The sequence below is a fragment of the Fistularia commersonii genome, chromosome 18, assembly GCF_037954325.1.
Source record: "Fistularia commersonii isolate RoL2024-O1a breed Wild chromosome 18, RoL_Fcom_v1.0, whole genome shotgun sequence".
Classification (NCBI taxonomy): domain Eukaryota; kingdom Metazoa; phylum Chordata; class Actinopteri; order Syngnathiformes; family Fistulariidae; genus Fistularia; species Fistularia commersonii.
This window is the reverse complement of record NC_141301.1, coordinates 15,633,257-16,152,500: the sequence shown is the minus strand read 5'-3', so window position 1 is coordinate 16,152,500 and position 519,244 is coordinate 15,633,257. Positions and strand designations below refer to the sequence as shown.

Below are 519,244 nucleotides of genomic sequence, written 5' to 3'. Positions count from 1 at the left end.
CTGGCCCAGAACCCGGCAGGATGTGGAGATCAGTGCTTTGAGTGTGTGTTTCTGCAGAGTGTGTGTATGTCTTTGTGTGCGTGTGTGTGTGTATGCACGTGCGTGTGTGTGTGCATGCGTGCGTGCAAGAGCGCGGGCATGTGCTTCTGTTCTTCTTTTTTTTTTTTTTTCTTCCTTTTTTTTTTTTTTTTTTCGTCTTCCATTTTCTGATTTTGTGTCTTGGCTGACTTTTTTACCTCTCAAAGAATTTGGACGGGCTGTGAGATTTTTTCTGATGCATGACTTTCAGCAGAGCGCCCTCAGCCTCTCGGGCCGCTCGCTCACTCCCTCTCGCCCTGCGTCTGCTGTGGCTCCGCGCTAATAGATTTCATATGTTGCTGCAGTTGACATCAGTCTTAAACTATTTTACATGTGATCTGAGATATTTCCTCAGGAAATCTGTCAGATATTTATTAAGGGCTAATAAAATAAACCTCTCTTGTTGTACTTTTACCTTTCAGCCTCTCGTCCTTTATTCCTCTGCCGTCTTCTTCTCCTCCGCTGTCTTATATCCTGTCTTTTCAGAAGCTTACTGGGTTCTATTATTATTACTCATGATTTTTAAATGGGCTTTTAAGGAGACAATTTCCTCCCATTCATAAGAAATGTTCTGGGTCAGACGGCTGGCCGGGGTCTGTGTGGGCTGCCGGGGGGGTCTTCCCCTTCCTCCACACCACTGACCCACGCATGCTTTCGTTCCCCCCGTTCTCTATTTTTAAGAATCGCGGAAAGATGCGCGGCCGTGCGTCCGGGGCTTCCATGAGGTTTAGTGTCACCGCCCCCCTGAAGGCGTTTGGTTTTATCCGCCATCCCGAGGGCAAAAAACCTGCAGCTCTTTGCAAACTCCAGCCCGGAGGTAAAATGACCAGCTCAGAAAATTACAACTATAATAATAATTATGATGGTTTTTATAACCATAATTATAATCATAGTGATAAAGACAATAATGTTAAAAATAATAGGAAATAATGATAATAATAAATCATTTGTTCTTTTCTTTTCCAGCTTATCCTGCCGTTATTATTATTATTATTATTATTATTATTATCATTATTATTGTTGTTGTTGTTGTTTGATGATGTTCATGTTCATGTCATTCTTATTCTTTTATTCTTATTCTTAACATCATGATTGTTGCAGGCAGTGGTGACGTGTCGAGTTTCCTCCTGACAGCACGTCGGTCGCCGGTTGGATTCCGGCAGGAGGTCTTCCTGTGTGGAGTCTCCATGTTCTCCCCGTGTCTGCGTGGGGTTCCCAGGGTTCTCCGCTGAAAGAGAGGTAAATGTAATAAAATATCCGTATATATGTTCATAACTGAGCAATATTTCATTTCGTAACAGCCACATGTACAATACTTTTTCATACTCATGTGCACTACTTATCTTTCACTTGGTACTTAAGACCTTAAGACACTTTATAGTCTTCACTTGTTACCTAAGACACTTTACAGTTTATTTGTATATCTTAATCCCCCCCCCCCTTTTTTTTTTTACTGTTTATACGATTTTCTACTATTATTTATTATTGTTATGTTTTTCTTGTAACTCTGGCACAACAATTTCCTTCGGGATAAATAAAGTTGTTCTTCTTCTTCTGGCCTGTGTCTCCATGTCTCTGCAGGACGTCTCGCCCGGGATAGAATCCGGCCGCCGAGCTTCAGGCCGGGAGCGTTTGTCTCCTTGCTCGGCAGCACTTGGGGAGCTCGGGGGGTTGAACCAGGGACGTCGACCACCTGAGCCCCGCCACCCCCACACACACACACACACACACACACACACACCCCCGGGGAAGGATAACGGCGAAAACATCCAGTCACCAGGACGTGGTGTCAGATGTCACGGAGGTAATTGGCTGAATGGATGATTATGGTACTTATCCAATCAATGGCCGCTCTGTGGTGAACCCTTCTTTACACTAATAATAACAGTCTGGGCCGGAGCTTCACGAGCAACAGTTCATCTCGCCGTAGCAAAAAAGCTCGGCGGTTGTATTTCATCCGGCCTGGGATGGAACGCTGGGGGCATAAGGAGGGCGGAGGGGACGTCCGATCCCGCCGTTCGGCGAAACATCGGAGATTGTTTTCTGCTTCCTGCGGCCGAGCTCTTCCAGACACGGTCGGAATATTTGTAAACTTGAATTTCAGCCACGATCCGAAGCCCCGCGGTGGGGTTTTGAACGGCGTCCTATACCTTCCAGTCCCTCCATCCCTCTCCCCTCCGCCTCCGTCCCCTCCTGAGTACAGCTGCACGCCTCCGCTGTCCAAATCCTTGTCAGGCGATGATGGAGGCAAGCCGCTGTCTCCCCTCGCCGTCCTTGCTCCCCTCCAGATCTTCCTCCGCCCTCCGATCTGTCCCATATGTTACGGTACAGCGGCGGGGCCTGGCGGGGCCTGGCGGCGCGGCGCGCCTGGAGCCGGGCTGCAGCGCGCACTGCCTTATAAAGACAGGTATTCACACTTAGCATAAGGTGCTGCGCAGTGTAAGGGCCGACAGACGCCGCCGTCGCCGCGGGGATACTGTAAAAGTCACGCCTTTGAACGGCAGCCACGCCGTGGATATACGGCGGCGGCGGCGGTTAATGTAACCCGTGTCTCTGGTCTGTCCGCCATCACACCGTCGGCGGGTTGACGTGAAAACGCTGGGCGTCACGCTTTGTTTTTCTTCTTCTTCTTTGCGTTTATTCCTCCTGCCGGCCCCCGCTCCGAATCCAGTCGCCTTCTGAGAAGAAGCGATATGAAGAGATAACTGGGCGCTGATATTTAAGACACTTTTTCTTTTTTTTCCTGCCGCAGAATTATTGCTCGGAGAATAGCTGCGAGTCTGCGTGTAATATATCAGCGTCGCCGTTTGTTTTCTCTCTCTGTCATTGCCCAGAACAGCCGTGATGGAAAACAAACACATCAGCACTTGGCATTCTGAACCCTTAAATTGCCCTCCCTTCATTCCTCCCTTTCTCTTTTTCGCTTTCATCCGTCTCCCAGAAGTACAGTCATTCTGCTCTTTCTTGGGTCCCCTGGCTTCGGTGCCCATAACTCAGCCCGAGACGCAGAGAGCCAGCGCCGCGCTCCCGCTGACCTCCGCCCAGCCGCCAAAACTCAGGAGGAGAGGGCCGGATACTTCCCCGGCCCCCCTCCCTCCCCGGGTCTCCGCTCGGAAAACGGGGGGACGGCGAGGCGGCGGCGGGGAGCCGGGTGAAAGAGTGAAGGGGCGCGAGGGGGGCGCGGGGGGGGGGGGGGGGGGTCTACGCCACGGAAGTGGAAATTACAGTCGTGCGAGAAGAAGAGAAGGCCGTGGACGGAGAGCAGATGCTCATGCAAAGGGCGGCTGTCTCGACGCGCCCGTCCATAAATCTGCCGGATTTATGTGTTTGTTTGCGTCTCGGGCCTTCGGCTCTGTCACTTCTGTAATGCCTTCCAGATCCCGTGCCATTACGAGCCCGCGCTCTCGGCCCACTCCGCAATTTCAAAGTGTCTGCTCGCCTCCGCCCCCTCCATTAGCTCGTCGACACGAGGCCGACTCGACTTGGCGTTCTCGGGGACTTCTACGGCTGGAGCCGAAGGGGTCGAAGGGGCCGAAGGGGCCGAAAGGGCCGAAAGGGCCGAAAGGGCCGAAGGGGCGCGCGGGTCCCCTCGGTCCCTCCGAACTCTTTGTCTGGGGTGGCGTTGTATTGTTGGGCGTCCCCACGGCCGGCCTCCTCAGCCCGTGATATGTTACTTCTCCCGGCTCAAGGAACAACGTCGGTGGACGTCTGAGACTCCGGGCTGGGCGTTTAGCACGTAATGCGCCTTCGGAGTTTCCCGGCAGAGAGCTGCGTTCCTCTAATACAAACCTACTAGCAGTACCTTCTGCTCGCTCTAAGCGATCTCAGGCAAAACTGTTCTCAGTTCTACTACCTCAGTGGTGGGACAAACTTCCAGAAGCAACAAGACTAGCATCATCTCTCTCAACTGTCAGGAAACAGGTAAAAACTTTTCTCTTTCAGGACTTTTTACTGCGCTGATGCCCCAGATCAGGTTAGGCAGCAAGTTAGGCTATGCAATGTGTGTGTGTGTGTGTGTATGTTTGTGTGTCTCTGTCCAAAAAAAAACAAACAAAAAAAAACTCACTAACCCCAGCTTACTGTTCTGTATATTTCCTGTGTATCTTGTATTTGCAAGTGTTATTTGCCGTCCCTATGTCCTCTATTGTAAGTCGCTTTGGATAAAAGCGTCTGCCAAACGTGATGTAATGTAATGTAATACTGTCACGAACGCGATGAACGTCTAAGTGTATCTGAGCCGGTGCGATCGAGACGGACGGGCCGCCTCCACGAGGTCTTATTCGATAGGGGCCGAAGGAACCGATCTCTGCTTTCTGTGGATGTTCACCTCGGCCTTCGGGTTTCCGTCGGTCCGGCTGCGAGGCGTGTCGGGAGGCCGCGCCGAGGCCCGGCGCTCTGTGTTTTCGGGCACGGATTTATCAGAATTACTCATCGGCGCGTAGCGGAGGGAGTGTTCACAGAATGGGTATGTGCTGTATTGTTTTAAATGAGTGTGACTGAGAGGTTAGATACCATATGGCAATGAAGTAATCTGGCCGGGCCCTTCTCTGGAAGCCCCACCCGAGCTCAGGCGAAAGAAAAAAAAGCACGGGGTGCTGTGACCGAGGAGAAAACAATTTTTAATCAATTATGATAACCACCATCTAAATCAAGTCCCCTCCGTCGCTCCTCCTCCTCCTCCTCCTCTGCTCGCTCACCTCTCGCTCTCATTTATTCCACCCCACTCCAGGGCATTCTGCTTTTTGGCAGAGCACGGGAACGAGCCACCTGCAGAATGTTCCCCCTCTTAATCAAACGTATCCACACACACACACACACACACACACACAAACACACACTTCAGCTCTTTCAATCAATCAGACACACAAGTCAACACGCAGACATTGCAACATCGCTGCGTGCATGTATATATGTGTGTGTGTGTGTGTGTGTGTGTGTGTGTGTGTGCAAGTGTATGAGATACATTTCTTTTTTTTTTTTTGGAGGCTCTTAACTCTGTTTAAAGATGTGGAGTCGCACATGTGTATGCAAATACACACACACTCTTCTATGTACATCTGAGATCTCTATCTTGAAGAGCGCAGTCCTGAGAACGGCGAGGATCCTGAGCAGATCCCCGGCGCTCCCGGGCCTCGGGTGGAGGAGCCGAAGCTCCCGGACCAGAGGATTTCTTTCTTCTCTCCGTACATCTATATCCGCGTATATGTGCAACATGCATGGCGGCGGCGCGAGGGCCGGGCTCGACGCTCCTCCCCTGCACAGCTGCTCCATTAAACTGATATCGTTTACGGAAAAGATAACCCGCTGACCTTTCGTCACAGAGCTCCGACACGTTCAGTAGCTTCTCCTGGCAGAGGCACAAGGAGAACATCTGAATCTGCCTTTCAACATATCACAGGAATCAACCTGGGAGGCAAAACGGGATTTTCCGTCGTAAATTATATCTGGTTTCACCATCTCTTCCCCCTCCTCCTCCTCCTCCCCGCTCAGAGCCCGACGCCCCGAGAAAAAACCCGCCTGAAGCGCACGGGTCCCCGGTGAGAACGAAGACACGTCAGGGATCTCCAGGTATCTCCGGAGAGCGTCACCGTGGTCCGCGTTCGGACCGCGAACCCGACCAGACACGATCTGCACATGATCTGCACATCTGGAGGATTTCTCATGATTCCGGGGACTTCTGGTGTAGATCTCTTTACACGGTTGATGTTCCGCGTCTCCGCTTTCCAACGGGCGGGACCCGATTACCTGATATTCGGGCCCCGACTGTTTCCGGCCCGGGGCGGAGGGGCGGGGGGGTCTGCGGGGGGGGGGGGGGGGACTGCAGGTGTCTCCCGCAGTGAGACGGTCGGCGATGTGGATTTGCGAGAATCTGATTCCGCCTCGCTTCTGCCGGCCGGTGTGCGGATCCGTCCCGGCCGAGACCGCGGCTCGGGGTCCCTCAGATGCCGAGGCCGAGCGCGAGGGCCGGCCGGTCACGCTGCCGCTTGACGGATTATAAACCGGCGGTCGCTGCGTTGTATTCCCCCCCCCCGCTCAGTACGGACGCGCTGGGCCGGCGTCCGGGCTCGCTCTGCAGAGTTATGGCCGTTTACAGAAGACAGAGTCGCGGCTCGTTGGTCTGGTCGGACGGCGCCGCCTCGCTCTCGGCCACAGGGCCGGGGGCCGCCCCGGCGTGCAGTAGCGTTACATCTCGGCTTCTTTTACAAGACGCCCTTTTCCCTCGGAGCCGCCGGCGTCTGATTTCTGCAGAACGATTCTGACTTTAACAAGGCTGGAGACGCTGGAGACGCTGGAGACGCTGGAGACGCTGGAGAAGACCCCCCTCCAGATGACTCATCCCGTCCTTTCACATTGCATTTCTTCAAATTCATTTCCCTGACAATCTGACTTTACAATTATCACCCTCCCAACATTTCCTCCCAGGGATATTCCACTTCCTGTTTTACCTCCGGGTTTGCAGTTTTGTTCACGCGTTCACGCGGCTCGGCTTCGAAACAGAAGCCTGTTCGGCGTGTTCGGCGGCGTTGTCACGGAGCCCCGCCTCGCCTCGCCTCGCCTCGCCTCGCCTCGCCTCCTCTCCGCTTGGTGAATGTCGCCGCCGGTTCGACCCCGATCACACGGAGGTCACGCGGCCTCAAGCGTCCCCTGAATGGTCCCGTAAGGGGCGGCCGGGCCGCGGGAGCCCAGGATACCTGACACTTGTGGATTCCCATCTTTCCATCGCCGTGAACCCCAGTCAGGAGAGCCGTCTCACCGCCGCCCGTTAATTGCTTTAACATGGCGGTCTGGGCCGGCCGCAGCGTGGCGCTCAGCTGTGCGTCCCAGCGGGCGAGGCGGGGGCGGCGGGGCGGCGGGGTGGTAATGCATCGAGAGGGCTGCGGCTGCACATTAACTTGGATGAGAGTCTGAGCACAAGACAATACCGCCGCGACTCCAACATTCCTGCCGCAGCATCTGCTAAGGTCGTTGGGCCGCCGCTAACTCAAGGCTTCCGACCGGCTCAAGGTTTCATTCAAGGAAATCTGGAGGAGATTTTCCAAGATCGAAAAAGACCCGGCCCGAAATCATCCGTCTTACCGGCCTGCGATTTTAATCCGGGCCGATCCCGAGGAGGTGAGGATGGGTGTGTCGTCATGGGAACGGTCAGCCACCCGAGGCCTCCTCCCGCCTCCGGCAAACGGCCGCTCTCAGAAACCCTCTCCCGATTGGGATTCTACCGTTTGTGAACGCCGACGAACGTTTTACCCGCAAACAGACGCGACCAACGCTCTTATTATGGGATGGCGCCATGATATGCTATTCGGAGAAATCTAAGAATGGCCCGGTCCTTCCTGAACGGCGTGCTATCAGAGAACACAGAGGGAGCCGTCTGGAGAGTGGAAGTGTAGAAAGCTGCTGCGAGGAGGCGGAAGAGGAGGTGTTGTCTTTGGAATCCCCAAATCTGTGAAACTGGCAGGATCTGGAAAAAACACAACGCTGAGGAAGTCATGTGTTTTCGTACTTGTGGAGAACGACTGTCGGCGTGAGGGAGTTTTAGGTGTTTTTTCGGTTTCTCTCGCAGATCGGTTCGGGTCCGCGAGGCCGAAAAGTCTCCGTGATCCGCCGTGAGAGGAGGGAGCAGGTGGAGGACGATCTGGACGGGTGGAGGTGAGACCCGCAAAGGAGGACGATGAAGGTCAGCCCCGGCAAGACACAATGCGTGGATGTGAATGAGAGGAACCGGAGAGGAACTCAATCAGAAGGTCAACGTTCCATTGCGACGGAGAAGAGCCGGAGGAACATGTGAAAGCAGGTTGTAACAGGTGGACGAAAGAGTGTCAGCCTGAAGGACAGCGAAGGTGGAGAAGACGGGGGTGAAAGCAGCCGTGGTGTTTGACAGGAGGCCCAGATTCCACAGCACACGGTGGATCTTCTGGAGGTAAAGTCACTCTGAGATGGTTGGGATGTGGACAGAGGAGGGATGGAGAAGGCCTGGGTAGAAGGATGCTGAGGTTGGAGGAGGTCTGGAGGAAGACCAGCCAGGAGGTCCAGGGATGCAGGGGAAGAGGACACTTCATTGGTGTCAGAGGAGAAACTGCAGAGGTTTGTTTTTCAGAAAAAAAATTGCTTTTTTCACAATGAAATTAAAAATAAAGTGCACTTTCATTTCTAATGACCATGTTTTATTCATTCATTCACGGTCCCTGCGGTCTGATGACGTCTGAGGCCAATGAACCAGCAGGTCCTACAGCTCCGGTGAAGACCTCGGAATGGACCCGCCCGTCCGAGCGAGCGGAAGGCGAGGAACTGAAAATTGCGGCATTGACATCAGGGATCATGAGGGACGTGTCCACCATGTCTTCTTCTTCTGGGCCGATGGCCGGCCGGGGCTTCTTCTCTCCGTGTTCTCTCCTGGACTAATCGCCAAGCCGACAGCCCGGTCTCCTCAAAGCATTCAGCTTCAAGCCAGGAAGCCCCGAGCCTTCTACCATCTGGTGAGCTTCAAGTCGAGTAGCATCAAGCCGCTTAGCACTCAGCCAGAAGGTCCGGGTCCACCCCCGGCTCCCAGAACCTTGTCGATTTCTTTAACAGAGCAAAACAAAGAGGCGGTTTACCCCACAGCAAGCCAGCCTCCCAGCATTTTCCAAATCCTCAAAGTTTCCAGAACCACAGCCTTCAGAACCTCTGTTTCCTCTCTGGGCTGCTTCTCCTCTGCAGACAGGGTTGACCTCATGGGTCGCCCTGGCTTCCAAACCGGTTCCCAGGTTCTTCATCCGAGGTCTTCGGCCTCGGCCGGGGTTCTCCCGGACCTCCTTGCGCTCCTTTTTCTCGGCTCAGAGGTCGATCCTCCCGGTTGTTCCTCCAGAATGTTCTTCACCCGCCTGTGTCACGAAGCCCTTCCGAGCCTCTCGGACCTGAAGGCTCAGCCTCGGTGATGGAGTTCAGCGCAGCCTCGTCACGATGCGAAGCTCCGGCCAGCGAGGCCGCCGCCGCCGCCGCCGAAGGTGCGTGACGGTCGTGACCCGAGGCCAAGCGTCCTCCCTCATGTTCTCATCTCCTGCTTACGAAGGTGAAGGACCGCGGTTCTTTCAGCTTCTCGGGTCTGAGCGATCGACGGGCGGCTCCCGGCGAGTCCGGCTCGCTTTCCGTCCAGTTCAGTCACGCGGGTTTTCCTTTCGGACTTCTCCCCTGGTGGGTTGAAAGTGTTTTTGGAGACGGGATGAGTTCTGAACTTGTGTCAATCTTGAGGTTTTGAGCAAACCCTTGTATGGGTAGTTTCAAAGTCCACGTGCCTCTTGAGTCATCAACAGCTGTGATTTTTTTCCCCTGGAAATGCACTTGACTGCCGCTGCTCATCTCAGGATGCAGTCATTTTGTTTTCCTCAGAAGAAATTACACATCGCAGGGCGAAAAGTCCCTTTTCCACAATGATGGCAGCGTGACGTGCAGAGCGTACCACCACCGTCCTCCGTTTTCCAGACTGTCCTCCTCGGGTCCTTCGAACCGTCCGGATTAGCTCCCGTGTTAGCTTGTCGTGTGCTAACGCTCTGCCTTGCGTGCCGCGGGTGCAGATGTAGCGCTTCGTCTGAGCATCGACTTGTTTATGATCTGTAACTTCTACCAAGGCTTCGGATGCAATCCTCCGCCTCGGGGAGTTCACCGTGACATCATGACAGTCTCATAATCACCCGGGCCTTCATAATTTAGGAATGTAATGGTTTTGGGGTTTTTTTTCAAAACGCTTTTCAAACCTCTGACCCTTTCTGGGCAAAAAAATGTAAATCTTTGGGAGGAGGGCTCTTGGCCATCCTCCTGCATCCTCTTACACCATGCTATGTTTTTATTATCTGCAGACGGAGGATTTCTTCATTAGACTTGCTCAACAACGTCAAAAGTAAACACGATGTTACTAACCGTCTCGAAGTTTCGTGCAAATGATTGAGTGAACACGCTGGTAGCGCAGCCCGCCGACCCCAACCCTTCCTCCGCCGTCCCGACATCCCTCAGGTATCCCTCCGCACGGCTGATCCCCAACCATCAACCCGTTGACGTCGCCTTTCGTCGCTCCCGTTCCAGATTGTTCATGCGTCCACGTTCCCCTCGCGGGCTGTGGTGGCGACAGTCGTTTGCGTTCAAATCAGAGGAGTCCCCGTGTCTGCGTGGGGTTCCTCAGGGTTGTCCGGGTTCCTCGCAGGAGGTTCAGTGGAGGCCCGTCATGGTGGACGGTCGGGTGTCTCCGTAAGTGCGACGGCTGCAGGATGAACCCGCTTCTCAGCCAGTGACGGCCGGGTCGCCTCCCGCCACGATGGACGAATGAAATGTGTCACACATCTGGATACGTTCCAAGCAGAGCTGATGAAGCTGCTGTCCTGTAAAAGCGGGGAAATGATTGGCGGGGAGAAACCGTCAATCCGACGTGCAAACCTTCATCAAAGTGGCGGGTGGAAATGCAAATCTACTCTTTATTTCTTCTGATTTCCTGAGAATCCTGTTAAACCTTGTTGTATGAGAGTTTTGCTCTCAGCCTTTTACCAATGGGTGTAAGGGCTCCCTCTTGTTTGTTTATTCGGCTGTATTGTGAAACTTTCCACAGTGTCTGCCAGCTCCGCAGCCATGCCAAACTATCTGCAAAGCTCTTGTCAAGATGTGTCAGCGTGATGGTCCACACTCAGTCACACGCAGACTTGTGCATCTAATGTATAATTAGAAATGCCTCCGTTGGGTTTGAGGTGGAAAGCCAGGGATGAGGTTAACCCCGAAGTCCGGACGACAACGGCAGCACCGAGACCCTCCGAGGTCGCGTCCGCGGGTCGGCGGATCGGCGTGAACACGTCCGGCCGGACGACTTCGCCGCCGCATTTACAAACACGAAAAACGTCTTCGTCCGGATTCTGAGACTTGCATGAAGGTCGTTTCTATATATAACTAACCGAAAGAAGAACATCTACGCTGAACTGAATCACAAACATTTCCCAGCAAGAAGAAGGTTCGTTTTTATCTTAAACGGGAAGAAAAGCAAAATGAAAAGTGTGTGTTCGGTGTTTTTTGGGTGGGAGTGTGTGGTATAAATATCAGTGTGTGAGGGCATTGCTGTGAGAGGCCCAGTGAGTGGGAGCGTCAGGCTCTGCTGGGACTCACAGCTGCTTCATGGTCCAGTTCCAGGAAGAGCTGCTGGACTTGTTAGTGTTTACTGGCAGCCAGAATGTGTGTGCGTGCGTGTGTGTGCGCGCGTGTGTGTGTGTCGGCGTGTTGATCTGGGTGTTGGTCCACTCACGTCGGGCCACTCACGCTGTCCTCCTCAATCGCCCTCATACTTTATCTGGTGTTTCTTCAGGAGACGCCACAGAGTTACGAAGCGGCGCTGAGCCGTGACACGCACTCGCCGAGCGTCTGAGCGCCGCAGCGCCGGCGCTGTGTTTACGTTGACGGGTTTTTACTCGTGACACTGCAGACGGAGGTCACGTAACCGCTGGTATCGAGCGGTAGTTTGGCGTTTTATGCGAGCTGACACTCGGCAGCCGCCCGCGACGGTCCTGATGCGTGGAGCGCAGATCTGCGGGGACGGCGCCGACTCCCCTCCGTCTAATCCGATTAGGGACGGGAATCAGGAGCGGGTTTTAGGACGTCCTCGAGTTAATTCCTCTGAGTATCCCGTTGCTTTTTATAGCTGCCGGCCGACTTCCAGGTCGCGGCCCAGCGGAGGCTCGGCGTTCGGCCGCACCTGGACGTCCGAGCGCATCCGCCCGGGAGGTTTCCTGACCTCCGAGCCGTCCCTCGCCGGATGCTAAGCGTCGTGATCGAAACCTAAATGTGAGTTAGGAGCGGCGGGACGAGCCTTCGACACCCACGTGGACGCCGCGGGCCCGAGATCGGCGTTTAAAGATAGCGGGACGGGACGCCGCTCGCTAGCCCGAGGTGTGCATGCGGTGGACTCGTCCGTGAGGAGATGGAGAAGTCGCGGCGGGTGAGATACGGCGACGGAGAGCATCGTCCGCGAGAAGGCGGGACGCGTTTACGAGGATTCGGTGCGGCGGACGGCGGGAACGTGGACGGACGAGGGACGATTTGATGGCTTCACTCCGTCCACACATGGAGTTTAGACATAAAGTGTAGCAAAGTGTGCACATTGCATTTAGTGTCACATTGTAACATCAAGAGTGGAGCCAGCAAGTTAAGCGACAAATGAAAAACTCCCTCGACCTCCCCGGCATCTTCCTCCGTTATTCTTTTTAATACATTATTTGTCACAACGGATGAATCCCGTCTGGTTTCATTTCGAGGGTGAAATTCAGATGGATCTATGATCTCGGTCACCGAACCGACTCGGCTCCCGCGTCAGGGTCTTACTGTACCCGTTCCTCCTGCCTCTGCTTTGTGTGCAGGGCCGGTAATAAGCTTTCGGCACAAGACAAGACTATACAAAGCATGAAATACCGAGGGTATGTCTCGCCGGCAGAGTAAATATTCCATCATATAAGTGTCGGCGGAGGCGACGCGGAGGATCCATCATGGCACTGCGAGTCCCCTCGGTGACTCCGCTGCCCCTCATGGGTCTCGTCACTTTTTGAAGGGCGAGGGGAGCAGACTAAACACGGCGGGGCTGGCCTTTTTCCTCGCCGCGCTTCGAGGTGTCTGGACCAGGTGCGGACGGGAAACCCCTCCGCACGCGGCGGCGCACGTCGCCGGCCTCCAGGTGATGTGGAAGCGGGGGAACGTGATAGTCGTGATGTCAGGCGGGAGCGACGAAGGGCTCGGCGGCGCGTCGCTCCCTCCGGAACCATGAACGTTTCTCTTCACTAACCGTGCCTGAGGTTTCATGTTCGAAGGAATTTCCCCTGAAAACCATCTGTGTTGCTCAAAAACCACAAGATGCGTGTGTCCGACATTGAGTGCATCGGCCGCCAGTGTGTGTGTGTGTGTGTGTGTGTGTGGGGGCGTTTGTGTGGGTGCTGCTGGTTTTCTTTTTTCATTTTTTTTCTACCTCAGAGGACCGTCCTCATCAGGAGAGAAAAATGGGGAAACTCCTCCGCCGGGCGCGGAGGAGTGGACGTCCTCTGGTTCCTCTGCGGCGGCGGACGGACAGGTTGAGAGGATCCGTCCGGAGGGTCCTGTTATCGGCCTTTGAACTTCACGCACTCGGGGACAAATTATAGCCTCCTCCGCCATTTATGCGCCTTCACCGGAATCCCCAAAGTCGACGGGGGAGGAAACTCTGCCTCCTCAGACGAGGTCCCGAACGTCACATCTGCTCCGTGGGTCACTTTTTGAATTCCAGACTGTAAACACAAGGGGAGAGGAAATCAGGAGAAGATGGACAGAAGGTGCTGAGGATGTCAGACAGAAGAATCAAGGCTGTGACAGTTGGAGGGACGAAAGCGTGGCTGTGGAATGAGCTGTGGATGGTTTCAAAAAATGTTCAGAATCGGTGCGAAGTTCTGAGAAGCTTCTCTGTATCAGTGCGTGAGCAGAGGAATTCTGTGAATCATACAGATCACATCTAGCTTGGGGAAGTGGAGCTGACAGAAGTTCTCCAATATGAGGACATCATTAACCCAGAGAGGAACCGACCCCGGAGATCATCACTCAAACCCCAGGTTGCGTAAGAAAGGTGCCAGCGTGCAAACCCGGGCGGACGGAGGCCGAGGGTTTCGGGGTTTCAAACGTCCCGGGCCGGACGCCGCTTCTCCAGGAGAACCCTGCGGAAGGCGGGTCGCTGACAGATCCACAGCTTCCCTCAAAGTTCTCCTGGCCTCCTGGCAGGAACTGAATGGAACGTGTCAGACGGGATGATGTAAAAACAGTGGGTTTATCTGGGTCGACCGGAAGGCTTCCCGCGGATAGTCGTCATGGCGATACGAACCCGAATGAAGCGAGGTTCCTGCTAAGCGAAGGCTCCTGGAGGACGACTCGTCAGCCGCAGACGCCGTCCGCCATCTTCTCGGCTCCTGCAGGGGGGAGGACGCCGCGACACCACGACACCACGACACGGTCCCTGTTTCAGGCCTCCAAAATGTCAAAACCCCAGATTTATAGTCTCTTTTTCAGCGCCTGTTAAAGGTCCGACGCCCGGGTACGACAGAGGCGTCTCCTGCTTCGACAGCCACTTGTGCCACATCTCTGAACCTCCGAACGACGGTCCAGAAATCCGATGGCTTGCCGTCCCTCGCGTGTCCCCGCAGCGCCGCAGACGACCTGCGGCTACCGGACGACACGATGCCACGCAACTTCTACAAAGTCATCACGGCGGAGGGTCGCACTGAACCACGCATGAGAAAATACCCCTGGAGGTAAGAGCGGGGGTAAACCAGGGGAAGGGAGGAGCTCCGGGGTTTACAGACACACTGCTGGGGGGGCGGATGGGTGGATGTTGGTAACCGTGCAATTGTGGACGATAAATCAGAATCAGAAATACTTACTGACCCCGAAGGGAATGGAGTTATCTCAGCGACCAGGCAGTGAGTAGAAACAAATAAAATATGAACAGAAATAAACGCATATAGATAATGAAACAGCTGTGATGAAGGTTGAAGAGAAATAAGTCTAAAGCAAAACACGACCCGAGAACGAGATGAGGATGACATGACGGAGTCTCGTGGGTCGGACGGCAGCCCGTGCACGGGTCAACGTGCACCGCTGGCTTTGTGAGGAGGAGGTTGCATGGCGACAAAAACCAAAACGAAAAGTAACATGTTGGGGAAAACAAATTAAAAAAACGTCCGAGGAGGAAATGGGTGCAGAGGCGTTGCTCGCTGTGTTTATGTTGTGCATGTTGCAAAGCTGCCCTGCCTCCTTGCCTCCTCACCTCCTCGCCTCCTCGCCTCCTTACCTCCCTGCCCTTTTGCCTCCCTGCCTCCTTGCCTCCTTGCCTCCTTGCCTTCTTCTTCCTCCCTGCCTCCTTGCTTCCTCACCTCCTTTCCTTCTTGCCTCCCTGCCTCCTCGTCTTCTTGCCTCCTTGCCCTCTTTTTCCTCCTCGCCTCCTTGCTTCCTCACCTCCCTGCCTCCTTGCCTTTTTGCCTCCCTGCCTCCTTGCCTCCTTCTTCCTCCCTGCCTCCTTGCCTCCTTCTTCCTCCCTGCCTCCTTCTTCCTCCCTGCCTCCCTGCCTCCTTCTTCCTCCCTGCCTCCTTGCCTCCTCCTTCCTCCCTGCCTCCTTGCCTCCTCCTTCCTCCCTGCCTCCTTGCCTCCTCCTTCCTCCCTGCCTCCCTGCTCCCCCGGCCAGCCAGCGCCGCTCCGAGCGTCTCGGGGCAGATTTCTCCCACAGTTGGGAGTGCTGGGTTGTGTGGCGGCCTGTTTATACTGGAGCGTGGACTTCCTAGTGGCAGCCTGCACCTATCTAAACATCCCCCCGGCCGCTGCTCTGTGTTCCCGGCCTCACACGGCCCTCCCTCCTTCCCTCCTTCCCTCCTTCCCTCCTTCCCCTCCTTCCCCTCCTTCCTCCCCCCTTCGTCCCCCCTTCGTCCCCCCTTCCCCCTCGCCTCGTCCCCACAGCCTCCCTCTGCTCCACCACTTCTTCCCTCCCGGTCCTGTTGTCATTGTTCACGCCATATTTCCCTCTGACGCGTTTGTCTTTCTCCCTCCCTCTTTTCTCCGCATCCCTCCGTCTCTCTCCTCGTCCGTCTTCCTCCTAAAACGCCCTCGTCTTCTCCTCGCTTGATGTTTTCCGACGACGGACGGGGCCGGACGCGGTTCGGAGAGCTGGATGGAGCAGATGGTAGCGAAGGTCTGGACGGACAGGATGCGTCCCATCGGCGAACACCCAGCGGAGATACTCGTCTCTGACAGCTTCTATATTTTATATATTTTATTTTGGGGTTATGTTTAGATTGGATGTTTGGTCATAAGTAAACTAAATTTAGCCGAGTGATGAAATTTCCAGCTAATTTTTTGTTGCTAAATACCATCTCATTTTGCAACTCGCCCGAGTTCAGAAGTCCCTGAAACTCCACCCCGAGGAATTCACCCTCTTCAGGTCTGGTCCAGAACCGATGCCGTGAAGGTGTCCCTCAGGTGTCCCTCAGGTGTCCCTCAGGTCTCCTTCAGGTGTTCTTCAGGTGTCTTCTAGGTGGCCTCTGTGGAAGTTTGCAGACGATATCATACACTTGTCCCATTCCATCTTCCACCTGTGACAAAATCGCAGCCCCGATTGAAATTAAAAAGTTAAAATTGCAAGTTAGAAAAGACAAATTAAAAATACCAAAGTAAAAAAGCTGCCATCTTCTGCTCCGCGACAGCGTTGGCGGGCCGACCAGCTGTTTATTTTCCCCGAGAAACGCACACCTTCTGAGCCTCCATTGTTTGCGGGGTTTGTTTGGGGGTCATTTGGATCTAATAGTGATACCATTACACGGCACTAATGTTAGCGTTCATTGTTCCAGCCGCCCACGCAGCGACACTCTCGTCCGACATGTAACACACCTCCTCTTTGTTTGTTTATTTGTATGACTATCAGCTCCGAATCAAAAAAGAGTACCGGCAGGATATCTGGTGTAACACAATACGCGGGGCCGGTTCCCCGGGGGACGTCTCCGTATTGTATGGCCGCCGGAGCATCCAGCTCTGCCGCCTTTTTGGAAGCCCACGCCAACACCGTCCACGCCGCCGCCGCCGCCGCCGCCATGTGTTTACAAACGCAGGCGGCCGTTTCGCCTCCTGGCCCTCCTGGCCCCGGGCGCGGGCCGGCCCTTATCTCAGCTGTACTTTAACGCAGCTGAAGAATGAAGTCTCCCCGGGGACGCCCTCCGAGAGGACGGCGACTCAATGAACGATCTGTTCTGGTGCAGTCAGTCCGAGGTGAAGTACGTCGGATGGCTGCGAATTCTCCGGGGACGTGAGCGTGTGTGTTTGCCCCGAGGAAGGAATGTCTGCGTGTGTGTGTGTGTGTGTGTGTGTGTGTGTGTGTGTGTGTGTGTGTAGCGCGGGCAGTGGTGGGAGTGTGAAGTATGGAGGTCCAGCGAGAGCAGGGCCAGAGAAAGCTCCAGTGAAAGCGTGCCCTGCTGACAGATGAATTGCTCTAATTAGAAATCCATAACATCCTGCCACATGGCTGCCTTATCCCCAGCACACTTCCTGCTCTGGGCCGGCTGACGACAGCCAGCTCCGCTCCCCCGTCACTCCGAGCGGGGGGAACCCATTCGCCAAACGTACGCCGGCGTCTCCTCCGCCGCACGTCCACAGCCAACATCTTATCTGCGAGTCTCCTTCTTTTTGCCATAACAGAGCATAGATCACCAATGTGTGTGTGTGTGTGTGTGCGTGCGTGTGTGTGTGTGTGTGTGTCATCCTGGCCTTTTGTGTCTGGGTTGGGATCTCAGCTGGCTGGCTGGCTGGCTCTCTGTCTCTATGGCTTCCTCTGTTTTTACCCCTCTCCATCACACGCTGCTGTATCTGTCTGCCCCCCCCCAGGTGTCTGGACGGGGGGCAGCGGTTGAGAGAGTCCAGAGTCTTGGCGTCTGCAGGCTCGGCGGGCCGCGGTGAGTCTCTGCCAGCCCGCCGGACACACAGCAGACCCCCTGCACATTAGACTTTACGGCGTTGCGGGAACCATCATTTCCATTAGCGCCGTCCCGTTGGCGACGGCCGCACGCGCCGCTTCGCCGCTCGTCGATTATCGACGCGTGTGTCGAGGGCGAGGTGTCTGGAAGCCGTCTCTGGATGCGGACTGACAAACGCGAGCGTCTTCCTGAGACGGGTGACCCCGTTCTCGGACGGTTACCGCCGTCAAACACACACTCAACAACACAACACAAATCTTCTTTTATTGATGAATTGCCGAAATTGAAATTGCTCCGCGCCTCGACCTCTTCCGCCCCTCGTGGACACGGGCGCTGAGGAAGTCAGAGGAGCCGCAGACCTTCCAAAGGATGGAGGCCAACGCTCATGGAGGAGCCGTGGTGTGTGTGTGTGTGTGTGTGTGTTGGCATTAATTGCGCGCATGATGAAGACCAGACCGATACTTTAGCAGGGACATTTGCAAGACCTGCTTCTAATATACCTTCCATGACATGTCGGTCCAGCTGTGAGCGGGTGGCTCCGGGATCGGCGGGGAAACGTCGCGCACAAACGCTCCGCCGACGCCATTTTTATGGAAAAAAAAAAAAGAAGGCGTCGCATTTCCGTGTTGTGGCTCGTTTGGCGTCGTCTGGTCAGATTCGTGTGCGTGGAGATGCGGAAACCGGATCTGACGGCCGCTCTTTGTCCCGTTTGTCTTCTGACTGACCTCACCTACACATGCACACACTCACAAACACATGCCAGCACACACACACACACACACACACATTGTGCACAAACACGACCTCGATGCAAGCGCCCACACACATACATGTTCTTTTGGCTTCATGTTTAAAATATGCAGGTTTTGTGTGTGTGTGTGTGTGTGTGTGTGCGCGTCTGTCAAGGAAAGTAAGGGGAGGGGGAACCAGGCAAGGAGAAGGGAAAAGTGGGACGAGAGTCAGAGGGAGAGAGAGTTGATCCACAGAACAACGCCGCTGCGAGCAGCTGTGGCACTCCCAGATTTCCCCCTTGATTGCTTTCAGCTGGTACTTGAACCCTGGGCCTTTTGGGTTTTGGAGGCCGGCCCAGATCCCCCAATCCCCCCAGCGCCCCATCCAGCTGCCTGACCCCTCCCTGACCCCGCGCAGAGGATAGGAAAATACGAGCCGTGCCAAGCCAGAGAGACTCTTTTATTTTGCCTGCTGGCATGCTGCCGGTGACCAGGGCTTACATAATGGGAAACATAGCAGGACCCGGGAGAAAGAGCCCCCTCCTCTCCTCACCGATCGATCCTCCCCTCTCCTCCCCGTCTTTTTTTTCTCTCTCCTGTTCTTCATATTTTTTTCCCCGCTCCGTGACTCGCTCCATCCTCTTCCTTCCCTTGTGTACACCCCCACCCTCCCGTTTGTGATATATCTCTCTGGGCCCGCTCGCCTGGGCACATTTATTACACACAGCTTCGCCGCAGTCCTCACAACACACAAACACAGATGCACTCAAACACACAGCCTCACACGTGTGTGTGTGTGTGCGTGTGCGTGTGCATGTGTGTGTTTGCTTTCTCCGAGGAATGCGGGGCTTGTTCGCTTCGGCATGAACGTCACCTCTGCTCGAGGACACGCCGAGCCGCGGGACGCTCTTACTCGGCCAAACTACCAACTGATTCGTGACCCGTTTGCGGCTGTGAGATGCCTCGATGGCTCTGTTTTGTTTTACGAGCGCGCACACACACACACACACACACACACACACACACACACACACCGGGGCAGGTTTCTATCCACCAAGTTGAAATGGCAATAAAGGAGTCTGTTTTCTTTAAGTTGGAACAAAACCGCCGTGCTTTGTTTGGCATCCGTCTATTGTTTCCACTTCGGAATCAAAGTCCGCCGTGGCTTCACTTCGGTAGGTATCGGATTCAGGAGCTCATGGTTGAATAATAATGATGTGTTTGTCTATCTAAATTTCATTTTGCTTTGGTTCCCATTGTCCTGGCTCACAGATCTGCTCCGCGAGTATTTACTGGGCTTCTTTTTTATGGGCTTCATCGGGACCGGAGAGGAGAACCGGGGGAACCGGCGGGGGATCGACCGACGGCCCCAGAGCCCCGCCGGTTCCCCCGGTCGAATCCGCCGAGAGCTCATTTGGTCGCGATCGCGGGACGGTTATTGGCGACGCTGTGGTGGACGGCCCGACGCAGCCGGAGCAGAACCCGCACAAATAGGTGGCCGACGTTTGGCTTCGTAAAGCGTCGGAAACAAGAGCGGGGGGACCGTTAGGGCCATTTAGGGTTGATTGATGCCTGATATGGAAGCGTTACAGAGTCGATGGTCCAAGAAATGCAACAGTTTATGCACGCGGTGGAGGGGGGCCACGGGCCGGGACTCCCCGTCAGTTAGCATAGAGTCCTCTTGCACCGGGTCTGTTTAGAGCTGCCTGGGTTTTCTGCGAAATTTATGTTGGCACGGCGGCGCGGAGATCAAGGGTCTCTGGGCCGGGCTAGCGTCGGGGGCCACGCCCCTGCCGGGCCCCCGCGGTATCCGAGCAGAACAAAAACATTTCTATAAGGACGACTTTGAGGACAGAACGGGGGCGCCGGCAACTCTGCTTTCGGTCTTCAACTTAATAGTACATGTACGTAGCTGTATATCTCCCCCAGGGTGGGTCCAAGCGCTCGCGTTGGCCAAAGTCCCTGCGAAGGGATCCCCGACTCATGTCTGAGCGGCGTTGACGTGGCGCTTTGCGCAGGAAGTGCTTCTGTGACAGGAGAACTCCTTCCTGCAGAGCGTGACGACCGCTTCCCGTCGGCCTGTCTCGGGTTCCGTCCGTGTCGTTCGGTCGGCCGTCTTACCGGAGTCGGTCTGAGCGCCGATCGGAGCCGGGGGATCGTCGGATTTTGTGCCGTGCGTGAATAAAAATCGAATGAGCCATGGAAATGGATTTATCTGGATAGAATCACTCGTTTGAACATCCCGCGGTCGAACGGAGGCTTTACCGTCCGTACGTGTGAATGGGAGTCGAGCGTCTGTATTGGGCAGGTGGGTGGATGTGGACCTCGGCGGACCTCGGTGGACCTCGGTGGACCTCGGTGGACCTCGCTCCTCGGCGGGGTCAGCCGGGGTTGCTGCCGGGAGCCTGAGGAGCCCGCGTGAGCAGGATTAGCGGTGTGGACAACAGAATAATAGAAATGAATGACAACAGCGCTTTGTTAAAATGTGCCTTTTTTAAGGAACTGCAGTGTTTGATTTCCTTCGAGGTCTAAATGAAGCAGCGACTCTTATCAACAGAAGTATTTGTGCACATTTCGATACCTCCCATTATCTGTGGAGGGCGAAGGGCACGAGGCGGGACGAGCACATTATATTTGGCTTCACGACAAATTCGGTGCGTCTTTCAGGGTGATATCCTGGTCGGCGTCTCGGTGGTCTTGCGCTCTGCGTTGGGTTATTTCATCACACCATGCGCGTGACGACGGCCTGTCCAGATCTTTTGTTCCGCTAGCGAGACCTCCGTGAACGCGAAGTGACGTGTGCAGGAGCCATCTTTAATGCTCGCTTAGCACGGCTGCTAACAGCATCTGTGAATCGGCGTTTGAAACCGCCGGTTGTCGTCCCTTCTCCAGCAGACACACCTTCTAGGCACCAATCAGCACGTGCAAATGGAGATTTCACGCTGGTGCGGTGAGGTAACCGGTGCGCACCAGCTGCGTTGGCCTCACGTCCAGCCGCCGCCCTGTCAGCGGGCTTCCCCTCCGCACCGCTCATTAACCGCCGCAGGATCCGGTGAGCGCCGGCGTCCTTCAACACACCGCAATGGGCCTCCAACACATCCCAGGATTATTGATCAGCGACGGAATATTAGACCCCTCGACTCAGTGTGGTGCTAGTCATTGTCCAGGTGGTCCTTCAGGAGCAGGAACTTATCATCCATTCATCATCACCCCATCTGCTGCAGTCACGCTCGCAAGGGGGCGGAGCCTATCCCGGCCGTCACCGGACGAGCAGCGAGGTTCACCCTGGACCGTGGATTCCGCGGCCAAATGTAGAGACATCCGGCCAGTCACCCTCTCACTCACAGGTCTGGATGAACCTCCTGCATGTGTTCGGACTGCGGGAGGAGCCCTGAGGAACCCCATGCAGATACGGGGAGAACATGGAGACTCCAGGCAGGAAGGCCCCCGGTGGGAATCCAACCTTCTGGCTGTGAGGAGCAGGAACCGGCCGCTGCGCCTCCAGGCACTGGTTATGCACCTTGAGATGCTTCAGGACCACCCACGGATGACGGGACTGACCCTTGTTCTGTAAGTATCTCCAACATGTTGTCCGTGAAAGAGACCAGGACTGGTCCATCAGCAGGAGACCCGTTTTAATAATTCACCTCAAACCGTGGCTCTCACAGCTCGTCCGAAGGGATCTCCTGGCGGTCCTGGATCTCCTCGGCCGTGACCTCGAGCTGGGCCCGGACGGATGCGCGGAGAAGGTGTCCGTGCGTCCCGAGTTCTCCCGGCTCAGGTAACCATCTCCGCGGTCGGCTCTCGTCTCCGCGTCCAAAACCTCCGAACATCTTTTTCAAAAAATCTGGAATTATTCAGGACGCTGACGTTAGATTGACTCGTCTCTCATCTGGAGGAAGCGGCGGCCTCCTAACAAGCCCTCTTCCTCTTTTTTTTTTCCCCCTTCTCCCGCTCCTCTCCTCCACCTCCTCACCTTCAGCCACTTCCCTCCTCCTAAAAACAAATCCCGATTCCTGGGAAGGTCTCGGTAGAGTGGAATAAGATTAAGTCATGGACAAGTGTTGAGGGAAAACACTGACCTCCTCCCCTCCCTTCTGCTCTGTCTTTTATTTTTCAGTCTCTCTTCCTTGGCGCCCTCCTCCTCCCCTCGGCACTCCTTTCTTCTCTCTCCTTCTCTTCGGCGAACCCCCAGCCCTGCGGATTGTAATAATAGTAATAAGGATAATAACAGCGATGGGCCCGGTGATGGTGATGTAAAGAAACATAATATTACAATAACAAACACACTCTCCAACCAATGGCCATCGTTTGACCTCCTATGATGTGTGCGTGCGTGTGAGTGTGTGTGTGTGTGTGCGTACACACTCTTCGGCTTCTGAAACCGGGGGGGGGGGGGGGTTGTGTGTGTGTGAGAGCGTGGAGAAAGAAGACACAGCGAGACGGGGAGGGAGTTTGTTGGCACGCCGTGCATACGGTCACTTCCTCTCCAGTTTAAACAGAGCAGGCTGTGCTGGCAACCTCCGCTCCAAATGGTTTGCATCATGTTAAAAAACCCCTCTGCCACCACCCCTCCCTCCTTCCCCCGCACACACACACACACACACACACACACATGCAGACTCTTTGTATTTTCTCCATAAATCATCAAAATCTCAAAGTTTATGTGCTCGGAAAAGACGGGCACAAGAGCGGCTGTAAAACGGCTGGAGGATCTCCTTCCACTTCAAACCGCCTCCTTCGCCGGCGGCCCCGACCCTCCTCCCGCACCTTCTCCCTCCTCGCCTTCCCGACCCGAACCGGCGCTCCAGAAGGACCCGGCGACCCCCCCCGACTCCTCCGGGACGGTCGCCGTGCCAACACCCCCCCCGGTAAAGCGCTCAGCGGCGATAAATTCAACCACCGACGAGAATTTGGTGATAGATGAAGAATCCAACTGGGCACGGAGAGCGAGGCGCGGCGTGAGCGGCCGAGCAGACGCCGCCGGCCGTTCATCACCGCGGCGATGACAGGCGGCAGTAAAAAGCACCTCAGACTGTCCTACCAGGTGTAAATATGTTTGGGTTTCCTCCTTGAGTAAACACCTCCGCCGAGCGCTGCCAGGTGATCCCATCAACACGGAGGTCTTCTCAGAGGGACGGACGGATGACGGCCGGACGGAAACTTCCGGAGACGGTGTGATTTCCAAGCACATCCGACCAGCAACTTCAACCCCGTACGCTGCCTCCTGATTGGTTAGAAGAGAGGGATTGAGATTGGCTGTGGTGCCGAGGTCAGAACTTGGACCGTGCACCCAACCAGAAGGTCCCTGGTTGGGTTCCCGCCGGAGGCCTGTGTGGAGTCTCCACGTTCTCCTCGTGTCTGCGTGGGGTTCCTCAGGGTTCTCCACATGCAGGAGCTTCATGGAGAGCCTGCATGGAGAGCCCACGTCTGCTCCAGGCGTGTGGATGTGAGGCCCCTGCGATGGACTGATCCAGTTCCAACCCGCTGACCGCTGGAAGAACCTGGCTGCAGGACGACGTCTGAGAATCAATCAATCGGTGAATCAATCAATGAATCAATGAATGGTGGTGGTGTTTCGGGGTCGGCAACCTGATGCTCTTTGACCCCTCTGATGCGGCTACCTGTGGATTTTGAAAATAATCAACAAGTATTTAACTAAAATGTATTTTACTTCAGTTTGTTCATTTTAGGATGTCATTTTAGATTTGAAGATGATGGTGTAAAACGTTTGAAAATATTTTTGTGGATCTTAATAAGCGACCGCTCGCAGGGAGAGGACGGCACGTCTGTTTTGCTGCCGGTGGATTGTTTACATCCGGCTTTCATAAATACAAGAAGGGTTCAAATTGGCGTTTAGTATTTTGCTTCAAAGTGACCTTCAACCCAACCGGGTCAAAATGTTTTGCTTCGAGCAGAAACATCATTTTGTTTTCTCTGCAGTTGTTCATTGGTGGGGAAACGTCTCCTGATGGTTCTTTGAGTGGTTAAAGGCTGCCGACCCCTGGCGTCGTCTCTCCACATCTCCTCTGTTTTTGTGAAAGTGACCATTCATTGACCGCCAGTCCTTTCCAATCCGCCCTGGCCGGTCTGGTCCGGTCTGGTCCAGTCTGGTCCGGTCTGGTCCGGTCTGGTCCGGTCTGGTCCGGTCTGGTCTGCGCCGGCCCTGCAGGAAACCCTTAGCCGTCCACGGTCAAGACGGGTTTCCCCTCTGTCGCCGGCGGCGGGCACGACGTGCAGGGGCCTCCATGCCCGTCCACACGGGTGGGAGTGATGATAAAACAGGCTGGAGCTGCTCTGTGATGTACACACACACACACACACACACACACACACACACACACACACACACACACACACACACACACGCATGCCGTGGGCTCTCTTCTCTGTCTCCGCAGATCATATTTCAACATCTCACCTTTGATAAGGCTGTTTATCAAAGGCCCTCCGTGTTTGTACTCGGTCCAGATCTGCACTTAACCTGGATGCCATACAAGCCCCGCCATTCCCGCCGGCTCTGATTCCCCGCAGAAGGCGTCCTCGCTTGCAGGGAGAAAGAAGGAAACCATCTATTCATTTGGACTTGGAGGGGAATTACCACGGTCGGACCAGGAAGGAACGGCGCTCCTTTGCATCTCGGACGGACGATCCGGAACCTCGTCAAAACCAGGCTCTGATTAACACCACGCAGGGCAGAGACCTCAGCTTCTGAAGCCTGGAGAAACCACAGACCAAAGGTTGGGACCAGGTGTGAAGTGGGATCATTAAGTGTGTGTGGTGTGTGTGTGTGTGTGTGTGGTGTGTGTGTGTGAGAGAGAGAGCCTGTCTGACAATGTAAGAAGGTGGAGATGTAGAGGGCAATGAGGATGCCGTTGATGTTCTGAGCTTCCACCTGGAGGTCCTGCTTGCTTCCAGGAGCAGCAGGCTCCTCGGTCACAACCGTCATGGTGCCATTGTGGTTGACGGTGGACTCGGACCTCCACGGGTGGAGAAGGACTCGCTCCTCAGCAACGGTGACCTTCAGACCTGACCTTCTTGTGGTGCAGAACATATTCATTTCATGTCAGTGTGTTGGGAAGCACGGTGGTTATCTGTGTCTACATGGGGTTCTTCCGGGTTCTTCAGGTTCCTCCAACGGTCCGAGCCCTCAGGAGGTTCATGGAGTCCCTGCAATGTCCTCGAGGTTCTAGCGTGTGTTTAAAACCTTACACGTTCACACACACTCATTTTTGCCTTGTATTGGATTTCCTTGCATGGCTCTCCTCCAGGTCTTCCATGGCTCTCCTCCAGGTCCTCCATGAGTTTCGTCCAGGTTCTCCATCTTCCTCCATCAGTCCAGAGACGTGCACTCGGCCTTCAGGAGTGAACGAGACCTTCTCAGAAGACCTTTCCAGCAGCTTCTCTCTGCAGCCTTCAGACATCGTCATCCTTATAGCCTGTGACGTCTGAGGTGAACACACTGTTGTAATCTATTACCCTTGAATTGGTGACACACACACACACACACACACACACACACACACAGACAGACAGACAGAGGAAGATAATTGCCATGTGGGAGTGCTTCCACCACAAAACAGTGATTTAGATGTTTAAATATGAATATAATTTTTGGATGCGGCTCAGGAAAACACACAGAGCATGCTATTCCAGACACACACACACACACACACACACACACACCTCTTCGTGTTCTCTGCACGCTGCACCATCCCCGATGCCGGGGCCCGAGGCAGGGGCCCAGGGGCCTGGGGACTTGGTCCTGGGTCCTGGGTCTTGGGGTCGGGGCAGGGGGGCTGGGTATTGGGACCGAGGGCTTGGGACTCGGGGCCCGGGACCGAGGGCCAGGACCCGGGGCCCGGATCCCGGGTTCTGGGACCCGGGCCCCGGCATCCGGGCCCCGGGGCCCGGGTTCAGGGCCCGCCTGCAGGACCATCTGCGGTTCTCCTCTGATGACAGGCTTCTCCTGACAATTACACCCTTGCTGTAATCCAGTCAATTCACAGCCGTGCTTTAATTAGCCAATTCAGATGGAGGCCTGACTCAGTGCGCCGCGTCTGATCGCAGCCAAGTCAGCGTGTCCGGAAACCGCACGCTCAAACCGAGTGCACGCTCGACTAAAAATAATGGCGTTTTACGACGAGGGAGCCGCGGATCTGGATTCAGCGCCGACAGTCAAACGGTCGTGTTGTCATCTGCGCTCGAACGGGGGCCTTCCGGTCCGACGGGGCTCCGCTCGCGCCGGAGTGTAAACGGCCGTCGGCGTTTGTGTCGGAACGGGACAAACGGCGACGGTTTGCACGTCTCTCCGTCTGCGGCGGCTGAACGGACGGCTAATAGGAAGCAGCTGACCTGAATCCTCACAGAACAGCAGGTTACAGCCTCGTGCACTGACTAATCACTCTGTGTTTTCATAGCAAGCTAAGTGCCTGGATGTTACATGTGGCCTCAATAGAACGCATTTACTCTCTCTCACACACACACACACACACACTCACACACACACACAAGTGGTCAGATGAAAGAAGCTCCCGCCCTCCATTTAACAGCAAATGTTTCAAACTGTGAAGTGTTAAATGTGACCTCGGTGGTTTGCAGTCACTGAGATGACGCAGTGTGTGTGTGTGTGTGTGTGTGTGTGTGTGTGTCGTCGGCTTGTTGAGACGCTGTGCCCTAGAAAGGTGGAGGTACCTTCGTTCTCCCAACAACACACACACACACACACACACACACACACACACAGACAGACAGACACACACACAACATAACAACATACACATTAACATAACAACCCCATTCAACCCAACTGCTGCACAACAACTTGCTCATTAACACAACATATAAAGAGCCCTTTCAACTTGGACCAGTGCCCCCAGTGTGTGTGTGTGTGTGTGTCTGCATATGTGCATGTGTGTGTGTGTGTGTGTGTGTGTGTGTGTAATGATGTTAGCAGAATTAGCAGGCACAGGACAGTGCCTTGTTCTATTTGCGGGTCTCATCACGCTCCAGTGAGATGGCAAGGTGGTGCAAAGCATAGGAACGTGTGTGTGTGTGTGTGTGTGTGTGTGTGTGTGTGTGTGTGTGTGTGTGTGTGTGTGTGGTCACTGCCAGCCTGCAGGCATACACCACCTCGGAATCACCCGGCTTTTATGAAACAGAGATAATCGAGGTTTGTGTGCTGGGTGATTTCAGATGACTGAACCGCTCCAGTCAGCAGTTCCCAGTTCCACTGCTGTACGTGCACATTCTGGGAGGTCACTGTGCACGTGATGACACGGCGTCATTCGCGGCTCCCCTGCACAGGTGGCCGTACGCTGCGGCCCGTAAAGCTGCGCTCTGTTCCGGAGGGACGGCCTTTGCAGATCCCACCTCTGAAACCTGCACGGAAGATTTTCAAATGTTTCACACGCCTTTCCAGCGACTGCTGGATGCGAAGCGTCGCCCCGGCAACCGCTCACGTGAACACAACCAGAAAACTCCAGCACCTTCAAGAAGAATTATATCCGCAATAACTTTTTTTTTTTCTTTTTAACAGGGAATGGGGATCTGCCACGGCAGAAAGGTGACTCCTAAAACATCAGCTCTGTGTGTGTGTGTGTGTGTGTGTGTGTGTGTGTGTGTGTGTGTGTGTGTGTGTGTGTGTGTGTGAGTGTGTGTGTGTGTCCTGTCGGGGTCACCAACATCTCCTGCAGCCCTTATCTGGCCCCTCTGTGGCTACAGGTGCTTCACATTACAGCTCATAAAACCCAGTGAGAGGGAAAAAATTACGGCCACAATTTGTTTGGAGGGGGGGGGCTTGGGGGGATGAGGGGGGGCTGGGGGGTGAGAGGGGTGAGAGGGGTGAGAGGGGTGAGAGGGGTACTTCATCAGAGCTCTGCATGGATTCAGTATTGACATATGAATTTGTGAGTGTGTTGTGTCTGCTGAACGATTTAGCATTCCAGTCCCGTGCCAAGAAAGGCCATACTGTTTTTGAATTTAACTCAAGTGTCATTATCTGAGGAGTGATTTAGTGTGTGTGTGTGTGTGTGTGTGTGTGTGTGTGTGTGTGTCCGTCACATGCCAGCTGGCTCGCTCCTCAGCTGATGGCGTGTATGCCATACGTCCTGGGAGGAAGGTCACGGGGCTCGGAGGCGACGGGGTCGCCGGGAGTGCACGTCGTGGAGAGGAAACAGGGCTAATCTGAGAGGCTGGCAGCTTCCTGCTGGCGGCGGAGGGCACGCAGAGGACACAGAGGACACTGTCTTCACTCTGGATACCCAGAGAGTGACTTTTCAGTGTAATTCAATCAGGATTAGCCTCTTCGCTCTCTCTAATAATAGTCAAAAGCCGGAGAGGCGGCCCGCCGCTCCCCGCCGCTCCTCGCCGCCATGTTCCTGGGAGCCTCCGGACCACTCGCTTCGCCGGGTGACTTGGAAATCTGCGGGTGAAGAAGAGCTGATGGTCAGAGAATAGAAATGAAGGCATACGGGGGAGAACGTGGAGACTCCACCGTGAATCCGACCCTGGAAGGAGTGTATCTACATCAGCAAGACTCTCCAGGAAACGCAGATGACCCGCTTCGGTTCCCAGAGGCAGAAAAATCAGCGTGTTGGTAAATGGCCGGGTGTAGAGGTGAAGTTTGCACGGAAGTTTGCAAGTTCTCACGGTCAAATGGTGCAAAGTCCAGGAGGAGGTCTGAGTGGAGAAGCAGGAGGCTGCAGCTGCAGAGGAGACGTCCAGGAGCAGCGGTGGAGGAGATGCAGATCTTGCAGTGGGCGTCCTTGTTATTGGATGCAATAAATTAAAAAAAACATCTCGGTTCCTCCTGGTCTCGGACCTCCGGAGAAAAGATCAGGCGTCTCCTCCGGCGGCTGGCAGGTGTCGATCGCCTCACGGCGAGAAGGTCATCGCGGCTTTGAGGTGTGGCGGCGCTGCCACGGAGTCGCCGGAGACGCTGATGCCTTCAGCAGATCTTCTCATCTGACATGATGATCTCATCTGAAAAACAGGCGCTACCCGCTCGGCGTGCGGGGATTTGTAGAGGAGGTAAAGTGGGTTTATCTCTTTCTCACGTGAGACCATGTGAGAACATGAAGGAGAAAGTCCAGCCAGCAGCGGCTGGTATCTCCAACGTTCTAAACCTGCAAAGCCTTCAAGAAGAAAACCGCTGGCACGGACTTGAGAAGCTCAGCGGAGCAGTTTTCATTCATTCATCATTCAAAATGACGTCAAGCGGAGATCAGCAGCTCAGATCTCCTGGCTTCACAAACCTCCTGCACGTGAGGGAGGCCTAAGTTTCCTTGAAATGCCTTTCTTCTGACGGAAAGGAACCGTGGAGAAGACGGAGGTGGGAGCAGCTTCGGTGTCTGCTTTGGAGACACCGAGGAGAAGACAGGACGAAGCGGCAGAGATGGAGATGTGGCAGGGAGGAGGATGGAGAGGATCAGGAAGGAGTCGGCACGTGGTAGATGTTCTGGAGATGGTTTGGACGTGGACAGAGGAGGGATGATGGAGATCTGGGTAGAAGATACTGGAGTTGGAGGAGGTCGACAGGAAGACCAGGGAGGAGGTTCACGGACGGAGGGAGAGAAGTTGGTGTGAGAGGAGGTGGTGTGGATGGAGGCAGATGATTGGCTGTGGAGACCAGCCCAGAAGAAAAGAAGAGCTGCATTCAAATCATGGCCAGCTGATTGAGCTTTGAATGCACTTTCTTTTACACGCATGCTTAAATGTTATACATACAGTATGTCTATGTATATGTTAGCGTCTGCTCTTGATCAGGTGTTCCCTGTAGGTGTTCCTGGCGGCTCTGCGAAGCCCGTTGTGGTTATAAGGTGCCGTAAATGCTCTCCGTCCAAAGCTGCGCGCGCTGTTGGAGTGGAGGTTCAGCGAACGTCTAATAACACGTCTCCGCCTGTCCTCCCATTGGCCCGCACAGCTGGCGAGGAGCAGCGTGCAGCCGCGGCGGCCTGCAGCTGATTAGCGGGCCCATGCATAGGAGCTTATTGAATGAGGAAATGAGTGCAGAGTTACAATTACTTGATCTGGGTGGATTACCGTCGCACTCAGCCCGTATAAAACGGGAGTAATATGAGGTGAACGCCTCGTAGATGTTGATTCGGTTCACCTCCGTGCGCGACGACTTCAGAGGCTCTGCCCGATGACGGGTTTGGACAGAAGAAAAAACAAAGTTTTGTTTTCAAAAGAAGCAATGAAGGAAAGATCACGCTTTATCAATGAGCAGAAACGTTCATTCATAGTCGAGGAGGCTCCACAGAAACCCGACACCCGGAGAAGATGGCGGCTCAACATGGACGGCCTTCCTCCTCGACCGGAGAGAGAGCGACCAAGAGTGTGATCGAGACGGACGGCGACATGCTAATGGCTGAAATGACACGATGGTTGTTGTGAGGCTGCTGCAGATCAAGCCCCGCCCCCCGAGGAAACCGGCCAATGAGAAGGCCCGGGGGCCGTTGAAGGCACAGGAGTGCAGAGGAAGAGAGGGAGGGCTGAGAGAGCTGCATCATGGAGCAGCATAACCGGGGGCTAAGCTAACGCTAACTATGAGCATTTCTGGAAGGGAAGGTTCGAAGGGCGCTCCAGACGAGGAGAGGCCGTCCTCCTCCCTGGATGGAGATCCGAAGACGGTGCCTGAGCGCTGAGTCATAAGATGCTGGGTCTTTGTGCCCGAGCACCAGAGTGCCGCCATGTCCGGGATTTTCTCCAGAAGAAGAAATGATCAGATGATTGAAGCCTCTCAGATAGTGACCTTCCGTAACCGTGCGGAGACGCGCGACCGTGTGCTCCGTCTCCGCCGCCGTCCCATCCTCCGCCGCCTTCCAGGGATGAGGCTGGAAGGGGCCGGTGCTCGTTCGGAGCCGCCTCTGGCCCCGGCCTTCAGGGGCCTTCAGGGGCCTTCAGGGGTGGAAAGTATGTGTCGCAGGCCCGCTCCCGCCTCCCGCCTCCCAGCCTGGGAACGGAAGCCGGGAGCCGCCGGGGAAAACAAGCAGACAATCAGGTAGGGCCCGAAAGAGGGGGCGGGAGGGGGCGGGGCCAACGCCGCGTCAGGTCCTGGACGGGCCGCCGCACGGCCAGGAAAAGAATACAAACCCGACGGGTCTGAGATGGAGGCCATGTTTACATGTTTGTGTGAGCATTTCCTCTCCATCAAAGAAAGTGAAAGGATGTGTGGGTGTTTTCAGAAGCACCGGAGAACAGCGCGCGTGCACGCACGCACGTGTATGTGTGTGTGTGTGTGTGTGTGTGTGTGTACATCACGTTACACTAATGAGACATAATCCCTTTGTGTGTGTATATGTGTGTCTGTGCACGCTGTATGCATATGTGCATTGATGAAACCTAATGTGTGTGTGTGTGTGTGTGTGCGTGTGTCTGTGCGCGCTGCATGCATATGTGCGTTGATGAAACCTAGTGTGTGTGTGTGTGTGTGTGTGTTTGTACATCATGCTACACTAATGAGACATAATCCCTTTGTGTGTGTATATGTGTGTCTGTGCGCGCTGCATGCAAATGTGCATAGATGAAACCTAATGTGCGTGTGTGTGTGTGTGTGTGTGTGCGTGTGTGTGTGTACATCACGCTACACGAATGGGACATAATCCCTGTGTGTGTGTGTATATGTATGTCTGTGCGCGCTGCATGCATATGTGCGTTGATTTAACCTAATGTGTGTGTGTGTGCGTGCGTGCGTGCGTGCGTGTGTGTGTGTGTTGGGTTCAGGACAGTGGTCAGCAGGGGACAGGGTGGGTTCAGGGCAGGGAAGGAATGGGAGGAGGAGGAGGAGGTCTGGGTCTGCAAGGGGTGTGTTGGCCTGCACGTATCATTGTCTCTCTCTCTCTCTCTCTCTTTCTCTCTCTCTCTCTCTCTCTCTCTCTCTCCCTCCTCCCTTCTTTATTTGGTCACTTTCTCCTCCCTCCCTCTCTTCCTCCCTCTCTCTCTCTCTCTCTCTGGCTGCTGTGTTTTCACAGTAAATGAGAAGGGAAGCTCGCGTGCATTGATGAGACTCATTTCCAACTTTAAATAAAGTTCTAATATAATTCCTCGGTAGAATTTCAAACAATCGGCAAACACGAGCTTCTGAAGAAAATATTACGTTTGAAGGAAAAATAGACATTTTAAAAAGATGAAGAAGAAGAGCGTTATTGTCAGTCAAGTGGAACACAATGAAGTGAAGTTACGTCTCCAGTGTGTGTTGGTCGCATAGATGCACAGACGTGTGTGTGTGTGTGTGTGTGTGTGTGTGTGTGTGTGTGTGTGTGTGTGTGTGTGTGTGTGTGTGTGTGTGTGTGTGTATGCACATGTGTTGGGGTGGTAGTCCTGCTGCAGGTACATGGGTTGAGTATCTTTGCACAGGAAGTGAAGGTGCAGGAAGTGCCGTCCAGGGGAGGACAGAACAGTGCTGGCAGTGATGTTGCACCTCATAAATAAGTCGTGATCTCATTTCCTGTTCATCTCTGCAGCCTCCAGCTCTCCCTCCTCTTCTTCTTCTTCTTCTTCTCGGCGTCTCCAAAGCGGAAGCCATGGCTGCTCTCACCTCCGTCTCCTGCACCTCTTGGAACAGGTGATCTTCTCAAAAGCGAACCAACGTTCCTGCAGAGGCAGGAGCATAGAAGTACCCTGAGGGAAATGTTTTATACTTCAGCCAGTGTGTGTGTGTGTTTGTATGTATGTATGTGTGTGTGTGTGTGTGTGTGAGATCAGTGATGCAGAGATCAGTGATGAGTTCATTGCGTCACACTGAACAACTTGTGTAGTATAGAAGGTCACCAGGACCAGTGTGATGTTCCTTTTAAAAGCCTCACACACCTCTGGATCGCAACCCTCTGCAGAGGTGAGGGTCCCACACACCCCCACGGTCTCACACACCTCCACGGTCTCACACACCTCCACGGTCTCACACGCCTTGGCCCAGCTTCACGGTGGAGGCGTCCATGAAGATCTGGATCACTTCTCATGGAAATCCCAGCTGAAGCGTTTTGTGGCAGCAACATACTTGCGATGCTTCTCCTGCTTCCGCCTCTGAATTTTCCATCAGTTGGACGCCTGGGCTTAGAATAAGTGAATCCCCGGTGACCCTCTCCCTCCTCCCTCCCCGTCCGTCCCGTCCCACGGGCGCTGGTCCCCGTCTTTCCCGGACCCGGGATCAGACGGATTTGGGCGCCGGCCGTGTTTCGGGGTGTTTTTGTGTGGAGCCATCGTGCCTGCGGCGACGCTCCCGGTACGTGCCGGGTCACAGACATGCAGACTGATCCGAGCGAGGGTCCGGGTTGGGTGGGAGTGGGAGTGGGAGTGGGAGTCGGGGCGGTGAGGACGTGACATCCCCAGCTGTACTGTGACATCACTGCGGCGGGACAGGAAGCGGGGAAACGGGGCGGTTTGGGGGGGCGAGTGACATCGGGGCCGCGTCCGAGTCCAGCTGGGTAAACTGGAGACGGAGGGCCGGCCGTCTACCCCTTTGTTTCCACGGCAACCCTTTCTCGGGACCCCCTCTGGTTTGTGTTCAGACGCTACCTGCCCTCTGACTCAGCGGCCAGTAATGCCATGTGTTTCCTCCCTCGGCCGCCGCTTTTATCTGGCGCTCCCTTAAGAGGGTGTTTATTTTGGTGTCCGTCTGCTCCTCATCCGCCCGACACATCTTTGCGCCGCTCACCCGGCGCCACGCATACCTGGGTTACACACCGACCCATTTATTAGGCGAGCCGAGGGGTCTCTCTTATGACGTTCGGATGAACTGGATTCAGAGATCGTGTCCATTTGTCAGCTATTCCTCTCTTTCAGAAGTCTTGGGTTCCAGGAAGTAGCCTCCTCCTCCGGGGAACCTTCTAGCTTTCCATTCCCACAGGCAGAGGGACCATGTTAGGGATCTGCACCTGCAGCTCCACACTCAAAAACAAATATCAGATGGTTGAGATGTTTTATCTTCTCCCTGCACTGTGAAGAGCCCCGTTAGCTGTTTGCTAACTCTGCACAAATGTAGATATTCCTCTGATTGGTGACCATGGTGATGTTCAAAAACGGCGCTCTGCAAGAAGTGGTTGATGCGTTCCACCGATCTACGTCTACGCTTCCTATGGAACCGTAAAAGGATCCTGCCTCCGTGTGGGAGCTACGATGGTTCTAGGAGGCGAGATCCTCCTCTGAGATCCCGACGCCCACAAAAAACATCTCTTTCACGAAAAGGTTTTAGGAGCCGCAGAAGGTTCCTGCGGTGAGAAAGGAGCTGGTGTCTCCTGAAAACTCAATTATTCCGAAGGAGCGGACCGGGTCATAAAATTCACAGTCTAGTTCATAAAACAGTTGGGTTTGGGTGAAAGGGAGGAGCAGCCAGTCTCAGCGTGAGGAGCAGAAGGAGCGCGAGGCTGAGGGATGGAAAGGACTTCATGGAGTTGGAGTTGCACAAGTGTTGAGCGCTGTGATTACACCATGCGTTTGCCACGGCTGCACAGGAAACACACCCACGTCGGTCTGTTCGGGGGTTTCCTGGCCTGTCGGTGCTCGTAAATGTTGTTTAGACCTGTCTCTTCTTGAGAAGAGCCGCAGGTGAAGGCCATTAGAGGCCGTCCAGTTCTCACTGGTATCGAAGGTCACGTCCCAACTTCATGGTGACCTCTGAGGGCTCACCGCTGAGGTCCAGCCCGCTTCCAAATCCTTCCAAATCCCAACCCAGGTGTCTGATGACCCTCTCCATGTGGAGCGTGCGGAGACAGCGGCGAGGAAGCGCCGCCTCTTCCCGGTGCGGGAATGATGCGGGGCGACCTTCTGCCTGGACCAGAGAGCGTGAAGGTCAGAGATGGTAAACCAGAAATAACAGCGGGAGAGGAGGAGCAGGGAAACAGGACGAGGCGTCTCTGGCCCAACACCTCGTGCATCCTCACAGTCGTGGAGGATGCGCGATCTTACAGAACAGTGAGGCTCGTCCGTGCACGTGTATTGTTGGAAGTGACGGCGCTGCAAAAGGAGCCCCATCTGCAAGCGGACACGTTTACACCGATGAGTACTGACTAAAATAATAGAAGATGAGCCAGAATATCTCCAATGTGGACTTCACGCAAGTGTTCTTGCTTGAGGCGACAGCCGTGCTGCTGCGCCGGCGGCGAGTAGCTTCGCACAGTAGATCCCAACCTCTGGTGTTACCCAATTGAGGGGGAAGACGACTGTCGTCGTGCGCGTTTGTAAACGTTGAGGATCTGGGCGCGGCGCGGGGAAGACGGCCGCCGCTGTGCGTACGGTCCTTACGAAAGGTCCGGTCGGCGAGGATCCGGTTAGCCCACACGAGCCGGGCGTCCCCACGGGGAACAGTAAAGTTGTGTTGTTGTGTTGTAAAACCGATTAGAACAACAGCTCGTTTCTTCTCAGGAATTCCATCTCTGGTTTACATCAACCCGCCGACTCTCGCCGCCATATTGCGTTCCTCGCTCTCGCAGAGCTCTGCCCATGCTGTTCTGATTTCCATCAATTTCACACATTCATGCGTCCTCGTTCCCGCGCCGGCAGAAACCCCCGGATGGTTGGCGGCGGCCCGCGGAGGGCCGAGCGTACGGCCGCCGGTCCGCACGTCTCCGCTCCGTGAATGCGAAACACATGTCGATGTGTGGGTGGAGGTGGAGAGCACAGAGGAGGGTATCCATGTCTGCCCATCTGTGGGAACATTTAATAAGACCTGCTCAACGGCAGCCCACTTTTCTTCCTTTTCCATCCTCTTCCTCTCCGTCCGTCGCCGCGTCCTCCCACTCCCGATCTTGGATCTCGCCGATCCGGTCGTTTCCTGCGCAAATGAGAAGAGGGTGTTCTCGCCGCCGCGGTAAATGTTTGTGCCTGGCTAGCGTTTCAATTAGCGCTGCCTGCGTTGTTTGTTTAGGTGCGTAAATGTTTACCGTGACGCGTCGACCAACTATTTTTCACCGTGTCTGCTGGAAGCGCGTTACGGGACGGACGGGGCCGCTCCGGTGGACGGGCGGCGGCCGGAGCGAGGCGAGCAGATGGCAGGAACAGGCGTGAAACAGGGGAGGCGGGAGGCAGAGGTGTGTGGCTGCATTAATACGCTCTGGAAATCTCGTTAGCGCTAATCAGGGGCTTCCTGTGCGGAGTTTAGCAGAACCTCACCTTCTAAACTGCCCCTGCACACACACACACACACACACACACACACACACACGCACACACACACACCTGCAGCAGCGTGATCCCATTGGCCGAGCCTCATCCATCGCTTCCTCCCTCCCTCCCTCCGTTCTGCCCCCTCGCTCCGACATGTATGCTCCCCTGTTTGTTTGGCCGCTCTCGCAGTGAAACCGGCCATAAAACGAGTTGGAGGAGCTGCGAGTGGAGCTTTTTCCACACTCGGGGTGACTCGCCATATGCCGGGAGTCACGTGAGACCGCCGCGGAGAGTTCGGCTCCTCTCGTCCCGACGTGAACCCCCGAGGGGTCGCGAACTTCAGCTGGAGCGCCGGGGAGGGACTGGCACTCGGCGCGGACCTTGAAAGACGTGCTAGCTGGCATGGCGGCGGCTCAGATAACATCCCGGAATGTGGAAAAACAATGACGCACTCGCCAGCGGTTAATCATTTTCTGACATTGGCATATTGCGGGGCCCGAAAAGCACCTAAGCCTGTCAGGAATCAAGTCATCTGCGTGTGTGTGAAGTGTGTGCGAGACCATCTGCGAGCGTTTAGCGGCCCGGAGCCTGTGTGGCCACGATGGCATGTGGAATCTCCGGGCAACATGTCGACCGCAGAAACAATAGAGATGAGATTCCACAATGGAAATGTCATAAGTGCCCCTCGCCCCTCCCCCGCCGCCGCCACCCCTCCTCCTCCTCCTCCTCATCATCCTCTCCGGTTTGAAAGAGCCCCGGGGTAAGATAAATTAATGTATTTAAGATGTGGAAATCAGATATTGAAATCTTTTGCCCCCCTCCCCTCCCCCAGCCCTGCTGCTCTCTTTAATAGAGTTTAATAGTGCACGGGGAGACAGTGTGATAGATAGGCTGAGAGAAACCGAGGAGATTTGGTTCAGAACCCCTTTTTTTTTTTTTCTCTCTCTCTCTCTCTCTCTCTCTCCTTCGCCGTCCAGATTTTGTGTCAAGTATTTTTTTTTATTTTACTGTGCCCTGGGCTTTGCAATTGATAGCCTCCCCAAAACTCTAACCACCTCTCCTCCTCCTCCTCCTCCTCCTCTTCCCCTCCGCACCCTCCCATCCCACTGAACCCCGGCCAGCCACAGCTGCCTGACCAGATGTGGGAGAACGAGGGAGAGAAAAGGAGTGGAGGGAGAGCTGGAGGACAGGGAGAGGCCACCTCCTGCGGGGAATGGAGATTAAAACAGAAAGCCGGGGGAACGGAGGGATCGAGGCGGAGAAGGGAGTCGGAGAACCGGCGACTTTGCCGCCCCGGTGGCGTCGGCGCTTCCGATGTGAGCGGATCCGGACCCGGTTACCGGGGGCCGCCCGGCCGCGAACGCTCCCGCTTCCCTTTCGCACGTTTAACCCCTTGCGCCGCGGCGGCCGGGGCGAGCAGAAGGCACGCCGGCGGGGGCTGATTTATGGAGCCGCTCGGCACCCGGCGTCCCGGCTCTGCGCTCGCACCGTCCTCCCGGGGGCTCCCTGATTAGAGATAGGGGATGGAAAGCATGCACTCGAACGCCCCGCCATTTGGTTCTCATTACACACATGTAAATGCACACCCAGAACACACACATCACACTCCAGCGCGCCCAGACCTCGCGCGGTCCCGTCCTCCGCCGAGGTCAACGGCTCTCCCGCTGAACCGCCGCGCCGCAGATCTTTAAACGGTTACGAGAAAGTCTTCTCCCGCGGCGTCCGGGCCGCCGGAACCTTCTCTCCGCGAGGCGGCGTCCCGTCACAATATCCCTCCGGACGGCGCCGAAGATACAAAGACGTCCCGCCATGCGGGAACAAATGTGAAAAAATCCAAGAATCGCACTCCCTTGTTTTTTTCTTCTTCTTCCTTCAACCTGGCTTGTTGCTAACCTGCTTCAGGAACCGACCCCGTACTGTTTAACGCGAGTGTTAATATGAGAGGTCTGTAAACAGGCCGGTTTAACGGCGGCCCGCAGCGTGCGGACGCCGTGACCGTAATGAGGGGAGTTGGGGGTGCACGTGCTGGATGTACGAACGGGAAAAAAAGTGCTAATTAATCCCAGGATTTCAGAGCGGAGCAATCTGTGTGGACAAACCCTGTGTGTGCGTGTGTGTGTGAGCGTTTGTGTGTGTCACACACCTGCTCCGTCCGGCTGCCCGAGGCGGCCATGTTACCCCCTCCAACCCGACCTCCACACATCGCTCCAAATGACATCAGACGCCAATTCATCTCTGAGCGGAAACGCGCCGCACACGTGGCGTCGCCGCGCGGTGATGTGTAAACCAGATGCCCGCGCACACACCTAACTCACAACACACACACATTCAAATCATGCATCGCGCTTACACACACACACACACAGGGCCGTGAGCAGCGAAACCACACGCCGTGTGTGGTCATCAATATCAGTTCAATGATTTCTGGGACAACTGGGCCGTTTTCTCAGTTGCTATGGTTACGGAGTAAACTTCATCACACGGCCTGCATCTGAACATCCTGCCCCCCCCCCCAGAAGATATTATTGGACGTCCCTGATCTCACCTCTCTGTCCCGAGGACTCTGCGTGCCAACTGAAGACGCCGCCGAGCTCTCGCAGAGGATCCTGGTGGACTTTCCACTAACACACACACACACGCACACACACACGGCTCCATTGTCCCGGCATGTGGATTTGACATTCCCTGCCGCCATCATGTGACGCCATTGGATAAGGAGGTCAGGGCCGGGTCAGGCGTCTCCGCGAGGTTTGTGACTTTCGTCCACGTCAATCTCTCGATAACGCTATTAAATGGTCTTCTCGTGGTTTCACCGTCGCGCTGTCATTTTTTTAGAGGAGTCCAGGTGTGCAGGAGGAGCGTTTACGGCGGAGACGTAAGAGCAGGACGCGGCAGAAGCTGCACCGCCGGCCTCGTCTGTTTTCACAAGGTGAGGATATAATTAAAACCCGCGTCTCTTCTATCACCATTGTCTCTGCCTCCGTCTGCTGTGAGTTTTTCCAAGTGTGAAAAGAACAATGAGGGGTCCGGCGTGTGTGTGTGTGTGTGTGTGTGTGTGTGGTGGGGGGGCGGTGGAGGCAAACACACTCTCTCTCCAAGGGGGTGTCGCTATCCTCCAGGAAGTGCAGGTCAGCGTTCAACGTGTGCGCGTGCAGGTTGTGTCTGTGTCGCTCGGCCCGCGGCGGCGGCGGCGGCGGCGGCGGGTCAGGGCCGGCCGGCCGGCAGGAAGTGAGCCCAAACATGCTCCGCACACGGAGGCTTAACCCTTGGTGCGCCGCCCGGGCCCTTCCCGAGCCTCGGAGCGGGCGAAGTACGCCGAGGTAGAGGTCGACGTGTTTGTGATTTCCTTCGAGCGCGAGATGCGTTTCTCTTCTAAAACTAACATCGATTTCCTTTCCCTCAGGTTGAGAGTGTGGCTCTACGAATATATAAATATACGTGTATGTACATATATATATATATATTCAAAGAAGATCTTAATCGCAGCGGTCAGATCCGGCCGGCGGTGAGGTAATCCTTGGACGTGAATGAAGTAACAGACTGTATACGTGAGCGATCGACTACACACACGAATATTTGGAATACTTGAGCGGAGGTGCTCTAAATTTAGCCTCCCCTTGACTTTCCCTCAACCCCTCCCAACACTTCTGCCTTCTATTCTGAAACAATGGACCCCCTTTGTCCCTCCCCCATCTTCCTCCACACACACACACACACACACACACACACACACACACTGGCTGTGCAGGCTCTCCCTGGAAAGGTGAACGCGCCTGGAGTCCATCTGGCCTCTGGAGTGCCATAAGGAAGAGCACAATGCTCGGCGGGTCTTGAACGCACCCTGTAAATTTGTGTTTTTTCTGCGCCGACGGGGGTGAGGGGGCGACACCCTGCCTCTCCGGGCAGGAAGCGGCTCTCGGGGGGTAAAGGGGGGGGCGATTCCCAGACGGCCGGCCCCGGCGGGGGCAGAAATATGTCGTTAGGGCCGAGCCCACGCCGTTTTTTTGGACAGGATATCGCTGCCTGTCAGCAGACACGTTTACATCGGTCCCGTCCAACTCTTCCTGACCCGTCAGCTCCTCCGGTTATGCAAGCGGCGCTCAGAGCGACCAATGGCGGCATCGGTCGGCCGCGCCGGCCCGTCCGAGTCTCCATCCTGCTGCCATCTCTCAGGGTACGGACGTCTACGGTAGCGCGCAAACAAAAGCCGCCGGGGTGATCTCAGGTTCATCCTGTTTTGGTTGAGGCTTCAACCTTGAAACATGTCACTTTCCTGGAGCGTCCTGGTAAAAACAGACGCTTATCATCAGAGTCTGTGAGGAAGCTCGGTGGCAGCTCATTAGTCCATCCTCCTCCGCTCTGCCTCCCGTCCTGCAAACCCCGACTCCTAATAATTTCTTACAATCGAGATTGTGCGTTTTTACTCGCCGCCGGAGAGCGAGATCAACCCTGAGTGCGCTCGGATTGGCAGGAAGAGCGGACGCCGCAGATAAAAGCACTTCCTGTTTTTTGTCCAAAGGCACTAAAGTCTGATGAGCAGTGTGATACTCACAGAGAAGCCAAGTATGCATATTTTCATATCAGTTTTTGCGGCGTTTATTTTTATTTATGTTCTTCCGTGACGACGTTCTGCCCGGTTTCATGTCGTCTTTTTACGCCGTGATGTCAAACCGCCTTCGTGGCTCCGGACGATACGCGTGCCTTTATTTTTTTTGTCATATCTAATCGATACTTGCATTATTTTTTTTCTTTCCCAATCCAGCAATTGCATCGAATGACAAATCCTTAATCATTACAAATTAGCAATGATTATCGGTCGCTATAAATCCCTTTTGTTATTCGTCCCTATAATAATAATATAAAAAAATAATGAAAATTTTATAATTACAAGAGCAATAAAAATAACAATCATCATTGTTATTGTTATTATTTTTATCAATAATAATGATGATGATGATAATATCTTTCATTTTTATCATTTATCATTGACGACACATGTAGCAACTTTAGTTTGCAAAAATAAACACCGTCGCCACGGGAACCCTCTGTGCTCCAAACTATTGGCTGTGCTTCTGGTCACGTGACACGGCCCGACCAGTTCTCGGGGCCGGACTGGGACAACTTATTCCCCAAAGGTCTGGAAGCGACACGTGCCTTTTTATTTTGCGTTTATTAGTCGGTATTGACGTGGATTCACTGCCGTGAGTGAGTTTCTGCGTCCGCCGTCGTCCGGCTGCGTCACACCGGGTTTTCTCCTGATCCCACCGAAGTTCGGCGGCGCGGGTTTGAGTGCGTCGCTCGTGGATCGGCGTCCCGAGAAGGTCCCCGCCGATATCACGGCCCTCTCTTTCTCTTTCGCCTTATACTTTTGTTCGTTTTTGCAGCCTCCGCCACGGGACCGGACTTTGTTGTCCCGGTGTGTTCAGATGTGATCCAAGAAAAACATCAGAGCTGTCAGGAACTGATTAGCCAATGGGTGGTTTATTGGACGTCAAGAAATACACTTACGAGAATTCCCGGCCCGATTGAAAGTCACCCCGAGGGGATGGTTCGTCCTCTCTAGACGTCCGCTGAGGCGCGTCCAGTCGGATGTGCAGATGAAGAGGTTTCAGCTCCGCTCTCAGGGAGCGGCAGTGATTTATACCACTATCTCCATGGTCAAGGTCACTTCCTAATAAGGAGTTGTTTTTCACGCTCCTTGAGAGTGGGCAACTAGGTACCAGGCCGTGTCTTGGACTGGACCTCCGGGGCTTCGGGATACGTCATTGCTAGCGCGCTGGGGGTGTTAGCGGAAAAATACAAAGTCGGGTGTACTCTCGCCATCACGAGATGCGTGAATCTCGCGCGAATTTTAACACTTTCCGGTGGCTCCCTTTTTTTTTTTTTTTCCTCCTTGTCCTGCACTCTGTGTACAAATCTGTGTGTGTGTTCATCTCCCCGTGGCGGCGTTCCAGTGAAACGAGCCAGCGAGGGGTCTCTGTCTCACATCCCTCTTCAATCAAACACAAACACACACGTCCGGCCAGCCTGGCCGCACTATCTTTCCCTGCCTCCTCGTGCCAGATGCACACACCCTCCTGCCCCCTCCTCCTCGTCCAACATTCCTCCTGAACCTCCTCACTCTCTCTCCTCGGCTCGCTTTTCCTTCCCGCTCCTCCTCCTCCTCCTCCACCCCCGCTGGTTCAGCAACCCCGTGCATCACATTGTCTCCCGGCTCTTCATCTTTCTCCACTTCCTGTGTCCTGCTCCTCGTGCCCCCGACACCCCCCTCTCCTTCCTACGCCCCCCCGTCTCCCTCTCCTCGCGACGTGACTTGCAGCACAGACGGCGGGGCGGCTGCCAGCGAACCGGCGAGACGGGCCGAGGACCATGTCCCAAGGCGGACACCTCGGAGGAGCTTCTCCCGGACCGGGAGGAACGAGCATTAGCCACATCTCTAGTTGCGGTGACGAGCGAAGCTGGCAAACTGTTAAAAAAAGATTGTTGTCAACATTTGATTGTCGATTCTCGACCGCGTCTGCGTGTCGGGCTGCCGAGCTGCAAAGGGTCCGACCTTCAGACACAAGCGAAGGGTTTAGAACCCCGTCCATGTGCTTCCTAAACTTGAGCTAAGTTTCTGTCAGTGCAAATGGAGGCAACGCGGAGATTTCCCTGCAACCTGCAAACACGCTGTGGGGGTTTTTGAAAAGGTTTTATTGGACGCGCTCCCGCACCACCTCCACATCGACATTTGTTTTGTTTTTCACGACGCCGACGGGATTTCAGGGTTTAATACCGCGCGGACGGACTTTGATGACTTTGAATCTATTTGTTTCCGCACATTTGTCTTCGCTTAAGACCACAGACAATATTTATAGCTGATAGGGGCATTGTACTCATGACTCAGCTGAGAAACGCTTTTTCCCTGAGATCGTGGGAATCACAGAGGAAAACCCATTTGCCAACAGAGCGAGGCGGGAGACGAGCTGCAGCTGGTACAGGAAGTGGAGATGATGCCAGTACACACACACACACACACACACCAGTCCAAAGGAGTTAATGTTGCTGTGCATGTGAGCGTGCACGGGTTATAGTAAGTGTTATCAGAGGGTTGAGAACGGAGACGTCAGAACATCCCTCTCGCTGTGTTTACTCTCCGTCCAAACAGCAGACCAGCCTCCGGAGCTAATGGGGTCCTAATCTACTGCTGGATGACACAAACGTCATGTTCCGGGCGTCTCCAGCAGGCCGGTGCCACATCTCCAGAAACCATCTTCTGCTCCTCTCTGACCTCCTCCCAGGTCTCAGCCTCCTCCGCTTCCCTTGCATGTGTCTGCAGGCGGCCTAGGAGGCCAGGAAGAGCTCTGGGAGAGAAGAGGCTGGAGGAACTTCTTGAAATGATGGATCCAAACCAGCTGCATCACGTGACCAGTGTGGTTTGTGTGTGTGTGTGTGTGTGTGTGTGGCAGAGCTTCCTGTGTGGAGTCTCCATGTACTCCCATGTCTGCATGGGGTTCCTCAGAGTTCTCCGGGTTCCCCCCACAGTCCAAACACATGCAGGAGCTTCATGGGAGACCCTATGTTCTCCAGATGTGTGGATGGTCGTACATGTGTGTGTGTGTCACTTTGATTGGTCCAGGGTGCACCCCTCTTCTCGCCCAATCGCAGCCAGTATAGGCTCCAGACCCCCAGCCACCCCGAGCAGAGGTCTACATGACGATAATTGTTTTCAGTTCGATTGAGAATCAGCCCGTCTGGAGATCCTGCTGATGTTGCCGGTGAGCTGAGATGAGTGGAGGACGGATCTCCAGGCCGGGGACGACTTCAGGGTCGGAGGTCTGAAGGACAGAGCTGGCCAAGCAAAGCGGGAAAACCTGAAGGGGCTTCATGTGTGTTGCCGACATGAACTTCCCGCAGCTCCTCCTCCTCCTCCACCAGCCGTTCCCGCCCTCCTGTGATGAAGATGCATTTCCTCCTCATCTCACCGTCAGCAGAGACACCCTGAACCTGCTCGCCTCCGTGGAGTCCAGTAGGAAAGTGAAAGTCCAGTAGGAAAGTTGGTCTACAGCGATGAAGAAGGGCGTGAACGATGGAGGAGTGATTCTGAAGGTCAAACCCCCACAGAATGACGGTCACAGGTACTTCTGGGTATCTGGGTACATCTTCTGCCCATCCCAGAATTCGGACCCTGACACGGATCGGTGCCTTCGCCGGCCATATGCCCACCTGCCAGATGTTTCCATACGTCTGTTCCACGGTTCTCCAAACCCGTCGTCCTCTGGATCCCCCAGACCTCCGTACCGTTGGTAGAGGGTTCTCCAGCTTCAGGTGCATCATCTGCATACACTGATCCCTGAGAGGCTGACATTCAAGCCTCAGGCTTCCTCTGAAGATAAAGTTCTTCACCCGGACCTCCACGGCCTGAAGGAGCCATCCACCTGGAACGGCCTCGCCGTCATTCGAGCCACGCTGAGAAACCGGACCCATCTGACGAGACCTTCCTCCCTGGATGAGTCACAGGCGGGATCTTCTCCTCACGCCGTCGGCGTGGCGGATAACATGGACCTCTGGAGCGGGCGGAGGAGCCGAGATGTTCAAAAACACAACGGGAGAGCCGAGGATCAATGTTCTGGCCGAGACTCTTCCCATATCTACCAGATCTGGGCTTCCTTCTTCTGAGCTCTTCCACTACAAGATTACGCTTTATTTTCTTTCTGCAGCTCCGAGTCTTTGGAGAGCATTTTCAAGTAAAAACCAACCTTCTACGCGCCAACAAGGAGATCCTGACGCACGTCCTGAACCTGCGCAGACCTCGTCCAGCCCGGAGCAGCAGCAGGTGTGTTTTCCCTCTGCGGGAGCAGCCAATAGCGTGCAGCGGCACGCAGCGGCACGCAGCGGCACGCCGCCGCCCGATACGGCGGTGTCGGGTGAAAAGGCAGACTCTTCTTGCCGCGACCTGTCCCACGCTTTGCTCCACCTGTCCGCCGCGCTCTCGCCCAGGAACCTTCAGATACCGTGCGAGGTGCTAACCAGAAAATGGATCAACCTGGGGTTTCCAGCGTTGCCTTGAAGCGCACGGCCTTCAGACCCGACGGACGCCGAAACGCTGATCCACCACGACCGAACGCCTCGGCGAGGAGGTCCGAGGCGGACCGTCATGTGACCACCGAGGGGCAGAACGGGTTCCACACATTTCCTGCAGATCTTCCTTGAGGAGGTCATACGTGCATTCGTAGGGACTTCTAACACAGATGAGTTGCACACACACACACACACACACAAGGGGTTGGGTGTGATGTCAGTTGTAGGTTTCATAAAAGCAAAGAAAAAACAAAATGCAAAGGTTTTAAAAATGAAACTTCACTCTGGAGGGTGTAACACACACCCTGCACACACACACACACACACACACACACACACACACACACACACACACACACACCTCAGACGTAAGGTTCCAGTTGTCTCACCTTCACGCTCTGTGTCGTACATGGAGCAGAACACGCTGCGAATGCTTTCCCGTGAATTCACTCTTATTAGATTGAAGGTCACACTTCTTCTTGTGACCACACGCACACACACACACACACACACACACACACATACTCAGATGTACACAATTTAATTTCCCTCCAAGCCCCTCTTGTTTACATGCCGACTCAGTAGTTTTCCAAATGTTCCTGCTCAGCGTTGGTCTCCCGAAGGTCTCCTGAAGGTCTCCTGAAGGTCTCCTGAAGGTCTCCTCCATGCATCTGGACCTGGAGATGATTGACGTCCGTCCGGCTCCTCAGGGACGCTTTCGTTTCCACCTCCGATTGTCAAATGGTGCCGCCTGGAAAGGCAAATGAGAGGGTGAGTGTTTGGGTTTGAGGTCACGCTGGGACAGGAGGGTGTTCCTGGGATACACAGTGTGTCTCACACAGGCAATTATTTGTGTGTTTGCTTGTGTGTGTGTGTGTGTGTGTGTGCGTGTTGGTGTGAACACACACACACACATATGACCACACACTGCTTCCTTTTTCCAGAGAAACCTTTTCAGCCGGGCAGCAGCGGTTTGCACCTCCTCCTCCTCGCAGCAGAAGGTCCCTGCTTGGATTCCCGCAGGGTTCCTCCATGTTCTGGTTCATGGAGTCTCCATGTTCTCCCCGTGTCAGCGTTGGGGTTCCTCAAGGTTCTCCGGGTTCCTCCCGCAGTCCAAACACATGCAGGAGGTCCAGCGGAGGCCTTGCATTGTCCAGATTGTTTGTCTCCAAATGACGTGTGAGTAATAATATTCCTGCTGCAGAGGTGTGTGTGATCTGATTTCAATGGGCGTTTCGATTCTTAAAGGACGTCTCTGTATGTGTGTGTGTGTGTGTGTGTGTGTGTGAGAATATCCATTACTTCACGTGAGCTTTCTTTCTTCTTGACATGCCCCACCTCCTGTTTTTGGTAACTGTAACTGACGAATTCACACCTTTCTTTTTTTAGCGTATGCGACCGCGGATATGAATTCTTTGTGTTGCTGCTCTGCCGGGTCTCCACGGCCGGACCGTTTGCTGTCACAGCGCCGCTGTTTTTCGTCACGGGCGTCGCGAGCAGCCGCAGGAAGTGCGCGCGCTTTGTGCGAGCCGAGAGAAACAGGATGGGTGGATTTGTCGAGGCAGGTGCCCACGAGTTAGTCAATATAGGCGAGCAGGAAATTGCGCTGGCACATAAACAGCCTCTTTGCCCACAAGCGGCAGCTGGAGAAACACTTCCCCTTCAAACTCCTCTTGACCTTTCCATTCTCTGACGCCGTCTTCCGTCTTTCCGTCCCGGGTCTGATTTAAAGCGATGCCAGAAGTAAAAGTCAACATTTGGAGGTTTGTTAGCCAGACAGCTGCCTTCCATCACACTCGCGTCCACCAGACGGACAGAAGAACCTCATTCTGTGACATTACGTTCACATCATCCCGTCTTACTCGGTCCTTTAAAATGTGTTTTAGAGCCGTTCATTCATTTGCTTCCTCACGAGTGACGGACGTTTGACGGACGCGTGACGGAAGGCCTGCGCGTGAAGATGAGCGAGCGAGCGAGCGAACCGCCCGACGTCTGCGTGACGTTGAAATGAGAGGATGAACGGTTGCAAGTCTCAGCGTGACTTTTGAATGAGAGGGTCGGTGGTCGTACGTCTCCACATAAGCCCCGCCCCTCGCCCCCTGACGGCGGGATAGGCTCCGCCCCCCCCCGACCTCGGAGCGAAAGAATGATTTCAAGCTCAAAGTTCTTCTGGCGCGCCGTGGGTTTTGGAGTGACAGCGTCTGGCGCTGGTCCTCCTGAGAACGCCTGACCTTGTGACCTCTGTCCGCCGCCGCTGCAGATGAAGTCAGTTTGGTGGCGGCCGTAACCCCGGCACATTATTCATGTATCTGCATATTTGGCCTTACGGCTCAGCTGTATTACATCTCCGTGTTTTCCAGCTTGTCAGGAGCACGACCAGCCATAACATCAGCGTTACACCAGGGAGAAGGTTTGGGAAATAAATCCGCAGAAAGGAGGAGAGCGAGGGCCGACCATATGTGGGCGAGAAACCAGCGCTCACATTGTTTTTCTTTTGTTTCGGCCGCGCGGCCCCACCTTAAATGAGGACGGGGAGCCAGGGAGCGACGCCGGCGAGAAGCGGACGGGAATCCATTGAAGAAGCGGGTAGAAGGCGTCCCCCGCCTCGCCTCGCCCCGCCTCGCCCCGCTTGGCCTCGCCTCCCGAGCCAGCTGTTTTCCATTCATTCAGCAGGCAGAGTTCAGCGGCTGCAGGAGAGAGAGGGTGCGAAACACCAGGGCGCCCGACGTCAAACCCGACTGAAGGTCGCCGGTTCCTTTACCGGCCACGACGATAATGGACGAGACGCTGACCGCCACCTCCGCCATTGGTGTGTGTGTGTGTGTGTGTGTGTGTGTGGAGATTAAGATAAGGTCGTCTTTATTGATCCCTGCAGGGGAAAAACATTTGCAGCATTACAGTTATAGCATAAATAAATATGAATATAAATAGAGAGGCAATCAGAAGACAATTACACAATTTATTTGGATTAATCTTTGTGGTTTATGACCAGCATGACTGGGAATGAGAGTAGATTCATTTAAAAAGCCACTCCCTCAAAACAAGAGGTGAAGTAACTTCATGACAGCTGCAGTCTGAGGCAGCAGAAGGAAACAACTGGAGTGATGGGATTCTAGGTTTTCGTTTGTTCGACCTGGTTGAACCAGAGGTGTGTGTGTGTGTGTGTGTGTGTGTGTGTGTGTGTGTGTGTGTGTGTGTGTGTCTGTACGCTGAAGACGATCAGAAACATTTCAACAAATGAGCACTCAGGGACACAGTTCAATGATGCACTATGGAAATTACTTTGTGTGTGTGTGTGTGTGTGTGTGTGTGTGTGTGTGTGTGTGTGTGTGTGTGTGTGTGTGTGTGTGTCTTCACTTGTGAAGAATCAGGACAGATTAAACACCTCATCCGCACACGTTCTCCCCTGGGTTTACAGAAAACCTGCGGCTCTTCCTTCCCCCATTGCACGCGCACACACACACAAACACACACCCACACACATACACACGTACACACACTTACATACATGCATGCACATACACACACACAAACACACACACACACACATTGCGTCATGACATTGGCCACAAACAAACCGACAGCTCAGGGGAGCAGCACATACTGAGCCTGCCTAAACACACACACACACACACACACACACACACACCTCCCCGTTTGACATTACAAGGCTCCCTGAGGGCACCCACTGCCCGACAGCTGACACCTCAGACCTTTGCCACCCGATACAGGATGTGCGAAGGTGGCAGAGGGGCAGGAGGGGCAGCAGGTGGGCAGGAGGGGCAGCAGGGGGGCAGGAGGGGGGCAGCAGGGGGGCAGGAGGGGCAGGAGGGGGGCAGGAGGGGCAGCGGGAGCAGGGGGCAGGAGGGGCAGGAGGGGGGCAAGAGGGCCGGCTGCCACGCTTCATCCTGGTGACATTTGGATGAAAAGTAATCCCATTCTCCATAATCCCCTATGGAGTCTATTCTCTTCCACATTTTAAATTTAGATTTTTACATTAACATTTGATTTAATCTCCAAACTATTTTTGTATTACTGGATTAGTAAGAATGGGTTCTTTTCTGCAGCAGCTCATAAGAAAACTCAAAGCCCCATCTTCATGAAACCCCTGTTAGAAATCACAGATATGAATACACACACACACACACACACACACACACACACACACACACACAGTTCTAGGACAGGATGTGTAACTTGGTGGTTACATGGTTTTCTGCATGTCTCTTGGTGCACACGAGGTGAACCTTCGCCACGTGTTTGTTTTCCGTGCCGCCAACTGACGGTTCTCCGGTCGGATCCTCCAGACGGAGGAATCCGGCCCTTAACGGTCGAGACCATCTTCTCCTCCGGAGGCCGGCGTTCCATTCGTGGAGCGGATCTCCGAGGTGTAATATTTCAGGACCGGTGAGAATGAGCATCGCTCGTGGAAAGCGGCTTTTGCTCGCCGCGTCCACTCCGGCTCCTCGGCGGCTAAGCCGCGGCCAGGACCCGAGCAGGAGCTTTCCTCGGCGGGGACGCGCTCGCCGAGCGGCCGCTTCACGTCGCGGGCGGAGAGCCGAGCGAGAGTTATGTGGAAAGTCTTCCAGACGCCTTCTGATTTCAACCGCGGCCTCAGGACGGCGTCCTCGAAGCACGACTGCCCGGGATCCGCGAGACGTTCGGCTTTCATTCGTCATTTCGAATATGAACAAACGAACGTGCGTTTTCAACGGGAGCCGGAGCTTCGACTTCCATCTGGCCGACCTTCACCCGCGAGCAGGTGGACCTCACCTGGACCTCGACCTGGAGATCGGTCAGGAGGAGGAGGAGGAGGCGCTGGATCCCGTTTTCCGAGCGCGTCCTAGGAGTCGGGGAAAAGCCCGGGCATCTTCACCGAGATGAACAAAACACGGCGGGAGCCAAGATTTAAAGCATGACAGCCTTTCTCCAGCGCCAGGATGGAGCTCACAGAGCAGGAACTGCTATCAAACATCTGGAGGCCACTCTCTGACTCCCCGCGCTGGAGATAGTAATGGTTCTCACACAGCGGCGGGGGCGCATGTGGCGGCGCTGGCGGCCCGCAACCTCGCTGACAGAGTAATGGATCTGCTCAGTGTTGCATGTGGACTCGGCGTGATGTATGAGATTCATTGGAATTCTCCGTCCTAAATGAGGCACTCGCATGTCTCTGTGTGGCAGAACACACACACACACACACACACACACACACACACACACACACACGTGCCATACTCGACTACGGTCTTCAGATGTGACTTCCTGCATCAAACCCCCAGCACTTCACACCTTCACCTTCTTCTCAGCGCCTTTCTTTGAGGTCAGGGTGAAACAAGGAGGATAAATAAAAGCTCCATCAACATGATTGTTCAAGACATTTTAATTAGATGAAATTATAAAATAAAAAAAACACAATTGAAATTTACACAGAAATGAACTATAAAACATTTTTTGACATGCAATAAATACATTCATTTCACTAAAGCAAAGAAAAAGCTCAATACGGACAATGGAAGGAAGGCAGAAATACAAAAATACTGTCTGGCTTTAGGTATTGCTTGTAATGGCTCTGCCGTTTCCACCAGAGCTTCTCTGAAGTCACGGGAGGAAGCGTTATTGATGTTTCGGGGGGGAAAGAGCCCGACTTCCACTGAAATGTTCATTTCCATTGTGAACTTGTGATGTATGTGCGATGCATTGTCGACCCCCCCGTCCTCCGTCTGCGTGGCTGCCGAACGTTCTCATCCTCCAACCGTGGAGCCTCGACCACCTCCGAGCATCAACCTCATACTCATCCGCTCATAAGTCATCCGGACGATCCATCATTTCTGCACCTAATCCTTTCCAAAACCAGATTTTTTTTGCATCAATGTGCATATGCGTGTGTGTACATGTGTGTGTGTGTGTGTGTGTGTGTGAGGACCCTGAGGCTCCGTTACGTCTCGGCACGATGCAATCGGCTGTTCTTCAATATTCATTTCTCTTAAAAGAGGCAACTCTCCAAACTGAGCAACTCCACCTAAATACCCCTGACCTCATCCAGAGCCGCAGTCTGCCACCTAGCTGTGTGTGTGTGTGTGTGTGTGTGTGTGTGTGTGTGTGTGTGAGACAGAGGGCTACAACCAGATCTTCCCTCAGCTAACTCCAATTCTCCAACAATCCATATTTCCTCTCTCTGTCGCTGCTGTTTTTCTGTGTGACTGCAGGAGAAGCAGTGAGCTGGAGGACCAGAACCTCCCTCTGGAAGGCGTACGAGCACGGCTCCGAGGGCACGGCGACCCCGGAGAAGCCGCAGGAAGGGGACGACCAGAAGCCCGAGGCTCCTCCGTCCCTCAGGTATCTCCGAGGGCCGCGGCCCCTTCCCTTCCCTTCCCTTCCCTTCCCTGCGCTCCGTCTCCTCGCCTCGGAGGAGGACTTGGCCGCCGCGGCCCCGGCCCCGCTCAATTGCGCAATTTCATACATGTTTACTTTACTGGCATCTTCCAGAGCATATTTTCCCCCTCGCATTATTCTGCGTTTCCTCCGCGACGATACGCCGTCTTTAATCCCCCCCCGCTCGCCGGCCGCCGGCCGCAGGATCGACATGCAGTATCCGTGTCAGGCGTCTGCGCGCTTTGGCCCGTCAGCCGCCGTATCTGAACACATGCCACTGAGTTCACTTTGGAAATTGATCAGGGCTTCAAGAAAAAGAAAGTAGCTCCTCACATAAACATTTAGACAACTGTCTTCTGCGGCATGAAAAACAGCTGGAAGTGAGCGAGTCGAGGGGGGAGGGAGGGGCCGCCGAGGGTCAGCCGTGTGCGCCGAGCGCAAGAGGGGGGACGAGGAGGACGAGGGAGGGGTCGGGGGGCTCTGAGGTAACCGGGGCGGCGAGCGGGCGGGCGGGCGGGCGGGCCGAGCTCCACGCCGGAGGGAGGGAGACGGAAAAACAAAAAGAATGTCAGAAAGCGGAGGACGGGCGGCCGTGGGATCGCTACCGGGGGACGACGACGTCCTCCTCACACAGACCAGCGGTTCAGGGTTAGGGTTAGGAGGGGGGGCAGGTGCAAACACACACACACACACACTCTGTCAGCCTCCAAAAAGGTGTTTCAACGTCAAATTAAGCTTTATTTGATAGAACTGTTGGCGCCCGCCTGCACGTGAATGTGCACATGTACTTTATGCACTTTGTGCAGCTTCTGTCAAAGTGCTTGCTTGTTCTGCCTGGTATTTATACACCCGCAAAACCCCTGACATATGGTGAAAAATAGAATTAAATATATACATATATGTATGTGTGTGTGTGTGTGTGAGTGTGTGTATATATATGTACTCCATTTTATTTCAGGGCTCTGGTGGACACTAGCAAAGGGGTTTCTAGGCCGATGACAGGAGTTCAAAATCGACGGTGTCTCGTCGGGGTGACGGCGCCTCGCTCGCCCCGTCAACACACCCGATCCAGGGCCGCGAATTTGCGCGGAGTGTTTGAAGCGCTCCTCTCGAACCGCTCCGACGGCACGCAATCAAAAGCCGCTTCCGGTAATCGGCCTGTTTTTAATTATCCAACACCGAAGCGTCCTCTTGAACTATCGGACGCACGCTCTTCTGGTTTTCTGGGTCATTGTGTCGCCTCGCAAAGGCAGAGCGCGATGAGAAAATGGAAAAATCGGGAGTCGTGATTTGTTACAGACCCGTTTCTGGGATCGGATCACGGCGGCCGCGAGGTGTTTGCGGACCGTGGCGTCCTGTCACCCTGATGCTGAGCAGATTTATTCCCGCGGAGCGAAGAGGGGAAGGAAAAGAGAAGATACGGCTCCTTGTTTTCTTGAATGGAGTATTTTAGAAGTACTTTCATACGGAGACAATGGCCCCCCCGTGGCCCCGCCGCTCGGCGTTCCTCTCCCTCCGTCCTTCTATCTGCCGCTGAGCAGAAACACGGGCACATCCTGCTCGCCGCAACACGCCAGCCAAGAGTTCACATCCTGCTCCTCGCTGCTCCTCCTTCACACCGGCCCTCCTCCCAGGACGTGCATCGGAGGACCTCGCTACGCTCGCGCAGCCCAAACAGACGCTTCCCCTTCTCCAGATACCCGGCCCACGGCGACGCGACCGGCTGATTTCTAACGGTCCCACAGAAACGCCCCGCCGTTATCGCCCCCTCTCTTCCCTGCCGGACTGATTTCAAGTGACGGCGGAAAAACGTTATGTTATTCCAGCGGTGCGAACGGAGGGGGGGGGGGGGGGTCATTAAATCAGGTGATGGCGGAGCCCGGAGGGAGCAAACCGAAATCCACTTCAGACCCGCCGAGGGGCCGTCTCCGACGTTTCTCTCTTGTTTTGATACAAAACTCATTCCCTCACACTTCCATCCAAAACAAGCTTCCTCAAAGTGCGTATATATGTGTGTGTTTGTGTGTGTGTGTGTGTGTGTGTAGAGCCCTCCATCGCACTGACTAACCTCAGGGGGTCAAACAGTGTGAGAGCAGCTCGGCCCGCTCGTCTTTTCGGGGAGGTCTTTTTGGCGCGCGTCGCGGCGTCGGGCAGCGCCCGTGCCGTCGCGATCGCTGCAAAAAAGCCGGTTCGGAAATTCACAAACAGACAGTTAGGACGCCACCAGAATGACTTTGCCTCATGTGCTAACAATGGAGCTGGTCAGACCGACAGACGCCTCTTTGAGGACAACACAATAGGATACGTATACCGCTTAGTAGGAAGAAAAAAAAGGTAATATCAAATGTCATCTCCCCACCGTTACAATAAAACAAGAAATGTATAAACACAAAATAACCACAGGTTTAACACAGGGCAACTGCCCTGTCGACTTGAAACGTGTGTGTGTGTCTGTGTGTGTGTGTGTGTGTGTGTGTCTACATGGGATTATGGTGAAAGCGTGCCGGGTTCAGTCCTGAGGTGAGCGGCCGGTTCACGCGCGGCCGCTTTCGTTTAGGAATCGAGCCGAAGAGAAGAAAAGTGACAGGAAGCAACGTGTGCGGTTGTTCACGTGAGAAAGGCCTCTCCGATGTGAAATCGGGCTTTTTCTTTGTCTTCAGTCTCTGGGAGTCACAGTGTATCTTTGGCTTCGGTCTTCACATTCACCCTCTGAGGTTGCCGTTGGCACCATAGTGGTCAGGGGTTTCTGATTGGAATTTTAAAAAGAGAAAAAAAAAAAAAAACAGAGAAAGGAAAGGAAAGGCCGGCATGTTCTTCGGGATAAACATTTCAAGACAAAAATGTGCCTCCTGCCCGCAACCTTCAAGTCCTCTTTTGTTTTCTAGCGGGAGGAACTGCTGGTCGGCCAACACAGAAATGTGTCATTCTTTATTTCCTCCTCTGATTGGGCGGAGGGGGGGGGGGGGTGGCGGGGGGTGGCGGGGGCTAGCGCGTTAGCAACTGGATCAGACGGGCCACGGTGGCAGGCGTGAAATGGGACATCGCGCCGGCTCGCAGTGTGAATTGTCCCGGAGAAAGTGAGATTTCACAGGGATTACTGCAGCGCGGCAGCTGGGCCCGGAGAAGACACACACTGACAGATTAGCAGCTCGCTACTCGCTACGTGAGCGTGTGTGTGTGTGTGGGTGTGTGAGTTGCATTCACTTTTACATGGAGGGGGGTGAAAGGTCAAACAGCGAGACAGAGGTCTGCGCGATCACACACCACGCCTTCCCCGTAAACATCTGTGTCACACACACACACACACACATTAACTCTGCCTGGCTTTGCGTGGCTGCGGACACAACGACACAACGTCACACACACATGAACACACACAAACGCCCGCGTTCCGTGGACAGCGCCAGATGGTTGAGGAGGAGGAGGAGCCCCCGTGAGCGGCGCTGGGATCGCTGGGATCGCAGGGCCGCGCTCGCCGCTTCTCAACAACAACCGCGGGTTATGGGAATCCGATGAGTTTGCGGAGATAAAGGGGTGACACTGATTGTGAAACTGATCTGGCCGCACATGCACGCGCGCTCAGAACACGCGGCGATAATAAGAAAGGCACTTGTATCGTTCAGTCGTCGAAGGCAGGCACGAGGAGGAGGAAGAGTGAGATACGTAACTTGTCCAGTACCCCAAAATATTGGCTTTAAAAAAAAAAAAATCCTCTTATTACTTGAAATGTCCAGAAGCTCTGGTAGATGTTCTGCTCAGGTCCGGAGACGATCCCTGAATCTTGTCCTGATGTGCTTTTCCTTTATTTTCTGTCTCTTCTTCCTCCACAGAAGCTTCTCGGTGGAACACAGGTTTAGGGTCTGATTGCAACATTCCTTTGCAACAGGTTTGTTTTTTTTTTTTTCTTCTTTTTTTTTTTTTTTTTTTTCAATTTCACAATAATATAAAAATAAATTAAAAAAAAATCATTTTGGTTTTGGATTTGTTGCTTTGGCTCAACGGCTGGAGGTTATTTTTTTTTTTTGGTTTTCCTTTTTTTTTTTTTTAAATGTTTATTTGCATATACATACATGCTTCTTCAAGCGAGTGTCCCTTGGTCACAGGATAGCAAAGTGCTCCTTTACAAAGGAGGGTTTTTTAAAAAAAGGCCAACATTACATGCTGAGAAAAAGGCACTTATAGTGTGCATGTTTTTTTTTTTGGTGTGCATTCGCAGGCCTGTTTCTTCGGGCCTGAGTCTGAGGTGCAGAGAAGATACTTAGTTGAGGTGAATGGCTTTTTTAAAAAAAATACTGCATGTTATGTATGTGTGTGTGTGTGTGTGTGTGTGTGTGTGTGTGTGTGTGTGTGTGAGTGTGTGTGCGCGCACACAGACCTATTAGTGATTGTGACCACCGGCAGCGGCTCTTAGCTGGGAGAGTATCGGTCGATGCGGGCCTCGGCGAGGGCCTGCGTGGGAGGAGGCAGCGGCTGGCCCAGGACATCCATCTTGTCGTGGGTGAGGCCGAGGTGCTCGCCCAGCTTGGAGAGCGGGTAGAGGCTCTCCATGGCCTTGGCGTCGGCCACCAGCTGCTGCTGCGCCTGGATGATGAGCTCGTTGGCCTTCTCCCCGAGGTGCTCGGCCGTGTATTTGCTCAGGGGGTAGATGCCCTCCGAGAAGTCCAGCTTCAGCTTGCCGTCGGCGCTCAGGCCGCCGCCGGAGCCGACGCTGCTGTGCATCTTCATGTGGCTGATGAGGTTGCGCTGCTGGGCGAACTTCCCCCCGCACACCTGACACTCGTAGGGCTTCTCCCCGGAGTGGATGCGCATGTGCTCGGTGAGGCGGTACTGCCGGGTGAAGCGCATCCCGCAGGAGTCGCAGGCGAAAGGCTTGAGGCCCAGGTGGCTGCGCATGTGGCGCGTCATGGTGCCGCGCTGCGTGAACTTCTTGCCGCAGATGCTGCAGGGGTAGGGCCGCGTCAGCCAGTGGGTTTTCTCGTGCTGTCGCAGGGTGGCCGGGTCTTTGTAGGACTTCTCGCAGGTGGAGCAGCGGTAGGGGCGGATCATCTCGCCGATGCCCACGGAGCTCAGGCCCTGGCCGGATTTGGTCTCCAGGTGGGAGAGGCTGTTGAGGCCGCCGCCGCTGTTCAGGCCGCCGTAGCCGTTGGTGTTGCCGCCGCCCCCGCCGCCGCCGCCGCTCTTGCCGTTGCCGCCGCCGCCGTTTCCCATCTCGCCGGCGGCGTTGACGTACAGCTCCTCCTCGGTGTGCGTCTCCACGTGGGCGTTGAGCTGCTCGGAGCTGGGGAAGCCTTTGTCGCAGGGGATGCAGACGTACAGGTTGTCCCCGAAGCTCTCCGGCTCGTACGGCAGGTGGAAGCGTCCCAGGGGCCCCGAGGGGGAGGGCCGGCCCTCGCTGCTGCCCGTCTCCTCCGTCCCCGAGCCGCTCTTGTCGTCGCCTCCCTCGCTCTCCTCGCCGGCCTTGTGGTGGTTGCGGTGCCGCTCTCCGTTCTCCCCGCCCTCCTCCTCGTCCTCGTCCTCGTCCTCGTCCTCGGCGGGGTACGACAGCGGCTCGTGCTTCACCCAGCGGTAGATGTTCCCCATCTCCCTGCCCGCCTCGCCGCTCTCGGTGGGGGTGTCGGGGCTGGGGGGGCACGGGAAGCGGTCGGTGCCCTGCGAGCCCGAGCGGTGCAGGTGGGGCAGGTGCGGCGCCAGGGGCTGGTTGAGGTGGGGGAAAGGCGGCGGGGTGAGGGCGCCGGTCCGGTCCGTGGACTCCACCTTGTCGGAGGGGAACTCCCGGCCGTTGGCCCCCTGCATGGGGCTGGCGCGGCCGCTCAGGGTCCCGTCCCGCTCCTCGTCGTTGTGGACGCCGGCCAGGTGGGACTGGGAGGGCGCGTGCTGGGACTGCGAGCCGGGGCTCTTCTTGGACAGGTCCAGGCCGTAGTTGGGCGAGCAGTTCCTGTCGGCGTGCGCCGAGCGCAGGCCCAGCTGGGCGGGCAGCGCCGCCTGCAGCGACGGGAACACCTGAGAGCCCTGCGTGGAGGTGGGGGCGTACAGCTCCCCGGCGTGGAGGGCCAGCCGATGGGGCACCAGGTCCTCCAGCGGCGGGGGCCGCGGCGGGTGGCTATTCATAATCCCTCCCGGAGGGCAGGACTGGATGACGGGCGTGGAGACCCGGTACCTCCCCATGTTGCCCAAGCCCATGCTGTTCGGCCCCATCTTGGAATAGGGCAGGAAGGCGGGACCCGGGCGCGGGGGGTACTTGCCGTTTCGTTTGAGCTTCTTCTTGCACAGAGCCACCAAGTCGAGCAGCTGCAGGTAGCTGGCGGCGGCCAAGACCGCCCCGAGGTTGGGCTCGGCGGGCGAAGCGGGGTCTCCCTCGCTCAGGCGGCCTGTGTAAATATAGTCCAGAATGACCCTGAAAACCCCGGGACTCACCATCTCGTGGTCCAGGTTAATAAGATTGTCATGGACCACCAACGACTTCAAGTAGAGGCTGCTGGCAGCCAGAATGTTCTTGTGCGCTCTGAAGAGGGCGTTCTGCACCACAATGATAACATCACACAGGAAGCCCTTGGTGCGCTGACTGTTGAGCTGCAGGAGGAGATCCCTAGCATGACTTGGAACTTCCATGGCATCCAGCATCGTCTTCAGTCCGCCACCTGCAACGACACGCATCGGTGAAACTCCGCGCGGCGACTGGGACTCGAAGGCGACACGGACGGTACACAAGCCAGGGGACGGCAACGAATAAAAAATACAACAAGAATCATCATCATAATTATCAAAATAATAATGGTTATTATGGCAATGACATTAATAACGATAGTAATAATAATAATAATATAGATAATAATAATATAGATAATTATGATAGTATTATAATAATTATCATGATAATCATCTAAATACAGTCACAACAATTATATAAAAATGACCATGATAATAATAAATGTGGGATCCAAAAAATATGTATTCATTTTAAAACATTTCATACATGAAATACATCACATCATTCTGTAGGATTTTGTTATTTTTACTTCTAACTTGGGAAAAGATAGGGATTTATATCAAGAAAGTAGAAAAGCGCAGCATAGATTAGAATAGAATAGAATTAGAAAAGAAAAGCTTTCTTGTAATTGCATAAAAGTGCAAAACCAATTTATAAATATAAATGTAAGTGAAATATAATATATATATGTTTATAAATTTATACATATATAATAAACATTAAAACATACATAAATATAAATACATAAGTAAATGCATTTGAGTGTGTATATATATATATATATATATATATATATATATATATATATTTAACATATGTGTGTGTGTGTGTGTGTGTGTGTGTGTGTGTGTGTGTGTGTGTGTGTGTGTGTGTATAAATGCAACGGTTGGGAATCAAATCATCCCCTCAATAATTTTAATACAACAATAGAATATTCTGAAAGTTTTTGTTCTACGTACATTTATTTGTAATTTTTAATTTTGTACAAAATGTGGTTTCTGCAGGACTTGGTTGCAGATCATCTCAGAGCCTCGGAGCAAAACAGACCCTTCGACTGGTTTGTGGAGAAGCTTTCAGGATTTTCTCAGAAATTAATATTTCAGCATCAACGTCGGCCGAAACGCATGGAGGACAATTCAGGAGAGCGAGGCTCCGACACACTGACGCCAAACACCCCTGCCGCTGCGTGTGCACGTTCAGCCAAGGCAAAGCAAGGTGTTTCACCACTGTGATGAACAGGTGGGAACACACACACGCACGCACACACACACACACACACACACACACACTCAAACATCCAAAAAAAGCTAAGTCTGACAGCCTCTGTCTTGCACACTCATATGAGGAACGCTGAATGCACACAGTGTAAATGATCATCTGACGGTTTGAAACCTCACTGCGTCTCAGGCACACACACACACACACACACACACACACACACACACACACATACACACTCAAATAACAACAATAATTGTTCCATCAAGCCTAAAGTAAACGTATTAGCTGCACATAAGGCCGGATGTATTGTCAAATCAGAGGCATCCGAGGATAGTTTACTTGTCAGCTGAAATGTGTGTGTGTGTGTGTGTGTGTGTGTGTGTGTGTGTGTGTGTGTGTGTGTCCACAGGCTGCGGCTCACTGATGGGAAACAAGCAACTAAATGAATCTCACGTCGGCCGTCTGGTGGCGGCCTCGGCTCCGGAGCTGCAGCTGCAGAGGAGCACTTTACGCACAAGGGCTCCGTTTCCACGGTGAGCTCTTTTGCTCGTTTTCACTTCCATCGTAGGAAAAGACGAGGAGAGGCGATCGGGGTCATTTCCCGCTCCCGTTTCCAGACGCTCATAATTTACCGTTAAGGCAGACGGCGGGCCGTAGGAAGCGGGTCGGAGGTGTGTGTGACAAGCCGACGGCGGCGAGGCACTTCCATCGACTAACTCGTTTGTAGCGAGGAGCGGTTAGCGTGGTCGTGGAGGGCACAACGCACACACACACTCTAACACACACACACACACACACACATCTATTTTTCTGTCCCTGCACAGACACGGCGTGACCTTGCAGATCGTTTGCATCAGGGTTTTTTTTAAATTTGATCCACATTCAGACTTACAAGGCTAATGTAAGAAAACAGGAACGCGCCGGTTCTATGACAGATCTGATGGCAGGAGAAGGAGAAGGTGAAGGAGAAGCAGGAGGAGAAGCATCAGGTGTGGAATAACAGACCCGAGCACCTGCAGAAAGCTCTGCCGAGGTGTCATCAGGACGCTCGGGTTGTAACCGAAAACACTTCCGGGCCGCTGGTGACTGTTTGTACGGAAACCCGGCGCTCGGCTCTCCAATCTGAAATCCCAGAAAGGCTCGTCGACGTGGCCCCTCGGCCCCTCGGCCCCTCGGCCCCTCGGCCCCTCGGCCCCTCGGCCCCTCGGCCCCTCGGCCCCTCGGCCGGGGGACGGAGGGGGTTTTCACCTGAGCGGCTCCTCCAGGCTGGTGGAGGTGCATGAAGATCTTCGTGTGCGTCTCGAGTGTTGTCACTTCTGTGGGGTTTTTTTGTAGTTTTTTTTCGGGGGGATAAACTTCCTTCCTCCGCTGCATCTCTGCTACACACACATCTGCTTTCATTTTTATTTTTGCTTTTAATTTCTTTCTTTTTAATCCGCTGCCCTGCTCTACCCCTCCTCCGATTAAAAACTGACATGTATGTTTGTGTGTGTGTGTGTGTGTGTGTTGAGAGTAAATGTGTTTTCATTTCTGTATACCGATTTTTTTAATTTAAAAAATTATACATCGATAAATAATGGAGGCGCTTGCAGGGGTGCGTTCTACGGCGGGAAGAGGCCAAACAAACGAACACACACACACACACTCACACACACACACACACACACACACACACACACACACACACACAAAGTCCGATGATAGACTCTCGTCTCCCAGTTGGTCTGACACCTTGGCACTTTCGCGGTCTCGGTCGACGATAATCGAAAATCAATATTCACCGTGCGCGGGCGTCGGGTGTTTCCGGTGTTCGCGGGAACGTAACTCCAAGGAGTGTTTTTTTTTTGTTTTTTTTTTTTAAATTAAGAAAAAAAAATTATAATTGTAAATTAAATCACGCAAAAATTCGAAGACTCGGCTTCGTGTTGGAATCTTCCAGATTTAATTTCCAAATCGATCTTCTGGACCCCGAGGACGCGCCGCGCGTCCACGGCGACCGCGACACATTTTATCCTTTATATCAAAATAGAGCAAAGAGTTGTTTCCAGCCTCTCTTCCCTTCCTCTCCTTCTCCTCTTCCTCTCCTCTCCTCCTCCGCGGGGCTCCGCCGCGCCGCCCCGCAGCCCCGCAGCCCCGCAGCCCCGCCGGCCGCACGGCGCGGCGCGGCGAGGCGCGGCGGAAGGGGGCCTCCGGCCTCAACTGCCGGGAGGCGACTGAACGCACCGGAGCACGCAAACAAACACACACACACACACACACACACACACACACACACACACACACACACACACACACGACTAATCCACCGTTATATCCTCCTGCGCTTACCGGTGTCAGCGTGTACGGGGGGAGAGTGGGCGTCTGTACGTGTGTATATGTATGTGCGTGTGTGTGTGTGTATGTGTGTGTACGATTATGTACCTGACAACAGCAGACCACACACACACACACATACACACCTACGCACACACCGGGCCTGTTTCTCGTGTCCGCCTCCCTGAAGTATTTTTATTCCGTATTAACTTCTCAGAAAATGGTAAGTATTAATTTCCGGATAAAATATAAATATTTTTAAAGTTTGTCTGACCGTGAAAAATCATTGAGTTCATTTCGTGTTAAAATACCGGCTTTAAAATCTGTCGTATTATGGGATGTGAGTGCGGCTCCCGTTTCTCCTCCCGTGAACCGGCTTTAACGGAAACCAGTGAGAAAAGCGTTTCCGCCGCGCGGATCCGTTTTTCTTAGAAATGTAGATCGCGGTCCCGTGCGTGGACGCGGTCCGGTCCGGGTCCCGGTCCCGGTCCGGGTCCCCCCGCCCCCCCTCCCGGGTCTCCTACCTGCATGCCCGGCGTCTCCTGCCATCCGATCTAGGTGTCCCTTAATGATCATCTCTGCAGCGTCCAGGCCTCATATCTGACCGCGGACTGCCAGCCTCCAGGAAAGCATGCCAGCTTTCCGCGCACGTCTGCCAGCGCCTTCTTCCTCTCCTCTTCCTTCCTTCCTTTCTTTCTTTCTCTCTTTTTTTTCCGCGATTATTAATTGATCTGAATTTCTTGTCGCTCCCTCGGCCCGCCCTCCTTCTGTCCCTCCTCCCCTCCTTCTTCTCCTTCTTCTCCCCTCCTTTTAGAAATACGTGCACGGAGCCTCCTCCCCTCCTCCTCCTCCTCCTCCTCCTCGTCCTCTGCGGTGCGTGTGTGGATGTGGAGGCTCCTCCGTGGGGCCCCCGGTGTTTTCGCGCCCCTCGTGATGTCAGCGTGGAGGAGCGGGCAGAAGGTAACTCGGAGGGCAGGAACCCGCCGTGACCCCGCCGTGAACTCCACAGCGCGTCGTCTTAAAGAGACAGGGAGTGTGTGTGTGTGTGTGTGTGTGTGTGTGTGTGTGTGTTTGGGGGGGGGGGGGTGCTCGTCCCCGCGTCTGCGCGTCCCCGCGTCCGCCCACCCCCCGGCCCCGGGGCCCTCCGTGGCTCCGCCGAGGTCCACAACACGAACATCTAACCGGGGGTCTTGCGTGGAGCTGCCGGGTGGGAGGGGGGGTGGAGGAGGGGGCATTAAACCATTTATTCTCATTTAATTTGAATTATTTTGATTTATTTGCTTTTTTTCTCTACACAGAAAAGCTACGGCGCGTTGTTTTTGGGGTGTAAACAGATCGGATTTAACGCAAGTTTAAATCCTTCCGCTGACAGTCTGAGTGTGTGTGTGTGTGTGTGTGTGTGTGTGTGTGTGTGTGTGTGTGTGTCCACGCTGACCCGGTACATCCTATAATAAATTGCGCTTCCAGCCTGCAGATGCGGGAGGTCTCCTCTCTCCTTGAGATCAATACTGCCCGCTGATCGCTGCAGCTTAGAGTATTGATTATTGATGATCGCTGCTGATCGGTGGTGGGGGCGTCCATCCCGCCGATTTGTGCGTGCGTGTGCGTGTGTCGGGCTCACCTCGGACTCATGTCTGGGGTTCTGGCCGTCGGTCTGCTCTCCTCCGCGTCCGTCACCGCCGCCTCCTGCGCGTCCCGCTCCCTCCGGCGTCTCCCCGCGGACCTCGGCTCTCCTCCACCTCCTTCTCCTTCTCCTTCTCCTTCTCCTTCTCCTTCTCCTTCTCCTTCTCCTTCTCCTTCTTCTCCTTCTCCTTCCCCGTCCTCCTCTTCCTCGCCGCCGTGGCCGTGTGTGTCCCGCGGCGGCTCTCCCACGCCTTGCAGCGGCTGTCTCCCCCGCGCTCTGCGCCGCTCGGACCCAAAGCCGCCGGCGCAGACTTTACGCGCACAGCGACACCCAATGGCGCGACGGGCGCGCCGAGCGGGGAGCGGAGGGGGGGGGAGGAAGAGAAAAAGGAGGAGGTGGAGGATGGGGCGCGTCGTGCGTGGACGTGGAGCCGGAGGAGACGTGGGGGAAGCGCACATTCGTCCCTTCGTCGTCCCCTGACACACGTACACGAATACGCACACACACACATTGCATGCTTTGAGTTCAGTGCGTCTGCTGAGCAGCTCCTGCAGAGAACATGGCCGGAAGTCAGATTTATATTCAGATTAAAACGTTTAAAAGAGTGTTTTCATGTGTGAGTTTTAGTGAAGAGATGGAGTGAGAGGCGATCCTGCAGAGGCCGGGCAGACATCACCAGGAAGGAAGCTGAGGAGGGCTTCAAGGCTGGAGGAACAGGAGGCCCACACACACACACACACACACACACACACACACACACACACACACACACACACGCACACACACACGCACACACACAGGCAGGGAGGCCGAGGTGTTAACATCTGTGAGTTTGGTCTTCAGACCCGTCAGACTCTCAAACCTTCTGACTGATTTAACCTGCTTCACTGGAGACGTCCAGGCCGCACGTCTCCAGTGATCCCCCGTCTTCTGGAGCGGCGACCTCCCGGGGGAGCCGGCCTCGGCTAGCCGGCCCCCGGGAGAGCCGGCCTGGAGGGGGGGGGGGGGGCTGCGATGTTGTTTTGATCACAACAGCAGCTGACAATCCCATAAAGCGCGGCCTCTTCCTCCCGGAGTTTATCTGAGTTCCAGGTGCGTCACCCGGCCGGCGGCGGCCCCCGGGCACCCCGAGGCGGCGCAGAGCTGCCGGAAGGTATTGTGTCTGGCTTCCACGTTCCCCCGATGAACTGGAGATAACCCCCCCAGGCAGAGGTGAGCAGCGGGGCGGGGGGGACGTGTTCTCTGAAGGACGCGAGCTTCTGAGTCATGCTCCAAAACAGTGGTGCGGAACATTAGCGGTGTCATCGGCTCCGACGCTCCGACCCGACCGTCGGAAAACAACCTCACATTTCCTCCCGTCTCCGGACCCCGAACGTTCAGGCTTCTTCTGCGGTTGTAATCCCTGGTGTGGAGATTATTATAAATTGGTGACCCGGGTTTAGTTTGGGTGCGTTACAGTTTATATGCAGGTGTAACTAGCAATTAAATCCGGCATAAAAAAATGAGTTGGAGAAATTAACGACGGGGCCGGTTCTCCTCCAGAGGCTTCGGCTGTTTAGCGAGACTTTATCTCGCTGATCAATCCGCCTCCGGAGGACCGGAGCTGGACATCGAGCTTCAGCTTGTCAAAACAGCCGTGAACACGCGGCTGAACTTTTAATGAACCGACAACACACACACACATATGCGCACACCAAATTGGCGTCCGTAAGCGGGGCGTGGGTTAGCGCCGCGAGCCGAGGAGGCCGAGGAGGCCGAGGAGGGCCCCCGATCGGCGGGCCGAGGTGGACCGGAGCCGGAGGCCGAGCGGCCTTCATGCGGGTTTATGTGTGACGTGCACTTTGCGCACGAGGCCCGGCATCTGCGTGCGTGCGGCCCTCCTTCCAGACATCTGCGAGCGCAAACGCTGCTCAACATCCCCGAAACATCTCCTTTCAATTTGGCTTTTGACTGACGAATCTTTCCAGTCGCCCCCTCGCCGCTCTGCGAGCAGACGCGGCGCAGCGGCGGACGATAGACAGGACAGCCCCAAAGTAAACTTAACACCCTAAAAAAAGAAAACCATCACCATCCGAGCACTCGGCCTCATACTTCTCCCGACTGCAGGCGGGGAGATGTTTTCTGTTTCTGTCCTCTCCGTCTCCTCCGTCCCATCAATCACCCGTCTGCCCTTTCTTTATGTCTTTCCATAGGACGCGGCCGCACAACTCTCCAGATGCGGAGCCACGCACGGCGCGGGGGAGCGTTCACACGCCGACGGCTCTTAATTCCACGTAATGAGCAGCTTTGCAGCAATTTTAGATCACAGACATGTCATTTGATCCGGCCGAGCCATGGTGTGTGCGTGTGTGCGTGTGTGCGCGTGCGTGTGTGTGAGTGAGTGTGTTTTTGGGACGCTATTCTAGTTTGAACATCTGCTGCTTGAACAATTATCATGTCATGAGTACCACAAAAGCACAAATACAGTTTGGAAACGGAGTACTACCCAGTGCAACACAATACAAGATAGTACAATACCAGTAAAGCTCAGTATAGTGTAGTACGGTGAAGTACATTAAACTGCAGTACAGTAGAATCCAGTGCAGTACTGGCCATGGCAGTGCAGTACACTGAAGTATGTGACGAGTACCGTGATTCAGTCTCACCGGATGAAAATAACTCAATAAATCTGTGTGTGCACAAAAAGGCCGCACTTGTCCAGAAGCCGCAGGTGTCCATGTTGTAACATGAGATATTTACACACAAATCCTTTGTTTAAACTATAAATTAACATCCACAAATACGTACTGGAAATGCTTTGTTTTTCCAAACAGTGCCTGCAACACGGCCGATGGAAAAAAAGTAATAATAAAAAACACGAGGAAAAGTCCATTCTTTTGTTATCTCGGTCTTTCTCCTGCGCAGTAAAACCGTTTTTTTCCACGTCGGAACTGAACGGCCTCGGAATTTCATCGGTCCGATGTGACGAGGCTAAATGTGTCGGCGGCGTGACGCTCGTCACCCCCCTCCCAAAAAAAAAAAATCCATAAATTAGTGTTCAAAGCGTGGGAAAAACATAGCGGCTCATAATTTGGAAATGACGGTAGTCGTGTTTGTCTTGGAAGGATTAGTTTGTTTTTGTGCTCGTGCACTCACGCCACGAGGTAGCCTTTAGCTCGCCGCCGCCGTTGACTCACTCACAATGTTGATTTCGGAGCAAAAAAAAAAAAAAAAACATATACTTTAAAATCCCGAAACATCTGTCCTGACGCTAACGCTCGGAAGAATTGTCTTTCGCACAGGAAGGATCTCCGGAGGAGGAATCAAGGCGCGCTCGTCGAACAAGGCCTTTTTAATTCAGCAGGTATCACAGAGAGAGTGTGTGTCGCCGCACGTGTGTGTGTGTTTATTGTGTGCGTCTGCGTTGCACATGGCCGTCCGATGCGTGGTCTCTGCTCCCCGGTCCCTCCTCGTTAGCCTCACGCAGACCGGGAGGGAAGAGCAAACCTTTTGTTTTGTGTGTCCGACCTGCAGGCCGCTCCAGACCTCCTTCTCCCCGCCGCTCCTAAATCTCTTTTCCGGCTCGATACTGCTGAAAACCATATGCGGCGTGACATCAGCGGGGCAGGAAGCAGGGAGCGGGAACGGCGGAGCGGGGAGAGGGATCGGCCTGCCAGGTTTTTGGCCGGGTGATGTCAGCAGAAAAGCACTCTGGGAGGCCCGCGGGGAGGTGATTTCAGCCGAGCAGGTTGGAAATGTATTCTTCTTTTTATTATTTCACTCCCACCTGGATAATCATGGCCGGAGGGGCCCGAGATGAGAGGCGGCGCTCGGCCCCGGGGGGAGGCTCGCCGTCCATCTCGTGCAATAAGCCGCCACTTAACGCGCTTCACGTGCCTGATTTACAGCGCCGATATCGGGGGAGGTTTTTTTTTTTTTCCTTCGCTCCATCAGTTTCGTGTCATTTCGAATAAAAATCGGGGACGTGTCCGCTTCTTCTCGCCGGCCTTCCAGGAGCCCGTCGTCCCACCTGCTCCTGCTCTCTGGGTGAACTTCCCGGCCGTCCGGAGATCCTGGTCTCGGCGCTCCCAACGCAGCCCGTCCAGATCTCCTGCGGGCTACGGGCTACGGGCGAGGAGCGAGGAGCGAGGAGCCGAGTGCTGCAGCTGTGGTTTTGGAGCTGCTCCCCTCCCCGACGCTCCAGCTCCTCTCCGGCTCCTCCGGGGAAACACACCTTGGCCAGGCCCCAGGAACCGGGGAGTCAGGACCGGGTTACGGGGGATAGGAGGGGGGAGCGGGGGAAGGAAGGGTATCGCAAAAAGAGGAAAAACAGCAGTGACCTAATCTAACAGCGCCGCACCGCAGCACATACATCAGCCGTGCACGAGCAACCCCGTACAACTTGATGAACTGCTTGTTACTGCCGCTATTACGTCGTCTAAATTGGAATTCTTCCGCCGAGCGGCGGTGGGAGCTTCTGCCTCGCCGCCAGGAGGTCCCGGGTTGGATTCCCTGTGTGGAGTCTCCACGTTCTCCCCGTGTCTGCGTGGGGTTCCTCCGGGCTCCTCTCACAGTCCGAACACATGCTGGAGGTTCGTGGAGACCCTACATTGTCCAGATGTGTGGATGAGAGGGCGAACGCTTGGACGTCTCTGCGAGCCTCGCCTCTTGTCCAATCGCAGCCCTGCAGGAGCAGGAGAAGCCGCGTAGATGACGAATGATGAATTAATTCGTAGAAAATATGTGCAAAAGTCACCTTCCATTTTGAACCCGGGCATCTAAGCAGGAGCAGATTATCCAGCAGAGTCGGCTGCAGGGCCCGGGGCCTCCACGCTGGATCTGCCGGGGTTTCCAGAAAGGCGGGCGATGATCTGACCTGCCCCCGGCCTGTGCAGCTCCCGGAGCGCCGCCGCCGACCCCGAGAAGGTCACACGGCTCCGACAGCCGGCCTGGCGAACACGCACGACTCCGTGACGTCACACTTCCTGTCTGCGTCACTGCAGACATGAGCGCCTTCCTGAGCTGTTTAGCAGATTGTGAAGGTATAGATTATCGGAAGTGAACATGTGAAGTCATTCATTATGTATATTGAATCTATCTATCTATCTATCTATCTATCTATCTATCTATCTATCTATCTATCTATCTATCTGATAAACTGTTTTTCTTCTCTATATATATATATATATTTGTGTGTAAAATAATGCATTCAGATATACAATATATATACACCCACACAGTATGTGTGTGTGTGTGTGTGTGTGTGTGCATGGTGTGTTTATTGGATAATATATACATAAATATTCCAACTTTAGGAATTATTATCATTATTATTATTATTGATAATTGTTGTTTCAATATATCTTAATACTTTACTTTTTTAAAAAAAAATTTTTTTTTTTTATGAGTAGATCGTAAAAGACCGGCTCTCAAAAAGTACAACAAAACATGTCCTCCAATGCTCTCTGGGAGGACGATGTGCGGCCTGCCTGATGCTGACACACACACACACACATACACACACACACACACACACACACAGGAGACAGCTGACCTGCCTGGTCCTGACAGACACACGTTCAGCACCAGGGTTAATGACAGCTCCTCCACCTTCCACAGGCAGCGGCAGCTTCTTCAGCAGGAGGATTCATTCACTTGGTTTCCCGTAAATACACACTGATGTTTTTCAACTGTGATCCGTCTGTTTACGGCCAATCATCTGCTTCCATCCAACCCTCTGCTGTCACACCAACCAACTCTCCTCCGTCCATAAGACTCCTCCCTGGTCTTCCTCCAGACCTCCAACCTCAGCATCCTTCTCCCCAGATCTTCTCCATCCCTCCTCTGTCCGTGTCCAAACCATCTCAGCCTGACTTTTATCTCCTACATCTACCTGTGCCGTCCCTCTGATGGACTCCTTCCTGATCCTGATCCTTCTAGACCTCCTCGCTCCCATAGAGGAACCTCCACATCTCCATCTCTGTTGCCTCCTGTCTTCTCAGTGTCTCCAAAGCAGACGCCATGGCCTTGTGTGTGTGTGTGTGTGTGTGTGTGTGTGTGTGTGTGTGTGTGTGTGTGTGTGAGAGAGCGAGATCATCCAAGGCTGGTTCCCTTTAGCTTATCCCTTAACGTCTCTGTCCGTCTGCATGTTCTTCATCGATCCTGGTCTACCTTGTAGAAGAAGCTAGCGCTACTGGATCACGTAGCAGAGAGCTGCTAGCATGACGCTAACCGGTCCATCTGGAGCGGCCGTGGGGGTTCGGCGTCACGCCGGGATCGAACCGATGACCTTCCCATCGGAGGGCCGCTCCGGGTGTGAAGGGTTGGTGTTTGCAGGAAAGGCCACCTTCTTCTGATACGTCTTCTACTCTGAACGGCTAAAGTACAGAGGCGCTGAATAGCAAACCTTCGGATCACCAGGATGTCCACCGCCCAGACGCGGCTGACTCGCTGTGAGGTGGAGCGGATCTTCCTCTAACAAGTGAGATGATGGGATTTTTCACGGGGGAGGCGTCCGGCGCCGGAAGCCCGGGAGAAAAGCCTCTCCTTCGCGGCCCGAGCCGACGAGGCGGTTCGGGGCGACTCGCCGAGGGCCCTCGCGGTGGATCTGAGGCTCCGGGCTCCGGTTCCTCTCCCTCGCTCTCTCTCTCCCACTGCTCTCAGGGTTTTATGGGCTGTGTGCTGCGGTGCGCTGACCTCCCTCTCACCCCGGTGCCACCCAGCCGGTGCAGGATTCAGGCGCGCTAGGCCCCTGCCAAAACCACACAGCGCCACATCTGCAATCCATAAACGCCAGCCACTCTCGCTCTCCTACTCCCTCGCCCACACTGACTCTCACACTCCACTCTCGCTCTCTCGCTAACTTTTTTTTATTTTAATTTCCAAATTCCATGCGTCCCCCTTCTTTTTTTTTTTTTTTTTTCGCATTCCTTCGAGCACTTCCTCCCACCAGTTCTGGTTTTGTTCACGCCAGACATGGAGCGTCTCTTCCCTTATCTCCGGCTCCCTCGCTGCCCCCTTTCGCTCCTTCCGTTTCTTCATCCGCATCCAGCGGAAAAAAGAAAATCCTCTCACCCCGCTTCTATCTCCGGCGGGAGCCGACCCCGGCGCGGCGGTGGCAGCGGACCGGGAGCCGCAAAGCATTCCTGATCCGGAGAAACACTCAGTCACCGGCGTTGGTGTCTCCTGACGCCCCGGCGGGGGGCCGGCGGCCCGGGGACCGGCCGCCGAGTGTTTATCCGTTACAAATTGATGGTGTTTGGGAAAAATGGAGTGTGTGCATCTAAACCCAGGACCATTTTTGTACATGAGTTCCTTTAAGAGCATTCTTCACTGCGGGGGTATTAAACCCACCCCCCTCCCCTCGGCCGCTCTTTAACAAGATGTACTAAACACATCACTTAGTGCCCTCGCCTTCATTGGTGTTTAAGAAAAAGCAGAAGATAAATGGAGTGTTATGAAAGCGTCCAGCTCGCCCCCCCATGGCAAAGCAGACGTTCGTCTTCCTACGTTATATTCTTCCCCTTTTTTCCACCGTTCCGGGGGAAAAAATGCACGGGGTGAACTTTCGCTACACTTTAGCTCTTGGATCATGTTCGCCTCTCAATCCCAGAGTCTTCACCTTCTGGTTTCCCAGACATATTGGCAGGCCTCGGCGGTGAAGTCCCAGCACAGCCCGGGGATGAATCATGTTGCAGCAAGCATGCGAGAGCTCGGCTTTATGATAAATATTGCGATTCATAAATCAGAATTTCCTCAAGCGGGAAAACCGTGGGGCAGGGAAGGACGAGGAACCTTCGGCGAAAAAAAAAAAAAACGCGCCGGAAGGTCCGGAAGGTCCTGGTCCTTGTGCGCCCTGAGCATTCGGGTCAGGGCGGGACCACCGGAGAGGAACAGACCAGTTTAATAGAGCCTGTTTTAAGGTTCGACTCCGGCCCGGACGCTTTTCTTGACACGGCGAAGCTGCAGAACGGCAGCTCTGCCGCAGCCCCGTCGCGCCGTTGTCGTCGGTTCTGCCGCTACGCCGCTCCACGCTCGGTTCTGGCCGCTCGTCGCTCGCTCGTGGCCCTTTTGGCCGTCGCTGACGGGCATTTGCAACAAAGGTTTCCCCAAATAAATTAACTCGACGGTGGCCATTTGTCAAAATTATCCGCCACCACATGCCGCCCGCTGAGAGATTACAAACGTGCTTGTTTAAAGCGCAACTTGGGAGTTGTTTTTTTTTTTTCCGTGACTCCAGTTTCTTAAATACCCCTAAACATTACCCGTGTAATGAGTGTCCCAGTAAAAACATTTTAAAATGACAACAGGCATTAAATCACGTCTCCGCGGCTTCAAACGGTTGCCCCGGCGCTGGTCTTAATGCATGAGGTCACCGACATGCCAGCTGTTGTAATACTCATTATTTAAGGGCCTCCACTTCGCTCGCGGAAACTTTGCCCGTGCCGGTTCGTCGCTGCCCTCTAGTGGCCAAAGCTGCACTCGCAGGGGACAACTGGAGTCGCTAATTCCCGAATAAGAATAAGAATAAGAATAAGGACAACTTTATTAATCCCGAAGGAAATTGCTGTGCCAAATACTTTTATTTTGTGCTCATTACAGTTTTGTTCTCGGACGTTTTCGCGCTGCGGCGGCGCCCGTTATTCCATGTCCAGGTCGTCCAGCTCTGGAGCTCCTTCTCTTTTCACCCACGGCGCCGACGGCGGCACGTACGGGTCGAACGTCCAGCGGGGATAGACGCGCTTGTACAAATTCATCAGGACGGTGTCCTGAGAGCGCAGCTGGTTGTCGAACACACACTTCATGTGGCCGTGTGTTCCTGAAAAATATGAACGGCGCATGATGCCATGAGGGTGTGCGTGTGTGTGTGTGGTTGCAGGAACACTGTGTTTTTGGAGTTCCTCTCTCACCCAGTGCCTCCTTGATGTGGCCCCGCCGACCCCACTTGGTTCTCAGCTCCACCGGCTTGAACCACATGATATCATCTGTCGCCACATGAGACGAAAATGGCAAAATGTGAATCGGAGCGTTCGTTTTCTGAAAGGCGTGACGGCAGAAAATGGCGGCCAGCCCCCTTTCTCACCCCTGTTGAAGAACATGTAGCGGACGACGGCCGAGCGGCGGTTGATCTTGAACGGGTGTCCGCTCAGCACGATCCTCTTCAGCACGACGCGCCGGGGGTCGCAGCTGAGCAGGCTGCCCGTGGCCACCAGGTCCTGGATGTCTGGACGGAGGCCAGAACAGGAGAGGCTGAAATTCCGGAGCGGGTCGATCCCAGCAGAACAAGAAGCGGTCGGAAGTTTCCGACCGGGGCGGCCGGACCGCTCGTCGGGTCGACCGGTTTTCAAATATAGACGGCGCTTTTCATCTCACCGTCGTCCCTTTGTTTGAAGAGCAGGACGCCGGCGGGGGGGAAGGTGATGGGGGCGTACACGGACACCACGGTGGGGGCATCTGGCCTGAGGAAGCGCTCCATTTTATGCTTGTCGGCTGCGGACGAACGCGGCCAAGTTAAATAGGCGGTGATTCATTTACGACTCGCAACGCAACCGGCGTCCAAACCGGTTTCAGATGTGATGTCTGCGCGTGAAGGAGGGGATTAGAGAAGCGAGGAGAAACGTCAGCTCGCCCCAGACGCCTGGACGTGCAGCTCATGCCACATTAACACACAGTAATATATTACTTTAGCATGTAAAACTTCTATCGCGCCAGCGTGTGATTCATAACCTATAAAGGACTGGAGACTAAGCAACCACGGAGACGGTGTCAGCCAAAGGCCGCCACGCTGGTGGTGCGGGCTCTTTGGGGCCGATCCGTCCCGCGCCTTCAGAGCGTGGACTTCTGCTCAGAACTTTGGACGACGTTGCGTTCGCATGTGAATTCACCCTGCAGGACCGGAGGAGCTTCTTCAAACCACACTCATGTTCGTAGGAGCGACTTAAAGCGACACGGCTTTGAGAAGATGGCGCGGACGGACGGGAGCCTCACCCGAGGTGTGCTGGGAGAAGATAGGAGAAGCCCGGAACCTCCGAAAGCCACAGTGGAACACCAGCTCCTCTTTGGATTTGATGGGCTCCGTGTTGCTCGGGTGTCTTCTCACCAGAAGGTGCATCACCGACATCTGGGAGACGGAGAGAGACAAGCACCGGTGAGAACCTCCGACCTTCTTCTGAGCTTCAGGCTGTTCGCGGGGACGTACCTTCTGCTCATGAGGCAAGAGAGACACCAACACCAGGGGTCTGCCTGCCTGCACGCCGTCCAGCACAGAAGAAGGAACGTCGCTGACGTGCAGGGTGACGTACCAGCCCACCTGAGGACAGCAGAAGCCATCAATGCAGGAGACAGCAGTCACACACACACACACACACACGCACACACACACACAGGTTACCATGGCTCCCTCCTCCTCGGCCACGGCCTCCCCCAGGATGCGGCGCCGCGTGCGCTCGAAGCTCTGGAACTGGAAGATGCGTGAATAGTTGAGCGGCAGGTTCTCTGCAGGGTCCCAGGGCGACGAGCGGAAACTCTTCAGGCCTCGGTAACGCTGAAACCTGCGGGCACGCCGGGCGGGTCAGAGGGAGAAAACGAGAATGTTCGGGGATCCCGTGCTCGGAGGGGCTCCCGGTCCCACCTGGTCCTGGCCGGAGCCTCCAGAGGCGTGTCCACCTCGTCGGGGAACATCTCGTTGGACCGAGCTTCGCGGTAGCGCTTCAGATCCTCCTCTTCGGCGGCCTCGTCCATGTTGGCGTCGTAGCGCTCGTCCGCTCCGGCTCGTTCGGTGGAGCAAACCTCCTCTTCCTCCTCCTCCTCCTCCGAGGCAAGGTCTGAACCGGCGTCCTGAGGAGAAGGTCACACAGATCTTCAGTGACGTTGTAAAAACAGGATGTCAAAGGGAATCCGAGCTGTCGACCAAATACTTTGGAAAGCCGTCAGAGGCGGGAATCCTGTTCTGTTGAGTGTGTGGAGGTTCTGTGGCCTCCATGTCTGGTTGGTCAGATCTTAAGAAAGCAACTGGAAGTCTCCTGGAAGACGTTCCTCATTCCTTCATCCCAGAGGTTCCTCAGGTCTAGCAGACCGTGGAGTTTCTGTCTAACTGCAGGTTCTGTCGAGCAGCACTCGTGCTTCGAGTAATTTAATGTAATTTGTGTTTTCAGGTTCCGCGCAGTTTTTTTTTTTGCCAAAATGACAACTATTTTATTTTCTAGGGTTTTCCAGGATCGTTCATTCGATGTGTCTTTCTTCGCCGTCAGCTGGTCCGTTTCTCTGAGGGCTTCCCAGGACGAGTGGGAGCCCAGGGTTTGAAGATTTGAAGACCTGGACGTGCCAACACCGCAACGGCTGCACACTTTTTTTCTTCAGAGAGGTATGCAGGATGGACTTTGCTGTCTGCTGTGTGTGTGTGTGTGTGTGTGTGTGTGTGTGAGGAAGGAGGACATCAAAGAGAGGGTTTACTGCTCCCCCCGCTGGCCATTGACAGGAGGGTCCAGACACAAAGGGGAAAGCGCCCGGCGTGGGGCTGATTCACGGCCGATCCCACATCCCAGACGCTAAAATGAAAACAATCATCCCCATTTGAAGAACCACATTCCCATTGTTGCCTTCTTCTCCGTCTGCGTGAACCTTCACTTCAAACAGATGCCGTCGGTAATGAACCTGTTGCATAAGAAGAGCTTCCCCGACTCCTTTTCAAGCGGAGCTGGAAATAAATAAATGTTGGACCCCTCCCCTGGTCCGGACGGGAAGCTCTGCTCGCAGACCAGGAAGACGGGAGGCTTCTCCCGGGACCCCTGCTTCCAAACACTATTGTTGCGGCGAGCAGCCTGGCACTGCAGGCCTCACACAGACACCGAGAACCCAAACAAACAGCGCCTCCCGACCGCAACGTGCACCGGGCGCGGGTCACGTATACCCCCGTCATAAAGAGACCGCTGCCGTGGCGACGAGCGGCGGCCGAACGGACCGGCCGTCCACGCGGCCGCGTCCTCGACGCCGTATTTTGTGTGGCGCTTGAGCCGTTGTTATGACAACAAGTTGAAAAAAAAAAAAAAAAGACTAGACTGACATCACGCCGTTGTTCTTGTTTGTTTTTTCCCCGTTGAGGGAGGCGACAAGAACTCAGCGGGTCATCCATGACCTACTGGCTGGACGGAGGCCGCTTCCTCTCCTTCCTGTATGTTCTCAGTACCTGTGAGTTGTTCTCGTCGTCTCTCTCCATGACCTCGTCCAACATGTCGTCGTCATCGTCGTCCTCCTCCTCCTCCTCGCCGCTCCCGTCCACGCTGCCGTTCCCGTCGCCGTCGACGATCCACGTGGCTTGGTAGTCCGATGTTCCTCTCGGGACCTTCATCACCCGCCTGCTTTTCCTGGCCTCTGATGAATGGATAAGATTTAAATATTTACACTGCATTAGTGCCCCGCCGTGGGACGTTATGACGGTGCACGGCTATTTCAAATCACGACGCTATTTCAACTGGGCTGTCCTGTCGTAAACATTAGCCTTGATTCACCACTGAGTTTGCATGTGTAGGTTCTCAGCCCGCAGTATATTCACCGCGAGTATATACACGCCGAGCGTCGGCGGGAATTAGCTTCAGCCCCCACACAGCCGTCGAGCCGGGGAGTGGAATGAAATAAATCAAATGTTTATCGCTGAGGACCTTTCTGTTTGTTATATATTAGGTCTTAACATTATCGCCGCCTTCCGGGACTATATCCGTCATTGGATCGCTGGCGGTGGGCGGAGGATCCAGCCCCGGCCTGATGCCGCCACCGCGCCAGCCTCGCGTCTTCCTCCGGTGCTGGAGGTCTAAGTGCCCCCGGAGTCATGAGGATAAATCACCCAAAAATGTTTCTTTTACTCACCAACCCCCCCTCTGACCAGAATATCTTCATTAGCTTCGGAGATTTGACTGATTTTATCCAACTCACGGTTCCTCCTCTCCGGCCAGTCACATTTTTACCTCCTGTTCACTTTTTATGAATATCGTCTAATTATTTTGCACCTTCTGCCTCCTGCAGCTCCATATCCGTGGGCCAGGTCTGCTCTCCATCCATGGGGTCCACCTCGGCCTCGGCCTGCAGGCTCTCCCGGCAGGACGGGTCCGCTTTCATCAGCACCCGCACCGCCGGCTCGGCTTCGCCGCCCTCCTGCGCACAAACCCGCAGAAACATCTCCAACCAAGAGCCTGGAATCGCCGAACGTTCTGACCCGACCGCCCCCACGCTCATATCGCTGTGAGTGTTTGGCCGCTCAGCAGGCACTTTTCACATTCATCGCGTTAATACAACAGTTAGTTATCTCTTGACCGGCACTGGACGCCCTTGAGGTGAGAAGTAACCACTCAGATAAATGCAGCACTGTTATGTAAAGGTTTGCAGTCATTAAAACACAGAATCTGTGGTAAATGGATGCACGTCTTCAAACCCCAGCCACAGAATCTAGCATGAAGTGAACTGTCCTTCTGGATCATTAAATGCCATTTTGAGTTGCAGTTAACAGCGAGAACGTGCGGTTACTGCGGCCAAATCTAGGATTTACACTTTTTGAAAAACGTATCTCGGTGCTGAAAACAGGATGGAACTTTGCGCCAACATAAACCGCTTTAAATGGTTTTCTGCGATTCTCCTCTCGTGCTCGGATGTTTAACTTGGAGAGGAACGCAGACACTGTTTGGGCTCTGCTTCTTCATTCATGGACTGCAAATCAGGACAAGGCATTTCGGCGAGTAGCCTAATATTAACTGCCTTGTAAAAGTTACCGTTCTGTCTGTGAGACAGTCACACAAACAATTCCTGCTCAAAAAGGGAGACATGAGTAAAAACCTGTTGAACAATTCCTGAAAATAAATACCTGCATGTCTATGTCTCCTCCCTTGCCGGGCTTTTCGGGCCTGGGTGCGGACAAGTTCAGGGGAAGAGGGTCCGACGGAGCGTCGATCTGTTGGAGCTGGAAGTCCCCGTGCCCGCCGATGTGGACCAGCCGGTCGACCCGCAGAGGACGACCCCGGACATATCCGGAGACGAGGAGGGTCCCGAGGCCGTCGGGTCCGCCCTGCGACCCCTCGGTGGGGCCGTTGGGGGTGAAAGTCACGTGCTGCGCGATCAGATGGGAACGCCTGGAGCGGAAGCCCAGCTTTCTTTGTCGCTGCGTGCCCAAATGTCTGAGAAGCAGAGTGGCATCCTGCTCGGTATCCAGAGGAAAGAGGCGAGCGTCGGGGAAGCGGACCTCTATGATCTTCGACAGAACCCTCTTGGATTCCACTTTCTTCTTCGCGGACAGATCGGACATTCCCCGACAGACCAGAGCTGCGGAAGAAAAAATAACAAATAAGGCCCACGGCACAGCAGGAGAAAGGATCTGCCGAGATCCGGGGTTCAACTCACCATGACTTGGGAGGCCCTGGGCGAAGAGGCAGGAGAGACAGTAGTCTCCGTAGGCGTCCCAACCTTCAGCGGGGTCCAGCACGAATATGAGGCTATCCGCTATCTTTGCCACGTCCAGCAGCGAGTGGATGTCAGCTGGCAAGTGTCAGAGGGTCACAATACCGTCCTTATAGGGAATCATCGATCATTTGTACGGTCAGACCCTGCACTGCTCAAATTCTTTATATCATGAATATATTTCAGTAAGGTTCCGCTTCCTCATTTGTCAGACAGGCTTCAGTTTGATTTTGGGAAACTGAATCTGGGTAGCGACGGTTGACTGCCAGGCCGAGGTCGAAGACCCGCCTATAGATCTATCTCAGTCTACAGATCTATCTCGGTCACTTCTGCAATGCCGGCGCTTTCAAACACCTATTTTCTATTTATTTTCCTTTCCGAGGCACCAACCTTTCCACGCCACTTGATATTTACCTGTGTTTTGACGCAGGAAAGTGAATCTTTGCTTGAATCGAGGCACGACCAGGCCGAAGCTGTCCGCCAGGCCGCTGATGCAGCTCTCCTTGTGCACCACGCCCCCGACCCCGTCCTGGCGGAGCAGCCCGGTAACGGCGCCGGCATCGGCTCCTCCGTGCAGAGACACCACGGCAACCAGGTGAGGAGGGCCGTCCCTGCTGCCCAGACGCCGTTTCTCGGTGAGGACCTGGAACGGGAGGCAGATCTGAGTATCCCGTTGCGTTCACCGACGAGCCCCGATATCCTTTTCCACGCGCCAAAGATTACCATGTCCTTCCTGTTCCTTCGCAGTTGGTTGGCTTTGTTCCGTCTGTCCATCTTCTTCTGCTCTTTCCTCTGTTTTTTGGTTAGCGTCGTGACCGAAACTCTCCCTGTGACACAAAACAACGCATTCCTGGTTAAACAAAATGTCCTCACTGAAATTCCGACATCTTATTTTATACAAACAACGTGTCTGTCTGAGCTGGGGCCATCTTAAAAGAATCTTACTGGAAATACTGGAAATACTTTCTAACATATTGTGTGTGTAAAAAAAACACAAATTCCATGTTCCCATGTCACATCGATTACGTCCCATCATTTTAAGGAGTAAAGCAGAATAGGGCAAAAAAAAAACATTGCACTTAGTCGATCCTCAACAGTAACGTTTAATCTTATCAATGTATAAACTACTACTAGGGGGTTTTAATAGATGATGTAGAGAAATAAATGTAGTGTTTGGATAAGAAATTCTTTCGGTGTTCATTCATGTGCCACGACCTACAAAGACTGGCAGGCAGGACTTACCCGCGATGTTTAAGGAATACGTCACAATGGCCTTGTAATTGGCAATCGTGACCGTTTTGTTCATCTAAATACAAAATCTTCGAGACTCGTGTGAACAAACGTCATGAAAACCGGTGACCTCGGTTTAAACATCACATCACGGTGCTGTCTAAAATGTTTGCAAGAAACATCCCTGCAACAAAGTTTACACCATCGCATTAGGTTGGATTCAACTCTGTTGTCATGATGCGTGTACAAGCTCTGGGCAACAAAACGCAGCTCAGCATGAATAGTGACAGAATGAATAATTACCACCATATACAGGGTATATGAATACTTCAATGTATGTTTTATATATATATGTATATAATGTTAAGATTTTACAAGTGATTTGTAGATGATGCACTATGAACATATTCTACAGTTGGACATGTGTATTAATGTAGTAGACTCGACAGGAACTACGGAGATCGTGTACAGAGGTTGAGTTGTGGTATACACACACGAAAGCCGTTACAGTTCTGCTATAGTTTTGATTGATATCTTACTAAATGTCAGTTACAGTCATAGGCGTGGTTGGAAATAATACGAGCTGGCGGAATAGTTTTGTCTCTTGAACAGGATGAGTGCAATTCCAGATGTTAAAAAACAGCTATGCGCTAAAACACTATGTGTATGAGGGACATCTGCTGACATCGGTCAACTTTGAGACTTCTTTGGATAACTTTGCGTGTTCACTTTAACCTCTGATGTGATCGATCGTGTGTGTATTACATGCTGACTGCAGTAATGACCACTGAGTAACACGTGTTGGCCGGGCACACACGGCGCCGACAAACCCGCCATCGACTCTGTACCGGATTTTCATTGTTAAAAAACGAACCTTACCTTTGTTTTCTCTCTCGATTTCCCCTTTGGTCCGATGCTTGCCATGCTTGTGGCCTTTGTTTTTCTGTTTATAAACGCCGGGACGGTGGCCTTGTTGTTTTTCTGCGTTCGCAGCCATCGCGACCACGTGAGTGGGAGTGGAGCCGCTTCACTTCCGCACACGTGACCGTGTCATCAAAGTGGGCGTGTCCTCGCGATCTTTCAAAATAAAACGAATCCAATCAATCAAATAATAAGGGACTTGTTTTACAATCTGAAACAGATTATTTTCCGTCAAGATCTAACATTTAGAGGATTGGAACAAACGTAGAATGAAAAAAATAGACGACTATCTCAAATTTAGATCATTATAATTGATAAATGACATAGTTAATGTCAATACTTTACTCTAAAACATGACTCGCTCATTCATTTGGTTCAAATTTTAATCAACGACTAATGTTGATCCTTTTGTCTACTTGTCAAAAACTTCTTTGAATGTTGACTGAAAACAAAAGCTATTCATTACATTTTACAAAATAAATAATGAAAGCGTGACCTGAGCCAGCATTGTGCTTGGGGTTCTTGCTGTCACAATCCTGATTTCTTGATGAGACTGAATGGTTTGAGAGCATTTTCCAGCAACCTGGGCATGTTCTCACCTCAAATAGCTTCGTCCACCGTTAAACTCTTTATGTGTTGATTATGGCGACAGACAAAGTCATAGAAAAGTTAATCAATGCAGTTTAGCAGAAACACTGCAACTCTTTTATAATCAGGACTTTGACAGTGAAGGATCAGTCTGATATGCAAACAAATATAGATATGAATTTATACAGAAATGCAGATATATCAGTGATACACAGCTTACTTTCTAGAGGAGAATGTATTCCTGAAGCTTTTCCTCATTAGTTTAAAAATATACATTGCTGTTGTGTTTATGAGTATGTTGCTTGCAGCAATACAATTATTTAACAGTAATAGCAAAAGTTTAAGTACATAGTCTGCTGTCATGAAAACATTGTTTGCTGGAAAAGCGCCCGCACATAGATATTTTCCCCTCTTTGCATGCTGCTGATCTGGATATTTTTAGTTGAGACCATTTTTAACTATCACCTAATTTCTTTATGCAGACGGAAAAAAACAAACAAACACCTAGACATTGAGCTGTCGCTCTGGTCAAGTTGATTTCTGCTGTTTCTCTGCATTAAAATAACACCTACTATTGTCCAGAAGTTAAAAAAAGCTCTGCAATAATTAGAGGGAGAGACTAAATTCTAACTGTAAGAAAGTGTGGTTATATTATAGACAGATCCATATGTTGGAAAAAAGGCTGACTGCCATTTGCCAGACGACCAGAAAAGTTGATGTCTTAAAAGAGAAAGTTTGCATTTTTGGTCTGCTAATGGATGGGACTGGAAACCCCAAGAACCACTGTGACAGTCACAGCCCTGGTAACTGCAGGAGGGACGCTGTCGGAGCTGGAGCGGCGTCCTTTGACCGGAAAAACACAAATGTAACACCACGATAGGTGCTGCGAGACTAAGTAACAGGCAAAATATATCTGGAAATAAATGGACAAAATTGATCAACTGAACTAACAAAATAAACAAAATGAAACACAATCCTATCTTATGCATATATTTTTTTGGCAACAGTTATTTATTTTTGCAAATATTGCATTTTATTTCATTTTCTGAATTCAATCTTTTCCAATATTGTCTGTACAGATAAAGACAGATGAGAATATGTGTTCTATAAATATCGATTGACAAATGTCAGTCAGCGTTACTCATCATGTTAGACTTTTACCTGACCCGTAACTTACGATATAACACAACTAATACACAATATTGGTCTATTTCTAGCTTAAAATAACATAGAAACTTGTGAATTTGTCAAGACCCTCGACAAACACCACAGATACCAGTCTACTGAGAACGAGTCCACTGCGACCGACATCATTATTATTGTTGTGGTTGTTTTTATTATGATGGACCGGCACACTGAGATGGTTCGGACATGGGCAGAGGAGGGGTAGAGATGATCTGGGTAGAAGGGTGCAGAGGTTGGAGCTGCCAGGCAGCAGGTCTGGAGGAGGACCAGAAGGTAGTTGGCATGAGAGGAGAAGGTCAGATGGAGGCAGGGGATTGACTGTGGCCCCTGAAGGGAGCAGCCAAAAGGAGAAGGTTATTATTATCATGATCATCTTCTTTGGGAGTGACCAGGACGGACAGGATCAGGAAGGAGTCCATCAGAGGAACTCCACATGTTGGATGTTTTGGAGAGAAGGTCAGAGAAGCCAGACTGAGACGGGATGGTGAATATATCGGAGGTCTCGAGGAAGACCGAAGAGAAGATTGATGGAGAGGAGATGAAGGTAGAGAGGATCCAGAGAATGACAGAGAATAGGGTAAAATGGAGACGGTTGACCCCTGAAGGGCAAAACCCAAAGGAAAAGAGGAAGATCGACTTGGCATGCATGAGGTCCTGGGTTCAGTCCCCGGCATCTCCACTGTAAGTCACTTTGGTGAAAAGCGCCTGCCAAATGACTGTAATGTAATATAATGTCATAGTTCTACTGTTATTCCTCTTTAGAGTGGAGTGGAGCTGGAGTCTGTAGCGCAGGTGTCAGAGAGGAGGATGCTGAGGAAGCTCCTCAGCATCATGGACAACGTCCATCACCCCCTGCAGGCCACACTGACGTCCTGTCAGAGCTTTCGGTCGTAGATTGAAACCACCGAGGAGCTCCACTGAACGCCACAGGTGGCTATCAGACTTTTTAATTCCTCTTCCTTCAGAATCTTCAAATCTTTGTTCTAAAGACCTTAAAACACTTTATAGCCTTGACTTTGACACTTTATAGTTTTATTTGTATTTCTTATCCCCCCTCCTTTTTTTTAACTGTTTATACAATTTCCTACTATTATTTATTAATACTATGTTTTACTTGAAACTCTGGCACAACAATTTCCTTCGGAATTAATAAAGTTGTTCTTATTCTTTAAATATGATTATTTTGGCAGCTCCACTCCAAGTGCATTTTCATTGAAACCAGGAAAAGGACACGATTCATGCGCGACTTTAATTCCATTTCACTGCGCCTCAGCGCGGACTTCCACGACACCTCTTCATATGGTTCACGCAAGCTGCGAGCGTGACGCGCCGTGTCCCACTCTTGCGTGGGAGTTTGAACTTCCCGCACATTCCCCCCTCCACGCATTTCCACGAAGGGAGGCGGCGGCGGCGGCGGCCATCTTTGGAGCTGCAGGGAGTGGGATCCGACTGCTCTGGCAACCCACTTACTTCTAGGGTGGGGATTTTAGCCTCAAGTTATTGCCTCATCTCTGTGCAGCGGACGACTGACAGCGCCAAAAACCCGTATATTTCGGTCGAGAACTCCACCGCGCTGGGAATGGAACGGGAGGAACACCTTTGTGATCGCAAACTATCGTGAATTACACGACATTCTCCACAGCGCGGAACGCTGGCCTGTCAGAGGAGGGTGAGTTTCGGCTAGCTGGCTAAGCTAACGTAGCAAACATTACCTAGCATAGCGCGCTAATTTGGGTGTCTACGGCACCAAACTCGTAAAGTTGTCGTAATTACACGCCATATCTCTAAATACAGAAGCTTCCCCACGTTTAACACGCCGTGTGTCACGATGGGAGTGTTTTTTCTCATGACACGTAACTTAATCTAGCTCACGTCAACTTTGGTGTGAGGCTAACCAGCCAGCGCTGGGAGCTGGCGAAACCGTGCCTTATTTACGACACGGATAGTAAGATATGAATTGAATTCGTGTTTCTGTGAGGAAATGACAACGGCCGGCTAAAGCCGCCGACGGATCCGCGATTCCTCCCGGGTTGTGAAGTAGTTCCCTTGGCTCAGGTAAGTGAAACTCACCCGCTGTGAACAGGGAACTTGCCATCGGGGGAACCCGGGATTTAGACGTATCCTTGGGACTGAGCTCCTGGTCCAGGCTTAACCTTCTGGTTGTTGTTTTGTTTTGTTATTATCCTCACAGACAAAGCAGTTTGTCCAAGTGACAGTTTTCATTTAGATCCAGAAATCACTGTTCTCATGCACACTTTAACAAACGTAATAATTTTACTCAACTTCCATGGTTTTTAAATAAGTGGACACCTTTTTTGTGAAGTGACAGTAATGTTGATGGATCAGGCTGCCTCATTGCTGTTTCTTAACTTGATATCAGCCAAAAGTCAGCCACTGATAATACTAATAAACATGTCAGACGTGGCGTTGATGTGGTTTGAGAATCCTCGGCATTTAATATAAATGACAAGAGAGATTCAGGATGTGATAAGGCTTTTCTGTTGGCGAAGTAGACTGGCAGGCAAGCTGCTCACAGGCCCCGATCGGATCCTATAGCTGTGCGAACAGGAAATGCTCGGAAATGTAGCACATTGAGTCCATGAATTGGGAATTCCAACCCTCCAGCTTTGTTGTCTTGTCCGCCTGCATTCTTGCGCAAGTGGACGTGGTCGTCAGAATGCTAGGGTGCCCTACGAAGGTATCAGTTATCATCCCTCACTTTTACGCTCGCTCATCCGCAGTTGAAAATTCCAACACGAGATATGACAACAAAGCTCATTCATGAACAACAATGTAGTAAAGAACAATGGCAATAAAGAGGCACAGTCCCAAATGGTAATGAGGCTTTATTTCAGGGCCGTGGCAGCATCTGTGTGGAATAGTGAGTTGTTCAGTGGCGTTGTGAGACAAAAGATGTCTGCTTGAACTGGGGGCTCTTTCTTCAAGGCAGGGAATGAAGTCTTGTGACTCTAGCTTCAGCCCTGCATCTGTTTGCAGCTGATCATCTGAGCTCGGACTTTGTAAACTGTCTTCGGCGAGGGTTTCACTGTCTACATCTGTAGCAGACGAATAATGCCCCAAAATAGAATTTGTTTCTATGCTGCTGTAAGAAGGGACAGAGACAATCCTTCTGTCAACAATTATCAGGACCTAAATACAGCTATTTGGGGAAAAAAAAAACAAAAGCTGGGTCTTTGTGGGTTACAAGTAACAAATTCTGAATATTCTGGCATCCACCATTTGTGGGCACATATTTACACCACACACACACATACACACATTTGTTTTGGAAATGTGTATTTCATAACAGAAATCATCCAAATAAAGATTTTGGCTGGAGCTAAAGTCATCGAGGTAAAGAAAACTCCCAAATAAGTTCTATGCTTCTCCATTATGCAGGGGCAAGAAGCCACCGTGGTACCTGAGCAGGCTGATAGTTTGGATTTAATATGAACCGTTTGGGGTTGAAGGCTCCTCCTTGGTGCCAAAGACATATGGTATTAAAAGCCACGATGCTCCAAGTTCTCCTGTAATGCGTCATCATCTTAGAGACTCACTTCAGCGGAGCCTTTGAGTCTAGGCTGAAATAATTGCTAGTTTTATAGCAATGTATATATACTATATATATATATATATATATATATATATATATGTATATGTGTGTGTGTGTGTGTGTATACTATATACTACTATGTGTATGTTTCTATGTTTTCTGTCGTCAACTTGTAAAGCGTCTTTGTGTACCTTGAAAAGCGCTATACAAATCGTATGTATTATTATTATTATATACACACACACACTCAGTTGTGATGATTTAAAATAACTGCAAACAAAAGGTAGAGCTATAGATGTATCACTTAAAGAAGAAGAGAGAAGACGAGCCAGAACACAGACGTCTTTACAGAAGGGTTCACGTAACGTACTAGAAAAATTCTTACATCATAGTTATGTATGGGCCGTTGTTGACGATCACAGCGATAGATAGCGTAGCAAACAGGTACAGAGGGCTAGAACAAAGGGACACTGTTAAAGCCATCGTTCCTTTTGTGCATTCTGAAGGTTTAAGCGGGACATTTCTAAAATATCTGCACAAAAACATTAAGTTGTGTGACAATATCCTTATATAAGGACGTCTGCCATATTCAGGATCACTGTTAGAGAGCCTGTTAACTCACCGCACTCATGAGTAAACAGTATCATCGATTTGGTTCTCAACTCAATAAAAGACCCTTGGTTCTTAGTGGAGTTGAGCGCGACGGCACATCAGGCTCGCGGTATCGCTGGAGTCGGAGTTGGAGATCGGTGGTTAGAGGCAGGTGTTTCAGGGGTCCGGACAGCGTGGTCAGAGAATGGTAACGTGATCGCTGTGAAGATGGCTCGGATTTCATCTTTTGATCTTAAACTTGTCTTAACCTTTACCTGGAGCAAGTTAGAGCAGAAGTTACAAAGATGGCACGCAACATGAAGTGAGTGTGCAATCTTGATAATCCTGGGATTTGCACAGTTACAGTGCTAACCCATTAATCCTTCTTCATGATATAGAGCTATGGTATACTGGATGTTTGGACCGTGGCCCCTGACTGAAGCAATATTACAGAGTCTTGGAAATGAATCAGAGGTATTATAATTGTTAGTTGCCACTGTTAGCATACCAAATGTGTGCCGGTTTGACGAGTTTTCCTATCATTGGAATGCTTGTCTCGAGTATGCATCTATGTCACTGTTAGCCACTGCTGTTAAATCGGTGCTTTTGTTCGAGATCTTCAGGTGTGACATCTGTCTGCATACCGACCTGTTAGTTTTATGACTTGTTTAGATCTAAAAAAAAAAAAAACAAAAAAAAAAGCATCCTCGCTTGCTTCTGGATTTTACTGTGCTTTTTTTCAAACTAATTTCAACCGACAAGAGGAAGTCTGTTGGAAGTATGAAACCCTTTTGTATTTAGGATTTGAACAGGTTTCCAGCATTGCCTCACTGGAGGTGGGAAAACAGGAAAACCAATAAATATTAGAATTGTCATTCACATCAGACACTTGGCTGTAAAGCAGTCAGGAGTTACTTTTAATTGATCATAGAATTGTGCATCATTGGATTCCTCTCGTCACGTGAAGGCCAAGTGACTTCATGTTGGTCTTCATTCTTGCTGAAACGAATCGTGTTGTTTCATTTCTTAAACATACAGCAAAGGTAAAGCAGGTAATATCCTGACAGCTCTTTATTTTACAGGAGTGGTATGCTGCAACATAATACGAGGAGAAAAAAGTCAGCTTGTGCGTGTACAGTATATGATTGCGTTTAAAAATTGTCATCGAAATTGCCCATTTTATATAAATGTCAGGGGAACAGTTTGGAGAACTTTAATTATTCAAGTTCATTTAAGAAATGCAAATCTTTATGGATTATGTTTCGCTGTTTGGTGAATCGTTGTCTGGCTCCAGCTTTGTCTGACTGTTTGGCATGTTTAACTTTTATGTATATGTAATTTTTGTAGCGTGGGTTTCTTGCCTTTAGGGCACAATAGTCGTGCCTCTTTGGGGCATGTTAGGTGGACAAAGCATCTGGTCTTGAAGCGCCTTTGAGCGTGAGCAGGCACTGAGGCCAGATTTCATTTGGACAACAAACCTTTTGATGGGTAACGCACTTAATAACAGAAACCTGCTGCCCGAGCTCCGTTTACATGCAGTGATTTTTGTTTTGTCACGTTGACAACATCCCGAGCCAAGCCTTGCTCATTCAGCTCTTACATTTTGAAATTTGACTAATTTATGTCTTTCATTGTCTTTTGTTTCAGTTTTGGACACACATGAAACGACTGTCCTGCAAATGAACAATCGGCGGGGGCTTTTAAGGCGCTGTCGCAGATCCAGATAGTCACTGGCGGCGGCGGCGGCATTGCCCCCCTCCTCCCATTATGCCCAACAGCAGTCGGGCGGGGAGCCTGAAGGACCCCGAAATCGCCGAACTCTTTTTCAAGGAGGACCCAGAAAAGCTTTTCAGTGATCTACGTGAAATAGGACATGGCAGCTTTGGTGCTGTATATTTTGTAAGTATTTCACAATATGAAGTGACATTCAAAGTTAAAGCGACAAAGCTCGTTTTGGCTCCATAGCGTAGCAAAGGTAAACACTGAGATTGTCCATCAAAACTGAAAAACTCACTACTACCACTACTACTACTACTAAAAATAATAATAATAATAATAATAATAATAATGCTGTTAAAATTAGAGTAAATAAGAGCAGGACCCAATGACATAGGACATAATCTATTCATTCATTGATTTTCTATTCTGCCTGTAATGTAGTCAGGGCTTCTAGAGATTTCCAATTAACCCACAGCACGTTATTGGACCGTCCAATCAATATGTAAACAAGACCTTCCCAGGCCTGAACGTATGATAATTATGTATGAACACAAAGAGCCGGGAATACTTCAAACACACCGAAAGATGATAAATAAAAGCAGCATCCTCCAAGCCGCACTCTGAGAGGAAAGTGTCCAACTAGCATAAAGGGCGAATTTACATGTGTCTTGGATCGATCCGTGTCCTCATTATCTGGTATCACGGAAAGGGTATGGTTTTGATATCGACGTGATCTGGTGAGAATAAGTGTCTTGTACTGGTAACAAAACACAGATTTGAATTTGTGTTCTATCCATTAAAACCCCTCTAAGGTTACAAATAGTCAGACCCATGCCTCAGGACACGTGAAATAACTGTAGGAACTCTGCGCTCTTATTTTGGAGAGATGGTGTCCTTTTACACCTTAGCTGTTTGTGCTAAAAGACTCTTTTTTTTTTTTTTTTTTTTTTTTTTTTTTTTACATTACATTACATTGCATTTGGCAGACGCTTTTATCCAAAGCGACTTACAATAGAGGACATAGGGACTGCAAATACACTTGCAAATACACGATGCACAGGAAATATACAGAACAGTAAGCCTGGGTTAGTGAGGGTTTTTTTTTTGTTTTTTTTATTTATGGACAGACACAAACGTACACACACACTGCATAGCCTAACTTGCTGCCAACCAACTCTACTGTGAAATATGTTCATTTATTTTTTCTTTCTATGTCGAACTACATTCTGGATTCAGTGCTAATGGACGTTTTTCCTATAAAGCGGTGAAATGCACTTTGATGGCTGAACCATTGTTTGGCAAGCCGGCCTTGTTGCCCCTCAGGTAGAGGCAGTGCTCAGCATGTGGGCCCAAGTGGTGCCTTTCTGAAGCCACAGGGACAAATGTGAGAAGTCCCATCAGTTTTGATCTTCACTAAACCCTCCGGGGTTCAAGGTGGTTCATTTTGATCACCCAGAGCCTCTATGGGGACATCGACTATGCAGTTGGAATTCTCCAACCATAATTTCTTTTGCGTATTTCTGTGGTTTCAGTATAATTTCCATGTATATTGTCGTCTTGAAAATCCATCAACGGGGCCACGTAGACCTCCGCTTTGGTTTGTTTCATTGGAGTGGATGTTTAGCTTGTGTGTGTTTGAACATAAACTGATTAAAAACCACACCAGCGCACAGCCTTATGATTTTAGGAACTATAATACCTACACATTTTTTTGTGTAAACTCAAAAGATACTTTTGATTCTTCCTCTTTAGCTCACTGGATCCCTTGAGGACAGGGATCTCAGGGAGGCATTCGCATGATACAAAACCGCACACGCTGAAAGACAATGCTGGAACGGTACAGGTGTCTTTGTGTTGAACCACAACTGTCTAAATGAGCTGTATTTTCAAAAGTGCTTTTTGATAAAAGGCAGAGTGCCTTATCACCTGTTGCTCTGCAATGTAGCTTCAGGTTCACGAGGTTCAAATCTTGCACAAGCAGAGAGCGCACATTTCAGATATCAGAGGCCCTGTCATCGGTTGTATTTTTAAGCTCCAATGTCAAAAGAACAAAAATCATCTGATGGAGAAATTAGACTTGAACATGTTTTTTTCCTCGTGGTCGTCACCAAGTTATCTAAACCTTTACTTTCCTTTTTTAAGTGATACGACAATGATAGTATATTCCTGCGTTGCACGCGATGTGTAGAGATGTACACGGCATGCAAATACCACATGCTAGTTCCAATAGGCAGAGAAACTGGGCTGTTTCATTTGCCTGAAGGCAGCATTTACAGAACTCTACATGTAAATCTATTGAAAGGACATATCTGAATCCTGTGTGTCTCTTAGGCACAAAATGTGCGGACAAATGAGGTGGTGGCCATCAAGAAGATGTCCTACAGCGGAAAGCAGTCCACCGAGGTATGAAATCAATTTAGCTCAAGCAACTTTGTGTTGTGTCTCTTTTCATCTCACATGTTTGCCCTTCTGTTGTGGTTGTTGTTTTGTCAGAAATGGCAAGACATAATTAAAGAGGTGAAATTCCTGCAGCAAATCCAACACCCGAACAGCATAGAGTACAAAGGGTGTTACCTCCGAGAGCACACCGCCTGGGTAAGAACTGCCATGGGAATGCACTCCTGGTCTGCTGACGGGGCTGACTATTACAGACACCTGTATCTGATAGGATAGGCGGAAACCCAACGTGACGGTCCAAATTGGAATGTCCGAGGCGCTCCCGGGTCTGGTCCGGGGTCTGTTTGCCGGCAAGAAGTGCGGACGTCAGTTGGCAGGCGTTACATCAAGAGTGTAGCCTCCAGTTAGCAGTGCTAATACTGTCTTTTCATAACTGACTTGTGTCATTGCAGCTTGTGATGGAGTATTGTCTGGGCTCCGCCTCCGATTTGTTAGAGGGTGAGTAAAAAAAAAAAACCAAACCATTCATTGCATTTTCTAAGACTTCTTCTCATCATCGGTGTCTTGTTTTATTCACGACATTGCCTGTTCATTTGTCTGTTGTAGTTCACAAGAAACCTTTACAAGAAATCGAAATAGCTGCAATTACCCACGGCGCTCTCAAAGGGCTGGCGTATCTTCACTCTCACAACATGATCCACCGGTGAGTGTCGGAAGCGTCGCTGACCGAGACGCGCCCTCGGTGATTCTGTCTGCCGTTTGAGCCGCTAAAGCTTTTCCTCATGTGTGTGAAAGGGACATCAAGGCAGGAAACATCTTGCTGACGGAGCCGGGGCAGGTCAAACTGGCAGATTTCGGTTCTGCTTCCATCGCCTGCCCCGCCAACTCCTTTGTCGGGACGCCATATTGGTAAGCTTGGAAATAAGTGTCATGAGAATGAGATGAGAGATGAGAACAACTTTATTAATCCCGAAGGAAATTGTTGTGCCAGAGTTTCAAGTAAAAAACATAACAGTAATAGATAATAGTAGAAAGGAGGAAGAATAAGAAATATCATGAAATATGTATTGTCTTAACTGTTAGCAGTAACTACAAAGATTGTCATGTCCCTAAAACAGGTCTTAGGCCGAGTATTTACGCAAGTGTCATCTACATTTTTGTCTTCTGATTTTTCAGGATGGCCCCAGAGGTAATCTTAGCCATGGATGAGGGTCAGTACGACGGAAAGGTGGACATTTGGTCTTTGGGAATAACCTGCATTGAATTAGGTACCGTCGCCAGTTAATTCTGTGATTATTTTGATCTATTTTCACTTTTTCATCGATAATCCGTCATCATTTCTTCTGACATGCACACTCCATTCTGCTTGGTTTTAGCTGAAAGGAAGCCTCCACTGTTCAATATGAATGCGATGAGTGCCTTATACCATATAGCACAGAATGAGAGCCCAATGCTGCAGTCCAGTGAATGGTGAGTTCCACAAGCGCGTTTCGCCGAGCGTTGTTTTCCGGAGACAGACCGGGGTAACGTCGTGTTTGTCTGTCGCTGAATCCCCTGCTTTAGGACGGACTATTTCCGCCAATTTGTAGATTCTTGCCTTCAGAAATTTCCACAAGACAGGCCGAACTCTGAGGAACTTTTAAAGGTAAGGATGACAAACTCTATTCATGCCACATAGTACAGACGTTTTTAGGACGTGCACCATCTCCTCCCTCAGCACGCGTTTGTCCAGCGAGAGCGACCCGAATCGGTTCTGATAGACCTGATAAATCGGACGAAGGACGCGGTGCGAGAGCTGGACAACTTGCAGTATCGAAAAATGAAGAAGATCTTGTTCCATGAGACGCACAACGGCCCCACGGCCGAGGCGCAGGACGAAGAGGAGGTATGACCTTTTCGCCGCGGCTGTGTTGAACCTCATTGAACTCGTAACCATCTGTCTCCTCCTTTGTCGTCTCCGGTGAATGCTGGCTATGTTTTATACTTTGCGGCAGCCTATCACAGAGCATTGCTTCAACCTTCGCGCTGCCCTCTGCTTATTTTTAGGAGCCGGAGCACAGCGCGGGCAGGACGGGTACAGTGAACAGCATAGGGAGCAACCAGTCCATTCCCAGTATGTCCATCAGTGCCAGTTCCCAGAGCAGCTCCGTCAACAGTCTAACAGATGCTGGCGATGACAAGAGTGAGGCGGACATGGAGGGAGACCACACAGTCATGTCCAACAGCTCAGTCATACACCTCAAACCGGTAAGAAGAATGGCCCATTTCTGTTCTGTTTTGATGGAAACCGAGACACGCTTTCGGCGGCGTCCCATTGTTTTGACGATTGTCGTTCAGATTTTTGTTTTTGTGTGTGTAACTTTCAGGAGGAGAAGCCTTATAGTACCGAGTCGGAAGCTCACACGAGGCCAACGGAGCCGCAGTCTCCGCCGGCGCATACCACACGACCAAAACGGAACCGAGAACACTTTGCCACCATACGCACCGCCTCCGTGGTAATTACGATGAAGCGTCCGGCGCCGGGCTGTATCTAGAACTTCAGCTCGTTATTTTACCTTTTGTCTGATCGGCGATATTCTCGCCGATACCACCATTGAGAGAGAACGTGTTTTGTGTCGACCAGCTCACCCGTCAAATTAAGGAGCACGAGCAGGATTCCGAATTAAGGGAGCAGATCCTGGGCTACAAACGCATGAGGCGCCAGCACCAGAAGCAGCTGATGGCCCTGGAGAACAAGCTGAAGGCGGAGATGGACGAGCACAGACTCCGCCTGGACAAGGAGCTGGAGAACCAGAGGAATAGCTTTGCGCAGGAGATGGAGAAACTAATCAAGAAGCACCAGGCGTCTATCGAGAAACACGTACGGTCCGATCGTATCTGTAAAAGATGTTCGAGTCCAATTATGACCCGGCCTCGCTTTAACCAGGGGTTGTGTTGGTACCGTAGGCGAAAACCTTTAGCAACGATGAGAAGAAGTTCCAGCACCATATCCAGAGCCAGCAGAAAAAAGAGCTCAACAGCTTCCTAGAATCCCAGAAACGGGAGTACAAGCTTCGGAAAGAACAGCTCAAAGAGGTGGCGACCCCTTCACCTTCCCCACACATTGTTCTCCAGAGTCACTCACCTCACAGAGGTTAATCACTGTCCTCCATGTCTGCTGCTTCCTCCAGGAGCTGAATGAGAATCAGTCGACGCCGAAGAAAGAGAAGCAGGAGTGGTTGTCCAAGCAGAAGGAGAATTTCCAACACTTCCAGGCGGAAGAGGAGGCCAATTTACAGCGCAGGCAGAGGCAGTACTTGGAGCTGGAGTGCCGCAGGTTCAAGCGGAGGATCTTGATCGCTCGCCACACCATCGAGCAGGACTTGGTGCGCGAGGTCAGCGCCGGAGCCGACCGCCCTCGGCGGCTTTCTGTCGTTCAAATTATCCGTCGATGATTTTGTTCAAAAGCGGAAGACTTTTCTTTCCTGAATTATTTCTTTTGTTTGTCAACCCATGTGCACATAATCAGGAGCTCAACAAGCGCCAGACCCAGAAGGACTTGGAACACGCCATGCTTCTACGACATCATGAGTCCATGCAAGAGCTGGAGTTCCGCCAGCTCAATACCATCCAAAAAACCAGGGCTGAGCTGATCCGCCTGCAGCACCAGACGGAGCTCACTAATCAACAGGAGTACAACAAGAGGAGGCAGGGGGAGCTGAGGCGGAAACACGCCATGGAGGTTCGCCAACAACCCAAGAGCCTCAAGGTGAGATTTTAAGAGCTTGCGTGTACGTGTGTTATTCAAAAATAGCAAGAAGACGAGCTCCTCTCTGGCGGTGGAGCGTCTGAACGACACGTCTGACGGTTCTCGCAGTGCATGGCATCGAGTACAACCTGCGCCCGAGCTGGGCAAAGCTCCCGATACAATAAAGATGAATAGATTTCAGTCGCTGTCAGTGTGGTTCTAGTGACGTCCTGTTTAGAATTCCACTTGAAGATGCCTTGCTTTGAGTGGAAACCGTGTTAACTGTGATGGAACGTTTCCCACGCTTTGTGTCAGTCCAAAGAGCTACAGATCAAGAAGCAGTTCCAGGACACGTGCAAGATCCAGACCCGGCAGTACAAGGCGCTGAGGAATCATCTGCTGGAGACCACACCAAAGTCAGAGCACAAGGCCGTACTGAAGCGTCTCAAGCAGGAGCAGCACCGCAAACTTGCCATCTTGGCAGAGCAGTACGACCACTCCATCAACGAGATGCTCTCCACTCAGGCGGTCAGTCCAGCTATTTTAAAAGCCTCGACCTCTGAAATGAAGTCTTGAAGGTGCAGCGTTATCATATTGAAATCACGGACGGTCCTCGGTACGTTTGTCTCCTGGCTGTAGCTACGTCTGGACGAGACTCAGGAAGCCCAGTGCCAAGGCCTACGGATGCAGCTCCAGCAAGAGCTGGAGCTCCTCAACGCCTACCAGAGCAAAATCAAGATGCAGAGCGACGCTCAGCATGACCGTGAGCGGAAGGACCTGGAGCAGAGGGTCTCCCTCCGCAGGGCCCTGCTGGAACAGAAGGTTCTGTCCACCGTATACGTGATGAACATAAGCAGATATGCTCGGAGATACCCGGTGTCGGGCTGACCGTCGCTATCCAACGTGTTCTGGTCAGATGTTGCCGATGTGTTTGCGGTGGCGGCGGAGGGTCAGAAACCGTCAGAATGGCAAAATGTGTGGCGTCACGCTGAGTTTGTGAAAACAGATTTGCTGCAGAGGCTCAGAGAAAACATGCAGTCGTCGCTGTTTTTAGGACCGTTCCCTGTGGAAATAGCTTTATCCATATCTGGGCCACTGAATAGTGACGCTGCAGCATGTGAAGCAAAAAGTCCAAATTCATGGTCAAGGCCATCCTGCGTTTAAAAATCCCGCTGCATCCTGTGCCTCCTTTCGGATTTGGCTTTTGTATCGGCCTGATTTACATTACATTACATTACATTGCATTTGGCAGACGCTTTTATCCAAAGCGACTTACAATAGAGGACATAGGGACTGCAAATACACTTGTAAATACACGATGCAAAGGAAAATTTACGGGTATCGGTCGAAACCGTTTGTAGTTGCATTAAGTAGGAAGGAGCCGGACACACCTGCAAGGCCAAGTAGAATACCGGCCTGGCCTTGAGCTGGATCTCCAGGCTATCGGGTGAGATCAGGTTTTAAGAATTTCAAAGGCCCGCCGTATGTCTCCAGTCAGTTGGCGTTCACATTGCACAGCCATAATTGGACCAGTTGGACGTGTTGACTAATGCGCAGAGGGGAGTTAGTCTGGTTTCTACGCAGCCTTTCGGACCCGTGTGAATTGGCGCCGACCACTTCTACGTGATTTCTGCTGTGCAGCACGAGAAGAAAAAATAGGCGGTTTGTTTGCATAAGTAGTCAACGCCCAGAACTGCTCCGCTTTCAGTGCGTCAGGATGCAGCCGAACGCTGCAAAGCACATCATTAATGCGGCCCTTTTCCTTCCAGATTGAAGAGGAGATGTTGTCCCTGCAGAATGATCGCCTGGAGCGAATCCGGAGCTTACTGGAACGCCAGGCCCGAGAGGTTGAGGCTTTTGACTCGGAGAGTATGCGCCTGGGTTTCAGCAACATGGTGCTCTCCAATATCTCCCCCGAGGCCCTCAGCAACAGCTTTCCTGGGGCTCCTGGGGGAAGTTGGAGTCACCATCAGCAACCGCACCCGTCCGGGTTTTCACCGGGGCAGCACTGGAGCGGCGGCAGCTTGGGCGCCGGGTCGAGCCACCAAAGCAAACACCGCCACTGCTACTCGAGTCCGGGCGGGTCGCCCATGCAGCAAGGATGGGGGCCGGGCACGCCGGGCAGCGGGGGGCCCCCGCCGTGGAGTCGCTCCTCGCCCGTATCCATCGTCTCCCGCGGCGGCGGCGTACAGAACAGCCCGCAGGCCATGGGGAGGACACCGTCAGGAGGCCGCGGCGAGCAGGCCATGAGCAGGAGCACCAGCGTCACCTCTCAGATATCCAACGGGTCGCATCTCTCCTACACATAAGTCCTCCGCTTCCCCGGAGTCCCGAGTCCAAATCCAGAGATGTGGAGTCCCGACCGACGCGGCGCAGGCAGGCGGCGGTAGGCCAGAGCTCCGCAGCGCCGTCTGTGATACGCCTCCCTTCCGCTGCCCCCTGTACAGATGTGGATGTGTCAATGAATAAATGTTGCTCAGGTTAAAAGGGCTGAAATAGGCACAGCCCCCCCACCCCCACGTCATCAGCACCCAGACAGATCCTTTATGTTACATCAGAGAGTTGAGTGTCAATGTGTAATACTCCCATTTTTTTTTTTTTTTATTTACACCTTTCTCCTTCCGAATGTTTTTAAAAGTACATATGTTGTGCTGTTCATAGCCATTGCTCTCATTTTGCACATGAAACACTGTTGAAAGCCTTGGAACAGATGTCAATCCCAGTCTGCGCCGCGCCCAGGTCCCATTCAGAGATACACTGGCCAATACTGATGGTGGTTAAAGACAGCCGTCTCCAAGGAAGATGCTTTGCTGTTGTGACACCAGCCTGCTGTAATGGTCATTGTGGAAAAATTAGACACCTCTTTTTTCAGTTTTTTTTTTTTTTTTTTTTTAATTTCTCACCAGCCAACATGAGACCATAAAATCAGAACCAAATAAACTAATTTGATGTGTTCCGATTCTGTTACACCACTACTACTGTGCCTTTTAACCTTTTTATTAGAGAATCTAGTCTTAGGTGTTTATACTTTGATATTCTAAATCGTATGAGCAGTTTGAAATCAGTGCTAATGTATATTTAGTTAGGTCTACTTTAATTCTGTTACATACCTGCATTCGTAGTTCCAGGTGTCCTGAATACTTTCCTTTTGGTTTTATTATTTTATTCGACGTGTATGCAGTAATGTTGGCTCGAGTCATATAAATTTGGAGAAGCTGAAAAGGAAAGCATATCGGTGCGTATTGTTTATCTCTTTTCGAGGTGTGTTTTGCCACCGGTGAGGTGCGCGAAGCAGAACATCACCGGAGAGGAAAGACCCGTACTTATATGCCTTCGGAAACAATCATTGTATCGATAGCTTGATTTTTATTAGTGCCTTTTAAAACTGCTGCCTTTGTGAAGCACTTTATACTGCTAAATATTTGTAAAAAAAAAAAAAAATAATAATAAAAAACTTAATATTTGACTTATTTTTGCAAAGCACCTGGCGGACGAGTGTTTTGTTGGTACGTACGTTGCCGGGAAGCGTCGGCGGCGGTGACCCTCTTGGTTACGTTCAGAAGCGTCGGGGAACATTCAGTATGCAGGTTAAACCATTTCCTCGCCCTCTTGTGCTTTGAAACCATAGCTGTTGATTTTGTTCTCTGTGTTTATGCTGACTTTTGAATGATCGGATCCTGTTTTTCGGTAGTTTCCTCCGAACGAGCCGAGCGGAGGAAACTGCAGAGTCCAAAATGTACAGGCAGGTAGCTTGAGGTTATTGTCATGACCATGACAGCAGGCTTGGCACTACTAAGAAAAGTACAACACTGTTTAAATGTTGAATCACAGTTGAGCAACACTAAATGTAAAAGGTGCTAAATGTTGGGCCATCTCATCGAACCCGAGGTCAAGGGTGACTGAATCAAGCACATGTTGATGACATTGTAAAATATAAATGTAAAATTCAACGCACACTCTGTAAGAAAAGGCAAACACAAATTGAATAAATGTGGCAAAAAGCACTTAGATATTTACTTTGATTGCCCTGCCAGTTCCTTTTTTTTTTTTTCCGCGCACTCTGTCTCAGCGAGAGTCACTAATGGTTCTGTTGAAAGGAGACGTTCCCACGCGGAAACCATGAAAACACTCGGTGTAAAAAGGCCTTTAAAACAAGATCCATCGGATCCGACTCGAAATGGCGAATCAATCAGAATGAGAAGGCTGTCGGGCCATCTGGACGCAGCTTTCTGTCAGTTTAAGACGGACTCGTGCTCATGCTGGATCTTTTCTTTACAAGGTGGGCTTTAAGGCGCACCACGTGTACATATCCTATCACAGCGTGTGTGTTATAGCAAGTTACGCACGTTTTTTGCCCTCAAACGTCGTTTAAAGCTAAGTGACTTGTTCCAGCTACTGTAACACCTCAGTTTTTATCAGCGTTCTGTCTCGGATTCATCGGTATTTGTAACGAAAAGGGGAATGTATTTATCACGTTGGATCGGGGGTCCCACCTTAAGTCAGAAGCCAACGGCAAGACTTTGAATGTTCCGCCGATCGAACCTCGCCTACATGCCGACCTTCAAACGTTCCCGTCGGTGTTGTTCGCGAGGGGCGACGGGACGTTGTTTATCATTGTCGTAAGACCACTTCTCCAGCCTGGGTTGTTGTTTTTGTTGTTTTATTTTCATTTTTAACTTTGATGTCAAATTTTGTCCTACTGACTGAAAGGATAGGTGGAATACTGAATGGGGACTGGCAACAGAGAACGTGGGTGGAGATCTTTCCCTTTCTGGTCAAACACTGTGCCGTGACTCCGTTGCAAAGTCCCATAGTCCCAAACGGTATGAAATAGATGCAACAGAAGTGAGATGTGAGGTTTACTAGCGAACCAGGCTTGTTCAAACCTCCAGAGAAGATGTCAGTATTCTTATTTTGGCACATTACCACTACGAATCATAACCTGTATTAAAATGTATAGATGCCGGAATTGTATGAGAGTTTATGAAGATGCTACATGAGATGGTAAAGTATTAAAAGTGGATTTAAATTGTGTAAAAAGATTGATTGAGAGGAATGAGAATAGGGTCAAATGTACTTTGTTGTTTGTATTATATTTACCATTGTGTTGGCAGAGGGATATTGAACAGAAATCAGCTGTAATAAAGTAATTTTAGTATAATTTGTCTCGTGTTTTGCGTCACGTGAACTTTTATGGAAATATTACCGAGCGATCTTCACCACGCCCGCGGAGAGCTTCACCGACGGCTCTCGGCTAAAACCTCTGGCCGTCTTCGCTCGGTTCCGTCTCACGGGGGCGCTTCCTTTATTTTTCCTTCTCGGGGGCCGCAGAAGGTGCCGGTAGACGCCCGGCGGGCGCCGTCCTCCCCCGTCGCCGCTGTTCACGTGGATGCGAGCCGCTTCCCACGCTCCTCCATCTTCCGTCCGCCGTCCCAAGCCGTGGTGCGATGGTTCAGTCGGGCCGGTCGCAGGGTTTCATGCGGACCTGGATCTTTTGTGGAAGAACCATTGCAGTCCTTCAGATGTTCCCCAGATGAACGGAAGGGCGACACCGCCTTCCGATGGAACCTGAGTCGTCTTTCTTTTTGGATTCTTCGGTTCATCAAAAAGCCAGTTTTGGAGCCTCAACTTTTCAAGTATTTTCTGATGTTCGGTACAGTGCTGTGAGAAGCCCGGTTTCCATCGAGAAGGGCGATGTTTGTCGCCCGCCATCTTTGACCCTTGTTGTCTTTGTGGACGATGTTGCGGTGAATGACCTTGTCCAGCAGGTTGATCTTGTTTTCCTCTTTTGGCGGACGTCATCGCCGCGTGTCATGAATTCTCCGGTCCGTTCTGATCCGATCGGGAGAAAAGGTGTCCTCTAGTGGTCTAGTGTTGGACGTGGACTCGGCTAATCCCTCCAAACGCCGGTCCTTCCCTCCGACGATACATCAGAATCTCAGTCACCTCTGTCGACCTCTGCGGGCGCGGAGGAAACCACCACCGGATCAGAACATTATCCTTCATTCATCATCTGCACTACCTGTCCTGCACTCAGGGTCCAGGGAGGTTGGAGCTTCTCCCAGCTGTCACTGGGGAGAGGTGGGTTCCTCCTGGACCGTCAGGCACACACACTCACACAACATACATGTGAAGTGTACTATAGTGCAGTGGAGGGTATTGTAGTGTAGTGTAGTGTTGTGTAGTGCAGTGGAGAGTATTGTATTGTAGTGCAGTGTTGTGTAGTGTAGTGTTGTGTAGTGCAGTGTATTGTATTGTGGTGCAGTGTTGTGTAGTGCAGTGTCGTGTAGTGCTGAGTAGTGTATTGTAGTGCAGTGTTGTGTAGTGGAGTGTATTGTATTGTAGTAAAGTGCTGTGTAGTGCAGTGGAGTGTATTGTAGTGCAGTGTTGTGTAGTGTAGTGTTGTGTAGTGCAGTGTCTTGTATTGTGGTGCAGTGTTGTGTAGTGCAGTGGAGTGTGTTGTATTGTAGTGCAGTGTTGTGTAGTGCAGTGTATTGTATTGTGGTGCAGTGTTGTGTAGTGCTGAGTAGTGTATTGTGGTGCAGTGTTGTGTAGTGTATTGTATTGTAGTGCAGTGTTGTGTAGTGCCGTGTAGTATATTGTGGTGCAGTGTTGTGTAGTGTATTGTATTGTAGTGCAGTGTTGTGTAGTGCCGTGTAGTGTATTGTGGTGCAGTGTTGTGTAGTGTAGTGTATTGTATTGTAGTGCACTGTTCTATAGTGCTGTGTAGTGTAGTGCAGTGTTGTGTAGTGTAGTGTATTGCGGTGCAGTGTTGTGTAGTGTAGTGTATTGTATTGTAGTGCAGTGTTGTGTAGTGCCGTGTAGTGTATTGTAGTGCAGTGTTGTGTAGTGTATTGTATTGTAGTGCAGTGTTGTGTAGTGTAGTGTATTGTATTGTAGTGCAGTGTTCTATAGTGCTGTGTAGTGCAGTGTTGTGTAGTGTATTGTGGTGCAGTGTTGTGTAGTGTATTGTATTGTGGTGCAGTATACTGTCTTGTGGTGCAGCGGGCAGCAACCCTCGGTCCGCTCCCCGGTCCCGGCGCGGCGGCTCTGGGCCCGCGGTCCTCCGGTTGCGGTGTCCCCGCTGTCCGCGGGCCGGAAGCGCGCAGCGTGACGCGCGTAGAATAGTAAACAAACGGAGTTTGGCCGAAGCCCCGGGAGGAATGAGTGCACACCCGGGTAAGTACGCTTCCTCGGCGGACTCCTGGCGGCCGGCCCCGCCCGGGGACCCGCCCGACGGCCTCGTCAAAGCCCATGACGCGCTCGGCGCCGGACGTCGTCCGCGATCCCGGCCCGCTCCCGGTCCCGGTCCGCTCCCGGAGCGGCTCCTCCCGCGGTCGGGGAAACACCGCGTTGCGTTCACGGACCCGCACCCGGAGGGCGTCCCGGTGGCTAGCTAGCCGCTAGCGGGCTAATCCGTCGCGACCAGCGACCTTTACCGGAATCTGTGCTCTTAAATCTCCACCCGTCACGGCAAACCCCCGGTTTATTCACGTTTTTAAGCACGATTTGCGGGTTTCCAGCTGCGCAAAGACCGGCTTCACGGCTTTGTTGCCCGGCCGAGAACCCATGAAGCCCCGGGCTAACGTTGAAGATGTAAACATAGAACCTGCCCCAGTGCAGACACGCACATAGTGCACTAAAAACAATAAATTACAGCACTAAGCTTATGGCAAAGATTGTGGATTTATTTTCTTTCCCCAAATGTTAAAATGAACCGAGATGCCGGAGGGATAATAAAACCTGTCAATGTGATTCACATGATTGCGTCTCCAAACCAGGATGGTTTTAAATGTTAAGCAAAGAGCCGCAACCCGAGTCACCATATGTTCTTTCTTCCAGAGTTCCAGGATGTTGTGTGAGGTCCTTTTCTCATCATTGTGGTTCCTGTTTGTCATCTTCTGGGTGGAGACCATCAGTGTATGGCTGTTCCTGTCCATGTTCTACCAGGACCAGGCGCTCTACCACTGGGGAGATGGGTAAGACATCATTGACCCCACCGCCACTTCGTGTCACACACCCTCGTGTCAACCTCAAAACCAGATTGCTGGAAGAAATGGAGATGTTATTTTTGTGGCTCCAAATCCCAACGCCGGTGCCCCGAGTGCTCGGAGACAGCGGCGGGGAAACGGTTGCCCTTTACCGGTGCAGAAAAACCTTGGATCCCAGCACATAGCGGCCGGCCTTCTGCCCCGACAGCAGAGATGGAGGTAGACAAAGCGAGAGTGTGAGAGACAGAGGGGTCGTACACGGCATCTACTATTACCAGCCGGTAGCTCTGAAAGTTAGACGCTCATAGATGAAATGTTATGATAGTAACTTCAATATTCTTGCCAAAATCTTCTTTTCGTGGCAACCGGACTCGATTTTCTTCCCTTGAAGGCGTCAAACCGAAGAAGCCTTTCGGATGGAAAGGAGAAAAATCAAGTCCGGTTGCCACGAAAAGAAGATTTTGACAAGAATCAACCCTGACCTGGATGACTGGGAACCTCCGCAGACAATATTCATACAAATATAACATTGGTGGGTGTCTGCAGAAGATCAAAATTAGCCCCCTGGGAACAAGAAGAAGAAGAAGAAGAAGAGGAGAACCCCAAAAGGACACCCTGTCAGGCACCGATGCAGGGATGTGAGTGTAGATGGGATCGTAAGAGCGGGAGGAATGAGAACAGACTCCGCAGAGTCAGCCTATGGCTGCATAACTGGGCGCTGGGCTAACGCTAGCTTTAGGCATTCCCTTGTGGTCTCAGAGCGCTTTACACTGGATCACATTCACCCGTGCACGGCGCTAACCAAACCACCGGGAGCACCCGGGGGCGCCGGTGTCTTGCCCGAGGGCGTTTCAGCACACAGACGGGAGGTTGAGGGACGGAAGCACCGCCCTCAGACCGGAGAGACACCCGCTTTCACAACTGTGCCACAAACATACCCATTAAAAGAGGTTGGATCTGTATTTTAGTGCCTGTTGAGTTGAATGGTTCGACAAGAACTATTGACTTCAATCCTCTGTGTGAGTGAAACCTATGGGAGGCTTGACTTTCCCTTTGACTTAACAGTCTTTTTAAGATGCCAAAAAATATTGAATAAACAGTTGTTTTTGGATGGATGCGATCCAATGAGCTGGTCGTACCCGCCGACCTCGAAGGGAAGAGTCACCACCGAAGCGGGCCGCGTCACGGACCCGAACTCTCTTTACAGATCGGCAGGAACAGAACGCGCGTCACCTTTTACGATGTGAAAATACCACCGTGTGATTTTCCACAGAGGCAGTCTTTGTTTACTGATCTCTGACATTTCATGGATTAAGGCAAATCATCTACACAATTTACTATGAACTGAAGTGTAATTTAGAGCACTACTCAAAAACTCCAACAATGTCTTCATGTTGATCTCACCTAGCAACCCTTGTGAGGAACATCACCTCTTGAAAAGCTCTAATGGACAATGCGTTGTCTTGATACAGGGTATTCGCAGATGATTCTGGGCAGATGATCTACATGTTAAGCAGGTAAGAACTTTGGTTTGAGCCTGGCCGATTCGGTGTTGGTCCCCGCGGCCTGACTTTTTACTCTGTCCACAGAGTTGACCACCACATACCGAGAGATATGGAAACCTGAGGCACGGGACGCCGAGGAACTCCACGGAACGGACACTGAAGAGAAGGCTATTGCTGTTATGTGGCGAGCAGTGGAAAGCAGCGCTTCTCCTATGCCCCGACTGCCTGGCACACTGATGCGCACTCTCCGAGTTGATATATATGGATCCGCATTTAACATTAGGGGGTGGGGAGTCGCGACAGGACCGAAAGGTGCATCTCGGCCTCCGGAGGCCCTTTCAGGATGCTTCACACCTGCCATTGTGACATTTATATTTTCACGGGTGTTGTGGAAAACACTCGGGCTGTACAGAATGTTTTTCAATCCGTTTTCTTTCATGTCTTAAAACGCGGCGATGAGACCCGCTCCACTCGAAACGCTCTTTGTTTGCACTTTGACGGTGTTCCTCTCATCGCCCCGCCGTGCAATGCAACTAAACTAAGGTGCATTTATCTTCGCATAGATTGCAGTATATTCAGTCACGTGAATGTAACAAACAATTAGAACGGGAGAAAGACGCAACCTGCAAAAGAAGCCATTTCAAATATTGCACGTGGAAGAGCGTCTTCCTTTGCATTCATGGCAAATTTGAATCCGAAAGCCAGGCGACCACAGGCCAAATCCACGCATCGGTGCACAGAAACATTTGTTTAGCTATGATTTATAAAAGACATCATTTCTTCACGGGGCTGGGAGAATAAAGGTTCAATCAATTCCTGTAAAATGCGTCCACTCCGGCTTTTCTACACCTTGTTCGCTTGGCTATTAAAAGGAATGCGTTGAACAAACTTCTCTGACGTGTTTTTCCCAAACGAGCGGACGGGCCGCCTTGCTTGCGGCACCGCGACCGGAAGTGCAGGGGCGCCGAACGACGCTTCTACTTCCGGGTCACCGCCCCGACCGACCAACGCGTCCGAATGGCAGCCGGAACCAGCGGCGCCCCGAGACGCCTTTCCGTGGCTTTCCGTGGGGAACAGTAGCGCGGGGAAACATGGCTCCGACCATCCAGACACAAGCCCAGAGAGAGGACGGCCACAGGTAACCCGAGTGCCGTTTGACGTCCGATTTTTGTTTTTGATATATTGAATTTAAAGCTGAAAAGGAACCGGTGTAGAAACGACAAAGAGGCGTTCGTGTCCGTGAACGCAGCTCCATGTAAACAAATGAGCGGTACACTGATGCTATCACATGCTAACACGATCGTCAGCTAACCCAAAGCCTCTCTGTTATTACTATTATTATTATTTCAATTTGCGGTGACATTTATGGCATGCCGAATAGTATGTTGTCTCTTAAATTGACTCTAAATCAAAGCAGAGCCACGGTGGAAAGATAGTGTGAGCACTGACCGTAGCCTGAGAGCTAGCTAGCCGCCGGTCCTCCACCGAGTCCGGGGACCGACGTGAGTGTAGTGTTGTCACTCAGCCGGGGGAATAAAGCAGGATTCCACTTAAAAACATATCAGTAACAACTGTAGGAATCATTAAGTCAAAGGAGCAATCCTGCATTAAAAGTGCAGAATTATTGCTCTATTAAGTTGGCGTGATGCATTTAGTTCTATGCAGGACGTGTACGTTATCTTGCCTACTGACAGTAGGACTGAAAATATATTGATATTGACGAAGTGTTTTAAATTATGTTTAAGAAACCTTTTTACGTTATAAGTTTGTGCTACTGGTGTCAAATTAGAGATGTGCAAATCATGCTTTGCACGTCTTGCAAAATCATTCTCGAAGAAAACTATGTACCAAGTTGGGTGGAATCCAATGACAGTGAAAAGCATACTGCTTGCTTACAAAGCAAACACATCATTATTGTTGCAAATTCAAAACCTGGCAAGAGGCATCAAAGTGACTGGTACTGTGTGGAATTACTCACTGAGTGATTGTTTTACTTGTCACTAATGGCCGTTTTCTCCTACAGTCGGCCATCGTCTCACAGAACAGTACCCGAGAGGTGAGTAATTCATCTGGTCCACATTGGTCAGTGGTGTAATGCGCTGGTCGTATGTTGGGGAAATGGCTGCTAAACTCAACCCGTTTCTACTGTCGTGTCCTTGACAGGTCAGGAGTGGTTTGCAGGGTGAAGTATTGCAACAGTCTGCCCGACATCCCCTTTGACCCCAAATTCATCACGTACCCATTTGATCAGCACCGGTAAGTGCCACATTACCCACTTGGGTTTCTCCAAGCAGACCGTGATGAATGCTGACCCGGCCCGACCGGTGGCGTTTCTGCCGGCAGGTTTGTACAGTATAAGGCGACATCCCTGGAGAAACAGCACAAGCACGAGCTCCTGACAGAACCGGACCTCGGAGTCACGATCGATCTCATCAATCCGGACACGTACCGCATTGATCCCAACAGTACGTCGTCCTTGTTACGTGCATTCCTCTTCATGACTGAGATACAACAATTATTGGTGAATGCAAAAAGGCCTCCAGACTCACAAGTCTTTCATATTTCTCAGTACTGTTGGATCCTGCCGATGAAAAGCTGTTGGAGGAAGACATCCAGGCTCCATCCAGTTCCAAGAGGTAGTAAAACTGAAGATGTGGCCTCATGTTACTACCACTGATACGTTTAGCGGTGGTGTATTTTACATTCTCTTTCCTGCCTATCAGGTCCCAGCAGCATGCCAAAGTGGTGCCGTGGATGAGAAAGACGGAATACATCTCCACAGAGTTCAACAGATACGGCGTCTCCAATGAGAAAGTGGAAGTCAAGTAAGTTAACCGTGCCTCCTGAGATGCTGCAGCGGGGAACGAAACCTGTCATCTGAACATGTTCTGTGTCTAGAATTGGCGTGTCTGTCAAGCAGCAGTTTACAGAGGAGGAAATCTACAAGGACAGAGACAGCCAGATTTCTGCCATTGAAAAGACCTTTGAGGATGCACAGAAATCAGTGAGTGACAGCATTTCCAAGTATTTAAAAAAATATCCAGCAACATTAGGATATCATGGAGATGCAAACTTATTCCTCTCCCTTGACGGAATACATGCAAATCACAGAGCTCCAACAGTGCTGCGAGCTACTCGTTTCAAGAAAACGGCCCAAAGCACGATGAAGACGTGTTCCGGCCGAGCTCACCAGACAAATAGTAGTATTCCTCGTGTTGAGACTTTACCAGGTTGACCGATAAACATCTTCCTCAGTTGGATGAACGGGTCGTCGATGAGCCTGCAAATATCTGAACGATATTTTTGTCTTTAGATTTCGCAGCACTACAGCAAACCCAGAGTTACTCCTGTGGAAGTGTTACCTGTGTTCCCAGACTTCAAGGTGAGCACGACCTTTCAACCTTGTCGTTACGCTGCTCCTCTGATGGACTCATTCCTGATCCTCCACATCTTCACCTCTGCCTCCCGTCTTCTCCTCGGTGTCACCAAACCAGACACCGTGGCCGTCATTCTGGGTGATACTCTGTTATCATCCATGACACTTTTGTCCACCTGTTCCAAGCTGCTTGCTCACGTTCCTCCACCTCTTCTCCAGCCTCCCCGTCTCTCACGCTGGTTGTGTCTGGCTCCATCTGTTCACGGACCGCAGATGATTAGCTTCTTCGCTAACTCCGCCACATTGACATGAATATTTATTAGCGCGTGCCATCTCTGCTCACGGAACCCACAAATGAATACTGTGAGTCGTTCAGGTCCCCTTCGGATTTAGATGTTAACTTTCCTTTCCGTGTCTGCAGATGTGGATCAATCCGTGCGCTCAGGTCATTTTCGACTCTGACCCTGCACCCAAAGACATCTCCGGCCCAGCGGGAGTGGAAATGATGTCTCAGGCTATGATCCGGTATCAACAATACAAACCCGTATATCACGAGTATTTCACCGGGATTTTACTGCTCCGAGTACTGATTTACTTCCGTGCATCACAGCGGTATGATGGATGAGGAAGGAAACCAGTTTGTGGCCTACTTCCTGCCAAATGAAGACACACTTCGCAAACGCAAGAGGGACTTCGAGGAGGGCATGGACTACATGCCTGAAGATCTGTAAGTGAAGGGTCGCAGCTCCATGTGTATTTGATCAGCGCCGCGTCGCTCTGCGGGTCGGCAGCGCGGGCTCACGCGTGTCGCCGTGCTGTGTGGTTTCAGGTACGATTACAAGATCGCCCGGGAGTATAACTGGAACGTGAAGAACAAGGCCAGCAAGGGTTACGAGGAGAACTACTTCTTCATCTTCAGAGACAGAGACGGGGTTTACTACAACGAGCTGGAAACACGGTGGGCGGATCGATCGATCGATCGGTGGGGGGAGCCGTCGCTCGCGGCCGTTTTCGGCGTCGTCACATCGACTCTGCTTTTTCTCCTCGCAGGGTGCGTCTGAGCAAGAGAAGAGCCAAGGCCGGAGCCCAGTCCACCACAAACGCCGTGCTGGTTTGTAAGCACAGAGAGATGAATGAGAAGGAGCTTGAAGCTCAGGTGAATGTCACTCTCCTCTTCGATTCATCGAAATGACATCTGTTCGATGTGTATTTCTTATCGTAGACCACGACGTAACGCAGCAACCTAGGATTTCTACACCCGCCTGGATGAAAAGCAAATAATCACTGATCTATAATCAATATTTATGTGACTTGTACCCTTTTTTTTTAGAGAATAACACAGAATTGTGCATTGTTATAGCGCGGATAGCTAGATTCAGATGATCAAATAGTAGTTTTTGCAGATGAAAATCCCGGTACTTGTGCATAAAAAACAAACATAGCTCCTCGCGGAGCTTGCCTCAGTCCTCGGCCAATCACGGCTGTCGGCCGGAAGCTTTAATTCCTCATCGGGCCGATGGTAGAGAGGAACTGATGGCTTCTCCTCGCTTCCGGTTTGCAGGAAGCACGTAAAGCTCAGCTGGAGAACCACGAGCCTGAAGATGAAGAGGAAGACATGGACTTGGACAAAGACCTGCAGGACTCCGGTCAGTCGGCTCGTAATCTGTATCACTGGAGTTCCGGGGACTTTTTCCCCCGTCGGTTTGCTAACTCGTCCGCCGCGACCGGATTTACACGGTGTCATTCATTGTCCTCCGCAGGAGACGAGAAAGACAAGGGCAGCGGCAGCGAGGCTGAGAATTCGGTCAGTGACTCCGACAGAGACGACGACGACCAGGACCAGAGGGGAGAGGACGAAGACGAGGACGAAGACCGGGGCAAGAGGAGGAGGAAGTCGAGCGGCAGCGGGAGCGAGAGCGGCGAAGACAGGGCCAGGGAAATGCGAGACGAGGAAGAGATCTTCGGCAGCGACGACGACAGCGACGACAACGACCGTAAGAATTCGGGCAGGAGCAGCGGAGACGACGGCAGCGGCAGCGAGGACGAAGACCGGGACAAAGGAGGCAGCCGGAGTCGCAGCGCCTCCCCGGCGCGCAGCGACCGCAGCAGCGACCGCTCAGACGCTCGGGCTCAGAGCGGCAGCGGGAGCGACCGGGGCTCAGACTCCAGCGACGCCAGTGACAGTGAATGAGGTCGGGAGCGAACGCGGCGCCGGCATACGCTGTTTCTTTAGCTTCACTTTTAAGAAAGGCAGCATCAAGCTGCCTCCGTTTCTGTCCGACGTCTCAAGATTTGTAAACATTGCAATCGTGCGCGACACGACTCACGAATTTTAATTTCTAGACTTAGCCCAAGCAGCGGTTGCTATTTGTACACCACTCCCGTGTTACCTGACAGCTATCAGTTACAGTTATGTTAAAACTAAGCTCTTTACATGCCGCTGTGTAATGGCTTTGGAAATGGTAATAAATTCAGGTGATATTTTCTAAGAATCCCGCTGAGCAAAGATTCGTTTCTTTTCAACAGCTTAAATAATTTGTTCGGGGAAGGTCCGCTCGCTTCCGTCAAGAAGACCTTCGGTTCCCCTCATTCAATGTAGTTTGAAGCCCGCTGAAATAAAAGCGGTCAGGAGTTGTTGTCACTCAGCAGGAAGCTTCTGGATTGTCCCTTTTTGTGTCGGTGCACACAGATCTCCCAGCGGCAGGCATCTTTGTGGGACACGAACGACAATCTGATAATCCATGCATGATCACTCACACAGCTATGAACAAGAGACTTGCAGTTATGACTTTGCGAGACTAGTCTGTATCAAAGGGTTTAAAAAAATATATTGCCTTTAAATTTGGAGAAAAAGAGAAACACATTAGGATTGATAGCGTATAGTTTTGCTTTTATCTTGGCGTCTCGCTGGGATGGACGTGAACGCCGAGGTGGTTTTGGTTCGTCCCGGGCCGCTGAGTGTCAGCAACACGGCGCCCGAAAGTCCCCTTGCATTTGCTGCTGCATCAGCCTCTCCGTGACCGCAGAGACCAGATCCTGATCGCCACGTTGCCTTCCAAGAAGGCCTTGATGCACCAAATAATATTTACTTGCACAGTTAGCCTCGTTTCTAAACAGGAACTTCTTTATTAGCTGTAACGTACACAGTAAAAATTTGACAAAGGGTCAATGACTGCGGTGTCGCCAGATGTGACTTCAGCGGAAAATGGCAAGCTGACTCTTCAGCCAGTCCTCGGACAGGTCCTCTGCGTTTCTCGTTTCAAAGACCTGCGACGCAGAAGAAGGCGCACGATTATACTGGATTGAGTCTGGAATCGTTGCTCAGAACGCCCTCTTCAGTACCTCCCCAAACTAAAGAGTCATTTGTTAAACAGAAGTTAACAGCGGCATACTCGGTTTAATGAGGATCCCCAAGTGTAGAAAGATACCAGATAATGATGAGAATGTCTGTGTTCGGTCACAGATGGAAGCGTAAGAAGGCGGTGTGGCCTGATGGTGTTGAAGCTGCACCTGCAGATGTTTCCAGGAGGGGGCCGGAGGCCACAGGGGGCGTGACCTTCTTCTTCTTTACTGTCCATGAAAACCAGTTGGGACGGCAGTGTGTAAATAAGCCAGTAGCCCAGCTGGTCGGAGGTCTTCATCAGCACGTGGGATCTCCTGCTTGTCCTCTCAGAGCCAGTCTTTCTGGTTTGAAAATTGCAGTTGGCAAAATACAACCATGCTGGTCCTCCAGTGATCGGCCGTGACCCGGCTCCTTGGTCAGAGACGGGGTCTGCTGTTCAACGCCGCCGTTCATCAACCAAAGTAGCGGACGGGCGGAAATGGAGGCGGTTTCAGAAAAGGGAAGTGCTCGAGTTATCACCATTGATGGGAGAGGAATATGAACACCTGCGGCGAATGGCTAGTCAATTCAAATACGGTTGTGACTGACGGTGCCGTTTCAGCCAAACTTGAGCAATTATAAGAATTGCAAAAGAAAAATGATTTCCAAACCCCCAATCTCATTTTTAGATGCTCCCCGGCAGACGGCGTGGTAAAAAACTGGAGTTTGAAATTTAGATGTTGATTTGGCGGTAATTACCTTGGTGAGGCCTGCGGCCTGGACCAACTGGGTCTTGCTGCCTGCGTACATCATCTGCTGCTCCGGCTTACACCCTTTGGATTGGAAAAAGTGCGTTTTTAGATTGTTCTTTGCAAAATGTTCAAAACAAACAGTCCTCGAGTGGAATGGATATCCTCAGGCGGGGGAATGCATTTGGTAGTTTCAACTATTTGCGTAAATGACCGAGTGGTATAAGTTCGTAGACGCGGAAGACGGTTACTCACCCATTGGACTTAAGAAGATGAAACACAGAGGGTAGGACACCCGTCCGTCTGCGTGGCTGTGCTTGTAGCTGTAGACGATGTATGTGCGCGGACGTCAAGGAGTTTCAGACAAACGTGGTGGCTTTCCATCAAAACGAAACATTTCCCGACCCCGCGGGATCCATTTTGACCTTTGTGTTTTTGGATATCTGGGTTGCCGCTCGGGAAGTTCCTCCCTCAAATCGTCCAATGAGATGTCCTTAAAGACAAAGTGATGATCTCTGAGTGAAATGCTTAGAAGTTCAACAAATAGATAGATCTTTGAAAGCCGTTACATTTCACTTGCCTCGTATTCCTCCTCCAGGATGACGAGCTTGCGCTTCATGTCAATTTTTACTGAGAAATTAGAATCGTGATTCTTAGCATGCGTTTGACCTCAGACACGTAGAGATCGGATATTTACACGCGTGTGATACTTACACAGCAGAGCGGCGTTGTTGGTCTGTTTTCGAAATCTGAACTCTTTAAATTTAGCTCGGAGACTTTCATCCAGATCGCACACAACCAAAGAGCCGGACTGCGGATGGGAAGGAGGAGAAAACATCACCGGAGCACAAAAATAGACCCGAAGCGGTCCGATAGGAGGCCAGCTTCATGTTCACACACAGGCTGCTATCCATCTTGCATGGATGCATTAAACATTCATGATAGGCGTTCGACATATTTAGGGCAGGATGTAAGTGCTCTTCTGCAACATGCGAAAATGCCGCTTCCTGTGCGGAGCTTCGTGGGGGATGGTTGAGGTACGGAGGCGTCAAAAGCCCAAATGAAGAAATGTAAAAACACCTCCGCACAGAAGAATCGGCTCTGCGGATTCAAGTACAATTGAAATGACAAACAACGACGCGCAAACTCCACACAGCAGCGGAGCGGCACCTACCATTTTTGGAGGATGTCTCTGCGGTTGTCGGGGCAGCGCCGGCTCGCAGCAGACTGACGGCTACAGTTGGTCTGTCAAGAACCGCCCTCAGATGAAGAGGGGAAGGATGACAAAAGACAAGATTCTGAGGCTTCCTGTTCTCAGCCATGCCTTTCATGCCGAGGTGCAACCCAAGTGTTTCACATAACATTATAACCGTATGTGAGGAAAGAAAACGATCTGTTTGTGTTACTATGACGGAGGAGGTGCGATAATTATTAATTAATCTTCACGGTTTAATTATGTTGTATGGCCTTTTGAGCATTGGCACGGGTTAATTTCACTTCCTGTTACCATCCCCCTGACTCCAAGTCACACATGTCAGCTGCCAACCCTCGCAGTGTATCAGCTGATGCTGTAATAACATTTTCAGTTTTTATTTGACCTCTCATATTTCACGCAACATTGTGTTTGACAAAAGTTGCAGAAAAAAACAACATGTAAATGTTACTCATAATATGTGCTTGTTTTAACGTTTTGGGCCGTGCGCCTTCTCATCTTCTCACCTTGGTCACGTCCAGACCAAGATCAGCATGTCGTGCACGAGAAAATAGACAAATAAAGCAGGTTGCTGTGGTTCTGCGAGGACTTTCACGTGATATTAATCGGAATATTTAGCGACTGACTGGCGGTTCTTTGGCTGGAAAATGGCAGAGTGTGGATTTTGAGAAGCCCTGGGTGCAAACACACTGAGCTTCCAGTCAGCACAACCCCTCCAACATCAAGGAGTCCAAACTGAGACGTTTGTTTTTTGCAGAGCTGGTACCACACTGCTACCTACTGGCTGAAATGCAAACAGCAGTCCTCTGCTGGCCACACCTCAGTCTGTGACCGGAGGCAGACACAATGTTTCTCTGAGCAATGTTTTAATAGTTTCCTGTTCTATAGATTCAGTCGCTGACTCACCTTTAACAGTGATTATACAGCCTGAACCTCTTCTTCTGGAACACAGGCGTTTCCTAGATTACTCCTGGCACACCTGCAACGAGGAAACCTATCTCTGGTTTTGAAACGACTGGCCGATTGGGTTAACTGACGAATCAATTGGGCAGACAAAAAAAAAATCACATGTGGGCTGGATCAGTGTTTTGGCTAGTAATGGTAGAGTGATGAATTCGGGGCCCCGAACAGCAAACTTTCCCAGATAAAGCCAAAAAAAAGTTACGTTAATGTGAAATAAGGAAACCAGAGACAGACTTGTCATCACTTTCTCAAACATAAGGATTGGAGTTGTTGCCAAAAAAACCCACTTGTACTTCTTTACTGCAGTAAATACTAATCCTGTAGTAATCCCCTGTTTTGTCATAATAGTCCTCGTCCGCGAGAAGGTCACATGATCAGTCCAGTGTCACCACCCTGCCCCATCCCATCCCTTCTCTGTTATCCATTTCCTTAGGTTTCTGACAACCGTATGTTCTCCACCAAACACAGGCTGAGGGACTGGGGGGACTGGGGGGACTGAGAGTCCACCGGGGGACCTGAAGATCTGAACTTGAAATCTCTCTCATAAAATGATTCCCGTCAAATGTTTATATACCCTAGTTTTGTAAAATCCACTGGACTTGGGTTATAAATAGCTGTTTTCGTCAGAGGGAGCCGCCCTCTGAAACTCCAGCCTCAGAACGTATGTATCGTCACATTCTTCAAATAATTGCCTTTTTTTGGTCTAAATCAACACTTATTCAACATATGGTCCACTTTTCTAAAAAACTTTAAAGAACGATGGCCCTTATTTGTAGAATGTGACAAACATACACAAACACACACCTACATCTATCTATCTATCTATCTATCTATCTATCTATCTATCTATCTATCTATCTATCTATCTATCTATCTATCTCCATAAAATTCTCCAACTATGAGGTTTACTTAAAAGGTTTTCTTTGTTTGGTTTTCCCTCCCCTCAGTCCCCATGTGATCGCCCCTAAAGGAAAACAATCAATAAATCTAAGTGAGTTATCGATTGTGATAGATTATCACAGATTATAGGAGATTATGATAGATTGTGAGCTGTGAGGACAAAAGTGTGAGTCGTCTGGTTGTTGTTTCCTCGCTTTTATGATAAAGTTGAACAGTTCCATGTCCACACCCTCCGGAGCTCCGGGTCTCCTGGTCAGCGGGCTCCGGGTCCGGGGCTCTGGGTCCCCGGGTCTCCGGGTCAGTGGGCTCCGGGGCTGCGGGTCTCCGGTGCTCCGGGCGGGGCCGGGGTCTCCCTCCACCCCGCCGCGGGTCTGACACATTACGTCCCGTCCAGACGTGTGACGTAGCGCTCACGTCTTACGCCAACTCAAAATCGAAGTAGATTTCTCCTGGCGTTCACTCTCTATTTTTTCTGTATTGCAATAAGCATTTTTTTGTACACACGAGCAGCGACATGGTGCGTCTGGAGCTCCGGGCGGCCGCGGCGGTGGAGGGACGCCCGTGAGGAGCCCCGTGTTTGGGACCGGGATCGACGCTCCTCTCAGCTAAGCAGCGACACTGCACATATTAGCAAAACTTGCTAGCTAAGAAGCTAGCGCTTAGCGCTCCCTCCGTTACCACCGAGCTAGCTATGCATTAGCACTTTAGCCTAGCTTGCTAAACATTGACAACTGACAAAGGTAAACAACTAATACTTTGATTCCGACCGTTGCAAAAATGTTTACTTAGATTAGTTCACGTAGTTGTGTCGCCGGTGCCTCCTGTCGAGTAAAACGGCCCTGTTTACACCCCGGAGAGTGAATATGAAGCGGGGAAAGGGGGGGGGGGGGGGGGCGATAGCAACAGCGTCAACGAAAAACAATGCAAATCCTGAATCCCCCATCACCGGGTAGGCCGACTAAGCTAACTGGACATGCTGCAATGTTATACTAGTGTCTAGTGTGTATTGTCATGTTTTAAAAACTTCACCAAAAACAAACCAGAGCTCGGGTTTGTTCTTGAATCCAAGAGATAGCTTAACGTTACAGGTGCCACCGTTCGCCGGGGCAGGAGTTTGACATGAACGCCACTTTCGCTGTTTGCTGGTTGGCTTTGCCATTAGTTTTCCTCCGTAACTAATAAGCTAATGTATTCTGTGTGTGTTTTGCCCTCATCCCGGTGGAAACACAAAGCAACAGAGTATTTTGTCTGTTGAATCGCAGCTTTTCGAGGTGTGACTTCTGCCCAGAAGTTAGAGTCCACTCCCTTCAACGTTTGTTCAGATTTTTGTGAATGACTTGCTATGACTACTCATGGCAGTAAGGTTTGTCTTCGGTCGTAGCGCTCAGGTTCACCTGCAGGATGGGTGTCTACATACTTGTTTAGCAACGTAAGCGTGGTTTACATCATGTTGGCGATCTAGGCGGGTAATGACGAACTATGTGTTTAAATGTCACAGTTCGCTTTTAAAGTTCATTGACCTGATGATGCACCTCTCCCTCTTCTCTCTGTCTGCTGGTTCTGACAGGCCACCGATGTGATCCCGAAAATGCAAGAGTGAAAACAAGCGTTTCCTCTTTGCGTTATTACGATCGCCATTTGACGCTCAGTCCCAGGCTCACCGCACCAAGATATCTTCCCGTTTACTCCCACGCCAAGCCTGTCCGCAGTTTGTTCCGCACCTGAACCATGTGAGGGCCTCCCGGTTTTCTCTGTGGGAACCCCCGGACTGTCTCGAATATAACCCCGCTGTGCGGGGCAAGACCGATCTCTGTCAGAGAAGCGTTCTTTCGCGTACCCTCTTCATAATCCCGCATTCCGTTTCTCCCGACCGAGGAGACACGCCATGATGTTCCGAGACCAGGTAGGCATCCTCACAGATTGGTTCAAGGGCTGGAACGAGTGTGAACAGACGGTGGCGCTATTGTCCCTCCTGAAAAGGGTGTCCCGCACCCAGGCCCGCTTCCTTCACATATGCCTTGAGCACTGGTTGGCAGACTGCACGGAGATCCACATCCTAGAAGCCGAAGCCAATAACGCGGGTAGGTGGACATTTACCTGGAGCGTTTGTTTGTTACTTATTCGGCGTGGATAAAGCCGTTGTTTTTTCCTTTATCATGAGACAAGTCCGTCGTTTGTCCATTTTGCTTTTGACTCCAGCTATTGTCAGCCAGTGGCACCAAGAGCCAAAGGAGAAAGTAGTGTCCTTGCTGCTGTCCCATCTGCCTTTGCTGCAACCGCGCAACAGCGAGGCCAAATGTGAGTACATGAAGCTGCTGCAGAAGGTGTTGAGTCACACCATCGAGAGCAGCTTGTTCGTGGAAGAGAGCCGACAGTTGCTGTCCTACGCACTTATCCACCCCGCCACCACTCTGGATGACCGAACATCTTTGGCCATGTGGCTGAATCACCTGGAGGAGCACCTGTCTAGCGGCTACGTCCCCTCGTCCCGAGCCTCTTCCAGCCCCTACCACCCGCGCCAGGGCTCGGACGAATGGCCCAGCTCGGCCGAGGCTCTGGAACCCGGCCACGCCTGGCACGACAAGTCTCCCTCATCTACCACGTGTCCTGCGGGCCAGAATGGACACATGCCTTTTCCAGGCGGATTGTCTTCTCCCATCAACAGCAATAACACAGGTTGTTTTCCAACTCTTCGCATTTCTGAAAAACATGTTACGGCAATATGAGACCCGTGTGGGGAATGTTCTGGCTTTGACTATTATTGTTTCCTTTTCCTGTTTTCCTACCTGATTTTTTTTTTTTTTTCCTTTTTCTTTTTCTCTTCTGTTTCCTCAGGTCTGGATGGACAGATGCAGCCCAGCCCTCTGAAGAAGTCCATGTCTGTTATACCCTCGAGTCCCCAGGCTTTTGGCTCGGAGTGGGTCGGCCAGGACGATGCAGGGAACAGACAAAACTTCATTCCAACGGATCACGCACCCCTCTCCCCTCAAAGCAGTGTGGCTTCCTCGGGTAGCGAGCAGACCGAAGAGCAGGGATCCACACGCAATACTTTCCAGGAGGACGGCAGCGGCATGAAAGGTCAGAGTTCGTACCCTGGCCGAGCCCAGACGATGTTTGGCTTCGCCAGCCGGTGTACACGGACGGCACATTTGTCTCCTAAACCCCTGGTCGTTTATTTGTTCCAGACGTTCCTGCCTGGTTGAAAAGTCTTCGCCTTCATAAATATGCATCGTTGTTCTCCCAGATGACCTACGAGGAGATGATGATTCTCACAGAGCAGCACCTGGAGTCTCAGGTTTTAATCCCTTCTTTTGAGTATACCAATGCGCAGCGTTGATTATTCCACCCTCCTTATCAAACATCGAAGTTGTCATAAGTGATGATACTTCAACTCTCAATGAGGCATGAAATTAAAAGACATACCCCACAGTTTCGTGGAGCCATTCATACATAGATGTTGTGTGATTTTGCCTCTACCCCTGGGCCTAAACCAAACAGATGGTGATTAGGTTTATTATTCAGTAACGGTTTAAATTACTCAGCGTTCTGTTTTACGCGTCCTCTTGTTGTTATCTCTCTCCTATTTAGAACGTCACCAAAGGAGCACGGCACAAGATCGCCTTAAGTATCCAGAAACTGCGGGAGAGACAGAGTGTGCTCAAGTCTCTAGAAAAGGTCATTGGAGTTTCATATGTGGTACTGGAGAACAGAGTTTTGTGTGATTACCTTTTTGATCGTGCTGCTAAAAGTGTTTGTGAGCAGACAAAGTGATCGTGTGTCGTTGATTTTGTTGCACGTGGAAATCCCCTCCCTCCCTGTTTGTGAATTTTCGACTTGTTCTTACTCATCGGCTGTGATAGAAATTGCACATACGGTGTGTTTGTTGCCCAATCACATGCACGCTCATGCACCTTACAGGGTTAATTGCTCATATAAAATCTGACACCAGCCTCTTCAAACTTCTGCAGGACATTTTAGAAGGAGGGAATCTTCGTAATGCCCTCCAGGAGCTGCAGCAGATCATTGTCACACCCATCAAGGCGTACTGCATAGTCAGCGCAGCTCAGACCCCCCAGGACAGGGCCGCCTCCCCGGCCGAAGCCCCAAAATCAGGAGCGGATAAAGAGCCGGCCTCAGAGGGCTTCCACCCCCAAAGCACACCGCCTTGTGACGGAGACTCCTCTGCTACACCCGTCTCAGATGGCGACATTGCTGGGCAGTTCACCCGGGTCATGGGTAAAGGTCAGTTGAAATGATACAGCGTTGTAAATGCTAGATTCGTATTATTCAATATTATCAGGGTTGGTGTTCTCATCGCAAACATATTCAAAACCACCGCTTTTTTTTTTTTTTTCTCCCAGTGTGCACCCAGCTGCTTGTGTCACGGCCGGACGAGGAGAACATCAGCTGTTACCTTCAGCTCATAGAAAAGTGTCTGATACATGAGGTGAGAAAGTTGGAAATCTTAAAACAAAAAAAAGAGCATAAAAGAGTGAAAGTCAGCTAACGGGTGTCTATCATAATCATAAGTACTTAAAGCTCACCTCAGATTTGCATGTGAAAAGCTGTGTTTGCTGAAATAAGAAGAGTTTCTTATTGATTGAGGTTGAAGTTTGGGTATATCGTTTCAAAGCAGTCTCAGAACTCGCCCTCTGTTGGTCAGACCTTGCCATTGCAAAGTGTTGCAGCGTTAGGAAGATTTTTTGGCAGCCAAAAGGCCCCAACGTCAGAAGAGACGCCGGGACTGTGGTCCGGGTCGCATTTTTGTTCACTCTGCTAAAACAGTGTTCGCACCTCTGAGGGAAATACGTGAGTTAGCCGAGACAAAACCATCAATAATAAACAGAGTAGGACCAAATTGGATGTGCACATTTGAGACGGAATTCATGCGTTTAAGAAACGTCCTGCACCGCTCAAAGTGACTCCAACTCCCCCCGTCTCTTTGCACCTTGCCTGCCTTTCAGCCCCTTTCAGTGTCAAACAGCGGGAGGCGTCCGGCTCCGACCGGGGTGCTAGCCACTTCTTAATTGAGCGGCTGTGTCTGGATTTCCAAGTGTTTCGGGACGCCCGCATTGAAAATGTGATGCTCTTTCTGTCAGGCGTTCACAGAAACTCACAAGAAAAGGCTGGTCTCCTGGAAACAGCAAGTTCTGAAGTTACTTCGCCTGTTCCCCCGGAAAGCCATGCTGGACATGCCCGTGTATCGACCAAAAGGGTGAACCCTCTTACTCATTTCATTTTTCAGCCGCGGAGAGCCCCGCCCGACGAGCGCGCCCTTCACCGCGCTCATTTCAACAGCCTTAGTTTGGCTTTCGTTTGTCCCTCCTCTTCTTTTGCTCTCACGCCTCCTCTCCCAAGTCATGTAAGCGCATCAGTTGACATTTCTCTGAAGTCTCAATGTCTTCTGATCATTATTATTATTATTTTTCTCTGTCAACACCCCAGCTGGGCATATGGGTCCAACTCCCTCCCCACAGCTGGCTCTGTGAGCGGAGGTGTTGGTCGGCGAGGTCAGAGGCAGTTCCAGATGACCCCCCGCGGACTCCCGTCTGGACGCATGGGCCTTCTAAGTCCGGGCGGCATCGGGGGCGCGTCTCCCCGCCACACGCTCGCTAGTCCTGGGCTTGCAGGCCAGGGAAGACAAGTCAGTATTCTAATTACAATTAAAAACTAGTTAGGGCAGGATGACACACTGCTAAGTCAGTATTGCCATTATTTCAAGTATCTCTTTTACGATGACATCCTCACTGAAGGTAAAGTGAACAACAAACGGGAGCATAAACCGCTCGATGTGAGGCCTCCTTTTTAGTCCGAGGGATTCCTGGAAACAGGATTATAATGTAACCAAGGAATCATAGGTCACATCCAAGTGCGAGGGCAGCGCCTTTGTCGTAACCGTTAGCGAATTATCGAGTTTCCGCTCGGTGACTTCGCTGAGAGATAGGCGAACTGGCTGGGCCTTCTTGGACGAGTGACATGTGTGTAATGGGAATTTGTGCTTTCCTTACAAAGAACCTGTGGTTTGCCAACCCCGGAGGCAGTAACAGCATGCCAAGTCAAAGTCGCAGCTCGGTGCAGCGGACCCACTCTCTTCCTGTGCACACTTCTCCGCAAACCATGCTCCTGTTTCAGCAGCAAGGTATTGTGTGTCGTCGTCCCCCCCCCCCCCCCCCCCCTCCCCCTTTCTGCTCTTCACTGGCTAGATGTCAGGCTGTCACAGCGCAAAGGCAGACATTGCCTCATTTCCCTCTCCCAAAATTACTAGGTCTGTTAATACAGGGGAACTCTGGCAGTGCTGTTATTGTGGCCAAACTAATTCACCAACAATAACAGCACAATATCCTCCGCATTGTGTATTATGTCACTTTTGGCTGGAGAGTTGGACCCAAAATAAATGTGTAATTACATGGGGATCCTGCCAGCAGCATTAAGGTGTAGGTCAGCTGAAGACTCTTTTCAAACGACCGAGGATCATTTATTACCAATTCATATACGTTTGACTTCTCCTGTCCTAATTTGAATAATGTTGTCATGCCAACAAGCCCCCGCTTTGAAGTTCAAACAGCTGCTCTTCAGCACACTCGGCCGCTCTCCTCTTCAGTTACTGCCACGTCCCTCGTTGCGTTTGGAAATTAATTCTCGCGCACAGGATTGTAAGGAAAAAAAAAAACCAGCGACCCTTACAGTGACAGTTCTCGCATTTCCCCGCGGACCGACGCTCTTTTCTTCCTTTCCGCAGAATGCCAAGTTCCAGGCGCTGACCTGGAGATTAACCCCACGCTGGAGTCACTGTGCCTCAGTATGACAGAGCATGCCTTGGGGGGTAAGTGCCGTCAGCGGCTCAGCAAGGCTAGCGACTGGAAATCCTCTCATAACTACCAACATATTATTACAGGGATTAAATGACACTGCCACAACCACAGATTTCCATCAGCGGGATTCCATTGAGGCTGTGTGAGTCTAGTGCAGATCAGAGGGTGAAATAAAAGATGTGAATGCGTGTAATTCTCCCTCTGATTATATCATGTAGGTGCAGCAGGAGTTTTATTTTCATACAGGGTCACGCCAGTTCCTAGTGTTTGACCGTGAATAGGTCTTAGACACACACACACACACACACATCGATTGACACGGTTTTGCCCCGAACCAAACTGTTGCTGCTGCCGTCATATTTTAGTAAATAGATCAGTTGTGATTTTTTTAATTAGTTTTTTTTTCTACTATGCACATCCGAAATGAAAGGGAATCGTTTCAAAGATGAACGAAATATCTTCTCGGTCACTTCCCTCCTGGGGTGGCGCAGTCTTTGACAAACTTGCCGATTTTATTGATGTATTGCTTTCTAAGTGAAGGAGGCCTGGGCAAGCCGTTGGCAAACACACAGCCGGGAGAATAGTAGCCGGCTGACATTGTGATGCAGTGCTTGTTTGAGCAAAGTAATGGTCGACGTTGTGGACCTTCTTTCTCTGTCACCTCAATTGGGGAGAATTTTGATTTCAGGTTCTGTTGCTTCCTAGAATGTTTGAGAAAAGATCTTGACGCTCCCCCACGATGAATAATCCCTTCGCACTTCAGAAGGTGCCACTTGTCCGGGGTGGGACGTGAAATGACGGAATGCATTGAAAACATTTCTTCTCACCATCTCTCCTCCAGATGGAACAGACCGGACATCGACGATATGAAAAGGAAGACCGGAAGAACACCCCTCTGCGGGGGCCCGTTCAGTCGCTCGGCACCCAGCACAAAGATATACGTATGCTTAAGAAAACCAGGCAAAGCAGTCACTACATATTGACAAAAAACTGTGTATATGTTCTCTAATATTTTTGTACTTTATTATATACAGTTAAGTTTATTAAAAAAATGAAATACAAATAATTATTATATTGCGGGACAGAGAAAAGGCTAACTGTGCAAACTGCTGCTTGTCACCTGCAGGACTGTGACATTGCACGCAGAGCCTCAGTTTGCCGTGAGAGAAAACAGGATTGGTGCTGTCTCAAAGGGGTTCTGCCCGATGAGTTATTCTTTTTTTTTTTTTTTTTCTTTTGTTTTTTTCCTCCTGCCTTGGAGCAAGGCTTCTTTCTAAAACACGGTGAAAGACACAGCCCCTGCACAACTTAATTTGTACATTCTGAAAGGTCCAGCCGCAATTAAGGCACTTTTATTGAATTCTGGTTCATATTAGGCACTAAACGTCAATTGGCCCAAGGATACGCTCGCCGAGAGGTTCCGCTTTGAGACCCGTTGTCATTTAGACACCAATACGCGCTTCCTGGAACCTGCGAGTGATTCTGAGAGCGGTGCTCGCGACGGGTCGAGGTTTGAAAAGCTTCCCCGGTTCTTGTCCTCTTTGGGAAGTCACTTGGCAAAAGGCAGGAAAGCGAAAAACCACACAAACTGAAGATAAGCTTGTTATTCCTCTGCAGGCATAGCATTTGTTTTGGTTATTACACAATGTCAGCGTAGAAGTGACTGTTCTCAACTTCTACAAAGCCAAAGAGAAGGGTTTTGTGATTGTTCTTTTGAGAAGGAGACTTGTTGTGAAACGCAACAAAACTGTATATTTTTTTTAAGCAGAAGAATTTATGCCAGCTGCAAATTGTCTCTTATTTCATGCCCTACTACTTAAATGATGATGAATCTCATTTTGTGCCGAGGAATAATCCCCAGAGGGATGAATAAGGGCTGGCAAGGTTTGTACTGCGCGAGAGCAAATTTGATAATGAATTGATAAAAGTGAGGCGGATGGAGTGTTTTTCAATGCGCACTCGAATGCTCTACGAGAGTCACGTCTCGCCCTCGCTGTGCCCTCCTCCTTTTCCTCCTCCTCTTCCTCCTCTTCCTCACCCTCCTCCTCCTCCTCCTCACACGGCCAATGTGACGATTTGATGAATCATACTTTTCAAGGTGCTTGAAGGTGTCCATATTTTGTTTGTGTCTCAGTGTCCTTCAGTCTCAGAACCCCAACATAATAATGTGGTATCAGTGTTGAATCAGAAAACTCTTCTACAGCCTCTGTCTTTGAATGTGACAGAGCGGAGGTGCATGTACGTGTAATATGGTCTTAACTTTTGGATCACTTTGGGTTGCATCATAAGGCAGGGATAACCATTCAAATTTTATTTCAGCAGAGCCATAAGAGGTCTGTACAGTAAAGATGGTTATTTACAGATATCTTTTCCAATTGTATTTTTTACTCTCCCTTGATATTGATAACTTATGCTTATTTTCTATAATCGCATGTTTTGCCACACTAATACAGCACTGTTGTAGATAGAGGACATGGTGGTTGATGGGGCCCAGCGTCACCGAAAGCTAGACAGGAGAAATCTCGCAACTAATGTTGTATGTTTATATTTGCCTATATGTCACTGTTTACATCTCTCTGGGATAACGCCCGATTCATGTTTGTGATGAATTTCTTGTCTCACTATGTAACACATTAAAGAACTGAAGCCTTCTGGCACATGAGTGGGCTGGGTAGAGCCGGAAAACACGAAAGGCGTTCTACCCCTCGTCTGCGGACTCCAACAGAGTCTCGAAAGTCGAAAGTTTTGTTTTTTTTTTTTTTTTTTTTTTTTGTCCCCCTTCGGCTTTTACCCTTAAGGGGGCATGTCTAAGGCAAGCCTTGTTTTCCTGGTCATGCAGTGATGAGAGAATAGCTTTCCTGGCCTTGTGATTGAACTATTAGCTGTCATGTCCTGATAAGCTGTTGATGTGGTGCTTCATCTGCACATCTCTAGCACCCTTAATATGTTTGAGTTCATGATCTTGGGTAGTATTCTAGTCATGGATTTCTTCAGAGCAGGCTCTCGGATAGATCTGACTTACTGAATGCATCGCATCCCTGCCCACTAAGGACCTCAACGAGTTCACGTTGACACATTTTAAGACACTCATTATCTTTAAAAAACAAAAGACAGAGAAATGAATTATGTCATGTTACGCATGGCTCTGATTATTATTTTCGTATTCCCTGTAAAACTTGGCAGCCTACTTCTTACTGCAAACACACAGGTACCGTATGCAGACGTCTGCAAGTGGCTGTGCACAAATGGAGATGCAGCAGGGAAAGACAAAAACTTGACCTGAGCCACAAATGATGAGTAAACTCAACACGACTAACTGGCCAAGGAAGATGTTTACTCCGTGTTTACATTCCAACGACGCACGAAACGGGGAGAGATATGCACTTCAAAATGTCAGCGTGGTGTATTTTTACAAACCGAGTGTCAACTTTGAGGTACAGAGTCATGGAGACTCACTACTAATGTGTCCTCAGATCATTAATGTCCCTGCCAAGCTTGAATAATTATTGCCGTCAGCTTTAGGCCACATTGCATCTCAGTCTTATACAATTTATATTTAATTCTGAAAAACCTCCCGGACATTTTCTGACATTTTAATAAACCTGTGCATCCCATGCTTACGCTCTACTTTTTTTTTTTTTTGTTTTTTAAACTGTCACTCGTGTGAATGGTCTGAAGTGCAGCATCCGTCGGATCAATGACAGTCCAAATAAAGAGGTTCAGTTCTTTTGCAACGTAATTTCTGTTCGTTCTTCTTGTCTCCTTCCTTTGAGTGCTTGCAGCCGCTCACTGCACACCGAGCCCGGGTCACGGCTGCAGGTGGCGTGTCGTCACTGCTGACCCGGAAGTCCTTCATATCCACTTCCGCATCGAGCGGTACGCGTATCCGGCTAATGTCAGCTCGCCGCCTTTTGTTAACGTCATGAATTGATCAGGGATGAAAAGAAAACCTCTCTCCGTGGATGGATGTCACGCAAAACTGCCGAGGTGGGTTTACATGTCGTTACAGCCGAGAACAGTGGACGAAATACCCCACAAATCGCTTATCTTTATATTTTGAAGTGTCCCTAAAGTAGCAAATAGCTCTTTGCCAGCGAACAACATTAGCCTAGCGATAGCAAACAGCTGCTTGCTAACAATGCTAGCTTCCCAAAACTCGGTTTTATTAATTTGTGGTAAATGTACTCTTGAGCATAACTAGCCCTTTTTAGGGTTTAGTCAACTTACCGTGTGAAAACCTTCCAGTAACATTCTTTAATGTATGATAACATTCATCCAAAAACTTTGGGGGCTCCGTCAGAGGTGTCCGATGCGCCGGTCCCCGGGCAGACATCCCCAGCCTTGTCACTGGGCGGAGACGGTCTCCGAGGACCCGCAGCGCCCTGGCTTCACCGAATCCCAACAAGAAATGTCGGTATATGTTGAAATACAACAGTTTGCGCCCAACATTTGTGATCCTTTCAGATGCAGTCTCTACTTCGACCGATTAAGGAGGGTTGAGTTTATACTAACAGGTTAATGAGATCGCCGACTTTATTGTCCTGTTTGATCAATATTTGCACCGACATAAAGCGTTAATAGAATCTGTCATGTATTATTTTGGACAAATTTGTGAAAACATTTTTCACTTGTAGGCCGCCATTGTTGTTTATGTCGCAATGCTGTCTGGGTAGTGATGTGACATGGTTGTCCTGGGCCTGTTCCCATTCATTTTAACAAGCGGTGCAAAAGCACGTCACCTGTGCAACCCTTCCTGTTCGAACCCAAGAGAGAGGAGAGCGAGGAGGAGAACGCTGCCGGCAGAAGTCAAAATGAGCTTTAAAATGAAGACGAACAAAGACCCCAAGAGGCCAAACAAAAGTTGTCGGCGCGTGTGCAGCAACTGTGTTGCTGGTCTAACATAGAGGACGCATCTGTTGTAAGGAGCTCCGCTTTTTGTCATCGGCTGCTCGCTGTCGACCTCCAGACCGCCGTCTCGACTGACCAGGTGGCTCGTTGTCGGCGTCGTCATCAGATGCTGCTTAAGGAAGAGCTGGTTTTTAACATCCCTGCAGGAGAACATTCAGCATCTCTTGCCCATGGCGCTTCTTTGAGCAGGTTTCAATAGGAGACAAAAGGCCCTTGGGAAAAGAGGATCTTGTATCTTCTTGTGAAAGAAAACTGTAGGCACTGTGTTTGGCTTGAGCCTCCGTGAGCTCTTTCAGCAGCTTAGCTCTGCTAAGTGCATCCGTAGCGAAGCGGCGAGAACATGTCTGCGGGTCCTTTGGAAGTTGTGTACGTCCACAAGCAATTTCCCGCTCCTTTCTCCTCCTCTTGTCCTTTGGAAAGATGTGTAGACGAACACCGTTCCTTTTGTGTAGACGGACATCATTTTCCCTGGACTGGAAATTGCACCCAAAAGCAGCACAATGTGGCATTATCATGGTATTCCGTCGAGCGAAAGTGAACAGAATGCACGCGAATCACATCATCGATTTCACGTGCATTGCGCTAGTAAAACAGTGGATGCACACGCAGATTAATATGTCTGTCAGCCCACATTGATGGTAAACAGATGCCATGAAACGTTTCACTGTGAACTTGCATAATTGCACAAAGAATAAGAAAACTGCATGTGAACATGCAAAAGATGAAATGAATCTTAGACGAAAGTCAAGTACCTGACACAAAATATTGGACGCTATTGTGTGTTTTAGAAGGATAATGCAGCTGTGAAATTTGTCATTTAGTGTCTATCCGCATTAAGATGGCATGAAACCCAGACTCATTTGCGAGAAATTCAGCAGTCGTGTAATTTTCTTCTGCAGGTTGTCTTTGAGGCTCTGCGATGCATTTTAAAGTGAAAGTACGGATTCACAAAGGATGCGGATGGGAGACTTCCAGGTCGGCGCCATCTTCACTCTTCCCAAGGCGACGCCCCGGTGTGCAGTTATAAAGCATCACTTTCCTAAACTCCCCATATAATCCATGATGTCGTTACCGAACGATTCTGGGAACCGAGGCAAAGATCGAGAGAGGGGAGCCCGACCCAAGGTCAGACAGAGCCGATCGGAAGAGAGACGAGATGCCGGTGTCGGAAGGAAAGTTGGAAAGGGGAAGAAAAAGGGCGTCGCCTCCCACGAACCGGCGGCCGAACGACCCGTGAGCGACGGCTTCGAGTACGGCGAGCTCTTGAGTGACCTCGAGTCCCGCGATCAGTCGTTGTCGCCTCTGAAAGAGAGCTGGAGATGGCAGGGCGTGGAAGTGGACGCCTCATTACTTGAGCAACAGTTGGTAACAGCGTGTCCAGAGCTGGGAGCGGTCGGCTCGGCCGCGGACTTCTCCGTGTTCGGCGAAAGCGAGGGAAGAGGCTCGAGCAGCAGTCGCACTCTCCGGCAAAAAATTCAGGACGCAATGGGGCAGTGTTTTCCAATAAAGACCCACAGTGCGGCAACGGCGGCGCCTCCTCCGGGTCTTTCATCCGCAGCTGCCTCACATTTTTCAAGGCGGAAGATCCACCTCAGTGAGTTGATGTTGGATGACTGCCCTTTCCCTGTGGGATCAGAGCTGGCTCAGAAGTGGTATCTCATTAAACAGCACACAGCCCCCATCACCCAGCCCCCCATACTAGATTCTCCAGTAGTGTGCAGTGCGCCGACATCTACAATGGCCTCCGTAGTGGAAGATGTGGATGACAGGTTGCGAGAGCGCAGGCGCATTAGCATCGAACAGGGCGTGGAGCCGCCGCCCAATGCCGAGATCCACACGTTCGAAGTGACGGCGCAGATCAACCCTCTGTACAAACACGGGCCCAAACTGGCTCATGGTATGAATGAGTTAACAGGAGTTGAGAGAGTCTCCGTTCATCAGCAACAGCAGCAGCAACAGCAGCAGCAGCAGCAGCAGCAGCAGCAGCAGCAGCAGCTTCTGCTCCAAAGACAGAAGCAGCACCAGCTTGTCCTGCAGAGCTGTCTGGACACCCTGGATGAGGTGGTGGCCTCTGCGTCGGCGTCATCCGCCCCACACGGCGACGCTACGCCTGACGCTCTGGAGGTCACGGCGACCGGCGCGCCCTCCAGATCCGCGCCGCCTCAGCCCGAGCATCACAAATGTCAAGACGGCTACCGCATCCACACTCAGATTGATTATATTCATTGTTTGGTTCCGGACCTGCTGCAGATCACCAACCTGGCGTGCTACTGGGGGGTGATGGACCGCTACGAGGCGGAGACCCTGCTGGAGGGGAAGCCCGAAGGAACCTTTCTCTTGCGTGACTCCGCTCAGGAAGACTACCTCTTCTCCGTCAGTTTCCGCCGCTACGGTCGCTCGCTACACGCTCGCATCGAACAATGGAACCACAACTTTAGCTTCGACGTGCACGACCCCAGCGTATTCCACGCTCCCACCGTCACAGGGTTGCTAGAACACTACAAGGACCCCAACTCGTGCATGTTCTTCGAGCCCCTGTTGTCCAACCCCATACATCGCACGCAGCCCTTCAGCCTCCAACACATCTGCAGAGCGGTCATCAGCAGCTGCACCACCTACGACGGCATCAACCTGCTCCCCATTCCAAACGCTCTGAAGAAGCACCTGAAGGAATACCACTACAAGCAAAGAGTCCGTATTCGGAGGATGGACACGTGGTGGGAATGACAAACTCCAAAACCAACTACTAAACACATTTTAACAGCTTGTTCTCCACTGTCCGCATTATCCTGTACCGCACTGTATTTATTTATTTTATATCCTGCTGTAAACTTCCTAACTACAGTGAAAACACAATATGTAACCTCACTGTTCTTGCACACTAGAGTTCTTTATGCGACAATAAAGGTATTTATATCAGTGGCATTCAGAAAACTGCTCAGACGCAGCCTTGTCTTGGAGTGCGACAAGATCCGCCTAATTATTTGACGTCGGCTGGAAACGTCCAAGTGCGCACCTGACTATAATGGAGATGTTCATCTGCCATCTGCCTGAGGAGGTGGAGCGCACAGTACGTATATATATATATATAGATATATATATATCTATATATATATATATATATATTAAACTTTTTATCGATGTGCAGCTTGTCTGCAGTAGGAGTTCGAATTCAAGAGGTGAATTCCAGATGTTTATTGAGCCCATTTTCTTCCAACGTGTTTTCTTTCTCATTAAACCTGTGTGAACGTGATCCCTGGTTTGGCCCGTGATCTGCAGCCATCTCTGTGCAGACGCTCCGAAGATCCCCGTTCTTAAAACGCTCTGCTGTGAAGTTTGGTGTTACAGTAAGTGGGACGTCGGAGAGCCGGTTGTTCATTCCAGACGCTCGGCGACACAGTCGACATCATAATGGTGAACCTGGCAGACGTCGGGCCGAAAGGAGTGTGTGGAGCGTGGCCCGCGGCGGGAAGGAAGGGCGGGTGTGAGACTGAAACTCATCGAACACATGGAAGTTCCAGCCGTCCAGGTGGGAAAACAGTTTCGCCGAGCCGAGACTCAAGTCTGAACGCAGTTAAAAAGAATGTAAGGCTATTTATTTCACATTTCCTGCCTTCCCCTGCGTGTCTGACTGGTACATTTTGCATCTCTGCCATTTTTTTGTGCAAAAAAACAATTTAAACTTGACACTGGCCTTTTGAGTCTGGAAACATCTCCGAAATTATCCACGAGCCCAGAATGTTAGATTGCAACTGACATGAGAACATTAGCTGTGTGTGTGTGTGTGTGAGTCCTCCGGACAGGCCCGGGCCAGAACCTCCTCAGCAGATGTTCCACCTGGTCGGAGGTGTGACGGCGGAGGTTCAGGATGGCGTGAAGGATCTTTTGCGCTGCGGCACCGGGACCCGGATCGGCGTCCGCTTCATTCAGCGGCGGTAAATGGTTGCCCTCTAAAGGCTCTCTTTGTCAGGCGAGAACATTTGGCCGGCTACTCCTGACCCGGGTCACGGAACAAAGAAGGACTTCAGCAGGCAGGACAGCGCACACCTGCAGGGCGGAGGGGATGGATGGCAACCATTTCAGGTGAAACTTAAAATAGTGGGAAAATGCTAAAAACAGACTCCTTGCCGGAGGAGAGCCTTGAATAGCAGGTTGAGCGGCGATGGAGAGGCTTTGTAGGATGTGAAGAGCAGCCCTGCGCCGGAGAAACCACAAGCACTGAAACAACTCCATTTGAACGCTGTGCACGTGATCAGGACACTTTGAAATGAAAAACTAGAAAAGGAGGTTTGCTGTGACGGAGGTGGTTCGAGGAGCCTCGAGCAGCCGAGTACCCGCATCTTCTCAACGCTCTTCTGTCCATGTACGTGTCTGACTCTCCAGAGACTAGAAGAAAACAGAATCCGGTGCGCATCTAATCTAGGCTCAGATATTCATCCAGCACTGAGCATGCTCAGAACGCAGCCCATTCCCGGACGCCAAGACTCTTCTTCCTCTACCGGAGCAGAATGCTGTGCTGTGCTGCGTGGAGCTCAGCAGGTGGCTGCAGAGAGCTTCTGCTTCCATGCTCTGCTCTGCTGTGTGGGATGGTTGGTACTGAGGGCGGCAGCTGCAGCCGGCGGCGCCGCGGCTCTCATCAAGCGGGAATTAGACGACCTGAAGAGAAGAAACAGGGCTTTTTTTTTTCTTCACCTGCATCGATTGGCCCTGAAGGACGGGGCGCTCAGGCGAAGCGGGGAGCTGATTGGCCGCAGGGACTCTGAGTGCTTGTACTGGTTTAAACCCAGCCCGTTGCCACCTCCCTCAACATTCAGGGAGGAGATCTTCCCTCCCGGCCTAACGCCCCGCAGCTGAGCGCCGGGGGGGGGCGGCGGCGGCGGCTTGGCAACACCCGGGGGTCGGTCGCATCGCCGCTAATCCGCCGGGCCGTAATCCAACAAACGGGTGTTGACGCGCCGTGAGGGTGGCTTCTCGTGTAGGTGCGGTTTATATCTAGGCCATGAATTCAGGGGAGGGCGGACCAAACTGATTCCATATTCTTGGCGTGATGGATGCGTCTAGACACGCTCCTCTGATCCGCTCCCATCCCCGCGACAGAGGAAACCGAGTTATTTTTGGTCAGCACGTGAATCCGGCTGCGTTCCCACCTTCAACGTGCACCAGATCCTTCCCAGACAATGTTCAGGCTGCGCCTTTGAGTAATTCCAGACTCCTTCAAGTTTCACTCGTTAAAAGTCAAGAGTTCCTCTTCTCGGTCACTGTTGTCATGGTGCCGCGCTGGCGTTTGATGTTTTTTTGTTCGCCCGCAAGCGAAGCCTCCGACAGCCGGCCCGATTTGAAATGCACACGCGTCCCCCGCCCTCCCGGGCGCGGAGGAACTCCCGCTTCGGAAAAGCGTCAGCATTCTAATTTGGATTTGCTTGTGTTTTCCGTCCCGCGGCCTCTCGCTCGCCTCTGCGCGCGCAAACGACGCAGGCGAAACCCCGAACCCCGCCGTTCGGCCCGTCAGGTCATTAGCTTCTTCGGCTCAGAGACGCACCGGCGGACAGATAACGGAGTTTGTTTCCGGCACAAGAAGCCGGCGACGGTGTTGTCCTGCGCGCCGTGGAAACGTAGCTGCAATTCATCATAATATGTTTGTGTAAGCGGGCCGTAATGAGGACACGGACAACATCGATATAATTATAGATAAGCGCTGTTCGAGGACCGTGCTCGTCGGTGATGAGCGGCCGCGCTGATTGCACGGAGGGGTCGTGCATCAGCGATTTTAGAGACGTAGGAAACGCTTAAATATACAAATCGCTTCGGCTCTCTGACCTATGACTCTGCTGCGGTGGGGAAACTGAGGCGGGAGATGATCGCAGTCCAGGTTTGGGGGATTTTGGATTCAACTTGCGGGAAAAATTATGGACGGTTTGCGGTTGAGGTTTCAGAGCTGAGATGGCCTGAAGGAAGACGGAGCTGTCTCTAACCCCTGAAAGCCAGGAGCGTGGAGATGGACGTGGACACCAGTGGGAACCACTGGAGGTCAGATCAGCCCTTCCAAGGACCTTCACTCCATCCGTCCCTGGACGCTGCACGTCCGGCGGTCCAGAGGAGGACGGAGGAAGCTCCACATCCCCGAGCGTTTGTTTTCTGGTGAATGCAATCTGTCCCCCGAGGTGAAAAACAGGCTCTTAAAAAGAAGCCATGCCATGATTGTGATGTAATCATTTAATCAAGTAATCACCTCCAGGAAGGAACCCGACGGCTCGCTTCCTGTTTACACCCGCCGAGGAGCCGTACAAGCAAGGAGCGGATTTAGACCTTCTGCAGAACCTTGTGGGAAACCTCACGGCGTCGGGGTTTCAGGGTTCTTCTAAACCCCGGAATGTTCTCAAAGTCCGGGACGCGGTGGAGTGGAGGGGGGCTGGATCAGAGGGAGCGGCGGCGTGGAAAGGAGCCTCCAATCCCTGCTCAGCCTGAGAGGAGGAGAAGAGGAAGCCCATCCCATGAGAAGAAGGGAGGAGTCTCAGGAGTCGGTGGGCTGTGGAAGGCCAGGTAGCTCAGACGGAGTTAAGTATTGCTCTTCTGCACCGTCTGCTTGTCTTCGCTGACCCCTGACGAAGAAGCTCCATGGCGGCGGCAGATACTCCATCTCTTCAAACTTTACTCAACGCCTGCAGTCAGCGGTGGAGATCACCGGGGCTCCATGCTGCCGTCTCTGCAGAGCGTCCACCGCCACACCATCTGACAGGCGCTTACAATCAGGGGCGACGTCAGGACAGCCGGCCGCCGTCCTCAGTCGGCGTCCACGAGCGGGTTTGAGGTTCTCACCAAAGCTGGAGCCGGAGATGTTGCCGTCACGGCGGTAAGCGCTCCTCTCCACCATCTCTCATGAGCCGCCTTCTATTCCACTGGGTTTATGCTGTACGTTTCTTCTATCAGGCGTTGGCGAGGAGAGGACGCCACTGTGGAACATCTCCCCCTCCTCCTCTTCTTCTCAGGTGGGTTCCTCTCCTCCCGTCCGCGGCCACGTGGTCGAGCAGGATCCCTGACGTCGACACAAAGTGCTTGTTGTGCAAGACGCGCGAACCGCGGCGTCGCTGCCCGGAGGTCTTCTGAATTCTTGAGTGGTTTTATTTTTACTGCGAGAACATGAGGGAGGGGAGGAGAAGGCCCGGCGCTGCAGGAGGTGTGAGGACCTGCTTTTCCTGAGTCGACGCTGTGAGCGCCTCCACGTGTCTCCACGGTGAGGACAAGACGTCCTCCTGGTTTCTTCTCACGCCCCGTCCCTCCATAAATCTCCTCTCTGGTCCTCCTCAGATGATGCGTCCGTCCTACAGGTGAGAAATGACCCGCTGGCCTGATTTACCTGCGGGCTCCGACCCGCTGGTCTTCTGCGGCGGCATCGTGGGGAAGATTGATTTTTCAGGTTTTGTTTTATCCTTGGGTTCTCGTCGCTGTTGTTTCTAAAACTGAAAAAGACAGAAATGATCTTAGAAGGAGCTCCTCCGAGGGTGGAGGTTGTATCTGCTCTGCAGCACCTAGTATATTCATTTTATATTCTCGAAGGAGTCCATCAGAGGGACAGCAGTGGGATCACGTTCTGGAGATAAAGTCACACCGAGACGGTTCGGATGCTGAGCTCGGAGGAGGTCCGGAGGAGGTTTGTGTGAGAGAAGAGAATGGGCCAGAGAACTTGCTGGTCTTGCTGAGTAGACGTTCACACCTGCCGCGGAGTGGATTAGCTTCCCCACCCGCTGCTCCCGTGGCCTCTCCAACGGTCCCGGGCTGAAGGTCAGAAGCTGCGCGTTCCCATGGCGACGCTCGATTTTGAAGAAATCATTGAGGAAAGCGTCGTGTCGGTCTTCTGGCCGGCTCGTGGCTCCTCCCCCGGCGTTGGCGGCTTCCTGCTCCTGCGGGAACACGTACCTGCTGGCCGCGATGCTGTTTCTCCTCCGCGGCCCTTCCTCTGCCAAACTCACTCCCTCGTCCGCGGCGGCGCCATTTTATGAGACCAGCTGCTTTTATTAAATCATTTAGCGGCGAGCGGCGTCTGCCCGCCGGCTCTGGAGCCGTGCCCGGCCCGGCCTCGCCTCGCCTCGCGCCCACCTCGGAGCCTCTGCGACTTTGTCCGGGGGAATGCGGAACAAATTCCGTGCTTGTTTTTGTGAAGTGGCGAGCCGGAGACCTGCGGCCCATTAGGATTCCTCTCCGACGGCGGCCCAGGTGAGAAACTCAAACGCAACAAATGATTTCCAATTCCTGCTGCGCTGCTGCAAACCGTTAGACGTCACTGCAGCTTTCTCTTAAGGACCTCCACCCTGTAAACATCCAGCGTCCACCCGCTTCACGCAGGGAGCCGGACGCTGTTCCTGCCGTCCCGGGATGAACGTTCACCCCCTCGTTTGCACATCCAACTCAGACGTTCAAGCATCCGTTCACTTTGATTTAAAACACACGACCGCCCACTCCCTCATTTACGCGTCGTACATAGAGAGACATTCGACGTTCATGCTGTCATGTAAACGTCACAGAGAAAGAGCTTTTCAGACCCGCGGCATTCACTGCCGTTTCTACATCACACAGGTGCGACAACACACACACACACCAAACGGCTTTCCATTCCTTCATCAGAAAAATATACAGCGGTTCCTTTAGACACCAATTTAATTCCGTCCAGAAGTGGTTTCGTATCTTTTTTTTTTTTCATATTTTAATGGAATTTCAAATAACGGAAAACCATTGAATTCATTAATGCTCTCTTGTGTGTGTGTTATGATCTCGCCAGCGATCCATGTGGTCGTGTGTAGAAGTCGTTTACGGATTCCTTTTGCTTTACGACGGTTCATATCCTGGAGAAATCGTCATTATATTTACGCGCGCACACGTACGCCACCTTCTTGTATTATTTCATGCTTAAATTCCATAGACAGCATCTTCTCTCAGGGTTCTCCGTTTGCTTTCTTCAGGCCCGTGATGAGGAGTAACGAAATGCACAAAGATAATAGGAGCAGCAGTTGTGCGTTGTGTAACCGCTTCCCGGCTGGAGCGTCCCAGGGATGCTGAAAGTCGCCAGGCGTTCTTCAAGGCGAGAGCGCCAATTCAGAGGCGTCATGAAATGGATTCCGGTGACGTGAATTTAAAATATTGATTTTCTCGCTCTCGTATTCTTATCATGACATTTTTTTTTTTTTTTTTTCATATTTCAAGGATAAAATTAGCTTGAATCGCGCTTCACATCTTAAAAAATTCATATATAAGTGACCGGTCTCAGCTGAGACGGTGGGAGCCGCCGTGCAACCATTGGCGAGGTCTCCGTGAAGCTCCTGCACGTGTTTGGACTGCGAGAGGAACCCGGAGAACCCTGAGGAACCCCGACGCCGACACGGGGAGAACATGGAGGCTCCGCCCAGAGAGGAACCCTGTGGGAGCTGCTGCGTCCGAGGCAGGACACGGTATCCGATTTTGCCTGCTCTTCCTGGGGAAAGATTCCCTCCGAGGAGGTTCCTCCATGGCGAGAGAAACATCTCCACAGTCGGTCCATTACGACCGTGAGAACGAGCTCCGCCGATGAACCGCCTGAGATGGTTTCCTTCGGTGTCTCGTCGCCAATTAGTCAGACGGTCGGCCGATTCCGGGCCGAGCTTCCTCCGCCGCAGGATGCCGGACTCTCCGTTGCTCTTCTGGCGGTCACTAAGTGAACATTAGCGTCTCCAACTTAATGCGAGCTCTCCGTTCGGAGGAAGCCGCGGCCGCATTACCGGCCGGCGTCCGAGCAAACGCCAAAAGTGCCCCGAAACTAATCACGCGGTGTGTTTCCGCATCGGTTTCTTTCCGACATTAGACATCGCATTCTTTTGGACGTCGCCGTCCCAGATCCGCGATGTAGCGACAGAGCAGCGAAATGCGCGGTGGCGTTTGAGGACACGGTCCCGGGCTGAGCCTCCCGGGTGAAATCCATCATCTCGTGGTTCTCCAGCATAAAAGATGCGGGAACCTTCTCTTTGCTCCGAGTGGTGAAGACAGATCTGTCGGAAGGTGCGACTCCCGTGATGGACCGTCTCCCAACGCCGAATCCCATCCGGCCTTCGACGGGTCGAATCCAAACGGTTCTCCACGAGTCGCCTGGGTTCGGGCGGATCTGCTCCAGCGCGGTTGTCGTAAGTCGCGGCTCCGTCACATCTGCAAACGCCCAGAGAATCGGTCGCTGCCGAGGAGAAAACCAAGGATTTGAGTGTTTAACCTCCACGCCGAGGACGCTTCTTTAGAAGCCCTCATGAGGAATGTCCGTCTTTAAGGAAGACAGAAGTATCCCGGGATTCCGGCGACGCCCGCTGAGCCTCCCCTGGACGTGCTGTAGGTCACGGATTGCGTGGAGAAGGAGCGTCCGACATGCGACGGGTCAGCGGAGATGTTCCGAGGGCATCGGGCCGTAGGAGCCGTCCGCCCTGGGCTTCTGATGAGAAGGCGGAGCCTCCTTTCCGATCGAACGTTCTTCATTTCGACCGCAAACTTTAAATAAAACCCACCGCGGATCGACAAACAAACAGAGAGAATGAAAAAGTCCGGGAATCGGCGAGAAGCTCCGTGAAAGGGGAGAGGTTTTATCCCGTCTCCTCTGCAGAGCCAAACAAGGCGGGCGATTATAAACCCCGTCTGTAAATTAAATTACAGACGTGGCAGCTTCGCTCGGGATTAAGATCCCAGACTTCAGTAATTATCGCAAATCACATCAGGACCCCAGGTAACACTAATCCTGTGTGAAAAGGTCCTCGTTCAGTCTGTCTGCCGAACAACGCCGTTCACGACGAGCAGAACGGGGAACGGAGAACTTTATCTTCTTTGGATTCACGTCCAAATCTTCTTCTCGTCGCCTCCTTCGGGTTCCTCGGCCTCTCGGATGAGCGCCGGAACGTCTGCGAGGGAAGAGGTTCGACGTGAGAAGATCCGGACGAGGAACGACCGTGACGGAGAAACGACCTGGAGGACGGAGGACCTCCGGAGACACTTTGGACCGCCGAACCTCACTTCGTTTGATGAAAGTTCTGCCTCGCAGCCGGAAGGTCCCTGCTTGGATTCCTTTCTGTGTCTGCAGGGGTTCTCTTGGTTCCTCGGGGTTCCTCGGGGTTCTTCTGGGTTCCTCTGGGTTCCCCTGGGTTCCTCAGTGTTCTTCTTGGTTCCTCGGGGTTCCTTGGGGTTCTTCTGGGTTCCTCGGGGTTCTTCTGGGTTCCTCAGTGTTCTTCTTGGTTCCTCTGGGTTCTTTTTGGTTCTTCTTGGTTCCTCAGGGCTCCTCGGGGTTCTTCTTGGTTCCTCTGGGTTCCTCGGGGTTCTTCTTGGTTCCTCGGGGTTCCTAGGGCTTCTTCTGGGTCCCTCGGGGTTCTTCTGGGTTCCTCTGGGTTCCTTGGGGTTCCTCAGTGTTCTTCTTGGTTCCTCGAGGTTCCTTGGGGTTCTTTTTGTTTCCTCAGGGCTCCTCAGGGTTCTTCTTGGTTCCTCAGGGTTCCTCAGTGTTCTTCTTGGTTCCTCGGGGTTCCTTTGGTTTCTTCTTAGTTCCTCGGGGTTCTTCTGGGTTCCTCTGGGTTCCTCGGGGTTCTTCTTGGTTCCTCAGGGTTCTTCTTGGTTCCTCAGGGCTCCTCAGGGTTCTTCTTGGTTCCTCAGGGCTCCTCAGGGTTCTTCTTGGTTCCTCTGGGTTCCTCAGTGTTCTTCTTGGTTCCTCGGGGTTCCTTTGGTTTCTTCTTGGTTCCTCTGGGTTCCTTTGGTTTCTTCTTGGTTCCTCGGGGTTCTTCTTGGTTCCTCGGGTTCCCCCCGCAGTCCAAACACATGCAGGAGGTTCACAGCGACCCTCCGCTGCCTCCAGGCTGCGAACGGTTCCGCGTCTCTGTGCCGGAAAAACAATTTGTCCGAGTCATTTTTTCGAAAACCGTCCGGTGTCATCTTTGGGTGTGAGGTGTGAGCGGAGGCCGGTCCGGGCCGGACGGGAGCCGAACAGAATCCAGCGTCTCGCGGCGCCGGCCGGCGTGGAGACGAGCGTCTTCATCCCGGTGTAGATGACGGAAAAGGCCCAGCGGTGCCTGCCTTCCTTCTCGGGGTCAAAGCGGCGACAAATGTGGCACAAACAGCGTTTCTGTGTGAATTCATGTATAAATGGAGGAGCCGTCCGGAATATTGATGAAGCGCCGCCGCAGGATCCGGGTAAAATATGCCGGCAGAACTCGCATGAAATAAAACAACCGTATCGAAAGGTAATATTTCAAGCGCAAGCTGTTCGGAGAACCTTTTACCTGCCGAGGCCCGGGACGCATTTGCATCCGCGGTCGAACCGTGACGAGACCCCGTCCCCGAATGAATATCACGCGGTTGCAGCCGGCGTGGCGGGCGGGCGGAACGGCCCCGAGCGGGACGGAGCCAAAGTCAGCGTGTTGCGCGTCTCGCTCGAATCCATCTACATACAACTGCGGGGAAATGAGGTGACCGAAACCGTTATTTTCGTCGGGCGAAAGCGAGCGGGTTGAATTTCAACGCCTCGGTAAAACAGATAACAGCCGGAGTCTCTTCCGGCTCCCGGAGTGACCTCGCAAAGCTTACATTTAAAAGTACAAATGCGGATTTTGCCGATCGTTCATCGGCTTCGTCCGGACGAGACCCGTTTGCAGGAGTTCCTCGGCGGCGGTCGAGGTCGTCGGTGGTGTTTTTCAGCCCGTCATCGTCCGGGCACGTTTGTGGCCGAGAAGATTCGCCTCGGCCGATCATCTGCCTCCATCTGACCCACGTTGAGTTAATCTCTGCGCTCTCTGTCCTCCTGCCCTCCATCTGTAAACCTCCACTCTGGTCTTCATCTAGATCTCCTGCCAGGAGGCTCCAAGCTCATCATCTCCAGAACAGCTACCGTGTGTCCTTCCTGATCCTCTCTATCCTCCTCAATCCCAGAGAGGAACCTCCTCATCTTCATCTCCGCTGCCCGCTGTCTTCTCCTCAGTGTCTCCAAAGCAGATTCCGTGTCGTCTCACCTCCGTCTTCTTCTTCTTCTTTCGGCTTTTCCCTTCAGGTGTCGCCGCAGCGAATCAACTTTCTCCATCTAACCCTATTCTCCGTATCCTCCTCTTTCACACCAACTACCTTCAGCTTGTCCGCGGAGCTTCTCGGACCTTCAGCTCGTGGCGAATCCTTGCCGAAACCTTCTCTTCTTGGCAACCGGACTTGAATTTCTTCACGTAAGAACGTATCGTCCCTCGTCCGGGAGGCTTCTCCACCTCCTTCACCTCCCCTCCGTCCCAGCTGGGTTCTTCTCATCCGCACACGTGTTCCATCTCGCTGCCGTTGACCTTCAAACCTCCGCCGCTCTTCATGTTCCTCCACCTGCTCTCAGCCGCACCGGCAGACTTCCGAGCGCCTGTAGATTCCCGTCGGACGCCGTCTGCCGACTCCTTCGTCACCGCCGCGAAGGTGAAGGAGGTCAGAGTTGCTCCTCCGACGCAGGCTGGTGTATCTCAGAGATCTCCGTATCTCCCGCTTCCCGTCACATCAGCCGGAGAACCCGGCGCCGCTCCTCCGAGCGTCTCGTCTCCAAGCCGCCAGCCCGGGCAGGCGTGGCTTCGTGGCCTTTCGGAAACGAGTCAACCGAGACGCGCTCTCAAGTTCGATATAACCTCAGCTTTATTTGATTTCATTCTGACGCGTCGGCTCGCGACTTCGTCCCGCCAGACTGAACTTTACGCGGCGGCTCGCCGCCGTTCTTCTGAGCCGGACGGCGAGGACGCCACCGAGCGGCGCTCAGCTAGAGGACGGGAGGAAGGACGAGGGGACGGACGGCGAGCGAAGACGGATAGGACGAAAAAAAAGAAACGAGAGGGGAAAAAATGTGTAATGAGGGGAGAAGAGAATGAAAAAGTGAGCGAAGGAGCAAAGGTGAGGAGGAGAAATTACATCCCCAACCCGTGAGGAAGGACAAGTCATGTATTAATGAAAATGAAAAAGAAAGAGACAGAAAGGAGACCAGAGGAGGAAGAAACCCTCCGCATTAAATCTCTCTTCTTTACATTCCCGTCGTCGTCTCAGCGCCTTTCAAAAATATATCCGTCCGTTCGGGGTGGATTCCTTCTCTTCTCACGCAAAACAACAGGCGTAACTTATTGAATTAAGTCTGACGCAATGATAACAATACAAAATCTAGCGGAATAAGAAAATACGACGACGCCGCGGCCGTTATTTCGGTACTAAATTGTGAATTCGTAATTGTGAACGACCCAGCGGACGGGTGAGCAGAACCCGGTCTGAGCCGAATGACATCGAACTTTAATTGTTTCTCCACTGAGGTTCCTGCCGTCCTTCCTCAGGACGTTCCTCTTCTTCACCCGAGACGACAGCGAGGACTCTGCGGTGGACGCCCGGTTGAGCGTGTTCGCCATGGGAACGGGTGAGTTGTCCTGCAACACGCGGTGTTGTCGTGCTCCCGGGTTTGTTCCGTCCGTCACGGGATTGACCTGGAGATACCGTAGATGCCGGGAATACGACCCGATGTTTAGTTCAGAATAAGAGAGATGGCGTCTCGCGCCATCTCCGTCCTCTCTTTGGCGTCATCGCGGACCTTCCCCGGACTCCGGCGTGGTTTGCAGCGGCGAGGCGAACGTGTGTTTTTCAAGATGAATCGATCAAAATTGGGTTCGGGAGAGTCGCGGCGAGCTGCTGCTAATCCCACGCTGCCGGTCGCGGGGAGTTTGGACGGTTTGCAACCCGATCGTCAACTGCCAACATTTGATTGACAACGTGCGTCTCCCTGCCAGAACAGGAGGTCTGGAAACAGAACAACGAAAACCAGCAGCGATGCATTCCTCGGCGAGTCGCTGGAATTCTGTAATTAGTGCAAAAAGTACTTTTGCCGTGTCTCTGCATACTTGAAGTCCCGGCCAAACGGCCGTCTGCTTCCTCTGGAATGTCCTGGAACATCGTGCCAAATATTGCCATTTCCAAAAACCCAATTCTGCAAGTGTCCGGTTTCCCCAGATAACCCGGACTCCCCGCCTGCGGCTTTCTGAAAACTTTCTTCGTAAAAGTTATTCCCCTTCGACGGAGTGAGGCTTTTCTACGGAGAATGAAAACCGCCCCCCGCGGCGTCCAACGGGGAGCGCCGCGGGTCGCCTGCTCCGGCAGGCATCTCCAAGATGGAGGTCGGCGCTCAATCCCATGTCCAAGTGTCGTTGAAAAAGCACCGGACACCTCAGTTTCTCCTGGTGGAGAAAATGGAGGCCGTCATACGCTGACTTTTATAGTGTTACGACGAAGATCCCGGTATCTTGCAGACGTTTAAGTCTAATAGAAAGCGCATTTACTTTTGATTTCATTCCATATTCATAAATGACGTCAATCACGGCGCCTCAACGCTGGATAGTTTTATGGAAATGTGTTTCTGAATTATGGTTAATCTTTCCACTCGAGCCAATTTGTTCTCGCCGGTTAAATTCTAATTTTTGTCAAAATTAATGTGCTCTTGTTTGGTTTTCGGTAGAAGGATGTGTAAAATCGTCCCTTCGGGCGGCGCCGCGGACCAGCAGGTCTGGACTCGGTCGCTCCGAACCTTCTCGTGGTTTCCTGGCACCGACGCGGTCGTTCAGCGGTCGGGATCTTGTAAAGTTCCCGGTTCAATTCCCTCGTGGAGGCGTCGTTGAGGAAGGCACCGGCTGCTCCCGGGGCGGCTCAACGCAGCGTTCGCGTTTCGCCGATGACGCCGTGATGTATGTTGAAGATAATTGGACAAGATAAAGGATGTTTTCTACTTCGTCGCGGTTCCAGACCAGGTTTCGGCGACCGACGGAAGCCCCGGCGTTCCGCGTTACCTCACAGAAATAGCAGCTGAATCATTCATGCTATCAATAGACGTGAATGCCGCGTCTCGTTTTATCAACTCAGACCAAATCAAACTAAAATATTTCATCTGTTTGTAATTAGCCGGATGTATTTTCGGACTTCCACACCCTTTTTTGGGGTTTGAAGTCCCCCCTCGGATCGGGAGGCACCCCACGAAAGCAACCGCAAATCTCAGTGATCCGGAAACCCGATGACGGCCTGCGCGGCATCACATTTCCCAGGCCGAGGCCCGTCTCCCCGCCGCGGTTATTTCAGTCACAGTAATAACGTTACGTATTCGCTCCGCTGTCAATAAGATCCGTCCCATTCCAGCCGGTGCCGTTTGATGTGGCACCTGGCAGTTCTGCACGCCGGCGGACAAGAATAACCATCCGCGGCGGCGGCGGCAGGTTGCACACAACAGGGAAAAACACATTTCCGTCGGTGGATTTTTACAAAAATAAAGCTAATCTTTTCTCCTTGCCGTCGTATTCAACTTATTTTACCGCGTGTGGCGTCGGCACTTGTTTATCCCAGATTGCAAGATGCGTTTTTCTATTTTCCCCGACGCGAACGAAGTTTGCACGCTAACTAGACCTTCGCATCATCAAAGCCTTCGCCTTCTGGAAAGGAACGCCGCGGACGTGGAAGTCGGCCGAGGGATTTGTGTGGTTCCGCCGAACATATTTGACCGACGTGTTCACGGATTGTCGGGCCTCCGGTCCGCGCGGTGACACTCGCCTCGCGTTGTGACGAGCGCCGCGGCTCGGAGTCGAGAACCTCCAGTGCGTCAGGGATCTGTTGCCGCCCGTAACAGATGTCCCTCTGATTCCACAGTTTGTGTTGACAAGGCCTCATTGTGGCGCTCGTCAACATCGGGAGCTCCCGCGCCACCGAGCGCCGCCGGATCTTCGCGCCGGCGCCAACAACCCCGCGCCGACCGTCAACCGTGACCCGGAGCTCCGACGGGCCGACCCTTCCCGAAACCCGCCGTTTGGGTCAACAGGTCAGAAGCGAGCGAGACCGGCCGGACCGAACCCCGATCCGTTTGTATATCCGTGCATATCCTCTCGCCTGGGCGCGCGGCAAACATCATCATTTGAAAGCTGTCAGGTGTCGGCGGCGGCGGCGGCGGCGGCGCCGGGAGGGGGATGGCACTCCGGCGCAGCACGAAGCAATCATCTGAATTTGCCCTGAGACATTACTATGATTTATGAGGACAACAAAGAGTGGCGCTTGTGTGCGCGGGGAGGCGTTTTCATGTGCGGTGACGTGGGGTGAGCTTTGATGGAGACGGTGCACTCGCTTTTTATTTGCATGAATAAGTACATTATGTGAACATGTCGCCAAGATGAAAGGCTCAAGTTGTGTATACAGTACTTCCGCCATATTGGGACATCAGAGGGATATTCCTATTAATATTGCAATGTTGATCTCGGTTGTGTTGCTTGGATTTTTCTTTTTCTTTTTTCCAGCAGTGTGGAAATAACCAGTGGCCAATTTAAGAATGTTGCAGACTAGTGTGTGTGTGTGTGTGTGTGTGTGTGTGTGTGTGTCTGTCTGTCAGGGTGCATTTACATTTCACTTCTTTATAACGAAGCTGAAAGCTTTGTCGGTACGTGAACGTGTGAATCGAGCCTGGCCGGGTTTTATTTTAAGCTCAGGTGTCCCCCCTTCCCCCTGCAAATAAACTTAAAAAACAAACAACGGTCGCATCGCATTAAATTTGATTTGTTCTTCGGTCTTCATCGGACCGACAGGTTGCGTGGACTTTGCTGCACATCTCCAGGATCCCGCCGCGTTTCCTGGAGCACATTTTAATTTAGCGGGACGCTTTGATTTCGGCGCGGCTTCAAAGTGACGGCTGACAACGGCCACCGCCGTCCACACTCGGGTGATAAAATATCTAAAAGAACTGAAAAAAAAATCCCACGCGGCGGTCGGAGCTTCCTCCTCCCGGCGAGAAGGTCCGTCCGGGCCGGGCTCCGGCGCCCGCTAACGCAGGATAAGCGGTGTAGATAATGAGCGAAGCGGCCTGGGAGTCGGGGATGGATGATAAGTTCTCAGACGATGTGGAAATCACAAATCCAGCCATTTGGGTCTATTTCTGAGTCCATAAAAATTGTTTTTCTCGAGGCCTCTTTTTATTCGGAGCGGCGGAGAATTTTGGAGACATTTGTCTCACCTTTGGGTGGCGAGCGCTGAGCGGCGGCGCCAACTCCGTGCACCACGTGATGGCACATAAAAACACAAGATGAGTTGTCGGGAACGCCTCTCGTGGCTCCGTGCGAACGCCTTTTCTGCAGCTCTGCGTCTGATGTCGGCGGCGAGACGTTGCAGTGGCTCATGCGTCTAGATGATCTGATGGAGGTGTGCACGTGGCTTTGGCTTCTTCGTGATCTGCGGCTCGCCGGTTCCTCCGCGGGGCCACAGGTGGAGATGTGACCACTCACCGTCTCAAAATGGAGGGTCTCCATGAACCCCTGCATGTGTTTGGACTGCGGGAGGAACCTGGAGAACCCTGAGGAACCCCACGCAGAACATGGAGACCTGACACAAAGAAAGCCCCCCCCCCTGCAGGGACCTTCTGGCAATGAGGAGGAAGCTCCAAGCGCTGGTCCACCCCGAGAAATCACCGAACACCAACTTTTGCGGCTGCGGTTCTTTTTAATTCGGCGCCGCAATCATTCCCAGCCAAAGCGCCTCATTATTTTCAGTGTTGGTGTCAGACTCCCATGGTGACGCCAGCCTGCAGATGGAGCTTCCAGGGGCTGAGAGGCTACAGCTTCTCCATTCTTCTGCCCGGACGTTGAGACGACTCCCTCAGAAAGGCTGGAACAGGCAAAGAATACAAAAACACTGGAGAACTCGTGTTTTCAGAAGACGTTTCCAATGTGGAAACCAGCGGCGCATCTTAGAGGAAGTGAAGACCCAGAGAGGGGGATTTTCCTGCCTGGCCTTTAAACGCAGATTCAATGTGATCATTATTTTTACAGTTTGAATGTGTCTAAAATGGGAGGAAGTGAGGGAACGGCCCGGTCTGAGGAAACATCTCCGTCCATTAGACCCTCCGAGGTGTTCATACGTGCACTTTTCCCTGCGCTCTCCTGTTTCCGGAGCCGCCTTCCATCCTCTCTTTGCATCTCAGGGTTCGAATTCACCGTTTCGCATCGAAGCCGATGTTCTCGGAGCCCGGCGGGTTTTTTAAATCTCTCTCAAGTGCTTTATTTTATCATTCCAATTTAGGACGACTTTGTCCGGGCGTCCTCTGCGAAGCCTCGGCCACCAAAATAAGTCAATGTCAGACTGGCGACGGCCGCGGCCCCGGGCGTCTCCGGACCTTCTCCCCTCTCTGGGAACTAGCATGTTGTGTTTCCACACTCACGCCCGCTCGGCCGGCCCATCTCCTCCCGACGGTCACGACATCGTCCTATCGGCGCTTCATTCCTCACACGTTCACGCCGACCTGGCGGGAGCCGCTGAGCGGTGTTGTGAGGCATTTTCACATTTTCATTAATTTCTGTCTTTTTTTGCGGTTTCATGTCGTCGCTCGACTCACCGCACCGCTCGACTTTGTTTACAGCCTTTGACACGCGTTTCCTCGGACGCCGCCGCCCTCGGCGAGCCCCGTCGCGGTCGTGACACCTTCCCAAAACCGCAAACAACCAGAACCTTGTTTATAACGGACCTCATTGTCCTCATTACGCTAATTCCTAATTAATAGAGAAGAACGTTCTCGAGTCCACCGAGGGGGAAGACTGTCCCCACGAATAATCCGAGGAGCAGGGCGGTGAAGGTAAAACATCCTGCGCTGCCTGGCGACGTGACCGCTAAGGAGCGGCGGAGAAAAGCCCGCAGGCTGCGAATGTCAGAAAACACCTTCCGTATCTCAGCCCAGCTTCCCTGCAGCGACACGGACAGAAAACACCAAGAATGACGCGAGGAGCCTTCCGGACGCAGAGCAGAGGGAGGGGGAGCCCACGTCCGTCGTGTAAATAATGCGAGGACGAAGGCGAGACTGTCCGTCGCCCCGCTTGACATTCAGGACGGACTCAAAGAGCCCCGACGGCCGAGCGGCGGCTCCCCCGTGGCGCCGTCATCTCACGTCGTCTAATTAAATTAAATCTATATTTCTCACTTTAAGTGGTGTGAGATGACAATTGGAGGAGTTACTGATTACATCTATTGGAAAAACTTGGAAAAACGCGAAACCCGGCGCTCGGTTCGTCTGATAAGATTCAAATTTAATGCACCACTTCAGTTCCAGTGTCTGCGAGCGTTCGATAGGATCTGCCGTTTGAAAAGAAAAAGCAAAAAGAAAAAAAACGTTTGATGGAGATTTCTCATCCTCGCGGGTCGAGGGTGCGGAAGAAAAACCAGGCACGTTTCTCGCTCTGCAAAAATGTCCTTTCCATCCGGACAATTAGAGGCCGCCGGTTTTTGGATTGGACGCCGGCGAGCGTCGGAACCCGTTCTCACCGGTCATTTCCTGGGAGGACGCGGGAGAAGATGATGCAACTCATGCATTTCATTACGCCGCCGCGGTGAGCTGGGAGGGAGCGGCGCCGAAAACACAGCTTTAATTAATTGTCATGCCGTTTCCATGACGAGCGGCGAAGCACATGAATGCAACCTCTGTGCCTTTTTACACACCGCCGGCGTGACAACGCGTGCCGCCGGCTATCCTCGGATCCGGAGATCCAGCCGGGGTTTAATTCGTCAGAAAGACGGGGGCGGGGGAGGTTAAACTTAAAAAGCTGTCACCGAGCCCCTTCCCCGGCGCAGACGTGGTGACAGGGCGCCGGCGGCCGCGGTCACTTTCATTATTTGTGACAGCAGAGAAGATTTGGTTTCTGCGGCGGTCGCCCGGCAGCTGCAGTCCGGAGCGCCGCTCTCACGCTCCCGACCAGTAATTAGAAACGGGGACGAAGGAGAGCGAGAGCCGGAATTTCACCTTCACGCCCCCTGGTTTTAATCGCGGCTATTTCCACATCCTATGGGCGCGTCCCCTTCACGTGGACGAGACCGATAGAATTAGGCGTGTTGGAGTTTCTGCTAAACACCAATTTGCGCTTGTCTAAACTTTGCCAGTGGGCTTTAGGGTGATGAGCTCCGGGTGTTTTCTCACTATCCGCACCAGAACTAATTCAGCATGCCAGACCGGACGCCTGGCTCGCCGCCCGCCGCTGCGTTCACAGAGGGAATCCCAAATTCCTCCCGTTAAAAGAAAAAAAAAAAAAGCACCGCTGAGGAGCATGAATCACCCCGTTATCTCCATCTCCTCGGTGGGGGGGCGAGGACGAGCGCGAGGGGGGCTTTTCTCCAACAACATCCTCCATTCAGGGCCGGTAAACGGCGCACCGGCGGCAGTTCTCCGAAACCAATCGGGAGCTCGACGCTGTGTGATTCGGTTTTTTTCCCGTCCAAAACCAGGAGAAAGGTGAAGGTGGGGGCAGCCATGGCGGCGGAGGGGCGGCGCCGGGGAGAAACGGCTTTAGCCGGACGCTTTACTCAGGCGCGATGAAGCGCAGGCAGTCATTAGCATGCTCCGCGCGCCTCCGCTCAGATTACCTCTTGGCCCCGCCTCCGACGCCCAAAACAACCATCCCTTCAAGTCAGCTGACTGAACCCAACCAATCTCTGCATCGGCGGGTTCTCCCCTTGATTGGCGGCGAAAACCTCAAAAATATCACGTGTCGCATCCGGCTCACATGTCGCCCCTAATTGGCCGCAGGAGATTCTTGCGGATTTAGATCGAACGAATAGGAAAAGTACGAATTTGCACGGGGCGTTCGGGGCGCCGCCTCACGCCGGGATTTAACGCTTTCACTTCGATGGCTTTTATTCTCCCCGACATGCGCGTTCCATCTGCACCTGTCCTACAAATTGCTCCCGTGATGCAGAGAATATGATTTGGCCCGCGACGCCCGACTCGGAATTAGGAAACGTTCACAGAGAAAATGGGTTATTTTCGGAGCGCGGCGCCGAGCTGCGGCATTGTGACGTCTCGTGACCTCTTTTTGAAATAAATATTTATGCAAGGCTTAGATGTCGACCCCGTGGGTTTCCGGGTGGCGCGGAGGGCGGCCGATGTTTGAATGTGAGGAGGAACAATGGGCGTAGGAGACGATCACGTCCGCGTCCGTCTGGACCGAAGGGACCTCCTTCTGCCGTCCGTCTTCCATTAGCCGTGAAAAGTCCTGCGTTCGGCCTGTTGGCGACGCTCCGGAGGGTGAACGCGTGAACGTGACCCCGCGGAAGGTGACGAAAGCTCATTATAAGCGGAGACGGCTCGCGAAAGGCCAAACAACAACAGTGCGGTGTGAGAACATCTGAGTGCACATCGGACGGGTGAATTTCCTTTTTGCACTTTGTCTGGTTATTATCTGTGATTTACTCGGCGCAGAAACCGACACGACTTTCTCGGAAACATTGTAATGTAGAACATCGCCTGCCGCCTGAATGACCGTATTTTCTTTCCCAACAAAAGCTTGTATGGATGAACCTATTTATGGAGGTGTGTATTCATGCTCGTGTGTGTGAACAGAAGAATGCATGCATGAAAGGATGATATGAATGTATGAGCGCATGATACTAACAGTCATACATACATGTGCACACGTATGGTCGCTTTCTTTGGTCTTTTTCCTTCATGGTCTCCACAGTGAATCCACCTTCTCCATCTATTCTCTGGATCCTCCTCTCACACACCAGTTACCTTCATATCCTCCCTCACGACGTCCATCAATCTTCTCTTTGTTCTTCCTCTGGACCTCCAAGTCCAGCATCCATCTTCTCTCCAAAGCATCTACCAGCTGATCATCTGCCTCCATCCAACTCTCCCCTCTCACATCAACTAATCATCCCCAAACCTCCTCTCTGGTCTTCCTCCAGACCTTCTCCAACCTCAGCATCCAGATCATCTCCATCCCTCCTCTGTCCGTGACCCAACCATCTCTGTGAGCTTCTCTCCGGAACATCTAGCATGTGTCGTCCCTCTGATGGACTCACCCCTGCTCCTCTCCATCCTGGTCGCTCCCAAAGAGAACCTCAGCATCTTCATCTCTGATGTAAGTGTGTGTAGATAAACACGTGTCCATGTATGCATGACTGTATTTTTTTCAGTGCGTGCATGTGTGTACATACAGTATACATGCATGTATGTGTGTATATATACATGCGTCCATGTATGTGTGTATATACATACATATGTACATGCATGAGTCTATATATACTGCTCAAAAAAATAAAGGGAACACTTGAACAACACAATGTAACTCCAAGTCAATCCCACTTGTGTGAAATCATAGTGTCCACTCAGGAAGCGACACAGATTCATTTTGACTTGTTTTAAGGACATTACATCAAAGTTGGATCAGCCTGGAGTTTGTTTTTACACTTTAATGTTGAGTGTGATTCCTAATCCAGACCTCCATGGGTTGATACAATTGATTTCCATTGATCATTTTGGTGTGATTTTGTTGTCAGCACATTCAACTGTGTAAAGAGCAAAGTATTTCATAAGAATATTTCATTCATTTAGATCCAGGATGTGTTTTTTAAGTGTTCCCTTTATTTTTTTTGAGCAGTGTATATATATATATATATATGTGTGTGTGTGTGCGTGCATGCATGTGTGTATATATACATGCGTCCATGTATGTGTGTATATATACATGTATATGTACATGCATGAGTGTATATATATATGTGTGTGTGTGTGTGTGTGTGTGTGTGTGTGTGTGTGTGTGCGTACATGCATGTGTGTATGAGCGTATCAATACTAACATACATACATGCATGTGTGCAATAGTGCATATGTATATATATACATGTGTGTATGTGTGTATGCAGATTTGTGCGTCCTATGTGATGTGAGCAGATGCAGTGCTCAGATGTCCTCAGAGACAAAGCATTGAGTGTTGAGTCGAGACGTCCGTCCACCCGAAGCCCTCAGTCAGGTGTGGATTTCCCACCGATGACCGGCATTTTTAAACATGCGTTAGCGTGCAGCTCCGTTCCGAGTCCAGGACGGAGCACCTCGTGGTCCCAAGCTGTCCAAGACATCCTTTTAAGATTGAAGAGAAGATGAAGGTCCTTCGTCTTCGTCTCTGTGTTTCTGTTTTTCCCTCTGAGGGACTCGCAGATCCGAACCTCGGCTGAATCTCGGGCTTTAAACTGTCCATCTACTGCAGACGGGAGGACACGTACAGAGCTGCAGAATATTGGGAGGAGGTCCCAGGAGAAGGGAAACTGCCATTAATTCAGTGTAGTCTTCTCCTGCGGTGCAAGGTCAATCCTTTTCTCCGTTGGCATATCAGGGCATCGGGGCTTGTCAGATTTTCCTTTAAGCACCGTGTCAAGATGATGTACTCGGTCGGGCTCCACGCGCTGAAACTTTGACACAAACTTGCTGGGAGGAAAATGAAAAATGACCAATGTCTGTCGCAAGAGCACCTGTTCTGGAGGAGAACGGAGATTAGCTCCCTCCACTGATCATTTCCCACCTCTTGTCGTGTTGAATTCTGCCAAGTGGGTGTCATTGTCACTCTAATTGCACCTTTTACTCCATTTGGGATTTTGTTGTCACTTTGTCTCAGTGAATAGTTTTCAACTCGGATGTGTTTTTTTTTTTTTTACCAATAAATAAACAACGCGGGCGGTTTGCGCTGCCGTCGCAGCGAGGAGGTCCCTGGAGTCTCCACGCCACCCCCGGTCCGCTCGGGTTCTCCGGGTTCCTCCCATGACGGAGGCTCATTGGAGACCCTGCATCGTCCAGACGTGCGAATGAGACTGAATATCTTTATGTTTTTTGTGTGACGCCTGAAAGGTGATTTATCCGTATTTGATTGTGAATGTGGCGACAACTCCTACTTTCTGAGATGTTCTAGATAAGGAGTGTCCAAAAGGGCCAGATTTGGTGAGGTGAAAATGCGTGAGGGCCGAGCGTTCAGCCTGACATCTTTGGAAGCATTAACATTAAATGCCAAAGAACTATTTTATGACATTTTTTATTGCAAACGGCATACTTTTCATGTATTAACTCAGAGCAAAAATCCAACCCTTTTTACCATTCAGATCTGAATACCATATAAAATGAGGAAAAAACTTTCAAAAAGATTCAGCATATTTAAGTCCATTTGACACGTTACATATTATTAACTACTAAATGCTCACTATCAACTTCTGAATTCCTTGAAATTCCTTGGAAACAGCCTCAGTCTCCTGCTATATTAAGCAGACGCCGTTGTTTTGTTTTTCCGTGAAAATTGACGTCGATGTCAACTTCTTTTTTAGTTGAAGTCACCATTTTTGAAATGGGCCGTAAAGGATGGCAGGATGCCCTTTGACCCTTGCGACAAGGGTCACATACACGCATTTCAACATATTTTTGATTTTGTGACGGCGGCTGCTGACCGGTGTTAACGTGAACACGGACCGCATTTGGCCCGCGGGCCGGACTTTGGGCATGCTAGTTATAGATGAACGTCCTCGTTTAACCCAAAAGCTTCTCGCACACCATTTATTTTCTATCGCTCTCTCAATTCTGCGTCAAAGTATCTCAGCCTTGAGGTCCCTCAGCGATGATCCGGTGTGTGTGTGCACACTGTATGCTAAAGACGGGCCGTGGACAACAACAGCATGCTAATTATTTTGCTGAGCTTGATCTCATCACATGACACACATGCTTCTTAAAAGCCACACACACACACACGAACAGAGTCAGAAAATGCAGCGTCATCGTTTGTTGGTAATCAGGCAATTATTTTGTAAAAATATCTTCACTGGCTTCAGATGCGGCACTCGGTCACTCCGCAGGCGGGGCTTTCAGCCCCCCCCCCCCCAGCCGCCGGGCCACCCAGCAACTGTCGGGGGCTTCTCCGCCGTCCAATTAGAAAGAATGCATTTCCCGGCCAGGAGTAATCGTTTTTGAGGCGACATGATGTCGGCGGGAGAGTCCGATACGGATGACCGAGTTGGAATAATCCGAGGTTCTTTTTAAAAATGGGTTTTTATTCTTCAGAGAGCAGCGTCTGGACCCTGGATGTAGGAGAGCACAGATATCAGTATATTATTTACGGTGAGGAGAACGGGAGCGCTCGCTTTCAGGCACTGGCTGCTTCTCATGGGGTTCCACGACACGAGTCTCCGTGTCCATCTTGGAGATTCGACTGGAATCTCCTCGCCGAGATTAGCGAGTCGTCTCTGATGACCCTAGATGGAGTTTGCCAGATGATACCCTGGAGGGGCGGCGGTGTCTCTTCTGGTTCTTGCTTTTGGTCGCCGGGTAACAAACTCTGCAAACCTCGATGACCTTTTCACCTTGGAAAGCTGGTCCTCACACGGAGGTCCAGCCTGTTCAGGGATCCCGAGTCGCTCATGCATTCATTCATTTGGACAGCAAGTGCAGAACATGCGTCCCACATGGGCAGGAGATGCTTGATGTCACCTTGAGCTGAAGCTAAATTCCATCCATTGGCTCCCGGGTGATGAGCTACCATCCGCTACAAATGCATCGGGCCTTCTAGATGAACATGCAGATGCCCTCAGGGTCGGCCAGAAGACCTACAGAAACATCGGCATCCGTCCCTCAACAGAAACCACCAGGAATAAGGAACAGCTTCTTCACACACACCTTTTTTTTTTAATCCAGCCTCCATCTTGGCTGGCGAGTCCAAAAGTTGAATTCGTCCCCCGACGGGTCCGAGAAACGAGGAGAACGTTCGGGTTCACCTTCACTTGACTCCCACGACGGGAGGAGGAACCCCGGCGGCGTCGGCTGCATCTCCTCCCCGGCTTAATTCAACAGTTTGCAAGTGTTCGTAAATCCTCTCTATGTTTCACGAACCCAAATGGATCTTTATTAATTCCTTTCGGTAGCCGTTCCTCCGGTTGTTTTGCGAGGGGTTTTTTGGAGAACGTTTGCTTTCCACATTAATCAACCTAATTGGCATGTACAGCTCAGGTAATTTATCTTTCTTAAGCATCGGGGGAATATTTGGTGAAGCTATAGCGAGGAAGAGGAGGAGGAAGAGGAGGGGGAAGCCCTCCCGAAATGACTCGGAGTAAACAGCAGAAATAGATCCATCAGCTCGGCAAATGTTTTATGAAATTCCGGTCCGAAGCCTCCCGCTCCGAGGAGACCTCGCCGCTTAAAGTATTTCCACCTCTGCGATTGGTCTTCGGAGCACGCTCTCCTTGCTTCTTCTCTTGAAGATGCACGTCGAGGAGCTCCTCGTACCCCCCCCCCCCCCCCCCCACCGCCCCGGGATCGATCTCTGAACTGTATAGTTTCTGTAAAATTACTGCATAATTCTAGTTAACTTCTCTGGTTTACTTTGCTGATCCCCAGAACCATCAATCAGCCACGCAGCCGTATTAGATCTGGGTCTCCCCTGCAGCCAAATGTGCAAATAATCAAGCAGGTTTATCTCCCGGCTCCAGGAGCCTGCGCCCGCCATAAAATAAAGCATCCCCTACCTTTTGTGCAAGTAATTCATCTAAAGCTGATTTTACAGCCTCTATTTTCTCGGAGGGGCTTCCATACGGCCGGCTCCTAAATTCTGGATCCGATTCAGCCTCGTCTCCGAGTCCGACGCCGCTTTCTGGGAATCTCTTCTCTGACCAGCGCGTTCTGATTAATGGACACGTACAAACTCATGAAGTTACAATAGAGAAAGCAGAGCGGTAAATAATATCGTACGGTATTTACAGTGAGAGGTGGAGGTATGTTCTGGAAAGGAGAGGAATGAAGGTCAGTCGCAGCGAGACAGAATACATGTGAGTGGACGAGAGGAACCCGGCTGAAGCTGTGAAGATACAAGGAGTGGACATCAAGAAGGTGGAGGATTGCAAGTACTTAGGGTCAACAGTCCAGAGGGCAGGAGAGTGTGGAAAAGCAATGGCTTCAAGAAGGTTGGAACGGGAGGAGAGAAGTCAGGAGTACAATGAGATGGAAGAACATCAGCCAGAAGGAAAGGAAAGGTGGAGGAGACGGCGGTGAGATGATCTACAAACACTGACAAAGAGCAAAAGGCAGGAGGCAGAGCTGGAGGTGCAGAGATGAAGATGCTGAGCTTCTCTTTGGGAGCGACCAGGATGGCGAGGAGCAGGAATGAGTCCATCGGAGGGACGACACATGGTAGATGTTTGGGAGAGAAGGTCAGAGATGGTTAGGTCATGGACGGAGGAGGGAGAGTGAAGATATTGGTAGACAGAAGCTGGAGTTGGAGGTCCAGAGCCGGGATGTCAAACTCATTTTCACCGAGGGCCGAATCAGCATTATGGTTGCCCTCAATGGGCCACATGGAACGCTAACACTAAAAATATAACAACATGTAACCAAATGTAATGTAAAATAAATGTAACTACTCCTTAATGTTAAATATAATGTTACATATACATTCACAAAGATATAAAAAAAATGATGTTTACTAGTTGCTCTGCTACAAAGCTAGCTTTCACTGCTGCAGTGTTTTTGGATGCCGCTATCGTGAACACGTTCTGCTGCCATCTTAGCTTGGCTTTTAATTCTTGGACGACGGGTTGTTTTTCTGGAAGGCTTCTTCCGCTTACTGAGCTCCGGGTTTGGTGTCCGAATGCAGACGTCGATAGTTCTCTTTGACAACCGACGCCGCCTTCTCGAAAATCGCATTGCTGTGGCCGCACTGGAATCTAATAGTGGGGTGCCGTCACTTTGCGGGTCACAAGAGTGACATGAATTGTGGGAAATGTAGTTTATGGTCAGTCCACGCTTTTGACTTTTGAGATGTTTCCCAAATGTGCTCTTGAGTTTGACAAACGTGGTCTAGCGCGTAAACAGTAAATCTAGTCCACCACCGTCTTCGTCTCTCAGACCCGGCGAAGTCCAGAGGGCGAATAGTCGCCACGTGGGAATAAATGAGCGAATGATTCGATGTCTGGATGACATCCTGACGAGAGGGTGAAGGGACTCGAGAGTGAATGTTGTTTCCCGATCTTTTTTGAGCCACGGCATATATTTTCGATGAGAAAAATCCCACGGTGCACCTCCAAGTAAATATGGCAAAAAAGTTTTGAATGAAACTGCAGTCTGAACGTTCTGACTGTGAAATCTGGCCCTGTTTGTTGAAAGCAAAGCTGATATTCTTGCAGGAACTGAGGAAACACAATAAAACTTTCATTGTATTGTCTTGAGCTCACCTTTTTTACTTTCTTCTGGCCGCTCCTCAGACCTGGGCCTTCATCTGGGTCAGAATGTACTGACTGATTGAAATAAAACATTTCTTCATAGCGCATCACTGCCGCTGTCTCACCGCCAGCGCATTATTTGCGTTGAATAAATCATGGCCTGGCAGCTCCACCTTCAGCAACCTTCTACCCAGATCCTCTCTATGTTCTGGACATGAACAGAGGAGTGTTCAGCTCATTCGTCACTCTTGTCTCGGTCATACATGTCCTGCACCCCTGTGCCAAATTCTTGTGCTTTGGGATTTTCCATTCAGGGGTCTCCACAACAAATCCACCTCCTTTTAAACCTATTCCCAGGATACGTCTCTTTGTGGCCCTGCGGTGGATCCGGTGGGAACCCGCCCATAGACTCGGTCACTGCGAGGCCCCTGACTAACACAGGCGATCCGTCACGAGGGCGAGCAAAGGGTAGTTCTTGCTGCTCCTCTGCGTTTGGTGAGCGTCCTGCAGGACCTCGTGGGTCTCCATGGGGAAGCCCCAACCCGCACAGGAAACAGCATCCCGAGCCGCACCGTAAATACGGTCAGTATAAATGTACTTTGAAAACAACCAGCAGTCCACACTGCACGCTGCAGGTGCTTGGAGATGGTTGGAAATGTACGCCTGTCTTCAGCCACACAATACCAGTCTTCTCGGAACGGTGGCGTTCCTCTCTTTCTCACGTTCCTCTTCCTCTCAGAGACGGAAGCCACTCATCCGAGTAACAAGCTAGAATGACGGTCTCCTGCCGAGATGGCGTGCGAGTCAGGAGGTCACGGAACGAAGAGCCGTTCCGGTCCACGTCGCTTTCTCCGAGTCGGATCCGGTCGGAAAAATCCGGCCTTTCGGCGTCGCCCTGTCATCGCTGAGAAGCTGGAAGCCTGAGCTTCAGGATTTCTGCATTGCAGGTGTCTTCTGCCTCAGCGGAGGCTTGTCGTTGGCGCCGCAGACGGCTGGCGGCGGCGGTTAAATCGCCATCAAGACTGCGAACGTTTGCCCGGAAAAAGGGAACCTTCATTCCCGTTCTTCTCGACTTCTTCTTCTTCTTCTCGCCTTCTTTGCGGCTTCCAGGTGAGGCAGATGGGGAATCACGCAGAGTGAGATACCAGCCTCCTTTACAGGTCTTAGAATTCATACCTGGATGGAGGGCGTCCATCAGAAGGACAGCACATGGTAGATGTTCTGGAGATGGAATCACACTGAGATGGTTTGCACATGGACAGGGGAGGGATGGAGAAGATCTGGGGAGAAGGATGCTGATGGTGGAGGAGGGCCGGAGGAAGACCAGAGAGGAGGAAGTAGGTGTGAGAGCAGAGTTAGATGAAGGCAGATGTTTGGCTGTGGAGACGCCTGAAGGGAGCGTCCAAACACAAACGAGACACCGGAGGAGCTCCAGAAGATAACTCTGAATGTTCCTTTTAATGATAATTGACGTTATTAAGACACTGCCGACCTCTCTGCCCCCGTAAATCACTTTCCCAATCAAAAAGAAAAAAAAAGTCCTGCATGAAGATGTAAAAACCCCCCGCAGGATTGGATACCTTTTTAATTAAACCTCTGGACTGAAAGTGGAAGCGAAGAAAATAGAGAACCTGAACCTTCTAGGAAATGTTGGGAGTCCATCACATCTGCGGAGTCACCGCCAACCGAGGATTAGAACGGAGCGTCGAACCGCGGCTTTTCTGATAAGTTGGGAAATTCACGCCGGTTTGGGACGTCCTTCGTCGTTCCCGGGTCTCGAGGGGAAACCCTCGGAGATGCCTCCACGCCTCGTATCGATCCGAGTCATTACTGAAAATGTGTGGATCATTTCACAGTTTACGGCATGTAACGATCGGCCGGAAAACGGCGGCGCCGGCGGCCGAACGGCTCTATCGGAGACTCATTAGGGGCAAATATACGACGGCGGGATCTTTCATTGACACTTCCTGTTATGACATCACGCTGTGTTTACGCCGCGAAGGCGGAAAACGGGGATTTTAAACTTCTGATTGCCCTTTTCATGATTGATTATAATAAAGAAGGAACAGCCAAGAGGTAGTTTGTCTCCTGCATTAATGGCTGGTGGTTGATATCATGCGTGTCTTCTGCATGGAGAAGCCTCAGACTGGAGGCGTTGCTTTTTTTATGCTAAACATCCCATAATCATGTCCTTGCTGAAGATATTTAGGACTTTGAATCATCAGTTCCAACATCTCCAGGGGGTCTCCAGCTTTTGAGGGGCTGCGTCTCCTGGGAAGTCGTGTTCCTCTGGACTGGACGTCTAAATGGACCTTAGCTTATGATCCCTTCTTCTTCTCCTTTGGGACGTTCCCTCTGGAGGTCTCCACAGCCAATCATCTGCCTCCATCTAAACATCTCCTCTCACACCAACTCCCTTCCTGTCTTCTCTCCCTCCATCCAGAAACCTCCTCTCTGGTCTTCCTCCAGACGTCCTTCTACCCAGATCTTTTCCATCTCCGTGTCCAAACAGTGTGACTTTACCTCCAGAACATCTAGCATGTGCTGACCCTAATCCTTCTCTTCTTCTTCTTCTTCTTCTTCTTCTTCCTCTCCTTCTTCTTTTCTTCATCTCCTCCTCCTCTTTTACTTCTTCTTCTTCTTCTTCTTCCTCTGCTCCTCCTCCTCCTCCTCTTCCTTCTTCTTCTTCGCCTCTTCTAATCCTCCTTCTTCTCCTCCTCCTCTTCTTCTTCTTCTTCTTCTCCTCCTCCTCCTCCTCCTCCTCCTCCTCCTCCTCCTCCTCCTTCTTCTTCCTCTCCACTCCTTGTGGCCTCACCGTTCCAGCCGGGTTCTTCTCATCCACACACATGGACTCCATGTGTGTCCAGCTCAGACCTCCTTCCCTGGAGATGTTCCTCCAGCTGCTTCCTCTGCTCAGCACAGATCGCAGCGTCATCTGCAAACATCACCGCCCCAAACTTCTGAAATACGAGCTGAAAGCAGGATCGTTTTGCAGCGGCGTGAGGATGTAAATCGTGGGGCTGCAGGTCGGCGTCAGAGAAGGTGGAGAATGATCGCGTACTTGAGTTCTTCTTCTCCAAATCAATATCACATCTATGCTTTTTACGGCAGAGGTGTCTCCAAATTGACAAATAGTATATATATATGTGTGTGTGTGTGTGTGTGTGTGTGTGTGGAGGGAGCAGTAACAGCTACGATGTTTGGCTGCAGAGTTTTTGAGGGCCGAAGATGAAAACATTTGTCTCGTCGCCCGACGACTGTAATTTACACGTTTCAGACACGCATCCAAGAATGTAGGCCACATTATCAGGAAATACCGTGAATATAAACCTTCATCATTCCGCTCCGGTTTCACTCTGGCGCAGCGTGATGAGCCCCCGGTGGACTTTATTTTTATCTATAGCTGATAGAAAAGTTTGATCTTCCTGCTTCCTGTGTGTGTGTGTGTGTGTGTGTGAGTGTGTTGTTCAAAATGAAAATGATGTTGACTCCAGTCATATTTGCGTTTCAGCTCTAAACACGTAAATCTGTCTCTTCTGTGCATCTTCTCAACACGATGTCAAGTCAGATTTTATCCCCATGCCTCCAAAATCCCAACCCAGGTGTCTGGAGACACTTGACACTCCATGTGGAGCAGGTCTGGATCATCTTCTGGATCATCTTCTGGATCAGAAGTGGCCGTCCCACGTGAGGTCAGAACATGAATGACAAAACATTCTTGTCCAAATCTTCTTCTTGTGGCAGCTGGAATAGAACGTCTTCACTTCGCTTCTAATGATCTGTCGGGAGTCTCCAAATATTTTGGGTGCGTCCAGGTTATGGTAGCTTGTTATGTAAATGAAGGAGTTGATGGGCAGAAGCTAGGTCTAAGGGGGTTGGTATGCTAACAGGGATGTTCTTCGTTGGGGACAAAGGGGCAACTTTCGGGGATTACCTTGATTAGGTAATCCCCGAAAGTTGCTCCTTTGCCACCACAAGAGGTTTTCATCAAGAATTCACCTCGACGACCTTCCACAGACAGTGACAAAACATGTATTCCCTTCACGTCGCGTGATACTTTACTTGCTCTTCTGTTATCTTTGGTTCGGCCCTCCAACGGCGTTCAGGATTCTCATATGGCCTCTTGTCCATCACCAACTGCGTCAATCGCCGGTCCCTGTTCTAGATGATCTACAGAAACCCAACATTCCCCGAGGAGTGAGCATTTGGAGACAGCGATGAGGAAATACTGTCTTTTTCTGGAGCAGACACCTTGGATGGATCCCAGCTCAATGTGGCGGCCCTCGGCCTTCACCGGCAGGGCTAGGAGAGAGACGGAGGTGTGAGGTTTGTGAGGGAACAGGCACAAGGATCTCATTCCAGTCATAAAGAGTCATGGTACAGTGCTAACTTCAATATTCATCGGAGATGACCGTAAACCTTCTCTGTGGTCCAGGTTGTGGTACTCCTTGACAAATCTGACTGTGTCTGCTGAAGTTTCCGGAGATGTTTCACTTCTCAATCAAACAGTCTCAACTGTACTATGATGAAATGTGGGCAGTGGCAGGTATGTCAGTATTCTCCAAATCCAAAGGGGCAGCATGGGGCCACCTCAGCCAGGTTTGTATCGGTCTTTGGGGTCGCCAGGTGAGTCTTTAGGGTCACGTGGACCGAAGGGGAAGTACATGTAGACTTCCCCGGACCGTCAGTGCCTGGATGAAAATGGACCGTTGAGTTGTGGGTGCAGGAGTTGTATGTTTTCCTGCGGTCTGTACAGGCCCCGCCTCCTTGGGCGGTGATCATCACCGTTTCGGGTCCCGCCTCAGGGTGAAGCCGGGTCAAAGTGTGCCTGAACTCGGTGTTTCCCTGCCGTCTTCCTCCCCGTCGGCACTGTTTCTTTGTGTCTTTTCCAGTTTCACTCAAGACCCAATTTGGACCTGGACAGATGTTGAGCCCTTTCTGCATGTGCCTTTGTTTCTCCTCGTTCTTCACTCCACACTTGTAGGAACACTGTGTTCCGGACGGCGGCGGGTTCTGACGACCTTCAGCTCGTATTCCAGTGGGCGGCGCGAGCAGAGGAGCAAGTATTGACCAGTGAGTGTGTGGGTTTCCTATAAATATCAATGCGGAGTCCTGCTCGCCACGCCGTCCAATAAGGCCAACTTATTCGCTGTAACAGCTTCACTGCTGAACTCGATGTTCTCGTCCGGCGCTGATACGACTTAGGAGAGCTTCAAGCTCCCAGACCTGCGTCTGTCCGTTCAAAGGGTGGAGGCAGAGCCCCCGTGGACTCGACTGAACCGAGACCTTGGCCGCTTTGAAAGCAGGCGGTAGTGAAGCGTCGGTCTGTCGGCTCGCACGTGTTCCGAAGTGAAGTCGCTGCCGTCGGCCGAGGCGTCGGCCGTGGCAACCTCCGAGCCGGGAGTCCATGTGAGAGGTGATGTAACCTCCCGGAACACTGTGCATCCATTTCTTCTGGATTTATTTGTCTGACTCGGTGAGCTCTCAGTGGAGTGTTGCAATGAGATGCGTCCGGAATCGCAGCGAGGCGCAGGACCACATGTGACTGAATGCGTGCTGATTAGAATGCGTCAGAGCGCCGCTCGTCTTCCGAGGCATCGCGAAAAGTCCATAAACGTGAGGGATGGCCTCTCAGAGGTTCAGGCGGGGGGAGGGAGATCTGTCAATCGCCTCGTCCTTTTCCAGTTCCACGTTGTGCAGCCCTGCCGTCACTGCAGCAACGATAAAATGTACCTTACTTGACTTTTCAACGAAAAGTTCAAGGGAACATTCATTCATTCATTCCCTGTAGCGCTTGTCCTGCGGTCGGGGTCGGCTGGAGGTTCATCCTGGTCCGACAACCGCTCACTCCCTCATATAAAGACATTCGAAGATCCACTCTTTCATTCACGGCGGACAATCTTGGTCTCCCTGAACCTCCTGCATGTGTTTGGAGAGCGAGGGGAACCCGGAGAACCCGGAGGAACCCCACAAAGACACGGGGAGAACATGGAGACCCCCCATCCAACCAGGGAGCTTCTGGCTGTGAAGCAGCTGCTCCAGGGTCCTGCTTTTGCTGAATATCACTATGTTAACAACAGAAAATGATAAAAAGCCCAAATTGCTGTACCGGAGTTGGAATTCACCAAAGGAGTGTTTGATTATGGAGCTCTGCGCCCTCAGAGAGCTGGGAGTTCATGCCCCGCATCCATCGCAGCAACCACTTTCACCCTCATATTTTCATTAATGTCATTACAGGAAAAGACCTTATTATAAAAGCTGTAATCGTTGTTGTAGCAAATCCAACTTTCTGCCCCCAGGAAATTAACAGGTACGAGTTAAATTTCCACGGGATCCAGACACGTCCCCGCCAAATGACAAACAGAGTGAACGGTTAACCGGCAAAGCAGATAATTCAGTAGGAACTGCGACGGGTTGCCGTTTATTACCGCCGGAACGTCTCCGGCTACGTTCCAATGGCCGTCCACCGGCCTGCTGGCCTTCGGCCTCTTAAATCACGCCGTTCATGAGTGAAGAGTGACGTAGGGTTTGGAGAGGGAGCGAAAAGCAGGGTGGAAAGTAGCCGTACAACATCTCCAGCTCGTGGAGGAGCTTCCACGGACAAGATGGAGATCAGCGGTGTGAAGAACCAGGAGCAGCGTGGCGAGCTGAGGTCGCGTTCACCGTCCTGGGATGGAGCGCCGGCTCGGTCGGAAGGGAGGACGGAGCAGGTCCCGCCGAGAGGACCTCTTCTCCTGGCGTCGCCCGGGTCGAGATCCTCCTGCAGCGCAAGGTGACCTCCAGGTCCCGTCAGCGTGTCGACGGTGAGATGAAATAAACTTGTAGCTCAGAGTTGCCTGGTGAGCTTCTGCCTCGCAGCCAGAAGGTCCTGGTTCCCACTGGGGTTCCTCCCACAGTGCAAACACATGCAGGAGGTTCTCGGGGAGCCCGAGCTGTGAATTGTGAACGGCTGAACGTCTCTGAAGGACACCAAGGAGGGATTGGATGTGAAAATCCAACAATTTTCACACTAAACCGCAGAGGAGCCTCTGCTTCTGCTCCACATTCAAATGACATATTTATACACCTCTGTCCTCCTCTCACCTCAGAACCAGGAGATGCATCTGCGTGCACGTTATACTTTAGAGTTCCATGTCTGCACTGTTAGTGTTCGTTTCACGTCACCGTGCGAAACATGCTCTCCAATCCTTTGCACGTCTGGTACATGCAGAGAAACAAGGACGCTTTGACTTTGAATGAGTGAGATGATGATTGTAGATGATTCCACGTCGTGCGAATGAGTGGTTGGTTGTCGTCACGGTCCGATCCGGTCCGGTCCGGTCTTGTCCGGTCCGGTCCGCCTTGCCTGATGACGAGCGAATCCCGAATGCACGGGTCACGTTTCAAACAGCGAATATCACAGCGTGCGCTCGGCGTTGGCTTGACGTGCGCTGGTTTGGAAGCATGAACAGTAAATAAGTGGATGTCGGGGCTCGGCGAGCCCACGGAGGAAAGAAGAGACCCGATGACGAAACGAACGTCTGAAAAGAGGCGGAGCTGCGGAGCGTCCGATGCCTGGCTGCGGCGTCGCTGTGTTTCCACTGGATCTTCTTCTCCCGTGAGCCGGGAGGAATTCATTCATTCTTGTCAGTCGTGTCGAGCGGTGAGGTTTTGGAAATGTGCACGCGGCCCGCGGCGCAGGTAGGATTATTTTCATGCACGGCCTGGAAAGAATGGACGACCCGCGCGCGGCGACTTATGGCGGCCCGGTTCTGCAGAGGTGGCAGAATCCTCTGCCGATACATTATTCACCAGACAGGAAACTTGTTGTGTGTTTGAACTGTTTTCCAAAATAGAGTTTTCATACAAAATAAACAAGTTCTAAGGTGCTGCTGCTGCGGATCTTCTCTACAACTCTGGCTGCAGGTTCACTTTATGTCAGCCGGGGTTTATACACACACACACACACACACACACACACACACACACACACACACACACACATAGGTCTATATATGTATATATTAGAGGGGATTAATCAGATTATTCACAGGGCGACAGTGGATTAATTACGTGTATTATTAATTATCCATTCGTTATTTAATTTTTTGGGGTGAGGGGAGAAGGCGACACACACACACACACACACACACACACACATGCAAATATGTATATATAAATATATTAGGGATGATTAATCAGATTACTCACCGGGCGACACTGGATTAATTACGTATATCACAATTAATATCGATTCATTGTTAATGAATCAACAAACACATCCACACACACACACACACACACACACACACACACACAAATATGTATATATTAATACATTAGGGGTGATTAATCAGATTACTCACCGGGCGACACTTGGATTAATTACGTATATCACAGTTAATATCGATTCATTGTTAATGAATCAACACACACACACACACACACACACACACACACACACACACACACACACACACACACACACACACACACACACAGTCCCAAGCTTCCCCGCCCGTTGTGTCAGTGGTTGAGGTTCCTGCAGACAAATCCTAAACTAACGGTGTGATTTGCGGTGACGCTTTCAGAGCTTTGGTGGAAGGAGAACTACTTCCTGTTGAGTGTGATGACGACTTCCTGTCCCTCCATCGCCCCATCTTTGTATTTGTTGTGGATAGTGCTGGAGGACCAACCAGAACCAGGAAGTGGAACTGTGGGACTTCATCAAATGAACCGATTCACATTTACAGTGAAAGCTTTCTTTGTCCTGTGGTGTTTTAATGGCTTATGAAAGATATTCTTTGAATCTTCTCTGTTGATACTGGTGTGGTGGGCCTCAGCGGCGGCGGCGGCGGCGGCGGCTGCACGTGGAGCGGCGTCAGATGGTCCCTGCGTGGGGTTTGGGAGGAGAAAGGTCTCTGTGAATAGACAGCAGACTCGGATCCGAGCTGAACGCGCCGTCTGTGGACTTTAGGTGAACTTCCTGCGTGTCCGCTTTTAATGAACGGCCATTTAAACGCAGTATTTACCCAGAGAAAACAAAAGCGGCGTCGGACCGGACGGCGGCGGTTAACATTAATTCATGGTAAACAAAGCTTCAGGCTTTGGTGTAAACGAATACGATTAAAATCAAAGTACATTTAATGTTTATCATTTGAATTATGCTCCGCGTCCTTGTGCTTTTGTCTCTGAATATTTAACAATAAAAACACTATTAATTTTTCTTCCCACCAAGAAGCAGGAAGCTCATTTTTGCGAATGTATTTTATTTTTTTTATTTATTTTTTTTTTACTCATGAATCAGTTTCATCATAATTGCTGTTAAATTATTAGCAGAGTGGACAACAAATGAAATTATGAGCATTAACTATTCACGCAGCCTAAACTGCTTTGTGGGGAGCTGATGGGTGATTTAGATAAATGCGTGTACGCATTAGAAATAACGCCTTCAATCGTGCATTTTAACGAGGGACGCACCATTTCAGACACGTGGTGATTAAACGCAGCATGTTAAAATGCTATATGTTATAAGATGTCGTCGAGGATAATATATCTACGAGAAGGTTCATTTTCATAGAATTGGCGATTATTATTATCGCGGCCTGACATAAAAATAACAAAAATCCAGCTCGGCGCCCCCCCGTTGAAGTTAACAAGACGAGCCGCGTGGGACTAGTTTGGTCCGGTTTACTATCTGGTTGTTCTTTACCGCGTGGCCCTCGCGCCCGTCGAGGATGAGGAAGCGCGAGCAGACTGATAGCCTTTGGTCGCAGCATCTGCGCCGCCAGATAAGCCCGGTCAAGGTGGTGTTAGTGAATCAAGACCCTTGACTATCTCGGCCAGCCCGGCTGCTGCGGCCGCTTCCGAGATACAGCTCCCGATAAGCTCCGGCCGCTGAATCATTTACAGCTTTCGGAGACGGATAAGCGAGGGAGCGAAAGAAGGGAATGTGTTATGATACGTTTCGCGGGGGCTGCCAAAGCACATCGGACCTTCTCCTTCGATCTGCCGCTTTGTGTTGCCGCTCTGAAACGTGGCCAAGCGTCTGATTCTCACCGCTCGGCGGCTGCGACGTGACCTCCGGCCGCTGCCGAGACGGGACGGCGCGGGGAAGGATTTCCCGAAAAAACCTCACACACCAGGTTGTTGAGGAGGGGTGATGTGAGGCGGCTCCAGACGGCCGCCGGCTCGCATCAGCTTTTGTGCGGACCCAGATTGAGAGCGTGGAAATTGTGCACGTAAACGTTCGCCGCCGCTCTTCCAAAGCCGGTATCATCTCGGCACCCGAGGGTGCGCGGAGAAGTCGGTATCCTGGTTTGATGCGGCGCGAGGGTTAACCGCGTAGGCGGAGATCTTTACCGCGTCGCGACCGTGAAAGAAAGAGAACTCGTCCTGCCGGAGCTGTCGGAGCAAACTCTGCTTCTTTTACGGCTGCCGATAAAAGCTGGGCTTGTCGAGGTCAGCTAGAAAGAGGAGATGTCAGGATATTTCAGATTTCACCTGTTTCATCCACAGCCTCCTCGCAGGCGACTTTGGAGTCGGACACTACGATGTTTGCGGGGCCAAGAGTTCCTCGGGTGGCGTAAATCTTACCGTCGCACCAAACAGCCTGGACACGGCGGCCGTGTATTTGTGTTCCGCCTCGGCGAGGGCGGGCCGGGTTTGTCCGGACCAAGACTTGATTGCCGTCATTGTTGAAGTTCGGATGTTGTGTTTTCATGGAAATTAAGATAAAAACGCTCCCTGGTTTCTTTGTTCCTCACCCTTCACCCGGCACCACTGAATGCAGTGATGTCCCCCATCGCGTACGCGCCTCCCCTCCGCCGCGGTGATTGGTCGAGGAGCCGCCTTCTCCGTCAAATCGCCGCTTTTCTCGCGGCGCAGAAAAGCAGGCGGCTCGCGTCGGCTGCCTTCTCTTTCCCCGAGCGCCGCTCGTGGAAATGGACGACGGCGTGATGCTCGCCGACCCAACAACAACGACCCCGACGCTAATACCGCCTTGGCCGTCGTCCGCGGCGATCGCCAGAAATCACAGCAAATTCATGATGATTGATGGGTTTCCATGACAACAATGATAAATACCAGCATTGGAACAAACGGCTTTCGGCTGGATTCAAAAATATGAACCCCAGGAACTCTTTCTCAAGATCGGTGAGGCGGAAGCTCCGTTCCCACATGTCTGCGCTGCACTGCGGTTTTTAAAAGGTTCCCAGTCGCTGCAGTCATGTGAAAATGCAAAAGTTAGACTTTGCAGGGAAACGTCAATCAGGGAAATCATTTCTTTACGGACCCGAGGCAGAAAGATGGCGAGGAGAAAAAAAAAAGGGGTTTAAATCAGGAGCTGCGAGTGAATAATGGTCGGGCTTCGGCCCGCGGGGCGGAGCTGGCATTTCACACGTTCAACTATAAATGACAAGTTCAAAAGAAGTGCTGAGAGTGAAATGCAAGGGTTTCTGTGCGGGAAGAAAAAGCAGCCCGCTGACTCTCACACACACACACATCTGCATGCTCACACACACCTGCACGCTCACACAGATCTGGAGACGCTCCGTGTTTGGAGATCACATCCCGCCTCGGCCGTCGGCGGATGTGAGGAATTATTTGTTTCGAGTTGACGGATTCTCGTTCGATGGAGTTTCCTCTTTTTCTTTGCTTTATTTATTTTAAAGCCGAGCCAAAGCCCAGCCTTCGGAGCTGCTCGGTTTAGCGTCGGCTTGAGTAACGGCGTTGATTATCATCCATCAAATGGAACTTAGATTGGCAATTTGGGTGCGGGGCTCAGGAGCCACTGACATTACCATCCCTATCAGTGTGTGTGTGTGTGTGTGTGTGTGTGAGCCCGTGCATCCATGCGCTAATGAGAAAGCTAAGCCGGGACGCCGAGCTCTTACCCTGTTTTGCAAATGAACTCCGGGTTTGAAGCGGCTTTTTTTCGCCATCCAATGAGTCCCTTTGTCTGCGAAATCATCTCATTTGCTTTCTGAGCGCTCGCCCTTTGAACATCAGATAGCAGCTTTGGCTGCCGCCTTCATGTTTCCATCAGAGGTGAGCTTCGGGGGGAGGAACGCTCACGTCTGAAGTGGGAACGGAGGCCGGCTCGCATTGGCGCCGAAACGCTTTTCAAAACAAAGGGTTACGGAATAATCATCTGTTTAGTTAAAAACCTCTATTTTACATTTCGCCGCCGTTTTGTCAACGCGACGCTAAGCTTCTGACGGCGCCGATGATCCCGAGTTTTGTTTCCTGATCGCGAAAAATGTTGGTATTCAAAGCGGGAGAACGCAGTCGATGTTTGAGGGACGGCTTTGTTTACACGCATTTAAAAGGTAATTGTTGTTAGCATGATGTATGACAAGGCAGACACGTGTGTGTGTGTGTGTGTGTGTGAGTGTGTGTGTGAGTATATATATATGTATATATATATTTCATTTCGGATGAGCCAATCACCTGCCTTCATCTAATCCACAGCCAATCAGCTGCCTCCGTCCAACCATCTCACACCAGTTAACTTCCAGTCTTGTCTCCCTCCATCCATGAAGCTCCTCTCAGATCTTCCTCCAGACCTCCAACCTCAGCATCCTTCTACCCAGATCTCCTCCATCCCTCCTCTGTCCATCTCCAAACCATCTCACTTTATCTCCAGACCATCTACCGTGTGCCGTCCCTCTGATGACCTCCTTCCTGATGGTCCCAGAGAGGAACCTCCACATCGTTGTTGATCTCTGGAGATGCAGTTGGAGAAAACACGCAATCGAGACCTTCTCTGCTTCCCCGGTGTCTCTTTGCATCGTTGCAAACATCATAAAGCTGGGGGGGAAGAGGGGGGGTTGCACAAAAACCTATTAAATATTGGAGCTGCTCTGAAACACGGGTTGAATACAAAGACATGCAGCAGCAGCGGCAGAAGCAGCAGCAGCAGCAGCAGCAGCACATCTCAGAGGTGAGATGAATCACCCAGAATGCGTGATCTTCCTCGGCCGCTGCCTTCTTGGACCAGTTCTTCTGATTCTCTCCTCCTCCAGAAGGTGGGATTGTTTAACTCAGGTGCGTCTTGTCTCTGGTTTTCAGTCCCGGTGGATCTGCTGTGGATCTCGGTAAGCTCAGACCCTTGTTTGTGTTTCGGAGTCTCCAAACCAGCAAACCCTGACTGCACGGACCTGATCCCGACCCGCCAGAGCCGCGTCCTCCTCCCGGGTCCTCCGGGTCACCTCAGCTGATCTCCACGGTGGCTCCAGAGGACGCAGCCCGAGGTCAGAGAATCCCATTCCAGTTCTGAAAGGCAAAATTAGACTGATTCATTTATATTTTTAAGCTAAGTTTGATCATTTGACAGGATGGCGCCGCCATTGAGAGTCCGCCTTGAGGCCTCGGGGCCAAAATGAAGGGCGAGAAGGTCCAAAAAAAAAAAAAAACACGAATGAAAACAAAAGTCCATCCGGTGAACGTGAGCAAAGCCGTCTTCCTCGTCCCCCCGCTCGCCGTCCGGCTCCCCGCTGAAATGTTTTAATGACGCGTCGGAAAAACGGAAGAAGACTATCTTTATAAACTTCTAGGCGATGGCGTGGTAATGATGAAACGCAGCAGGTTGAAGACTTCATAAACCGAGGACTTCCCATGAACGTCTGTGGAACAGCAGGTCAATAATAATAACGTGTGGAGAAAACATAAGATAAGATAAGATAAGAACAACTTTATTAATCCCGAAGGAAATTGTCGTGCCAGAGTTACAGAAAATATAACAGTCATAAATATTAAAAAGAAAAGGCAGAATTAGAAATAAAATAAACTATAAACTATAAAGTGTCTCAGTGAAACTATAAAGTGTCTCAGTAAACAAGTGATAAAACTATAAGTGTCTTAGTAACAAGTGAGGTAAGGAGTGCACAATCGTATGATAAAAGGAAAAATTGTAGTGTAGCTGTTATGAAATGAAACATGAAACATTAATATTATCAAACCGGGGCTTTTTCCAAATCTGGAGGCTGCCGCTGCTTTCAGTCCGGTTCTTCACATGGCCGCCGAGGCTTTGGACTGAAACGGACGTCCGGGCGCCCGGGGGAGCCGGGCGGAGATCTCCACCCGGAAACTCTGACATCCCCCCCGCATTTACCGGCCGGACGGGTTGCAGCGTTCACGGGCCGAAGCGTGACGCGGCAACCGCCGTTCAACTCCTGCGAGCGCTTTACACGCCGGTACTTGTAGCTGGAGGTAATGCAGTCAGTCGTGCTTCTCCATGCGATGCGTGTACTTGGTCTCCGGAGGCGGTGGTGGGAAGGGCTGAGATGCTTCTTCATTTTTTATGTAAATACAATCAGGTCTGATCGGCGGATTGATTTTTCTTTCTTTCTCCTCCCCGAACATGTAAATTGAGGCGAACGCCCGGAGCGGCGCCCCGAGGGGCGGCCGGCGTTCGTCCAGGATGCACCTGACCCGCCGGAGCCGCGGGTGGAAGGGGCTCCTCCTCAAAGAGCCGCCGTTGCAGATCCGGTGAAACAAGAGTCGGGGGGAGGAAGGGCGGCGGCGGCGGAGAGCGGGCGCCGCCCTTTGATCGCACCGCACTTGAACGAGCACTTGCACAGCTCGCCGCATCCGCTATCAGCGGTGAAAATCAAATGAGATCTCCGAGCCACGGCTTCTGCAGATGTCTCCCGTCGGCAGGTCCGCTGAGATATAATTAACACCATTGTGGTGGGAGGATGAAGATAAGACCCACGGGTCCTCGGAGGAGTTAGTAATTGTTTTTTTTTTTTCTCAGCCTGTAGGTTTTTACCCTTGTTTCCTTTTAAATACACTTTCCAACCCACGTGAGGTCATTCGGGGGCGACGGAGTCCTGTTTACGTGCCCGCTTGCCCCGGGGCGAGGCACCGAACCCCTCGATGCTCTCCGTGGTCCGGTTCGCGGCTTCAACGGAAGCCCTGATGGAGTCATAACCCGGGAACTAAGACGGAGGTTGAATTCTTCGCAAAACCATTTGACAAGATAATTCAGGCTTCGCCTGGTTTAAATGTGCAAAATCAGCCGTTTCGAGTTGCGAGTCTGACGACAGACAGGTTTCTCGCTAGGCGTCACGCGATGTGACGGGCGCGCGTCCGTGCACGTCATGTCATTGAGGGCGGCGCGGCGCAGGAGCTCCAACAGTCGGCTTTGGAATCGAACATCTCCGGTCGGATTCCCGGCTCCTCCTGGTGTGTCGAGGTGTTGTCCAGCACGCCTGCTGCTCATGGATCATCCACTTCATTGCAGAGAACGGGTTTCCTCACGTGGGATTAATAAAGGATGGATTATTATTATTACTATTCTGCCTCACCCTGATGCGCATGATGTTACTTGTAGTCGCTTTTCTGTCTCGTCTGAGAATCTTTGGTCTCTGAAAAATGGTTGCGTTTCAGAGGACAGGAAGCCGCCGCTGCACTTGCGCTGACCTCCACCACGCCGGGGTCGGAGCTGCCCGTCCGGACCGCTCCCGCTCTCGATCCCGGACGGGTGACTCGGTTTGTCAACAGCCAAAAAGGTTGAGCCAAATTTCGTGTTTTCCTGTGGAAATGGACAAATCATGACTTTTTTTGCGGGAGTAAAGGCAAACCAATACGGCCGGTATTTGGCCGCGCTTTTGTGTCACCGCGGCTCAAACAAGGTGAGCTTCTGAGGACAAAGACGATTGAATTGAATAAAAACAGTGTTTGTCGGCGTGACCGCGACCGACGTTACGAACGCCGCGTTTGTGGCGAGTCAGCGACTCGCTATGAAGCGGGAGGCTGACGTGCAGAGACTGTCAGAGGGAGCGGCGCTAACGCAACAAAGTGAAATGGTTTCAAAGCGTCTGTCTGCAGCAGCGGCAGCAGTCGCAAAGGGATCTACTGATGTGGCGGAGGAGGGCGACGCAAGACGTCTCTGGTGTTACTGTACGACCTTCGGGGATACGAGCCGCTCCACAGAAACAGCTCGGATTGCAGTTTTAGTGCTCGGGATGACAAGGACGCTGAAGGGTTTCTGTCCTGGAAAGCGAAGCGGCATTCTCACCGTGGACATCGGGTGACGACGGTTCCCTTCGCCCGACGGACATGCTGAGCTGCTAACGGGCGGCCTCGGTCTTAAAGCTGCTAGCTTAGCCGTGACCCGAGTTCAGCGCGGCGTCTGCGCTCAGGTTCCCATGGCGACGGCGACCGACGTAAACTTCCAAACCGCCGTCCGTTTCCAGGGGCGACCGAGCGGCCCGGAGTTTTCGATCCGCTCACGCGTAAATCTGAGCATTTTTAAATGCGCTTGCGTCGTTTTACCGTCCGTTGGAAGAAGTTCGCGGAGACGAGGAGGAAACCCGCCGCTCTGATGGCCGCCGGCTGCGCGATCCGGCCTTCGGGGTGCACGAGGCCGAGCCCCTTTCCCAGATTTCAGGAGGTGAAATGGAGCCGAGAGCGTCGTCCGTGCCGTTTAACGTGGAATCAGCCGATGGGCCGCTGACGGGCTCCGAGGCCGGTCTGTCGAGTGATCGATGATTTTCCACGGCTCTCTGAAGTGAAAAGATTTACAATCCTTGCTTTTTTGCCGAGTACGCCGTGTCAAGTACCAGTCATTTTATCAAGTACACACATTCTGTTCTAGTGATGCTCATGTCCTAGAAAACCCGTCCCGGTTTTGTAACATGAGCATCCGGTGTCTCCCGGGCTTCGCCGAGCGGGTTTCGTTTCTCCCGGTCCGGACCTCCGCGATGTTCCATCCCATATATGACCGTGTTCGGCCTTGCTTTTTATTCATGCCGATTGTTCCCGCCGCCTTCCTCCGAGCGATCAGGACATTGTTTTCCTGCTGGAACTCAAGCCTGCGCGGCGCTCTTTAACTACCACAGAAGACACAATGGCAGTGGCCCGGAGCGAGCGAACACACAGCCGCTGATGTATTCACTTCAGAGCGAACGCTGGCGTCCCTGAGAGGGATCCGGAATCCAGGCTGCCGGAAGAAGGTCCTCCTTTGTGAAAGAAAGAATGAACGCGGTTGTCCTCGTCCGTCCCCTTTCATTGACGATCGGATCGCAATCTGTCTCCCTGAAATTCATCCTGGGATTTTCCTCCCACCCATGAATATTCCGATTGTAAATAAGGCACGATAACGGCCCCCGAGTATTGTTGGAGATGCAAACGCCGTTTGTTGTCGGCGCTTTGTGAGCCGCGGCTCCGCTTGGAAAGCGTGGGCGTTGATTCCGAAGCGGCCTCGGGCGAGACACCCGACCCCGGACGCCCCCATCCGGTTAGAACGACGGCTGAACGTGCGAATGCGCTACCGAAGGATTTATTTATGCCGGCGTGACGTGCGGAAACAGGCGCGTCCACGTACACGCCGTGCTTCACGTCGCCACCAGATGGCGGTGCAGAGTCCGGACGATGACGCGAAGATGGCGGCGGCGGAGGAGTTGCTGATAATACGGTGCGGACGATAAATACGTAGCTGCGAGTCGACGGAGAATTCCTCTCCCCGGTGGCGTTTGAGCAAGCACGGATATGCTCCGCCCCCGAATGACTTGCGGCGATACCGTTTCCTTCGGCTACGACCCCTGCTAGCTCCCGAAAACGTCCAGATTCAGGCGGGAAGGATCCGTCCGAGCACACGTGCGAGCGACGCGGGCCGTGTTGCGGCGCTCGATTCGCGGTGAAACTATTTTATTTGCCGCATTTTCGCTATCTGGACCCGCTGATCTTTCCCGATTCAAGAAAATTTCAATTCATCTCAGTCCTGCTCTTTGGTTTATCCATTCCAGCGAGTCCTTGAGGTGGATGTACAATATTTCTGCAGCTGATGATGTCTGTTTTTCTGTGGGCTGTGTGGTCCTGCATTGAAATTCCGGTCCTGTCGAAGACTGAAACGTGGAGTGGAAAGATAACAAGCTCACTCCTAATCTCCCTAAACGTGTTTGAGGCAGGTGTTTGCTGCAAAACGAGGACAACACGCCAAGATCAAAGCATATTGCCTCATAAATTCTGTCGTCTCATTTTGCATTCGCGCTCAAATGACCCAAAAGCTATTTGCCGTTTGGAGCCGTTTCAAAGAAAAATACAGATGTGTGTACGTCTTCAATTTAATTCCAGACAGATTCTGACACCGACAAGGCCGCGGCTCTCATTTGAGGCCCGAACCCGGGGGACGCTCATTGGCACGGTTAACGGGTAATTCGGGGGGATCATCCGGAGACGCCGGAGAGAAAAGAAACCTCCCGCGGCGTCGCAGCTTGTCCTTGCCGTGAGAAAGGTCACCGGATAAATAAATGGGATCTTAAGCGGACCGGCTCCGAACCCGTCCGGGGAGAAGATAACGGGGGAAACAAAAGCGAGCGCGTCGTGTTTTGGCGAGCGCCGCGTTATCTGCCGCAACTACAAATGTGGCGCGGCTCTTATTGCACCGGCCCCCCCGCTTCGCTGCCGAGCACCATAAAGAATATCTGATTCATCCGGACCCGATACCGCGACTAAAAACAACTTCACAGAGGTAATTATAGATCACGGGGGCTTTTTTGCATCGGCTGTTTTATGCCCATTTTAAAGTGCCGCAAAGCCCAGGTGTCACCGCCAGCGTTTGAATAATGCAGTGTTTTAAGTGGGATAAAGGTGCAGCCATCTGTGTGCCAAGGATGTGGTGGTCTTCAAACCGGGGAGTGTGTGTGTGTGTGTGTGTGTGTGTGTGGGGGGGGGGGTGTTAGCAGCTGATTCACTGTTTGTCTGAAAGTGTTTTCTTGGTATTCAACACGGATGTCACGGAGATGCAACGGGATATGTTGATTCATAGCATGCTGGATACACACACACACACACACACACACACACACACAGTTCAATTGTCAGCTCTGACTCAGCCGGGGGGGCGGGGTCTGGCGGTGCCGCCGAGGGCTTCGCTCCTCCAGATGGAGGCTTCACTGCGCCTCGGCTTGCGGACCGAGTGTTCCTGCGGTCAGAAGGTCGGCGGTTCGATTCCCGTCTCGTCCCGACGAGACCTCGGGCAAGACACGGTGTTCCGCTCTGCTCTGCTTCGACATGGCGGGTTGTCGGAGCGCCATCGACGCTTCCGGCGCCCATCGGACTGAACAACGGCAGTCTGGAAGGCACACAACTCTGAGGAGCATCTGTGACGCTTCCACAAACTCCTGTCCTGACGCTGCCGTCCCGCTCATCCTATCTTGTTGACTTATTGTAGTCATTTATTTTTGTCTCTCTGTTTATATTGCTGTTTAGTTCTAGTTGTTCCTTGATGCCTGTTTCGTCCCTGGTGTTGTTGTTGTTGTTGTCAACTATTTATCTCCTGTCTATTTATCAGTGGATTTTTCTTCTCTTGCTGTCTCCTGTCTTCTGCCTTTCTATTTATTTTTGCATTCATATTTATTTCCTTTTTTTTCAGACATTATAACTGTTTCGCTGCTGTGACAAAGGAATCAATAAAGTTTATCTTATCTTCTCCCAGTGGAGGACACTGGCCGTTCATCTCCAGATCCCGTCTGTGGACCGACTGAGGGAGTTTTTTTCGATGCAAGTCGGAAAAATCGCAGGCCAAGTCCGTCACCTGACCGGAAACATCTGAAAATCATGTGTGTGTGAAAAGAAACAGGACTAGGCCGCAGGGAAATTAAAGGGAGAACATAATTACAGTTCAGAGAAATGACACAAAAGAAACTGGAATATAAATAACGAACCAAAAAAACGAGACGATCCCCAATGCGGCAAAGTGTACATCCTGTGCGTGTGATTGCAGCGTCTGTGGCCTTTTTCTCGTTTTGTGCCTTTTTAATAACCTCAAATTTCACTTCTAATGTAACAGCTTTCCTTTTCGTGACGCGCCGCCGCCGGAGGAGCCGCCTTCCGCCCGATCCGTGTCCAAGAGGAGAAGGTCAGGAAGCAGGAGGTTCCCGGCGAGCGTCAATGACGTTTTCCTCCGCCGCCAACTTTGAACTGTATTTCTTTAAAATCATTTCCGGGACAACCGTCTCCCAGAAGTCCAAACGTTGCCGTATCGTGAATTTCTTCACATGCAGACCGGACAGGACGGTTGCAGGAAGCGGGCGGGTTATCAAGCCGACGCCGGCGCCGCCGAGACAAAGGACACGGGACGTCGACGGGCCGAAAAGATGTACGGCAAAGCTCAACTCTCCGAACACAACTCAGAAACTGACAATTGAATTTTGTGCCTTCAGATTTCAGCCGGTGCCGCGGAGACGTCTTCGGTCGGCGCGTCGTCCCGAGCTTTGAGGGCGCCGACGGCGAACCAAACGCCGTGACGCCGACGGCTGAGCGGCGAGCAGAGGACGACCCGGATACAAAGGTCCTGCAACACGGTGAAAAATAGAACGGTTTGTTTGCGCTCCCGCCTTCTCAGACAGGAGATGATTTGTCGGCGGTTTGTTTTCCTGATGCTTTTTTTTGCTCCGCCGATCATCGGAGCCGCCGCCGTACAGACGCCGCTTGTTGGAAAAGGGAAAATAACATCGGTAGACGGGGCAGGTGGAGGAACATCTAGAGAGATGGAGCTACGGCCTGGAAAGGAGGTGAGCTACGGAAAGGCAGAAGACACCTGTGAACGAGAAGAATCCCAGAGGAACCAGAGGGAGTGGAGATGAAGAAGGAGGAGGATTTTATGTATCGAGGGTGGAGGAAGGTGTGAGAGCAGGATGGAACGGGGGGAGAGAAGAATATCTGCCTGAACGGAAGGAAGGTGGAAGAGATGGAGGTGAGAGCTGCCACGGTGTCTGCTTTGGAGACACGGAGGAGAAGACGGGAGGCTGCAAAGATGGAGACATGGAGGAGGAAGGAGGCCTTCAGAGGGATGCAAGATGTTCTGGAGTCGCTCTGAGATGGTTTGGACACAGACAGAGGAGGGATGGTTTAGATCAGGGTAGAAGGACGCTGAAGTTTGAGGACGTCTGGAGGAACACCAGAGGTTTCTGGATGGAGGGGTCCGGAGGAAGGTTTGCGATTGGAACTTCCCCGGGCAGATGATCTGAAATGTTCCTCAAACTTTCTCCTGAACAAATCTGCTGTTTAAACCCTAAAGAACCTGACTGTCCATGCAGCAGATGCAAGCTCCACCTCGCTGTCACGGCGTTATGGTCCAAGAGCCGAGCTGAGATCTAAAGCGGAGGGGAATCAGTCACGGCTGGGTCGGAGGAAGACGAATCCAGGCCCGGTCCTCCTGGAGGTACAAGAAAGGTGAAGGAGCCTCGAGAAGATCCTGCGGTCCAGCTCCGAGTCAAGCTCCACTTCCTGCTCCCGACACCAGGCCTCCTCCGGGAGGAGCCTGGAGGACCCGTGCACGTTCTCCTGACTTTATCAGGCTTCTCGCCGCGTTCCCTGACGTGCACGGATATTGTCATGTCAGTTTTGATCCCGGGAAGCGAATAGAATACAGTGACCCAAGAAAAACAGCCAAGCAGACTTTTTTTTTTTCATTCTAAACGCGCTGCGGCAGAAATCCACGCGGTAATGAGAAATAGATTTGATTTCAGAGGCGAGGACGGGAGGCCGGAGGAGGCGGCTGCACACACTCCAACAAATTAAATCACTTTCCTCTCACACCATTTGAATTCCAAGAGTAAACAGTCATCTTTTTTTTTTTTTTTGGCAGGACGGCGTTGACAGTTATTGTTTTGACCACGCAGGTGACGGCGACCAGGAGATCCCCGAACAGCGGCGGCGGCGGCAGCGGCGGCTTTGTGGCTGCGGTTAATCAGCCCAGCGTTCCCGAGAAACCACATCAACCCGGCTGCTGTAGGAGCCTTGATTGGCGGTTTGAGCGGTTGTATTGTTGTTATTACATTATGGACTGCGCTGGCGGGAGGCGGGGGGCGTGCACGTCAGGGGGCGTGCACGTCGGCGCGGGGAGGCGGGGGAAGGGTCCGCACGACGACAAGATTAAATATCTTCCGAACGAGACGTTCCCGGCGCGCGATAACGTGTAATAAGCCGTCTCCGCCGCCTCGGGTTAATGCTGCGTTCTGACAGGCGGAGGTCAGAGGTCGCCATGGAAACACCCACTCGGTGACAGCACGCACACGTCAAGGGTGGAAATTGAACTTAAGAAATCTTTATCGTTCGTAACCGGCGTGACATTTGGCGTCCACGTCTGACGCGGCTCCTCGTCCGCAAGTGACAGCGGCGGCGCCGAGAAGATGAGGACGTCATGCGGGCGTCGAATATCTAGCGGCGCGCTAAGCGCTAGGCGCTAGGCGCTAGGCGCTAGGCGCTAGGCGCTCACCCTGCCTCCGGAAAATTAATCTTTGATTTGAATGCATTATTTTTCAATGCAATTCCGCATTTGAAGATTATAGATGACATGGATGTTTGACGTCCCGGGAGCAAAAACCACATGGACCAGCAAACACCAACGTTTGAATGGGCTGTTGTTTTGCAAATATATATTCTACATTGTTAAATGAAAAAGCCCCGTTCTGCTCAGGTGGGCGGCCCGATACGACGGCGGCAAAAGGAAGCAAAACGCATTTGTGTTTTGCTGCGGGCGGAAGATTTGGGTTCGGCATTTTATCTCCTGAATAGGAGGAGGACTCGTTGAGTATTTTCTTGGCCCTCAAACCAGAGCATCCTTTTTTTTTCTTAACGTTTTTTCTTAAAGGCAGAAATGCAATGTCATTTTTCTCCACCAATGCAACACATTGAAATTATTTTTCTTTTTTAGAGCATGAAGCTAAAAAGCGGAAGTGTTGTCTTCTCTTTGGACATTCAGGGGTTTTTCTCTCCTGCTGGAAACGAAGGAGGCTCTTTTCGGAGAAGACCAGGGTTTATCGGTTCGGACTTAAAGCCGCCGTAAAACTGACGTCCGGTTTCTGATCCTCTGGTTCTGACCTTTGTGGGGCCGCGGCTTTGGATATTTGTTGTTTTCTCAAATGTTCTTCAGCGCCGTCTCCTTTTCACACTTGGTTTCCGCTCCTCCCGGCGCCGCCGAGGTTTAATCACCCTTCGTTTCAGACCAGGTTTCAGTCCGGGTGCGGAGCCGTGGCGGAGGCCTCCTCCGGCGAGGCCGAGAACATCTCACGCCATTTACCGGCTCTCTGTTTAAGAACAGAAATTCATAATTGTTTCTCTCCAAGGACGGCGAGAAGCAAAGTTTCCAGCCAAAGTTTTCACTGAAATAAAACAGGATAAACTGGGGTGTTGCTGTGACTGCAGACGTCCGTGAGTCACCCAGAGGCCGAGCAGGGCTGCTGCAGACTCCAGAAGAACCCTGCAGAGATGAACGAGCCGATCCCAGCCGTCACCCCGGAACCTTCCACCACGTCGAGAGATCCACCCAAAATAATAATTTGTCACAGGGGTGCAGGACATGTATGACTGAGACAAGTCCAAAACAGAGGGAGGATCTGGGTAGGTCGCTGAAGGTGGAGCTGCCAGGCAGGAGGTCTTGTGGAGGACCAAAGAGAAGATTGATGGATGTCGTAAGAGAGGACATGAAGTTAGTCGGTATGAGAGAGGACGAGACAGAGAATAGGGTTAGATGGAGAAGGTGGATTCACAGCGGAGACCATTGAAGGGAAAAGAGCAAAGGAAAAGAAAAAGAAGGTGAGGTTTCAGGGAGGAGATGAAGAGGGTGGAGGGGTTTAAGTACAGAGAGTCAACAGTTCAGAGGGTGGAGAAAGGGGTGGAAGCAGGTAGGACCTGTGGAGAAAAGAGTAGAAGGAAAGGGAAGGTGGAGAAGATGGAGGTCAGAGCAGTCATTGTTATCATCTGGACCATCCAGGGTCTCCATGAAGCTCACGCTTGTGTTTGGAGTGTGTGAGGAACCCGGAGATCCCCGAGGAACCCCGCGCCGACACGGAATGCGAGGTAGAAGCTCCGACCGCCGCTCCTCCGAGGCTCTGCGGTGACGACAGCTTCTTCTTTAACGTTTCTCCCGCGACGAGGCTGAAGCCTCTCGCTCGGCTCGGTATTAAAGCACCAGTCAGTCAAAGTCCCCGACACGATTTGCATTGCGTTCACAATTCAATTTCCCGGCGATAAACAAATGGGCGCTCGCCGCCGCCGATCCTCGCGCTCCACTTTGCACGGAAACATAACGTTTCCCCATTTGATGCAATAAATGCCACGGCTTGATTTAATAATAAGTCCTGTGCAGCGGAACCGTCCCGACCCCCCCCCCCCGGTCTGCCAGAATCAACCCGGGCGACAACTTAGCCGGTTTATTTAGCGGGCGGATGGGATTGCGGTCGTCTATTTATGCCGGCCGTGACACAGCGGCGCCCCGGAGCGCCGGGGAAAGGCGTGGGAGGGCGACGGCGGCGGAAACACGCACGTTTCATCCAGATTATTCACTCAGAAGAAGACGCTTGTTTAGCATTAAAACCTTTTCACCGCAGCTGTGAGGGCCGCTCTCCCCCTCCCTCGCCATCTCCCTTACATCCCTTTGTTAGGGGAGGAAGTCCTCACACACACACACACACACACACACACACACACACGCAATCCATTTTGACAAATTGAGGCCACTGGGAAATGAGATGGCAGTGGTGGGGTGACTGCGCGGCGGACCGACGGCGAGGCCGTTGACAGTTTTGGTGACCTCTTGCAGAAGTCCACTGCGGCGCCGCCCCGAATTCCACGGCGAGAAGAAGAAGAAGAGGCTTTTTGCACGGCGAGGACGGGCGATGGCCGCCGTCGGAGCGACGCACGACGCCGCTGCAACGACCTTGACGGCTCTCCGCGGACGAGGAACACGAGGAATCCTGAATCACGCGTGCACACGGGGAATAATCAGTTTAGCCAGTGTGTGTGTGTGTGTGTGTGACTCGACCAGCAGACTCGCCAGCCGGTTTACAAGCTGTTTAAGCTCCCTGTCCTTGAGCGAGGAAGCCCGAGCCCCCCGAGGCGTCGCGTAACCAAAACGATTGTCAGACACGGTTGCAGAGTAAGATGTCCGCGGCTCGGCCACGACGCCACAAATCTGATCACGGCGGTTCCACCCGCCGACCGGAGCGTTCAGAGATATACGGTGTATCGAAAGGGACGGCGTTCCCGGGCGGTGATTGCTCGGGAGTCGGGAGGACGGCGAGGCGCCGGGGCTCGGAGCCGGAATCAGGCCGCGGGGGGGGAAAGCGCTAGCCGATCCCCGCGCACGCTTAGGAGCTGGAAATGGAGAAGCACTTCCAAATTGTGTGCTGCGCCGGAATGGAGCTTGTCAGCTTCCATTATGACGGCGCGGCGTTCGTCTGACGGGAAGAACGGCCGAGGAGGAGCAACGACATCAGTATCACAAAGACACACGACGGCGGCGAGTGGAATGACTTTTAAAGAGATGATTGGAGGGGAACGGCGGGCGCCTTCGACAAACATCAAAGAATCCGTCCACGACCACGGCGGCGGCGGCGGTGGGATCAGTCCGATCTGCAGGGATCTGATGGGAAGAGAAGAGCCGGAAACGGGAAAATGCAAAAGGGCAACAAGAAATCAGGAAAAAATTTCCCTTCGGTGTGATCAGATCAAAACTAGTCATTTATATAAATTCTTTTTTTACATTACATTACATTTGGCAGACGCTTTTATCCAAAGCGACTTTATTGGAGGACAAAAGCACTGCAAATAACACTTGCAAATACAAGATGCACAGGAAATATACAGAACAGTAAGCTTGAAATGGGAAAACTTCCACAAATGATAAGATCTAATGTTACCGATGGATTCGTCCCTGCCGGTCGAGGAACGACACCTACGAATTTCCCCGATGGGGATCAATAAAATCTTATCTTTTATAAGACCCCATTGATATATTCATAATTATGACCATTATTATTATTCATTCACTTTTTTCAGTATTTTTATCCTATGATAGAGATTTTTATATTGTACTTCCGATTTTTTTGTATTTATTTGCAATTTATTAAGCGTTAAGTGTCTCCAAAAAGTGTCAAGTGTCTCCAATTGGGAGACGTTGTACCTTATAAATCAAGGACAGCGGTAAAACCGATGGCGTTTGTTTAGAGAGCGAATGCAAATGGCCGACGAAGGAAACGTCACAGAAAATCTCACCTGGGCTGACACTTCATTCCAGGCAGGACTAAACGCTGCTGAGAAAAATGACAATTCCTCTGTTCAGTGTGAATAAATAAACACCCCTGTGTGTCGTCTGTCTTTTGAAACAAATGTGGATATTTCCCGAGCAGCTCGCCATCACAAGCCGCAACCTGCGTCGTGAGGCGGGGTTTTCATCGGCGGCGGCGGCGGCGGCGGCGGCTCACGGGCTGCGGGCCAACATTATTTCACGGTGTGGCGTTCCAGGCCTGCGTTATTGATTTTGTCTGACTCTTAAAGTCACTGGCAGATCGCCATTTTCTCCCGATTCTCCCAGACGCCAAGGTGGCGGCGGCGGGGGGGCAGAAAGGTTGACGTGTTTGGGACCAGTGTTTGTTATTTTATATACCGTGAGATGGTGGTGAGTCCATAAGAGTGTGGAAAAATGCCTGCTAAACCTCTTCAGCAGCGAAGGCATCCAGGGAGGTTTAAATCCGACACATCGTGAAAAAAAACCGCACCTGATTGGCCGGCGCTGAGAGTTTATAAAGCTAACGGTCCGTGTCCGAAAGGGTCCCTGAACGCATCGGAAAATCTGGTCCTTTTTAAAAATTCTCAATTTTGTTTTGACAAAAGAGGCAGAGGAGCAGAACATAAAAAAAAAAAAAACAGAAGTCCTGGACACCAGTGCCCCCCCCCCCCCCCCCCCCCCCGTACCGCCAATGGTACGATCCAGCCTCTTCCAACCAGGTGGCAAACGTAGACCATGTTCAGGGAAAGGGTCCCTGAACGCATCGGAAAATCTGGTCCTTTTTAAAAATTCTCCATTTTGTTTTGACGAAAGAGGCAGCAAAGCGGAACGTTAAAAAAAACAAAAAAAAAAAAAACAGATGTCCTCGACTCCAGTGCACCCCTGCCACCAATGGTACGATCCAGCCTCTTCCAACCAGGTGGCCTGCATTTGCTACCTGTGCTGTCTGGCAGCTGCACTGCGAAAGCAAGCAAAAAAAAAAGCAAAGAAAGACAGAAAGTAAAGAACGATAAGAAGACAAGGATGGAAGCAAAGTGAGCTTTCTCCACGAGGGGGGAAGCAGATCCATGTGGGCTTCCTTGAAGATGTTCTCCGGCTCACCTCTGTCCTCCAAGAAGTTGGAGCATACAACTGAAGCCTACTCATGGTCCGTGGCCTGGAGATTTATCTTCAGGGTCCCGTGCAACATCTCTCCTCCCGGCTGAAGAAGGTGAGCGCCTCTCCGTTGGTCATCCCTTGTCTGCAGGGGGTTCCTCCTCTGCTGCAACTACTCATGAACGTTTCTCTGGACCAGAGGGGACTTTGCTCAGGGCTCTGTAGAAGCATGTTACAAATATACAGACGTCAAACCCGGGTTTTCTTCACAACTGAAAGAGATCTTGCTCCTGTTGTTCTTCAGGCCCGATGCCTGGTGGAAGGTTTGACCGCCTGTCAAAGCCGTGGCAGTTTGTCTTCTTTAATTATTCACTTGTACGGTGTTAGAGAAGACCGTAGGAGGCAGTCTGGGCTTTATCAGTCTTGTATCGAATGTGATATTTTCACTCTTCATTGTTGTGAAAGATGAATGACTGCAGGATGGAGTACATGTGAGGTGAAGAAACAGGTTCAAGAAGGTTGGAATGGGTGGAGAAAAGTGTCAGGGATTCTATGAGATAGAAGAACATCAGCCAGAAGGAAAGGAACACTGACAACGACCAAAAGATAGGTGGAAGAGCTGGAGGTCGCAGAGATGAAGCTGCTGAGGTTCTCAATGACCCAGATGGAGAGGATCAGGAATGAGTCCATCAGAGCGACGGCACATGGTAGATGTTTTAGAGAGAAAGTCAGAGAAGCCTGACTGAGATGGTTGGGTCATGGACAGAAGAGGGAGAGTGAAGAATAAGAGTAACGTAAAGACCCAACAGGATATTGGAGGTTGTAGTGAGAGAGGATATAAAGGAAGTTGGGGTGAGAGAGGAGGATCCAGAAATGGAGAAGATGGATTTGTTGTGGAGATCCCTGAAGGGAAAAGCCCAAAGGGAAATAATAATTTGTCATAGGGGTGCAGGACATGTATGACTGAGACAAGTCCAAAACAGTGAGGATCTGGGTAGAAGGCCGCTGAAGGTGGAGCTGCCAGGCAGGAGGTCTTGCGGAAGACCAAAGAGAAGATTGATGGATGTCGTAAGAGAGGACGAGACAGAGAATAGGGTTAGATGGAGAAGGTGGATTCACAGTGGAGACCATTGAAGGGAAAAGAGCAAAGGAAAAGAAAAAGAAGGTGAGGTTTCAGGGAGGAGATGAAGAGGGTGGAGGGGTTTAAGTACAGAGAGTCAACAGTTCAGAGGGTGGAGAAAGGGGTGGAAGCAGGTAGGACCTGTGGAGAAAAGAGTAGAAGGAAAGGGAAGGTGGAGAAGATGGAGGTCAGAGCAGTCATTGTTACTGCTTTGGAGACACGGAGGAGAAGACAGGCATCAGAGAAGAAGGCGGCAGAGATGAAGATGTGGAGGTTCCTCTTTGGGAGTGAGGAAGATTGATAGGATCAGGAAGGAGTCCATCAGAGGGACGGCACATGGTAGATGTTCTGGAGATAGAGTCACACTGACATGGTTTGGACATGGACAAAGGAGGGATGGAGATGATCTGGGTAGAAGGACACTGAGGTTGGAGAAGATCTGGAGGAAGACCAGAGAGGAGGTTTGGAGATGGTTTGTCGATGGAGGCAGATGATCAGCTGTGGAGACCCTTTGAATGGAGAAACTCCTCGAAGGAGAAGAACATTGAGTAGTAAAATATCGGATGAAATGGAGTTCCTGGAACAACAAACACATTCTGATGTGAGCTGAAGGTTCTGAGATGTTCTGCTCCAGAGATCGGCAACGAAGCGGTGAACGGGTTTGGTGCAGAAATCTGGGTGGTTTTGAAGGCGACGCCATGTTTTTTGACGCGACGGTCTCACGCCGCTGTGGTTTCCACGGAGTTTGAGCTTCTTAAAACGATCACACGTTTGCTGTTTTTTCCATCCTCAAAGAGAAAATCCTGCGCTGCGGGGAGAGCTTTCAGGAGGATCACACCGCACCAGATTACATAAAACATTTAAAGTCCCTCTATTTCACTCGCAGCTCTTATTCTAGATTTCAACGACTGGAGGGCGTTCGTCGGAGTCGAGCACGAGTTGCCATAGCGACGCGCTGCGCCAAAAAAGTGAACCGTCGCATTCAGAAAATCCCTGGATGAACTTAAAATTACCTTGTGAATCCGCTAATCCTGCTCTGCGATGAAAGGGCCGGCGCGCTGGTGGCTTGTAATCGGCGGCCGCGGCGCCTCCACGCCTTCTTGGACAGCCTTCTTTCGAAGGTACGTGGTTCAAGCCTGGAGAACGGAGGGCTGACAGCGGTTTTATACAAGTCAGATCAATCTTCTTCTTCTTCTCCTCTGGGCTTTTCCCTTCAGAGGTCTCCACAGTGAATCTACCTTCTCCATCCATCAACGTCCTCTCTCACAACAACTACCCTCACATCCTCTCTCATCATGATATCCATCCATCTTCTCTCTGGTCCACCTCCAGACCTCCAATTCTAGCATTTGTCCCCCAGTATCTTCACTCTCCCTCCTCTGTCCATGACCCAACCATCTCTGACCTTCTCTCCAAAACGTCTTCCATGTGTCGTCCCTCCGATGGACTCATTCCTGCTCCTCTCCATCCTGGTCGCTCCCAAAGAGAAGCTCAGCATCTTCATCTCTGTCACCTCCAGCTCTGCCTCCTGTCTTTTGCTCTTTGTCAGTGTTTGTGGATCATCTCACCACCGTCTCCTCCAGCTTTTCTTTCCTTCTGGCTGATGATGATCTATCTCATGATACCCCTGACACATTTGTCCACCCGTTCCAACCTGCTTGAACCTGTTTCTTCATCTCTTTTCCACACTCTCCAACGCTCTGGACTGTAGGCCATTGAGGTCCTCCAACTTCTTGATGTCCACTCCCCGCAGCCTGGAGATAAATGATGATATTCGGCCGAGCCGTTTGATAATATTTATGGACCTTGACTGCACAAAAAATAATTTGTGTGTTGTAGGTTGGAATGGGTGGAGAAAAGTGTCAGGGGTACCATGAGATAGGAGACTATCAGCCAGAAGGAAAGGAAAGGTGGAGGAGACGGTGATGAGATGATCTACAAAAACTCACAATGACCAAAAGACAGGAGGCAGAGCTGGAGGTGGCAGAGATGAAGATGCTGAGGTTCTCTTTGGGAGGAACTAGGATGGAGAGGATCAGGAATGAGTCCCTCAGAGGGACGACACATGGTAGATGTTTTGGAGAGAAGGTCAGAGATGGTTGGGTCATGGATGGAGGAGAGATAGTGAAGATACTGGTCGACGGATGCTGGAATTGGAGGTCTAGAGGAAGACCAGAGAGAAGATGGATGGATGTCATGATATGAAGGTAGTTGGTGTGAGAGAGGAAGTTGATGGACGGAGAAGGTGGATTGATACTGGTAGACGGATGCTGGGACTTTATTGCTCAGATGAGCAAACAAAACGCGATGCCGTCCTCGAGCGGATCCTGGACCGACCCCAGCGCCGTCGGTCCAGGCTGGAGCTCAGCTCGGACGGCCCGTCCCATTTCTTCTCTCCGCCCGGTGTTTGAAGGTTCTCTCTGAAGGAACGGGAGCTCCTACAGTTCACATTCTGCCCTCCGACACCTTCGGCGGGTGTGGAAACAGCGCGGCCTTGTTCCGCCGCCGGCTCGCTGGCTCTTCCGCCGCTCTCCTCCGACTGCAGCTCTGACGTGTCTGGTTTGCGACGGAACCTTCTCACATTTATTTTTGTCTTCAGATAAATAGAAGATAGACTGAGAAACTAAAGATGATTCTGTAGCGTGGAGATGTTTGGTCATCATCCTGGAACATCTGCAAGCTGGAGCTATGCCCGTCTCCCGGCAGACCCTGGTGAAAAACAAGTGCTCCTGTTCCGGAATTGCTCAGAGTCCAGCGGTGAGGGGATTCATGTGGTCTTGAAGCTGCTGGACTGCAGAACGTTGACGTTCCCCCGCAAAGACCTTCATGTAGGTTCGAGGCCGGAAGTGAAGGAATCGGTCGAAATCAAACGAGATGAGCAGAAGCGAAGAGCTTGTCTCTGGGGGAGGAAGGCTGGTGTGCAGACCTTCAGGCCTCCACGTGAGGAGGCAGACTTTCCGAGCTCCTCTCTCCCCAGAGGGCCGAGATCCGAGATCTCGACTCCGACCGAGATTACCGCGGAGATCCACCTCCGCTGCGAGCGCGGAGGTGGACGAGTCGCGTTTGAGATCAATATCTCCGGCACGTTCGATAAATGAGTGACACGTCGGAGTCATTTTCGACGGAGCGGCGGAGTCACTGAGATGAGAGTCGATGCTTCATTTTTGGACGAGATGTTTGTCTGCGCCGGGTAGGATCACTTGTAGATGTTATTATTTATACAAACGTGGCGTTGCAGCACATGGAGGGTCCTCCTCGCAGCCAGAAGGTCCCTGCTCAGATTCCCACAGCCTCCATGTTCTCCTCCAGGATGCTTGAATCTATTTTGACATTCAGCATTTGACTTCGGCTCATCGATTGTCAGAAAAACCGCGATGTCCGGCTCGGAGTCCCTTTCTGGACTCGTCACCGTCTTTGACGGCCTTCAAATTACGGCGGCGCTGTTTCTGTGAAATTGTGAACGACGGGACAAAAAATGTTCAATTCCCCTCGATGTGATACTTAAATTGCAGTTAATATCTCGGCGAGCTTGATTTCCAAGGCCGGCTCGGTAATTCGGCTTTATGCCTGACGGCCGTCCTGTCTGACGGCACTGGATGCTGGTTTTGTGTCTCGGTCCTCTCCTGCAGGACAGGAGAGCACGGACCGCCTTCGGGATCCCTGGGCTTTGGCGGTTCTGCTCGGGGAAGCGACGGTCAAATTGGACGGCGGCTCGTATCCTAGGAGTTTTCACAAGCGCGTGTGATGGAACAGGACGGTGATTAAACGCGAATAAAGCGGTTGCTGGATGACCTCCTCGCCGTGAAAGGGCGGGTTTAAATCGGAGAACGGTCTCTTCTCTGTTTTTATGAATGCACCGACTGCTGAAGCCTGAGTTCAAAAACCTTGCTTTTACGGTAGTTTCATATTCGGCCGACAGAATTGACTAGCAGACAACAAAAAGGCATATCTGCGGTGAGAATACAGATCTCAGGGCGCCGAGACGCCGCTAATGGAAACGTCATGCTGCCGCCGGACTCCGAAGGGAAGCCGGATGAATTATTAGCCACGGTTCCTCGCGACAAAAAATAAACGGTGAGCCGATGATTGCAGCAATCAGTGCCGTTTAATTTAATTGTCCACATATTCCCCTTTAATTGGCAATTCATGCATATAAATCCAAGGGGGGGTTAAAGAAAGACACGCAATCTGTTGCGTGAAGGCACATAAATTCACCTTATGGCAGCAAATTGTGTTCAAACAGGGGAAATGAACGGCGTTGAGCCATAACTCCTCTTGCATGGCGTGCATCATAAAGCATACGTGGCGGCGCCGGTGGGGTGCGTGGACAGAACCGGCCACGGAAACCTGGACAAGGTGGTCGGGTTCATCGCGGAGGTTCTCGGTCATCCACGTGACGGAGGCTTGTTCTGTCAATGGAAGAGCTGATCTGCAGAAGCTCGGTCTGGGGGGGTTGCGATGCTAATGGGCTGTTGTCCGTTGGGGACAAAGGAGCAACTTTTGTGCGATTACCTGGACTGGACTATGAAAAGGTAAAGCTAAACAAGGAGTCTAACTGTTAGCGGGTGCTGCTTCTGGTGGTTGGTCTTCCCTGGTTGTTTGGAGGGTGCGGAAGGTTCTGGTCCGTGTGTGCAAATCCTTGGTTTTGCTGGTGGCTTTTGCACTCGGTTTGCCTCCTCGAAGACCTTCCTCCTCTCCGTCCCAGACCGAGGAGAAGAGCCTGGTGTGGGTTTTTGACCGATGGATTTGCTGGTGTCTACTGTTTTGGGATGGATCTCCTCTGTAAAGGTCTCTCCTGCTGGACAAAGAAGGGCTTCTGTGACTCCTCCCTCAAACCATCTGGCCAGGATGAGGACAGAGGAGTGGCCGTTGTCCTTCAGGTGCGGGTGCACTGTGGAGTCTACACCTGTGTTGGGCCATCTCAACACACACACACACACACACACACACACACACGCGTGTGTCAGAAAGCAGCAGATTCATCTGTGTGTCTTGCTTGGATGGAAATCTCATCTTCATGGAAGCAAGATGTTCTCCTCAGCTCTCAGCTCTCTACTCCAAATCCCCAGCCTCCCCCCCCTTATTCTTACTGAAGTCGTTCTGTGGGACACAAGACTTGTATGCCCGGTGTTGTTGCCTTTGCCGCACAAACGATGCAGCAACATTTATTGGGGAACATTTGGGAGGGAGTCGGGGCTCATTTCTCAGACTCACCGGAGTTATGGCTCTGATAACGGCGCAGTGATATTGTGGTGAAACTAGAAAATAATGCATCATTATGGCACCTCGGTGCACAAACTGTTTCTCTAATCTCCCACGTGGTACTGGGAGAAAAAAAAAAATCGAGTTTTGCTCCAAAGTCCTGTGTTTGTCTGCCGCTCCCCCAACGCTAAGATGCTGGATTGATCGATACGACCCTCCGGGTGAATAATCGGGAATCAGAAAAAATTAAAAACCGTCCCCTCTGTGAGAGATTCTTTCCCCGAACTTTCTCGACGAACCTTCCCCCGAACACCAAGACGAACGGTTTTATTTGTCAAGTCTCATAATTACATTTTTAAGCTTCGGTAAATCAGCCGCGCCTCGTTCGCCGCCGCGACTTTGTATCGGAAAGAGATCAGGGTGAAATATTGGTGTTGCTCCTCCGGAGAGATGCTTGTTTCAGCATGTTGTGCATGTCACCCCTTCCTGCTGCAGCGCTAATCAATGCCGCTGTGAAAAATCCCCCCTCGAGTGGGAATCGTATTTTTCAAGCGCTTTGAAGGACATTGGCTAAGTGCCCCCCCCCCCAGCTCACATTTACAACCCATTCACAAATAATCCCGTGTGGATTCACCCACTGACCCAAGGACGGCTGGCATTTGCAGTCCTCACACATCCCATAAACAAACTTCCCACCTGAAGCTGGACTCCATCATGCCGCTGAGGAGTCCTCAGGTACATCTCCATACCGCAGCAGCTCAGCGTAACCATCTGATCACATTTTCAAATCCCCGTCCTGGATATGCAGTTTCTTGGGTACTTCGGCTCATTGATTCAAGGTCGCGGGGGCGGAGCCTATCCCGGCCGTGATTGGCCGAGAGGAGGGGTTCATCCTGGACTAGAAGATCACTGGGACACATGGAGACCCACTACCGTTCACCCTCTTAGACACAAGTCCGGACAGGGGTGGGAAAACTCAGAACAACGTTGACTTTTACAATTTGACCGGGTCAGGTCAGCCAAGATATGGACTAGAAACTGTTCCAATGACCAAAAGACAGCAGGCAGAACTAGAGGTTGCAGAGATGAAGATGTTGAGTTTCTCTTTGGGAGTGACCAGGATGGAGAGGATCAGGAATGAGTCTATCAGAGGGACGGCACATGTTAGATGTTTTGGAGAGAAGGTCGGAGAAGCCAGACTGAGATGGTCGGGTCATGGACAGAGGAGGGATAGAGAATATATTGGTAGACGGATGCTGGAATTGGAGCTGCCAGGCAAGAGGTCTGGAGGAAGACCAAAGAGAAGATTTATGGACGTCGTGAGAGAAGATATGAAGGTAGTTGGTGTGAGAGAGGAGGATCCAGAGAATAGGGTTGGATGGAGAAAGTTGACTCGCTGTGGCGACACCTGAAGGGAAAAGCCGAAAGAAGAAGAAGAAGAAGAGGTCAGCCAAGATATCATAAATATTTAAAAATCGCATTTGTTCACAGTACATATCAAACATAAAGAAAAAAAAGCATCCATGTGAGTCAGAACATCCACAGTAACGGCTCTTTGTCCTTCAGCTCAGGGGAATCGTTAGCGTTCTCAAGTAGCTCCAAAAATGAAATCATCTCTTGTTTGAGCTCCTGCACTCGTCGACATACTTTCCCCAAACTTAACCAGCGGACATTCGAACGGTAAAGCAAGTCCCTGTGATCAGCGTCCAATGAATAAACCGTCGACGGTGAAGTCGCTCGAATAACGTTCACGAGTTTCACACCTGCCTTCGCCACCTGGTCGAGCTGCAACGCCGTGCTTCCTGCAGGAAGAGGGTCGTCCTCTTCTACCCTGTCCTGGATTCTTCTGAGCAGCGCGATGCTTTTTCCCCTCAGATTTGGCGATCCGTCTGTGGGAGTGTTGGAGAGCGTCCTCCAAGGGAGCTCCTGCCTCTTACTGTTTTTCCGTTTCTGGACTCCATTGCCGAAAATTCTTCCGTTATCTTGAAATTTCCATGAATCCCTCTGATGATAAAAGCTGAGCGGTGTCCTTTATTTCATTGCTTCTGTCCAGTGCCAAAGAATATCATGTAAATGACTCCGCTTTTTTGTTTAACTGCAACTTGAGAGTTTGTCAATGACTTCGACCCGGCGTTTCACTGTCCTGCGTGTTGAGCTAATTTTTTCCAAATTTGCTTTTTCTCTCAGGACATAAAATACTTGCCGTCTCTACCATGCACTCTTTGAGAAACTCCCCTTCGGTGAAAGGCTGGCTGGCATTTGCTAATTGGACTGGCAGTAAATAACTTGTCTTTGCGCGGATAAAGGTGTTTTGCCGAGCCTGTAAGCTAGCTACCAGCCTTTGAGCGGTAGCTGTGCGTTGACAGGTTGTCGACGAAATTAACCTGGTGGAAAAGTGACGGCTGATGATGTATTCCTTTAAAACCGTAATGGTGTCTCGGCAAATAAGACATACAGCCTTGGAACAAACTCCTGCCAAAAAGTATTTAGGTGTCCCTTCCTATTAAACTCACTCGCTGTTCACTTTTCTTTGACGTTGCTGCCGATGGGTTCCGAGCAGAAGACGAGCCGCTGCACCGAATGCGTCGCCCGGCGGTGAAAAGCCCGGCACCGTCAAATGTAATCGATCAATCCTTCACATCAAGTATGAACTCTAGCAATCTTTGACGGGCCGTATTAAATGGACCATCAGGCCGAATGTGGCCCGCGGGCCGTAGTTTGCCCACCTCTGGCTTCGGGTCTCCGCTGAACGTGCTTCTAGACCACGGGAGGAACCCCACGTAGAACCAGAACCAGGGAGTTTCTCGCTGTGAGGCGGAGGGTTTAATCCCTGCCTGTCACCGTCGCCATCATTAAGACATTTCCTCTGACTTGCAAGAGGGAAAATCCCCTCCTGATTTACTGGATGCGGCAACAAGAGTCAGGGGTGAAATTACAGAGGCGTCGACATCTTATTAAAAATCCACCTACTTTCCACTCCAGTCAATCCAAATGAATATTTCAGCAGCATTTATCACGCCGTACTACCAGATTAACAGCGTTCTGAAAATAAACCCGTTAATCAGAGGCTCTGCAGGACTAGCTCTGAAATCACCCCTTTGCTGGAGATGTGGGAGATGGGAGAACACTTTGTTTATGTGGGAGTTTAGAGACCGTAAAGTTGGAGCCCCAGGTGTGGACTTTGGTTTGCAAATGAGACGATCACACGAGGTCCGACAGCTGAGCCGAGAGGAGAAACGATTCTGAATCCAGAGCGAACGTCTCGCTTCCTGTCAAAATTCCAGCACAAAAGACGACATTTATTTCTCACTGACGTCTGGTGGACCCGCTGGCTCTCCAGGGCAGGAACCTGGTTCATCACCAACCAGACTTTCAGTTCCCCGGTGGCACCGGCCGGTCGGCCTGAAATCTTCACCTCTTCTCTTCTTCTGCTCAACTCCTGCCACAATCACCTGCTTCCATCTGACCCTCTGGATGCTCTCCAGCTGCACCAACTAACTTCACGTCCCCTCCATCTTGGACCTCCCAATCTGGCCGGAGGAGAACCCTGCTCGTGTCGCATCCCTCGGGGTCTCCGTCCACACTCGGCCTCGAGCGTTTAAATGCAGTTTTGAATGCAGACCACCTTTTTAACCGACTCCGACGCTCCCTTCGGACATCTTTAAACTCAACGCGTTGGTTTATTTTATTTTTTTTTCATCGTTTCTGCAATAAAGGGACTTAATCGCCGAGGCAAATCGATTCGGTCTCCCCGGGATCGTTTGAGCGTTCCATGCGACGCTGACGCCGCCGCTGCCGGATGCACACAGGAAGAGCAGAAACCAATCAGAGTGACACTTGGTCACACCATTTTTTAATTTTTTTTTTTTTGAAATAATAGCACAGAGATTCATTTCTGTTTTAGTCATTACTTTAAAGAAAACCAAAACCAACGGCCTTGGCTGCAGCAGGCTTTGGCCAGCATTCTCCGCTCCCTGGATGAATGCTTGTTATTGCCTTGATTTGTGAAGGAACCAAGGGAACATCGGTGTGAATCAACCTCCAGGTCACTCGTTCACCTGGTCGTCCCTCACAAGAACATGGTGAAGGTGCTCATCGGGATCATTGAAATCCATAAGCAGATGTTTGGATGTTTGCTCTTTTGGAAAGGAGATCTCCTGGTGGTACCGTGGTTAGCGAGTCCTCCGCGGCCAGAAGATCCCTGCTCGGATTCCAACAGGAGGTATTTCTACGTTGACTCTCCATGTTTCTGCGTGGACTCTAAGCTTCTGCGTGGACTCTCCATGTTTCTACGTGGACTCTCAATGTTTCTGTGTGGACTCTCCATGTTTCTACATGGACTCTCCATGTTTCTGTGTGGACTCTCCAGACCCTGGAGACTCTCCAGGTTCCTCCAACAGTCCAAACACATGCAGGAGGTTCATGGAGACACTGAATAGACTCTGTATGATGTATAAACGAGAGTGCGAAAGGGTCCAGCTGGATCAGGCTCTGACTCCACAGTGACCCGTCTGCAGCGTCGACGGCTGCGATGAACGAGTGAATGAATGAATGAATGAATGAATGAATGAATGTTCTCCAGGATCATGCATGAAACACCACATGGCTGCGCTCCATCTACTCGTGGTTGGCTCGCTACGCTGCTACGTGCTCGGTGGAAGCGCAGGACCTTCTCGGTCGCCATTCAATCCACTCGCTGATTCAGAGAAAAGGGATATAAAATAAATGAATGAAAGACCGAATGATCTTGATTTTGGTCGGATGTTGTGCCGGGATAAATCGGGTTTTCTGTTTTTACGGGATTGAAATGGAACCAATTTTCGAAGACGACGAAGTCGGCCTCTAATTATTCCCTTCGACCGAACTATCGACGTAGCAGAGCGAGATCGCGTGCGTTCACTTCGTTAAGAAGATTAGTATCAAAGTTACTGCGCCGTTTTGTTTCTTCTTATTATTTTCAAAAGCAGCCGAGCACAAAACAGTTACGCGGTTCTTCTCCGCCACGGATAAAAGGCTGCGGGGAATCGCTTGGCAAATATCGGGAACGAGAAGAAAAAATAAAAGACGCGATCGGTTTTAATTGTGACTTTTTGAAGTTGCGGTTTCACATATCAGGAAAAACAAAAGTACATAAATAACATCACGTAGCCGCAGACGTGTTATTTCTCAGGATTGACATCCAGGTAATGAGCGTCACCTGATGAAAAGTCAGAGGCGGCGAACGGGAAATAAATCCAAGACGGAGGAAAAGCTGAAGGCAGTTGATGAGAATAAAAGCTCTAAATCTGACACGGAGCTTCCCGTTACCTCATGAAAATAATGATGCACCTGGAACGAGGCCGCCGAGCCCGCGCTCCCCAACTTTCAAGGTGATGCCTGATTATTTTGTATCAGCGGGAAAAATTGTTACCAAGGGAACAGAATTACTTGAGTGTTGATAAAAAATGCCAGGCAATCAGGAGGGAGCCGCGGGCGGCGATAGGGAGGCGGCCCCGTCGCCTCCGAGGGAGGACGTGGCGATCCGCGGATACGGGTCAGATTCATGTTGTCTAATAAACGTCTCTCTGTGAGCGGCGGCGGCGGCGGGAGCGAGGGGAAGGCAGAGGCAGTCATAATGACGGCCATTACCCGACCAAAATAGACCGCGGAAGGTCACCTGCAAAGCGGAGCCAGTTTTTTACACACAGGCTGCTAACAAATGTCAGCGTGCCGTTCTCCCAAGACTTCAGCTGAGTAGTCAGTTAAACCAGAGATCTATGGCTTGACATTTTTACTCTCCTGCAGAGTGTCAGCGCCCAGGCTTCCAGGGAGGGGAGGGCCAGCGCCGCCGCCGCCGCCGACAACAACAGGCCCACCTTCATTGACCAGCGCTGGATGGGCCGAACGTCTGCAGCAGAAGGTGAGCAGCATCGTCAAATGATCCTTCACTCAGTGGAGAGTTTCTCGTGCTGAAGAGAGTCCGTCCGCTCACACACACACACACACACACACACATTCACACACGACGGGTGGACGTGTGAAGACTTCATCACCGGTATCGATCACATGGCGTTGAAAGACATCGACTATATCCTGGACTCCTGGGAACCGGTAGTCCACCTGGTCCTGCACCGGCTTTTGCATGTGAAGTCGGTCGGTGCCAGAGAAGACGATGCGAAGGGCCGGACCGAGGCGGATGATTGGCCGAGGGTTAGATGGAGGCATATGATTGGCCGAGGGTTAGATGGAGGCGGATGATTGGCTGCATCTGATCCGAGTGTAATCGCCGTGTGAACGGGTGAACGTGATCGGGTGTGGAGCGATCCGTAGGATCCCCGCAGGATTTGCCGCCACGGCTCCAGATGTCGTCGGAATCGAGCGAGTTCCCTCTGTTTGTTTCCGGGATCATCCGGGTGTTTCTTTGTTTCCACGTCCCGCGTTGGCGCTCATCCGGCGCAGAGTTAAGATGTTTTAACTTTGGGGGGAAACACAGGCTGCAATTTCTGTTGACGGTAAAATTGAATCGAGCTCGCTGTCAGCTCGCTGCCAGCTTCCATTTGAATGAAGAATTATGATTCTTTGCAAAGTTCTTACAGAAAAGTTCACGCAGACACCCGAGCTCTTTTTGAAACCGTTGATTTTGAGTAAATCTGCCAGACATTTTAAGATGGCTGCCAGGAAAACAGACTTGAGACTCCGCAGTTTGAAATATAACCAGTCGCACTCTGCAAACCACAACCTTCATTATTTTTTTTTTTTTCCAGCCATTAATTGTTTTTGTCAGTGTATAATTTGTTAATGCATAATGATAGAAATTTGAGTGCGGCGGTTCGTCTGATATTAGCAATCAAAGATCCTGCGTCGTCCGCGGTGACATGTGCTCATCTCGCAGATTCAAGGCCGCCTGCAATTATTCTATATAATTATGGCCCTGCTGGCTTCTTCTGCAGCCTGTTTAAACATGTGTATAACTTCCACACACACACACACACACACACACACGCACAAACCCGGTGCCCATTCATCATCATGACAGTTGGAATTGTTCGATCAGAATGGCGCATCACGGTAAACAGTCAAATGTGTCGAGCGTCGAACGGGATTCACCCGACGTGGTTTGGAACGGAAGCCGAAAATGAATCCCTGCTGGAAAACCCGCTCCGTCTGTGTTTCAGCTCGTCCGTCTGCTGTAAAGTCGTCGCTCGCCAGGCGAGGCGGCGCGTCGGTAACGAATCAGGCCGCCGCCGCCGCCGCCGGAGCCGGCAGACTTCAAAAACCCTCCTCAAGGCCGCGACATCCTCGGCGCCGAAAACGCCAGACATTTGTTCAGCAGAACAACGGCGTTCCGCTCCCCTGCTTTCTCCTCCATTGTCACCCGGGCAACCTTTGTTTTCCTGCCATGCGATTGGTCAGAAATATGGAGTGGGCGTGGCCAAAGAGGAAGAGCAGAAGTGTGTTCACCGGGCGATGTGAAGACGCGCAGATGGCTGACGATTCTGGGAGACGACGGCGTCTCAGCAGCACAAGAGCCTGTTGGTTTTTACGAATTTACTGAAGGACTTGTTTCTTTATATGAGTGAACGACTGTATTTTTCTGTGCGGTTATGACCGACCGTCTGTGTTCTTAACTCGGCTTCGATCGAACCCCAGGGGTTCGGCGGAGGTCAAGGAGTCATTGCATCGGTGATGACACGCTAACCGCCACATCTGTGCTGCTGCAGGCATTCCGGTGCGCTCGTTTGTCAACTCGCGACTGTCGTGACGGCACATCATGGGATTTCTTTCTTAATATTTGAATCCCCTCATACTAATTGTGTCGAAAGCGGTCGGACGAATATGTAGATTATGGATTGACGTGCAAATCGGAATGAGATGGGAGTCGCCGTCTTTGCCAAGTTGAGCGGTTCTAGTCCTGAACCGGCAAAACGAAGGAAACTCTTCCTTAAGCTGCGAGGCGATGGGGAATACAAGAACACAACGCTTGGTGAATTCAAGGTGCAGAGACAGATTTGATGAAAAGGCTTCTCAGCCTGTCTTCGGCTTTGTGCCCATCAACAAACTGGTGGGGTTCAGAACCCCGAGGGTACAGGTTTAAGAACCACCGGTCTAAGATGTGCGAATGCGTGGTTGTATGTCTCCACGTGGACCCGGGTCCGGTCCGTTTGGGATCACAACCGAAATAGCGAATCCGAAGTGACCCCCGCGGGAGCGTCCGGGAGGTCGCGTCTTCCACCTTGCTGATCCTTGTTGACCTCTCAGCGCGTCCCTCTCCATCCTACCGTGTTTAATCGTTTGCCACGGCGATTTGCGATTTCCTCTTCGCAATCCCGCCAAGGGCACCGAATCCTCCCAGCGCCAACGTATTCTCACTCCGCAGTCCTAATAGATGAACCCGGGATGCCCTCACTATCAATCTCCTCCCCGGTCAAACCGCTGACTCCTCCTTAAATCCATCCCTCCCGCTGTGCGTTTGGGATGGGAGTGTGAGCTCGCTGCGTTCCCGTCGACGACAAACTCCCTTCATAAAACTGTTTACTCTTAAGGAAAGTAATTAGACCGCACTTAGCGCAGAAACACCTCTCAAGTCTATTTCCGTGTTGCGTGTTTGGAAATAAGCAGCTAGAAAGGTACATTAGCGGGTTAGATTGAGACGCATTCCAGCTGAATTCAACAGAAGCGTTAAGAGTCGACGCCGGAATCCCCGTAAACAGAATCTCGTCCGATTTATTACATCTGTTTTTACGCGGCGCCGGGACGGTCTGATGATTGGGAAGAATCTCCGTGAAGCAGGGACTTTAATTCGGCGTCAACAAACCCAGAATTAATAACCTTGACTAAATTAAGGACGCCCGGATTCTGATTTGCAGACGTTTTTTTTTTTTCTTCCCGCTCCACATCATCCATCAGTGGAAACTCATAACGTTTATAATTGTATGGTTATTAAATCGCTGTAGCTAATAGATGCTCCTTGATAAAATGTGGAAATCTTCCGGTGGATTCTGCACTAATTAAAGTATTCCGCTGTTTTCCCAGGTCTGCAGTGAGTTTCTCAGACGCTGTTAGAAAGCAGTTTTAGTTGAGGTGGCGTGCAGGAGGACACGGATGTTGGAGGCGGAATTCCGACGTGTACGTTTGCATCGGCATCTCCTCTCCGCGACAAACCAAGAAACAAGGTGTTGGAGAGTCATTCTAATTCATGCTGGTCTAAGTTAAAACCTGTAAAGAGGAGACTGAGGTTATAAGAAATAACACAGACGAGCGACTATTCTTTTGTGCTCTGCAGAGGGCGAGACTCAGCGCGCTCTTTGGAGCCGAGATCCAGAGAATCCCCCCGAGTTCCTCCTCGCTCGGCTTTTTATTGTGTGAAAGTGTTTATTTACATAACAACATTCATTGGATAGTATAGTTCATGCATATGTGAAGTTGTCCAGGATGATATACAGGGGTGGGCAGGTTTCTCTCCAGAAGTGTTTATCCTCGTTTAGATTTACGTTTACGGGGGGTAGGTTCTTATCTGAAGATGTTTACGACCATTGGAATCTTGGAGGGCCCAATGCTTGTTAGAGGACAAAGGTCTTTTGTGCTCTAGCATGTCTGGCTAACTTCATGTGAGTAGTCGAAATAACATCGTTATAGAAATAGAGAGAAAACTCTAACACGCGGCGCCGTCCGTCCGTCCGCCCGCCTTCGCTCCGGCGAATATCGGGGAGCTGAAGCTTCCGTTCTTCTGTTCCATTTCTTTCGGGGGAGGGTTTGGAGCTTCATGGGGGCTCAGGTTCTTCCATGACAACCCGGAGCGTTCGTTCGTCTGCTGCGCCTTTCAGAAGTGGACAAACGAACGGTCGGGAAATCAATGTTTGTGGAATTTAAATGTCTTCTCCACGGCGGTACGAGCTTCAGCAGGAGGATCCCCGGTCGGGTTCTTGCGGAGGCCTTTCTGAGCGGAGGGAACGTCAGGCGCTTGCGCGTCTCTATATGGAGCCCCGTGATTGGTCCGGGTCAACCCGCCTCTTAACCAATGACAGCAGGGAATGGCTCTGTGACCCAGACTGCAGGAGAAGCCTCCTGGATCACGAATGAATAATTTAAACGTGTCCGTCGACACCGCGGCTGCGCCCTGAGCCTCGTGCACCATCAGACCCCGTTACTTGGGCGGTTCAGACGTCACTTTTGGGGAAAACGTTGGTTTTCATTTTCTCGGCCGTGATCGTTTTTGTGACAAACACCTGCAAGCTTTGCGCGGGGATGATAAGACCCCGTCATCTTCCGCCGCTGCTTAACGGCTTATCGTTCATTTGACCAGCGCTTGGCTAATAAACCGTCAACCGTTTTAATTCATCATCTCAAACAAGCTTTTCTGTTCAGTCGGCGGATGATTAGATGGACTTTAAAAGATGACAAGTTTTTTTTTTTACACCGTTAGTCAACACAACATCCTGTTAATTTCTGATTTAATATTTCTTGTGATACAACGAGGACTGAATACATTTGACAGAAGGTCGCTGAGTGTTTGTATTTCAAGATGAAGTGGTATCATTCAGCATCAAAACACAAATTTATGGTCTCGCCGTTGAGATTGAAAATGCACAGAAAGTGAAAAAAAATGGAGATTTGTCGGCGTCACTGCGGAGAAGCATCCGCATTAACCTTCGGTCACAGTTCGGCGAGCAGCTTTGAAACCTGCCGCGTTCACGTCAGACCGCAGCAAACACCGGGGGGATGTCGAACCCGTGCCGGGCCGGGCGTCGGCGCCGTGATTGTGTGATGAACTAAAGATGTCGCCGAGCGCTAACATTAACAATGACCAACCGTGGAGGATTTGTACGGACTGACGACCCCGAGCCACCCTGAGCTCCGAGGTGGATGCAGGCTGGGACTCACGGGAGTCCAAGCACCGGCATTCCCGGACTATAAGCCGCTAGTTTTTCCACACGCTTTGAACACGGCCGCTTAAAAAACGATGTGGCTAATTTATGGATTGTTTTGGGGGGCGAGCGAGCTTCGCGCCGCTAAAACATTTCGCCTCGTCACATCGGACCGATGAAATGAGCGTGAAATTCTGAGGCCGTTCAAGTCCGACACGAAAGAAGACGACTTTAACGTGGACGCCTGCGGCTTAAAAACAAGTGCGGCCTAAATGTGTACGCATTGATTTATTTACTTATTTTCAGCCGCTGCGGCTTATATTCAGGTGCGCTCAATAGTCAGAAATGACGTCACCGCTGTATTCCGCGGTACTCGGCAGTACTCAGCGGTGTTCCAGAGTACTCTGGATTCTGCCGTTGTTGTCGATACCCGTCGATTTCAGCTTTCGCGTACAAGCCTGTTTCCGAGGCGTTGCTTCGAATCGCTACAAACGGCAGTTCCGGACTGAGTTTTACATCGAAAATATGGTCCCCGACCGGGATCTTCTCCAGCTGCGTGCTTGAGGCTGACCGCTGGTTCGTTCAGGAACGGTTCATAACTGTTGCACAATCAAAATCCAACTTGTTATATTGAGAACAGAACCAAGCATTTAAAAAACTAATTCAGGCCTAATGAGAGAAATCTGCAAAATAATTAACACGTGAGCGCAAAGGGACTGTTTGGAAGATGATCACATTTATTTAATCCGTAAATTGTGGAAGACCGGAGAGCTTGTTGTAGAAGCCGCCATTTAAGTCGTCCGTGATCATTTGAGTTCACGCTCAATTACACTTTTGATTGATTTTGAGCGATAAACACAGGAGGAGCCCGACGGCGGCCTGAAGACTCCCGGCTTTCCTGGTGGTGACTCAAACCCCATCAGAACTGTAATCCAAAGCAAGAGCGGACCTCCAAGCCTTCTGCTCCACCGTCTTCTCACGGCTTCCGCCCGTCGCTTTCTTTTCCGAATCCGCCGTCTCGGCTCGCGGGATCTTCCACGCCGCCCGGATAGCCGGGCCGTTTGTCCCTGTTTAAGATCTTCTGCTTTTACAAAACACAGAGCTGGACTTCCCCATCTCAGATGACGGTATTCTTTTTAAAGGAATAATGAACATAATTGGAAACATCTGAAAGACACAGCAACCCATTCATCGCCCAAAGGCTTCCTTCCAAGGCCACTCGCATGCTAGTTGTTTCTGCCGCATGATGTTCTCCAGATGTGGAGCCGCATTCCTGAGCTCCTCACGCCACGGATCGTAAAGATGGAGAATGTGGTGTCTGCAGTTGCGCAATGAGGATTGTGACCGTCTCTCTTTTGGAGATACAGAAGAAGCGCTGCGCAAATTGAGGCTCAACTCAGGAGAGCCTCCTCTTCGGGTCAGGACTGCATGGTCCACCTCAGGACCGCATGGTCCACCTGCACCTGAAGGACAAGGGCCACCTTCTGATCACAGCAATGTCCACATTCTGGCCCGATGGTTTGAGAGAGCGGTAAAAAAAAAAGCCGCCTTTGTCAAATTGGAGACCTTCAGTGAACAGAGGCGGGGCCTTCAACATGGTCCTTCGCCTTCATCGGACATCTGTAGATCCACCCGCATCCCAAAACTCACCTGGAAGGGTCGAGAGCCCAAACCGGGCCCTGGAGATTTCCATCTGAGCTTCAGTCCATGTGAGCGATCATAGGCTTACCTTCGGACCCCGACCCAACCCGGCAGATACGCACCTAAACATCTCTCTTGCTGTCAGAGGTGCTCAGCAAGGACCATCTGACGATGCGACAATTGCAGTCTGCTCTTCAAGCCCTTTTTATTTATTTGAAAAAAAAACAAACAAAAAAACGTCTCTTGTTTTTGCCAAATGCTCTGTGTGGGAACCTGCAGCCTCTCACGCAGAAAAGGAACGTAGGAAGGAGCGCAAACGTTGCCAGTATAAATAACAAGCGGCAATTCAGTTTTTCTCCGAGCATGTTAATCAAAACCATTTAGTCACAGATAAATGGGATTTCACGGAGGCACCTCTAGGTGACATTTCCTGGCGTGTCACCCTTCCTTCCCTTTTCAGTCGTCCTTTGAGTCCCCGGCGTGCTCGTGGACGTACAGAGCGGTTACGACGCCGTCACGGCGCGTGAAGGAGATTTCACAGCGTCTCATCCGTCATTTCCAGACTTAATTGCTCAAAAGAATCTCTTTACAGTTCAGCCAAAGTCGGATTAGATACCGGTCGCTTTTTTCGTCTTTGCCGAACGTGTTTCTGGAAGTCGCGACGTGTTTACCGTAAGTCGCCGACCCGTGGGCGGAGCCTGCAGGGTCGGGGTTGTGGTTACGTTCCCGACGCGGTCCGCTGACAGATGGATCCACCGGCGAGAACTTTGCTTCCAGGCGAGCAGAAGATGACGGGCGGTTTTGGTGACGCTCCTGTAAACATGGAGTCGATGTCGTGTTTACAGCGCCGAGACCCGTTTCCCTTAATCTGCTGTCGGCAGGGCATTTAGATATGTATCGATAATAAATAACGGTAGTGCTAAACATCCTGTCGGAGGAGGGAAACGTTAGCATATGCAAAGACGTAAACATTATTCTAAATATGAACAGTGTTGGCGGTGCAAGGATGAGTGCACGTTAAATGAACTATATTTCCACGGGAGCTTTTGTTTATTCAATGAATGAGTTCAATTCTCCTCTGAATAATGACGGTTGCGTTTTGCAGACCAGGTGAGAACATTTGCCGGCGTCTCCGTGTTTCAGGCGCTGATCTCACAGATCAGACCGGGCGGCGCGAGCCAGTACGGCTCTCCGCCGCGAGCCCATTGTGCATCGATTGATCGGCCCCGGGGGAAATTAACGGGATATCGCAGCAAATCCATCGGTTCGGTCGTGTCTTCCGGCGAAATGAGCGCGGCCGCGGGCCAACGTGCTCGACGGACGCGGCGTGCCCTTTCGAAGCCGCGAGCGCCGACGGCCCGGAATCATCCGCTCGGCAATAACCGCCGCGGCTGTTACGACCCGGCGCGTCTCGGTCCGGCCGGGAGACGGACGCGGCGGACGCTCTTTGAATGCGTCGCGTGCACCGCTTCAAGCACGGAGCTGGAGACGCCGCTTTTCAGCCGCAGGTGAAACACGGCCGCACGCGTCGAGAGCGTTCTCGTGAACACGTCCATTATCGTCATCGTGATTATCCCGCGCGCAAATTGAATCCCGCGTCGATTCGGGCCGAAGCCGCATCCTCCCCTGTTTATCGGGTAAAGGCGAGACGTGTTTGCATTTTGCGGAAAAAGGAGAAGTTTATCTCATCCGGGCTCTGACTGGGAAGCGCAGACGGAGAAATGAGAATGGATCCTTCAGGCAAACGGGACGCCGCGGGAGATCTTATCATTAGCCGGCTGGAAACAAGTCAAGTGCTTATCACGTCGCCTCTTGTGCATTAACTCGAATTCTTTTTCAATTCCGTCCAAAAGCATTTTGCAGCTACCAAATGCATGCTGTTGTTGTTGTTGTTATGGCGCCTGGAAACCTGGCTACTTGTCAAGGAGAAAATGCAACCCTTCGCCGCTTTTATGGAGCCGTGAAGAAATAGCTTCATCATAGCGTCGCGCATGTGTGAGACTTTTCTCCGGGAGGAAAGCTGACGAAATCCCTCATGAGAAACCCAAGATACACGAAGATCTGGGCTTGCCAGACGTCTACGCTCTGATCGCCCGACGCCAAGGAGCCTCGGAGTGTCAAACGCAGGGTCAGGACGCTCGGCTGCAGGAGCGCCGCCAACGTCGATACCACGCCGTCTCTTCGGCAAGGTTTTCGCCCGATGAACACGATGAACTTATTGGGGCCTTGTTTCCTAGATCCCTTGTGCTGCAGAGCTTCAGCGAGGCCTGCGGCAAGTCCTCCTCAGCTTGGGTTTGCCCGCCCGCCTCCGCGGGGTCCCGTTGGCCGAGGTGTTTCCTTCGGGCCTCGTCACCCTGCGACTCCAGGTTTTGAAAATCTGCGTTATATAATATATTCAAGCCACTCGCTGTTTTTTTCCTTTTCCCGTGAACCCCGCCGAAATTGATTGCGCCGCATTTAATCATACGGGGAAAACCAACAAACTGATGAAGCAGATTATGTCCTAGCCAAGATTATTTGCGGGGAGTAATGCCCGGGGCATGGAGGAAGCGAGAAGAAGCAATTTGTTAACCCTAAGAGCCCGGAAGACGCTGCGATTTTAGATATCTCTGCAGTGGAAGGATGTTTTCCGCAACCCGTCCACCGCTGTCACTGCGGGTCTTTTATTGACCCATTACGGCTCCGTCTGTGTATGAATTAGCGTAGAGAAAGCTACGTGTTGGCCTACAGCATGTGGAGCGAGCGGCTGCCGGCTCCATCCAGAAGGGCAGCCTGGTTTCTTGTGTTTTGCTGTAAATGTGCTCCTCATGTTGGGGTCACAGAGCTGAAGCGCCGACGCCCAGATCTTCAGATATTCCATAGCGATCCCCCATTTTGCACCGAGGAAGCGGGTCAGAGTGAAGAATTTGGGTGCTTTTGAGTTTTTCACCCGATCGCTGGTCGGCGACGGTCTGAGCTCGAGGAACGTCTGGTGCTGACTGGACCTCTGAGACGTCCAGAGGTCCAGAATTTATTTGCTATAAAAGGAAATAAATGAAGAAGAAGACGAGTTAAAAGCATCTGACGCGTTCGTGGAAGCCTCTTCCACCACGTTCTTCTGAAGGACTCCTTCCTGAACCCACAGCTTCATAAACCCAAAGCTTCGTTGGAGGAGTGGCGATGCTCCAGCCATGGCCGCTCCCTGGCACGTCGGGGAAGCGGATAGAAGACGAGGTCCAGGATGTTCTGAGTGAACCGGTGGAGGCTTCGGGTCGAACACAAGGACTCCACAACGGTGGAGGTGCCGTTACTTCCGCCGCCTCCGCGGACGTCATCGGCCCGATTCAAGTAAATCCCCCTGACCTTTGAATGCAGAGATTAGCGGGAACCCTCCTCCCCGCTCAGACCGCTTACCGGTAATAAACGTTTCCGTGATTTTGTCTGAGCAGCGGGCCGAAGCCGCGCACGTGGCGTGGACCCGCTGCAGGTCAGGGAGGAGGTCCTTTCCGCATGTAAAATCAGAGATAATCCCAATCTTTGATGAAAAGCGCGCTCCGCTCGGCCCCGGCGTCCTCGCCGTGCCAAAGTTCTGCGGCGATGCCTCTGGAGACGGCGTTGGCTCGCCGCCCTTCCCCGAGCGGGGGAGCAGGAATCTTTGGAGAACTTCCAGCTGCGCATGTTGATGGGCTTTATATGTTTCCCAGTGGAGCTTTAACATCTCGGCTCCTCCGGGTTTTGATATTCTGTTCAGAACCGCGTTGGCGGTTTATCTCCCCGCCGGCCGCACCGCGACAAAAAGAAACCTCAAGCTCGGGGAAACTTTGCCCCCTTCCGGCGAGCGCAACCTTTTCGGCGCCGGTAGAGGCGCGAGCCCAGGGTGATCTCGCCAGATTACGCCCCGCTCGTGATCTGCTCAGTTTAATATGGTGTCGCGCCATTGAACACAAGTAATTCATAAGTCAGCATTTGCCCCGGGGGTTGAGCGGTCCTCCGCCCCGGAGAGCTTCCCCTGTGATTCGTGCCGCTTTGACATTCACCTGCCTGCCCTCGCAGGCGAAGAAGCCGACCAGTCGCCGTAACCTTTACTTCACAGTGATTTAGCAAGGCTGTCTGCGCTGATAACACACTCTATCAGAGTCGACCGAAAGGAGGCGGCGAGGGCTGCTGCGGGGGGGCGCCGCCGCCGCCGCCACGCTCGGGTCGGCGCCACCCATCCACGCCGTGTTCGCCGGCGTCCTGCTATTATCTCGGCCTCCGTGCCTCCTTTCCCCGCCGCCCGTCGAACCCCCGGCTGTCGTCTATCCGGCGCGACGCTTCGCAGATCACTCGCGTCGCCTCTCACCATGCCAGCTCTGACGTCCCCTCGTGGGCGCCAGGCGTGTCCACGGAGGATCCACCATCGCTTGTGTGATTACGTCTTGACTCTAAAAACAAATTCAGAAAGCCTTTCGCCGCAATCGCATTAAATCGCCGCGAGACTCGTTAACGGCGGGGGACCCGGAGCCATCGACACCTAAGACGTGTGGCGGCGGCGCAGCTTGTTTGTTTGTTTGTTTAGAAGTTTATTAGGACTGTGTACAAATACATCAAGCACAGAGGCAGAGATGTTTGTACCAGATTATAGCTCATAGCTAATTTCCATCTGTAGTCCTGCGTAGCTAACCGTACGGCTCCGGCACAGGCCGCATTATTTAGCCGTCGGCCGACGTTGACCCATCACTCGAGGATACGGGGACGGCGCAGAGAAGGGATGGCGCAGGGGTCGGACAGTCGCAATATGACGACGCGTCATTAACTGCAAAAAGGAAACGGCATTAAGCCCCGGGTATTTCATGTACACCCACCCGTACGACCTTCGAGGCATCAATAAGCCTTTTCCAGCTCTCTGAAACCAACAAATGTTTCTGCAACGCCAGCAAAGCGAAGCTTGCGGTGTCAGAAGGTGGTGGCGGAGCAACAGCAAGCACAATAAGCACGGCCAGCAGTTGAACCTTTAGCACCAGAAGGGAACACCTGAGCGAGTTCCCCTGTTTTATTTTCTTTTTCCGCTCCCCTGCGAGTGACAGATGCAGCTGAATATGTGCTGTGAGTGATGATGTTTGTCGGCACGCCGTCGCGTTTGCCGAGATCGGGCCGTCCAGGAGAGGCGGCTGCAGCGCCGCCGTGGTCGCCGTTTCCTCCTGAGATCCAGTTTCTGGAGGTGAGGAGAAGAAAAAAAAAAAATTCAAGTCTCCGCCCACGACGTGACCGGCGCTCGTCTCGCTGCCGTCGATCAGAGATGTGTCCGTCTCGCGTCACCATGCCGACGCCTCGGGTGCTAAATTAGCTTGGTTACGGCGGCGGCGGCCTACACGAGGCCCTCCGTCCCCACGCAGAGATGCTACAGGCGCCGCCGAGCAGATAACGGATGTGTGACGGCGCTTTTGTGTGTCCGTGTGCAATCAGACACACAATCCTGCGATGGGAGAAACAAATCGTCTTCCCTGTAATCAGCCTTCCTTTCCCTGTTTGAGTTTTCTGTTGCCATGGCACCTTGAAAAATCTGCTTGGATATTTCTTTTTTATCCCTTTCCTGAGGGAGAGGTTCACATTTTTCTGGCCACTAACCTTACACACACACACACACACATACACACACACACACACACACACACACACACACTCAGGGTGAAACGCTGGAGAATAATTACTACATAAATGAGGATTGTCTGGGTTGAGAGAAAGTTGAGAGAACTTTTCCGGTACTTACTATCTGCTGGATTCTTTTTTATTTTTTCATTTTTTCGTTGTGGGAAATCTCTTTCATGAGCCCGGTAGGATGTACGGGGCTGGAAATTGCTCTCGGCAGGACGACGTCTCCATCAGCGGCTGAACTTATGGTCACCTCATCCAGTTTGTCCACAAAAGGCACTGGTTCTCTTGGGGGCGGCGAGTGTGTGTGTGTGCACATAGAACAAATGTATGTTTTACAACAAAACACTTACCCGCCGGACCCTGGTCTCAAAATAGTTCCTGGAGAAGAGCAGTATGGATCATGAGCCTGCGGTGGAGCTAGCGGCTGCAGCTAGCCTGCACAGAGGGCCTGCAGGAGGAGGCGGTGGCGCAGCTATTTAAACCTCTCAGCTTGGTTAGCGCTTTTGTCACCTTGCGGTTCCAAAGTGCTTTACACCGGACAACATCCACTCACGGTCACACACACACACACACACACACACAGCTGCAGCGCTGCCATGCAGGGCGCTAACCAGGACCTTGCCCAAGGACACGCTGGATATTTCTTTAGCGTATCAAAGTTGTGACATGAGATCCTCCAACTGGACCGTAAGACGCGTATTGATTTAACATGGAGCTACTGTAAGTGTGTGTGTGTGTGTGTGATGGTAGAGCGAGCGTCCCTCCAACCAGGTGATTGGTGTTTTGATCCCGCTCGGTTCACATGAAGGACCGCCTGGTAGCCGGCGTTGTGTTCGGATCACCTGCTTCTTCTTGTCAGCGGTTGGTCCCGGCGGTCCTGCCGGCTCCTCGCCCGGCGTCCGCCTCCTCCACGCTTTGCTCGGCGATCCGGACGAAACGGCTCTTACAACTGATTTGTTGCACAACACACAACAACACTCTTGAAACCCTGAATATTTACCTTTGCCTAATAACGCCGCCGTACCTTAATGAACGCTGTGAATCTGCTCCACTGCACTCCCGTTTTTTTCTTCTTGAATTTTGGGGGATTTAATTTGTTTTCTTACCTTCTTGTATTTTGTCGTACCCGGCCGCTGTGACAATTTGATTTCCCCTCGGGGATTAATGTCCGATCGGAGCCTGTCATTGGGTGACGGACAGGGTAGGGTCTCCGTGAACCCCTGCATGTGTTTGGACTGCGGGAGGAACCTTGAGGAACATGTGGGAATCCAACCGGGGACCTTCTGGCCGCGAGGCGGAAGCTGTAAGCGCCGCAGCGCCTGCACGTTTATTCACAGTTATGCAAATGAAGCATCGACGCATTCGCGCCTCCTGGTCGTAGATCAGAACCGACTGAGTTGTTTTGGGGCGACGTTAAAAACAGGAAGCGTATCAGCGACTTAGTCATCAGCAGTCCATGGAGACGTCCCGGTCCCCGGGGCGTGGATCCCATCAAACATACCAACGCCGGCCTCTTCATCTCCTCCAGAGGAGCAGCGGCCTCCTGATCGGATGCTGCCTCTCGCCTCCGGAGAAGACGTGTTCTTCTAGAACCCTGTGACTGGACCGCCCGTCCGGTTTGCAGACGTTCTCCGAACGCAAGGCTCCGGGAGAAGTAAACGTCTGGTTGATGAAGTGTGATATTTACTTAACTTCGCGGAGACTAGCAGGAGTAATGAGATGGACTGTGGCAGTAATCAGATACGCGGCTCCCGATGAATGCTAATGCCGCTCCGCATCTGTCGGATTTCATAAACACGTCCGGAGTTCTAATACAACGTGCTAATGTGTTGGATTCTGCTTCACCCGCCGCCTAGTTAAGATGGCAAATGACTGCGGTGATAAATAATGAAAGCGGATCGCCGTGTCACTTCGGCCGCGTCGCCGTTCACGTCGAATTACGTCGCCCGGGAACGAAATTTCAGGAAATTCTGAAGCCCAAATTCAGCGGCGGCTGACACGTAGGTTTACGGGTTTAAGGATGAAAGCGGCTTCTTTCCCGGCAGCTCCGCTGAGGATCAGAGAAGAACCGGAGCGAGTTTAAATGGAGACTGGAGAAGCTCCGGCATGATCCGGCCCAAATCAGATAAAGACCCAAAACACTGAAATGGTTTTATTTTTTCTTTTTAATCACTAGCGTGTTTGGAGTCCCTTTGCTAGCGGCGATGGCCGCAGCGCCGCACGTTAGCCTTCGCTGCTTTTAGTCGCATTCTTATTCTAGCCGCTTGAGAGGACGCCGTGCCGCGCAGATGGTGCACGTCACCTCTCAGAGGGGGACGTGGAGCGTTCCTCCAAGCTATTAGCGCTGCAAGTGTGTTCTTTTTCCGTGGCCACGGCGGAGATGTGGCTCGCACGAGCCGTGAAAAGACGCGAATCCAGAAGTGCGACGTTTTTGTGCCTTTGGCGGCGGCGGAGACGCGTGCGGCGACCCGGCGCTCGTGCACAGCCTCCAGCAGCAGCTGCGGGAAGATCTGTTTTTTTTATTTAAATCAAAAAACGCTGTTGTTTTCGAGCAGCTGACACGGAAGAATATGTAAGAAGAGGAGAAAAAAAGCACATTGTAGAATATGGACACACACACACACACACACACACACACAGCATGCTGTCATATATGTTCCATCTGCAGCTCCATACACACTGAAAACTCTGCAACCTCCGAGCACCCGGTGTTTGCACGCGTTCTAAAAGGCAGCCAATTACAGCCTTCTGGTGGCTCCTCCATGTCTGACAGCAAGATGGCGGGTTTGAGGGACGTCGGGAGGAGGTTCTGCCCCCGTGAGCCGCCCTCGGAGATCCGGCGGTGTAAACAAGACGGCTCGGATCCTTAATGATGTCGCTCGTCCTCCGGACGGGATTTTACGCGGCGTCTTACCGGTCTTACCGTAAGCTTCTTCCGGTGGCGTTTCCACCGGAGGGGGTTCTTCTGGATGTCGATGCGGCGCGAGGGAACATCTCGTGCACGGATCGGGTCTGCATCGCGGGCCGGGGACGAAGATGGGGCAGATGGTACCGGCACTTCACTTCCACTAATGTCAATTCATTTGATTCAGCGCGTACACATTTGGGTTTTAATGAGGTCTATTCATCTGACGCTGTGTGTGAGAAGGTATGAGGCCCAGGCACTGGAGGTGCACCTTCATTTTATTGTATCGCACCTATAAAGGTTTTCCATTCATTCATTCATTCATAATCGATCCTTGTCTTCGGGTTGGGGTGGTGGGCCCGTCCCGGCTGTCCTGCAGAGACGCGCAACATTCACGGGTCTCCACGGCGTGGGGTCTCCACGGACCTCCTGCATCCATTTGGACTGCGGGAGGAACCGTTTGCAGATGTGGGCTGAACACGGAGACTCCATGGGAACCCGACCAGGGACCTGTGAGGTGGAGGCTCGGCCCTCGTTCCAGAGTTTTCCGTTCTCCCAGAAGCTCCCGAACCCTCTTCAGATGTGCGGAGCGCCGCGTCGTGAGTCGCCTCGGCTCGGCCGCGGAGCGGGGGCTTCCACCGTGCGACGGGGGCGGTTTGTTACCACGGTGACGGGAGGAAGGGGCCAACTGTGTCATCTGCAAACGTCATTCTCCCGGCTGGACGACACACACACACACACACACACACACAGCTCGTACACTGAGCAAGCAATGTGTAAGATGTTCCAGGTGATTAAACACACTCCCCTGAGGTTGTTTCCGGGCGCCGCGGTCTGAATGGAGCCCCTCCTGACCCCCCTTCAGGTTCTGCACTTTCGGGAGCGGCGAATCTCCTTATTAGCGCGTCCGGATCCGGCAGAGCTAATCCTCTCCCGTCCCTCCAGAGGCCGAGGAGGCGCCGCAGACGGGCCGCCTCCGGGTACGACCCCGATCAATCACTTCTACGGCGCATTACCGTGAGAGCCGGCCGAGAGCCGCCCGATACGGAAGGTTGTTCTGGCTTCCTTCGCCGCTCCTCTTCCACATCCGTCGGCATCGTCCCCTCGACCCTCATCACCCACACGGGAGCCGTTCAGATCGGCCTCGCCGACCACGAGTCCGAACACGAACCCCTGCGACGCAGTTTAATTCTGGAGGCTCTGCCTCCGAGGAGGGACCGTGTCCCCGTTTGACTTCCAGGGCCGAGCGTGAGCTGCAGGGTTTTTCTTTTGGAGAAATCTTCTGGTTTACGGTCGTCGCGGCTGAGCATTTAATGAGAAACACCCTCGAGGAACCTCAGCTATCATGGACCCACCTTTCATTAGGCCTCCTTACATCCATCCATCCATCCATCCATCCATCCATCCATCCATCCATCCATCCATCCATCCATCCATCCATCCATCCATCCATCAGGTGCTTGTGTCTTCTCTAGACCACTGCCTCAGAAGAAGAAGAACCCTGCTGGAAGCCCCTCTGAGGAGCAGCAGGTCAGAAGAGATCTGACCTTTTAAAACATCTGAGCAGTGACCATCATAACTTTTAGAAATGGTGCTCTTTGGTCTCCAAGGAGGTTCTGGCGAAGGGCGCGGCTTATGAGTTCCACCAATCACCCATGAGTTCCTGCCTTGAAGTGGGATCTGACGTGGTTCTAGGAGCCGAAGGTCCGAGACGTTTGGTTCTTCTGCTGTCTGAGCTTCCTGGAAAGGTGTCGGGCACGACGAAGGTTCACGACGAAGTGAGAGATGAGCTGAAGGAACCAGGGAGCTTCTAAATCTGTTGCAGCTTCAGATTTCCCTGTAGTTCTGTGAGTCCGACTGAAAGATGACTCCAAAGGTGGAGCCATTCTGCAGAGAACAGAGGGATGGAGAGGAGGAGGAGGAAGAAGAAGAAGAGGAGGAAGAGGAGGAGGAGGAGGCATCTCCTGCAGCGTGATGAAGGGGTGAATCCCTCGCGGAGAGCGTGTTCTCCTCCCGATCTTATAGGATCATCTTCTGTCTGCGCTGCTTCTTCTTCTTCTTCTTCTTCTTCTGCGTGTGTGTTTCATCTCCACGCTCTGGAGATCCGGTTCCCCCGCGAGGTGGAGGCGTGGGCGGCTGCTTGCGGCGCCTCCTTGTGTCGGACTTCCGACCCGGGACGGGTTTGTGGAGGTGCGGCAGAGACCTCCACCCTGCAGCATCTCCTCCAGGTGCATCTTCAGAGTACTGCAAACACGCCACAGCGCCACCCACCCCCCGAACACACACACACACACACACACACACACACACACACGAACGCACACCCGTGAGTCGTGTGTGTTTTGCGTGCAGCCCAAAATGACATCACACCGCCGCAGTGCCGCACCGTCCCCGGGCTGAGCCGCCGGGGCTCCGTCCGGTGAGTCCGGTGCGTCCCCGCGGCTCCGCGCCGCTCCAGACACCGCGGCGTGACGCCCCCCCCCCCCTCCGCCCTCCTCCTCCACTTCTCCACTCCTTCACTCCTTCACTCCTCCTCCAGCCGGGGAGAGGTTTGCACAGGCGGGCTCCCTTCCTCCCCCTCCTCCCCCCTCATCCCCCTTTCCTCCGCCGGAGACTCTGCGGGAGCAGCCGGAGATCATGCGTGGACTCTGACTGCGTGCATGGACGCGCGTCTGGAGGAGGACGAGGTGATCCAGCAGCAGAAGAAGAAGGAGAAGCAGCAGCAGGAGGAGGCTGCGTGGGGCGGCGGTGGCCGAGGGTGGGGGGGGGACCGGGTCTCCACGCAGGGGTGGCTTCCCGTCATTGCGCCTCGGATAGGTGAAGTTATGACAGCGAACAGATCCGTGGACGGAGCGCCGCCTCCCGCGCACCGGCCGTGAGGACCTCCACCTCCTCCTCCGTCCTCCATCCTTCTCCACCGACTCGCACCGGATCGTGGATTCCACCGGCGACCCTCCGCCGGAGGCTCGGCGGGACAGCGAGCCGCCCGCCCGGGATTCTTTTCGCGGGGATTTCAGCTTCTCTCAACAGGATCACACCGGGATTAAGGTGGGATTTTTTAATCCGCCCCCCCCCCCCCCCCCACACACACACACACACACATACACACACACACATACACACACTGCCCGTCACGTCCGTTGGATTTTTTCCCGTTTTTTTTTCCCGGATGGAGGTGTTTGGAATAAACCCGCTCCGCCGCCGGACGTGATTCGCGTTCACCATCCGCTTTTTTAGTCCCACTTTCGGTAAGTCGCTGGGTGGAGGGGTGTGTGTGTGTGTGTGTGTGTGTGTGTGTGTGTGTGTGGGAGGGGTGGGGGTGGGGTGCTTTGACACATGTGGCCCCTCGTTGCGTGGACAGACGTGCGGCGGCTGACGCATTGTGCAGCCACATGCAGAGGAGCGGCCGCCGTGGGCCCTCACACTCCCAGCATCTGCGTGGAAACCCAGAAACGACTGAGCCCACACTGGCCGAGGCGTGTGTATGTGTATGTGTGTGTGTGTGTGTGTGTTTGTGTGTGCGTGCATAGCATTTTGTGTCTCCCAAACTGTGCGTTAACGATGGTCGACACACACACACACACACACACACACACACACACACACACACACACACACACACACACACACGGGTGGGATCCACAGCGCTGGAGGGGCCGTGGAAAATGGCCCGGGTGTGTCTGCGTCAGAGCAGGAGTTCTGTGTTTGAGAGAACCGGCGGAGCCGTCGATGCCCCGCGGACCGCACGGCTTCCGTCCGAGCCGGGGTCGAGGCCTCGGCGCCGCCGCCTCGGTTCAGACTCTGGGCTCGCGGCCGGCGAAGGAGCCCCACGGGCGTCACGCCTGCGGGGGGGGAACATCTGGCCTCCTAAGAGCTCCAAACACACCGAGGCGAGAAGTTTCCGGCGCGCGAACGTGTCCGGGATGGACGGACGTCCGGAGAGGTGGGGTTGCACGTGCAGGAGGAGGAGGTGGAAACGTCCGGCTGGTTGGAGAACGTTCCTCCCGGAAGCGTCCCGCTGACGTTACGCAGAAATGAAGGGGCGAAAAGCGTCGGTTGTCACCTGGTCCAGGTGCGTCCGCCGGCCGGGAGCTGCGGATCCTAAATGTCACCAGACGTTTTTTTTTTTTTGGGTCTGCGGCGGCGGAGAAAATTGAAATGACGTTCGTTTAAAATCACGGCGGTTTCAACGTGCGGAGATCCGCGGCCGCCCGGAGGTTAATGAGGGCTCCCCTCCAGGACGTTGATACCCTTGAGCTTTATTGGATTTGCAGTTTGAATTAGCGGCGCGTGCAGCCGAGCCGTTATTTATGAAGATGTCTTGTATTTTACAATCCCGGCCCGCAGGAGCGTCACGGCTGCAGCTGCGAGCGCTTCTCCCCCGCCGACCCTGTAATGCAATCAGGCAGGTTTGGCCGCCGTCATCGCCACGCGTTATACGCCGACACCTTCACGTTCGGCGGCGGCGGCGGCGGCGGCGGCGGCGGCGGGCAGGAGATGGCTGCCGAACAAATCTCCATCCCCTCAGGGGATTGGTTAAGAGAGAGTGAGTGAGCGTGGAGCTCTGCTTTCCAGGCCGGCGTGGACGGCGGATGCGGGGGGAGATTGATGGGGCCTCTCCGGCTCGCCGCTCTGTTGCATCGTGTTACAGCGGCCGCCGGCGAGTGTTTGCATTCTGAAAGCGGGTCCAGGAGAAGGTTACCGGACACCGCAGGAATGGGAGGAGAACGCCGAGCACCCGCTATCGATCCGCCTTCGGGTGAACGGAGGAGTTCGGAGAAGGTTCGCGTCTGTTTGTCCGACGGAGGAATATTTTCCAGCGGCGTACGATAAGGCTCGCCTGCAGGCGCACAAGATGGTCCAGATCTGCTGTACTTCTCAGCTGGTTTCCACAGAGATGTTCTCCTCGGAGGGCTCGTGGCGCCGGTCGGAGATCTCTCTGATATCACGGGATTTCCGATACCGGAATGGAGCGGTGAAAGGCGGGGCGGGACATGTGAGATGTTCTGGAGATGGTTGTGAAGCGAAGATCTGGGTAGAAGGAGGTTCATGTTGGAGGAGGTTTAGAGGAAGACCAGAGAGGAGGTTCGTAGATGGTGTGAGAGGAGAGGGTGGACGGAGGCAGATGTTTGGTTGCCACCGGCCGACGGAGATCTATCTTCCTCCCCTGCCAAACAACGATTCCACGAAACGTTGTTTTGGAGAATTCCCAGAGAAGATCTGGGTAGGAGGACGCCGAGGAAGACCGGGAAGCAGGTTCGTGGAGGGAGGGAGGGAGGACAGGAAGTGGGTTGGCGTGAGAGGAGAGGGTTGGACGAGGAGGACGAGGAGGCTGATCATAAAAGAGCCGCAGTCAGTCATTCGTCAAACTCTCTGGAAATAAACAAGGCGGCATTAAAACCGTGACAGACTCTAAAGATGGGTTGCTTTGAATTTTGACCCCGCATGCAGAAATAAACCGGTTAAGGGAGGGAAAATAAGCAGCGACGGTCGCTATCAGTCAGCAGAGCGAGATGGATGTCTCTCCACGGAAGGAGAGCGCAGCCAGTTAGTGCTGGAGATGTATGAAAGATGTCGGCGAAGTGGCATAATTACAATGAGCCGGAGGATCAAAGCGGTCGCCGCGGAAGAAGTGAAGCGATGAAGCGAGAACTTCCACGGGAAGAAGAAAAAAAAAACCAGGAGGAACATCAATGGGGAAATATTCCCGGATCTTCTAATGAAGGCGAGTCCACACATGTTCTGCCGTCACGGCGCCTTCACGTGAAGGACCCGACCTGGAGCTTCTCCGCCCCGCGGACGCCGGCCCGTCGACAAATCTTACACTCCGTTCCCGCCTTCCTCTTCTTCACCCCCGAGGTTCTTCAGCGGGTTCGGTGACCCCAACCCAACCTCAGCCCGCATCGGGTCAACAGTTACCGGCTCGGGTCCTCGGTCTGGTAGGCGTGAAGAAGCAAGAAGGACGGTGGAGGTCCACCGTGGAGGTCCACCGGTCTGTCCGATCTGCTCTCAGCGGAGGTTTGATCGGTTTACGAAGATCCTTTGCATCATGTGAGTCCAATAACGCTGCTGCTGATTGGCTGTCTGATGGCGCCTGCGGAAGGCCTTGCAGGAAATAGTTTAAGTGTCCGATGGAAACGATTCGAAGCACACACACACACACACACACACACACACACACACAGAGGTAGTCGCTCTGTGTTGTTATTGTCATCGAGGAGAAGAATAAAAAGGAAGAATTGAATGAGTCACGGGTCGGCCACGATGTTTTCGTCCGTGACCCGCGGGGATGACGGGCGCGGGTGTGTTGTTTTCGTATCGCGCCGCCGAAACGCTCGCCGGATCCGAGCAGACGGCCGCGCCGCCCGAAATCGTCTGGGTTTGTCGGACAGGAAGGGGTTACGTCAGGTATTGTGGACGCGGTGGGGAAAAGGTTTGGATTAGCAGACACTGAGTCACCACCTCGGCTCTTTATTCGCTCTGTGAAGTATTTGCGGTGATTCAGTGGCTCTTTTACATTCGGCTCCTTTGCGCCCAAATATTCTTGTTGCATTAGCGGCGTCTCCCACGGCACTTCGGTCTCCGCCAGAAAGCACAGAATGGCAAAAGAGCTCGTTGTTTACGAATCCCGCTTGTTTAATTCGTCGGGGCCGAGACGCCCCCCCCCCCCCCCCCCTCCTCCTCCAACTATTCGCGTTAAAATTGGCACCGTAATATTTCAATATAAGAATCCAATAAAAGTTCAGGTCAAGTTCATCTAAGTTATGTATATTTTTATGTCTGGAAGGCGAATCTCAGCCCAACAGACGCCGTGAATCACTTTAACAGCCGGCTGCCACTAATTTTAAATATTGATATTCCTTAGAATCACACTGGAAAGAGGTGTGTGTGTGTGTGTGTGTGTGTGTGTGTGTGTGTGTGTGTGTGTGTGTGTGTGTGTGTGTGTGTGTGTGTGTGTGCGATTGCCCTCAGATGGACACATGACCAATCCAGTTCAATTGTTGCCCCTTTGGCACTTCAGGGACTTTTTGCATCTTCTAGAAACTTTTCAGGAACTGGGCCGTTCCTCGGTGCCATGGACCTCCAACTCCCGGAAGCATCTGAGCTCCTACTCCGAGGCCAGGTCTTCTGAAGGTTCCACGGGAACTCATATGATGGTAGTGGTTGGTGAGCGGAGGTCATAAGCCACACCCATTACCAGATACTTCTGCTAGAGAGACATTTAAAAGAACGTCTTTTCTTCTTCTGCCCCTTAATCGGTGAGAAATGGAGCGATGGAGTCAATTTCTTGGCGCCTTCAGACGGCAGAGGAACCAAAGCCCATGGACCTTCAGCTTCCAGAGCCGTGTAAGCTCCTGCTCCGAGGCAGGGTCTTCCTCGGGCTCCACAGAAACTGATAGATGCCTGGTGATCGGTGGAAGCAGACGCTTCTCGCGGACAGCGGAGCACTATTTGTAAAAGTTACGGTGATCGCCGGTCAGATGTTTGAAGAGGTCCGAGCTTCTCGGGCCTGCTGCTCCTCAGAGGGGTTTCCAGGGCTCGCAGAGGAACATCTACATTCAGGCCAGAGTAAATGCAGAGCTAGCTATCGGCTAACAGGGTTCTTCACATGGCGAAGCAGTGCGGGGAGAAGATACAAACATCTCAACCGTCTGATAGTCCACGCTTGTTGTTCCATGAACGCTGTGGCAGCTTCACCTCCACGGTGTCTGTGTCGCCGCCACCGCCTTCTTCTCGGGCTTGTTTTTGAGCGTTGCGCTTAAGGCGCACGTCAGCGAGGTCCCTCACCGCCTGCGTGAACGCTAAGCTAAAAGGCTCCCCTGCAGGAGGAGGCTACTTCCCGCAGCCGAGCTGAGAACTTCTCAGACCCGTGCTCTTGGAGCTTATCCGTCCTAAAGCGCCCGCCCGGTGCGTCCACGGAAGGACCGAAAGGCAAACAGGACAGGAGAAGTTAAAAGTGGTTGGATAAATGGCAATCTCTTTGGCGCGACGTGTCGGTATTGGGACTGTGGACACATCGCAGGCTATCAAACACAGCGGCAAACACCCCTTTGCAAATGTTTATTCAATAAGCGGACGTGAAAGGAAGCCATCCTGAACTGCGGCAACCAGCGGAAAAAAAAAAGAAGGAAAAAGGATTGGAAAATAAAATGGAAATAAGATTGCAGCATCCGAGGGAAGTACATTTGAAAGCAGTTATTTGTTCTGGCCGAGTGTGCGCACGTGCCTGCGGGATTGGTGTTTATCACGGCCGCGGCTGTTGTTCTGGGCAATGACTGATAAAACAGGTGAGCGCGCCGCACCTCGGCGCTGACCTGCCCGGCGCCGCATGATAAGTGTCACATGTCGAACGTGGCGCCGGGCGTGACCGGAATGCGGAGGAGCCTCCGGAGGGGAAGTCGTTTAGCGGCAGGCGAGCTGCGAGAAGGAAGAGTCGGGCTTTATAAGGCGGTTAGCGGGCTAATTCTGCGATGACAAATACCGGACCCGAGCTGGGCTCGGCGGGGAGGCGCCGCGGAGCGTCCCGGCGCGGAATTTCAATTCGCGACGCGTGTTTTGGCACCATGGGAAGCGCCTGGTGGCGCGTAGAAAAAAAGCGGCCTTTTAATGGCGGTGAGGTCGGGCGCACGGGACCGGCTGGCGGGTTGACGGAAATAAGAAAATGACTCGTGGCATCCGTCTCCCACGGGGCTTCTGCAATTGTCGGTCCTGACACAGTGAGTCAGGGCCATTACTGTAAAAGACACTTTAAGTGGAGTGATATGATATCCGCACAAGACACGACGGTCTCGTCCGCGACCGTCCCAAATGTCAGCTTTTGCCGTTCGCCCGAAGTTGACGTCGATTCGGGTCACGCTTTTCCGTAGCCGCGTCGGCTCGCGCCGATCGATATCTTTTTACCAGAACAGCATTTCCCTTTGGTTCTCTAGAGAAAGCCAATTAAGGGCGCTGCAGAGCTCCCGTGCAGAATTTGAAATGCATGTAAACACTATCTTCCCCACAGTGCCATTAAATAATGCATAACAACAATATATTATAGCGCAGCGCTTTGTACCACAGGTCTTAGTAGTCCTATTAAGTCCTTCTGCTCTCAACTTGGAAACCGTGGACAAAAAGTAGGACGCGAAAACCCGTGCTTTGTGGGCGCAGAGCCGGATCCGACCCCGTGACGACACGCCGCTCCGTCCTTCAACATCGCCGTCCATCAGACGTCCGCGGACCAATGAGAGACTCCCGTCCGTTGTTTGGCATTCCAGTGACGTGAACAATAGCGATTCGGCCTTGACCTTTACCGTGTTGTTGTTGTTTTTTTCCTCCGCCTGCTTTGATAGCGTCCTAGCGTTTGGAATAGCATGCTACTAGCTCGACGTCGTCTTGGCGTTCACATATGTTCCGGGGCAGCGGCGGGAAGCGTGACGCGCTCCAGGCCGGCATCGCGCCCGAGCATTTTCAGACATGTTAATCAGAGATGTTATCGCAACCCCCGCGGTTCTATTTCTCAATCAGTTTAATCAACAAGCAGATTGAATTTGAGGGAATTCACGGCATTTTTAGAGCCTCTTCGTATCTCTGGCAGCCGGCAAACAATAGCTTGATCAGATCTCCTCCAAGATTTAATTTCGATGGAGGGAGAAGTTCAGAGGAGCGCCGCGGCCTAGCTAGCCTTGATCATCGAGCGGGAAAAAAAAACCAAAAAAAAACACACAGGGCTTAAAGGAGATGAAAAATATATTGGCTCAAAGGACCAAATCCATGAGGAGATGCTGCTGAGGTACGTTTATGATTTGATATTTATCTCATGCACAGCAGGAGCGGCTCTCGCTTTCTATGACGATACAAGCGTTCCTTCCTCCTTTTGCGTATTCCATGCAGACATTCGGCCGTTCACCCTCTCATTCACTTCATGTTCTGCTTGGAACCCCTGCTGGTTTTTGCCCGTCAGAGAAATGAGGTGTTCCTGCAGAAATTCCATCGTTTCTTTTGAGAAAAAGGGAGATAGAAAACACTGAGTGCATATTCTTATTAGCGATGTTTGGTTTTTAGGTTGGGGTTTTTTTTTCCCCGTCAAAATGGATGAGACGGTGGAATCATCCAACTCGGTTGAAACGGACGTTTTATGAAAAGAAGCAGAACAAGATCAGCGTAACGTTGAACCGGAGAAGCCCCGGGAGCCAGGTGGACTCTCTCCTGCCTGCACACAGCTTGAAGCCCCGCTTTCAACATCCGCCCCTCAGATCATCTATTGGATGTTGTTTTTCAAAAAAAAAAAAAAAAATCCGTCGAGTTCAGACATCGGTCGCACACGACGCTTCTTCGGCAAGTTAATTCAGCTGCACTTCGTTTCGGCGTCCGGGACGTGTCGGGCCGAGCTCCCGCGGATGTTTAGCGGGCCGTGTAAATCCTGCACGGCATGAAATTTTCACGGGCCGCGTGCAGAGAGCGGCCGTCCGAGCGCAGATTAGCATAATCTAATTCGCATCGTATAGCATTAGCTCCTGCTCGGAGCGGCTCGCCGGCCTTCGCCGACCGCCTCTCCGTGGATCCATCGGTGCGCTATCAATACTTTCTACCCCGAAGTGAAATCTCCGGGGTTAAAAATGGATCGGTGCGAAACCTATCCGGTCGCTCCCTCCACACCCTCGGCGAATCAGAGCTCTTTTTATTGCCGCGTGTTATTGACTGATCTTTTTAGATTTGCTGTATTTATGGCTCGTACGCTGCAGTCGAGCTGTTTTTCATCTCCAAAGCCGAAAGCGCAGATGATTAGAAAGCAGCGTTTTTGCTTTATTACATTAACCGGAGGCGGCGCGGCGGCGCAGAGGTCGGAGCTTCAGCCTCGCGGCAGAAGGTCCTCGCTCGGATTCCCGCAGCGTGTGGATTCTCCGTGTTCTCCCCGTGTCTGCGTGGGGTTCCTCAGGGTTCTCCGAGTTCCTCCCCAAAGACCAAACCCATACGGGAGCTTCGTGGAGACCCCGCGCTGTCCAGACGCGTGAATGAGCGAACGTAAACGGCTAAAAGAGGCCCTGAGATCCGTCGGCGCCTCGCAACGATATCGATTGATTGAATGAATGGATGGATACAATGATGAGATGCTCTTATTTGACTGATCGCTGTTATTTTTTGAGAGCGAGAGCGTCTCCTTAAAATGCTGGAGAATTGGTCAATATACGTGTCAATATAAAAGTGTCAATATACGTGATTGATCGTGGAAACCAAAAGTGAGCTGCTCTCTGCTTTCCTTAATTGTCATATTAGAACATTTGATACGTTCATTTTCTAAGAAATAAGACGTCCTTTTTTAAATATGACGCCGACGGCGGGAGGCGTGAGCGCCGCGTGGGCCATCAGGCCTCTTTTTTCGCGTATTTACGTCTTCTTTGCACGGCCGTGCATCTCTTCTGCCGCGTACGACGGTCGAATATGTAAAAAAAAAACATCTGAAAAAGGGAAGCGAAGAAGAAGAGCTCTTATTCGCCTTCCAAATGTGTAAAACCAGCATCCGTGGCGCTGCAGTTCAGCGCACGTTGTTTGTCCGGCGTCCTGCTCGGTGACCCCGTCTTTAAATCTTCTCCGGAACCCGAGCTGGCCGGCACGCCTTTCCTGACAAACCCCTGCTCCGCCGCCGCGGTGATGTTCCGCGTAAATACGTGCCCGGGGTGTTTTATTTGCGCCTCCCCTTTGCATGCGGTCGCTGCTGTTAGAAGAAATATAGCCGGCGCCTCCCGGAGGCTCACGAGGAGGGAATAGAAAAACTTTATTTTGATTTGCACCCGAGCTTTGTGTTAGTGGGCATCTGGAGCGCTGCTCGCTTTTCGCGCGGCGGCCGGCGAGCCGAACCGCCGCTTCGGCCAAACAGGGGCGGCGAGACGCAGGGGCCTGCTGGTCCAAAGCTCCGGTCTCTGAAGGAAACTCGCCGGGCCGACGCCGGCATCTCACCGCTGCGTTCTGAACCGCCGTCTAATCCGCTCAGGATAACGCCGTTTACTCAAATGCGAGAATTTTTCAAGAACTTCCCCCCCTAAAGCGCGGTGAGGATCCCTCCAACTGAAACTCCCTCTACGGAGTCAAATTGTCCAAAACGCACCGCCGAAAGAGAGCTTGTTCTTCCTTCGCCGGCCTCTTACGCAAGAGAGGCCCGCTGTCACTCTGAATCCGGCGCGCTATGATTTGAGGAATCGCCGGCGTGGAGGCCCCGGAGTGGAGGGCGGCGGGGGTGACGTTGACTAACATGAGATGTGAATGGGCAAAAGCCAAAGCTACATCAACTCAGACGTCACAGTTTGGAATACAAACATCCCCGGCCGCCGCCGCCGCCGCCGCCGCCTCGTACCTGCTCTGTCAGGATGCATCCGTACGCGCGCCGTAGATCACGTCGCCGCCATGACGTGAAACGACTGGACAGCTTTATGGTTTGATCTGCGCATCAATACGCATCAGCGAGCCGCCAAACAAAGCGGGGCGGCGTCACGATAATCTCGTTAAAGGACGATTAGCTCCCGAACAGCGGCCACTGTGTGCCTTTGTCCTTTCGCCGCCGCCGCCGCCGCGCACGCTGGCGTTTATTGATGATGCACCTCGATGGGCTTCGGCGACGGCGGGTTATTAGATAGGCATGACAGAGTGCTTTCTCTGTCTGCGGGCCTGATGGATGACGGCTGGATGCCGCGGTCACCGGGACCTCAATCACGGAGGCCGCGAGCGGCGCCGTAAACGCTCATGAGGCGCCACCCGCGGATGAATATTCGGAGGCGGCACCTCCGGCGTTTATTCACGTATTCACTCTCACGATGCTGCAAACCTTCCAACGGGTTTGTCGTCCCGCAGGAAGGACTTGGATTTTATCCCCCTTTTCTTCCCGGAATTCGAACAAGTTTACATTTTATAATCTGTATACCGACTCGCCTTTGTTTATTCTGTACGAAAAAAGTTGATGGGATCCATTTCCTGTCGGAGAAATAACCCGATCGTAAAACACGGCGCGCCGTCTCCTCTAACGCCGAGCTGTGAGGAGACGAGGTCAAACGGGTTTATTCGGGAAAAATGTGGTAATTAAGCCTCGGGCGAAGGAGAACGTGTTCAGGCTTCGCTTCGCGCCGATTCAGTGGAGCTTCAACCCGATGCGGCTTCAACAGCTTTCTAACGCTTCAGCTGGCACCAGGAATTACCAGTTAGCGGCGCTGCGGCGGTCCAGGGGTTGGAGCCTCCCAGCCAGAAGGTCCCTGGTCGGACGCATGTTCTCCACACGTCTGCATGGTTCCTCCTGCAGTCCAAACACATGCGGGAGGTTCACTGGAGACGCCGCGTTGGCCAGATGTTTGGATGACGGGGCCAACGCTCCTGTGAACGACCGTTCACTCCCGATCTGGAGGCCTATAACGGAGTCCAGGGTGAACGTCGCCCAATGAGCGCAGGGATTGGCTCCAGCCCCCCCGCCAAGCCAGGGAAAGCGACGTCGCTCGCCACCGAACGAAAGAGAAGCTGTAACAATACGATCTGACGTGATGGTCCAAGGGTTTCCCTTCCAAAGGCCGGTTGTCTGGACTTTAACGCCCGACTACGACAACAGTTGAGCCGCCGGAGATCAATTTTATGAAACGTCCTTAACGTACGACCTGGAGAAACGGTAATGGAGTGGAAGCGACGCTCCGTTTGGGGATAAAAACCGAGATAACGTGGGAGAAACCCCTCGGAGTGAGGCGGGAAGAGACGCCGATGGAGTGTCTGCGATGAGATGCCTCCATTGTATCTTCATTTGCCCGTGTTTGGATGACACGGGCGCTCTAATAGCACCTCCTAAAGAGACGGGAAATTGAATTACGACACGCATGTAATTACGCAAAAAGGCTGTTTTAAAGGGAAACGGCGTCGGGATGACGCTTCGAGGTTTGACGCGCTAAGGATCGGGCCCTCGGAAGAACACGTGTTCCTTGGCGTCTCTGCCCGGAGAGGCAAATTAATCATGAAATTGCGTTATTCTCAGTGAACGTCCTTTTACCAAGGCGAAAAAAAAAAGGGTTTTTGACGCGCTGTCACCCCGTCTGCTATCGGGGGAAACCCGATCTCGTTCGCCGCGGTTTCGCCCGACGTCCTCCGGATTCAACCGTCCCACCACCGAAAGGAAAGGCGCGGCTTAGAGCCTTTTTTTTAAAAAGCTTTCCATGCAGATTTATTTGTTGTCAAATGCGATTCTCACCGAGGTGATTTTTCTTTTCCCTGCCGGAGCCCCTTCCATCAGGGATCTTGTTGACGACACAATTCGGATCTTTTTCCGCGGGGCGTCGAAGCCGATCTCCTCCAACACCTAAATCGTGGAACCCTATTTTTGTTTTTGAAGGGGAGGCTTTGTAGCTCCGCCTCCGTTCATCTCTCACATCTTTCCTCGCCGTAAAGACTCACCGGTCGTACGAGGGAGAGCTTTAAATCAACGGCTTTGTATCAGACGTGCGGTGAACATCTGAAGATATAAAAAGAAGTCTTTTTTTTTTTTTTTTTTTTTTTTTCCAAAACAGATGCACCCCTTCCTCTGGCTGGAGGGTTGGTGTTCCTCTCAGCGTGGCTCTGGTCTAATCAGCGGCGCAGCATATGGCTGCTGAGCCGGCAGCGCTGTCATCACCGTCCAAGCACACTTCGCGCAGTTTTGCTGCAGGTGAAATTTTTTTTCTGGGACAGAAAAAGACAAGCGTTGGAGGCTGATGGCGGAGATGACCGGGGACGCTCAAGGACGCCACCGAGATCACGTTGGCTTTCGCACGTCGTCGTTCGTCCGGTGTTACGGGTTATTGTTTCTTTCGCTCCAGACAAAAGGGGCTTTCAGGGTGTAGATCTTTATCTCCATCCATTCAGGATGTCTTATCAGCACAGCGCAGGTCACTGTAGGAGGAGACGGCGAATCCTGAGCGAGTGTTTACGATTGGAGGTCTCCGAGATGGACGGCGTGGAGGTCCAGCGGACACAGCCAGAAGGTCCCTGGTTGGATCCCACAGTCTGTGGAGTCTGCGTGGGGTTCCTCAGGGTTCTCCGGGTTCCTCCCACAGTCCAAACACATGCAAGGGTCCTCCTATTCTTTCCCTTTGGGCTTTTCCCTTCAGGGTCTCCACAGTGGATCCACTTCTCCATCTCACCCGATTCTCTGGATCCTCCTCTCTCACATCAACTAACTTTATATCCTCTCTCACTTACGTCCGTCCATCTTGTCCATGGTCTTCCTCTGTGTCGTCCCTCCGATGGACTCATTCCTGATCCTCTCCATCCTAGTTCCTCCCAAAGAGAACCTCAGCATCTTCATCTCTGCCACCTCCAGCTCTGCCTCCTGTCTTTTGGTCGTCATCGGTGTTTGTCAATCATCTCCTCAGTGTCTCCTCCACCTTTCCTTTCCTTCTGGCTGATGTTCTTGCATCTCGTAGTGACCCTGACACCTTTCTGCACCCGTTCCAACCTGCTCGAACCCGTTTCTTCACCTCTTCTCCACGCTCTCCAACACCCTGGACTATGAGAATGAGAGAATGAGAGGTGGCTGGTCGTAGTACGAGTCCTTCTGCCTCGCTTGAACACTGTTGTCCCGTCTCTCCTCGTGCACGTCCAGTTTTACCTCTACCAAGAACCTGAGGGTGCGGCGCAGAGATAAAGCCCTTTTAATATAAATAAATTAAATAAGATAAAGCTCCGCCGCCGCCGGCAGCGCCGTTAAAGGTCGAGCTCCGGACGTCACAAACGTCATTAGAAGTGAAGTTTGAAGGAATGAAGGATGGTGGTAAACCGCCGGTTTAAACGTTGGACATAATTGGCGTAATTACACTGCCGCGTCATCTGAAATCAGAGAAATCAATGTCTGATCAGAAAACACCCGTCGCATCGGCGGCGGCGGCGTCGCTTATTCTAACGCTGTTTTTATGTCGGACCGAAGCAAAGAGTGATTGAAATGTCTTTTTCTTCTTCCGATTCATTTACTCCATTAGGACGTTATTGTCTGCTTTGCTTTCAGGAGTTGACAGTAGGTGTCCGAATTCCTTATCTGCGGCTGCCTTTTAGTGAATTACATTTACATTTAATTTGCTTGACTGTGCTTTTCCATCTTTTCATGTATGGCGGTTACTGTGCAGCTATATTTGTCCTCCGTTTATGGGATGTGCTTAATGGACCCGCGTTTTTCCTCTCTGCGCTACACAGACGTCCAGTAAAAAGCATAAAAAGTACATTTTCTTATTAGCAGGACCGTACGCGGGTTTTACTCCTCTTTAATGACTCGTTTGGTAAACAAAAGCGAAAAAAATCGAGACGCTACGTTTGTTTGGAGAGGACGGACCGTAGAGCTGTTAGCTTCGAGGCTAATCAGAGGGGTTCCACACACGGATGGTAAAACCAAGCATTCAGCTTGCAACAATATACAATTCATCACCTTGCGGTTTCCGCCGGGTCGCGTTCACCCATTCACGCCACGGGATGACGGCGGTGCGGTGAATTCCGCGAGAACGCTGTCAGCTTCCTTCTGCGTCCCCCCCCCCCTAAAACAACACGGGATTTGATGAAAGACGGCGGAAAACCACGCCGAACCGCCGCTACCGCAGTTTTGGTTTTGTTGCAGAGGCGGAGTGATTTGTGAGGCGCCCTTTGACTTTCCTTGTTTTGTTTTTTTTGAGCTGCGGTCACAAATAATCAGCTTCATGTGGTTAAATGGCTTCTTCCCGGTGCTGATCCACGTTTTGTTGCGCTGCGTCCCTCAGACAAAGTCAACACTGTGACTCTGCTTCCGTATTTATTTTCATCCTGGAAGATGATCCTGTCATCATCTGGCTGGTTAGATCTTCTGCATGTCGCCGTAGTGTAGATCTCTTTGATGCGGGGATGTGATGTGAGATCGGATGCCGCGCTGTTTCCGGGTTTGACTTTACGCTCCGCTTGATCTGCTCTTTTGTTTGCCTCGCTGTAACTCCAACCCCTCCTCCCATCTACTTGAAGGGAAACTCTGATCTTTCCACGCTCGTGTTCCTTGTGAAATGTTTCGTGTACAGGCGGCGGCGGCGGCGGCGGCCTCGGTACCGACGACCCCGGTGAGTCCGTATCAAGGCGACCGGCGATTCCGAGCCCGGGACCATTTTGTTTTGAATCTGTGGGAAATGGTCCGGCCCGGGCTCGGAGCTGGGCGCTAACTTCCAGATTATTAGGGTGCATTAACATATCAAAGAGCCGTGCCAGCGACGCCGGATAATGGATGGCATCGGCGTGATGTAACAGCGGGACAGCGCTGTTGTGAGAGCCAAGCGCTCTCCTCGCATGGCGGTTGAGAAATGTGGTCAAACAGCCCGCGCGCTTTAGCCGCCGAAGGAAATACACGATTGAAGTCCTCACGCTTGACTCAGTCTCCCGCGATGGAGGCCGTCCATGAATAATTAGCTCGGTCGGTGCTTACTCCTTAAGAAGCTTAGAAGTGGTATGAGCCAAAGTATAAGCCAGCTTAGCGAGGTAAGTCATGTACGCCGAACATTGACGACGCGCGCGCCCGTTCCTCGGGACGGGCTATCGGAATTGCAGCGCCCCGGTGCGCGTTGGCGGGCGAAATCCTCAACGTCGCGGCTCCGCGACCGAGCGGGATCTTGAAAACGATCCCGGGATTCTGCGCCGCCGTTAATGGGGAAAATCAAAGAAACAAAACCCCGAGGCTTTCCCGGCCCTTTGCCTCGGAGAGATGAGAGGCGGCGAAGGGTGTAATATCCCGTTTGGACGGCGTGGCGGCGGCGGCGGCGGCGGCGGCGGCGGGGATCTTGGCTTTGTCGGTCAATCAGCGCCGCCGCGAGTCTCGCGACTGCACACGAGGGGGAACCGTTGGCGAGTCCCGTCCTTCAGGTTGGCCTTGATTCTCTGCAGTTTCCCATGGTTACTGGTGCCCGAGGTTGCCGTGGCAGAGCCTCCGAGGTTTCTCTTTCCCCCTCAGTGTGACTGCAGAACTATTTTAACTGTAAGCGCCCATTAAACGGGACAAGTATAGTAAACACGTCTATTTCGGGGAGATTGAGAATTAAGCTGATCACTATTACAGCAAATGGTGCATTTCACCTCGGTGTACTGCATATAGCAACAAGCTAATTACCAACAAATGTGGCCTTTGTAATCCAGACAAACATTTCTCCTTCCTCCATTTCCCCTTGAGTTCTTTGTTTTCCGTGATTTTCCGCAGTAAAGCTCCATCTGTCCGTCCATTTGCTTGGTGGTTTCGGCACAAAATACCCCTCAGATGACTTTTCATAATGTTACCCCGATGAGATTTGAGGGAAATAAGCCGGGGATGTTTTCTTTCCGCGTACAGTCGGCCCGGCGGAGCAGGTGACGGGTTGGTTTCAAAAGCAGCCGATGGATTTACCGCTGATTTATTTTCTCATTGCAGTATTTCAGCTGAGGAGAGCGAGTTAATTACCTGGGCTCTAATTACAGAACCAGGAACCACAAAAAGCCTGAATAATGCTCGGCGTTTTTGCCAGGATCTGTCTGGGAAGCCATGGAGACGCACGCTGAAGGCTGATAACGCAACAATCACTCATGCAAAGCAGCTGAGGCTAAGCTAATATGAGCGGCGGCGGCGGCGAAGATTCAGACGTGCAGACGCGCACACGGATGAGTTTTTTCCCGAGTTGTGGGAAATTTAATGAAAAAAATCAGAAGATAGGGACGGTTTCTAGAGGGCGGATTATCTCCATACCTGCTTTATGAAGAAACCGGCGAGGGTTGGGGGCGCCGCGATATTAACTCGCCGCCGCGCTGCGGATCGGCCGCCTCTCATCTGTTTCAAGCCGAAATAAGCGGTGACGCTCGGAGCGCCATGTGTGTTTCATCCGAGGGAGGGATGACACAGATGATGCAATTAGCCTTCTTTTTCATGGGTCTAAATTTGGACGGGTGCCTTGAGTGGGATTTTTTTTTTTTTGCTGAAGTCATACAATTGTCAAATGACTGCGCAAGGAAGACGAGGAAAAAAAAAAAAAAAAAACACGCCGCAAATAACCGGATCGATATGAATTCTATCAAAACCGGTTTCCACCCGGTCCATAAATCTGCGGAAGGATCAATAGGCGGCAAGGAAATGGATTCAGGAGACCTTTGGCTGGAACGTGAGGCGGCGGTGGCGCAGCGAGAGCCGGCGTCCCTCCAATCTGAAGGTCGGCGGTTCGATCCTCGGCGCTGGAGCTCACGCTGCCGGCGGGGCGACGGGATCCGGCGCAAGGCGTTGTATAAGTGGGGATATGAAGCGTCGCCGGAGAAGGTCATGATGCGCCGTGACCTGCGGCCCGCTGTGGCTGCTGATTCATCCCCAGTTTACTGATGCAAACAGAGCGAGTAGGAGAACGGGTGTTCGCGCCGCCGTGAATCTGCACTGGATGTCGTCGAAGATTTCCGATCTGGCGAGCTGAAGGCCCCCCCCGCCTTGTCATTTGTTTCTTTGCTACACGCTATAAGAGCAGTTTGGGTAGTAAAGCATGCACAAAGAAGGAGATATTCTTGCGTTTCTCGAACGCTTTGAGCGCGGCGTCGGTCGAATCCAGCGAGCGCGGCAGATCTTGGCAGATCCTCTCTGAATGTCAGCGAGGATGAAATGCTCTATAACGTTCCCGTAAAGTCCCGACAATCACACAAGGCCTTTGCACGGCGTGTGCTTTGACTTTTAGCCCGCAGAGTGAACTAGCAAACACTGCCGACGGCTGCGTCTCATTATTGTGGAACCAGAATTGTCCCACTAAATATCAGCCTGCCGTGGTTTCCAAAGTCTGCCGAGATGCTCCATCTCCGTGCTGACCTTGGTTCCTTCAACCTTCGTCGGTTCACCTTGGACCCGCCAGTGTGTGAACCTGGGAATCCAACCATGGACCTCCATGCACCAATCAGTGCGCCACCGGTCCTCCATTGTATGTGGTATCATTGTTCTCCGTTCCCCGCTCAGATAGATAGAATAGACTAGCGCTTTATTCATCCTGAAGGAAATTCTTTTGCCGGAAGGCTCCAACATGACGTACCTTCACTCAAACATGATATTGATTTGATTGCTGTCAGGTTTCCTCCTTGCAGAAAGGAGAGGTGTTCTATAGTTTGAAGACCACCCTTCTGTGATGCTCCTCGCTGGTCTCGGTCCACGGCTGAAGATCCTCCGGTAGGACTTCAGTCCGGCCCGCAAGGGTCGAGAGGCCTCGTCCCCGATACCGAGCGGCTTCTTCAGCCTCCTCCTCTCGGACGCCTCCGCTATCGAGTCCGGTTGAACTCCCAGGACGGAGCCGGCCTTCCGGATCAGGTTATTTCGAGCGTTAGCCGCCTTCAGCCCACCGTGCCGGCGCTCCTCAGTTAGAAGATGACGCCGGACGCCAACGTCTGCAGCACAGCTCTGCAGATGTTGAGAGACCAGAGTCTGCCGAGCAAGAACGGGCGCCTCCGACCTTTCTTGTGTTATTAGTCCGGTCTAGTTTATTGTCTATAGCCTAGCATCGTAACACCGATTCCATCGACTCGTTCGTTTCTTTGTAGCCACAATATCAACATCCTCTGCCTCGTATTGATTTTTTTTTTTTTTTTTTGTTGAAACCAGTACCATCGAGATGAGTGCTCACACACACACTCTCATACAGCATTTGCCGAATGTGATTTGTGACACGGTAAAAATAAGATTTGTGCTCCCGCGTCGCCCTCCTGAAATCAGCAGAAACGTGGAAAATGCTGAATTCAATTCCACCCAAAGGCCCGACAATGAATTGACAGATCTGGAGGCATTTCCAATAGACACATCACTCCAGAAATAGAATAACTGTCGGGATAAAGTGTCACCGCGGCAGATAAACAATTAAAATTCAGCTGTGGCTGAAGCTGCCGATCACGAATAAACACAACGCAGAGCGAGAGGCGGCGTTTTCATACAAATGAAGCGCGTCGAGCGCCGCATGCTGTTATTATGCAGGAAAATAACGCTTGTCTCGGCTGCACGGGCCGCCCTGACAAATCCACCGGAGTGCGATGTGTTTGTTTTTGTTGCTCTGAAGATCTCCGTTTGCAGGGTTTTGCATCGAATAGTAGAATTTCACAAATCCGGGGGGTTGCCGGGGGAAAAAAAAAAGGGAGCCTGGAGTTTAATCAGCGCGTCCCGGCTTAGCTCGCCGGCTCTCCCGCAAATCCAAGATGAGGAGATGCGCCCTTGCGGAGCCAGGTGTAAGTCACTGCGATAAGTTCGCGGCGTCGCTAAGTCGCCCGACGATCACGCTTCGACTTGTCATCCGACGTTACGAGAAATGCAGATATCGGTCTTTGTAATTGAGCTGAGGGAAGAAAATGACAAAATGACTCACTTTCCGACTCTATATGTCATAGACATAATTTGTGAGGAATCTCTTCATCTGTGTGTGTGTGTGTGTGTGTGTGTGTGTGTTGGAGGGTGGGGGGGGGGTCACGTCTCCGTCTCCTTGGCAACGACTCCTCTGAAGGGAGCGTCGCTACCTCCTCGCCCGTTCCTAATCTTCTCCGTAACGTGCCGGTTCATCAGCAAACACGGCGTCGGAGGACTCCTGACGGCCGTAATGATGATGACACCGACGGCCACGATCATCATAACTATCTGCTCGGCGCGTGCAATTACACTTCATCACCGTCGAAGGCCTTCCATTACAGAGGCGTGATGGCAGGCCTTCCTCGCTCCGCCTCCCGCTTCACATCCTGAGTGGGACTTGAAATGGAGCGGCCGCCGAGCAGAGGTTAGAACCTGCACCTCACAACCGGAAGGTCCGCGCTTGGATTCCCTCAAGGGAGGCCTTCGTGTGAGGAGTCTCCATGTTCTCCCCGTGTCTGTGAGGGGTTCCTCGGGGTTCCTCCAATGGTCCAAACACATGCAGGAGCTTCACTGGAGAAGCTACGTTGTCCAGACCTGTGGATGAGAGGGTGAACGGTTGCATGTCCCGGTATGAGGTGTGAATGAGTGAATGAGTTGTAGGACCTCTATATGGAGGGTGAGTGGTTGTGTGTCGTAGGTCCAGGAGGAGCGTCTTCTCCAACCCAATGTAAGCTGAGATAGGCTCCGCCCCCACACCTGTAACCATGAGTGCAAGATGAGCGTTCATAGATAATGAATGAATGAATGTGGACGCAAATAAGACGTTTCGGAGAGAAGGTCAGAGATGGTTGGGTCCTGGACAGAGGAGGGATGGTGAATATATTGGTAGATGGATGCTGGAGTTGGAGGTCTAGAGGAAGACCAAAGAGAAGATAGATGGATGTCGTGAGAGAGGATGTGAAGGTGACAGAGGAGGATCCAGTGAACAGATGGAGAAGGTGGATCTGCAGTGGAGACCTCTTAAGGGAAAAGACCAAAGGAGAAGGTGAATTTTTCCACAGGGGTGCAGGACACGTATGACCGAGACAAGGTGATGACTAAGATAGTTTGGACACGAACAGAGGAGTGTTCATGTCCAAACCGTGGTGAAGATCTAGGAAGATTTATGGAGGATATGAAGGTAGTTGGATACAGAGGAGGATCCAGAGAATAAAGTTAGATAGAGAAGGGGGAGTCACTGTGGAGACCCCTGATGGGGAAAGCCCTAAGGAGAAGAAGCGGAACCTGAATTCTCCCCTCTGAGTTAATGGTCTATTGTCCACAGGCATCGTGTTAGCATGTGTTGTGTTTCAGTAGCATCCGTCCATCCGGCCTGTTTTATCTGAATCTCCAAACTGCACCACCGACGCCCGTTCGCCAAATCGGGGTCTCGGTAAAACGATAACGAGGAGGTTTCATGGGTTTGAAGGGGATCCGGCCGGGGAAGGTCACGCAGCTTCTACTTGAAAGCCGAGCCGCCCTCTGCGGACACTTGTGATGTAGGTGTGCGCTCGTGGGCAGGCGCGATCGGATTTCAGCCGTTTCCTGTATCCCGTTGCCGCGGAGCCACGAGAGGATCTGCTCCGACGCCGACAAAATCGCAAGGCCCGCTCGCATTCTCCACGGGGTTCGGATTCGAGAGGCGACGCCGGGAGGAGGCGCGGCTCCAAGCTCGGCCGCCGCTCGCGTTCACTGTCACAGTTTATCTATTATTAATCACTCGGCTCTCGAGGAGGGCGTCGGTGCAAATTAGTATGCGGAGAATGGGAGAGCCCGACTCCGGAGTTAAACATGGAAATCTAAACACTTGCTGCTCTCCGTCTGTCAATCCGCCGTCTGGAATCACTGCAGGCTTCAGGGACACGTTGCTCCGTTCGCACTGTATCTCCGTCCTGGAGCTCCTTCATTGTTGTCAGATGTCATGGAGGCGACTGGACTTTCTCTCCTGGAAGACGTGCCATCAGACTGTGGAGTGTCTGGTAGATATCTCCAAAGGGTTCACGGTGTTGTTGTTTGGGGAGCCGAGGTTGGGATCGTTCCATGTTCTGGAGGTGAAGTGGAAATGGTTTGGACACAAACAGAGGAGGAATGGTGGAGATCTGGGTAGAAGGAGGTCTGGAGGAAGACCACATTGGAGGTCCATGGATGGAGGGAGAGAGGACATAAGGATGCAGAGAGATGGTTAGATGGTGGCAGATGATTGGCTGTGGTGACCCTGAAAGGAGAAGAAAACTATTTTTCATTCTGCGGGCTTTTCCAATATCAGGATTGTAGATTTGGGGATTTTGGTCAGATGAATGGGAGTCCATACTAAGAATCAAATAACGACAACAAGAATGATACATAGTGATCAATAAGCAGTACTTTATAATACATGAAAACAATAATGAGTCGCTAATAATATGAATCAAGAATGGAAAATCAATCAATAATTATATAAGAATAGATAATCCTGAATACCCAAATCAGTCTGTCAGTGAGTGAGTGAGTGGAGTGCGACGGCAGCCAATCAGAGCAGTGTTTGATAAACCCGATCGATCAGGAGTCCTCAGCATGCTGGAGCAGCTGCTCCGAGGTCCTCCACATCTCCACGCCCGCATAAACAATCAGGTTTTTCCACCCCGAAGTGAAGTAATACATTATCTGGGCTCCGGCTGCCGAACCATCACCTCGCGGTGAACCTGCCGAGGAGCCGCGTGGTTTCAGTCGCTTTTCCCCGCCGTCAAATGGCCGGCGTCCGACCGGCGGCCGGCGAGCCCGTTCTGCCAAAACCTCGCTAGGAGGACCGACACCTCGCTGGGCAAAAAAAAGAAATCTTCTCGCAGAAGCACATGCATGGACAAATTGCCAGATTTCTCAATTTTCGCAGTTCTCACTGTGCAAAACACACACACACACACATACAAACACAGGATCAGGATCAGTGTGTGTGTGAAGTCTGACGCTCATTTTCAACGGAAGCCAAAAAAAAAAAAAAACAGCATTTTACTGGTCTTTGTGGAGTAAATGATGATTTTTAATATGTATGTTAATGGGTGTCGCTGTCGCGGCGGGGAACGGGAACGAACCTTTTACGCCAATCAGCAGTAAAACAAAAAAATAAAGACTCGAAAGGAGAAACATGGGGTTTGGTGAAATGAAACATAAGGAGTTTAAGACGATCGCCCGACGCCAGATGTGCTTATGTGGCACCTCTGTCAGAAACGCACAAAACACGGCGTTACGCAACACGGGAGCGGCTGGTTGAGGCGGTCGGTTGAGGCTCCGCCGTTTCCTATCATTTGTTCGAGTCGGTCGAAGCTAATGGCTCTGAAAGGCATTCGTCGGGCCGGGCCCGGGCTCCGCCCCCTTCACGCCGTCGAAGCTTTCCCGCGCTCGCGTCAGATATAATTAGAGGACAAATTAGACAAACCAGGAAGCGGATCAACAAATCGAGCCCTTATTTATCGACGCTCCCGCGGATCGTTTTGTAATTCTCCGTATGAAATCGCTTTTCCCCTCATTTGCCGACGCGGGCGGTATTTTCGGCGGCTAACGGCGGGGTGTCGGGCCCTCGTTGCCGTTCCTGCTTCAAAATGAGGGGTGAAAAATCACTCTGCGTAGGGCGGAAGGTTCACAGATGAAGTTTCAGCGCGAATCCCTTATCTAAAAACAGAAAGCTAATAAGGTAAGTTATTAAATTATCCTGTGTTTGAGTCAAGTCTGTCCAAAGGTCCTCTTTCATGTAGTGAACTGTAGCTGAAAGCCGGAGCTTGTGAGTGCACACTTTAGTGGCTGACATCCTGCTAATGAATCCTGCCGCTGTAATATATTCATCCTCCCGCTACCCCGAGAAACAGAGGGATTCATCACTCCGCCGCTATCTTTGTAGTCCATCGGCGGCTGAAGAACACGAGGGGACGGGTCGGCGTCTCAGCCCCGTCCCCTCCCGGAGACAGAAGCGTCGGACGAAAGATCTCGGGGGTCTCGGGGTGCGAAAGCAGGGAAAACCAATATTCCCGCGCTGAAAACCCCCTGGGAAAAGCGATCCTAGCATCACCGCGACCTTTGACCTCGCGTGGCCGCACCCCTGGGATGTTCCCTTGGCTAATGCTGGAATTACGCGCTGATTAAAACGACAGCTGCGCCGTAACTGTTTCTTTTTACGCCGGGCGCTGAAGAACCGGGATGGAAAGTCATTATGCAGCGCTTTAAAAGGACCCGATCGGTCGATCGGTCGATCGATATAACGATCCGCGTCGCTAATGCACCCTTCTGTGACCGGAGCGACTCCGACGAAGGTCAGAAGTTGAGCTTGTAGAATCCAGGGCTCACGGTTTCACAGCCAATATGGTGAATATCTAGAAACTCCAGATGAGCGTTGATTCGGTCTTTCAAACCCCCGGAGACGAGCGATAAACGTGCTGACCTTTGACATCTGGTCATTTCTGAAGCGGCGCGCTGCAGGAAGCCAGTTAGCCGATCTCCAGATTTAAATCGCTGTTGTTGAAGTTGCGCGATGATATTTGTGTTCCCCCCGCGCCGTGCCCTCATTCAGCCTTGTCGTGTCTTAATCCCGGCGGCGTCTCGTCCTCCACGTCCTCTTGGCGAGGAACCGCCGTCTTCTCGTCGTTTCCGACAATTACCCGCGCGAGCGTCGCCTGAATCCGAGCGTGCCGGAGAGACGAAACCCTTCGCGGCGGCGGCGACTCCGTCCCCGGAGGCGGACGGCGGCCCTTTCAGCGCCAGACACTTAACCTGGGCGGCTAATGGCCCGCGCTAATGACAGCTGCTGCGCGTCCATATGCTGGACTTTTGGGGCCAGCGAAGAACAGCTTCCACATAAAACACACTCGCACACCACCAGTGTCACTAATACCCTATAAATGTAAGTTAATATATTAAAAGTAAGTTAATTCATTTGCAGTGCATTTGATTAACACGTGCTTGCAGCACAGCGAGGCTCAATTCCGCTCGCCGGTGCTCCAGCGCTACGTACGCATGATTTGTTTATTTTATTTCGCAATCTGGACGCGAGTGGAGAGCAAGAAGTTGGAGGATTTGAAGCGCTTAAGAGTGGACAGTCCTGCATGTAGGAGAGCGTGGAGAAGAAACGGGTCCAAGCCGGTCGGAACGGGTGGAGAAAAGTGTCGGGGGTACGAAGAGATAGATGGACATCGGCCAGAAGGAAAGGAAAGGTGGCGAGACCAGCCTCGCTGGCTAACTCAAATATTCAACACGCCAAAATTCAAAATTGGGATAAAGTTGCGGGCCGACGATTCAATTTTTCAATTTGTTAAAAAAAACGTCGTCCTCCAGCGAGAACAATGAACCTTTTCATTTGGACCCAAACAAGTTTGACTTAAAAACTGAAAAAAGCTCAATACTATACAATATATAACTCCAATTCACACACACGAAAAATTGGAATTCAAATGAATAAACACATCGATGGCCTTCATTTCTTAATTAATTTAAAATTAAAAATAAACAAATAAAATCGGAGTGGCAGCACGGTGCCAGTGTTAGCATCAGGTCGCTAAGCCTATGAGGGTGTTTATGGGTCTTGTTGTGAGTTTCCCGTCAGCCGAGCATTCTGGGATTTGTAGTCTTAACGCTACACGTGCTGTAGGCTGGAGTAGCAACGCTACGGCTCTAATCGTCACTTGCTATGGCTTCACCGGCCAAATGTAATCACACCGCGGACCAAACTGGCCAGTCTGACACCTGTGGACCCAAAAACAGTGAAAATGACCAAAAGACGGCAGAGATGAAGATGCCGAGGTTCTCTTTGGGAGCGACCAGGATGGAGAGGAGCAGGAGTGGTAGATGTTTTGGAGAGAAGGTCAGAGGACAGAGGAGGGAGAGTGAATGTATCGGTATATAAAGATAGGGTTGGATGGAGAAGGTGGATTCGCTGAGGAGATCCCTGGAGGGAAAAACCCAAGGGGGAAAAGAAGTACATAGTGTTTGCTTATTTGCATACTTGTGCTTTATTTGCATATTCTTTCATTTATTCTTATTTCTGAAACTCTGTAACGCTGCTCTGACAGTTGAATTTCCCAATCGTTGGATCAATAAAGTCGGCGTCATCTTATCGAATGGATGGATAGAAATGAAAAAACTGATAGAATCAGAAGATTTTGCAATCAGGACACGGTAGATGTTCTTGAGGTTTAGTGCGTCTGCACGCCGATCCAGGAGGAACCCCAGATCTGGATGAGCTGGAAAGATGATCAATGTATGAATCTATCTGGTCTGCTCACTCCAGGCTGGACTTCAGCGCCGTCCTCACATGGGACGATCGGCGCTCTTTAAATCCCCGATGTTAATAATAATAATAATAATAATACATACGATTTGTATAGCGCTTTTCACGGTACACAAAGACGCTTTACAAGTTGACGACAGAAAAACATAGAACATAAACATTGTTAATGGGAAGAGCTGTGGGTGTTGTAGGTGGTTTGGAAGAGGTGGGTCTTGAGGTTGTTTTTGAAGGAAGACAATGAGTTTGACTCTCGGATGGCCGGGGGGAGGGAGTTCCAGAGGGTGGGGGCGGCGATGGCGAAGGCTCTGTCTCCCAGGGTGCCGTACTTGGACTTACAGATTGGAGTTAGGAGGTTTTCATCCGAGGAGCGAAGACGACGGGCTGGAGAGTGGCGACATAGAAGGTCGGTGAGGTATGGGGGGGCGAGGTTGTTGAGGGCTTTGTAGGTGGTGAGGAGGATCTTGAAGTGGATGTTCTCAGGAAGGAGGTCAAACGGCGTCCTGCGTCGACTCTGCTGCGTCGCGTCCTTCCCCGTCCCGATTTCACCCCGGTTTCCTCTCTTTCCCGTCCCGATCATCGGACCGCCGCCTTCTTTTTCTCCGTCCTGGTGCCGATGGTTCTGCAGGGCGGAGAATATTCTAATATTCCTTTCTAATATTCCTTCCCTCTTTCCCACGTGGCTGAGTCCACCTCTCTTTGCGACCCGCGAGACGTGTAATCCCTCGGGGTTCCGACTCCGGCCTTTGTCTGGCGCCGTGTGAGCGACCTCTTCCCGACTCTCCTTTTAGCGCCGTTCAAAAAGGGCTCTCGTCGAGACGGACGTTTTTGTCACTCGCGTCTTAACAAAAAGACGGCGTTTGCGTTCCCGTCCTGGTGGAATATCCTCCCAGGATTCGTCCTCGTCCGCCTCCTCGTTCGATCGGTCGGCGCCCCGCTCGGCCCCGCCCCTCTGGAAGGGTCGCCGTCGCCGACCTCCGTCCCACGCCGCCGCCGTCATCTCAGAGGTCGTCCGGTCCGCGCGGGTTAGCGGTTATCGGCGCCTCCAGATTGGGGATAATAAGATGGCGGCGGGCCCGGCCTCACACACAGGATGCGAGCGCGGCGCCGGCGAAGGGGGGTGAATGTTAAACGACCTCCTCGCTCTCGGAAAGCGCGAGAGGCGGCGCCCGGCGGAGGACGGCCTGCGAAGAGAGACCACCGACGCTGAATATGTATCAGTCACTTACAAGGGCACGTTTGTGTCGGCGTTCTCCGTCCGGCCTCGGCGGGGAGGAGCTTCCTGAGATCTACACCACCTTCTGGAGGACACGCCGGCAGGAAAACACGTCCGAGCCGTTCCTGCGCCAATTAATTCCCATGTTTTTAATTTTCTCGTGCAGAAACCATACGTCGATATTTGAGTTCTTCGATTTAACTGCGAGAGCATTGACAAGCCCTTGTGTGTGTGTGTGTGTGTGTGCGTGTGCGTGATTTGAAAGAAAAGCAATCTGAATAAATCAGCCTGGGTTTTTTTTTTTTTTTTTTTTTTTTAAAAACACTAGTGTTTAAGAGACCCCCACCACCACCACCACACACACACACACACACACAATTAATCATGTCATCAAGGAAATCATTTTCTGGATTCATCTATAATGAATGTTATCAGCAGTTTCAGCCCCAAAGCTAAAGCCGAACAAAACGATTGTGTGAGTTATCATCTGCTGCACCGCCGGAGTCATTACTGCTCCCCATATACTTTTGGCAGCGCCGCCTCTAATTTATTTATAAAGCTCTGATTTCTGCACGGGGCGAGTCGCTCGCACATCACAAAAACCCAAACAAGCATGTAGGACATCTTCTTCTCCTTCTGCTTCTTCTTCTTCTTCTTCTTCTGCTGCTGCGAGACGCTTCCTTCGGAGCTTCTCGCTTCCAAGCTCTTTCTTCCGGGTTCTCCGGGTTCCTCCCGCGGTCCACAAACCCTCAGGGGGTCCGAGGTGAGGTGACCCCCCCCCCCTCGCCCGACGGACGCCGAAATAGGCTCCGCCCCCGTGACCCCGGCTGAAGGTCCAGATAAATAACAAATGTGTGAATTCATGAAACCGATCTGATTGGTTCGAGTCAATATATAAATCAGAATAATAACAAAGGAACTGAATAATCCTGTTGCGGCAATTTGCAGAAATTATTTCCCATTTTGGACCAAAACACACTGGGATTATTAACCAATTGCAGTTTTAGGTGCTTTATTATAAAATACAGCTTTTTGAGTTAAATTTTAATCATTTATTCCTGTGTATTGGAAAATATGGAGAGACTTTAAGTTTTTTCTTTATAAATTATACCTAGATATACTAGAGTTTATTTCTTTTTGTAAGTTGTATTTTTAGCTAGCTTGTCGGTGTCTTATCCTTGCATGTCTTGCGGCTGCTGCGACACATTTTCCCAAGCATGGGATCATGAAAGTGAATCTCATCTCAAAATTCATCCTTTAATTCTGCACTGGATGCTGTAAAGCCTGCACAGAAACCCGTGGGAGAGGTCGGACCGCACGCTTCCCCCATAAGAAATGGTGTTCCGTGTCTAGCAAACATTTAGCTTTTCCCAGAAACGTCCAGAGGGCCATAAGAGAAGAAGGCCTTCATGAACGCCGTGGAGGGAGGTTGCGCCTGCAGCGTTGCTCTCTGCAGACGCCCTCGCCGCCACGCTTCCCCCGAGCGCGGGGGACGTTAACGACTTGTTGCGGGGATCGATGGGTCATTGAATCCGGCCGCTCTTTAACGGGCCTCCCTGTCGGACGGCGCTCCCGGCCGGCGAGCTCGGCTTCGCCGTGAACTTTCTCCTCTGCAAATAAATGCGCGTGTGGCGTCATCGCCTCGGAGACGCTTCCAGGGACGACCGTCTGTTTCTTAAAAGAGGGACTGGATAATGAAGGAGCTTTATCATGTTCAGCTTGGAAGAGGCCCGGCTGTGGCGCCCTGACCTATTTGGACACAATAATGACGTCCCGGCGGAGCCCGGAGTGCTTTACAGGACCGCCGGGCTCCGGAACGCCCGGACATCAGGCAACCTACGCCGTGATATTTCACCAAATTAAGAAGCGAGCCGCGCGATAATTACATCTGCAGGCGGGAGGTGGAAAACGGCCACGCCGGCGGAGACGACGGCGATCTTCCGGTGAATTCCGCACCTGCAGTTCCTCCCCGTACCTGTCGTTTGATGCAATGCAGCAGCTTTTTTTTTTTTCATTATTACATAACTTTAATAACAACGCCGTCTGAAAATCCCGGGCCGACCGCGTCCGTGCATCAGGTGCCGCTCGACGAATCTCAAACGCCGGATTTGGTCGTCGCTGTAAATTCTCCAGAACGCCGTCAACACTGCGCACCCCCCCCCCCCCCACCTCCACCTCCACCCCTCCGTCGTCTTCATCTCCTCGTCCACTCGCGGCGGCTCCATCCATCTCATCACGTCAACCCGGCTCTCCGAACATTTCCACGGGAGGAAGCTAAATATCAACCTCCCGGTGTTTTTTCTGGGTCAAGTGCGAAAATGAAATACAGTAGGACTCGTCGTGGATGCGCCATAGCTGGTTTCTATGGTAACTGCAGGGCTGTATTTAGTGCAGTTGTTTCACCGTGTCTGGCTCTCTGTGTTTTTTTTTTTCTTTTTTTTTCTCGAGCGGGCGAGGAGGGAGGAGTGAGGACCGTTCCCAAAGGGGCCCGGCAGAAAGTGGGGCAGCCTCTCCTATCGCTGTCAAACAAAATCTTTCAGCTTGAGGGGGGATAATGTCATGGATTCTCACCGTGGGGGGAGGCGGGGTGAGGAGGCAGCAGCCACAATGAAAGCCGTTACTGTCCTAGATGCAAGAGACGTGAACTTTTATTGTACGCACAAGCAAAGAAGCCACCAAAGTTCCACCCGTCGTCTCGTGCTGACCGGCTTTTTCTAAATTTAAAGCTCCAGCTGACTTCTTTGGACCGCCGCTGATCGGCCAGATGTACTTGTTCCACACGGGTGCGCGGGGGTTTGAGCCTCCAGGCTAGAAGGTCCGCGGTCGGATTCCCACGGAGTTTCATTCTGGTCTCGGTGAATTCTACTCGATACCTTCTTGTCTTAACGACCAGTTTTGGCCGGAGCTCATTATCTGAGGTGTTTTCTTCACGGAGATATCTCCTCCGCTTTGACACGAATGGGTCGCATCGTGTTATTTTGGGTTGTTCGAAACATACAGACAAGAAGGTTTCAACAAGGCTTCCATGTTCTCCTTGTGTCTGCGTGGGGTTCCTCCAGGATCACGTGCAGCAGGTTCACGGAGACCCCGTGTTGTCCGGACGTGTGATGGGTTGCGTGTCTTTATGCGGCTCCGTGATGGCGCGGCGCTCTCGTCCAATCCCGGCAGCTGGGATAGGCTCCGCCCCCAGATCTGCAACCTCCCAGCCCTTAAAATACCTCATTTCCCTTCATCAACAATACATCGATATCCAGCCGCGGCATCTGTTAAAATCCCGCCGTTTGTTGACCGACCGATCGCGGCCGACATGGAGAACATCCGCCCACGTGACGTGCACGGAGCCTTATTAGAGCGAGAGCTGCCGTGCACATCCTGGAGGAGGCAGAGCGGCGCTGCCTCATCCATTATTTAAATCTCGCGGAGAGCCAGCAGCGGCGGTCAAGGTCAAATGGTAATAAAGGTTGCGTGTCCTTCAACGCACCCAAAGTCCTCGCACTATCCAGGTCCGTGTTTTCTGGAGCCGAACCTCCACCTTCCCCGAGGGAGGGGGCGTGAGCGTGATGTCATCAATGTCCGTCTAGGATGCTACGCTAGCTGACCGCCACCCACAGTACACCAGTGGGACGCCGCACTTTTCTATCATCTTAAGATAACTTTATTGACTCCCTTCGGGGAAATTCCTTTGTCACAGCAGCGTAACAGTTTTAACTTCATAAAATGAAAAAGAAAAATGAGTATCATTATAAATAGAAACAGAAGACAGCGAGACATCGGTGAATAGATAGACAGCAAGGAGAACAAGAACAGCAGCATCTGGGACAAGGATGGACAACATGAAGGTACAGGAAGGGTGAAAAATACACAACCAGAACTAAATGACAATAGAAATAGAGTGACGATAATAATGACGACAATAGAATAAACAAACAAAAATAGGCAGGATGTGTGCGGGCGAGGATAAGACAGACAGCAGAGCGAGGACATGTGGATGGTTGAGGTGGTGGACGGTTGAGATGGTGGACGATTGAGGTGGTGGACGGCTGAGATGGTGGACGGTTAAGATGGTGGACGGTTGAGGTGATGGACGGTTGAGGTGGTGGACGGTTGAGGTGGTGGACGGTTAAGATGGTGGACGGTTGAGATGGTGGACGGTTGAGATGGTGGACGATTGAGATGGTGGACGGCTGAGATGGTGGACAGCTGAGGTGGTGGACGGTTGAGGTGATGGACGGTTGAGATGGTGGACAGTTGAGATGGTGGACGGTTAAGATGGTGGACGGTTGAGATGGTGGACGGTTAAGATGGTGGACGGTTAAGGTGGTGGACGGTTGAGGTGATGGACGGTTGAGGTGGTGGACGGTTAAGATGGTGGACGGTTAAGATGGTGGACGGTTGAGGTGATGGACGGTTGAGGTGGTGGACGGTTGAGGTGGTGGACGGTTGAGATGGTGGACGGCTGAGATGGTGGACAGCTGAGGTGGTGAGGCATCAGAAGCAGCTCAGATGCTCCTCAGGCCGCTCAGACTTGTGTGCTGTTGTACATTCTGTCGTCCGTGGGCACAAAGGAGCATCTGGAGCGTCGGGTTCTGCACCGGGACGAGATGAACCCGGCCACTTATGATCCCGTCAGATTGGCGAATCCACGGCTTTGTATTTTCGGCAGGAAAACGCCTTGTTCTCTCGCTGTGCTGGAGAAAAGCTGAACTCCACAGCAGGGGTGTTCATCGTGTATCGGGAAAACCGAAGGGAGACGTGCAGCAGGGACCTCCAGCTATATATACGCACATGTACGTTATATAAGCTTGTGTTTTATATGGAAGTGGCCCAGCCCCATGTTTAAACATACCTTACTCTTGCGCATTCAGTACAAAACTATGTGAGTTCTCCAGTTTGCATGTTTGATGTTTGGAGGACTTCAAGTACTGAGGGTCAACAGTCCAGAGCGTAGGAGAGCGTGGAAAAGAGGTGAAGAAACAGCTTCAAGTGGGTTGGAACGGGTGGAGAAAAGCTTCAGGGGTACCATAAGATAGAAGACTATCGGCCAGAAGGAGAGGAAAGGTGGTGGTGGGATGATCTACTAACATGGAGGCAGAGCTGGAGGTGCAGAGATGAAGATGCTGAGATTCTCTTTGGGAGTGACCAGGATGGAGAGGAGCAGGAATGAGTCCATCAGAGGGACGACACATGGTAGATGTTTCAGAGAGAAGCTCACAGAGATGGTTGGGTCACGGACAGAGGAGGGAGAGTGAAGATACTGGAGGTCTAGAGAAAGAGAAGATGGATGGATGTCGTGAGAGAGGTTGTGAAGTCCAGTAAACCCTTGTTTTTGTGGGGGTGACGTTCCAAAAAGAGCTCATGATAGGCAAAATCCGTGAAGCTAAATATCAAAAACCTTTATTTTTTTTTTTTACAATTATTATACAATTAAATACTCTATTATACATTGAAAACAAACCATTTTAGAGGCTCAATCATTTGTTTCACAAATAAAAGTACTGTACTTTAAAAATGTTTTTTTCAACAAATAACTTCTGTACTGAACTGTCAAATGATAATTTTAATCATCAACGTGAACAGAAGGCTTCAAATTGCGGAGATTAGCTCCGCCCACCGCGACCCCAGTAATTGGATTAAACGGGAGAAAATTAAAAATGATTATGAAAAAAAAATTGCGGACAGTTGCAACCCTTTTTGCATCCTTACTAAAACTTATCGCTGCTGTCGTCCTTATGTTTTTTTCTTCCTTCTTTATGGAACGAACGGAAGATGCATTCATTTCGTAATGCCGACCTACAGCCGCATAGCTTTTAGCTTCCCTTAGCATGTCCAGAAGTTTACCTTTATCTGCCATCGATAGCATCTTCCGCTGCCTTTTGGGCCCTTTCGTCGCTCCAGAGCGTTTTGTCAACATTATGGGTTTTTAGAGAAACTCGTAATTGCAAGAGAATTTGCACGTACGTCATGTAAGTTTGTCAAGCTGTTTTACGTACGTGTACATATTAAACTGCAACGTTATTGACGCACAGGAAGAGAAGAAGCGGGGTGACTTTTTAGCCAATCAGAATGCAGAACACAATGCACCATGCAAATCCGTGAAGTCGCGAAACCGTGAAAAGTAAACGGCGTTACAGCGAGGGATCACTGTAGTGAATAGGATTCGATGGAGAAGGTGGATTCACTGTGGAGACCTCTGAGGAAAAGAAAGAGAAGAAGATGTGAGATCTCCAGTTTCCTTGAACGCTCCAAAGGGAGGCAGCGGGGTCATTGTCCAGAGGGTGACGCTTCTATTCTTTGTCTGAAAGCCGCCAAAACCCCTGCGGTGCCCACGCTCACCCCTCGGGCCCCTGAGCCCAGGAGAAGGCCTCTGCTCATTGGTGAATAATTAGTTCATTTCCTGAAAAATGGTTCGGCACATATCAAGATGTTATCCTGAGGATCTCTGCCCGCTGCTGTTCAACCGCCTGCACATCCTTTCCACCCACAGACGCAAACTTTCTGGGTTGACAAATAGCTGAGGGAGTCGGTTTAATTATAAAAGCAGACATAAAAGTACGGCAAGCCGTCAAGTAAAACATCTCCTCTTTTGCAAAATTTAATCTGGAGGAATCCATAATGTATGGCTCGTCAGTCTGGCGTCTTCTGCCGAGGAACGGGAATGCGTGATGACCTCCGCTGACTGAGCTCGGGTGCTGAATTGATCCGGTTTTGGAGATTTATGCAAATGTGCGGTTTTGTGTTGAGCCCCGTTACAATCGATGAACTTTTCCGACTGAAAATGTGGTGTTTTTTTTCTCATTTTTTTAAATATATTGCATCATATGTCTCGCATTGAAAAGAAAAAAATAATTGAAAACACTTTCTCTCCCGTCTAAACAATTCATTCCTCATTTAACTGACATAGAAAGGCGGCTGTTGTTTCCCGTCGTCTGGACGCCGTCGCCGTGGAAACTCCTGTGAAACCTGTGAAACAGCGTTTAAGGGAATTAGCTTTCGGGAGTAAGACGTCTTTGCGAAGCAGTAATTAACAGATAATTTGATATTTTCTCCACAATCAAGGAGCCAATCCTTGACCTTGAAGTCCAGCCAACAAACACACACACACACACGCACACACACACACACACACACACACACACAATCAAATAAATAGCACTTAGCTGTTAAGCTAACCTCCACTCAGGGGTTTGTTGCATGAGACCAAAGCCCAGCTGTTTTTCCTCCGCTTTCATCCAAAACCCCGAAGCTTTTCGTGGCGGCGGCGGCCCAGCTGGCAGAGGCGGCGTGCTTCCAGTTGGAAGGTCGGCGGTTTAAATCCCGGCACTTCCTGTCCGCGGGCGGAGCGGCTCAACCGCCGGCGTGCTCCCGTCGGTCCGGCTGGCGCCTGACGTGGCAGCGAATTTGGGTGAATATGGCCCGAAGGAAAGCGCTTTGGAGCCTCAAGGTGATTTCTAAGGCTACGTTATACAAGCTGAGGTCATTTTCTGTATTTTCCTGACTATTGGACGCGCCTGAATATAAGCCGCACCGGCTCAAAACAAGTAAATGAATGTATGTGTCCTTGTCTATAAGCTTTGGTGTCCGTGTTGTTGCACAAACATTTTGTTTAACATTTAATGTAATCCATCCTGGTAACGTCTACAAATACGTACTGGAAAAGTATTTTTCCGGACAGATGCTGTAACTTGGCTGATAAAAGTGATGAATAATATATAAGACGAAAGTCCATCCGTCCATCCAGTTTCCATCCTCGCTTTGTCCTCCCCAGCTGACGGCTACCTCTGGCTGCCTCCTGGGCGATAAAACCGTTAAAGTCGTCTTGTTCCGTGTCGGACTCAGAATTTCACGCCCGTTTCATTGGTCCGTTGTGACGAGGCTAAATGTTTTAGCGGCATGAAGCTCTTTTACCCAGAAAAAAGCCCCAACTAATAAATGAGTTGTTGTTTAAGCCGCCTTGTTCAAAGCATGTGGAAAAAGAAGCGGCTTACAGTTCGGAAATGCCGGTTCTCATAAGCTGATTTCTTTTCTGCACGGGAACTTCCGTTCGGTGACCACGAAGACGAGCCAACCGACACACACACACATAAAAAAATAACACTTAAGTGTTAAGTTAAGTGTTTTTGGCACTCGCTCTTCCTGCTCGCTGAGCCCTGGTCCAGAAGCTTAAACTCCCACTCGGGGACTTGTTGCAGGAACGCCGAGCTGTTTTTCCGCCGGAGCCAAACCCCCGAGCGGCCCTTTCGGCCAACGAGGCCACTTTTTACCCCTAAAAAGGAGAAGGAGGGAACGGGAGGAACGTCTCCGAATGCAGCGCCTCCTTCCTTCGCCATCAAGTGAGTCAGAAGACGGGGGAAAAAATACCACATTAAAAATAGATATGCCGGATGAAAAATAGAAAAACAGCAACTACGTGACTCCGGTATTCTACATTATGTTGGCGGCGTGAGTCCAAGCGAGCGGGAGTTGGCATTTTTTTTCTTTCTCACTGTTATTGTTTTTTATTACTTCCACAAAGCCGACCTGGATTTTTGCATAATTGCTGTAGAGAGCGTGTCTGTCTGTTATTGGAAACGAGCCCGTGCAAACGTGCGTTGTGACTACAAGAGATTTGGAAAAAACAACAAATGGAATGACGCGACAACAGGAGTGTCATTAGCGGGAAACAGACGTGCGGAAGTGCATGTATGTGCGCGCTTAGCAGTTAGATGTCCTCCACGGTAATTGAGTCCTAATTGAATGATGCGGCCCAGATGTTTCATGTGTTTTCCAAACGTGGCAGGAGACGCTGTGTTTCCTGCTTCATTCTGTTCGAAGCCGCTGCCGGGAGACGCAGCGGCTTCGGCGTTTATCGGAAAGGTTGAAGGCGTGACCGCGGAACCGGCGCAGAGGCTCGCGGACCCGTGACGTCGTTTCACACTTTTCCTCGCGCACGTGACTGACGAAACCTCCTGCCTCGTCCTCGGGATTTCATAGCAAGCGCTCGGAAGCGATAGCGAGATAGCGCGATCATAAACGGGTTCATGTGCGGAAGGCGAAGGCCAGGTTTTAACCACCATCACCTGCAGAAGGAAGCCGCCCCGAGAGGCCGTCGCTGTTTTTTACGTCGGGCGACGGTTTGTTGTAGTGGTTTAGTTGTAGTTCCGGGGAAATGTCAAACTCTCAAATGCGGACGGAAACATTTCAAGGTTAAATCTTTTGCAAATGTTTTGACGCTAGCGGCGGCTGTGGAGCAGCGGTTAGCGCTCAGGTGTCCCGGCCAGAAGGTCCCTGGTTGGATTCCCGTGGGTTCCTCTCATGATCCAAACACGTATGTCAGGTTCAGATTCAAGATTTATCGTCATCGTCCAGAAGGCAATGAAATCGGCACTGCGTCGTTCGCTTCCTGAATGAAAGTGCTGCGGTTATTATATAACAAAGTCCCAGCAGCTCCTTGACGTCCACCATCCCCTTAAATAAATGTTCAGACCTTCATAAATAACCCCAGTGTAAACATTTGAGCAGTTTGAAGCAGTTTGAACATTTGTCAGCCGTCCTTATCTTGGGTGTAGCAGTTTTCTGGCCTGAGGGACCTGGACCTTCTACCTGGGGGCAGCAGGTGGAAGAGGTGATCACGCAGGACGTTCTGCGCTCGCCTTAGACAGCGTGTGCTGCACATGGTGCTAATCTCTGGAGAGGAGGTCCACGGATTTTGCACACTGTTGCTGCTCTGTTTTTTTGTGGAGCTTGAAAATAATAATAATTTACCCTTTATTTATCCTTCGTGGAATGACGGTCAGTCGCAGCAAGACAGAATATATGCGCGTGAGATGAAGATATGAAGATGCTGAGGTTCTTTTTGGGAGCGACCAGGGTGGAGAGGAGCAGGAATGAGTCCATCAGAGGGACGCCACATGGTAGATGTTTTGGAGAGAAGCTCAGAGAAGGTGGGGATTGTGGGGGATAGTGAAGATATTGGTAGATGGAATTGGAGGTCCGGAGGAAGACCAAAGAGAAGATGGATGGACGTCATGAGAGAGGACATGAAGGTGGTTGGTGTGAGAGAGGAGGATCCGCAGAATAGATGGAGAAGGTGGATTTGCTGTGGAGACCCTGAAGGGGAAAGACCAAAGCAGAAGAAGAATCCCTTGTGGGTGAATTCGTTCTCTGCTATCAATCATGGATGAACCATGAGCAGCAGGCTATCATCCACCAGCACCATCAGTCTACCTCCTGCACCGCGCAGCCGCCCCCCTTTTTCCAATAGATATATTGATAGATTTAGATTTTAAGATATTTTTTATAGATTTTGAATCATTTTTTCGACAAAAACCACACCAGGAACCCAAGCCTCGGAACACGGCTGAATGCACGGTTGTAAAGCTTGAGCGGCAGAGGTCCGGGGATGTGGTTGCTCCTCGGCTAGAAGAGGCTTCCAGATGCGTTGATGACCTGGATGAGATGATGAATGGTTGATGAAATAAGATAACGACAACATAAGCGGGGTGACAACAGCAATGGCAAGAATAAAATCAGCATTTATTGGATGTTTCCATACGTGCTGGACCCGCTGGTCCAGGTGAAGCCGTCCTCTCGAAGGCCTCAGCACCTCGTGTCTCTGAGAAGGAATCCTTCAGAACGTCCCAGTAACGCAAGGCATCGCTTTATCGCCCCGCTTCCGTTTATTGTTCGGTCAAGAATTATTCCGTTAAGACCAAAATGCTGTTCACGGTGTGTTCATGCCGACACGCTGCCCGTAAGACCTCCTCTCTCATTATTTGCACCTGAAGTGCAGCTGTTTTGCGCAAGTGCGGCGAGAACCCCGTGTCCACGCCGCCGTTCATTTCGTCCCTTATATTTAAGCAGCAAATGAGCTCTGTAGATCGATGCTCGGCTAACGGATGCGTCTGGCGGGCGCTTGAAGACGTACGGCGTCGCGGAGCGTTAAATACTCTGCGAATCCTGCAGAAAATGCCAGAGAGAGGAGAGGAAAGTACTGAGAAACACAACAACAACAACAGGAAGGTGAATTTGCATGCAGGTTTGGTGCAGACGGCAAGCGGAGAGAATCTCGCTGCATCCAAGACACCGTGCAGCATGAGAAATATGTTCTCCCCATTGACATTTATGCTCGGTATTAAGTGCCTCTCTTGCAAACAGGAAGTATTTTCCAGTCAGAATAGATAAGGGAGGGCAATTCCGAAAATCCCCTTTTTAAAAAAAAAAAAAAAAAAAAACGAGAAAACAACACATTTGTTTACGTCGATAGAAATAGCCCGAGTGCCTCCTGCCTTCTGCTTCCTTTTCCAAATCACGTTTGCCGGCGGCGCGATAAGTCGGATGCGGAATCCGGACTTGATTTTGCGGGTTCAGCCCCGCGTGTTCGGTGCCCATTTATCTAATCTGTCACCGCCATATTTATCGTTACTTGCCGGAAGTCGTTCGTCACACAAATGGGATCGTCGATGACATTGATTCCCCGTTCTTCATTCGCCGCCGCGGGCCTGCGTTCATTACGCCGCCTTCTTCCGACGCCAACGGAGCATTTCTGATATTAGCGGCGAGGGTTTTCTGGAAGTCGGGGAGCGCAAAGCACGACGGATCATCCAGGCTGTTCGGACACGGTGTGAAAACACAGGTGGTGCACGGAAACACGAGCACGCAGGTGTGACGGCCTGGCGAGGAGGTCGCCTGTCACCGGCATTGTTAGCCCGTTGGAACGACAACAGCGGCAGCAGCAGTCGTCCTGCGTGAAAGGCCGCGGCCGCAGCGATAAGGAGGGAAAAGCATCCGAAGCACAATTAGCGCAGGTCAATGTCAAGTATTAATCACCTCATTCTGTCCGTTGGTGCGTTTCTATCAATTCATGCATCCGTTCGATAAGATGACGCTGACTTTATTGATCCCACGATGGGGAAATACAACCGTCACAGCAGCTTTACAGCGTTACAGAAAAGCGTGCTAATAGTAATAATTGAAAGAATAGGCAAATAAAGCATAACGATACAAATAAACAAACACTACGTACTTCTTTTTCTCCTTGGGCTTTTCCCTCCAGGGATCTCCACAGTGGATCCACCTTCTCCAGCTATTCTCTGGATCCTCCTCTCTCACACCAACTACCTTCATATTCTCTTCATGACATCCATCCATCTTCTCTTTGGTCTTCCTCCAGACCTCCAATTCCAGCATTTGTCCACCAATATCTTCACTCTTCCTCCTCTGCTAATGACCCAACCATCTCTGAGCTTCTCTCCAAAGCATCTACCATGTGCCGTCCCTCTGATGGACTCATTCCTGATCCTCTCCATCCTGGTCGCTCCCAAAGGGAACCACAGCATCTTCATCTCTGCCACCTCCAGCTCTGCTTCCATGTTAGTAGATCATCTCCTCACTGTCTCCTCCAGCTTTCCTTCCTTCTGGTGGAGAGCTTTCTATCTCATAGTGACCCTGACACTTTTCTCCCCCCATTCCAACCGGCTCGAACTCGTTTCTTCATCTCTTTTCCACGCTCTCCACTGCTCTGGACTGTTGACCCTAAGTACCCTAAGTACTTGAAATCCAACTTCTTGATCTCCACTCCCTCTCATTCATACACATATATTCCTCTCCTTTTCCAGCTCATACCTCCACCCCTCTAAATGTTCCTCCACCTGTTCCCCGCTCTCACCACAGATCACAATGTCCTCTGTAAACATCACGGTCCATGGAGATTCCTGTCTCACCTCATCTGTCAGCCTGTCCATCACCACTGTAAACAAGAAGGGGCTCAGAGCCGATCCCTGATGAAGTCCCACCTCCACCTTGGACTTCTTTGTTACGCCCACAGCACATCTCACCACTGTCTCACAGCAAGCATACATGTCCTGCACCGGTCTAACATACTCCTCTGCAAAGACTGTGTACAATATATATAATAGAATACAAAAATATAGAAGGGAATAAAAGAAATGCCTTGTGCAGGAAATGGTTCTAGAAATAACAGGTGTGCAGGAGGAGATGTGGGTAGTAAAAATGAAATGGTAATGAGAAAGATGTCCTGGAGAATACATAAATAAAATACAAATATAAATATTGCACAGACGAGAGTGGAAAGTCAAGATGGAGGATGTGGGGGAGTGAAAAAAAATGAATGCCGGCGATGCCTGTAGGCAGCGTTGACAGCGTGCGACATGCAAAGAAATGAAAACCCATCCATCCATCCATCCATCCATCCATTCACCTGGTCGACACTTAAAAAGCGCCTTCATCAGCATGTAGTTTGAAAGCTCTGTATGTCGGCCGGCGTTCAAGCCTTCGCTCAGCGGAGCCGTGGAAGGGGGGAGCAGCCGTCTTGCCTCGCAAGGACACTTGGCTTGTGGACAAGAGGAGCCGGAGTTTGAACCACCAACTTCTGCTCTCGATATACCCTATAAACATATCAAATCAGAGACTTCGCCTTTAAACCAAACCCTTGTTAAGGGACTAGAAGTGAGATACCGTCCATTGTTCTGATGGAGGAGGCCAGAAGGGAGAGGACGGATGTACAGATTCTCCGTTAGCTGTCTTGCGGTGGCGAGCGCTCGGTCAGATCCGATCGGACACCTGTATCTTCGCTGACAGCCGCATCGTTTGCCAAACAACTTATCCGTCCTATAACCGCCACTTCCACGCAAACGCCGCCGCTCTCACTTGTCAAGCGATGACGGTGATCGGGCCCGACATCCGGCGCGAGGCCGTCAGACGGACGAGGCCCCGGAGAGCTCGCCGTTCTTCGGCTTCAGACGCACGTGACGACGGTCCGAATGCCAACACTTTGGCGGTTTTGAATATCTATTTACTTTGCTGTGATGAACATGACAGTAATGGCCGCCCGGAGTAAATCACATTCAGGCCGGCCGTCTGAAAATTATTCGGCTTCTCATCAAACAAAATCAGATTTTATTTACTTCTCGGTCCGCTGGCTGTGAGCTCCACCTTGGTATTTATTCAATATCGGCCTGTTTGGGATGAGACCCGCTGCTCCGAGCTTCGCACCCGGACTCGAATTGGACCTAACCTTCTAATTGTAAATAAGAAAAATAGACCGAGGATCGAATCTGGGTTCTCCTCTGAATCCCTGGACGCCGACATCAACGAAACTCCTCCATCCTCCCCTCCTGTCAGGCCAAGAATCCGGGTTTCCTCCTCGATAGCGCATTGTTTTTCCCACCTCCAGTCGTCACCGGTTTCTATCTTCGGTATCGATAGGCTACCCAACGGTTCCAACTCATCCCGGCCACAGCTTCGCCGGACGTCGGCCAAATCCGGGATAGTCCCTCGCGCGGGACGTCATCCTGGACTCGACTCGTCGTTCGGGGATCCGCAGAGGCTCTGGAAGTGGCTCCCCCTCCCCGACATCAGGGATGGCGCCCGCCTCCCTCGGTTGTGGAACGCTCGGTGCCGCTCCTGCTCCGGAGGCGTCGGGGGAATCGCTGCAGGGTCTTGGTGTTGCACGGGCTGGATCGTCACCAAGCATGCGTGTGTGAGGAGGTGGAGGTTAGATCCTGTCGCGCGGCGGCGGCGGCGGCGGCGTGTAGCTCCAAGAGTTAGAGCGCGCCCATTCAACAGTCTTTGTTTGTCAGGCATTCATGCGAGATTAATATTTAGAGCCAACATTTCCAGCCTCCTTTCAGCCAAGATTCTGTCATAACTGAAGCGTTTCTATCCCATTCAATTTATTGTCTTAAGATTTGCATGTCATTTTAGACCGTTTGACAGAGCGGCTCTTTTAAAGGGATTCATTATCCATCCTCTACAATTTGCTGTCTCTTACTATCACTCATGTTCATTGCTTCTTTCCCGCCGCCACCAATCCAACGCACCGCTGTTTTCTTGCGATGCAAGCGTTCCGAAAGCCGGCTCCTCCGTCACCTTTCCTCCAATTAAAACGCGTTTCTGAAAAAGGCTCGGATAAAATCGTCCGAGCGTTTCTCTGTTTATGCGTTTCACTTGTTAGATAATGTCTGCTGTTTGATTTATAATGGGAGAATTTGCAGAGGGGTAATCTAGTTTCGGAGCGTTTAAGGCCAAGGGGGGGCTGTATGCTTGCGAAGAATGCCACCTCCACACTACAGAGCTGTCATTAATCACGCCGCCGGCTGACACCTCCCTGTAGCTTTCCCCTGCACTCCCCCTCAGACTGGGTTTTAGGGTACTGGAGTTGATTGTCCGCCCCCTCCCCACCCCCCCGGCCCTCTCCCATCTCCGTAATTCATGTCATTAATTAAATTTACGTGGCAACGTCTGACCACAAACCGAGGAAAAGCACGCAGGTGATTGGATGACGGGTCAGGACACCAGCGCTGCTTCTGCGCCGGCGGGAAGGGAACTCTTCATCTGTAAACTGGAGACGTTTAGTTCAAACCGGTCGTCACAGATCGGTAAAGAGCGGTCGCCGAGATGGGCGACGTTATCACGAGACAATCTGGGATGTCGGGGTCAGAAGAGTCCACCGGTCCACCACGAGACCAAGGTCACCGGTGTGTTTGCGCTTGTTCTCCAGTGTCCGTCCAGCAGAAGGTAGAAGCGGCTCTTGCACCTCGTGCGTCCGGTTGTGAACGGGTGTTAGAATCGCAATACGTCGTCCGCGAGCGAAAGAAACTGAAGTGCTTTATGAAGAGAGCGATGTCACGTTTGGGCAGAAGGCGCCGGTCGCTTTGCAAGCGTCCTTCACAGGAGAGCTCCATTAGCGCCGCGACCGCGCCGCTCTTTTCCCAGACACACAAGTTGTTTCACGCGTGGCTTCTGGCTTTGTTTGCGTTCGCGGCAGCTCCTCTGGAATCGGCCGCAGAAATACTCGGAGGTGATGACGGTTTCATTCCTCATCGTCCCGGGCGTTTTTAACGCTGCTGTCAGGGTCTGGCAGAGAATCCCGCTTCCACAGCAGACAGATGCCAACTTTCATCTCCTTTGAGTTTCCGTCACAGGGGCACCGGCTGAGATCATACACTCTTAGTGAGCTTCAAAGTGGATCCCGTGGAGAATTTACAAGCAGAAAACCCGAAAGCACACGAGGGGCTTCAGATCATCTTGATTATGAACACAAGAACGGACATTTCCTTGACTCGTAATTTTATGAAAATTGAATAGTCTGTTCTTTTTGTGCCGCGAATTCATATTTAACGGGAAGAAGGATTTCTTATATTTGAAGCCGCCGCCGCCGCCGCCGCAGAAGCTGTTGAGATATTCCTCCTGGCTAAGTAGGTGCTGCACCGTTGTGGGCGGAAGACGTGTGCCCTCAGGCTTAGCGGGATAATCATCAAACAAAACACACAATGCACTCGCGGCTGGCCGTTCTCCAGAAGTTTGGAGGATGCTGTGTGAAAATATGTTTCCGGTCCGCTGGAACCATTCACGTTTCAAGGGAACGGTTAGGATCTATTAAGTATTGAGTCCGTTCCAACGACGTGGCCGCAGCACCTGCAGGATCTTCTCCGGTCGTGGGGCGCTCCCGCGGGCTCTGCGGCCGCCGTGGACATTTTGAGGTCGTATTCATTCGTCGACCCCGCAGGGATACCGCGCCTTCAGGTGCAAGATCACCACTTGGAATTGAATATTACATTACATTACATTTGGCAGACGCTTTTATCCAAAGCGACTTACGATAGAGGACATAAGCACTGCAAATAACACTTGCAAATACAAGATGCACTGGAAATGTACAGATCATAGCTGGGTTTTTTTTTTTTTTGGACAAAGATGTACACACACACACACACACTGCATAGCCTAACTTGCTGCCAACCTGATCTGGGGCATCAGCCCAGTAAAAAGTCCTGAAAGAGAACAGTTTTTACCTGTTTCTTGAAGGTTGAGAGAGATGATGCTAGTCTTGTTGCTTCCAGAAGTTTCTTCCACCACTGAGGTAGTAGAACTGAGCACAGTTTTGCCTGAGATCGCTTAGAGCGAGCAGAAGGTACTGCGAGTAGGTTTGTATTAGAGGAACGCAGCTCTCTGCCAGGAACATAAGGTCTTATCATTTGGTTCAGATATGCTGGACCTGCTCCTGAGGGGGTTTTGAAGGCCAGGGTCAGGACCCTGTGCTTGATCCTGGCAGCTACTGGTAGCCGGTGCAACTGGACGAACAGAGGTGTAACATGAGCCCTTTTGGGTTGAGTGAATACCGACCGTGCTGCAGCATTCTGTACCATCTGCAGTGGTAATACAAGGCGGCGGCGGTGAAGTTCTCAAATGTTCTTCGAGCAGCCGCCGTTAAGTCGTAGCTGGTTTGAAAGGAGAACGGAAGCTGCCGTCAGTCACCGGTACCGACGCCGCACTCGTATGCCTGTTACGTCGGGCCGAAGCTTCTCCAGACTCCGTCACGTCCGCGTCGGACGGCCGCCTTCTCCGAATGCGCGCGAATGTTTATCTGTGATTGTAACTTTAATTGTAGAAGCGTCACGACTACCTGAACTCCTCGGTGTTTTCTCATGAAATGGCTGGAGTTTCATCAAAACGTGTCTAATTGCTGCACATCTTTTCTCACAGCAGGACGCGAGGAGGCAGATTAAATAGGCTGCGAATGCAGCGACACCACCATTTTATAACACTGACATTAGCTCGGCGTAAAGTCGATATTACACATCCTCCATTTGCAGCGCGGAAGGTGGAAATAAACGGTTATTTTTATCCCTGACCCGCAATTTCTTTTCGAAATGTTGAGGCCGCACTTTAATCAGCGATCGGTGCTTTTATCAGCACTTGAACTCGGGCCGCCGATGACACAATCGATCGTGACCTTCATTGCATCTGGACCTTCCACATCCTGGAGCCGTTCTGTGTTTAGCGTGACCACGGTTAATGAAGGTAACGTCTCCAAAGGCATCGATGTTACCGACACCGGTGTCTCAATGCAATTGTTAAATGCCACCTGCGGTCTGAGGGAAATAATACCTCTGAAGAGCGCCGACGAATTTCGCTTGACGAGGAGAATCGACGTATAAACGATTCGAGTTCTCGTATTTGCCAAAGGAAATTAAATCGTCGTTGACCCTCGTCGGCAGCCGCTACAAAAAGCGTGTTCGGTCCGGTTGGAGAGAAGTCGAGTTTGAAGGAAGCCCTCTTGGTGGGACGGGAGACGCCGGCGGGTCCTGGTGCCGTCTTTGGTTTTAATCTCCTCAGATCGACTGTCAGGCGAACACACACACGAACCTGGACTGGCTGCCGGATCCGCGCAATGAAATGTAGATGTTCCGCTCTTGACATCATCATCATCATCATCATTAGGCCTTCAGTGAGAACGTAACGACCTTCTCCTCCACCTGCTGGCTCCATTCCGTCACCCGAGGGGACAGGAATGTCCTGGAGCGCAGCCCAAAAAAATCGCCCGACCCCTCGGATCTCTCCAACGCTTCCGCGACAGTCAAATCATAAAAAACGTCCAGAAAGATCCCGGCAGATCAGTCAGGCATCTTCCACCCGCAGACGCCGCTGCCTCGACCGCAAAACCCAGGGGAGAAGAGCAACCTTTTGTTCCCAGAGACGTCCAACTCTTCCGTTCCGGTTGAACCCTGCGAAGCCCTCGTCGCCTCATCATATATTAATTACATTAACCCTCGCGCCGCTCGCTTCAGTCTCTTACCGATGGTGCAACTCCGTGCACTCATTCATCATACCTACTTTATATATACCGTAAATTTCGGACGATAGAGCGCACGTTTACTCTACTCATTTGCGAAAGAAAAAAAGAATTTGCACACAAATAAGCCGCAGGCGTCCCCGTTGACACACGCGATATTAACGCAACAAGATGTTACAGGAAAGATTTTTTTGAAAACCTTTAATGAAATAAACGACGTTAACATCTACGACTACCGATACGTAAAGCAAATGCCTTTTTTTTCCAGAACAGATGCTGAACTTCCGTGCAGCGGCTCGATTTCCTTCTTCGACAGCCAGACCGATGGCTTTCAACTCGAAAAACGCATTTCTGCGTGTCTTTTTCATGATGAGTGTGTGTGTGCGTGTGTGTGTGTGTGTGTGTGTGTGCGTGCCATCAGCACAAAATGGCTGATCTGAAGAATGATGGTAAATACGAGTGGGTTTGCCCAAACACTTTCATTTGTCCACTGTGATGGAAGGAAGCTACCGTAATGACACGATAAAAATCCAAATATTGGTTGCATCGTTGTGAAAACTGTGGTTCTCAAAGTGTGGAGAAAAAAAGCGGCTTATATGTTGGAATTTTCAGTGTATAGATATGTATTTATATATGTAAATGTATAGTCACCCATATATTTATTGATGCTGCGACCCCATTGGCCACCCAATTGCCCTTTTGGGATCAAATAACGTCTAAATTTGGTATTTCTTCTAAAAGCGCGGGTCTGGAAGCGCCATAAAACCCATTTGTAATATATATACTGCTCAAAAAAATAAAGGGAACACTTGAACAACACAATGTAACTCCAAGTCAATCCCACTTGTGTGAAATCATAGTGTCCACTCAGGAAGCAACACAGATTCATTTTGACTTGTTTTAAGGACATTACATCAAAGTTGGATCAGCCTGGAGTTTGTTTTTACACTTTCATTTTGAGTGTGATTCCTAATCCAGACCTCCATGGGTTGATACAATTGATTTCCATTGATCATTTTGGTGTGATTTTGTTGTCAGCACATTCAACTGTGTAAAGAGCAAAGTATTTCATAAGAATATTTCATTCATTTAGATCCAGGATGTGTTTTTTAAGTGTTCCCTTTATTTTTTGGAGCAGTGTATTTATGAGTCTTTGTGCGGTGGCCCTCGCCGAGCCGCGGATCGGGTTGTGGTGAACTCTTCCTGTCCTGGTCCTCAGTCTTCTCCAGCCCACTGCTCTCTGACGGCTGCTGCCGTCACCGGCGCATGCATCACACACTTGTCAACGCGCCTCCGCTCCACCCACGCCTCTTTCCCATTGAAAGTCAACGCCGCCGTCTCAACACACCCCGACTTGCTTTAAATACATGCGCGCTCACACACACACACACACACACACAGGAGAGCATGCGTGCATCCACAACAGGGTTGTCATTGTGGTGCCGGATCCTTCCTGGGACGGCGCCCGTCCGTGAGTCACGGCAGAATGTACCAGTCAAACTCCGCCATCATCTGTCGCCCGCGAGATAAAATCCGCGGGGTGTCCGAGGTCCCGTCCGGTGGCCATGGCGACGGAGGCCTTCGGATTCAAACCTCTTGTGATCCCGGCGGAGGGGCGAGGTGCGAGGAGGCCGCTCTCCAACAAAGGGGTCATGTTAATCATCGCAGCTTGACTGGGTTTAATCCATTAAACCACGAGCTGAACCCTCGGCGGCCGCTCGGCTGAATCTCTCCGCTGATCCCATTTTCTCCGTATACATATCCCTTCTTTCCCTCTGCCTCCTTTTTGACCCCGTAATGGGATTAACTCCAATGACACCAATCTCAAATCTCGCTCCAAACTCTGCCGGGCGAGTCTTATTTCCCCGGTTATTCCCATAGGGGATAAAACCTGATTCGATTTGTATAATTAGATCCCCCCCCCCCCCCCCCCCCCAACCCAAATGTAAATCGCGACAAATTAATGATAAATAGGTTTATGTTGTGCTTGTATTCGGCGGGCCAGCTCGGAAAACAGTCAACAGAAATACAGCTGATAATCCGAGTTAATGAATATATCTATTAGTGGGAGGGTCCGCGAAGAAATTATTCCTTGGTGAAATTATAGTTTCCTTTTTAGATCTTCCGGATCTTATTTTGAAAAACGACTGGTTTGGCCTTCACTTCGCCGCCACACTTAACTCTGTCTCGCCATTTCACGCATCAGCTACCGCAAGCTAGCCCTTGAAAAATGTCAGCCAGAAACGAAAGTCTCCGGAGAGGAAACGAGCAAACGATGAGACCGCGGAAGCGTCGCGGGCTGCCGGCGAAAAAGAAAGCTGCATTCGAAAGATAATATCAAAATTCCCGCCTAAGTTACGGCGTCATCGCAACAGGTGATACGCAAGCTCCGCGCACGCCATGCATTATTTTCGGTGACCGGCAAAACTATGAAGCTATGAAACCCTTAAATCTTTATTTTTATTTATTTATTATTTATTATTATGTATTATTTATTGTTATTGTGCATTATGTATTATATTATTATGCATTATTTATTATTATTGTGTAGTATTTATTATTTAATATCAGGTATTACTATGTTTTATTTATTATTATTCATCATTTATTCATTATTATAGTGCAAAATGATTGTCATTACCTACTATAAAGTGTAACGATTGTATTCAGATGAAATATAGTGAACTGACAAAAGGTTTTACTATTCAAACCCGCGTCTCCAACCGGTGCGCGGAAACATTTTCATACCTAAAACTGGCCCCTGGTGCCGAAACGACTGCATCAGCGTAAGAACATGACCCTGCAGTAAATACTGGATGCTATTAGAAACTCTTTGCGGTCACCTTCGCGGCCAAAAAGTCCGTTTCACTGACGACACATAGTGCTGCAGGTAACAGGCAAGCATGTTACATGGCGTTTTAATCGTCCATAAAAAGCGGGCCGCCGTCGAGCCCCCGACACGCCGAGCGCGCCGTGAATTAATAACATCGGAGAGACTCTGAAAAATAATGACGGCGCCGTCGAGCGAAGTCTGACGGATCACGCCGCCGCCGAGCGTCGCCGTACACGCCCCGCGCCGCAATTACAGCCGCAGCGTCACTGCAAATTTTCTGTACAGTCGTAGATTCGTACTCGCCGCAGTCGCAACAGCCACTCCTTCCGTAATTCTTTGGATGGAATACTAGACTGTCTGGGATGCGTAGGTCAGACGCGGAGCCTATTTAGACCAATTTACTGGAGAAAACCCTGCATTTGGTCGCCGGCAATTAGCTTGTGGGAGCGCAGCGGACTGTTGCAAAGCATTTTTAACTCCTTTTACATGAAAATGCCTGAGGGTTTTTTTTTTCTGAATCGGGCTCAGAAGCCGGCAGCTTTGAATTTGAAGCCTTGTCTTGTCTAAATGTGTTTATAGATGCCCGACCTCAGTTTTACCTCGCGCTTCCACTGGATGCAGGTACAAAATACTCCTGCGCATTCTGTCTCACGGGAATATCTTTGTATGTATGAATATATAACAAGGTTGTCAAAAGATTACAAAGCTTAATCAGCTCAATATAACATTTTGTGATATGTATATATATATATATATATATATATGTTTCAAATACACACACATAAATATGTATCACAAAATAATAATAAAACACAATTAACATTGAAAGAATGAGCTGATTAAGCTTTATATACACTGCTCAAAAAAATAAAGGGAACACTTAAAAAACACATCCTAGATCTAAATGAATGAAATATTCTTCTGAAATACTTTGGTCTTTACACAGATGAATGTGCCGACAACAAAATCACACAAAAATGATTAATGGAAATCAATTGTATCAACCCATGGAGGTCTGATTAGGAATCACGCTCAAAATTAAAGTGTAAAAACAAACTCCGGGCTGATCCAACTTTGATGTAATGTCCTTAAAACAAGTCAAAATGAATCTGTGTTGCTTCCTTAGTGGACACTATGATTTCACAGACGTGTGATTGACTTGGAGTTACATTGTGTTGTTCAAGTGTTCCCTTTATTTTTTTGAGCAGTATATATATATTTGTGTGTGTGTGTGTGTGTATAAAATGAATGGGTATTAATCTTGATTAATCTAAATTAATCGGCAGCGAATGACTGCCAGTTGAATCAATGCGATTCAAATTTTGAATCAAGTTTGTATAAACAAACATATTCATGTAAATTTATATGAGGTCACAGTGTACGCTGAATAAGTCATTGCTGAGCTTCTGTTAAAGATGCTCCTCCAGAAGAATACTTCAGGGTTATTTTGCAGCACAGAATAGCGGATCAAGAGCGGCTCTTAAGCGCTAAAGATGGAGGACAATAAGGTATTGTGTTGCTGCGCTTACATCTGAAGGGAGGTAGTGACATTCACGTCACGCAGAGCTTGGCGTTGGTGCACAGGTGTAATCTGTTTCATGAATGCTCTAAATATGCAGCCGGTTAATGAGTTTGGAGAGGCCGTCCAAACCCGAGGTGCATAAATAGTTGGGTTTTATCAGCTTTCCCGAGAAACTTAACCCAGTGAACTGCGGCGGCGCTATGGCGTTGACGAAAACATGGGATGTTTGCGGCGGAGACCGACTCTTTCCTCCACGACGTGACATCTGCCGTTTCTATAAGGTGGACCTTTTTAAAGGGCAAACTAATTATACGCCTGGAGATCTCATCAACTTTATTGATCCGAGGATGTTTTAAGACATCGACATCATCAATACCTTGATGGACCGGTGGTTTTAAAAAAAAAAAGAAAACACCGTGTCAAAGCGTTATTATCCGATCATTGATAAATGTTCAATCGCACACGATGTTTTCCACCGGGGTCTCTTAATGCGGTTGCTAATACGAGCGGCGGATCAATAAACGGGATGACACTCGGCACCTACAAGGACAAAGACCTCGTTGGCGGCGCAAAGAGAGACCTGATGACTCGTATCTCTGACTTGCTGTTCCTGCACAATTCCTGGCTTCTCCGGTTTGACAGTTTGACCCCGATTGTCTAGTTAGCGGCTTGCGTAGCCTAGCGCAGCAAGCGTAGCATTAGGCTACCGCTGGAAGCCGTTGCACGCTTTGCACCAGTGAGAAGAGGTAAACAACGTAGCCCCGGTAGAACCAGGGAGACGACTTCTCAACCCACATACCGCCGTGGATTTAATAGCCGTACTCTGTCCACTGCGCTGCCTCTGTCTTATAATGTACATTAGCACGACTCCTCCATCTTTGTTATTATCTGAAAACAGAAGGTAGAACTTGGAGGAGACCTCTGAGCTCTGCGCCGCCCTCCGGTAGATGTGTTGCTCAACAACCGTGACGACGCAAAGCGCGAGTGGGAAGTCCGTGGGCTGAAGCTAATGTACCTGTTTGCATACAGAACGTTAGCATACATGAGCCTAGAAAAGGGACGGCGTTTATACTTTGGAAAGGTAAGAAGATCAGAGAAAATGATTCTAATAGATTTGAATGATCTATTTGGATAATCCCATTACAATAAATAGATAAAGTGGGGGTCCCTCGGCTGTGGACTGTTTGTCCCCGCGGAATAGGACACCGGAGGGCGTCACCTTGGAAATTGCCAAATTTTATGGAACCAAATGTAATCGCTATCTCACATCTGTCTGTACCGCGCAATTCATTCGGCTAAAATAATTATTTTTTGTGTCCTGAAGCAAACACTCAACCTTTTCTTGATGGCTTTGTTTTGCCTGAGCTTTTTGTTGCCTTTTTTTTTTTCTAATTTTTTTTTTGTTTTTAAAAACCCTGTTTCACTGCAGTCAATTCTTATTCACTGCCGACCTCTAAGTGCCCTGCAGCAGGAACCTGTGGACTCTGTGGAAACCATCAGATATGCAGGGAAGTGCCTCACATTTTTAAGTGGACCCAACTTAATAACACATGCATTTGTTCATTCGCTCATTCTTTCATCTTACCTGAAGTGGGCTTGGGCTCATCTTGCCGTTCACCGGGTGAGAGGTGGTTCACCCTGACATGCTACCATCCACAGCTCATGTAGACATAAACAACCGCTCACTGACAATTTACCTGTCTTCTTCTTCTTCTTCTTCTTTTCCCTTCAGGTGTCGCCACAGCGAGTCAACTTTCTCCATCTAACCCTATTCTCTGGATCCTCCTCTCTCACACCAACTACCTTCATATCTTCTCTCACTACGTCCATAAATCTTCTCTTTGGTCTTCCTCCAGACCTCTTGCCTGGCAGCTTCACCTTCAGCAACCTTCTACCCAGTCTTCACCATGGTTTGGACATGAACACTCCTTTGTTCATGTCCAAAACATCTCAATCATCACTTTGTCTCGGTCATACATGTCCTGCACCCCTGTGACAGATTCTTCTTCTCCTTTAGGCTTTTCCCTTCAGGGGTCGCCACAGCGAGTCAACCTTCTCCATCTCACCCTATTCTCTGGATCCTCCTCTCTCACACCAACTACCTTCATATCTTCTCTCACTACGTCCATAAATCTTCTCTTTGGTCTTCCTCCAGACCTCTTGCCTGGCAGCTTCACCTTCAGCAACCTTCTACCCAGTCTTCACCATGGTTTGGACATGAACACTCCTTTGTTCATGTCCAAAACATCTCAATCATCACTTTGTCTCGGTCATACATGTCCTGCACCCCTGTGACAGATTCTTCTTCTCCTTTAGGCTTTTCCCTTCAGGGGTCGCCACAGCGAGTCAACCTTCTCCATCTCACCCTATTCTCTGGATCCTCCTCTCTCACACCAACTACCTTCATATCTTCTCTCACTACGTCCATAAATCTTCTCTTTGGTCTTCCTCCAGACCTCTTGCCTGGCAGCTTCACCTTCAGCAACCTTCTACCCAGTCTTCACCATGGTTTGGACATGAACACTCCTTTGTTCATGTCCAAAACATCTCAATCATCACTTTGTCTCGGTCATACATGTCCTGCACCCCTGTGACAGATTCTTCTTCTCCTTTAGGCTTTTCCCTTCAGGGGTCGCCACAGCGAGTCAACCTTCTCCATCTCACCCTATTCTCTGGATCCTCCTCTCTCACACCAACTACCTTCATATCTTCTCTCACTGCGTCCATAGATCTTCTCTTCGGTCTTCCTCCAGACCTCTTGCCTGGCAGCTCCAATTCCAGCATCCGTCTACCAATATATCCTCTATCCCTCCTCTGTCCATGACCCAACCATCTCAGTCTGGCTTCTCTGACCTTCTCTCCAAAACATCTAACATGTGCTGTTCCTCTGATGGACTCATTCCTGATCCTCTCCATCCTGGTCACTCCCAAAGAGAACCTCAACATCTTCATCTCTGCAACCTCTAGTTCTGCCTGCTGTCTTTTTGGTCATTGGAACAGTTTCTAGTCCAAACATCATCGCTGGTCTCACCACTGTCTTGTACACCTTTCCTTTTATTCTGGCTGAAAGTCTTCTATCACATAGCACCCCTGACACTTTTCTCCGCTTACAATTTACCAGTAACCCGCAAATAAGTATGTGTCCTTATTATGGGATTACGGGTTAAATATACCTGGGGCGGTGCAGGAGACATCTTGGTGCTCGTCTTCTGCTTATTTATTCCACAATGACAGTAAACAGTGGGTTTTTCTAGCGTTCACCATCAGTGCCCTTTCCACTTTATCATAATGGAAATCTCCACCTTTGTACCGAAGAAGAGCGGCGTGCTGAGATGTGCTGAATACAAGTTGTCGCAGAAGAATTTCGTCTCGGGAGTGTTGTGTGCACAGCTTTTGTTGCACGGGCAGGGACGGCGCTGGGGATGCAAGTGACTACACGACTCTTCATTCATTCATTATCCACGGTGAAGGTGGTGGAGCCTCCAGCAGTTGTGATTGGGCCAGAGGAGGGGTTCTCCATGACTGGACACACATTCACCCTCTCATTCACGCCTCACATCGAGACACGCAACCATTCGCTGTCTCGTTCACACGTCCGGACAATGTAGGGCCTCCGGTGAAGCTCCTGCTTGTGTTTGGACCGTGAGAGGAACCTGGAGGAACCTGGAGGAACCCCTCGCAGGCACAGATGTTCTTGCCGTGCTGTCAGACGGTCTCATATTTATTCCTGTGGTTGTTTGGTGTCTGTAGCGGCCTCCTCAAGACATTCTACCAGTCTTTGGTGGCCAGCAAACTCCTCTTGGCTGGAGCGTGCTGGTGGGGAGGTGCCAGGACTGGAGAGGTCAAGAAGCTTAACAAGCTAGTGAGGAGTCGGAGAAGAATTAACCGGTGGGAGAAGCATCTGAGCTACCACAACCTCATCTATCCATTCACTATCTCATACGCCATTCATACGTGTCATGTCCAAACTCTGCTGTCCATTTCATCCCGGTTGGTCTCGGCCCATTCGCGTCCTGCTTATTTTTGTTTATTTTACTTTTGTCATTGCTATTGTCACTCTGTTTATGTTGCTGTTTATTTTCACCTCTACTGTCTTCTTTTCCCATTCTGTTGTCCATTCTTGTTATGATGTTATTGTTGTTGTTGTTTTCTCTGCTGTCTATTTTTTTGTGGATGTCTTTTGCTATTTTCTAACTGTCTCTGTTTGTATTCATATTCATACTTATTGAGGCTATAGCTGTAACGCTGCTGCAACAAAAGAATCTCCCTCTTATCTGTATTTTGTATCTCTATGTGATGTTGTGTCTTTTCTATTACGGACAACTTGAGCTTGAATAAGCAGTTTATTTTTAATTGTCTGAAGCCAGGAGAGTGAGGACTGACCTTGGAGAGGTTTACGTTGCTCGAAAATTCATTCATGGAGGGATTTGGAAATGCCCGTTTGAAGCGTGCACCCGGCGCAGGTGTGATTAGCTGCATCCGTCAATCAGCGGACGGCGGCTTGGACTCGCTTGGCTTTCGCATGAGAACCCGGCGCCGTCGGTCGCTTGCTTGAAAGGCGCCCGGAGGACGCCGGCGTCCGACATCTGCCGAATCAAGCAACCGGACGAATTTCTTTGAATTGTACTCGCGTTCATTCAATCATCTGTGAGTTTGAGGGAAGGGTTGGCTTCAGGACACGGAATGGATTGGGGATTGGGCGCCCGCGGTGGCTAATTCTGATCCCAGGCGATCCAGGAGGCTGTGTTAAGAATGCTAAGCATTAAATAGTTCTTTTTTTCCACGGGATTATCCCGCGAAGGAGGAAGTCGGCGCTCACGCTGAGCTAACTGGCGAGGCGAGATCGGCCCCGTCCAAGTCGAACACTTCTACAGGCGTGCAAAACATGCAGACTTAAGTCACATAATCCCTTTCAATATCAGCAAGGATGTCAATATCCTGACATGAATAGGAGGGTTTGCCAGCGTGCCGGCTTTTTACCAATCGGCGTTTGGAAATGTGGCCGCGTCCTGGATAAACCCCTCGCACGTGACACCGGAGTGACAAAAGAAAGGATCGAGCTTTTATCTGAAACGCCATCTCCGTCCAAGAGGATTCCGGATACTGTTCTTTACATCCGCACAATGGCGAGTTCGGAGATATCGGCGTAAACGGTCGGACACAAAAGATGCTCGACGCCGGAGCGAATCTGGGGGGGGCGGCGAGCGAGGATCCGAGCACAGTCGGCGCCAGGGATCGGCCCGGGCCGCGAGACTGGATCAGTTCTGGTGTTTTGCGGACTGAGAAAGAGGTCGCGAGTCCGGCGAACAAAGACGGCGTGACGACGGTCGCGTTTAAACAAGAGCTTCTCGGAGCGCGCCGCTCATCCCGACATGGCTTTGCTGCGCTATCGTACTGACGGACATTTGAAAGCCGCGCGCGGCGTATTGGAAAGGGTCCTCGGCGGCGGAGGCCAAATGGTCCATGATGTTCTCATCGCGGCCTATCGATATTCGCCGCTACGGCTGCTGCAGTCCGGCATCTTCACGGAATTCATTAAAATTTCATCGCTCCTCATCTCGTGTTACATTACACGCAGACGTTCTGCGTGGATGTTTATGGAGATACCACCGGCCTTTTGAGGCTAATAAATAATTGAAGAGGAGAAATAAACATTTGGAGAACAGGGAGCGAAGGGTATATTTGTTTATTGATCAGACACACCACGTTCTGCTCACACATGGCTGAAGCTCAATTCAAGGAGCGCCGTGCAAACGGCGGGCGGCGCCTATCCTGAACCCCAACGGTCTGAAATGCGCAACTCCTCGACTGCCGTCGCTGAGGCCGAACAGCCGGGAAGAGAAAGGAGACCAGACATGCAAACAGGCAACTTTTATCCCGAAACATTTGTTCCTGGTTTTGTGGGAAACAATGTTATCGACTGGGCTGTTTGTACTCTGCGTGCGAGCGAACCCGACTTGATGCCGTTGTGTACGAACGGCTGAGCGGCGATCTGGTCTTCGTGATTTGGAATCCCTTTGCTCAAGCGTCGGCGGGCAGCTCGGCAAGCCGGAGTCGGCATTTGTTTCCGAGGCTCCAAATTCCAGCCCGGAGCAGGTTTTGGACCGCCGCTCTCTCGGCTGATCTACAGAAACCCAACGTTGAGACGGACGTGGTTCAATCTTGGCGGCATTCCGCCTCGACCGCTGAGCGAGAAAACGTCGGACACGAATCGTCGATTGCTGACGGCTGAAATGATTCAGCGATCACTTTGCAATTCATTCAATTCGATAAATACTCGTAGAACTGCGTCTGAGCTGTCGGGGCTTCGGTTTTACTCGGGAGTTCATTTTTGAGACGGAACTGCGGATTGAATGGATGCATTTCCCCGAGTCAACCTTCAACTGGGAATCGACGGCGATGCTTTTTGTTCCTGGAGTTGGCAAAGACGCCGGCGATCCACTCTAGCAAACGACTGTAATACTGCAGTCCAAGGCCTAAAATAATAGTTATGTACATAAATAATTGAGGACAGCAAGTTATGCCGTCCAACCATTTGGGGCGTGTAGGATTTTCTCGGGCGGCTAATATCTCCTGCACGGCACCGTTGGATGTCATCGATCCCGGTCCGCCATTAGTAAATGGTCTGCCGCTCTCAGAGTGGATGAATGTCGCTGACATCATCAACCATCTGAGGAGGTTTATGGTAAAAGGACGGCGGGGTCGGACCGGTTCGAGCGTCAGGCCGGGCATGTTCAGTGAAGCCCGTCCTCTCCGCGATGATGTTACGACGGGGCTACTTCACCCGCTGCTGGGGAAAAAAACAGAAGGTCTTTTTGGCATTCGGCCCCCGGCTGAGAACGGAGAAGCCGGGCGCTGCTCTCCGAGGCCTTCATCGATGGTCTTCGGCGCGATCGATAGAAGCAAAGACTTTGCAGAAGCCCCTCCCCGCCCCTCCCCCGCCCCCCGCTAACATCCGGCTAGCCGGTAGCACCTCTCTACCGGTTTGGAGATGGATAAAGGTGGATTAGGAGATGTGATGTTTCAACGTGGGCGTCCAAAAATCTTTTGTTTTTTGAAAGCGAATGCATTGCTCTCGCACGCTGTCCCTCATGCAGTTGATGTGCCGCCGCCGCCGCCGCCGCTAAGTGCACGGCGAGAGGCTGAGTGTATAAATAGCAGGGTGGACATCATCGCCGGCTCCGACACCGAAGGGGAGGGGAAGGCGCTTACGAGCGGAACATAAGATCACGAGCAGCTGACAATCATCCCTGATTCATCGGGAGCAGAGCGAAGTTCTAGCCCGTCTCCAGACGCCTGCGGTCTGCGTCTTTCAGGCGACCCCTCCCGCCTTCTGCAGCTGCTGGTTTTCTTTACCTCTCACCGCCTAATTATTCATATGAGGTGACTAAGAGCGTTATTCAGTTCCCGCGCTCCCTCGCTTCACTGGCTCATATTCTGGGCAGGTCGAGGGAACCACAGGCTCGCGACGGAAGCGGTTTTGTTTTAATAGAAAGGGGAAAAAAAAACAAAAAAAAAAAAAACGCTGCATAACCAGAACAATTATTAGAGCGTATAATATTTGATGTAATTCTCTGGGGCAACTTGTATTATTGCTCAGTGTCACCACGGTCACCGTCTGCAGGGCGACAGGCTTCCCCTTCCCGGCGCAGGAGTCCCGATTTTGCAAAAAACATCAACGCCGTTAACGCGTTTCATTTTGCATTCGCGCGACCGCTATTATGTCGGCCGCGGCCCCGCGGAAGCCCCGCCTCCCCCCGACCCCGGGGTCGCCGGCTTTGTCTGGAGCGCTCCAATCCGGCGGGGTCGCGTCGGCCGCCCCGGAGGCACCGGTAATGGTCAACGTGCCGACTGCGTGGGCTCGCTGAGAGGACCGTACGCTGTCAGTTAAATCACTCTCAGCAGAGGCGGCCCCCGGGAGACGGATGAAAAATCACAACATGCTTCACAGGCGCCGCGGAGACGGCGAGGCGGTTAAACCGTCAGTCGGGCGGGCGCCTTATTAGAGCAGGTATTTTTCAGAACCCATCTTATCATGTTCTTTCTTGTCTCGTATTCTAGCCACTGTGAATTCTTCAAAAAAGGGATGAGCAAACAGAATAATAAGCCGCACTTAGACTCTCACCGCTAGTCCCGTTTTATCCGACCGGCCCGAGATCAAATATGTTTAGCTTTATTTGTTTTTCATGGGGGGCTTTACCATATCAATGTGGGTCTCGGCCTAAAAATGTTTATTTTAGCCCGGTGGCGAGCCGGGCCGGGAAGCGGATGCGTCGGCGGTTTCTCGCATGTTTAATGCATCGCGCTTCTGTCAAGCGCTTGGGCAGGTTCTCCCGGTCTCGTCATTTGGGAGTTTCGGTCAAGGGCTCCGAACGTTTCCGCTAAAGTCCCCGCCGTCGCTCGGTGAGAATATAAGGCCCCGCGGGTCCCGAGCCAGGAACCTCTCGGTTGCCAGATGCTAATCAGCGGCTGCAGGAGGACCAGTGAACCCTGATTCACTCGGTCAAGGAATGAGCTTTGGTTGACGGCGCCCGACAGACAACATGTCACAGGAATTAAATAAGTGAAAAATAAAAGCGGGATCAGGGCGGTCGAGGCCGGTTGAGCAAAATGGCAAGTTGTGCAAAGCAGTGCACGGTCGTGCAATAGACGGGTGTCAGTGGGGGACCAGGGCAGGCTGTTATTATTATTATTATTATTATTTATTACCATTTATTATTTATTTAGTATGATTTTTTCTATTATTAGTATTTTCTATTTGTAGTTTTTGTAGTTACTGCTAACAGTTAAGACAATTCATATTTCATGATATTTCTCATTCTTCCTCCTTACTACTATTATCTATTACTGTTATGTTTTTTACTTGAAACTCTGGCACAACAATTTCCTTCGGGATTAATAAAGTTGTTCTCATCTCATCTCATCTATTATTACTTTATTTATGAGGCTTTGGCTTTTTCTGTATTTACTGTGCTACTCTAAATGGAGGTAGCGTCCTTTTAAAGCGTCTAAGCGGCGTGAGCTAAGCTCTGCTCGCCTCTGATTGGTCCGATAACCTTTCATTCCGGGTCACAGGTAACAGATACTTCAAGGCTGCGGCTCAAAAACAAAGAAATCCGTCTTTACGGTGCATTTTTCAGCATATGGTCTCCTTGCAGCTGTTTGCCTCTAGTGATATTTACCGTGTGTGTGTGTGTGTGTGTGTGTGTGTGTGTGTGTGTGTGTGTGAGCCTGCAAAGAGTATTAATCGATTCCTCAGTGTTTGCATGCCTCAGAGCACGTTGACATACGACGGTCGCGCAGCGAAAGCCCAGCATGCGTGAAATTGTGCTTCACACTTCGCTCCGAGTCACTCGGAAGCGTGGGCCATTAGGCGCCGTGACGTTTCCACAATGGGGGCGGAGAACATTCGCGATCGGGATCGGCGACCCCGAGGGGGCGTCATGAACGGCTCCCGGCGATTCTTTGGCCGCCGGGCGCTCAATGTCACGGCTCTCGGCCGGAGCCCGCCTTGTTTACGCGTCCGGGCCGGTAAATCCGCCCGACTCGGACAAACGCCGCGGCCGCCGGGGGCCGTAAAGAGGACCGGCGAGCGGCTAATCAAGATGGCCGCGGTGGCAATTAAATCTGACCAAAAAGAAATACAGTTCCTTCTCCTCGGCCATAATTCCTCAGAGGGGAAGGTTTTGTCTTCAAGTGAGGAAGCTTCCGTCAGAGCCATGTCGTCTCCTCGGAGAGAGACGAGAAATGACCTCCGCCATCGGTCGTTTTACTCGACGTCGCCGCGGTTTGTGCGAAAACCGTGCGGCTCGTTTGTCGTAAGAGCGGCTCGGCTCCTCCGGGAGCCGCCGCCACAAAGGACCTTCAGCCGAAGCTCACAGAATAGATACATTATGCAAACATGACAAGCCTGGAAAGGTCACCGAATTCAAAAAGCAATTTCCAGGCGTGGATTAGTCTCGGACAAATAAATAAAGCAGAAGGCCTTGATGATGCTAAAGGGAGTTTGCTTTGCAGACGCCGCCGCCTCTAATTGCGGCTCCGGCTGCTCCGCCTGTCAACGCTCTGCTCCAACTTTAAATTCTCGTTTTGACTTTTCCGCGAGTAATGCCGTCGGTATCGGAAGATGTACGATCGTGAACGTTCACTGAGAACGCCACCGCCGCGTTCTCTTTTTCTCGCTTTTATTCATTCTCTATCCGGCTCGACCGCCCGACCGCCGGGCCGCATGTCGAGACGTCCGACTTTCACTTGTTATTTTGATTAAAAAAAAACCAAACTCACTCAATCAGTCACGTGTCAAACGGAGACATCCAACCATTCACCCGCAGAAACCCCACGGAGACGCCGCTCGGAGACGGGATCCGACCGGGGACCTTCTGGCTGCGAGCCCGGTGCCGCCTACTTTGCTTTCCTTGCAACATGGAGTCCAATCTCTGCACGGGACGCTTGACAGAACGCTCTCCCGGATGCCGAAGCTCCTCCTGGGCTCCGGCTCTTCTTTCTAAGTTGGCCTGAGCCCCGCTGGCACCGCGTCTCCTCAGCTGCAACAGGCGGTTCCAAAAACTACAATTCTGAATCTGATTATGAATAATCCGTCAACAACCCCGCGATGAAGCTCGACGCTCCCCGTCCGGGGTCCGGGGTCCGCACTCGCCAAGTCCCAAATTGTGGGTAGCTTTTCCTGTTTGCAGTTAAATATTAGACGGCTGTTTGCCAGAACGGCAAATGTTTGTCACAAACTAGTCCAGTAAATGTGGATATAAACAGTGCAGAGGGGCTAACAGTGTGCGGCGTCACTCCATCTGCCCGTTTCCTGTCATGTAGGATGTTTTACCAGGTTAACGTTCCATACGTGGTTTCTGATCAGTCAATAATTCGACACGTTCTCCGAGACCTCGCTCACCTGTAAAATGTTCCTGATTTTGTCCGCCGTCTGCGTCTGCGCAAGAAATAAGCTAACCTTGTTTCTCAGGTCGTGTCCATCAAGCTCACCTGATGGACATCTTGTCTTGTGATGATCTCCGTCGGACGCCGATCAGCCGGGGTTCTCCCGTGTGTCCGGCATTGACGGGTCGTATGGACGGTCACTGAGTCCAAGAAGAGACCCCGTCTTTAGGAACGGCTGCAAAGATGTGGTTCGGTGAAAGCTGAACAGATCTCAGCCTCGACCGCCGCCAGAGACCAGAACCTTCTCGGGTCTCACAGGAGTGTTTGGCACTCCGACTCTTCGGCGACGCTAATTTGGAGGCCGCAGTACGAGACCGGTTGTCTAAACATGGAAACCGCTGTCTAAGAAACAGGTTTTGGTGATATTAGGACAACAATGGGCGACTCCAGAGAACTCCGGAGAACTCTTGGAACTGACCCTCCCTAGGAGTCCAGGAGCCCAAACAAGGAGTCCGTACAAACACTCCAACGTTTACCGTTGTTGAGGCGTACACTCGCTGTGGCTTCCACGGTTGTTAAGGCGCCCAGACAAGAATTTTTTAGCTCATCTCAAAACTCACTGGCCTGGCAGGTGTTCTGCTGCGTCTCCGCTGGATTCCAACAGTTAGACGTGCATTTCGGAAACATTGCCCTCGGCACGAAGGTCGGCCGGTTTAAAAATTAACCGGAGGACGAGGGTCGAACAAAACCGGATTGCGACCGACGGGTTCGGACACAAACCTCCGACAGACTGGCCTTGACTCGCGGCCGTCGGTCGTGTTTTCATCGGACGCTCCGTCGGCGAGCCGTTTGAAAGGATCATGGAATGAACTTTGAACGCTTGAGAGAAAAACACCTTTTTCGGTTTTTCTTTTGAGGAGAGCGTTTGCGGGTCGGGAACGGGTCATCCTGACGGCCAAATGATGGTTCGACTCCCGCACGTAAGAAACCGTCGCGGCTCTCCGTTCCGTGACGTTAAATGTTAAACGGCAAAACTTGGTCCACAAATTTGATATGAAGCAGCAGAAGCGCTGCAGCTGCCACTAATGATCTGGGAAACAAGGTTGACTGTAATTAACGGGCTTGATTTACGACGTCTCGCCGCACCACCTGTGTAATTCTCCGGTCTGCTCGGAGGGACCGGGCGATTCGGCGTCTTTTGTCTGGCTCGCACAATCGCACGAGCATTTTCAATGAATCGGGTTAATTTGAATCCCAGCAAATGAATAATCCGGCCTTGATGACGCAGGGATTTCCACGGTGAAGATTCTCCGAAGGAAGGAGCGATGAAAAGGTTAATTAGAGGCTGGAGATAAATATTAGTTATGCGCCTAAACAAAACGGTCATAGAAGGAAAAGGTGCATCTGCTTGCATTTTATGAATTTGAATTTATAGATCCAGAGCCAGTGGGCAAGAGACTCTGACCTCCCACTCCTGCAGAAATATAAAATCATTTTGCGGCGAGTCCGTGATGGAATCAGAGATTGAACTATAAATTGCAGGCTTTTATGATTGTGTTGCCGGCGCAGCCTCCGCGGCGTGCAGCCTCCGCGGCGTGCAGCCTCCGCGGCGTGCAGCTTCTGCGGCGTGCGTCCTCGCCACCTTGTTTGTTCCCTCACATGAAGGTGTGACTCTCCATTTCCCTCCGCAGGCCGCTGGAACGTGACCCCGCCGCCCGGCTTCCGCACAACAACACGGTCCCTCCGGTGAGTTCCCAAATTAAATTAAAACCCTTTGCAGGTTTACATAATGGGCCACACACACACACACACATACACTTTGAATAAGAGAAAAATACCGTGTCAAAGGCCTTTGGGGAAACCCTGCAGAAATGATTTTCCAACCACTTAGCGTTGCTCCTCAGGGTACGTGAAGCATGTTCTCCTCATATGTGTGTAATGTCTGAAGGTCGGAGCGGAGCGTGACCGCAGAAATACATCCCTGTATTTGACTTGGCGTGTAGGTTTAACGCGAGGGAGATGCTCCGCAGGGCCACGCCGTCGGTCGTACGCCGGCGAAGACCGGGTCGGCGGCGGCGCCGGCGCTCTCGGCCTCGTGCAACGGGAGCGTCTCTATTATCAAAGCTGCCGCAGCAAAGCCGGCATCCTCTCCTGCTGCAGATTTAATTGCTTATCTGAGAAAGGGGAAGCGGTCCTGTCTGATGAGCGGATGCTGAGGGGGGGCACGGAACCAGAATGCACACAATAAGAGGCTTGATGAACCGATTACTCTGACATTTTCCCGGGTGTTGGAGCAATTAGCTCCAAACGTTTAAAAGTCACCATGAGGGGAATCTAAACATTCACTCCCCGTTAATCCGCAGATGAAGCGGTTGCCGTCGGCGAGCCGTCAATCAACCGTCCACCTGTTGTTGTTTGACCACCGGCTCGTCCTTCGCGTCGAGCGTGACTCGGCGTTCACGTCACCGACGTGCACGTCCAGAAGATAGCGTGTCATTTAGCCTCCCGGCTAGAAGGTCCCAGGCTGGATTCCCACAGGGTTCCTCTCCGTGTGGAGTCTCCATGGTCTCCTCGGGGTTCTCGGGGTTCCTCCCGCTGTACAAACCCATGCGGGAGCTTCACTGGAGACCATCTAGGTGTGTGTGGATGACAGTAAACGGTTGTGTGTGTGTGTGTGTGTGTGTCCCAGTGATTGACAGGTCCAGGGTGAACCCTAACTCTCGCCCAATCACAGCAGGGAAAGGCTCAGCCACCCCGACCCTGACTGCCAGATAACAGAACAGATGATAGATGGATGGATGCATGGATATCTACAGTAATACTGTTTGACGTGTGTGTGTGTGTGTGTGTGTGTTATGTATGTAGATATTGCTCAAAGTAGGCCTGCGTTTGCTGGTATTCCAGGAGAAGTCGGTACGTTATTGTTTCCCGTGAAGACAAATGACTCCGGTGAAGGTCGGCTCGGCGTTTCTTTTACGTCAGCAGGTCCGTGTGTTTCCTCACGCCTCATGAAGGCCTGCGCTTCACGTGCACAAACACATTTCATTATAAACATTCTTTCCTACCGGTCGGACCTCTGAGAGTCTGACTCAAACGACTACGCTCTCAAGCACTTTTGCAAATGTTACATTTATCCATAATAAATGCAAACTGCCGCTTCTCAAAATGCAGCTTTAAATGTGCCACGTTAATGCGCGCTGGAATTTTCCGGGGCGTCCCCTCCGTGCAAATCTGTCATTTTAGTTTTGCTTTTGCATTTAACCACAGAAACCAACTGGGGTTTCTGATTCAAGCCTCCCTTTAAATTGGACGAGCTATTTTTTTTTTTTTTTTTTTTTAAACCGGGGCCAGCTATGAGGATTGGGCTGGAGCGACCAATTTTCTTTTTTTTTTGTTAAATGTTTTTGTTTTCTAGAAGCCAAGCCGACACGCCGGCAGACACGTGAGAAGGTCTGCAGCGGAAGGGGAGGTTTGCCTCGCTCTCCTGCCCTGGGGGGTAAAAATTCGACCCTCAATTTTGTCTTTTTGCACTTTTACACCGCGTAACGTCTCCGCCTTCAAAACGGCTGTGTACAGCGGGCAGGCGGCGGCGGAGGCGTGACAGCTTCATTCCGGCCGGCGGTGGCAGCGCACCGCTAAATTGCTTCAGTAGCCGCCGGTAAGCCCTAAATTGTAGGAGCGGCAGAGCTTTACCCATTTCTTTGTCTTGTGATCACGGACACGGCGGCGCGGTTTCTTCTCGACATCACCTGCGAGCGGGGAATGTGTTTTGTTTCGAGAGACAGGCGGAATACTAAAACCACAATACTAACACCGCTGGCTGATCTTCCCCCATTAACGCTGCACAGATCAGTGCGGGCGTCGCGTTTACCGCTTAGCATCGTTATCGTACATCTGGACGCTTTGTATTGATTTTGAAGTGACGGCTGGATGGACGCCGCGGTCCTGCACGCAAGGGGACTTCATGAACGGCACGAAGTCCAGGCCATTTGATCTGAGGCCCGTTGAAAGCATTTCATTTTATTTTATTGCATTTTGTTTCCACAATGAGCCTTTCTGTGGGAAGTCTGTGCAACTGGAAGGGAAAGCCGAAGATAATAAATGAAATAAAAAAATAAAATGAAATAAAAGAAATTAATTTTATTTTACTTTATTTTATTTTATTTCATCTTATTTTATGTCATCTTATTTTTATTTTGTTATATTTTATTTTATTTCATTTTATTTTTATATTTATTCTTATTTTTATTTTTATTTTATTTTATTTTATTTTATTTTACTTCATCTTATTTAATTTTATTTTTATTTCATTTTATTTCATTTTATTTCATTTTATTTCATTTTATTTTATTTCATCTTATTTCATTTTATTTCATTTATTTTATTTCATCTTATTTCATTTTATTTTGATTTTATTTCATTTTATTTTTATTTTATTTTATTTTATTTTATTTTATTTTTATTTTATTTCATCTTATTTCATTTTATTTTGATTTTATTTTATTTTTATTTTATTTTATTTCATCTTATTTCATTTTATTTTGATTTTATTTTGATTTTATTTTATTTTAGTTCATTTAATTTTATTTTACTTCACCTTATTTCATTTTATTTTTAATTCATTTTATTCTATTTCATCTTATTTCGTTTTATTTTATTTTATTTTATTTCATTTATCTTTATTTTATTTATTTATTTTTAATTTTATTTGATTTGATTATTAATTCAATTTTGTTTGATTTTTCAACATCGGGCTTCTTTCTGCAGCTTTTCTAACATTATCGTGCAACTGCAGTCGAGAAGACGGAAGCCGTGACGTCAACGGGAGGCTTTTTATTGCCGAGACCCCGGAGGGAATAAAGTGCGGTGATTCTCAAGAAGGTCCGTATAATAAGTCCTTCTGCGGCAGCTGGTGGAGTCGCCACCCTGCCGGTCGTGGTAATAAAAGGGATACGAGGCTCTTCTGTGACCCGGGAGGTTCCTTTCTGCGGTCCGAGCCGTCGGCAGAGACGTGCGCGGCTCGATATCTGGTCTGACATCGAACAGATTGTTTTCGGGGGGGTTCGGCTTCCATGCGGGGCTCCATGAGAGGACATCGATCGTCCTCCCTCTCAGCCGGCCGTCCTGCAGGATGTTTTTCCGTACAATGGAGGTGTCCATCATCCGCGTGGGCGGGAACGGCCCGTCTCAAATGAGCTATTATCACCGGTTGGAACCGGAAGGTTTTCGTATCTGCTTGTCAGAATCTTAGACCTGCTATTTTGCGTTTCACTCCTTATTTAAACGTTGGATTGTAGCCGTCTGACGGCAGACCGGAATATCACGCGACGGGGAAAGAAAAAAAAAAAAAAGGGTTTCGACGCCGGACGGAGCACTCGCCAAAAATAAACGTTTTTGATTCATTTTGAGAATTAGAGGTCTTTTCATGCAAATAATTGTTTCCGTGGCTTTTGTCGGCGTCCGCGGCTTTTCTCGGGCGGAATAATTAAGCAGCGAGAGGCTGCAGCCTTTCCTTTTTTGAAAAAAAAAAAAATGTATTCTGTGTCAGTTTGAAAAATGGCCGCGGCGAAACACGCCGCCGCGTGGAAGCAAAACAAGCCGAACAGCCGTCACATTTCACACGGGAGAGAACTCATCTTGAGGAACATGTATATTTCTGATTCGGGAATTAATCCTCATCACCCCTGCGGCACAAAGATCTGAAAGACGAACCAAAATAATTTTGTACAATAAGACAGAACATTACATTTCCCGGTCCTACTTTTCAGACGAATACGATAAGGATTCAAGTCGTTCAGAGGATTCAAACGCAAGGATACGCGTCCGAACCCAGATAGAGGAAACCTCCAATAGATACATAATAGTTGAATAAAAGGCGGCGTGTGGAAGATACGGCAGGAATATCAACTCTGCAGAAGCGATACACTTTGTGGACTCTTTTCCCAAAGTCAGCCATTGTTGTGTAGATTAAACGCGTGCTAATGAGAAGGTGCTAAATGCGAAGTGCAGCTGGTGGTTCTGATGTGGCGTCCCAGAAGCTCTTCAGTCCTCAGCCTGCAGGGAGCTTCTGGGTCACCACCGCAGGGTTGTGGTTGGTCCAAGTTGAAGGGGTTCATTATATTAATGAGTGTTTTGTTGAGCAGCAATTGGGCTGAATGGGTTGTTATGTTAATGTGTTTAGCGTGCGTGTGTGTGTGTGTGTGTGTGTGTGTGTGTGTGTGCGTACTGGGATTCCATCTCACCTGAGGGAGAAGGGCCCCGGAGTGGAGTCATCTTTATTTACACCTCACGCTGATGCAGAGGTTTGCTTGGCAAAAACATGGTAAACAGTAGGAAAAACAAAATGTGTAATAATTGGATAATTAAATGGATGATTAAATGACCAAATGAAGTGATCGTGGCGTACGGGTGTTATTATGAACTCATGCAGATTGTGTTCCGTCCAGACCAGGGGTCGGCAACCCGTAACACCCAAAGAGCCATTCGGACCCGGTTTCCTCGGAAAAGAAAACACCGGGAGCCGCAATTGCTTTTTGACGTCTGAAATAAAGGCACCACTGTATATATTGCTTTTTATTACCTTTACACTTTGTATAAACAAGTGTGTAGTGTGTTTCTTCTGAAATTCACAAAGTATTACAGAGAAAATTAAATTTCATTTATGTAATGAACTCATTTTGAGCTTTGGGCTTTCAGAGCGTTTAGCGGAGCCTTGACCTGAATTTTAAAAATAAATCGGGAAAAAAATCACTGTCAGTAAACAATAAAAAATAAATATTAGCAAAATATCTTCATAAATATTTATTTTACCTGGTTTATGGGACTTCTGCTCCTGAACTTCTGCGCACAGCATCTGCAAACCGGGACTTTACCGTCTGGCGGGTAAACCGGCTTATTTTGAGTGACGAAAAATGATAAATATAATTTTATTTAATATTTCAAGATCACAATAATCTTCCAACTTAGAACTAAAAGTTAAAAAAAGGAATTAACACAAATGAAATATACTTCAATTCAATATTTATGATTTATCTTCCCAAGCCACTCGGAGCCGCAGTGTAAAGAAGAAAGAGCCGCTGGTTGCCGACCCCTGGTCTATACTTTCTCCAGACATCGCGTGGAAACTGTTCAAAATCACGTGCAACCGGTCGTGCTGGTTTTCATTTAGTCCTGATGAAAACAAATAATTGCAGAGGTGTTCTCAGAGAGGATGAATCTATCCGAGCGCCGGCGGCATCCGGGGGAGTTTTTACAACGGCGGCGGCCGAGCTCGGCATCCAAAACACTCCTCGTGACTTTTGTCGCCAAAGACGGGGAGTTCAACAACAAGATTAATGAGCCGCTAACCCGGCCATTTTTCTGCCTGTCATTCCACGCCGGTACTTCGGCGCCGGCGCAGGAACAGCAGCAGCAGCAGCAGCAGCAGCTTGGAGCCGTGCGCCGCTGTTCACACACACTCTGCGGAAAGGGATTAATCCGGTCAAATTTTCAGATGAATTCAGATTAATCGCACAGCCATAATTAAGTGGGTTTCATTTTGGAAGGATATGATGTGGCAAAAGAACGGAAATGGTGCCCGAGTGCAATAAAAAAAAAAAAACGAGCGCCCCATCATGTTTACCATCTGGGTTTCCGACTGATCGCCATGGTAACCACAGGCCCTCCTCCACCCAGCCGCCGAGACGGACTCCCATGTGGAGACGATCCGATGCTCCCCGAGGGTTCGTCCGAGACGGATCCCGCGTTCGTGTCGGCGATGCTTCGGCGAAAGGAAAACTCCTTCACCTTTTCCCGTCGCTCCATGAGAACGATGAGATGAGATGAGATGAGATGAGAACAACTTTATTTATCCCGAAGGAAATTGTTGTGCCAGAGTTTCGAGCAAAAACATAACAGTAATAGATAATAGTAGGAAGGAGGGAGAATAAGAAATACAATGAAATATAATCAAATATAAATTGTCAAGGTTAAGGCTATCAAGTGTTTTAAGGTCTTTAAGGTCTCCATCATCACGTCTTGGGTCGGTTTTGGTCTCAAAGTTGTTTAGTTGTTTAGGATCAGCCGTCTCCGTGGAGGCGGTTCTGACACAAGATGGCGTCGGACCGCCGATCGGATCCGTCGACGGAACCGCGGGATTCGGATTCATCGTTCGCCGTCAAGCCGAACAGATCAGATTTGATTCTAAAACACAACCCTTTTGTGTTTTACGGATCGACAAATTGGCCATTTTTACTTTTTCAATGCGGCCCGTCACACTATTTTCTTTGAATGTTTTAATACGTATTTCCAATGATATTGAATTTAGAAACCCGTTTTTTCCTTTATTTTCCTTTAGTATGGATGATCGCAAACAAAATATCATCAGTACGTTCATACAATCACTGATGATTTGAAAGTTGAAATAAAATGGCAAATAATGTAAATATTTAAATAGCAATTATCATTTTGTTCCTAGTTAGCCCGCGCATGAATATCAAAAACAAATGTGTCCCGCCAGCCAAGATAATCGCCCAATCCGTCATCTAGAGGAGCGAAACACCGCGTTTTATCGGCGCAGGAACCGCAGACTGATCCTGGACCAGCGTGGGCGGCCTTCTGCCTCGATCCGGCGAAAACCAGCTAACATTATAACAGGAGCGCAAATAGTTTCACGCTAGTGGCCGAAAAGAAACACCAATCGCTCGGCTATTCAAAAGAGCACGCATGCGTTAATTGCGTTTCCAATTCTAATCACATCAATCATGCAAATGAATCAATCCGGACGGACGTGCTCGTTCTGAGAGCCCGAACGAGCACCCAGAGGGAGGTCTCAGATTATACGCATTGTACCGACATGAATCCGGGTAGATTAATTGTGTTACGAGCACAAACAGCTGCACGGCCGGCGCGGAAAAGAGCATCGCGAGTTGGATGGGAGCGCGTGACAAAGCCTGAGAACGCAAACGCCTTTAGAAACGTGCAAAAACTATCTCACCGCACGACCTTCGCGTGATTGATCGGGTATTCGGTTTTACCTTCAAAGCAAACACAAGGGTTCTCAATATAATTAGTTTGAATATGGATGTTGTGTGAGAACACTAGCAGAAAAAGCACATATGCACGCTTTGAATACCTCCCTGGATCGCTGCCTAGCATGAAAGTGTCTTGACTTCATGACGTTAAGAAACCTTGAGCGTCAATCTGTCGCGTTCGAACGTGCCGAACGGAGCGCTCCTTCACGCCGCCCGCCGCCATTTCGTGTTATATTGTTTTATTTACTCTTCACGTGTCGCCACCTCGTAGCGAACGGCTTCCTCGGGATAACCTTCATCTATCATCGTTAAAGAGCCGCTCTCAGGTGCTTTGTCAGAGTTTGCGGTCCAGTAAAAAGATACAAAGGGGGCAGAAAATAGATGCCTCTGATTAACAACAGATTATGATGGAGTGGAGAGCCAACCTTCGTCTTATTTGCCGCCCACTTCCAATAAAGAAACACTTACTGTGCCGCAGAGCGGCCGGCTGATCCCCGACACCCCGAACCCACGGGTCACGGGCCTTTTTCCATCTTCGCCGGAGAGCGAGACGTAAATCTCTCGGATCTCACTTTGTACGGAACATGAGAACAGCCGTGTTTCTGCCAAAAAGAAAAAAAGATCAAATGAATATGCTAATGAGAGAGTCTTGTGAGTACATGTTTTTTATAACGTTTGGGGTATTTATAGGCCGTCCATACGTACCATAACAACTGCTCCTATAGCGGTTTCTGTCTTTATTATCAGAGGATTAGCCGCCGCTTTTAGCTGACTCCTGTTGTTGTAAAATGAAAAAGTGACATGAAACTCCCCGCCGGGCTCTGCGTTCAGCTGATTCTGCTTTATCTGCACCCCGCTTGAGTTTTAACTGACCCGCCCCTGAGGCGCCCGCGTGTCTGGAGACGGTATTAACATGCCGCACGCGGACGCAGCGGTTTGTTTTAATAACGAAGGCGGCGTGCTGCGTGCTGAAGAATGTAGATTGATGCATCAACAGGCCGGTCGCGGCAGCCGCTGATTTGTTTATTTCAGAGAAAAAAAAGCAAAACAATGGCAGACATGCTTCGAATTTGTTAATCAGTTCATCGGTGCGGCGGCGGCGGCGGCGGGGGGTCAACGGGCGAGAGGCGCCGTTTGCCCCGGATCCTTGTATACGAAATTGCGACCCTTCACCCCCTTGTCCACACGTCTGGGAAATATGTGGTCTGCAATCAACCTCCTGCATGTTCCGACCTGCGGGAGGAACCTGGAGAACCCGTGGAGAACCAGGGACCCTCTCGCGGCGAGGTAGAAGCGCCAACCGCCGCGCTGCCGTTTACTGTCCCGCTCACACTCCGTATCACGCCAAGCGATCTGGTTAAACCCGTCTCCGTCGCAGGCGTTTCTAAAGTGTAGCCGTTATTACATCTTGGGCTAAAAAGGGCGCTTAGAGGTATAATTGACTGGAGGGGGAGCTCGCCCGCACCAGCCTTGTCCTGACAGTGTTTTGGCAAATTATGGGCCTCATAAACATAGAAATTAGCGGTGTTACCGGGTGACTAGAAGGCGATTACTCAAATGTTAAGCTAATTAGGGGATTAATATGTGGATGCTCATTATCTGCAGGGACCTGGCCTGCTAAAGTACTGACATGACAAGTGTACCAGCACTAAGCGGGAAGAAGACTCGGCCGTAAAGGGACAATGCTGAGAAATCGCTTTCTGTTTGTACCCCTGTTCAAAAGGCTGCTATAATGCAGTCCATAAAAGCCGGGGGTTCGGTTGAGCCTGCGTTAAGCGGTGCTCTCTGATCATTTGGAGCTTGGAGCCATCGACCGGAGGACTCGGGTCGGAACCGCAGAGAAACGTGGCGCGCCGAGGATTGTGTGTCGGAAAAAAGAAAGCGCGCTTCCCGCGAAACGGCGAATCCTCACCGGCGGGACGGAAACGCCACCATCCGCCGCGAGGTGAAAGCAGAAAGCTGCTATCAATAATCATGACTTTGATTTAGATTTGATTGACTCCCACGAGCGCAGCCCCTCCAGCTTTCTGCAGTTGAAGCCCATCTGCGGAGTTCTGCCCGGGTCCCGGCCAGATGTGACATCTGACACCGACAGAGCAAAGATTTCTTCTCAGAAAAACCCTTGGAGTCGCTCAGCGACGCCGCGGAGTTGCTTCTCTCACACATAAGACCTAAAAACCAAGCGTCGTTTGCACACCGCGGTTATACGACGAACCTCTTCCCACTTCGTCGCCCGGTTTGGTTTGTTTTCCCGAGCGAGCGTCTCACCTTCTTTGGAAACCACGGAGTCGGACGTTCCCCTTCTCAGCGATGTATTTCCCCAATGCGGCGTCTTCCGATGGCGTCGGTATATATTCTCCGGCGCGCCCTCGAGTCTTATTTTACAGGTGTCACCCATCTTTTGTTGCCTCCATCATTCCTAGAGGAGCTCTTCCGCAAATACATTCATAATACCGTACATACATGTCACGGTCTGTGGTGCATGCAGTATTTCATCTGGGCTGCTTCTGCATGCATACAGTGTGTAGGCCTAAGTCATGTCTCACATTGTTCACATCTACATGTCTCCTTGTTTGGTCCGATGGACACGCTGGTGCAAGTTCTTCTCTGTTCACGTGAAGCGCTGCATTATCCCAAAGCCGGCCTCCTGGCGTCTTCGCTGGACTGGCATTGAATGCAAACGTATTCGAGGTCTGTTATAAAACTCTAACGTGGGAATTAGCCGCCCCCTTTGCTTTGAGATCCAACATCTGTCGAACCAATCAAAAAGTGATTGGGTTCGATTCGGAGGGAAATCTTTATTCATTCAGTCGTCCGCGAACAGGATTTCGGCTCACCGGTGCAAATCCCTGGATTGCGGGCGACGTCTGAATGTCCGACCGTCACCGGCAGCCGCGACGTTGCCTAAAGGGAGCGTCTCGGACGATCCTCGCATCTGCCTAATACTAGCCATTTAACCGGGGAGTCCACGGAGAGTCCCGTCCGTTGTTTGAAGGAGACCCGACGAAGACGGCGCGACCAAAACCAAGACATCTATAGTATCAGAGAAACAACCGCCGCTGCGTTTGTTCAGTCACAGCTGCTCCTGTACTTCTACTTTTCTGGCCTCCATTCCAGGACGAGGAGCACTTGAAAGGTCAAGTGTTGTTCGGTTTACCTTCCAGGACAGGTTTTGGCTCGGCCGGGAGCTTCTACCCGTGGCTTTGTCCGCCCGCCGAAACATACAAGCAGCGCCCATTTCCAGAGTCTCACTTGTAGTCTGAACGAATGATGCTCGAGACGAAACTCCGAAACATCCGCGCGCCGTTGCATTGTGGGAAAAGTCCGCCTCCCGGTGACACGTCTCAGCGAAGTCGTTAATTTGACGGGTCCTGCCGGCGGCTCGTATCTCAGTCTTGGCATATCTGGAGGTAGACAAAGGCTCAGAGGGCGCCGGCTCTTCAAGCGCCGCTCCCGATTTGCATATCGTTATTTGCGGGATCGTGTGAAATAAATCTGAAACAGAGAAAGTGGCAGCGGAGATAAAGAACGCCGTTCCCCGTGTTTGGAATGCACCTCTGCGGCGCGACGCGGCCGGCGATAAATAATTCAACCGCTCCTCGAGGGCGGCCCGTTCGCAGCTGCCGGGTTGCACGTGGCCGCACGAGTTCCTCCTCCGCCGAGCTCCTCGCTGATCCGCCGTCTCAAAATGGCAGCAAAATACATGTGACCTCTAAGTAGGACTTTGGCTGCGGCGCAAAGCCTGATTTATCCCCCTCCCGCCCCCCTGGCCCGCCGGCCTCAAAAAGCCCTTCATCATAAATTTTGCAGAAAATGAAAATGAATGCCATGGGAAGGGAACGCCGGGTTATTTCAATGATTTATAAATAACAAGGTAACGTATGGCTTCTCGCTCGACACGCGTTACAAATAAGAAAAAGGTCCGGACGAGAGGAATCTCACCCGGATAATAACACGATCTCCCGCCTTGAAGCTCCTGAAGGACGTCTTTCTTGAGATGTGTTTTTTCTGCAGCGCCCCCTCCCACCTCCACCGCCGGCGCCGCTGCTGTTTGCGGCTGCAGGAGACGAGGAGCGTGATTGGTGTTCAGTGCAAAGTCTTTTATGGCTGCTTCTCCTCTTCTGAGGTGCTGCTCCCTGCAGGAGGGCTTCGCAGCCTCCGGCCAACCCTCTTCTCTCATACCGACTAACTCGTCCTCTTTGCCGCCCTCCGTGAACCTCCTCTCTGGTCTTCCTCTGGTCAAAACCTTACTTTATCTCCATGTGCCTGCCGTCTGATGGACTCCTGATCCTCTCCCTCCTCCTCCTCGCTCCCGAAGAGGAACTTCCATCGCCGCCTCCTATCTTCTCCTGATCCCGATCCTCCTTCCTCCCGCCGAAGAGCGGCGCTTCCCGACGAGGCCGAATCGAAATTGAGTTTCCTTTCCCCTCGTCCGCGCAGAGACGGTTCGTTTACGTCGCTTCTTTGATTTGAGTCTTCCGATCTTCGGACGGACCTTCTCGTTTCCGGCCTCCGTCCTGAATCCGGAGAGGACGTTGGTGTTTGTGTGTGTGTTCACCCGTGAGTAAGGGACGCTTGTTTTATTTATAGCGGTGCCTCCGCTGAAGATTCTCAGTCATCCGGGTCACGGTTGAGTTGAGAGCGGCGAGTCGACGTCCTCCCGCAAAGAGCTTCTCCGGTTTCGAGCGACGCGCCGGAGATGTCGCCGCTCCGCCGTCGGAACTGTCCGGCTCTGGTTTGAAAGGGCCGGAAAGCGGCTCTGTAAACTTGTTCTGCAGGCGGGGATGAAGGCAGAACTCGCCGGGGATTCGCATTTATTGTAGTCCCATCCTCAGAAACAAACAGGTGACTAATTAGACGCAACCAAACGGGATGCGGGGACGGAGCCGCTGTCATCCAAACCCCAAAAAAGACAAATTCAGGGAAATAAAGTACTCTTTATCATTGAAATTGTAGATCAAGAGCACCAGAGACCTCCATCCATAGCCAGCTCTTTTTGGGATTTAACTGCAATCAAATCATTTCCTGTATTCTTCACATTTCTAAGGAAAAAAAAAAAAAAGATGAAATGAAATTCAACAAATACGTCGCTGTTCTTTCTGATGAAGGATGAATCAGCCTTTTCCTTTTCGCTCGCACCGAACACTCATGGACCGCGGTTTGATCTCTGTGTCAAATGACCTTCTGAGGCCGTCGCTGCAGCTTTGGAGCTGGAAAGGAGCAGATCATTATTATTAATGTACTCGCTGCACTTTGCATGAAAGTGCAGCGCAGACCAGAAGAACGGGGGCTCCTGGAATTCATTCCTTCCATCCATCCTTACGTTCCACCTCTCTTTCTGGAGACATCCAACCATCCGTCCTCTCATGCGCATGTCTGGACAATGCAGGGTCTCCAGTGAAGCTCCTGCAGCTTCTGGACTGTGAGAGGAACCTGGAGAACTCTGAGGAACCCCAAGCAGACGCAGTGAGAACGTGGAGACTCCACACGGGGACCTTCTTGCTGCAAAGCAGAGGCGCTGTAGAACACAACCGTAGAACACAATAAAAGTCAAACACCGCTCAGACTAAACAACCGATCGGGCCTGCCTGATGTCAAGACGGAGATGTTCCACAGAGTTGGTGCTCGAGAAGAAAAGTCCTCTTTCCAGCAGTTTGTTTTCAGACACAAGAGGCTACGACCCTGGGAACGTCGTGCACGTCCAGGTGTCAGGACGTCACCAAACCACAGAGAGAAGAGGAAGGCGAGGAGCATCACCTGGAAGGCTGATGAGACCAGATGTCTCCTCAGATGCCACCGGCTTTGGAAGCTCTCGCAGGCTCTATTTGGCCGGTTTGTGGGAGGAGGGAGGGTTTTAATGGATGTGGAATCAATGCGAGCGACCTTCCGAAGCCCAGATCCACGTCAGGAGAAGAAGATGAGAGTGGATCGGCTCATTTGGACGACACCGGGGAAAAACAGCTTCTCAGCAAAATAAGGATCGCAGGAAAATACTTTAAAAAGTGATTTAAAGAAATCCAATATCATATTGACTGAGAAACAGTCGAGGGATCTCTTCAGTTCTGGAACTCCGGCTTTCCTATCAAGCTCCTTCCTCCATCATGTTTTTATTTTCACGTGAAAAGAGAAGTGTTGCGAGCGGTCGGAGGCCCTCGCGAGGCGGAGAAACGGCGTCCACTTCTTACGCCGGCGTCGAAAAAGGAAGGTCGTCATCGCGTGGGATCGAACCCGAAACCGCCATTTCGGGATTTATCGAGCGGCACAGATTTGACTTATCGGGTTCGGCCGACTGTATCGGGGGTCTCGCCGGAGGAGGCGGCCGGGCGACAGGTGAGCGAACCTCCACAATGAGGCCAAGCCGCCGCACGGCTTTTAAGGGCTCGGAGTCCGTCCTTTGTTCAATGGAACATAAAAGCACTATTCGACTGTTTCACGCCGGGATCTCAGAACTTTATGACCCCGAATCCCTTCACCAAGATGCTTTTTTCATTTCTCCACTTACGGTGCAATTGAGTGAGCCGGCCTCTGTTGGTTTAAATATACTCTCTCAATGTCGCACAAGCAGTTGTGGTGGCGGGAAACAAATCTCCAGAGCACTTTGTGTACCAGTTTGAGTATTTGTGCCACAACGGAGAGATTACCACGCTTTTCTCAGCTATTTACTCGCTGACTTTTGACACGGATGACACTCCTATCTGTGCAGACTCAACTCGCCATATTGCCGCGTGTCCCGCAGAGTTGCCACAAATATTAATGGAGTCATCTCTTGACTTCCTCCAAATGGCAGAATTAACCCAAATAATGCATTTACACGGGTATCAGTTAGAAGAAAAAGCTGTTGCGGAGCATACGAGTCCCCTCCATGGCTGTCTGGAGTCTTGTGTTTATTCTAAAGTAATTAACGCAGCAGATGGGCTCTAATGACACGGCTTCTCCTCGGAGATAGATGCCTCTTGCCCTGACGAAACCTCGCTGATAGAATCTGAGGTTGCACGCCTCGAAAATATTCAAATAACGCAACAAATCCGACGTCGTCGAGTCAAAAGGAAGACATACGGCATCCGAAGGCCTGGCAGACTCCGCCAGAAGCCAGAAGACAATGGCGTCATTCTGCTTCCGCAGCTCTTCTCCAACTTGGGCAGAACTTTTTCCCCTCGGGTTGGTGTCCAGGAACTATCGCGTGATTTGTCCGCGGAAGGTGGCGCAGGTGTGGATACGGTTGTACGGACACGTCTCGTCGAGCGTAGAAAGATGGCTAGAACCTCTTGGAAAGAGGTGCCCGAATGCTGCGCACAGAGGAGAGGGTATGTTGCCAAAAGATGAACGTACCTTTAAGCTGAAGTGGCAAACTCCAGACGGCGTGCGCAGATGACGAGGAGGAAGTCGATCCCAGCACCGTCCACCTCGCCGCCGCCGCCGCTGCAGCTTCGTGTTCGCGTCGAAAAACCAACAAAACTCAGCAGATGTACGGGCGGCGCCGGCCAGGAGGTCCTGGAGTTCGGCGTCTGAGCTTCTCACCAAGAATGAAATGTCATGGCCACAAAGACGTTTGTTCTTGTTCTGGCAGCCCCGGAGACCAATGTTCTCGCTTCTGGTGGAGAACACAGAGGCCTCCACTCCCTGAAAGGTTTCCTCGGAGACATCTGTGGATCTCCGATGTTGAACTTTGTCGGAGAAGTCCAACACAGTGGCGTGACTGAGAAGGAATGGACCATCTATATAATGAGCTCTGTTCATTTTGGAAATGAGTGAATGCCACCATTGAAAATGTGACCTTCAAGTCGTCCTGTTCTTTGACCTTAACGAGGCTTGGAAAGAAGGGGAGTGCTCTGGGAGGCGGCGTTTAACGTGGAATGATTCATTTCATAGAGAAAACTAGAAGCCACACAAGCAAGCAAGTGTAATTTAACGCTCGATAAAAATAAGTTATTAAAATGAAACTTTGGAGAGACGACCGACAAATGATTTGAAATTGCAAATCGATAAGCCGCTTTAATTGTAGAAGGGAAACAATTAATTGGTTCCCAGGGGTGTTGAAGAAATCAGTTTCTGAAATCACCAAAAGCTTGAAATCGGTTTGATTTTGAAAATACGGAGCAGAACTCTTCCAATGGTGGAAACTGCTGGTGAAGTTTTAAATGGTTTACTTAAGGTCCGACAAGTTCAAAGTACATGGAAAAACTGACGTCGTAACGCTAAATTGGAATAAATGCAGTGCTCGATGGCTTCATGAATTCCTGCTCACAGGCGATTCTTTCTACCAGCTGTGGACGTAAATCAGAGGAAGTGGAAGATGTCCGGCCCCCTGGATATCAGTTGAAAATTCTAATTTCAGCCTAAGCATTGCCACTTAGCGAGCTCAGACCGCTAGCTAGCTATTAACTGCCAACTCGGTTCAGGAAATAAACACAAAGTGGAGTGTTCAGAAGTGAAAATGGCATTTAACTGAATTCTGTTACCTGCTCTTTGTGGGTTTGAGTTTGTTTGTCACCAATTTGGCATTTGTAGCGATGAATGAGCGGTTAGCAGGGAGCTTCTGTCTCCCAGCCAGAAGCTCCCTGGTTGGATTCCCTCAGGGGGAGCTTTCTGTTTGGGGTCTCCATGTTCTCCCTGTATCTGCGTGGGGTTCCCCAAAGCTCGTCCCACAGTCCCAAATAGTGTGGACTCCAAGGATCCGGTGAACGCCGCTGGGATCGACCTCCTCCCCTCCTGTTAGGCCTTTTCCAGTTTGTCGTAAAGGTACCAGCACCTCGTGTCCTCTGCAGAAGCTTCAGGCTCCTCTTCCCAAGAATTACGGCGCCTTTATACGCCTCACCAGATGGGCGACATCGATTTTCTCACTCATGTGAGGGAATAACAACGCTTCTGCTTCCGCCGAGATGACCGAACCCACTTCCGCTCTCTGACGAATAGTTCCCGGACACCACGAGTGGAAAGGACACCATTTTGTTCTTGCAGTTGCGCTTGCGAAGAGTTCTCGTCTCCAAAGCCCTTGGGTGACGGGACGACCGCTCCGTCACCTCCTCTTTCGCCGGTCCTTTTCCACGTGCGGGGGGAACCGTCTTGGTTTCGTAAGCGATTACGGAAAGAAAAACTGGAGGAATGCAATCGTTTTACTGCATTAGCGCTGGTTTCGCAACACCCACGACACTCTCGGCTGCCGGAGTCAGGCAGGAATAATTAGTCACGCACTGTTGACTGCATTCAAATATACAGATGTGAAGCAGGCTGCTTACGGAGCAGAACCAGATTCTAGCATCAGGCTCGCGCTGATTAAATCCCAGTGCGTGCTGCCTTCCTAGAGTCCTCCCCTCTCGGAAAATAGCTGACCTTTCGTCGGATACAAATCACATACTTGAGTATTTAAGCTCCGGCAACCAGACACGTTAACTCCAATTAATCAGATGAATACCATTACGAGATGGTTCGCGACGCCGTCCGTGCGCAACACCGAGGCAGCTTTCTAGCTGTCCTCGCTAATTCATAGTCACCGAGCTTCTGCGGATGAGAGAAGTTCATCGGTTTTGATGGGTTAAAGAGAATCGTTCCTTTTAGTTTGGCGAAGAAAAGTTGGCTGTGACCTTCAGCACCGTAAAACACTGTATTTGCTTTTCCCTTGCTTTTGTGAAGGAACCTTGATGAAAGAATTCCGTGTTTCTTCTCGTGAGGCGGCTGCGACTCGCTCGATAGAACGGACGTCCCTCCGATCCCGACGTGGTTCCCACTGTCCGCATGGCGGAGTGTCCTTGGCGAAGACACTGAACTGAACACACAGTTGCTCCCCGCGGTATGCTTAGCGCCTTGCACAGCTCTGCGGCCGCGGTGCCTGAATGCGAATGGCTAAATGTGAGCCAGTGCAAAGGGCGCTATGAGAAGAAACCGGCCCCGCAGCCTTTGTATCCACAGGCAGCACGGTGGCGTTGTGGTTGGCGCTTCGGCCTCACAGCACAAAGGACCCTGGACAAAAAGGGACCTTCCTGTGCGGAGTTTGCATGTTTTCCCCATTTCTGCGCCGGGTTCTCCGGTCCAAGAGTCCGAAACCATGCGGCAGGTTGATGGGGAAAAAATTGGGGAAATGGCACCGAACGATTGAGTGAATAGTTGAGTCCAGATCGTACCCTGCCTCTCGCCCAATGACAGCTGGGAAAGGGTTCAGCATCCTCCGCAACCCAGAGTGCAGGATAAGTAGCAGACGATGGACGGATGGATGGAATTCACTAATCTACATCTGCATCGGGTGGAAAGTTTGTAGAGGGCTGCTCGTTTAGGTGAATCTGCCAAAGATAGTGCATCTTTACTTTGCGTTATCGTCATCCGGTTGTTTAAAAAGTCAACCGACTTATAAACGAGAACGAGTGAGTATTAGTTCAGGATGTAGTTTTCTGTCTCACATTAAGTTACCAAATGAAATGAGCTGATATCATTAGAATTCAAGGATTTTCGGGCATGACTTTTGACCCGGAGTCCTATTTGACCCTCGTGTTTTGGACGCCGTGGAACAACCGCTTCAGGTTTTTATTGTGTGCTGATGGGACCGTTTTAGGAATTAACAGAATCGCGGTCTGAAGCCCTGTCTCAGATTATTTTAAACTTTGATTGATTCGAGGATCATTACGAGCCGCCCGAGCACTTAATGGCTCTGAATTCAGTCCGAAGGAAAAATCAAACCGCGCCATAACAAAGAAGCTAATGGACATCCTCCAGCAACCAGAGGTGATCTCTGGCCGTGTTGTGGCCCGAACCATTTAGAGGGCGATAACCGTGACGTGCACCGTTTTTCCGAGGCTTTCAAGCACGATGACCCGGCCCGCGGTGTCAACCGACTCACCGGGATCAAAATAATACGTCAAAAAAGGGCAATTACAACCTCAAATATCAAGATGGGGAGCTCCGAGAAGACGGCCGCAAACCACCGCTGCTTTTTAGCGAAGAACATTTAGCGCGGCTTCTCCGCGGTGGACGACCGCGGTTCCAAAAGAAGACTCGGTCCCCGTCGCATCTCTCTGATGTTCTGACAGAGAGCAAATGGCGTTTTCCAATGCGGGATTTTATTCATGGAAATGCAGATCCTGTTTGAAGAGGCCCATTTTAACATTTCATAGAGTCCCGGCGTCTCACTGGAGGTGACTTGTTGTACGCTACGGGACCGTATCCATTATAGATGCCCATCTCTGCCACGCCACCGGTATGCATATGCTCACAACTGTCAATTGCTCTGTGAGGAGTCACTGAGAATCCTTAAAAAACAACAACAAACGGATATCCATCTGAGCTGGATGGACCCGCCGATCCTAATGTGAAATAACCCTCGCGGTGCATCAATAATACATTCGGAGATGAATTTGCCCGAGTGTGGAGACACAAACAAGGACCAGTGTAGCTTCTGTATTATTCAGTATGTCAGAGAGGATGATGGAACTCCACGCTTCATTTGTTTTCAAATACAAATATTTAAAGCATTTTGAACAAACAGCTTTAAAATGAAGCTGTTTGTTGTTGTGAGTCTTTTTCTTCCTTTGGACGGCTCCCGTCGGAGGGTCGCCCCCGACAATCCGCCAACTCCAGGCGGTCGGTGTCCACGTGACCCTGTGATTGGCGGGCGACGGGTCCGGGCCGAGCGCCGCAACCCGACCGACGAAAGGATGAAATAAAAACGGAAAACGGGGTAGTATTTCCATGTCGTCAAATATAACAGAATCCAAAGATTCCAGACCCTCGCAAATCTACAAACGTTGTAATTAACTACAAGTGCGGTGTAGCAATTAACTACAAGTGTAGCAATTAATTACAACTGCAGTAATTACCATTCATGTTTTTTCATTGCAGTTTTAATATCCACCCATTTTCCTGGTCGGTGCCCAGCTGCCAGTAAGAGGAGGTCCAATCCAACGCATTTCAAGTCACCGTAGGGGTGACGGCAAAAATTTGGGATTTAATCATTTCTGATTGTTGAAGAATAATTGTGGTTTTATCACAGAAACTGGAGCAAGTTCAAAACGCTCGTTTTCTTTTCCCCGCGCTGTGTGTTCTCGGTCTCCGGAGATCCACGGGATCTACGCAACAGCCGTGCGGATGGAGCGAGGCTGAATCCCGAATAGCAGCGAGAGCCGTCCCCTGGTTAAACCCGGCACAAAGATGGTTTTTGATGGAATTCAGGACCCGACCGCGGCAGCGAGGCCTCCTGGGAGCTTCCTGTTCTAGTTGTTGACTTCCAAAACGACTTAAAGTGGATATTACGATGCCGACGATCATCAGAAGGTCCGCGGTTGGATTCTCGCCGGAGGCCGTCCTCCATCTCCTGGCCGTATCTGCCTGGGGTTCCTCAGGGCTCTCAGGGTTGCAGGAGAACCTTAATCATCCCAATGTGAGAATGAAGGAATGAATGCTTGTCTGTCTTAATGTCTTGCTTTCAATTGCCTCCATTTTTTTCACTTTATACTTTAACAGTTACTCATTTACTTGTATTTTTGGCTAGCTTGTCACTGTCTTGTCCTCGTATGTCTTGCTGCCACGAAGCAATTTCCCAAACATGGGATCCATTAAGTCCATCTCATCATCTCATCCAGAGAATGAATGAATGAATGAATGAATGAATGAATGAGCATCGGTGTCCGTGTGAGGACGCACATTCAACTTTTTTCTTAAGAACTTCCAAGGAATGACAGTGTAGTCCATGAAAAAATAGTTCTTTTTTTTTTCTGCTCTTGAGTTTTAAAAGCAAAGCGAGAATGAACGCAGCAGCGCGGAGGATCAAGAAGCATTTCAGATGAAATGGCTGATTGCAACCATTGTTAGCGTCCCTTCATGGGAATTACCCGCTGCGCCCTGCAGCATCACGCACGCCCAGGTTCGCTCGGAAATCGGCTCAATAACTTCTCAAAGCACAAAGCGGTCAGCGGCGGCAACAACAAGCTTTTTTCTGAAGCGGAATGGGTTGTATTTATCCCCTCGGGAATTACAGCTGTCCTCCGTTACAGCGGTCCAAAGTGTAGGTGGGAAATGTGAAATAACTGTACGTCCTCCCGCCATTGAAGCTCCCCCTCCCCTTCGGAGGAGGAGGTGCCGAGGCCGAGTCTGGAGCTGCACAGTGGATCACATCTCACGGTCACTGGCGAGCGGGGGATGAAGACAACGTGAAGGCGGAGGGTATTATGCGGATGTCGCTCCGAAGCGAGCGCTTCAATTCCATAATCTCCAGAATGGTTCCTCGCAAACATCTCCCTCCGATGAAACCGGCGACCGTTTCTTGGAGATGATTGCGTCCTTTGGTCCGCCGGGTTTGTCCGCCGCGGCTGTGGACGTACATTTCCCATCGATTGATTTAAAGGCCTGTAGATCCTCTGCAGTGACTATATAAATAAGTTATTATCGAAATTCTCGATTCTAAACGTAAACCGGTCAAACCGGCGCTTTTATTCCGTAGGATCGGTTTGATGACGGGCAAGTAAACCCTGGTCTTTACGGCTTTGGCGGGAGCTTCGCGGTGTTGTAGATCAGGGTTGGTCTCATGGGGATGGGTGAGATGTTCTGGATCCCTGCTCTCCTGAGACACCACGGAACCCGCGGGCTTCGGTCGCGTCGTCGGTGTTTCTCCACAAACCATCTCCTTCAGACCTTCAAACCGTCCCGACGCGGGCCGGTTTTTCGGTGGGTTCTCCGAACGTCCCGTTTAAAAATGGCTCCGGAGTTAACCGCATCTCGCCCACGGCGGTCCAGACATTTCACTGGAAACCGCAAATGGATGGGAACGGCTGCGCGAGGCTGCAAGACGATCCCGTTTTGATGCGAACCGCAGATTTCAAGCTCCGATACTTCCCGATGAGCTCGTTCCGTATGCTTGGCCTGAGCCGTCCTGCTGGGGAAGCTGTGACGAGCGGCGGAGGAGCTGAAGCTGACAGCGGCATCCCTCTTGACTGCTGCCTTCTCCTCTGGGCTGCTCCCCTCAGGGGTCACCGCAGCCAATCATCTGCCTCCAGATAATCATCTCACCCTCTCCTCTCACACCAACTAACTTCCTATCCCCTCCATTCAGAAACCTCCTCAGTATCCTTCTACCCAGATCTTCCCCATCCCTCCTCTGTCCATGTCCAGAACATCTACCGTGTGCCGTCCCTCTGACGGACTCCTTCCCGATCCTCTCCGTCCTCCTCGTTCCCAAAGAGGAACCTCCACATCTCCAGCTCTGCCTCCTGTCTTCTCCTCAGTGTCTCCAAACCATGGTTGCTTCCGCCTTTGTCTCCTCCACCTTTCCTGCCCTCCAGGCTGACACTCTTGTCTCCACCCGTTCCGTCCTGCTGGCAAACGTTCCTCCGCCTCTTCTCAGAACTCTCACTCCTCCACCTTCTTCATCTCCGCTCCCTGTAGCCTCCCTGCTCCGCCGGGGTTCCTCCACATCTTCACCCGTGCTTCCTGTCTTCCTGTCTGCTCTCAGCTCCTTCATCCACACCTTCCCTTCCATTGTGTCTGCTCAGTGACTTCCGTTGACTTTAGAAATTGGCACCGGGAGTTCAGACCTGTTGTTCTTCATGCATGCGAAGATGCTATCAGAAGCCCGATCGGACAAACGAAATACATTTTTACGTGATTCCCCCTCCCCGGTTCCTCCTCTGACATATTGGAAATGATCTTATCAATCCTCTGCTCTCCTGCCCGGGCTCTTTATCTTGAGTCCTGCCTCCACAGATCTGGCCGTCGTTCCTGGAGTAATACACCAATGCAGGCGCCGCGCCGTTTAAAAGCCCAGAGACTGTATGGGCATTTTCTGGACGGCGCGGAAAGCTAAGAAGGCTCTATTTATTTTTAATGTATTTTGCCGGCGACTGCCGAGCCGCCACCCCCTCCAACTGTCAGCGTGGCGTCCGCAGCCGAGCTCAGACCCGAGTCTGACATCATTTGCTCGCCGCCGTGATTCATGGTTCGTCCCGGCTCTTGTTTTCAGACAAGTTGTCACATTCATTTAGCAAATTACACTTGTGCTTGGGGCTGTGTGAAATGGTTTTTGCCCGCTCGTTTTATTGTGGAAGAGGGGATAGTAAAAATAATAAAATCTGTTTTCTCTCCCCGTCTGTTGACTCAGAAACCCTCGGTGAGTCATTGATATTGGCTAAAGGATTACATAGTGACGCTATTTACATTTTTATTGTTTCATTTTATTGTTTTGGTAACCATTCAATTAATTGCGCCGAGTCTGAAATAGCCAAAGGCGGCCGCGTTTCTCCCCGGCAGCCCCTCCGAAGGCCCGCTCGCATACGATCCTCGTCAGAGGACGCTTAGATTCGTCACGCTCGGGTTCCCTTGATCGTATCTTCTACCGCACACCTTAAACACAGACCGCGCTGAAATGTACCCGTTAAAACATATAGAGCGGCAAATGTGGCGCGGCGGCGCAGACGGCGTGCGCTAAATAATCCCCGGATAGAGGAAATATTCATATCCTCTGCACCTTCTTCCAGGATCCTTTTTTTTTTTTTTTTTTTTTTTTTTCTTCCCAGACCGCACGCCGCACGCCGGCCTCGCAGCAGGTGAACCGTAAAATCACCGGGTTTCCATAAACCCCATTTGCATGTTCAGGTTGAAGCTCATCGGGGCAAGAGGGGCAGTTGTAAAGCCTCGGTTTGGTGGATCAGACCCGTCCTCTCTCATTACGCCTCCGTTATTGAAACGAAGCTGTATGCTAATAGCATGAGACGTGACGACGGTAATGCCATCACCGCTCTCTTAACGCGCTGGCTGATATGAATTTATGCCGTTCTTCATCGTTAGCTGCCGCGCGCCCTCCCTGTTTGTTTACAGGCACGAATATTGAATTTGAAATAGTTATTAAATCCGTGGATGAGATTTATTGACGGAAAGAGCGAGGCGTCCTTTATCGTACCTTTAGCGTTGGCGTGTAGCGGCGTGGGGGACCCGTCGCTCTGCCGCCCGGCCACGCCGGGCCTCCCATTATTTCCTCCTGTCGCTGTGACAGGAACATTTCATGCTCGCTGAATTTCCACGCTGTGCACAATGCAGTGAGGTACTGGATCTCGTGCACCCACACACACACACACACACATGCATCTCCATAAATTGAGAGGCTCACCTATGGGAGGATTATGCGTGCGCTGTAATCGCTGGAAAACACGCAAAGAAATGCATGTAAATTTAAAGTCTAATTCTGCCGTGGAATTCATTTATTTCGCATCCCTTTAACCTCCGAGCCGCTTAGCGACCTTTCGGTACGCGGGAATGTGAAGACGGAACACTGCCCCCCCCCCGTCGGTGCCGTCAGCCATTTTCCGCGGTTTCCATCAGCAGATGGACTTTGTGTCGTTGCCATGGCGATAGTGTCACTTGGCATTTGTGGTGACGATGGCAGGAGACATCATGATTAAACAGGGATTTAGTATCGCGCTCAAAATATCTCAATCCCGGGTGAGTCATGTCTCCACTTGGACCAACAGCAAAAATAATTCATGCCAAACTGGACCAAGGAGAGCATCTGTACGGGTAGAAACGTAATTTGATGCTCTGCACGTTGAGGCTGAGCACTTTTAAAATGTAGAGCAAGTTTACCCCTGGGCGGTGCAGTTATGCAGCGGTTAGCGCTTCCGCCTCGCAGCGAGACGGCCCCCGGTTGGATTCCCGCAGGGTTCCTTCCTGTGCGGAGTCTCCAGGTTCTCCCCGTGTCTGCGTGGGGTTCCTGCGGGTTCTCCGGGTTCCTCCCACAGTCTGAACACGCGCTGGAGGTTCTCGCAGACCCTGCGTTGTCCAAATGTGGACGGTTGCGTGAATCTACAGATCAGGGGTCGGCAGCCCACGGCTCCCCTGCGGCTTTTAAAAACAACAAACTGTTTATTTAAAATGTATTTAATTAAACTGTATTCTATTCTAGTTTGTTTATTTTTAAAACGTCATCTTAAATTTAAAGATGATGGCAGTATTGTGACATCTGAATAAAACGCGTTCAAATATTTTCGTCGCTCTTAATAAGCGTCTTCTCGCGGCAGGAAAAGGATGACAGCACGCAAAGAGAGGACGATATTTCTGGTTTGCTGTCGGCGGATCATTTCAGTTCATAAATACAAGAAGGACTCAAATAGACGTTGAGTATTTTGCTTCAAAGTGACCTTCAACCCAAGGAGGTCCAAATGTTTTGCTGCGTGCAGAAATGTCGTTTTGTTTTTCTGCAGTTGTTCATTGATTTAAAAAACAATGCAACACCTATTTTGTTTCTACATAGCATCAATGCAAAAAAGAAACCATTATACGCCAAGGTCATTTATTTTAATTCGCGCCGTTTTCTTCCCGGTGGGGAAGCAGTTCCAAATGGCTCTCGGAGTGCTAAAGGTTTCCGACCCCTGCGACAGATGATGCCGTTCAAGTGTCAAAGCAGCCGAGTGCATCAAAAGTAGAGAAATAGATACCAAGATATCATCAGAAAATCTGTGGCAGAAGCACCTGGAAGTGCGGTGGATGGGAGGGTGTGTGTGAATGAAGGTGACCTCGGGTCTGGAAGGGGCAGATGCGGTAAATGAGGTGTGAATGAGCGGGTGAAGGTTGTGTGTCCATGTGATGGAGCGCGCCGAGGTGAACCCCGCCTCTCGCCCGCCGACAGCTGGCGTCGGCTCCGGCGGCCCTGACGGCGGGAGAAGACGTATAGATAATGAATTTTTACCACGTGGAAGCCAGAGCACCAATAACACAAACATTCATTCGTCATCTAAACGTCATTGGCCGGTCGCCTTTCGATGGCAGGGCCACATTAAGCCGCACAGAACCGTTCGCCGTCTCATTCTGGAGCTCCTGCATGTGTTTGGACGTCGGGAGGAACCCGGAGAACCCTGAGGAACCCCAGCAGACTTGGGAAGGACCCGGAGGCTCCACGCAGGAAGGAACCCTGTGGGAATCCAACCGCGGACCTTCTAGCAGCGCTAACGGCTGCGCCGCCGTGCTCCTCACATATTAGACGATACATGATAAGCATAATTATATCAAACAGTCACGACACTGTCCCAAAGAATGTCCACAAATAATGGATGATTTAAATAATACGCTTTTTTTTTTTTTTTACAGTATTCAAATCCAAATATGCTCAGAGGCAACTTTATTATTTATAGTGTCTTGCAGCGATCTTAGATTTAGTCATTCATCCCTCGCCAGCCGCTTTGGATCCGCATCCTATCAGGACGTGTGATGTTTTGTAAGGCCGGATCTGCTCGCTGTCTTCTGGGGTGGTCACGGTTCAGAAGCGTGTCAGACCCTCCGCGCCGCCACCTCCATCAGCGGCGTCTGCAAAGCGTCCGCCGATGTTTCTGTGCCGTCGCTGACACGGATTCCAGAGATGCTTCACGGACCGAGGGAAGGAGGACGGGAAGTTTGTGGGTGTGACAGGAGAAGCCCAGAAGAGGAGGAGGAGGGCAAGGAGAGGAAGAAGGAGAGGATCACTAGAGGGAGGAAGAAGAAGAAGAGGGGGAAGAGAAGGAGGAGGGAGAGGAGGAGGAAGAAGAAGAAGAAGAAGAAGAAGAAGAAGAAGAAGAGAAGGATTAGAAGAGGAGAAGGAGGAGGAGGAAGAAGAAGAAGAAGAAGAAGAAGAGAAGGAACAGAAGAGGGAGGGTGAGGAAGAGGAGGAAGAAGGAAGAAGTAGAAGAAGAAGAAGAAGAAGAGGAAGAAGGAGGAAGGAAGAAGAAGAGAAGAAGAAGAAGAAGATGGAGGGTGAGGAAGAGGAGGAGGAAGGAGGAAGAAGAAGAAGCAGAAGAAGAAGAAGCAGTGCTGCTGTGTTCTGCCGTCTGTTATTGTGACTCTGTTTGTTTACAATGAAAGCCGTCGGATCAATAACAGGGAATCAATCAGTTAATCGCTATTGAATAATTGCTTTTTACAAAAGTCATTAAAAGAGCGTTTCTCTGCTTCCTCCTTCCACCAGGTCAGCGTTCTTCTCACTCAATAATTTATTGCACTTTTTATGTCGCCAGCCAAAAGGACGACACGCTCAGATTTAATACGACTAAATAATATCAAGTCCTCCGTCATCCTGGGCTTGAATTCAACCTGATGTTTCCATCCCGGGTGTCAACCTTGATCGGCCCTCCGGGCGCCGATGCCTCCAGAAGCGAAATCTTGTAATTGAATCTGTGTGTGCGATCGGACGAGTGTGTCGTCCGAAGGCGGGATTCAGCGTCCGAACGGCGGCGCCCGACCGTCCCGACCGCAACGCGACCGGGCTTAATTATCACTGCCATGTCTTTTTATGACCTCGACCTGCTCCTTTCGCTCGGGCCCTGATCCCGATTACCTCGCCCTCAGCAGCACTGCATCCGAGAGTATTGATCGCCTCAGGTACACACACACACACACACACACACACCATTCATCTTTCCTTGACCTCCACTGCCAAAGGTCTGGTGGAAGCTAATGTAAAGCTAATTATTCAATCAAAGTGCTTCAACACGCTGTTTTCCTGTTTCGACTCATTTCATTTAATGAAAAGGAAATGTCTGCGCTCGCTGAACACCTGGAGGGTGGCGGCGGCGGTGGTGGCGGCGGCGGTGGTGGCGGCGCTCGTTAGAGTCCGAAGGTGTTTCAGTTTGGGGTTTTTCGCTGGTTTACACCCCATTTGATTTGTGAAATACTCCAAAGAACCACACGTATAAATGAAGTATTTAAACCCGAGGACTCCCTCTGCTGACATATCTTCAATATCTTCCTTGTTTTGGGGGCGTTACTGTAATTAGGCTTCCTCGGGTCACAGGAAATCCATGAATACATAGAAGCCTTTGATTGATAGCCCGCCACCGAGCTCACGCGCGGAAATCAAGTCATTAATCAAAATTGGCGTGAAGTGCAGTTTCTGAAAGAAAACAAAGTAGAGGAGGAGGAGGGGGACGGGGACGGGGACGGGGACGAGGAATGCCCCGGTCACATTCAGCCCACGGGTTTGCCGAGAATGAGTTTGACCTCGGGGCGCAGCGGTCGGACCGCGCGGCGCCACTTTGAAAAGCCCCGTCCGAGCGAGCGGCGGCGGTCTGCTGAGTCATGGCGACATTGAGAAAGACCTGAGATGAGGGTGGAACAGCTGGAGACGAAACCAATGAACGCCCAAAAAGAGAAAATAGTTAAAGCTCGTGCATCTTCACTCACCTGGAGTCGGAAGGAACTAAGTAGACGTAAGCTGTCAAGATGAAGGTCATCTATGAGTGAGAGGGTGGGCGGCCGAACGCCGCCGCTGCCCCTTCAGGGTTGAGCGCCCTGGAGAACGATGGACGGATGAGTTTCCTCACGTTTTCTTGGACGCCGGTCCAAATCAGCTAACAGGGAAGCGGCGAGGTCCTCGGGCAGCAGACCGGGGGAGGACTGAATCTCGCCTGCAAATACTCGATATGGGCGTCCAAATCAACAATAAACTAGACCGGACTCAAAACACAGACGACGTGGACTAGAAAGGTCGGAGCCTCCTGTTCTTTCTCAGGAGACTCAGGTCTTTCAACGTCTGCAGAGCCGTGCTGAAGATGTTGGATCACACAGTGGCATCATCTGGGCTGAAGGCGGCTAACAGACTGAATAAACTGATCGGGAAGGCCGGCTCCGTCCCGGGACTTCAACTGGACTCATTAGTGGAGGCGTCTGAGAGGCTGAAGAAGCTGCTCGGTATCAGGGACGACCCCTCCTGCTCCTTGCATGCTGGACTGAGGTCCTACTGGAGCACCTCAGATGTGAAGAACCCTCTGGCATGAGGGTTAAGACAAGACAAGACAAGAAGATTTGGAATTCCCCATGACCTGGATGGCTGAGAACCTCCAGGGTTACCGAGAGCCCTGAGGAGCGCCACAGAAGGTCTTTGTCACCTTTGGCCATCAAACTTTATAACTCCTCCTCTTTCTGCAAGAAGCAAACCTGACAGCAATAAAACCAACATTATGTTTCAATGAATGTATAGCATGTTGGAGCCGCTCGGCAAAAGACTTTCTTGTAGGATGACTAAACCTCTACTCCGTTCTGTTCTATAGCAGGGGAAGACTAGCGTTGCTGTAAAGACGTCCGCTGTGACCTCGTAGGAAGAAGCACGGAAAAACCGTGGTAAACCGCGTCCGGTGTGTTTTGGGATGTCGGGGTGAACGAGCACATTGAAGGATGACTCGCACAACAAAACGAAGCCTGGTAAAGCGGCCTTTAAAAGCCCCCGTCGGAGTCCCGGGCGTCTCTGGAGACGAGGGCCGGGGCGTCCGGCGGGGATCCCGGAGTGGGTCGGGCGTTCTGGACGGTCAGACCCGCCACGGTGACTGACTGGATCCAGATTAGGAGCGACAGCGAGGCTCGGTGTCACGGAGGGAAGTATCATTGGGTTCGAGGCGGCTCCGTCCACATGAATAGTTAATGGAAAGGAAAATACCATTTTAGCGCAAAAGAGCCAAAGTCATTCGGCGCCGGGCGTCAAGAGGGACAAGAGGGAGGTTCTCCTCTCTGCTTGCCGGTCGGAATCACCTCGTCGTGGCAACGGGACATGGATATCCTCACTTGAAGACGTTTCAGCCTTCATAGCAGTTCATACTTTGAAGACCTGTGTGGAGTTAAATGCAAGAGTTGATGGTTACCTGGATCGGACGCAACGAACGACACCCCATCAACATAACATTCTCCTTAGAGCAGCGGTTCTTCACCTTGTTGGAGGTACTGAACCCCACCTGTTTTACATGCGCATTCACCGAACCCTTCTTTATTGGATCGAGGATCGTTTCATCGATGGGTACAAAGAACAGGCAGAGGAGCCTTTTCATGGAATCTGGCTCCCTTCACCTTGAATTCAGCAAGCGCTATGTTCTTGTAGCTCCCATCTCCATGCAGCTGAAGGAAGTCTTCCCTTAGTTTTGCCGGTGCCGGACTAGAATTGCTCATCTTGTCTTTGCAAATCATGCAATCAGGACATCGATTCCAATCGCGTTCCGTCATACATGCGAATCCGTGTTGTACGTGATCTTCCGACCGCTTTCTTTTTTTGCCCGACATCATCAGTATGAAGGGATTAAAGTATTAAGAAAGAAATCACATGACGTACCATCACGACAGTCACAAGTTACTACAACTGAGCGCGCCAAAATCCCCGCGGCACGGATAGGCCGAGCTATGTAGCGTGATCACCAATCTGTGTCTTGACCTCCGCCGAACCCCTGAGACTGACTCACCGAACCCCTGGGGTTCGATCGAACCCAGGTTAAGAACCACTGCCTTAGACCTTTTTACCGTCCATCAACTCCTCCTTTTACATAACAAGCCACCACAACGTGGCCACGACCAGAACCCTGGCATTACCGTCATTTCTGGACTATAAGCCGCTGCCTTTTTCACACTGCGGCTTCAACAAGGATGCGGCTAATTTATGGATTTTTGGGGCCTAACGAGCTTCACGCCGCCAAAACATTTAGCCGAAATGAGCGTGAAATTCTGACGCCGTTCAATTCTGACAGCGAAGACGGCGACTTTAACGGTTTTATTGCGCGGGAGGAAGAACGAGATTGGCATCAGCTGGAGAAGGACAGAGCGGGGATAGAAAATGGATGCATGGATGGACTTTTCCTTGTCTTATTTATTATTCATCTGTTCCATCGGCCGTGTTAAAGCCACTGTTTGGAAAAAAAAAAATGCATTCACAGTATTTGTGGATGTTACCGGTACGGATTTCAATAAAAGTTAAAAACAATATTCGTGTAAATATCTCATAACAATCCATCTTCACGGCATTGATTAACAATATCATCTGTCGTGCAATACGACAGCAACCTTGTATTGAACGCTGATATCAATTTATAATATATATATGCACATATAAAGAAAGCTGTCAAAATTAATGGATTAATCCAGATTAATTTGATTGGCGATGACATCTCAGGCTCTCGACGGGAAGTTCGAGTCCAAGCAACTCCGAGACGGGGAGCGACAGGAAGTTGTTGTCGCAGATTTCCTTTTTAAAGTACCATGACAACGCCGAGCAGACATGAGTTTTGGTTCACCAGATCGGGACAATCTGAAGTTTCCAATGAAGGATGCCTGGTTTTGGGCTGCGAGAGGAACCCGGAGAACCCGGCGAGAACATGGAGACCCCAGACAGAAAAAGAAATTCAAATAAATCAATTTTTATGCAGTATGTATATATCAGCGACGTGCGGTGAGGCTCTCGGCCGGTTAGGCTCGGACTTCCTCTTAAACAACATTTACAATTGTAAGAACTCGAAAGAAATCTTGTTCCTGACAGTCTCATCTCATTGTTTTCATAAAGCTGAAAACCATTATGTTACTATGTTGTAAAAGTCCACCTTGTTTTCTTTTATTTATCTTGTTTATTTTATCCTCCAGTGCTTTTAGAGGGTCAGCTGCTAACTCTCTTCCGCCCCCTCCAGGTGAGGCACGGTATCGTCCGCCTCACCTCAAGACTTTTATTTTCCGATAAATGTATCACACACTTAAGCCAAAGACATTAAACAGCTTGCAGAAGATGGTGGTGTTTATAATAACATAATAAATCTTTCTACAAATATTCTGTTGGCGACATACTAAGAAACCGAAACGATGACGCACCCAGTTTGTGAGGGTCTGCAGAGGCTGGCCCACATTTGATCTGGAAATACATGAATTCAGCAATTTGTACATTTAAACATTTAAAAAGATGGGAATCCCACAGAAAATACAATTATGAATCACATCAGTGGAAACATTTTAATATTTATCTTATATTCTTATTGTTTTATTTTTCATTATGACAGGTGAGGCTCTGCCTCGCCAGCCTCCCCTGACCGCACATCACTGGTATGTACGTATATATATTCAGGCAACTTTTTCACACTCCTTTTTTTAGTCTTTTGTTGACATCCGCGAGTCTGGAGATTCCAGCGGCGCACCGAGAGCCATGTATTACAGTAAAACACAGATGCTACCGAAAGGAGCGTTCCTGCCGCGGAGGAAACCCGAGCAGCAGCAAACCGTGTCTTGACCTTCTCCACGCCTCAGCGGGAGCTCCGTTTGTATTTCCTGCTGCAGGCGCGTGCGTCTTTTCTGCGATGCCGTGATAATGCCGGCCGGAATCTATCAAACCATCAAACCGTTGAGGAACTGTAATATGCTGAATATATGGATGAGTGATGTAGAAGATGCCCTGACATCATTTGAATTTGTTCCAATGCTGATGAGCGGAGTACCAGTTTGGAGGTTTGTTCTCCGGGGACCAGTTTTCCAGCAGATCTTTGCAAGCATCTGGAGCGCCGGGACTCCACGCGGTGATGTGTTGTGCAGCCGAGGTGTTATTACCGTGCGTGTTGGGTGGAAACCTGTTGTTAGTCGTGCACCACAAACGGGGGGCCGAAGCACTAAAATGAAAAAATCAATCAATCAATCAGAATGGGACGCGGCCTGTCTGGCACCAACAATCCGTGACAAATTCAAAGTCACTTTAATGGAGTTTCCCCTTTGCTGTCTTGAACTTTGCGAAGATCATCTTCTACGCGTCCAGACGTCTGGTTCCTCACCGTTTCCGCAGATGATTTAGACTCCGCTGTGATGAATCGCCGGCAAGATCCACGGCAACGACCCTCCGCCCTCTTAAAAGCGACATTCCTTTAAACGAAACGGCGGATCGACGGATGAGATCTTCATCGGGCGGCTCCAGATTTCATCTGCGGGTCGTCACGGCGATGGCGGTGGAAGGAGGAGCCGCACCTCCTGCTTCCACCTGTGCTCTTCAGCTGCTTTTACACAGTTGAAAAAATAGAAAACCAACACGGGCCTCTTGGCCGAGTGCTCCTCAGGATGATTGTGGCGCCGAGTGGCGCTCCCCGCCGCTCCCCGCCGCTCCCCGCCGCTCCCCGCCGCTCATGAATAGCGGCGAATGTTGATTTGTGTAATGAAATGCGCCGTCACGTTTTCATTCCGGGAACAGGCGTCGCATTTTCCCCGCACCTGGATAAACAGATTCGGCGCGCAATCGTGTTTTAAGACGTCGCGTCCGTCCTCGACCTCCTCACCTCCTCTTGGTTTCCCCCCGATAGGCAGAGCGTCACGGCGACGGGCGGCGTCCTCCGGCTCCCGAGATCTTGTCGCGCGAGGCGACCGAAAAATAAAACCGGCGTGGAAGGTTGAAGATGGCGGCGGTGAGAGTGGGCCGCTCGCGTAATAGGCTGTGAAACGATCGGGCGTGAGATTTGTAACACTCGCGGCCTCGCTTTGTTTCAGAGCCGCTTCGGTCGTTGACGGGCGGTAAAGGATGGGAGCGACGGATCAAAAAAGCAAAACCTTGCATCATAAATACTTCATCGGGCGGATGAGCCGCTGAAGGCGACAGCCCGCGGCTCCTCGCTGAACGTGGAGCCGGAGCGAAGAAGTCTGTTTTTTAATGCGGGGAGGTTCTCTGCAGACAAACGGGGGCGATATGGTAATCGCTCTGGGGTTGCGTGCAGCCGCGCCGCACGCAGGCTAGCATCGTGGCGCTCGGCCTTTTCGAATTTCCAGGCGAGCGGCGAGGAACTCGAGGTTTGTGACCTTGGCGGTCGCTTCTGTTTGGCTTCGGCGGAAACATCCGGCGTCTTAACCGGACTGTAAAAAGCTCGCCGTCATCGGCGCTCCGAGATAATCACATGCAACAGCCTGATTTGCATCATCACAGAGCCCAAAGCCGTGTCAAATTATGATCAATTTTTCATTCTGTTCCTCTTTACACTTTGTTCTCCGTTAGCGACGGCGATACGGTGAAATATTAATGACGGACCGCGCGTTCGCAGTCGCAGTATCTCCGCCTCTGTTTTTTCCGCCGCTGCCTCAGCCGCTTATGCGTCGTCCTCGTTGTTCCATAATCAGATCAGCATTCGCATCGCGGCCGAAGCTCGCCGGATCCTGACGGGTTCTGAGCGAGCGCCGGGTCCCGATTCTAACCGAGCGCCCGAATGTGTCTCCCGCCCTCTAGGTGGTGTTTTCTCCGATCGGCGCGCCTCGACTCCGACTGACCGCCAGCGCTGGTTTGACGCCCAAGATGGGAACCAGGCCTTGATATCTGGTGAGTCCATCACGTCCTCGGCATGGCTTTAGCTACGCCGAAAACCCGAGCGCGGCGGTGCATCTGCGGGCCGAAGCGGCGCCGGGTGGATCACAGATGGGAATTTATCACAGGCGGGACTGTGAAACTACAGGTGCAGAGCATAAATGGGTCAAATTTTGCAAATGCCTATTTTCTGCAGCATTTGTTTCACCCTGTTTAATCAGCCACACAGGAGGCATTTGTCAAGTCAGAAACAGCTTCATTGGCCAAGAGCGTGGAGGCCAGGGAGGAATTCGACTCCGTTGCCACGAATTCTGCCTCTCGCGGAGCAGAACGACCAGGAGGCAGGAAGCAGAAGGTTGTAGCTTCTGCGTGGAGTTTGCATGGGGTTCCTCCAGGTTCCTCACGGTCCAAAAACAAGCAGAATCCAAAATTTAGGAGAGCCTAAAGAGCCTAGATTTGTGAATGAGAGGGTGATCCCAATCACAGCTTGGATCGGCTGGCGAGATGATATGTGAATGAATGAATGAATGAATGAATGAATGAAAGTCAAACAACCTGCATGGTTGAAGCACAGAAGGCAGGAGGGAAAAATGCTGCTAAAATCCTCAGTCGAGTCCAATTCATCACCACAGAATGGATCGTATGCTCGCTACAGCGGCCCGATCGCTTCATCGACCAATTTTTTAGGATACAAAGCGCGATTCGAGCACATTTTATCCTTGAAATACGGAAAAAAAAATCACGATATGAATACGAGAAAGTCTAAATTTGCGAGTTCCCGCGACCTCAATACGCTTTCATGACGCCGCTCGCCACGCTCACCTTGAAGGACGCCTCGCAGCTTCCAGCATCCCTGGGTGGCTTCATCCAGGTATTAGGACAGTCTGCATGTGGCGTCTGTGCTGTGGTATCCCTGTCTCTCGTTTGGCAATCGTTTTATATCTTTCTGATTATTTTGTGTACGTTTTTACGAATCATCACCGGCCAGAAGAAGCGAGAAGATGCTTTTTGATGGAAATTAAGCACGGAAATTGATAGCGGAGCGGGAAAGTGGTGTACGCGTGAGCGATATCGCACGTGAATATGACGGCAATGCATCCACGATATGAAGCGTCCTAAAGCAGAAGGAATCCGTAAACGCTACGAAGCCTTCCAAGGGCGTCACTGTTACGACATCTATACACGACCACATGGAGAAACTGCTTCTGGCGAGGGTGAAAGAGGAGGAGATCGTTGGAGAGATCACAAAACGCACAATCACAAGACAAGATGAATGAATTCATTGCTTTTCTGTTATTCGAAATGGGGGAAATTCATTTAAGATACGAAAAAAAATCAACATACAAACCCACTTCTGGAAGGAATTAAATTGGTATCTTCAGGGAGCGCGGGAAGTGATGTGCAAGTACAGCCGGAGGTTGAGTGGGAGGATAAAGGTCTGACAGATAGAAGGACACGTGAGGCGGCAGACGGCCACCGCCGCCTCCTGTATTTGTACGCTCGTATCAATGTAATAAATATGAAATGAGGCCGGGGGGAAATGGCTTGTCACGCTTTCCATAATACCTGCAGCACAACAACCGCAACCCAAAAGATTTAATTCCAAATCTATGAATTGTTAATGCGCACACTCCATCTCGTCGGTTTCTTTTGGTGGAAACGTGAAATAGTTTAATCAAATGCGACGCCGTCTGTGACATAGTTGTCTGTGGAGCCTTTAAGCAAGGAAAGCATTTGCTCCGGAGCCGCCTGCTTCTTATTCACGGTCCAAATTCCTATCTTGAATGTCATCGGCGGTTCTTGTTTGGATTCCGGCGGCCGGGTTTTCCATTTCGCTCGAGCCTCGGACACGCCGGTATCGGGCCGAAAGGGAAACGCCCTCCTCTCATTTCGTAACGCCCTTCCAAACGCCGCCGCCGCCGCCTGAAACTGGCCATTTCACGCTCCCACGTCGCACCGCCCAGCGTCCAGCTGTTAATTAAACGCTGCTACCTGAGAGGACGGAGCTAACGATCTCTGCTGGGTCTTCAGAGGGCCGTCAGCCGACGATAACCGTACACATCCGAAGTACGGCCGCTACCCGGATCCTCTCGGCATCTGCGGCGGCGGTTTGGTCGCCTCTCCGCCCTGACGATGTCATTACGCCGCATCTGGCTCCGTTGCGCCGCTCCTTTTCGGCGGTAAATAACATTTCCGCGGCGGCGAGGGGGGGATTATTTTCCTTACCTCTGAACCCTCTGCGGTCGGATACCGCAGGCGGCGGGGAAACGACAGCGAATGCGACGAGTCCCTCCCGTCCACCTCGGCTTCACAGAGGAAGGCGGGCCAAAGCTAATTAGCCGGTTTCTGTGCCCGAGCCGCCGTCGCTGCCAGTGTTTCCCTCCGCCTTATTGTGCACCTAACAAGCAGCAGCCGTCACGTCGTCTGGAGAACTCTGCTGCGCGGCGTCCTGCTGCTGCGGTCTAAAATAAGAGGGAAGAAAAAGACATGTCCCGCCGTTTAATTCCTTTTTAAGAGAATTAAATTCACTCTTTTTCTGTCAGACGCAGGCAATTTGTGTTGTGGCCTGCTCGTGTTCCCGCCGCCGCCGCCGCGCACAGCTGTTCTTTGAAGTGTGGTTTAATCCAGGTTGACGCGCGAGGAGGATCGGACGCGCGGCGGCTCAATCCCCCCTCAGCTCGAGACGGCGTGCGCAGGGTTACCATAGAACAGCAGCTGCGCGTTTTCCAAATCTGGAATGCGAAAGACAACCGTTATTGGCTCCTCGCGCTGAATCTCGCGGCGCTGCAAACGGCCGCGGGGATCATCTTCTACCATGAAGGTGCAGGCCGCACGCCGGCCGTGTCCGCTGGTTTATGATTTCCAACGAGGCCCCGCCCCTCATCCCCCCGCCGACAAAACGGTTTTGTTTTTCCTGGATGCACCGAGGTCTACCTTGCACAACGCTGTGAGTCACTTACAGCTTCCTCTTGACAAACAGCCGAGGTGACTCACTGCCATTGATTTCTCCACATATCGGTCTCTGGTACACACACACACACACACACACACACATATATATATATTTTTTTTTGTCAGGGGGGGGGTTGAAATTGGAAATTGGAAATTCCCTTCAGAATGCAACGGCAGTGTTGGAATAATTGAACAAACACACCGACACACACATTTGTAAAATGACGTTTGATTTTTTTTTTTTTTTTTTTTTTTTGCAGGTTATATTACATTACATTACATTACATTACATTACATTTGGCAGATGTTTTTATCCAAAGCGACTTACAATAGAGGACATAAGCACTGCAAATAACACTTGCAAATACAAGATGCACAGGAAATATACAGAACAGTAAGCTGGGGTTAGTTTTTTTTTTTTTTGAAGACAAAAACGTACACACACACACACACACACACACTGCATAGCCTAACTTGGTGCCTCACCTGATCTGGGGCATCAGCGCAGTAAAAAGTCCTGAAAGAGAAAAGTTTTTACCTGTTTCTCGAAGGTTGAGAGAGATGATGCTAGTCTTGTTGCTTCGTTAGCGCTACGTTCCTTGTGAGGATAATCAGCCGGCGTTTCCGTGACGCCGGGACCCGATCCGAACACGTCGTGTTGCGTAACCTCTCGCGTCGGCTACGGGGGGGAAACAGCAGTGTTTGGGAACGGCGTTTACTTTTATGGTGAATAAGCGTGATCTGTGTTTGTGAGCGTAAACGCACGGCCCTCCCCGAGCAGCAGAGGAGAGCCGCCGCTGTTTTGATGCTCGTTCGGTCACGACGACACAGAGGGACTTGAGGATTTCTTCAGGGCTTGATTTAAAAACAAGAAAACACAACACTTTCCTAAAAATATATCTTCTCCAGTAGAGAGTGTCCCCTCTCACGGTTCATGTGTTCATGGTTGTGTTCACTCCAGCGGATGCACTCTGCACGGGGAGGAGCTGCGGGGCAGAGGCTTCGGTCCGTGTCTCCTGGCTGTCGGCGGCAGTGAAGGAAAGTTCATTAAGAACCTTCACAGACAAAAATAAACAAAACAAGCTCGCTCCTGTTGAAAACACTCCGGGCGGCGCAGCGGTCGGCGCTTCCTCCTCACAGCCAGAAGGTTCCTGGTTGGACTCCCTTCCTATGTGGAGTCTCCGTGTTCTCCCCGTGTCTGCGGGGGGTTCCTCTGGGTTCCTCTGGGTTCTCCGGGTTCCCCTCGCGGTCCAAACACAAGCAGGAGGTTCAGTGGAGACCCAGATGTGTGAATGTTTGGCTGTATCCATATTTCTTAACGTGGGTTTTGTGGCGGGTCCGGGTTACGGTGGCTCGTCGTGCAAATGGATGAGTGGATCTGCGGAGACGAGGTCTGATCCGTCTTCCATCTGTCTTCTGTGGCCAGAGAAGACAAAGTCAAAGAATCCGTCTTTGTCAGAACAGAAATACCATCCCTGAACAGAGGAGGCGCCTCAGACACGACCTTTCACAAAACTACAACGCCGTACTGGGATCGATACCCAGACAGACCAGGACCTTCTGCACCCTCCAAACAACCAGGAACCACCAGAAGCAGCTTCTGGTAACGTCCACATGAGCCTCCGTTCATGGGATCCAACAGGTTTCACTCCTTTGTTTAGCTTTACCTTTTCACATTCCAGTCCAGGTCATCCCACAAAGTTGCTCTGTGGTTCCAACGAACGACATCCCATCGGCATACCGACCCCCTTAAACCCAGCTTCTGCAGGTCAGCTCTCATAGAACCGAAGAAGCCTCTCCAATGAGCGCTGAAACACCTTCAAGTGAAGAAATTCAAGTCCAGTTGCCATGACAAGAAGATTTGGACAAGAATTCCCCCTGATCTGGATGACTGAGAACCTCCACAGAGATGTCTCCATGTGTGACCCGGACTTGATGAATGCACGATGCTCGAAAATAAAGCCCTCATAAGAAGACGACTTCATACATGTTGAAGATGAAAAGCAGTTTTAAAACAGTCTGTTGAGTTTTTAGAGAAAAAGAAGAAATCAAGATGTTCCTCTTGTCATCCCAGGATCCGCCATTCCAGCGTGGAGTAGACGTGTTTGTTCGCTTCAAGCGTAGACGTCTTCGTCCCTCACAAATGAGCCTCGCTGCAGAGCTTCTCCAGCTCTCCTGCCGGTCTTATTTGATCTTAATTGTGCAGCTCTGTCTTCCTCATCTAGTATGTGAGGGACTAATTGGAAAACTGGATTCAGGGAAGCCAATGGGATCAGGATCTGCTCCGGCTTCGGGATCCAGCCGGGAGCTCTGATGTTTGAATCGTGTAACGCCTGCGGAACGAATCGCGAATCGAGTCTAAGATCTTTTTTTTTTTTTTTCTAATTTGAGGCGAGTTGTTGCTGTTTTTCAGAAATAGAGGAGGGGCGTCGCTGCTCGGTGTCGTCTTGCCGTGGAGAGCAAACTCTCAGCTTCTGAGGGCCTTCAGGAAACTCTCCAAGAAACCATTTATTATATGTTATTATTCCCGTCAAAGGGCCTTCGCTAGCCGTCACGTTCATCTCGCAGGGGTGATAACCGGGTCATCGCAATAACAGAAGGGCCTGTGATTGGTCGAGAGGAGGCGTTCACCCTCGACCAATCACAGGGCAGCTTATAGAGAGACGTTCAACAAGACGAGCAGCCATCGGCCCTGCATTTAGGCTCCGCCCAGCAAGGCCCCGCGGACCTCCGAGCCGGAGAAACAACGAATAGGCCTGAATTTAATGGAAGCTCTCTTTCCGTTATTAAATCATTAGGTTTGTGTGTGTTTTTTTTTAAATCCTATCAGAGTCATTTTGGGTAAAAATCACGCTCCGTATTCAAATGAATTTTTCCATCATCCCACGGCTCGTGGGAGGAGGCCGCCCGCGGCACACGAGTATCTGGTTCGGAGCCACGGCTCGTCCTTTGTCTAGCATAGCGGAGTAAGAGCAGGATCTCCTAAAGAGGCCTGGCAGAAGCTTCTCCTCCATCTGCCTGCGCTCCTCGCCGCAGAGTCCATCGCGCACCACTTGAGATTATACTCACGTCCAAGCTGTTACTGTAATTTGCTTTGGCTCATAGGCAGGCAACAGTGAGGAGGAGGAGGAGCCGTGCATGAGGCAGGGATGTTCTAAGTGGTCCTGGCAGCACAATGAGCTTGCTTGGATGAAGCATTATGGACAAGTGGCGTGGCGGAGCGATTTTAAAGTGCGGTAATGGCTGAAAGCAGGTTGCCCCGTTGTCCAAGATTATGGTTCGTGCTAGCGAGCGCGGCAAATTGACACAAAGTGTTTGAAATATTGCTGTCTCAATCTCGCTCGCGGCCGGCGTCGCCGCGCGCGACATTCGCCCTCCCCTCCCGGCTCCGGATCGGGAACACCTGGAGCAAATTTGATATCTGCCGTGGGCTTTTATTTCTCTTAGCAATCAGGCGCTGATATATTCATGCAATTTGGATCGACTGGCGGGCGCCCGGGAAAAACAGCCAAAAGCGGCTAAAGTCCGTCGAGTGGATTCCATCGAATACGAGTCTCCGGATCATATCGGGACGGACGTCCACGACCGCCGGAGTTGCGGCGTCATCGCCCGAACCTGCTCCGCGCAGCTTCTTCCCGGGAAGCCGCGCTGCCGGGAACAACATCCAACCCCGGCAGTTTTCATCCGACCCCGGTAATTGGCTTGCACCGTCCGCCAACAACCAGCGGCGTCGCCTGGGAGGCCGGCGAGAGCGCCGCTCTCCGGCAGCAGCCTCCTCCTCCAGACATCGGCCGCGTTTCTTCCCACGCCAGGGGACGGGCGGCGTTCGCCGGTATGTTGGCAACGCGTGGCTTCTGGCGTCCGCCGCGGGTGTTTGAATAAAAATAGCATTATCGGCCTTTGGCTCAGGACATTCGCATTTTCAAGTGAACTCCTTCTCCGCCACCCGACTTTCCAATATCAGATGGATGGATGGCGGCAGAGATGATGGCTGAGGGGAATCTCACCTTGGTCTCCAGCATATGAATCTAATAAAAGGCAGGACAAGCTTTGCAGAGGCTGCAGCACGCAGGAGGAGCGATGTATCACGTTGTTCCCCGGGAGCCGGCGTGAGCTCCCCCTTCGGCGGGAACCCTGGCAGGAGACCTAGTTTTCTTGCTCTCGTCTTTTTGGCAGACATTAAGAGGGAAGTTGCACCGCAGGCGAGATGACCTGACGAAAAATTCATAACTCAATACGCAACCTGACAACACAGATTTCCCAAACGAGCTAACTTCTGCCCAATCACAGACGGTGGGATTTCACGTGTCTCTGGAAAACGGTCCAGATGTTCCTGCTCGCGGCTCGGATGGCATCCCGCTCATCAATATGCATATTGTTATGTTGCCGCCGCATTTTAAGATGCGAATTGTGTTTCCGCGTACAGTTTTCCAAAGAAACACGGTGGCCCTGCGAGTGTTTCGACAGAAACATTCCCAAGTACCTCTGTGGCTGCTCGCTGCGGGAGCACTGCAGTAAACTGCAGGAAATACTACAGACAGCTGCAGGAATACTGCAGGAATACCGTACGGCAGCTGCAGCTGCAGCGATACTGGAGTACTAAAGGTATACTGTTACTGTGGGAATACTGCAGGTATTCTGCAGGGATGCTGTCGGAATCTTGCGGGAATGCTGCTGCAAAAATATGGCAGGGATATGAGTGGAATACTGTAGGAATACTTGAGGTATGTTGCAGAAATACTGTCATAGTATTTGGCAATACTGCAGGTGTACTGCAGGAGTACTGTCGCAAGACTGTGGAAATGATGCAGTGATGCTGCAGGAATACTGTAGAATCAGAATCAGAACAACTTTATTTGTCCCCGAGGGGCAATCGGAGGGCACATGGGGTAGCAGCATCAAAGTTGTGAACACGTAAACATCAAGAGTAAAATAAAGATAGGAAAAAGAAGAGAGAAAAAAGAGAATAATATATATGAATAAATGACTTTACAAATTAATCAACGTGGTAGCCATACTGTGGAGATGCTGCAGGGAAACTGCAGGAAAACTGTCTCCAAACTGTGAGAATACTGCAGGTGTACTGCAGGTAGTAATACTGTTGTGATGTTGCAGGAATACTGCAAAAGTACTGTAGCAATACTGTGGAAATACTCCAGGTATAATGCAGGAGTACTGCAGGTATGTTGCAGAAATACTGTAGTACAGGGTTCCCCAACCTTTTACTCACCAGGTACCAATTTTGGGCCTGAAAACAGCTGTCAGGTCACAGTATTTCATCTGAATACAACCACTACACTTTATATTAGGCAGTTACAATCACTTTGCGCTATAATATCAATTCATCATAATATAGAGTCAGTGGAAGCCCTGGGCTTGTTTCCCCGCTACGAGACGCTCCCATCTGTGGGCGACGGGAGACACTGACACCCCAGTGGTGTGGCGTTTATTCAGTTTACTCCGTAGTCTTGTTTTGGCGGCAGTTTTGAGGGCGTCGTAGCTTCGTTAGCTCGCTGTTCACCGCAAAGAACGCACGGCGCGTGCAGAGCTTGTGTTTACCTGCTGACATGAACCCAGAACTTAGTTAGGCATCTTGATATTTTCCTTTAAATGCCGCTGGGGGTGTATTATTGCAATACTGCAGGAATACTGTCGCAATACCGTGGAAAGGCTGCGGGGGAACTGTTGGAATACAAGCCTCTTGACAAGTTGGAGACCGTAACTCCGTCTAAGCTCAGATGTTTTCACGTTGTCCCCAGTGACCTTGATGTTATCTAAGCTGTTCTATAGTGTAGACAAGTTATATAAGAAGAATGACATCGGTGTGCATGTCGTGCAGAATGGATGACACGCTCTTGGAGCCCGAAAAATACAAATTAATAAATATCATCGAGCTCTTATCCTCGTCGTTTCCGTGAGATTGAGTGTGTTTGTGCCTGCGCTTGTCCCCGTGTGTGTGTGTGTGTGTGTGGGGGGGGGTTTTTGCATCAACAAACCTGAAAGGTGTGTCTTCCCGCCTTATTGCCTCATTAATACGACGCGCCGCGGACTGTGATAATGTGGTCTGATAATACGGTCGACAATGAGTTGTGCGATATCATGGTTCGTGACGACCGCCATGATGATACGGTCTGTAATGATTGCTGTAATAATGTGGAATGTGATGGGCATCGTGATGGAAGACTCAGACGAGGCGGGGCGGAGTGTGTGTGTGTGTGTGAGTGTGTGTGTGTGTGTTTGTGTGCATGGACGGAAGGGGGGAGAATGATAATGATTGTTTTACTTCTGCTTTCTGAGCCTGACTGAAAAACATTTTCAAAAGACACAAAAGAAATCAGGATTCTGGTTCTCGATGGTTCGCCTCACCTCACGGAGAGCGCGGCCTCTGCTAACTGCACAATCAGAGAAGAGAAACCTTGACTTGACTCTCCGATAGCTTTTGCACCGCCGTGGTTTAGTGGCCAATTCATCAAACCCGCTCATTTGCCGGGGACGGGAGTAAAGACCGGCTGCTGATAATTCCGCTTCCGTCAAACAAGCCGCGATCTAATTATTTATGGCGGCGGCCCTGCAGCCCTGCAGCCCTGCAGCTCTGTGACGGCTCCTGGTTCCAGTCTCTTACTGCCGGTCTTTTAAATCAATATATCTTGACCTTGACCTTGTCTCTGACCGGAACTCCATCGGCGAGCACGGCGATCTGGCGCCGGACGCTCCGCCCTCGGAAAAGATGAACGGGCTTTCCCTCCTCCTCCGGTGAAATTTGCAGGATTTGCACAATTTTGCACGTGAGGATAAAGATTTTTAATCGCTGTTTTCCCATTATTATACAGAACGTGAACGTAAATCCGAATCCCACCCGGTGTATTTTCCAATCTCTCCGTCCTCTTCGTATTTCACGCAAATCCAAACCACGAGCTGTTGAGGACGAGCCGAGGAGCGACTCTTAAGCATAACGTTTGAGAGCAAACATCAGAAACTCGTCGTAAAACAAAACGAAAACAACATAAAAAACCGGCTCTGCTATTGCAAATGCTAACTTTTGTAGCAGCAGCAGCAGCAGCAGCAGCAGCAGCCAGTGCACAGAGTGCGGCTGCTCTCCCCAGAGAGTCGAAGAATAAAGGGACCGGGGTCGTAATGAGTGTCTCTTGGTAGGGTAATAACGTTGGAAGAAGCAGGCGCTCTCCCTTTTAATTCGCCTCGTTCTTTTGGTACAAAGCCAGCAGAAGATAAATCCACGCCTCAGGTGCTTCTCCTGCCCCGCGCCGCCAGGCATGTATGTATTGACATTGCAAGGGGCTTTATTTGATGCAGAAATGGGATTAGTGGAGCTCAGACATCCTGCACGGTGTATACATGTATAATATCTATAATATATGCTCGGGAGAAGTTCTGCCCGAAACCGCCTTGCAGGAGCTCTTCTGTGAAGTGTGTCAAATTTAAGCTATTCATTATTTGTGTGCACCGAGAGGATCCGAGCCGCTGCTTTCTGGCCGGCTCTGAGGTTCTAACACACATTCTGGGCCGCTGTCTTCTCTATCAATTAGAGAGGCGCGTGAATGTTTCATTATCACGCCCAATTTCCACGACGGATGTATTCAAGCGGATCCCGCCAGTAATAGAGCCCAACTGTTAATTGAATGAGTCGCCCCAAAAAAGATTTACCTTAATTTCTTTGGTGGGAAATAAAAAAAAAAAAAAGCACCGGAAAACCTCTGGCGTTTGAGTGTTTACATCGGCGGCGAAGTTTGACGAAGGTCCCGGTCCTGCGGGAAAAGTATCTTCTATCTTTTCAAACCGCAGAGGGTCCGAGTCGATCCGTTTGCCGCTCTTGACTTTGCAGTGTAAATTGTCTCTTTACTAAACTGCCATGGCAATCGGGGCAAACGACACACACACACACACACACACACACACACACACATGGTAGCGTGCACGGCTTCAGACGGAGCGGGATCAATGCGCCGCGGGAGCCTCGGGTGGAGGATTGGAAAACCCAAGTGTTGATTCCGTGGAGTGGAGGCATATGGCACAAATTGAGAGGGCGCATGCAGCTCGCGGGCTCCGAGCGGGGAGGAAGGCGGCGCCGAGGAACGAGACGGGAATGAAATTATCCCCGAAAAACGCGGGAGGCAGGAAACCGGTGTGTAAAAATCGCAAAAAAGGCTGCTGGAATATTCAAGAAGCCTCCTTTTTGCAGCCGCTCTGCCCGGCGCCGTTTCTCGTCCCAACGTTATCATCATCATCATCCCTCGGAAGGTGACGCCGTGACAAAATGATATGTGAAGTATCTATGCTGCTTCTCGCACGGTGCGCTGATCCGACCCAACATTTTGACGTCGGTATCTCTCGCAGGAGCTTTCGCCCCAAAGCCGGCGGCCGGCGTTCATCGGAGGACGGCGCCGCTCGTTGTTTATTCCATCCATCACGACGGGCGGCAGACGCTTTCTGGCCTCGCTGCGAGAGCAATTTGTGCGTGAAGCGGAGTGACTGAAACGCCGCCAGATCTTAATAATCCCGTGGCGCCTGGCGCGTCCGGTCCCGGTGATTTGTGAGCCCGTCGCCGAAGAATCGGACGTTATGGATGCGATCGGCTTGAACGGGGAAGGTGTTCATACGCCATCAGGGTAAATCAAGATGGCTTCCCAAATCGATCACGGGAGCGACCCGACGCGTTTGGCGAGGCGTCGCGTTGACGATATACAGCGGGGCAGCGGCGAGGCAATTCAAACGGACTAATACGTGTCATAAAAAGGCAACCGGACAAAATGCTAATGCCGTAGAAGAGCATAAAGAGGGCGTTTACTGTACGCCGAGCTGTAAAATTAAAACAAACGGGAGCAGGGACGGTGAAAGGAGGCCCCGAAGACCCAGCAGACCCTTCCAGGAAACGAGTCAGTGCACCGTACCGCGGTGGTCTCGATGTGGACTTTGCACCGGATCACGTGCACGTCCACGCCTCGAGCCTCCGGTCATTTAGTGAAGCCGTCCTCCGGCTTTTTTGCACCAGTTTCAGGCGTGAAAAATCATAAAACCTTTGCCCTGATAAAACCCTTTGTCCGGTCACGGTACTTTATCTGAATACAACCACTACACTTAATAGTAGGCAATTACAATCATTTTGCACTATAATATCAATTCAGCATAATGTAGAGTCAGTGGGAGCCCTGGGCTTGTTTCCAGATGCTTCCATCTGTGGCTGATGGGAGACTCTGACACTCCAGTTGCGTGACGTTAATCCAGTCTACGCTGTAGTCTGGTTTTAATGGCAGTTTTGAGGGTGTCGTAGCCTCGTTAGCTCGCTGTTCACCACAAAAACTGTACAGTGGGTGCGGAGCTTGTGTATCATCTGCTGACATGAAGCCATAACTTAGATAGGAATCTTGATCTTTTCTTTCTAAATGCAGCTTTCTCCTTTCCCGTCTCCGCTCTCATCGTTTGCTCACGAAAAAGCTCCCGGCGACTTTTGTTTCTGGCTGACATTTTTCAAGGGCTAGCTCGTGATGGCTGACGCGCGAACTGGTGCGACACAGTTACGTACGGCAGTAAGGCGAAGGCGGAACCAGACGTTTTTCAAAATAAGAAGGTGGAATGAAAACGCTATCATGTGTACAAAGAAAGATTTCCCTAGCGTACCGGTACTGGTCTGTGGACCGGGGATTGGAGACTTACAGTACGTGTCTCCTGCAGTTCTTTCTGAAATAGCAATTTTGACAGACGCTCGAGGCAGCGTCCGATTGGAGCGCCCGTTGCAGATTTCAACCCTGCACCTTCAAGTCATCCGCCGGCCTCTTCGCTGGAGAGACGTGTTGTGCTCGCGGCGTCGGTGGTCCTTTCGGCTTGTTTACGGGCTCACTTCCTGCGGACGAAGAAGCACAAAGCGACGGCAAAAACGGAAAACAGATTGCATTTTGCCTCGCGTTCAAGCACATAATGGTAATTCCATGATCTGAAGTGAAGTCTTCTATTAAGGGCCGGTCGCTGGCGGGCGAAGGGGGCTCAGATTGGTAGCGTAGATATGGCAAATGACACGCTAGCATACCGTAACCCTGATGTTCTCGCCGTGGCCGAGGGAAGCCTTCGCAATTAAAGTTTATGGGGCTCAGTTTGTGCTGCTCAGCTCTTCGTCGGAAGTCTAAACGGGATGTAAATGAGAAGACACGGTTCCGTCCCGGCGTAATTAGAATATGTAAATGTCCCGCCTGTTTATGGCGAAACCGCCCACCTTCCTTAATAAGATGCGACCGGAACTCCCCGGGGCCGCCGGGCCCCCGTTTAGACGCCGGCCGCCGGAGACGCCGCCGACTCCCGTGAACTCGAGCTGTCAATAACGATGCCTTCCTCCCGGCAGGAGTGGCGTGGGGGCACGGAGCGGTTCAGCGACCACGCCGTCTAATTAGTGTTTACGCTTTCCAGACAAAGATGCGTCCAGGAAAACACCCCACGCTCGCATTTTCCTCCGCGGCGTGATGTTTACACCGACAACCTTCTCAATGTCACATTCAGAAAGATTTGCGAGCGACCTTAGGCTTCGCCGGACGATCTGCCGACGCATCGGGACGGCTCTTTCGCCGATCGCATCTCGGGTTACTCGTCCGCCGTCCGGCTTCGCTCGCATATGCAGGAGAAGATCTTCAGCGGCGGAGTTGAGAGTGTGTTCTCTGAAAGCGGAAACGCCCTCGAAGGATCACACACACGAGCGCTGATGGCGACACACATCTCCTTGATTCAGACTCAAACCCGCTGTGAGAAGGAAAGCGCGGCGGGGGGGTTCTGGGCGCCAGATACGTAGAACTCAAATGGATTTTTTATTTTTTGTTCGTTTCCCCTCCTTCCCCGCGCACACACACTGCCGACAAGGAACCCGGCTTTGCAGATCGAGCCGCTACTGGGAACTGGGTTCCATCAACCTCAGATCCCAGAACCATTATAGCTCCCACTCCAGGGTCCTAACATCCCTCAGGAACTCATAGGTGCGTGGTGATTGGTGGGACTCATAAGCCCCGCCCACCACCAGATACTTCCTGTGGACTGCAGGGCGCCATTTTTAAAAGCGGTCAAATGGACAGAGGCAGTGACTAAGAGGTCCAAGCTCCTCTGTCTTTCTACGCCTCGAGGGGTTTCCAGCGCTCGCAGAGGAACATCTACATGGTGGATGAAGAAGTGCGGGTTCGCTAACAGCTAACGGGTTTCTTCACACGGTAAAGCAGTGCAGGGAGAAGATGAAAACACTCCAACCGTCTGACAGTCCACTTGTTATTCTATGAACGCTGTTGCAGCTTCACCTCCATGTGGTCCGTGTCCTCCTCCTCCTCCTCCTCCTCCTCCTCCTCCTCCTCCTCCTCTTCTTCTTCTTCTCTGGTTTGTTGTGGAGTGCGGAGCTTCAAGGTTCCCCCGGTGGAGGAGGCGACTTCCTGGAACCGAATTCCAACGGGACCGTCGTCACAGCCTTTCTGTCTGGAAGCGTCTGTAGTGACACATCGGCCGAACTCGGGGTTCGTGCTGACCGCGATCTGCCGCTGAGCCCCGGGGAGCAAGGACTTTAAATACACCGGGACCAGAGGAAACAGGAAACACACCTGCCTAAACTCCCCTCCTGGAGCCCAGGAGAAGCAGAGGAACACAGATGGAGAGTCACTCCTCGTCATCGGATGAGATTAGATTGGATGCCATTTATTGTCGTGACACAGATACAAGTCCAGGGCAATGAGATGCGGTTTAGCAGGGAACCAGAAGTGCAAAAGAAGCATCAGGTGAAGATAGAATAAATAAACGAACAGTATCCACATGGTGTTTTATGCCAGTAGTGAACACGTGATCAACAGATGGCGTGCGATGAATGTATCCTGCACATGGATGTGTGCGTTAGATGCGGCAGAGCGGGCGAGTCCAAAGTCCGGCCCGTGGGCCCGATGTGGCTCCTGTTCAAATTTGCGGCTTTAAAATTGACCGGCTAACACGCAAACTAAAACAATCCGACCGGGAATGAACGTGGAGAAAAATTGAAGCGACTGGAAGCTGTTTTAACGGCACAGCAGAGTTTTTTTTTTTTTGTTTTGTTTTTTTTTTTTACAAGAGACCGCGAATCAAATGAAAACGCCACAAAGGCAAGCGAGGAGAAAGCAACGCTGGTCGCCAAGCTCTGCAAACCTTTTACTGAGGGGGAATTAATTAAAGACTGAGTGATGAAAATGGTGGAGAACATTTGTCCTGGGAAGAAGCAAGAGTTTGCTCATGTTTCCCTCTGGTGTGAAGACGTCTCATCGGACATTAAGAGACAATTAAAGGCTGAAGGAACAGATCTGTGGAGGTTCTCAGTCAACCGGGTCACGGTGAGTTCTGGTCCAAATCTTCTTTTCTTGGCAGCTGGACTTGAGTTTCTCCTCTTGAAGAAGTTTCATCCCTCATCCCTGAGGCGTCTTCAGTTCTATGGGGAGTTTCCCAGTATAACTGTCAGGGTTTTGGGCAGGTGGAGATGATGGTGGCTCGTTGCGTAAGTGGAGGAGTTCATCTGCAGAAGCTCTTGTAAGGAGGTGGTTATGCTCATGGGGTGTCGTTTATTGGAACAGAAAAGCAAAAGTAAAGCTGAACAAAGAAGTGAAACCATCTGGATCCCATGAAGTCTGGCTCATGTGGACGTGACCAGGGGCTGCTTCTGGTGGTTCCTGTTGGTTCGGAGGTGCAGAAGGTCTCGGTTCGTGTTTGCAAATCCGTCTTGGCATTGATCCCAGTACAACAAACATTTGCGAAAGGTTGTGTCCGAGGCCCCTGACGGTCATATTAGGAAACTCCCCACAGAGGGATGAACTGTCTTCAAGTCCAGAAACGCAAGTCCAGTTGCAGAGACAAGAAGATTTCAACCAGAACTAGAGGAACAGATTGACTTTATTTCGTTTATTTCGGCACGTTTTCACCCCCTTAAATATGTCCCTCTTTGCAGAAGACGCCCCTGCTGTAGACTGAAGACAGGAACTACGTTCACGACAACATTTACAAGGAGGAATGTCATCTCGTACGGTTGAAACGGACAGTAAATAGCACATAAATGAAAACTGGCTAGGGTTACTGAGCTAGTGTGTCGGTGTGTGTCGGTGTGTGTCGGTGTGTGTCGGTGTGTGTCGGTGTGTGTGTGTGCGGGTCGGCCCGCGAGGACAGCGGACAGTTGTTGTGGATGATTGGAATAACCTCCATTAGTTTCTGCACAAAATAACAAGTGCATATTTAACATGCAGGGCAAATTAGAAGAAAGGAGGTCGTGACCCTGCTCTTCCTCTCCCGCCTGGACGGGGAGGTCGGCGCCGTCTCGTCCGATCGCGACATTTGGTCTTCAGGGAAGAACTTGTCTGGTAGAGTCCCGCGCACGAGCGTCCGTATGTCGGATCCTCCACGTCGTGTTCGGAGCGCAAACCTGCCGAGATATAAGTATCCGTAGAGACGTCGGAGGTTTGAGTTCACGCCGAGGCTGAGCTCCCTCGCCATCGCGGTACCGAAAGGACGTGCGAAGGGATACCGAGCGCAGAAAACGCACCCTTTAACAAATTCATAAAAGTATAATACGCGGTGTCTGGCTTCTTTCCTCTTTTTTTTTTTTTTTTTTTTTTTTGTTCGATAAATCTGGTTCCACGAAAACACTGTCCTTTGAGATTCTGTGAAGTAAAAAAGCTCACTTTGATCGCTCCGCCGTCGGCGTGATGACTTCAAATTGCTCGTCTGTCGGTTCTGAAAACCCAGAGATTTCAAAAACTCGACGTACAGAGAGGCGGCGGCGGCGGCGGCGGCGGCGGCGGCGGAGGACCTGGGAGATTAGCGTGTCACCGAAATAGTTTTCTGTCTATGGAGAAGTGTATTTACTCATCAGCGAGGTGTTGCCGCCTCGCCGAGGATCTCTGAGTGTTTGCGGTTTCTCGAAGCAGCAAACCGCAAAATAAGATCACTTAGAACTCGGCGTGGGTCACCCACACCGCCACAGAGAACAGGAACAAGACTAATCCATTATAAATTCTTCCCGCCCGAGCGTTAGGAAATAATCAGAGGCGCCGGATGCAAATTAATAATTGAACACGTGTGAAACAACAATGTGAGTCGGCCTCTGGTGACAAACCAGGAGAAGCGGCGCTGATTTGCACGGAGGTGAATTTGATGTTAATGTCTCGCTATTTGGACTCACGTGATGTTGATATAACATTTTAAAATTTTAACCACAGCAACAGCCAGGCAGTTATAATTATAGTCATAATATTCAGAATAATGTCAATAATCGTAATTGAATCTATTTAATAGAGTCATATCAAGAGCACTAATACTTCCTCTTCTTTTCCTGTCGGGGCCACAGCCAATCATCTGCAACCTTCTTGTCCACAGCCAATCATCTGCAACCTTCTTGTCCACAGCCAATCATCTGCAACCTTCTTGTCCACAGCCAACCATCTGCAACCTTCTTGTCCACAGACAACCATCTGCAACCTTCTTGTCCACAGCCAATCATCTGCAACCTTCTTGTCCACAGCCAACCATCTGCAACCTTCTTGTCCACAGCCAATCATCTGCAACCTTCTTGTCCACAGCCAATCATCTGCAACCTTCTTGTCCACAGCCAACCATCTGCAACCTTCTTGTCCACAGACAACCATCTGCAACCTTCTTGTCCACAGCCAATCATCTGCAACCTTCTTGTCCACAGCCAACCATCCGCAACCTTCTTGTCCACAGCCAATCATCTGCAACCTTCTTGTCCACAGCCAACCATCTGCAACCTTCTTGTCCACAGCCAACCATCTGCAACCTTCTTGTCCTCAGCCAACCATCTGCAACCTTCTTGTCCACAGCCAATCGTCTGCCTCCATCTAACTCTCTCCTCTCATGCCAGCCAACTTCTAGTCTTCTTCTCCTCCATCCATAAAGCTCCTCTCTGGTTTTCCTCCAGACCTCCTCCAACCTCAGCGTCCTTCTACCCAGATCTTCTCCACCCCTCCTCTGTCCACGTCCAAACCATCTCAGTGTGACTTTATCTCCAGAACATCTACTGTGCGCTGTTCCTCTGATGGCCTCCTTCCTGATCCTTCTCACTTCCAACGAGGAACCTCCACATCTCCATCTCTGCCTCCAGTCTTCTTCTCCGTGTCTCCAAAGCAGACACCATGGCTGCTCCCACCTCCGTCTCCTCCACCTTCTCCTCCTCGTCCTTCAGGCTGGTGCACCATCTTGCTCGCACATGTTCCTCCAACTCTTCTCCAACCTCTCCGTCGCTCTAGACTTGAACATCTCCGCCTTCTTCATCTCCGCTCCCTGCAGCCTCACTGTTCCTCACCATGTCAAGTCCTTCTGTGGCTGACCTCCATCCTTCTCCCTTCCGGTGAACACCTCCACCTCCACCTCCACCCTTCCACATCCCCCCTCTTTATTCCACATCCTTGTAAAGATGAGAAGATGCATCAGTGTTCTTTTTTTCCTTTGGTCTTTTCCCTTCAGGGTCTCCACAGTGAATCCACCTTCTCCATCCAACCCTCTTCTCTGGATCCTCCTCTCTCACACCAACTACCTTTATATCTTCTCTCACGACGTCCATCCATCTTCTCTCTGGTTCCTCCTCTTGAGCTCCTCTTCCAGCTTCCACCTACCAACATCTTCACTCTCCCTCCTGTGTCCATGACCCAACCATCTCAGTCTGACTTCTGTGACCTTCTCCCCAAAACATCTACCATTCCTGATCCGTCCCCAGAGGGACCTCCAGCTCTGCCTCCTGGCTTTTGGTCTTTGTCAGTGTTTCTTGAAGATGCATGGTAGAACAGGGAAGTCCAGCGTATCCTCACTTTTTGCGTGAGTTACGTTCCTGCGTGATCATTTTCTTGGTATTTCCAGATATATTAACCCTCAACAAACCTCTCCACCCTTGACCAACCTTCCAGCGCGTTACTGCAACTTTTTTTTCTTCCTAAACATCTAAGTTCTAAGCAGTTGCCGCCTCTGATTTTTCTCCAGGTTGAAACTGTGGATCGAGTTACGAAAGTGGGCCGACCGAACCGTATCGTCGTCGCAATCTTGCGACGCATTTTGCGTCGTAAGTCGCGTCGTCGTGCGTCGTCAGGGTTCGTGTCGGAGAAGCCGTCTCCTCCAAGAATGCGTGCCGGGAAAGGAAATCTAATTTTTTATCTATTTTATAGAATTAATTTAGATTTAATCTAACTTCTATTTACCGTTTTCAAACGCTGCCAAAAAAAAAAAAAAACGCTAAAGAACGATAAACCGCGAGAAATGAATTGCAAAAAAGATCTGCAAAGTGGGCGCGAGGGCGTCCGCCGTACACCAGAGTGGACGTAAAATACCAATTCAGAACTTCCAAAAGGGCGACCTGAGCCTGCAGATCCCTTCATACTTCCATTCAAACGCAAATCCGTCGTCCAGAACCTCCGCGGCGTGAAAGGTGGACCCATTGATTAGGACTTCTTCCCAGCAGGACTTCTGCGCCGCCGCATTAATCATTGATCGTGTGACCTCGGCAGGTTTCACTCAAACACTACGTTTATGGAGATCTCATCAACGCCGAAGCTTTGCACCTCACCTGGAGAAGGTGAGCAAGGACGCACGTGATGGAGGAACACGTGGATGTTCACCATCGTTTCAGCAAAAGTTCTGGATTTTTTTATTTCCCTGGACTCCGTGTTTGAAGGGTGCTTCTTTATTGTGAATATTGTGGAGCATCGGCCAGGAGGACAGGAGAAGATGGAGAGGATGGAGGTGGGAGCAGCCATGGTGTCTGCTTGGAGACACTGAGGAGGAGACATCTGACAGGAAGCACGGGTGAAGATGTGGAGGAACACCGGTGGGGCGTAGAGGAGATAAAGAAGGTGGAGAAGTTAGAGTACTGAGATGAAGTGGAGGAACATATAGGATGGAGAGAAGAGTCAGCATGAAGGACAGGAAAGGTGGAGGTGGGAGGAGCCATGAAGACAGGAAGCAGCTGAGATGGAGATGTGGAGGTTCCACTTTGGGAGCGAGGAGGTTGGAGAGAGTGACGCCACATGGCAGATGTTCTGGAGATAAAGTCACACTGAGATGGTTTGGATGCAGACAGAGGAGGGATGGAGAAGATCTGGGTAGAATCTGTGATGGAGGGAGAGAAGACGGGAAGTTAGCTGTCGTGACGGGATGAGAAGGTCGGAAGGAGGCGGCCGATTGGCCGTAGCTCCTGAAGTGAGCGGCCCAGAGAAGAAGACGAGGAAGACGACTGGAATAGAGAGCAGCTTGTGAACGTGTCCTCCACAGGATTCTTCTAAACAAGGATTCCACTGAATAATATTTTGGAGAATCCAGAGTCCTCATTAAGATTCCCTCGGTGTCTGTCGGTGCACCTCAGCAGAAGAAGAAGAAGAAGCCCAAAAAACTACTCGCCGTGGAGTTCCATCACAGGACCCTTTGACGCCCTCAGAAACAGGACGTGAAGTTTCCGGTAAAATCGTCCCGGTGACATTTTTCGGTTTGCGACGAGCCGTGGATCCATGTTCTCCTTCCCGCACGTGCACGGATTCCTTGCGTCCACCAACTGTTGTGACCCAGACGAGCGGAGAAGGTTCGGCGAGCCGTCCCCGAACGCGTCGTCCGCTCACAATGTTTTCACGGAAACACAGACGTGCACATTTTGTCGTCCATATTTTCCAGCGTGTCCTTGCGTGGGCGGCCGTAGGCGGCACGGCCTCTCCGGGCTTTGCAGAATTAAGGACATGTAAATTTATTGACAGCCACCTGCTACTTTTAATGGAATAGAAAGGTGTTTTTGTGTCTAAATATATGCAATGTAAAATTTGAAAAGCACACAAGAACATCACTAAGACGGGCTTTAGAGCAAACCGAGCCATGAGGGGTTTTATGAGTCTCTGCTGGTGGAGCAGAGGTTACAGCAGCAGAAGGTCTTCCGGTGTGGAGTCTCCAGGTTCTCCACGGGCTCCTCCGGGTTCTCCGGGTTCCTCCCACACATGCAGTGGAGACCCAGCCTTGTCCAGGCGTTTGAAGAAGAAGGTGAACGGATTTGTCTCTCCATATGTGACCCTGTGATGTAAAGGTCCAGGGTGACCCCGCCTCTCGCCAGTCACAGCTGGGATAGGCTCCGCCCCTCTATTGTCTTATTGTATATATATTTTATATTTCTCTTTCTTTTGATAAAATTTCACATTTAATATCTATCCACTACACCGCAGGTTTATATATGTGTTTTTTATATATTTACTATTTCAATTATTTTTTTATGTAAAATAAGCATTTTCTAAGGTGGCGACCGACCAGACTCTGGTGGTCTGTATCCTGGGCTCTGATTGGCTGATGGACTGTATCATCATCACCCCAATGGGCGATGGCTGCTCGTAGTGTAACTCTGCGGTGCTGTGTTTGTGTGAGTTATATAGGAAATATATATTCCTATTGATATATCTCTATATAGGAAGTGTTTATAAGAGTGTGGGAGAGTCATAAAGCTTTAAAATATAAATCATAAAATGAAGATATGGTCGCTTCTTTGCGGATATTTGTTGCTGTTATCGCTGTTGGTTTGGACCTAAACAAAGGAGTGTTCATGTCCAAACCATCTCAGTCGTCGCTTTGTCTCGGTCATACATGTCCTGCACCCCCGTGACAACTATTCTTTTCCTTTGGAAAACTCACAACTCACTTCATACCTTCTTTCGCTACGTCCATCAATCTTCTCTCTGGTCTTCCTCTAGACCTCCAATTCCATCATCAGTCTACCAGTATATTCACTACCCCTCCTCTTTCCATCACTCACCCATCTCTGACCTTCTCTCCAAAACATCTACCATGTGCCATTCCTCTGATGGACTCATTCCCGATTCTCTCCTCAGAACACACTACCCCTGACTCTTTTCTCCACCTGCTCCAACCTGCTTGCACTCATTTCTTCAACTCCTTTCTAGACTTTCCATTGCTCTGAACTTCTTCTCCTTCTTCTTCTTTCGGCTTTTCCCTTAAGGAGTCTCCACGGCGAATCTACTTTCTCCATCTAACCCTATTCTCTGGATCCTCCTCTCTCACACCAACTGTCTTCATATCCTCTCTCACTACGTCCATAAATCTTCTCTTTGGTCTTCCTCCAGACCTCTTGCCTGGCAGCTCCGATTCCAGCATCCGTCTACCAATATATTCACTATCCCTCCTCTGTCCATGACCCAACCATCTCAGCCTGGCTTCTCTGACCTTCTCTCCAAAACATCTACTGTTCCTCTGAATGACTCATTCCTGATCCTCTCCATCCTGGTCGCTCCCAAAGACAACCTGAGCATCTTCATCTCTGCAACCTCCAGCTCTTCCTCCTGTCTTGCTCATTGTCAGTGTTTGTAGATCATCTCACCACCGTCTCCTCCACCTTTCCGTTCCTTCTGGCTGATGTTCCTCCATCTCTTCATACCCCTGACACTTTTCTCCACCCATTGCAACCCATTTCTTCACCTCTTTTCCACGCTCTCCTTCACTCTGGACTGTTGACCCTGAGTTCTTGAAATCCTCCACCTTCTTGATGTCCGCTCCCTCTCGTTCATATATTCCATCTTGCTACCTTCATTCCTCTCCTTTCCAGAGCATACCTCCACCTTCCTAGATGCTCCTCAAACTGTTCCCTGCTCTCACCACAGATCACAATGTCAGCAAACATATATGTCTATATATATATATATATATGTTACGTTTAAGAGAAAACGGACATCTCCCCAGTGTGGGTCGAACAAAGGAATATTCTATTATCCTCTCTTCTATTTTAATAACCCGTGTGAAGAAGAGGAGGGGGTTGTGACTGACCAGGTGGGAAAATATCTATAATTCATGCTGAAGCATCAGAAGATGGAGAATTCAATGGGGACGCTTGTTTTCATCTTTCAGGATGAGGAGACAATGTCTATCCAACCTGTGTAGCTCCCGCTCGCCGCGAAAGGTCAGCTCCCCGTTATGTCACGTCTTCCACTGGCAGGAAATCTACTTTTTCACACGGCTGATCTGATGCTTCAGAGGCTTTTTGTGGCGTGGAGGAAGAAGAGGAGGAGGAGGAGGAGGTATGCTAGCGGAAGGATGGACGGGCTTCGTCCATCTCTGCTCGGAGTCTGCGGACTCTGAGCTGCATGCTAATGCCGGCCAGTGTTTGAGTGACATTTGACCATAATGATAAAAAAAAAAAGAAGAAGTAGAAGAAAGGAGGAGAAACTTCATTTGTTGGCCGTTTTAAAAAAAAGCCGTGGAGATTTCAGACGAGGACAGAAGGACGGTGAAAGGAGAAGTCGGACGTCCACCGGGAATTCACGCCGCCCGTTAACATTTCCGTTACTGTGTCAGATGTTTAGCGGTGACCGAAGAGGACGGAGGAGGTCATTCCTCCGAAACATCTCCGCTCCATTGTGGAGAGAATCAAACCGTGGGAGGTTCCCCTGGATCCGTCGCCCTCTCGTTCACACGCTCTGACGATGCAGGGTTTCCGCTGAGCCTCCTGCAGGTTTGTTCTGACGGAGGAACCCGGAGAACCTTGAGGAACCCCACGTAGACACGGGTAGAACATGAGACTCCACACAGGAAGATCCTCCCGTGGGAATCCGAGCAGGGACCTTCTGGCTGCATCTCCGTGCCGCCCATCATAAAGAATCCATCACACTGACGTAAGAAGACAAGACGTGTCCTCCCTCTGAGGTCTGCTCTTCGGGTTTTCTTCTCAAGGCTTCATTGAAACGATGGGAAGATCAACCGCCGAGCGGCGGAGATCATCGGGCGCTCGACGGCGCCGACGCCGGGAGACGATGCTAAATTTAGAGGACGTCGGCGGCGGGCGGGCGAACGTCAGGCTCGCTCGGGGCTCGGAGGTGCCAACCAGCATGAAGCTCGCCGGCTCTGATGGCAAGGCTGCTTCTGCACCGAACGTCACCTGCTTTGCATCCAGAACATTGTTTACCTAAACCCTCTGTTAGCAAATCATCACTTATTTACCCGTAACTTTCAGGCAGGCTTTTTCCATACCTTACACCTGTGTGTGTGTGTGTGTGTGTGTGTGTGTGTGTGTGTGCATATGAATAAAGTAGCCATCCTTCACGTAAAGTGATACCTCTGCCCTTTTCCTCTCCTTAACTCACAGATTCGTACGTCTGCTCACGTACCTGCATTCCTACTGTCGCGGCGACTCGCCGTCACCTCCGGTCCGGCTCTGAAGACCTGCGTTCCACGGCGGTGTTGCCGTAGCAACAAAGCCTCCCATTCCCTGAAATACTCGCAGATCAATGGAGTATCCCAGAGCGTGCGTTCAGTCTCAGGCGGTCGGCGATGGTTTAAACGCCGCTCCATCAAGTCCAAGCTACCTTCGCATTTTGCAAAATCCCCTTCTGGTGGAGAAGAATTAGTTAATTTGAAGATAAAGATGTTTTCCTTAATAAATGCGCCTTCCCAGGGGACCCGAGATGCGCCCGCCGCGTGGGGCGGCGCAGAGGAAAGCGGCGGATGGCAATTTGAAAACAAATGAGTTGCCGTTTCGCCGACCCGCTCTCATGTTGCACACAGTGAAAGAAATATCGCCGCAGTTTCAAACGGCGTGACGTATTTTCTTACATTTGCATGATGGCGGCGGCGGCGGCGGCGGCGAGGAGGAGGAGGAGGATGCGAGTGTTAACATGAGTGAAGAAGAAACCGGTGTGTCTCCTGAACGATCTCCTGCATCCTGGTGAAATGTATTTAGAGGTAGAAGTAATACAGCTGCTGGCGTTGAGTGAATTTGAAAACTATCTCACTGATGTGCAGGATGTGCTGCTGACGGTGCAGCCGTATGTGTGTGTGTGTGTGTGTGTGTGTTGATTTGGATTGGGTTTATAGGATGCATCGCGTGGAGAGGGGCCCTCACAGGGGTAGAAGTGCAGCGGCGTGTGTGTGTGTGCACCAGGAATAGTGCATTAGAGCGAAACGGAAAGGCAACTGAGAATTTTCCCCGCCGCCTCGCAAATGTAACACAGGTTGATGTGAAACGACAGCGATGCACTCGCGGATTCGCTCCTCTCTCACCGCGTTGAACATACATAGCCAGTTAAGACGAATCGGGCTCGGGCTAATACTCGGATGAGCGGGGAATCTGCGCCCGCCGCCCAAGAATGTGAACGGATTCCAGACCGACGCGTCGAGAAACGGAGCGCCGGCGTGTGGCATTTTGAAAATCCGCTGAATTTCCCCACGGGCGTTTTCAATCACGTGTGATTTGAGGCCATTTCCCTTCGTGTTCGGTGATTTTGCTTTGGGCACAATGGGAGACTACACCAATCTGCGGTCGAGCATGTCACTGCCGCCCCGACACACGGGGCAGGGAAAAGAGGACTTACGGAAATGGGAAGTGACATTTTGGAAAAGCATAAGAAAAAAAGAAAATACAGTGCTTAAAACCCACAGCCGGCACTTGCTGTGTTCATCGTCGTGATGGTATTGGACCTTTAAAAAGAAAGACAGCTTTGCTTTCTAATGACCTATTAGCTTTGACAGGTGTCGTGCTTGTTAGACCGGAACGGACGGGTGTCACTCCGTGTTACAGTTTTCTAAACCTATGCAGGCTTTTAACAGCCGCTTTTATCAGCAGCGGACGACGTCCGGGACGGACGCAGGCGTTGAAGCTCCCGTGTCGGATCGTGGTCTTCCCCGCATCTCTTTTTTCTCGAGGAGTGGGACTTCATTTCAAAAAAAATCAAATGGAGACAACGGATTAATCGAGAGTTAACTGCATTTTAATCGCGTGTCATTTTTAGGCAAAACAAAGAGGATATTTACATTTGTTTGAGCTCGAACGTCTTCACCTCCTCCCACCAGTCTTATAGAAGACCTCCAGATGGGTGCAGTGTCTCTTCATCTTGACCCGTTGTTCTTCCCCTCCACCCCCGTTGGGCTGCCGGGTTTGTTTCGTTTGAAATTGTCTCCCTGCAAGTTCATTTGTAATTCTCATCAGCTGACCTGCGCCACCTCCTGCAGGCCCTGATCTTCCACGGCGGAGAAGATGGTGGTCTACGGTGCACGGAGATCCATCTCCAGCGAAGCGGTCCGGCTGTCCAACGTGGGCGGACTCGGATTTTTGCTTCTGGAGTTGAACCCTAACATGTGGTCGAGCGTCACGCGAAGCAAAATTAGCATTGTTGGCCTGCGTGCTCGCGGAGGGCTAACGTTATCGACACACGTGCTCCAGCGAAGCTAACATTGCCGATCGGTTTGCGTGCTCGTACGAAGCTAACACTAAAGACTAGCGTGCTAGCTAGCATTAGCAAGCTGTGTGTTCATGCAAAGCTGCCATGACCCGCAGGCTCGTGCAAAGCTAAAATTAGCCGCTTCGGGGTCGCGCAAAGGTAACGTTATCAACCTGAGCGCTTGTGCGAGGCTAACATTACCGACCTGCATGCTAGCTCCAACGTCTTTGGCACTGAGGTGGAGACGGAGAGAGGATGTGGTCCTGTGAAAAGCAAACTCCCTAATACGTCGAGCAGCCAGAACATTATTCTTGTTTCTACTTCCACCCGCAGGTTTGAGATGCTCTCAGCGCTGCAAAATTATTAGTACAAATAAAATGGATTTATTTTCTTAGCTCGTTTTTCTGTCTTAGCATTTTTTCTGTCACTAATTATTGACACCCAGGCGTTAAGTCCAAGCGCCGCTTTTTAAAATCCGTATCGGGGCATCTTGAAAACCCGATGGCGGTCCCGCATTATCCTCATGTTCCTATCTTCGGTTTTTGTAGCTTCCATTTGCATGACGGCTTCTCCCTCTAATTCCTTTTTTTCCGGGAACCCGCAAAAGCGGCGAGGAGGCTGAAAAGGTCACGGGCGTCCCGGAGCGCTGTTGACAACTTCCATTTTCGGGCCCTAAATTCTCCTCCCTGATGTGGATTTCAGCGGAAGGAGAATTTAATCTGCGGTTCCGTCGTCCGTGATGGAAACGCATACGGTGTTACCTGATACAGAAAACGTGTCCTGTGATCATTCATGAGATTATACAGCTGAGAGGAGATGCAGCCTGGTGGCACAAAAACATCCTGTTATTTCCATTACATGGCTAAAGAGTCGACGCGCTCCCGGTAATGCCTCTGCAGCCTTTTCATCCTCCGCCGCGCCATTATTTCCGGAAAAAAAAAAAAAACAGGTTTTATTTTCCCGAGCCTTCGTCGGAGTCACGGCGCCGCTCGCCCGTTTCCGAGATCCGAAGTCTTCATCCTCCGGTGTTGTTTTTCCTCTCTGTTTCCGGCGTTGGCAGGACCGGGAGCGCGATCGACGATGGAGCGGCTGGTTCTGTGCGCGCTGCTGTGCGCGGCGGTGGCGGAGGGCTACAGCTGCCCGGGACGCTGCATCTGCCAGCACCTTTCCCCGACCCTGACCCTCCTCTGCGCCAAGACCGGCCTGCTGTTCGTGCCGCCGACCATCGACCGCAAGACGGTGGAGCTGCGTCTGACGGACAACTTCATCACCATCATCCGCAGGAAAGACTTTTTCAACATGACCAGCTTGGTCCACCTCACCTTGTCGCGCAACACCATCAGCCAGATCACGCCCCACGCCTTCCTGGGGCTGCGCGCCCTCCGCGCCCTCCACATGGACGGCAACAGACTCAGCATGATAAAGAGCGACCACTTCAAGGGCCTGCAGAACTTGCGGCACCTCATCCTGGGAAACAACCAGATCCACCAGGTGGCCCCTACCTCCTTCGACGAATTCGTTTCCACCATCGAGGACTTGGACCTCTCCAATAACAACCTGCGCAGCCTGCCGTGGGAGGCCATCGCCAGGATGACCAACATCAACACCCTCACCCTGGACCACAACTTGATCGACCACATCGGCGCCGGGACGTTCACGCTGCTCACCAAGCTGGTCCGCCTGGACATGACCTCCAACAGGCTGCAGAAGCTGCCGCCGGACAGCCTGTTCCAGCACGCCCAGGTGCTGTCCGACGCCAAGGGGTCCAAGTCCTCCACCTTGGCGGTGAGCTTCGGCGGGAACCCGCTGCACTGCAACTGCGAGTTGCTGTGGCTGCGCAGGCTGACCAGAGAGGACGACCTGGAGACGTGCGCCTCGCCGGAGCACCTCATGGACAAGTACTTCTGGTCCATCCAGGAGGAGGAGTTCATCTGCGAGCCGCCGCTGATCACCAAATACCTCGCCACCAAGCCTTACGTCATGGAGGGGCAGGGCGTGACTCTGAAATGCAAAGCCGTGGGCGACCCCGACCCCGAGATCCACTGGCGGTCGCCGGACGGAAAGCTGGTGAACAACAACACCCGCACCGTTCTGTACGACAACGGCACGCTGGATATTCTCATCACCACTCTGAAGGACAGCGGGGCGTTCAGCTGCGTGGCGTCCAACGCCGCCGGCATCGCCACGGCAGCCGTCGAGATCAACATGATCCCCTTACCCTTGTTTGTTAACAACACGGGCCACATGCGCGAAGACCCCGGCCTCTCGGACATCACCACCTCCTCCAGGTCGGCCAACGACACCAAGGGCTACGACAAGCAGGACAGGAAGGTCGTGGTCGCCGAGCTGACCTCGTCCTCCGCCGTGATCCGCTGGCCGTCCGAGCGGCACATCCCGGGCATCAGGATGTACCAGATTCAGTACAACAGCACGGCGGACGATACTTTGGTGTACAGGTGAGCCGCGGAAGGACGGACGGACGGACGCGCGGATGGATGACAGGCGGGCGGGGGTCGTAGAGCGAACGCGGGGGAGTCGGAAACACCTGGACGCCGCATCTGCCGCGTGACACGACGCGACACCGGCGGACTCCGGAGAGGGAAAGCGTCTCGAAATCCATACGTGGATTTTAGCGGGAGATGCCACCGGAAGATCTGAGCTCATTAATGTTCCGGTAAACAGTTGTCAACGCGCGACATCCGAGCCGGTCGTCGAGATCCCGACTCGGGCCCGTCGGCGTCGATTAAACATGATTCAATTAAAAGCAACAATCTCGCCGCGCGTGGCGCTCGGTGTCGTTAGCAAACGTCTGGCTTAATTGCCTGCAAAACGGAAAGATTCATTAAGGGACATTCGTCTAGCGACGGGCCAGAGTCCATGCAGATGCTTTCTAGGTGAAGTGAGCAAAACACTCAGGTTAAAAAGAAAATGACATGTTTACTACTTCTTATTTATTTCCCAATCTTCTAATACCGCAATCTTCAGACTCTTGAGCGCATCTGAACAGAAGCTGCACCGACTTAAAATAACAAAATAGATATTTGTGTGCATATATGGGCCACACCTGTCTGTAAGCCGCAGGTGTAACCTGAGATATTTACACAATTGTTTTTTTCTTTACCTTTTAACTAAAAACATACGGGTAACATCCACAAATATGTACAGGAAATGTAGAATAACAATATAATAAATAACACAAGGAAAAGTCCATCCATCCATCCATTTCTATCTATGGCTTTGTCCTACGCCAGCTGATCGCCATCTGAGATAAGATGAGATAAGATAAGATAAGATAAGATAAGATAAGATGAGATAAGATGAGATGAGATGAGATGAGATGAGATAAGATAAGATAGTACTAAATTTATCCCCATAGCGGAAATTTGTTGTCATAGCAGTGCAACAATAACCATATTAACTAATATAAATATAACGTAGAAAAGACATATAAAGAGAAGAAACATGTGACAATAACAACAGTAAGGATGATGAAAAACATGAATGGAGTGACGAAAAACAAGGATAAAAACAAATAGATAACACAATTAAGATCCGTGAGTGAGACGGTGAGGTAAAACCTAAAACCGGCTAAAAACCGTTAAAGTCGTCTTCTTCCGTGTCGGAATTGAACGCCCTCAGAATTTCACGCTCATTTCATCGGTCCGATGTGACGAGGCGAAATGTTTTGGCGGCGTGAAGCTCGTTAGCCCAAATAAAATCCCTAAATTAGCCACGTCGTTGTTTAAAGCTTATAGTGAAATGACAGGACTTGTCAGAGGTTTTTACATTTATTGTGTCGCGTCGATTGCGATCGTCTCTAAAAGTATGTCGGTGTAGCTTATAAATCCTTATAAATCCAACAGATTTATTTGGGGTTCCTGGCCCCTAAATATTCTTCACCTGAGACATTTAACACCTCAGCATGTTCGATTATTTCTTGTTTTTTGCATCCGCAGTGAGAAAAATAACCAGATTTAACGGGTTTAAAGTGAGGCGCGGGGGAAGGCGCCTCGCTCGGCTTCCTCCGAAAAGTCACATCACGGCAAAATCTGGGTTTAACTGGCCCGACCCCGAATGCAGGCTGCGCCGTATTTCAGGATTCATCCTCTCACGTGAATTCATGCAAATCATCTCGAGGGGATGGGTCGGATGTTTGGGTGTTATGAGACGTAATGAGTCGCCCCGCCGTATAATTTCCCCATCCGGTTCGGGCGCGGAGCCCCGGTGTTGTTTTGTCTTCAGGTTGTGCGATATAACCTACAAACGATAAACATCTGAGCGGAAGCCGGATTCTAATTTTACCCGCGCCGGCTCTGACCCGCGGACGCTGCCTCCTTCTCCGGCGTCGAGCCGTGTAATCCGGCAGCGGCGGGCGAACCGCGGCCGCCGATAATCGCAATTCCGAGCGGCGTCGGCCGTCTTCGGGCCCGCGGGTGCCGCGGCGCGTTGTTTACAAGCCGAGCGCCGCCGTGTCCTACCCGTCACCTTGCGTCCATTGTTATTTCGGGCTTCCCTCCTCGGGTTTAACGCGGCCCGTGTAATTTAGACGACTAATCCTCCCCGTCTTGTGCTTCTTCCCTCTCCCCGCAGAATGATCCCTCCCACCAACAAGAATTTCTTAATCAACGACCTGGCCGCCGGCCGGGAGTACGACCTGTGCGTGCTGGCGGTGTACGACGACGGCGTCACGTCTCTGACCGCCACCCGCGTGGTCGGATGCGTGCAGTTCCACACGGCCAGCGAGGTCAGCCAGTGCCGCTTCATGCACAGCCAGTTCCTGGGAGGCACCATGATCATCATCATCGGAGGCATCATCGTGGCCTCGGTGCTGGTCTTCATCATCATCCTGATGATCCGCTACAAGGCCTACAGCGGCCCGGAGGACGGCAAAGCCAAGGTCGGCGCCGGCCTGCGCTCGCAGGCCAACGGCAGCCAGCAGCGGCTCCACCGCTCCGCCTCCAAGCAGCCCTCCGACGAAGGTCAGCGCGAAACCCCGGTGCCCAAGCAGTGCATGGCGCTGGTGCTGAGGGTGGAGAGCGACAAGAAAGAGGAATCGGCGGGCGCCTCCGCCGCCCTGGAGGTGGAGCTGCCGCCTCTGAACGTGGACAAGATGAAGAGGCGAACCAGCCTGGACGCTCAGCGCTCCGGTCCCCCGTCCGAGGAAACGCAGACGGACAGCAGCCTGACGGGATCCACCATGTCCCTGTGTCTCATCGGCCCGAACGCCGGCGCCGGCGAGGCGCCGAGGCTCAAGGACAAGAAAAGCGCCCTGGCCAACATGGGACTGCTCCCCAACGAGCTGGCACGAACTAGGCACAGGTTCTCTTTTGACGGCGGGGATTACTCCATATTTCAAAGTCACAGCTACCCGCGCAGAGCGAGGACAAGGTGGCACAAGTCCACCAACCAGCTGGACGTGGAGTCCTCGCCCCTCGCCAACAGGAGGGTCACGTTCAGCAGCACCGAGTGGATGCTGGAGAGCACCGTCTGAGGAACCGCCGCGCAAAGAGAAACAGTGCGAACATGTAAAACCACCCCGCATACATAACACACCGACACACACTTTCTCCTGCTAACGGCGAAGGACACGCACACACACACACACACACACACACACACACAAGCAAACTCATTGTGCGTTCGCGGGAGAAGAACGCGTCTCCCTTCATCCCCGCTCCACATCGTTCTCCCGGAGAGGTTTTGTCGGCCATGTCCTTTCTTTGTGCAGCAGTGCCTTATTCCAAAAAAAAAAAAAAAAAAATGTTCGAATGGAGGATGCTGCTTTCCGTAGTCATAAACCTTCCTCTCCGTCATCGTCTCCGACCCTGGAACACACGGGGAGCGTTTCTTTGGATTTCGGTATTTCCATCTCTGTGACATGCCAAGGGAGTGTGGCGTTTGGATGTGACTGTTTATCTTTAATTGTTATCAAAAAAAAAAACAAAAAAAAAAAAAAACACAAAAAACAAACCCATATCTGTAAAGTGAACAGCCAGGTATCCTGTTATGTCAATCATGTTTTTGGGTTCAAAAACTTTTGCACAGAAGACACGAAGATACAAGGACACGTATCGCTTACCAGTCTATACAATAATAATAATTTAAAAAGAGAGCTGAGTTTTACACACGCCGATTTCTAACGTTAGCGCCGAGAGAGGCGGCGTGGGGGGGGTGGGGGGGGGTGAAAACCCCCGAGGACGCCTCTCCGGTTTGCGGTCGGACCGACGGATGTTAAATAGGTATTGTTCCAGATGTGACTGTATATTAATCGGTACTGTATCTGGCTGGCCTAGATAAAAAAATTCAAAAAAGACGGCAAACGACGAGGACGACGACGACAACAACAACAAAAAAAGACGTATATAAGTATATTAAAACATTGGTGTATGTGTACTAACTATGTGAGTAAGTAAGTCATATGTCACATGACTTTTTACGAAGCATTCGGGTGTTGGCTGCAAGTTTTTACATTAAAAACCTGTGTCACCACACATCTCCTAACCTGGTGGGCTGCACTTTGGACTGTTTGTCCCCGGCCTCGGCGTACGCGTGCACGCTAACGTTGCGTCACCGGTGGCATTTCCCTCTTGTGCTTCGGGGTGCGTGTGTGTGTGTGTGTGTGTGTGTCGCAGCAAAGCGTGCAGGATGAGATGGTGAATATTTTATCGTGGAGGGCCGCTTATTTGCAGAACCAGCTGCCGCTCCGACACTCGCCACCAGGGGAAGACAAAGCTCGCCGAAGGTCCCTGTGATTGGCAGCTGCAGCGCCGGTGACGGTTTGAAGGCGTCTGATATCTCAAGGTCGTCTGATGTCCTGTCCGAGGACGACATTCTATCTAATGTATTCAATTAGCAACAGGAGATTTTCCTCCGGCGCTCAGCAGCTCGGTCAAAGATCTGTCACGGGGAGGCCGGCGGGAAGCCAAATCGCAGAGGTGGTGTTTAGTCCTCATCAATCCTCTCTGCGCGCCGTCCGTCGGGTCAGCGTTTGCTTTTCCCGGGTTCTGGCCCCGGGCGGACTTTCCTCCTGTCAGCATCCACGCTTAAAACCTCACAGGTGAAGTTGTTTTTGTTTCCTCGGTGAAAGGGTGCTGAACCTCGAGGTGCAACGTTTCATCGCCTCTCCAAAAACGTGCAAGCGACAAATTGAAGAGGCAACGGGCTCCTTGTTACCGGGCGACATCCGTCTGTGGAGTATTTATATTACATTACATTACATTACATTACATTTGGCAGATGCTTTTATCCACAGCGACTTACAATAGAGGACATAAGGACTGCAAATACACTTGCAAATACAAGATGCACAGGAAATATATAGAACAGTAAGCTGGGGTTAGTTTTTTTTTTTTGTTTTTTTTAAGACAAAGACGTACACATACGCACACACACACACACTGCATAGCCTAACTTGGTGCCTAACCTGATCTGGGGCATCAGCGCAGTAAATAGTCCTGAAAGAGAAAAGTTTTTACCTGTTTCTTGAAGGTTGAGAGAGATGATGCTCGTCTTGTTGCTTCCGGAAGTTTGTTCCACCACTGAGGTAGTAGAACTGAGAACAGTTTTGCCTGAGATCGCTTAGAGCGAGCAGAAGCTACTGCTAGTAGGTTTGTATTAGAGGAACGCAACTCTCAGTATTTTTGTCCGTCCCTCGTCTTTCTATCATTATTCATCCGCATTAATGCAAAAATCTGCTTGGTTAGGAGGCGAAGTTGGAGTGTTGATTGGTGCCGAGTCCCATCAGCAGTTTTGCGCGGCTGCGGAGAACCTTAATGCATTTTAATGTGTCCGAGAAGCGCAATTTGACTCTGCGCTTCTCGGCCGGGCCTCCCCGCGCTTCGCCCGGAGGTTTTCCGAAGCTCTGGCGCTCGTCTGGTGACGAAAAACAGACGTCCTACGCCTTTTAGCAAATATACGGCACCAAGAGGAAGTGTGTTGAAGGTCGGTTATTCCTCCGTGTTCTCGAATGATTATCATCTGCAACCTGACGCGGATCGTGGTTGATTTTCTCTCTCCTCCTCCGTCGACACATTTTCTGTAACGGCTTCTCCAGGCTGTGCGCGTCCTGAGCGGGTTTGTCCGGACGCCTGCCGCGGACCGCTGCTCCGCAGGACCGGCTCAGCCCTGAGCGCTCCCAGGATTAGCGGGGAAATTTGTCAAACCATGAATGTATTCGCTTTGATCAGGAGCAGCGGCGGGTGGAGGTGCAGCTCCCGCATCGGGAAGTCGACACGGGACCGAACCCGGGCCTTTGATCGCTGACGGCCGGGGAAGAGCGGGACCACCTGCTCTCCGCTCGTTTATTCCAACTTAGAAATAAGAAGACGGACGACGTAAATATAAGCAATATCATTTTTAGACGGAGGTATTTCCGCACGGCTGCACTTCGCCCTCTGGGTTTTCATTTCCAGCGCGAGGCGGAACCCGAGTTTACATGGTTTTATTTCCAGGATACGATGAGATCTGATGTTGGCACATTATCTTAGATTTTTGTCTGGCACCTCCTGACCTTCATGCTCCTGCTGGAAACAAACATTTACTATGTGTCTTCTTCTTCTCTGGCTGCTCCCTTCAGAGGTCTCCACAGCCAATCACACATGCTCATCTAGAAACCTCCTCTCAGGTCTTCCTCCAACCTCAGCATCCTCCCACCCAGATCTCCTCCATCCCTCCTCTGTCTGTGTCCAAACCGTCTCAGTGTGACTTTACCTCCAGAACATCTACCATTCGCTGACCCTCTGATGGCCTCCTTCCTGATCCTCTCCATCCCACAGTGGAACCTCCACATCTCCATCTCAGCTGCCTCCTGTCTCCTCCTCTCAGTGTCTCCAAACCAGACACCACAGCTGCTCCCACCTCCATCCTCTCCACCTTTACCTGTCCTTCTAGCTGATACTTTTCTCCACCCTCTCAGGTCTCTCTGGACTGCTGACCCTCAGTACTTGAACTTCTCCACCTTCCTGATCTCCACTCCCTGCAGCCGCACTGTCACACATGGATTCTGTGTTATGGTGGCTAATCTTCATCCCTCCCTATAAACAGTATATATATAGAAAGAGAGAGAGAGAATGAACAAGTTTGGTATCTGATAAAAAAATAAATATCTTTTATTACCCAATTGCGTTTTTCCATTCACATCAAATACAAAATTGAGGCAGCACATTTTTGCCCTGGTATTTCAGAGGTTGCAGACTTGGATTGTCCAGGTCTGCTCTTTATGAGGTCCATGAACGTGTCAGGGCTTTCATATGTCAACATACAAACCCCGTGTTCAACAAGAATTTCCCGACACAAACATCTGAGTGAGGGCTTTATCGGACTCAATCCGCCGCGGCGCGAGAGCTGCAGGTACACGCTGTGCAATGGCTGCTGTGTTTTTGGCTGGAAATTCAACTTTATGATAAACATCTGGACCATATAAACCATCTAAAGGTATAAAATTCATAGAAAATCTTTATCAAAAACATCAAAATACAATATCTTCACTTTCCACCTATCATGTGGTAGATTTGAGATTTAAAAACAAAAGGAAAAGTGAATAGAAAGCAAATGCCCGGTTTGATTAACGCATTCACTCGCATGATTGTGTTGCTTTTAAAAAAGGAATTGTCCCGCAGGAAGTGACGTCAGGACGGACAGACCGCCTGCGGCCGTCGCTCCATCGACCAGAAGCGTCCTCCGGAAGACGGACGCCGGGCGCCTCGTCCTGCCCTCGGCAGAGGGGCCTCGCAGAGCGCCGGCGCGGGCTTGTCGATGTCCGGCCCGGCAGAACGCAAGATGGCCGTCTCAGTCCCCGGAGCTGTCGTCCGAGCTCTCCTCGCCAGCCGCTCGCCAGTCTTTCCGCCTCCTCTTTTTAGGATCTGGGCCGAAGTCCGAGTCTTTGGCGGAGTTGTGTTTCTGTCGTTTGCGGCCGCTCGTGCGTCTTTCCCCGGGTTTGTCCCCGTCCTCCTCGCTCCCGCCGGCGGCGCTGTCCTCATCTCGGTCCCTGCTTTTAGCTGCCTTTTTGTTTTTGTGTCGATTCTTAGTCCTTTTGCGCCGCTGCCTCTCTCGGGAAGCGCCGCTCTCGTCGCCGCTCGAACCTTCTCCTTTCTTACGCTTCCCATCCTCGTCCTTTCTCTTCTTTTTCTTCTTCTTCTTCCGGGAGGATTTTTTGGCGCGTTTGGACAAACCGCTTCCCGTGGAAGACTTGGACTTCTTTGTTCGGCGCTCGCTTGAAACAATAAATCAAACCAGGAGAAAAGTTTGAATAATTAATCATGCTTAGCAAGTTAGTGAGCTCAGCGTGTTTGCGCATCCATTCATGGGAACGCGGTTGCATATTTGATTACCTGTCGCTTTTGAACTCCTCGGGGTGCAGCTCCTCGAAGCCGCTGTGCCCCCACCTGCAACGTGAAACCGGCGATGAGATTTTCTCCCGTGCAACATTAATACAACAATATCAATGTGCAAGACAGTTTAAAGCTCTGCGCTCGTCTTTTTCGTGCTGACGGGGCTGCGTACCTGTCCGGGTCGTTCTTCTCCAGTTCATGAAATTTGCGGGTCCAGTATCGAGCCTCCGACATGCACTCCCTGCTTTGGCTCAGGTCCCTGGATTGGTCCTGGACTCGGTCGCAGTGCATTCGTCCCCTGTGAATCAGTCGCCGGCAACCCGTCAGCGGGCCGGAAAACAATAACGTAATAACACCCGCGCGGAGGAAGCTCAAATTAAACCCACCTCGTTCCCTCCGTCGCCGGCAAACGACCGGGCTGCGACATTTGGACCTCCCAATCGCGCATTTTCCACATTTCCATCTCCTCCTGAATCTGCAGAGGGTCACAGACAGTCGGTGCAATCAAGAGTAACTCGAAACTCCGGACACCTTCCTGCGCGTTCTCTCCATCTTCCTCTCTCTCGCAGGACTCGAACGCCTCGTCCGAAGTCAGCGTTTACGACCGAGATTAAATACACGGGGCTTAAATACTGCTGAGGTTTAGGAACTTTAACACCAACTTCCTCCTGGAAACCACCGCCTCACAGCGACGACAGCGGCTCGGTGTCAACGCGCATTCTGGGTGATCCGATCCCACGTGTGAACACATGTAGACCTTATCAGTCCATTTTATTATTATCGTCCTTGCAGATGTGTGAATCCTCCCCAGGCCCGCGGCACACTGCTCCCCGGGGTCAGGAGATTCATTGCTCATAGACTGGCATTTCAGGTCTCCCTTCTCAATGATCGTATTGTTTACACGGCCGTCTTTCTCTCAAAAAGAAGGGTTTATTTCAAACAATAGGCCGCTGTCCTCGTTTGGAGACAACACAGAGTGGAACGCACCGTTCCGCCACCGGATTACAAATGTGTGGGCATGGATTATGGTTGGGATTGTAAATGTGCAGGGATTTGTGTGACATGGCTTGTTTTCCCAGCAGATAAATACACATTACAAGCGCACCGAAGATCTTCAGGGATTTGTTTCGCCGTATAACGTACATGTCGACTTGTTGACGGCCCGTCTGAGGCGGTCAGAGAGGGGATGACGCTAATTCGCCCAAGCTGAAGCGTTTCCTCTGAGGTTTTTGCTCCTGTGATATTTGATATTGGCTCATTTGAAAAAGCAGTATTCAGTAGAGTACTTAGACGCCATGAAAATAGCTAATTATGGAGTTGGGAACACTCTTTTGAGCAGTGTTACAGAATAATGCTGACAATAACCCTTAAAGTAAATATGACAATTTAAATACGTTTCAAGAACCTATTGGGGAATTTGCCTCAACAACACCAGAAAAACTGAAGCCTTTTACATGTGAGACCAGTGTTGTAAAAACACATTGAACTATTTATATGTTTACTCTTTATAAAGCTTTCGTAACTCCTCAGCAACGAGTAACAACAGTTTAGTGAATTTCTACAATTACGACATTTAGTGTACTTGACTTCAGTGTCTCTCGGTTTTGAATGCAGCCTTTAAATTGAAATCAAGGAAAGAAATTACAAATCTTAGCGATCATATTGATGTCCATCTGTCTGCATGAGACCATGAAGGCGGCGGTCTTCTAAAAGGTCACTGATTAGATGAATAAACTAAGTTAATATTAACAAGTCATCTGGATCACTACAATAGAGGACGTCCTCGATTGCTGCTTTTCAGGTTCACATTAAATGAACGGAAAACGGAGCCTTTAAGGGGACTATTTTTCCGAATCGTAATGAAGGTCTGCCAACCACCTGGATGCCCAAGAAACCTGCGAGCTTCTCAGTCCAGACCTTCTCCATCCAGAGACGCACCTTGTTGTGGGCATATGTGTGCCGGATCACATTCCTCAACAAGGTCTTGCCCAACGGTTGCTTGGCCATGATGACACCTGGTGTGAGACAAATGTGAGTTATGCAGAAACACCCGATCGTTAATAATGGTGATAAAGTAGACTTTTACATTGTTTACATGCATATTAGCTTAAACCCAGGGAGCGTTACTGAAAAGCGCTCAACAACCTAGCATGCTAGCTAAGGTAGAATGGAACATCCAGCGAAAAAAAGGACGTTAATCCGTCAGGATTAACCAGAGTCCATCTATGACGTCCGACACAACGAACCACAAAAAACACTTTATTATATTTTCAAAAATATGGCACACAGTACCTTTGCAAGAGATTATCGGTGATCCTCAAAGGCAAAACATGGCTAGCGGGGTTTGATGCTACTTCCGCTGTTCCGCTACGTAGTACGTCGTCATAGTCAAGAGATCGGAAAACGTAAGCTGTGATTGGTCAGATGGGTTGTCAATCAACAACGAGCCACACGCCGTTTATATCACTATATTTAACGCATCCAGGACGAAACACTGGACAAGTGATTGTGGAATAACAGTTGTAGCACATGTTCAGGATCTGGTAACATGAATATAATCCACAGCAGACCTAAACCAAAGATATTTTTACTATTTCCGTATTTGGCAAGAAGTGGTAATAATGTTATCCCCGTGATCATATGTTGACTACCAACTGTAGTAGGTGGAGTGCTGAAGTGCTGATGCAAAGATGTAAATATGTAGATAAACTATTTCATTTTGGAATAGCCGAAGGAGATGATGCTTGCAGTGTGACAGTATTTATATTTTAATGGACTGAACTTGAGATTGATTCATTTGGTCTTATTTGGTTGTTTTCATTTTGAAATTGCCATTTGCATAGCACAGATGAAAGAGACAGTTCCAAGGTGCTCCGAGTTTCATTTGCCTCAGATGTAATCATAGCATAAGCTGCAGTCCTTAATTATTAATTAGCAGATACGGCAACACCACCGCTTCATTCTCCAGAATCCCAGACAGCGGAAGCAGGCAGCTGCATCTAAGCTCAGCTGATACAGATTGCTGTGCCCCTGAATCTGCAGCACAAATAAAACCATATTCTTCACGGCACTGAACATCTTCACTGACACACTGACAGCACCAGACCTGCAGTGCAAGTGAGCAATGACAGGAGGTTAAGGAAATAGGCTAGTTAGATAACAGCGACACGTCACTGCCAGCTGTTTCTGACAGGAATCACTTATAATTGATCCAAATTAGTTTCTCGCTTTCAACATCGACTGATCGAAATACAGAAAATCCTTTGAATTCGAGATGGTTTTCTTGCAGTGGATCACTGTCTATCATACATGCACGCTCTGAAGCAAGTTTTAAACAGGAAGTAGCTTATTTATCAGATTCATAGCTATTTATTTTTGTCACTCTATTTATATGGTTGTTTAGTTCTCGTTGTGTATTTTTCAACCTCACTGTTCCTTGCTGTTGCCCATTGCCATCCCTGTTGTCGTTGTTGTCTCTTGTCTACTAATCTGCTGTCTATTTATTCGTGGATTTTTTTTTTTTTGTCTTGCCATATCCTGCCCTCTGCCTTTCTATTTATTCTCTTATTTGTATTCATATTTATTTCCTTTTTTTTTGACATTATAGCTGTTACGCTGCTACGACAAAGGAATTTCCCCAATGGGGATCAATAAGGCTGATTAAATCTTATGTCCAAAATATGGCAGGGCTGCAAGTTTAGCTGTCCATGTTCTCCACGTGCGTGCATGGGGTTCCTCAGGGTTCTCCAGGGTTCTTCTCACAGTCCAAACACATGCAGGAGCTTCAGCGGAGACCCTCGATTGTCCGACTGTGTGATTGAGAGGGTATTTTTTGTCTCTCTGTGTGAAACAGCGGTTCATCAGGGGTCAGGCTGCAGATGGAAACCGGCCCTTTGGCTAAACTCTCGTCGTACGTCTGCGGGAACATTTATGACTGCACGATATCCCTGCAAAATAAAAATCCTCTCTCCTCCTTCCCAAATATTTCCGAGTGAACCTCGACAGCTGTAGCCACCGCTGCCTTCGCTTCTCGCAAAGGTTGAGGATGCGGCGTCTCATGAATATCTGCTTTAAAGGTCGCCGGAGCCGAGGGTTCTTCACATATCGTGCGCGATTCTGTTCTATTTTGGTGTGCGACTTCGTTTCAAGTCGAGTTTACGCCGCTCTCCTTTCGTCTCACCTCCCGGCTCCCCGGTGGTGGCGTGACTTTCCCGTCACTTTGAATTGCGAATTCCCCGCACGGATTGAACGCTCGCTCCGGAACGCGCTTCTCCTGTTCCTCGCGGCTGCAGCGGCTCGGTCACGTCTCCGAAATTCAACATCGTTACCGGCCCCGGTCCGACCTTGAAGAAGTTACAAAATCTCCGAGAGCGAGTCTCGGCTCAACCTCTGGCGCCGAGCAAAGAGTATACGTGCATATTTTAATTTGTGCTCATCAAACAACTTATTTTACTCATCTGCGAGGGAAATGAGCCGGGGTGCTTTTCTGAAGGTCTCTGGAATATTTGGGTTTGTTTTTTAGTGACAGGAACAATTTAGCCGACCTTCAGCGGGAAAGGAGACGAGCGGAAAACTTCTTCTTCGGTTCCCTGCATTGTAGGAGTGGACATGTCGGTCCGTGCTAACGTTCGTTCTTTCGCGCTGGCAGACGTGCAGCCATTCACCCTCTCGTTCACACCTGTGGACAATGTAGGGTCACCAGTGAACCTCCTGCTTGTGTTTGGGCTGCAGCAGGAACTCCACGCAGACACGGGGAGAACATGGAGGCTCCACACAGGAAGTCCCCCTGTGGGAATCCAACCAGGGACCTTCTGGCGCTGCCCATGTTTGTTATACAGAACCATTTCCATGCGAGCCAAGATGTAAACAGGACAGAATGCCGGATCCTTCTCGGGCAGGTAGTGGCGGAGATGCTGAGGTACCTCCTAACATTCAGACCCAAACAGCTATTTGGACCTTCAAACCTTCTCAGGTGCCAAATCCTGCACCGGTGCATCTCTCTGTGTTGTTTGTATTTCTGTGTTTTTGCACTCGGTGACTCCATCATGAACCTTCTCATCTCTCCGCATGTTGTTGTGTGTGTGTTTCCTGCTAAACATACACCTGCACAGCTAGTGTGTGTGTGTGTGTGCGCGCACAAAAGGATTCCTCTTCCAGGCTTAGAGACCTCGTTCTCCCTGCATGGGGAAGGAGAGGGGGGAGGGGAGGGCCAGCACACCCAGACACGGCCATGTCTGCCGGCCCAGAGAGGAGGAAGGAGTGATCCGGAGCGGAGGAGATGAAGAAGGGGTGAAGCAGAGGAGGGATTGTGAGCAGAAGGAGGTGCAAAGACACTGGAATCCAAAATGGGAGCCGTTTGAGCTCCGAGACGAGGCGGGCGGGCTGCAGCCGCCGGCCCCCTCCGTTTTTCCCTCCTCCTCCTCCTTCCCTTCCTCCTCCTCCTCCTCCCTCCTTCCCTCCTGTCCTCCCTCCTCCCTCCCTGCCAGCTCGGATCCAGCCCTGGCACCGATCGGCACTCGGTTCCGGGGTTTCGTGTGCGGGATCTGTGCGGGGTTCGCCGGCCATGCGGCGGGAGGCGCCGTGAGCGCTGCGGGCAGAGGGGCTCCGGGGCTCCGGCGGGGCTCCGGCGGGGCTCCGGGGGGCTCCGGCGGGGCTCGGCGATGGTCGTGACCGGGGAGCAGGGCTCCACCCGCGGCCCGGCGGCAGGTTAGACCCGGGGACTCCAGCATGGGGGCCAAACAGATGAAATGGTAAGACGCGTCTCTCCGGCCGCGGCGGCCACACCTTCGGACGGGCGGCGTCTCCGCGGTTATGGGATGTATCGGCCGACTGCCCGTATCCATAACAACGGCGTGGCGGAGGCCGAGGCGGGTTATTGTTCGGTGTTTACGGCGCACGGAGTGGGTGTGTCTCTGAGCGCAGCGGGGTTGCCTAGCAACGGCTGTCTGTCCTCCATCACCAACATGTCTATCTATCTATCTATCTATCTATCTATCTATCTATCTATCAGTATACTGTATCTATTTATGTGTGTGTGTGTGTGTGTGCTTGTCCATGTCAATGTGTGTGTGTTTGTGTGTGTCCTTGTCTATACGTGTGTTTGTGTGTGTCTCTCCCCCGTCTATGTAAGAGTGTGTGTGTGCTTGTGTGTGTGTGTGCGCCTGTCTGGTTATCTATGTGAATGTGTCTGTCTGTGAATTTAAGCGTGTCTGCCTGTCTAAGTGTGTGTTTATGCCTATCTATCTATCTATCTATCTATCTATCTATCTATCTATCTATCTGTCTGTCTGTCTGTCTGTCTGTCTGTCTGTCTGTCTGTCTGTCTGTCTGTCTGTCTGTCTGTCTGTCTGTCTGTCTGCAAGTATTAATGTTGCATGTTGTCATGATACAACATGCCCCTAATATAATGATATAATTACCTGTGCTCTCTGTAGTCTGCATAGATTTTGTTCCTTATTCTCACTGAATGTGTCCCAGACAGTTGTTTGTAGAAGTCTCTCCTCTGGGAGAGCGTCGACAAACTTAACAAAAGATTGGAATTCATTTATTTTCGTGTCATAACAAATGCTATTTCCCGGTGTCGTGTTTTCACGGGGAACTCTTTGTCCCAGAAATCACTCGCTGCATTTTAGCGCGGTGACTTTTCACCGCCGTTGGTGTTAATCCGGCACCGGGCCTCATCTCATGCAAATCCCTGCATGTAATCTACGGTTTTGGGCCCCGGATCTGGCCGAGGGGGTTGTTTGTGGTGCGGTGGATGTCGGCTGGATGATACTGTGCGATTCCGGCGTCAGGAATCAGCGAGCGTAGAGATTCGGAGATACCGGACCAACACGCGAGGCCCGTGTTCTGATCCTCGGTGGAGAATCGCTGAGGGATCATCATGGCAGGATAGGATTAAATCACTCATCATACATACAGCTTATCATGCATAAGGGGGCGGGGCCTGGAGCCTATCCCGGCTGTGATTGGACGAGAGGCGGGGTTCACCCTGGATCCGTCACAGGGCCTCATAGATAGAAACAGAGAGACGTTCACCCGTCTGGACAATTCAGGGTCTCAAAGAACCTCCTGCATGTGTTTGGACTGTGAAAGAATCAGAATCAGGATACTTTATTGATTCCCCAGGGGGAAATTGCTTTTTGTTGACAGCAGCTCCTGCGACAGAGTCAAGCGGGGAAGAATCAAAATAAGGCTCTATATAAAAATAAAGAATCAAATGGCGAATAAAAACTAAAATGAAAAGAACAGTAAAGATCAACTGAAATAAATAAAAATAAAGTGAAATGTATGTAAAAATACATGTAACGTGTATGTAAAAGTACATGTATATTATTACATGTAGTAACTTAGTGTATAAGTAGGGGTTGCTGTGCCGTAAAATATTTATTGCACAGAAGATAAGATAAACTTTATTGATCCCCAGAGGGGAAATTCTTTTATCACAGCAGCGTAACAGTTATAGTATCAATAAATATAAAGAGAGAGACAGTGAGAAGATAGCAAAAGACATCCAACAATAACAACAACAAGGATAAGAATGGACAACAGAATGGGGGCGGGACAATGGAACTATTGCACATACGGAGAATTATTAGAACCCGTAGAACCCTGAGGAACCCCACGCACACACCGTAGCGCTGTTTGTTCATTTATTTCTCACTTGTTGTCCTTCTGTGCCGCCGTGCAGTCCTGTTGACGTGTTACCAGGAAGATGAAGATAATTTGACCCGGGGCTCAGAGTCGTTGCCTCGCTGTCTGACATTCTGCAGCCATCGGGGTGGAATTTCCATCTGTGTTTTTGCGTTAAATTTGTTTTGAACCTGCGAGTCCAACCCGGGGGGGGGGGTGCTGCATATTTACTACATGTCTTTTTGACCCGGCATTTGTCTGCTTTATTACCAGATACCTGCGAATCTAAAACCCCGCCGTCTCCAGGTCCACCTTGTGTTTATTAGCAAGCTATACGTCGTCGCGAGCGCAGCCAAGACGCGCCCTCGGCATTTATGAAATTGCCGCTGTATGTCGATTAGCCCCTATTAGCATACGGCACAGCTGTGCTTGTAAGTGCATCCCTCGCAAACCCATTAGCGGTAATTGCAGCCGCATCTCGATAGCGGTTGCGTCAGGAGTCTGCGGCTTGGAGACGGGCCCGCGCAGGACGAGCGCAGCTGCAAGGGAAACGTCGCAGGTTGAGCGCGATATTAGCTCGTGCAAAGTAATGCAATTAGCTAAGCAGAAAATCTCATCGACCGCCATCTAAATCTCCCTGCATATACGGGGAGGAAAGTTTAACCGTGCAAATTCAATCCCGCGGGACAATGTTGGGCTTCTGAACACGGTTTTATCCCTACACTTTAAGCCCTGTTTTTTTCCCATGTTAGTTTTTCTTGAAGCCCGAGGAGCACGGGAGGCAAATTCCCTTCCTAAATTCAAAGTTAAATTCTGCTTCCTGTTTATTTCCACCTGCAGACACGACAGAAAAAAAGGCTTCTATTGAAGGGCCGTGAAAAACGCTGGCCGGACTTTATCTCCTCAAACTTGGCAGAGGGAAGATGGCGGGCGGCCCAGTCCTCCGAATCACAACATGTATTTACATAAACAGCAGATAAAGGCGGCGACCCCTCCAAGGGAGGTTTTGAAGTTCTAGCCACGGGGGAATTTTACTCTGTCCAGAATTTCCTGGGAGGTCCGATGGTCATCCATCGTGGGAAAATGTTTGTTCCCAACACAGCGAGGAGGAGCTTCAGTCCATTTCTTCTCAAAGCTCGTCCAAAGGCGGAGCACCGCCGTCCCGTTCAGCCCTCGAATATAGAGGGACAGTTTAAGGATGACTTAGATATATTTTCGCCCTCATGTTCTCCCTTAACGGTGACAATGATCAAAAGACAGGAGGTCACAGCTGGAGGTTGCAGAGATAAAGATGTGGAGGTTCTCTTTGGGAGTGACCAGGACGGCTAGGATCAGAAATGAGCCCATCACATGGCACATGGTAGATGTTTCAGAGAAGTCAGGCTGAGATGGTTGGGTCATAGACAGAGGAGAGAGAGGGAATATATCGGTAGACGGATGCTGGAACTGGAGGTCTAGAGGAAGACCAAAGAGAAGATGGATGGACATCATGATAGAGGACATGAAGTAGTTGGTGTGAGAGAGGAGGAACCAGAGAATAGGGTTAGATGGAGAAGGTGGATTCACTGTGCAGAACCCTGAAGGGAAAAGCCCTAAGGAAAAGAAGACTCTGTCACAGGGGTGCGGGACATGTATGACCGAGACAAAGTGGTGACTGAGATGGTTTGGACATGAACGCTCCTCTGTTCATGTCCAAAGCGGAGCTGCCAGGCAGGAGATCTAGAGGAAGACCAAAAACAAGGTTTATGGACGTGGTGAGAGATGACATGAAGTTGGTGTGAGAGAGGAGGATCCAGAGTACAGGGTTAGATGGAGAAGGTTGATTCGCTGTGGAGACCCCTAAAGGGAAAAGCCCTAAGGAAAAGGAGAAGGAGGAGGAGTTCTCCCTGTGTCTGCGTGGGGTTCCTCCGGATTCTCCGGGTTCCTCCCGCAGTCCAAACATATGCAGGAGGTCCAGTGGAGACCCTACTTTGTCAGGATCATGAGAGGCTGAACGGTCGGACGTCTCTTCATGATGTGGTTGAAGGAACGACTAGCTGTTCGAGCCTGTAAGAGGAGGTTTCGCTGAAGTAAATAGTTACAAGGATTCTCAGGTGTTGAACCGTCCCAGGTCAGACAGAAAATGTATGTGGCTAGTTTCCGTAATAATTGTGCTAATTGTACTTATAATTGTGTAACGTATGAGCACATACAGTATGAGCGAGCCAAACTGCCAGCGCTGGCTGTTTTCCAGCAGGTTCCAGGGTTTGTTGCGCGTTCTTCCCGTTAAGAATTAGTCAAACAGTGTGTGATTCTCCATATTCCTGCGGGGATTTAAAACGGAGTCCATCTGAATATTCAGCCCGGCTGGGATTAATTCATATTTGCCCGCTCCTCCGGGAGTTGTTACAGTCTGTATTTCCATTTTTACGGTACGAGGTTTATTTATCGCCGTCCTTTTGGCAGGGGATGCAAACACACTCACTGCTGCCTGTGCGCGCCATCTGTTCCAGCCTCAGCTCGGCCAGCCCGGCCCGCTCGCCCAAAGACGAGTACGTTATCACCCGGCCCGACGAGGAGGCCGTCCCGGACGGCGGGGAGGACCGGGAGGAACGTCGGGACGACAGGTCCGAGCCCGAGGACAGGAAAGAGGTCACAGGTCGGTTGTAGAGCAGGCGGCGTGCTGGGGGCGCCCCGGGAGGGAAGGCCGACCCCCCCCCCCAACCCCCTAAACCTCCTCAACCTCCTCAACCTCCGCCTCGTCTGCCTTTCAGACGAGGTTTCCCTCTGCGGTTTGTGTCCCTCCCTGGCGCTCGGCGTGCAAGACCAGCAGGAGCAGGAGAAGAGCTGGGAGGAGCAGCTGGACGCCCACCAGGAGCAGCTGGAGCGGGAGATGCAGGAGGCCAGGAGGATGGTGTTCCGCTTACAGGTGGACGACGGAACTGCAGCGTCGCCGCGCGCACTTTGAAGCCGAACACTGATTTTTTACTGTTTCTTTTCAAGAAACTAAACAGAGAGGGGGGATTTTATTTATAGTGTTCTCCTGCTAAAAATAACAGAAAAATGTCGGTGAACAGAAGCGATAAAAATACAGTTCACTTCTGATGGAATAAAAGTCGTCTTCTCAGGGGTCGGATCCAAGATCCCGCTCGTCCACTGACGGATCTGGAACCGGGTTTCTGTTCGAATCCCTTCTTTTGGAGATTCCAAAAAGCGTGACTGTGGATTTAAACTGTGTGATTCTGTGAAGGTGAAGCCAGAACAGGTCCGGGTGACGTGGCGGCTTCCGTAATGGGGATTGTGTGTTTGCCCGCAGGCGCTGCTGCTCAACGGTTCCCTCCCCGAGGAGGACCAGGACGGACCCGTGGGCTTTGGAGATAACCGCGCCGGCGCCGAGCAGCAGCTGGTACGCCGACTCCTCTTTTTTTTTTTTTTTTTTTTTTTTAGCTAACTCCAGAAAGAAACGCTCGCTCGCCGCCAAGTGTCGGCCATTCCGCCGCCGCTCCTTGGAGAACGGCTAAAGAACACAAATGAATCTCTCGAATCTGCCGGATTGTGCCGGGCGGACGGCCGCCGCCTCCTCGCACGTCCTGACATTTCTCAATTCTCTAATTACGCCGCCGCCGCTGTCTCCCTTTGAAGGTGTTAATCCGCAGCCGACTGGACCAAAGCGTGGAGGAAGCCCTTGATCTCAAGGTACAATACGCAGGCGTAATTAGACTTTTATGAGGAGACGGCGCGGCTCTAACGTCTCTCCTGGTTTGTGCAGAGGGAGCTGCTGAGACACAAACAGGAGACGCGACGCATGCAGGCCATCAAGGTGAGCGCTGTTTTCCAAAATCTGCGCTCGTAGAAGCTCCGCTTTGCCTCTGCTCTTGTAATATTACGTCGCTTCTATATATGTTTTTGGAGAGGGTGGGGCCTGCACGCAGGCCTCCCTCCCGGATGTTTCTTTGATTCCCCTCCCGTCTCATTAGGATGCTCTGCAGCAGCGCCTGGCTGTGCAGGAGGAGGCCGTGCTGCAGCTCAAGCAGGAGCTGCTGAGGAGCAACATGGCCAGGGATCAGCTGGAGGGGGAGAACGTGAGATGAACGGCGATGGAGCCGCCGAGATGTTTGACCAGCATTCGCAGTGTGTGTGTGTGTGTGTGTGTGAGAGTTCAACTCGTGTCCATCCTTCTACAGGCGGATCTCCAGAGGAAGTTGACTGAACGGAACCAGATTATCAGCGATTACGAGGTACCTTCCCGTGATATTAGTGCCGCAGGGATTATTTCCTGAATACGAGCCGGTTCAATGGACTCCTCTTCTCCAGCAGCAGCACGGGAGGAAGGACCGGGTTCTCCAGCAGCAGCAGCTGAAGCTGGATGAAGCTCAGCGGAAAGCCCACGACCACGGACGGGTACGGAGACGCACGCCTTTCAATGAGCGGCCTTATTTTCTGGTGACCGGGGAGACGGGAAATGGCGTCAAAAAGCTCAGATAGTCACGGCTGTGAGAGAAAAGCAAAGCGGACTTCTGCTTCTCCACATCGTACCTTTTCGAGTGGAGTATTTGCTGCGGCAGCGCTGTGCGTGGATAGAGGGGTGAAGGTTAGTCGCGGCAAGAAAGAATATATGTGTGTGAACGAGAGGAACCTTGGTGGAACGGTGAGGCTACAAGGAGTGGAGATCAAGGAGTTTGAGGATTTCAATTACTTAGGGTCAACGGTCCAGAGCGAAGGAGAGTGGGGAGAAGAAATGGGTTCAAGTAGCTTGGAATGGATGGAGAAAAGTGTCAGGGGTTTTATGAGATAGAAGAACATCAGTCAGAAGGAGAGGAAAGGTGGAGGAGACACTGGTGAGACCAGCCATGCTGTATAGCCAGGAAAAACGGTGGCGATGACGAAAGGACAGGAGGCAGAGCTGGAGGTGGCAGAGATGAAGATGCTGAGCTTCTCTTTGGGAGCGACCAGGATGGAGAGGATCAGGAATGAGTCCATCAGAGGGACGGCACATGGTAGATGTTTTGGAGAGAAGGTCAGAGATGGTTGGGTCATGGACAGAAGAGGGAGAGTGAAGATATTGGTAGAAGGATGCAGGAACTGGAGGTCTAGAGGAAGACCAGAGAGAAGATGGATGGACGTTGTGAGAGGATATGAAAGTAGTTGGTGTGAGAGAGGAGGATCCGGAGAATAGGGTTGGATGGAGAAGGTGGATTTGCTGTGGAGACCCTGAAGGGAAAAGCCCAAAGGAGAAGAAGTAGTGCTGTGGATTGAACGGTACCAGTTAAAGTACGTGGTGTTTGTATTCACTTCAGAAGGGCAGGAGAAACACCCGGAAGAAAAGATCATTTGATTGAAAAAGAAGTAAAAAGTCCAAGGGACATCTTTCCATCACGACTACAAGGCTGTTGAATTATTCCCTTTTCCTCGTTTCGTTCTCCATTCGCTTTAAAATGATTTAACGTCTCCATCTGACGTGGGAAAGAGGGCGAATGCTCGTAAGCGTCCTGGACGGATACGCCGTTTCTCACCGCCGTCCGCCGGCTGTGCCGTGACAGGGCGAGGAGCTGCAGCTGGTCCGAGAGGCCCTGCGAAGTTTGAGGGACGGCTTCTCCGGCCACGATCCTCAGCACCACACCCTGGACACCCTGGAGCAGGGCGTGGCCAGCCTCATGGACCGGCTGCACGCCGCGGAGGCCGAGCGCCGGCAAACCCGCCGGGTAGGAGCCGAGCGGCCGGCCGACCTCTTCGGACGGACGTCACAAACCGTTGACCGCCTCTTGCCCTTCTCTCCGCAGGAGGAATTCAAATCGCCGGGGCGCCGGGCCAACTCCTCGGACCGAGACTCCTGGCCGCCGAGCTCGAGTGCGACAAGTTCCTCGTCCATTTTGCCCGTCAAATGGAGCGATGCCGTTCCGCCGCGCCGTTCGACCCCTCGTTTTGTCAACGCCGTGTTTTGTTTCGCTTCCAGAAATGGCTCACTCTCACAGCAGCCCGGGGTTGGACACCGCCGTCTCCACCAAAGTGCTCTACTTCACCGACCGCTCCCTCACCCCTTTCCTCATCAACATCCCCAAGAGGTGAGGTGAATAACCGAACGTAACGCCGTTAGCTGCAAGCGCCGCCGGCCCGCGGGTCAGGTTTTATCCGAAGATCCCCTTGGAAAAAAAACACAGGATTTCTGCAGACAAACACCCAAATCCCCGAAACACCGCTTTTTTTCTGCGCCTTTCATCCGAAACAAACAGCGGTCTGTGTTAGATTTGCCCCTAAAGGCCGAGTATCAGGTCCTCTAAGCGCCTGCAGATCAAGGAAGCAGGAGGTGCTCCAGCAGGAGGGGCCTTCACCCCGAGCGCAGCCACGCCCGACCGGTCGGCTGTTTATTCTGGAAACTCACATCCGTGTGTTTTCGTGCCACCGCAGGCTGGGCGAGGTGACGCTGCGGGACTTCAAGGCCGCCGTGGACCGGCAGGGGACTTTCAGATACCACTTCAAGGCTCTGGACCCGGAGTTTGGGACGGTGAAAGAGGAGGTAAGCGCGGGAGGAGAAAATCTCTTTTTGCTTGTCGGCAGGGAAACGTAAAGCACGATATGCTAATAATAGGGCCGCTCCGGGCTTCGGGACCGAGCTCCCTGCCAGAGAACTTGATGAGAGGGAGAAGGTACTTTTTTACTTTCCCTCCCGGACCTTTGTGAATTATAGATGTGAGTTTTTTTTTGTGTGTGTGTAAAAATGCTTTGCAGGTTTTCCAGGACGGAGCGGTGGTGCCGGGCTGGGAGGGGAAGATCGTGGCCTGGGTGGAGGAAGACCACGGAGAGAGGAGGTAGAACCTCTCTGCCGTCCAGAGAAGATACTTGTGAGATAAACTTGGAGCTCTTACACATTCTATTTAAAGTCTTTCAAACGGCGTCGGGACACTTTTTTGAAGCTCTTCGAATGAATTCGTGCGACACGGGCAGGAAAATCAAGTCGGAAATGACGTGATCCAATAACAAATACTGTGAAAGTGGAAACTAAAAGACGAGCCCAGTTCGTTTACTGACGTTTTCCACCCGTTCCAGATTGCCAAATAACAATGTTGTCCGGCTGATGTTTTAATAAAATGAATTATTGCATGGATCACTTTTATTGTCAGTGTTTCCTTTTCATGCAGAGCAATGGTTTGGTTTCAGGGTACAATGTTGGCTTTATTTTTGTTGGTGTGTTTGCTCAGAAGGCAGAGATGGAGGTCCCAGAGATGAAGATGTTGAGGTTCTCTTAGGGAGTGACCAGGATGGAGAAGATCAGGAATGAGACCATCAGAGGGACGGCACATGTTAGATATTTTGGAGAGAAGGTCAGAGATGGTTGGGTCATGGACAGCGGAGGGATGGTGAATATATTGGTAGATGGATGCTGGAATTGGAGGTCTAGAGGAAGACCAAAGAGAAGATGGATGGACGTTGTGAGAGAGGATATGAAGGTAGTTGGTGTGAGAGAGGAGGATCCGGAGAATATGGTTAAACGGAGAAGGTGGATTTGCTGTGCAGATCCTTGAAGGGAAAAGCCCAAAGGAAAAGAAGAATTTGTCACGGGGGGGCAGGACTCGTATGACTGAGACTGAAAACTCCTCTGTTCATGTGCAAACCATGGTGAAGATCTGGGTGGAAGGTTACTGAAGGTTTAGCTGAGGTACAGAGGAGAGATAGTGAATATATTGGGAGACGGATGCTGGAATTGGAGCTGCCAGGCAGGAGGTCTCGAGGAAGACCAAAGAGAAGATTTATGGATGTAGTGAAAGAGGATATGAAGGTCGTCGATGTGAGACAGGAGGATACAGACAATAGGGTTAGATGGAGGAGGTTGATTTGCTGTGAAGACCCCTGGAGGGAAAAGACCAAAGGAAAAGAAGAGGTTTGCTCAGGGGTTTATTGTTACTGTCATTTAACTTATTTTCAGCACCGGCGGTCGTCTCCCCTGCCGTCCTGCAGTCACAAAACCTCCACTCTTAAAATGAGCCTGCGAGTCTGTTTATGGAACACGGCGGCAGCCGTTTCTTCATTTACAGGTTCTGGGAATTCCAGCAGCAGGTAGTAGATGTCCTCCGCTTCCACCAACACATCCTCCTGCAGAGAGAATCCACTCAGCTTGCGAAAACACCCAAAGTGGCAAAAAAAGTCTTGACTTTTGCTTGTTCCAACGCCCAAGCGTGTTCTCGCATCTGCTCAGCGCTCACCTTGGATACACTCAGCCGGCAGTCTGACACCGAGCATATCTTCGGAAGCTCCACCGTCAGCTCCACCCTGCGAGGAACCCCTGCTCCGTCCGTCTGCACCTCCAGGTGATGCTCCGGCCTCCGAGGCGCCGCGTACGTGCTCGACACCACCTGGATCAAACCCGCCTTGCTGCGCGGCGCGGCTGCACGGGCAGCGATGTCCTCGTCCTGCTCCTGCCGGCGCAGGGAGGTCAGCTGCTGCAGGAGGGCCGCTGGCGTCTGGCTGACTGCGAGAAGGGAAGACCAAGGGTTCCTCAAAGTGCAGGAGAAGGTGAGCAAATATCAAACTTGCAGAGCAAAAACTCCGATGTTTGCAGGCGCACAAGGTTTACCTGGAGCCCGGACTTGTTCTGGGAGCTTTGCCACATTTGTCAGTTGCTGGAATCCGAGTCGGCGGTGCAAGGCTTCCGGTTCGCTCTCCGGGCCGGGCTTCACCACAGAGTACTGGGGAGAAATCCTCACACCCTGTTGCTGCTGGACAAAACCCAGAGCCAGCGTACAGAGCTCCCTCATCCCGCTGGTGTCCTTGGCGTCCTGCAGCACTGCCGGATTAAAAGCCACATCCAGGACAGCGCACCGTTCTGCAAGACACGCACGTGAAGTTCACATTGTGCCACACAAAGTAATTTCTGCAGCTCATCATGTAGCCCGGCGTTGTCCTCGATGCTGACCTTGGACCTCGACTCGTTCCGGGCTCCCCGCGTACACAGGTAATGGCTGGCCGGGATCCCGAGGCGCTGGCACGCGTTTCCAGCCACATATGTTGATGTATAGCGACTCTCTCTCGGGTTCCTGATCAGGGCGCAGACGTACAATTAAAAGCGACCCCCGGTGAAAGCACGCGGCGCTCCGGAGCTGCAAATGGGCTGCGTGTAGGACACTCAATGTCAACCAGACGGCCGCTGCGCTTGAAAGCAAATTAAAGTCATTCTGACGCAGCGATCCCTGCTGACTTTTTATCACGAAAAAAACATTTAAAGCACTCTGTGTGTGGTTACACATATATATACATATATATATATATGTGTGTGTATATATATATATATATATGTGTATATTTAAATACGAAATTACTTCGAAAAATTTCTGTGTGCATTGTATATTTCACAATTAATGATATTCTGATATGAAGGTAATGACACAATCATACATGTATCGATATATATAGTTATATATTTATGTATGTATATATATATGTATATATATATATATATATCCTAGAATGCATATATACACATGTATGAATTCATGGCTACATGCATACATACATTCTCTCATGCATATGTTCATACACATATGCATGCATACATACAAACATTCATAAATATAGACATTCATACATACATACATACATACACACATTCATACATACATAGATACATACACTCATGCATACACACATACACACTTACTTATATACATACATACATACATACACGAACACATTCATGATTTACATACACATATACATACATACAAAAAACAAACATACATACATACAAACATACATTCATGCATACATGCATTCATACAAATATATATACATACATAAGTACATACAAAAAAACATACAAACATTCATGCTTTCATACATACATACATACATACACATATTCATTAATACATACATATACATAAAGTCATGCATGCATACATACATACATACATACATACATCTACGCATACATACAAATATACATACCTATATACTTTTATACATTCATACATACATTCATGCATACATTCATACATACATACATACACATATATTTACATACATACACTCATGCATAAATCCATACATACATACATACACACATTCATACAGACAAACATACATACATACATTCATGCATACATACATACATACATACACTCATACATACATACATAAATACATTCATTCATACATACATCTACGCATACATACATACAAATATACATACCTATATACTTTTATACATTCATACATACATTCATGCATACATTCATACATACATATATACACATTTATATACATACATAAATGCATTCATACATACATCTACGCATACATACATACAAATATACATACCTATATACTTTTATATATTCATACATACATTCATGCATACATTCATACATACATACATACACATATATTTACATACATACACTCATGCATAAATCCATACATACATACATACACACATTCATACAGACAAACATACATACATACATTCATGCATACATACATACACACATACATACATACATTCATACATACATCTACGCATACATACATACAAATATACATACCTATATACTTTTATACATTCATACATACATTCATGCATACATACATATATACACATATATATACATACATACACTCATGCATACATACCTACATACATACATACCTACATATATACATACATTTATACATTCATACATTCATACATACATACGTACATAAGTACATACATACATACACACATTCATACAGACAAACATACATACATACATTCATGCATACATACATACCTACATACATACCTACATACATTCATACATACATACATACACTCATACATACATACATAAATACATTCATGCATACAAACATACAGACAGACTTTCATACATACATAATCACATATATACATACATACTTTTATACATTCCTACATACATTCATGCATATATATAAACACATACATACATACATACAAAAATATATACATACATACATACATACATTAGTATATACATACATATTTTTATATATATACATACATTCATACATACATTCATGCATACATTCAGACATACATACATACATACATTCATGCATACAAACAATAATACACAAATATATACATAAGAACATACTTTTATACATTCATGCATATATATATACACACATACACACATACAGACATACATTCATACAAACATACATAAATAGATACATACATACATACATACATACACAAATACATATATACATACAATTGTACATTCATACTTACATTCATGCATACATTCATACATACATACATACAAACGTACATACACATATACCTACATACATACATTAATGCATACATACATACATGTATACATACATACCTACATACATACACACACATTCACACATACATACATACATTTATAAATACATGCATACATTCATACATACATACATAGACACATTCATGCATACATTCATTCATACATACATACATTAATGCATACATATATTAATTCATACATATGTACATCTTGTATTTGCAAGTGTTATTTGCAGTCCTTATGTCCTCTATTGTAAGTCGCTTTGGATATAGGCGTCTGCCAAACGTAATGTAATGTAATGTACATACAGGCATACAAACATTCATACATACATACATACATTAATACATTCATACTGCATTCATGCATACATACATACATACATTCATACATATACATACATACATACATAATCACATTTATACATACATACACACATCCAAACTACAACATACTTTTATGCATACATACGTACTTTAGTACAGTCATACATACATTCATACATACATTCATGCATACATTCATACATACATACATACACATATATTTACATACATACACTCATGCATAAATCCATAAATCCATACATACATACATACACACATTCATACAGACAAACATACATACATACATTCATGCATACATACATACACACATACATACATACATACATACATACACTCATACATACATACATAAATACATTCACACATACATCTACGCATACATACATACAAATATACATACCTATATACTTTTATACATTCATACATACATTCATGCATACATTCATACATACATATATACACATTTATATACATACATAAATGCATTCATACATACATCTACGCATACATACATACAATAATACATACCTATATACTTTTATACATTCATACATACATTCATGCATACATACATATATACACATATATATACATACATACACTCATGCATACATACCTACATACATACATACCTACATATATACATACATTTATACATTCATACATTCATACATACATACGTACATAAGTACATACATACATACACACATTCATACAAACATACATACATACATTCATGCATACATACATACCTACATACATACCTACATACATTCATACATACATACATACACTCATACATACATACATAAATACATTCATGCATACAAACATACAGACAGACTTTCATACATACATAATCACATATATACATACATACTTTTATACATTCCTACATACATTCATGCATATATATAAACACATACATACATACATACAAAAATATATACATACATACATACATACATTAGTATATACATACATATTTTTATATATATACATACATTCATACATACATTCATGCATACATTCAGACATACATATATACATACATACATACATTCATGCATACAAACAATAATACACAAATACATACATAAGAACATACTTTTATACATTCATGCATATATATATACACACATTCACACATACAGACATACATTCATACAAACATACATAAATAGATACATACATACATACACAAATACATATATACATACATACAATTGTACATTCATACTTACATTCATGCATACATTCATACATACAAACGTACATATACATACATACATACATTAATGCATACATACATACATGTATACATACATACCTACATACATACACACACATTCACACATACATACATACATTTATAAATACATGCATACATTCATACATACATACATAGACACATTCATGCATACATTCATTCATACATACATACATACATTAATGCATACATATATTAATTCATACATATGTACATCTTGTATTTGCAAGTGTTATTTGCAGTCCTTATGTCCTCTATTGTAAGTCGCTTTGGATATAGGCGTCTGCCAAATGTAATGTAATGTAATGTACATACAGCCATACAAACATTCATACATACATTAATACATTCATACTGCATTCATGCATACATACATACATACATTCATACATATACATACATACATACATAATCACATTTATACATACATACACACATCCAAACTACAACATACTTTTATGCATACATACGTACTTTAGTACAGTCATACATACATTCATGCATACATACATTCATACATACATACATACATACATACACATATATATACATACATACACTCATGCATACATCCATCCATCCATCCATATATACATACATACATTCATACAGAAAAACATACATACATACATTCATGCATACATACATACACACATACATACATACATACACTCATACATAAATACATTCATACATACATCTACGCATACATACATACAAATATACATACCTATATACTTTTATACATTCATATATACATTCATGCATACGTTCATACATACATACATACATACACATATATATACATACATACACTCATGCAATACATACCTACATACATACATATTTACATACATTCATACATACATACACTCATGCAATACATAAGAACATACTTTTATACATTCATGCATATATATATACACACATACAGACATACATTCATACATACATACATACATAAATAGATACATACATACATATATACATACATACATACATACATACACAAATACATATATACATACATACAATTGTACATTCATACTTACATTCATGCATACATTCATACATACATACAAACGTACATACACATATACATATATACATACATTAATGCATACATACATACATACATGTATACATACATACCTACATACATACATACACACATTCACACATACATACATACATTTATACATTCATGCATACATTCATACATACATACATAGACACATTCATGTATACATTCATACATACATACATACATTAATGCATACATACATTAATTCATACATATGTACATCTTGTATTTGCAAGTGTTATTTGCGGTCCTTATGTCCTCTATTGTAAGTCGCTTTGGATATAGGCGTCTGTCAAATGTAATGTAATGTAATGTACATACAGGCATACAAACTTTTATACATCCATACATACATTCATGCATACATTCATACATACATACATACATACATACACTCATGCATACATACTTTTATACATTCATACATTGATACATGCATACACATACATAACATACATACATACAGTCATATATACTTTTATTAATACATACATATTTGAATACATTTATACATACATTAATACATACATACATACAATCATATATACATACATACATATATACATACACCCATACATACATACATACATACATACATCTATGCATATAAACATAAATACATACATACATACAGACAGACGTACACAAATACATACATACAAACGTACTTTTATATGTTCATACATACATTCATGCATATACAAACATAAATACATACATAAGTAAATACATACATACATACATACATACATACATACACAAATACATACATACATACATACATACAAACGTACATACGCATATACATACATACATACATTTATACATTCATACATACATTCATACATACATACAAACACACATTCATACATACATTAATGCATACATAAATATATACATACATGCATAGATACATTCATGCCCAAAAACATACATACATACACAAATGCATACATACATAGATACATACAGACAAATGTACATACATACATACATACATACACAAATAAATACATACATACATTTGTACATTCATACATACATTCATACATACATTCATGCATACATTCATACATACATACATACACAAATTCATTCATATTCTAATGCATACATACACACAAACATACATAAATACATACATAAATACATACATTCATCCCTACAAACATACACACATACACAAATACATACATACATACATGTATATACAAACGTACATACATACATACATACAAAAATATATACATAAATACATACAAAATATACATACACATATTCATGGTTACATACCCATATACATACATAAATACATACATTCATACATACCTACATACATACACATACACAGATATGCATACATACATACATACATACATACAAACATACATACATACATACTTTCATGCATACATACATACTTTAATACATTCATACATACATACATGGATACATACATGTATACATACATACAAACACAAATACATACATAAATACATACAGAGTTCATACATACATACGAACATACATACATACTTTCATGCATACATACATACATACATTCAAAAATACATACATACATACATTCATTCATGCATAGATACATACATACATACACACATACATACATACATACATACATACATACATCTGTACATTCATACTTACATTCATGCATACATTCATGCATACATTCATACATACATACATACGCATATACATGTATGTATAGATTCATACAAACATTAATGCATACATTCACACATACATTCATACATACAAACATACATACATTGATGCATACATACATACATATATACACACATATTCATACATACATACACATATACATACATACATAAATATACACATTCATGCATACATACATATAAACAAACATATATACATCCATACATACAAAAAATACACACACAGATTCATGCTGATATTCATACCTACATACATTCATACATATGTACATACAGAAATACAAACTTTCATAATTTCATACATACAAACATTCATACATACATTCATACATACATATATAAATACACATATACATAAATACATACACTCATGCATACATACATACATACATACACTCATACATACATACATTCATGCATACAAACATACATACATACATACACAAATACATACATACAAACACACTTACGAATTCATACATACATTCATGCATATATATACACACATGCATACATACATACATACACAAATTCATACATACATACATACACAAATACATAGATACATTCGTACATTCATACATACATTAATGCAGATATTTATACATACATACATACAAACATCTATACATGTATACATGTATACATATATACATGTATACATACATTTATGCATACATACATATACAAATACATACATACATACATTTATACATTCATACATATATTAATGCATACATACACACATAAACACATTCATGCCCACATACATACATACTTCTAAGAATATACATACACATATTCATGCTTACATACATACATACATACATACATTCATATGAATGAACCTACTAACATACACATTTTCATACATTTATACATACAAACATACATAGATACATAAATACATACATTCATACACACACATATTCATACATACATACATACATATATACATACATTCATACGTACATATATACATGCATACATACAAAAAGAGGTGCACACATTCATACAACATACATACACATATACATTCATCACCACATACATACATTCATACATACATACATACATACATACATACATGTTATTGGTATGTATGTATATATGCATGTATGTATGTTTGTATGTATATATGTATGTTTGTATGTTTGTAATTTTCTATGAATGTATGAAAGTGTGTATTTCTGTATGTACATATGTATGAATGTATGTATGTATGTAAGTATATATATATGTATGTACGTATGTATGTATGTGTGTATGTATTTATGTATGTTTTCATGTTTGTATGTAGATATGTATGTATTAATCTATGTATGCATATATGTTTGTATGTATGTGTTCATGAATGCATGTATGTATGTTTGTATGTATGAATGTATTAAAGTATGTATATATATGTATGTAAATATGTATGTATTTATGTATCAATGTATATATGTATGTGTGGATGAATGAACGTGTGAAGGCATATATGTATGTCTGTATGTACATATGTATGTATGTATGTATGTTTTTATGTGTGTATGTATGTATGTGCATATGTACATATGTGTGTGTGTCTGTATGAATGTGTGTATGTATGTATTTTTGTATGTTTATATGTATGTTGGTATGATTTTATGTAAATATGTTTGTATGGAAGTATGTTTGTATTTATGTGTGTATGTATAAATGAATGGAAGTATGAATGTATGTATGTATGTATGTACGCATGTCATCATGTTTCTATGAATGTATGTATGTATGCATAAATGTATGTATGTATGTATATCTGAACGTATGCATAAATGTATGCACGTATATATGTACTTGTGTATGTATATATATGTATGTCTGAATGTATGTATGTATGTATATATGTACATATGTATTTATGTATGTATGAGTGTTTTTATGTATGTATGTATGTATGTATGTATGTGTATGTCTGTATGTGTGTAAGTATATAGGTATATATGTATGTTTGTACGTTTGTATGTAAGTATGAATAAATATACGTATGTATTTATGCATGTATGTATGTATGCATGAATATATGTATGTATGTATGTATGTATTTATTTATTTGTATGTATGAATTTATGAAAGTGTTTATGTCTTTATGTACATATGTATGATTATAGGAATATATGTATGTATGTATGTGTGTATATATGATTGTATGAGAGTGTGTATGTCTGTTTGTACATATGTAAGAATATATGTATGTATATAAGCTTGAATGTATGTATGACTTTTTATTTGTATTTTTGCATGTTTGTATGAATGCATGAAAGTATGTATGTATGTATGTATGTATGTATGTATGTATGTGTGAATGAACTTAAGTAAGTATGTATTTATGCATGTATGTATGTTTGTTTGTCTTTTTGTATGTATGCATAAAGAATGTATGTATGTATGTTTGTATGTATCTATGTATATATGTATGTATGTATGTATGTTTGTATGTATGTATCTATGCATGAATGAATATATGTATGTATGTGTGTGTGTATGTATGTTTGTATGTATTCTGGTATGTATGTATTTTGTATGTATGAATGTATTAAAGTATGTATGTATGTATGCATATATCTTTGTCTGTATGTAGCTATGCATGAATGTATGTATTTAAGTAAGTATGTATGTTTGTTTGTATGTATGTCTGTATGTATGTTTGTATGTATGTATATATGTTTTTATGTATGTATGTATAGTTTTGTATGTATGTATGTATGTATGTTTGTCTTTTTGTATGTATGCATAAATATATGTATGTATGTATGTATAAATGTATGTATGTATTTAAGAAAGAATGTATGTTTGTATGTATGTATGTTTGTATGTATTTATGTATAAATGTATGTGTGTATGTTTGGATGTATATATCTATGCATGAATGAATGTATGTATGTCTGATGTATGTATGTGTGTATGTATTTATGTATGAATGTTTTTATGTATGTATGTATGCATGAATGTATGTATGTATTTTTGTACGTATGTATGTATTAAAGTATGTATGTATGTATGTAAGTATGTTTGTACTTATGCATGAAAGTATTTATGCATCTATGTATGTATTTTTTGTGTATGTGGGTATGTATGTTCGTATGTATGCATGAAAGTATGTATGTTTGTTTTGTATGTATATATGTATACATGTATCTAAGTAAGTATGTATGTATGTATGTATGTATGTATGAATGTATGTATACGTAGGTATGCATGTCTGTATTTATGTATCTATGTATGTATGCATGAATGTTTGTATGTTTGTTTCCATGTATGAATGTATTAAAGTATGTATGTATGAATGTATGTATGTATGTATGTTTGTAGGTATGTATGTTTGAACGAATGTAAGTATGAATGTATTGATGTATGTCCGATGAATCTATACGTTTGTATGTATGTATGTATGTAAGTATGTATGAATGTTTGTATGTATGTATGTATGCATAAATGTACGTAGGTATTTATATCTGAATGTATGCATGAATGTATGTATGTATATATATATTTGTGTATGTGTGTATACGTATGTCTGAATGTATGCATGTATTTATGTATGTATGTATGTATGAGTGTATGTATGTATGTAGGGATGAATGCAAGTATGTTTGTATGTATACGCATGTCTGTATATCTGAATATATGCATGTATGTATGTATGTATTATTTGTATGTTTTTTTATATGAATATATGAAAGTGTGTATGTATTTTTGTGCATATGTACGTATGAATGTATGTATGTATGTAAGCATGTTTGTATGTATGTATGTAAGTGTATATATATGATTGTATGAAAGTATGTATGTCCGATGTATGTATGTATGCATGAATGTATGTATGATTGTATGTAGGTATGTTTTTTACGTGTGTATGTATTTAAGTATTGATGTATTTATGTATGTATATGTGTATGTATGTATGAATGTATGCATGTCTTTTTGTATGTAAGCATAAATGTATGTATGTATGTAAGTATATATGTAAGTATGTACGTATTTATGTATCTATGTATGTATATATGTATGTATTCATGTATTTATGCAGATATGTATGTATTAAAGTATGCATGCATATGTATGTTTGTATGTATGTATGCATGCATGAATGTATGTATGAATGTTTGTATGTATGAATGTATTAAAGTATGTATGTATGTATGTATGTATGCCAGAATGTCTGAATGTATTAAAGTATGTATGTATGTATGTGTGTATGTATGAATGTATGTGTGTATGTATGACTGTATGTGTGTATGTATATATGAATGTGTGAATGTATGTATGAATGTATATTTATATATATGTATGAAAGGGTGTACGTATGTATGTAAGTTTGTATATATGATTGTATGAAAGTAAGTATGTATGTATGTGTGTATGTTAATGTATTTTTATGTATATGTATGTGTGAATGTGTATATGTATGTATGTATATTTGCATGTATGAATCTATGCACGTCTTTTTGTATGTAGGTATGAATGTATGTATGTATGTTTGTATGGAATTATGTTTGTATTAATGTATGTATTTATATTTGTATCTATGTATGTATTTTATGTATATATGTATGTCTGTATGTGCATATGTATGTATGTATGAATGAATGTAAGTATGAATGTATTGATGCATGTATCTATGTATGCATGTATGTATGTATGCATGTTTTTATTTATGTATGTATGTATGTATGTATGCATGCATAAATGTATGAATGTATGTAAATGTGTATATATGATTGTATGAAAGTATGTATGTATGTATGTTTGTATGTATGCCTGAACATATGTATGTATGTATGTAGGTATGTTTTGTATGTATGTATGAATGTGAGTATGTATGTATGATTGTATGTATGTATGAATGAATGTAAGTATGAATGTATTGATGTATGTATGTATGAAAGCATGTATGCATGTTTTTATTTATGTATGTATGTATCATAAATGTACATATGTATTTAAGTTAGTATGTATGATTGTATGAAAGTATGTGTGTATTTAAGTATGTATGTATGTATGTTTTTATGTATGCATGAAAGTATGTATGTATGTATGCAGGTATGTTATGTATGACTGTATGTAAATGTATGTATGTATGTGTTAATGTATGTATATATGTATGTATGTATTAATGTGTGCACGTCTTTTTGTATGTATGCATGAATGTATGTTTGTATGTATGTATGTATGTATATATTAATGTTTGTAAATATGAACATATAAAATGTGTATGTCTGTTTCTTTATATGAATGAATCTGTGTGTATGTAAGCTTGGATGTTTGTATGTATGCATGAAAGTATGTATGTATGTATGTATATATGTGTGAATGTACCTAAGTGAGTATGTATGTATTTCTGTATGTATTTCTGTATGTATGTATGAATGTATGTAGTCATACCTGTTTGTATGCATGTATCTATGTAAACATGTATGTATGTATGTATGCATATGTTTGTATTCATGAATGTATATACACATATACACATACGCATGTATGCATTATTACAACCATAAAAACATACATTCATACATATATACATACATACACATGATATATACTTACATGCATATGCAGATATACATACATACGTCCATTAATGCGGAAATGGATACATACATAGAATAGTATACATTATAGCATAGATATATAGATTCACTATTATGACCATTAACATAAATTGATACTTACATGTATACATACATGTACAAAATATATATTATTCGAGTTTTTTGTATACATTTAAAAATCAAATTTTTATATATTGTATACATGAGCCAACATATATATACATTTTTAATAAAATTGTATCTTCTTGTAAACACACATATGTATGTATTTATAATTTTGTATTTATCTATCTATGTATAGACATGTATTTGATCTAAATGTAAATCTAAACACATATTATTGTATATTTATATATATTTTTAAATATATAATTCATTTGCAAATTCTTATACATATGAAAACTTCTATATAAATAATTTGGATCTTCATATATATATATGAAGTAGATAAAATATATGAGATATATAAATATGTATAACACAAATGTATATACATACATATTTTATATATGAATTGTATATATTTGCAGAGTATTATATATACATAAATATGGGTGTATATGAATGTATACATTTAGATAGGAATATATATATGTACATATAGATGTATACATCTATATATATGAATATGAATATGAATATGCATATATATATAATAATTTGGTTTGCCTAAAATGTGATGGGAATAGAGCGTGTCGTGGAGTGGGAATAAGCGGCTGCCTCCTGCAGAGCAGAGCCTCGGCTTCCAAGGACCTTCATGAGGTCGCCATCAAGTGTAACCTTCCTCACCAGGACTTCCGTGCGCAGACACGCGTGGAGCTCCGGCGCGGCGTGGAACTCGGCCCCGGCCCGCAGCTGCTCGCCCACGAAGGCGCGGTAGGCCGCGGGGCTGCGCTCGCTCAGCTCGTCCATCAGGCTCCACAGCCCGGCCGCCTGCAGACGCCACTCCTCCGCCATCCGGAGCAACACCGGAGAAATAAACGGTGAACTATTTGAACCGTTTTCTGGCCGTTCAAGGTGAGGTCAACCGGCAGCCTCGACCGATGTTGTGGGTTGCCATGGAAACTAGACGAGCGGAAGCAGCGCCTGAACCGGAAACGCCGCACAGACGCCATCTGGTGGCGAGAAGACGAACTGCAGCTCCAAAAGCAGATGGGAAATTAAAAAGGAAAGAAATAAAAATGAAAATTTAAAAATGGAATTAAATGACACAAGAATAAAATGAAGAAAAAATGAAATAATATCGAACGAAAATAAAAAGAAACGAAGACATAAAATGAACCCCCAAAATAGAAATAAAACATAAAAAAAATTACAAAAAGAATAATATAAAACAAGTTAATAAAAACAACAAAAGAAAGACAAAAAAACACAAAAAACGACAATCAAAAGTCAAAATGTAATAAAATCAAAACAAAATTAAATTACTAAAAAATACATCAAATAAGACAAAATTAAATCAAACCCAAATTAATAAATAAAAAAAACGAATATATAATACATTAAATTTAAAACCATTTGAAAATAAATCAATAAAGAACATTATACAAATTAAAAAATAAAGTAAAAGAAGATCAAACCGAAATATAATAAAAAATAAAACAAAAAATCTAATAAAATAACAATTAAATTAAAATCAAATGAAATAAAATGAAAGAGAACAAAACCTAAATAGAATAACACAAAAAATACATATTAAAATATAAAGAAATAAAACAGAACCAAAATAAAATAAAAAAAAACTAAACTAAACAAAAATTTAACAAAAAAAAAACAATAACATAAATTACAAAAAAAATAAAATGAAACTTGTCAAATCAAATAGTAATAAAATAAGTCAAATAATATAAACCATTTATAACAACAAAAGAAAAACAAAAAACAAAGCGAATTGGTAAATTTGCTAAATGTTTAAAAAAAAAGAAAGACAAGGATGACTTAGAAGAGGCATCATTTATATTTCTTACATGGAAAAAACAACGTAAAAATGAATATTTATGTCTGGGTCTGCCTTTTGTGTACAATATAAAATGGACATTTAGAGTAAAAATATCGTCTCTCGGATATGAGCAGCATCCTCGGCCCCCATGATTCCACCTCAGTAATTCTGCAAAGAGAAGGAAATATTCTAAGCGTGACATTTCTTTACGTGTCAATCATCTATTGAAGTCAGTGTGTAATGGAGCGCGGCGCCCTGCATCGTGTTTTCAAAACGGGCAAACACGTCAAACTGTAGCGCGCGGAGGCCTGGAAGTGTGTTTCCAGAAGGAGGGTGGCGCAAGGCATCACCCCGACCCTCTGTCGACGTGTTCACCTCAATCATGTCGTAGATCCAGCCCAAGAATTCAGCCACTTTGGTATAAACCCCGGGATGGTTGGGCTCGGCGCAGCCCGTCCCCCAGCTGACAACCCCCATCAACCTCCACACGTTGTCATCTTGGCACACCAGAGGACCCCCGCTGTCCCCCTGAGAGGCACACACAGCGCTCTGACCACGCATTCACAACGCCAATATTTCACATATTCCAAGAGCTGAAGGGTCCAATTCCAAACATGCATCCGACCTGACACGCATCCACCTTCCCCTCTGTGTATCCCGCGCACAGCATCCGTGACGTGATCTCCCCATTGTACATGCACGAGCTGTTGCACTTGTTTGTGCTTATAATGGGAACCGGCGCCTCTTTTAAGGTATCAGATGAATGAACTGGGGGAGAAAGCACACGTCCGCCGCTGCTCTTTGTTACGCTGCGTACGCCGCCATGATGTATGAATGACACTTGGAGTCAATGCTCATGTATTTTGGAGAGGCGGGATCTTTCTTACCGCCGTCGGGCTGAGTGTATCCCCACCCGGAGATCCAGCACTGCGTGCCTCCGGGAACGTCGCGGCTGTATCCGGGCAAACAGACGGGCCTGACCGTGTCTGTCCAGAGGGGAAACACATGGATTCGACCATTCCTCGCCGTTATGGTGACACACAATACTTTGCGGTTCGCTTTAATTGAATTTCTTCCCACGATTATCGAGAACGGGACTGCGGGTACTCGTCCTCTACGCGGTGTTAATTATTTCCGGATAATTTCCGCATCGTTGTGTTAACACACGTTTGCGTTGAACAAATCACGGGCTCATTACAACCTGCGTGTTGACAGTGTAGATCTCCAGTCATTACCAGGCTGCAGCGGCAGACAAATGAGCCCCGTATGCAGATTCGCTATGTACACAGCGGCTGCTCGGTAACTGACTGAGCCACAAACCCGGCATATTAACGCTGCGTAAACCGGCGCGGTGCACAAAGCGACATATGTGACGAGACGGTGAGTCGAAACGTAGATATTTCATCATCTCGCCGAGCCTTTTCCCACGGAATAACACACACATGGACGCCGGATTGAAAAAGAAGGCCGCTTTCATGAGGACAACCTCTAAAATTGCACGATTTGCTGTTTTCCTCTCCCCCTAACGGTACGAAGCGAGACGCGGATCATGCATTTATTCATGAGTTCTACGCTGGTGTAAATGAGACGGAGCGTCTCCAGGACGGCTCGAGACTTCCCGTTGATGTATCGAATTACTTTTGATTAGCTGGCGTGGTGAATTCACCCGGATATAAACCTCCTCCAAGACATCCCTTAAATATAACCGGGGCGATCCACTCGGAGAACTCGCTTGTCTGGATCCAGTCGGTAATTCCGCAAAGTGCAGATTCCGACCGTGAACTAAGAACGCGACGTGACGTCTCGGCGGAGGATTTGCTCCGGAAGCTACCGCCGCTCAGACGAGACAACGGAACGACATTCGGGACTCGGGCGGGTTTCGGGCTGACCGGAGAAGTTCAGCGGGGTGCGCAGCTTCATCAGGGCGATGTCGCTGTCGTGGCTCCGGTGGTTGTAGTCCCTGTTGTAGATGATCTTCTCCACGGCGTGCCCGGGCTGACGGGACGTTTTCGCCGAGCCGCGGGTCACGATGCCGGCGTAGACCACCCAGCTGGACAGCTGGGGGAGCCTGTAGCTGGCATTCGGGGAAACCATAGCGGGGTCAGGGGGGCCTCGGTTCATGACCGCGGCGGCGGGAAGGGGCGGAGCCTTACTTGTGCACGCAGTGGGCCGCGGTGACGATCCACCGGCTGGTGATGATGGAGCCTCCGCAGGTGTGGCGGTCGCTGTGGTAGAGGCTGACCTGCCAGGGCCACCTGCCCAGCGTGGCCTCCACACCCCCGATTATCCTGGGGAGCTTCGCTCGCGTGCCGCACTCTTACAGAGCGCCATTCGTAAAAAAAGGGAAAATTAAAAACAAGCGATTGGACCCGAGGCAGCGGCCCGGCGGGCCGTCATTTATCACGGAGGGCTTCGTTTAGCATTCAAGGGAAGTGAAATTATATTTGCTCACCAAAACACTGCAAAGCAATAACCTTCCCGGTGATACAGCTTTTCCTAAATTGAAACAAATCGGGGTGACTGATGATGCGTGATGAATGCGTCTGTGGTCACGACTCTCTCTCCGCTACGCCGTGAGTATGATGTCCCTCGCTAAATTGCCTTACCTGAACTGCCACATATTTTCAAGATTACTCTTGTGCTCTGAGGTAATTTGCACGAAGCCTTCAGCATAGTTGAGCCCGATATCGGTTAGATTCACTCCCTTTTGCTTGGTCAGTCTGGAAGAAGAACATATGCAAAATAGCCCGGGTAGGTATTAAGATAATTCAGGCCCTTGAGGTGTGAAGCATGATTTTAAATGAGGCATTAACAGGTCATAAATAATCTCAGTCTTGAGCGCCGGCGAGACAGCTGCGGCAGTTAGCGAGTTAGTTGCCGGCTGTTAATAAAAAGCCCGGCGCCACATCGGCGTACAATCGGTAGCTCTGTCGGGGGGCGGGAACCAACCTCAGGTAACCCAGCTGCCTGCAGACCAGCGTCCCCAGCGAAGAGTTCCACCTTTCATAGCACACCGGCAGCCAGGTGGGCAGCTTCCCCAGCTGGATCTCCAGGAGGGAATTCTCAGGACTAATTCTGTAAAACACTGAACCTGATTGATTGAAAATCCCTCCGGTGGCAAGCTCTCAGGAAGAACCTCCTCGGCCAGCGATACGCCGCCAGGCTAACGCGTCGCTCGAACGCAAGGAGATGAACCGTGTTTCCCTTCGTTAGCTCCCACAACAAGGACGTACATCGTGCATTAATAACCCCGAGGGAGGATCTAAAACAGACCTTTCCTGGGGTCGGAGATGGAAATGTCCTCCGTCACGTTGCAGAAAGACGTCTCCTTCGTGTCTCCCAGTCCTACTGGAGTTTGAGAGGAGGAGGGCCTCAGCAGGAGCTTGACTGGTGCAGAGACACACAGCGTTAACCCGCCGTCATCCCAGAATCCAACCCCTTCGGCGGGAATTCATTTTCCCACGTGTCGCTGCGCGGCCATTTTAAATAGTTATTCAAAGATCCGCCGGACGGTTCAGTTATCCGAATATCACCTCGCTGGTTTTTAAAGTAAATATGCAGAATAAAAATGGCTTTATCAGAGTAAAGATGCTGTTCTGCCGCTAGAGCAGGGGTGTCTAACTTATATTTTCAGTGACAGCACAAATGTAACTAAACATCACCAAATGTCAAATAAATGTCACCACTTCTTTATGTGAATTAACTCATTCGCATCCAAATGTAACGCATGCATTCCCATCTTTCTTGAAACAGCCTTCCATTTGTGGCAACATTTGGGGATCATTTGTATTTCTCAATTGATGATGTCATTGATGTGGATCTGCTGCGATCTAACGGCGGGATGGCGTGGATCGGCATGAATCGAGGGAAATGTAGTTTATGGTCATTGCACGCATTCCATTTATTTATTTTAAGACAAACAGACCTTTTAAGATGTTCTCGTGGGCCATCTAAAATGACGTGGCAGGACTTGAGTTTGACGCATGTGCACTAGATGAAGGTTATTTCGGCCCTCGGTCAGAATTGTAGGGACGAGAATAGACGGGGAAAATACCGCAACGGTGGGCCTACGGTGACATATTTGAGCACGGCTTGGCCGGAAACCAAAACGAAACAAACAGGAAAGTTGAAAGAAGGGACTCGCTGTTGCTTTTTGTCTCCATCCGATGCAAATTGTTGCTACTTGTCGTGCTACGGTGCAATGGGCGCTGGTCCTGAATGCAACGTGAACCCGTTCGGTTGGGAACTTCTGCTGCCCGGAGCGAATTTTACCCCGAAAACGTGCGTTTGGAAAGCCGATAACGTCGAGGCGGCGCTGAGACGCGGGTCGAAGCGGCCCTTAATAACGGCGGGGACGCGGTGACTCACCCAGGAACCAGACACCTACAGCCAGGCCTCCCAGGAGTCCCAGCGCACACACAGCTGCCAGCAGCCTCACCAGCCTGTGTGCTGGAGCAACAGTCAACACGGAAATTCATTATGTCTGACTGAGATGGAGATTAAAAAGCTCAATCTACCACATGCATAACAATTAGCAGTTGAAAGGGAAGAAAAATAACTTCCATGCATTTTCATAAAACTACTAGTCTTGTCCCTCTTATTACATGAGCCTGCAAAGTCTTTCCCGTCACAGCATTTAATGGCATTTGAAAATACTCTATCAAATGGATGTAAGAATATTTAAAGCTGCAATATTGCTGGAACCACCTATGAAAATTGCTCTTTTGATTGCATATCCCTAATGATAATAACAGTTTTACGACGTTTCGATTTATCGTACATTCAAAAACCAGCTTAAATGTTTAATTAGCTTTGCCGTCTGCAACGACATAATGCTGGATTTAAAATCATTTCGGCAAAATTGTCTGCTAAGATGGAGCTTTTACACATCGCCTCGGCGGCAGGAGTTGTGTTTCAGCAGCTCCTTCCCTCGGCTAATGAACCGAGATCGGGCGGCGCGGCGGAGGGTCCTCACCGAGAGTCGTGGAGTGAAACCTTTTAATCCAGCTCCGCACGCCCTTGGTTTCGTGGGCTTGCGCTGTTTTCTCGGGGTGAAAAGGCTGACTGACGGCCGCCGGGTTCTCAATCACTGATAGCGCGTCTGCATCAAGACTCTGGAAGAATCCAAGCAGACAACTTTCACTCCTCGGGTCGTCTCCGCTCGTCTCGCCAAAAGTTGCTTATTCGAAACAAAAGCTACGAGCCGAGCATCCGGCGGCAGCGGCGGGTCACATTTCGGGCTCCGTCTCGTTTAATTACCCGCATTGTATCTCTGGATCTCGGCCATCGCCCACTCAGCTCTGCCAGTATACATGCACGTGTGTGTTGCATCGCTTACTACACGTCCTGCACCGAGGCTGAGATGCATCGTCACCTCTCGCTAATCTCCTTATCACTCAAGAGCGAGTGTGTTTTTGTGGAGTAAATTCCGCATGAGGCAGCTGTTTCTATAAGAAGCATATTGAGGATATTACAGTCATAACAGTAAAACTCCAGAGATGTGACATCCCGATTGGAACCGCACCACAAGACCGGTTTGAGTACAAGTCACAACATCTGTTCCCTCGCAGGGTTGGCGCGCGAACGCTGCCTTTCGCTTCTGACACTATATTTAGCACGAGTCGCGTACAGCAAGGACGGTTTAGAGTCGTACAACAGCTGCGCGAGATTACAGTGCACATGAATGATGAAAAAATACGAACCATGCGGAGAGGCGGCGAGAGGGCCGAGTGTGACGGGAGGACGACCGGGAGGGTGGAACGCACGAGCGTTGGGAGTGTAACCGGAGGTGACAGGCAGGAGGTGTGTGTGTGTGTGTGTGTGTGTGGTGGAGCCGAGGGCCGGCGGGGTTCCGCTCTCTTACCATGTTTTCCTCGTGTGCTGTCCTGAGGAAAGCGGATGGTGCGCCGGCTCATCTGTAGGCTCGTGCTGGAGGCAGGGAGCTCTGTTACGCTCGCCTGCGATGCACCATTTAACAGAATGCAACTCTGGATTTTCCCTTCACAAAGAGACAATGAGGTCAGCAGCGGTGCAGAGAATGAGGCTGTTGTTTGTCCAGGGGGGTCATGGGGCCTGTGGGAGCGGCTGAACCTGGTCTTTGTAGGCAGAGCATCTCCAGAGATCCCTCAAGCTTAGGATGAAAAGGACAGGGGGGAGGGGGTTGCTAGGTAACACTTTCCACCTGTGCCAAAAGATTGTGCAATTTCACCCGGAGCTTGTTATTACCTGACACGTCGGTGTTTCTGCGAAAAGGTCATAATTGTGAATTGTTGAAAAGCCTCATGTCATGTCCAGTCCCATCGTTCGGAGTCCAAAGCTATCTTCTCTCAGCACCCGGGAACAAAATGAAGTCTGTCGGATCTGCCCGATGACAGACGAGACTTTTTCTGGTCTCCGCCGCTCGGACTCCCTCACAGACGCCGTTTTTGTGGGAAAACCTTCATAACTTCTGATCGGCAGAAAAGACCGATTCGATTGGTCAGTGATGGAATTCAGGAACAATCAAAAATACTGTGGGGAGGATGAGAACGTTGACGCATTAAAAAATAAATTCCGTTAAAACGGAAGATCTCGTTTGATGCTCACGGCTGAAGAAACAAGTGAGGGGTTTCCCGGAGCCCAGGTGAAGGGGCTTACCGTCAGGAAACCGAATTCCACTTCAGCCGACCGTCCGAAAGGCAGATCTAAGAGGAGGCCCACGATCTGTTTTGGCTCATCTGCCAGGTGTCCTGCGGAATTACTCCTAAATCAAACACAAAAGGGAGGAGACGCTGCAGACGAATTCCATCCCGCTGGGATTTTGAGGTTAACGCCATTTGATAGCTGCAGCCGAGGCAAACACGAGATCATAGGTGCCGTTATTCCCGGGAGGATTTGATGCCTCCATATTCCGGTGACATTTGTTTTCTTAGACAGCTGAATAAACAGAGATTTACCGAGCTGTCGGGGATTAACCCAGTTAGAGGCCGTGTGATAAATAAACCCATATTCATTTCGGGATGCTCACGAATGTGATCTTTTTTTTTTTGATGAAACAGTAACTTCCCCACTCCTCCCTGCTGTGTAGAAATCTTTCTTCTGTGATATCATTTCAGTCACACCTTTATAATTCTACATGCAGCCCCAGAATAGCAAAATCGCTCTTTGTTAGCCGGCGCTAAACCCAACGCACGTAAAAATAAAATAAACAAAATAGAGAGTTGTTTGTTTCAGCGGGAAAAACGTCAGCGTGATTAAGCAATCGGCTCAAACACTCGCTAAAACATCGACAATTGCAGTGTTTACAAACTGAAGATGCATTTTCAACAGTTTGTTGTTTCCATGTTTCCCAAAATCACAATGAGCGACTATTCTGTTTTTATACACATTTAAATAGTACCCATGTTCTGGAGATAATTCACATGATTTAAGTCAATCCAGCAGCACAGGTTCTGGCGGTGAGCATCAAAGATCGACTCGTGATACGACGCGACCACGATGCTGCATCTAAGGAAGCAGCGGCGTCTCGATACGGAAAATTCTGACATCGGAGACAAATTGCAGCGCAGGTAATCCATACGGCACATTATCTGCGTGACTGCAGTTGAAACAGTAACCTTCAAAGTGCATATTCTTGGCGCTCTGCTTCAGCACAAACACACAGACACAACTTGTGAAATTGGCGACGTGGGAATTAATTATAACGCCAGCTGTTATAATAGAAATAAAAGTACTCGGCGCCGTTGTAACCCAGGAGGAAGTATCATGAGACGCTATAATAGTGATATTGTCTCCCACGTCTCTGAAATTCCCACACACTTAAATCAAAATTATTCCGACTGAACCTCAAAGTTGAAACGTTTCCAAAGGTGGTATTCTCGGTGCAACGCCGCGGCTGTTTTCTCGCACTCGACCGTGTCTTCTTCTTCTCCTTTGGGCTTTTCCCTTCAGGGCTCGCCACAGCGAATCCACCTCCTCCATCTAACATTATTCTCTGAATCCTCTCTCACACCAACTACCTTCATATCTTCTCTCACTACGTCCATAAATCTTCTCTTTGGTCTTCCTCCAGACCTCTTGCCTGGCAGCTCCAATTCCAGCATCCATCTACCAATATATGCTCTATCGCTCCTCTGTCCATGACCCAACCATCTGAGTCTGGCTTCTCTGACCTTCTCTCCAAAACATCTAACATGTGCCGTCCCTCTGATGGACGCATTCCTGATCCTCTCCATCCTGGTCACTCCCAAAGAGAACCTCAGCATCTTCATCTCTGCAACTTCCAGCTCTGCTTCGTGTCTTTTCGTCATTGTAACTGTTTCTAAGCCTTACGGCACCGCCGCTCTCACCACCGTCTCCTCCACCTTTCCTTTCCTTTCGGCTGATCGTCTTCTATCTCTTTTCTCCACCCATTCCAACCTGCTTGAACCCATCTCGTCACCTCTTTTCCACACACTCCACACAAGTACCTGAAATCCTCCAACTTCTTCATCTCCGCTCTCTGTAGCCTCACCGTCCCACCCGTGTTCCTCTCATTCACACACACATATATATACTTTGCCTTTCTGCGACTAACCTTCATTCCTCTCCTTTCTGGCGCACCGTGTCGCTACGTATTATTTAGTCATCTGAGAAACAAACACCGCCCCGGTAAGTTCTCACTTACGCGGCGAGCGGCTACGATCCGGCCCTCGGATTATATTCTTTTAATCGGAAACTCGACTCGAGTAAGACTCGACTCGAGGAGATCACAACAACAGCGAGCTGTGGTTGACGCCCCGGCGTGGGCTGCATCTGTTCATCGATGCACATATCGCACTCGGCGGCGCCGCGTCGAGACTGGCTTTGGGACACTTTGGAATCGTACGAAACCCTCTGTCTTGCAGCTTTTATCTCAGCCATTACTATTTGTGCCTCAGTCAGTGTCCAAATTTTGAACATCACTCGCACAGTGCCTGTGTGTAAATCCCACGGGGGGAGGGAGGTTCAAACATAACAGAAGACGAATGGTCTTATAAAGACCGGTGTGAGGTTTTCTTTGACGGCACTCGCCAAACTGCGACCCGCTAAGCCTTTTAACAGTGATTCAGGGCTGTGGAGGACAGCCTGCGATTTGTGTCACTTCTGCTGTTGACTCTGACCTTCTGGCAAAGATGTCCATTAAAGGGTGGACTGTTCACTGAGACGGGGGGGGCAGGTTGTACAAAATCACCACTGACCTCTTTCAAGATTATGACTTCTGTGATTTTCTTTTCTTTTGGTCTGAAGGTCTGTCTGTCAGCAGGATTATTCAAACACCGACCCGCTGGTATCTCTGAGGGACGGAGTCGGGACGGCAAAAGATCCATTAGTTTTCTGGATCAGAAACAAACTCCTTGATTGATCCGGGTTTTTTTTCACCTTCTTAGACATTTTTCATTGAAAAGCAATCTGGGATACTTGAGATTACTTTGTTGCACCTGGTAGAGCCTCTAATAAGGTTTGTCCCAGGATGAGTTCCTTGTCTTTGCAGACGTCTGCTCTATTAAAGAGGCCATCTCGTTCACGGTATCCTTGCAGCGTTATTTGTATCCTCATTAAATCAAGTCGTACTTCATGGCCCCAATTTGATGATCTGATTTGAATTGGATTTTTTTGCCGTAAATGGCCAAAGGGGCCCAGAATAATCAATGCTGCTTGGCATCTTTTGTTTCATTCCTCATTTTAGCGGGAGCCTTTGACCATTTATCTTTCTGCTCTGCAAATCGATCAACAGATCACCCATAGATAAACAAATATGGCTTTATTATTCTTTTCCCGGGCCGAGTGAGCCATTTCTACATTTACGTGAAAACGACCGGGTGCGATGTTAGCTGTAGATAAATGACATGCAAATTACAGTTACCGTTAGAACAAATCATTCATTTCCAAAGGCAGGACATAAACGTGTGTCGTGTTATTATTCTTGCGGGACAGAAGAAGAATATTTAACAGTTGAATTCATCTGATGATTTGAGATGGTAACGGGACTCCATTAAAATGTAATCACTTGCGATGCATGAAGTGAATCTGCCTGTATCCATAACCCTGTCGCACACATGTAGGAGGTGGTGGGCGCGTCACAATATTTAGCAGAAAATAAGAAATGCGCGACGTTAGATTCGGTCTTTTCAAGCATACGTGAGATTTGCAAGGTCTAGAAGGCGGTGGTTTGTCTGCAGCATGCAGGAGTGTTTCCATCAGTATTCAGAGGAGGGGATGGTGGCTGGACGGCGGGCCTGATCCCTGCCTGGGTCCTGCCTCTGTCTGGGATGGATGTCTGCGGTGGTCGCATACTGCCCTCTTGTGGCAAACCAGAGGACCGTTCACCTGGACAGAAAGACCACAGTGAAAAGAGGGTTATTTCTTCACCAGCCTGAAGATTCAAATATAAATGGTTGCATGTTTCATTTGGAGACGATAATTGCTAACCTGTTAGCCTGCTAGCCCGCTAGCTTGGATGTGCGTATACCGTCACGGACAATGCTGGATGCCTTATTTTATTTTTATTATTATTGGTAACAATTTTGGTTATTACTTTAGTTCGCTCTAAAAACAAAACAAAGTGCAATTTACCGGGAAGAGGTTTGAGTTACTTGCCTCTGGAAAACAACCGCACAGGTGAGCGGATGTAACTTTTGCTGAGTCATCCATCTCTACGGTCACATTACACACCCTTATACCAGAATGACTAAATCAAATCTCTATTAAACAAAATCAAAAGTTTTTCTTTTTTTTTTTTTTTTAAACGGTGTTTAAAAATAATATGGAGAACGCTGGCATAGTTTGCACACACCGCCGCGATATCAGAGTTTCCAAGCTAGTTACTGTCACTTCCGGTGTCAGGGGAAAACTAACCGGCACTTCCGCATTGTCATGATTACCGTAAAACCCCAACAATGCGCACTGCGTTTTAGACACCGCATTTAAATAATGTAAATATTGTAGAAATAACGCACCGGGGAAAAGTTATTCGAATAGCCAGAAAGGGCTCATCAGGGCCCCCACAGAGCGCTCAGGTGTGTCTGCAGCGGCATAAATGAATAGGTGTCATGTTGTCATGTAGAGGCTAATGATAGCGGGCCGGGGTAAGACTGGAGTGTCTTTGTCCCCCTCCTCTCCGCCTCCCTCCAGATGGCGGTTAATGTGGTTTGCTTTAGCTGCCCACCGTGCTCACTCTAATTAAACAGAGGAGATTACATTAACACTGGCTCCCACTCAATCCGCTCCTCCACTGAGCGTGTCCTTGGACTGAAGGCCGGGGAGAGATCAGAGGTGGGTGGGCTGCAGAGGTGCAGGTTCCTCCGCACTGGGTAAACACCCCGTATTTGAGCGAGCGGTAATTAAGGGTCCAAGGGTAGAGAGAAAAAGGGCATCGCGCAACCGGATCCAATTAAACCATCTCAGACGTGCTCGGCTACTGATGAATCCCCAAGTGCTCTTGAGCAAGGCACTCGACCCCCCGTGTAGCATAATGAAGGTCTGACACGAGACCTAGCGTTGAAGCGCTAATAAAGGACCGAATAGTCGTTTAGCGATTTCGTCGTCAAGCGAAACCCCCCCGGCGACGGACAACATGAACAACATTTTTGCGGTCCACACAATGGTTATCCAGTACGGTATGTACTGTATTTGCATGCGTATATACTGTACAGTAGTTGCCTGGATTTCAGCCATTCGTCCTCTATTAATTACCTTTTTTTTCTTTCACGGATTTGCATGAATATAAGCCAATTATACTGTATCTTTTCTTTAATGTCCATATTTGCATTTCTACCGTGCTACCGTACAGTATTTACATCCATATAGGCCATTTGTGGTGATCTATTTTACTACTTCTTTTTCTTCAATGTTTACATTTGCATGAATATAGGCCAATTATAAGCACGTCCAGTACGAACTCTGCGTCGTTTAGTGAGGGCCACCTGCATTCATATGCTTCCTATTTTTAAGACTACAATCTCATTGCCCATGTGTCGCACACGTAACTTTTACAATCCACGGCCTTCATCTCTGTTCATTCATCGTTCAGACAGGGTTAAGATAAGGCTGGCAAACACACTGTTCGACGTCGTGAATGATGGTGCGTGTTGCCGGGGTCGAGCTGGGGATTGGCTCCAGCCCCGCCGTGACCCCGCGAGCAGGGTAGGCGGTATGGAGTATGACCGAATGAAAAATTAAAAGGACGAAGGAGAGGGACGACTGAGAGAAGATTATATTTGGCAGTACTAGCGGTAGACTAAAATATTTAGAGAGGCGAAAAGTAACTGAAGCCGTCAGTTTGGTAAATTCTGAGCTCCGGACTTTAGACAAAGAAACAATCTGGAGCTGGAGATGCGCAGCCTTGCAAATAATGCAAGCGTGCGCGTCACAGGTGGAGGAGACCACACTTCTTTTCAAACAAATGGCGTTCTTTCAAACATCACATGCATTTAATCGGACGCGAGATCACGTCTGCTTATGCAAACTGAAATGTGAAAGCGTTAAAATGCAGTGGAGGGAAGCCGCGTCTCTCCGTTAACCTGGTGAATATTTCAACAGCAGGCTTTGGGATCCCGGAAATTGGCTAATTCCACCTGAAAGGAAAGACGTTTCGCTTCTTCCAGACCGTAAGATATTGTCTGTGACGTCCCTGGCCGGCGTTTAGAGCCCCTTACAACGGCGTGAGAATGCGAGAGCTTCATCGAGTCGATGATGCGATGGAGTTGCATCACCGTGAGTGTGAGCGGGTCCTGACCGACATACCAATGAGCCCAGCTCTTTGGAGTTGCGATCCGATCGTGGGTTGTTTTTAACCGTTCGGTCGGCGTCCAAGGCTGGGCGGGGCGGACGTTCCCTCCCCTCGCCACTGGAGGTGTTGATTTGTTTTAATGGTCGTTTTGGAGGCTGCAATTTGTGGCACGGTCCAATTGTACCGTTGAACGCTGGAAGGTGTTATTGTCCGTCCCGCTCGTATGAATCAAGGCTGACCAAACATTTGGAACACCTCCCTGCGCGTCCCAGCAGAGTTCAGCAGCGCCACAAAATTACAGCCTCGAAAAGACCCGTTAAATTAAACCGACTTTGGTCAAAAAAAAAAAAAATTAGAACGTGAACTGTCCAATCCTCGGACAGAGTCGACAAACGTTATACTGCACGATATTTATGCGGGTCCGTCGTTCGGGAGTCAATCAGTGACTGAGTGGAGGATGAATGCAGCGAGGACAAACAGATGTAGGCATCCACTGTGGCAAAAACCAAACAGATTATTCTTATGGGTGAACCACGTGAGCCAGAACAGCACAGAGTGTTTGGGAAAAGGATTTGATTGTGATTATGGTGGGGGGAAAAAAACAAAACAAAACAAAACAAAATAAGCATAAACACCGCCGAACGGAGCGAAGCTAATGGGGTAAAACTCATATAGCCAGAAAATATATTGCACAATAAAACATCCGCAGCTTACTCAGAGGCTACTTGTGTGGAGAGGGGAAAAGGATGACTAAAGAGGAAAGCATAGGAACATATTTCAGGAGCCGAACCGGTGTCTCAGAGCCATTAGGGAAAGTGAGGAACACAAAAGTGAAGATGTATGAAATGCTGCCTCGTCTCCGAGCTGAAACGTCTTACCGTGTTTGAAAAATCCCTCTTTGATTGCGCGTTACGGCCAGCATTTGGAGACCTGACCAATTTTTAGCTTCTTCTACATCTGGATTAAGATGCTGGCCAGCTGTGGCTCTGGCAGGATGCCTGCAGAGCTCACCGCAGAGCCTGGAGAGACTCCAGCTGTTTGCAAGAAGTCCAGATGACACATAAACTCCGTAAACACAACTGTGAAGGTCTGTGGCTGGAGCCAATAAACCATTAAGCTGGATAAGCATCATTGTTTGTGTTCAGATGATGGGTAGGACTTAAGCTGTAATTTAGAAGTGATATGTTGAATTAAATCCACGGTGGCAGAGGAATTTAAAAATAAAGTTGCGTATCCCAACCGGGGGCTTGGAGGTATCCTAAAAGGTGTGTGAAACCTCACCTGGACCGTTTTTAAACACGAGCGACAATTACAGACATTATCAAGTTGTGATGATCGTTTCGGTGTTTGGTAAACCGGAGAGCGAGAGGCGTCTTTCCATGGAACGATGGTCCAGGTTGACCTCCAATCTTCGGGGATTACAAAACCTGCAAAGACATTCTGACAGTCTGTTGTGAAAAGGAAGACGGGAAGGAGAACCAAATGTCTGGCAACAGATTTCGCTTTCAAAAAGCCACTCACCAAACCCCAGGCGCTGGCTGTTCAGCTCCACTCCTCCTCCAGTGCGATGGAGAGCCTGGTGAAGCTTCCTGAAGGCAGCTCGTGGTGCGGCTGGAGCCGATCCCAGCTGCGAGACGGGGTTCGCCCCGGATCCATCACAACCAGTCACCCTCTCATTCACATCCAAACTATTCTCACCGGCAGATTCACTCTAGTTGACCTCCACTATCTGCATAGGTGTAACAGGCCCGTCTGTCGACGCGCACCAACCTCTGGACGCGATTGCAGCGCGGCAACTGCTGGAATATTTTCTTCCGTGAAAGAAAAAAATCAATGCCCCGTTGGAGCCTTTGGGTTTAAGATCTTCTCAAAAGAGTTTTCTCCTCAGAGAGATGCAATTTTCTCCGTCCCCGCTGCTAATTTCTCGGCCTCCAGTTTAATCTTCGCCCGCTCTGGGTGAGCAGAGGTCCCGACTGCAGACGCAAGGGATGTAACGAGGGCATCGATGATCTCGGTCATCTTCTTGGCCGGGGCCGTAAAGGGAACCGCGGCGTGCTCGGCCACCTCCTTCCCAGGGTCTTCAGTTTCGTGATAGCGATGGAGAAGGGCAGCCGTCTGAGAAGCAACAATGGCCTGGGTCTGGGATCCTTTCTGTCGGGAAATGGGAGAGAACTAGGAGACCGTAAGGTACTAGGTTTTTGCTCTTCGTGGCTGCATCAAATCCCATCCCATCGAGTCGTTTGAGCTTCTTCTGCGCGGCAGACGTTCACGATTGGGCTAAAGCACGTCAAATTTACCGTACCTTTGTGTTTGGGGCGACGAGGCCGCGGGGGTAAAAAAGCAACAAGACAAATCTTAGAAGAGACGACTGACGGCCACCTAAAACAGCAGCTCCGTCATCCGATCAGATCGCGGTGTTGACAAGACACTCGACAAGCTAGCTTCTGTTTCAACTCACAATAAAAGCACTCTGGCCTCGGCCTCTTCCGTATGCGAGGAGACGGACGCGAAATACACCGTCCTGTCAATCGAAGCAGCCACGGCACCTGCAAACATCCGACGCACCCGAAGGCGGACGCCTCTGAGCGCAGGCGTACCCGGGAGCTCCGCCACCTCTCATGAACTCATCACATAAAGATATTCAAATCAAATGCAGCAGTGATTTTCTTAAACGCCACAGAGGGAAACGACAAGTACAAATATCTGTGTTTATTTGAAAGGCAGGATCGGTTGTTTCATGTCTCCATGTTTCCCCCCCTGCCGGGTTTCAGCGGCGCTCTCCCCTCAGCCAATGGCGGTCCACACCTTTATTTTCTGTTTACAAACCCGGATCATCAAAAACATGCGAATATAATTGAGCTGTCAGTTCTGCACATGTTTACATTAAACAGATCTGCTGTTGCACAAAAGGAAGGAATCACGTTTGTTAACTTAATGTGAGCAATGCAGGCAAACACATGGCCGTCCAACATGCGCAAAAACTACAAAAACGGAGGTGTTAATCCTGGACTATGACAGCAAAGTCATAAGAAATCCAGAAGAGAAGCAAAAGCTGAAGAGGCCAATGGCCTCCATGAATACGCAGAGCTTTCCGGTGGTGCTCGGCGAGAAGGACGTGTCAGATAGAGATGATCAAAGAGTGGATGAGAGCAAAAAGGCCAAAGCCGGTCTGCTAGAAGAGATTATGAACACTGATTTCTGGAGGAAGTCACACTTGTGTGAAGATATAAGAGAAAGGATGAAGACTGGACACAAGACTGGAGGGAGCTTGAGTCCAATTTTGTAGCAAAACAGGAGGTTTAGCTGTTTGTGCTCAGCGCTCATTTCCTACAAATCTGTGGTAAAAGAGCACTTTTACTTCACGGCTGGTCTGCTAACTAAATGTGGAGATGCGGAATTAAAAGGAACAATTAACAGGCAGATGCTGCTGAGGATGCTTGTAATTAAAGGTCATCCAAATAAGCTCGCTCGACAGGGACGGGCGGCGGCAAAATGCATTTCAGCGCCTGTCGATGTTCTCTCAGAAGAAAGCCGGCTTAGAAGATGGTTTCGGCGGTGCCGAGGAACTGGAAGACCGGAAGGTTTGTCCGCCGGGTCCTTGCGGCTGAAGAACGGCGACGCCGCTCGGAAAAAATCTGCGGTTAAAAAAAACAAAATCTCTGCACCGACTTTGGGGATTCTTGCTTTTCTTTCCTGCCGTCCCCAGTGAAGCCTTGACCTGAATCTCGGATCTGACGTCAGCAGACCAACAAATACACTCAGCGCACGGGAGCTTTTCTTGCGTCCTGCTTGTCGGAAAAGGAAGGCCGAGAGAGCGCGCGTGTTTGTGGGTTTGGTTAACACGAGCCGAGCTAATGAGATCTAGACTCCCGTTAGCGTGGCGCTAGCAGAAGCACATCAGTTATGTCCCATTCTGTCCTCTAATTGGTCAGCGGTGTGGGTCCGAGGGGACGGTAATCATCGCGTTACTCTGCACTGTGTTGTGTTTACAAGACAGGAATGGTGGGAGTTTCTGAAAAGCAAATTTCCCTTTTGTCGTAGAATTCAACTGCGCTGCATGAACTTAGACGAGAACCAGGATGTTGACTTTTACGCCCTCCTCCCTTGTGTACACCTGCATCCCAAAAAGGACCGGGCAAACACACGGCCTGCGGTAACAGGAGCGCGACGTACGGACGGCGGTGAAAGCGGCAGGTCATCTATGATGTCAGAATATATTTGGGATGTAGGTCAGTGGAGACGCTGGTGGCAAATCTGCACCGGTGTCCTGTCTTTCCCAGGAAGCGCCTTCGTTCTTCCGATACTGGAGTGTACAGGACAAACGTCACCCTGGTGTCCGACCGCCAGACGGGGTCACCGCTGCTTCAGCAAACCGGCGTGGTCCCAGGCTCTTTGGATTAAATCTGCCTTCAACCAGTCAAATAATGTCATTCGACAAACTGAAGGGCCTGTCGGAGCGGTGAGCATCCTGGTGGAACATAGCAGACGTGTTCCTCCGCTCAAAAGCCAGAAGAAAAAGCAAAAAAAAAAACAAATACGACACTTCATCGGCCCTCGCGGTAGGAACAGGTCTCCAGTGGCCTCGGACTACGGAAAAGTGAAGAAGCCCAATCTGGCGTTCACAAGATGTTTCCAAGATGAATATGTAGCTGCAGGACAGGGAACCTGAAAAGGGAAAATCTTACTCTTTTCCTTTGGTCTTTTCCCTTCAGGGTTCTCCACAGTGGATCCACCTTCTCCATCTATTCTCTGGATCCTCCTCTCTCACACCAACTACCGTCATATCCTCTTCACGACATCCATCCATCTTCTCTCTGGTCTTCCTCTAGACCTCCAATTCCAGCATCCGTCTACCAGTATATTCACTCTCCCTCCTCTGTCCATGACCCCACCATCCCTGACCTTCTCTCCAAAACATCTGCCATGTGCCGTCCCTCCAATGGACTCACTCCTGCTCCTCTCCATCCTGGTCGCTCCCAAAGAGAAGCTCAGCATCTTCATCTCTCTGCAACCTCGAGCTCTGCCTCCTGTCCTTTGGTTGCTGTCAGTGTTTGTAGATCATCTCACCTCTGTCTCCTCCACCTTTCCTTTCCTTCTTTTCCCTGTTTCTGAACGTCCAGGGACGACTGGACTCAGGTAGGAAACCCAACGTTAAAGACCCCGGGTCTCATTTGCTCTCAATTGTTTTTCCTCAGAAACAAGATGCCTATTACCGCATAACTATTACCGACGACTGTCCCTGAGACGATGAACCTGCAAGAGTCAAAATACAGGGCAGACTTGGAGTTTAAGCAATCAAGATGGCGCACGCGTGTCTGAAATGGCCACTCCGACTCGGGCCGGCAGAAAGTACCGGGAAGGAATAAGCGACCACAGACAGGCCGAGCGGTCACGGCGCGCCACCTGCCCGACCGAATCCACCCCCGGCAGATGTGTGCGCTGGCAGCGGACACTTCTGCACCTTAAAACTGCCTGTAATGGAAAGACAACGTGTCCCGGCCAAGACCGCAGGCTGCTCCCTGGACGGCCGCTCCAGCCGCCGGGACGACACGGAGAAAAAAGAAAAAACAAGGTCCAGGAAAAAAAAAAAGAAAAAAAAAAAAAAAAACACAGCACCCTCTCCAAGTGAGAAGTATGCCACCGCAGCCTTTCTGGGGAATACAAGAAATGCCACAATGCTTCAGCCAGACAGCTTAAGTGGCACAGCTGCCCTGCTAGACTCCAACAGACAGAGGCTGACCTCCACCGCCGCTCCGCCAGGAGCTACATTATCCCACTAAACTCAACACCAAACCCCACCTGCCCTTCTTCCTGTGGGCACTTTACACCTCTCGTGACCTCCTTGCGTTTCATCCATTCGTTCTCCGCGCCGCCTGGTGTGCTCTCGGTGTAGGGTCTCCGCTGAGCCTCCAGCAGATGTTTTGAACGTGGAGCCTCCACGGCCTCCCCGAGGGAATCACACCGGGGACCTTGCTGCTGCGAAGCGGAGGAGCTAAGCGGCTGCGCCACCTCTCCGAGCATTTCAGATGTTTTCTGGGTTCATTCTTGGCCCGGATCATCTGAGAACATAACAAAGGCGGGTGGTCCGGGCGGACGGAGCTCAAGTAAACAGGAGATTTATTAAGGATTCCATGAAATAGCATAAATGGGTTTTAGGCCCAACCTAAACTACGAGCGAAGCCAGGACTACACTTAATAGGAAGAAAGGGGAAAAAGCCAGAGAGAGCAAGCATGCAGCTGCAATGGTATTCTCATTGATCCCATGCAAAGAGATGTTGTGCCAATTTGATGGGAAATAATGAGCTCTTTGATTCTTTTACTGTTTTTCAGCTGGAAGTTTCTTCATTAGGTTCCCATGTAACCGCGCCATTAGTTAAAGCGTCCGAGTAAATTAGAAACGTCGGCTCGACGGGCGGCGTCGGCGAGGGCGTGGCTGCCGGTCCCCGTCAGACTCGGCCGGGGAAGGGATTTTTGAATAATGCAACGGCAAAATCATGAATTGCAAACGAGACGGGATGCATAAAATAGTAAATTGTTTAATTCTTTTTTCTTTTTCTTTTTTTTTTGACCATGCCATCGAACACTGATGCATACAGAGTTGTGCCTGAATCCACACTGAGAAAACACTTTCACACACTGTGTTACAAAGCTGTAATGAACAGGGATTTTACTGCACACATGGCAAGAAGAACAACCCTGATTGGATACCAGGTCGATCTGTGATCTGGCCCTGAGGTAGACACACATTGACATAATTCTAAACAATGCTAATCACATCCTTCTAGGACACATCAAATAAAAGGACATCTGCATTATCACGACATAGAAAGATCAAAGAAAAAACCCCTTTCAAACAAAAGTGCTCTATTTCTTTTGGTCCACCGAGGAAATCCATTAATAGTGCATGTTCATGTAGAGTAGATACAGTGAATGGGTGTTTTCATGGCACTGAGTGTTGTTGGCTACTTAAGGAAGGCATTGGTGATGCCCACAGACGGCGGCGGCGGCGGCGGCGGCGGCGTGCTGCACGGCCCGGCCTCGCCCAAAGACCTCAGTCCATGTTCACTCTGAGGGGGAACGACTCGAGACAAGCGTGTACTTTTACATGAAAATTGCTCGGAACTTGCATCAGAGTATCAGCCACGATCACAGTTATGTTGCTTCCAGTTGCAATATTCAGACGAGTGGATCTACATGGCAGTCTATTTTTAGTTAAGTAACAATAAACAAACACCCAGAAACAACTACCAAATAGCACAGACCCATGTACTCAAGCATATCAATGCTCTACTTATAAAAGAGGCACGAGGGAGGGATCTTAATCAAATCAGAGACTTATAAAACACACACATTAAGATGTTTCTCAAATCATACCAAATGTAAACAGATAGCAAATTACCGTAATACAAAAATACAACATATTTATCATCTATAAGGCCCGTGTTAGGCTCACTCAAGGGAATAACATACAATGACGATTTTTTTTTTGTACATTACAGCTACACAACGACCGACGATAACCTCATTGTGATTCAATGTCAGAGTTTTCTTTTTCGTCTTTTATTAGAAAAAAAAAAACCTCTTTACATGTTTTCTTCCATTTTTTTTTCTCATAGAAAATTCCACTTCTGTGATTCATCAGACATCTAAATACATTTAATGATGGGGAATGAGAAAAAAAAAAAAAAAAAAAAGCCAGGTTGACGCTCTCCGCGTTGCGATCGTCTCAATCACGACGGGGTATTTTTTTGTCGTTTTCGTTCGTTCATTCATCGACCGCCGTCGGCCCGGGTCCGTCACGGGCCACATACAACCATTCACACGTCTGGACAATGCAGGGTCTCCACTCAACCTCCTGCGGGACGAACCCAGACAGAACATGGAGACTCCACACAGGAAGACCTCCCTGTGGGAAACCGACCGGGCGGGAGCGCTAACCAACGCCGCGCCCCTTTTTTTATATTGTTTGTTTGTTTCATGTTCAAAAATGAATGAATTCACACGTTGTTGTTGTTGTTTGTTTCGAAAACCAAGACGGGCCGAGAGCTGTGGAGAGGTAGAGCGGACTCTACGACAAGTGAAGCCGGCAGACTCCGACCCATCACATATTTGGTAACCAATAAACAACATATAAATAACAAACAGACGACACCGCGAGAGAGAGAGAGAGAGAGAGAGAGAGAATGTGAGCCGGAAAAACACAAACAGTGCTGAAAGAAACAAAAGGCAATTAAAGAGATCAAGCTTATGAGGTCAAAATGTGGCAGCCATTCAAGTAAAACATGCAAAAACAAAAAAAGAAAATCAACAAACAAACAAACGAGAGAAAAAAAAAAAAAGAAAAAGAGAAAACTCACGGGAAACTAGAAGACGAAGCTTTCCAATCGAGGCTCTGGAATTATTTACTGCACAATCATAAAACACGACCCGGTTTTCGCCCGGCGGTTAGGCGATCAATCGGAGAGCTCCCGCCGCGCACGCCGGGTCGGCGCCGCCTCCGACCCCCGCCGGATCCGTCACAGATTAGATTATTATCTGCCGGTGTGTGTGTCGGGGGTGCTAGTGCCGAGACGCCGAAAACATCAACATGGCCGCCGGCGATCCCGGTCACGTGCCGGGTTGACGTCCGACAGCCGTAAAATAGATCCGCCGCTACGCTGATTATCCTCAGATCAGGAAAACAATAATAACCATCCATCGCGGAGCGTTTATTTTTGTTTCAGCACTAGCGTGTAGAAAAAAAGCCATGGCGTCGGGTACAAACCGGAAGGACGACAACCCCGCGATGCATCTCTTTAGCGGATTCAAAATAAAATCTAAAAAAGTCCACCCACGTTGCCTTTTTCCACCCGGACAGACGTGTGTGTATGTGTGTTTGTTTGCGTTGGTGTGTATGTGTGCGTGTGTGTGTGCGCGTCAGACTGTGTGCAACGGGTCCAAGACCTGCTCAGACGTAGCAGACATACAGGTAAGTCTTTTCTATCCTCCAGTCCGCCGGCACCTCCTCCGGTTTGTGGCCCTTCATGTGCTTCTGCATGGCTGCCAGGCTCGGGCAGAAGTCCTGGCAGATGGTGCACTGGTACGGGGACGCCCCGTTGTGAGTGCGCAGGTGCTTGATCATGGCCGAGTAGTCTCTGGACCGCTGGTGACACAGCTTACACTCAAATGGCTTCTCACCTGAAAAATGACACGACTCCGGCTCAGGGTCGGCGAAAGACTTGGGCGGCGAATGGAGTCCGTAGCTTCGAGCCGGCGTTGTTTTTAAGCAACAAGAGAAATCGGATTTTTGAGCATCTGAGATTTTTTAACCCTTGTGTTGTCTTGCGGGTCAAAAGGTGACCCACTAGCATGTTTAGCTGGATAAAAATAGGTTAAGGCGTTTTTTCTACGACTTGAAATTTTATAACTTTTCCTAAAGAGACCCCATAATTAGAAAAAGTCTTCTTCTTCTGCTTCTTCTTCTTCTTTCGGCTTTTCCCATCAGGTGTCGCCACAGCGAGTCAACTTTCTCCATCTCACCCTATTCTCTGGATCCTCCTCTCTCACACCAACTACCTTCATATCTTCTCTCACTATGTCCATAAATCTTCTCTTTGGTCTTCCTCCAGACCTCCTGCCTGGCAGCTCAAATTCCAGCATCCGTCTACCAATATATTCTCTATCCCTCCTCTGTCCATGACCCAACCATCTCAGTCTGGCTTCTCTGACCTTCTCTCCAAAACATCTAACATGTGCTGTTCCTCTGATGGACTCATTCCTGATCCTCTCCATCCTGGTCACTCCCAAAGAGAACCTCAACATCTTCATCTCTGCAACCTCTAGTTCTGCCTGCTGTCTTTTGGTCATTGGAACAGTTTCTAGTCCAAACATCATCTCTGGTCTCACCACTGTCTTGTACAACTTTCCTTTTATTCTGGATGAAAGTCTTCTATCTCTTGGTACCCCTGACACTTTTCTCCACCCATTCCAACCTGCTTGGACCGTCTCTTCACCTCTTTTCCACACTCTCCTACGCTCTGGACTGTTGACCCTAAGTACCTAAAATCCTCCAGCTTCTTGATCTCCACTCCCTGTAGCCTCACCGTTCCACCTGAGATCCTCTCATTCACACACATATATTCTGTCTTGCTACGACTAACTTTCATTCCTCTCCTTTCCAGAGCATACCTCCACCTCGCTAGATGTTCCTCTACCTGTTGTCTGCTCTCACTACAGATCACAATGTCATCCGCAAACATCATGGTCCATGGGGATTCCTGTCTAACCTCATCTGTCAGCCTGTCCATCACCATTGCGAACAAGAAGGGGCTCAGAGCTGATCCCTGATGGAGTCCCACCTCCTCCTTGAACTTCTCTGTTACCCCTACAGCACACCGTACCAGTGTCTCACAGCTAGCATACATGTCCTGCACCAGTCTAACAATAATTAGAAATAATAATAATTAGAAAAAGTGATACTTCTATTTTTGTTTATGTGTCCATGAGGGCTGTAAACCACTAAGGTACGAAGATTGTCTTATGGGTCATTTTTGACCCGCAGGACAAGGGAAGTAAACACAATGTTAAGATCGCACGAGGGTTAATAGCACAGACATGTTCAATAGGAATGAAGAGAAAAGAATTGGATTTAAGGTTAATATCCAATAATAGCGGGCGAATGTTTGCGCCGCCTCGGTTTTACTCAGCCGGAATCTAAATTGATTTTAGAGTCACTCGCTGAATTGGCTGTTTCTGATGCTTATTGAAGTCATTCCAGCTGAAATTAATATGAGAGCGATTAACGATTATTAGGATCGTCAGGCCGATGAAATCACAGAGAAATCGAGATAAATTTCCAAAGACGAGGACAAAGCGAAGCAGAAAGTCCCCACGCTTGTTTCTGAATTTCTTTTAATCAACTCGCCAGTTGTCGCAGCTCTGGTTTTTTTAAAAAAAAAACAGAGCGATCTATTTCCGGGGCTGAGATGAAAACCCGTCGGGGGATATTCACGGCCGCTGGACTGTCTCGAGACACGAGATGGAAATTACGAATGGCCTCCGATGCTGCTTTCATTACCCCTCGAACTATTTCCCGAGTCGTCTGCGCCCGTCGGCTGGGAGCCGCGCTCCTTCCTCGCCGACCATCCCGACCGACGGCGCCATCCCGAAAACGGAGATCCACTTACATCCCGCTTGGATTAATGCAAAATAGTTTCATATTGCAGTGCAATGACACCCTGTCCTCTTGAGGAACATGCATATATGTGTTTATATGTATACACATATATATTGTGACTTTCTACCCTCAACAGACGTGCAAAGGGCAAAAGAAACGCCAACCAACATGGCGATACGCTTTCGATTGTCATGTCGGGGATTGTTCTCATTTTTATGATTGTTTTTTTATTAGTTTCATTTTTCCGTTCAATAATACTGTTCTCCCATTCGTTTTCCCGCAGCCTGGTTCTGTTTCTTGACAGATACATACGGTTTCCAGGAAGGGATTTAGACCGGCTGCAGGAACGCATCTCCAAGGCCGTATGGGATGTATGGAGTTTTTAAATTGTTTCTTAAAATGGTAAATGTCATCTTATCTTGTCTCAGATACGTACCACAAATAAATTAGGAAGACAAACTAAATATTTATTATTTTCTATTCTATCAGGTTTTTATTTTATTTATATCATTTTTATCTATATATATATCAGTATATTCTTATATATACATTCATCTATCTACCTAATAAAGACGGATTCTTTGTTCTGCAGGATCATTATACAATTTCATCACGTGTAAAGGTTTAATTTTCAATCAATTTTTAATTTTCTTATATTATTTGTACACACACATATATATAATAATATATATATATATATATATATATAGTCATAAATATATATTTATCTATCTACCTAATAAAGTAGGATTCTTCATTTTGTAGGATTGCTTAAGATGTGTAGAGGTTTTATTATCTTTTTTATTCAATTTCTAATTTTCTATTTTCAGTTTTCTTATATTATTTAGATATATATGTATGTAGTCATAAATATATATTTATCTATCTACCTAATAAAGAGGGATTCTTTACTCTGTAGGATTATTATATATTTTTATCATGTGTAGCGGTTTAATTTTCTATTTGTATTTTTCTTATATTATTTGTATATATATGTATATATATTCATAAAAACATATTTATCCATCTATTAAATAAAGAAGAATTCTTTATTCTGAATAATTATATTTTTTATCATGTGTAGAGGTATTATTTTCCATTTCATTAGGTTTTTAATTTTCTATTTTTTTATAGTATATTATATTATAATATATATATATATATATATATATATATATATACACATATATATGTATATATATGAAGTCATAGATATATATTTATCTATCTACCTGATAAAGTAGGATTCTTCATTCTGTAGGATTGCTGTATTTTTTATGATGTGTAGATGTTTCATTATCTCTTTTACACCATTTTTAATTTTCTATTTTTAGTCTTCTTATATTATTTATATATGTTTGTAGTCATAAATATATATTTATCTATCGACCTAATAAAGTAGGATTCTTCATTCTGTAGGATTGCTGTATTTTTTATGATGTGTAGATGTTTCATTATCTCTTTTATACCATTTTTAATGTTTTATTTCTATGTTTATTATTATATCTTTTTCTGCATATAATAGGATATGACTAGAGCCCTGACTTCGTTCTTTAGGAGAATCTGTTTTCCGGGACGGTCCCGCCAAACGCGGCCGCAGGAGAGCTTATAAAAGCGACGAGCAAAGGCACGTGAAGCTTTGCGCGAAAGAGGAAGCCGTCAAAGATCGATTCGTCATCATATTGATCGCGGCGTAAATCTCTTATAACTGTATTTCCGACGCGACTGAGTGTAAAACCATTCCACGAGGTTCTTGCGTAAAGCCGGGCTTAACTTAGCCGTGCCGACTCACCGGTGTGCACGCGGTAGTGCGTCTCCAGCTGGTGTTTGAGGCTGAAGCGCTTCCCGCAGCCGTTGCACTCGTACGGCTTCTCCCCCGTGTGGATGCGTTTGTGGCCCCTCAGGGTGCCGTCGTCTCGGAAGCAGCTCCCGCAGAACTCGCACTCGAAGGGATGATCGCCTGAAAAGCGACGAGGACGACAAAAAAAAAACCAAAAACGAAAACAAACCAAAACACGTGGTGACCTACGCGTGCATATCGAGCCAGGAAATAAGGTGCTTTTTCGGACGGCGTTAACGTCGTGACACGAGGACACTCCTTCTGGACGTCTGGTAATAGCTAATAAAAGTCCCGCGGGCATGTGGCGCTCTGTTCTCTATACTGTAGTTAATCTGTTTCTCTCCTCGGCCGATGCTTTGACTCATCTCCAATGACCTATGTGCCTCATTATCTCAGTGTCCACAGCAACAGCCAAGTCAGAGGATACATTGCTCTCCTCATTACAGGCCAATTCTCCCCGATCCCCCACCCCACCGCGGAGCAGATGACATTTACAAAATGTTACTTCCAAGCAGAATGGCATACAAACAAGATACGCCGCCATGGCCAAAACTCCCCTCACTTCTGTCTCTTCGCATCAATTATGTATTTCTCCTGTCTAGACATCAAGCCGTCCTGACAGCTGGGAGTGTTATTTAAGGTAAAAGAAGAAAGGGGGACATCTTCTCAGTAAATATCTCTCCATCTCTCGCGGCACTAAAACTCACCCTCGGAAGAACACGCAGACAAGTCATTTCCATTTGCTTTCCCTTCAATATTTATTTGGGTTTCCTCTATCACTCCGGGTGAACCGCACTAGAACTGACAGCCGTGAATTGCAGAAGCCCGACGGCTGTCTAAGAACCCAAAATATAAACAGGATGAAAATCGCCCAAAATATGCACCGGCCGTAGTGGTACAGTGCTGTCATCGTCGGAGAGGTGAGTCATCGGAGGACGGGGTGAGAGGGAGGGGGGAGGAGACGCATGCAAATCAATTAAAATCTAACCTCAGGATCCCCGGCCCGTATGCAATATTCAGCGCGCGCTTTTAACGCTAAATGTTTTATGACAGCAGATAACGGGCGCGGACCGACAGCGATACTGGAAACGATCCGTCTCTTACCCGAGTGCGAGCGCAAGTGTCTTTTGAGCGTGGTGTGACTGGGGAAGGGGCGCTCGCAGTGGCTGCAGATGTAGCTGTGCATGCCGGCATGGACCTCCATGTGCTGCTGCAGGGCCTTCTGGGTCTGGAAGCGCTTTGCGCACAGCAGACAGAACACCGCCATGTCGGTCCCTGGAGAACGCGCAAGACACAGACGCGCAGTTATTTCAGTAGCGTACACAGACAAGGCCTTAAGTGGGGAAACTGGGTCACTCCAACTTTGTCTGAGTCCTCTAAGGGAAAAGCTTCTTTCAAAGAGCAAGTGCCTCTACCTAAACTAACTCCCCTAAAAGCCCAGAGGCACTTTCAGCTGGGAGTCTTTATACATTCTATTTTAAACCATGAAAGTCATTGTTTTCTTTAAGAATTTCCCACACAATGCACGGCATGCCAATCACACAATCAATGGCTCCTTCCTGGTGCGTTAGATGTGTGATTATTCTCTTCATTCCCCATCAGGAGTCAGCCGCAGCCTGTGAAGTCCTCTGTCTGTGTGCTCAAAGAGCGTCTGATCGTAGCTCCACCCTAAATGATGCCTACACTATGCGCTCCGTGCAGAATGTTAAGTAGCGATATCAAGCCATTAAAGGCAGGACTGCAGGAAAAAACACAATCCAGTTTAATCCTGTGTGTGACCTGGCATCTCTTTGGGGCTGCTTTCCTGTTGCACCGTGTGTGGAGAGGAATACAGATGGGGAGTCGCCGCCAGGCTCGTCCCAGTCAAAATGGCTCTGCGAGGAAGATCCACGGGCCGTCGTACAGTCGACGCTGCGTCGCCGGCGCCCTGGCGGGCGCGCGGGTGCCGCCGGCCGGCCGGCCGGGGGAGGCCGACCCGCCGCCGCCGCCGCCGCCGCCGGCGCACGTCGCAAGCGGCCCGGCTTTAATATGAGATTATGAGGTTCTTATTTCTATCAGGTGGAGGATCGTTTACAATGCTAGCAGGTCCCGTCGCTCCCCGCTCAGATGTGATCAGACATCTCCGACGGAGGATCATTAGTAAACAGAGGACTGTGCCAGCACTTCATTGGAATTCAAGTGGGGTTGCTGTGTCGCATTTAAAATGCAGTCTGATGAGGTCCACTAAATCAAATCATTTGTTACTGTTATTGAAGTGCCTTGAGGCAACTGGCAATTAAATTGGAATTAACGCAGGGAAAGGGATACAGCACACTCATACTAAGAGGGAAGAGTGTCAGACACTCGCTTTCGCTTCAGTCAAGTTAGAATCAAGTAGAAAAAGGAACAAATCAAGCAACGTGCGGCCGGGGGATGAATAAACATTTACCGCGCATTGTTTGCCGATCCGCGCGCTCAATTAAGACGTTTCATACGAGAGCGGGATTTGACACAAAGACGCGGGGAGCGCGTGAAAAAAAAAAAAAAAGGCGAAAGAAAAAGAACCTGTTTCTGGACAAACTTTACTTCTATTCAAAGCCCCTCGGGAGGCACTAACAGAAGTGATGATTTGTAATCATTGACAGGAGGGCCGGTGGGGGCGGGGGTGCCGATGAAAGACATTCCCCGGTTTTAAGAGTCCTGCAGGGAGGCGATCCAGCGGAATGAACTGCACCTGTTCAGAAGCTTTAGCTGCCGAACTGGACAAAGGGCACACAATGAGGTTCAGGCCCTCATTGACCGAGCCCATTAGCTGTAGGCTCCGCATGCAACTCCTACAATCCCGGTCTTTATGCTGTCGCCTAATGACCGGGGCTCTTTCTCACCCGAGGATCACAATATTTTACATAGAGAAAGGAGACCCACCATTATCAATGCCTCCCCCCGCCCTTCCTCCTCCCTCCCCCCCCCCCCCCCCCCCCCCCCCCCCGTCCGCTGACCGTGCAGGAAATCCCTTTCAGTGTCAGACTGGCTCCTCATTTCAGCTGAGTCACATCGGCGTCCGTCGCCGCGCAACAGCCGAGCCCTGGATAATTATCAACCCTGAAATGGCTGGAGAGATTTAACAAAAAAAAAAAAAAAAAAAAAAAAAAAAGGAGAGGGAAACGGCGTGCGCGGCCGCCGCCTCGTCCACGTGAACCGGTTCCTCCCCGCGCTACCGGCCGCGTCCAGGAGGGGGAGCGCTTTCTATTCCAATGTGTCCGGACCGGTCGCAGCGAAGCAGAGCGGCGGCCCAAAAAACAAAAAGCCCTGAAATAACCCGACCGCACGTCACAGAGCTCGCGGGCCGCTTTCATTCTGATTTCTCCGCCGCTGTATCTCGGCACAGGCTGCGCCGCGTCTGCTCGCTGAAGTTCAACATTCTGTCGGAGGTAAAGCGTTAAATGACACGCCGGCAGACGCCCCTGATCCCTCCGTCGCCGACGCTACTGAAAGTTGTGTGAAGGAATATGACAAACGCGGCTCTTGATCTGCGGCTGACAGCAGCTCGGCAGTCACTTAAAGTTTATACCGCGCGGCTAACGGGGAAAACAAAAATAACAACAACGAAAAAAAAAAAAAAAGGAAATGTTGGAAGTGTAAACAAAAACTTTTCCGCGTCGGGGAGGTGATTACGCTCCGCTCGGCGGCGCTCCGTCGACTTCCCAAACAAGCGGCGTTTGCAGACTCGGCGGAGGAGTTTCTCACCGAGAGGACGAGCCCTAAAGTTGGCGGCCGTCGCCCCCTGCTTTCTCACCCTCAGCCACACAATGGGCTCGCGATTTGGGCTTTAAGGCGCCGGGTGACCCCCTGACCCTCGGCCCTCAATGGGGTAAATACCATGTAATCAATGGTATTCCTCAAAGGGCGCGGAGCCGGCCGGGCATTGTGTCCGCGGGGAGGGACCCTCCGACGGCGGGAATAATGATTTACTTTCGAGCAAACTCCGATGGAGCGGAAAACACGAAATATTTACAGAGCGCATTATTTTATCTCGCGGCTCGCACACGCGGGTTATTGATTCACGGCGTGCTCGGCGGCGGCGGCGGCGGCGGCGTCGGACTTCCCTCCCCCGTCCGCCGCCCCCGAGAGGACGATGTTTCCTCATGTGATTTAACATGCATCTGCCGCTTATTCAGGCCGGGCGAGGTGGGAGCCGGCCAGGCTCTCACGCTGCCTAAGAAACAAAACCATGTGTCTAGGCAACCAGATAGGATCATGGTCCTTGTTGGGGTGAAGTGTTCAAGCTAATCCCTTCATTCACAAATAAGCGCAGCCTGTTTCTTTTCAAGCGGCGAACAAAAGTTTTCCCACCCTGAGAATCTGGGAGTAAACCCACTGCAAATTGAACAAGGGATTGTTTTCGGCGATGACCGCAGATCTGTATAATTTCTAGCGTGCCCATCGGGTGGGGGGGGGGGCACGCATCTGATCCGTCCGTGATTCCCCTTTATGTTTGCGAAATCGTGCGGAAATAAAACATCGGGTTTAATTGGTGTTGTGCAAATAAGGTTGTTTTTTTTTTTTTCCCGGACGAGCGACCGCGCGGCCGTCGATCGTCCGAGGCCTTCCTCGAGGTTTAATGCGAAATGAAGGCCTGATTCACGCCAAACAAATCCCTCGCCGTCTCAGACCGGGTTTAACCCTCTCGCCGTTGACGATATTACATCGTGTGTGATCACGTCCGCCCCGTTTGCGCAGCGCGGCCGTGCACACGTAGTAATTTCTGCCAGCTGCCTCGCAGCGCTCGCTTAAACTGTGACAGCCGTGCAGAAACGCTATACCTCAGATGACCCGGCCGATTCACGCCGCTACTGTATGTGCTCACGCAGCCAGCATCCTGTACATGCAGCCGCAGCGCACACACGTGCGCGCACACACACACACACACGCTATAGTACCTTAAACAACCCCAGGCACTCATCAGCAGACTGCTAATCTACCCCGCTGAGGAACAACCCACTCAATAATTAATGCAACAAGAGATTCGTTGCTCGTGTTTAACCACCATTCCGCGGAGCAGCTCGGCCGGGTCACGCTCCGCTTCGGCCGCCGACGCTGCCCCGCTTTTTTTTTTGGAGGGGGGGGGGGGGGGGGGCTTTCTATATCTACAGTCGAAACATGTCAATCGCAGGTGAACAAAGGCCGGAGTACAGTCCGGGCCGTGTTAAGGCTCGTATGAATTGCAAATGGGTATTAATAGAAGGGTGCGGGACGATGACGGACACGCAATTAGGCCGGCTAAAAGGTTTGCATTAGGAGGGCTGTTTTATGGAGCCGGGGCCGCATCTGAATGGACGGCGGCGCTGTTTAATTAGGACGCGGGCAGACGGTAATATTATTCAGTTGATGAGGCAGCCTGTAATGTGTGGAAACAGTGCAGCTGCTGTGAGTACACAAAGCCGCCACTCTTACGGCCTTTGCCTTAAAGGCGAGATGGCCGACGGCTCGGAGCGTGTACAGTCTATTTTCCTTTTTTTTTTTCCCCCCCTTTCTCCGCACGCCGCCGATGAGTTACAGTCTTGGGTTTTCTAAAATTGAACGAGCCCCAGAGACTTTCGCCGCTCGGATGAAACAAACCCCTTTGTTGTGAGAGCGATTCGGAGACAGATCCATTCTTTTATTTTGGGCGCTGACAAGTAGGTCAGGAGACTGTGACAGCGCTGTGGCGAGGGGTAAACAGCAGCACATGATGTTGTTTTCCTCTCACTCCTGGCATCCAACACCAGCAGCAATCCTCTTGCCCTCAGGAAGTCCTCACATACCCCCTTCCCGCCGTCCACTCCGCCTCCCGCCTCTTTGATGTCAAACTTCGGCAACCCCGGGCCGTTCACCTCTGACATATCCAAACGCTCGGAGAGACTTTCACTGTAAACCGGCCCCCCAACCCCACCATCCCCCACCTCCAGACAACAACCCGGTCGGCTCCGATGCGGCCGCGACGAGTCCTGATCTATTTGGATTTGGCTCGTCGGCTGGCAAATGACGGCGGCGTGCAGGTGATGTTTACCCCGCATCACCCTGGAAGCTTGTGAAATATAATTTCTCCACGTACGCTATCGGGTTGCCTGCGGCGAGGGGAGGGCCGGAGCCTTACAAAAGACGTCGTCGAAGCGCCGTGCGTCACGGCGGACCAAACGGAGATCATGACAAAATGAGAGAGTAATGCCCTCCTGTACCCTGCTCTTGATTCGCTGCCAAGCTGAAACCGAGCTCTGGATGTTTACAACTGAGGGAGAGAGAGGGAGGGGGGGTAGAAACTTCTGGGCATCGTTAACACCACTCCATGCCTGTGGCCATTAACTATTCATCCTGTGTGTGCCACCTGGAGTTACAGTTACATGCCGCCGTTCCGGAGACGGTTATCACCTTTCTGTTACAGTGGCAGAAAAGGTGTGGATCCCCACATCCTCCCGGCGCTCTAATATCGCAGTTTTGAACAACAACTGCACGACGGAGTCGGACGGAAGCGCGATTAACTTTTAAGGTCCGTCTTAAAATCGAACGCAGGACGGAGAGAGAGGACGTTCCTGAACGGCGACGCCGTCAGAGCTAATCTGAAATGAATGCGACGTCCCAGCCGGACGCATTATTCATATGAAGTCCTATTTTCTCCGCTTTTCCGCAGCCTGACGCTGACTTCTGTATCATAACCTGTAAAAGAGAAGTTTCTATCGATATTTGACATCTCCGGGAGGGACGAGCGCCCGTTTGTGAGAAGATTCGACAGAAAAATCCCGTTTTAAAGCTTCGACATGAAGGGTCCGATCCGAGGAACCATCTCGGAGGTTTGCCCGTCTCGTCTACAGAGCAATAAAAGTTGTCCGGCGCGTATCCGAGGCCGCCGTTAACAAATAAACCGTCTGAGTCGACTCGCTGTTGTGGAAGTTACTGAACGTCATTAAGGCGGTTTTCTGCTCAGAAGTTCTGCGGATTCATCTCGGAAGATGTGAGACGTGGAACAATTCAAAGGCAGGGTCGCTCCGGATTCATCAAAGACCCCCCCGCTCGCTCCTCGCGCCCAAAATATCTTAGCTTTGGCTTGGAAAACTCCCGGAGCCTGGAAGAAAAGGATCCCACGCTCACGACAAAAACACTAAATAAATAACTAAACACAGATATCACGTGTGCGTCGAGGAGAAACGTGCGGCATGACGATTCCCGAAAGTCCGGCGAGCACCTTCTGCCCGGCCCCGTAGCATATCAGTGGATTTCTTTTCAGGAACAAAACTATAATTTGGCCTTTCCTGTCCCGCTCCGTGCACGAGGTAAACTTCCCCGCTCAACACGGCTCCCGGAAATAAAAGTCAGAACGGAGTGAATTTTAGCCACATGTCTTGATCGATTGATCGAAAGGCGTTATGATTTCAGAGGATTCGCGCTCGCACAAAGGAACGCCTGTCCGACGAAAACATTTGTTTGCAGCTGAAATCACGGCTGCGGCCGCGGGCAAAGACAATCGTGTGGTAATGAAACGCGAAAAATACCGCAACCGCGGAGGGATGGGGCCGGAGGTTAGCTCGTGGCCGGGAGGCCGCGCAGAGTGGCGTGAAGATGCTACCGCCGATATCCGCCCGATGAAATTCCCAGAAAAGCAGCGAGGAGCAGTCGGGGGAGGCAGGAGAGGCCGTGCCTCACTTGCCAATCTTGGAAAGAGAAAAATTGTCAAAGGAAAAAAATAAAATGAAATGGTTGTATTTATCAGTGATTTGCACTAGAAAGGTGTTTTTCATTTCACTTCACCAGTTTTTTTATTCGAAATTGCTCGATTTTCACATTTACTCTTCAAATACTGAGACGAGACGTGAGGTGAGGCTGCCGACCGCTGAGCCTCAATGACGGCTGACCGCCGGCAGGCTCTGCACCGACACCGGATTGCTTGTCGCTATTCAAATGTTGAAACACTTTTGCTACATGAGCTACAATTCCAATGGACAGTGTTTGTTTTCACAACAACTGTGTTATTAGCTTCTTGCTGAGCGATCATAAATTTAATTTATCGTATTTTCTAAATCCCTTGCGGGAACTTTGTTCACTGCATTGAGCGGTTGGCACGCCGTCTAGCAGCGCCAGGGAAGAACTGAAGGGTTCAGTTTCTTGCTCCACAACACTTCGATACTCTTTGACCGGGAGAGCCGTAAAAGCCAAACATTTCTAAATATATTTCATCCAGAGCCATATATTTTGTAGTTACTGCTAACAGCTAAGACAATTTATATTTCATATATTTCTTATTCTTCCTCCTTTCCACTATTATCTATTACTGTTATGTTTTTAGTTGAAACTCTGGCACAACAATTTCCTTCGGGATTAATAAAGTTGTTCTCATCTCATCTCATCTCATCTCATCTCATGTAGTATTTTTGACGTATAATAAATAAAATATGTCTTACTTTTGGATTTGTTCAAAGTGTCGCTTTATATTTGACCGTTTCATCGATGCAATTTTATCATTGTATATAAGACATACCGCAAATCCAAATGAAAATTCCTCCGTCCACGCAGCACGGTAATCATCGTCTTTTTTTTTTTTTTCTTTTCGCCGTTAATAGGGTTGACGCTGATAAACTAGTTGGCTATCTAATAAGATTAACTTCTTCTCCGTTACAATGACGTGCTCGGAAGCCGATGGTTACCGACCCGACCGACAGGTGACCCGTGAAATTTATCTTCAAAACTAATTTCTGTTTACCTTAAAATGACACAGTATTGTGAAGAAATATTTTAAAATCAGTTCCAAACTGATTTTTTCTTTTTCAACTCAAAGCTGTCTGGGAGGCATCTGCCGTCACCGGAAGAGCCATACGTGGCTCGCGAGCCAAAGGTTCCCGACCGCTGCTCTCGGAGGAGACAAGAATCCAACCAGGAATGTTCAGTTCCAAGGACAATCGATGCTCGCTCTACCCCACCGCAACTGCCAAGAGCCACTAGGTGAGGCACGCGGTTCTCCTGCCTCACGTTAGGGGGCGCTCATGATTCAAGGGATTCATATTGCGACTCCTCGGCTGCAGAATACTCCGACACGAAGCTAGAGTTAGCGAGTCATGTGCAGCCGTCCATTTAGTTTAGATTACATATCCAGACTGAGACAATTTTCTAAATTGGACTCACATGGATTTCATTTATAAGTAAAGGTAAGACCATAATACCGTTTTTTTAATCAAATGTGCTACACTTTGTATGTGTGACGAATAGCTGAAAAGCTAAAGAACGCTGCTCCGCGTTTATCTGCAGGAACCTTTCTCAGGACATGAACTTGCAGTTGACATGGATAACGTGATCTTTACGCAAAAGCGTCTAAATCCTGGTCTCAACAATAAAAATATACCGAAACGATTGGTGCTTTAGAATGAGGAAGACTGTGAGGACACACTGCGAGGTCCTGAGAAGGTACCAAGAAGGCGCCCGTTGGCTTTCCGCGCCATCCGCCTTCTTACATCATCCCCACGCCAAAAGGTGCCGATGCATTTTTCAACAATGTGTGAGGGAAATAATTCCACAGGCAGAGGTGAGGACAATGCATGTGTGTGTGTGTGTGTGTGTGTGTGTGTGTGTGCTGTGGATGTGGAAGTGGCATGCTGTGGGTCTGAATGCCAAGAGATATTACTGGGTGATATGTGAGAGGGCCTCCCACCTCCGTGTTGATAAATTATGGAGCAACATGACAGGAACAGTTTAACCCAGCCAGCATGACGAGCCGCTTTAGAGCCGCCATCACGAGTCGCACCGTCATGGCTTACTCAACGCCGTGTGTGTGTGTGTGTGTGTGTGTATGTGTGTGTGGAGTACCTGTGTGTGTTTGTCTGTGGGCCTCCAGAGCATCCTCGGAGGAGAACGTCGCTCCACACTGATCACACACCAGCGCTTCTGCAGGAGCTGTAGATGAAAATCACACTCGTGAGTTTGTGACCAGACGGAATTTAAAGAAAGGAAGAGCACGGGGACAAAGGCGCCCCTTCTTTTTATTTGATTTTTTTTTGGAAAGTCACCAAAGTGCCTCGCTCGCCACACACTCGCCGCTTTTCAGGTGTTAACGTATGGAAGCGAATGCACGGCACACAATGTGTGTGTGTGTGTGGGGGGGGGGGGGAGCGCCGTAAAAAAAAAAACAAAAAAAAAAAAACGTGGAGTCGGGACAAACAAAGGCACCAGACAGGGTGCAACGGCCCTCCTTGACAAAAAAAGAGCCAAGCTGAAGAGTTTTATTTACCATCCCCTGTTATCAGTCTCTGAACAGTGAGCAGACTGTATGCCTGAGAGGCCACAGAAGGACTGGGTGTTCTCTCTACAGCAGACGCTCGCTGCCTGCGGCACATCCTTTATCAGAAAAAAAACACTTCAGAGTCAACACCCCAAATCCCATCGCATGGAGCGTCACCGCAGCTCCACGTTCACCTTTGGAATGCCCTCGCCCGTTCGGATGAACACACGAGAGGGGAAAGCGTGCCCGCCGCTCGCAGACAGGCTCGGTCGCGGCCGTGCGCTACACACACACACACCTGCACAGGCAGACACATAGGACACACACACACACTGGCTGTCTCACACAGACACACACACACACAGCTGTTTGGATGTGGGTTGGCTCTCACAGAGATGTAAATCGGTTGCAGATCCATACTGGCCCAGGGCTCATTCACTGATCTATTTTCTGCTCAGCTGGCTTTAAATGAAGTTAAAATGACTCATTAAAACACCCACAAGCTTTGGGAACTCGCAGCGCCGCAGCCTAAATGTGCTCCCGCGATGCCGCCACGCGCAGACAGCACAGCAACCGCACAGATTCAGACGCTTCATTTATAAAATATACGTGTTTGCACAGAACACGCCGTTTGCCGTTTTTCCCAGCGGTCCGTTTTCTCACACGGGGGGCCGAAATTAAACCCGCTCCGGAGCCGCGTCGTATACAGTAACGGCGTTGCGGATCCTGATGTTGTGCGACGCTGTCCGGCGCGGCGCGGCGCGCTGTGCGGAGATTGTGTGATAAGGGAAGACGAGAACATAGTGCATTGTCTTGTGCAGTCAAAGGCACGGAGTGTGCTCTCATCCATAAACCATCAAACTGTCTCCAGACGCGGCTGCAATCGTCCTCCATCAAAACACTTTGTCTGGCATACCAAAATAAGAGCCAGCATCGAGCTGAATACCAAATCAGCCTATTAGAGCGGTGGAGCACTCGCTCCTTAGCAACCAGCGGGATCTAAGGCTGCTATACCGAAATACACAGTGACAAAGGAATGAGATCCACATCTCTGTTATTTGTTGTATTATTGGTCGGGGGATGGAGGGGATGGCGGGACGGCGGGGGGGGAAAGGAGGGTATGCAAAAAATTCAAATGAGGTTGAAGGTGCCGCCGTCGTAGGTGTCACTGTAAATTGAAAATCAAAGCACGAGGCCGTACGTGTGCTCGCCGGCTGGGGATGCGGCGGGAGGGGAACGGGTTGGGGATGTGTGTGTGTGTGTGTGTGTGTGTGTTGGGGGGGGAGTGTGTTTTCAAGTTTACAGACGCAGACGCTCGCCAATTTGTCAGCGGTATGTCGCTCCTGAACGGGGAAGGGGGGGCAGACAAAAGCAGACAGGGACCTCTTCTTGTCTATACACGTTCCCCAACCCAGGATTCTGTTTTAGTTGCATTTTTAGTCGCCGACCCCCCCCCCCCCCCCCCCCCCCCCGCCCGCCCGAACCACCCGCCCACCCGCACCCCCCCCCCCACCCCTGCTCCTCTTTCTCTATTTTGGATAAAGTAGCTGGGAGAGCAGTCAGGTCTGATTAAGTCTGCATTTGGGTACAGTGTGTTCCTGGACACACATCTGCGAGCGAGCCATCACACACGCTTCGGAACACTGGCAGAACACCCAGGCCTGCCGGCGGCTGATGATGTCATCACTCAGAAGGGGCAGAGCTGGCCAGCTGCCAGAGTCTCTCCGAAAAAACACAGAAGCGATTCGACGGAGAGCGAGGGAGAGGGAGGGGGAGGGCGGCGGAGGTGCGCAGACCTAAAGCGAGGGGCGGTGGGTGGTGGGGGGGGGGGTGGAAAACTAAAAAAGGCCGGATCCAAGTATTCGGGGCAGCACTAACCGGCGGGAGGAGGGGGGGGCGGAGCGTAAACAGGTGCATACGAAGGGGCCGAGGGTCGGGAAGCCCCGTGGAAGCGACGAGTACCTGTGTGAGACAGCATGTGCATCCGCAGCCTCATGCTGTCCTGGAAGTGTTTTCCACAGAACTCGCAGCCGTGGCCCTTCTCCTCCTTGTGCAGCCTCCTGTCGGACACACAGACGGGTTAGCGCCGAACACCCCCACCGTAGCGTCTTCCAGCCGCATTGTGCTCTCATAACAAGAGGAGCATGTTTTAATCCCGGCGAGAAAAGGAAAAAAAACCCGGCTGAATGCATCATCATTAGAGTAAGAGGCCCTCGGAGTTTGTGAATCACAACGCATGAATGCTAAGAGAACACAGACAATAGGATATCTAGCTAATTTCAGAGTGCAGACGTACGCGTGCCTCCACCCGCCAGCGTTGAAAACACACACACACACACACACACACACACACACACACACACACACACACACACACACACGTTAACACACATGGCTTGCTTTGGAACTGCGATGAAAAGGAGAAAAGTAGATGATTCGCTGAAGCTCAGCCAGCAGCAAAACCCATCATATCATATCACGCGTGCGAGGCATCCGCACTTTCGTCCTTACGTGACCCCGCAAACAGCCCAGCTCGTGGCCTCGGACGCCCCGGCGCCTCCGCGCGCCGCGTACGGCGGCCACGACCGTCGGGTTTCCTCCCCTGAAAAGCCGGTCCGGTCGCAGGGGGGGGAATATTCCTGCAACCGGAGCTGCCGCGGTGGACGGGTTTTTATGTCAGGGAATCCTGACGGGGCCGGCGGCCCTGAGAAACCGTAAATCCGCGTTGTTGCCGTTGTTTTCCCTCCGGCCGCACGACCCCCCCCCTCCTCCGCCGAACATTAGCAAACCCCAAAAGGACGATATATCTGTACGGAGAAATGCACCGGCATGCTAAGATCCCCTTTATCTGCGGCGTCCGACGCTTCCCTCCTTCATACGTCCCCCCCATCCGTGACGGCTCATTCCTGCAGCAGGCATTCACATCCCGTCCATTTCCAGCGCTTGACTCGCATCTTAGCGGTGCCGGGGGGACTTTGTTTAAACAAGCCTCCAAAAATGTCACTCCACGGAGCAGGTAGATGCTCAGTGACCTGGTTCTGCACCTCCGGAACCTCCGCCACCGCCACCGCCAACCCCCTCCCCCCCGAATCACACACTCACGGCTCCCGCAGGATGCCAGCATTCTGCCGCCATCACACCTGGGGTGGGGGGTGGGGTGGGGGGGGGGCACCGCGGACACGGCGAGATGACTGGATCAGAAAACCTGCTTGACTTGCGCTGGTTTTATTGTTATTGCTAAACACCAACCCTGACTCCCAACGATACAACCTTAACCGCTAACATTAGCCCACACCTCAACCCAACTCTTAACCTTGACCCTGATCCTTAACCCCTTAACCTAACCCCTAATGCTAACCACGAACCACAACACCTAAATGTAACCCCAATGCTAACTGCTAACCCTAAACTAAACCCCAATCCTAACGCTGACCACTAACCTCTAAACCTAGCCCCTAATGCTAACCCTTAACCCTTACCCTTGCCCCTAATGCTAACCCTTAACCCTAAGCCTTGCCCCTAATGCTAAACCTAACCCCTAATGCTAACCCTAACCCCTTAACCTAGCCCCTAATGCTAACCCTTAACCCTAAGCCTTGCCCCTAATGCTAACTCTTAACCCTAAACCTAGCCCCTAGTGCTAACCCTAACCCCTAAACCTAGCCGCCTTATGCTAACCCTAACCCCTAATGCTAACCCTTAACCCCAAACCTGGCCCCTAATGCTAACCCTAACCCCTAAATCTAGACCCTAATTTTAACCCTTAAGCCGAAATCTAGCCCCTAATGCTAACCCTTAACCTTAAACCTAGCCTTTAATGCTAACCCTAACCCCTAAACCTAGCCCCTAATGCTGACCCTAACCCATAAACCTAGCCCCCGATGCTAACCATCAACCCTAACCTAGCCCTTAATGCTAACCCGACCCTAACTCTCAGGTCAGCAGGTCTGCTGCCTCCACCCTCGAAGGTGAAGGTGAGGCACCAGGAGCTCAGGATTAGAAGCTAAACAGTCAAAGAAACCCTGTGCCGGCGTTCCTGCTGCTCTGCTGGGACCCGCTGAATATTCCACTTCTATTCCTGTCCTCCCTCTTGTCCCGTCCGGGTTCGGTCCCGGCTGAGAGGCTCCGGTCCGGCCGAGAAAATAAGAACCGGAGCCCGGTAGCCGAGCGCCAACGACCGCCGGCCCACGATTCGATCTCAGAGCCACCATGGACCCCGGGACCAGAGGGCCGGAGGAGGAACCAGGTTCCAGACCAAAGAGCCGAGGAGCCCTCAGCGCTCCTCCTGAGACCACCGTCGAAACCACCGCTTGGGGTCAACACACACACACACACACACACACACACACAAAGACACACACGCGCCACATGCTGCTGCTTTTCCACCGAGGGCCAATTCCTTGCAGCGTGCTAGCGTGGGCCGGCGAGCTGCCGTTGCAGGCTAGCTAGCGGGTTGGGGTTTTACCTGTGCTGCTCCATGGCCTGCCTGCCGCTCAGCTGCAGGCCGCACTCCTCGCAGCACTGCTGCCCGGGGGCCGGGCCCTCCTGCCGCATCCCCGCCGCAAACTGGCCCAGTCTGCTGAGCAGCTCCCGGTGCAGCAGGCCCTGGTGCAGCAGGCCCCCGTAGGCCCGGGGGTCCAGGGGCACGCCCAGCGAGGGCCCCACCGACACCGACACCGGCGTCATGCCGTCGGCGCCGCGGCCGGAGGGCACGGAGTACAGGGACAGGTGCTTCTCGGCGACGCCGGCGAAGCCTTCCAGAGCGTTCGCCGCCGCCGCTTGCCCGCCGTCCTCGGGGCCGCCGTGCAGCTCCCGGGTGCTGGTGATCACGCTGCTCCTCAGGGGCGTCCCGGGGCCCTCGTCCCTGGGCTGCTCCGAGGCGCGGCCGCCGAGGGGCCGGTCTTCGCGGCCCTCGCCCTCGTCCACCTGCATGTCCTCCGACTTGATGCATCCGGCGGGGCGCGGCGGCGAGAGCTTCCGGGAGCTCTCCGCCGCCGCCCGGGCGTCGGGCGCCCGGCGGCCCCCGGGGACCTCGGCCGGCTCCGCCCTCTCGGCCATCTGGAAGAGGGCCAGGTGGTGCAGCGCGGTGGGGCCGCCGCGGGCCGGGACGTCCGCTAAGGAATGCTTCCTGGACATCAGGTGCCTCCAGTGGCGCGCGCGGCCGTGGTCGCCGTGGTCGGCGGCGCCGTGGTTCCTCACCAGAGCCTCCTCGCTCTCCTCGGCCTGGATGGTCTCCAGCACCTTCAGACACTGCTCCTCCAGGAACTCGATCTCCAGGATCTCGGCGGCGTACAGCAGGTCGTCCAGGTCCTCGGCGGCGGCCTGCAGCGAGGCGGTGTAGGCGTACTCCAGGATCTGCTGGAAGGTCTTGGGGGACAGGAAGTCCAGCGCGTAGCGCAGGCTGCTGCGGTGGAACAGGATCTCGAACATCTTGCTGGTGCACGCCAGGACGGTGCGGTGCGCCGGGAACTCCTGGCCGTCCACCGTGATGATGACGTCGCACAGGGTGCCGCTCAGACGCATCTGATTGGCCCGTTGCAGGAGCGTGCCGGGGTGCGTGGGGTTGTGGAGCTGAAGCACACCCATGGTTGTGGGACCCTTGCGGGGCCTTGCGGGAGGCGGGCCGGCCTGCTGCCGCTCAGCCTCCGACGCTCCTGGGTCTGCTCTGGGTGGAAGAGAGGATCATTAGTGGCGGGGACGCGCACACGCACCGCCACGGCCAAATATAGTCTAATAAAGCCTGGCTGCGCGCCTCCGTGCGTGAGCGGCCATCTGAGCCGCGCTGCAGACAACAGGTCTGAGAGCAACAGTTCCCGCCCGGAGCAGCTTCTCCCGCGGCTCCGGCGGCACGTCGGCGTGATAACGTCTGCATACTGAGAGGAGACGGATCCATTTATCAAAACGGGCGCGCACACGCACACGCACACTCTCTCTCTCTCTCTCTCTCTCTCACTCACACACACACACACACACACACGCACATGCACGACCTCAACAGGTAGCCCGCAATCGGCGGACGCCTCGCAGGGCTGACGGGTTCATTTAGGCGGCGCACGTCCGTGATTACTTGCGTGAAAGACAATTAAGGCTCGGACAAATCCCGCGATAACTTGCGGGGGTTGGGGGGGGGGAGCGGGAGCGGGAGGGGGGGGGGCAAACCGGGACTGTTGGCCGCGGCTGGCGGACGTGACCACGTTCAACGCCGACGTGCGTGATGATGCGGGTTAATGTGGTGATGGTGGAATGAGTGGGATCAGTGAGCCCCGCAAAGTGGAGCGCATCAGGTGCACACGCACAGATCCCGGGACGCACGTTGCGACAAAAAAGCGCAAAGGCGTCTATTTTATTTTGGTTTATTCTATTATTGTTTTTTTTTTTTTATTATTATTATTGGAGACACGCGGAAACAATCCCCGCAAACAAACCCCCCCACGAACACCTGAGGACGCGCGGAGCTCAGGCTAAGTTTACTAAATCCAGAATTAAACTTGAGACGCCGGATCGACACAAAAGAGCTCCAAAGCGGCTTTTCTCTCCAATTACAAATTTATTTTCCGCTTTGTCCAAAAACGTCACATAAAAAGAAGTTCATCTGTGCGGAATCGGCGGCCGGAAAAAGATGTGTGTGAGAGAGAGTGTGTGTGTGTGTGTGTGTGTGTGTGTGTGTGTGTGAGAGAGAGAGAGAGAGAGAGAGAGAGAGAAGTGCGGGGTGTCACCGCGCGTCTTACCGCCGTCTCCTAGCGTCCGCCGCCGCTTATCCAGGGACCATCATGGTTCCACATTTCACAGTGCCCGCTCCGGAGTCAGACCCGCTCCGAGTAAGCAAATCACCGCCCGGGCGAGACGGTCAAGCTGGCGGGGTTGGACCGAAGCGCACTTCCGGCTGGCGCCTTCAAAATAAAAGCCGGCTCGAAAAGACGCGCGCCTTTTCCAGGAGGAAACAAAAACACAAGCTGTTAAATGAAGTTGTTAAACGCCACGCTGTCCGTCTGCTTGTAATTTGCCTCTTTTTAACGTATTTACTCAACAAGTAATAATAATATATCAATTCTGCTGTCGGTATATTTCTAATTGTCTTTCTATTTATATTTATATTCATATTTATTGGACACTTTTAACTGTTACAATGTTGTGACTGAGTTTCCTCTATGGAGATCAATAAAGTTTATCTCATCTTATCTTAAATAGTCAAATTATACGCTTATTCTCTTATTTATTATTTGCTAACTATCTGGCCTCTCCGTGGACAGCAAAATAAGAGCTTTGTTGTACAGAGAAAAGTATTTCCATACTGTACATGTGACAATAATCACTCTGAATTGTTAATCTTATTCTTTTCGAACCTTGACACCACTTATATTATATTATCTCCACCTATTCATTTTCTGTTCATTTTTTTCATTTCTTTTTCTTTCCTGTATGGCGCAACTGAGATCATTCCCGGATCAATAAAGCTTTTCTGATTCTGTTTTAGCCTTAAATGCGAAAGAAGACGGTTCATGAAGGTCATAGGTTGTTATTGATATCCCTCCACTCGTGAATAAGTGCTTACAAAACTTGAAAAGCACTTTAAAATGCAGCATTGCACACGGAACTACCGCCATTTTAACTGTACTGCACTTTGTGAGTTGCGCACCAAGCTGCTCTCGATTGCCTCGCAAACACCTTTCATGTCGATAATAATGTTTACGATACCTATTTATTGCCAGTACAAATCCAAATGCACTGTGGACAGCAAAGTAAGCATTTTGTAGTACAGGGCAGCACGTTTCCACATTGTACATATGACACTTTGAATCTTTGAAAACTACAACACAACTTCCTCTCCACAATATAAATCCTTCCCGCTTCTTCGACTCGACTAAAAATCCCCCTAACGTTTAAAGATGTAAAAAATGTGCGTAACTTTTAGGTCCCACTTTTCTGTGCGGAGAACGGATGAATGACGCGCAACAAGCATTCCACTTGTCGCCATTGGAGGTCTTGGGTTCGGATTTTAAGCGAGGAAACGCGGAGGAAAGATGCATCTTTCTTCTAAAATTGATTGATTGATCGTCTTTTAAATTCCCCCACCGTCCTTGAAGGGATGATACATTTTCCCCCATGGATTCCTTGAAAAGGAGGATGTGCAAAGCTCCCAACACGCCGTCCAGGTTGTTATTCCAGAGGGGACGCGTGGCGACGGCGGGCCATGCGATCCGACACGGGGGGAAACGCACAATCGCAAATGTCATATTTAATCTTCAATGTCACGTTCGGTTGTAATTGGCGTTTGCGTTCGCCGGGGTATTTTCGTACTTTACACACGTTTTGTTTTTCCCCGAATCATGAAAGTCAGAGCAAAACTCATACTGATAAAAATAGCAGCTGCGACTCCTGGATCCACAGATCCGGTGTTTTTCAAACACGTTGCGTCTCGGCAGCTATCAGAGGCCACCGGGAGACGGCGGAGGAGGAGGAGGCGGCATTTTGTTCCCGGGAAAAAGGAACGGCAGGTTCAGCCTGTTCCATTTTTGAAAGGGTATGGATCGGCAACCTTGGTTTCAATATTTACAGCGTCTACCCGGAGACAAAGCGGAGCCGCCACAGAAAAGACGCTCCGATGGCAACTGCAGGTGAACGCATGTCTGCGAGTAACCGAAGGACGTGTAAACGCCGCCTCTGTTACTCAACTATAATGGCCGCCGTCGGCGGAGGCCCCGGGATCTCAGACGTGGCCGGACCGTAGATGGAACCTGCATGAAGGTCGAAGGTTGAGATCAACAGCTGAGGCGGAGAATCAGGAGGAAGTCCGTCCGCGCAGGAAGACGCTTTTAGTTGAGTCGAAATAGACGGAACGATGTTGACGTTTCAAATATTCATCCGGATACGGGTTTGCATTTAAACCCTTTGCCTCCGTGTGAATCCTGGACGTGGAATATTGTTTTCAGCAGTTAATTGCTTTCCAACTCTGCCAACGCGAATCGTCGTCCGCCCGTCCGACAGGAAGCAGATGCTCGGCGCCGCCGTCCGAGGCTTCAAACACACAGTTGAATAAAATGCAAACTAGCGCTGATGTTTTAGATGTTTCTGTTGACGAGACTTCAGCTCCAAAAAACTTCAGATACAAACCACCGTCGTCAATGGCAACCGCAGCTGTGGAGAGAATATCGATGCAACCCCCCCTCCCACTCCCGTGGGGCCCCCTTCCAGGTGTTAGCCGGAGCCCACGTCACCCGTGTAATTCCTGCATTGGTTTTGGCTCCTGCTCTGCAGAGCCGTGCGGCTCTTCTACTTTGAAAAGGCCACCGGTCCGTTTCCGGTGTTCCGGTGCTCGCCGGCTGCTGCACGGACCGGCTGCACATCATCACCGGGGCAACGTCACGGCTCGGCGTGCACGCCCCCCCCCCCCCCCCTTCCTCTTCATCAGGTGCGACCTCACACATCTGCAGGACGAGCGCTCCGCAAGAAGCTCCGGTGCCGAAGAGGTATGGGGGGGGGGGGGGGGGGGGGGCACGGGGATGTGCGTGTGCGTGTGCATGTGCATCGCCTGTAAACGGATGCCATGTCGGGTCAGCGCTTGTTGACACAGCGGGGAGCCGCAAATATCTGCCCCCGTCCGGCCGCAGGTATCGGCTTTCGTCGTGCACAAACACGCCTTACGCAACACTTGTTTATTTGCTCCCGCCCGAGGATCCCCGGACCCGCACGCGGACGCGGATCCTCCGTGACATGGCGGGAACAGACGGGAAGTATCAACCCCACACATACACACACACACACACACACACACACACCGACCAACCACCCTGCTCGGCGGGCGTCTGGCGCCATCTAGTGGACACAAGCTGTCGTCGCAGGCGGAGGGTGAGAGGAGGCTCGGAGAGACGACCAGGACCAGGACCAGGACCAGGACCAGGAGGCTCAGAGAGGACCAGGAGGCTCGGAGAGACGACCAGGACCAGGAGGCTGAGAGAGGACCAGGACCAGGACCAGGACCTCAGAGAGGACCAGGAGGCTCAGAGAATGGACCAGGACGCTTCGGGAATGGACCAGGGCCAGGAGGCTCAGAGAGAGGACCAGGACCAGGACGCTCAGGGAATAGACCAGGACCAGGAGGCTCAGGAAAGGAGCAGGAGGCTCGTGAAAAGGACCGGGACCAGGAGGCTCAGGGAATAGACCAGGAGGCTCAGGAAATGGACCAGGACCAGGAGACTCAGGAAATGGACCAGGACCAGGAGGCTCAGGGAATGGACCAGGACCAGGAGGCTCAGGGAATGGACCAGGACCAGGAGGCTCAGGGAATAGACCAAGACCAGGAGGCTCAGAGAGGACCAGGACCAGGAGGCTCAGAAAGCAGTGTTTGTTTTTATTCTGAAAATGGGTTAGCTCTGAGAATGGACACAACTACGGTCTGGATCGGCCCCGGAGGGTCCGGGGGGTCGGGGGAGCGGGGCCGGCCCGGAACGCCTCTTCGGGCCGAGGCCTCCCGCCTTTACGTCGCCTCCGGACCGGACGTGTGATATGTAGATCTTTTTTGTAAAAAGACTAACTCGGCGGCGGACGACCCCGCTTCCCCGCGGCCGCTCTCGGCGGGTGATTTCCGTACAAAAGACAAGAACTTCGGAAAGAAGAAAAAGAAAACGAAAAACAGAGCACGTTACAGAACACGGGTGCGGGTCGGGGGGCTAGAAAACGATGCGCGGTGATGCCGGAACGGGTCCCCGGGACGCGAGAGCACGAGAGCGGACGAAGCGTCGCGTCCGCCGGCCTTTAGTTACACGCTATGGAGTACTGAGATCATGCCAAGGCTCAAAAACATCTTCCCTCACTACAGCTGGCGATATATAGTGCTATGACCAGAGACGGACGGCTGAATACATCACACCTGTTAGAATGAACGCTTTAGTCCATCGGTTGTACTTTTCTTCTAATGATACATATTATATTTATATATTTATAGATACGTCTGTACACCAAAAGAAGCTAAACTCTCTCACGACAAAGCTATGCAGATTATTATAGAAACCCATGACGAGACGTCTACGGACACACAGGCACAGTGCACGAGCTTGCAGGCAGGAATGGAAATCTTTGTTTTTAAATAGTAGAAAAATGCTTTTTTTTTTTTTTTAGTTACTGTTATTATTATTATTATTATTATTATTTTTTTGTTTGTACATCAAAAAAAAAAAACCTAACTGAAAAGAGGGCGTCCCAACCTCGGACACAAACAAAGCGCGGCTTATATATTTATCCCGAGACGCCGCTGGGATCGGAACCAGCGGCTCCGCTGGCACTTTGTCATTTTTTTATTTTTCCTTTTTAAGATTTTGGTGAGTCGTCGCCCTCGTCAGAGATCCCGGCGGGGCAGCGCGAGGGGGTCGGGGGTCAGATACGATTGGTTCTCCGAACGGCGAACGCCGGCTCGTGTTTAATCGGCGCCAGCGTCCGTTCGAGGGGCGGGACGTCCGAACATTATCCCTTGTAAACATGCAGAACAAGCTACGCGATGAGACGAGCCCACAAATCAAGTCCAGAAAAAAATAAAATCAACATTTAAACATAAAATAAGAAAAATAATCTCTCTCTCAATTTTTTTTTTTTTTTTTTTACATATCTCATAATAATAATAATAATCCAATGCTCGTGTGCAGCCGCAACGGAGGCGGAGTGGAATTTCATATATTAGCCGAGTATTCATGACGTGAGCGAGGTCGCTCCCGATCCACTCGACCCCTTAAAACGATAGGATAAAAAAATAAAGGGGGTCTCTCGTGGCCGACAGAGAGACTCCTCGGGTGCAGTAAACGTGTCATGAATCAAACCACAGTCACGGTGCGTCGCTTTGAATGTGTAGTTAAGGGCACTGGAAAAAAAAAAATAAAAGAAAGATCCTAACTCCTGCGCGGGTTTTCTTTGCTGCACAATGTTTTGAGCGGGTCTCGGCGGCCCATCACGCTTTGCTCTCCGCGGGTTTTGTCTGTGTGACGCTGTTGCGCTCGGCGGCGGCGGCCTCCCTCAGGGCGTTCGATAACTCCGCCTCCTCCAGTTTGGCTTTCTCGTCGGAAAAAATCTTCCTGAAATTCAAGGAAAAAAAAAAAAAAAAAGAGGGAGAGAAAATGTTAGAAATAGCTTCGTGGCCCGGCGAGAAAAACAAATAGGTCTCTTTGGATCTAAACAGATGTAACATTTACTCTCAAGGACGTCTCCACCCAATATGTAAGAAGACACAGTGCTGAGAAATCTTACATATCTCTTCACCACCTTCAACACAGTCAGATAAAATTCAACAAATACAGACAAACCGTGGAATCCATCGTGTCCCGGAGGGTTCGTCCTTATATAAAGCTGCCGGTGTTCTCCAAAACAACCCGCTGAACACAGAGTGAGTTCCGTGCGTGCCTGTGTGTGTGTGTGTGTGTGTGTGTGTGTGTGTGCGATACACATTCGGGCTCTAGATCCTGCCTGCACCTCTGAGCCGCCGCCAGAAGACGAAACACGTCTGAATTCGAATGGCGGCGGACGGGAGGGAGGGAGGGAGGGGGGGCTGCGGTCGCAGGCCGTGAGCGGATCGATTTGTGATCGATTTTCATCGAGAAGGTGATTTTCCCTCCAGGCCTGCGTACTTTAGAACGTCGTCGGCGAGCAAATTAGCATGGCATTAGCGTAGTATTAGCATGGTGTTAGCATGGGGTTCCCGCCCCCGACCCCACCTGTGGCCGGGAAAGGTTTACGACCCCGGCTGCTAGCAAAGGCGCCGCTACTGCGCCGCTATCACTGCTAGTATTGCTGCTGTTTACTGCTAGCTGCAGCTTTAGCACGGTTATATACTGTCATATTGTCAAAGAGGTTTCTATACAGCGTCCCCTTAAGATACCGATCGCTTTATATATGAATTTTTTAAGATGCGTAACGCGAAGCGGGCAAATTTCATCTTTCCTGTACAAAAACAATTTCAGGATACAAATATGAGCTCTTCTGAGTTAGCGCCGCTCGCCGCTCTCACCTTGAAGAACGCCTCGCAGCTTCCAGGGTTTCTGCTAGTCCTGGTCCTGGTCCAGGACGCAGATCTGCCGTGGTGCTCCTATCTCTTGTGTTACATCATTTTATATCTTTTTGCTTATTTTGTGTGTTTTTTTTTTTTTAATGATCATCATGGGTCCTAAGAAAGTAAGTTTACAACAGCCATGACTTTTCTTTTTGATGTCCCTTACATTATTAATGTACTTTATTTTCAGGGTTTTTCGATATGAATATGTTAATATGGCGGGGCGTTGGAATGAATTCATTTGTTTTCTGTTATTTCAAACGGGGAAAATTCATTAAAGATACGAAAAAAATAACTCAACATACGAAGCCACTTCTAGAAGGAATTAAATCGGTATCTTAAGGGACCGCTGTATATCGCTAACAGTGTTTATTGTTTATCTTTAGTTCTTCTATTTTCTTGCACTGTCCACTTTCTGCCGTGAGTTCTTGAAAATGTCCCCACCGTGGAACGATACAAGGAAAATTCTATTCTTCTTTTCTAAAACTACATCTCGTACTTTTCCCCCTCCTTTTGCCGCGAAGGACGTCGGCGTGATTTCCCCTCGCGCTCCCAAACCCACCCGTGAGCCGAGGAGGAGGACGTTCTGTCACGGGACGGCTGATGGCTTTTCACTCGGGTCACCGTGAGCCTGACTAATAACTGGCACGGCGCGGCGGCGGCGGCGGCGGCGGCGGGCCGACGCCTGGTTACATCGTCCCCGTCGTCCGTCGTGAGGGCCGACGATTCACCGGGGACTCAATTAATCTCTTTTGCTCAGGTTAGGTTGCGCTGGGTGTTTATAAATAATAGCGTTGCTGCTCACCCGCCGTACACAGACTTTTTATAATTCCACCCCCTTTTTTTTTTTTATATTTAAATAAGACGGATTCGCCTCGGCCTTGCTGTTCAACCCGCCGCCGCTCGCACCCGCGCTCGACGCCGACAGCTTTTTCTTTGCCGCTCGGTCGCTATGTCGAGGTTTAAGGTGGGACGACATGCACGGGCGTAACATCCGACGGGGTCGGGGGGGGGGGGGGGGGGGGGGGGGGGGGGGCGCGGCGGAACCCCCCCAACGCCCCGTCGTGATGTTCGACGTCCGAGGAAGGACGGCTGAAACACACAACGCAGGAACCGGGCCGGTCCTACCGCTCCGCCGGCGCGGCCCGACACCACGCCGCCCGTCACGATGTCATTCCCACAGTTTACCATTCCAATATCACATATTGTGTGGCCAATGGCAAGATGTGGTGGTGAATGAATGGGCGCACAAGTCACAGACACACTCGTTCACACACAAACACATAGATAAACCTCTAGAGGGAGTCGTACTCATCGTTGACAGGAGGAGCGGTCTTGGCCAGAGTCTCTGATGCCTCCAGAACTGGGCCTGGGGGGGGGAGGTCTGCTCCGTTCCCATTGGGCAGAGAAGGGGCGGAGGGCGGGCTGTCTAAGCTAATGAGGTCGGCGGGGGGCAGGACGGGACTCCCGGCGCCGTTACTCAGCTCGATCTCGAACCCGGCGTTTCTGATCCCCTTGTCGGGGGTGAGCAACTCGTACATGTGCTGCGGCGACGTGAGGAGGTCGTTCGTGGCCGGTGTTTCGGCGGCGGGAGAAACGGCGGCGGGGAGAGGTGACGGCACGTCCGCGACTAGAGGAGCCGATCCCGCGGCGCCCGGGACTTTAAGAGCCGCCTGGATCGCCGCGGGAGGGCCGTCTTTGGATGTGGGTTTGTTGCGATCGGCCGTTTGGTCAAACGCGGCGAGGCTCCGCTCGGAACCGCAACCGCCGTCCACTTCTACGTCTAAGGCTGCGGCGTCCGGCTGCTTGTTGAGCGGCGTGACCGGAAGTATCTGCGCCGGCGTCTTGGCGTCGACGGCGGGAGAAGCGGGAGAGGCGGGAGCCGGCGACGTGGCGAGCGGGGACACGGGGGGGCTACGCTTCGCGTTCAGAGCGGCAAGTTTGGGAGAGTGTCTACGCTTGGGCGGTATCGGCGTCCCGGATTTTTGAGCTCTCGTCCGTTGCTCGGGGGCGCTCGGAGCGGGACTCCTTTCCCGCTCCTCGGCGGGGCCGGCTCCCCTCTGCTCGGCGAACGGGGCCGTTTCGGCTTCGACGGCAGAGGCGGGGACGAGCGGGGAAGGCGGGGCGGCGGCGGGCTCCGGGGTCGGGGCCGGGGCTCGGACGGGGCCGGGCGAGGGGTCATTGGCCGGGGTGGAGAGGCTACAAGTGAGAGTGGTGGTCTCGCTAGAGGGGCTGTCCTGAGCTGGGTCAATTGTCGCAGTGGCCGTGTCAGAGTTGGTGGCTATGGAGGAGAGGGTGTCCAGTGCCAGAGCAGCAGTGAAAGCCGCCAGCCTGAGAGAGCAGGGAGAGAACAGAGACACACAGACTAGACACCGGGGTGACCGTGACAGAGGAAGGGTGGCCCGGACCAGCATGCAGAAGGGGTTAGTCGGCTTCGGAAACCCACGCAAACAGACAAGAGCAACTGAAAAACAGCGACTATTAAGCCTAGCGCAGAAAAAGAAAGAAGAAAAGGGAGTCATGCTGTGAGTGGACATTAAAGGGAACATCCCATACACACATCGACATGGAGTGTACTGACTGGAGAAACGGACGCACTCAAAGAAGCGGCCGTCTTCCCCCGAGGAGACGACGGCACCGCGAGGAATCACCCGTAAGGGTCCAACGGTACCGGCGACAACCTCAGCCGGTCTTTATCCGGACCGCCGGCGTGATGGACGGACGGACGGACGGACGGACGAGGTCGTCGAACGCCCTCCGGTGACTTAAGCGCCCTCCGCGGGACAAAGAGCCTTTCTGTGTCTTTAACTGGTATCGCTTCGACCGTAATGTATGAGACTGACTATCCAAAAGCTGGAGAGTAAGAAACACAAAGTGGCGTACACTCTCTACAAAACGGAATATCAACAGAAAAGAAAAGGCATTTCGGTGGACTCCACTCAAGAACGACCTCGGCATTTTTTTTTTTTTTTCAATTTCAAATGGTGAGAAATCATTTTGTCCTGTTGAAAAGGGCAATTCTCTGGAGTGGAGTGCAAGCTAGAAGGAACTCAAAGGACTGGAGCGACGGAGAGGCTGCGCGGGGCGGCTTCCACTCACTCCGGCTCGGTGAGCGGCGTGGTTTCGTTGGGTTCGGTGGGTCCGGCCGCGTTGTGATTGGCCGTGCACTCGTCCTCCGTCCTGACCTCCACTATCGGCTCCTTGGACTCATCTTTCCTGGAAAATAAAGACAACCGTCTTGATCTTTAAGACCCAAAGACGTGAACCGCTAACAGTTCACCCGAGGTGTTTCTAGCTGAACGCGGCATCAATATTTAGACAGCGGCGTCGGGGAGAAGACAGGAGGCGGAGCCGGAGGTGAAGATGCGGAGGTTCGGAGAGGATCGGGAAGGAGTCCATCAGAGGGACGGCGCAGGTGAGATGTTTTGGAGATGAAGTCACACTGAGATGGTTTGGACATGGACAGAGGACGGACACTGAGTGTATTGGAAGAGGGAGGCTGGAGTTGGAACTTGCCTGGCAGGAGGTCTAGAGGAAAACCAGAGAGAAGGTTTAGGGATGGAGAAAACATGACGTTAGTCGGAGGAAGCGGCGGTCAGACGGAGGAGGTTGATTTGAGGAGATATTCAAGTTGCCCCGCTCATTTCTACCTGCTGCATGTCAGCGAGACATCCGGCACCAACGTGGCTCGCCGTGCACGAGAGGGCAGGGTTTCATCCGCCGTTAAAATGCGGTTTCCCAATTTTCCTCCCGCTCTCTCCCGAAACCGACATTTTTAAACACTTCTTGAAAGTATTTCAGGGGGGAAAACTATTCGCCAAACCACAGCCGACTTGAAATGTTACTTACATGAAAGCGGCCTTTCCCTCCTCTAAGTTATGTCCTTTGGTTCCCGTGCCAGATTTTCCACAGAGGCACATGATGAGGCCACATTTGTTCACAAAGTAACAGGTCACATCCACGGCCAGCAGGAGGAGAACAAACACCACGACGAGGATCCCTGCCCAGAGCATGATGCCCATGGGGAGCACGCTGTCCTCGTCCAAATCTGTCGAAGAGAAGGGGAGAAAACGCTGCTCTGAGGAGAAGCGGAGATAAACTGACACGGTAATCAATATTCCAGAAATAATCAGGCTGATAATCCAAGTAAGACTGACTGCGGAGCTCAGCCTTGGTGACGACTGACATCATTTCGAAAGAAAAACGGAAACGCGTTCATTATATAGCTTTTCCTGCACTTGGGGGCGGAGCCTATCCCTGCGACCGCCTGGCGAGAGGCGGCTCATTCACACATCTGGCCGACGGAGGGTCTCCTGCATGCGATTGGGCCGTGGAGCCTGGAGAACGCCAGCCGGCGCGTGGAGAAACACCAACGCAACACACTGAGAGGCGGGATTTGAACCAGAGACCTTCTTTCTGTGAGGCGGAGCCGCTGTGCAACCCAGCCAGACATTATTTCACATTAAACCACCGGGGCAAACCACTGTGTCTCATTCTGTCGTTCGATAATTAACGTATTAATCTGATACATTTTGGTGTAAAATATATTTGAAATGACTTTCGGCGTTTATCTCAAATTCCTTGAAATCGTCGCTCTGTATACCCGAAATTAAAAGCTTATTACAAATGCATGAAAAATAGAACATTTTCTGATGCGACTGAAAATACCACCCATTCCCCGAGCGCTCCGTATTTACATAAAATGTTACTTTTTACTTCATTTCATCGATTCCGCGATGTACGACAGGGAGAACGACACCGAACAGGGGGACGTGGAAATGTTCATGTGGTCCATCGCACCCATTGTCCAGGACCAGGTGTGAGAGCAGGAACATTTAGAGAGGGGAGGCATAGGAGGGAAGGAGAAACTGAAAATATATCAGGTCTGAAAAACAATTTTTGGGGTATGAAGGAAGGAAGCCTTCACCAAACGCTCGGAAACAAAAAACAAAAAGAGCACGCAGATGGGAGATGCCAACAGCGCCGAGGGACGACTCAGTGGCGGCTGGGAGGAGAATGGTGAAGATTAGAAAATGAATTATGAAATAAAAATGCGAGGACGTAACGGTCTGCCGCCGGGATTCGGCCGAGCCGCTCGGCAAATGAATGAAATGAAATAAAAGGTAATATGAGAAGCCGGGTAGGTTTTCTTTTAAGCCTCAGAAAAACCAACCCTTCAGCGGGTGTTGAGCTCAAAGTCAATAAGCGGTTGTCAGGGAGTCGGTTTTCAGGCAGCATCCTCACAGAGACACGCCACCCCATAATATTTCAATCTTAAGAAGAAACTAAAGCGCGCCGTCCTCTGTGGAAACGGGCCGTCCCAGTTCTGCGGAAGCACGCTCGGGCTAATTCGGCGAGGGGCTGTCAAAACTTTACAGCGGGAAAATCTTTTCCGGCTCGCCGCTTTCCAGGGAATTTATTTTCCTTTTTTCAGTAGATTTGTTCAGTTGTCATTCACCTTTGGACGCTAGCGAGGCGAAAAACAGCTCGGGGTTTCGGCGTCCTGGCGGCGGGACGCGTACCTGGGAGGGCGGCCGGCTTCGTGGACGTCCTGATGGACAGGGTCGCGGGCTGCGACCTGCCCTTCACGTTCTCCGCCATCACAGAAATGTTGTACACCGTGTCCCAGTCCAGGCCGCCGAGGACGGCGTACTCTCGGCCCCGGGGAGCTTGGATTTCTGACCTCCACTCCGGGGCCTGCACCTACGGGCACGGGAAATGAGAATCTTTCTGGTCAAAACTATGGCGGCAGATGAGTTGCTAGCAGACGGTTTATAACCATTGAGATCGGTCAAAAACGTCAGGGAGCTACGAATGAAGTCCTCCGCTGTGTCCTGCGGGCCGGTCGTACTCACGGGCTTGTAGAAGATGAGATAGTGTGAGATGGGTGAGCCGCCGTCGTCCTGCTTGATCCAGCTGACATTGACGGAGTTGCCGATGGGCTGAAGTGCCCCTTCCAGTTTGGGCGGATTGGGATATCCTGCGGGAGCGACACGGAGGTGGATTATTTTCCGGTGCCGAAATCGAAAAACGGAGCCGCTATAGATTAAAAGAAACAAAGCGAAACAACCGGATCTTATTAAAAGATCTTGTCCCTGCCTCCTCCCTCCTTATCAGCTGGCTTTACGACCGCCAAATCAGAGTAATTACCAGATATGTGCGTATCTGCTTCTGACCGTCAGTGCCCGAAAGGCAGTTAGAGAGCAAAAAAACAAAACCTACCCGATTACCTCGGTGTGACGAGGAGGAATTCTTTATGGCTAAACCCCATTTAAAGGAAAACAACGGGTCTCCATCTTTTAATGTAGTGATCCCTCGCTATATCGCGGCTTACTTTTCAATCGTGCATTGTGTTCTGCATTCTGATTGGCTAAAAAGTCACTCCGCTTCTTCTCTACCTGTGCGTCAATAAGATAAGATAAGATAAGAAAAGATAAGAACAACTTTATTTATCCCGAAGGAAATTGCTGTGCCAGAGTTTCAAGCAAAAACATAACAATAAATAGATAATAGTAGGAAGGAGGGAGAATCAGACATACAATAAAATATAAATTGTCAAGGTTAAGGCTATCAAGTGTTTTAAGGTCTTAAGTACAAAGATTTGGAGATTCCCCGCGGCTGAAGGAAGAGGAATTAAAAAGTCTGATAGCCTCAGGTAGGAAAGACCTCCTGTGGCGTTCAGTGGAGCTCCTCGGTGGAATCAATCTACGACTGAAAGAGCTCTGACAGGACGTCAGTGTGGCATGCAGGGGGTGATGGACGTTGTCCATGATGCTGAGGAGCTTCCTCAGCATCCTCCTCTCTGACACCTGCACAACAGACTCCAGCTCCACTCCCAGGACCGACCCACATCTGCCGATGAGCTTGTTGAGTCTGTTGGTGTCAGCTGTCTTGAGCCTGCTACCCAGCACACAACAGCGTAGAAGATGTTAACGTTGAATCTTGAATAACGTTGCAGTTTAATATGTACACATACGTAAAACAGCTTGCCAAATTTATATGACGTACGTGCAAATTCTCTCGCAATTTCCAGTTTCTCTAAAACCCATAATGTTGACAAAACGCTCTGGAGCGACAAAAGGGCCCAAAAGGCAGCGGAAGATGCTATCTATGGTAGATAAAGTTAAACTTCTGGACATGCTAAGGGAAGCTAAAAGCTATGCGGCTGTAGGTCGGCATTACGGAATGAATGAATCTTCCGTTCGTTCCGTAAAGAAGGAAGAAAAAAACATCAGGACGACAGCAGCGATGTATAATAGAGTATTTAATTGTATAATAATTGTAAATAAAAAATAAAGGTTTCTACTTCACGGATTTTGCCTAACACGGGTTCTTTTTGGAACGTAACCCCCGCGATAAACAAGGGTTTTCTGTATACCGTACCTGCCACCAACGTTACATTTTCGAGTCAAAATATAAAGGGTATAAATGCACGGAGAGGCTCTCCTCATAAATACCGAACTCTATTGTGAGGAGAGTTTTCAGATATTCTAAGCAGATATACGGGACTGGTGAGTTACTTTCCTCGGTGAAAACTTCTTAAAAGTACACAATGACGTAAGCGGAGATGTTTCCAGTGATTGGGGTAGTTTGCTCAGCAGAGCATGTTCTCAGCTGTTCACACTCGCTGCTCGTGTCGAGGACAGAGGCAGGACACGCTTCACAGCTGAAGGGACGGAAGCGGCGCGACTTCGCACAAGCTGTGCAACCTGATTCACCAGCTTGCCGTCTGCACATGTACAGATAAAATAATGGGCTAATCTCAGTGAAGTGAACGTTCCCAGACGCATCTGTTGACTGAGGAGGTCTGGATCACCAGAGGAAAGAGCCGGCGCGCGACTTGGTAGCGCGTTCTGCAGCCGAGAAGGTCGAGGAGCGTTGGATTTGAGCTATCGTGTCATGTGGACACGAGACAAAATAGATGACGCCCTTCTCCTGTTGTAAAATAATAGCAGTTATTTATTAAGAAGGGAAAAGAATCAGCGTGAACATCTGCACGCCGCCTGCGCTCAGACAAAAGGCTTATTTCCATTCCGTCTTAAATGTCCACCACGGATGATCCCGGACCGGTCAGGCCTCGTTTGCGATGAGAGCACAAGCTACGGTCACCGGAGCCCTGATTTACGGCGACGGGCTGATTTATAATGACAGACTGGAATCGTAGTGACATATTCCTCAGGTAGCAGACGCTCGCTGCTATTCAACTGATGCTGATTTAACAGGCTCGGCAATTAAACGGCAACAAGGAGACGGGCCCGGGCCTCATTTATCCTCCGGAGCACACATCTGCATGACGGATTGAAAGGTGCGGGCTTGATGTTTTTCCTTTTTTTTTTTTTTTTTTTTCCACGCGGCTGCTTGTAAGCAATTAATTGGGTGTTTAATTGCGGGAACCCACTTAAAGCCTGCGCTCCCCTTTTAAAAGGTCTGTAAAATAAAGGTCAGTGAAGTGGAGGGAATCATCAGCGCCATGATATAACTGTCACAGGAATGATGGAGGGGGTGTCAAGGGGCACGGGAATAAATAAACACAGAGCATTCAGTCAAAATAATGAGAAAAAAAGACTTTGCATAATGCGACTGGATGTCCGAGGCATTTGTATGGGTAGCGGTAATGTTTCCAGACAGCTAGCGGGGAAATGGTGATTTACGACGACACAAATTAGTCGGCGCCGTTGAGAGTAATCCAACCGCAAACACACACTGTACAAAGAGACGGGGGCCGGGGGGGGGGGACGTGACGCTTTTGAAATGCAAAGATTTAGCTTTGAGTCTTAATTCTGATATCTAAAGCTATTTAATTAGTAAGCTGCAAATTAGATTGGGATTAACCTCCTCAGACCCGAGCTCTTGTTTGGTTTGCATTCTTAATTTCTCTTCGCTACGATTGGCCTTTTTACACTCGACCGGCGGGAATTAAAACCCGCCAATCCGTCTTCCGACACGGTGGAGTCGGCCTGAATTTACCAGGGCGAAAAGGTAACGGAGGACAAACTAGGCGAAAGTTTCCTCTGAACAAAATCCAAATTTGAGTACGCAGAGGACTTACTCCAATTGGAGCTAATCAGCGGAGGTGACAGAGTAATCCCGCGGGGATAACAATAGCAGCCAAAAACCTAATCATGTCTCATCCTGGAAACGGAAAGAAAAACCGCGCCTTCGCTGGAAAAAAGAAAGGAAAATAATATCGGCAATAAGGATCGGTTGTCTGGCCGAACGAGTACCTTTCAACAATTCCTCGTGCGGCGCGTCCGAGAAGCAGGGGTTAAAAGCATTTCATTTGATAATAGCCACATCCGCGGCCGGGACGAGGCGGCGCTGGGCTAAAATAAAAGAGAGGCTGTTCTGAGACGCTGCTCTCAAAGAACACGACACAAATCTCTTCCGTATGTTCCTAAATAGACGACGGCGCTTTCAAGGAACCGACTCATTCGGAGGGTATATTAACCGCACATTTAACGGGCAATTATGCTGATTAAGATCGACGCCTCTGTATTGGTTTGTCTACCTGGGACTGGCAGATCTGATGTCAGAAAAGCTATTATTTATCCTCTTCTGATGTCCCACTTCACCAACACAGCTTAAAGCCATCCCGTGCATAACAGGAACGGTCGGAGGATGAATACGAACACCGATGTTGGAAATACAAAAACATACAGAAGAAATTGGACGTTAATTTAAAACGAATATCCCATAACCGGGACTTGTTTTGACTCACAGGCACCGGAGCGATTGGAAATGGAGATGATATTCTTCATCCGACACACTATTCCCGGCCAACAGGAGGTGCTGAAGCACCGCGCGATGGAGCGCCGCTCATTGCAGACCGGCTCTTCGGTGCACGGAGGACAGGAGTCACGCCGTTTTAAATTCGAGATCGGTTTTCGCAAGCGGGCGTGACGAGCCGCGGCCTGTAAAATTCGGTAAATCACCGAATCTCTAGTCAGGGAGCGTCGCGGGATCAAATGAAGAACCTGTCGGCGTTGGAAAACCGGAGTGCGCGTGCACATCTTTCACATATCGACGGCCCCCGATCGCAAAACCAGGGGCTTTACGGTCTACAAGGTACGACCCTGCGGGCGTCTTAAAAGAAGGGTTCCGTCGCCAAAACGATGAGTTCTCACGGTTTGCTGCGGGGGTTTGTTTCGTGACGGACAAAGTCAGAAGGCGCCGACGGAACTTACGGACTGACTCGGTCTTGAAGAACTCGGCGGGACTGCTCTCCCCTTCGCCCTTCCCGTTGATGGCTGACAGCTTCACTTCGTAGTCGGTCTCGGGCCTCAGCTCTGTTACTGTCAGCTCATTGGCGGCGCCTGTGTTATAATTAGAGGCATTGAAGCACCTGCTGGGAGCGCCTCCATCATGCTGATGAGCGGTAAAGCAAACAAGTCTCCAGGTCCAACGGTACAGGCATAAATTATTTCATCAAGTAAACACTGATCATCTCAATTCTCATTTCAACAATGTTGAAAAACCAGATTAGTCTGTTTGCAGATGGTCTGATAGGTCTCCAAACTCGTGCATAACAGAAACGGGCGGTTCTTTCTCGGGACGAATTTTCGGAAACCGGCCCTACGCGAAGGATTACGTCCGGTGCACGGGATTACTCGACCCGTCTTCGCGCGTGTAATCTGTTGCGCAACGCCGCTCGACAAATTACTATTAAACACAACGTACGCATGCATGATCGCCTCCGTCGCCGACTCTTCTAAAAAAAGACTGATGAAAAATGTATTGCTTTTCTCTTCAACACACTGATTCCTATTTCGCCGCCGCCGCCGTACCCTCTTGGACGTCGTAGACCACGTGCGACCAGCCGCCTTGTCCCCGCGGCCTCCACTCCGCTTTGTACTTCAGGACGGGGACGCCCCCGTTGGACTCGGGCTCCTCGAACCGCATCCGGGCGGTGGTGGGAAAAGGTCTCACCTCGCTGATGAACGGAGATGATGGAACCTCTGCCAAAGGGAGGAAAAGTACGTGCGGTTACAACACAGGGTGGTAAGATTGCAGTACAAAGGCGCTGTCAGACTCCATTGTTCTGAACCACCAACAGATGGATCTCGCGGCTCTTGACAGTCAGAGAATGAATTTAAAATGGTGTCATCTTGGTAGGAAGCCTATGGTTCCAGACACTTGGAGCTCCCTTTCACTGCGCTCGCTGTAAGTGACGCCTGCTCTCGGCGATACCTTGGAATCTGGAAAGAAGGCCGGCGAGAACGTATCCGCGCGTGTTTTGCATTTCAAGGATTGCGTGAGTCGGGTGACGAAAGCAGAAATCTTCGAAATAGTCCCAAAAGTAAAACCCGCTAGGACATTTTGATGAGATTCAAGGTGCTCTCCACACAGTGAGCAGTCATCTCAGCACCGAGATGTTTGGATACAATGTCAAGACGCCGGTTTGGAACTTTTCGTGATTTTATGAGAATTTGTGCAGAAAAGGTCTTAACGGCACTCTACGTTCAACGGGTTTGCTGTAGTGTGAGCGCATTTTCATGATGAAATATTCAAATGAGATCCCTCCTTGTCCACGGTCACCTCGAGAGGAACCTACTTTTTAATTCAGTTCCGACTGTTGCAGGAAATTTGCACGGCTCTCCGGTAGCCGTCTGTACGACAGGTGTACGGTCTGAGCCGCTGGCTAAAATGTTGTAATATGTGAAAATGATTGAGTTACCTCTTGTTACAAAAAAAAAAACCAGGAGAATCATCCGTGTCCGCCAAGGCTTTTTGTCCAGCGGCCAGTCTATTGTTTCAATTGATTGCAAAAGGAGCGCATTGTTTTTTTACGCCACGCTGCGAATGCCAGCGGTGTGATGAGACGCCGAGCATCTGTTTAGCGCTGAGTGCCGAGCACTAAGCATCGGCTCTCCATCCGGAAGGTCGAGAGGTGTTCAACTTTATGAAAAAGGTTAGCGGCCTTTTGCTAGCCAGGCATGGAGACACAGCGGACGGGCGCGTCCGCAACGTACCGGCGCAAAAACATGAATGAAGGCGCTCTCCTGGCTGGAACCGTACTGTACACTTGTTTCTTTGCAAACCCACGCGAAACAAGCGCGCGTTTTATCTTCCTTAGTAATTTGGTCTTGTTTTCTGCAGAAGCAGAAGAACGCAGTCGGCCCTTTTGCACCGCCTGTTTTACTTCTGCAGATATTCAGAATGTGATTAGCTTCTCAGCTTAGAAAAAGCTGGCAGTGCCTCTTAAGCACTCTCAGGCACTCTCTGCCCAGCCTTTTTAGAGGAGCACCTTTTTTTAGCTTGGTAAAAAGCAGTTTGGTCGGCACAGGCACTAATAATAAATATAATAATAATATATTTATGGAGCACTTTCTAAGTGCCGTACAAATGAGAGGAGATAAGAGTAGGACACAAATGAAATAAAAGTCACACATTCATTCATTTATTCCTCCCATCCTGTCGTGAGGGAGGCGGTGGAGCTCCAGGCTTCCAATGAACCTCACGCATGCGTTTGGACTATGGGAGGAACCCCGGGGAACCCGGAGGAACCCCGAGGAACCCCGGGGAACCCCGAGGAACCCCGCGTAGACACGGGGAGAACACGGGAGACTCCACGCTCCAGGAAAGGGATCCAACCAGGGACCTCCTTGCAGCCGTGACCAAACACAATAAAAACTCAACTCCTCTCTACGGGACTCCTATGAAGCAGCAGGTCTTCGGATTTTGCTCTGAAGATCATACGGATCGGGCCTGGCTGAGGTCCGGAGGCAGATGTCTCCAAAGTCTCCTTAATAATGCAGTTAAATTTTCGCAGACCAAAAAGTGGGATGCTTTTTAAGCAGCCGCAGCAAATGAAATTTAAATGACATTGAATTTCCCACTTATTCGTCTGTGTAATTTGACTGATATTCACTGATTTAGGCAACGGGTCTTAGATAATGGTAGAAAAGGTCTTCTTTGGGATATGGAGGCATTAAAAAAACACAGTTGCATTAATCACACGCCACGCCGAGGATATGATTATCACGTTGGTAACTGACCGGCCTGAATCAGGAGGAACTCCTCAGACTTGGTCCCCATCTCGTTGGAGGCGGTGCAGTTGTAGCTCCCAAAGTCATTCTCAGAGGCGGGGGTTATCTGGAGGAGCACGCAGACGGAGCAAATACAAGTTGTGCACTGAAAACACAAAACCGCAGCTTTGCCCCGAGGATGACCGAGCCATCCTGGAGGACTTGGACTAATTGGGAAACCACATTCAGAAACATCCGCGGGTGTTTCGATCAGCACCGACGCAACCATCGATTGTAATGCTTTATTACAAACCGACACGGGCTGAATGCCGTTATTTTACAGTTAAAAATAAAAAACCAAACAGCAAATCTGTGACTTTTTTCTTTTTTCCCTTTGCTAACAGCTTCATTCTTGCTGGGTTGTTTTTTTTTTTTGTCGTTTGGATGCCACCTTTTGTTTGTCCAGTATAGAACCCCATTTATATTTGTTGCCAGCGCCTGTGCTACTGAATTATTCAGAAATTTTCTCCTACAGCGGAGCTGAAAGAAAGCCCTTCACTTCAAGCCCATACTCATGAAAACTTGATGACATAAGGGGTGTGTACACGCGTGTGTGCGTGAGAGTCAAAACTAGTAGTATTTTCTGGAGAAATGCGAGTTCCCGGTTGAGGTTTGCACAGAGGTTGGCTGACAGTTGGGGTCGGGCATTAATTGGCGAGGGATTTTTTTTCGGCTCTCCATAATTAATGTCAGCCAATGCCATACTGGAACAAGGCTGGCCAAGTAAACGCGTGTGTGTGTGTGTGCGTGCATCTAGTTACCTGCAGGTAGCTGGCTGATATTGACCTGAAGACCTTGACATTGGGGGTGTTTGAGTTGGGGAGCTGCAGTCCATCTCTCAACCAAACAATAGCCACGTCACTGGGATGCGCCGTGACCTCGCAGGTGACGTTGACGGCGTTTCCCTCCCAGGTGTACACCGCGACCGAGCCGTGGATCTTTGGGGAATCTACGGGAAAGAGATACTCATCGTAGACGTCACCCCCATTAGCATAACAACCCCCACTTTACGCCTCGTTTCCGCAGATCAACTCTTCCCTTCACACAACAAGCCACCGTAACTTAGACGCTCCCAAAACCCTGGCAGTTATATTTGGAAACTCCCCATCGGTGGTTAAAACTGAAGCCGCCTCTCGGATGAGGGCTGAGACGTGTTCGAGTGAAGAAATTCAAGGCCGGTTGCCACGGCGAGGAGTCACGCGGATGGCTGAGAAGCTCCACAGACGCACCGTAGGCTTCAACATTCAACGCATTTACGTGACGAAATGTCAAGAGTTGTCGGACGCGACGCTGAAGTCCTAACTGGCGTCCGGGCTCCGCCGGGGGGGCCGCCTGCCGCCGGCGCTTCATCCATGACGGGTTCAATGCGGAGGGGAGATTCACCGGTGCATATTAATAAATAAAGGGACTTCATTTCTGATCGCAGTAAATGGCTGTTAATCCAAAATGACATCTTATGCAAAGCAGGACAAACTTAATCGTCCTGCTCCACTTGGTCACAAGTGTCGGGGATGCATTTTAGGAGGCCCAAGAGAAAGGTGGGGTGGTGATACCGCTTCTTTGCGTCCAGGAGGCTCTGGAGTAAGTCCAGACAGATTCGGGGACGCCTGCTTCAGTTCGCCGGTGTTGTCTTAGTGCACGTTCTCCAGCAGAGGCCGCACTAACACTCCGCCTCATGTGCTCAGAGTAGAAACCACAACCGGGCCCGGTCCTTTAGCTTCATACGGGTCCGCTTTTTCCCTCTCTTCCAGTTTTGCTCTCGCTCGGAGAAGCTTTAAATCAAACCGTGTCACGGCGAGTGATCGGGGTCGGTTCCCTCCGTGCGTTAAATTGCGCCATGGTTTCCGAGTAAAGCAGCCGTATGGGGGAAAAAAAAAGATAAAACCACTTACATCGGACCTCCAGATACGCCAGCTGATCATCCTCACCGATGGCGCTGCGTGCTGAGCAGAGATACTGGCCAGCATCGGTATACAAGACATCCTTGAGCGTGAGGGAGGACACGCGAGCGTCACTCCTCACCACCACGTTTCCATCCAGGCTCTAAACGGACGTAGAAATAAAAGCGGTTATGGGAAACGCAAAACCCGGCGTCCACGATCGGTTACGACCTGCGGACACGCCGCGCGTTTACATAACCCAGGTGGAAATCTGCAGAAGTCCGCCACCTGAAAGAAAGCTTGGCGCTAATAAGAAGCAAAGACATGGCTGGAAAAGGCACGCTCTGCTCTGTAAAGATGTGCAAATGTAAGGACAGAGTTGACAGCACAGGGGAGCTCATCGAGAATTAATGAGAGAAGGCACTCGAATGCATCCAGAGCCGTTCGCGCACGGCGCTTAGCAACTTGTGAAATATGCTGATGCGTGATGAGAGACGTCCGAGAATTACCAAACATGCCAGACTCGCACTTTCCCGCTGACCCCACGCAGGCTTTTATGTCATTTGTGTGTCATTTTTTTTTTTCCTCTTCGGGGGGGAATCACTCGTCTTTGTTATTTTTAGTCCTTTCGGTTGACGCGCTCTCCCGAGCCACATAACGCGCCTGGCCCAGATTCGGAGATATAGAGCAAACGTCTGGTCACGTGGACGGTGACACTCGCCTAATGAGATATGTGAATGAATTTCATCTCCAGAGATATCCCGTGTTATTAATGTGATACGGCGACAACGATCGTCGCCCCGCGGGTAAGACGACGTCTTTGTAGATGTGACACCGCAGACTGCCACGGTGTCAGCCGTATTATCTATTCTAATTAGGATGTGTAGGACTGCATTGCAGATTCTACCATCTTTTTGGTTATCTATAGCCGAACACATGCCGAACGCCGCTGCTGTGTCGGATGTTGCCACCGGGGACCGATCTTTTTGGGTACGTTATAAATAAGCGGATTGTACGTTTCAAAATAAAATAATGTCAAATAGGTCTCGGGATTTTTTTGAACTCCGAAACAAAAACAAAGAAAAAGAAAAGAAACAACCGATGCACGGGCCTGAGACTCATCTCGTGGTAGTTGGTGCTTTCTGGTTTTACTTCTATGTTGTTTTCACTTTTTAACCCATTTCTGGGAAAGGCCGTTCAGGAGCACCTCGGCTCGCTTACGGCGTCGATTTCAGCGAGAGCGTCAGAAAGATCACACCCTCATCCGGTTGAATTTATCTGAGAACGCGGTACTTAAAACGTACCCGTAAAAATCGCGAACTTTAATTTATGGATCTGGAGCACATGTTTCTATTAAGCACTACTTTATACAATTAGCATTGGCGTTTAGTGAAATATTCCTTTTACAACGTGAATGACTGGATATCTGAGCATCTCTTTCGGTTGCCTGCGTGGCTTTCATCCAAGCTGCGGGCAAAACAATGGCACAGATGCTTTTACACATATTGAATTAGGAGCCCGTCTATGAAGCCATGTAAGAGAAGCCTGTTTAGTATGTATTCAAATTCAATAGACTAAGCATGTCTGGGGCATTCATTATGCATAGTGGGTAGCAAGACTAGGGAGACACTTACATAACACAATACCCTTTCATTCTGACCTCTGTGCAGAGAGCGTTCTCCCTCGGCCCTTGTTTTACCGCCGCCGGCTCGGGCGCCTCGGCAATGTGCCACGGTGTGTTCACCGGGAGGGGAAAACAAGCCAGTGAGTTTCAATAATGATTCTGGCTTCGCATAAGAATCCCGAGCGTTCTGTTCGGGGGCCGAGGCGTCTCGCCCGCTACGTGAGACCAATGAGATTTATCGGCGGGTGTCAGAAAAATTCACCGGCGGAATGCGACGCGGGGATTTGTTTACGGTTCCGAGCAGACATTATATTTATATGCATACACACATTAGGGGGGCATAAAACACTTTGTATGTCTAGAGCACCCCAGATATGCGAGGAGGAAATACAGTCCAGGGACTGTAAGCCCTTCTAATAAATCATCCCGGACTGACAGCGGAGCTCTGTGACACCTTCCTCAATTTCACCAATTGAGGAGACACAGCGGGAATATCCGAGCATAAAATTGAGAATACCTTAAAGACGTGTCTCGACTGGGCCGGCATATGGCTGGTAATACCCTCCTTTGAATTCGCACTCCCATTTCGTGAAACGAGTCCACGACAGCCGGCGCATCCGCGACAGAAATGCCCGGCATGCTTACAGCTGATAGCGCAAATTCTCCCGTGTCTGCTCCGTAATGAAATATCGTGTACAGACACACGGATTAATTCAGAGTACAGGAGGACTTGAACCCTGCACTTCAGAAAGTCAACATTATGCTTGCCTGGCATATTAATGCAAATCAGATGCGATCTGAAATATGTACCTCCGGATGTAGCTGAAACTGAAAATGCACAAAAAATGTTTCCAGCCATTCCTGCTTCACGGTGTTACGGATAGGTGGGTGCGCTTATTTATCACTGAAATGTTTATGTAACTCTGATGCGCTGGCTCGCCTCGTAGCGCCATCAGCTAATAAATCAAAGAAATGGCTTTCAAAGCGAAACTTCAAATGTTTCGTCTTCGGAAAAGCCAAATAGAATATTTCTAACGCAATTCGCTGAAAACGGGAAGGCAGTACAACTGCGAACGCAGTAAATCACTTTTGGAGAAGTGCTCCTATTTTCTTCGCTCGCGTGTGGCGGCCGGGTTCGTCCCGCCCTCGTACCGGGATCCCCGGCTAGCAGACGCGCTAATAGTCAGCGCCGATCCATTTGCTGGAAGCACACTGTCATTATCAAATCTCGATTGCAATAAAAAAAAATCAAAAAAAAAAAAAAAAACAACTGTCTTAATGCGATGCATTTCCTTCAACTTCGGCATAAATTAGGAAGACTATTTAAAGACCGCGCGGTCTAAAAATACAGACAGCAGAATGCAGAAACCCAAACATTTCATCCTGCAGTTGAAACAGTTGTGCACATCAACAAAGAGAAAGTTCTATTAAGCAAAGTGTGTTGGAGAAAAGCTTATGTGGGCAGCGCTTTATTTTGCCAATTTTTATTTTCACGAATAGTCCATGGCTCAGGATCTCTGCACACTGCAGCTGCGAGGAGATTTTAATATTGCTTCTCACATAAATTATCAGTTGACTGAAAGTCTTGAGGAGAAAAAAAGCAAAAAAAACAAAACATAAAATAAAAAAACGAAAAGAAAAAAGATGTCAGATAACAAATTTGCAGTGAGAGAAACATCTGTGAAATTTATGGTGACCCAAAAAAACAAAACAAACCAAAACATATTTAGATAGAAAATCACGGTGTCATTTGCTGGCAGCCCAAGTTATAGATAAAAGGAAATTAATCTTGAGTTATGAAATGTAAACTGCGTGCAAACACACACACACACACACACACACGCACACACACAGACGGAGAGGTCGGCGACGGCCAACGTTTTCCGAGGGCCGATACTCTTTTGGACAGTTCTGATCACGGATTTCCATCTGCATCCATCCAGAATTGAATTACGCTCCCCTGACATAGAAGATGGATTGGCGTAGGTAAAAGTCATGCATTTAGAATACCTTGTGTTGCTCAGGACGAGTCCATGACGCCTGTAGAGGACAGAGAGAGAGAACAACAAACAAAAGGCAGAGCAGTTCTTAGAAAGCAATCCTCATTTAAGCAAAGCCGGTTTGCTTCGCGTCGCGTTCAAGTGTTTATGAGTCGGGCGCATTTGCTTGAAATCGACGACACCTGAGTCGAATGTATCAGCTCGCTTGGGGGGAAAATAAAAAATAAAAAATCCGCGTTTCTGTAGCGCAGCCACTTCTTGTGTCATCGCAAAGGTTTTTTTTATATCAAAAAAAACAAATAGTTTTAGGATGTCCCTCGTGTGTCTTTTTCAGCGCCGCATATTGGAGCGGCGCTTCAGAGGAGAGGCCCGGCTGGCGTGGCGATAGCACAAATGCTTACAGATAAGAAGGTTATTGGTTTATCGGGAAGAGGTGACTCCATTAAACTGCAACAGCAAAGATATGTCTGCCAGCTGGGTAAAGTAGTTAGGCAATTATTGATTTACAATCCTTTTCTGGGCAGGAGGAGTCCATCGGCTAAAATGTTAATGGAACCCTAAATGCCACTTTCTTCCGCAAAAGTCGGTGACTTACTAACGAGGCATCCATTTTGGTTTCCCTTTTTTAGGCAGCGCTGGTTTGGCTCTGCGTGAGGCCGCGAATCGTTTCAGCCCGCAGGTAGGCTGAGCAGGACGGGTCATTCATTCTCCATTTCGTTGTAATAAAGTTGAAAAAGATCCCACACCGTCATCGGATCTTTAATAACGGTTTAAAACCCGTTATCGATTGCGGCCCCGCGTTGTTTTTTTATTTGTTCCGCACATAATTATTTTGTGAAAAGCTATATATGGATTTCTTACAGCGCGGCTACCGTGGGAGGCGGACTGTCAAAAACGGTCCTCTTACCAGATTTGCAAATCGATAAAATCCACCCTTACCAAAACCGAGATTCAGACTTCTTATCCTGCCGCCTTGTAGTTATTGAGTGAAATAAAATTACATGTTGAGAAGGAGAGAAGTGATTTTGCCGCTCCGCCGACAGTCATGTTTGATGAAATCAAACCCGATGATAACAATCCTCTGGATTGGAATAGACGACATCAATGTCAATTAAAATCACAATGATAGCCAAAAGCCCGATTCCTAATGACAAAAAGCCTTTTCGGGGAGCACGCTTGATGGATTTCACAACACCGAACAGAAAATGGCGATCGTGACAATGGTATGTGATGGCGCACGTGATGAACGTTCACGGGCAAAATGGAAAACCAGCCATTTTGCCAGGTGTTACCGAAAAGCAAAGCAAATTAAAGCGACCTGTTGGAATGATTGTGAGTCAAAACGAGAGACGCAAACTATCAGCGAATTCACGGTTTGGAACAAACATGTCAATACAGGGTTCCTGCAGCCTTTAGATAAAACCCGTCGCTGCCACGGGCTTCTGACGGGAAAACGCGCAACCCCATTTCCTCAGCGGTCGACGACAGTCGGGCGTTGTTTTCCGACACGGCCATACGTCGCCGTAAAACCAAGGTACTATTACGCATGCAGTCATATCTGAAAAATTAATAAGCTCCCGCTCACTCTTCACTCCTTTTGGCAGCTTATAAATCACTAAATCATTAATATGCGTAAGATACATGTATTAACAAAAAGCAATATGCAATCTTATTATGCTCTCCCAAGTGCACATTAATCCAGAGAAGACTGTGGAAATGGCTCCCGCTAAACGGAACATTTGCAAAGAATCCACCGGGATCCAGCTGAGGACCGAGGCTCCCGCTACCATCCCAGAAAAACACTTCAACATAGCTCGACCTTAAAACTGTTCTCAAAAGCAGCATTTCTGATCCCCGCTGTTATGGTAACCATTTCGACCACGACTACAAATAACCGCTGGAGGTTTTGCGTCCGCTTTCCGGTCGAGTATTTGCGTCGCACATTTCGCCGCCACGACTTTACGCTGCAAAGTTTGTCGATTATCATCTTTAAAACCCTCCTTTAAAAAAAACCTTCAAGCTCGGCCGGTAATTAAAGTGACCGCCATGACAGCGCACATACCAGCCACCTCTTTTCTTCAGTGTCGTGTGTTTCAAAACCTCTTCACACACACACACTCGCATTATAGAAGTCTGGTGCGGCACATACACAACACACACACACACACACACAGACACCCACGCTGGAATAAAATAAGTCAATATCGCACCTTTCCCTCGGGACCTGTGTTTTTCAGGTGTTGTTAATAGTTGAGCTTCCTTCCTGACATGTTCAGCTCCGGGATAAAAGAGAAGCGGGCCGAGGCGAGGATAGATGATTTTAAACTTTGTTACGTAATGTTCCTTCTAGTGGATCACTGGGAATTCGATAATGTAATGTTTCTTTTTTTTTTTTTTTTTTTTATGTTTACAGTCATTTTAAAGTAAATAATACTCCCTACTTGCTAACATTTCCATGTTTTTAACCGAACCACATTAAAAAAACAAAAGCGGACTTGTATCCATTCCTCTGAGATAACCTATTATCTGTGACACTGACGAGCCTTTCATGACACAAAAATGAGAAAACCGACAATGTGGACGTGTTCATTTGGCGAGTCGTTTGAAAAGGACGCGACGGGGATTTTATTTTAATAGCCGGAAAGTCCCGTAATGTCACGGCAAAACAGGGCGAGGCAGGTAGGTGCATCATTACAAGAGGCACTTGGTCGTGTGTCAGAGTTCTGCAAAAAAGAAGGGACGAAAAAAAAAAGAAAAAAAAGACAAATGGATGGGCCAAATTAAACAGGGAACCTAATAGTCCGGAACATCGCGGCTTCATCCCGAAGCTTGTCTCCGCGGCTTGTGTATCACCGTCATATCTGTGACAGGTGTTTGTTGAAGACAAAAGGACAATGAACGGCAGCAGATGCAAGCGTGTAAAACAGAAGACGCCGTAACGTAATCAATTCTCCGAGCGAAACGCCGCAGAACAATATCGCCACGGTTCTATTGGGACTTATCATTTTTACCCTCCATTGTTTTTCCCCCCTTCCCCCGGGAGGATTTTCCTCCTCCTCTCTCCTGACGTGATCGGAGCGGAGGGCCGCGTCGAGAAAGGAGACGTACGAACGCAACCAACGCATAAATATACAAAACCCTGGCTGTGTTTTCTGTCTCCCGGCGCCGGTCAGGCGTACCGTCATCAACCTGTGTCATTAACTTCCGTGCTCTTGCCGCGCTGGTCGGCGAGGGCTGCTGTTCTAGCGACTATAACGTTTCCGTGATCCGATCCGGCCAGGATGTTGCTGCATCCATGCGTCCAGTTTCTGTGACCCAATACTGTATACGCTGCTCGCCGCTTAACGTTCATTTTCAAAATGTATTCATGTATCCGGTAATAAAATAAAAACAAATGACTTTTTTGAAGGTTTGAATTAATAATTGTCCGCCTGGATGGTGGCCAGACGTAATGAAACAATGGGCTTTGAGTCGGTTCGATGATAAACGCCGTGTCCGGGAAAAGCACGCGTCCACAATGAACAACCCTGCTTTTCATAATCGCTCCCATTTTACTGCAACTTTCCCCCTGTCCTCTACGGAAACAAACAAAATGGAAAAAAATAAATAAATGAAAGAATAAATAAAAATCCAGATTATGCGTCTCGGAACGGTGCGAATCAAGCAGAATGTTAAATACGTATTAAAATGGGCAAAACACCCATTATGCAGATAATGTACAAAGCATGGGTAAATTCTTCATTTACATTCCTGGCAATTAAATCGCACATTTATCTCGACAAGACTCGCAGGAAATGTAATCAAAGACCTGGACCCGTCTGAATTTGAAAAGAAAACTCCAAATGGGCAAAACTCACAACTGTTCTCCGGTAAATCCAGTGTTTATTCTGCCGTATTTATGTTCACTATCACAGCTTTTTCTATTTTACACTACAGTGAACCTTCTTAAAACATTTCCCTGTGTCTGTTGACAGAGACGTGCAAGCAGGAGTCCCAAAATAATTTTGTCTTGTGTTGACCTTTAAAACACGAGGCTATACAATAAGAATAGATTCAAGCAAAGGCAGACATTAATCATCCGATGCAGAGACTGTGAATCACAAAGGATCACTTGGAAGAGAGAGATTCTCATTGAAAACAATATCCCGAAGTATCCACGGCTGTGCGGGTGAGGCCGGCTCTGCCTCCGGACCGCGGCGGCCCGAAGGAAAGCGGGTCACTTCTTCGGGTTTCTGCACAGGAGGATTTTAAACTGGCACATTTCTGGCCAACCCCGAGACCGACCTTTGCTAAATCCGGTAAATCCTCGCAGTGCGAGCGAGGCAGAGCGGCGTCCCCGGGGACGGCGGCGGTCTGCGGGCTTCTTCCTGGCCTTCCGACTCGCTACTCGCGCAACTTACCGAAGCGGACGAGAACTTAAAGAGACGCTCCGCCGATTTCACTCGTGTTAAAAAAAACAAACGCACCTGGCGGAGCGAGTCGACTCCAGCTCACGAGTTTTCCTTAATCAAGAGCAAAAGAAGCCGTGCGTGGTGACGACCAGAGGAGACGGCGGGGAGTCGGAACAGACCGACAGAAGCCCGTTCATCCGGGACGGAATCACCGCACGGCTCTCTTTGACCGAGAGTTGGAGATGTGAGCCATCTGGTCTGCAGCAGCGGTACCAAACCCCGGGTCCAAAGTATCATTTGGCGCCGGTCCGCAAAGGAAATCGTTTTTCATTCCACCTTTCGGGTCTTATTTTGAAAAACGACCGTTTCCGCCTCGGCCTGACCGCCGCACTTTATACTGTAATTACCCGTAATGGTTGTATTCGCGTTAGATACTGTGAACGGAGAAAAAAAAACGGTCCGAGGGAAACATCGCCGTGCGTAAAACCGGTCCCACAAAACCACAGTAAAGGAGTGCACTACCATGTTGTTTTATGGTTCGCCGTGCGGTCGGCGATTCACCGCTTATCCTTCACACAGCACACAACCATTCCCTCTCATTCAGGCCCACGGAGAATCCAGAGGCTTCGGTTGATCTTCTCATTTTGGACTTTGAGAGGAAACCGGATAACCCGCCACCCATGGAGGCACAGCGAGAAGCGAAGCAGGAACTGCATCCATTACATGTTGTAACATTTCAGAACTTCTCCTTATCCTGCCACTGGATCTGACAACATGAGTTAACCTAATCGTGAAGCGCCGGTTGAGGCAGATGTTAACGGCACCTACGACAAACCCATCCGCTATGCTGCTACTGTTCCTCCTTTGGTCTGAAAAAGAAACAAGAATAAAGTCTGGAAAATGTAGCTCGACGTATCGTGAGAGTGGTATTGATGTGAAAACACAAAGGACTCTCCATCAGCTACGGAGAGACGAGAAAAGCTTCGGTGCTGATGAAGAGTGAAGATGTGGACATTTTGTGCTGCTGCAATATGAAGGTATTCTCTGACCTTGGATTATAACATCCATTTGGAAACTCAGTGTTACGTTTACAGTCTCTTCCTGTCAACTGCATTAATCCCCTATTCTGTCCCAGAACACTAATTTCCCATACGTCTGATTTGTACTCGGAAAAACGGGTATATTATCACGGATCCTGAAAAAAGGAAGAAAAAAAAACGGTCACGTCTCGTGTTGCGGAGGACAATCCTCTCCGGGATTACAGACTTCTTCAGGTCTGAAGAGAAAATGTCTTCGCACTGGATTAATTACAGCACTACACGATATTACAATCAAAAACAGGGTAGAGCATCGACACGAGAGGCGAAGGAAAAACAGAAAACAACGACTCTATTCTCGTTCCTCGGCCCACTCATCTCCACCTCGCATTCGAAATGTGACCCTCACGCTGTATTTTCATACGAAAATGCGGCGATGTAGCGAAAGCTTTTAAAGCTAGCGCCCAGCTAAAATAGTTCACCCGTCAGCGGTGAAAACATGAGGGACAAAACATCATCAAAACGGGAGATGAAAAATTAGCAGCCTCTCCCTCCCCCTTTTTTTATCGCAGATCACCCTCAAAAATCTGCTCTGTTGCGCATTTCTTTTTTTTAAAAAGTCAGAAATTATCCTCCACATCTCCTCTCACCAAACCCAGCGGTGACTCGATAAGGTATCATCTGAATGGAGACGAATTTGAAGAGAAGGATGCAGATCACAAACAGCGCCACAAAAGCCCAGCTGTGCACGCCTCCAGAGCTGACAGACAACAGCGACCTGCAGACTGACGCCGCGCGCCGGATACTGTAGTTGCCTCTTTTTCGATAAAAACAAAAAAAAAGCATCCCTGTGATATTTATTTTCGCACCGTTCAGCCGAAGAGTCAATTTTCACACGTACGGCACAGCTTGCCAAGTAATGCTTTATAACATAAAATGGTGCGAGCGAGGCGCCGGATGCCGAGCCTCCTTGTGACGACTCTCCTTCTCCATTAGGACTTCTTCAGAAAACGGGAGCGGATACAAACGGGACGTCAAAGGAGGCCTATTACGGGAAAACGCCGTTTTTAATGTGGCCTTTGCGCGAGGGAATACGGAAGCCGTGTAAAACTTTGACGACCGCATGCTTTCCAGTTTACGGGGGAGTTACGGCGTGTTCTGCGGCGGCGGCGGCGTGCTCCGCGCAAACACCATTCGCCTGTGCGAGCTTGGAGAACGTATTATCAGAACTCTATCCCGCCGATTCACACCTTTTAACGTCCGCATAGCTCTGCCTCTGACACTCGAGAGGGAAGATCCAGGTACGGCGTCACCTTAGGAGACCTTGGTTTGGCCCTCAGTTTACGGTCATTAGAAGAATGAAAAGTCAATATGAACGACGGCCGGGTTTGAGTCGGGCGACGGGATGGTGTGAAATGCGTTGATGAACGGCGTCTCCTCTTATGATCTTATTAACCAAATACCATCTGATGTCATGATATCGTGGCTCGAATCTGCAGATCGGTGGCGTTTACGCGCGACGCTTGGAGAGAATACGGCGGTTCAATGAACGGGCGGGGCCGTGCGATGGGGCCGTTCTCAGGAAACAGCCAGAAACATTTTAATAAAATGGTGATTCTTTGATTTATGTGGGTGCTTTGTCAAATCTGGAGCCACACTTTGTAGAGTAACCCAGTTCTTTTCTGTGCCAAGTGGATTTCATACCTGGTAGATCCTGTTTAGATGTGCCTGTAGGGGGAAAAAAAAAAGCACTGGGTTTAATGCCCTGCCTCAGCAATTGCTCTATCAGCTACATTATATTTCTCAACATTTTCCCCTCCATTACCCCAACACCGTAGCAGGGCGGTAAAGAACCCAGCTATGTGCATAAGCACACAACCCTGGAATTCATAGCTTTTTGATGGTTCCCATATTGACTAGTTGGGGAGGAATTAGGAGGAGGAAAAAGGTACCCGTCACGAATGTAATGAAAAATAAACAAATAATCTTATTATTGCATATCCAACATCAACTTAATAATGGCAGTTAAAAAAAAAAAATCTATAAATGTTCTTCTACGATAAAATGTTATTTCTAAATATTTCTATCAACAGAAGGAGCACTTAAATGGTAATAGGGAATGAGATTCTAAACACTCGTCTTTTGCAAGTGCTCAATCTAAGAGGACAAAAAAAAAAAAAAAAGAAGCCAAAAACAGACGGCGTTCAATTATTACCGCAAGGTGATTTGAGGCTGTTTGTAACTCGATTTTTCGATCTTCATTTTTTTGACATTCGGGTAATCTCGCGTCCAACCTGATCTTCACAACATATTGCTTTTCTAATTGGATGAGATCCACGGAGTCTCCGATTCCGAGGAAATAATTAGTCGTACGCGGACGATGCTCAGGGTTTTCACCTTCTACATGACAAATAGACGACTTGAATTCAGGTCAGAGATAATTCATTTCTTTTTCTAAAGAAATAAGCGCTTCAGATTTCACCCTGTATCCCTCCCCCTTTTTTGGGCGTGTGTTTTTAATTTCCCACCAGGCCAGGGAAGTGATATTTTAGTTTTTGGCGAGTTTGCCGGTAATATCTGGGCAGACGGCTCTTCCTCAACATTTCGGGATCGGTCTCTTTTCGATACAATCTCTTTAATGTCTCGGAAAAATCTTCCATTCGCATTAAAAGGGGGAAACGAAAACATAAAAAAAACAGACTTGGCGGTATTATTCCGAGCCATCGCAATACCGCATCGGCAGGTTGCGCCGACAGTCGACAGGGAAAAGGTATTTCTTTTTAAAGCGGTGGGCAGAGAAATGAACCGGCTGTGTGAACAGCGGCTGAAAATCTGGAAATACAGCGGAGTGCGTCGGTTCCCGTAGTAGATTTGCATAAAGAGAAGACCGAGCTGCCGGCCTTGGCGGTGGGTGGCCTGCCTTCCTCGAGTGCCCTCTTGCTGAGTTTACTATTAGGAAACTTAGTGCTGATTGTTTCGCAGGTTTCCACCAGAGCCGGCGCTGTTATTTTTATTTTCATTTTAGTTTCTACCCAGTAATTTTCTGCAACCAATTTTTTTTTTTTTTTTTTTTATCCTGTGTCAAACCTCTTCTTAGCACAGGTAAAATTAGATTCGGTGGGTAGAATGCAAATGAGGCCGTTACTCCTTATAAACACTTGACTACTTTTCTGTCAGGTAAAAAAAAAAATCCACTACGGCTGCCCTTTATGATCAAAACACAGTTCCATGGATTTGGATTTTAAGCCACTATGATCACAGATGGAGCCACGATCTTACTGAATATATTTTACCTGCTCTCCTTCCGTGAAAACATGGTCTCTGTGGCTCCAGCTGATGGAGGGAGTTGGATCTCCGGAAGCCTCGCACGTCAGAGTTACCTGCTCCTCCATCTCAGAGATGCTTTGGTTTACGATGTAGGTAATTTTGGGCTTGACTGCGAAAAATAAGCACAAAGTAATAACCGCTGTGGCAGCGTGACAGGAAAGCTAGCGGTTCCGGTCGTCCCGACGGCGCGGACGATAAACGAGCTCCTCGGTGAATACGGTAGGAGGTGAGACGGTGAGTCAAACGGCAAAACTGGGATGGAGCTCTTTTGATAAACAAACAAATGAGGAAAAAATAGGATCCAGATTATACTTGTGTTACCAGTCATTTTACCGGGATGAAACAACCCGTCTGCATTCTGTACAAACTAAAGGCTGTACACGAATTCAAATGCAAACACTGGGATTTTTAAAGGGATTAAAAAAAAAAAAAAAAAAAACACTCCAAAAGCAAAATATGCACAGCTCTAATTAAACTCCAATGCAAGCATACATCTTGGGAGACAGACAGTTTAGATGCACAGATGGCGAACTGGTGAAGTGACACCGGATTGTAAAATAACGCCTTTTATACACTTAATGTTACCTTGCATTATATGTTTAATGCGGGTCTACTCCCTCATAAATCTCCCAGCCTCCAGTGACCTATGCACCGTGCTTGCAGTGAAGCAGAACTGCCTTCGGTGTGGGATTAGAAAGTCACTGCTCCCACACCGGCTAATTCCCTGCCGCAAAATAAGTGGTGATTCACCGAATTCCCTTCTTTTGCTGTATGTTGCGAACGACACCAAAAGCATGTAAGATTTACTGTCAAATTAAAAGAAAACCCGCATTCAAACCACAGCGGGGCGTCACAAGTGCGATAACATAGGACACACACACAGACATGCACACACACATACACACACACACACTCCACTCGTTCACTGATGCTGCAGCGGTGTTGTTTTATTGTTTGCTTTGCCGTGCCGTGTCTTGGTTGAAACGGTTGACAAAGAGCAACTGGGGCGCTGTTTGGAAACAATTTTGATCAGAGAAAAATAAAGAGAAATTAGAGGCGAAGACGCCGAGAGTTTCACAGACAACGTAGAACCTATGTGTTCCAGAAAAACAAAACAGGCCTAATTTGTTAGGAAATTTAACCTGACAAAAGGGATTCGACAAGTTAGCTCGGGTTAGTCGATGTTTAAATTGCATCATTTCTAAGCTCGGTGGAATACAAGATGTTTTGGTATGCAATTCTTCAGTATCTGGGAAGTGACAACACTATAGTTGGAGATTATGGAGAAGAAATGTGAAACTATGAGAACGGCTATGAATTCTCTTGATTTCCTATTTCAAGGAGCGTTAGAAGTCCTCATCAAGAGCCGACTGATTCCAACCGTGTGTTTTACAAATGTCAAGTTCATTTTCATGTTGCGATACATATGCTATTTCTATCCAGAGATTTTTTTTTTATGTTCACTAGTAGTCAATTTATACAATTATACGTTATATGCGTTATCATTTTTCTTTGCTCTTGTCATCTCTAAGAATTTATGGACCACTTGGAAACATTTCGATATCATACATAATGTCATGGAGCAGCTTTGCGGTTGTAGGTTTGTGTTTCCAGTCGTGATGAGGTGTGCACTTGCATGGCGACCGGCACCGCCAGCCATTAACCCTGTCGAGCTGCATTTTGTAAAAAACGTCCAAAATGTAATAATTTTTTCATTTCATTTTGTAATAAAGCCGCATTTTGTAATAAACTGCCGCATTTTGTAATAAACTGCCCCGACGCATTTTGTAATAAATTTTGCCGCTTTATGTAATAAGTTATTACATTTTGAGAAGATTATTACAAAATGCACTTGCAACTTTTTTATTCTCTAGGAAATGTAATAACATGGAATTTATAGAATATTCTCTGTTAATGCAACCTTTGAATAGTGTACTGATAGTAATTGCTAAGTACTGCTACTAGGCTAATACAGTGATACTAATAATAGGCCTAGCTTTTACAAATACTTTTAAGTAAAATAAAATACAATTAACAAACTTATGCTTTAGAATTGTTATTACATAATGCACCATATTATTACATTTCTTGCAAGTGCATTTTGTAATAATCTTCTCAATATGTAATAACTTATTACGTAATGCAGCAAAATTTATAACAAAATGCGTCGGGGCAGTTTATTACAAAATGCGGCTTTATTACAAAATGAAAAGAAAAAGTTATTACATTTTGGACGTTTATTACAAAATGCACTGTTATTACAAAATGCGGCTCAACAAACCCTCATAATGTGACCACGTTTCCGTCGAAAACGTACTATTATCCTTCCTTCCAAAAGGCGTGGTCTGCAGCGCTGACGCCGCGCTGGTAATAAAATGGGCTATTGACCAACAGCCAACGGGCCCGCAGTGAACGGAGCTGTATTTGCCTGCTTTTTAAAAACGTCAATATTCAGACAGTGACACGCACCTACATGAGAGTAAGAGCGCGCAAACGAGATAGCGCAGGTGTGCGCAGTTGAATTTATAAATACAAAACACCCAAAACTATCACAGTGTGAACAATAATTATTGTGTACATCATGGGAGGTTCCCCTCAGGGGGCTTTCGTGCATTCTTGTAAACGGTCCGCTCGCACACGTCTGTCGGTTAACGGAATAAACAAATATGCAATGCATATTTATGAACTACCTGCAGCGAATCCCCCCGTTGCAGAAATGATAAGTGTGCCATTAAAAGACACCGTGCGCACCCACTCACGAGTGGAGCGGCATTCATTTATTGATCGTTTGGAATCAAGTAACATGACGGGATTGGGATCCGCTTGTGACCGGTGTACGTGACGGAAAAGACCACACGTGCACCGGAGGCTCAGACAACCGCGTGTGGGGCGGCTGTTTTTAAAACAAAAATGCTGAGCCTTTTTCACCGTGTGAATTGAATTAATACACCGTTTCCCGCTGTTTTCTTAATGATCACTTATGTATTTCTCCATGGTCAATTCAAATATCATGGTGTGGCACGGAGAAAATGTTTGTTTGTTAAATTTGATGAGAAAAGTGAATGTGCTATTTAAAAATACGGCATGTAGTGTTTGCAAAAGTCTCCCATTTAATCAATTTAACACGAGAAGGCGGGTATAATGAATGGAGACTGGACGTTCAACCCTTTCCTATAAGGCATTTGGATCCACAATCAACGGACAGGCTCTTTGACGATGCGTTATTGATGAGCTAACTACGGCTCTCAAGGAAGGGAAAATAAACAAAAAAAAAAAAAAAAAAAAAAAAAATCAATCTTTTTTTCAGATCTCTTTATCTTTTCTTTGACTTCACATATGAAAACCAAGGCATTTTGAAATTCAAGCCAAATGTCTGTGCCGGCGGATGTGAAAATGTGTTTTTTCCGCGGGTGCGTGGAACAGCCGGAGACGTCTGCACGTGCGGAATCCGTCGGCATAGAACGGATGGGTGCCGCTGCGAAGGTGTGCAATGTCCCCGATTTCCAGAAAGACGCTCTCACGCTGCGCAAGAAATGACTAAAGATTTCACATGAAGACGTAAGTGAAACAAAAGAAATACTGGCTTCAGAGTGGCGCTCATCCTACTCGGCTCGTCGCGCGAGTCCTCCAGGTCCGTCCTCGGCCCACACCCGAACAACACCTCATCTTATCTCGGAGTTATTAAAAGAAATAACCACACTTTTGTTCTTCGTCCACCTCCGTACTTGTACGCCATCCCCGCATGCTTTGAGCTCCTCTTACGGTCACTTTTACAGATACGACGTAAACTCTTCCGCTCACCAAAAACTCTGAGACTGAGTTCCTGCTCGGCTTCCCCGGCCTTGTTCCTGGCGGTGCAGGTGTACTCCCCTTCGTCCAGCTTGGTCACATCTTTTATCGACATCTCCGAGCCATCGTCATTAAAGCTGTACTTCTCTTCGGCCTCGAGCACCACTTGGTTCCTGTTGACAGAATGACAGACAACGTTGAGCCGTATGTCGGCCGTCCCATAAATTCCAAATGAAATTGTTAAAGTCGTCACATTGGAAGCCCCGTGGCAGTCTCAGTTATACGCTATACTCTCCAATTTTAATTAATGAAGAGGAGAGTTTTAAGATTTGAATAGTGAAAAGTTAACGGCGGGTTTTTTTTTCCCTGGAAAGCCTTTGCTTGTCATTTTTACATTGTCATGACATAAAGCGTAACGTGCCCTGGTTCCATAGGTGTAAAAATTGCGTTCTTATCCTTCCCGGTCTGTGACTCTGGATACAACTTTCGACAAAGTTCGTTTGCTTATCGTTGCAATTGCGGACAAACACGTGTTTTACCAGACAGTGTGTTATAAACGGGCCCCGGTAGTTTCTGGGCGGTCTGTTTGCCGCTCCTCTATCTGAATAGTTTACAAAGGTTAACTCCCGTCTTGGAAACAGGATGACCTGGATCCGTTGGACAAAACGGGGACGTATCAATGGCGCCATTCAAAGAGCCGGGACAATGCCGCTTCTGATGACAGCACGGTTCACGTTTCACTGTTGACATAAACCTTTAATAAGACTCAATTAAATATCCCGCTGCAATGAATAAACTAGTGAGGAGAATATCTTTAGTGCTGGCGGCCCCTATCGCACGGATCCGAGTAAAAGAACAGCGACGTTAAATGGACTCGACAAAGTTTTTCCACACTATTTAATCTCATAACAAGCAACCGCCGTAATAGGACTGGTTCATCACTTATGGGAAATCTGACAACTAAACTTCGAATGTAACAGACACTGATTTCCAAGCCGGAATCGGGTTAAATCAGTAATCGGGTTCGGGGTAACGAGTGTTTCTCGTCCCGGTCGTGTTCCCTGTGGAGCAGCTCCGCACCCTCAGCAGGGTACGTGAGGGTCCGTGGGAGTTTCCCCAACCGGTCTACATGTGTGCTGTGGACCGGTAGAGTCCCGCGGGGAATCCTGTGAGGGTTCTCCGGGAGAATGGGGTGCTGAACCCTGTAAAACAGGCTGTTCCAACCTTGCGTGACCGTTGGCGGAGCCTGGTCCGCATTGCCGGTTGTAAGTCAGATTTGTTTCCGGTGGAGGTCGGCCTTTGTCACCCGGGCTCTTCATAACTTGAATGAATTTCGAGGCACAGCCAGGGTTTCCGGGGGATCCGGTTTGGCAACCTTTTGATCGGGTCCTCCCTTTTTTACAGATGATGCGGATCTGTCGGCTTCATCGGACCATGATCTCCGGCGAGGAGAGGTTCGCAGCCGAAAGCGAGGAGGTCGGGATGAGGATCGGCGCCTCCAAATCCGAGAGCGTGGTTCTAAGGCGGCAAACGGCGGAGTGCCCGCTCCGGGTCGGGGAGGAGGTGGCTTCTCCAGTGTGAGGGAAGGATGGAGCAGCATCAGCAGCCATGCGGACTCTGCACGGCTCTGTCCCGGTGAAGAAGGAGCTGAGCTAAAGGCGGCGCGCTACGTTCCTACCCTCACGTGACCGGAAGAACACGGTCACGGATCCGAGCGGCCGAACTGACTTTTCTCCGCGGGGCGTCCGGGCTCTCCCTTAGAGACAGGACGAGGAACTCGACCATCCGGGAGGAGCTCGGCGGAGAGACGCTGCTCCTCCACGTGGAGAGGAGCCAGATAAGGTAGCTCGGGCATCTGGTCAGGATGCTACTTGGACGCCTCCCAGGTGAAATATTTCGGGCACGTCCAACGGGGAGGAGGCCACGAGGAAGACCCAGGACACGCTGGAGGGACTACATCTCTAGACTGGCCTGGAAACGCCTCCGGATCCTCCCGGAAGGGCTGGACCAGGTGGACGCTGCCCCCGCCACCCGACCCGGGATGAGCAGTAGAAGACGGATGGATGGATTGATGGACGGTAACAGGCTATTATCAGAGATTTACCTGGTCCAGGTCACCATGGGTTCAGGATAACCATCAACGGCGCAAGTCAACCTGGCAGACTGGCCCACGTCCGCCGTGGCGTTCACCTCCGACTGCCAGACCCTGATGGTCGGAAGCACTGAGACAAATACCACATACTTTCAGAAGATTCAGGACACGTGGGAGGAACCATTAGGCGATCTTTGAGATAAACGGTGTTGGAAATCCTCCCCCTGCATCCACGGAGCTACACATTTGAGATATTCAGGACACTTGCCGCGCAAAAAAAAAAAAAAACTTGCACATGAGAGCTACGGAGTGGACAGAAAGTGGCGCGAGTGGAAAAAAGACAGTGACACTTACCGTTCACGATGACCTTGATGGCTCTCAGATCGATCTCACCGCGGGGCATGAGTCGGCCCTCACAGGTGTAAGAACCCTCATCCGTCTTCTTTATTCCCCGGATTTGGAGGTGATTGTTGGTCAGTACCTTAAATCGAACTGTAAGCAAGCAGAGGGCATTCGCAGTGTTGTGTTACATTTTCGGGCGTGTTTTATTTGAGGAGCGAATCACTGGAGTTTTTATCGCGGTCCGATGCTAAACCGCCTGCGTTCGTCCCTCCAATTCCTTTCCTATTTTTCCTCTTTTCCCTTAACACATTCTTCAAGATAAGGCATTGCAACAGATCAACCGGTCTTGGAAATATGCATCTGTCGCGGGCTTACAGTCGGATGAAAATATTGAATATACAAGGCTTTTTTTTTCCAGACCCGGTTTTCTTCTTTGTAAAAATTAATATCTGCGAACAAGCCCAGTCCCCCACCTGAGCCAAAAATAGGAGGCAGATATGGCCAGAGCCCCCTAGAATTCCCTCACTTTGAGCAGAAATGGGAACTGAATAAATTGAATCATGCGGTAATCCCAAATACCGTTGTAAGAGCCGACGCATAGGCCCGTGTTATTATTTTTCTTGTGATAATACATTTTTTGATATTGCTCAGTGTCTGGGGCAAATGACTGAGTCCAAATCATTTTTTAAATTCAGAACCAAATTCATTTGTCCCTTTCAAAGCACAGAATAAACCCCAGAGATGAAGACAGTAAAGGACAGACACAGTCAGTTTTCAAGTTTCAGACACTGGCCAATTTGCATAGCCATTATAGACCGTCATTAGGTAGGTCCCTGCGGTTGTATCAATAAACCTCCATTAAAAAAGAGGGGACTACTTCTCAGGGTGGCAGAGGAAAAATAGAAGAGAGATGTGGCGAACAGCGGTGAAACAGTGAAGCAGTAATTTCCCAACCCGCAGCCATGGAGTCACTGTGGGGGAGCGGACGCAGCAACACATGTAGTTCAAGCACAAAAGGCAACTTTGAAATATTCCCCCACACCAGTCGTGCTCTGAATGGCAAAAACCCCGGCAAGTTTTTCCAGGAGACACGGAAAAATATTTAACGACAAAGGAGGAGACGGAGGGTTTTCGGCATTTCAAACGCGTTTCGATCGCTGTGAATTAAGACGATTATTCACGGTTATCTCCATGCTGGCTTTTGTTTTTCATCTGCCTCCCTGAAAGAAAAGCGTATCTTTACAGCTGAATCCCCCCCCTTACTGTTGACTAAAAACTCTCGGTGCTACTTCATTACAAAGGGAGCCGTTTGTGCAAGATGTGATGCAACAGAGCAGAGATTTTGCCTTAATGAAGTTAGTTCCAAGATTATTGGAAGATGAAATTAACATCGGACTAGCCGAGGTGCTAATGTTCATCGAGGCGATGACAACAGACGCTAGAAAATGTTTATTTTCATGCTTAGAACTTACTCCACCTACACACGCCGCCGGCTCAGCGCTCTTTGCATCTACTGTAGTAATGGTAGTCAATAAGCGCGTATTCACTAGATTTCTAACAATTACGGTCATTCATTTGAGTAGTAGCCTCTCTAAACGAGCTAACGGGGCTCGGTAATCCGATTACTCCTTTTACGCCGCTGTCTTTGTTTCCATCGTGCAACAGCTCCGTAGTTTCCCGACGGTCACGCCGGACCGGAGGAGGACGAGCTGCCGGTTGATGGAAAAGATGTATCCCTTCCGTTATCACAAGGAATCTTAGATCACTTTCATATATGATGGACGAGATTGTGGGAAACGGGAATTAAGTCATAAGACACATGTTGGCGCGACGGTAAAATCAAAAGGAAGGGATGTTACTGCAGTTTTGACAACCAAGTGTCCGCCGTGGACCCACGCAACCCCACGCTTTCTTTAACATCTCTGGAGAATTTAATCTTGTGAAAATGGCAAATTATTTCCTTCCTAATGTTTTTTCCTCTCTGGGTATCATTTTTTTTTCCTCTCTCTCTCTCTCTCTCTCTCTCTTTTAGAATCGATGGTTGCCGGTGATGGCCGACAATTTTGTGTTGAGAGGACTTTGACAAGACAAATCATTAGCCCACAGGCCGATGATTAGTTTCTTCTGTACACTTGGGAAGAAAGGGGGTTGCGCGCAGAGCTGCAGTCCATCACATCACTATGGGATGTCACCGATTCCCACGCACTAGCTTTTTACAGATCCTCAGTGTATATTATGTCAAGAGCATTACATCATGAAAGAGTGAGTATTTAACAATCTTTGAAGTATAATATATATATAAATATATTGAGCGTCTCCGTCTGGCCATAGGTCGGCGCTCCTTTCATTCCTATTGCTAATGACGGATAATTCGGTCCTCCTGAAACTGATAATAAGACACTTCTTAGCCAAATCCTTAAAATATAATTACAGTGCCTCAAAGGGTAACCTTACCATCCTTTTCCATCTGTATTCCTACACCTTTGTATTTCCACAGGACCGTGGGAGGAGGGGAACTGACGACATCGCAGATGATGTCGGCGGTGTCTCCCTCGGTGAACTCCTGGGGTGACGGTGCATTAGTGAAGGTAATTCTCTCTGGAAAATATATAGAAAAAAAAAAACAATTAACACACATTGTAATTAATGGTATAATGAAATTTTCTCAGTTTCATGATTGGAATAGGGAAATATTTTCCCCCCGTTTATATAGCCACATTAGTGTAATTGTGTTAGAATTGTCTTCCAGATGCAACGGGATATTATTAAAATTGCCATTCCTTTATTTGCTTGTTATTTGTTTTAAATCCCCCCTTATTCCCTTTTTTTTTTTTAATCAGCACAAATAGGTAGCACTGCTCATTTCTATATTTTCTAAACAAATGACTTTCTCACAGACAACTGATTGGTTTCTATTTTTCAAATCCATTTTGCGGGCCGGAGGGTTCTGGGACCTTCTCTACAAATTTCAAAGTGCACTGAGAGGAATCTATTTCCCTGAATGTTGGCTTTCTTCAGCAGCACATATCCAAGACTGACCCTCACAGACTCCTCTGACTGAATAGTCGTCACTCTAACCATTTCCAAATCCACCTTGACCTCCGTAACCAACCCATTGGTTAACGACACCTGCTGCGAGCACAGGAGCTCCTTCTACCACTTGATAAACTGGGCCGACTCACATCTTGCTTACAGTAACACCTCGCATTCGGAGAGACCGTTGTTTTTAACCATGTTGTTCTGAGGTGATACAAGTCCGGACCGAAATTATTTTCTGAACCTGAAACACACAATCTTTGACCACCGTGGATGGTATTTAAAAAAAAAAAACAACTCCCTGCATTATAATGTGTGGAACACTGTGACAGACCATCTGAGAGAAATAGGTCACCCAAAGAGGCGGAAGAAGCTAGCAGCTATTTGTGTCCTGCAATGCTGTGTGCGGCTGTTATTGGGTGCAGTTGCCTAAGGATGTGGGCTGTTTTGCTCCGAGCACAGATGTCCCCTGGAGTCAAGACAGAGGTAGTTGTTATAACGTTTGCATGCATAGAATACAATAAATAAAAAAGGTAATGGTGATGTTCTGCCTGACAAGGGTGAAATGACAGTCGGAGCAAACACAAGCGTGATGCTCTCGATAGGTTTCTCCTTTTTTTTTTTTTTTTTTTTTTGATGAGATGTACTGACTGCTGGAGGAAACAAAGTGGGGGTTAAATTTTCAGCAAAAAATGCACAACATGCAACTTTTAGTCAGAGGTTGAACAGCGGGCAGAATTATCTACAGCTTTATTTTTGGTTTCCTCCACCGGACGATGTTGTGGTTGCCCGGCATGATTAGAGGACGACGACAATACGAACGTTTCATTTCAGTATTCAGACTCATCGGCTTCCCCCTTGAGATCTGAATTCAGATCCATACATTACCAGTGGTTCTCGAGCAGCACGGTTTCATCCAGAGACAGGCAAAGAGCACTCACCGTGCCTTATAGCATTTCCGCAGGAATTCCTACAAGCCGTAGATGACTTCTGACAAACTGCTTATTTATTTTCAAAGAAACACAACTGAAGCTTTGGCTGAGAGCAGAGACATGTTTACTGGAGTTCTGACGGAATATGGTAGCAGCATGCAGATGGTTTACATTTTTCTGATTCTGTGATCTACAATGTATGTCCAGCCTAAAATAACACTCCGGGTTGTTGTGTCGAATGCGGCGTTACTGTGTTTGGCGGTCGGTCTAGCCCGGAGGTCTTCAACGGCGGGGGGGAATTTTTGGTCGATAAGAAAATTCGAATTATTGTACGGCTCATCCAGGCTGCCATCGGGCAAGAGGTGGGGACTGACCATAATGACCACGCAATGTTGATACCGGCATCGCTATCGATTCTAAAGGTCCATTAATAAATGGCAAGAAGCATCTTTGCATTTTTATGTTTAAAATAAAAAAAGGATGCTTGAATCTCTGTATTATGTGAATGGTTCAGTATGGAATGCACAATAACAAGGTATGTTTATTCATATATACATATAAATATGTAGTGGGGGCCCTATCTTTTCTTCAGTTTGTGGGTCCTTGGCCTCAAAATCAAGACCCTGGTCTACAACATTGTTTAGTTGTTGACAATGTTATTACCTACTGGAAATCTGACCGGCAAAGCAAAGCAGACCGGGTGTTTGGATTAGCAATACCATGCCAATGTTTCAATGGAATTTGGAATATGTAAAATAGATAATGCGTCGTTACCGTCATTTTCAGACTTGAAATGCTACTTTTCCCCCATGCTTTGAACACGGTGGCGAATTTATGGATTTTTTTGGGGGGTGACGAGCTTCATGCCGCCAAAACATTTAGCCTGGTCACATCAGGCCAGCGTGAAATTCTGTGGCCGTTCAATTCCGACACCAAAAAAAGACGACTTTAACGGTTTTAGCGCGCAGGAGGAAGGCCGAGATAGCCATCAGCTGGAGGGGATAGACATATCGGGGATAGAAAATGGATGGATGGACGGACTTTTCCTTGTGTTATTTATTATTCACCTTTGTCATCAGCCGTGTTACAGGCACAGGTAGGAAAAAATAATTTCCAGAACGTATTTGTGGATGTCACATGCATTAATTTCATTAAAAAAAAAAAAAAGAAGTTTGTGTGTGAATATCTCATGTTACAATGTGGACACCTGCAGCTTCCAGACAAGAGCTGCCTACATGTGTACACACACATATATATATATTCATTTATTTTTCGCCAGCGCAGCTTATATTCAGGTGCGCTCAACGGTCTGGAAAATACGGTACTTTTATTGTGCAAGTTTTAGTACCATTTCTTCTATTCCTTTAAAAGGGGACAAAAAGAACATGATTGCAATATCTGACCTCTGTATACATCTGACACGGTGTGTGTTGGCTAGCCGCTGCTCATAAAGAAACCTAAAAACGGTCCTGAAATAACAGAAAAGTTGTTATTGTACAAATCAAAAGATTTCTTGAATGATGGACATTTGCTGATGCTCAGCATTCATGGAAAATAAACACCATTACTCAGAAGAACTGCAACACAGACAGGATCATTAGGCAGCCTTTTAATGGTCTTCCGACCATTCATAGAACTAATGAAAAATCCATCTTCACTTGAAAAGAAAAAGAGTAATGTGTTGCCCTTGAGCAGTCAATAAAATACAACGTACTATGAGTTCAATAAGACCATCTTTTTTGCTGTCAAACTCGTACAGCTCAATTGTGAGACTGCGAAAGGTTCGGAAAAAAAAAAAAAAAAAAAAAAACTTACGGAAGATTTTCACTTTGACTGTTGCTTCCCCTTGCTTGTCTCCGTTGGTAGCGACACACTTGTACGTCCCTGCGTTTTCAGTTCCAGCTTTATACAACGTGAGGGTGGATGACGATTCATCGTTACGGGTTACCGTCACGTCGGGCCTGTTGGATTCTATCTTGTCCCCGGTCGGTCCGAACCAGTCGATGTGTTTGGCCCCGCCTACGACTGACGGCACAAAAAAGACCGAAAAAAAAATAAGACAACAATGATGCACAATTTACAAATCAAAAACAAGGACGCGAGTTAGCGCCGACAGATAGATGACACTGCATGTGCAAAAAAAACGGCTTACGCCAGTGGCTCTCGACATCCACCTCCAAATCGGTACTGGGGTTTGAAAGAATTTGCTTTTGGCTTGCAAATAAATAAAGCTACTTTTCATTAGTGGCAAAATGAAAATAACAGGTTGCAATGGTTGTCTAAAACCAAAACGTGCTGGACGAAGCAAAGCGAATAGTTTCCCTTCATTTCCTCTGATTGCACGTCTGCCAAAAATGCTATGATTTATCAATCAATCCGTTATATTGAGCGCTCTCAGACAGCTGAGCGGAGCTACACGTATGATGTATTATATGTATTACTACGTAACGAGCAGGTTTCCTTCTTTACTCGCCCGCTCCCTCTCCGCTCCACTATTAGTCCCTTTATCTCGCGGACAGATGCGATGCCCTAATGGAAGACATAGTGCCGCCTGTAGCTGCAAGGAAACCCCAGGAAATACATGACAGGATGTCACCCGGGGATGACGTTGACAGCGTGTAAAGCACCGCAATCATGGACCGAAATAAAAATTTCAGTTTGACAGCTGAGAGCGTAAAAAGTGGCCTCTATCTATGTGGTGATGGCTTGATAAACTTACCTTCACACATGAAGAATTTAGACTCTCCGAGACTAATTTCACCATGGCTGGGTGTGATCTGCACGTCCAGTGACACTGAAAGAGCAAAGCATATGTTAAATAAATGCAAATACGCGGCGACAAATCAGGGAGACATTTCCTTGTGTTTGGGAAAAACAACACTACTGAGAAACGCAGAAACGATGTATATCGGTACAGTAGGACTTTAAATAGTGAGACCAAAAACAAGCCGTGATGGTACGAAATCCTCAGTTCAATCAAAAAGACGTAGGCGATCATCACATTTTACAACTCGCGTATGCAATACAAACCGTGGCGGATAAATGGCGTTGGGAGAGAAATGGAGGCTCCAGGTGTGACACTGTTCACACAAAACATTTGCGAACGGCTTTTTCACAGCACGCTCCCATTTCTAGGTGAACTATAAATTCCGCGCCGCCGTATTTACCGGGAAATCAGCGAATGCCAAGAATGTCAAAGTCAGGCTGACCTTTAATTATGAACGCACACAGCAAGTCACCGCAATTACTGTTGTAGTTGTTGGCTTTTATTTTTTAAGAGGACGAAACGGGTCGCTTTGTCACGGAGCCCTTTCCCCTTTCCGGGCTGGAAATCCAGACTGCAGATATTTTGTGCTTTTCCTTTCATACTTTATGAGCTGCGTGTGGTTTCCCAAGGCAGAGCTCATACCTTGTACTGTTACCTCAGTGACCCAGTTTCCGTGCATATTCACAACAAGGAATTTCCATCGCAGAAGTCGTCGGCGCTAATGTCAAACGCGCAAAATAGAGCGACAGTAAACGTGATGTGACTTAACGCAAAACCCGATCGAGGAGCTTGTGCCGCAGCGCTCGAGATTTTCTACTTGAAAAGAAAGCAAAAGAGCCCTGCGCATTTTCGAAGAAGTGGGATCAAATGACGGACATTGTGTAGGAGTCTTCGGGTTTCTTTTTTTCGTGCCGGCGCAGGGGTGACCAGATCAGAACAAACCAAATGTGGCACAAAGAACAAGTTTGTGTGGGACACATTACTAATGCTGAGTGGGAGTATAAAATCATGCTATCTCGCCGGTGTAAAATAAAATAAAATGAGCGTTCGGGCCCGAGTTGCATTCCACATCGTGTGAAATTGAAAACAACTCTGACAATCACTGACTTCACTGAGTTCCAAGTGTTTTTTTCCCGTCCGTGTTGAAACCGCGTTTTCTCCTTTTTGTTTGTTGTGATGCTATTCCTCTAAAACCCGCAAGGCTTCTGACTTGCTGTTGACTCGCGGCGGAAAAGAAAGTCGTCGGCTCCTTTGCAAGTTAACCTGCGACTTCCCCTCCCCAAAAAGAAATGAGCATTTATTTTCGACAGCGACCCAACATTCCTCTTTTCAAGAGAAATAACACCGAGCTGGCGCCGCAATCATCTAGCGCGATTCAGCAGCTGGTATGCTGCGGGCGTCGCGTTATATACTGCGGGCGTCTACGACGACAGAAGTCAACACTCCGGTCGTTTCATTTACCGCTGGATGAAAAAGGGATTTTCCTGATATTCGACACAATCGTGGCGTTTTAAAAGATTGGCGGGGATGAAGAAATGCTTGTTTTCTGCGGAAACCCTCCCACGGCGCAACTCACAAGCTCCGTGTGTTTAATGTCAAAGCATCAGATAACGTGTCCATAAAGCACCCGACCGCGTGGCGACAGTCGGCGCCACCTTCGACGAAGCGATCAAGGGGGGAACAGAACCTTGGGTTTAAAGTATGAATGACAAAAGGGCTCGAGAAGCTGGAGCGAAAATGCAGAGTGATTTCTTTCACGCCTGCAGCTTTAATAAGAAAGTCATGATATTTTTTACCAGTGATTTTAATTATTTTCATAAAAAGGAGCACTACCTCAATTGTGGAAATTAAAAGGTAGCATTAAAAATGGAGGAATGAGTAGCTGGTTTGAAAATTAATGAAAATGACTCACGATAATACAACGAAAGGCTTCAGGCTGTATTGCATAGTGCATTTACTTTCTAAATATTAACATAGCAGTGTAGTCCCCCTCGCCGACACACAGCTCCCCTAAACAAGCTCATATTAGTACGCAATAAAAATGAGACCAAAACATTTTCTTTATTTCTCCAAAGTAAAATAATTCTAATGAGGCTGCGGTTTTGAACAATTTAATGTCAGAATCAAAAGGTACCCCGGCGTTAGATCACGTTTCATCAATACGGCACTCAGCTTCATGACATTTTATCAATAATTCAGCTGATTTGGGGGATTTTTGAGATCATTAAATCAGGATTTAACAAGAGAGGAAACGGTGTATCTTACATTTGCTTGATAACAGTTTCTCAAGTCACAGTTGTTTGTAAATGTAAGTGACTTCTTCCAAAATGATTTAGTCCCAAGCTGCAGAGACAGACACAAATTACAGGCGGAGCGACGATGCTTAATGAAATTTCTGTCGAACATTATTGTTAAACCGCCGGTTCCCTATACTTAGACGCGCTGCAAAAGTCCGGCCCGTTCGAGATTTACAGAAACATGACATGAAACGATCGAAAACCCTCTCCTTCTGATTCCCCGCGAATGTGTTACTACAACGGCGTCCGCGCGTCATGGATTCATGGAGATGTTGTTTGTTTGTCGGTCTAATTGGAGCGGAGACAGCAGAATAGCTGGCATTTTATAAGTCTAATAACCAGGCAACCCGATTGCTATTGCGGAGACGTAATATTAATGTGTATTCAAGTCAAGTACTTTTGCACACTCTGCTCTATACGCCGTCAAAGGTACTTTTAACCCCGTGCACGTAGGCAGACAACAGAAACAGTGTTGGCCCGACGGTTAAGTGTAATAAAACTAACACCGAGTCCAATAACTAGTAGAGAATCGATTGGTGTGACTCTCCGGGTCCGTGTCGGTGATGTAGCGGCACAGAATGCGCTTCTGTGAACCGTGTTGAAAGGTTAAGTAGTTGATAGTATTAAGAATATCCTAATTTCGCATCTCCGTGTTCAAAGCAACACAAGTCGTCGGGCCGTTTTTGTTTTATTTCTTAAAAGACAATCACTTCCGTCGCCATTTCCGCTAAGATCCCCCCAAGATGGAAAACATCAAAAAGACACGTCAACGTGTGGACTTATAACGCCCGGAACGACATGGTGCAATAACTGGCAATGCGACCTGCCTGCAAACCCCCCAACAAGGAGAAAACGCTCTCTCTAAAACAATCCGGTGTTAAGACGTCACAAACTTTCATCTATCTATATCAGGTGAGTGAATTTCATTAGTGTCATGAAGTCGGGGAGGAAAAGCAAGTGCAGGGATTGTAAAACCTCTAAGTATCTTGCAACACTGCTTTTCCTATATGAAAACCAATAAATCTGAACTGGTACCCTGCAGGCAAGCTGACTCTCAGATGAATGAGGGTCCCGCAGGGAACACGCATCAAATCTTCCCCCTTACCCATCAGTCTCTCACTAAGTGTTTTTCGCCTTGTTCTATAAAATGCAACAATAACACACACCTGCCCAGTCTGGGAATTTTCCAAATTAAATTTTTCCGATGCCCAAACACTAATTGGTTCTCCAACATCTAGGACAGAGCCGTGGCTCCTCTTTGCATATAGTTATGAAAACACGAGGTAATTGCACCCACCAACAACCCGCTTTTCATATATTAAAGAGGCTAACAAGATTCTGTAGCCCACGCCTAGTTAAAGGGCAGAGACTCTTGCAAATGAGGAGGCCAAATTACAAGAAACAGATTACAAGTAAGAAAGTCTACGTGCCCGAGAAATCTAATCTGATTCTGTGTCCCAGGTGACCAATCTATTTTAAAACCGAAAATATGCCCGGGACTCAATGACCCACACAAATTGAAATGAGCACGGATGGAGGATGGGAACAAGTGGACCATTTAGTGTGCATATATATACACCGCTCAAAAAAATGAAGGAAACGATAAAATAACACATCCTCCATCTGAATGAATGAAATAGTCTTATTCAATACTTTGTTCTTTCCATCGTTCAACGTGCCGACAACACAGTCACGCAAAAAATATATATATTTAGCAGCGATGGGTCATTGGAGCAGCATCCCCCAAGTTTGGAGAATGGTTCCAGGAAGAAGGTCTGAGATCTCCGTCCAGAAGAGGATGATCCCAGCAACAGCGAGGATCCTCCGCAGGACCCTGGAGCTCCAAGGCCTCCGGAAGAGGACCTGGGCTTGAAGGAGCGTCGCCCGGACAGGGCCGGAGGTGGAGTTTCAAAATATCAGAATTTGAAATTTTACAATTCGAATGCAACAGAACCACTGACCAGATCTCAAAAGTGCACGGCAGAACTTTCGATAGAAACGGAAGAAATGCAGCTATCGACGTGTGCGAGTACGGCGAGAAAACAAGAAAGCACGGTTTATAGCTTCTCTTTCTACTAGTTGTTGTTCATTGCCAGCTGCGGCACCTCGGCGAGGAGCTGGGTTTTCTCAGACGCGGACGGTTCAAGGTCGCTCTGACGATCGGCGAAAACAAAAACATCAAGCTCGAGGTGAGCGCGAGCTCATTACGCCCGTAACAACTCATCCGGCCTTTGGCTACGAGCACGAGCCCAAACGGGGACGTGGGTTCCTCTTATTTCCCGCAGCGGCCTAAGGAGACGGCCGAAATGAGATTTACCTTAACCGCTCGCTGCTGTATACTTTACCGGCCAGGTCTTCAGAATAATAACCTCATGCAAGCCTGAAGTTGTAACAGTGCACAAAACATGATTAAAAGTGTGAAAAGTACAAAAAGTGGAACAACTTGGACATCTGGGGAACGAGAGTCGGCCCCAAGAGCATGAGGTGCAACCGGCACTAATTGGCAAACCTAACCAAAGGCTAATAAATCTTCAAAATAAAAAGCAGGAACAACGCGGCCAACCCGGGTTACATTTCCTCCGTTGGACGGCTCCGGACACCAGACTTGAGAGAGCCTCGCCGAGAAATCAACCATTAGCTAGTGAAATAAGGCTCTCCCTGTAGTTTATCACGACGGTCAATTTTTAACAGCTTCAATCCTATAAAACCCAGAGTTATGGCTCAATAGCCGAGGAGCTTTCAATTCCATTTTTTCCACCTATGTAACTCTAAAGAGAAAAGAGAGGGATAAATAAGAGAAAAGACAAAGTGATTAATTAGGTTTCAAAACGTCAGCCTTTAAGGTATTGGCGATCCTGGACGTGGGAGGCGGTTGGACCCCCGAAGACCAGCTGGCAACTAATGGCTGAATTAATTCCCATCCATCCCCGAACCTCGGCAGGAATTCCAGTCTTTCTTTGCGTTCGGGCTGAAAATGACGAGTCAACAGCAGTGACGTGGTCTCAGTTTTATCGCATCCGGACATCTGTTTTTTTTTTCCCCGCTTTATAATGATCTAATTTTTATTTTTATTGGATTCTTGCGTTGGCCTCATTTTATATACTTATTTTTATATTTATATATTTATAGATGTTGCATTTGCTACCCCTTATGCTCCCAAATTGCCCCTGGAGGGGGGGGGGGAATCAGATTCTCGTTATTACATAAAAATAACAGCAAAATTCACAACGTGGAAATATGAAAACAAAAACCACAAAACGCAACATAATCCCAGCACGGTGATCTAGACATTGTTCTGGGGCATTTTTTTCTGCAGCTGACCTGAAAAACACATCGGATGTTTGAATGCAGCGCGAGCATTGTGGATTTGCACGTTTGTGACGCAACATTTAATGGTACTACGGGCAATGTCATACTCGGATACGGGCTGATTATATCTACAGGAGACAGCTTGAAGTGTAAATAATTCATGCCTCTGTAGGTCTTCACACCCTCCTTTTGCGATCCTGGCATTTTCATGAAATTCATAGCAATTCGGATGAATAACACAGTTTCAAATTGAAATGCGCTTTTAAAAATCCTTCCGCAGCGCCGCGCAGCACAATATCGTGTCACATTTATTTGACTGCAGTTGCAGGTGAGGAACGGTCGGTGAACGTTTCTGTGACGCCAGTGTCCGTGCTTAAGTATCGGTAATCTAATTGCAACGATGAGACCTTGTAGAACGTCGCGCCGTCACAATCGCGTGTTCTTGCACGTGCCTGTATTGACGGAGGCAGGAGGAGGTTATTTCATGAATGAAAATGATGTACATTGATGTCCTTGAGCGACAGTAATCAGTTGTTGCAGTTGGAGGGTCTTAAACAGTCTTATGTTGACAAAACCAATCCTCTCTGGCTTGGGGTTATATCTTAGATTGAAGTCCCCCCTAGGAATATACTGACTTTTTCACTGTTAAGTTGAAAGTAACAGATAAGCTATCGAGAGTTAGGACACCGTACAGAGAATTTATGCAGAGCCTGGCCTCTTTCCGCCACCGTCTGTAGTTATCTTAGAACAACACCTCGGGTACTGCAGCCTTTGCTGTTAAATGCTGTAGTAAGCCCCAACCCACGTCGTGACTCGCTTCGCTTGCCGTGTGGGATTACGCTCATTATCGATTCTGCCAGCTTAAAACACACACACACACACACACACACACAAACAATTACGTTAAAATGCCCAAAAAGGATAGTCGCATTTTGAAGCGATTCAACAATCTAAAATGCAAATCTAGGGAGGTTGACCTTTCCTTCAGATCTGTTGGGATCTGTTACTGCAGCCATTATATTAAGAATAGTAACCAAACCCGCTAATACACTTTAAATGTGTCATTATATCACAACACGGGCAGGGTTTTCACAAGTAGCTAATGTTTCCTCTTGGAACACTTTGTATCCGGCGGTTATTTTTCTGTTCTTTTTTTAGCCGTGCATTATGAGAAAACATTTAGGACATTCTATTAGGACAAATGAGCACATTAAAAAAAAATAATAATAAAGAGCACGGTCAGAACACGACTGTCGTCGCAGCGCAAAACACGAGACTGTGACAGACACGCGTCTGATATCCGCTATCCCCGCACAAAAACGGCGGTTGTTGAGAGTTTAAGCCGATAAGTATAAGCATTATATACGCTGACATGAAATGTATATGGAGACGTCAAACTCGAGATAGATCGGGAGTGGGAGAGAGCGCGTTGAAATGTGTAGGAGAAAGAGAAACTACTCATTACTGTCACTATACTGTGAAAGCCAACTTAAAATGCTGGTCAAATTGTGAGCTATTTGACAACAAGTGAATGTTAATTATTGCCAGAAGTGGTAGAGTGCTGGGATTTGCACAGCATCCAAAATTAAAGAATTCAGGTTGAGACAAGGGTGTGTGTGTGTGTGTGAAAGCTCTGCGAGAAATTGTTGGCTTTCCATTCTATCGGTAATAACCAATGAACACGGTCAGAAAAACCCAGACGTTCAGCGGAGCTTCATTCATCCACGACTCAATTCGCATATTATACAAACCACAACAGGCTCACGGTCTGCAAAAACCACAAGAGACTCCCAGCAAGACACTGCGGAGGATTATCTGCAAGGACGCCAAGCGATCAGTGCAGTTGATGGGATCAGCTTTTGACAGTTTTACACGGATCAGAAAATGTCACGAATATTAATGGCAAATGTCGTATCAATATTTCATTCTGACTGAAAGGCTGATTTTTTTTTTTTCTCACCCCGTCATAGAGCTTGAAGGTCCGAAATGATTTCAAGCCATTCTCGCGTTTAGCGTCAATGACACTCCTTTAACCTGCCGGAGGTCGCGGAAATATTTCGACGTTAATTCGCTCCCGAATTTGCAAAGTCAAGTAAGCGAACGGAGCACGAATAAAAACCAAAGTTATCGTTTCTTGGCGCAAAGAAAGTTTTTCAGTCAATGTTCAAGCGTCGACTCAGCGCTGGCCTTGGTTTAGAGGTTTATTTTAGAAACTAATATGGACTCAAACAGACATCTGCTTTCTAAAACCTAAGACACTCTGGCTGGATCAGAGGCTCAATGCAATGATTATTATATTTAAAGCCACCATCATTTTCACGGGTTTGTCTGCTTTCAACTGCTGCCAGGGCTGAAAGGGAGACTAAAAAAAACTATTTTATGACCTCTTGACAAAAAAAAAAAAGGACAAAAAAACTTGAATTCATCTATGAAACGGATCCGCTTGCTTAAATATGAACCTTTACCAGCAAGAGTCGGATAGTGTGTCAAATTAATAACCCACTCTCAACAAATTCGGTATTTCAATGATGACATTTAATTGACAATTAAAGCTCGATACGGTTGTATTGGTTGTACGGTAGTTTGAAAGAACAAGTGAGTGGTTGGTTCCCGCTCATGCCTCTCCACCACAATTACACTCACTTCAACCAGTTGCTATGGAAACGTGTTTCCCAGTTCCCCTCTCCTACATTCTGACATCACCGGTCCTCCCTCACTCACTTTCCCTTTCTCCTCCGTGCGACTCGTGCCACGATCCCCCTCTTACCGGATACACCCGTGCAACCTTGAGCAGCAGGACTATTTACAACAAGGTGGCTGTCAAAATACCCAAGATTTCCTCTGGTGGCCGTTGCCGGTGCAAGATGACGCTTCACTCCATCCAAACCCGTGTGCGTAGTCTGGTGGATTTTCCATCGTACGATTTCGGCGCGGATTTATCATGTTTCTGTATGTTGTGGCGGCAAAAAAGTTTCCCATCACCCCGAATAAACCTCAGAGGCAGAAAAATATATGTGGCTTCCATGTGTCCGGATGCATCCGTTGACTGTTTTTTCACAGCTGAGTAGACAACTACGGAAAGACCTTGCAACAACGTGGAAACAGCTAACCAGTGGGAAATGACTCTACGTGGGCGGGTCAGCTACCCAATGCAATAACATCAGGCTGAACTCAAACAGCTATTAGCAGACTGGACTGGAGCTCCAGGTGTGCTCCTACAGACGGCAGGAAATAAGATTAGCCAAAGGCCTGGAATTGCAGACACCTTGTATTACCGAGGCTATCACTCATTGTCAGTACACGATCGCAGGTCGGTCAAATTTATTTTTAAAAAAATCTGCGTACGGAAAGACATTTGAAGCTAACGGATGACAAGAAGCAGAGTGAAAGCAAGCTTAAGTAGACAGGAAACATTATCCTGCTTGCAGGGAGTGATTGAGGAGAATCAAACGAGCAGAGACCGGGTGTGTGGCGTTCCTTCACAGCAGTGGAGTCTGGGGGATTGAAGAGCCGTTTCACCACGGCAGTGCGCAGCTGTGGAGTTACATCACGGCTGTGGCGTCACAGTGGTGTTACGTCACTTCGCAGTTTTGAACAAATGGGAGAGAAAAACAAAAACATTGTTGACGAGCCCAGCCCGGCTCGCTGACGTATTGGACCGCGAGGCAAATATCCCGACAGCCCGGGAACACGGCGTGGGCGGAGAGACCACGGCTAGACAGACGCACGGCCAGATCTGATCAGCCTTTGCTTTAAGAGAAAAGGATGAAAAAATAAATGGATTATGCAAAGAAATGCAACATAGCACGGGTGTCCGATGACGTGTGAGCAACATAGCAAGTTTGTTTAGTGTGCAGGGCCCTATACATCCCCACACACACACACACACACACACACACACACACACACACACACACACACACACACACGATATGATTCATATCTTTTCAGCCGATACCACAAGTGTGTTTTTTTCTGTGAAGGCTCTCAGCCATCCATGTAATGGTGTATCATTGTCAAACGCGGCAAATGGAGTTGGTTTCTTTCCTTGAAGACGTTCCACTTTAAATCCGAGAGGCTCGACTTCTGTGAGACAAAACGACCTCCCCGGAAACGGACGGCCCAACAACAGGAGGGCCTCTTCTTCATGTCTGACGTCTAAGTACACCTCCAGGACAAGTGCCACTCCTTTGTACAGGCGTGGTCAAAGAAGGCGTCTTTGACGAACCGAAGAGACCGCCACTGACCAGAGGAGGGGCTTCTACACGACCTTTCACCTTTCACATACATCGGGGGCTGAGATCCACGCACATAAACCTGCGGGTCCGTCCGCACCATGACGTTACGAGAGCGTTAACGAAACAATCCCGTTCGATCAGACCGCTGCACGACAGCGCGTTGATTTATTTGACCAATCCGGCGTTCACTCCCAACCCCAGCAGGTGTGTATCTGACTCCCCGCGGCCTTTCAGGACCAAAGAAGACCGTGATGAAGTGAAATGTCTTCACAGAGGGAAACTAAGTGAAGTTGACAACATAACATTCGCCAAGGATATTTATATTTTTCTATTCTCCGTCCGTTTCTCCTCCCCTTGCGTTCGCCTTACTATCACGAGTTATATACTTAATGTTAACAAGAAGGTTATTGTCAAGCGACACCGGATTTTGAAGGCTCTTAATGCATTTGCGCACGGGGAACAGGAGGGATGACAAAATCAGAAGCATAAAATGAGTAAAATGAACATTCTCCACGCATATGCCTTTCCTGAGCCGCAATCCTTTTCCCTTCGTTGTCAAAGATAAGCTGTGACTCATTGAGCAACGGAGCAATCCTCTTCAGTAGCCAACTGAATCCACTGTCATTCAGGCAATTTACTGCGAACCCCCTCAGCATCTGCCTGGGTCGTGTACAATGCAACAAAAGCCGGAGAATGTAGAAAGCGCGGCGTCTGTAGCCCATCATGTCATGCTGTGTGCTCCTGTAATGAGTCAGTATTTAGAAACTTGAAAACAAGGGTGGAAAAAATGGAGATACGGCACCGCTCTTGTCTGACTCTTAGAGGAATAAGATAATAATAACGCTGCAAAATAAATGTTTTTCTTCTGAAGACACAAACAAGCGCTTATGCAATCCGGTCCAAAAAAAAAAACAAAAAAAACAAACGCACCTTTAAGACACGGCTTTGAAAATATGTGAATATATAATTAGATTGAAATCCTGCTTTGACTTTCATCCAGACTCGGACTCCAGTACAGCTGCTCAAGCTGTGCCGCTGTTGACACGAAGCAGTCCATCACATGGCTAAAACACACACAAACAGCAAACTGCAAAAGATTCATGGAGTAAGCCTGAACACTATCTGGCGACTTCCTGCTGAAGTGAGCGTGTGTGTGTTATTTTGGATTGTTGAAATCTTTTATTCTGCAAACACCGTGAGTCACCCTAGACTATCCAATACAATACAATAAAATGCAATAAAAATCTTCCCTATTCATCAATGGAGGGTTTATTCGGTGATGTGAGCCTTCGTCAAAACACGCGCCGCGAAAAAGAAATGCAACTGTTCTGCTTGTTACTGGGGCAAAGCTTTATGGAAGGTTTTATGGAATATAATACGTCTGTGCAGGCAGAGTAGTATTTCATGCAGCTGTAATAATTACGATAATAACAAAAGAGGCAAAATGGGGGACACGGAGGGGAGAGGGACGGCCACAATGACCACTCAGCCACAAGCTGCCCGGGACAACACAGAACCCCGAAGCCTGGCACATGTACACAGCTCCCTCTGTGCGTCCATTCAGAAGGCAGACAAGCTGAGACGAGCCGGATAAGCCTGCCTGTGACTCCACCAGGAAGAGGATCAATAGGAGGGAATGCACCATTTCAGATACCGCCAGACAGAGCCAGGGGCAGGGCGGAGAGGCAGAGCAGCACTTGAGTACTCATTATGTTGTGTAGGATGACAGTGTGTGCCTACTTGTGCAGTAATCTATGAATAGGGGAAGATGATGCAGACCCATTAGAGATTGGAGTAGACCACACACAGTAATTGGATTTAAGCACAAATTAATATATAAGCTGCCATCCACCACGCCCGCCCCTTCCTCCTCCCCCACCTCCCCCTACGCCATCAAGGTTACGAGGCAGAGAGAGATGGTTATGAAATTGCGCCAATAGCAGGTAGAGATATCAGCAAGCGGGAATCTAAACGACTTCTCCGACCAGAGGCGTGCTGGACAAACTTCACTGGAGTTACTTCTTCGCCTCCTGGCATGGAAACAGTTGACTGCAGTTGAGCATTTGGACATCACCCACAAGCGGTCAATCACGCACTGATGCAACCCCCACCGCCCCGACCCACATTTAACACTGACAGAGTCTAAAGTGAACACCTGACGAGCATCAAATGCCAACTGCATTTGCCTGTGACTCATGTAATGATGCTTGGGCTTCGCGTCGTTCACGATACGACGGTGACCGCGGCATACATTCGCCGGCCTGCGATTTAACTGCCGCATCGTTCCGCATTTCAGGCTGTTCCGTCCCACCGTCTCGTAAAGAAGCTGATTTATTGCGGCGAGAAAAAGAAAAAAAAAAAAAAAAAAAAAAAAGCACATTAGTTTGCGTGGCAGGGTTTTGAATAACGATTTACGATCACGCCTCCGCCATCGATGCTTGATAGCGCGTCTCACAGGTTCATCATCTCGCCCTCACATGTATGTTGACTTTGGTTTAACATTTTTTTAGAGCCATGCAGCTCCAAAACAGGGGTACCTTAAACACGGTCCGCTTATCCAATACGCACATTAACTGACGCTATGGATGGCAGCGGTGGTGATGAGAGCCAAAGAAACAGCAGGTTACTGGATTACTACCGAGCTTACGTTTATATTTGGATAGCCCAGAAGAAATCAGCTTTGTTAGTGCAGGCTAACAATAATAATAATAATAAAAATAAAGTGAAGACAGCAGGGAGGATAAGCATGAGGTCTCAGTTTAATTGAGAAAAGCTTTGTCTTGTGGATGTTTAGACTTATTTTGAGCTTACTTTTCAAAGAATGTAAAAGAACTGCAGTTTGGTCACTCCCCAGTCTGGGCGAGTAAAAATAAAAATTATACTAGACTTATTAGGCCACCAATGAGTCATTTATAACCCGTTACACGCACCTGCTACGCTAATCTGTCCATGTTCTCTGTCAGCATGGCATACCAGGTGTTCGTTCCTCTAAATCGTATGCACTAAAGCAGATTGGGGAAATATCAGGGGCATTAAAAAGATGGCACCTCATGCAAAATGAGACAAACCAGAGATTTTATGGAGTGATGTCTCAATTTGTCAGAACAGAATATATCGAGATAAAGCAAGAGCTTCACATTTCCAAGTGCACATTCGCAACTCTGAACAAGCGGCTGGGAAAATACTGTGGTGACTTTAACAATTTGCATATTTATATACATATGTATACATATACATGGAAGATATTCACGTGGAATTTCAACAAGTTTTGTTCACGGTCAGAGACGATGTTTTGGTTTCAGTAAAAACAATGGCTGGGAAGCCTGTGGTGCGCTCTCCCCATATCCCTAATATAGCTCTCAGCACAAAGGAGCAAGGAAAGCCCAAGGTTGTGTTTTGCATTCTGTGAGTAGTTGACTAAGCTTGTTCTGTCTTCGCAATGGCGCCACAGTGGGCGACAGATGGCGAAAAGAACCTTATGACACAATATGAGCTTCCACACACACCTTGCCGGCCAATCAGAGGGGGAATATTAAAAATAGACACGGAGACAGACCTGGCCTCGTGAGAGTTGAGTATTCAGTTTCTTGGCACTCGAATCTCCAGAACCATTTGCACAAAGGGGAGACGAGGGTGCGGTTTTGTGCAGCCGGTTAATACATATTTCTCATTTCTTGCGGCTTCGAAAAGACGAGATGGCTTTAGCGCGGGGGACTAGACTAGTACACCACGGTTAGTTGTCTTCCATATTTTCAAAATCGAGGGTTACTGTAAGCGTGTCCGAGACGTTGGCGTATTTGCTACTATGGAACAACAAAACATTGCTTTTAAAGGCAAATCAATCGATCCACCGATGAAGTGAAAGATTTTCATGGTTGCTTATTTTGACATCACAGAACAATGACCAAATGACACGGACATGAATATGAATCGCGGTATTAGGAACCAACCGATACAAAGCAGAAATGCAATGCTAGTACTCGCTGAGGCTGTGCACCGATCAAACCAAACCCACAATTAGCTTCATCGTTATTCTTGTTATCGCTGACTCATGGTAAACTGAAAATCCAATCTTTCCCACTGTACAGAAGTAGCGAGTTTGTTTTACTAAAGGCAGAACCCAACTCGGTCATACAACAACGGGACAATCATAGATCAATCCCGTCAAGATAAAGTGAGGGTGTTATTACCACACCGCCACTGGATCATTACTTGTATCAGCCATTATCCATCATGCTGTATCAGAATCATCACAACAGCTCCACTCAATAATCCCATTAATGGAATAAAAGTTTTGCGTGCTAAATGCCAATAAGACAAAGGTAATTGATCAAACCACCGGGCACACCAGGCATGAGAGCAATATTTTCAATTATTTTGTCTGAAAGAGAACACTAATAAGCCGGCTGCATGTACCCCGGCAGTTTAGCTGTGCTTGTTAGGAAGAATAAAATGTTAAAGTGTTCAAAGATGGCTGCTTCTCTCAAGCAGAAGCTCAGGGCAGGAAGAAAAGAGCCATCCTGAATGATGTCTTTGTCCTTCTCCGACATGACTTACAACTTAGAACAGAGAAATGACAGACGAAGACACAATGGGCGGCGTAGTTACCTCTTCTAGAAACCCACTAATATACTAGACATTTCTGGTGAATTTAAATGCTTTCAAAGATAGCGCAATGAAGGGCAGAGAATAAATTAAAAACAAAAGTACAGGTGTCAGCATTAGCTATCGGCCTCATTCATTGTTCAGCACAAAATTTCACTCAGTGGAATTAATATGTGCTCAGGTACCGTCTCCTAACCTTTACCTTGATAAAGGAACATGCATGCAGACACACACACACACACACACACACACACACAATATAGGGCTTGTTGTCCAATATATTTTTAGCATGACCACGCACAGTTGCGCCCGGTTGAAGAATACACAGCTGTCAAATGTAGCTCACGTTGTACCCTGACTCAGAGATAAGGTAACAGATGCATTGGTGGTAAAAACCCTAAGTCTTATCAGTTAACATGCATTAATCCAAAACGGCCCGGGATGAAAGGCAAACGCTAAGAGCGGCGCAGCGGCTGATGTCAAATTCTCCATTATTCCCAGAATGGGGGCTCAAACTAGTCAAACAACCACCTGACCTTGTTCAGTCAGAATGTGCTTTGAAACAGCTTTACTGTAGCTACTCAGGCAGAAAGAGAAACCATGTGCTGTCATAATGTGGAGATCAGTCCTTTACAGGCGTCTCAGCCCAAATCACAACACTTATCATTGGAGGCTCGGTTGGCAATTAACCGAAAAGGACGAAAACAAAACAAAATGCTGGCACTGTGAAATAAAAATTGTCAAATTACATTAGTTTGATAGTCCTTCATTGATTGTTGCTGATAAGTTGATTACGGACATGGACTTCAATCTACTTTGATTATTTTAGGTTTTAACAGGACTAGTATTAAACCTACTGGCTCGGCTCGTGGTAGCCAACTTTTATAAAACAAAAGATCCGTTATCATTGTCCTTCAGCTGACCCGGCAAATAATTCTAATAAAGAAGTTAACCAGTTGTAAGTAGAATCATCACTGTTAAATCTCTGTTAAATAATAATCCTTGTAAAAAGCTATTCCGTCGATCTTTTGTTAACTATTTGGTTAGATGGCGACCTGCAACCCTGGGTCATCACGCAAAGCGCCCTGGTCTCGCAGAGGTCTGGCCTTTGCAGGAGACCCGTTTGAATGCTCACTCAAAAACCTCTCTGAAAACTGATGGGTGTTGTGTCATCTTTTATTGGAGCAGAAAATCCTTACAAATGTCATGATTTATTGGGCTGCACATCTCAGCTGTCACGGCGGCTCTCAAAGAAGATCCTCCACCCTCAGTGGGACTTCGCAAACACCCCTTGGAGAACATATTTCAGTAAGAACAAGAGGACGGGAGGGAGGGGGTGGGGGGGGCTGGTTATGAAATACGTCAACAGCGATGAACAATGAGAGAGAACAGAACTTGACGGAGTGTAATTGTAACTCACAGGATGCCAAGTGCTGTACACCCCCCGCTATAACGAGATGATGAGGGTTGTGTAGAAGAATCGTACGTCCCTGATGATGTAATGCAATGAGGCCGATTCGTTTAGAAAGACCAACACCCGCAGCAGTACGTGTTTCTACCACCGGGCATGTGCGGGTCCCACCAATGATTAATTGACTTTTTTCTGGTGTTAAAACATTGCCCTATTGTGATCAGAGGACACTATTTTGGGTTCTTTCACAGCTTTTCATTTATTTATTTATCCACGGAAAGGCTACACCGTGCTTTGAAGGGCCCGGTCTTTGTAATTGGTGATGTGAGATGGTTTCACTTGCTTCTGGGGACCTGTCATCACGAAATAGATGCACGATGGGATTCATGACACATCCGGCTTCTGCTGGCAATGACAACAAGACTGCTGTCAGGGAGTGGAAGCCAGTGACTCATGCTGCGTGGAGATTTTTAAGCGAGGAGTGTGAAAGACATGGTAAATAATATGGTCAAGATAGTTGTCGAAGTACTGTGTACGGAAAAAACTTTGGTCCAAATACTTGTATCCAATGTTTGGTTTGACTACTAATTTTAAAAGTCCTCAGAATCCTATCATTGTAGATTTCGTTCATGGGTTTAAGTCAGAATTCAGTAGCCTTATTCTACGGTCGGTTAGATGTGAAAAAAATGTAATCGTTTTGATTGCCACGTCACCCAATACCTTTAACCTTACTATCGCGGCAACCGCTTGAATTTCTTCAAAGCGAGTATCTTTGGAAGGCAAAAACTAATCACTGCAGATGTAATTGTGCCTATCATTTACTATAAAATTAGAGATATTGAAGTAACCTTGGAAATGGTCATAATTTTCTTGTAGGCGAAAAAAAAAAAAAAAAAAAAACTCATTGGCTCCCCTCAATCTAAACCTAGTATTTTGCAATTAAGATTAAGTGCATGGAAAGGGATAATGAGCTTTTCCTGTATTATGCAGTTCTGTTCAATAAAATTTCATTAGACTGACATTTGGAAATTCTGTAATTAATAACTAATCACTTGGACCTGAGGAATTTGCAAAATGAGGTAGTACATTAAAACATTGTGGTTTTAGAATCGTATTTGTGTTGCTTATTTAACAGAGAAAAACAGGGGGTCAAGTTTGGGGGCCATAACACAGTTCAACCTCGCCCCTAAACTGTAAGGATTAAGCAGCCGGTCCTTGTAGAAGCATTTTGAATCTCCATCGGGGATAGCTGCTGCAGGAACAAGGACAACTATTCTCCTGAGCTATACCTGCTACTGTGCTAATGATGTTTGCCGAACCGCTGGCATCCCTGGATCTTCGGGAGCTTGGCCTTGTTTGTATAATAACCTTGATTTAAAAGTCGCTGCAAACTCTTTCAGTTAGTAGGGAGAGATTAAGACAGAGGGAGCAATAACACTGCAGATGTGGCTGTTCAGGTTTATGAACAGCAGCTGTGGTTTGTTATTTCTTATGAATAGAATGTACACACACACACAACGAACAAGTAAAAAATGGTGGCGCAATATCTATCGATCTATCTATATATATATATATATATATATACACATACATATATCTATAGCTAGATAGCTAGATAGCGACATAGACAGATAGATATTGCGCTAGCATTTTTTACTAGTTCATTGTATTTTTAGAGCAGTAAAATATGTTCAATGTAGGAAGGTACCTTATTATTTATATATATATACATATTGTTTTTATAAATATTATTCACACACAAATATACTAGTAGCGTATTTTTTGGATTATATGTCGCTCCAGATTATAAATCTCACCAGCAAAAAATGCATAATAAAGAACGAAAAAAACATGTATAAGTCGCACTGGGGTATAAGTCGCATTTTTGGGGGAAATTTATTTGATAAAATCCAACACCAAGAATAGACGTTTCATCTTGAAAGGCAATTTAAAATAAAAACAGAATAGAGAACAACAGGCTGAATAAGTATAGCCTAGTTAAGCCTATATGACGCAAAAACAACAACCTGAGAACGTGTCTGGTAGGCTACGTTAACGTAGCATATTACGGTAAGAGTCATTCAAATAACTATTGCACATAGCACATGCTACAACCAAACAATCTGAGTCACTCTCAATCACTAAATCCAAAGAAATCTTCTTCTGTGTCACCGAACAACTCCGCCAACTCCGAAGGTAGACAACGCGCCGCTTCCTCATCTACCGGTAAATCTTTCGTCAGAGTCGTCACTTGCAGCTCCAATTATTCCAGCCTTTCTGGATCCCGGCAGGACGGCGTCCTTGCTCTGATAGAGAGGCGATGGCGTTGCATGAAGCGGTAACCCCAGGAAGGTCCTCCCGCAAAGTAATCTATATTCATCTCCTTGGCAACTACCTGGGTGTGAAGACACAACTGTCCTGTTGACAAGCCTCTCCCGGCAGCACCTTGTTCAAGCACCCGTGTGTGAACTCCTTCCTCTAGCCGTGGCCAGCTAGCTTTTAGCCCGCAATTAGCTTTTTTCGTTTCCTTCATTTCAGTAAGAGTAACCTCCGCTTTTTGCCAGTCCCTTACAAGCTTCTCCTTAACTTCAAACTTTCTTTCTGCTGCTCGGTTGCCGTTTTCAGCAGCATATTTCACTCCTTCCGGCTTGTAACCTGCAGAATATGAATTTCTTTTTGGTGCCATTTTTGTTCAGCCCTTCTCAGTTGTTTTTATAAGTTACTCCGAAAGTTAAAATCTTCAGCTTTCATAAGTACAGAAGTCGCAGGTAGAATCTTTTTTTCACAACGCACTTCTGCTATGACCCACCTCCGCTGAATTTTGATTGGTTGGCGCGTGTGTGTGTGTGTGTGTGACGATCGCTGATATATTACAGACACACACACACACACACACACACATCAGAGTAAGAAAGCTCAATAATTTCACACATAAGTCGCTCCAGAATATAAGTCGCACCCCCGGCCAAACTGTGAAAAAAACTGCGACTTATAATCCGAAAAATACGGCAAACTAGCAAAAATGCTAGTGTGATTCAGAAGCCGACAGGTTGTTTTTGAAGGAAAAAATAAATAAAAAAAACAAAAATCAAGCTTAGTATGCTTTCCCTCTCAGCTTAGGTTGGAAAATGGTCTGGTTAAGGTGTCGGCTTCCCCACCAAATGGGGTTTAGTAGGCCATATGAATTCTAACAGGATAGAAATAAGCGTTGGGGTGAGAAATGAGACAAAAAATTTCAAGACGAGCTTCAAGGAATAAGGAGAAAGGAAGGACGGCAATACTTCTGGCCGTAAGGTGCAAGGGGTCACCGAATGGGCTGATGAGGGGGAACATGATGGATGTGTCCTTCACAGTCATCACATTTCACCTTAATTGAACACCTACAGAAGATGTCTGACCTCCACCACTCTAGCTCTTACATCAAATCCCCCTCAAAAAAAGAAGGAAAATCTTAAGGATCCGAGGTGTTGAGTCGCTCCGGCAGTGTTCAAGAGCTTTATAAATTCTGTGCCAAGATGCGCAGAAGTTGTTCTAATGGCTCATAAAGACCCTGAGTTATGAAGACACCTTATGTCATGCTTTCCTTAATTTACGATTTTAGTCGAAACCACTCGCACTTCATTGGAGATTTCATTCAATTACATAATTTTCAGATCACTTGGCATGAATAAGAATTAAATGAGGTTAAATTCCATTCCCAGCGACAGCGATTGCTAAATTTTTCTTTTCTGTCTAACGCTCCAAAAAGACCGCCACCAATCCATGAAGCCATAAAGTACTACCATGTAAAGTACTACCATTTAAAGCATAATGTGAATTCTAGGCACATTCCCTGTAGCAATGTGTTCGGAACCTAATAAAAATTACATCACGTCCTCCATATGTGCATTACTGGGAAAGACTACGTTTAAAATACTTCGAATGGAGTCGAATGCAACCGCGCAGCCGTAACGGCAAGTACCGATGCGGCGACCCATCAACTGGTTAGGAGAACAGTCGGCTCGCGGCCTAATCGGCCATAACCGCAAGCCGCCCAATCAGTCTTAGGTGTATGTATTTTGCATGGCGACAGCGTAGAAACGGATCAACGCCGGGAGCGACGGCAACATTTGCAGCAACGTTTACAGACGCTCATGATCGTGGTGAGCGGAGCCATGAACGAGGAAGCCTTCGCGGAGAAGGTAGCTCAGGAGCACCTGCTGCTGCTGCTGCTGCTGCTGCCACAGAGTGGGATACACTGCCATTTATTTTCATTAGCATCTTGTTTTTTTTGGCGGCCGGCTCTGCCCTGTGCTTTATTAGCTCTTCATTCTAAGGACTGTTTTAATGAACGTTAAAGAAGTAACCTTCTCCGGCCAATAATCTTAAAAAAAATGCTTAATAAATATTCCTCGTAAAGAGCGACATCGAGAAACCAGGCCGGCCGAGAGAAACAAGAATTGGACGAGGTAATTGCAATTGTTGTACTCTAAATGACGACAGAAAATACTCATAAGCGTATGGAGTCGGAAAGGGGCGAAAGGCTATTATTCAGTGGTTTTATCTTGGAGAATCGCAGACGTAATTTTCGAAGTGGATCACAGACGGCTATAGCTTGAACAGCTTCTCTGGAGATCGTCCCTTCTTACTATGATCTAATTACAGATTAAAAATAACAGCTTTCTACTCGCGCTGAGTGTCACTTCAATAACCAAAATGAATTTTTTCCCATATTAACAGGATGCATGTCATCACGTTGTGGGAGACAGAGGTAGGTTGCGAGGCGAAGATTAAACCAAAAAAAAAAAAAAAAAAAAAAAGAATGTAAGAAAAGGTGGCGAACTATGGCGAGCGCATGAAAAGGAAGCCCGGGGCTCCGCCGACCAGAAATCTGCCTGCTTTGTGCACGGCGATGCACTGTATGGCGCTTTAATAATGAAAGCACCATGATGTGCACGGAAGCATGCAAAGACACAGCGCTTCCTACACATTACAGAAAAGAAGCACAGGGCTAAATCCTGGCCAACAGCATCATGGCGGAACGAGACATGAGCTCATTTTCTTTTCATCCGACATACTGTAAGCTTTGAGGAGCGCCGGTCGAGAAGACTCATCTGCATCTTTTGTGAATTGGGACGCGATTCCTCCTTTCGCGCACGGTGACATGGTTACAAGGCCTTTCATGGGCCACATAGGCCACGGGCGCGGCGGTGATGACAGTTTACATTACAGGAGTCCAAGCTCCTCATTGCCAACTACAATAACAGAGGGCAAAGGGGGAGCGATGATGTACTCTGGGTTTATGAAAGCATAAAAAAAAAAGGGCGACACATGTTGTCGTTCGATAGGCACATGCGGCGGCGAGAACAAAAGGAAAGTACCGACGCAGAAATGGCTTAAAGATGCGTCTCGTCCGAGGGTCACGGCAAGAGAGGCATTGGCTTCGCGTTTTACCTGATTACGGAGAGTGTTCGTGAAAAGGGAACAATGCCCTGCCAATACCAGACAAATGTCTCATGTCCACAGGGATGCTGTGTTCAAAGCGTTGGCCTCCTTTTAACTGAGGAAATGACAAGGACACCATGTTCTTATTTCTCAATGCTGCTGAGAACTTGGCACACATTCATTTTTAGATCAACGGGCACGAAAAAGTAAATATACACATGGATACGTACGTATGGACGACTGGTGCGAATATGATTTTCAAATCATAGCTGCCATTTTTGATTAAATTAAATGTCAGCCAACCATACAATATTTTAATTAATTGCACGGTAATTGAAACCATATTTATCTTTCCTTTCCTCCGAGCCGCCCGACCATCCATTCATCATATATACTGAGAAACACACACATATATCTATCTGTCCGGCATGGGACGCTCATCTGTGTATCTGCGGGCTCGTCAACAAAAAATGGACATTTAAAACACCAACGCAGACAGAAAATAGTTCACGGTTAAATTAAATTAGCAAATGGAAAAACAGTGATACGGAAGGCGACGGTTGCGAGACGTGGAAAAATTGAGCGCTCATGACGAGAAATAATTAGATAGCAAAATAAAGAACTGGGAGTATCGGCGATTACCAATTAAAATGGAAATAATGACAATGAAAAATGAGAAAAAAATAAAAGATCAATACGGAAGGACAGATTTAATATTTACAGAATGGAATAATCTATCAAGTCAAAGGAGAAGTGAAACAAAAAGTAATGCATTTCATTATACAGCGGTAACGCCATTGATCAGTGGGACATATTTGTGTGCATGTATCTCTGCAGCGTCTCGGCGGGAGTCGAGGGCGTCCCTCCCATTGCACGGCTGTCGGTCCGATCCCGGATCCTCACGTCCGTGTGCCCGAATGTCCTCGGGCGAGTCGCTGCCGACGGTCTGGCTAGCACCTTTGCACGTCAGCTCCGATGCCATCCGTGTGTGGGTGTGCGTGAATGGGTGAATTTAGCAGTTTGGCTTGACGAAAAGATGATGAAAAGCCATGCGCTTAAAAAAAAAAAAGGCCGATTCAGCTGTCTTAGATCTGGGTTTAAATGTTTACAATTACAGCGACTCTTTGTCAGAGGGGAAAAAATATCAAAGACTGGGTAAATAAATGAATAAACACAGTAATGGGCGGTAGTAGTAGTAGTAGTACACATGACTGTTTACACTACGAAAGCAGACAACCGTATTTGCAAGTAGGGAGATTAATTCACAAGGAATCTCGCCGCGATTATCAAAGGAGCTCTGCTTTTCTTCAACCGCGAGCTCTGATGCTGAAGGCAGATTTTCCCTGTGGATAAATTCTGCATGAATGTAAAGCCGGTTCTGTTTTGAATCCAGCATGGGCGGCGTAACAGGAAGCGATGACGTCGCGGAGTTTCGACCGACCTCCAAATTAACAAACTACCGTAGTCGATGTGTTTGTCAGAAAATGGGCGCGTTCAGGCAAACTCCACAAGATAGCACTGCTATTCTGAAGAGTGCATTTCAGACGTTTCAGACTCTGCCTGTGACTGGGACCTGGTGTGCTGCTGCTGTTTGAAATCACAGACCGTGACAGAATGTGAATGATAGCCCGTGTCCTCCACACACACACACACACACACACACACACAGACTATCACCGCTACCACAGACCACAGAGAAATGCCTCTTCATTCATGTTAAGTTTCATCCTCCAACACATTTATTTGCATTTACTTTGAATCGACATGGGATTCTAAAAACAAAGGTAAAAGGATGAAGAAGGGAATAATAAACAAGATGTTTTCATAATGAGAGATGCAGGAGGAGATTACAGCTAAACAGCCATTAAAAGTCAAATTCATAGAGGCTGTCGACGGAGTTTGTAACAAGTTACAAAGTCGACTTTTCTTTACATTGGCAAAGGACTGATGCTGTTTGAATTGTGTTTCTGTGTGTAACCTTTGAGTCTTTGCTACAGCGCCTTAATATTCTCCCTGACAATCACAAGCAATCTTACCAAAGATTACAATCACTCTAAGCCTAACAAAGGCAGTAGGTATGTGTTTATAGATGTATAGCGCTGTAGGCACAGATGTATTTTGCAAGAACATATTCTTTGTTCTTAGCTCGTAATTTTATAAAATTGGAGTAGAAAGATGTTGATTTTTTTTTTGTTGTTTACTATCTTTGATTGTTTTAAAACCCAAAGCAGAACTGGGAGTCAAAAGTAGCGGCAGACTGTGATTTGCTCCTGATGAAAGGACCGTCGCTCGGCTAACGCGGCGCCCAGACACCAGCTTGTTTGGCACAACTGACTCTTAAAGGGCATGAAAATTGACCTTCACATTGGTTTATCAGTGTTTTGCTGGGAATCAATGAAAGGAGTCAGGCCTGCTCTTCTGGACCATGCACTGTGCACGGGAGGTGATATACTGCTGATTTGCGCGTGCGTTGACTGGATCTAACTCTTCTGCATTGATCACGTATTCCACTGAGCAGGTCATGAACCTGGATTCCCACACATGCAGATACATGACTGGGTGGCACAAAACTGACCATCTCTTCTGCTCAGCAACTCATCGCACATCACTAGCTGTAGTATTGCTCTCCCCAAAACACTCTGTCTGCTCGCTGACCTCTCAGATATCAACCTACTGAGGTGCTAGAAATGACACAGAGATGCCCGGCCCGACAAATCATGTTCTTGATCGGTAAAAGAACACACTTGTTCCAATATGCAGCACGCACACACACACACACGCGCACGCACAATCCAGTTAAAAAGAACACTTTGAAAAAAAGATAGTGCAATTTGTTTTGCATTACCTAGGCATTAAATGTAATCAAACAGGGCTTGTGATCAGTTATGTCAGCGCTGGACTTGATTTATTTGTGTTTAAATCACAAACGGTGTCTGAAAACCCCCAAGAATAAATAAAGGAAGATTTCACTCCAGGCAAAAAAAAAAACACTGAAAAAAACATTCAAAACCCGGGACGATAATCAAAGTCCTTTTATTTTCAACGCAAAGCCTTAGGAAAAGATGCTCGCGTTCCCAACACGACGCTTGAAGAGGTCACATACATGTGTAACGTCATCTTTGCAGTATCCTTGGGCAACGGATCTCCGTTCTCTCAGACCTGGATCTGTCTGATCCACTCTCCGTCACCATCGAATCAAGTCGTCCTGGCTGAAACAAAACCACAGTCTGTCGGGTTTCGGCCTCATCTGGTGCTACGAGATGACAACCGCAGCGTCTGTGAGATTCTCTTAAGCGATAACAGCGCAAAATGGGAGCATTAAAAGTAAGTCTACATCTGATAGGGAATGAGTATTGAGTTGACTGTTCACATTTAATATGTGTGAGTTCAGCAGATCCAAATCAGAGGACTCTGCTGAACCAACTAGTCTGAATAAAACTCATGATTGCCACAAATTGCACAACCACCGCAACAGTTGTACGTCAGCTTCGACGGTCCCCATCTGAAATCACTTGACGTTCACCGGATTTCTGTAGACAAAGCCTCAAAGAACACTTAAGAGGAGCTACAAACTAGGACTGTTCCTGAAACTGAAATCCTGGATTTCCATAATGGTCTTTTATCCAAAAGTATATCCGTCTCTCTGAATAGGATTTCGCTTGCTTGAATGACAGTCTAGATTTAGAAGAAAAGAAAAAAAAAATCCGCAAATGTCCCCAAATATATAAGTTCCCTGTTGCAGATGACACTTATAATATATGTGGAATCTCTCTGGTTGACAGTGCAATAAAAGGCTTAATAATTTGATCTGGTGCTATCAAAGTGAACTCTGTAACAGAAAATGAGATTGATAATAAGGAGAATAAATGAATATTCTTGGTCATTTGCTTGATTCAACTTCAGTAATGTGAAAATGTGATGACTGACACACACACACACACACACACACACACACACAGGAAATGTGCAGGGGCTTTTTTTCCTGAGAGAAATCAAATGTGTTGTGCTGACCAAATTACTCCTAAATAGGAGGCTCTGCTGGCAGTACACAATGTGCACACACAACTCTGAAATAATCATTTTATCAAGATCAAGCCACTGCACTTGCAGCCATTGCTCCTGGCTCCTGATGAGTTCCATCCTCGTAAAGCTAAGTCAGGCGTAAGGAAGGCTGTAGCTTTTGTGAGTCAGGAAGCATACAGCGGCCATGTTTTCATGGTGCTTTGTGAAGCAGCATGGAACTAGGCTACTACATCATTTCCACATGATCTTCCCGATGACGTAACACGGGCCATAACCACGCTCTTCAAGGAAGCCATATGGTGACATGCAGAATATTCATTGATCAGGCTCTTAAGATGATAGCATTTAGGATTAATCTACTTTGAATGATCTCCTCCAGTTTTTGCTTCATTTGTTTCTCCTTGATTATTGAGGGATGTATATATATATATATATATAAAATCTGCCAGAAACACTGTCTTGAGAATGTTTCATATTCCGGTTATCAGTGAGAAGAGGTCCAATTAATAATTATGTCAGCGTCTCAATGGGCCCATTGAGCATGCAAAAGGCAAAGAAGAAAATGAAGACTAAGCTGGCCAGTCTCTCTGCATTATCAGTTCAGTCACATTTATCTTAAAAAAAAAAAAAAAAAGGGATTCTAAAGAACTTAACAGCTCAGGATGTAAAAGTGACTTTTACCAGACCTTTCTGTGGAATATCAAAATTCCACCAATATACAATGTGATTGAAAAGACAAAACCAGACAACATAGCTTTGGCTTCCGTCACGCTTGGATAAGGTGCTTTACGCTCCTTTCCTTTTTCCCAAAACTTGGTTGTATATTTCTTAATACATGTAATGCAAGCGTGTCCTCCTGACACCGATGGGTGTCTCCAGTCGTGGCTTTCCAGGCTGGAAGCCGGCTGAATCCAGTCACCGCTCAAATGACCCGTGCATCTTTATGTTCAACACAATCAGTGTAATTTGCAGCGTGATTTGTTCCAGTCGCTGATAATAATGTTCCTGCCAAGCCAGGAGAGGTGAGCTGTATGGACAGTCAACTTGTGCTGCTTCAGCAAAATTACTCCCGGGTTTTTTTCTTTTTACGCGACAATCAAAGGGTTTGATATGATTTAATGTTGAATTAACAGTCTTGCCCATGAAGAACTCCTGTGACAACAAAGAGGGAGTCCTTCGACCCCATTCTACTTCAAAGCTTCAGTCAAATTATGCATTGGATATTATTGAGAGTAGAGATAGAGACCCATCGTGTTTCAAATGAAATACAGAACGTATAAAACGGTGATAGAGATACAGTCTAACAGGTACTCGGGATGAGTTTTCTTGAAATCAGACGCCTGCTATACATATGAGGTTTAACAGTTTTATCACCGATCCCGCATTGTTCCGACTTTCTACGTTTCGTAGCTGTAGACGGAGATAACGGTAAAACCGACGAGTGCCTCGCAAGTCCCGCGACAATTCCTGCCTCGCTTCCCTTTTGTTGATCTACAACTGAGTTATACGGGTTTATCTGCAGTTCGGTGTAACAGCAAATATATTTACCAGGCGTACAGCAAACAAGTTGCCCCGCTCGGGTCATAGCTAGCTAACATGTATCGGAAAATATGGGATATTTGCTCACGCGTGTTACTTCCAGCGGCTGATGTTCAAACAAACTCACGCATCCCACAATGTCCGTCCTCTTCAACACACTCAGACGGTGTCTTGCCTTCTGATCTCATCTAATGCTTTTGGAAATCAAACCGCGTGAAGATGCTCTCAGGAATCGTCAGAAGTACCTCCTCGGCGTGTGCTGACAAGTACTTCATGGTAATAAATACAAAACAAAACGGGCCGAACACAGGGGTCGAGCACATTAAGATGGGATTACATGGAAACCTGGCACACGGAAGAAAAACCATCAATCAAGATGGTCTGGCAGTTTTGTTTTTTTTTTTACAACCACTTAACATATAGAAGGACATGAGCATACAGTGCAGGGAGAGCTCCACTCCCACCGCTGCTCTGCTCTCTCCAGAGGAACACCCCTGCACATAGCGGATTGTCCATGAAGGATTAAAAGGATGTCCCACGCTAACCCTTCGCACAAGTCAATCCGAGACCACTACCACAAATTAGAGAGCCGCGTGACATCAAATTGCTTATTTAATTAAGAAAAATGGAGGGATGCTGCTGTCAAAAAATGCAATTTCACATTGAACTCCTCTCAGCTGCACTTACATAACAACGCATTTCACCAACTTAGAGGATCTCATTTCAAAGCTTTTATCATGGAATCGGATTACATAACAGATGATTCGGTGTAAGTTGTGCATGCTATCATCCGTGTGCTGGGGAGGGGCGGGGGCGGGGGTGGGGGGTGCACAGCAACACTATCCCTGAAAGACCCGTGATCTTACTTAACGCAAGCGGCGTCCACTGTGCCCCCCCTCCACCCACACACACACACACACACACACGCACACACACACACACACACACACACACACACACACACACACATATACTACACAACCTGAGCGCCATTGAACGCACCACCGGTGCACCACAGAGCGTGCATTGTTTGTTCGTTTGTTTTGTTTGTTTGTTTTTTTTTTATATATATATTTTTGCACCATGAACTGACCGACAGTGACTCAATCGTGCAGGCGCCCGTGCGTGTGTGCGCGTACACGAGCTGGAGGTGAGCCTCCAGCCCGACATCACTCCTTGTCAACAACACGTCCCATCCCACAGCAACAACACGATACTGGCAGGGGGGAAATTAGCACAATAAAAACGATAATATGATGATTGTTATTATTAATATTAATGATAATAATAAGAAGTCCCATTTCACCGCTGCACACGCCCTCTCTGATACAATCTTTAGCAAGAAAAAAAAAAATCTTGATTTGCTGCATGATTTATTTATAATGCAATTACGCCAAGTCAGCGTTCCGGGGGAACGTTGAAAAATAAAATAAAATGAAGAAAGGAAGAAACGTGTGGAGAGCCAGTGAATGGTCACAGCCTTCGCTTTTCACACACACACACACACACACACACACACACACACACACACACACACACACACACACACACACACATAAACAAGAGGAGGAAAAGAAGCTAATTAGCGCTAGTCGCAGAGCCAGAGGTGATGCACCTGAGGAGGAGGAGACCCGGGAAAAGCACGGCTAACTGTCGATACCACACTAACTGGGGAAATTAAACAAACAGATGTGTGTGTGTGTGTGTGTGTGTGTGTGTGTGTGTGTGTGTTCTTACCTGCCCGAGCCACAAGAAGCAGAGCTAGCATAATATCCCCCGCGTTGACCATCGCAACTCCCGGGAGCCGCTAACGGCGAAGCGGCGGAACAGACGCGTCGCCTCCGTTCGCTACCTGCGGTGCCGCCGTCGGGTGTCCCTCCCTCCGTCCCTCCCTTCCTCCCTGCCCGCCTCTCTCTCTCTCTCTTTCTCTTTCTCTGTCTCTTTCTCTCCCTCTCTCTCTCCCTCCCTCTCAGCGGCTCATCCCCATCTGGGTCCCCGGCTCGTCGGTGCTGGCTGTCGGCGGTGATGAGCGCCAGAGCGCCGTTCAAAGTCTGACTGACAAGCGGAGCCTTTTCACACGGTTGTATCCTTCCGCGCGGAGGGGATCGTGGACCCCCCGCGTTAAATAGTGCGCTGGTCACGTGTTTTTTTTCCAAAAGAAAAAAAAAATACACGGGATTTTATTTTTTTTTATTTAAGATAAAATTGAAATTCAAACTCACATGAGCTGATTTAGTCATTTGTTGAGATTTTCGCTGTAAAAAAACGATTTATATAAAAGGATTCCTTATCAAGTAGGCATCTCCATCTGTGCTTTATTCTTACAGTAACAACAATAAAAACTAAAATGACAGGGTTGGAGAAATTGATTCATGATTTATTAGGAGCCTACCAGTGCGCCTCCGGTGTTTACTATACAATTAGCAAATAACCAATGTGTAAACAACAACAAGCTGAGGGGATATTAACCCCTGAGATGCCGCCTGCAGCCCTGCTTCACTGGGGGAATGCAAACAAATGTTCTCCTGGAGATTTCTAGACGGTTTGGAGAGAATTTCGGAGAAGCCAGACTGATACGGTTGGGTCATGGACAGAGGGTGGACGGTGAATATATTGGTAGAAAGATGCTGGAATTGGAGGTCTAGAGGAAGACCAAAGAGAAGATGGATGGAGGTGGTGAGAGAGAATATGAAGGTTGTGGGTGTGAGAGAGGAGGATCCAGATGGAGAAGGTGGGAAAGCCCAAGAGAAGATATTCTCCTGGAGATTTTAACACATTTTCTCATTGAAGCTGGGCTTTCTGTGTTTTTCATATTCCAGCACGATGACAAGAATTCAGTGTGATGGCCTCGTCCCCCTGCCGGTGCGTGCATATTTCATTCACTTGTTTATCTATTTGTCCGCAGGCAACCCCTGCAATCGCACCTGAATGAAAACCCATCGCGTATGATTACTATTTTATATGGATATATATATGTATATATAATTCTGGCATCAGGTCATGAAACAATCCATGCAATCGCTGAGAAAATAAAGCGAACGTGACCTTGGTGACTCCAGTGGCAGCTCCAGCCCACATGACATCATCCCTGGTGAAGGCTATTTATAAAACACCACTGTGGGGCTGAAACTTGGAACATGAAGAAACATCCTGAAACGAGCTCAAGTTATGCACATTTCTGCAAAAGGCACGTTTTTAGGTTAATATAAGAAATTCCCAGGTCGAGTATTTTTAGCTCGTCACGGATCCGGATGGACTTTGCTTTAAAACAATGACAATCAAAAATCAACGACAGGAATTCTCCATATGGGTGTTTGTCTGTGTGTCCAAAAGAACATCTCAAATGAATCGTTCAACTCCTTTTGAAAAAAGGGACCGAAAATATAGACATGAAAACTCATTCCAAATGCTTCCAACATTTTCACTAAATGCATTAAAAACATGCAGCAAGATGGACATGCCTTCTGTAAAATTATTAACGTTCACCGTAAGACCAAAGCGTTCAAAAAGCAACCGCCATTTGGATTTCACCACGCAGACCCTCCTGCAACAGAGACTGAATTAGATTATTGATCGAGGCTTGTTGAAGCATTAAGCCACAGAAGTTGCTCCAGACATTTCCATGAAAGGGAATATGTTATTGCACAGGGCAGGACAGAATGTCCCACAGCTCCAGGGCGAGGGACGTTCTGGCCTCTGCTGGTGAATAGCGAGGTCACTGCGGAGCTAAGACCTTCCCACCTCCTCCAGACAGCGCGCGCAGTCGAGTATCATGTCCTGCGAGTAGGCAAGGCTGGAAAACCACCAAAAGACACAACACTGAAATGCACGTCCTGATCCAAGTCCGCAGAGGTTCCCAGCGGGCGCGAGCTAAAGCAGTGGCTCCGGCGGACGCATTTTTTCCCCAATATGATGTCACGGGTCCTTTCCCACCTTCCCCGTTTGACCTTTGAACCGGGTTCTTCCATCGAGCGAGCGCGGTTCAACCGCTTTTCTGAGCAACCGTCCGTCGGCGGGCACTCAGACGCGGCATATTGCTGTTCTGATCAGGGAAATGATGCATAATACCATCTGACCGCCAGCGGCACCCAGCCGTTGAAATTAACCGTGGATCAGGCCACTGCTGAAAAATAACCCTTTACAATTTTCTAAACTGATGTGACAGCTCGCTCCCCATCACCTCGCCATTGCGACGTGCGATAAATCTGGCGGGCTGATTTATTACACCTTTGCAAGACATTCAATATCTTGGCGGAGGAGCAAGGCGAAGGATATGAAATATAAATGCCGAAATGAGATCGTTGAGCACATTGTACTTTTTTTTTAGGAAGTTGCGGCGCTTTAACGAAAGGTTTACGGCGAAGGAAACGCTCTCCTTATGTAAAGTACTTTTACTGATGATGCCCCATGAACGGCACCTGAGGGAACCACGATGCAATCGAGGAGAATCTTGTTTGCTTGCGCAGCAGGGGACGTGCCGTGGTCTTTGGCACCCCGAGAGAGCAGTTTGCCTTTGATTTGCACTGTTGGCCAGCAGAGAGATGAGATGGTCCAAAATTTAATAAACCCAAATCATTTTGTGGGTTGGTTGAAAACGTTTTATGGTCAAATCATGCACATTTTCTGCCACCCATCCTTCTGCGGCAATTTCCTCCCAAACACTTCACCGCGGGGAGCGTGGCCTCGAAATGTTACACTCCTTTCCACCCTTCCTCCTTTAACCACCAATCTCCTGAGAAGAAAATTGGAAAAAAGCTACAGGGGTGGAGAACTCACCAGGAGTAGGGAAACTAAGATGGATGGGTTTAGGGGACTGTGGGGGGGTTGGGGTGATTTGAATGGCTTTCCAAATATCATAGATAGGTGAAGCGTGACTCATCAGATGACTCATACGTATAAATACCCTCCTAATTCAGTCTGCTGTGTTTTATTCACTGCGTTGAAGTTGTGAAAACAGCTGACCTGGCTGTTCTGTTTTGTTTTTTTTTTTTTGTTTTTTTTTTTTTAATCTTGGTAATGTCGCCGCTGACTAACTTTGAATTTTTCAGGAAAATGGTGCAGTGGTTTTAACGCTTCGGCCTCGCTGGTTGGATTCTGACAAGCGGATCTCTCTTTCTGTGTGGAGTTTGCATGTTCTCCCCGTGTCTGCGCGGGTAAATTGGAAAAAAATATTGGGAAAATTGCCCCAAATGAGTGCATGAATGGTTGTCTGTCTGTATATGTGGACCTGTGACTGACTGGCGACCAGTCCAGGGTGAACCCCACCTCCCTCCCGATGACGGCTTCGGTTTTGACCCTGACTGCAGGATAAGCTTCAGACGATGGATGGATGGGTGGATGGATGGATGGATGGATGGTGCAATTCGGTCCTATCCGCCCACAGGTCCGGCAAAACGGAGCTCATTTCTGATGTTTGTTAGCGAGGCCCGTCGGGGTTGCATCTCTCTTGTGCAGCCAGCTAGCTGACGTACACTCGTCACCCCCGTGGGAAGAACAACTTGAACTGCATGACTGACTGCTGTGTAAAACAACCAGATGAATAGACGCAAAAATAAAAAAATAATAATAATGTGCCGGTACCCACAGTCGATGGCATCTTCTCTTCAACGCGCATTTAGCTTTCACGTAATCTGCCTCCACTCACCCTCACACCCATCAGAGCCATTGCCCTGTTTACTTTGCACTCACACCTACACACTTGCTTGTTTATGCTTGTCCATCTCTCTCTCTATCTATCCATCTATCCTTCACCCCAAGGGTGTGAAGGATTGTTTTCGCAGGTCCTTCGTTCCAGCTGCCGTTCGACCGTTTACAACCCAGCTCTGCTCTCAATAGACTTCATTTCATTTCATTCGTTCATTTATTCATTCATCTATTCATTCCCGTTGCTGCAGTGAGCAGATGTTTTCTGCTGCTCATTTGTTTTTTTTGATTTTTTGCACAAGAACGTTTCTATTTTTTATTTTCTATATTTTCTGACCCTTTGTATGCCTTTGTCATTAACTTTTTCCCATTAATATTTATAACTTAACTACATCTATCTATCTATCTATCTATCTATCTATCTATCTATCTATCTATCTATCTATCTATCTATCTATCTATCTATCTATCTATCTATCTATCTATCTATCTATCTATCTATCTATCTATCTATCTATCTATCTATCTATCTATCCATGGCGTGGAGCCCCATCCTCAGATTGGATAGACGGCGACGGCGGACGGAAGGCAGATCGGTAACTTAGAAGCGCCAAATCCAGCGACGTTGCTCATCGTCTTTGACATTTGGCTCCATGATGTGCGTTTTCAAATGAAAAGCTCAACCATTAGTGTGATTAAAACCTCTTTCCATGAAAGTCTTCACGAAAAAAAAAGAAATACATTTCAAGACGCCGTCCGAGCCTTCCGACCGGAACGGCGACTTTTAAGTGATTGAATCGCGGTTTTGCCGCGGTAGCTTTGGTGAAAGGCAGCGAGAAACAAAGGGGGCGACTTCGATATTCAATTACCGCCTTCGGAGCAAAAAAGCCGGTGCTTTCTCTCATCTGGGGTCCGAGGGTTGCGTATCAGTTGCTTTAGCAGGAGATGGTGTTGTCAGACAGTGGAATCATTGTCCTTAGAGTCTATTCTGCGAGGCACACAGGGCTCCTTTGTGGAGCGCAGATATTAATCTATGTAGACACAGATCTGGAGTGGCCTGACTGAGCTCAGATACGGTAGCGCACATTAGCACGCACGGAGGTGCAGACGCAGACCTAGCCATATGCATATTCATTACCTAACAGCAGTGCGGCGTCCATTTCATTGTTTAATGATGTTTTGCAAAATATATTTTAACCGCAAGCGCAAGATCGGTGTCGGATACGAGGTGCCACTTTCAGATGCGACGCTGACGTCGGCGAGCACTCGGGCCGAATGTTCGGCGGACGCTTGACCCGCTCCTCGGCGCCACCATTCAAATATTAGCGGTACGACTGTGAACGCACGCCAACGGCTAACTCTTTTTGCACGTAGCAGGGAACTTAGAGATGACAACTCAAGTTCGATCACCTTTTTGAACGTCTTATTCATACGGTCATATCATATTAACGCTACTTGTATCGACAGAGTCAAACGGCGCAGAAACTCAGTTTTCTCTTCCACTATGTCAGCCCAGCAGACCTTCCTCCTGCATTAGCATAAACATTTGGACTTGTCAAAACAGCAGCAGCACAGATGTCACTATTAGCATCACCCCTGGTGGCGTTGCATTCAAGTGTCCTAATGCGGCGAGACAGCAAGACCGGTGTGCGCTGTAAAATGGAAAATATTCGGATGAATGTTTCAAACGACGCTCTGGCTTTTCTCACACCAATAATAGTGATAATGAAATCCACCTGGGAGAATGTCTGTTAAAAAACATATCCTCTAATTGCGCGTTGCATTGGTTTCAACAGACCTGCAAACAACTAACATGATGCACAACATGCAACACAATGCCAAAGTACATATATACTATATAAGCCAATGAGGGTGATACATATATATACACATAGAAATGGATATATGTGTAAAGTTTGGGCATCTGCTGCCACCTACAGTCATACAAACATTACTGAAACCAGCTGAAACCATAGTTTCCATTTCACATGTAATGCTGTGTTTGTGCCACATGGAGACAGCACACCTCCACTCCTCACGCCGCCCCACGGCTGCAGGAGATGCTTTGCTCCATCGCTTGTTTTGGCAGATTGGTTTTAAAACCATCTAATGGCTCAATTTAGCAATTAGCATCAGTTATTATAGTGATAAATCCCGCGTCTGGCATCATCTGTGGTTCATAATTGCACGATGCCTTTAGGCATTCTGTACAATGTCCGAGGCAAATAAAGGAGTCAAAGAAAACAAATGTGCATACGCATGTAACATATATGTATAATTTCTCTTGTTTTTTTTTTTTTTTTGATAATTCCTGCGTTGATGTGATCATGAATTATTAAGAAGCGTTGACATCGACCAGTATCTTGTCTGACATGATTTTGGTCAAAACAAATCAGGTCGACGAACACCGTTTAATAACGTTCAGTATCACGCTCAATAATTCCGTCGCGTTTGATTGCCTTGGATGGGATGGATCCTAGAAAATAGAAACGTGCCGTTCTTGTCCAATCATAGAATGTGATTAACTATAATAACGGCCGTCCTTATCACCATTACAATAACAGACACACGCTGCTTTAATAACAGGGTGCAATAAGAGGCGACATATTGTAGCGGCACTGCGGTGGTGTTTAGAGCGATGTTCAGAGTTCTGTGATATCCTACTGGAATGTGTTTTGGGCTGAGAAAGCGAGGGGGCAGGGCGTGAGGGAGGGAGAGCGCCAGAGGCGGAGAAGGTTAAATTGAGCCGCTGTTGCTTCAGTGCGGCATAATTGTTCGTAATTGTTCGGACGAAGATAAGGTTTGTGAACCGGCGACTCGTCGTCGTCGTCGTCGGGCGCGTCGCGACATCGTTAGGAACACCCGAAATAGACATAGAGCTGTAAATCTTGGACGGGAGAAATGAGTTGAACACCTGTGACACGGGAGCGCGCCGCCGTTCGGAGCTGATGAACGTTATCGATCGACGCCAACGCATGCAGGCGGCCTGTTTTTTTATTCCTCCCCCCCCCGAGAGCACTCTTGTTTAAAGTATTCATTAAAATGTCAGAGTTTCTCCGTTGCCCTCCAAGACATCCAGCAGAGCCGCGCTGTCAGTCCCCACAATCTGTACAGTTAAGTGTCAGTTCGTCTCCTCAGATTCAAGGAGTCGGTCACGTTTGATTTCACTCGAGATGTATTAAAAGATTTTCGCGTAGAACCAAAACCCCGGACCGCGCGCGACACGCCATTTACACCCGGAAACTGCCCGCGAGAGGTTTTTCGCCCGCACCGGAGTCCAGCGGACCCTTTGGATTTGCTCGGTCTGTCTGACACTAGCGGGGTTTAAAGCTTCCAGGTCTGACGCTGGCGTCGCCAGGGCCTCTGCAGCATGCCGGAGCGCCGCGGCGCCCGGATCCTGCCAGCCAACTCGGAATTTAACGCTGCCGTAGTTCATTAGCTGTAGCCTGTGTACAAATTCAGCTGGGGCTCGGAGGGGCTGAGGACTCAGACTGATGCTGATGACTTCAGACTGATGCTGAAGGTGTGTAAGTTAAGCACAGATGGACGCAAATGGAAATACGGAAGAACCCCCCACCACCACACACACACACACACACACACACCCGCGTCCTCGCCAACGCTCAAAGCATGAGCGCCGGGCGTCCGCCGATTTGATCCGAGAGACGCCGCTGATAAGAAAGAGCCCCCGGTTGCTCCCGATGCTGCACCCTCAGTGTATCTCTGAATCCTCAGATCTTGCTTTGAATAAAAAGCCCCCGCTAAATAAGTAGAAAGTTTCGACAATGAACTTGCAAAACAAAACTTTGTAGCAGGGAAAATTAGACTTTGAAAGGCGAATTTAACGTTCACTCTGTGGTGCGACAAGGCTGTATTCTCAGGGGATGGTTTGAAGCGCCAGCTAAGCTAACGCACTTAAGTTTGCTGTATTTTCAAGTGCGGTTATTTTGTTCGACAGCAGGGAACAGGTGGAGGAACATCTAGAGAGGTGGAGGTGTGCTCCGGAAAGGAGAGGAACGAAGGTCAGTTGTGGCGAGACAGAATATAATGTGTGTGAACGAGAGGAACCCGGGTGGAACGGCGAGGATTCAGCGAGTGGAGATCAAGAAGGTGGAGGATTTGAAGTGCTCGGGGTCAACAGTCCAGAGCAAGCGTGGAGAGGAGGTGAAGAAACGGGTTCGATGGGTGGAGAAAAGTATCAGGGGTACGAAGAGATAGGAGACGATCAGCCAGAAGGAAAGGAAAGGATCTTCTGGCTGGGAGGCGGAGAGGTTCGCCATATATTCATCATATATTCTATCGATATTATGTGATATTACGATGCAGATCGGCGCAGACCTTCATCCCTGAATTATGGCCTTCAAATCTAAAATCGCACAAAGGCTGCATTTTGCATTTCATTTCATAGTCCGACTCACAAATGTCGTCATTTTGCTCTTTTGTTTTTTTTTTCCTCGGTGAGGGGAGAGCAGGATCGCTCCCTCGGGCCGGAGATGTGAGTGTTTTGTTGATGGACTCTTCGGAAAACCGCGGAAACACTGGCCAAAACACCGAGCGACGGGATTTTCAATATTAATCCCAAATCATCAACGTTCACGTCCTTCTTGGCGGAACAAAAACGCCAGCAGGTCTTTGTGCTTCTATTTCTTTCTCACCTAGAAATGACGGCGTGAGATTCTACCAGGAAGTACCACTGAGAGGACAAGCGTCGCTTTGAGCGTGAAAATCCGTCTAAATATCGCCAACGAGAACTTGCGTGTCGATCAATGGGCTCCGTGCTCCTTCGCCGCCAGATCTTTATTATCATAGCGTTTCTCCGGCTCTGCGACCGCTGACATTTGACAAGCGGCATGTTGAGTCTCAGACGATCGTTCGCAAACACTTGAGGAGAAGGGAGAAGAAAATCCATCGGGCGACCAGCGGGGTTTGGCATTCAGGTGCTTTGAATGTGGACGTTCCGGGGGTTCGGTTGACCGTCTCGGGCAAACGTTTCTGCTCCCTCCGGATAAAGACGCCGATCCCAGTCGATTCCAATCGTGTGGAAAAACATATTTTCTTCACCTGGAGGACGGCCGGCCTTTGATCGAACAGGTTAAATGAGGTAGCGTCGGCACTTATAGGGCCGTAAAGGCGTAAATACATACATGTTTGACTTTGTGCTTGTGATCTCACACATACCGGAAAGCTCCGCCGGGCGGAAATCATTCGGCCGCTCAGGCAGTAAATTTGTTCTTACCCTTGAAGAAACTTGAAAAGCAGAACTTCCCCGCGAACACGATTTAAATAGATTAAGCGCAAACCGAACAGGACTCCCGGCGACCCGAGTTTGTGAATGCTGAAAGATGAGCCGAGAATATTTCGTCCTGAAATTGAAAGCACGAATTAGCCCCGCGAACAAAAGGAGGCGCCTCTGCGTTAGTTTCTCCGAACCAATCTGAAATATCAGTATTTAACTCATGAGATGAAAAGAGGGTTAAACTAGTTATCTGGGAGCATCGGTGGTGTTCGCCATTGATCAGGTCCTCCAGAAATTACATTTGACGCTTCCGGAGCGTCCGGATGAATCTGCAGAACCCGCAGACGCTCGTGGATTCGACTCGGTCCGGTTTCATTCGTCCTTTGACTCTGAACCGAATTCATTTTTCACACTGGAATTCGTGCGAATCCCATCGAGCCATTGGCTGTTACTTCCTTCTTCAGATCGACAGTCACAGGCTCAGACTTCCTACCTCCACTATCATTAGCACATTGCTTATAATGAAACTGATTTAATACAAAAAGCGCAAAAAAAAGCGCATTAATAGGCAACGCCGAACGACGTAAACAACGGCGTGTAGCACGCACGACGGCGGCTACGCTACAACGTTTGTCTGTCCGTGTGTTTGGAGGCTTCAAAATTAGTTCAAAAACTCAGATTTGTTCACGATTCGGAACGAGTTTCCACTCTTCCACTGTACTCGTACAATTTGCAGGTATTTCACAGCTTGTCTGACTTGTCTGACTCTCACTGAGAGCTGGACATCCAACTTCATAATCCTTGTGAAAGGATGGTGCTGTAATGGCAGCATATAAAGAAACACATCCTACAGCCCTGTGCTGAGACAGCTCAGCACGCACACACACACACACACACACTCCTGCAGATCCATCTGCACCCTGTAACTGACCTGGAGAGGTCAACAACCGAAGCCAGGCTGCGGCGCCGCCCCCCCCGAGCCTCGGCCCGGGTGACCTAACAGACTTCTTTTGTTTCACACATGAGCCTCATGATTACCTGCTCAGATTCCACCTCAGGTGAGTCCCTAAAGACTTTCCTCCTTTCCCCGAACGACACACACACAGTAACACAGCTACCCCATTCACCCCGACGGCTGCACAACAACTCGCTCACTCACATGGTGCCCCAGTTATCTACCGGAAACTCCCCACGGTCTTCCAGGAGAGAAACCGAGTCCGGTTGCCGCCGTAAGATCTGACCAGAAACTGGAGGACTCAGAACCTCCACAGACACACCCTGTGTCCCAGACTCATGAATGAAATGTGTGTGTGTGTGTGTGGCTGCTTCAGGACGATTCCTGACTTTTAAATCGCCGTCTCACCAAAGCGCTGTCAGGATCGACACATTTCTTCAGACGCGTGAAGGTTGTGAATCTGCGAGCGGCGTCGCTCGTCCCTCCGGGACGGATTCCGTCCTCACGTCCAAAATGTCCAACCGCTTCCTTGTTCTGCCCCGGTTTTGGAGCCGCGATGCAAATGCAGGGTTGCTAATGAATTAGCGAGGGGTGGAGGCGAGGCGGGGGGGCTCTTTCTGCTGAGTCTACCCGCCTCATTAACTCTCAGTTCAGGGAATGGATTTTGTGCTCAGGTTTCAGCAGTTGGAACAGTCAGGAAGTAGAGCTCTCAATTAATCCTGTTAGCTTCTCAACAAAAGGATGCCAATTGAATTGCTTTGAGACCCCCCCCCCCTTCCCCCCCCTCCTCCATGGAGGTTTAAATCAGGGTTTTACTTGATCTCATCTGCTGATGCTACGGCTAGCATGTTGTGGTTCATCTCCTCCGGTTCCCTCTGACCTGAACCACCGTCGGTCACCTGGTTCACCTGGAGAAGCGCGAACGGATGCTTCCTGTTTGGATTCCCGCTGGAGAGCCTTCCAGTGTGGAGTCTCCATGTTCTCCTGCCTCCGCCTGAGGTTCCTCGGGGTTCTCCGAGGTTCACCGAGACCCCGAGTTGTCCGGACGAGTGAATGAGAAGATGATCGCCAGCATGTCTCCATATCTGGGAACGAATGAATCGACTAAAATGAAGTTTATCGATGGTCGAAATTCTTTTGTCACAGCAGCGTAACAGGAATGGTGTCCATAAATATGACTATAAATACGAATAGAGACAATTAGAAGAAAGCAAAAGACATCCACAGATAAGAAGACAGCAGAGAAAACAACAACAACAACATCAAGGATAGAAAAAGGTTAAAAAAGGATAAAAAAAAAGGTTAAAATCGCTTAAAAAGCATCGCAATCATGAAGTGACACAGGCTCGTTTTGTTTTCGGCGACGATCTTGACCGACGTGCGCGTTCAGGACCGCATATGAGGAAGATCATGAAATTGCGGAGCGTCGTTTGGGAGAGAGATGCCGAATCCCGAGGTAGTAATCAAATATAGAAATAAAAAGATGATTGGATCTGAGAAGATTGTAATCAGTGTGATCGCACAGCTGTGGAAGCTCCAAGACACCAACATCTAACCGGCTTTTCCTGTAATCTGTTTCTGGTGGGAGCGGCTTAGCGGCGCGGCGCCATGCAAATGTCTCACTTGTTACATAATCAGAACTTTTACATTTGCGACCGCTCTGTTGGTAATTACACCGGTTATGGTTGAGAGGGTTGGTTGTTATTTTTTTTATATATAATTTTACTTTACATTTTCCTTCTCAAATCAAGAGAGTAAATCCAAACCAATTTGATTTTCACACTTTGCCGCCGCTGAGAGCGAAATTACCGGATCCTTCAAAGAATTCACGGGGAGAAGCAAAACAAAACAAAGACAGACACTTTACGAGAAACACCCTCGAACTATTTCCCATTACCGCGGCTGAAAGGACGGACGCTTGTCGGCTCCCGGTAATCGTGGCGGCGCCGACCGGAGCGTTTGGTTTGAGCACCAGAACGCAGACGGAGGCCGGCGGATGCTTGGCGTCCGCGGCGTCGACCCGCCTTCCAATCCCGACCACGAAACGGGCCGGCGGCGCGATTTACATTCATACGACACCCGACTTTGCTCGCTGAAAGCCGTCTTTCCTTCTTGCGTCGATGCTCCGTTGCGCTTTTTCAGGTGACTCATTTAATAAACAAGCATTAAGGTAAAGCGACCCTGGCTCACTCCGTCACATTTAACAAAGCAAAGTGAGCCTCATTTGCATAAACAAGTATCATGAAGAGCCTTATTTCGTAGCAATGTATCGCCGGCGGGCTTCGCTGACGCTTCTTTTTATTTTTGTTTGAAATTCAAAGCGTAAAGGGAAAGAGAGGAGAACGCACGCTTCCGACCCCCCGCCTGGACGTCTTTGTTACGCCCGTGCACGAGGAGCTATCAGGTAATATGAGTGACAGCGCTGTGCAAGCACGGGCCTCTTGTTCATAAATTACATGATTAATAAAGTCCGTCCTGTAATCTGAGAAAGCATCCTGGCATGAAGGATGGGGATTATATATTTTTAATCTCGGAAACTAATTGAAAAAGGCCGCGGCGGTGCTGTTATCACTCATGTCCCCGGCTGAGTTATGGCCAGGCTGAGATATGACTGACAGACGGAAAAAAATAAGGGAGGCTTAATGAACGACGCGCGGCTGTTGAATGGGCAGGTTTTGGCTCCGGACCTCGGACATGTTTTAATAAAGATATTTCACAGGAGAGCCTCCTCCGATATTGAGATGAAGCGATAATACCTGGAGTATGATGCACCTTTGTCACGCATGAATTGCAAGGAAAGCAATTATTCAGCCCTTTAATTAAATTTAAGACCGGTTTCTGATGACCGGGAGCGGAAAATAATGATGTGAGCGACGACAACAACAACGTCGTAGGTCCGCAAACGCTCGTCTTTTCGCGGCGACGACGTTTTATTTATATTCCGAGTGGTTGTGGTTGACAGCTGCAAATGAAATAAATTGCGCGGCAAATTAACCTTGGCTTTATTTGACTTCCCGTTCTGGGTTTTGATTTGTTTCGCTCGCGCGACCGAGTCGAGGAACCGGGGTTTCCTCTTTCCCACCGGATGGTTATCCTTCTCCAGGTCGGCCGTCGGACCTTCCGTTCGGACCTTCCGTTCGTCCGTCTCAAAGCCGCTATGTCACAAAAACGCTTAAAAGCGGTTTCGTAATTTGCGGACCGACGTTTTTTCCTCCGGCTCCACGAAGCAATGTTGGTGAACAGAAGAGGACATTTATGATTCGACTTCATGCTGAGTTATTACACTGCCTGCACAATTATTAGGCAAGCTGTATTTTCGAGGATACACTTTGTTCTTGAACATCAGCGGTGCTCTTGGTCAATCCAAAATGTCAACAAACCGTCAAACCTGAACATTGAAGTAGTAAAAGTGAAGTTGTTCTGGCTTTCTTGAGAGACGATCTGTATGTACACCATTATTTAGCAACTATTAGCGTGCAGAATTATGATGCGACTAAATGAATAACAGGGAAGATTTTCCCATCTCACTTCATTTTCAAATGTAAAAGTGCGAATAATAAACAAACAAAAAATTTACAAATAAACATGTCTGAAATTTCCAAAAAAAAAAGAAAAAGCCCTCAGTGAGCAACATAAGCAGGCTTCTTTTCAATACCAGTCTGAAGCCTTCCATTCAGCGAGTCAGTTCCTTTCTTGATCTGCTCAGAATCAGCATTTTGTGCAGCCGCAACCGCAAACTCCCAGACAGCGTCCAGAGAGCTGCACTGTTTACCTTCGCTGGAAACTTCCCGCTTAAGAAGGGCCCAAAAGTTCTCCGTAGGGTTTAAGTCAGGTGAAGAAGGCGTTTTTCATCTTCCGGGCCTTTACCGGCCTCGGTCTACTCCGATGCACGTGACCCAGCCTTTTCTTGCATGAAAATCAAAGCGTTCTTGAAAGATGCAGACTTTTTCCTGCACCTCCGCTTGAAGAAAGTGTCTTGGAAAAGTTGGCAGGAGGTCTGAGAGTTGATTTGGAGTCCATTTTCAACCCGAAAAGGTCCAACCGGCTCCTCTTTAATCACGCCTGTCCGTTGCCGTCGCCCCACCTCCACCTCGCTGGCGTCTGAAGAGGAGCTCCGTGTCCGTCACTCATCCGACCGCCCATCTGCTCCGTCAACGCTCGCTCTCATCTCACCGGTCCGCAAAACCTTTGAAAAATCTATCTTTGGATATTTCTTGGCCCATTATTGACGTTTCAACTTACGGGTCGCGTTTCAGCCTCTCTGAAACCCGAACCGAACTCCTGGTACTTCTGGACGCTCCGGTCAGGTCGCAGTTGTGGAACGCGGCATCGCTGGAGGAGAACGGCTTCATCTTTGATTCTTCTCAAATCTCCTGCCGTTCATTCGCGTCTTTCCTTCTCGACACGTTTCTTGCGACACTGCTGACAATTTGCAACAAAAGGTTTGTTTGTTTGTTTAGAAGTTTATTAGGACAGTGTAGAATTACATGAAGCACAGAGGCAGAGATGTTTGTACCAGATTGTAGCTCATAGCTAATTTCCATCCGTAGTCCTGGACAACGCAAATATAAAACTGTACAAAATAGATGTGGTTCTGTGATATCTTAGATATTTCAAGAGTGCTGCATCCCTCTGAAAGACCTTTTGCAATGTTTGAATCTCTTTTTTGACCCATTTTTTTCCCGAGGAGAAGAATCTGCCCAATAATTATGCACAGCTTGTTGATCTCCTGAGCCCACACACTCCCTTGTACAAACACACCTCACCTCATATGCATTGAACCTAATATGCATTCAAGTTTCTACAGCTTGGAGTTGGAAATGATGGATAAAATGACGATACGGTCAAAATTATCATTTGGCTAATAATTGTGCACACAGTGTATATATCACACACACACACACACACACACACACACACAGGGCAGAGGTGTTGTTAGATGGCGGTATGCATCCTAACGGCGGTCACGGTTTCCCCTCACACACTCGTACGCTGCATTTTAGGCAGACTTTAACGGTGATCCTCCGCACAGATCTGCACATTAAACTCATCAAAATGCCACCTGAGGATGGGAGACGATTAACTGGGTCAGATTCACGCCGTTTTTGCGTGACGGACGCTCTGCTTCTTTGCCTCAAGTACATTTTTCTATAACATCTTGTTTACATCTAATGCTAATTGTGCTAGTATAATATAGAGCGCTATAATAGTGATGCATATTTTTAAAACATTTTATGACAAATAACATTTAAACGGCAATATCCTAGTTAAGGTCCAAAAGAATATGAACAAAATATCAAATGAATTTTTTTTTTTTAATAATTTAATATATTTAATAAATATGATTAAAAGCAGAATGACAAATTAGGGTGGAATACTTATTGGTAATTAATGATTGTAAATAAAGCTTCACGCAAGCATTCACCATTCACTGGTCTGGACCAGCCGGGGTCTCCACTGAACCTCCTTCACGTGTTTGGACTCCTGAAGGAACCTGGAGAACCCCGAGGAACCCCACGCAGACACAGGAGACTCCACACGGGAGGGAACCCGACCGGGGACCTTCTGCTCTGCACCGTCAACCAAAGCAAAATCCATGTCGTTGCAAAATGAAAGCGATTCTGATTCTGATTCTGATTCTGATTCTGATTCTGATTCTGATTCTGATTCTGATTCTGGCTGCGAGGCTGAAGCTCCAACCGTTGATTGAAGAGGCTGCAGGGTTGGAAATACAAGCTCTAGTTCCACAGGTTCTGTAAACAGATGGAAGCAGTTAGATGGGATGACAGTCCGAATCAGAATCTGAATATTTTATTGATGAAATCGCTTCTTGTTGAAAGCGGCTCCTGCTCGCAAAGATAAATGGAGACGAATCAACTCCGTGTAAAAATAAAGAATAAAATAGTGAATAATGAAAATAGAATAAAAAAAACAGTTGGGATCAAAAAGAAATAAATAAAAATAAAAGTATGTAAAGGTATGTAAAAATATATGTAAGGGGTATCTGTATAAGATTACATGTAGTATTTACACAAACACAAACACATACACACACACACACACACACACACACACACACCCATGCACAGATAGGCTGTGAAAGCAACTCAACATGTCTGGCTTTGACGTCATAATGCGAACAAACCAAATAGAATACAATGAATCCAAGAGCGTATCTGTATTCAGGGAAACGTTCCAACAAATTGCGTTTGAATCTTGACCCTGCCCGGATGTCCCTTCTGGAGATGGGCGTCTGAAATCCGACAGCTATCAGAGGCCTTGAAAGCAGCGGATACAATTTGTAACTGTAAATGAAAGACTTGAAAATGTGTGCTTCAATTCCAAGGCTAAAGTCTTGCGGCGAGCAGCCTCTTGGTTCGCCGCGCTCAGAAAATCCAGCTGAGCACGTGTCCGTCAACCTCCTCCGTCTTAAACCAAGTTAAACGTTTCCGGACGATGAGCCGCTGCTATTTTTTTCGAGCACTGCGGCTAAAATGACAATTTTTTGGGGGCAGACGAGGCTATATATGCAGCAGCGGCTCCCATCTTTCTTCAGTTTGTGGGTCTTTGGCCTCAAAAGCATGGAAGACCCTGATCCGCAACACAATTCAGTTATTAACCAATGTTATCACCTATTCAAAGCAGACCAGGTGTTTTGGACTTGCAAGACCATGCCAATGTTTAGACGGAGCTTCACGCCGCTAAAACATTAAGCCTCGTCGCATCGGACCGATGAAATGAAATGAAACGACCAATTTCTTCCACACAGAAGAAAAAAAGGCATTTCCAGTACGTGTTTGCGGCGTTTCCCCGCTCGGGCGTTTGATTTAGCGTCTCTATTCTCTTGGAAAACTCTCCATATTTCATTGTGCTGCAACCAAAAGAGGATTTCAAAAGGCAGAGACTTTCCACACACACACGGCTTTGACGGCGACGTGCATTTCTTTATCTTTAAATCACTTCAGTGGACGTGCCGGGAGGCATCAAACTAAAGGTCAGGCTGAGGTTGAGTAGGCAGCGTCTGGGGGCCGGGGCGGTGATAGACAACGGAGCAGAGGCCACCGTGCTTCAAGGAAAGGTTTTCCGGCCCGGCTCGCCTTTAAAATATTCCTCCGTACTGAAAGAGGCGTTAGAAGAAAGGCGCTCTGAGAATTATGGCTCTATTTTCCAAGCAGCGCCGGTGGTCAAATGGGAAATGCGGGTATCGTTCCCGGTTTCCACTTAGCACGGTTGTCATTTGTTTGCCCCGCACCTTGTTGCCAAATTAGAAAATCAACCTCAGCCTCTCCGCGTTTCTCTCAAGGCGCTCTCGTCTGAAAAACACCATGTTTTTCAACAAACCCCGTGAAAACGAGGCCACCGGAATCTCAGCTCCTTTCAGACTGAACCGCTCTCACCTCAGGGCCGCCTCGGCTCTGCGGTGTCAGGGCCACGGCGCTCCTATGCATGATATTTTAAGAGCGTGGGCTGAACGCCCACTCGCAAATCACCTTTTTTTTTCCCTGTAATGTTTCTCCTAATATGATAATTTCACTTGCGAAAACATACCTCAGTGTTCTCCAAGCAGGAAAAATGGAGGGAGATGCCGCGAGTAAGAAATAAAAACCAGCGGCACGAAGGTAGATGGACTTGGCCCGGCTTTAGGCGGCGGCGTTGGACGGCTGGAGAGTTCCTCCGTGTGTGAAACGGATATGTTTGAAGAAAGAACGCCGTCAGTCGGCGCCCGTCGGCGCCGTCGGGGAAAAGGCGTCGACCCGCCAGGAAAACCTTCACGTCGGATTTGATAAGGACCCGAGCGGCGTGGGCTCGCCGGTGCTTCTAGAAAGCGACTGCGTTTGTATTTATTTTTCTGTTCGGGTTGCCGGTGGGTCGAAAAAAAAAAAAAAAATTATAACATTATTGTTGTGGCAAAGACTCTGGATTTGTGCAAGAGCGAAAATGAAAATGAGACAGCTGTTGTTGGCTTTATGCTGACACTGTGAAATGAAAATGGCTGCGTGGAGCTGGTTGCACGGCGTGTACTGATGTGCTGTACCTTCCTTATGTTTCAAATGAAGCCATTATCTTGTGAATTGGAAATAAAATGTGAGGCGTTACATCGGAGCTTGTTTGGTTTTATGGTGATGGATATTATAAGACTCTCTTTCTCCGGCCGAGGGTTCCTTTGCGAGCTTCGCGCAGTCGAGCGAAAAAAAAAAAAGTAATAGGTAGCCTGACCGCCGTCTTCATGCTGAATCTCCTCCACTTGGTTTGGATTCCAACCTCCATCTGCTGCAATTTTATTTGTGAAATCACCCTGCGAGGAGACGTCTTCTACGAGAACCTCACGTTGATTGGCTGAGGAGGAGGTTCGCGCTCCTATTGGTTCTGGTGAATCCAGCTCACCCGCGTCCGTGGAGGTTCTCAGTCGTCCAGGTCGTGGGGAATTCTTGTGGAAATCTTCTTGTCTCGCCAAACGGGACTTGAGTTTCTGAAACCGATGAACGCCGGCATCTACTTCTGCTCGTACCGAAGCGCCGCATGAATAATTTCACCATCTATCTTCTAATGAGAAGATTTGCTGCGCTGATCTTTTTTGTCTTGAAAGTTGGTGGAACTTGTGTGTAATGCAGGTGGATCATTTGCATGATTAAAAGACCGGCATTATTCTGTAACGCTTTCATAAACAGGGGCACCCGCACGTCTTTACCTATATTTATGAAACAGAGAGAAAAATGGATTTATATTTTAAAAGGACTTCTTAATGTGGCCGTATTATTCTGTGAGACTGCAAATAGGTTGACACACTTTCTGCATTCATTTCCGAGAGCGTGAGCCGTTCCCACAGGCCCGACGCAAAGAGGAAAACACGCAAACACACCAGAACCCCAGTTAAAAAAAAGAAAGAAATATAATATATTGAAAAAATAGATTTTTAAATGCTATTATTATCATTATTGGTTCATTTTCGGACACGCAGACGTCGGAGGTTTATTTAGTCGGCGTGATAAACATTAGGAGGCCAACAAACCAGGACGGTGCACATAGCTAATGAAGTATTTTGATAATTAGGGTCACTGTGTAAACACAATCCCCAGCTTTGTGATTTGAATAATGGAGCGGGAGAACGGGTCGATGAGACCGATCGCGCCGCCTCGTCATTCGCCGGCCTCTTCGAGTTCCCCGGGATTCGCCGTCGGCTCGGCGGCTCCGTGTTTTCGTCGGTCGACGCTATATGCTACATTTAAACAAATATGTTGTATTTTTTAAATCAATAAACAACTGCACAAAATTAAATTTCTGCATGCGGCAAAACATTTTGAACTTTTCAGCAAAATACTCACAGTCTAATTGAGTCCTTCTATTTGTGAGAACAAATAAAAAAAAAAAAGAAAGAAAAATTAAATGATCCATCGGCAGCAAACCAAAAATACCGTCCTCCCCGTGTCACCCTTTAACCGGCGCTGCTGAAAGAGCGGCAGCAATTTTTTAACACGTTTTTTTGGATGGTACAAGATCTGCACAATCTTCAAAGTTGAAAGTACATTTTAAAAATGAACAAATTAAAATAAAATACATTTTAATGGAACACTTATTGGCCCCGATGACCCGTCAAAGGCGATGCAGATCATGAAAATGCTAAAGCCTCATGAATCCAGTCGTATTCCATGCAGAAGTTGCTCAGCAGGTCTGGACGAGTCCATCGCCGGCGCGCGCAGCCGATCAACGATCTACGCTTTCTATTCCGAGCTTCTTCCGCCGGGACGAGCCGGCAAACCCACCGCTCCGGTCGGGGGCCCGGAAATTTCAAAGATGACATCCGCGGTCATTTTTTTTTTTTACACATCTTGTTAAGATCCCTGACCCGCCGCGCGTGTCTTCACACTAATTAAACACCATGCAAATATTTCCCATTCCGCGGGCCGCTGCTAAACAAAAGACGCGTCCCGCAGCCGATCCCGAAGCCGGTTGCGTCGGCGGTGCGTAAAACCTCCATAGAACACGGGACGTTATTTAAACGTAAAATATTTGCCATCAATCAGACTCCCCGTGAGCTCGGACAGCATTTTTATACTTTCGCCGGCGGCAGCAGAAGCAGCCTTGAAGGGGGGCAGATACATCATTCTGCACGCCTTATTGTTGCTCATATCTTGTCCGTCAGTGAGTCAGTGTGAAACTCTGAAGAACAAGGACAAACATTGTATCCTAAGCAGCTACTTATTCAAGGTTGGTGCAAATCTAGCGCAGCGGCGTGCAGAGCTCCGCCGCCGATATCCGCCGCTCGTCAGCTTTAATGGACAGAAACAACCGGTTGGTTTTTCTTAATTCCCGGATGAATCCAAACCGATCGCTGCTGGGGTGAATTTTCATCTCATTTTTTGCTTGAACTCAAGAGAACCTTTGGCATCGACGAGCCCAAGAGCGGCCCCGGTGGTCAAACGGTCAAACGGTGGACTTCGGCGGCGAGGAGCCGGGCGGACACCCTGGGAACCCACGCTATAAATAATCAGTATATGTATCGACTTACCGGGCTTACCGGGATTAGCGGGAACTGTAAATATTTGGAAACGGCACTCGTTTGTTAACACTGGGTAGAGACGATACAGGAAGTCCTCGGTTTATGTCGTCTTCGACCGACGTCGTCGTCTCCCGTAAATACAATGAAAATACAGTCCAATACTTTGCTTACATTCGCCGGTTATACTTTTCTTTTTGTTTTGGAAAGTTGATGGCTCCCAAGAGCAAGTCAGGGTCTTCATGGTCTCTATGCGAGTTCCAACTGACAGCAAAAATGGCAAAAATCAACTCCTCCTGCGTTTCCTTCATTCGTTCATCTGGTATTTCTACCCGTTCAGCCTCTCGTTTCATTTCATATCGAGACGTACAACCGTTCACATCAAGCTTGACTTCCGAAGTGTTTTCAGGCTGCGGGAGGAACGGATACCCGCTGCAACGCCTCCGATATTTCATAGTGCCATTGAATACAAAATTAAAATAAACTTCCAAATGTTTTCACCGGCCTCATGTAGCCTTTATGATGGAGGGGCTGAAAGGGAATGAAATTTCGGATCACAACGCCGGCGTTTGTTCCCACGGAGACGCTCGGGCCGCACATCCCGTTCATTAATTCAATAAGGAGAATCGCAAAACGCGGAGGAGGGAGATGAAACCGTAATGTCTGGATCAGCAGACGTCCACGCAGAAGATCGGGCCTTCAAGAAGGCGCGGTTCGGAACGTGTCGCGCGGAAGAATAAGACATGCGGATTAATATCACATTCATCAGATGCAGTTTGTGTATTTGGTGGCGGTATTTATAGCCGCGACCGATTTAGATCCGCGGCCTGTGATCGGGATTGAATTTTGGAGAAGAACAACCAGAAGAAAGAGATTATGCAGATCCTGTTATGCAAAAAAAAAAAAAAACCCAGCGTTGAATATTCATATGTAGACGCGTGCATGACTGTGCATGTGCAGATTCATTGCAATCAATCTGCCAGCGTGTGGTCTCCTCGCCTTACAATTTGCCTGATTTAGAAACAAGATTTTAAAGAGGGGAGAAATAAGATTACATGTGAATTTCTAATAAAAAAAAAACTAAAAAAAAAAAAAAAACAAGCGACTCGAAGACAAACACGAATTCGGCGCCGACGCGACTGCGCACATTTTACGACGGTACTATCATTAAAATGCAAATGAGAAACGTTACAACGCTCGCCGTCTCCGCGTTTGATTAAATCGAGAAGTTAAAACTCAAAGAGTGACGATGCCGATCTCACTAATCCGCCTCCTTGGATTTCAGGGTCACCTCCTCAGAATCTTTCTCTTCGGCGGCGAGACGTCACGGGAGCGTGTTTTTTTTTTTTTTTTTTTTTTTTCCCAGAGCCCCCGACAGCTGCGGTTGTAATCCGGGGTCAAAAGGTCAGAGCTCGGAACCGCGGATGAAACCGGCGAGGACGGCGAGGACGGCGACGGCTCGCCGCTTAACCTTTTGGCTCGTAGCCCGGTGTCGCTTTGCTCATTTACAGGAAAGCCAAACAGAATTATATTCCCTCCGTCGACGGGGGAAAAAAAAAAAACCAAACATCTAGCGAGAAGATATTAACCTCTGCCTGTTTTTTTTTTTTTCAGAACGGCTGCAGATTATGAAAATTAGCGACTGGTTTTTCCGGAGCCACAATATGGTCCCTTTGGCTTCAATAATTGAAAAACGAAATGATTCTGATGTGTGAAAACATGGCGTGTAAACTAATTTGTGTGGCCAACAGGATTACGGGTGATTGCTATATGCACTGTCAAGGTTAAAGCATTTTTATTGGATTTTCTGAGGTTTGATTCTCGCCGGGGTTGTGTTCGTGCCGCGTCATCGCTAATGCAGTCACACACCTGGGAGGAACGTTTTCTTTTCTTTTTTTTTTTTGTATTTCAGGACCCGCTGAAGTTCGAGAGCAGATCGGGCTCATCTGTGGGGATTATTTGGAAATTTCTGTGAACGTGGCCAAATCATGAGAGAGAAGAGAAAAAAGAAAACGACGCACCTCAGGGACGGGCGTCGGATCAAAAGTATCCACTAAACAAACGTTTAAAAAAAAATCCGCACACCAAGGAAAGACATTTTGAGAAAGCTTCTGAAGAAGAGCGCATTTTCGCTAAAATACATTTTCTTTATGCAAAATGAATTCTCTTTAATTTTGGTTTTCAAACCAAGAGATCATGAGAGAGCCAAAGATAAGATAAGATAAGATAAGATAAGATAAGATAAGATAAGATAAGATAAGATAAACTTTAATTAACCCTATACCCTGCTTTTGTCACAGCAGTGTTACAGTTATGAGTCAAATAAATACGAATATAAATCGACAGAGCGCAACAACAGCAACAATGTCCAGGATTAGAATTGACAACAGAATGATAAAAAAAAAGACAGCAAGGGTGAAAATAGACAACCAGACAGCAGACTGAAAAATAAAATGATGTGATTTTGAGGATCCCGTGATCCCGTGTTGCTGGATCGGTTTCCCTTTTGCTTAAAAACCCAGAGAAAGGTGTATTTTTATCACGACGCTCCATGTTTTTTGCGGCGCGCCGCGGCCGTAGGGAGTGAGCTGGATTTGATGGCCTACAAAAGAGTGAGTACATGTGTATTATTGCCATTTAATGGATGGATGTATTCAGGAGCTAATGTGGGGAATTACCGGCGGCCGGCCCTGAACAGCAGCAGGAAGCCAGCGGGTGTTTGGCTCCCAGGAAAAAGTGTCATGGAGAGTTTGACGCTAATGGCCTGAGCCTGAGTGATAGGGTTCACGCTATTGTCTCAGCCTTTCCTGCAGAGCCGCCCCGGACACGTATAGATAGCTTATATACCGGATATACGGTACGTATCTTTCAGAGTTCCACGTTTGCCTACAAAATCCTTTTTAATTTTGCCGGCTAAATGTCGGCCGCGGCGCCTCCACTCGCTGTTTGTTTTTTCGGTTGGAAACGGGGGGGGTGACGTGGAGTCAGGAACACGCCTGAATCATCTCTGCGCAAACATCATCAGCTCCAGTCTGTGACTTATTCATTTTATGACTTATTCATAAAATCTTAAAATCTGAAAACATAAAAAAAAAAAAAAAAAAAAAAAAAAAACTTACCCACTTACTGTAAATTATAATGATTTAAACTGTGATAATTATTCTGTATATATGTTCATAACTGTGCGATATAAAAGCTACATGTACAATATTTTTACATTCTCTTGTGCACTCCTTATCTTTCACTTGTTACTTAAGACACTTTATAGTTTAGCTGTATTTCTTATTCTCCCTTTTACTCTTATTTTTTTACTGTTTATACAATTTTTCTACTATCATTTATGATTGTTAGATTTTTCTTGTAACTCTGCCACAGCAATTTCCTTCGGGATAAATAAAGCTGTTCTTATTCTTACTCTTATTCTCATCGAAGCCGTTTCCATCTTTTGTCTCCAAGTGAATCAAAGGGCTCGTGAATTGAGGATGCAGATTAAGATTAAAACAATCCAAAGGTACGACGACTCGTGCAAAGTGAATCGGACGACCGACTATTGGACCCCAATGCTCTTCTAATGAGGGCTGGTGTTCTGGAGGACCGACTCTGACATCTGCTTTTGACATAGTCCCCGTATTTGGCGGCGTGAAGATTCCCGAGTCGAGCGCGAGCGGAGTCCACTCCATTACGGACCGGATGCTTTGTATTCTGCTGAGATTAATCATCTGGCGGGGGTTTGTGTGACGCGCTCGTTCATTCAGCCGTTGTCCGCCGTTGTCTGCCGTCTGCGTCGGCCATGTTCGTTTTTGTGATGACTCTCCGTGCCAGAGGGTGGGGGGGAGGGAAGGTGGCCTCAGATAAAGACCTCCGCTGTGGTGCTGACCTTTAGGACGGAGTGGAGATGGAGGAGGACGACCTCCACCATCAAGCTATCTATTCCTATCTTAACACAGGCGCCAAGAGCTAGCCAGATTTTTCCGCAGATTATCATAGATATTTATTTTTACTGCAGTTTACCATGATTTCAGTCACCATTAATAGTTGGAGATAGTATAACTCGCTTTTTTAATTTAATTTAATTTAATTTAATTTAATTTAATTTAATTTAATTTAATTTAATTTAATTTAATTTAATTTAATTTAATTTTATTTTATTTTACTTTTATTTTTATTTGATTAATTTATTTTTTCAATTTTATTTCTTGATGTTCAAAATTTGATGCTGCTGCCCCATTTCTCCCCAATTGCCTGTCGGGGACAAATACAATTTTTTTCTGATTCTGAGGAATCAGCATTTGGATGCACATTTCCCGCAACCTCAATGCAAAGCGAGGACTAAGTCTTCCTCATGAAGCTTCTGCAATTTGAATTTTAAGAAGCAGACGATGGAGCGAACGGACATCTTGCGGCGGAACCCGACGACGGTTCATCGGGCGGGTTAATTCGTGACATCTCAAGAAAAAACACACACCGTGATGTCAAAAAGATGGAGTGTCTCTGGAAACTTTCTAAAAATCTACTTGTTGAATTGGATTATTCAAATTTAAAACGTCCTTCGTGAGCAGGGGAAAAAAAAACTTTTTTTTTTCATTCAGCGGCCCTACTCTTCAAACTTTTAACGAAAATAATTTCAGCAAAGGTTCTGACAATCAATGAAAACCAAGATTTTCAAGGGACTGGAAAATATGTTTATGCTGAGAACTTGGGGAGGTTTCCATCCTCCTAAAATGAGGAGAATTATTAACTTATTTTATGAAGCTTTTAAAGTTTTACCGTCACCGCGCGGGGATCGAACATGAAATTAAACAGGCTGACGTGATGAGCTCATATTCATTTATTGATGCGGCCCATCCAGGAGGGAAGGATTCACAATCACGGGCCGGCATGTAGAGACGTGCAACCACTCACACCTCTATACAATATTTTGGGAGACGCGTCATAAGGAGGAATATCAATGAACGGGTCTAGTTTTATACATAAAACAAACAGGATATAAAGCAAAACTTTCTCCATCTTGCTTTGTTTCCTCCGTCCCATCCACCTCCGTCCCATTGATTCTTTCATGTTAAATTCTTTTCCCATCATCGACTGATAGCCTTGAGTTTGAATTACGCTTCGTATACAGGTGCCATTTTCGGGGGTCCTCAGTAATATTGCGTTGAAGCACAGTACGTAGCGCTATAACAAAACATGTCGGAGGTAAGCGTGCTACGTGCTGATTGGTTATGGTTGCCGGCGATAGCGTACACCTGACGTTAGCGTTGGATAAACGTTGTATGCTAGCTCTACATCATAAGTTATCTGACCCATATTATCTGACCCATGGTCGCTGACCAAAGTCGCTCTAAAACATTGTGCCAGACGTCTGAGCGCAGTGTGACACATGAAACTGGTTGGAGGTCAGCAAGAGCAACAAGAACTCATACTTACAGCACCGGATTACAAGCCGCACGGACGATTTTCGCCTTATAGTGCGAAAACAGGGTAGATATACACAACCGTTCAAAGGTCTGGGCGATTTCAGGTCTCAGAAGCCCTGTTGCGCCGCCATCAATCCATTATTCAAATTACCGCGATGACGTCGATCAAAAACCAGCAGATTAACGCAGACATCTGTGTCTCCACACGGGACGTCATAGTACGTCATGAGGTGTTTTCTTCCGAGCGACGACCGCCCTCTCCCGACATCTACCCGCCACCGGGAGGCGGCTCTTCCCCCCAAAAACACGTCGAAATGTGGTTTACCGCGGGGAGGGGAGGGTTTCTCTCCGGCACGTGTGCGAGCGCAACGGAGAGGCAGCTGGGGTTTTGTTTAACCGATCGCCTCGGCTGTTAAACCTCTCAAAGGCATAAAGAATTGATGACCCTGGGTGTTATATTTGGAATATAATTTCCTGTAATAATTTGCTGCCGGGGTGCCGTGAAAATAGGTTAAAGGAAATACGGATTTGGCCCGGGAGCGGAAGCGCGGTGGAAGCGAGAGCGTGGCGAAAACACACGTTTTTGGACGCGTTCTGATGCGGCGCGGCGGGCCGGTGGCGGCCGCAGATGGCCGCAGATGGCACCCACGTGAACTCCACCTGTCTCCCGCCTCAAATTGAATTTCCGTACATCCGCCTCTTCACTTAACGGCGGGCCGAGACGCCCCGCTCCTTCCAGCGCGCCGCCGCCTTCCTCGGCCCCGGCGGGGTCACTTACGGGGACGTGACCGGAGTATTCCTGCGACGGGGAGGGGCGGAAAAAAAAAAAAAACAACATTTTCACGGCGAACGCCGGATAGATTACCATCTCGAATAATTCAATTTCCGTTAATTTGATTGATTTCTTTGTGAGGAAAAAGGGAATCTTAATTTAAAACCACTGCATTCCTAATCAAACATTAAGTGAGAAAGAGGCCCGGGTGAAAATCTTTTATTACCTCCCCCCTCCTCCTCTGCACCCCCGCTAATTGAAAGTGAAAGTGCTGACGGACGTCCTATTAAATGTCACCACCGGTGCTCGGCGAGCGACCGGCTCGCTTTCGGGGATAAACTCCACCGTTTGCGAGCTTTTCGATCGCGGGGATTGAGCTCCCGGAGAATCTGCGTCGGGGACGAAGCGGCCGGGTCATCCGATCCGTCCCCCCCCATCCGTTATTTATCCGACCCGGTGACGACGGGAGGCCTCCTTTCTCAGACGGACCCGGGAACCCCATCTGTTCTGGTGAGCGGGACGGAGAAACGCCGCTCAGAGCGAACGGAAGCGGCGAATCACCTGCGAATATCCAACTCGGCCCCAAAAAAGAAATTGGAGTGGGAAAAGTTGCGAGTGGGAAAGCGGCGAGGCCGGAGGAAAGCACCTTGTGGAGACATTGTGTGAGTGGCAGGCAGAACTGGCAAGCTGCCACAGATAATAACATCTGAAATAAATTTGATGTGTGGAATTCAATCTGTAGCGATGGGGACGGCTGCGGCATTAGAGCGAAGTTCTAAATGCTATCTACTCATCCATGGAATGAGGACTGACACCGCAGCCTCGCAG

General features: G+C 49.4%; 14 protein-coding genes and 5 long non-coding RNA genes across 39 annotated transcripts; 10 read left to right on the top strand and 9 right to left on the bottom strand.

The window, feature by feature from the left end:
• Positions 1–3,944: 3,944 nt before the first annotated feature.
• Positions 3,945–7,655, top strand: LOC147224588 (uncharacterized). The gene is made up of 3 exons (XR_015107468.1): positions 3,945–3,999; positions 5,569–5,646; positions 7,640–7,655. It is a non-coding gene; the product is annotated as an uncharacterized LOC147224588 (long non-coding RNA).
• A 14,049-nt stretch (positions 7,656–21,704) lies between these two features.
• Positions 21,705–22,495, top strand: LOC147224587 (uncharacterized). The gene is made up of 3 exons (XR_015107467.1): positions 21,705–21,847; positions 21,946–22,058; positions 22,398–22,495. It is a non-coding gene; the product is annotated as an uncharacterized LOC147224587 (long non-coding RNA).
• A 23,612-nt stretch (positions 22,496–46,107) lies between these two features.
• On the top strand, positions 46,108–48,635 carry LOC147224586 (uncharacterized). The gene is made up of 3 exons (XR_015107484.1): positions 46,108–46,210; positions 46,384–46,618; positions 47,800–48,635. It is a non-coding gene; the product is annotated as an uncharacterized LOC147224586 (long non-coding RNA).
• Positions 48,636–50,804: 2,169 nt separating this feature from the next.
• On the bottom strand, positions 50,805–63,747 carry hic1 (hypermethylated in cancer 1). 2 transcript variants are annotated; one of them, XM_086164612.1, is made up of 2 exons: positions 63,454–63,747; positions 50,805–58,449 (listed from the first exon to the last, which is right to left on the bottom strand). In XM_086164612.1, exon 2 carries the CDS (start codon positions 58,430–58,432, stop codon positions 56,219–56,221), a length of 2,214 nt encoding a protein of 737 aa, XP_086020738.1. In that variant the 5' UTR covers positions 58,433–58,449; positions 63,454–63,747; the 3' UTR covers positions 50,805–56,218. The 2 variants fall into 2 exon arrangements, with proteins under 2 accessions (XP_086020738.1, XP_086020737.1); XM_086164611.1 differs by lacking the exon at positions 63,454–63,747 and adding an exon at positions 62,357–62,597.
• An 8,251-nt stretch (positions 63,748–71,998) lies between these two features.
• Positions 71,999–80,139, bottom strand: tsr1 (TSR1 ribosome maturation factor). Its single transcript, XM_086164610.1, has 15 exons — positions 79,984–80,139; positions 78,598–78,701; positions 78,289–78,517; positions 77,818–77,952; positions 77,285–77,739; positions 76,437–76,581; positions 75,620–75,804; positions 74,066–74,271; positions 73,826–73,985; positions 73,634–73,744; positions 73,423–73,555; positions 72,808–72,924; positions 72,518–72,658; positions 72,345–72,419; positions 71,999–72,253 (listed from the first exon to the last, which is right to left on the bottom strand). The coding sequence occupies exons 1-15, from the start codon at positions 80,099–80,101 to the stop codon at positions 72,075–72,077; spliced, it is 2,493 nt and encodes an 830-aa protein (XP_086020736.1). The 5' UTR covers positions 80,102–80,139; the 3' UTR covers positions 71,999–72,074.
• A 3,090-nt stretch (positions 80,140–83,229) lies between these two features.
• taok1a (TAO kinase 1a) lies at positions 83,230–96,744 on the top strand. Its single transcript, XM_086164257.1, has 20 exons — positions 83,230–83,467; positions 87,590–87,841; positions 89,993–90,064; positions 90,155–90,256; positions 90,511–90,556; positions 90,665–90,761; positions 90,854–90,967; positions 91,235–91,326; positions 91,435–91,528; positions 91,622–91,703; positions 91,776–91,943; positions 92,105–92,305; positions 92,425–92,553; positions 92,682–92,918; positions 93,005–93,133; positions 93,229–93,432; positions 93,567–93,806; positions 94,101–94,313; positions 94,425–94,607; positions 95,555–96,744. The coding sequence occupies exons 2-20, from the start codon at positions 87,710–87,712 to the stop codon at positions 96,092–96,094; spliced, it is 3,075 nt and encodes a 1,024-aa protein (XP_086020383.1). The 5' UTR covers positions 83,230–83,467; positions 87,590–87,709; the 3' UTR covers positions 96,095–96,744.
• A 4,079-nt stretch (positions 96,745–100,823) lies between these two features.
• Positions 100,824–104,169, top strand: LOC147224582 (uncharacterized). Its single transcript, XR_015107499.1, has 4 exons — positions 100,824–100,964; positions 101,628–101,764; positions 103,249–103,293; positions 103,366–104,169. It is a non-coding gene; the product is annotated as an uncharacterized LOC147224582 (long non-coding RNA).
• Positions 104,170–104,261: 92 nt separating this feature from the next.
• paf1 (PAF1 homolog, Paf1/RNA polymerase II complex component) lies at positions 104,262–109,149 on the top strand. Its single transcript, XM_086165093.1, has 14 exons — positions 104,262–104,419; positions 105,305–105,337; positions 105,445–105,537; positions 105,625–105,746; positions 105,851–105,917; positions 106,005–106,106; positions 106,180–106,285; positions 106,595–106,663; positions 107,079–107,182; positions 107,268–107,384; positions 107,487–107,615; positions 107,708–107,813; positions 108,219–108,303; positions 108,418–109,149. The coding sequence occupies exons 1-14, from the start codon at positions 104,373–104,375 to the stop codon at positions 108,846–108,848; spliced, it is 1,611 nt and encodes a 536-aa protein (XP_086021219.1). The 5' UTR covers positions 104,262–104,372; the 3' UTR covers positions 108,849–109,149.
• Positions 109,150–109,765: 616 nt separating this feature from the next.
• Positions 109,766–112,878, bottom strand: gmfg (glia maturation factor, gamma). 5 transcript variants are annotated; one of them, XR_015107460.1, is made up of 9 exons: positions 112,848–112,873; positions 111,903–111,988; positions 111,443–111,539; positions 111,309–111,358; positions 111,172–111,221; positions 110,984–111,066; positions 110,739–110,812; positions 110,168–110,432; positions 109,828–109,924 (listed from the first exon to the last, which is right to left on the bottom strand). XR_015107460.1 is itself a non-coding variant. In XM_086164541.1 (8 exons), exons 2-8 carry the CDS (start codon positions 111,903–111,905, stop codon positions 110,298–110,300), a joined length of 489 nt encoding a protein of 162 aa, XP_086020667.1. In that variant the 5' UTR covers positions 111,906–111,988; positions 112,848–112,878; the 3' UTR covers positions 109,931–110,297. The 5 variants fall into 5 exon arrangements, 4 of the variants coding, with proteins under 4 accessions (XP_086020668.1, XP_086020667.1, XP_086020664.1 ...); XM_086164541.1 differs by lacking the exon at positions 109,828–109,924 and having other exon boundaries at positions 109,931–110,429; positions 112,848–112,878; XM_086164538.1 differs by lacking the exon at positions 109,828–109,924 and having other exon boundaries at positions 109,931–110,432; positions 112,848–112,872.
• Positions 112,879–114,197: 1,319 nt separating this feature from the next.
• Positions 114,198–124,355, top strand: samd4b (sterile alpha motif domain containing 4B). 3 transcript variants are annotated; one of them, XM_086164150.1, is made up of 14 exons: positions 114,199–114,544; positions 115,372–115,707; positions 115,801–115,885; positions 116,004–116,480; positions 116,640–116,882; positions 116,990–117,099; positions 117,393–117,479; positions 117,773–118,046; positions 118,166–118,251; positions 118,904–119,019; positions 119,250–119,448; positions 119,817–119,943; positions 120,544–120,627; positions 121,458–124,355. In XM_086164150.1, the coding sequence occupies exons 2-14, from the start codon at positions 115,690–115,692 to the stop codon at positions 121,484–121,486; spliced, it is 1,935 nt and encodes a 644-aa protein (XP_086020276.1). In that variant the 5' UTR covers positions 114,199–114,544; positions 115,372–115,689; the 3' UTR covers positions 121,487–124,355. The 3 variants fall into 3 exon arrangements, with proteins under 3 accessions (XP_086020275.1, XP_086020276.1, XP_086020277.1); XM_086164151.1 differs by having other exon boundaries at positions 114,200–114,544; positions 115,785–115,885; XM_086164149.1 differs by having other exon boundaries at positions 114,198–114,544; positions 115,372–115,885.
• A 132-nt stretch (positions 124,356–124,487) lies between these two features.
• socs9 (suppressor of cytokine signaling 9) lies at positions 124,488–128,458 on the top strand. The gene is made up of 2 exons (XM_086164152.1): positions 124,488–124,603; positions 126,424–128,458. Exon 2 carries the CDS (start codon positions 126,584–126,586, stop codon positions 128,249–128,251), a length of 1,668 nt encoding a protein of 555 aa, XP_086020278.1. The 5' UTR covers positions 124,488–124,603; positions 126,424–126,583; the 3' UTR covers positions 128,252–128,458.
• An 83,086-nt stretch (positions 128,459–211,544) lies between these two features.
• On the top strand, positions 211,545–339,185 carry lrfn1 (leucine rich repeat and fibronectin type III domain containing 1). 5 transcript variants are annotated; one of them, XM_086164785.1, is made up of 6 exons: positions 211,706–211,983; positions 212,111–212,183; positions 273,237–273,291; positions 306,478–306,567; positions 333,745–335,140; positions 337,275–339,185. In XM_086164785.1, the coding sequence occupies exons 5-6, from the start codon at positions 333,765–333,767 to the stop codon at positions 338,173–338,175; spliced, it is 2,277 nt and encodes a 758-aa protein (XP_086020911.1). In that variant the 5' UTR covers positions 211,706–211,983; positions 212,111–212,183; positions 273,237–273,291; positions 306,478–306,567; positions 333,745–333,764; the 3' UTR covers positions 338,176–339,185. The 5 variants fall into 5 exon arrangements, with proteins under 5 accessions (XP_086020909.1, XP_086020911.1, XP_086020912.1 ...); XM_086164783.1 differs by lacking the exon at positions 212,111–212,183 and having other exon boundaries at positions 211,545–211,983; XM_086164784.1 differs by lacking the exons at positions 211,706–211,983; positions 212,111–212,183 and adding an exon at positions 272,308–272,525.
• LOC147224577 (uncharacterized) lies at positions 284,370–288,135 on the bottom strand. The gene is made up of 3 exons (XR_015107479.1): positions 287,886–288,135; positions 285,880–286,074; positions 284,370–285,766 (listed from the first exon to the last, which is right to left on the bottom strand). It is a non-coding gene; the product is annotated as an uncharacterized LOC147224577 (long non-coding RNA).
• A 2,585-nt stretch (positions 339,186–341,770) lies between the features above and the next one.
• nkapd1 (NKAP domain containing 1) lies at positions 341,771–345,381 on the bottom strand. The gene is made up of 6 exons (XM_086164160.1): positions 345,305–345,381; positions 344,951–345,027; positions 343,399–343,487; positions 343,185–343,310; positions 343,013–343,066; positions 341,771–342,894 (listed from the first exon to the last, which is right to left on the bottom strand). Exons 2-6 carry the CDS (start codon positions 345,017–345,019, stop codon positions 342,471–342,473), a joined length of 762 nt encoding a protein of 253 aa, XP_086020286.1. The 5' UTR covers positions 345,020–345,027; positions 345,305–345,381; the 3' UTR covers positions 341,771–342,470.
• A 2,823-nt stretch (positions 345,382–348,204) lies between these two features.
• dixdc1a (DIX domain containing 1a) lies at positions 348,205–357,728 on the top strand. Of its 3 annotated transcripts, none has more exons than XM_086164158.1 (14): positions 348,205–348,762; positions 353,137–353,282; positions 353,398–353,552; positions 353,940–354,029; positions 354,266–354,319; positions 354,393–354,443; positions 354,601–354,705; positions 354,808–354,861; positions 354,938–355,024; positions 356,164–356,325; positions 356,404–356,470; positions 356,577–356,685; positions 357,029–357,137; positions 357,350–357,728. In XM_086164158.1, the coding sequence occupies exons 1-14, from the start codon at positions 348,740–348,742 to the stop codon at positions 357,431–357,433; spliced, it is 1,296 nt and encodes a 431-aa protein (XP_086020284.1). In that variant the 5' UTR covers positions 348,205–348,739; the 3' UTR covers positions 357,434–357,728. The 3 variants fall into 3 exon arrangements, with proteins under 3 accessions (XP_086020284.1, XP_086020285.1, XP_086020283.1); XM_086164159.1 differs by having other exon boundaries at positions 348,208–348,762; positions 354,941–355,024; XM_086164157.1 differs by having other exon boundaries at positions 348,623–348,762; positions 353,090–353,282.
• Positions 357,729–358,497: 769 nt separating this feature from the next.
• Positions 358,498–373,712, bottom strand: pih1d2 (PIH1 domain containing 2). Its single transcript, XM_086164573.1, has 5 exons — positions 372,693–373,712; positions 359,532–359,652; positions 359,193–359,441; positions 358,822–359,087; positions 358,498–358,711 (listed from the first exon to the last, which is right to left on the bottom strand). Exons 1-5 carry the CDS (start codon positions 372,858–372,860, stop codon positions 358,577–358,579), a joined length of 939 nt encoding a protein of 312 aa, XP_086020699.1. The 5' UTR covers positions 372,861–373,712; the 3' UTR covers positions 358,498–358,576.
• Positions 373,713–373,822: 110 nt separating this feature from the next.
• tmprss5 (transmembrane serine protease 5) lies at positions 373,823–383,137 on the bottom strand. Of its 6 annotated transcripts, XM_086164342.1 has the most exons (17): positions 383,040–383,137; positions 380,479–380,584; positions 380,068–380,352; positions 379,933–379,972; positions 379,706–379,840; positions 378,818–378,956; positions 378,211–378,291; positions 377,116–377,229; positions 376,792–376,927; positions 376,449–376,562; positions 376,295–376,338; positions 375,996–376,158; positions 375,732–375,916; positions 374,730–374,828; positions 374,468–374,610; positions 374,218–374,370; positions 373,824–374,010 (listed from the first exon to the last, which is right to left on the bottom strand). In XM_086164342.1, exons 5-17 carry the CDS (start codon positions 379,706–379,708, stop codon positions 374,002–374,004), a joined length of 1,383 nt encoding a protein of 460 aa, XP_086020468.1. In that variant the 5' UTR covers positions 379,709–379,840; positions 379,933–379,972; positions 380,068–380,352; positions 380,479–380,584; positions 383,040–383,137; the 3' UTR covers positions 373,824–374,001. The 6 variants fall into 6 exon arrangements, 5 of the variants coding, with proteins under 5 accessions (XP_086020467.1, XP_086020468.1, XP_086020464.1 ...); XM_086164341.1 differs by having other exon boundaries at positions 373,823–374,370; positions 375,732–375,910; XM_086164338.1 differs by having other exon boundaries at positions 373,824–374,370.
• A 9,948-nt stretch (positions 383,138–393,085) lies between these two features.
• Positions 393,086–416,653, bottom strand: zbtb16b (zinc finger and BTB domain containing 16b). Of its 2 annotated transcripts, none has more exons than XM_086164782.1 (7): positions 416,512–416,653; positions 414,249–415,443; positions 411,746–411,843; positions 409,372–409,458; positions 400,669–400,839; positions 399,517–399,684; positions 393,086–395,746 (listed from the first exon to the last, which is right to left on the bottom strand). In XM_086164782.1, exons 2-7 carry the CDS (start codon positions 415,367–415,369, stop codon positions 395,517–395,519), a joined length of 1,875 nt encoding a protein of 624 aa, XP_086020908.1. In that variant the 5' UTR covers positions 415,370–415,443; positions 416,512–416,653; the 3' UTR covers positions 393,086–395,516. The 2 variants fall into 2 exon arrangements, with proteins under 2 accessions (XP_086020908.1, XP_086020907.1); XM_086164781.1 differs by having other exon boundaries at positions 414,249–415,448; positions 416,512–416,634.
• A 3,460-nt stretch (positions 416,654–420,113) lies between these two features.
• ncam1b (neural cell adhesion molecule 1b) lies at positions 420,114–491,800 on the bottom strand. 2 transcript variants are annotated; one of them, XM_086165141.1, is made up of 21 exons: positions 491,639–491,800; positions 463,008–463,082; positions 462,104–462,313; positions 458,775–458,918; positions 456,333–456,470; positions 455,991–456,108; positions 453,899–454,059; positions 450,064–450,206; positions 448,475–448,498; positions 441,353–441,382; positions 437,731–437,881; positions 436,600–436,787; positions 435,809–435,905; positions 433,598–433,768; positions 432,998–433,126; positions 428,669–428,793; positions 428,336–428,516; positions 426,663–426,861; positions 425,913–426,029; positions 424,125–425,144; positions 420,114–421,842 (listed from the first exon to the last, which is right to left on the bottom strand). In XM_086165141.1, the coding sequence occupies exons 1-21, from the start codon at positions 491,688–491,690 to the stop codon at positions 421,719–421,721; spliced, it is 3,597 nt and encodes a 1,198-aa protein (XP_086021267.1). In that variant the 5' UTR covers positions 491,691–491,800; the 3' UTR covers positions 420,114–421,718. The 2 variants fall into 2 exon arrangements, with proteins under 2 accessions (XP_086021267.1, XP_086021269.1); XM_086165143.1 differs by lacking the exon at positions 441,353–441,382 and having other exon boundaries at positions 491,639–491,797.
• Between the last annotated feature and the right edge of the window lie 27,444 nt (positions 491,801–519,244).

Coding starts and splice junctions, on each gene's coding strand:
- hic1 (XM_086164611.1), bottom strand. CDS start 62,408: ATGATCATTAAGGGACACCTAGATCGGATGGCAGGAGACGCCGGGCAT. Junction 58,450..62,356: donor AGGAGACGCCGGGCATGCAG/GTAGGAGACCCG, acceptor GTGTCGTTGCAG/GTGGCGGACTGAAGACGATG.
- tsr1 (XM_086164610.1), bottom strand. CDS start 80,101: ATGGCTGCGAACGCAGAAAAACAACAAGGCCACCGTCCCGGCGTTTAT. Junction 74,272..75,619: donor ACGACGAGAACAACTCACAG/GTACTGAGAACA, acceptor CCTTCTCCTCAG/GACGCCGGTTCAGACCTTGC. Junction 73,745..73,825: donor CCGAGGAGGAGGGAGCCATG/GTAACCTGTGTG, acceptor TGCTGTCCTCAG/GTGGGCTGGTACGTCACCCT.
- taok1a (XM_086164257.1), top strand. CDS start 87,710: ATGCCCAACAGCAGTCGGGCGGGGAGCCTGAAGGACCCCGAAATCGCC. Junction 90,065..90,154: donor GCGGAAAGCAGTCCACCGAG/GTATGAAATCAA, acceptor TTGTTTTGTCAG/AAATGGCAAGACATAATTAA. Junction 93,433..93,566: donor AGCAGGACTTGGTGCGCGAG/GTCAGCGCCGGA, acceptor GCACATAATCAG/GAGCTCAACAAGCGCCAGAC.
- paf1 (XM_086165093.1), top strand. CDS start 104,373: ATGGCTCCGACCATCCAGACACAAGCCCAGAGAGAGGACGGCCACAG. Junction 104,420..105,304: donor CAGAGAGAGGACGGCCACAG/GTAACCCGAGTG, acceptor TTTCTCCTACAG/TCGGCCATCGTCTCACAGAA. Junction 106,107..106,179: donor AATGAGAAAGTGGAAGTCAA/GTAAGTTAACCG, acceptor TTCTGTGTCTAG/AATTGGCGTGTCTGTCAAGC.
- gmfg (XM_086164538.1), bottom strand. Junction 111,359..111,442: donor CAACAACGCCGCTCTGCTGT/GTAAGTATCACA, acceptor CTAATTTCTCAG/TAAAAATTGACATGAAGCGC. Junction 111,067..111,171: donor CTTCCCGAGCGGCAACCCAG/ATATCCAAAAAC, acceptor ACGTCCGCGCAC/ATACATCGTCTACAGCTACA.
- samd4b (XM_086164149.1), top strand. CDS start 115,690: ATGATGTTCCGAGACCAGGTAGGCATCCTCACAGATTGGTTCAAGGGC. Junction 116,481..116,639: donor CATCAACAGCAATAACACAG/GTTGTTTTCCAA, acceptor CTGTTTCCTCAG/GTCTGGATGGACAGATGCAG. Junction 119,449..119,816: donor TTGCAGGCCAGGGAAGACAA/GTCAGTATTCTA, acceptor TTCCTTACAAAG/AACCTGTGGTTTGCCAACCC.
- socs9 (XM_086164152.1), top strand. CDS start 126,584: ATGATGTCGTTACCGAACGATTCTGGGAACCGAGGCAAAGATCGAGAG.
- lrfn1 (XM_086164783.1), top strand. CDS start 333,765: ATGGAGCGGCTGGTTCTGTGCGCGCTGCTGTGCGCGGCGGTGGCGGAG. Junction 335,141..337,274: donor GACGATACTTTGGTGTACAG/GTGAGCCGCGGA, acceptor CTCTCCCCGCAG/AATGATCCCTCCCACCAACA.
- nkapd1 (XM_086164160.1), bottom strand. CDS start 345,019: ATGGCCAAGCAACCGTTGGGCAAGACCTTGTTGAGGAATGTGATCCGG. Junction 343,488..344,950: donor ACACATATGCCCACAACAAG/GTGCGTCTCTGG, acceptor GACCCTCTGCAG/ATTCAGGAGGAGATGGAAAT. Junction 343,311..343,398: donor CCGGCGACGGAGGGAACGAG/GTGGGTTTAATT, acceptor ACTGATTCACAG/GGGACGAATGCACTGCGACC.
- dixdc1a (XM_086164157.1), top strand. Junction 353,553..353,939: donor GGATGGTGTTCCGCTTACAG/GTGGACGACGGA, acceptor GTTTGCCCGCAG/GCGCTGCTGCTCAACGGTTC. Junction 354,030..354,265: donor CCGGCGCCGAGCAGCAGCTG/GTACGCCGACTC, acceptor CTCCCTTTGAAG/GTGTTAATCCGCAGCCGACT.
- pih1d2 (XM_086164573.1), bottom strand. CDS start 372,860: ATGGCGGAGGAGTGGCGTCTGCAGGCGGCCGGGCTGTGGAGCCTGATG. Junction 359,442..359,531: donor GGAACGAGTCGAGGTCCAAG/GTCAGCATCGAG, acceptor CGTGTCTTGCAG/AACGGTGCGCTGTCCTGGAT. Junction 359,088..359,192: donor AGAACAAGTCCGGGCTCCAG/GTAAACCTTGTG, acceptor CCCTTCTCGCAG/TCAGCCAGACGCCAGCGGCC.
- tmprss5 (XM_086164338.1), bottom strand. Junction 375,917..375,995: donor GCGGCCCACTGCGTGCACAA/GTAAGGCTCCGC, acceptor CCCGAATGCCAG/CTACAGGCTCCCCCAGCTGT. Junction 374,371..374,467: donor GGAAGGTGGATGCGTGTCAG/GTCGGATGCATG, acceptor TGTGCCTCTCAG/GGGGACAGCGGGGGTCCTCT.
- zbtb16b (XM_086164782.1), bottom strand. CDS start 415,369: ATGGGTGTGCTTCAGCTCCACAACCCCACGCACCCCGGCACGCTCCTG. Junction 411,844..414,248: donor CAGGCCATGGAGCAGCACAG/GTAAAACCCCAA, acceptor TGTGTCCGACAG/GAGGCTGCACAAGGAGGAGA. Junction 400,840..409,371: donor CCACAGACAAACACACACAG/GTACTCCACACA, acceptor CGCGTTCTCCAG/GGACCGACATGGCGGTGTTC.
- ncam1b (XM_086165141.1), bottom strand. CDS start 491,690: ATGGTCAACGCGGGGGATATTATGCTAGCTCTGCTTCTTGTGGCTCGG. Junction 456,471..458,774: donor AATACAGATGGAAAAGGATG/GTAAGGTTACCC, acceptor GCTTGCTTACAG/TTCGATTTAAGGTACTGACC. Junction 450,207..453,898: donor ACTCAGTCTCAGAGTTTTTG/GTGAGCGGAAGA, acceptor TATTTTTCGCAG/TCAAGCCCAAAATTACCTAC.